This window comes from Macaca fascicularis, chromosome X (assembly GCF_037993035.2).
Source record: "Macaca fascicularis isolate 582-1 chromosome X, T2T-MFA8v1.1".
NCBI classification, from domain to species: domain Eukaryota; kingdom Metazoa; phylum Chordata; class Mammalia; order Primates; family Cercopithecidae; genus Macaca; species Macaca fascicularis.
This window is the reverse complement of record NC_088395.1, coordinates 142,602,597-143,072,085: the sequence shown is the minus strand read 5'-3', so window position 1 is coordinate 143,072,085 and position 469,489 is coordinate 142,602,597. Positions and strand designations below refer to the sequence as shown.

Genomic DNA, 469,489 nt, shown 5'->3' with positions numbered 1-469,489 from the left:
TATTTTACGACCTCTGTAAGAATCCTGTCTTACCTTTTGCTCCTTGTGGTGTACTATAATGCAAAGTGCTTGCATGTGGAACAAGAGAGTATTGTAGGTATGATAGGATACAGATACTAGAAAAGCTTGTTATTTTTCCCTTTTGTGTCTCAAGAGTTTCGGAGAACAAGAGGTCACTTGTTTACGCTGAGTCGTGTGCGCCTTGCCAAGTGCCTTTCTGTCCAAGTTCCCTCGCTCTGAGAGGTCTGCGTCTCCTGGTGATTGGCAGGCGGCGATTCAAGACAGAACAAAGGCATCGTGCTGGCGGTGAGCCAAGGCGAGTAGAAATGTAGCAAGTTAACTCTTGGACTAGAGACGTTGAAAAAGTTGTAGGAGAAATGAAAGGAAATGTGCGAATGATGAAAAATAAGGGAGTTGTGAGAGTGAAAAGGTTGAACTTAATCAAAAGAATTAGAGAAGCTCATGTAAAGATTTGCAGGGCAGAATAGCATCATTGCCAGGGCACAGCCTTTGTGAAGAGGAATGGGAAAAGGGAGCTAGGAAGCGTGAGAGTGGTCACGGTTGGAAGTAACCAGAGCTTGGATAAAAAGTGTGTGTTTCACCGCTGCATTAGTATGGCTCTCTGGTCTGCCTTTGGTTGAAAACATGTGCATAATGAAAAAACAGGACAGTCTCCCAGGCCTAGTCCTGGAGCATGGATACCAGCTCCTCCAGGCACCAAAGAACCAAACCCTAGGAGGGCCCGTCGCTCCACGGGAAGGTGTGACCTTTACATCCCTGCCTCCCGGGTCACCTCCAGGACGTAGACCCCGCCTGTAAGGGACCCTGGTCAGACTCTTAACAGTGCCACTGAGGTCTTCCATTAAGGCTCCCTGCAGGGACGGCCTATGTATGCCTATGTCAACCTCAAGAAGTAAAGCATCACCAAAGTCTACAAGACGCAGCTATGCCACCAGTGTGTAGTTGTCGCCAGCTCCAGCCACCTGCTGGGCACCAAGCTGGTCCTGGAGATAAGCCAAGACACCATCCACGTAAACAGCACACCCACCACAGGCTACTCAACTGATGTGGGCAACATGACTACCTTCCAGAAGCCTATTAACCCATTCCAGCATATTCTGTGTATTTTAGAGGCTCTAGGAGTTGGTCAGCCGGCCCATCCAAACCATGTTTATCTTCTGCCTCCTTAAAACCCTGAAAGATGTATGAGGCCCCAGAGCAGCCAAAGCATCCACCAGGCAGGCCTGGTTTTCCCCAACAACAAAGCCTGTGAGACGGCAAGGACGGGTACCAGCCTCCCTGCCTGCCACCTCTGGCCAGCCCTGTATACTTTCTCATGTTGTATGCAAATAGCAACAGCTGTATTTCTTTCTTTCCAACATGTGTGCCTTTTGTTTCTTTTTCTTGCCTTGCTGGTAGGATTTCCAATATGATGTTAAGTAGAAGTGGTGAGGGTGGAGTTCTTTGGGGAAAACCATTTCAGTCTTTCACCATTAAGTGAGATTAACATATTTTTATAGATGCCCTTTATTGGGTGAAGGAAGTTGCCTTCTGAGTTTGCTGAAAGTGTTCATCATATTGAATGTTATCAAATTTTTTGCACCAATTGCTATGATCTTCTTTTATTCTTAAGACTATTAATGTGATGGATTACGCTGATTTTTCTGTTTATTTGTTTGAGACAGAGTTTTGCTCTGTGGCCCAGGCTGGAGTGCAGTGGCGTGATCTCGGCTCACTGCAACCTCTGCCTCCTGGGTTCAAGCGATTCTCCTTCCTCAGCCTCCTTAGTAGCTGGGATTGCAGGTGTGCACCACGACGCCCAGCTAATTTTTTGTATGTTTAGTAGAGATGGGGTTTCACCATATTGGTCAGGCAGTCTTGAACCCCTGACCTCAAGTGATCCACCTGCCTCAGCCTCCCAAAGTGCTGGGATTACAGGCGTGAGCCACTGTACTCGGCCTACCTTGATTTTCAAGTACCAAATCAGCCTTGTGTCTCTAGAATAAACCCTACTTGGTTGGTTGTTGTGTTAAAAATAAAAATGAAAAAGTGGCCGGGCGTGGTGGCTCACACCTGTAATCCCAGCACTTTGGGAGGCCGAGGTGGGTGGATCACCTGAGGTCAGGAGTTCGAGACCAGCCTGACCAACATGTAGAAAACCCATCTCTACTAAAAATACAAAATTAGCCGGGTGTGGTGGTACAGACACTTAGGGTTCTGGAGCAAGGCCGTGCCATCTAGAAGCACAAAGCTATATACCATTTGAAAGGAGTTCCTGGTTTGCTCCTGGACCCTGGAAGAGATTGACCACTTGCTCTTCAGTTGTTTTTTTGTTGTTGTTGTTGTTGTTGTTTTTTTTTTAACTGGAGTCTCGCTCTGTCGCCCAGGCTGGAGTGCAATGGCGCGATTTCGGCTCACTGCAACCTCCACCTCCTGGGTTCCAGCGATTCTCCTACCTCAGCCTCCTGAGTAGCTGAGATTACAGGCATGGGCCACCACACCCGGGTAATTTTTAGTAGAGACAGGGTTTCACCATGTTGACCAGGCTGGTCTCAAACTGCTGATCTCAGGTGATCCGCCTGCCTCAGCCTCCCAGAGTGCTGGGATTACAGGCGTGAGCCACCGCGCCCGACCAAATAAAATTTTTTTTTTTTTTTTTTTGAGACGGAGTCTTACTCTGTCACCCAGGCTAGAGTGCAATGACCGGATCTCAGCTCACTGCAAGCTCCGCCTCCCGGGTTTACGCCATTCTCCTGCCTCAGCCTCCCGAGTAGCTGGGACTACAGGCGCCCGCCACCTCGCCTGGCTAGTTTTTTGTATTTTTTAGTAGAGACAGGGTTTCACCATATTAGCCAGGATGGTCTCGATCTCCTGACCTCGTGATCCGCCCGTCTCGGCCTCCCAAAGTGCTGGGATTACAGGCTTGAGCCACCGCGCCCGGCCCCAAATAAAAATTTTTAAAAAGAGAGTAAGTGTAGATGACAAAGATCATAATGCCCTCTCCCTCTTGTTATGTAGCAGTAGAAATTGCAAAGTTCTTTCCTAGTCGTTTTATGTAATCCTCCCAGTGCTCATGTCAGGTAGGCAAGTTAGTTATTAATCTCTTTGTTTTATGTGAGGTAACTGAAGAGAAGTTAATTTGCTTGTCCAACATCACATAGCTAATAGATGACCAAGCTGAGGCTAGAAAGCAGGTCTTCTGGCTGGGTGCAGTGGCTCACGCCTGTAATCTCAGAACTTTGGAAGGCCGAGGAGGGCAGATCACGAGGTCAGGAGTTCGAGACCAGCCTGGCCAACATGGTGAAACCCCGTCTCTACTAAAAATACAAAAATTAGTTGGGCATAGTGGCACACACCTGTAGTTCCAGCTACTCAGGAGGCTGAGGCAGGAGAATTGCTTGAACCCAGGAGGCAGAGGTTGCAGTGAGCCAAGATCACATGATTGCACTTCAGCTCTGGGCAACAGAGCAAGACTCCAACTCCGGGAAAAAAGAAAGAGAGAGAGAGAGAGAGAAAGGTCTTCTTATATCTAATATAGTTCTTGAATATAATTGTGTTTGGAGTTGGTTCTTTCTCGTGGGTTCGTGGTCTTGCTGACCTTCACGGTGAGTGTTACAGCTTTTTATTTATTTATTTATTTATTTATTTATTTATTTATTTATTTTGGAGATGGAGTCTTGCTCTGTCGCCCAGGCTGGAGTGCAGTGGCACGATCTCAGCTCACTGGAAGCTCCGCCTCCCAGGTTCACGCCTTCAGCTTCACAAGCAGCTGCAATTATAGGTGCCCACCACCATGCCAGGCTAATTTTTTTGTATATTTAGTAGAGATGGGGTTTTCACCATGTTAGCCAGGTAGAGATGGGGTTTCACTGTGGTCTCGATCTCCTGACCTCGTGATCCGCCTGCCTCAGCCTCCCAAAGTGCTGGGATTAAAGGCGTGAGCCACCACACCCGGCCGTGGTACAGCTCTTAAAAGTGGCACGGACCCAAAGGGTGAGCAGCAGCAAGATCTACTGTGAAGAGCAAAACCCAAGCAGGTTGCCACCGCCAGCTAGAATGGCCAGCTTTTATTCCCTCATTTGTCCCTGCCCATGTCCTGCTGATTGGTCCGTTTTACAGAGTGCTGATTGGTCTGTTTTACAGACCACTGATTGGTCCATTTTACCAACCTCTAGGTAGCTACAGAGTGCTGATCAGTGCATTTTTACAGAGCACTGATTGGTGCATTTTACAAACCTCTAGCTGGCTACAGAGTACTCATTGGTGCGTTTTTGCAGAGCACTGATTGGTGCATTTCATAAACCTCTAGCTAGCCACAGAGTGCTGACTGGTGCATTTTACAATCCCCTTGTAAGACAGAAAAGTTCTCCAAGTCCCTACTCCACTCAGGAAGTCCAGCTGGCTTCACCTCTCAGTAATGATATTAAAAGGAAGTATAAAGTATTTGGTAGTTTTTAAAACTCCTTTTATGATGTAATATAGCTGTTAATTTTCCAGCTATGTTCCTTAAGAATGTTTCAGAAACAAACAAAAGATTGAGTGAAGGCTGGGTGCAGTGGCTCATGCCTGTAATCCCAGCACTTTGGGAGGCTGAGGCAGGCAGATCACTTGAGATCACGAGTTCGAGACCAGCCCGATCAACATGGTGAAACCTCGTCTGTACTAAAAATGCAAAAATTAGCCAGGCATAGGGGCACATGCTTGTAATCCCAGCTACTAGGGAGGCTGAGGCAGGAGAATCGCTTGAACTCAGGAGGTAGAGGTTGCAGTGAGCCAAGATCATGCTACTGCACTCCAGCCTGGGCGACAGAGGTGGACTCTGTCTCAAAAAAAAAAAAAAAAAAAAAAAAAAAAAAACACTATTACAGGGTGGGGTGCAGTGGCTCACGCCTGTAATCGCAGCACTGTGGGAGGCTGCGAATCATTCGAGGTTGTGAGTTTAAGAGCAGCCTGACCAACATGGTGAAACTCCGTCTCTGTGAAAAATTAGCCAGGCGCAGTGGTGGGGGCCTGTAGTCCTAGTTAGTTGGGAGGCTGAGGCAGGAGAATCACTTGAACCCAGGAGGTGGAGATTGCAGTAAGCCAATATCACGCCACTGCACTCCAGCCTGGGTGATAGAGACTCTGTCTCAAAAACAAGCAACAACAAAAAAGACAGATTATTACCACTATTAGGTCTTTAATAATTTTTTCAAGTTTCTAATCATATGCAGTTAGAGGTATCCCAGCTGCAGTTTCCATCCTCTTTCCAGTCCACTTCAATATGTACATACCCAAATTAAGTAGTGAACAAAGGAATACTGTGATCCAGTGGAATCATGCTCTATTTAAGCCATGTTTCTAGATCAGTTTATTGGAACCTCCAAAAGGGAACTAATGTGCTATGGTAGGCCAACTATGCCAGCTCCAGAGGCCACATCTTACCTTCCATGCTGTGTGCTGACAGGACCAGACTAGCCTACCCCTTAGGTTTCCTGCCTTGACTCACTTTTTTCCTCCCAATTTCCCCCAATCTAAATATGCTTCTCCCAAATTGATAGTGCAAATCTGATCATGTCTCACTGCTCTTTAAAATCCTTCACTGGACAGACAACTCAATGCAATGTGGGATCCTGAATTGGATCCTAAACAGAAAAAAGACATTAGTGGGAAACTGGTGACACCTGAATAAAGTCTGTAGTTTAGTTTAATAGTATTGTGCCAATATTTATTTCTTTGTCGCCCAGGCTGGAGTGCAGTGCCGTGGTCTCAGCTCACTACAACCTCCAACTCCCAGTTTCAAGCGATTCTCCTGCCTCAGCTTCCAAAGTAGCTGGTACTACAGGCGTGCGCCACCACACCTGGCTAATTTTTGTATTTTTAGTAGACATGGGGTTCCACTATGTGTTGGCCAGGCTGGTCTCAAAATCCTGACCTCAGGTGATACGCCTGCTTCCGCCTCCCAAAGTGCTGGGATTATTGGCGTAAGCCACCGTGCCCGGCCTATTTATTTCTTTTTTATGTGATAATTACCTTTTAAAAAAATTGTTGGACGGGCGTGGTGTCCCAGCTACTAGGGAGGCTGAGGCAGGAGAATCGCTTGAACGCGGGAGGCAGAGGTTTCAGTGAGCCAAGATCGTGCCACTCCACTCCAACCTGGCGACAGAGTGAGACTCCCTCTAAAAAAAAAAAATTGTTGTGGGTGCATAGTATGTGTATATATTTGTGGGGGTACATGAGATGTTTTGATACAGGCGTGCAATGTGACATAATGACATCATGGAGAATGAGGAGGCATCTATCCCCTCAATCATTTATGTTTTGTATTGTGACCAATCCAATTACATTCTTTTTTTTGTTTGTTTGTTTTTTTCTTTTTTTTTTTGAGATAGAGTTTTGCTCTTGTTGCCCAGGCTGGAATGCAGTGGCGTGGTCTGGGCTCACTGAAACCTCTCCTTCCTGGGTTCAAGCAATTCTCCTGCCTCAGCCTCCTGAGTAGCTGGGATTACAGACATGCACCACCACACCTGGCTAATTTTTGTATTTTTAGTAGAGACAGGATTTCACCATGTTGCCCAGGCTGGTCTTGAGCACCTGACCTCAGACGATCTGCCTGCCTTGGCCTCCCAAACTACTGGGATTACAGGCATGAGTCACGGTGCCTGGCCCAATTACACTCTTTTAGTTATTTTAAAATGTACAACTGGCCGGGCACAGTGGTTCATGCCTATAATCCCAACACTTTGGGAGGCTGAGGCGGGTGGATCACCTGACATCAGGAGTTCGAGACCAGCCTGGTCAACATGGCCAAACCCTGTCTCTACTAAAAATACAAAAAGTAGCTGGGCATGGTGGTGGGCGCCTATAATCCCAGCTACTCGGGAGGCTGAGGCAGGAGAATCGCTTGAACTTGGGAGGCAGAGGTTGCAGTGAGCCAAGATCATGCCATTGCACTCCAGCCTGGATGACAAGAGTGAAACTCTCTCTCAAAAAAAAAAGTACAATTAAGTTATTATTGATTATAGTCACCCTGTTCCAATATTGATTTCTTAGTTTGATCATTGTACCATGGTTATTAGATGAGGCTCAGTGGGGTATAAAAGATATCTGGCAGGGTGTGGTGGGTCATCTGGCAGGGTGTGGTGGGTCAGGCCTGTAACCTCAGCACTTTGGGAGGCTGAGGCGAGTGGATCACCTGAGGTGAGGAGTTCGAGACCAGCCTGGCCAACATGGTGAAACCCCATCTCTACAAAAATACAAATATCAGCTGGGCATGATGGCAGGTGCCTGTAATCCCAGCTACTCGAGAGGCTGAGGTGGGAGAATTGCTTGAACCTGGGAGGCAGAGGTTACAGTGAGCCAAGATCATGCCACTGCACTCCAGCCTGGGCTACAGAGCGAGACTCTATTTCAAAAAAAAAAAAAAAAAAAAAACAAGACAAGATGGCCGGTTGATAGGTGCAGCAAAACACCATGGCACATGTATACCTATGGAACAAACCTGCACACACTGCATAGGTATCCCGGAACTTAAAGAAAATAAATAAAGGAAGAAAGAAATAAACAACAACAAAAAATTAAGAGCTGAAATATACAAGCAAGATTTCAGCCATACAGAAGTTTAATACTAGAAAGGTGTATGTGTGCATGGGGTGGGGGTCAGATCATGCAGTGCTTCCTAAGCAAAGGTAGAGTTTGGACTTGATCCTTAGGCCAATGGAGAGCCAATAGATGATTTTTTAAAACTTTTTATTTTGAGATAATTTCAGATTAACAGAAACAATGCAAAAACAGTACAGAGAGGTCATAAGAGAATGTGAATCAAAGGAAGAAAAAACTTGTACAGAGATTTTTTTTTTTTTTTTTTTTGAGACCGAGTCTCGCTCTGTCACCCAGGCTGGAGCACAGTGGCGCGATCTCCACTCACTGCAAGCTCCGCCTCCCGGGTTCACGCCATTCTCCTGCCTCAGCCTCCCGTGTAGCTGGGACTACAGGTGCCCGCCACCTCGCCCAGCTATTTTTTGTATTTTTAGTAGAAACGGGGTTTCACCGTGTTAGCTGGGATGGTCTTGATCTCCTGATCTTGTGATCCGCCCGTCTCGGCCTCCCCAAGTGCTGGGATTACAGACCTGAGCCACCGCGCCCGGCCTTTTTTTTTTTTTTTTTGGAGATGGAGTCTTGCTCTGTCAGCTGGAGTGCAGTGGCATGATCTCAGCCCACTGCAAGCCCCGCCTCCCGGGTTCAAGTGATTCTCCTGCCTCAGCCTCCTGAGTAGCTGGGACTATAGGCTCCACTACCACGCCTGGCTAATTTTTGTATTTTTAGTAGAGACAGGGTTTCACCATATTGGCTGGGCTGGTCTCGAACTCCTGACCTTGTGATCTGCCCACCTCGACCTCCCAAAGTGCTGGGATTACAGGCATGAGCCACTGCGCCCGGTCCCATCATCTAGGTTTTAAGCCCTGCATGCATTAGGTATCTGTCCTAATCCTCTCCCTCCCTTTACCTCCCACTCCCCGAACAGGCCCTGATGTGTGGTGTTCCCCTCCCTGTGTCCAAGTGTTCTCATTGTTCAACTCCCACTTATGAGTGAGAACCTCAGGTGTTTGGTTTTCTGTTCTTGCGATAGTTTGCTGAGGATGATGGATTCCAGCTTCATCCATGTTCCTGCAAAGGACATGATCTCATTCCTTTTTATGGCTGCATAGTATTCCATGGTGTATATGTACCACATTTCTTTTTTTTTTTTTTTTTTTTTTTTGAGACAGAGTCTTGCTCTGTCACCAGACTGCAGTACAGTGGTGGGATCTTGGCTCACTGCAACCTCCACCTCCCAGGTTCAAGCGATTCCCTTGTCTCAATCTCCCAAGTAGCTGGGACTACAGGCCTGTGCCACCATGCCCGGCTAATTTTTATATCTTTAGTAGAGATGGGGTTTCACCATGTTGGCCAGGATGGTCTCGATCTCTTGACCTCATGATCCGCCCACCTTGGCCTCCCAAAGTGCTGGGATTACAGGCATGAGCCACCATGCCTGGCCCACATTTCTTTATCTAGTCTATCATTGATGGGCATTTGGGTTGGTTCCATGTCTTTGCTATTGTAAATAGTTCAGCTCTTAAATTGAAAGTTACTTTTCCCAGTAAATCTTCCCTGACAGCACCCCTGCCTCCACACATACACCACACACACACACACACACACACACACACACACACACACACACACAGAGTTGAATTAAGTGCCCCTGGTATGCACTCCCAAGTACCCTACATGTACCTCTGATTTATCATTTATCACAGTGTATTATAGTTCTGTCGGCCTCCCTTATTAGTCAATTGTTAATTCTAAATCTTCTTCTATCCACACCTACCCCTCCCCCCGTTTTTTGAGACAGAGTCTTGCTCTGTCACCCAGACTGGAGTGCAGTGGCCCGATCTCGGCTCACTGCAAGCTCGGCCTCCCGAGTTCACGCCATTCTCCTGCTTCAGCCTCCCGAGTGGCTGGGACTACAGGCTCCCGCCACCACGCCTGGCTAATTTTTTGTATTTTTAGTAGAGAGGGGTTTCACTGTGTTAGCCAGGATGGTCTCCATCTCCTGACCTCGTGATCCGCTGGCCTCTTTTTTTTTTTTTTTTTTTTGAGACTCCGTCTTATTGTGTTGCCCAGGCTGGAGTGCAGTGGCACAATCTTGGCTCACTGCAACCTCTGCCTCCCAGGTTCATGTGATTTTCCCACCTCAGCCTCCTGAGTAGCCGGGATTACAGGCGCCCGCCACAACGCCCAGCTTAATTTTTTGTATTTTTAGTAGAGATGGGGTTTCACCATGTTGGCCAGGCTGGTTTCGAACTCCTGGACTCAAGTGATCTGTCCACTTTGGCCTCCCAAAGTGCTGGGATTATAGGTGTGAGGCACTGTGCTGGGTCCACACTTACCACTTTCATATAGAGAAGCAGCCATCAAAATAGCTTGATGTGACAGGCTTAACACTTTGAGGGTTAAGTTTTCCTTTGGAGTAATTATCCTTTTTTTGTATTTATTTATTTATTTATTTTTGAGACAGGGTCTTGTTCTGTCACCCAGGCTGGAATGCAGTGGCGAGATCACAACTCACTGCAACCTCCACCTCCGGGACTCAGGGGATCCTGCCACCTCAGCCTCTGGAGTAGCTGGGACTACGTTATGGGCATGCACCACTATGCCCGGCTAATTTTTAATTTTTTTTTTTTTTTTTTTTGAGACGGAGTTTCGCTCTTGTTGTCCAGGCTGGAGTGCAATGGCACAATCTCGGCTCACTGCAACCTCTACCTCCCAATTCAAGTGACTCTCCTGCCTCAGCCTCCCAAGTAGCTAGGATTACAGGCATCTGCTACCACGCCTGGCTAATTTTGTATTTTTAGTAAAGGCAGAGTTTCTCCATATTGATCAGGCTGGTCTCAAACTCCTGGGCTCAAGTGATCTGTCCACTTGGGCCTCCCGAAGTGCTGGGATTCCAGGCATGAACTACTGTGCCCAGACGAGTAATTATTCTTGTTATTTACATACTCTATGATATTGTGAGAGTGGAAAGTTTTAGGTTTTTCCTTTGAACTCTTGGATTTTGGACTGAGAATCTGATTCCTGCACCAGTATCAACTTTTTATCAAAAGGGTATATGCCTTTTTTTTTTTTTCAAGACCAGTGTGGTGTGATCTCAGCTCACTGCAACCTCCACCTCCCAGGCTCAAGCAATCCTCCTACCTCAGCCTGCAGAGTAGCTGGAACCATAGGCACGCACCACCATACCCAGCTAATTTTTTGTATTTTTGGTAGAGACAGGGTTTCACTATGTTGCCCAGGCTGGTCTTGAACTTCTGGGTTCAAGCAATCAGCCCTCGGCCTCCCAAAGTATTGGGATTACAGGTGTGAGCCACTGTGCCCGGCCACAAAAGGGTATATGCCTTTATTACAGTTTTCTATATACTAAAAAATTTAGCAAGGATGCTCATTAAATACTAATTATGAAACCCTAGCCGGGCACAGAGGCTCACGCCTGTAATCCTAGCACTTTAGGAGGCTGAGGCGGGCAGATCACGAGGTCAGGAGGTCAAGACCATCCTGGCTAACACGGTGAGACCCCGTCTCTACTAAAAATACAAAAAATTAGCTGGGGGTGGTGGCAGGCACCTGTAGTCCCAGCTACTCGGGAGGCTGAGGCAGGATAATGGTGTGAACCCAGAAGGCGGAGGTTGCAGTGAGCCGAGATCGCGCCACTGCACTCCAGCCTGGGTGACAGAGCGAGACTCCGTCTCTCAAAAAACAAAAAGAAAGAAAGAAAAAAAAGAAACCCTAATTATGTACAGCAATTTCTCTAGGTAACTCAACAGTCTTTTGTCCTTTCTTGCTTTTCAAGCCTAACCTTAGCAATAAGATTTTATCTTCTCCTTTTTTTTTTTTTTTTTTTTTTTTTTTTTTGAGACAGAGTCTTGCTCTGTGCCCCAGGCTGGAGTGCAGTGGCGCGATCTCAGCTCACTGCAAGCTCCGCCCCCCCAGGTTCACGCCATTCTCCTGCCTCAGCCTCCCGAGTAGCTGGGACTACAGGCGCCGGCCACCTCGCCCGGCTAATTTTCTTGTATTTTTAGTAGAGACGGGGGTTTCACCGTGTTAGCCAGGATGGTCTCGATCTCCTGACCTCGTGATCCGCCCGTCTCGGCCTCCCAAAGTGCTAGGATTACAGGCTTGAGCCACCGCGCCCGGCCTTATCTTCTCCTTAAACCTACTTACATTTATCCCAGTGTCTAAACATTTATTTATTTATTTATTTTTTCAGTGAGCATGTGTGTTTAACATGTGTTGCAGGGGATACAGTGAGTTCTTCTCTATTCAGGTAGGTTCGGAAGGTGGCTCAGAGTTCATCCACTCCAATCTCCCACAAATACAGAAGTGCCCTGATAAAATCTCCGAGTTGGTTATTCAGTCAAGATTTGCATACCTCCTGAAATGGGGTTCTTACTACCCCTCAGAGTAGCCCATTCTGCTGCTGGGCACCTCCAATGGTTCGCATTTTCCTTCCGGCAGCCTCTCACTTGGGCTTGTTGGGGGGCACAGATGCTGTCACTCCAGCCCAACCCACAGGACAAGAGAGGCAGCTGGGGTGGAACAGGGGCAGAAAAAACAATAAGTTAAATCCGAGAATGAACAGAGACATAGCAGGATGGGGAGGGACACTCCCGGGGTGCCAGCAGTCTCTAGCTTGATCCAGGAGGCACTGAGGAGGAAGTTCCTGGTGACAAGATTCCAGGCAGGAGGTGACTCAGAAGGGTGGATTGTCAATGCCCTTCTGTTCCCCACTATGTTCTTCAGGGCTGAAGCTATAGGGAGGGGGTGGCTCTATGTGGGTTAGGCCCAGGGTGGACTTCAGAATAACCTCAAGGAGCCGGAGAAGAACTCGTTCTCCTGGCAGCAGCTGTCGCCACAGCATTTGAATCCTTTGGAGCAAGTGAAGGAGATACCACATTTGGCTGTAGCCTTTTGGGGGTCAGCAAGCAGGCTGAGCAGCAAGGTGGGTACAAGGCTGGGGACCCAAGCGTGGGACATCCTGGCATGAGGGCCACTCATGTCTAAAATGACTAAACTATGTCATTTTACTTTCATCTCTGGCTTCCTGCTGTCCTATCCTTGCCACTGTTAAAAGATAGTTTTCAAAGAAAGATAAATCATGACTGTCATGCAAATAATGAATGCATGTTGTTTTTTTTTTTTTTTTTTTTTTTTTTTGAGACAGAGTCTTGCTCTGTTACCCAAGCTGGAATGCAGTGGCGTGATCTCGGTTCACTGCAACCTCCACCTCCCGGGTTCAAGTGATTCTCCTGTCTTCGCCTCCCGAGTAGCTGGGACTATAGGCTCGTACCACCATACCCAGCTAATTTTTGTATTTTTAGTAAAGACTGGTTTTCACCATATTGGTCAGGCTGGTCTCGAACTCCTGACCTCAGGTGATTCACCTGCCTCGGCCTCCCAAGTGCTGGGATTACAGGCGAGAGCCACCGCACCCAGCCTAATTTTAAAATATTTTTGTAGAGACGAAGTCTCCCTATTTTGCCGATGCTGGCATAAGATTATTGAAAGGATTTGATGAAAGAATTTGTCTAAGATGCCTCCACTCATTTCTGATAAAGACAATTAACAAACTTGGAATAGAAGAAAACTTCCTCAACCTGATGAAGGACATTGTAATAGGGTTCTCCAGAGAAACAGAAGCAATAAAATATGAAAAGATTTCTGACTGGGCACAGTGGCTCACGCCTGTAATCCCAGCACTTTGGGAGGCCGAGGCAGGTGGATCACCTGAGGTCAGGAGACCAGCCTGGCCAACATGGCGAAACCTCATCTCTACTAAAAACATACAAAAATTAGCTGGGTGCAGTGGTAGGCACCTGTAATCCCAGCCACTCGGGAAGCTGAGGCGGGAGAATCGCTTGAACCTGGGAGGCAGAGGTTACAGTGAGCCAGGATCACGCCACTGCACTCCAGCCTGGGCGACAGAGACTTTGTCTCGAAAACAAAACAAAGCAAAACAAAACAAACAAAAGAAAATGCGGTACTGACATAAGAATAGACATATAGATCAATGAAACAGAATTAAGAGTCCAGAAATAAATGCTTGTATTTAAAGTCAGTTGTTTTCTGACAAGAGTGCTAAGGCAATTCACTGGGGAAAGGATAGTTAACAAATGGCGCTGCAGAAAGATGCAACATGCAAAAAGATGAGCTTGACCCTCTTCACATTATAAACAAAGTTTACTCAAAATATATCATGGACTTAGCCGTGTGCAGTGGCTCACGCCTGTAATCCCAGCACTTTGGGAGGCCAAGGCAGGCAGATTGCGTGAGGTCAGGAGTTCGAGATCAGCCTGGTGAAAATGGTGAAACCCTGTCTCTACTAAAAATACCACAATTAACCAAGTGTGGTGGTAGGCGCCTGTAATCCCAGCTACTCTGGAGGCTGAGGCAGGAGAATCACTTGAACCCAGGAGGTGGAGGTTGCAGTGAGCCGAGATCACGCCACTGCACTATGGCCTGGGCAACGGAGTGAGACTCTGTCTCAAAAAACAAAAGAAACAAACAAACAAACAAAAAACTGGATTAAAACAACGAAACTTTTAAAATAAAACATAAGGGAAAATCTTTGAGACCTTGGCTTAGGCAAACATCTCATGGATACAACTCTATAGGCATGTTCCATAAAAGAAAAAATATGGTAAATTTGACCTTACAAAAATTCAAAATGTTTGCACTCCAAAAGACATCATTGGCCGGGCGCGGTGGCTCAAGCCTGTAATCCCAGCACTTTGGGAGGCCGAGACGGGCGGATCACGAGGTCAGGAGATCAAGACCATCCTGGCTAACATGGTGAAACCCCGTCTCTACTAAAAAATACAAAAAAAACTAGCCGGGCGAGGTGGCGGGCGCCTGTAGTCCCAGCTACTCGGGAGGCTGAGGCAGGAGAATGGCGTAAACCCGGGAGGCGGAGCTTGCAGTGAGCTGAGATCCGGCCACTGCACTCCAGCCTGGGTGACAGAGCGAAACTCCGCCTCAAAAAAAAAAAAAAAAAAAAAAAAAAGACATCATTAAGAAAATTAGGCCAGGCGCGGTGGCTCAAGCCTGTAATCCCAGCACTTTGGGAGGCCAAGATGGGCGGATCACGAGGTCAGGAGATTGAGACCATCCTGGCTAACAGGGTGAAACCCTGCCTCTACTAAAAAATACAAAAAACTAGCCGGGCGAGGTGGCGGGCGCCTGTAGTCCCAGCTACTCGGGAGGCTGAGGCAGGAGAATGGCGTAAACCCAGAGGGCGGAGCTTGCAGTGAGCTGAGATCCGGCCACTGCACTCCAACCACGGTGGCTCACGCCTGTAATCCCTACGCTTTGGCAGGCTGAGGCGGGTGCATCACCTGAGGTCTGGAGTTTGAGACCAGCCTGGCCGACATGATGAAACCCCGTCTCTACTAAAAATACAAAAAATTAGCCGGGCATGGTGGCAGGCGCTTGTAATCCCAGCTACTCGGGAGGCTGAGGCAGGAGAATCACTTGAGCCCAGGAGGAGGAGGTTGCAGTGAGCCAAGATCGAGCCACTGCACTCCAGCCTGGGCAACAAGAGAGAAACTCTGTCTCAAAAAACAAACAAACAAACAAAATAGGGCCAGGTGCGGTGGCTCATGCCTGTAATCCCAGCACTTTGGGAGGCCGAGGCGGGCAGATCACGAGGTCGGGAGATCGAGACCATCCTGGCTAACATGGTGAAACCCCATCTCTACGAAAAATACAAAAAATTTGCTGGGCATGGGGGCGGGTGCCTGTAGTCCCAGCTACTCGTGAGGCTGAGGTGGGAGAACGGCGTGGACCTGGAAGGCGGAGAGTGCAGGGAGCAGAGATCGCGCCACTGCCCTCCAGCCTGGGCGACAGAGCCAGAGCAAGACTCCATCTCAAAAAAAATAATAATAATACAAAAATTAGCCAGGCGTGGTGGCATGCTCCTGGAGTCCCAGCTACTCGGGAGGCTGAGACAGGAGAATTTTTTGAACCCAGGAGGCAGAGGTTGCAGTGAGTCGAGATCGAGCCACTGTACTCCAGCCTGGGTAACACAGTGAGACTCCATCTCAAATAATAATAATAATAATAATAATTTTAAAAAGGAAAATAAGAAAATAGAAAAACCTCACAGACTTGGAGGAAATATTTGCAAAACACGTATCAGATAAAGGACTTGTAACCTGAATGTATGAAGAACTCTTACAACTCAATAATAAAACAATTCAATGAAAACTGGCCAAAATACGTGGACATTTCATCAAAGAGGACATATAAATAAAAAGCACATGAAAAGGTGGTCAGCATCATTTATCAGTACAGAAATGCAAATTGAGATACTATTCCATAACCACAAGAATGGCTATAAAAATTAAGACAAGCAATAACAAATGTTGACTAGGATGTAGAGAAATTGCAACATTCTTACATTGCTTGGGGGCATGTATAATGGTGCAGCTGTTTTGTAAAACATTTTGGCAGCTCCTCAAAATGACAAACATAAACCTACCATACAAGCAAGCAATTTCACTTCTGGTTACAAACCTAAGATAAATGATGACAGGTGTCCACAACAATATTTTTATGCAAATATTCATAGCATTTGCATTATTTATAATAAAGCATTATTCATAATAGCCAAAAGCTGTAAACAGAAACTTAAATGTCAATAGATTGGTGAATGGATAGTCAATATATGGCGTATTGTTGGGGTGATCAGACCCAACACCAGGTCGTGGGAGCAATGAAGTCCAGCAGAGTCAAATGAGAAAAAGACTATTTGAGAGAGAAAAGTGGGACCAGGGAGCCCTTGCAAGGGTGAAGGCTGCAAAGGCCCCAGCGCTGGGAGCCCGTGCTATTTATTGGTGCTCAAACAAAGAAACAGGTGGTGAGGATGTGGGGGTTGAAAGGAAACAGTGTATCAAGTGAATGAGAAACATATGGCTGCTTGAGATAATGGGAGTGCTAGAAGCAAGGAGCCAGCAAGTCGTTAACAGACATGCAAGCCCTGCCTCAGTTTCTCTCCCAACACTCAGCTTTTCTCCCAACAGTGTATCCATAAAATGGAATATTATTTGGCAGTAAAAAGGAATGAGCTACTGACACATGCTACAGTATGGAGAATTCTCAACAACATACTAAGTGCAAAACGTCAGACACACGGCTGGGCGCGGTGGCTCACACCTGTAATCCCAGCACTTTGGGAGGCCAAGGCAGGTGGATCACCTGAGATCAGGAGTTCGAAACCAGCCTGGCAAACGTGGCAAAGCCCTGTCTCTACTAAAAATACAAAAATTAGATGGGCGTGCTGGCATTTGCCTGCAGTTCCAGCTACTTGGGAGACTGAGGCAGGAGAATCGCTTGAACCCGGGAGACAAAGGTTGTAGTGAGCCTTGATCACGCCACTGCACTCCAGCCTGGGAGACAGAGCAAGACTCTGTCTCAAAAATTTAAAAAAAATTAAAAAAATTTTAAAAGCCAGACACACAAGAGACCACATATTGTATAATTTAATTTATTAAAAATGTCCAGCCAGGTGTGGTGGCTCATGCCTGTAATCCCAGCAATTTGGGAGGCCAAGGTGGGTGGATCACCTGAGGTCAGGAGTTTGAGACCAGCCTGGCCAACCTGGTGAAACCTCGTGTCTACTAAAAATACAAAAAAATTAGCCGGGCATGGTGGTAGGCGCCTATAATCCCAGCTACTCAAGAGGCTGAGGCAGGAATATCGCTTGAACACCGGAGGCAGAGGTTGCAGTGAGCCGAGATCGTGCCATTGCACTCCAGCCTGGGCAACAAGAGCAAAACTCTGCCTCAAAAAAATAATAATAAATAAATAAAAATAAAAATGTCTAAAAGCATGTGTGGTGGTGCACACCTACAGTTCCAGCTACTCAGCAGGCTGAGACGGGAAGATCCCTTGGGCCCAGGAGTTAGAGGCCAGCTTGGGCAAAATTGCAAGACCCTGTCTCAATAAAATAAAATAAAATGTCCAGTAAAGGTAAATTTATAGACAGAAAGTAGATTGGTAGTTGCCTGGCACTGGAGCTGGGTACAGGGTTAACTGAAAATGGGCATGAGGGAGCACTTATTAGGTTGGTGCAAAAATAATTGCAGTTGTTGCCATTTCTTTCTTTTTCGAGATGGAGTCTTGCTCTGTTGCAGAGGCTAGAGTGCAGTGGCGTGATCTCAGCTCACTGCAACCTCTGCCTCCAGGGTTGAAGCGATTCTTGTGCCTCAGCCTCCCAAGTAGCTGATATTATAGGCATGTGTCACCACAGCCAGCTAATTTTTGTAATTTTAGTAGAGACAGGGTTTCACCATGTTGGTCAGGCTGGTCTTGAACTCCTGACCTGAAGTGATCCACCCGCCTTGACCTCTCAAAGTGCCGGGATTAGAGGCATGAGCCACCAAGCCTGGCTGCTATTACTTTCAATGGCTAAACTGCAATTCATTTTTTTCTTTTTTTTTTTTTTTTTCCCAAGACGGAGTCTTGCTCTGTCATCCAGGCTGGAGTGCATTGGCCCGATCTCAGCTCACTGCAACCTCTGCCTCCCAGGTTCAAGTAATTATCCTGCCTCAGGCTCCAGAGTAGCTGGGATCACAGGCATGCGCCACCATGCCCAGCTGATTTTTGTATTTTTAGTAGAGACGAGATTTCACCATGTTGGCCGGGTTGGTCTCAAACTCCTGACCTCAGGTGATCCGCCCCTCCCAGCCTCCCAAAGTGCTGGGATTACAGACGTAAGGCACTGTGCCCGGCCTGCAATTACTTTTGTACCCCTAATAATTGGGGGCCACAAATGTCTTAAAACTGATTTTTCATGATGACTGCACCACTTAGTAAAGTTGCTGAAACTCATTGAATTATACACCTAAGATGGGTGAGTTTTATATGTAAAATATACTTTAATAAAGGCAATTTTAAAAACAAAGAATTGACTCAATGGTGGGGGCAGTAATCCAGATTTCAAAGAACATGTGAAATTATTAGGTTAGCGGACCAGTTGGGTTGGGGGAAGTGTTTTAGGCAAGGAAACAAGTGCATCAGCAGAAGTCAGACCACTATTGTCTTGTAGGCCCTATAAAAAAAAAAAAAAGGAAGACTTTATCCTAAACACATTGGAAAGTCACTGGAGAATTACAACAATGTGAGTGTACGTGCATGTTGTGGAGGAGGGGCAGTGACATTATCAGCTCCTCTCACTACTTCATGAAGATGTGATAACAGAAGGGCCAAACCAGATATGGAAGGACCAGCAGAAAGGCTATTTGTAGTTACCTCATGGTATGAGCTGAAATGTGTCACCCTGCCCCAAAATTTATATATTGAAGTCCTAACCCCCAGAACCTCAGAATGTGACTGTGTTTGGAGACAGATTTTTTTTTTTTTTTTTTTTCCTGAGACGGAGTCTTGCTCAGTCGCCCAGGCTGGAGTACAGTGGCGCAATCTCGGCTCACTGCAAGCTCCGCCTCCCAGGTTCACGCCATTCTCCTGCCTCAGCCTCCCAAGTAGTTGGGACCACAGGCGCCCACCACCACGCCCGGCTAATTTTTTTTTTTTTTTTTTTTTTTTGAGACGGAGTCTCGCTCTGTGGCCCAGACTGGAGTGCAGTGGTCGGATCTCAGCTCACTGCAAGCTCCGCCTCCCGGGTTTGCGCCATTCTCCTGCCTCAGTCTCCCGAGTAGCTGGGACTACAGGTGCCCACCACCTCGCCCGGCTAGTTTTTTGTATTTTTTAGTAGAGACGGGGTTTCACTGTGTTAGCCAGGATGGTCTCGATCTCTTTTTTTTTTTTTTTTTTTTTTTGAGACGGAGTCTCGCTGTGTCACCCAGGCTGGAGTGCAGTGGCCCGATCTCGGCTCACTGCAAGCTCCGCCTCCCGGGTTTACGCCATTCTCCTGCCTCAGCCTCCGAGTAGCTGGGACTACAGGCGCCCGCCACCACGCCTGGCTAGTTCTTTGTATTTTTAGTAGAGACGGGGTTTCACCATGTTAGCCAGGATGGTCTCGATCTCCTGACTTCGAGATCCACCCGCCTCGGCCTCCCAAAGTACTGGGATTACAGGCTTGAGCCACCGCGCCCGGCCTTCGATCTCTTGACCTCATGATCCGCCCGTCTCGGCCTCCCAAAGTGCTGGGATTACAGGCTTGAGCCACCACGCCCGGCCTTTTTTGTATTTTTAGTAAAGACGGGGTTTCACCATGCTAACCAGAATGGTCTTGATCTCCTGACCTCGTGATCCACCCGCCTCGGCCTCCCAAAGCACTGGGATTACAGGTATGAGCCACCGCGCCTGGCCAGAGACAGTCTTTAAAGAGGTAATTAGGTTAAAATGAGGTCATGAGAGTGGGTGGCCGCAATCTGGTAGGACTACTTCTTTTTCTTTTTCTTTTTCTTTTCTTTTTTTTTTTTTTCTTGAGACAAGGTCTCTGTTACCCAAGCTGGAGTGCAGTGACAGGATCATGGCTCTCCGCAGCCTCAACCTCCCTGGCTCAAGTGATCCTCCCACCTCAGCCTCTCAAGTATCTGGGACCACAGGCATGTGTCACCACGCCTGCCTAATTTTCTTAAATATATATATTTTTTAATTTGGTGATGTGAATGTCATTGGTGACATGAAGGAGAGCTATTTGTGAGAAGTGATCAGAATAAAAGTCAAATTGGAGCAGTTGAGAATTGAGAGATGATGAAATAGAGATAGTTGGTATAGACAACCCTTTCTTTCATTCTATTTGTTTTTAATAACATAAGTACAACAAATATATATATATATTCTTCTTTTTAAAAACTGAAACAGGCGGCCGGGCGCGGTGGCTCAAGCCTGTAATCCCAGCACTTTGGGAGGCCGAGGCGGGCGGATCACAAGGTCAGGAGATCGAGACCACAGTGAAACCCCGTCTCTACTAAAAACACAAAAAATTAGCCGGGCGCGGTGGCGGGCGCCTGTAGTCCTAGCTACTCAGGAGGCTGAGGCAGGAGAATGGCATGAACCCAGGAGGCGGAGCTTGCAGTGAGCCGAGATCGCGCCACTGCACTCCAGCCTGGGCAACAGCGTGAGACTCCGTCTCAAAAAAAAAAAAAAAAAAACTGAAACAGGCAAGGGGGTGCGATGGCCCATGCCTGTAATCCCAACATTTGAGGAGGCTAAGATGGGAAGATCACTTGAGGACAGGAGTTTGAGATCAACCTGAGCAACATAGCGAGACCCTGTCTCTACAAACAAAAACAAAAACAAAAACAAATAGCTGGGGATGGTAGCATGACAGAGCAAGACCCTGCCTCAAAAATAAATTAATTAATAAAATAAAATTAAAAATTAATATATTACAGAGAGGACTAAAATCACCTTTAACCACTGCCACCAATCTAGTCTTCTCCACCACCTTTCAGAGGTAATCGTTGTTATTTGTTTGGTGTGGGTCCTTGCTGTTTTTTTCTTTTTTTTTTTTTTTTTTTTTGAGGCGGAGTCTCGCTCTGTCGCCCAGGCTGGAGTGCAGTGGTGCGATCTCGGCTCACTGCAAGCTCCGCCTCCCGGGTTCCCGCCATTCTCCTGCCTCAGCCTCCCGAGTAGCTGGGACTACAGGCGCCGCCACCACGCCCGGCTAATTTTTTTGTATTTTTAGTGGAGACGGGGTTTCATTGTGTTAGCCAGGATGGTCTCGATCTCCTGACCTCGTGATCCGCCCGCCTCGGCCTCCCAAAGTGCTGGGATTACAGGCTTGAGCCACCGCGCCCAGCCTGTTTTTTTCTAAGTAGTAACATATTATCATCATGTGTAGTATAATTTTACATATACATATCATTTACGTATACACATTATGTATAGTATAACATGACGTATAGAATAAACTAGTGCATTATTTTAACAGAAACTTGATATTATATATTATGAGTATGTCATAATTTTCTTGGCCATTCCTCTACCGATGGTCATTTAAGTTGTTTTCATTTTTTTTCCCAGTTGCTAACAATTCTGCAAAAAAAAAAAAAAAAAAAATGGCTTCATACATGCTGCCCTGGGCCTGTATGATGGTTCTTCTCTAGGGTAGACAACAAAAAGGGTATGCTTATTTAAAATTCTAATGGACAGACCGGGCGCCGTGGCTCATTCCTGTAATCCTAGCCCTTTGGGAGGCCGAGGCAGGAGGATCACCTGAGGTCAGGAGTTCTAGACCAGCCTGACCAGCATGGTGAAACCCTGTCTCTACTAAAAATGCAAAATTAGCCAGGCGTGGTGGCACGCGCCTGTAATCCCAGTTACTCCGAAGGCTGAGGCAGGAGAATCACTTGAACCCAGGAGGTGGAGGTTGCAGTGAGCCGATATCGTGCCATTGCACTCCAGCAACCTGGGCAACAAGAGGGAAACTCCATTTCAAATCTCAAAAAAAAAAAAAAAAAAAAAAATTATAATAGACAGCTACGTGCAGTGGAACACGTCTTTAGTCCCAGCTACTCAGGAGGTTGAGGCAGATGGATTGTTTGAGCCCAGGAGTTTGAGGCAACTTGAGCAACTTACTGAGACCTTGTATCTAAAAAGTAAATAAAATAAAATAAAAATTTAATAGACACTACTTGAACTTTTTATGTTTTATTGATTGATTGATTGATTGAAACAGATTTTTGCTCTGTCACCCAGGCTGGAGTGCAGTGGTATGATCTCAGGTCTTTGCAATCTCTGCCTCCTGGGTTCAAGCAATTCTTGTGGGTCAGCCTCCCGAGTAGCTGGGACTACAGGTGCACGCCACCACACCCGGCCAATTTTTGTATGTTTTTTAGTAGAGATGGTGTTTCACCGTGTTGACTAGGCTGGTCTTGAACTCGTGACCTCAAGTGATCCGCCCACCTCGGCCTCCCAAAGTGCTGGGATCACAAGCGTGAGCCACCATGCCCGGCCCAGTATTGTTACTTATAGGCAAAATGTTTTATAGCAGATTTCTAGAACTTACTCGTCTTGCACAATTGAAATTTAATGCACATTGATTAGCAACACCACATTTCCTCCCCTCCCTAGTCCCTGGCAGCCAGCATTCTATTCTTTGCTTTTATGAGTTTGACTATTTTAGCTACTTCATACAAGTGGAATCATGCAGTATTTGTCCTTCTGTGACTGGCTATGTCACTTAGCATAATGTCAATTCACCCATGCTGTCATATACTGCAGGATTTCCTTTCTTTTTTATGCTGACAACTCTTTTAACATGTTTGGCTGTGGAGGAGAGGAAAACTATCATGAGGTAGCTAGAAGGAGATGAACCATTAAGAGAGGAGTTTTTGTATATGAGAAAGGTTTGAGCATGTTTATGTACACAAGAAAGTTCCAGTTGAGAAGGAGTGGTTGAATACACAGGAGGGAAGAAAAGAACAATTAATTATATAAAATTCTTTTTTTTTTTTTTTTTTTTTTTTGAGACAGAGTCTCGCTCTGTCGCCCAGGCTGGAGTGCAGTGGCGCAATCTCGGCTCACTGCAAGCTCCGCCTCCCGGGTTCACGCCATTCTCCTGCCTCAGCCTCCCGAGTAGCTGGGACTACAGGCGCCCGCCCCTGCGCCCGGCTAATTTTTTCTATTTTTAGTAGAGACGGGGTTTCACCATGGTCTCGATCTCCTGACCTTGTGATCCGCCCGCCTCGGCCTCCCAAAGTGCTGGGATTACAGGCGTGAGCCACCACGCCCGGCCAATTATATAAAATTCTTAAGAAGACACGGCCAGGCGTGGTGGCTCACGCCTGTAATCCCAGCACTTTGGGAGGCCGAGGCGGGCAGATCACTTAAGGTCAGGAGTTCAAGACCAGCCTGGCCAATGTGGTGAAATTCCATCTCTATAAAAAAACGGAAATTAGCTGGGCATGATGGTAGGTGGCTGTAATACCAGCTACTCAGGAGGCAGAGGCAGGAGAATTGCTTGAACCCGGGAGGCAGAGATTGCAGTGAGCCGAGATCAAACCATTGCACTCCAGCTAGGGCAACAGAGTGAGATTCCCTCTTAAAAAAAAAAGAAAACAAAAGAAAAAGAGAAAAAGGCCGGGTGTGGTGGCTCACGCCTGTAATCCCAGCATTTTGGGAGGCTGAGGCTGAGGCGGGCGGATCACAAGGTCAGGAGATCGAGACCATCCTGGCTAACACAGTGAAACCCCGTCTCTACTAAAAATACAAAAAATTAGCCAGGCGTGGTGGCGGGCGCCTGTAGTCCCAGCTACTTGGGAGGCTGAGGCAGGAGAATGGCATAAACCCAGCAGGTGGAGCTTGCAGTGAGCCGAAATCATGCCACTGCACTCCAACCTGGGCAACAGAGCGAGACTCGAGACTCCCTCTCAAAAAAAAAAAAAAAAGAAAAAGAAAAAGAAAAAAGAAAAAAAAAAAAGACAGGGAGGACATTATCCGAAGTACAAGTAGAAGGGTAGGCCATAAATGAGAGAAGGTATTATTTTTTTCTATTGCAGTGGTTCTCTAAGCTGAGTGCATCAGAATCTTCCTGGAGGGATTGTTAAAGCATAGAATGCTGCCCCTTCCTTCACCCTACCCCAGAGTTTGTGATTCTGTAGGTTAGGGATGAGGCTGCAAATCTGCGTTTCTAACTATTTCCCAGGCGGTGCTGATGCTGCTATTCTGAGGGAACTAACAACACTTTGGGAATCACTATTCTGTGTAGCAGGAGGAAAAGAAGATAGGATGGGTACAGAGATGGGTAGATATATATGTTTGGTAACCAGAAGACAAGGGAGTTCCTATCAGATGGCTTCTATTTTCTCTGTAAAATAGGAGTTTGGATCAAATATTGAAAGTGTGAGTGCAGGGGGAACTTGGTGCTGGAGTAGAAGGTTACAGAAGAATGGAATAGGTTTAACAAAAATGATTGCAGAAGGTAGGAGAGTGAATTGACCAAAGGTGTAAAGTAGAATTGTTAGGTGATATGTGGATCCGTCATTTGACATCTGTGATCATGAATTTTATAACAGACTCAATCTACTCCATTGAAAATCTATGACTTTTTCTAGTTGATGTGGACAATGAATTAGTAGCTTCCACCAAGACTGAGGTTTTGCCACCCTAGTATCTCAAGAAAATATCCAGTAGCTCATGCCAAAACCTGGAATCACCTTTGGTTCCACCCTCATTCCCCACAGTCAATCTGCTATCATTTATTATTAATATTTAAATAAGATGGGGTCTTGCGCTGTTGCCCAGGCTAGTGTTGAACTCTTGGGCTCAAACAGTTCTCCCACCTTGGCCTCCCAAAGTGATGGGTACAGGCATGAGCCACCACACCCAGCCATCCACTAAAATTATTGATAGCTAACAATTAATATAGTGCTTACCGTGCTCTAGGAATGGTTCTAAATACTTTGTGAATATTAATCCTCACACTTCCTATAAATATGACTATCCCCATTTTGTAAATTAGGAGACTGAGGCACAGAGAGGTCATGGATTTGCCCAAATTCACACAGCTAGGAAGTGGCAGAGCTGCGCTTCAAGCCAGGCAGTTATCACTGGAGTCCATGTTCTTAGCTAGGCTAGTGTGCATTGTTTCAACTTCCTAAATATATTTCTGATCTATCTACTCCTCTTCATCTCCATGACCACTAACCTAGTCTGAGTCACATCATCTGTCACTCAAAACACTGGCTTTAACTCCTAAGTGGTTTTCCAGCTTCCACACTTGGCCCCGGTAACTCATTCTCCACACAGCTGCCAGAGTGATCTTTCAAAAACATAAATCAGGCTGGGCGCGGTGGCTCACACCTGTAATCCCAGCACTTTGGGAGGTCGAAGTGGACGGATCACCTGAGGTCAGTAGTTCTAAACCAGCCTAGCCAACGTGGTGAAACCCTGTCTCTACTAAAAAAACAAAAATTAGCTGGGCATGGTGGCATGTGCCTGTAATCCCAGCTACTGGGGAGGCTAAGGCAGGAGAATCACTTGAGCTCGGGAGGCAGAGGTTGCAGTGAACTGAGATAGTGCCATTGCACTCCAGCCTGGGCAACAGAGTGAGACTTTGTCTCAAAACAAAAACAAAAAACCCACAAATCAGCTCAAATTATTTTCCTAGGTTAAAGCCTTTCAATGGTTTCTTGTTCTTAGACTAAACTCCCAAACTCCCAGCCATAATTTACAAGGCTCTGGATGATCTGACACTTTCCTAACCCTCCAGCTTAATCATTTATCACTGTTACTCCTTGATTACTATGCCATAGTGGCTTCATTTCAGTTCTTCAAATACATGAAATTATTTTCCTCAACAGAGCCTTTGCTGTTGCGGGAAGTCAGGGACCCCGAATGGAGGGACTGGCTGAAGCCATGGCAGAAAAACATAAATTGTGAAGATTTCATGGACATTTATTAGTTCCCCAAATTAATACTTTTATAATTTCTTATGCCTGTCTTTACTGCAATCTCTGAACATATATTGTGAAGATTTCATGGACACTTATCACTTCCCCAATCAATACCCTTGTGATTTCCTATGCCTGTCTTTAATCTCTTAATCCCATCATCTTCGTAAGCTGAGGAGGATGTATGTTGCCTCAGGCCCCTGTGATGATTGCGTTAACTGCAAAAATTGTTTGTAGACCATGTGTGTTTGAACAATATGAAATCTGGGCACCTTGAAAAAAGAACAGGATAACAGCAATGTTCAGGGAACAAGGGAGATAACCTTAAACTCTGACTGCCGGTGAGCCAGGTGGAACAGAGCCATATTTCTCTTCTTTCAAAAGCAAATAGAAGAAATATCGCTGAATTATTTTTCTCAGCAAGGAACATCCCTGAGAAAGAGAATGGCCCCTGAGGGTAGGCCTCTGAAATGGCTGCTTTGGGGGCAGCTGTCTTTTACGGTTGAAGATGAAGGGATGAAATAAGCCCTGGTCTCCTGTATCGCTCCCAGGCTTATCAGGACGAGGAAATTCCCACCTAATAAATTTTGGTCAGACGGGTTGTCTGCTCTCAAACCCTGTCTCCTGATAAGATGTTATCAATGACAATGCCTGCCCGAAACTTCATTAGCAATTTTAATTTCACCCCATCCTGTGGTCCTGTGATCTTGCCCTGCCTCCATTTGCTTTGTGATATTTTATTACCTTGTGAAGTATGTGATCTCTGTGACCCACACCCTATTTGTACACTCCCTCCCCTTTTTTGAAAATTGCTAATAAAAACTTGCTGATTTTACAGCTCAGGGAGCATCACGGAACCTGCTGACATAAGATGTCTCCCCCAGACACCCAGCTTTAAAATTTCTCTTTTGTACTCTTTCCCTTTATTTCTCAGACCAGTCAATGCTTAGGGAAACAGAAAAGAACCCACGTTGAATATTGGGGGTGGGGTTTCCCCCGATATCTGTTGCTATTGTCTACAGTGTTCTTTCTACAGTTCTTCTCATGGGTGGTTGTTTCTTATCCTTGAACTCTCAGCTTCCATGAAACTTCTTTAGAAAGCTCTTCTCTGACTATTCTAAGTAGATGTCCTCCCCTTGCACATACATACTTTTTATTCTGTATTACTGCAACTTGTTTTTCTATAGCAACTTTTACTTTTTGTTTGTTTTCTTGTTTATTTTCTTGCCACCCCTGACCCCCATCCTCACTAGACTGGAAGCTTCATGAGAGCAGGGGGCCAAGTCTGTTTTATTAATTCACCATTGTATACCAGCCCATACTATAGTGCTTAACACATATTTGGTACTCAATAAATATTCATTAAGGGAATGAGTGAATGAATTTAAGGCAGCCAAGTGATAATGTCAAGTGGGAAGTTGGATATGCAAGTTGGGGAGCTCAAGACTAAGATTTGGCATAGAAATATAAATCTGAGAGTCTTAGGGATATTTACTGTAATTAACACCCTGGGTATGAATGAAATTGCTTAAGGAGTAAGGACAGAATGAAAAGACAAGAGGGTCTAGTGATAAAGCTGGGGAAACTCTAACATTTAAAGATCCACTACAGAAGAATGAACCATCAAAGCAGTTTGAGAATGAATGAATGCTTTTCTTGTCAAATGAGTCAATCTTTTCTTTCATGCCATCTGGATTTCATGTAAGGAAATCCTTTTGGTTCTACCTTCAAAATATATTCAGAAGCCAATAACTTCTTACCACCTCCACTGCTACCACTGTGATCCAAGGCACTATTTATAAAAGTTTCCTAACTGGTCTCCCTGCTTTCACCCTTGCTCCCTACAGTGTATTCTCAACACAGCAGCCAATGTGATTGTGATCCTGTTGTGATGTAAGTAAGATACATCACTCTTCTGCTCTAAGCCCTCCAGCGACTTCCCATTTCACATGCAGTAAAAGCCAAAGTCTACCATGGCCTACATGAACCTACATGATTTGGCTCCTCGGCTACTTATCAGTCTCATCTCCTACTACTCTTGTATTCTCCCACTCTGTTTTAGCCATACTGACCTCCTTACTGTTCTTAGAACATGGTAGGTATATTTGTCTTCCCAGCATGCTCTTCTCCTGGATATCCACGTGTCTACTTCCTCCTTTGTGTTTGCTTCAATGTCACCTCTTTTAAGTGTGTGTGACTTTTTTTTTTTTTTTTTTTTTTTTACTTTTTTGAGATGGAGTCTCGCTGTGTCACCCAGGCTGGGGTGCTGTGGCACAATCTCGGCTCACTGCAGCCTCTGCCTCCTGGATTCAAGAGATTCTCCTGCCTCAGCCTCCCGAGTAGCTGGGACTACAGGCACGTGCCACCACACCTGGCAATGTTTTTTTTTTTTTTTGTATTTTACAATACAAAAAAAGAGACGGGGTTTCACCATGTTAGTCAGGATGGCCCCAATCTCCTGACCTCGTGATCAGCTCACCTTGGTCTCCCAAAATGCTGGGATTAGAGGTGTGAGCCACCGCGCCCAGCCTTGTGTGTGGGTTTTTTGAGACAAAGTCTCCCACTGTCGCCCAGGCTGGAGTGCAGTGGTGCGATCTCAGCTCACTGAAGCCTCTGCCTCCTGGGTTCAAGTGATTCTCCTACCTCAGTTTCCCGAGTAGCTAGGATTACAGGCGTCAACCACCATGCCCAGCTAATTTTTGTATTTTTAGTAGAGATGGGGTTTTGCCATTTTAGCCAGGCTGGTCTGAAACTCCTGGCCTCAAGTGATCCGCCCACCTTGGCCTCCCAAAGTGCTGGGATTACAAGCGTGAGCCACTGCACCCAGCCCAATGTCACTTAGTGAGGCCAACCATTTCAAATTTGCACTCTTCCACTCGTACTTCTTACTGCCCTGCACCCTGACCCCACCTCCCCAACGCCGCTATGCTCTATTTCTTTCATAGCACTTTCCACATTTAAACATACTTCTAATTTATTTATTTATTTGGCTTGTTGTTTATATTATATATCCTCTCTCAGTCCATTCAGGCTGCTATAACGAATTGCCATAGACTGGGTCAATAAAAAGTTACTTATTGGCTGGGCGTGGTGGCTGACACCTGTAATCCCAGCACTTTGGGAGGCCGAGGTGGGCGGATCAGCTGAGGTCTGGAGCTGGAGACCAGCCTGACCAACATGGAGAAACCCCGTCTCTACTAAAAATACAAAATCAGCCGGGCGTGCTGGCACATGCCTGTAATCCCAGCTACTTGGGAGGCTGAGGCAGGAGAATTGCTTGAACCCGGGAGGCGGAGGTTGCAGTGAGCCGAGATGGCGCCACTGCACTCCAGCCTGGGCAACAAGAACAAAGCTCTGTCTCAATAAAAAAAAAAAAAGAAAAAAAAAGTTAATTCTCACATTTCTGGAGGCTAGAAGCCCAAGATCGGAGTGCCTGCATGGCTGGGTTCTGGTGAGGACCCTCTTCTGGGTTGCTTTAGGAAAAGAGCCTGTTGCATGGCAAGAGTGATGCCATCTTGAAGTGAAACCACCATGCGACTATTTTTTTTTTTTTTTTTTTAACGACTTGATGTTTGACTCCTGCATACCAAAGTGTTGTTCTGCAGCAAGGTCTTAGAACAATGCCTGAAGCATAAATAACTCCTCATAAAGACGCTTATCTAATTTCCCCAGCGGTCATGAGTTTTGGCAAGACAGTCTGAGACGTAACCAGTTGCACCTGTTTTACCCTAAAAGCTTGCTTAATAAGGATATTTTCTGGAGGGCGGGTGCATGGATCCACCATCTGGTGGCTGCCATAAGCATTGCTTTTGTTTGTAAATCCCTATTAAATGTTTTCTTTCTTTGTTGCTTTTTTTTTTGGAGATGGATTCTCACTTTGTCACCCAGGCTGGATTGCAGTGGCGTGATCCTGGCTCACCGCAACCTCCACCTCCCAGGTTCAAGCGATTCTCTCACCTCAGCCTCCTGAGTAGCTGGGATTACAGGTGCACACCACCATGCCCAGCTAATTTTTTACTTTTAGTATAGACAGGGTTTCACCATGTTAGCCAGGCCGGTCTCGAACTCCCAACCTCAGGTGATCTGCCCGCCTCAGCTTCCCAAAGTGCTGGGATTACAGGTGTCAGCCACCACGCCCGTCCTAAATATTTTCTTTCTGACAAACTGGATTTGCCATTTCTTTTCTTTTTTTTTTTTGAGACGGAGTCTCGCTCTGTCACCCATGCTGGAGTGCAGTGGCGCGAGCTCAGCCTCAGCCTCCCAAGTAGCTGGGACTACAGGCACCCACCACCACACCTGGCTACTTTTTTTTTTGTATTTTTAGTAGAGATGGGGTTTCACCATGTTAGCCAGGATGGTCTCGAACTCCTGACATCGTGATCTGCCCACCTTGGCCTCCCAAAGTGCTGGGAATACAGGCGTGAGCCACCGCGCCCGGCCTGGATTTGCCCTTTCTTTGGCCTCTCACCCCGCTCAGGTTTTGGGGGTAGGTTTGTATATACCTGTTCGCCAAGGAACAGTTGCTGACTGCTGACTTCTCCCTGTGTACTCACAAGGAGAAAGGGGTGAGGGTCACTCTGGGGTCTTTTACATAAAGGCACTAATCCCATTCATGATGGCTCCACCTGTCCTCCTGACCTAATCACTTCCCAAAGGCCCCACATCCTAATACCATCACCGTGGAGGTTAGGAGTTCAATATGTGAATTTTAGCTGGGTGTAGTGATCAGTGCCTGTAGCCCCAGCTATTCCAGAGGCTGAGGCAGGAAGATCTCTTGAGCCCAGAAGTTGGAGGCCGCAGTGAGCTAGGATCACACCACCGCACTCCAGCCTGAGCGACAGAGTGAGACCCAGTCTCTTAGAAAACAAAAACAAAAACAAACAAAAAACGATGAAGAGTCTGGGCGTGGTGGCTCATGCCTGTAATCCCAGCACGTTGGGAGGCTGAGGCGGGTGGATCACCTGAGGACAGGAGTTCGAGAGAACAGCCTGGCCAATATGGTAAAACCCCATCGCTACTAAAAACACAAAAAATCGCTGGGTGTGGTGGTTCATGCCTGTAATTCCAACTACTCGGGAGGCTGAGGCAGGGGAGTCGCTTGAAGCCGGGAGGCAGAGGTTGCAGTGAGCCAAGATCACACCATTGCACTTCAGCCTGGACGACAAACCGAGACTCTGTCTCAAAAAAAAAACAAAAAAGGCCGGGCGCGGTGGCTCAAGCCTGTAATCCCAGCACTTTGGGAGGCCGAGACGGGCGGATCACAAGGTCAGGAGATCGAGACCATCCTGGCTAACACGGCGAAACCCCGTCTCTACTAAAAACACAAAAAATTAGCCGGGCGAGGTGGCGGCGCCTGTGGTCCCAGCTACTCCGGAGGCTGAGGCAGGAGAATGGCGGGAACCCGGGAGGCGGAGCTTGCAGTGAGCTGAGATCTGGCCACTGCACTCCAGCCTGGGCGACAGAGCGAGACTCCGTCTCAAAAAACAAAACAACAACAACAAAAAAAACAAAAACAAAAAAAACAAAAACAATATATTAATCTGGGGAGCATACAAATATTTAAACCATAGCACCCCTTCAATAAAATGTTTGCACCAGGCAAGCAGGGACTGTTGTCTTTTTGTTCACTGATGTATTCCCAGCACCTAAAACAGTGCTGGCACATAGTAGGCATTGAAAAAATATGTGCTTGGCCGGGCGCGGTGGCTCAAGCCTGTAATCCCAGCACTTTGGGAGGCCGAGACGGGCGGATCACGAGGTCAGGAGATCGAGACCATCCTGGCTAACACAATGAAACCCCGTCTCCACTAAAAATACAAAAAAATTAGCCGGGCGTGGTGGCGGCGCCTGTAGTCCCAGCTACTCGGGAGGCTGAGGCAGGAGAATGGCGGGAACCCGGGAGGCGGAGCTTGCAGTGAGCCGAGATCGCGCCACTGCACTCCAGCCTGGGCGACAGAGCGAGACTCCACCTCAAAAAAAAAAAAAAAAAAAAGTGCTAAAAGAATGAATAAATGTATAAATCGTCTTCATGACAAGATTATAAAAGCATCTACCCATTTTTTTCTAGTCTTCAATGGTTTTAGTGTTTACATTTAAATCTTTGAGCTGAAATTTATTTTGGAGTAAAAAGTGTGGCATGGATCCAGATTTTTTTTCCCTTCAAATGGCTAATTGTCTTGACACAATTTATTAAAAAATTCATCACACCCCCTCCCCACCAAATGTTTCTTTTTTCTTTTTTATTTTTTAAATTTTTTTTCTTTTTTAATTTTTTATTTATTTTATTTTTAATTTTTAAATTTTTTTATTTTTGAGACGGTGTTTTGCTCTTGTTGCCCAGGCTGGACTGCAGTGGCACAATCTTGGCTCACCACAACCTCTGCCTCCTGGGTTCAAGCGATTCTCCTGCCTCAGCCTCCCGAGTAGCTGGAATTTCATCATGCGCCACCGTGACCGGCTAATTTTGTAATTTTAGTAGAGATGGGGTTTCTCCACGTTGGTCAGGCTGGTCTTGAACTCCTGACCTCAGGCGATCTGCCCGCCTCGGCCTCCTGAAGTGCTGGGATTACAGGCGTGAGCCACCACACCTGTTTTTTTTTTTTTTTTTCTAGACAGAGTCTTGCCCTGTCACCCAGGCTGGAGTGCAGTGGCACGATCTCGGCTGACTGCAACCTCTGCCTCCTGGGTTCAGGTGATTCTCATGCCTCAGCCTCCCAAGTAGTTGAGACTACAGGGGCATGCCACCACCCCCAGCTAATTTGTGTATTTTTAGTGGGGATTTCACCATATTGGCCAGGCTGGTCTCAAACTCCTGACCTCAAGCAATCCACCTGCCTTGCCCTCCCAAAGTGCTGGGATTACGGGCATGAGGCACCATGCCTGGCCCAAATGTTTCTTAAGGCATACTTTGGTTCCTTTTAATTGGATATGAAGTTTGGTTAAAATGCATCGTCTCCATTGTGGAGAAAGATACAGTAGAATTTTATCTTTATTTAGTCAGTTCCAATATAGATACCAGAGCCATATGTTGGTTAAAAAGTTTTCATTTCTTGCTCTTTGTAGCTAAGCTAAGTAGGCTATCTTCTGGATGGCGGCTACTTAAAGTGGTTTGGAAAGTTTCCCAATTTTTAATCACATCTACTTCTTCCTTCCCTTCTTCCTTCCTGCTTTGCTCTAGATAACAGACTTTTTTTTCTTTTCTTTTTTTTTTTTTTTAAACATGTGGCAGGGTTATCTTTCTGTAGTTTGGAGAACGAGCATAACTGGAAACAGAGTGACATTACAAATGCCCTTCCTGTAAAAATGCAAGCCTGACAGGAGAACTTCAGTTTACTCATCCCAGAGTGATTCCCAGTTTGATGACTGAAAGTTTATTTCTTTTTCTTTCTTTCTTTTCTTTTCTTTTTTTTTTTTTTTGAGATGGAGTCTCGCTCTGTCGCCCAGGCTGTGTTGCAGTGGCGATCTCGGCTCACTGCAAGCTCTGCCTCCTGGGTTCCTGCCATTCTCCTGCCTCAGCCTCCTGAGTAGCTGGGACTACAGGCACCCGCCACCATGCCCAGCTAATTTTTTGTATTTTTAGTAGAGACAGGGTTTCACCGTGTTAGCCAGGATGGTCTTGATCTCCTGACCTTGTGATCCGCCTGCCTCAGCCTCCCAAAGTGCTGGGATTACAGGGGTGAGCCACTGTGCCTGGCCTGAAGAGTTATTTCTTAAATTTAGTTGGTTGCAACTTTTAAAAGTATGGGTTTGCATATTGTTATTCCTTTTTTAATATAAAATATGAGCCCCTTGTATTTAAACCGGGATTTAAGACAAGGCCACCAGTTATTTATTAAATACTTCCGGTCAGGTGCAGGGGCTCACGGCTATAATCCCAGCACTTTGGGAGGCCGAGGTGGGTGAATCACCTGAGGTCAGGAGTTTGAGATCAGCTTGGCCAACAGGGTGAAACCCCATCTCTACTAAAAATACAAAAAATTAGCCAGGGCCGGGCGCGGTGGCTGAAGCCTGTAATCCCAGCACTTTGGGAGGCCGAGACGGGCGGATCACGAGGTCAGGAGATCGAGACCATCCTGGCTAACACAGTGAAACCCCGTCTCTACTAAAAAATACAAAAAACTAGCCGGGCGAGGTGGCGGGCTCCTGTAGTCCCAGCTACTCGGGAGGCTGAGGCAGGAGAATGGCGTAAACCCAGGAGGCGGAGCTTGCAGTGAGCTGAGATCCGGCCACTGCACTCCAGCCTGGGTGACAGAGCGAGACTCCGTCTCAAAAAAAAAAAAAAAAAAAAAAATTAGCCAGACGTGATGCACACCTGTAATCCCAACTACTCAGGAGGCCGAGGCAGGAGAATCGCTTGAACCCAGGAGGTGGGGGTTGCAGTGAGCTGAGATTGCACCACTGCACTCCAGCCTGGGCAACAGGGTGAGACTCCATCTCAAAAATCAAATCAAATAAAATCATAATCAAAACTTCCTATGCACCCATCTCATGCTGAGTGCCATGAAGAATAAGAAGAGATTGCAAGTCAATTCAGCCATTTATTTAGCACTGATTATATTCCAAGGTTACCCAGTAGTGAAGTAATATCGTTTGACTCAGTGTATCTGTCGATCACTGAGATGGCATCTGAAGACAAAACAATAAGGCAAAGGAAAGATTATAGCAAAGAAAAAAAATGCAACTACATTTAATGACAATATAAAAGAGTAAATAGAAAGAGGCAAAGAGAAAAATCTAGAAGATCCATGAGGAGGAGGGATGGGATTCGGAAATTACTTTTGGGCAGTGTGAGACCTGCTTATCCAACTGCCTGTTGGCCAGAGTCCCTCACACTCAGCACGCCCACGTCCCCCTCTCCTGCATTACATCAGCAATACCCTTCTGATTTGTCTCCTTGCTTCCTGTCTCTCCCTCCCCCAATACAGTCTCCAGACTGCAACCACAGTAATCTCATTAAGATGAAATCTGATTACCATACTCCACCTCTTAAAAAGGCTCCCCTCTCGGCCGGGCTCAGTGGCTCACATCTGTAGTCCCAGCACTTCGGGAGGCCGAGGCGGGTGGATTACCTGAGGTCAGGAGTTCAAGACCAGCCTGGCCAACATGGTGAAACCCCATCTCTACTAAAAGTACAAAAATCAGCTGGGCATGGTGATGGACACCTGTAATCCCAGCTACTTGGGAGGCCGAGACAGGAGAATCACTTGAACCTGGGGTGCGGAGGTTGCGGTGAGCCGAGATGGCACCACTTCACTCCAGCCTGGTCAAAAGAGCGAAATACTGTCTCAAATAAAAAAAAAAAAAAAAAAAAAAAAAAGAAGGCTCCCCTCTCTAATGCCCTTCGGATCTAGTCAGTAGCACTCTGCTTCCCCCTCAAGCTTCTTCTTTTTCCTCTCTGTCCCTACTGGACGACATGGCCAACTGATCCCCTCCTACAATTCCTTTAACTTAGCCATCCCTACCCCACCCACTCGCTTTTGGTCCTTGGAAGTGGTGTTTGCACCCAACACCACCAGCATGCTACTTCTCCTCCCCCACATTCCTGGGTGTGAACTGCAGAGGCCAAAGTGAGCTGGTCTACCGGGATGCACATTTCCTTTTTGAGACCCAAGAGGACAGGGTTATCTATTGTCGAGCCTGCCCCATTCTGCCCAAGACTAGAGGAGACCTGATTTACACTCAGAGCCTACAGGAGAGTCCTGTAGTCTCTGTTTGGATTTGAGACAGAGAAAGAGAGTGCCTGCTTCCACAGGGTGAGGGATTTATCCTGGCTCCCTCTGGGGGTACAGGTTCTGCTTGCTGAGCCTGGTGTTTAAGTCATTTTTGCCAATTCTCAAATGGCTCCAGACTCGATAATTTACATAACTCATTCAAAAGGCAAATGAACATGCCTTTTGATTTACTTTTTATTATTTGGCTGGGGGAAAAAAAAAACAAGAACAAATATTCTCGTCCTACTGGGCATTACTCCCCCTATTAATGTTAATAATTCAGAGCTGGTTTCGAAGCTTCTTGGGGGCTTTTACCCATGACCTGAGTATTATTTACTACAACCTGCCTGGCATATATCAAAATTCACCATGGGCAGGTAATTGTAACTATGAAGAAGAAAAGGGCTGGCACGGTGGCTCATGCCTGTAATCCCAGCACTTTGGGAGTCCGTGGCGGGCAGATCATCTGAGGTCAGGAGTTTGAGACCAGCCTGGCCAATATGGTGAAACCCTGTCTCTACTAAAAATACAAAATTAGCTGGGCATGGTGGCGCATGCTTGTAATCCCAGCTACTCAGGAGGCAGAGACAGGAGACTCACTTGAACCGGGTAGGCGGAGTTTGCAGTGAGCCAAGATGGCGCCAGTGCACTCTTGCCTGGGCAACGAGAGCGAAACTCCTTCTCAAAAAAAAAAAAGAAGGCCGGGCGCGGTGGCTCAAGCCTGTAATCCCAGCACTTTGGGAGGCCGAGACGGGCGGATCACGAGGTCGGGAGATCGAGACCATCCTGGCTAACACGGTGAAACCCCGTCTGTACTAAAAAAATACAAAAAAAAAACTAGCCGGGCGAGGTGGTGGGCGCCTGTAGTCCCAGCTACTCGGGAGGCTGAGGCAGGAGAATGGCGTGAACCCGGGAGGCGGAGCTTGCAGTGAGCTGAGATCCGGCCACTGCACTCCAGCCTGGGCGACAGAGCGAGACTCCGTCTCAAAAAAAAAAAAAAAAAAAGAAGAAGAAAAGTGAAAATTGTCCATAAATTCTACCACTCCAAGATAAACTGGTAACATTTTGGCATATTTCCTCCCAGTTGTTTTGTCTCCACATATTTTTTTTAATAGCTCTTATTATGTGATCTTGGGCCTTCTTTTCCCATTGTACTTTCTTGTTTGGTGGTTTCATACATTCTGATGGCTTTTATTACATCTCTGAGATGATAATTTAGCACAGATCTATGCTCTGAGCTTCAGATTTTTCTGCCCCTATATCCCAAACTTGCTCCTCTGAAACCATTTTCGTAAATGACTGTTACCATCTGTCCCACTAATACCAGATACTTGGAGTCATCCATAATGATTTTCTGTTTCCGCAATTCTTCCCCACCCCTTTCCCATCTGTCTTAGTCCATTCCTGCTACTATAACAAAATACCATAAACTGGCTGGCTTATAAACAACAGAAATTTATTTCTCACATTTTTGTAGGCTGGTAAGTCCAAGATCAAGATGCCGGCATATTCAGTGTCTGGTGAGGGCCCACCCCCACCAGTTTTCTGGTTCATGTAAGTGGTACCTTCTCACTGTGTTCTCACATTGGTGGGCAGGGGCCTCTTTTATAAAAGTGTTAATCCCATTCATGAGGACCCCGCCCTTGTGACCTAATCTTCTCCCCAAATCCCCATCTCCTAATGCCATCACCTTGGGTATTAGGATTTCAACATATGAATTTGGGGGATGACACAAACATTTAGACCATAACACCATTAATTGTTAGACATAGTCATCTAACAATTGTTCTTTCCTCCCCGTGTCCACTGCCACCACCCTAATTCAAGCCACCATCCTCTCTTTCTGGTCTGCTCCCACAGCCCTATTAGTGTCTTTTTCCCCACACTTAACCCCTACAGTCATTTAATGGGCTCAAAGGTCCTGCCAATCTTGGCTCCCTCATTTCATGCCCCTCGAATTCTTGTCACCTGGCCCTCTTTCTGTCCCTTGATATATGCCAAGCTCTTCTTCTCTACTTTGTGCTTAGTATTCTCTTCTTTTCCTGAAGGCTTTTCCCTCAGCTGTTCCCATAGCTAGTTTCTTCTCTTCCTTCAGTTCTGATCTCCAAAGTCACCTCTTCACATAGACCTTCCCTGATGTTTTAATCAAATTTGTTCTCCCTAATATTGTCCATCAAAGCAACTAGTTTATTTCCTCCCTGGCGTTAATCACAACATGACATTCTTTTGTTAATTGTATTCAATTTCTTTCTTTAACACAAAAATTAAGTTAAAAAATTTTGTAGTTTCCCCCTAACAAGTAGGATGGGCAGATGAAATATAGAATGCTCAGTCAAATTTGAATTTCCGATAAACAGTGAATTTTTAAAATATGAGATTTGGGACATAATATACTAAAAAAAGTATTTGTTATCTGAAATTTAAACTTAACTGGGCGTCACATTTTTGTTTTCTTTTTAGACGGAGTCTTGCTCTGTTGCCAGGCTGGAGTGCAGTGGCATAATCTCGGCTCACTGCAACCGCCACCTCCCGGGTTCAAGCAATTCTCCTGCCTCAGCCTCCCGAGTAGCTGGGGCTACAGGCACACGCCACCACGCCCGGCTAATTTTTTAATTTTTATTTTAGTAGAGACGGGGTTTCACCATGTTGCACAGGCTGGTCTCAAACCCCTGAGCTCAGTCAATCTGCCCACTTCGACCTCCCAAAGTGCTGGGATTACAGGCGTGAGCCACCGCGCCCGGCCGCGTTCCATATTTTTATTTATTTATTTTTAACAGCTTCGTACAATAAATTAGCGTCCCGCATTTTCTTTTTCCTTTGAGACGGAGTCTCGCTCTGTCGCCTGCCCAGGCTGGAGTGCGGTGGCGCAGTCTTGGCTCACTGTAACCTCCGCCTCCCAGTTTCAAGCGATTCTCCTGCCTCAGCCTCCTGAGTAGCTGCGACTACAGGCGCGTGCCACCACGCCTGGGTAATTTCTTGTATTTTTATTTTTATTTTATTTTATTTTTTTTGAGACGGAGTCTCGCTCTCTTGCCCGGGCTGGAGTGCAGTGGCCGGATCTCAGCTCACTGCAAGCTCCGCCTCCCGGGTTCACGCCATTCTCCTGCCTCAGCCTCCCGAGTAGCTGGGAACAGGCACCCGCCACCTCGCCCGGCTAGTTTTTTGTAGTTTTTTTAAGTAGAGACGGGGTTTCATCGTGTTAGCCACGATGGTCTCGATCTCCTGACCTCGTGATCCGCCCGTCTCGGCCTCCCAAAGTGCTGGGATTACAGGCTTGAGCCATCGCGCCCGGCCAATTTCTTTATTTTTAAAAAGAGACGGGGTTTCACCGTGTTAGCCAGGATGGTCTCCATCTCCTGACCTCGTGATCCACCGGCCTCGGCCTCACAAAGTGCTGGGATTACAGGCGTGAGCCACCGCGCCCGGCCTCGTATTTTCATTTCTTAAATCCGGCACCCTTACCCACAGGCCTGACTCTTGTCTTTTCCTGGGGTTTTATCTTCCTGGCCTAGCCCAGAGCCCACTATTTACAAGGTGCTCAGTAATTGTTCTATGTGAATTAACTATCTGCATGCTGTTTTGTATGTTTTTTACTCATCTGAAATTTACATGTATTTATTAGAAATGCCCACACCCACTAAAAACACTTGTTAAAGACAATTTTTGAAAATATATTATATTGCCAAAACTTCTTTGTTTTCCGTTCCTGCAAAATTGGTATAGTAGGAGTATCTTCCCTTATCACATTTTGACAATTAGAAGAGTTAATGGAAAAGTAAAAGTAAAGTTTTGCATCGTGCCCGGCCCACTAGGCGCTCAATAATTTCAGTTCTTTATTAAATGAAGCCTGTGCACCATTTTAGAGCAAAGCAAAAAAAGCGCGTTTGTAAAGAACGGGTGGGGGTAGGGAAAACGGTTAGAAAGGTCCGCCGACCCAACACGGAGGGCCCGGGAAAAAGGGAGGAGAGAAGAGTGAGTGACAGAGGAGGCAGCCAATGGGGAGACTGGGAACTACTTCCCCCCTCCCTTTGCGTTTCAAATTCTAAGCTCCGTTTCCATCCGGGTCCTTCAGCCTCGTTCCCGGGCAGTATAAAGTTTGCTGTCTCCTTTGTTCGCCCTCGTTGCGCAGTAGTGCTAGCGGCTTCGCGGTTTGGTCCTCCGACCGAGCAGCCGCCACTGGTGCTCAGCTGCTCGGAGGCCCGTGTCGGCGAGCTCGTTGGAGCTTGAACCCATTGTCACCCCTCCGGTACGTGTCTCCTTTCCTCAGTCCGTTTTTCGTGACACTCTCGCCGTGTTAGGACTGGGGATTATATCTCCCTGGAGATGGGGGTGGCGGGCGCCATTTTAAGAACCCAAAGGTTCCGACCTATTTAAATAAAGCAGAAGGGGTCGAGGGAAAACAAATGAGGGGGCCCGTTTGGTCGTATGCCTCTCGAGAAAGTTTGGCTGCCGCCTGCGGGAGTTGGTAGCGGAGGTCGGGGCTTTGTAGGCTGGAGCGGGGCGAGGAGCGACCGCACCACCGCGATACCTGCATTGGTATGGCGCTGGCGCTAATGATGGGCATGTGGACTTCCATGCGGGCTGCGGGCTACGTATTCATTGGCGGCCCCGGAGAAGAAGCCCTCTGAATGTTCCCAGCCAATGTTGGTGGTAAAAGTTAGTCCCCTGACCAGTGTCAGTGGTTCTGGGTTGAATCCAAGTGTCGCCATTTTGTCTTTTACACGCGGTTTTTAATGACGAGTTTTAATTAGGTTCCGCTGCAGTCACGGAGTGTCGAGTGTTAGTGAGTGCGTCCGCGTTCCGTTACTTAATAGGAAACGAGGTTGACAATTTGTTTTTATCTTTTTGGCTGGATAGTAGAATTTTAGGTAGGGCGGGGGCCGGTGGAGAAGAGGCGGCATAACTTGGCTCAAACTTCACATTTCTCCTTGGATTTAGTAGGGAATTCTAAGGAAAAGAGGACGTTAGAAGAGGGCTTGGTGTTAAGGTCCTGTGCCTGGCCTGTGACCTTGGGAGTCTTTTAAAACCCCATCGTTAGGAAGGGCGTGATGAGTAATTGAATTTTTCAAAGGCAACAGAACTAGAACTAGAAGTTGGTTTTTCAGATGTTAAGCAGCTGTTGCTTAAGAACAGCTATGGGTGATCAAGGGTAGTGGTAAGAGTTAAACTGGCCCTTTTAACCAGTTTTATGTAAATTGCAGTGTTACTAATCTACTTAATTCAAATTGCTTCCTACTGTGACTGAGGCTTAGCTTGTTATCCTTTTCTTTAGTTATTAAGAAACAATGGTTTTAGTGGAAAATATGAAAAATGTGCCAAAGTAAAAGTGTCCAATAAACTTGAGGAACTTTTTGCAGTGAGGTAATACTATTCCTTTTCAACAGACTCACCGGCAAAAAAAAAAAAAATGGTTGAAGCAGATCGCCCAGGAAAGCTCTTCATTGGTGGGCTTAATACGGAAACAAATGAGAAAGCTCTTGAAGCAGTATTTGGCAAATATGGACGAATAGTGGAAGGTGAGTTGTCTGGCAGTACAGGCTGGGCTATGATAATTAAAATATAAGCTGTGATGAATTTGATTGCATTGATCGTCTGACATGATAATGTATTTTGTCCTCTAAGAAGTTCTGAGCTTTCTGTTTTTACACATTTACTTTGGTTATTTCATTTGAACTAGGGTAACACTTTATTTTTCTGAAAACTACTTTTTAGTACTCTTGATGAAAGACCGGGAAACCAACAAATCAAGAGGATTTGCTTTTGTCACCTTTGAAAGCCCAGCAGACGCTAAGGATGCAGCCAGAGACATGAATGGAAAGGTGAGATTGTCTACCCAATGGATGATAACCTGTTAACAGTGCATAACATAACATAGTTGCCCAAGTCTGGTCTAGGGCAGCTTTTGAGTTTTCGTCGTTTTTCAGTATATACCTGTCTGGGACTCATCCTGTTTGTGATCCCGTTCCAAAGAGTATTCTGTAATTGCAGAACCAAATCTGGTAGTGAGTTATATCTTACGCAGTTAACATTCTCTCGGTTCAGAATAATTATGACATTACGTGATACCTTTTTTTTTTTTTTGGTAGTCTCCCTCTATCACCTAGGCTGGAGTGCAATGGTGTGATCTGCCCACTGCAACCTCTGCCTCCCGACTTCTAAATGATTATTCTGCCTCAGCCTCCCGAGTAGCTGGGATTACAGGCACGCGTGACCACACCCGGATAATTTTGTATTTTTGGTAGAGACGGGGTTTCACCATTTTGGCCAGGCTGGTCACAAACTCCTGATTTCAGGTGATCCACCCGCCTCAGCCTCCCAAAGTACTGGGATTACAGGTGTGAGCCACTGCACCTAGCCAACATGATACATTTTGTCTTGAGATCCATAAACCATATTTTGATAACTTGGCTTTTAGTTTTGATAACAAACTGATACCTACTTGGCCTTGTTTTAAATTTTACCATACAGTAATGCAGTGGATTCACGTTATGTTTCAATCCAGATCATCAGTATCATTTTCAAGTATTAAGAATTTTAAGTGGAAAAGCCCCATTTAACTGGCTATATTTGCAGTGTTTTTTCTTAGACTAGTGAGCAACACTTATCCATAACTGTATTTTGAAGGACCTGTTAGTGTCTTAGTGCATAGTAGATGTGCAAATTGTTTAAATCTTGATTTAACCATATCTTTTTTTTTTAGTCATTAGATGGAAAAGCCATCAAAGTGGAACAAGCCACCAAACCATCATTTGAAAGTGGTAGACGTGGACCGCCTCCACCTCCAAGAAGTAGAGGCCCTCCAAGAGGTCTTAGAGGTGGAAGAGGAGGAAGTGGAGGAACCAGGGGACCTCCCTCACGGGGAGGACACATGGGTAATAACTTGCGTAGACCTCGGGTTTGGTGTGTAAGTTAGGGACTGCAAGCTCCCACCAAATGGATGCTTTGGTTAAGTCCTTGAGGAAAGGTGCCAACTTTTGAAATTGACAACACTTGTTCATCTATCAAAGTGATTGCCAGTTGAAAGCATAGGAAGCATGTGAGATTATAGTGTTAAACCGTGGACAGTGTTACTTCTTGTCCAAGTAGTTTACTCTGTAGGAAAGGCATTTAAAAATTGATAAGCCAAGGTGTTGGACATGAAAATGAAATCATTTTTCTTTTATTTATTTATTTATTTTTTTTGAGATGGAGTCTTGCTCTTTCACCTAGGCTGGAGTGCAGTGGCGGGATCTCAGCTTACTGCAAGCTCCACCTCCCGGGTTTACGCCATTCTCCTGCCTCAGCCTCCTGAGTAGCTGGGACCACAGGCGCCCGCCACCTTGCCCGGCCAGTTTTTTGTATTTTTTAGTAGAAACGGGGTTCCACCGTGTTAGTCTCGATCTCCTGACCTCGTGATCCACCCGCCTCAGCCTCAGCCTCCCAAAGTGCTGGGATTACAGGCTTGAGCCACTGCGCCCAGCCCATTTTTATTTTTTAAAGTTAGCTGGGCATGGTGGTGGGCGCTTATAATCCCAGCTACTCAGGAGGCTGAGGCAGAAGAATCACTTGAACTCGGGAGGCGGAGGTTGCAGTGAGCCGAGATCGTGTCACTGTACTCTCCAGCCTGGGGGAACAGAGTGAGACTCCTCAAAAAAAAAAAAAGTTTAAGACTACCTTCAGTTCTTACTTCCCCAGTCTATATAACTGCACTGCATGTTCCATCAAGTACAAGTGAAACTAGACTAGCCAAATTAATAATGGTCATTTTTGTTCGTTCGTTTGTTTTTGGGAGACAGAGTTTAGCTCTTGTTGCGCAGGCTGGAGTGCAGTGGCACGATCTTGGCTCACAGCAGCCTCTGCCTCCCAGGTTTAAGTGATTGTCCTGCCTCCGCCTCCCGAGTAGCTGGGATTACAGGCATGCACCACCACACCTGGATTTTTGTATTTTTAGTAGAGACAGGATTTCACCATGTTACGCTGGTCTTGAACTCCTGGTCTCAGGTGATCTGCCTGCCTCGGCTGCTCAAAGTGCTGGGATTACAGGCCTGAGCCATTGTGCCCGGCCTAATGGTCATATTCTTCATGAAGCAAAGGAAATTTTGTAGTGGCCGAGTTTGGTGGTTCACGCCTGCAATCCCAGCACTTTGGGAGGCCGAGGCAGGAGGATCACAAGGTCAAGTTCGAGACCAGCCTGGCCAGCATGGTGAAATCCTGTATCTGCTAAAAAAAAAAAAATACAAATTACTTGGGCATGGTGGCGCACACCTGTAATCCCAGCTACTCGGGAGGCTAAGGCAGGAGAATTGCTTGAACCCAGGAGGCGGAGGTTACAGTGAGCTGAGATCCCGCCACTGCACTCCAGCCTGGGCGAGAGAGCGAGACTCCGTATCAAAAAAAAACTCTCATATCTTTCTTGATTCTTGTGAGTAGTAATATTTTTCTTTTCTATTCTTGATGTAGATGACGGTGGATATTCCATGAATTTTAACATGAGTTCTTCCAGGGGACCACTCCCAGTAAAAAGAGGACCACCACCAAGAAGTGGGGGTCCTCCTCCCAAGAGATCTGCACCTTCAGGACCAGTTCGCAGTAGCAGTGGAATGGGAGGGAGAGGTAAATGTTCCATGTATGACAATCTGTGCTACTACTGTAACAAAGAATTGAGAGGTAAATGATGCTTAAAAGTTTAATTGGCTGGGCGTGGTGTCTCATGCCTGTAATCCTAGCATTTTGGGAGGCCAAGGCAAGAGATTAGGACTATCCTGGCCAACGTGGTGAAACCCTGTCTCTACTAAAAAAATACAAAAATTAGCTGGGCATAGGGTGGGTGCCTGTAATCCCCGCTACTTGGGAGGCTGAGGCGGGAGAATTGCTGGAACCTGGGAGGCGGAGGTTGCAGGGAACCGAGATGATGCCACTGCACTCCAGCCTGGCAACAGAGAGACTCCGTCTCAAAACACACACACGCACGCGCACGCACACACCCCCCTAGCTTTATTCGTGGAGTCTGGGCGCGGTGGCTCACACCTGTAATGTTGGCACTTTGGTAGGCTGAGGTGGGCGGATCACGAGGCCCGGAGTTTGACGCTAGTCTGGCCAACATGGTGAAACTCTGTTTCTACTAAAAATACAAAAATTAGCCGGGCACGGTGGCGGGTGCCTGTAATCCCAGGTACTCTGGAGACTGAGGCGGGAGAATCACTCGAACCCAGAAGGCGGAGGTTGCAGTGAGCCGAGATCACAGGACTGCACTCCAGCCTGGGTGACAGAGCGAGACTCCATCTCAAAAAAAAAAAAAAAAAAACTTTTGGTCATGTGTTGTAGGTGATTTAGATAAATGGAATTAGCACTGAAAAAAATTTAAAATGTGAATCGGAAATTCTAGAAAAAATGAGATCTAGCCTCCGTAATGTCATCTTTGAAGTCAGTCTCGTTTTCATAGCCTGAATGTAAGTTCACGTTTTAACTTCTTTCTCTGACTGTGTTTAAAAAAAGTGATGTAATTTTCCTTAAGCTCCTGTATCACGTGGAAGAGATAGTTACGGAGGTCCACCTCGAAGGGAGCCACTGCCCTCTCGTAGAGATGTTTATTTGTCCCCAAGAGATGATGGGTATTCTACTAAAGACAGGTAATAGAAAATTGCAGCTTTTTAAATTAATAATTAAGGTTGAAGGAAAGCTTATCAAAAGCATGAACCAAAACTTTTGTGTTTGTAGCTATTCAAGCAGAGATTACCCAAGTTCTCGTGATACTAGAGATTATGCACCACCACCACGAGATTATACTTACCGTGATTATGGTCATTCCAGTTCACGTGATGACTATCCATCAAGAGGCTATAGGTAAGTGACTGCTTCTGTGGCTTGCATGTAAGAAAAGTTGCTATAAAAGTTGATGCTCTGGGACTTAAAGGTTTCTCTTTAATTTAGCGATAGAGATGGATATGGTCGTGATCGTGACTATTCAGATCATCCAAGTGGAGGTTCCTACAGAGATTCATATGAGAGTTATGGTAAGATACTGGTTAAGGGTCTTGAGTATCACCAGCTTGAGTTTTTAGGTTCGTGAGCCAGTTTTTTAGGCTGCGTGGTGCTTGCTTTTTAAAGGGATGTTTGCTTGCTTTTAAAGGGGTAACTTTATCAGCTGGGCTTTTCCTAGTTTTGTGAGGGGCTTTTTTTTTGTTTTTCTAAGTTTCTTTTGAGGCTGTTTGCTTGCTTTGGAGGGGATTTTGCTTGCTTAAATTGGCAGCCTTATGTGTTTTCCCCCAACAGTGAAAATACAATTTAAAAATTTTATTAACAAGATCAAATATTTACCATTGCAATATGAAGGCAAGTTCTACAGTTCAAAATTGCAACTTATCACTGGAAAGTGGCTGAGTGTCTACTATAAAATAACAAGCTCTCTGGAATATCCTCTTGAAATACACACCGTCTTCAGTCTTTTCAAACAAACATTAAAATGAATCCATTTCCATATCTCAGCAGATGAGCAAATCCCTGTTATGGCCAGCAATGGCAGAGTTTAAAACCTCCCACCCAGTTGAGAAAGTAAACTTTTAATACAAGAATTCTGTAAATTCAGATTTAAAATGTTGTATATATACAATTTATAGTGTTGCCATATTACCTGACCATTGACCCTGCAGGTAACTCACGTAGTGCTCCACCTACACGAGGGCCCCCGCCATCTTATGGTGGAAGCAGTCGCTATGATGATTACAGCAGCTCACGTGACGGATATGGTGGAAGTCGAGACAGTTACTCAAGCAGCCGAAGTGATCTCTACTCAAGTGGTCGTGATCGGGTTGGCAGACAAGACAGAGGGCTTCCCCCTTCTATGGAAAGGGGGTACCCTCCTCCACGTGATTCCTACAGCAGTTCAAGCCGCGGAGCACCAAGAGGTGGTGGCCGTGGAGGAAGCCGATCTGATAGAGGGGGAGGCAGAAGCAGATACTAGAAACAAACAAAACTTTGGACCAAAATCCCAGTTCAAAGAAACAAAAAGTGGAAACTATTCTGTCATAACTACCCAAGGACTACTAAAAGGAAAAATTGTGTTACATTTTTTAAATGCCCTGTTAAGTTTTCCTCCATAATTTTTATGTTCTTGTGAGGCAAAAAGTAAAACATGTTTAATTTTATTTGACTTTATGACATTGCTTTTCAACAAGCAAATGTTCTTGTGAGGCAAAAAGTAAAACATGTTTAATTTTATTTGACTTTATGACATTGCTTTTCAACAAGCAAATGTTAAATGTGTTAAGACTTGTACTAGTGTTGCAACTTTCCAAGTAAAAGTATCCCTAAAGGCCACTTCCTATCTTGATTTTTCCCAGTAAATGAGGCAAGCAATTCTAAGATCTTCCACAGAACATCTAGCCATCTAAAATGGAGAGATGAATCATTCTACCTATACAAACAAGCTAGCTACTAGAGGGTGGTTGGGGTATGCTACTTATAAGATTTCAGAGTGTCTTCCAACTGAAATCTCAATGTTCTCAGTATGAAAAACCTGAAATCACATGCCTGTGTAAGGAAAGTGCTATTCACCCAGTAAACCCAAAAAAGCAAATGGATAATGCTGGCCATTTTGCCTTTCTCACATTTCCTTGGGAATCTGCAAGAACCTCCCCTTTCCCCTCCCCCAGTAAGACCATTTAAGTGTGTGTTAAACAACTACAGAATACTAAATAAAAAGTTTGGCCAAAACCAACCATGAAGCTGCAAAGGTGCTTGCTCTTACTGTTTCAAATTTTTGCAACTCTGTAGTGTCTCACTTTTAAAGGAACAGCTTGATTGCAAAGGAGAAAATAGATAAGCAATGAAGTTATCTCCAACTTCCTAAAGGCTTATGACTTCTAAAAAGTGAATCTATCAGCATTCCACATCAGATTTAAAGCATCAAATGCCTGTGAAACAGCAAAGATGGTAAGCAAAGCAAACTAGTTTTTCCGTCTAAGTCGAAATTGAACACTTACCTTCCTCATAGTACAGTGAAACATACTGTACCTCAAGGCAATGGAAATGCCTTCTAGATTAAAAAACTTTTGGAGAAAAGAAATATTCAATAGCATATTAGAAGTCTTCCAAATTCAACACTTGGATTCTTTTTTTTTTTTTTTAAGCATGTATGACACTTAAAGGCTTTATTAATAAAGCTGTTGTTTACCAATGGCGATCTGGGGCTTGGGAGGGGGTATTTTTTTCAAAGTCCATTTTTGATGAAGACCTTTAAACATGCTTCATATGTTTTAACATTTTTTTCAAATTAGTCTTTTAGTCAATGTAGGAAATGGCTTAAGTTTGGGGTCCCCCTTTTTACCCCTGTAAGCCATTGCAAACTTGACATTTAGTTGGATGCCTGACTTGTTTTTAGTTCTATGAAACTACACTGTATGGAGAAAATCTATTGCAAGTGGTCTTTAAAAAGCAAAACCTGAGGCAGCATGACCCAGGTCCAGCCATGAAGTTGAAAAAGATGCTCTTGAATATAGTAAACTTGAAGACCTCCAACTAAAAATCCTTATACTGCACTTATTCCTTCAAATAAGTTTTGTTCGTTCAACTTATGGATTTAACGTGGCAGTGCACCATTGGAACAGAATGACAATCCATAAGCCATGCAACTTAACCATTTAAGCCATTCCAGTCCATCCCGAGCCAGTGAATCTTCCACCACTTAAGAGAAGTAGTAGAACATGAAATATATTAAGCTGCAAGTCTGAACTTGCCTTTTCTCTCTGGAAAAGAGGGCAGTAATAGGCAAGTTTTAAAGAATTTCCTTAAGAGAGATAACTAGTTTTCATTTATTTAACTTTTGCAGGTTGATGATTATGCTCATTATGGTCGTGGAGTGCTGATTGATTCACAGTAGATAAAGCTGGCAGTAAGAGAAATCAAATGCTAAGGTAAGTGTTGAAAGCAGTGGCCTTTGAAGGTTTAAATGCTGTGTAACTACCACTTAGTTTAGCTGTGACATTGGCAAGTTACTGTGGTCCTCATTTCATCTGTAAAAATAGTGCTTGGAATTGATGAAATTAAGTGAATGTGTAATATCTGCACATTTCATGGTGAATATAGAGTGAGGTTACATTTTAATGAGTGTGGCTCATTCATGCGATTATTCTTAGCTACTTTTGAACTCATAAAGCTTGCTAATAGCTCTTCATATGCAAGCATTCTCAACAGGAAGTACACACGTAAGAAGTTTGCTTGGCTGGGCGCCGTGGCTCATGCCTTTAATCCCAGGACTTTGGGAGGCCAAGGCGGGCAGACCACGAGGTCAGGAGTTAGAAACCAGTCTGGCAAACATGGTGAAACCTCATCTCTACTAAAAAAAAAAAAAAAAAAAAAAAAAAAAAAAAAAAAACGGAGAGTGGTGGCATTCGCCTGTAATTCCAGCCACTCAGGAGGCTGAGGCAGGAGAATTGCTTGAACCCAGGAGGCAGAGGTTGCAGTGAGCCGAGGTCACGCCATTGCACTCCAGCCTGGGTGACAGAGCAAGACCCTGTCTCAAGAAGAGGAGAAAAAAAGTTTGCTCAGTGCATTTTGTAAAAGGATATACTCTCATTGTTACTAGTTAGTGCCTGCTCATTTGCACAGCCACAATACAAATTGACTAAATGTGGAGTTAATGATGCAACTGTGGCTGCAAGTTCCCTGTTTGATTAACATAATTTTGACATAATGATGACATAGTATGTAATTTTAATGTTACCAATTTTTTTTTTTTTTTTTGAGACGGAGTCTTGCTCTGTTGCCCAGGCTGGAGTGCAGTGGCGCGATCTCAGCTCACTGCAAGCTCTGCCTCCTGGGTTCACGTCATTCTCCTGCCTCAGCCTCCCCAGCAGCTGGGACTACAGGTGCACGCTGCCACGCCCGGCTAATTTTTTTGTATTTTTAGTAGAGACGCGGTTTTACCGTGTTAGGCAGGATGGTCTCGATCTCCTGACCTTGTGATCTGCCTGCCTCGCCTCCCAAAGTGCTGGGATTACAGGCGTGAGCTACCAAGCTCAGCCGCCTGTGGTTGATTTTTAAAGCTTGCGTGTTCTTTTTTTTTTCCTTTCTGAGGCAGTTTTGCACTTGTTGCCCAGGCTAGAGTGCAGTGGCGTGATCTCAGCTCACTGCAATCTGCTTCCTAGGTTCAAGCGATTTTCCTGCCTCGGCTTTCCAGGTAGCTGGGATTACAGGTGCCTGCCACTGTGCCCGGCTATTTTTTTGTATTTTTAGTAGAGATGGGGTTTCACTGTTGGCCAGGCTGGTCTTGAACCCCTAACCTCAGGTGATCTGCCTGCCTCGGTCTCCCAGTGTGCTGAGATTATAGGCGTGAGTCACTGCATCCGGCTTTCTTTTCTTTTTTCTTTTTTTTTTTTTTGAGATGGCTTCTCCCTGTGGCGTGATCTCAACTCAGCGCCGCCCAGGTTCAAGCGATTCTCCTGCCTCTCAGATTCCCAAGTAGCTGGGACTACGGGTGTGCACCACCGTTCCCGGCTAATCTTTGTACTTTTTGTAGAGACAGGGTTTCACTATGTTGGCCAGGCTGGTCTCGAACTCCTGACCTTGAGTGATCTGCCTGTCTCGGCTTCCCAGTGTTGGGATTACAGGCGTCAGCCACTGCGCCTGCCCAGAGCTTGCTTTTTAAAGCAATTTTATTTTTAGCTAAAACAACAAAAAATACATTTAAATGATAGTTTGGGGGGAAGTACTTCACAGTAAAACAAATACTATGTAACAGGATCCCATGTGTTTTTCATTTTACAGAGTTGTTGAAGCAGAAGGCGGCTGATTGTCAATAAGTCACTACAGTTGCATAAGCAGTGCTGTCAGAATTGGTTTGGTGCAGGCAATAGATTTTGCCTTCAGGGGTTCCTGTGGATCTGAGGAAGGCATCAGTGTTGATTAACACTCATAACTAGGGAGCGAGTGGTAGTTACTTAAAGCAAGTAATTGGCCAAATGGAAAAGGGGAAGTAATTAAGGAAATTGGTAAGTGGAGGTAGTCAGGAAGTTCTTGTGGTTCTTTACATAGATTTTACAGCTTTGGCTTTCATTTTGTTTAGCTAAAGTCACGGGGACAACTTCAATTTAGAACTTAAGTTGAATTATAAAAATGATGGATATAGGTGGTAGCTCTATTTAGTGAAGTGTCTGTCAGAAAGTGAAACATTTTTTGGTGGTGACTTATCCACAAACAGTTTAGTTGTAGAATAAAACTTATGATTGACATCTGGAAAGTAACCATGCTAAGATGGTAAGCACACTGGAAACATGTAGGCCACTTGGCTTTGTTTTGCTGTATTGTTTTATAAGCCTACTTTACCTCCCAGTCTTGGAAACAAGTTTTAGTTTATTGGTTTGCAGACTAGAGCCAATAGTATAATGCTCTCAAAGGAAACAGACTTGAGTTGTTAGATTAGAGGAACTAACCCAACTTCTATGATTTTTTTTTTTTTTTTTTTTTTTTTTGTCGTGTAGTTATGGCACTGTCTTGTTTGGAACATTTGCAACTGGGGATAGTACCACGTTTTTAACTCTCATTTGACAACCTACTACTAATCACAGACCCCAAGGTTAATGACCAAATTTATGTGGTTTTTGCACTTCATAGTTGTCTCAGCCCAAACCTTCTATACTCTTATGATTACTTGAGTTACAGCTTCTGTGAGGACCTTTTGGCTCTTGAGATATCCTAAATATTTAAGGTATTTAGATATCTTTTAAGATAGTATAGGATATAGAGATTGTACCAAATAGGAATATTAAGTTCAAAGCAAGGAGTATGTTAAAATGACCAGATACCTGTTTGATAAATAGTTTACTGACCTAGCAGACGTGTGGAAAAAGAATCGGATCTTGATTCTTCTGGGTTTATACTGGTTGTAAAACGATACAGAAAATGTTTTCCTTGTTTAACTGGTAGTTGAACATAGAACTTGGGTATTATAGATCACTTTTCACTTTTTGGAATGTTTTGTATTGAAACTTAATAAAACTTTAACATGGCATCTTTTTTGTGGCAAGGGGCTTTTTTTTACTTTTAAGAAATTAGGGGTTTATGTTTTTAAGTGTTTTTCCCATATCTGCCTCCCCCAAACACTAGCTCTGTTGCATTGATGACACTTAATCAGTTTTGCATGGGAATGTCCAGAGTCATTGAGGCTGTTCATGTGACTAGGCCTCCCTTTTTTTTTTTGAGAGTAAGCTTCGGGCGGAATGTAGATAACTTCAATCCTCATTGTAAAAGTTAAGTGGAAGCACAATCACACACCTAAGAAGCAGAGGCTAAATAAACCAGGAATCAACTGTAGTGTTTTTATTTAATTCCTGCTTAACTCTTCGGGATAAACAGGTCAGCAGCTACTCAGTTGTGGCTGTGGATTCTAAATGCTTTGGGTTAAGCGAAGCATATGATAATATGTTTATGAATTTGTAGTTTTCAGTTTCTTTACCTAGTGTCCTGTATATATTTGATTAGTTGATGTTCATTTGCATCTAAAACTGGACATTGCATTTGGGTTATGTAGTCAGTTGAACAGAACTCATCACGTGGAGAAAGATGCAGCTAAGCTTTAAGATGGGAGAGCAAGCCCTAAGTATTGTCATTCTGTAAATAGCCTCAGCTCTACACCTATTGTTTTTTGGGGGTTTATTAATGAGATGGAGTCTCGCTCTGTCCCCCGGGCTGGAGTGCAGTGGCGCCATCTCAGATCACTGCAACCTCTGTGTCCTGGGTTCAAGCGATTGTCCTACCTCAGCCTCCCAGGTAGCTGGGATTACAGGCATGTGCCACCATACCCAGCTTATTTTGTATTTTAATATAGACAGGGTTTTCATCATGTTGGCCAGCCTGGTTTTGAACCTCCTGACCTCAAGTGATCTGCCCACCTCGGCCTCCCAAAGTGCTGGGATTACAGGTGTGAGCCACCGTGCCTAGCCAACTCTATACCTATTGTTCCAGGAAAACATTACCCATCCCATCAGTACTTTATGTTGTACATGTCAATATAATTCCTGAAAAATAACTTGAACTTTTCTATCAATGAGTTCAACTTGAATCAATTTTTAAAATAGCATTTAAATCTGAAATTGTATTAAGTGTACCGTTTTATGAACTGTGAGAAATGTGTACCCTATCAAGATAATTACCATCATCTCCAAATACTAGAGTTTTAGCCATGTATACATCAGTAGTTCCATATTGCCAAGTATGAGTGTAGTATGCTTTCCCATTCATGGAAACCTGTTTTTGGCTTTCATTCATAAAGTTGCTATAAATGTTCTTATACTAGTTTTTGTAATTACTGAGATGACAACGGGTGCAGAATTGCTGAATCAGGATAGATGTACATTTTTGAGAGATCACTAGGCATTTTTTCCAAAGTAATATTTTGGAAACACTTAGCCAATGATGTGTGAGTTATTAATCCATGCCTCCTCAGTATCTGGTGTTAAAGTTTAGTCCTTATGGTGAATTTGTGGCTCATCCACTGAGGAATGAGTAGCACTTAAAAAAAAAAAAAGTATATGGTGAAATGCACTGATCTCATGTACAGTTTGATCAGTTTTGAGAAATGCTTAGCACATCAAGACACAGAACATTGCTCCAGAAAGTTGTGTGTGCCCGTTCTCAGTAGACCACCTCCCAACACCAGCAACAAACACTGACCTGGTTTCTATCATAAGATGTTTTTTGCATATTTTGATTATGTAAATTCTGTTTATGTAATTTATGTCTAGCTGCTTACAGAATGTTTTTGAGATTCATCCACATAGTTGCATGTATATTTTATTGTGGAGTAGAATTGCAGTGTATGACGTAACTATTGATGGACATCTGGGCTAGTTCCAATTTTTGGCTGTTACAAATTCTGCTTTGAGTATTGTACGAGTCTTGGACGTAACAGTTTCGTTTGGATAAATATCTTGAGTGGAATTCATGAAGTGACAGGGTAGATAATACAGTAATCTTCAACATTGTTGAAGATTTATTGAAGGGTTCTTGGAAAATTTAATAAACCAATTTTACCATAGGCTAATTAACACAAGAATTAAGTTCCTACAGCATATTTGTAGTTAGAAACGTCAGACCTTTTTTTGAGACATCATACTCTGTTGCCCAGGCTGGCGTGTAGTACCATTATGACTTACTGCAGCCTTGACCTCCCGGACTCAAGCAATCCTCCCACCTCAACCTCCCAAGTAGCTGGGACTACAGGCGTGTGCTACCATGCCTGGCTTGGTTTTTTTGTTTTGTAGAGACGGGGAGTCTCCCTTTGTTGCCCAGGCTGGTCTTGAACTTTGCAATCCTTCCTCCGCCTCCCAAAGTGCTGAGATTACAGGTGTGTGAGCCACTGCACCTGGCACCAAATAAAAGCCAAAACACATCTAATACTAAACATTGAAATAAACGTGAGCTGTGCATGCATTTAAGAAAAGTAGAAAAGTTGAAAAGCTATATAATAATTTGCCCAGTTCAATTTAAGAAAAATTGAAAAGCTATATAGTTATTCACCCAGTTTCAGTTCAGAGTCTCAAGAAACTAGAACCTATCTAGCCAGCTGAAGGTCAACATGGTAACTGATCATGGCCAGGAGACCGTCCCATTGCAGGGCATGCTCACACCCACATTCAGTCAGATTGGAACCATTCAGACTTGCAAGTATACCTTTGGGATATGGGAGGAAACCTAGTACCCAGAGAGAAAGCCCATGCATACACAGAAAGGATGTATTAAACTCCACATAGTGGTCCCAGCCAGGAGTTGATTTTTTTTTTTTTCCTCAACAAAATGATGTTGACCAACCAAAATGACTTTTTTTTTTTTTTTTTTTTGAGACGGAGTCTTGCTCTGTAGCCCAGGCTGGAGTGCAGTGGCCGGATCTCAGCTCACTGCAAGCTCCGCCCCCCAGGTTTTCGCCATTCTCCTGCCTCAGCCTCCCGAGTAACTGGGACTACAGGCGCCCGCCACCTCGCCCGGCTAGTTTTTTGTATTTTTTTTTTTTTTTTTTTTTTTTTTAGTAGAGATGGGGTTTCACCATGTTAGCCAGGATGGTCTCGATATCCTGACCTCGTGATCCGCCCGTCTCGGCCTCCCAAAGTGCTGGGATTACAGGCTTGAGCCACCGCGCCCGGCCCAAAATGACATTTTTTAAGGACCCTGGTGTATGTTTAATTTTTAAGAAACTACCAATGTTTTCCCAAAGTGGTTGTACCATTTTATGCCCTCAGTAGCATTTTTTTTTTTTTTTTTTTTCATTTGAGAGGGAGTCTCTCACCCAGGCTGGAGTGCAGTGGCACGATCTCGGCTCACTGCAACCTCTGCCTCCTGGGTTCAAATGATTCTCCTGCTTCAGTCTCCCAAGTAGTAGGGATTACAGGCACCTGCCACCACACCCAGCTAATTTTTGTATTTTTAGTAGAGACGAGGTTTCGCCATGTTGGCCAGTTTGGTCTCTGATATCAGGTGATCCACCCTCCTTGGCCTCCCAAAGGGCTAGGATTACAGGCATGAGCCACCGTGCATGGCCTCATTCGCAATTTGTGAGAATTCTGGTTGCTCCATAACATCCTTAACAACATGTGCTGCTGTTGATCAGCTTCATTTTAACCATTCTGGTGGGTGGAGTAGTATTGTGATTTTAATTCACATTTCCCTGATGACTAATGATGCTGAGCACTTTTTAAAAAAAGCTTTATTTGGGGATAATTTTAAATTTTCAGAAGTTGTAAAGTATAGAGTTTTCGTATATGCACTACCTAATTTCCCGTAATTTTAATATCTTACGTAACTATGGTGTTTATCAACTAAGAGACTAATGTTGGTATGTTACCATTAAACTCCAGACTAGATTGGGTGTGATGTCTCGTGTCTGTCATCCCAGCATTTTGGGAGGCCAAGGTAGGCAATCACCTGAGCCCAGGTGACCAGCCTGGAGAACATAGTGAGACCCGACTCTACAAAAGAATACAAAAATTAGCTGGGTGTGGTATCAGGAACCTGAGATGGGAGGATGGCCTGAGCACAGGAAGTTGAGACTGCAGTGAGCCGAGATGATGCCACTGCACTCCAGCTTGGGTGACAGTGAGACCATGTCTTAAAGAAAAAACAGACTTTAGATTTCACATATTTTCTGCTGTCTTCTCTCCATTCCAGGATCTACTCCAATGTCTCACATTGTACTTCATACTGGGACATTTTTTTTGTTTGTTTTTGAAACAGTCTTGCTCTGTCACCCAGACTGGAGTGCAGTGGTGCAATCTCGGCTCACTATAACCTCCACCTCCTGGGTTCAAGCAATTCTCCTGCAGCCTCCCGAGTAGCTGGGATTACAGGCATCCACCACTATGCCGGGCTAATTTAATTTAATTTAATTTATTTATATAGAGACAGAGTCTCACTCTGTTGGCCCAGGCTGGAGTGCAGTGGCATGATCTCGGCTCACTGCAAGCTCTGCCTCCCAGGTTCACACCATTCTCCTGCCTCAGCCTCCCGAGTACCTGGGACTACAGGTGCCTGCCAGCATGCCTGGCTAATTTTTTGTATTTTTAATAGACACGGGGTTTCACCGTGTTAGCTAGGATGGTCTAGATCTCCTGACCTCGTGATCTACCTGCCTCGGCCTCCCAAAGTGCTGGAATTACAGGCGTGAGCCACCATCTCTGGCCCATATGTCAGGGTAATTTTTGTATTTTTTCTTTTTTTTTTTTTTTTGAGATGGAGTCTTGCTCTGTTGCCCAGGCTGGAGTGCAGTGGCGTGCTCTCAGCTCACTGCAACCTCTGCGTCCTGGGTTCAAGTGATTTTCCTATCTCAGCCTACTAAGTAGCTGGGATTACAGGCGTGTACCACCACGCTCAGCTAATTTTTGTATTTTTAGTAGAGATGGGGTTTCACCATGTTGGCCAGACTGGTCTCGAACTTCTGACCTCATGATCCACCCGCCTCAGCCTCCCAAAGTGCTGGGATTACAGGCATAAGCCGCCGTGCCCGGCAATTTTTGTATTTTTAGTAGAGATGGGGTTTTGCCATGTTGGCCAGGCGGGTGGGCAGTTTCTCACGTGCTTAGTTAGCCATGTGGCATAACTATTATCACAAAGTGTCTAAGACTTTTGTCCGTCTTAAAAATTGGGTTGCCTGCTTTTAAACGTTACAGAATTTCTCCATGTGTTCTGGATACAAATTGTCAGATGTGTTTTGAATTTCCCCTCCCAGTCTATCTTGCCTATTTTTTATTTTTTTCAATGAGCAAATGAAATCTAGTTTAACAAAAATGGTTCTTGGTTTCTGTGACCTAACAAAATTGCCTACTCCCTGGTCATAAATATTTTTTCCTGTCTTCTAGAAGTTTTGTAAGTGTTGTAAGTAGACCAGGTCTCACAACCTCATGACAAGGTTTCACCATGTTGCTTAGGCTGGTCTTCAACTCCTGGGCTCAGGGGATCCACCTGCCTAGGCCTCCCAACATGCTGAGATTACATACATGAGACACCATGCCTGTACAAGTTTTGTGGTTTTAACTTTTGTGTTATGTCTGTAATCCATTTTGAATTTTTTTGGGTATGAGGTAGGTGTTGAAATTGATTTTTTCAAATACAGATAGGCATTTGAGTATCTTTTTTTGAAAAGACTAGCCTCCAGTACTTCAGTATCTTAATAGGAAACATACATACCTGTGTCCATTACTGTACTTAAAAAAATTGATCGGTAATGTCTATGTCTATTTTTATCTGGATTACTGTAGGATTTTTTTTTTTTTTGAGACATAGTTTTGGTCTTGTCACCCAGGCTGGAATGCAATGACATGATCTCAGCTCACTGCAACCTCCGTCTCCCCGATTCAAGTGATTCTCCTGCCTCAGCTTCCCGAGTAGCTGGGATTACAGGCGCCCACCATCATGCCTGACTAATTTTTGTATTTTTAGTAGAGATGGGGTTTTGCCGTGTTGGCCAGGCTAGTCTCGAACTGCTCACCTCAGGTGATCCACCAGCCTTGGCTTCCTAAAGTACTGGGATTACAGGCGTGAGCCTCTGCGCCCGGCCTGATTACTGTAGTTCTATAGTAAGCTCTCTAAGGATATTAATCTCTTAAAGTCCTGAAGTTTTCTTCTTGCAGAGTGTATTTCTTTTTCTTTGAAGTTACTATTGCTGTTTTTTTCTACTTCAAACTTCTTATTAGGGACTTTCCTCAAATAATTGGAAAGTTTTGGCTCTGTGTTCATGATTATAAGAAGAGAGGAGATTAACATGTTTATAAGCTCTGAGGGCTTTTTTACTGAGCTTCACTGTGGATGCTGTTTGTTGGTGAACCCCTGTGCTATGGTTTGAATGTTCCCTCCGAAACCCATGGTGAAACTTTTTTTTGAGATAGAGTTTCACTTTTGTGGCCCAGGCTGGAGTGCAATGGCGTGATCTCGCCTCACCGCAACCTCTGCCTCCCAGGTTCAAGCGATTCTCCTGCTGCAGCCTCCCAAGTAGCTGGGATTACAGGTGGGCGCCACCATGCCCAGCTAATTTTTGTATTTTTAGTGGAGATGGGGTTTCACCATGTTGGCCAGGCTGATCTCGAACTCCTGACCTCAGGTGATCTGCCTGCCTCGGCCACCCAAAGTGCTGGGATTACAGGCATGAGCCACCGTGCCTGGCCCATGTTGAAACTTAATTCCCAGTGATTCATGGATTAATGGGTTAATGGATTATCATGGGAGTGGGACTGGTGGCTTTATGAGAAGAGGAAGATACCTGAACTAGTACACTCAGCTTCTTCACCATGTGATACCCTGCACTGCTTTGGATTCTGCAGAGTCCCCACCAGCAAGGAGGCTCTCACCAGATGTGGCCCCTTGACCTTGGACTTCTCAGCAAGCAAAACTAAAAGGAATCAATTCTTTATAAATTACCCAGTCACAGGTACTCAGAAAACAGAATGAGATACCCTGATGTCAATTTCTTCAGGGATTTTTTTATTGGAAAGAATTCCTCGGCCGGGCGCGGTGGCTCAAGCCTGTAATCCCAGCACTTTGGGAGGCCGAGACGGGCGGATCACGAGGTCAGGAGATCGAGACCATCCTGGCTGACACAGTGAAACCCCGTCTCTACTAAAAAATACAAAAAAAAAACTAGCCGGGCGAGGTGGCGGGCGCCTGTAGTCCCAGCTACTCGGGAGGCTGAGGCAGGAGAATGGCGTGAACCCGGGAGGTGGAGCTTGCAGTGAGCCAAGATCACGCCACTGCACTCCAGCCTGGGCGGCAGAGCGAGACTCTGTCTCAAAAAAAAAAAAAAAAAAAAAAGAATTCCTCAAGGAACATATGGCCAAATTCTTGCCTTGAAAGTATAGGTTGTATTGACCAGCTGAAGGTGTAGTTTTCAGGGTGGCCTGTGTGCCTGCACATGTAATATGGTCCCCTGTTCAACTGGGCTCCAGTGCTGCCTAAATGGAACCCACCTCCCACTGGCTTGGCACAGATGTTCTTTGTCTTGCTGTGGTGATGAGGTGGGAGATGATCTTTCTGGTGCAATGTTGCAGGAGAAAGGGCACAATGACACATTTCACCCCTAGCTTCTCCTCTGTCCATGGAGCCCCCTCCTCCGTTTTAGGCTACCCTTAACCTGACTTCGTTCCTACCCCAAACTCGCCCTCCCCTGTCTCTAGGTGTTTCTCTGTTCTATCTAGACTGAGTTCACATCCCAGTTTCAGCATTACCAGCTGTGTGACCTTGGGCAAGTTGCTTAACCTCGCTAGTTTTCTCATCTATAAAATGGGAATAATAATTATATCATTGGCTGCTAAGATAAATGAGTTAATAGTTTCTGGCATATGGTAAATGCTGCATAAGTGTTAGATTTTATTATTTTAATCAATTTTCTTCTTGTGTGTCATCTTTAGGGCTAGAATGAGGGGAAGGAACCAGCACTTTGTTAGATCAGTATCTTGTCAAGGACAGGATAAAGCTGAGTTTCTTCCTTTGTGTCCTGAGTTCGTCATACTCCTCAAATATTTTGGTGTATTCTGATTAGTACACACAGAGCCGTCCTCATTTTGTTTTTACTTTTCTTTCCCATTCCGACTCCCATACATTCACCTACCACTGGCAATCACTTTAATGCATTTAATGTATGTCCTTTTGTTGTATGTGTTTTTATGTTTTTGTTTTTGTTTGAGACTGAGTCTTGCTCTTGTTGCCCAGGCTGTAGTGCAGTGGCACGATCTCGGTTCACCACAACCTCCACCTCCAAGGTTCAAGCAATTTTCCTGCCTCAGCCTCCCAAGTAGACAGGATTATGGGTGCCCGCCACCATGCCTGGCTAATTTTTGTATTTTTAGCACAGACGGGGTTTCACTATGTTGGCCAGGCTGGGCTTGTACTCCTTACCACAAGCGATCCGCCCGCCTCAGCCTCCCAAAGTGCTGAGATTATAGGTGTGAGCCATTGCATCCTGCCAGGAAACTTTTAATACTGTTTCTTTTTCCTGGTTATTTAGAGGCAAAGTTATCAGCTGAAAGTGAGGAGTGAAAAGTAGAGATTTGAGGAGAGAGAATAAATGAGACAGTCATTTGAAAAGTTAGAAAGCGAACAAACTAGAGAAGTATTTGGTAATTTTGAGTCCCATTTGAGATTTGCATCATGAATTTATAGAGACACCAGTTGAACATGCTTATATATTTGTCTCTAGCAGTACTTGCAGCTCGAATGCAGATGTTGATCCCACAAAGCAAGTATACAGTGAGGGAGAAGTAAATGCTCGAAGATAACTTGATGTACCATGAGAAGGTAGAAAGGATACGGGACAGTAAAATCAACAATAACTATGCATTACACTATGCTGTCCACATACTACCCCAGTTCCTTACTCTCCTTTGTGGCCAAATGTCTTGAAAGTCACTCATGCCTGCTGCCTGCAATTCCTGTTCCCACATTCTGTTTAATTTCATTTCAGTCAAGTTTTCACTCTCATCATTCCACTGAAACTGCTCTTGTCAAGGTCACCAGTGACCTGCACATTGTTAGATTCAATCCAAATTTTCCTCTTCCATATTTTGTTCCATTAGTCACTTTTTCCCTGATAGAATATCTTTTTTTGAATTTTAGGATAATACGCTTTTTATTTTTCTTTTTCCCTTTTGAGACGGAGTCTTAACTCTATTTCCCAGGCTGGTAGTGCAGTGGCGTGATCTCGGCTCACTGCAACCTCTGCCAGCCGGGTTCAAGTGATTCTCCTGCCTCACTGTCCTGAGTAGCTGGGACTACAGGCACCCGCCACTACCCCCAGCTAATTTTTTGTAATTTTGGTAGAGATGCGGTTTTGTCATGTTGGCCAGGCTGGTCTCGACCTCTCGACCTCAGGTGATCCAGTAACCTTGGCCTCCCAGAGTGCGGGGATTATAGGCGAGAGACACCGTGCCCAGCCCAATTCCTTTTTCTTTTACCCCACTGATCACTCCTAGTCTCTTGCTGATCATCTTCCCTAACCACTCTTTTTTTTTTGTTTGTTTTCCTTTGAGACAGGGTCTCACTCTGTCGCTCAGGCAGGAGTATAGTGGTGTGATCTCTGCTCATGGCAATCTTCGCCTCCTGGGCTCAAGTGATTCTCCTGCCTCAGCCTCCTGAGTAGCTGGTATTAACAGGCACTCACCACCACACTTGGCTGATTTTTCTTTTTTTTTGAGACTGAGTCTGGCTCTGTCGCCCAGGCTGGAGTGCGGTGGCCGGATCTCAGCTCACTGCAAGCTCCGCCTCCCGGGTTCACGCCATTCTCCTGCCTCAGCCTCCCGAGTAGCTGGGACCACAGGCGCCCGCCACTTCGCCCGGCTAGTTTTTTGTATTTTTTAGTAGAGACGGGGTTTCACCGTGTTAGCCAGGATGGTCTCAATCTCCTGACCTCGTGATCCGCCCGTCTCAGCCTCCCAAAGTGCTGGGATTACAGGCTTGAGCCACCGCGCCCGGCCTTGGCTGATTTTTCTAGTGTTAGTAGAGACAAGGTTTCCCCATGTTGGACAGGCTGGTTTCGAACTCCTGACTTGAAATGATCTGCTTGTCTCAGCCTCCCAAAGAGCTGGGATTACAGGCGTGAGCCACCGCGACCTGCCGAGGTACCGATTTTTAAATACCCATTGTTTCTTTTTGTCTTCCCGTGATAGAATATAATCTCCCTAAGATGAGGGATCTTTGCCTGTTTTGTTTATTCCTGCATCCCCAAAGCCTGAAGTGATGCCTAGAACATGGTAGGAGTTCAACAAGTATGTGTTAAATGAATATGCTTCACTTCTCATAGTTGTTCTTCCAAAAATATCTCTGGACACACTTTAACTGTTTTGCGTACATCTTCAAGTGTACTGCCTTACGGCCACCCCGAAGAAAGACAATCTAAAGTTCTGTGAATAGTTGCATTCAACTCCAAGTGTAGAATGTCTGTAATCTTACCTCCAAATTTTCTAATACATAAACTGAAAATGTTAAAATGTATCCCTAAACATTCTATATAAAATATTGGGAGAAGAGAAAACAAGAGTATGATACAGTAAAAGGAGAAATTCAGGTAGAGACTATAACTCTTGCTTAGGTAATTGGTCACAAGGCAATAACTGTTAATTACAATATCCTTCCTAAAATACCCATTTTGTATATATATTTTTTACCTTAGTTAATCCTGGCATTTTACTTGGTTTACTAAACCTTCAATCCAGAGGGTTCTAAGCCTGTGTGATGTAATACTCTTCCTTTAGCTTTTTTATGGTTTTTTTTTGAGACGGAGTCTCCCTCTGTCCCCCAGGGTGCAGTGCAGTGGTAGGATCTCGGCTCACTGCAAAGTCCGCCTCCAAGGTTCAAGGGATTCTCCTGCCTCAGCCTCCTGAGTAGCTGGGATTGATTATAGGCATCCACGACCACGCCCAGCTAATTTTTATATTTTTAGTACAGACAGGGTTTCATCATGTTGGCCAGGCTGGTCTTGTACTCCTGACCTCAAGTGATCTGCCCGCCTCAGCCTCCCAAAGTGTTGAGATTAAAAGTATTGAGATTACAGGCGTGAGCCACTGTACCTTGCCAGGAAACTTTTGGAAACTTTTAATATTGTTTCTTTTTCCTAGTTATTCAGAGGCAAAGTTATCACCTGAAAGTAAGGAGGAGTAAGTGGAGGTTTGAGGAGAGATAATAAATGAGACAGTCATTTGAAAAGTTGGAAAACGAACAAACTAGAGAAATATTTGGTAGTTTTGTGTCCCATTTGAGATCTCTATCATGAATTTATAGAGAAACTGGTTAAGCATGTTTATATATTTTTCTCTACCAACACTTACAGCTTGAGTGCAGGTGCTGGTTCCACAAAGCAAGTATACAGTGAGGGAGAAGTAACTCCTCGAAGATAAATTGATGTACCATGAGAAGGTAGAATGGATATGGTATAGTAAAATCAACAATAACTATGCACTACACTATGCTGTCCACATACTATCCCAGTTCCTTATTCTCCTTTGTGGCCAAATGTCTTGAAAGAGTTACTTATACCTGCTGCCTGCAGTTCCTCTTCCCACATTCTCTTTAATTCATTTCAGTCAAGCTGTCACTCTCATTGCACTAAAACTGCTCTTGTCAAGGTCACCAGTGACCTGCACATTGTTAGATTCAATCCACATTTTCCTCTTACTTCCATATTTGACTCTGTTAGTCTCTCCTTCCCTGATAGTATCCTAATTTTAGGATACTACACTTTCCTTTTCCTTTGCCCTATTTATCACTACTATTTTCAGTCATTTGCTGATTCTCTTCACTAACCTTTTTTTTTTTTTTTTTTTTTGAGACAGGGTCTCACTGTGTCCTGGAGTGCCACTGCAATCTCAGCTTACTGTAACCTCCGCCTCCCTGGTTCAAGTGATTTTCCTGCCTCAGCTTCCTGAGATTCTGGGATTACAGGTGTCCACCACTACACCCAGCTAATTTTTTGTATTTTTAGTAGAGATGGGGTTTCACCATGTTGGCCAGGCTGGTCTTTTAACTCCTGACCTCAGGTGATCCAACTGCCTTGGGCTCCCAAAGTGTTGTGATTACAGGTGTGATTCATGGCTCCAGGCCCAGACTTTGTTCTATGTACTTTTCATGAACATATTTGTTCCTCATTGCCGGGCGCGGTGGCTCATGCCTGTGATCCCAGCACTTTGGGAGGCCAAGGCTGGCGGATCACTGGAGGTCAGGTGTTCAAGACCAACCTGGCCAACATGGCAAAACCCCGTCTCTGCTAAAAGTGTAAAAATTAGCCGAGCATGGTGGTGGGTGCCTCTCATACTAGCTACTCAGGGAGTCTGAGGCACGAGAATCGCTTGAACCCTGGAGGTGGAGGTTGCAGTGTGCTGAGATCGCGCCACTGCACTCTAGCCTGGGCGACAAGAGCATGACTCTGTCTCAAAAAAAAAAAAAAAAAATTTTTGCCCTCACAAGAACCTATAAGGTAAATACTATTATTTAGTATCCTCTCATTGAAGGCATGAGGAAATTCAGTTACATAAATTAAGTAAATTACCCAAGTTACATACCTATATACTGATAGACTTGGATTTCAAGTAGTGTTGTTCCAGAAATCATGTTTTTAACTAGTATGCTACATGACCTGTCATGTATATTAATACATGTAATACTTTATGAATCATTACTTAAGGTGACGTTTAGTCATCCACACAGAAATGTCACATGTAAAATTAGGTGTAAGTAATGAGGTTGCTGGAGTGGTATGGGTTGGAGGTAAATTTGGGAGTCATAAGCATGTGGATGGCACTATAAGGTATGAATATCAAAGTGGGTGAGATCACTCAGGAGGAATGTAAATCGAGAAGTCCAAGGACTGAATCCTGGCATGCTCCAACATTTTAGAGGCCCACGAGGTGAGAATGTAACATGAAATCTGAAAAGGAGTGGGCTCAGAGGTAGGAGGAAAATCAGGATAGTGTGTTTTCTAGAAAGCCAAGAGAAAGTTGCAAGAATGACTGTTGAATGCCACTCAGAGGTAAAGAAAAAGGAGTGAGCATTCGACACAACATGCTACATGGGTTGGGCGTACTAACATGCAGTCAACAAAAGCCATTTCAGGGGGATGGAGGGTGCACAACCGTATTTGAAGTGGGTTGAGGTGAGGATGGCACAGAAACAAAGACAAGAACTAGATTGAGCTATTTTGAGAAGTTTTGCTGTGGTGAAGGACAGAAAAGTAGGAGGATGTGGGGTCAGGGGAGGTATTTTAAAAATGGGAGATACTAGAATATCTTTATTTTTTATTGAGACGGAGTTTTACTCTTGTCGCCCAGGCTGGAGTGCAATGGTGTGATCTCGGCTCACGGCAACCTCCCAGGTTCAAGTGATTCTCCTGCCTCAGCCTCCCAAGTAGCTAAGATTACAGGCACACGCCACCATGCCCGGATAATTTTGTATTTTTAGTAGAGCCAGTGTTTCTCCATGTTGATGAGGCTGGTCTCAAACTGACCTCAGGTGATCTGCCCAACTCGGCCTCCCAGAGTGCTGGGATTACAGGTGTGAGCCACTGTGCCTGGCACTAGAATATAGGTTTGTGGGACTGTTCCAGTAAAGGGGCAGAAATTAAGACATGAGAATGAGGGGATGACAGTATTAATGAAGTCTTCAGATAAGGGAAGATGGAAGCCAAAAAAGTTATAGGGTGACGTGAAGAGCAGAAGTATTGGCCGGGCATGATGGCTTAAGCCTGTAATCCCAGCACTTTGGGAGGCCAAGACGGGCAGATCACGAGGTCAGGAGATCGAGACCATCCTGGCTAACATGGTGAAACCCCGTCTCTACTAAAAAAAAATAAAACTAGCCGGTCGAGGTGGCGGGCGCCTGTAGTCCCAGCTATGCAGGAGGCTGAGGCAGGAGAATGGCGTAAACCCGGGAGGCGGAGCTTGCAGTGAGCTGAGATCCGGCCACTGCACTCCAGCCTTGGCGACAAAGCGAGACTCTGTCTCAACAACAACAACAAAAGAGCAGAAGTATTTCATCTACCACATTACGAGGGAAGGAAGGCAAAGAATGAGAGTGGACAAGCAAGAGATTAGTAGATTAGGTTGTGGGAAAATAAGGAAATTTACTTATTTATTTATTTATGAGATGGATCACCTTCTGTTCCCCAGGCTAGAGCGAAGTGGCATGATCTCGGCTCACTGCAATCTCTGTCTCTTGGGTTCAAGGGATTCTACTGCCTCAGCCTCCTGAGTAGATGGGATTACAGGTGCCTGCCACCATGCCTGACAAATTTTTGTATTTTTAGTAGAGACAGGGTTTCACCATGTTGGCCAGGCTGGTCTTGAACTCCTGACCTCACGTGATCTGCCCGCCTCAGCCTCCCAAAGTGCTGAGATTATAGGCGTGAGCCACTGTACCCTGCCAGGAAACTTTTAGTATTGTTTCTTCTAGTTATTTAGAGGCAAAGTTATCAGCTGAAAGTGAGGAGGAGTGAGAAGTGGAGGTTTGAGGAGAGATAATAAATGAGACAGTCATCTGAAAAATTGGAAAGTGAACAAACTAGAGAAGTATTTGGTAGTCTTAAGTCCCATTTGAGATTTGTATCATGAATTTATAGAGAAACTAGTTAAACGTGTTTATATATTTTTCTCTACCAACACTTACAGCTTGAGTGCAGGTGGTGGTTCCACAAAGCAAGTATACAATGGGGGAGAAGTTAATGCTCGAAGATAATTGATGTACCATGAGAAGGTAGAATGGATGTGGGACAGTAAAATCAACAATAACTATGCACTACACTATGCTGTCCACATACTATCCCAGTTCCTTATTCTCCTTTGTGGCCAAATGTCTTGAAAGAGTTACGTATGCCTGCTGCCACAATTCCCCTTACCACATTCTCTTTAATTCATTTCAGTCAAGCTTTCACTCACAATGCAAAAAGACTTCGCATTTCAGTCAAAGCAGTTTCAGTGAAACTGCTTTTGTCAAGGTCACCAGTGACCTGCACATTGTTAGATTCAATCTGAATTTTCCTCTTCCATATTTGACTCCTTCCCTGATAGTATCCTAATTTTAGGATACTACACTTTCTTTTTCTTCTACCCTATTGATCACTACTTCCAGTCTCTTGCTGATCCTCTTCCCTAACTTTTATTTTTTTTTGTTTTGGAGACAGGGTCTCACTGTGTCATCCAGGCTGGAGTGCAGTGGTATGATCTCTGCTCACTGCAACCTCCGCCTCCCAGGCTTGAGGGATTCTCTTCCCTCTGCCTCCTGAGTAGCTGGGATTATAGGTGCCCACCACCATGGCCGGCCAATTTTTGTGTTTTTAGTAGAGACGGGGTTTCATCATGTTATCCAGGCTGGTTTTGAACACCTGGCCTCAAATGATCTGTCCGACTCGGCTTCCCAAAGTGTTGTGATTACAGGTGTGAGCCACTGTGCCAGGCCGACGTACCAATTTTTAAAAACCCATTGTTTCTTTTTGTCTTCTCTTTTTTTTTTTTTTTTTGAGACGGAGTCTCGCTGTGTCGCCCAGGCTGGAGTGCAGTGGCGCGATCTCGGCTCACTGCAAGCTCCGCCTCCCGGGTTCACGCCATTCTCCTGCCTCAGCCTCCCGAGTAGCTGGGACTACAGGCGCCCGCCACCACGCCCAGCTAGTTTTTTGTATTTTTAGTAGAGACGGGGTTTCACCGTGTTAGCCAGGATGGTCTCGATCTCCTGACCTCGTGATCCACCCGCCTCGGCCTCCCAAAGTGCTGGGATTACAGGCTTGAGCCACCGCGCCCGGCCTTTTGTCTTCTCTTGATAGAATTACAATCTCCATAGGATCAGGGATCTTTGCCTGTTTTATTCCTGCATCCCCAAAGCCTGAGATGATGCCTAGAACATAGTAGTAGTTCAGCAAGTATATGTTAATTTAATGAATATGCTTCACTTCTCATTTGTTCTTCCAAAAATACCACTGCCTAACATACTTTAACTATTTGGCATACATCTTCAAGTGTACTGCTTTATGGCTGCCCCAAAGACAACCCTAAGTTTTGTGAATAGTTGCATTCAACTCCAAGTGCAGAATGTCTGCAGTCTTATTTTTCCAATATATAAACTGAAAATGTTAAACTGTATCCCTAAACATTCTATATAAAATATTGGGAGAAGAGAAAACAACAGTATGATGCAGTAAAAGGAGAAATTCAGGTAGAGACTATAACTCTTGCTTAGGTAACTAGTCACAAGGCAATAATTGGTAATTATAATATTATTCCTAAAATACCCATTTTGTATATATGTATATATTTTTTACCTCAGTTAATGGTTGGTATTTTACTTGGTTTACTAATCCTTCAGTCCTGAGGGGTCTAAGCCTGTATGATGTTGTAATAATCTTCCTTCAGCTTTTTTTTTTTTTTTTTTTTTTTTTTTTTTTTTTTTTTTTGAGACAGAGTCTTCCTCTGTAGCCCAGGCTGGAGTGCAGTGGTGCGATCTCAGCTCACTGCAAGCTCCGCCTCCAAGGTTCATGCCATTCTCCTGCCTCAGCCTCCTAAGTAGCTGGGTCTACGGGCGTCCACCACCACACCCAGCTAATTTTTTTAGTAGAGTCAGGGTTTCACCGTGTTAGCCAGGATGGTCTCGATCTCCTGACCTCGTGATCCGCCCGCCTTAGCCTCCCAAAGTACTGAGATTACAGGCGTGAACCACTGCACCTGGCCTCCTTTAGCTTTTAAAAAACATTTTGGCTGGGTGTGATGGCTCACAACTGTAATCTCAGCACTTTGGGAGGATAGCTTGAGGCCTAGGCAACATAGACCCTGTTTCCATGAAAAATAAAATTAGCTGGGCATGATGGCACTTGCCTATAGTCCTAGCTACTCAGGAGACTGAGGCCAGAGGATTGCTTGAGCCCATTAAGCCTGCAGTAAACTATGATCACACCACTGTACTCCAGCCTGGGGTGACAGAGCGAGACCCTGTCTCATAAAACAAACAAAACCGTTTTTATTCTACCACAAAAATGGGCATGAAAAAGATTTTAAAAATTGAAGTGTAACACACAGAGAAGTAAACAAAGTAACTTCCACTTCTGGAAATGATGGAGTAATTGATACAGCACCTGCTGTCTCCCCATAAACAACTGTAAAACTAACCAACATATAATGAGGCAACTGTTTTGAGACATTGCACAATAAGTACTCTAGAAATACAATCCCTGAGAAAACCACATGAGGAGAGCCCCATGGAGCCCCATGTTCATTCAATTCTCTGACTAGGGGCAATTTTCTGATTGTAGCACAGGAAGGTGAAGTTCAAACACAGCACACTGTTCTCACTCACTGGACAAGGGAAGCAAAGATCACAGTTTGGGTTTTGAAGTGGAAAAACATAGTGTCCCCCAGATGTTGGTGTGAGGGTTCCCTGCGGGTCTCTTAAAATTTTTTTTTGATTTTTGAGACGGAGTCTCACTCTGTTGTCCAGGTTGGAGTGCAGTGGTGCCATCTTGGCTCACTGTAACCTCCATCTCCCAGATTCAAGTGATTCTCCTGCCTCAGCCTTTCGAATAGCCGGGACTACAGGCATCCACCACCATGTCCGGCTAATTTTTGTATTTTTAAGTAGAGATGAGGTTTTGCCATGTTGGCTGGCTGGTCTTGAACTCCTGACCTCAGGTGATCTGCCCACCTCGGCCTCCCAAAGTATTGAGATTATAGGCGTGAGCCACCACCCTATGGGTCTTTTAAGAAAATTTAAATTTGTGAGAGAAAAACATCTGAACATCAGGTACAGTCTGATTCGCAAAGATTCAACAGTATATCACTGCCCAGGTGTGGTAGCTCACACCTATAATCCCAGCACTTTGGGAGGCCGAGGCAGAAGGATCACTTGAGGCCAAGAGTTTGAGACCAGCCTTTGAAACATAGCGAGACCCCATCTCTACAAAAAACTTAAAAATTAGCTGGGTGTGGTGGTACCTGCCTGTAGTTCCAACTATTTGAGAGGCTGAGGTGGGAGGATCGCTTGAGCCTGGGAGTTCGAGGCTGCAGTGAGTGTGGTTGTGGTTCTGCACTCCAGCCTGGGTGACGGAGGCCCTGTCTCAAAAACAAAAAAAATCTGAAAAAATAAAACCCACCACCACAACAGACCCCCAAAACAAACAAAACCTATGTCATAACTCATTCCTGGACTATTCTTACGCAGTTTGCAGGAGAAATTCCAGGTGGAGCATCAGCTGAACATTTATCTAAATTCATAAAGTCATCTAACCTATTACACAATACATCATGACTACAGTCTACAAAATAGGCAATTTAGGCCCCATTTATTCATTTATTTATTTCGAGACGGAATTTCGCTCTTGTTGCCCAGGCTAGAGTGCAATGGCTCAATCTCAGCTCACTGCAACCTCCGCCTTAGCCTCCTGAGTAGCTGGGATTACAGGCGTCTGCCACCATGCCCTGCTAATTTTTTTTGTATTTTTAGTAGAGACGGGGTTTCACCATGTTGGCCAGACTGGTCTCGAACTTCTGACCTCAGGTGATCCATCTGTGTCGGCCTCCCGATATGCTGGAATTACAGACGTGAGCCACTGCGCCTGGCCAGGCCCCTTTTTAAAAATGAAAAAATATTTCTATTACAGGCTTATTTTGAGCATGTTCAGTTAGATGACAGCTTTATTTTTATTTGCAACTGATAGCAACAGAATACCTTCTCAAGTATCTATAGGCAAAATATGTTAGTTGTGTGATATTTGCACCCTGAAGTATACTTTGAGATGTGTGAGTTCACATGAGAGAATGAAACCACTGTGACAAGATCCTGGCTGATGATCAAGACTAGGATACTTTCCATATTTGTTTAAAACATTTACATCAGGGAAAAAAGGAAGAACATACAGAGAAGCAACACCATTGTTTTTTCTTTTTTCTTTTTTTTTTTTTTTTTTCCCAGATGGAGTTTCGCTTGTTGCCCAGGCTGGAGTGCAATGGTGAGATCTTGGCTCACTGCAACCTCCACCTCCCGGGTTTAAGCGATTCTCCTGCCTCAGCCTCCCGAGTAGTTGGAATTACAGGTGTACACCACCACGCTCGGCTAATATTTTGTATTTTTAGTAGAGACGGGGTTTCACCATACTAGTCAGGCTGATCTCAAACTCCTGACCTCAGGTGATCGATCCACCTACCTCAGCCTCCCAAAGTGCTGGGATTATAGGCATGAGCCACTGTGCCTGGCCAGACACCATTCTTTTTCAGTGAAACAGCCTAATTCCTGAGAATGAGCCTTCCAGTTTGAATGCAATGTGTGTGGTCCCAGTGTTTAATTCTTTTGAATCCAAGTACATGCCTACGGCTAGGAGGAACACACAAGGATGAAGCAAGTTTGGAGGAAAGTGTTAACTGAACTACAGAGATGGTCACTGATAAAACAAGTTCTTAGAATTTCTCAGACACACCCAGAGGTGAAGGGCAGCCGGAACTATCAACACAATGGAAAAATGAGCTCACCCAGCTGCACACACAGAGCTTCTAGAAGGGTTAACAGCTCTTGCCATAGGTTCCTGGTTGTAGTTGACAATATCTGCCTTCACCACACTCTGTGACTGTTCTGTTTCTGCTTTGTTTAATTTGATTCCAAGGATTTCAGCAGCAACTTTTTGAAAACACAGGAAGACAGAGTCTGTTGCCTTGGCTGAAACCAAGTGGCTATTAAAACCGTTTTCCTGGCAAAACCGTAAGTGTTTTTCAGGTTTTACTGTTCGATTATGCTCCAAATCAATTTTATTGCCCACTAAGGCAACCAGTGGCTGAGTTTCTGACTCTTCACTCACTTTCTTCATTAATCTTCTAAAAATTCTCAAAGCTTGGATAACTTGTAATATCATATACCAAGAGGATTTCCTGTGCTCCATAGATGCATCTGTCCAACATTTTGCTTCCTATTGTCTGGCCTCCTGTATCCCAGACTAGAGAGTAGCATTCAAGTTTCCTGGCAATGTTATCGTTTTCAAAATAAATCAAGTCCTATAGTTTGTACTGGTTCCTGAAAGTTTTCTGAGCAAAATCTGCAGCTAAGGAGGTCTTCCGGGAGGTGCTGTTCCCCAGCACGATGATTTTCAGTGCTGTTCCTGGCTCTCTTCCTTAGAGTCCTACATGATGTCCCAGGAACCATGCCCACCCCCCTCCCCCAGGTGGAGGGAGGAGGGGAAGGAGAATGTCTCCAGGGGTGAGGGAGGAAGAAGGGAGGTAGTGGGGACAGTACCTCACTTGTCTGCTCGATGTCAGCAGCTACTGGAGAATCTCTTGCCAGGTGCCATCTTGCCAATCTCTTCTCCCTCTGCCCCCTGTGGGTCTTTTGTTGAGGGCTGGGCTGTACATGCGTAGTATGAGATCCTTTGAGGCCTAGAAAAGAGCAGCTGCTATGGGGTTGAAAGAAGAATGGAGAAGGCCAGGTGCAGTGGCTCATGCCTGTAATCCCAGCACTTGGGGAGGCCAAGGTGGGCGGATCAGTTGAAGTCAGAAGTTTGAGACCAGCCTAGCCAACATGGCAAAACCCCATCTCTACTGAAAATACAGAAATTAGCCGGGTATGGTGGCTCATGCCTATAGTCCCAGCTACTTGAGAGGCTGAGGCAGGAGAATGGTTTGAACCCAGGAGGCAGAGGTTGCAGTGAGCCAACATTGCGCCATTGCACTCCAGCCTGGGTGACAGAGCAAGAGTCTGTCTCAAAAAAAAAAAGAAAAAAAAATGGAGATACTAGAGGTTGCACAGTACTGAGAAATATGAGGTTCTGACCTCGCCAGAGTGGAGAGAACTTTTTAACATCATAGGCATTCACTTGAAAAACCACACCTTAGGGGAAAGAACCACCTCCTAGAGTAGGGACTACTCTAGGTGGGGCGTGGTGACTCACGCCTGTAATCCCAGCACTTTGGGAGGCCAAGGTGGGCGGATCACGAGGTCAGGAGTTTGAGACCAGCCTGGCCAACATGGTGAAAACCCGTCTCTATCAAAAATACAAAAAAATTAGCTGGGCATAGTGACATGCGCCTGTCATTCCAGCTACTTGGGAGGCTGAGGCAAGAGAATCACTGAACCCGGGTGGCAGAGGTTGCAGTGAGCTGAGATTAGGGCACTGTACTCCAGCCTGGGAGAAGAGCAAGACTCCATCTCGAAAAAATAAAAGGCCGGATGTGGTGGCTCTCGCCTGTAATCCCAGCACTTTGGGAGGCTGAGGCAGGCGGATCATGAGGTCAGGAGATCGACACCATCCTGGCTAACACGGTGAAACCCCATCTCTACTAAAAATACAAATAAAATTAGCCAAGCATGGTGGCGGGCGCCTGTAGTCCCAGCTACTCGGGAGGCTGAGGCAGGAGAATGGCGTGAACCCGGGAGGCGGAGCTTGCAGTGAGCTGAGATCGTGCCACTCTACTCCAGCCTGGGTGACAGAGTGAGACTGTCTCAAAAAAAAAAAAAAAAAAAAAAAGACTAAGACTGCCGTAATAAAGCCTAAATTATGCCTCACTAGGATCAAGGATCAAGAAAATTAACTGCCTCTCAGAACAAAACTCAATACTTTTCAAAAGATGCAGCATAATCCAGATTCCTTACAACATATCACTCATAGTGTGCAATCTACAGTGAAACATTTACTAAACATGCCATGAAACAGGAAAACATGACCCATAAACAGAAAAAATGCCATAGGTTCCCGTTTTTTATTCCCTTCCTATCTTCCCTTTCCTTCTCTGCTTCTGTTCCTTTTCCATCTTTTTTTTTTTCTATGCACCTCTTCCCTTTCTTTCCTTTCTCTACCTATTTCCTTTCATTCGCCCCCCACCTCCAATTTTCCATCTGTTCTCATCTTTTTTTTTCTTTTTTTTTTTTTTGAGATGGAGTCTCGCTCTGTCACCCAAGCTGGAGTTCAGTGGCGTGATCTCAGCTCACTGCAACCTCTGCCTCCCAGGTTCAAGCGATTCTCCTGCCTCAGCCTACTCTGAGTAGCTGGGACTACAGGCGCCTACCACCACGCCCACCTAATTTTTATATTTTGGTAGAGACGGGGTTTTACCATATTGGCCAGGCTGGTCTCTAACTCCTGACCTTGTGATCTGCCTGCCTGGGCCTCCCAAAGTGCTGGGATTACGGGTGTGAGTCATCATGCCCAGCCCTCTTCTCATCTTTCTTTCCCTTTCCATGTTTTCTTTTATTCTGTTACCATCTATCTTTCCCATATAACCATCGTGTCCCACATTCTTCCTTTCCCTTCTCATTTCCCAATCCCTTTCTTTCTTTCCTTTCCCTCACTTCTTTTTTTTTTTTTTTTTTTGAGACCGAGTCTCAGTCTCTCGTTGTCCAGGCTGGAGTACAGTAGCGTGATCTCAGTTCCCTGCAACCTTTGCCTCCCGGTTCAAGTGATTCTCCTGCCTCAGCCTCCAGAGTAGTTGGGATTACAGGTGCCCGCCACCACGCCTTGCTGATTTTTGTAGTTTTAGTAGAGACAAGAGTTTCACCATCTTGGTCAGGCTGGCCTTGAACTCCTGGCTTCGTGATCCACCCGCCGCAGCCTCCCAAAGTGCTTGGATTATAGGCGTGAACCACCGCCTCTGGCCCCTTTCCCTCACTTCTAATCATTTTTTCTCTTCATACCTTCCCTTCCCTGTATGGAAAAGTTGGCAGTGGGTCACCACGGGGCATCAAAGAAGTAAGGGGAGAGCTACACAAAGGCATATTGATAGCATGTTCACCAGAGTTCAAAGTTTTAGGGTCTTGGTGGGTAGAGGGATCATGAAGTGGCAAGAAGATGAGATTGCTGGTGTGGTGGGGTGGGGATTACTTGCACTGAGCAAATAAGTAAATGTATTGAACGGGCTCAGTAGCAGAATGAATATGACAGAGGAAGGAATCAGTAAACATGAACATAAAATAATACAAATTATCTAATCTGAGGCCAGGTGCAGTGGCTCATACCTGTAATGCCAGCACTTTTGGAGGCTGAGGCAGGAGGATCACCTGAGCTCAGGAGTTTGAGATCAGTATGGACAACATGGTGAGACCCCATCTCTACCAAAAACTTAAAATTTAGCCGGGCATGGTGGTGCATGTCTGTAGTCCAAGCTACTTAGGGGGCTGAGGTAGAAGGATCGCTTGGGCTCAGGAGATGGAGGCTGCAGTGAGCTATGATTGTGCTGTTGCCCTCCAGCCTGGGGGACAGAGTGAGACCTTGTCTAAAAAAAAAATTAATCTGAGCAACAGATAGAAAGTAAACGTAAATATATGGCCGGGTGCAGTGGTTCATGCATGTAATCCCAGCACTTTGGGAAGCTGAGATGGGCAGATCGCTTGAGCTCAGAAAATCAAGACAAGCCTGGGCAATGTGGCAAAACCCCTTCCCTACAAAAATATAAAAATTAACCAGGCATGGTGGTGTGCACCTGTAGTCTCAGCTACTTGGGAGGATGAGGGTGAGAGGATCGCTTGAGCTTGGGAGGTGGAGGTTGCAGCGAGATTGTGCCACTGAACTCTAGCCTGGGTGACAGAGCGAGACAGTCTCAAAAAAAAAAAAAAAAAAAAAGAATAGAGCCCCAGAGACCTGTGGTACAATAACAAAAGAAGTAAATAACACATATTGTAAGAGTTACAGAATAAGAAGTGAGAGAAAATGTGGGGTTGAAAATATATTGGATGAAATAAGGCTAAAATTTTCCTAAATTTTGTGAAAGGTGTAAACTTACAGATTCAAGAAGTTGTGAATGAATGCCAGAGGATAAACTCAAAGAAATACATGCTAAGATACTTTTTTTTTTAAGAGGAGTCTCACTCTGTCACCCAGGCTGGAGTGCAGTGGCATGATCTCGGTTCACTGCAACCTCAGCCTCCCCAGTAGCTGGGATTACAGGCACCTACCACCATACCCAGCTAATTTTTGTATTTTTAGTAGAGACGAGGTTTCACCATGTTGGCCAGGCTAGTCTCGAACTCCTGACCTCACGTGATCCCCCTGCCTCGGCCTCCCAAAGTGCTGGAATTATAGGCATGAGCCACCGCACCTGACCCGCTAAGACACATCTTAATTAAACTTTTGAAAACTAAAAGGAAAAGTCTTGAAGGTGGCTACAGAGAAATGATGTGTTGTATATAGGGGAACACCAATTTGAATGGCAGCAAATTTTTCACCTGAAACAATGGAGGTCAGAAGGCAGTGGCACAATATTTTATAAGTTATCTCAAGAAAATAACTATCAATTACAAATTCTCTCTCTGGTGACAATATCCTTGAGGAATGAAGGAGAAATAAAGACATTTTTAGACAAAGGAAAACAGAATTTGATGCTAGCGGACCTACCCTCAAAGAATGGCTGATGGAAGTTCTCCAAACAGAAAGGAAATTACAACAGAAGATGTGGAACTTCAAAAAGAAAAAAGAACAATGGAGTAGGTAAAAGTAGGAATAAGAATAATAGACTATCTTCAACAGTTCTAGAAATATTTGGTGGTTGAACCAAAGTCATATCATCTGATATGGTGCTCAGTGTATGTAGAAGAAATGTACATTGTCACCACATATGCTTTGCATATAATTATATTTTTAAATGGATGTAATATGTAAATATGTTTTAAGAGTGGGGAGGGTGAAGAGACTTAAATGGAAGCAAAGTTTCTGCACTTCATTCAAAACATAAATTGTATACATTGTTGATATCACTAGACTGTGAATAGTTATGTATTTATATTGTGATAGAGTGACCACTAAGCCAATACAAAGTGGTATGTTCAAAAATACTATAACTAATTCAAGATACAATTCTACAGAATGTTTAAGAAACTCACATGAGGCCAGGTGTGGTGGCTCACGCCTGTAATCCCAGCACTTTGGTAGGCTGAGGCGGGTGAATTACCTGAGGTCAGGAGTTTAAGACCAGCCTGGCCAGTATGGTGAAACCCCATCTCTACTAAAACTACAAAAATTAGCCAGGCGTGGTAGCTCATGTCTGTAATCCCAGCTACTCGGGAGTCTGAGGCAGGAGAATCAGTTGAACCTGGGAGGCGGAGTTTGCAGTGAGCCGAGATGGCGCCGTTGCACTCCTATCTGGGCAACACAGCAAGACTGTCTCAAAAAAAAAAAAAGTAAAGAAAAACAGAAGAATGAGAAACTGAGAAACAGAAGGGACAGAAAAAAAATAAATGGCAAACATAAGCCCTAACACATCAATAATTATTATGAAAGTTAATGATCTGAATATACTAATTATAACACAAATTGGAAGAGTAGATACAGAATGTAATCCAACTATGTGCTATTTACAGTAAACTGATTTCAAAACATGGTTCACATAGGTAAGTTGAAAGTAAAAGGATGGAAAAAGATGTCATACAAGTATATAATGAAATAATCAGGAATGTATTAATATCAGATACAGTAGACTTCAAAGCAAAGAAAATTACTAGGGATAAAGAGGGGCGTTATTTAATGATGAAAGGATCAATCTAAAGAAGACGATGATCCTTAATTTTGTATGCACCAAACAACAAAGCTTAACCTTCATAAATAAAAACTGATAGAATTAAGAAGAAATTTAAACATCCATAATCACCAAACAACAAAGCTTAACCTTTATAAATAAAAACTGATAGAATTAAGAAGAAATTTAAACATCCATAATTGTAGACAGGGATTTCAATATCCACACTCAGTATTGACAGACTACTGTAAATATAATCAGCAAAGATATAGAAGAACTGAAGAATGTCATCAACTAAGAGGATCCAGTTGACGTTTATAGAACACTCTACCAACAACAGAATACACATTACTTTCAAGTGCCCATAAAATATTCGCCAAGATAGAATCATATCCTGGGTCATAAAACTCAATTAAAAAAAAATTCAACTCAGAACGTATTTTCTGTTGCTGCTGTAACAAATTACCACATACTTAGTGGTTTAGATAATTACAAATATATTATCTTACATTTCTGTAAGTCAGGTGTCTGACATGGGTCTCAGGTTAAAATCAAGGCACCAGAAGAGCTGCATTCTTTTCTTTCTTGTTTTTTTTTTTTTTTTTTTTTTTGAGATGGGAGTTTCACTCTTCTTGCCCAGACTGGAGTGCAATGGTGCGATCTCGGCTCACCGCAACCTCTGCCTCCCAGGTTCAAGCGATTCTCCTGCTTCAGCCTCCGGAGTAGCTGAGATTACAGGCATGTACCACCATGCCCGGCTAATTTTCTATTTTTAGTAGAGATGGGGTTTCACCATGTTAGTCAGGCTGGTCTCGAACTCCTGACCTCAGGTGATCCACCTGCCTCGGCCTCCCAAAGTGCTGGGATTACAGGTGTGAGGTACCGTGCCTGGCCGGCTGCATTCCTTTCTATAGGCTCTAAGGGAGAATCCATTTCCTTGCTCAATTGTTGACATACTTCAATTCCTTGTGGTTATAAGAATGAGGTCCATGTTTACTTGCAGACTGTAAACTGAAGCTGTTCCCAGCTTTTAGAGGCTAACAGATTCCTTGGCTTGTGTCCCGCTTCCTTCATCTTCAAAGTCAGCAATGGCAGATTAAATCCTTGTCATGCTGCATCTCTCTTTTTTGCTTCCCTCTTCCACTTTTTTTTTTTTTAGACCCAATTTCGCTCTTGTTGCTCAGGCTGGGGTGCAGTGGTGTGATCTTGGCTCATTGCAGCCTCCGCCTCCTGGGTTCAAGTGATTCTCCTGTCTCAGCCTCCCGAGTAGCTCTGATTACAGGCATGCGCCACCACACCCTGCTAATTTTGTATTTTTAGTAGAGATGGGGTTTCACCATGTTGGTCAGGCTGGTCTCGAACTCCTGACCTCAGGTAATCCACCCATCTCGGCTTCCCAAAGTGCTGAGATTACAGGCGTGAGCCACTTCGCTTGGCCCCTCTTCCACTTTTATGATTAGATTGGGCCCATGTGGATAAACCAGGGTAATCTCCTATTTTTAGTAAACTGATTAGCATCTTTAATTTCATCTGCAGTCTTAATTCCTCTTTGCCATGTATCATAACATACAGGTTCCAATGATTAAGATGTAGACATCTTTGGGTGGCCATTATTCTGCCTACCACACAGAATATGTCCTCTGACTGTAGTAGAACCAAACTAGAAATCAGTAATAGAAATACATGCCACCACGCCTGGCCGATTTTAGTTTTGTAGAGATGGGGTCTCACTTTGCTGTTCAGGCCGGTCTGGAGCTGCTGGGCTCATGTGATCCTGCCTTGGCATCCCAAAGTGGTGGGATTATAGGCATGAACCACTGTACCTGGTCTAATTTACTTTTTATAGTGTACAATTCAATGTTTTGGGTTTTTTTTTTTTTTTCTTTTTAAAGCATATTTACAGAGTTGTGCAACCATCACCACTATCTAACTTAAGAATATTTTAGCCAGGCATGGTAGGTAGCACGTGCCTGTAGTCCATGCTACTTGGGAGGCTGAGGCAGGAGAATTGCTTGAGCCCAGGAGGTTAAGGCTGCAGTGAGCTATGATCACACCACTGTATGTCAGCCTGTGTGACAGAGTGAGACCTTGTTTCCAAAAAAAAGAAAAAAATTTCCATCACCCTAAAAGGAAACCCCTTATTTACTCTTAGTCACTTTCTATTCCTTTCTGCCCCTGGGCCCAGAAATAACTACTTTCTATTTCTATGAATTTTCCTATTCTGTGCTTGCATATAAATTGAATCATACAATATTTAGTTTTTCATGACTGACTTCTTTTACTTAGAATGTTTTCAAAGTTCATGCACATTGAGGTATACATCAGCACTTCATCTCTTGGTCAAATAATATTACATTGTATGAATGTATCATATTTGGTTTGTCCATTCATCAGTTGATAGATATTTGGGAGTTATACTTTTTGTCTATGATGAATAATGCTACTATGAACATTCCTGAGCAGGTTTTGGTATGAACCCCTATGTTTTCAGTTCTTTGGGGTATATACCTCCGAGTAGAATTGCTGGGTCCTAAGGTAACTCATTGTTTGCCATTTTGAGGAAATACAAAACTATTTTCCAAAGTGGCTATACCATTTTACAATTCCATGAAAGAAAAATTTGTAATACTAAATGATGCTTATATTAGAAAAAAGGAAAGATCTCAAATTAATAATCTAAATTAATAATCTAAGTTCCTGATTCAAGCAACTAGAAAAAGAAAAGCAAATGAAACCAAAGGGCTGGGCACAATGGCTTATGCTTGTAATCCCAGCACTTGGGGAGGCTGAGGTGGGAGGATTGCTTGAGCCCAGGAGTTCAAGACCAGCCCAGACAACATAGTGGGACCCTATCTCTACTAAAAAAAAAAAAAATTAAATATTAAAAAATAAAAATAAACCAAAGAAAGCAGAAGAAAAGAAACAATGTAAGAACAGAAATCACTGAGGCCAAGCGTGGTGGCTCATGCCTGTAATCCCAGCACTTAGGGAGGCTGAGGCGGGAGGATCACTTGAGGTCAGGAGTTTGAGACTAGCCTGGCCTACATGGTGAAACACCGTCTCTACTAAAAATACAAAAATTAGCTGGGTGTGGTAGCACACACCTGTAATCCTAGCTACTCGGGAGGCTGAGGCAGGAGAATAGCTCAAACCCAGGAGCTGGAGGTTGCAGTGAGCCGAGATTGCGCCACTGCATTCCAGCCTGGGCCTCAGAGTGAGACTGCATCTCAAAAAAAAAAAAAAAAAAAACAAAAAAAACAAAAAACAAGAAAAAAAGAAAAATCACTGGAATTGAAAACAGGAAAACAATAGAGAAATCAATAAAACAAAAATCCGTTCTTCTAAAATGTGGTACATATACACAATGAAATTCATCCATAAAAAAAGAAGAAAATCTTGTCATTTGTAACAGCATGGATGGAGCTGGAAGATATTATGTTAAGCAAAATAAGCCAGGCACAGAAAGACAAATATTGCATGTTATTACTCATATTTGAGAGCTTAAAAAAAAAAAAAAATTGAACTCATGAAGATAGAGAGTAGAATGGTGGTTACCAGAGGCTGGGAAGGGTAGTGGGAAGAGAGGATAAAAAGTGATGGTTAATGGGTATAGAAATACGGTTAGATACAAGGAATAAGATCTCATGTTCAGTAGCATGATAGGGCAACTATAGTTATCTCTAATTTATTGTACATTTTGAAATAACTAAAAGAGAGGAATTGGAATGTTCAAAGGCTTGAGGTAATGGATACCTCAATTATCCTAATATGATTATCACACATTGTACACATATCAAAATATCACATGTATCTGATAAATAAGTACAACTATTATGTATCAATAGCAATTAAAATACATTAAAATATATGTTGCAAAAAAACCTGGTTATTCTTTTTTTTTTTTTTTGAGAGAGTCTTGCTCTGTCACCAGGCTGGAGTGCAGTGGTGTGATCTTGGCTCACTACAACTTCTGCCTCCTTAAACCTAGTTATTCTTAAAAAATAAAAATAAAATTTATAAACCTGTAGCAAGATTGACAAAGGTAAAAGGAGAGACGACGTAAGTACCCCTATCAGATTCAAACAGTGAATATCACTACAGAGCCTACGGTTGTTAAAATGAAAAAATATTAGGACCAACTTGACACTTACAAATTTGACAACTTAGAGGAAACTGGTCAGTTTTTCCAAAACTGTGCAGATACCCAAACTAAATCAAGATAAAACAAATCGGGCCAGGCGCAGTGGCTCATGCGTGTAATTCCAACACTTTGGGAGGATAAGGGGAGGATCACTTGAGCACAGTAGTTTGAAAACAACAACGGCCGGGCGCGGTGGCTCGTGCCTGTAATCCCAGCACTTTGGGAGGCTGAGGCAGGCGGATCACCTGAGGTCGGGAGTTCAAGACCAGCCATGACCAACATGGAGAAACCCCGTCTCTATCTAAAATACAAAATTAGCTGGGCATGGTGGCACATGCCTGTTAATTCCAGCTACTCAGGAGGCTGAGGCAGGCGGATCACCTGAGGTCGGGAGTTCAAGACCAGCCATGACCAACATGGAGAAACCCCGTCTCTATCTAAAATACAAAATTAGCCGGGCATGGTGGCACATGCCTGTTAATTCCAGCTACTCAGGAGGCTGAGGCAGGAGAATCGCTTGAACCCAGGAGGTGGAGGTTGCAGTGAGCCGAGATGGCGCCATTGCACTCCAGCCCGGCCAACAAGAGCGGAACTCCATCTCAAAACAACAACAACAACAAAAACCCCAAATCATCAGAATAGTCCTTTAACCATTAAAGAAAATGAATTCATAACTACAAGTCTTCTAAAAAAGAAATCTCCGTGCTTATATCACTTTGTTCACTGAAGAATCTTCCCAAACATTTAAAGAATTAACATCAATATTACACAATCTCCCCCCAGAAATAGAAGAGGATGGAACACTTCCTAGCTCATTTTATGAGGCCAGTATTACTGTGATCCCAAAACTGAAGAGAGCACAAAAGCAAAAACTATAAAAACTATAAACTGATGTGTCTCATAAACATAGAAACAAAAATCCTTAATAAAATATTAGCAAATCAGGCTGGGTGCAGTGGCTCATGCCTGTAACCCCAGCACTTTGGGAGGCTGAGGCAGCCAAATTGCTTCAGGCTAGGAAGTCAAGACCAGCCTGGTGAAACTCTGTCTCTACTAAAAATACAAAAGTTAGCTGAGAGTGGTGGTGCACGCCTGTAATCCCAGCTACTTGGTAGGCTGAGGCAGGAGAATTGCTTAAACCTGGGAGATGGGAGGTTACAGTGAGCCATGATTGTGCCACTATACTCCAGCCTCGGTGACAAAGCCAGATTGTCTCACATATATATATATATGTGTGTGTATGTGTGTGTGTATTTCAAATCAAATGCAGTAACACACAAAGCAAATTATACACCACAACTGTGATGATTGATTTTGGGTGCCGACTGGTTAAGGAATTCTGGAAAACTGGTAGATAATTCATTATTATTAATGTTTCATTAAGCACTGAGCCCATCCCTCTTTTGCTTAAAGGGAAGCTCAGGTAGTTTGGCATTAGATTAGAATGATTTGGCTGCTCCAGGTGTGTCTGTGACGGTGTTTCCAGAGGAGATTGGCATTTGAGTTGGTGAACTGAATGGACAAGAGTTGCCCTCATGTTGCTGAGCACTGTTCAATCAGTTGGGAGCCTGGGTGTAACACAAAGTTGAGGGAAGGGAAAAATTCTTGCTCTTCTGGAGCCGGGACACCCTTCTTCTCCTGCCCTTAGATGTAAGAAATCCAGTTGTTTCTCTGGCCTTTGGGACTCACACCAGCAGCCCCCTGGGCTCTGGGGCCTTGAGCCTCAGGCTGAGCATTACACTACCAGCTTCCTTGGGTTGGAGGTCTTTGAACTGGAACTGAGCCATGCCACTGGCTTTCCTGGTTCTCAGACTTACAGATGGCCTGTTGTAGGACTTCTCAGATTCCATAATTGAGTGAGCCAATTCCCCTAATAAATCCCTTCTTATATATCTCTTTCTATGTGTATTCCATTGGTTCTTTCTGGGGAACCTTGACTAAAACAGATTAAGAGATTTAAACCAGTAATGCAAGACCGGTGCAATATTCAAAGATCAATTAATGTAGTCCACCGTATCAATAGACTAAGGAAGAAAATAGGCTGGATGCAATGGCTCACACCTGTAATCCCAGCACTTTGGGAGGCCGAGGTGGGCAGATCATTTGAGGTCAGGAGTTTGAGACCAGCCTAGCCAACATGGTGAAACACTGTCTCTACCAAAAACACAAAAATTAGCCGGGCATGGTGGCACACATCTATAGTCCCAGCTTCTTGGGAGGCTGACGTGGGGGAATCGCTTGAGCCTAGGAGGTGGTGGTTGCAGTGAGCCAAGATTGCGCCACTGCACTCCAACCTGGGCGACAGAGTGAGACCCTGTTCCCCAAGCCCTCCTCCAACCCCCCCAAAAAAGAAAATGATAATATATCGATTGATGCAGATAGCATATACAAGATTATTCAAAATTTTTCATGAAAAGGAACAGTCTCTAAAATACTTAAATTTGAGAAAGAATAAAGTAGGAGAAATTACTTGATGTTAAAGCCTAATACGCAAATCCTATAATCTGGACAATGTGGTATTTGTTGAGGGGTAGTCATATAGATTAATAGGACAGAATAGAGAACCCAAAAATAGACTCATACAAATATGCCTAAGAGATTTTTGTTGTTTTTTGTTTTTGAGGCAGAGTTTCGCTCTTGTTGCCTAGGCTGGAGCTCAATGGCACTATCTTGGCTCACTGCAACCTTTGCCTCCTGGGTTCAAGTGATTCTCCTGCCTCAGCCTCCTGAGTAGCTGGGACTACAGGCATGCACCACCACACCTAGCTAAGTTTTGTGTTTTAGTAGAGATGGGGTTTTACTATGTGGGCCAGGCTGGTCTTGAACTCCTGACCTCAAGGGATCCGCCTGCTTCAGCCTCTCAAAGTGCTGGGATTACAGGCGTGAGCCACCATGCCTAGCTGCCTAAAAGATTTTTGACAATGGCATAAAAGTAACTCAAGGAAGAATAGAGCTTTTAATAAACAGTGCTGGAACAATTGGATATCTAGGTTAAAAATAAAAAAGCTAATCTTAACCTAAACCTCATGACTTATACAAAATTAATTCCAAATGGACCTCATATTTAAATATTAAGTGTAAAATTATAAAACTTTTAGAAAAAAAAGTATGACAAAACCTGTTGGACCTAAAGACAGGTGAAGAGTTTTTGGATTTGACACCATAGTGCAATCCACAAAGGAAACAAAATGGATAAATTGAACTTCATCAAAATAAAAAACTTTTGATCTACAAAAGACCCCATTAATAGAATAAAAAGACTAGGCAAAGACTGAGAAAATATTTGCAAACCACATATCTGACAAAAGCCCTGAATCTATAATATATAAAGAGCTCTCAAAATTCCACAGTTAAAAAAACAAGCATTTCAATTAGAAATTGAGCTAAAGAGTGCTGGGTGTGGTGGCTCACACCTGTAATCCCAGTACTTTGGGAGGCCAAGGTGGGTGGATCACCTGAGGTCAGGAGTTCGAGACCAGTCTGGCCAACATGGTGAAACCCTGTCTCTACTAAAAATACAAAAATTAGCAGGATGTGGTGGCAGGTGCCTGTAATCTCAGCTACTCGGGAGGGTGAGGCAGGAGAATCGCTTGAACCTGGGAGGTGGAGGTTGCAGTGAGCTGAGATCTTGCCACTGCATTCCAGCCTGGGTGACAGAGCGAGACTTAGTCTCAAAAAAAAAGGAAAAAGAAATTGAGCTAGGCCGGGCGCGGTGGCTCAAGCCTGTAATCCCAGCACTTTGGGAGGCCGAGACGGGCGGATCATGAGGTCGGGAGATCGAGACCATCCTGGCTAACACGGTGAAACCCCGTCTCTACTAAAAAAATACAAAAAACTAGCCGGGCGAGGTGGCGGGCGCCTGTAGTCCCAGCTACTCGGGAGGCTGAGGCAGGAGAATGGCGTGAACCCGGGAGGCGGAGCTTGCAGTGAGCTGAGATCCGGCCACTGCACTCCAGCCTGGGCGACAGAGCGAGACTCTGTCTCAAAAAAAAAAAAAAAAAAAAAAAAAAAAAGAAATTGAGCTAAAGATACGAACAGACATTCACTGAAAAGGACAATGGATGGTAAGTAAGCACATCATAAGATAACATCATTAGACATTACAGAAATGAAAATTAAAACTGTAGTGAGATCACTATATCACTATCAGGTTGGCTAAAACTAAAAAAAAAGAAAAATAGTGATAACCTGTATTACTCCATTCTCACACTGCTATAAAGATACTATCTGAGACTAGATAATTTATAAAGGAAAGAGGTTTAATTGACTCAGTTCTGCATGGCTCAGGAGGCCTCAGGAAACTTACCAAATCAGGGTGTAAGGGTAAGCAGGCACGTTTTACATGGTGGCAGGTGAGAGAGTATGTGAGGAGGAACTGTCAAACACTTATAAAACCATCAGATCTCATGAGAACTTGCTCACTATTGTGACAACAGCATGGGGGAAATGCCCCCATGATCCAATCACCTCCTACCAGGTCCCTCCCTCAACATATGGGGATTATGGGGGTTACCATTCAAGATGAGATTTGGGCGGGACACAGAGCCAAACCATGTCAACACCATATGCTGGTAAGGATTTACCAAGCTGGATCACTCATACATTGCTGGTAACAGTGTAAAAATGGTATAGCCACTCTGGAGAATATTTTTGTAGTTTCTTAAAAAATTACACCTCACTTACTATGTGATGCAGCAAGTGCACTCTTGGCCACCACTTATTCTAGAGAAATGAAAACTTAGGTTCATAAACCTGTATGTGAATGTTGAAAGCAGCTTGCTTCCCTTTCCTTCCCTCCTTCCCTCCTTCCCTCCTTCCCTCCTTCCCTCCTTCCCTCCTTCCCTCCTTCCCTCCATCCCTCCATCCCTCCATCCTTCCATCCTTCCATCCTTCCATTCTTCCATCCTTCCTTCCTTTTTTTTTGTGAGACAGAGCATAGCTCTGTCACCCAGGAGGCTGGAGTGCAGTGGCACGATCTCGACTTACTGCAACCTCTGCTGCTACCACCCCTGGCTAATTTTTGTATTTTTTTTTTATAGACAGGGTTTTGTCATATTGGCCAGGCTGGTCTCACTCCTGACCTCAAAGCGATCTGCCCACCTTGGCTTTCAAAAGTGCTGGAAGTACAGGTGTAAGCCTCTGTGCCTGGCTGAAAGCAGCTTGCTTTATACTAGCCCAAACTGCAAATGACCCTAACACATTTCAGTGGGTGAATGGTTAAACAAAATGTGCTATATCCATATCATGAAATACTACACAGCAAAAAAAAAAAAAAAAAAAAAATGTACTGTCAATACATGCACATACCTAGATAAATCAAAAGAGAATTATGCTGAGTGAAAAAGTCAACCTCAGAAAGTTGCATAATGTATGATTTCATTTAAATAACATTATTAAAATAACAAGATTATAGAGATGGGGAACAGATCAATAGTTGCCAAGGAGTGGGGCATGGAGGGGCTGAATGTGGCTATAGAGACTGAATGAAGGAGCATTATCATGATGGAACAATTCTACATTTTGATTGTGATGATTCCATGAATCTACAAATGTAAGAAACGTGTAGATTAACACCTGGCCTCTCATCAGAAACAAGGGATGCCAGCAGGCAGTAAGATGATATATTCCAAGTGCTTAAAGAAAAGTCTGTCAAGCAAGAATCCATATGCAGCAAAAGTATTCTTCAAAACTGAAGGCAAAATAAATTCTCAAATGAATGATAAAATGTATTGCTAGCATAACTGCCTTACAAGAAATTAGAAGAATAAACCCAAAAGAAATGCCAAAATAAGTTCTTTAGGGAGAAAATAACACTAGATATTAAATCGAATCCACACAAATGAAAAGCACAAGTAAAAGTAATTATGTAGGCAATTATAAACAGTGTAAGGTGTATATATCTACACACACATACACACACACACACACACGGAGTTTTCTAAAAGTTCATGGAAATGCATATTATGAAAAAACTATACATGGATTCCAAAAATTTTAGCATCCAAATAAACCTGTACTAACTTGTTATAACATACCTTAATGCCCTAGTTTGAGGCATAAAAAGAATAAGACATCAGTTTGGAAATAGCCTCTATCAGAGCAACATGAATTCTGCTAAATTTGAAGTTAGAACAAACATTAAATTTATGGTGAAGCTTGGGTGGAAGAATGGTGAAATCGTTGATGCATTATGAAAAGTTTGTGGGGACAAAGATCCAAATAAATCAGCAGTTTACAAATGGATAACTCATTTCCTTTTTATTTTTTGGGACAGGGTCTTGCTCTGTCACCCAGGCTGGAGTACAGTGGCATGTTCGTGGCTCACTGCAGCCTCAACCCCCCAGGCTCAAGTGATCCTCCTACTTCAGCCTCCCTATTAGCTGGGACTACAGGTGTACACCACCATGCCCAGCTAATTTTTATGTTTTTTGTAGAGATAGGGTTTCACCATAATGCCCAGGCTGGTCTTGAACTTCTGCAAGTGATCTGCCCGCCTCGGCCTCCGAAAGTGTTGGGATTGCAGGCGTCAGCCACTGTGCCCAGCATGGATAACTCATTTTAAGAAGGGATGAGACAATGTTGAAGATGAAGCCCACAGTGGCAGACCATCCACATCATTTTGTGAGGAGAAAAGTTGCTCCTTCAATTGGTACTCTTTCAATTAAGGCATGAGTTCATCTTGCTCATGCCCTAATTGAAGGAGTACCTAATAATCACCAATGATCAATGACAGAAACAATAGCCAACATCATAGACCCTTCAGTTGGTTCAGCTCACCCAATTCTGACTGAAAAACTAAAGTTGAGAAAATTTTCTACTTGATGGATGCCAAAACCATTGTAGCCAGATCAGCTTCAGACAAGAACAGAGCTTTCAAAGGAAATCTTAAATAAGTGGGATCAAGATTTTGAAGCACTTCTTTGAAGACTTGTGACAGGATATGAAATGTTGCCTTACCAGTACAATCCTGAAGGCAAAGCACAAAGCAATGGCTACCAACAGTTGGAGTGGTTCAGTCAAAGCAAAAACACAGTAGTCAAGAACAAAGGTCATGGCAACAGTGTTTACAGATGCTCAAGGCATTTTGCTTGTTGACTTTCTGGAAGGCCAAAAAACAATAAAATTTGCTTATTATGAGAATGTCTTGAGAATGTTAGCCAAAGTTTTAGCAGAAAAGCACCTAGGAAAGCTTCACCAGAGAGTCCTCCTTTACGATAACAATTTTCCTGCTCATCATTGTCATCAAATAAGGGCAATTTTGTGAGGATTTTGATGAAAAATAATTAGGCATCTGCCTTGTAGTCCTGATTTGGTTCCTTCTGACTTCTTTTTGTTTCCTAATCTTAAGAATCTGTAGAGGGCACCCATTTTTCTTCTGCTAGTAATATAAAACAGACAGCATATGGTTAAATTCTCAGGACCCTCAGTTCTTTAGGGATGGACTAAATGACTGGTATCATCCGTTACCGAAGTGTCTTGAACTTGATGGAGTTTATGTTGAGAAATAAAGTTTATATTTACTTTTTTTTTTTGAGATGGAGTTTTGCTCTTACTGCCCAGGCTGGAGTGCAATGGCACGGTCTTGGCTCACTGCAACCTCCGCCTCCCGGGTTCAGCGATTCTCCTGTCTCAGCCTCCCAAGTAACTGGGATTACAGGTGTCCGCCGCCACATCCAGCGCTAATTTTTATATTTTTAGTAGAAATGGGGTTTCACCATGTTGGCCAGATTGGTCTCGAACTCCTGACCTCAGGTGATGCATCTGCCTCAGCCTCCCACAGTGCTGGGATTACAGGCATGAGCCTCCACGCCTGACCTTACATTTTTGTTTTTAATTCCATTTTTCCCACAAACGTTTTGAAGTCCCTTATATGTGTATGTGTACAATTAATCTTTTATTCTCTTAATAGATTTAAAATAATTCCATAAAACTGCAATTATAAAATCATATTCTTAGACTTTTAACATATAAAGATGTAATATATACGATTTTTAAAATTTTTAAATTTTTAACTTTTTTTTTTTTTTTTTTTGAGACGGAGTCTCGCTGTGTCGCCCAGGCTGGAGTGCAGTGGCGCGATCTCGGCTCACTGCAAGCTCCGCCTCCCGGGTTCACGCCATTCTCCCGCCTCAGCCTCCGAGTAGCTGGGACTACAGGCGCCCGCCACCACGCCCGGCTAGTTTTTTGTATTTTTAGTAGAGATGGGGTTTCACCATGTTAGCCAGGATGGTCTCGATCTCCTGACCTCGTGATCCACCCGCCTCGGCCTCCCAAAGTGCTGGGATTACAGGCTTGAGCCACCGCGCCCGGCCAAATTTTTAACTTTTTGAGACAGAGTCTCACTCTGTCGCCCAGGCTGGAGTGCAGTGGCATGATCTCAGCTGACTGCAACTTCTGCCTCCCGAGTTCAAGCAGTCCTCCTGCCTCAGCCTCCTGAGTAGCTGAGTAGCTGGGATTTACAGGTGTGCACCATCACGCCTGGCTGATTTTTGTATTTTTAGTAGAGGTGGGTTTCACCATGTTGGTCAGGCTGGTCTCAAACTCCTGACCTCAAGTGATCCACCTGCCTCGGCTTCCCAAAATACTGGGATGACATGCGTGAGCCACTGTGCCCAGCCAAAATGTGATATATATGATGATAATAGCATAAAGAAGGAGACAGGGATGAAACTACATTACAGTAAGTAAATGACACCAAAAAGAATTTGAAACTACAGAAAAAATTGAAGAGTACCACAAATGGTGAATACATAAGTTAGTACAAAAGAATTGAGCGATCACTAAAAAGAAAAAAACCCTCAAAATAGAGAAATCATTCAACAAAGGAATTAAAAAGGTACAGTAGAAAATATATGTTTAATACAAAAGAAGAAAATAAAAGAGGAACAAATGAACATAAAAGATGAGACATACAGAAAAAATTATCAAAATGGCCAACATAAATCCAGTCATACCAATAATATTAAATGTGAATGGATTAAACAACTGAATCAAAGGAAGATATTGTCGGAGTGGGAAAAATGTCCCAAGATCCAACTATATGCTGTCTACGTGAGATGTACTTTAATTTCAAAGGCACAAGTAGGTTGAAATTAAGAGGATGAAAAACGATGGCCAGGCATGTTGGCTCATACTTGTAATCCCAGCACTTTGGGAGGCTGAGAAAGGCAAATCACTTGAGGTCAGGAGTTCGAGCCCAGCCTGACCAACATGGTGAAGTCCTGTCTAAAAATACAAAAATTAGTCAGGTGTGGTGGCAGGCGCCTGTAATACCAGCTACTCGGGAGGCTGAAGCAGGAGAATTGCTTGAACGCAGGAGGCAGAACTTATGGTGAGCCAAGATCACGCTGTTGCACTCCAGCCTGGGAGACAGAGTGAGACTGTCTCAAAAACAAACAAACAAACAAACAAACAAGAAAAAAGATGTACCATGCAAACAGTAAACGTAAGACTACTGGTGTGGTTATATTAATATCAGATAAACTAGACTCTAATACACAAGGAAATGTAACTAGAGAGAAATTAGAACATTATATAATGACTAAAGGTCAATTCATTAGAGATATGAATTGTAATGATAATTATAAACATGTACACATACTCACCACAGGGCCTCAAAATACAAGAAGAATAACAGAATTGAAGACAGAAATGAACAGTTCAAGACTTCATTATTGCTCTCAGTAATGGATAGAACAAATATTCTGAAGACTTGAGCAATGCTATAAACTGATGTTTTGTTTTGTTTTGTTTTCAGAGTCTCGCTTTTTTGCCCAGGCTGGAGTATAGAGGCACAATCTCAGCTCACTGCAACCTCCACTTCCTGAGCTCAAGCGATTCCCATATTTTAGCCACCCGAGTAGCTGAGACTACAGGTGCGTGCCACCGTGCCTGGCTAATTTTTGTATTTTTAGCAGAGATGGGGTTTAACCATGTTGGCCAGGCTGGTCTTGAACTCCTGACTGCAAATGATCCACCCTCCTCGGCCTCCCAAAGTGCTGGGATTACAGGCATGAGCCACCACGCCTGACCAGTATTATATTAAATGTCCAGAAAAGACAAATGTGTATAGATAGAAAATAGATTAGTTGTTCCTTAGGCTTAAGGGAGTGGAGATTAACTGCAAATGAACATTAGGGATCTCCCCTGGTTGATGGAAACTTTGTGGTGGATTGTAGTGATGGTTGTACAACCCTGGAAATTTACTAAAAATTGTTGATTTGAGCAATTACACCAGTGAATTTTAAGGTATGTAAATTGTGCCTCAAGAAAGGTGTTTTTAATACATTGAACATGAAAATATGATCAATATCATTAGTTATGGAAATGCAAATTAAAACTACAATGAGATATCATTGCGTATGTACTAGAATTACAGAAATAAAGAAAAAAGCACACAGTAAAGAATTGTGACAAAGATACAGAGAAATGGTAATCCTCGTAAATTCCTGATGGGCACGTACATGGTATACTCACTTTGGAAAACAGTTTGGCAATTTCTTAAAAAGTTAAACATAAATTTACCATATGACCCAGCAATTCCTCTTCAAGGTATATACACAAAGGGGATGAAAGCACTTGTACACACAAAGGCTAGTGCAAGAATTTTCAGAGTAGAATTATTCATGATAGCCAAAAAGTAGAAACAACCCAAATGTCCATCAACTAAGGGCTGGATAAACAAAATGTGGTATATTCAAACAATGGAATATTATTCAGCCATAACAAGCAAGGAAGTACTGATACATGCTGCAACCTAGATGGACCTAAGTGAAAGAAGCCAGTCACAGAATTGTACAAACGGTATGATTCCCTAGAGACAAGAAAGTAGTTGCTTGGTCCTCATGATGGGGAAAAGGAGTAACAATAAATGGGATCTTATTGGGGTTATAAAAACATTCTAAAGTGGATTTATGATGATAGTTAACACAGCATGGTAAATTTACTAAAAATCAGTGAATTGTACACTTGAAATGGGTGAATTATATGATACATAAAATATGTATAAAGACAGTTAAAAAAAAAAAAACCGTTAAATGTTAGGAGGTTGTACTGATTACTGTTGTTCTGCCCAGATCCTCTCAGATTCCTTTAACAATTTCTTGAACTCCTTCCCTGGCTTTTGTGTTTATTTACTTCCTTTTTTTTTTAGACAAAGTCTTGCTTTGTCACCCAGGCTGGAGTGCCGTGAGACAATCTCGGCTCACTGCAACCTCTGCCTTCCGGGTTCAAGTGATTCTCCTGCCTCAGCCTCCGGAGTAGCTGGGATTACAGGCATATGCCACCACTCCCAGCTAATTATTGTATTTTTAGTAGAGACAGGGTTTCACTCTGTGTTGGCCAGGCTGTTCTCAAACTCCTGACCTCAGGTGATCTAGCTGCCTCAGCCTCTCAAAGTGCTGGGATTACAGGCATGAGCCCCGATGCCCGGCTGTGTATATTTACTTCTAAAGGCCTGCACCTTTGCCTCTCTGGCTCTCTTGGAAGCCTGTTTTCAGGAGCTGCTTTGCTTGTACATGCAGAGAACTGACAATGCCTGAGAATTTACATTCATCTTTTTGCAACCCCACCCTTTTCCGCTTGCAAGTTCTGGATAGTCTTTACCAAATGAAGGTTATTGGGTGAAAGTTTAATTCCTCTGTCTTGAGTAGGGACAAACCCTGTGACATAATTTATGCTCTGCATTCTCCTGTGGGATCATGTGGAAGCAACCCTCCATGGGATGTTGCCTGAAATTACACATTTGCTTAGCTACTTCCGCTTTCCTGTCCCGCTTCCTCAATTTCCTTATTGAGGTCTCCTGGGAGCACTGCCTTAAATTAACTGCATGTACTTGAATCCTCATCTCAGAGCCTGCTTCTGGGGAGCCAACCCAAGACAAGGGGGATTACTTATTCCTAATTTACCCAGTTTTCAGGTGAAGGGACACATATTCAGGTCACACTCCAGGCTTTTCTATGCCCTTTGCTGCTCCTCATGGGAGGAGGAGTGACATGCTGAATTGTGATTTGGGACTAAGAATTTGGCATCTGTGACTTATCCCCTTTCTTTGGGGCATTCCTGACTGCAAGGAGCATGTGCTCTGGTCAGTAAGCTTAAGGAAAATGGCTCTGCCTTTGCATGAAAGGCCCAGAAGCAGAGCCTGAGGCAGGCATGTAGGTGTATGTGATTTATTGAGGGAGGGCTCTTTAGGAACAACCTGTAAAAGAATGACAGTAGGAAGATACGGGGGAGGAATGCATGTGGTCATGGCCTGTAACATGTGTCAGGAGTTGTTTCATGTAGCAATGAGGAACTTGAGGAGTTCTTCCATTAGGAGGCAAGGAAGTTAGGCCTATCAGTCAGTCATTGGTCATTATTGTTGGTAGTGGTGTGGGGTGGGGGTGGGAGGTGTTTGAATTTCCCTGTTGTCTTCAGAAGAGGTGGCTCCTCTTAGCAAAGGGTAATTATTTGGAGATGTTTAAAGGTGTAAACTCTTAGCCACAGCACTCAATGTAGCTGGGGAATGGATGCACCAGTTAATGAAGGTGATCAGTGTAAGGCACCAACAGTGTCTACAGTTCATTCCTTGGACCTATCAGATCCACCTGCTACTTCCTATTAAGTTCACTGTATTTGGGCATGGTTTTTCCAGGATTCTAGTTGGTGGGAGATTTAAACAAACCACAGCCTTAAAGAGGAGATTTAAACAAACCACAGCCTTGACTGCTCTGATTGGTTCTGAGACTTTAACTGATATTCTCCTTTTCTTCTTTCATCACCCATTCTAGATTCCCCTAACTTGTTTGGTTCTTCTGCTGGTCTAGGTGGCTTTCCTGATGGGGTGACCTATACCTTTATCGCTGTGTGTCTGAGCTCGTTTTCATGCCCTTATCAGGTCTGTGGTTGCTTCACTTGCTCATTCATGGCTAAAACTGGGCATTACAGTAGCAAGAGATGCCCCATTTGGTCACATGAATGCCAAACATACTCTTCCCTGCTCATATTATATAGCAGCAACTTTACATCCTCACGATAATCTAGGGCCAATCCCCACTGTCAATATGGCAACTGTTTTTCATACCTACTGATCTATTGGCAGAAGGAGCCCAAGTGACCAGCTAATAGGTGTAGCTTTGGGTGTAGTCGGACTCCTACTATGTCCTTTTGTGGAAGTGATCCCCGTCTGGGAACTGGGTCTTCTAGATGCATAGATCCTAAAGTTGTGGAGACAGGAAGCATAAATTCCTCAAGTAGTTCATTAGGAGTGATGATGAGAGGGTCATTCTTACTTCCATGTCTTGGTTCTTACACCCATGTATTTACCCTGTTGGGGCCAGAACACTATATGATGATCTCTGAGTTAGAGCTAGAGTCAGTAAGCTTTTTCTATAAAGGGCCAGACAGTAAATATTTTAGACTTTGCAGTCCATATGGTCTCTGTTGCTGCTACTCAACTCTGATGTTGTAACATGAAAGCAGCCAAAGACAGTATGTAAACAAATGAGCATGGCTATGTTCCAATAAAATCATATTTATCAAAACAGGCAGTGGGCTGGATTTGGCATGTTGTCCATAATTTGCTGATCCCTGGTTTAGAGTACAGATGCTCCTCAACTTTGTTAGTCAAAAATGCATTAAATACACCTAACCTAGTGAACATTATCGCTTAGCCTAGCCTATCTTAAACATGCTCAGAACACTTATATTAGCTTACAGTTGTGCAAACTCATCTGGCAACGTTGTACACTGTAGAGGATTGGTTGTTTACCCTTGTGATTGCCCGGCTGAGTGGGAGCTCAGCTTGCTGCCCCTGACCAACATCACAAGAGAGTATCATATTACATATCACTTCCCCAGGAAAAGATCAAGATTCAATATTCAAAGTGTAGAAGTGTAGTTTCTACTGAATGTGTATCACTTTTGCACTATTATAAAGTCAAAAAATTCTAAGTGGAGCCATCATAAGTCAGGGACTGTCTGCAAATACTGCATCTTGAAGGATAGTGCCCTATCCTCACAGGGATAGTTTCAAAGCTGGTGCTTTGTCTGTGCCTTTAAAGTGCCTTTTAAAAAAAAAATTATTTATTTATGTATTTATTTATTTTTTTGAGACAGAGTTTTGCTCTTGTAGCCCAGGCTGGAGTGCAATGGCACAATCTCGGCTCACTGCAACCTCTGCCTCCTGGGTTCAAGCGATTCTCCTGCCTCAACCTCCTGAGTAGCTGGGATTACAGACACCCACCACCATGCCCGGCTAATTTTTATATTTTTAATGGAGACAGGGTTTCAGCATGTTGACCAGGCTGGTCTCGAACTCCTGACCTCACATGATCCACCTGCCTCGGCCTCCCAAAGTGCGAGGATTGATGACAGGCGTGAGCTACCGCAACCGGCCCTAAAATGCCATTCTATCACTCTATTACACCAGCAGCCTCTGAATGGTGCACAATGTTGTAGGGCCAATGAATTTCATTGTCATGTGTTCACTGCTGCATCACAGTTGTCATAAAGTGAATCTCTTGGTCTGAGGTGACATTAGGAGAGATTCTATGTTGGTAGATCAGATACATCATGATCTCAGGTAGTGGTGCTGACTGAGTCCTTGCAGGCAGTGAAGGAAAAATTCGTATGTGGCATATGTGGCAATCTCTGTCATAATGAACCACTGACCTTTTTAGAGGGAAGGGGTTGAATGTAATCATTTTGACACCACATGTCTTGATATCCTCAAGGGATGGTGCCATACTGGGGACTTGGTGTGGTTTTTGTTGCTAGAAGATTAGACATTCAGCCACAGCCATCTCTACATTAGTCTTGGTGAGAGGAAGCCAATGTTGTTGGGCATGCGTAACCTCCGTCTTTGCCACTGTGGCTACTCTATTGTGTAAGCACTGGGATGGCAGAGGACAGACTGGCTGACATCTGCTGGCCAGATCATCCTGTCCTCTTGGTCATTTAGTGCTGCTTCTGCAGCGAATGCATTCTGATTAATGTTAAAATAAAGAGACAAAACCCTTCACACTTTGTACCCATTCCCATAGTCCCACTCATATGCCTTTTCCCCAGACCTCCTTGATCCCAATCTTTCCATCTTTCCCTTCCAATCCCCTGACCAACTAGCCAAACCATTCACTGTTTCCCATGGATCAGTATAATAAGTTTGGGCCACTTCTTCCACACAAAGTGGGTGACCAAGTGTACCACCCAAAGCTCTGCTCACTGTCTTTCAGAGACACCTTTGAGTGGGGTTGTAGGGCAGTAGCTACATATTTTCAGCTGGTACACAAATACTGAGCCGATCTATCCATGAGCTAAATTTGAGATTTTTCCTTTTATGCCAGCTGATCATAAGGAATACTTCCCCTTCTGTGTGCCCATTGATGTTAGTTAAGGAAGAAGCACCAGTGCATCAGTTGTGGGTGACATTGGTGTCTGGACCACCTGTTTCTATAGCTTGCTTGGGTCTTTTGGCCTGCTAGCACCCAATCCTGCTGGATGTACCACTTTATCTTACAATAAATTGCTGCTGGGGCCTGCCCAACCTTATGACGGGGTGGGTCTGACAGACCCAAGCTCATGATGAGCAATACTGGGAACACGGATACTTGATATCCAAAGGGCAAGGACTCAAAAAAAAAAAAAAAAAAAAATCTGGGCCAGGTGTGGTGGCTCACACCTGCAACCACAGCACTTTGGGAGGCTGAGGTGGGTGGATCATCTGACGTCAAGAGTTTGAGAACAGCCTGGCCAACATGGCAAAACTCTGTCTCTACTAAAAATACAAAAATTAGCCGGATGTGGTGGCCCATGCCTGTAATCCCAGCTACTGGGGAGGCTGAAGCAGGAGAATCACTGGAACCCGGGAAGCAGAGGTTGCAGTGAGCCGAGATCGTACCATTGCACTTCAGCCTGGGTGACAGAGTGAGACTCCAGTTCTAAAAAAAAAAAAAAAAATCTGAAGAGCAAGTGCTCAGTCTCTACCAGGGCCCAGGAGCATACCAGGAGCTCCTTTCAAATGGTATATAGCTTTCTGCTTCTAGATGGCGTGGCCTTGCTCCAGAACCCTAAGGGTCTGCACTGCACGGTTCCTATTTGGGCTTCTTAGGGAGTCCACATTTTTCTTCTACCACAGATACATCTCATGTCAAGGAATCTTTTGGAGCATATTACCCAAGTGGTGCAATTGCATTTACTGCAGCTTGGACTTGCTACAGAGGCATTTCTTGTCCTGGGATCCACTCACAACTAGTAGCCTTCTATGTCATCCAATAAATGGGTTATTATGGTATTTCTAAGTGTAGACTATATTGCTTCCAGACCCAGAGTCCCACCTTTGGACTCTTTCTTAAAGGTGGGAGGTTAAAGGTGCAATAATTTGTCTATCACTTTGGAGTGGATGTCCCAGCATTCCCCAGACCCTAGACCACTGGATCCCTAAAAACTTCACTCATGTAGCTCATCCCCGAATCTTTTTGAAGGGTTTTTTTACTTTCTAGAATGTACATCTTATTATGACACCCAGGGTACTTCTGCTGCTTGCTCATCAGTTCCAGTTAACATGATACCATCAATAGAGTGGACCAATATGATGTTCTATAAAGTATTTAGTTGGTTCAGGTCCCGTTAAGTTATAAGAGAGAGCAGAGAAATAACTTAGCCTTGGGGTAAGACTGGGAATATATACTGCTGTCTGTTCCATGTGAATAGAACCAGTTTCTGATTTTCCTTCCTGACACGTATGAAAGAAATGTATTAGTCCAAATCAGTAGCCATATACCGTCTACCAGAGGTGTGTTAATTTGCTTTAGTAAAGATACTACATCAAGTTCAGTAGATACAACTGGGACTATCATGTTTACTGGGCAGGTGGTAGACTGATTAATTTTTTTTTTTTTTTTGGAGACAGAGTCTTGTTCTGTTGCCCAGGCTGGAGTGCAGTGGTGTGACCTTGGCTTGCTGCAACCTCCACCTCTCAAGTTCAAGTGATTCTCCTGCCTCAGCCTCCTGAGTAGCTGGAACTACAGGCGTGTACCACCAAGCCCGGCTAATTTTTGTATTTTTAGTAGAGGCAGGATTTCACCATGTTGGCCAGACTGGTCTCGAACTCCTGGCCTCAAGTGATCGGCCCACCTTGGGCTCCCAAAATGCTTGGATTACAGGTGTGAGCCACCATGCCCAGCCCCCAGACTGATTAATTAAAGAAAGATATGACGAGGACCATGCCTCCTGCATTATTTAATATTTTGAGGGTGACACTAATCTTTGCTATTTCTCCTTTCCCCCAGATGCAATATTGGTTTTTATTTACTGTTTTGGCCATTGAAAGGTTTTTCTTCGGGGATGGTGGTGACTTTCAGGGGCTTTCATAGGCCTTTTCCTATTATAATAGCTCTCACTCCATAGAGCAAAGAACTGAGGTAAGGATTCTGCAAACTGCTAATGTATTCAATCCGATGATTCATTTGGGAGTCATGGAGATGACTATTGAACTCATTGTGAGACAAACCTGGGCCAATATCCCAATTATTTCCTGACCCCCATAAGCTTCTCTCTAACAAGTGGGCCACAGTAACACTTTGGCCCCTGGGTATCAGTGTCTACTTATTTCCTGGGTCCAGCAGACTTGAAAGAGTCTCTGTATTCCCCTTTCCCCAGCTATCTGAGTAAATGGTCATAGACACTTTTGGAGAAGGCTTGGAGAATACTACTAAATATACTTACCATGTTGTTGTAGGGCCCTTTCTCATGGGAACCTGACCTTTTCTTCATTTTATGGGCTTGGGGTCTGAGAACTGGCTTAGGTCTGGAAGTTAGAAAAGAAGCTGTGACTTTCCATTGAGGCAACTGACTTCAGACTTCTGCTTATCTATATATTTATATATAGTAATACCCTTGCTGGCTGTTTATCTGAATTGCCCCTAGGAACACAATGTTCTATGGGCCATCTCATTAAATCCTTGTGAGTCAGGAGGCATCCCTTGGTGTCATTTCAACCTTGCTGCCTATACTTAGAACCAATTCACTTTTGACGGTTAAGTGTCGTCACCTAGTCTCCCCTATTTCAGAATCCTATCACCTCTATTAGCACTAGGGAGCCCAGTTCTGTATGAGCATCTCCTATCATCAGCTTGGTTTTACAGAGGACAGCTACTGCTATGGAGCTTTTCTTTTTTTCTTCTTCTTCTTTTTGTAGAGATGGGATCTCCCTATGTTTCCCAGGCTGGTCTTGAACTCCTGGGCTCAAAGAATCCACTCACCTTGGCCTCTCAAAGTGCTGGGATTACAAGCATGAGTTACCATGCCCAACCGACTATGAAGCTTTTATTTATTTATTTATTTATTTATTTATTTATGACGGCGTCTCACTGTTGCCCAGGCTGGAGTGCAGTGGTGCAATCTCGGCTCCCTGCAACCTCTGCCTCCCAGGTTCAAGTGATTCTCCTGCCTCAGCCTCCCAAGTAGCTGGGACTATAGGCGTGTGCCACCATGCCTGGCTAATTTTTGTATTTGTTGTAGAGACGGGGTTTCACCATGTTGGCCAGGCTGGTCTCGAACCCCTGACTTCAAATGATCTTCCCCACTTGGCCTTCCAAAGTGCTGGGATTACAGGTGTGAGCCACTGCGCCTGGCTGAAGCTTTTCAATAATGCTTGTGTCCCCTCACTATCACCTTCCTTATTGTTTTGGTAAGTGAACTATACTCTGGGCCCCTCCAATGAACATAGTCAACTGGTCGGTCTTCTTGTCTCATGTAATAAATCCATCCTAACATGTTCACTTCTCTAAGCCTTTTGATCTATTCCTCTATAGTCTACCACTAAGTTCTAGTATTGCTACTTCATTTAGTGTGGACCACTGCTTTTTTCTGCCTTCCTAAAACCATTTCAAAACTGGCCTCTGGGGCCCTTGCCAGTGTGCTGAATCCTGTGTCACAGGAGAGTACCTCCATATTAACACACTTTTCTCTATTCAGTTTTGTAATCCGTCCTGTAGATCCAGCATCCTCAGATATACTCTTCCAGTTTTTGCTGGTAAATGTCAGCTAAGTTCTGTAGCTCCTTTTGTGTATGTAATGACTCTCTTTTTGTGTATAATTCCTCTCCTCCCTCAGCAGGTCAAGCACTTCTCCAGTTATCCCATGTTGAAATTTGACCATAGTTATTGTTCTAATTGCTGGGAAGGGAGGGGGTCAGATCCTGAGAAGGGCAGGCATTGTCCCAGACAGTGCCTCATTTGAGTTCCTTTCATGATCTTCAATCCAGAGGTGGGGGGACTGCTGTCCTCTAAAATGAGGATTGCAGCACTTCTGCATGTCCAGAAGTTTCTGGAGGATCTTGGAGTTCAAGGTTCCCAAATGCATCTACTCAGTAATCTCTCTTCCGAGTCTTAGGGTCCCATTCTTTACTGGGACCCTGATTTTGGTGTAGGAGACTCACCGAAACTGAGAATTCAACCTTCTCTGAATTTTGGCTGCTCTTATGATTTGCTTCTGATCCTTGTGATATGGTTTGTATTTGTGTCCCCAACCAAATCTCATGTGTAATTGTTATCCCCAAGGTTGGAGATGGGGCCTTATGGCAGGGGACTAGTTTATGGAGTTGAATTTCTCATAAATGGTTTAGTACCATCCCCTTGGTACTGTTCTCACAATTGTGAGTGAGTTCTCTCAAGATCTGGTTGTTTAAAAGTATGGGGCATCTCACATGTACACACAAACATATACTATACATAGCAACATGTGCAGTCCAAGAGAGAAATATAAACAACAGTAGAGATGCAATGTTAAGTCATAACTGCATAAAATTAACTGTAGTATATACTGTACTACTGTAACAATTTTGTAGCCACCTCCTGTTGCTATTGTTGTGAGCCCAAGTGTTGTGGGCATCTGCTTAGAACTACGTGGGACACTAATCATCTCTGCATGAGTAGTTTGTCTCTCCAGTAAATTGCGTATCACAATAAAAAGTGATCCTTGCAATTTTCATGTGTTTTTCATTGTGTTCAGTGCAATACCATAAACCTTGAATATCACCATGGGACCTATGGTGGGACAAACCTTGAATAATGCCACAGGATGAAGAGCCACTAGTGATGTACTCCTAAGAAGCAGATAAAAATCATGACATTACAAGAAAAAAGGTGAATTGCTTGATATGTAACATAGATTGAGATTTGCAGCTGTGGTTGCCCACCATTTCTTTTTCTTTTTCTTTTTTGAGGTAGAGTCTCGCTCTGTCACCCAGGCTGGAGTGCAGTGGCATAATCTCGGCTCACTGCAAGCTTCGCCTCCCGAGTTCATGCCATTTTCCTGCCTCAGTCTCCTGAGTAGCTGGGACTACAGGTGCCCACCACCATGCCCGGCTAATTTTTTGTGTTTTTAGTAGAGACAGGTTTCACTGTGTTAGCCAGGATGGTCTCGATCTCCTGACCTCATGATCTGCCCGCCTCAGCCTCCCAAAGTGCTGGGATTACAGATGTGAGCCACCGTGCCCGACCTTTGGTTGCCCACCATTTCAAGATAAATGAATCCAGTGTAAGGACTAATTATAAAAAAGAAAAGGAAATTGATGAAGTTGTTGCTGCAGCTGTGCCAATAGGTATGAAAACCTTGAACTTTTTGCAAAATACCTTTTTATGTTGTATTGAAAATGCAGCTTTTGGCCAGGCGCAGTGGCTCATACCTGTAATCCCAGCACTTTGGGAGGCTGAGGCAGGTGGATCACTTGAGGTCAGGAGTTTGATACCACCCTGGCCAACATGGCGAAACCCTGTCTTTACTAAAAATAAAAAAATTTGCTAGGTGTGATGGTGCACGCCTGTAATCACAGTTAGTCAGGAGGCTGAAGTTGAACTCGGGAGGTGGAGGTTGCAGTGAGCCGAGATCTCGTCACTACACTCCAGCCTGGGTGACAGAGTGAGACTCCATCTCAAAAAAAAAAAAAAAAAAAAATGTCAAGATAGGCCAGGCATGGTGGCTCATGCCTGTAATCCCAGCATTTTGGGAGGCTGAGGCAGGCGGATCACTTGAGGTCAGGAGTTTGAGACCAGCCTGGCCAACATAGTGAAACCCCATCTCTACTACAAATACAAAAATTAGCTGGGCCTGGTGGTGTATGCCTGTAATCCCAGCTACTCAGGAGGCTGAGACAGGAGAATTGCTTGGACCCAGGAGGTGGAGGTTGCAGTGAGCTGACATTACGTCACTGCACTCCAGCTTGGGCGACAGAGCAAGACTCCATCTCAAAAAAAAAAAAAAAAAGTCAAGATAACCAGAGAAGCAGCTTCTGCTGATCAAAAGGCAGCAGACAAGTTTCTAGATGTCATTAAGACAATCATTGAGGAGAAAAGATATCTGCCTGAACAGGTTTTTAGTACAGATTAAAGTGCCCTATTCTGGAAAAGAATGCCAGAAAGGACATTTGTTAGTAAGGAAGAGAAGCAAGCACCAAGATTTTAAGCAGGAAAGGACAGGCTAACTCTACTGTTTTGTGCAAATGCAGTTGGTTTTATGATAAGAACTGCTCTTATCTATAAAACAGCTAAACCCCTGAGCCTTGAAGAGAAAACATAAACACCAGCTGCCAGTCTTCCGGTTGTATAACTAGAAGGCTTGGACAACAAGAACCCTGTTTCTGGATTGGTTCCATAGATGCTTTGTCCCTGAAGTCAGGAAGTACCTTGCCAGTAAGGGACTGCCTTTTAAAGTTCTTTTGATATTGAATGATGCCCCTGGCCATCCAGATCCCTATGAGTTCAACACCAAAGGCCTTGAATTGGTCTCATTGTTCTCAAACACAATGTCTCTAATCCAGCTTCTAGATCAGGTAGCCATAAGGACCGTTAAGGCACATTACACATGGTACACTATGGAAAAGATTGTCAATGCTATGGAAGAGAACTCTGATAGAACATCATGAAAATCTGGAAGGATTACATCGTTGAAGAAGCCATCGTTGTTATGGAAAAAGCCGTCAAGCCCAAAACAATAAATTCCTGCTGGAGAAAACTGTCCAGCGTGACTTCACAGGATTTACAACAGAGCCAATCAAGGAAATAATGAAGCAGATTGTGGAGGTGGAAAAAAAAAGGTGGTGGTGGGTGGTGGGAAGGGTTTCAAGATGTGGATCTTGGAGAAATTAAAGAGCTAATCAGCACCACACCAGAGGAATGAACAGAAGACAACCTGATAGAGATGAGTGTTTCTGAACCTGTGCCAGACAATGAAGAAGATGTAGAAGAAGCCGTAGGAGAAAACAAGTTGACATTAGGCAATTTAGCAGAAGGGTTCTGATTATTCAAGATTGCTTTTGACTTCTTTTATGACATGTACCCTTCTATGATGCATGCACTGAAACTAAAGCAAACTGTGGAAGAATTGGTACCATATAGGCACATTTTTAGAGAAATTAAATAGCAAAAAAGTCAGACAGAAATTATCGTGTATTCAATTTCCATAAAGTTACACTAAGTGTGCCTGTGTCTCCTGACTACACTTCAACCTCTTCCACCTCAGCCACCCCGAGAAAGTAAGACCAACCTTTCCTCTTCAGCCTACTCAGCCTGAAGACGAGGACAAAGACTTTTATTTAATTAATTAATTAATTTATTTATTTATTTATTTATGAGATGGAGTCTCGCTCCCATTGCACAGGCTGGAGTGCAGTGGCGTGATCTCGGCTCACTGCAACCTCCACCTCCTGGGTTCAAGTGATTCTCTTTCCTCAGCCTCCTGGGTAGCTGGAATTACAGGCACGCACCACCACGCCCAGTTAATTTTTATATTTTTAGTAGAGATGGTGTTTCGCCATGTTGGCCAAGCTGGTCTCGAACTCCTGACCTCAGGTGATCACCTGCTTCGGCCTCCCAAAGTGCTAGGATTACAGGCATGAGCCACTGCGCCTGGCCAAAGACTTTTATGATCCACTTAATAGCAAATACATTTTTTATCATGATTTTCTTCATAACATTTTCTTTTCTCCAGCTTTTGTTATAAGAATACAGTATATAATACATTTAACATACAAAATATTTGTTAATCAGCTGAGTTATCAGTAAGGCTTCTGGTCAACAGTAGGTTATTAGTGATTATGTTTTTGAAGAGTCTAAAGTTATATGGAGATTTTCAACTGCACAGGGAGTGCCTCTAGCCCCCACATTGTTCAAGGGTCAACTATATTTTCTTCATATATACGTGTGTGTGTGTGTATGTGTGTGTGTGTGTGTGTATATATATATATATATATATATTTCATTGAAATTTCAATGAAGACTTTTGAAGACTACATAGACCTTTTAGCAGCTTCACGACCTAGAAATGTCTTTCTCAAAGACCTGGGAGCCATTTCTTTAAAGTGTAAACATCAAGTGAGGTAGCACCCCATCTCCCAGTTTTTGTGGGAGTGTAGAAATCTAACTTTGGTGGGCACCTTGCTCCAAATTGCAAAGCTATGTCCTGTTATAAAGATATGATTATTTTTTCCTCTAGATAAAGCCAATTAACTAGCACAGAATGTCACCTCAATTACTAGGTAAAGTTTGGGTGAAATATGTGTGACAACAATGCTGCCAAATCTTCTTACTTGAGGACTAGTCATTATTTATTTACTTGAAAACATGTAAACAATGGATTGTATCTGCTTGGCTGTATTAGCGGGTGAGATTCCTTTCTGTTTTTGCAGTCTCTTAGTGAGTTACTTGGAATGTGCATCATGCTCTGGTTTAATGCTGACTCAATAATAAAACGTTCTTTCTCTACTACCATTGTGGAGAGGAATTCTGGGTTAGGAGAAGATTTTGTGTTTAATTATATTTCCCCAACAATTTTGTTGATGAGAACATGGAAATATATGGTAGCTCCTGACATGAGCAGACAACTGACAGTCTGTAACCATAAAACAATCAGGTAGGAGACCTGGAATTATAAAAAGTCTTCTTTCTAGTGCTCTCTTTTTTGGGATTACTACCTAGACAATCCAACCTGTCCAAATTCAATATGTTACTATTAAATAAACATGGGTAATGTAGACTCTAAAATTCAATCAGGGTCATCATATGGTTGAAAAATATGGGAAGACAGGAATATTGCCTTCAAGTCTCTCTCTTAAATAGTTAATATCTCTCTGTCACATTTGTGATGGTTATGCACATGAGAATCCAGTTATGTAGTGGTGGGAGGATGTTTCTTTTGATTTGGATAGATTAACACATCCTTGGAGGGGCTTCATCCTGAACGAATGAGTTCCTGGTATTTATGGGATAAATATTGTTCTAAGAGTAGTGTTAAAAATGATTTAGGGCTGGTCAAAGTACAGTGCTGTTTACAACTAATTGATCACAACTGATTATAGATTTCTTGGTGTCTTCTCCACTCCCACTGTTTTACTTGACTAGCCTTAAAAAAGATTCAGATAGGCTGGGCATGGTGCCTCTCGCCTGTAATCCCAGCACTTTGTGAGGCCCAGGCAGGCAGATCACCTGAGGGCAGGAGTTTGAGGAGCAGCCTGACCAACATGGAGAAACCTTGTCTCTACTAAAAATACAAAATTAACCAGGCATGGTAGTGCATGCCTGTAGCTTGTGATGAGCCGAGATAGCGCCATTGCACTCCAGCCTGGGCAACAAGAGCGAAACTCTGTCCAAACAAAACAAAACAAAACAAAACAAAAGATTCAGATAGCCAGATGAAAAGAAAAAAGAGGGGAAATGCAAAAATTAAAGGCACTTTCTTTTTCATGGAGACCTCCTCCTCCTTTCTCTGCTGTGCCTGCTCCCTCTGCTTCCCCTGCATGTCCTTATCCTTCTTTGCTTCTAACTGACTGTAGTGGCTCCCAGGCAAGGGGGAGGTGATGATCTTTTAGAGAATAGATTTCCCTGTAAAGGGAGATGAAGGTACAACTTTCTACAACTACCTGCTCTATTTGAGGATACAAGTTTGCCTGGTGGCCTAGCCCTGAGTCTACTTTATGTTTTAGACCAGATTCCACCTCCAGGAGGTCTTATCATCTACATACCACACAACACACAACTAGAAAGGCAGAAATAATAAAGAGACATTATCATGGGATGATTGAGAACTTGGATAAAAGACTGTGCTGTGGTTTGAATGTGTCCTCCAAATTTCATGTGTTGGAAACTTAATCCCCAAATTCGTATTTGATAGTATTTGGAGGTGGGGCCTTTGGGAGGCAGTTAGGATTAGATAATTTCATTAGAGTAGGGCCCCCATGATGGGACTGGTGGCTTTATAAGAAGAGGAAGAGATACCTTAGCTGACATGCTGTTACTCTTTTGCCATGTGATACCTTCCAGCACGTTATGTCACAGCAAGAAGGCCCTCACTAGATGCTGGCTCCTTGATGTTGTACTTCCCAGCCTCCAAAATCATAAGGTAAATAAACCTCTGTTCTTTATAGATTACTCAGTCTGTGGTATTCAATTATAGCAACAAAAAATTGGCTAAGACAGACTGTGTTCCCATATGAGGCAACAGAATGGAGAGTAGCTGCACTTGTCACTTGGAAAAAGACAGGCAACCAAGGTATTAAACTTATGAATGTCAAAACTGGAACTGAAGTGTTGTGTAGTTTACATTTTTATTGTCTCAATGTGAGGAAAACCAGACCTTCCTATTTGGATAGCCAGCAAAGCTGATGCCATTGAGTAGCTAGCTACCCAGGACTCTTGGGTGGTTCAGATCCTTTTCTTACTCATTTAAAGGCTTCTCTTCCCTGTGCCCCAGAAATATGCAGTACTATGCAGCATGTTTTCAGTTTACAGCCCCATGTGTGGAGATGTGTACTGGCTACTGCATGGAATTTTGCAACGAGCAGACTTTGATCCTTTGATGGAGCAAGGATGTTGGTGCCCAGAAGATTACCACATCAGGGGTATGGTGGCCAAGAGAAGTTGACTATCCACCATCCCCCACAAATATGGATAATCTGAGGATAGAGGTTCCTTGAAACCTTTCTTGTAAAGAGGAACTGGAAGATATTGCAGGTGTTCACTCATACGACAGGTGAGTACCTCATTAATTTCCATCAGTGACTTGTTCAGGCATTCTAAAAATTTATTGGCATGGAGGATCCAAGGTCATATAAAAATTGCCCTCTGGCTCTAACCACCTTTATTTTAGCTCTCTCACTGACTATCCAAACCCAAATTAAGGAAAAGGTAGTAGGATGGCAAAGGCAAACTATTATTCAAATCTTAGCAGCAGCTACTCAGTTTTGGGATAATCTAAGAACAAAAAAAGAAAAAAAGTGATTAAAGTTTGCTTTGTTCTCTGCTTAGTTAGAACTCTTTACTGAAGGGAATAACCCCGCAATGACCAATCCAGAAAGGGAAGAAAGAAAGATGGGAGGCTATATGTTGTTATTGCAAGAAGCCAGGGTGTTGGAAGAGGGATTGCAGAAGGACACTCTGGATGATGCAGAAACTGCAAAGATAAGAGAATTAGGAGAGCCTAGAACAAAACTTTCAGCGAGGAAATACTTGGCAGATGGTTCAAAATTGACAAATTGAGGGAATCCCAAAGGTGAGAACTAGTGGACTGTAATGTGTCAATAACTTTTCCCATCTGGTGACAGGTTAATACAGGTTATGAATGTTTTGGGTCAGCCTTCTACTTGTCCCCTTTCCTCTGTCACTCCCATAAAGATAGGTCCTTTGACTAAGGAACATGTGTTCTTCATTTCTCCTGGATCTCCTATAAACCTACTGGTGAGAGACATGCTGTGCAACTTAATAGCTACTGGATTCTGTACTGTGGATGAAGTGTCTGTGGAGCCTTTTGGGAGAAGGCACCTGATTTGGATACTATATACTTCTGAAAGAAAAGAGGTATGGCAAAGAGTGGCAGTCTCATACTGTGCTGGAAAAGTCCCCACAAGCTGAAACAAGTCACTTAAATGTGAAGTAAAAAACTATAAATCTTCTAGAATAAAACACAGGAGAAAATCTTCATGACCTTGAGTTAGGCAAAGATTCTTAGATACAACACCAAAAGCATGACCCATAAAAGAAAAAATAAATAAACTGAACTTCATAAAAAATGAAAAAAAAATTGCATTTCAAAATATTCCATTGAGGAAATGAGAAGACAAGCCACAGACTGGGAGAAGATATTTGCAAATCATATATCTGATAAAGGACTTGTATCCAGAATGCATTAAGAACTCTGATAACTCAATCATAATAATGATAATAATAATCAGACAACTGAATTTAAAAGTAAACAAAAGACTTGAAGGAGCATTTAATCAAAGGGAATGACAATATTGGATTAATTTGAGATATAAAAAATAGCTTAACAAAAAGATGAGCCATGGCTATGTGTCAACAATATCCTTTGTTGAGACCTCAATTAAACATAATAAAACCAGTTATAAAATAATTAGAAAAACATGTAATCCCCATGCTTTGGAAGGCCAAGTTAGGAGGATCAGTTGAGGTTAGGAGTTTGAGACCAGTCTGGGCAACATAGTGAGACCTCGTCTCTACAAAAAATAAAAATAAAAAAAAATTAGCCGGGCGTGATGGCAGGTGCCTGTAGTCCTAGCTACTTGGGAGGCTGAGATGGGAGGATTACCTGAACTTTGGAGTTTGAGGTTACAGTGAGCCATGATCACACCACTGCACTCAAGCCTGGGTAACAGAGTGAGACCCTGTCTCAAACAAACAAACAAACAAAAACAAAGGATAATTTAAAAGGGGTACTTACCCTGTAGTAATCCCACATTTCCAGTAAAGAAGAAAGGTAAATTTGATAAAGGTGGGTAAGCTCTGTATAGATTTGTACTGATTTTAGAGAAGTAAATTAATTTGTTGTCCCATTAACACCTGTAGTTACTAATCCTTCATCTATTCTGATGTCAGTATCGTCTGAAAAAAATATTTTTGTTTTTCTATGCTCTGCCCTCCCTTCCTCTCTCTCTCTCCCTCCCTCCCTCTCTCCTTCCCTCCCTCATTTCCTTCCTCCCTTCCTCCCTTCTTTCCTTCCTTCCCTCCTTCCCTTCTTCCCTTTTTTCCTTCCTTCTTTTGTTCCTTCCCCCTCTTTCTTTTCTTGTAAGTGGACAAGTCTAAATTCTTATTTGCTCATAAAGGAGTCTGATGCTTATGGCAGACAATTCCTCAAGGGTTTTGAGACTCCCCCTACTGTTTTATCTAGTCATTTACAGAAACACTTAGAGAAATTTGTTTCACCAGAAGGATCTATAATTTTTCAAAATATAGATGATTTTGCTGGTAGCTTCAGAAACTAAGGAGCAATGCAAAACGAACACTTTGACTTTGTTACAATTCTTTGCTTCACAAGGGCATAAGGCCTCACTAGATAAATTGCAACATTGCTTTTCTGAGTAAACTATTTAAGGCATCTGTGTTCAGCTGTGGGCCTTAGAGTGGTACAATCTAAGAGTCATCTCATTTTGCAGATCTAACGGCCAAATGTAGTGCTGTGGTTGGAATGTTTATGTCTCATTCTCTCCCCAATTCGTATGTTGAACCCTAATCTCCAATGTGATGGTATTAGAAATAGGGCCTTAGGAGGTGATTAGGGTGTTGCCCTAATGAATGGGTTGAATGCCATTATAAAAAAAGGCCTCAGAGACCTTCCTGGCTCCTTCCATCATGTGAGGATGCAACCAGAAGGCACCATCTATGAGGAAGTGAATCCTTACCAGACACTGAATTTACCAGCATCTTGATCTTGTACTTTCTAGCCTCCCAAAATGTGATTAATAAATGCCTATTGTTTGTAAGCTACCCAGTTTATGGTATTTTGTTATAACAGCCCAAATGGACTGAGACACAGTTTTGGTACTAATACGGTATTAAAGAGAGTAGATTCCAGGTTTTGCAGAGTGGGCAAAACCTCTGATGGAGCAACTACATGATAATCCTTCAGATCTTCTGGTTTGGTTCCTAGAATCTGAAGAGGCTTTTGAACAGCAGAAATTGGTGATAGCCTCTCTGTTAGCTTTGAAATGTCCAAAGTTTGAAAAATCTGACCTGATTTATGTAATATTCCTGTTCAAAATGATATAATAATGTTTATGAATTGGTAATGTAGTATGGCTAAAAGTGACCCACTTAAAAAGCTTCCTAGCTGCAGCGACTTATCACATGGCTTCGGAAGCTTATGCTTTATCTGCAATTAATTCTGCATAAGCAGATGAGTTAATACCAGTTAGTAGAACTGCAATTCTTAGTTCTGGAGTAAAAATAAACATAAAAATATAAACATAATAAATATATGTTTGGTGTCTGTCATGCAACAGATAACATTTTTTAAATAGAGGATTTTTGACTTCAATAACAACTAAAAAAATCACATGGAAAATTGATAGCTGATTTGTTAGGGACTTCACACCTGCTTTCTCAGGTACCAGTAATTCATTTTGCTGATAGAGCTGTAAAAGCTGCTTTTATTTATTTTTGATTTTTATGTTTTAGATAAAGTCTCTCTGTGTCACCCAGGCTGGAGTGCAATGGCACGATCTTGGCTCACTGCAACTTCCGCCTCCAGGGTTCAAGCGATTCTCCTGCCTCAGCCTTCCAAGTAGCTGGGACTACAGGCATGTGCCATCACACCCAGCTAATTTTTATATTTTTAGTAGAGACAGGGCTTCGCCATGTTGGCCAGGCTGGTCTTGAACTCCTGACCTCAGGTGATCTGCCTGCCTCGGCCTCCCAAAGTGCTGAGATTATAGGCGTGAGCCACTGCGCCCTGCCAAAAGCTGCTTCTAAAACATGGCTGGCTCCAAACTTAGAAGCTCTATTTTTAATACGACAAGAAGTTTTTGTTCATTTTTTAAAATGTGCTTCACAAAAAGAAATGAGCAAATGAATTGAAAAAGGAGCTAAAAGAAATTTGATTGGACTGTGGGAATTACCTAACAGTAATTCCTATACTTCAGTCCCAATTTGCTTGGTTAGTGGTGGTGTGTCATCGACACAATGATGTGAACAAAAGAGGAATTTTAAAGGCATTAGACCCCTACTAGGCCTACCAAAAAGATACAATTGTTCACAACATATTAAAGAGATTTGCTATGTAATGTATGCTATTGATATGCTATTCTTTACGGGCACTCCATATATAAGCACAGGAAGTTCTCTGTAACCAACTTTACCAGGAACGTGGTGGCAGTTAGATTTCACAGAACTAATGCTTATAAAAGGCAAGAGATATTGTCTAGTTGTGGTATGTATGACATTTGGATGGCCTGAAATCTTTCTGTCTTCAAAAGCTGATCTTCAGTTAAGCAAGATGAATAAACTCTAAAGATCTACTGTACAACATTGTGCCTATAGCTAGTAATACTATATTGTACTCTCAAAAATTTGTTAAGAGGGTAGATCTCTTGTTAAATGTTCTTACCACAATCAAATAAAATTTAAAAAGCTGATGTTTGGAACAGGAAACCAAACACCGCATGTTCTCACTCATAAGTGGGAGTTGAACAATGAGAACACATGGACATGGGGAGGGGAGCATCACACAGTGGGGTCTGTTAGGGGATGGGGAGCAAGGGGAGGGAGAGCATTAGGACAAATACCTAATGTATGCAGGGCTTAAAACCTAGATGACGGGTTGATAGGTGCAGCAAACCACCATGGCACATGTATACCTATATAACAAACCTGCACGTTCTGCACATGTATCCCAGAACTTAAAATAAAAATAAAAAACTGATGTTCAGGCAGTGGTAAAGTTTCTCTTAAAACTCACAATTCCCACTTCTGGGATACCAGAGCACATTGACTAGGACAGAGGAAGTCATTTTACTTCTACTGTTGCCCAGGAATTATGCCAAATGTGTGCAGATTGCTATAAACCTCAGTCCTTTGGACAAGTAGAGTGAATGAATCAAACTCTAAAATTAAACTACTTGGCCAAGATTTAGTAATCTAACACGTAAAATGGCTTAGAGCTTTGCCACTAGCCTTATCAAAAATTAGAGTGACCCCTGCAAGTAAGCATAGTATCTCTCCCTTTGAACTTATGGTTGGCAGGCCTATGAACTTGGGTCTGAGACCATGTTCTGTTCCCAATTTAACTGAATCCTCTCATAATAATGTTCAATAGTTAAAAGGCCTTCTCTTTTCCCTAGAAACCCTGAGACTTAAAGTTATAAGGACTTGCCTGAGTCAGTCTGCCACCCTTATAGAACAGTAGACTTCATCCACATAAAGGTATTTCAAAGGAAAGACAGGTTGTCACACCATTGGGAGAGACCCTTTCAGGTGCTGCTGATCACTCATACTGCTATCAAAGTAAAGGAGAACCATAGCTGGATTCATGCTTTCTATGTGAAGCCAGCACCGCAGGAGGACTAGACAGTTGTTCCCACAAAGAACTTTGCTAGAGTAATGGATATTGGTACTGAACTCAACTGAAAAGAGGTATTCTTTATTTTTAAAAAAATTTTTTCATACACGGTATCACTCTGTCCCCCAGGCTGGAGTGCTGGAGTGCAATGGTGTGATCTTGGTCACTGCAACCTCCGCCTCCCAGATTCTAATGATTCTCTTGCCTCAAAAAGATGTATTCTAAAAAATTGATTGCTATTCTCATAGTACTACTCAGGCAGAGGTTATTTGAATCACCACAATAAAGAATCACATTTATTGGAAAGCAAACATTATTATTACACCAAAATTTCTGCACTCCCAGTAATGGTTCCTCCAACTACATATTTCCAATGAGCTCTAAACTGTACTCCCACTGTGGATATGCTCTGGATTATTGGCCGAGTACAAGTGAGATCATCCTCATTAGTAATTTTTGATAATAACAAAGTTAAAGTAATTAGTATGCATCCAGGTACTCAAGTTCTAACTTTAACACAAAAATGTTTTATTAACTGGCTTGATTGAAAGAATGACATAAAAAAGAAAAATATCTAATTAACAGATGAACAGAAATCTGGCACCTACAGATTACTAGCAACCACAAAAGACAGATATAGTGTCACTACTAACATTGGGAGGCAGATTTTCTCCAGTATGGGTGGATAAACAAAGGTGGATGCCTGTTATTTATAGAGATTTAGCTGACTGTTATATAACTATTTAGACCAGTGGAAAAAATGGCCCATAGGATGGATTTTTCCTTAAGGCTTAAAACACTAAAGTTGGCTGGACATGGTGGCTTACACCTGTAATGCCAGCCCTTTAGGAGGCCAAGGCAGGTGGATCGCTTGAGCCCAGGAGTTTAAGACCAACCTGGGCAACACAGCGAGGCCTCATGCCCTACAAAAATATAAAAATTAGCTGGGTGTTGTGGTGTGTGCCTATAGTCCCAGCTACTTGGGAGGTTGAGGTGGGGGAATTGCTTGAACCCAGGAGTTTGAGGTTTCAGTGAGCTATGATCATGCCACTGCACTCCAGCCTGGGCGACAGAGTGAGACCTTGTCTCAAAAAACAAAACAAACAAACAAAAACAAAAAAAGAAAACACGAACAAAAAACCAAAAACCAAACACAAAGCAAATTAAAGTTGTGCACATTAAACACTAGAAGTTCAATCCGTACTCTAAAATCAGTGTCTTGTAAGACTTTTAACTAGATGATGGCCATGGATTTCTTTCTACTTCTCATCTTAAAACAAAGTTATTTAGGAAGATGGAGCAATCACTGAATGGCCTAAATTACCATGTAAATGTGATGTTACTCATGTAATTGATGGAAACTCAGGAGAAATTTATTGGGGCATCAAAGAAAAACTCTTAATTAAAAACTGAAATTAGCATGGTTCTGAGTTAAGCTACTCTATAGGCTTGGATTGGGCAAGACTTCATGAGGAACTACAAAATATTGCTCCATAGTTAATTATTTGAAAGTGCAAGCAATAAAGAAATCACAATTTGTAAAATTAATGTATGAATGAAACTTTTTTTGTTGCTAATTAAGACTTCGGGCTTCTGCCATCTTTTCAGCCTCAGCTGGATAGGCACAGAGACACTTCTGAAAGGAACACAATGGTGGCTGCCCAAGGACAGCCCCAAGTCCAGTTCAAATTGGTATTGGTTGGCGATGGTGGTACTGGAAAAACTGCATTCATGAAATGTCATTTGACCAGTGAATTCGAGAAGTGTGTAGCCACCTTAGGTGTTGAGGTTTATCACCTTGTGTTCCACACCAACAGAGGATCTATTAAGTTCACTGTATGAGATACAGCTGGCCAGGAGAAATTTGGTATACTGAGAAATGGCTATTGTATTCAAGCCCAGTGTGCCATTATAACATTTGAGGTAACATCCTGAATTATTTACAAGAATGTGCCTAACTGGCATAGAGATCTGGTATGAATATGTGAAAACATCCTCATGTTGTATGGCAACAAAATGGATATTAAAGATGGGAAACTGAAGGAAACATCTATTGTCTTCTACTGAATAAAGAATCTTCAGTATTATGACATTTCTGTCATAAATGCCAAAAAGTATAACTTTAAAAAGCCCTTCCTCTGTCTTGCTAGACAGCTCATTGGAGACCCTAACTTGGAATTTGTTGCCATGCCTGCTTGTGCCTCACCAGAGGTTGTCATGGACCCAACTTTGGCAGTGTAGTATGAACATACTCTAAATCAGAGGTTGCTTGGACAACTGCTCCCCTAGATGAGGATGATGACCTGTGAGAATGAAGCTGGAGCCCAGTGTCAAAAGTCTACTATTATAGGCAGCTGTTTTGTGATGTCAAGTGGTACACTGTGTGTGCCACTTTATTATCTAGCTAAGGGCAACATGTGCTCCATCTGTGGGATGCTGAAGGAGATGAATGGGCTTTGGAGTGAATGTGACAGTTTAAAAAATACCTTCATTGTTTGGACCTGCATATTTAGCTGTTTGGGAATGCAATTGATTTCTTCTTGAGTTTCAAATGTAAGACTGCTACTGTCACATCACAATATTCAGTTGTGCCTAACTGGCATAGAGATTTGGTATGAGTATGTGAAACATCCTTATGTTGTTCAGTGGGGAAATTTTGTTTGTTACTGTCATTGCCATTCCTTTTTGTTTAGAATCAGAATAAAAGTGTATTTCAAATATCTTTTAAAAATCTAATTTAACTATTCAGCATTAGTATAATATATTCAAAGGTTTTTTCCCCAAGGCAGATAAAAATTTCTAAAAATTTCACTTTCTACAAATTTAGTAATTCTAATGTTCTATCATGCTTCTAATAATTGCTTTGCTTTGTATTTTACTACAGATTTGCTGATTTTAGATGGCTACAACTGCCCAGAGAAAGGGGAAAAAACCACAATAAAGATAACTAAAAAAAATTTCACGTTACTATTTTATAGTAATACAGGCAGGAGATTGTAAGGACAGATACAAATTAACAATAAGAGGCTTAGTTACCCCAGTTGAAAATAAGGCATTAGATTTCTCTCCCCTCCTTTTTTCCAGAACATTTATTTGAGAAAACTTATAATTGTAAGCACTTTCTCCTCTCTTTTAAATGTGCATAAATCCTTTTGCAGACTAAATAGGTCTTTTGACATCTTTGTGACCCACAAATATCTTTCTCAAGAATGGACCTAAGAGTCATCTCTTTGAAATGTAAACATCAAGGGAGAAAGCATCCTCATTTCCCAGTTCCGGTGGGAGGGTAGCAGCCTAACTTTGGTCGCCATCTTACTCCAAGTGTCAGAATCACTTCCTATCATAAAGATATGAGAATTTTATTTTTCCCCTGGATAAAGCCAATTAGCTAACACAATGGTAATGGTAACCTGGTGTCTTAGTCTGTTTGTGCTATTATAATGAAATACCACAGACTAGGTAATTTATAAACAACAGAGATTTATTTCTCATGGTTCCAGAATCTGGAAGGTCCAAGATAAAGGAATGGACAGATTTGGTGTCCGGTTGTTACTGGAAATGAGTCCTGATCCAGACCCCAAGAGAGGGTTCTTGGATCTTGTGCAAGAAAGAATTCGAGGCAAGTCCATAGAGCAAAGTGAAAGCAAGTTTATGAAGAAAGTAAAGGAATAAAAGAATGGCTACTCCATAGGCAGGGCAGCCCCGAGGGCACTGCCCATTTTTATGGTTATTTCTTGATTATATGCTAAACAAGGGGTAAATTATTCGTGCCTCCCCTTTTTAGACCTTAGAGGGTAACTTCCTGATGTTGCTTTGGCATTTGTAAACTGTCATGGTGTTGGTGGGTGTGTAGCAGTGAGGATGACCGGAGGTCAGTTTCATTGCCATCTTGGTTGTGGTGGGTTTTAGCCAGCTGCTTTACTGCAAACTGTTTTATCGGGAAGGTCTTTATGACCTGTATCTTGTGCCAACCTCTTATCTCATCCTGTGGCTAAGAATGCCTTAACCTCTTGGGAATGCAGCCCAGTAGGTCTCAGCCTTATTTTACCCGGCTCCTATTCAAGATGGAGTTGCTCTGGTTCAAACGCCTCTGATGTGGGTGAGGGCTTGATCTCTGCTTCCTTGTTGCTGCATCCTCTGTCTTAGTTAGCCCAGAAAGACCCATGTTGGACTTCTACAGAACTTTAAGATAATACCTGTGTGTGTGTTTTTAAGTCACTAAGATTGTAGCAATTTGTTACTGCATCAATAGAAAACTAATAGAACAAGGTATTTCCCAACAACTGAGTGCAATTCTATGGAGAAGATTGCAGTTATAAGCTGTTAGCAGCAGCACTCCCAGGAACTGGAGGGTGGGTGCACTCGTCGTTAAAGGGTTGGCAGTGTCCACTTTAGTAAATCTGCCTAATTCTGGGATGCAATTTAAGGAAGGCTACTGTTTATGATTTTGGTTGCTTTTTGTTGGTTTGTTTTGGTTCTTTTTAGAGAGCTATTCCTTACCTCAAGGTAAAAAACATATTCTCTTACATGTTCTTTAAATACATTTTTAGTTGGGTTTTACACATACAAAGATTTAATCCATCCCTTCCAAAATTTGTGTACGTGTGTGGTAGGAGGTGGAAATTTACCTTTTTCCAGATGATAGCGAATTGTCTCAATTTCATTTATTGAGGAGTCAGTCTTCTTTCCCTATTGATTTGAAATATTATGTCTATCATAAACCAAATCCACAAATGCACGGGTTAGTTTCTGGGCACTAGTGATTTGCTCACCTAATCCCAAATCAGCACTACACTTATTTAATTATTATAACTTTACAGTATGACTTCGTATCTTATGAGTAAAATTTGTTTTCTTTATCTTAAAAAATTGTCTTGGCTTTATGAGGGGGTGATGATGGTATTGGTGATGTTGACTTCATCTCTTATTTAAATATATATATGTAAATATATATGTAAACAGCTTTATTGAGATGTAATTTACACACCATACAATTAACCCACTTAAAGTGTACAATTCAGATTTTTAGTATACTCACAGACATGTGCCAGCATCGCTGCAATCAACTTTAGAAACCCTGTACCAAATAACATCCTATGAAGAAACCCTGAAAGAAATTCCTCATTCTCCCCTCCCCCTGAGCCCCTGGCAACCTCTAATCTACTTCCTATCTCTATGGATTTGCCTGTTCCAGATAATAAATAAAAATGGAGTCATACAGTGTGTGATCTTTTGTGTCTGTCTTTTTAATATAATGCTTTAAAGGTTCATTCATGATGTAGCCTGTATTGGTACTTCATTCATTTTTATGAGTAAGTAATATTCCATTATAATGATAGTGACTGGAAGCAGCCAAATGCCTAGGCAGATAGAGGTGGGTCCCTGGTGAAACCCCACCTTCAAACCCAAAACAGCCTGAAACCCAGGGCCCAGAGTGAGAACTTCTATTCCTGTTTGCCTGCTCTCTCCTGATTGGTTCTTTCTGAATAATGCCTTTTAACCAATTGAATGTTGCCTTTTCCAATACTACCTAGGGCCCACCCTGCGCACGTCCTCTACCTAAAAAGACCCCAGACACGGTCAGTAGAGAGAAAGAGATGGCCTGACTTCAGGGAAGAGACCTCCTGACTTCAGGGAAGATGACCTGCCCTTCCCATTCCCTTTCCAGCTCTCTTCTCTGCTGAGAGCCATTTTAATTGCTCAGTAAAATTCTCTACCTTCACCATCCTTCAGTTGTCGGCGTGACCTCAGACGTGCACCACCACACCCGGCTATTTTTTTGTATTTTTAATAGAGACATGGTTTCACTATGTTGCTTAGGTTGGTCTCGAACTCCTGATCTCAAGTGATCCGCCCTCCTCAGCCTCCCAAAGTGCTGGGATTACAGGTGTCAGCCACTGTGCCCAGCTGACATTTGATATTTGACAAAAGTACCAGAACAATTCAATGAGAAAAGATAGCCTTTTCAACAAATGGCAATGGAACAATTGAAGATCCATTTACAAAAAAAGAACCTCAAACTAAACTTCACATCTTATGCAAAAATTGATTAAAAATGTATCTCTGACCTAAATGTAAAACATAAAAAGCATAGGAGAGAATTCTTTTTTTTTTTTGAAATGGAGTCTCGCTCTGTCACCCAGGCTGGAGTGCAGTGGCACGATCTCGGCTCACTGCAAGCTCCGCCTCCCGGGTTCACGCCATTCTGAATTCTTAGGATTTAGGACAAGGCAGAGTTTTTAGACTAGACACCAAACATACGGTCAATAAAAGGAAAAACTGACAAATTGGACCTCATAAAAATTAAAAACTTCCTCAGCAAAAGCCTGTGTGGAGAGGATGAAAAGACAAGCTAAAGACTGGCAGACTGGGAGAAAATATTTGCAAACCCCATATCTGACAAAGGACTAGTATCAAAATTTCATGAAGAACTCTCAAAACTCAACAGTAAGAAAACAATCCAACTAGAAAATGAGCAAAATATATAAACAGACATTTTTTATCCAGATGGCAAATAAGCACATGAAAAGATGTTCAATATCATTAGCCATCAGGTAAATGGAAGTTAGAATTATAATGAGATATCACACATGTATCAAAATGGCTAAAGTAAAAAATAGAACACCAAATGCTGGCCAGAATTTGGAAAAACTGATCACTTGTATGTTGTTGATGGGAATGTAAAATTATACAATCACATTGGAAGTAAATTTGATGGTTTCTTACAAACCTAAACATGCAGCTATCACACAGCCTACCAATTTCACATTTGGGCATTTATCTCAGAGAAATAGAAACTTATGCGTACACAAAAACCCATACACAAATGTTTGTACTTACTTATTCATAATAACCAAAAGCTGAAAGCAACCCGTATATCCTTTCATGGGTGAATAGTTCAATTAACTGGTACATCCATGATGGAATACTACTAACCAATAAAAATGAATGAACTATTGACACATGCCTTTTCAACAATCATGTGGCCTTCTCAATATCCAGCTAATGAACTTCCTTTGTAATTAACCATCCAGAGTCATCTCCTCTTGCTTGCAGCTAAGAAAACTGATTGATACAAAGAGAAATAAATGTAAGAGGAAACTACAAGAAACAAGAAGTAGAAGTCAGTGAATGCCTTGTTAAGGTTTATAGTTGCCTAAATAACCAAAGCCAAAAAATGATACCATAGATAAAACTAACAGTCAGGTGATAGGCTGAGAGAAGATCTTTTCAATGTATAAAATTGGCAAAAACTTAATATTCAAAATTTAAAAGGAATTCTTCAAAAACTACCTGAAAAGACTGGCAACACCATAGAAAAATGGGCACAAGGCCAGGTGCAGTGGCTCATTCCTGTAATCCCAGCATTTTGGGAGTCTGAGATGGGTGGATCACTTGAGGTCAGGAGTTTGAGACCAGCCTGGCCAACATGGCAAAAACTCGTCTCTACTAAAAATACAAAAATTAGCTGGGTGTGGTGGTGGATGCTTATAATCCCAGCTACTCAGGAGGCTGAGGCCAGGAGAATCACGTGAACCTAGGAGGCAGAGGTTGCAGTGAGCTGAGATCACGCCACTGCACTCCAGCCTGTGTCACAGTGCAATACTTTGTCCCAATAAAAAGAAAGAAAAATGGGCAAAGCACTTGAATAAGCAAATCACGTAAGGGGAAACCAAAATGACTAAACGTGTATGAAGAGATGCTCTACCTCACAAGTAATCAGAGAAATGCAAATGAAAACAACAATGAGATATAAGTCTGGACCCATCACATTGTCAAAAGTAAGTTTAATGATCAAGTGGTTGTGAAAATATGAGAGGATGAGAGCAAATCCTTGGATTCTGCTAGTGTGAGGTTAAACCTGTGCAGCCATTCTGATGAGCAATCTGGCAGTGCCTAGTGAAATTAAGAATGTGTGCAACCCAGAGCAATTCGACAAGGGAAAGGAAAGTCAGTTTAATGGAGGGTACTTGAAAAACTGCATATTTATATGGAAGTTAAACTAGATCTTTGACCTCCCTACTCAATACAATACACAAAATAAATTTGAGAGAGATTACACACTTAAAGGAAAAACTAAAGCTATAATGCTCTGGAAGAAAACTGGAGAATTTTCTTTCTTTTCTTTTCTTTTCTTTTCTTTCTTTTCTTTCTTTCTTCTTTCTTTTTTTTTTGAGACAGAGTCTCACTCTGTTGCCCAGGCTGGAGTGCAGTGGCAAGATCTCGGCTCACTGCAACCTCCACCTACTGGGTTTAAGCAATTCTCCTGCCTCAGCCTCCCGCATAGCTGGGATTACAGGTATGTGCCACCACACCTGGCTAATTTTTATATTTTGGATAGAGACGAGGTTTCACCATGTTGGCCAGGCTTTTCTCAAACTCCTGACCTCAAGTGATCCACCCACCTCAGCCTCCCAAAGTGTTGGGATTACAGGCGTGAGCCATCGCACAAGGCCAAAAACGGAAGAATTTCTGTATGACCTTGGGATAGTCAATGACTACTTAGAGGACACACGATACACTAATTGCAAAGAAAAATAATGGATAAATTGGACTTCATCAAAATGGAAAAATGAATGCTCATGAAAAGATACCTTAAATAAGCAAGCCAAACACTGGGAGAAATATATGTTTTTTAATTTTAGTTTTTAATTTTTGTGGGTACATAGTTGGTATATATATTTGTGAGTTACCTGAGATATTTTGATACAGGCATGCAACACGTGTTAATCACATCAGGGTAAACAGGGTATTCATCACCTCAAATATTTATCATTTGTGTTTCAAATAATCCAATTATACTTTTAAAGTTATTATTATTTTGAGACAGGATCTCACTCTGTCGCCCAGGCTGTAGTGCAGTGGTGTGATCATGGTTCACGGCAGCCTTGACCTCCTGGGTCCAAGCGATCCTCCCACCTCAGCCTCTCAAGTAGCTGAGGCTACAGGCGTGTGCTATTACACCCAGCTAAATTTTATTTTTGTAGAGACAGGGTCTCCCTATGCCCAGACTGGTCTTGAACTCCTGGGCTAAAGCACTCCTCCCACCTTGGCCTCCCAATGTGCTGAGATTACAGGCATAAGCCACTGCACCAAGCCTCTTTTAGTTATTTTAAAGTGAACTATTAAATTATTTTTTACTATAGTCATTCTGTTGTGCTAGCAAATACTAGGTCTTATTCATTCTTTCAAACTATTTTTCTGTATTCATTAACCATCTCCCCTTCCCCCTCCAACTCCTGTTCTAGCCTTTGGTAACTATCCTACTCTCTATCTCCATGAGTTCAATTATCTTAATATTTAGCTCACTGGGAGAAATATCTACACTACAATGCACCTGACAAAAGTTTTGTATTCAAAATGGATGAAGAACTCCTAACTCAATAATAACAACAGAAACCAACTTTTAAAAAAGGGCAAAGCATTTAAACACATTTCTGAAAGAAGATATGTGAATGGCCAATAAACACATGAAAAGGTGCTCGACGTTGTTAGCCAACAGAGAGATTACAATTACAACTACTATGAAATATCACTACACACAAGAATAGCTAAAAGCCAAAAGAATGATAACACCAAATGTTGGCAAAGATGTAAAACAACTGAAATTTTCATATATGCCAATAGGAGTATAAAATGATACAATCACTTAGGAAAACTGTTTGACAGTTTCTTAAAAAGTTAGACATGTATATATTTTACAGCACAACAATCCTACTTCTAGGTATGTATTTCATAGAAATGAAAGCTTAAGTTTACAAAAAGTCTTGTATAAGGACAATCATAGCAGCTTTATTCATAAGAGCCCCAAGCTAGAAACAGAGCAGATGTCCCTCACCAGAAGAATATATAAACTATGGTATATTCATACAGTCAAATACTACTCACCGATAAAAATGAATAACTACTGATGTATGCAACATGGATGAATTTCAAAACTATCAGGTTGAATGAAAGAGGTCAGGTAAAAAGAAGTACATACTATAAATTCCCATTTATCTGATGTTATGGAATAGGAAAGACTAACCTATAGTGATAGAAATCAGATCAGTGGTTACTTCAGTCAGGAGGACATGGGATTAATTGGGACAGGGCATGAAGGAACTCTCTGGGGTGATGGAAAAGTGCATATCTTGATTTGAGTTACCTGAGTGAGTGCATTTGTAAAAACTGGTTGAACTGTACTTTCAGATCTGTGAATTCTGCTAAATGTAAATTATATTTCATTTTTTTCAAATACAAATATAAAACCTGCTGTTAGAATACACCTCAACCTCACAGTAGTGGTTACCTGGGTAAAGGAAGAAAGTAGAAGGAGCTAAAGTGAATGCCTTATCTGTACTCATAACTTGAAATGAAGAAAGAGAGAGAGTGTGTGTGTGAAAGGGAGAAAGAATGCATGTCCCATGAACTTGCTCTAGTATTCCTCCTAATTTTTTTTTTTTTTTTTTTTTTGAGACACGGTCTTGGTATGTCGTCGAGGCTGGAGTGCAGTGGCGTGATCTCGGCTCATTGCAACCTCCTCCTCCCAGGTTCAAGAGAATCACTTGCCTCAGCCTCCTGAGTAGCTGGGATTACAGGTGTACACCATCATGCCTGGCTAATTTTTTTGTAATTTTAGTAGAGATGGGTTTCACCATATTGGCCAGGATGGTCTCGATCTCCTGACCTCGTGATCCACCCACCTCGGCCTTCCAAAGTGCTGGGATTATAGGCGTGAGCCACCGCACCTGGCTTTTATTTTTTTAATTAAAGGATAACTTGCATACTGTAAATCTTAATGAATTTTTACATATAAATAGACTTGTGTACTCATCACCCAGAATACTGCCATCAACACAGACAGTGCCTCATGCCCCTCCACAGTCTATACCATCTACCAGAAAGAATCACTATTCTGATTTGTATCATTGTAGATTAGTTTTACCAGTTTTTGAACTATATCTGCGTGGAATTATACAGTATTTACTCTTTTATGTCTGTCCTCTTTTGTTCAAAATTATATCCATGAGATTAATCCATGTTGTTGGTCATATCAGCAGTTCATAACTATTAACATTTTGATGTATGTCTTTTCAGAAATTTTTCTATACACACTCAGACACTAAAATAGTGTCTATGTTATGACCTTTTTCTCTTTTTCATGTCATACAGGAATGTATCATCTTACAATTGTTTTGTTTGGGTTAAAAATTCAATACATTCTTACTGTATAAAATGAAATGCTACTGAAATACATAATTTAAAAAGAAAAAGTCTCCCACAATTTCCTAATACACCCACAATAGCACTAACATAGAGGAGGTCATGGACATTTTGGCATTTATCATTCATTCAACAAGCTTTTATTGAATGCCTTTTATGTGCTAGGCATTTTTTGACACTGAGGGTATAGCAGTAAACAAAACAAAGCCCTAGCTATCATGAAACTTACTTTATAGTGGGAGCTACTAACAAATAAACAATTAAATATGTAATGTAATATCAGGTTAGTGATAAATGCTATAATGATGTTAAAAAAAGAGAGAAGGAGTGATGGTGGATTTTCAATAGTATGGTCAAAAAGAAGGCTTTTGGAAGAAATAATATTTTATGAACAGAAAGAAAATCAAGTGCAGGACAGGTGTGGTGGCTCACACCTGTAATCCCAGCACTTTGGGAGGCCGAGGCGGGCAGATTACCTGAGGTTGGGAGTTCGAGACCAGTCTGGCCAACATGGTGAAACCCCGTCTCTACTAAAAATACAAAAAAATTAGCCAGGTGTGGTGAGAACCTGTAATCCCAGCTACTCGGGAGGCTGAGGCAGAATTGCTTGAGCCTGAGAGGCAGAGGTTACAGTGACCTGAAATTGTGCCACTACACTCCAGCCTAGGCGACAGAGCAAGATTATGTCTCAAAAAAAAAAAAAAAAAAAAAAAAAAAAAAAAAAAAAAAGGAAAGAAAGTGCAAAGGCCCTGAGGTTGGGACCTGCATGCATGCAAGGAGGCCAGTGGGTCTGGAACAGACCAACCAAAGAGAACTGTAGTAGAAAATAGGGTTTGACATTCTGGACATAGGAAAGGGCAAAGATTTCACGATGAAGATATCAAAAGCAATTGCAACAAAAGCAAAAACTGACAAATGGGATCTAATTAAACTAAAGAGCTTCTGCACAGCAAAAGAAACTATCAACAGAGTAAACAGACAACCTACAGAATGGGAGAACATTTTTGCAAACTGTGCATCTGACAAAGGTCTAATATCCAGCATCTATAAAGAACTAAAACAAATTTACAAGGAAAAAACAACCTCATTTAAAAGTGGGCAAAGTACATGAACAGACACTTTTCAAAAGAAGACATACATGCGGCCAAGAAACACATGAAAAAAACCTCAACATCACTTATGATTAGGGAAAGGCAAATGAACACCACAATGAGATATCATCTCACACCACTCAGAATGGCTATTATTAAAAAGCCAAAAATAACAGATGCTGACGAGGTTGCAGAGAAAAGGAAGTGCTTATACACTGTTGGTGGGAGTGTAAATTAGTTCAGCCATTATGGAAAGCAGTGTGATAATTCCTCAAAGAGCTAAAAACAGAACTACCATTCAACCCAGCAAACCCATTACTGGTAGGTACCCGAAGGAATAGAAATCATTCTGTCATACAGACACATGCACGTGTATGTTCACTGTAGCACTATTCACAATAGCAAAGACATGGAATCAATCTAAACATCCATGAATGACAGATTGGATAAAGAAAATGTGGTACATAGACACCATGGAATACTATGCAGCCATGAAAAGGAACAAGATCAAGTCCTTTGCAGGAGCATGGATGGAGCTGGATGTCATCATCTTATGAAACTAATGCAGAAACAGAAAACCAATACTGCATGTTTACATTTATAAGTGGGCGCTAAATGGTGAGAACACGTGGAGACATGGAGAGGAACAACAGATACTGGGGCCTAGTTGAGAATGGAGAGCAGGAGGAGGGAGAGGATCAGAAAAAAATAACTAATAGGCACTAAGCTTAATATCAGGGTGATGAAATAATCTGTACAACAAACCCCCATGACACGAGCTTAACTATATAACAAACCTGCACATGTACCCTTGAACTTAAAATAAAGGTTGAAAAAAAAAAAAAGAAAAGAAAACTTGAAAGTAGGCAAGGGTCAGATATTGTAGGGCCTAGTAGTCTATCTAAGTCCTTTGAATTTTATTCTAAATATGATGGATCTATTCTAAATATGATGGAAAGTTCCATATTCTAAATATGATGGAGAGTTGAGAGCAGGTGAAGGAGATTACCTCATCTGTGTTTTGAAAGAATTATTCTGGCTCCTGTGTAGAGAATAGACTGCATAAAGGAAAGAATAGAACTGGGTACCCCAGGTGAGGAGTTATTGGCAGTGATCCCGGTGAGAGACAATGTGGCTTAGGCCAGGGTAGCAGCAGGGGAGGAAGTGAGAGGAGCATTGGTTCTGGACTTGTGTAGAACTGACAGGACTTGTTAGTTGCCCTGATACAAAGTGTAAGGAAGAGGATACAAAGTAAGAGGAAGTGAAGCACAACTCCAAGGTTTTTAGACTTGATGATTTCAGTATTCACATGGATCAATCAAACCTCCTTGCCTCCCAGTTCCTTTAGGAAGAACTGGCTTGATGCATGCATTGGGCGAAAAGGTTAGGTGCCCAATTTGGGTCCTATTGAGTTTGAGATTAGATCATCCAAATGGAGATAGTGAGTAGGCAATGGAAATATGAGTCTAGAGTTCAAAGTAGAGGTCAGGGCTGGGGATTTACTGCCATGAAGCTGGATGAAATCACCCAGGGAGTAAATGGAGATAGAAAACTGAAGCTGCCCAGGGCCTGAGTCCTAGAGCACTCCCATATTTAATAACCTGAAAGAAGAGGAGAAACTGGCAAAAGAGACAAACAGAAACCAAGGAGGCCAAAGGAAAACTGTGTGGAGTCATGGAAGCCAAATGAAAAATCTGTTTCAAACAGAACCACTGCTATGCCATATTATTCCTGTGTGAAAATAAAACAATACAAACCAAAAGCCCTATCTCTTCCTCAAGTAGAAGAAAATAATTAATATTCTATTTATTTCCAGTAAGAGTGGTTACAAAACCCACATACTCATTTTGTATAAATTGTACAAATCAAATATTGAACACAAAAGTATAGACAATCCCAAAATTTAATCACAATTAGCAACTCAAAGCCACCAGGATATAATAATTTATTATAAAATAATTTCACATCTTGCTTTTATCAAAACAAAATTCTTTATGGCGGTTTCAATGCTTGCTTGCTTGCTTGTCACTATACATGACAGTCTTTCTTTTAACACTGTACATATTAAGTAGTTCTTAATAAATTTTAATTTTGGGAAGCTACATTCTTTAATGGTGGTCATTGTTGACAAAATTAATATATCCTGAGAGCTCATGAGCTATTTGGAAATGTACTGATAAATTATTGCTGCAAATATGTTGCAGCACTTCAACAAGAGTCTTAATCGTTTTTTTTATTTTTTATTTTTTAAGACAGAGTCTTGCTGTGTCACCCAGGCTGGAGTGCAGTGGCACGAACAGGGCTCACCACAGCCTCAACCTCCTGGGCTCAAGCAATCCTCCCACCTCAGTCCCCCAAGCAGCTGAGACCACAGGTATGTGCCATCACATCTGGCTGATTTTTAATTTTTCGGTTTGTAGAGGCAGGGTCTCCCTATGTTGCCCAGGCTTGTGTCAAACTCCTGGGTTTAAGTGAGCCTCCTGCCTCGGCCTCCTAAAGTGCTGGGATTACAGGCACAAGTCACGTCTGGCCTAGAGTCTTACTAGATTTTAGTAATCAACTTTTTAGTTCCAGATTTTAGTTCCTAACACATTAAAAATCATCAGTATCACTCTCCATATATATTTTCATCAGTCATTTCAATTGTAAAATTTTTGTAGATGTATTTGTTAATTTTATTATTGGTTTATGTTTATATTATTATTTTATAATAATTAAGTTTTATATGTTTTTTAGAACACTGTAAAGGTAATTATACTTGGCTGAATAATGGTCCCCCAAAGACATCAGTTCCTAATTCCTGGAACCTGTAAATGTAACTTTATTTGGGAAGCAGATTTTTGCAGATGTAGTTAAGTTGAGGATTTTTTTTTCCCCCCCGAGAGAGGGTCTTGCTCTGTTGCTCAGGCTGGAGTGCAGTGGCACAATCTCAGCTCACTGCAACCTCCACGTCCTGGGCTCAGGTGATTCTCCCACCTCAACCTCCCGAGTAGCTGGGACCACAGGTGCCTGCCACCTTGCCTGGCTAATTTTTTGTATTTTTGGTAGAGACAGGGTTTCACCATGTTGCCCAGACTGGTTTTGAACTCCAGGGCTCAAGCAGTCTGCCTGCCTTCACCTCCCAAAGTGCTGGGATTACAAGCATGAGGCACCATGCCCAGCCCAAGTTGAGGATCTTGGGCTTAGGAGGTTATCCTGGATTGTCCAAGTGGGACATAATGCCATCACAAGTATCTTTATAAGGAAGAGGCAGCGGGGAGACTACAGACACACAGAGGAGGTACTGTGAAGACAGACACAGATTGTGGCTACAAGCCAAGGAATGCCAGCAGCCACCAGAAGCTGGAAGAAGCAAGGAATGGATTCTTTCCTGAAATCTCTGAAGGAAGCATGGCCCTACTGACAGCTTGATTTCAGACTTCTGGCTTCCAGGAGACTGTGAGTGAATACATTTCTGTTGTTTTAAGCCACTGAATTTGTGGTAACTTGTTATAGCAGTCATAGGAAATGAATACAGCCATTATAATCTTTATTTTAAATTTTTCCTTTAAATATGACATTTTATTTACTTATCTATTTCAATTTGAAAGCACGTACTGTTTGTTAACTGACCAGATTAAAAAAATAATCACAGTAGACACCTTAGTTCATTCTTCTAAGAAGCCTGCTGATCTGGTCCTCCCTGTTGCCAGCATCTCCACCTTCTACAAAATGGGAGGTCTTTTTCTTCATTCCACCTCGTGGAGAGGATAATTTGAAGGGCCACATGAAGTTATTTGTTTCTTTGAAGCATTTTTCCAACAGTATAGATCTCATTAACAAGATCATCGCTGCAGATGATACTGTATTTACCAAGAGATCGAGCAAAGTGTTATCTGTCAAGGCAACTCATTTCATTTCTTTTTTTTGAAACCCCAAGCATCAGTTTATAAAAGGAGCTTTTGTCTTTTTTGTTTTTTAATTTTGTGCCACATTTTATTTTTATTTATTTATTTATTTTTATTATACTCTAAGTTCTAGGGTACATGTGTACAACGTGCAGGTTTGTTACATATGTATACACGTGCCATGTTGGTGTGCTGCACCCATTAACTTGTCATTTACATTAGGTATATCTCCTAATGTATATCTGCTATCCCTTCCCCCTCCCCCTCCCCACAATAGGCCCCAGTGTGTGATGTTCCCCTTCCTGTGTCCAAGTGATCTCATTGTTCAATTCCCACCTATGAGTGAGAACATGTGGTGTTTGGTTTTCTGTTCTTGCGATAGTTTGCTGAGAATGATGGTTTCCAGCTGCATCCATGTCCCTACAAAGGACACGAACTCATCCTTTTTTATGGCTGCATAGTATTCCATGGTGTATATGTGCCACATTTTCGTAATCCAGTCTCTCACTGATGGACATTTGGGTTGATTCCAAGTCTTTGCTATCCTGAATAGTGCTGCAATAAACATACGTGTGCATGTGTCTTTATAGCAGCATGACTTATACCTCTGGGTATATACCCAGTAATGGGATGGCGGGGTCAAATGGTATTTCTAGTTCTAGATCCTTGAGGAATGGCCATACTGTTTTCCACAATGGTTGAACTAGTTTACAATCCCACCAACAGTGTAAAAGTGTTCCTATTTCTCCACATCCTCTCCAGCACCTGTTGTTTCCTGACTTTTTAATGATTGCCATTCTAACTGGTGTGAGATGGTATCTCATTGTGGTTTTGATTTGCATTTCTCTGATGGCGAGTGATGATGAGCATTTTTTCATGTGTCTGTTGGCTGTATGAATGTCTTCTTTTGAGAAGTGTCTGTTCATATCCTTTGCCCACTTTTTGGTGGGGTTGTTTGTTTTTTTCTTGTAAATTTGTTTGAGTTCTTTGTAGGTTCTGGATATTAGCCCTTTGTCAGATGAGTAGATTGCAAAAATTTTCTCCCATTCTGTAGGTTGCCTGTTCACTCTGATGGTAGTTTCTTTTGCTGTGCAGGTGCTCTTTAGTTTAACTAGATCCCATTTATCAGTTTTGGCTTTTGTTGCCATTGCTTTTGGTGTTTTAGACATGAAGTCCTTGCCCATGCCTATGTCCTGAATGGTATACCCTAGGTTTTCTTCTAGGGTTTTTATGGTTTTAGCTCTAACATTTAAGTCTCTAATCCATCTTGAATTAATTTACGTATAAAGAGTAAGGAAAGGATCCAGTTTCAGCTTTCTACTTATGGCTAGCCAAATTTTCCCAGCACCATTTATTAAACAGGGAATCCTTTCCCCATTTCTTGTTTTTGTCAGGTTTGTCAAAGATCATATGGCTGTAGATGTGTGGTATTATTTCTGAGGGCTCTGTTCTGTTCCATTGGTCTATATCTCTGTTTTGGTACCAGTACCATGCTGTTTTGGTTACTGTAGCCTTGTAGTATAGTTTGAAGTCAGGTAGTGTGATGCCTCCAGGTTTGTTCTTTTGCCCTAGGATTGTCTTGGCAATGCGGGCTCTTTTTTGGTTCCATATGAACTTTAAAGCAGTTTTTTTCCAATTCTGTGAAGAAAGTCATTGGTAGCTTAATGGGGATGGCATTGAATCTATAAATTACCTTGGGCAGTATGGCCATTTTCATGATATTGATTCTTCCTATTCATGAGCATGGTATGTTCTTCCATTTGTTTGTGTCCTCTTTTATTTCACTGAGCAGTGGTTTGTAGTTCTGCTTGAAGAGGTCCTTCATATCCCTGGTAAGTTGGATTCCTAGGTATTTTATTCTTTTTGAAGCAATTGAATTGAACTCAACTCTGCACTAAGCGGACCTAATAGACATCTACAGAACTCTTCACTCCAAATCAACAGAATATGCATTCTTCTCAGCACCACATAGCACTTATTCCAAAATTGACTACATAGTTGGAAGTAAAGCACTCCTCAACATATGTAAAAGAACAGAAATTATAACAAACTGTCTCTCAGACCACAGTGCAATCAAACTAGAACTCAGGACTAAGAAACTCAATCAAAACCGCTTAACTACATGGAAACTGAACAACCTGCTCCTGAATGACTACTGGGTACATAACGAAATGAAGGCAGAAATAAAGATGTTCTTTGAAACCAATGAGAACAAAGATACAATATACCAGAATCTCTGGGACACATTTAAAGCAGTGTGTAGAGGGAAATTTATAGCACTAAATGCACACAAGAGAAAGCAGGAAAGATCTAAAATTGACACCCTAACATCACAATTAAAAGAACTAGAGAAGCAAGAGCAAACACATTCAAAAGCTAGTAGAAGGCAAGAAATAACTAAGATCAGAGCAGAACTGAAGGAGACAGAGACACAAAAATCCCTTCAAAAAATAAATGAATCCAGGAGCTAGTTTTTTTAAAAGATCAACAAAATTGATAGACCTCTAGCAAGACTAATAAAGAAGAAAAGAGAGAAGAATCAGATAGACGCAATACAAAAATGATAAAGGGGATATCACCACCGACCCCACAGAAATACAAACTACCATCAGAGAATACTATAAACACCTCTATGCAAATAAACTCGAAAACCTAGAAGAAATGGATAAATTCCTGGACACATACACTCTCCCAAGACTAAACCAGAAAGAAGTTGAATCCCTGAATAGACCAATAGCAGGCTCTGAAATTGAGGCAATAATTAATAGCCTACCAACCAAAAAAAGTCCAGGACCAGACAGATTCACAGCCGAATTCTATCAGAGGTACAAGGAGGAGCTGGTACTATTCCTTCTGAAACTATTCCAATTGATAGAAAAAGAGGGAATCCTCCCTAACTCATTTTACGAGGCCAACATCATCCTGTTACCAAAGCCTGGCAGAGACGCAACAAAAAAAGATAATTTTAGACCAATATCCCGGATGAACATCGATGCAAAAATCCTCAATAAAATACTGGCAAACCAAATCCAGTAGCACATCAAAAAGCTTATCCACCATGATCAAGTGGGCTTCATCCCTGGGATGCAAGGCTGGTTCAACATACGCAAATCAATAAACGTAATCCAGCATGTAAACAGAACCAAAGACAAAAACCACATGATTATCTCAATAGATGCAGAAAAGGCCTTTGACAAAATTCAACAGCCCTTCATGCTAAAAACTCTTAATAAATTCGGTATTAATGGAACGTATCTCAAAATAGTAAGGGCTATTTATGACAAACCCACAGACAATATCATACTGAATGGGCAAAAACTGGAAGCATTCCCTTTGAAAACTGACATAAGACAGGGATGCCCTCTCTCACTACTATTCAACATAGTGTTGGAAGTTCTGGCTAGGACAATCAGGCAAGAGAAAGAAATAAAGGGTATTCAATTAGGAAGAGAAGAAGTCAAATTGTCCCTGTTTGCAGATGACATGATTGTATATTTAGAAAACCCCATCGTCTCAGCCCCAAATCTCCTTAAGCTGATGAGCAACTTAAGGCAACTCATTTCTCATTGATTTTTCCATAACCACGCTTGTAGATTAGGTCATTTACTGACTTCAGCTTTGGGTACCCCCATGCAATATATGGTTTTACAATCATCAACTTGTTAATTGAATCCTTGTTGAGCTTCTCAAAGGTTCCATTGAAGAAAGTGAAGAAGCTGCAACACCTTTCGGACCTTTGGGCTCAGAGCATTGCTACCTCTGATCCTGATGATAAATGCCAATTTGGGTTTGTGGGTACATAGAAAGTTGCCAGCTTTTCTTGCCATCCTAGCTATTTTGATTTCAGCTCTGTACATTTATCTATATTCCTTGTGACAGTGCTTCATTTTTTTCATACAAAAACTTCCTCCTTGCCTTTCAAAGCATCTTTTGAGCAAACTTCTTTCTCAGGCTCTGCGAAATTCCTCCACTTTTTCTTAAGGGTTTCTGGAACAGCAGGAAACTTCTCTTCGATACCCTATGGTTTCAGCCAGAAAAGAGCTAAATATGATATTTTATACAATGCTTCTTTTTCTTTTGAGACGGAGCCTTGCTCTGTGGCCCAGGTCAGAGTGCAGTGGCATGTGATCTTGGCTCACTGCAACCTCTGCCTCCCGGGTTCAAGTGATTCTCCTGCCTCAGCCTCCCAAGTAGCTGGGATTACGGGCATGGGCCACCATGCCCAGATAAGTTTTGTATTTTTAGTAGAGACGGCATTTCACCATGTTGACCAGGCTGGTCTTGAACTCCTGACCTCAGGTGATCTGCCTGCCTTGGTCTCCCAAAGTGCTGGGATTACAGGCGTGAGACACCGCAATCGCCCAAAATGCCCATTGACCCCGACGTGATAGGAACGATTTTTTTTCTTTTTCCAACTTCTATTTTAATAATAGGTTCAGCGATTGCATGTGTAGGTTTGTTACATAGGTAAATTGCATGTCACAGGTGTTTGGTATACAGATTATTACCCCAGGTAATGAATATAGTACCCAACAGAATACCATTCTCAACATAGGCCCTGGCAAAAATTTCATGGTGAAAACTTCAAAAGTAATTGCAACAAAAACAAAAATTCACAAGTGAGATCTAATTAAACTAATGAACCTCTGCACAGCAAAAGAAACTATCAACAGGGTAAACAGACAACCTACAGAATGAGAGAACATATTTGCAAACTATGCACATGTCAAAAGTCTAATATCCAGAATTTATAAGGAATTTATATAATATTTTAAAATTTGAATTTGAAATTGATCATAGATTGGCTCTATGGGGTTATATAGATCATATATGGGCTCAGATATACAGTTGAAATGAATTGTCTTTTGCCTTTTTCTAGTGTTTCTATATTGGAGAAGTTGGTGTCAATTTTAAGAGACCCTACAATTTGTTTAGCATTATTAATAAATTTTTCTTAAATAGTACATTCGGTTTTTGTCAAATAATTTCTAACTTCTTTCAATGCTTTAAAGAGAACCTGTACTTGGATGATAAATAGCCTTTTCAATTGTGATGACATGCCATGCCAAACACTGAGCTCCTGATACTCACCAAACTCGCTGTTCCTCAAAGAACTGAGAAAATAGGATGTTGAATTGATCGTGTACAGTCATATTGAAATCACCAATCTGAAATCCCTGAGTTCTTAAACTTAGAGTCTTTGAATTGTAAAAATATTAAAATATCTGTGATTGTGAATAGCATTGCTTTTAAGGCTCTTGTGCAATGGACAACCTGAACCTCTTTTCTGCACAGAAAAGCGCATTACATACAGTATGAGAGAACATGGATATTTAATGACATTTATTATGCATATTAGAATGGCATCTGTGAGGGGAATAGTGTTTGTGAATGAAGGGAAAAAATGGGAGGAGAGTTTTTATATGTATGATAAACTGAGTGGTATGATCAATTTAACCTTCTGCATCTGAAGTTGAGGAAACATCTAATGAATATTCAGTAAAAAGAGCTGCGTTTCTAGTCCTTTTTTTTTTTTTTTTTTGAGACAGGGTCTCACTCTGTCACCTGGACTTGTTTTGACTCACTGCAACCTCCACCTCCCGGGTTAAAGAGATTCTCCTGCCTCAGCCTCCCTAGTAGCTGGGATTACAGGCGTGAGCTGCCGTGACTGACCATTGTATTTTTTAAAATAAGGACAATTAAGCATCTATTTTTACAAAGGGGATCAGACCATATGTGCTATTTTGCAATTTGCTTTTTAAACTTAGTATATTTTGGATATCTTTCCATGTCAGTACATGATTTATGTCATTCTTTCTAGAAGCTGCTTAAGTATTTGATTTGATAGGTGCATTATAATTTAAATCAATGCTCCATTGATATTTGATTTTTTAAAAAAGAGTATTTTGTGTATTTATTATTTTATGGCAGAATGCCCAACATAGAGCAATATTGCAAATATTCAACTGTGCAAAAATAGTATGTGGTGGTTTAGTACAAGTGGGACTGCTTTTAAAAAAATACTGAAACAAAACTTGAGGGTACCATAAGAAACATTTAAACTAAGTGGTTTCTAGATCTGCTTAGCTTGAGATCTGTCCTCTGTAGACCGATAATGATGGTTGCTGCCCCCGACCATGATCAATATATACAGAATAATCAGTTCCAATGATCAAATGTGATCACAGCGGGTGTCCTTCTCTGTATCTTTCTACAGACATGTCTACAGACATGATCTGGCCTGGGTAAAAAGACAATGGAACTTTCTCAGTGGTTGAAAATAATAAGCATGGTACATATTCTCATGATTCTCTTGGTTCTCATTTCTATTTAGATTGCACTTAGATGGCTTCTTCAGTTTGTCATAAAGAATGAGCATTTCACCAATGCCCCTGAGAACATTGGACTATGCATCTTTGTTAAAGGCTTTTCCACATTCATCTTTAAAATCTTCAACTCACAATATATGAAGGTTCCATTATGTATGATGTCAATTCTTTGTGACCAGACTGCATCATCACCTACCCCATCGTGGTATGGAGTAGGGAAGAGAACACACTGGCCATCCAATTTGGTGATTTTACACAATAGTCTTCTATGCCTTTGAATTTTTTCCCCTTGGCAGATTTCCCAATATTCGTTGCCCAATGGGTTCTGGCAAAACCTAAGGAGTAGGAAAAGCTGAAAATGACTCCTGATGTACCACCAGAGGCCAGATTGTCAGCAAAATGCCTCCAGAACCCAAGTTGCCCCTCCAGAAGAAAAGTATTCACTTCTCCTTGGGAAAGCAGACTATATAATCCTCTATGCCTTTGTACTGTTTGTCAGAGGCAATATTTTTACACACACATTGTACCTCTGGCATTGTGAGACCACTGGGCGTCTTTCATTTCAAGAATATTATATAAATGAAATCATACAGCATATAACTTTTTGAGACTGGCTTTTTTTACTCAGCATAATTCCCTTGTGATCCATCTGAGTTGTTGCATATATCAATAGTTTATTCCTTTTTAGTCCTGAGTAGTATGCCATGATATGCATGTACCACAGTTTGTTTAACCATTTAACTATTGAAAAGCTATTGTACATTATGTAAAGTGTACAATTCAATGGCTTTACGTATATTCATAGAATTGTCCAACCATCACCAAATCAATTTTAGAACATTCTTGTTATTGCTCCCCTTCCCCCTTAAAACCCTCATACCTATGAGTGATAACTTATCATTTCCTCTCAACACTCACCCCAGTCCTAGGCAACTGCTGTTCTACTTTTATGTCGTTAGGGGTTTGCCTATTCTGAATATTTCATATAAGTGGAATCATACAATATATTATCTTTTGTGTCTGACTTCCTTCATGTAGCATAATGTTTTCGAGGTTCATTCAAGATGTAGCATGTATCCGTACATCATTAATTTTTTATGACCAATATTCCATTATAACATTTTATTTATCAATTTATCAGGTGATATGGACATTTGAGTTGTTTTCAATTTTTACTGTTATGAATAATGCTGCTGTGAGTACTTGTATATAAGTTTTTGTGTGGATATATGTTTTCATTTCTCTTGGAGTGGAATAACTGGGCCATATGGTAACTATGTTTAACATTTTGAGGAACTGCAAACTGTTTTCCACAGCAGCCCCATCACTTTACACTCTCACTAGCATTGTATGAGGATTTCAGTTTCTCCACATTCTTGCCAACGCTAGTTATTGTCTGTCTTTTTTATTATTGCCATCCAAATGGGTATGAAATGGAATCCCATTGTGGTTTTTATTTGCATTTCTCTGATTGCTAAAGATGTTGAGCATCTTTTCACGTGCCTATTGGCCGTTTGTACATCTTCTTTGTAGCAATGTCTACTCAGGCCGAGGCAGGCGGATCACAAGGTCAGGAGATCAAGACTATCCTGGCTAACATGGTGAAATCCCATCTCTACTAAAAATAAAAAAAATTAAAAAAAAAAAAAGTAGCCAGGCATGGTGGTGGGCACCTGTAGTCCTAGCTACTCGGGAGGCTGAGGCAGGAGAATGGCATGAACCCAGGAGGTGGAGTTTGCAGTGAGCTGAGATAGTGTCACTGCACTCCAGCCTGGGCGACAGAGTGAGACTCCGTCTCAAAAAAAAAAACCAAAAAAACAAAAAACAAAACAAAACCACCACTACCACCAACAAAAAAACCCAAGAAATGTCTACTCAATTTTTATCCATTATACTTATTTGTCTTTTTATTATTATTTAGTTATGAGTTCTTTATATATTCTAGATACAAGTCCCTTATCAGATATATGATTTGCAGATATTTTCCTTCCATTCTGTGGGTTGTCTTTTCACTTTCTTGATGGTGTCCTTTTGATATGGTTTGGCTGTGTCCCCACCCAAATCTCGTCTTGAATTGTAGTTCCCATAATCCCCACATATCATGGGAGGGACCTGGTGGGAGGTAACTGAATCATGGGGGCAGTTACTCCCATGCTGCTGTTCTCGTGATACTGAGTGAGTTCTCACGAGATCTGATGATTTTATAAGGGGCTTTTCACCCTTTTGTTTGGCACTTCTTGCTGCCACCGTATGAAGAAGGACATGTTCACTTCCCCTTCTGCCATGATTGTCGGTTTCCTGAGGCCTCCCCAACCATGCTGAACTGTGAGGCAATTAAACCTTTCCTTCATAAGTTACCCAGTGTTGAATATGTCTTTATTAGCAGCATGAGAATGGACAAATACACCTTTGAAGCACAAAAATTTTAATTTTAGTGAAGACCAATTTATCAATTTTTTTCCTTCTGTTGCTTGTTGTGTTGGTGTTATATCTAAGAAACCATTGCCTAAGCGACATTCACATAAATAGTCATTCTGAACTATGAGGTGACAAGCTAAGTATGGCAAGGAGGCAGGAGAGTAGAATCCTGGGTCTCTGATGATTACGAAACTGCATTTTAGGCTTGGAAAGCCAAATTCTACATTTATTTTACACAAGAGTGAGATAAAGTATTTCATTTTTAAAAATTAAGACCCTCTGTTCCTTAAAAGACACCATAAAATGAAAAACAAAGATATAAGAAGATATTTGCAAACACATATAAATGACATAAATTTCATATCTTTAATGTACAGCAAACTTTCACAAACCAGTAACAAAAAGACAAACAACCCAATAGAAAAATGGGCAGTAGGAAGGAGTATCTCACAGAAGAGGAAACATATATGGCCAATAAGCATATTAAATGCTCAACCTCATTAGTAATCATAGAAATGTAAATGTCATACCCATGAAATAACAAGATTTTAAGTCTGAAATATCAAGTGTTACCTATGACATGGAGCAATGGGAAATCATACCCTGCTTGTGGGAATGTAAATTTGTATACTCATTTTAGAAAAAAAAATGATTTGGAGATACCTATGAGGTCAAGGAATTGTAATGGGAGTAACAAGCAAGCTGGAAACATGGTAGGTTTTTTAGAAAATGTAATGTTGGGCCAGGCGCAGTGGCTCATGCCTGTGGTCCCAGCAGTTTGGGAGGCTGAGTCAGGTGGATCATGAGGTCAGGAGTTCGAGACCAGCTTGACCAACATGTTGAAACCCCGTCTCTACTAAAAATGCAAAAAAAATTGGCCAGGCCTGGTGGTGTGCACCTGTGGTCCCAGCTGCTCAGGAGGCTGGGGCAGGAGAATCGCTTGAACCTGGGAGGTGGAGGTTGCAGTGAGCCAAGATGGCGCCACTGCACTCCAGCCTGGGTGACAGAGCGAGACTCTGTCTTGAAAAAAAAAAAAAAGTAATGTTGGAATTCATGACTTAGGAGACAGAGAAATTTGTGTGATAAAAAAGTACAAGGTGTAACCTTCCAAGAGGTTAGCTAAAGTGGAGAGGAAGTATACATTTAAGATAATAAGATGTATCAGTTGGGGTCCAATCAGAACATAGACACTACATAGTAATTTTTTTTTTTTTTTCTTGAGATGGAGTCTGGCTCTTGTCGCCCAGGTTGGAGTGCAATGGCATGATCTTGGCTCACTGCAAACTCTGCCTCCCGGGTTCAAGCTATTCTCCTGCCTCAGCCTCCAGAGTAGCTGGGATTACAGATGCCCCACATGCCTGGCTAATTTTTGTATTTTTATTAGAGACTGGGTTTCACCATGTTGGCCAAGCTGGTCTTGAAGTCCTGACCTCAGGTGATCCACCCACCTTGGCCTCCCAAAGTACTGGGATTACAGGTGTGAACCACCGTGCCCAGCCTATTACATAGTAATTTTAACAAGAAAAGTTTAACATAAAGAATTAACAATAACAGGGGATTGCAGTATTGAAGGATTGGCTCGTAATAAGTGAAGGAAACTCTGAAAAATATGGGATAGCAGATATAAATAGCAGACAATATAAAAATAATGTGTAATGGCTGATACCTCTAGAGCTGTGATAACCCTCCTCTCCACCCAAGGCTGAGATCCAGGCCTTATTGGAGAAGTTGCTCTGGTGCTGAGTCGGTGGAACTTATTGGACGTACATTCTCTGGAACTTGCTGAAATATATCCCTCTACGGTGCTGGTTCACATGGAAGGTGTCTCATCAGAGATGCTTTGCTGCCTAAACACTCAAGGGTAGTGCCTGGGGAGGCTGCTACCTGCTGTTTGTTGGGAAAACCAGTGCTGCAGTAGGTAGGCAATAGGAAAGCTGGGAGCTCGGCAGGAGCTTGTGGAGTGAGCACACAGAAAACAGGAAGTAAAACCCCTTCTTCCTGCAATGTCTCTCCACCACTGCCTACTGATAAAACTTCATATCATGCCAGCTGGCAAAGTCAAAAATATTTCAAGGCCCCAGGTCCATTTTCTCAGAATAGGCATAAAGGGGAAATGAGAGGTAATAAATTGATTACAGGTTGAGAAGGTCAAGGAACTGAGGGGTCATGATGTTGGATTGTTGTTCTTGTGGATATTGAAATGACCCAAGTGTTGGCAGAAATTAGAATGGGGTAGAAGGTTAGAGACCGATAAACTCATTTCTCTAAGTGTGACCTTGGTCTATCTGTATCAGAATCAAGTGGGATACTTTGAAAACACAGATTCCTTTATCCCACTGCAGATCTTCTGAACTAGAGTATCTGGGAAGAGAGCTCACAAATATTATTTTTAAATAAGTGCCTTAGTAGATTTGAAATGAAAGAGAATCGGTTAGTAACATTTTAAACACATGAAACTAAATAGTAAAACAGGTACCAGTGTACCCAGCATTCAGTCTTAATAAATGTTCACATTTGCCTTATTTCCTGAAGATCTTTTGATTTTTCATGAAATGTTACCTATTTTAGCTTACGTTCTACGCCTCACAGGAGATGATCATATGAACATTGTTTTCTGTCAATCACTGCTTTAGGCAATAGAGAGCCTTTGAGGGTTTTTGAACAGGGGTATTAACACTAGAGGTGTTTTTGGAAAATCAACCCAAATGTGCCTTGTTAGAGAGTTCATTAGGATGAGAAGATGGAAGTGGGAAAGCCCTTGAAGAGGCAGGTTCAGTGGCCCAGACGGTGTGGTACCGAGGTTCTGAGGTAGGGTGAGAGATCTTTGCTTTTTTTTTCTCATGCTCTTGTGTGAAGCCTGCTCTTTGTGTTGCTGTGACCCCAGTCTTTGGATTCCCCCTCTCCCCACATTCCCTCAGTTCTTCAGCTCCTTCCTATCTTCATTTGAGTCCCTAACCAGCCTGGGTTTCATGGGTACCCATTTCACCTATATGCTTGCCACTGCCCTGGAATTCCTAGATTTGTTGACATTTTAGCACACCAACTGTAACTTCCAATCTTTATACAAATAGAACTGGTTCTTTTGCCTTGAGGCAGTGGCCTTGCCATTCTGATATACTTTATGACTCATAGTAATATTTGCTGTAGTGAGTGTCCAAAACGAGGCCGAGTTTTATCCAGATGACCTTGGTGAACTCAAGCCTGTTTTGGAGGAGGCTGGGTTCACAAAATTTACTCAGGCTTTGTTCTTCATCAGAAGATGTAAGTGATACCTCAATAATACTGCCAGATTTTGTTTGTCTGTAGAGTAAAATTTTGATGAGCAATTGTGAAAACTGTTCAAATGACATATAAAAATGTGTTTAAGTTCGTCAGATTTGGGAATTTTATTTATCAACAAATGGATTATGTTTTTATTTCCATTACATAGATTTGGCCATGGGTCAACATCAATGAGAACTTTTGATTAACTATACTTATTTTGCTTAAGTCACAAGTACATCAAACAAACCTTGTTATAGAACTATGGACAGACACAATAATATGAATGAGTCTGAAAATGATGATGTTGAGTTAAAGAAGCCAGGAAAAAGATAGTACCATACTGTGTACTTCCATTTATATAAGATTCTTGAAAATGCAAACTAATCTATAGACACTGAAAATAGATTGGTGGTTGCCTGGGATTTGGAGGCAAAGGGGAAAGAAAGAATTGAAAGGGCACAAGGAAGATTTTGGGGGTGATGGAAAGGTTTATCTGGATTGCATTTGTGTGATTGTATCAAAGATGTATGTATATGTCAAAATTCATTAAATCATATATATGCAGTTCCTTATGTGTCAGTTACAGCTTAATAAAATGGTAAAAATCATTAACGAGAAAAAATATTTGTTTTAAGTCATTTAAACTAACCAACAAACAAAAAATCCTTGCTATAATCAGCTACTGTCTATATCAGGGACGCCATCTGAATACATTCATTCATTTATTCATTCATTCATTCAACATTTTTTTTTTTTTTGAGACGGAGTCTCGCTCTGTCGCCCAGGCTGGAGTGCACTGGCCGGATCTCAGCTCACTACAAGCTCCGCCTCCCGGGTTTACGCCATTCTCCTGCCTCAGCCTCCCGAGTAGCTGGGACTACAGGCGCCCGCCACCTCGCCCGGCTAACTTTTTGTATTTTTTTTAGTAGAGACGGGGTTTCACCGTGTCAGCCAGGATGGTCTCGATCTCCTGACCTCGTGATCCGCCTGTCTCGGCCTCCCAAAGTGCTGGGATTACAGGCTTGAGCCACCGCGCCCGGCCTCAACATTTTTTAACATCTACCATGTATACCTGGCAGTCTGCTGGTAACACAGTGTTAAATAAAACAAACAAGACCCCGAGTTTAGGAAGCTTACATTCTGGTGGAGGAGTCAGATCATCATATCAACAAGTGATAATAGTGAAGTGTGACAAGTGTCCTGACAGAGCAAGAAAGGGCAGCTTTGAAAATGTTTAGTAGGGTTATCTAAGCTGATTCTTTGGTAGTAGATGCCTGAAGCTGTGTTGAAAAGAATTCTGAGGCTTAGCAGGAAAGAGCTATAAATGATCTGATGTCTCCCATGCTTGAGGAGAGGTGATGATGGTAAGTGCCACACATTTGCCAACATAGAGTTATACTATTAAAGTTGGCCTTATCATACATTTCCCAATAGTATGCCTATTTCAAGTGGTTCTGAAAATGTTTGAGAATGATGAAGATCTCTTGTTATAGACTTTTTTTTTTTTTTTTTTTTTTTTTTTTTTCAGAGCAGTATTTTGAGTGCAAAGTGTTTTTTTGTTGGGGAAATATGAATCTTCCACATTGTAGTGTAGATAGAGGACAAGTGCTCTTTTGTTCTCAAACATTCTATTTTTTCAAATGTATTTTACCCACTTATGTGACTGAGTCTGAGCCTTTGCTTAGGGTACTGCAGCTGGATTATGTAGTGGAACCAGGTCCAGAAAAAGAATTGCTAAAGAATGCAAGTAAACAGGATGTCAGATGTTATCCTTAGCCTATTTCCCTAAACATAGCTTTTTGGCTGCAAAGTAAAATGCCATTCTTCTAGCTTCTGCTTATACACAGTGATGGCTGGCAGCAGGCACAATCTTCGTTTGCTTGGCACGTTGTCACCATGCAACTCAACGTGTTTTGCAAGGAATCATCGTGACACACCATCTCTGGGAGATAGTATGAGGACATCCGGTTATTTCTTGGAAGAATTTTCTGCCTACCTTCTTTGAGCCCTGTTGTGCCAGCGTATCTCCCCATGAGGCTCAGATCTGTCTGACCTAAGAGCCAGTTGGCATCGTCCTCCTAACAGAAGCCAGATTTTCACTGGGGCTAGACTATTTATTGACAGTGTTTTCCCAGACTGGCCCATGAGTGTCTCATTTCCAAGGTCCCCTGAAGTGCTGGCTCACCTCTGTTTCCCAAAGCACTTGCTTGCTTGTCTCTCCTCCCTCCCCAGCATCCTTCTCACTTTCTTCCCTTATAACTTCTCGCACTCTGTGTGCGTGTGTGTGTGTATGCGTGTGTGCATGTGTTTTTCTTCTTCTTTTTTTATCCTAATGAGTTTGTTTTACAGGTTTTGAAAAGGAAAAACCAGTGTTATCCAGGATTGTTAGGTTAATTCTTATCTGTTTCCACGTCTTGGACCGTGATCTCTGTGGTTTTAAAATCCTGTATTTTGAGTGGGTTCCGCTGTTGTTTGAGAAAAGTTGCTTTAAACCTTTGCTCTACAAGCACCCGAAGAGAACTCATAAAAAGGAAGACAACAGCAGATGCAATCGCGGATGTGGCTTAGTCCTTGCAGCTGCCCCAGAGTGCTGTTTGGAGTGTACTGTCCTCAGTAATGAATCCAGAAGAACAAATCGTGACATGGCTTATATCTTTGGGAGTTTTAGATTCCCCTAAAAAGACCATCTGTGATCCGGAGGAGTTTTTAAAGTCCTCGCTGAAAAATGGGGTAGTTCTGTGCAAACTGATCAACAGACTCATGCCCGGCTCTGTGGAAAAGGTAAGGGAAATTTGTAGTCTCTTTGGGATTGCTTATCACCAGAGAGTAGCAATCATATAACTCTTGAGATTTTTCTATTTCCCAGGCCGTGGGAGTCTCCTACTTTAATATTTTTCTAAGAGTTAGACATTTTTTCTTACTGTTTTTGTAGTTTGAAAATGTAAGAAAATGAAATGTTGTTCTTTAGTAATTGGCCCCCAAATTGTAGTATAGGGAAAACCTGTGACACTACTGGCAATAGGGGACAAGGAGAACACTCATATCACAAGCTTGCTCTATCGTGGAGATGCATGTTACATCTCCTTGTGTACCGAGGACATGTTTTGAACTTGGGGTACTTATGAGTCTGTGGAAAAATAGAATGATTTATAACAGATCTTGGTGGTGTTTTTTGGCAGTTTGACTAAAATCAGTGTAGATTTCGTTTTACAAAAATCCATTGAAGGAGAGACTATATAGCAACTAAGAGTAATAATTCAAAATGTCACATAAAGTTTGTAAAAGCAATAGAAACCAGATATATGTTTCGAATGCAATGTGCGTTCAAAGTGAAACTAACTTTACTCTCTTTAAAACAATTCAAGATTTTTAATAGCTGGAAACCCATGATCACAAGAATAGATAATTTCTTAAGTAGGCACTTTAAGTAGCTTAAAGGTACAATTTTACATTTACTTTCTTAAGGTCATCATGGACTGTGAGTATATCACTTTTGCCTGCATGGACCAGTTTGTATTTTTATTGAGCAAATAAATTTACTTATAGTTTCTTAAACTTGAGAAAGAGTGATTACATAGTGATAAAATGTAAAGAAATGGGATCAAATGTAGAGAACAGCCAAGGGGAAATATAATTTTATTAAATTATCAGGGGGAAGCGAGGAAAGAGAGAGGTACCAGGGATTGCTTCCTTTCTTGAAAGCAAGAACTAAGCTAAAAAAACTGTCTTGGTCTCCCTAATTTGCCATCAGCACACTGGAATAGAAGGCATGAGAGAAAGCTTGTAAGTAGACATGACTTGCCACTAAAGGTTTGGTGACATTTGAAACAAAGATCGACCGTTTAGATTTTTGCATCACTTCCTTCAGTGGTTATTTCTCTTCCTGGATTGACAGCAGTGTTGCCCCATACCTTAAGAAGCCTGCTTTCTCTAGTTATCAGCAAATGATGAATATACTTTGCTTGGCATGGGATGACAATCTCCAAGTGACATTTCACTGTGTTCCTCTAGTTTTGTCTAGATCCCCAAACTGAAGCTGACTGCATCAACAACATCAATGACTTTCTGAAAGGATGTGCAACCCTCCAAGTGGAAGTAAGCCTACCCCGGGTGCCTTCCCTGTTGTTATTGTTTTTTTTGCTCTGCTAATCAAGATTGGTAGTAAAAGTACTTGGTTTATTTTCACTGTCATTGGCCACTGAGTTAAACAGAGGTAGCAGACTGGTGGTCCCCAGTAATGGATTGCTAGTCTGTCTTTTCCAGAAACCAGTTCCAAGCAAAACAAAACAAAATCAAAACTCAAACAATGATGTCTTTTATATACAGCATCCAAGCCCTGTAAACAGGCTTCCAGTGACAGAGCTTGTGTGGGTGTGTTCCCCTACTAAGGGGGAACCAAAAGCAGGCCACTGACTGTTGGAGAGGGTCACTGTAATCCTCCCAAGTTGAGAAAAGAGGAAAGGCCATTGTTACTCCTTCCCATTAACACTTTAGAACAGAGGCCTTGAAAAGCTGAGAGAACTTGGCTCTGAGGTAGAAATTGTGTAGTAAATTTTGTTGCATTATTTTATATTATATGGATCCCTACAGTGTGTATAGGAAGTGTTGCTGAAAGGGAGTTGATACTTCCACATGTGCATCAAGTTGCTTAACTTCACTGTGCTTCATTATTTTTATCTGTAAAATGGATATGCTAATAGCCAACTCATGGGATTGCTTTAAGAATCAAATAAGGCTGGGCATGGTGGCTCATGCCTTTAATCCTAGGCCAAGGCAGAAGGATTGCTATAGCCCAGGAGTTCGAGACCAGCCTGGACAGTATGGTGAAATGGTGACTCTACAAAAAATACAAAAATTAGCCAGGCATGGTGGCGTGTGCCTGTAGTCCCAGCTACTCGGGAGGCTGAGGTGGGATGATCGCTTGAACCCGAGAGGCGGAGGTTGCAGTGAGCTGTGATCTCACCACTGCACTCTAGTCTGAGTGACAGAAAGAGACCCTGTCTCAAAAAAAAAAAAAAAAAAAGAATCAAATAAGATACTGTGTAATAATTTAGGGCCAAGAGCTCCAACCTCATAAGATCTATGAGATAATTTATGTACAGTCCTTAACATAGGGCCTTGGGACAGAAGTAGTACTCTATATTAATAGATTAGCTTTAGTCATATTATCTGTGGACAAATAGTTGTGGTTTAAGCATTGACTCTAGTGCTAAACTTCTTGGGTTCAAATCTCAGTTCTCTCTTACTAGCAGCTTTGTGACCTTGGGCATGTTACTTAACTATGACTCTAGGCCTCAGTCTCCCGACCTACAAAATGGGAATAATAGTGGCACCTAACTCTTAGGATTAGTGTGACCTTTTGTAAAAATATTATTTCAATAGTTTGGGGGGAACAGGTAGGTGGTGTTTGGTTACATGGATAAGTTACTTAGTGGTGATTTCTGAGATTTTGGTGCATCCATCACTTGAGCAGTGTACACTGTACCCAATGTAGAGTCTTTTATCCCTCACCCCACTCCCACCCTTCCCCCTGAGTCCCCAGAGTCCATCATATCATTCTTAGGCTTTTGCATCCTCATAGCTTAGCTCCCCTTATAAGTGATAACATATGTTGTTTGGTTTTCCATTCCTGAGTTACTTCCCTTAGAATAATGGTCTCCACCTCCATCCAGCTTGTTACGAATGCCATTATTTTGTTCCTTCTTATGGCTGAGTAGTATTCCATGGTGTGTGTGTGTGTGTGTGTGTGTGTGTGTGTGTGTGTGTATGTGTGTGTATGTATATATATATTACCTTTCCTTTATCCACTTGTTGGCTGATGGGCATTTAGGCTGGGTCCATAACTTTGCAATTACAAATTGTGCTGCTATAAATATGTGTGTGCAAGTGTCTTTTTCATATAATGACTTCTTTTCCTCTGGGTAGATGCTCAGTAGTAGGATTGCTGGATCAAATGGTAGTTCTACTTTTACTTCTTTAAGGAATCTTCATACTTAAGGTTTTCCATAGTGGTTGTACTAGTTTACATTTCCACCTGCAGTGTAGAATTGTTTCCTTTTCACCACATTCATGCCAACATCTAATATTTTTTAGTTTTTTAATTGTGGCCATTTCTGCAGGAGTGAGGTGATATCTCCTTGTGGTTTTGATTTGCATTTCTGATGCTTAGTGATGTTGAGCATTTTTTCATATGTTTCTTGGCCATTTGTATATGTTCTTTGAGAACTGTCTATTCATGTCTTAGCCCACTTTTTGATGGGATTATTATTATTATTATTATATTTTGAGACTGAGTCTCACTCTGTTGCCCAAGCTGGAGTGCAGTGGTGTGATCTTGGCTCACTGCAACCTCCACCTCCCCAGTTCCAGCGATTCTCCTGCCTCAGCCTCCTGAGTAGCTGGGATCACAAGCGCCCGCCACCACATCTGGCTAATTTTTGTGTTGTTAGTAGAGACAGGGTTTCACCATGTTGGCCAGGCTGGTCTCAAACTCCTGACCTCAGGTGATCCACCCATCTCGGTCTCCCAAAGTGCTGGGATTACAGGCATGAGCCACCATACCCAGCCTATTTGTTTATTTTTATTATTTATTTATTTATTTAGTTTTGCTGATTTGTTTGAGTTCCTTGTCGATTTTGGATATTAGACCTTTGTCAGATGCATAGTTTGTGAATATTTTCTCCCACATTGTGAGTTTTCTGTTTGCTTTGCTGATTATTTCTTTTGCTGTGCAGAAACTTTTTAGTTTAATTAGGTCCCATCTATTTATCTTTGTTTTCGTTGCCTTTGTTTTTGAGTTCTTGGTCATGAACTCTTTGCCTAAGCCAATATCTAGAAGAGTTTTTCCAATGTTACCTTCTAGAATTTTTTTTTTTTTTTTTTTTTTTTTGAGACGGAGTCTCACTCTGTCGCCCAGGCTGGAGTGCAGTGGCCGGATCTCAGCTCACTGCAAGCTCCGCTTCCCGGGTTCACGCTATTCTCCTGCCTCAGCCTCCCGAGTAGCTGGGACTACAGGCGCCTGCCGCCTCGCCTGGCTAGTTTTTTGTATTTTTTAGTAGAGACGGGGTTTCACCGTGTTAGCCAGGATGGTCTCGATCTCCTGACCTCGTGATCCGCCCGTCTCGGCCTCCCAAAGTGCTGGGATTACAGGCTTGAGCCACCGCGCCCGGCCACCTTCTAGAATTTTTATGGTTTCAGGTCTTAGATTTAAGTCCTTTATCCATCTTGAGTTGATTTTTGTAGAGAGGTGAGAGATAAGAGATGAGGTGAGAGATGAGGATCCAGGTTCGTTCTCCTACATGTGGCTTGCCAATTATCCCAGCACCATTTGTTGATTAGGGTGTCGTCTCCCCGCTTTATGTTTTTGTTTGCTTTGTCAAAGACCAGTTGGCTGTAAGTATTGGGCTTTATTTCTGGGTTCTCTATTCTGTCTCATTGGTTTATGTGCCTATTTTTATACCACTACCATGCTGTTTTGGTAACTATAGGCTTGTAGTATAGTTTGAAGTCGGGTCATGTGATGCTTCTAGATTTGTTCTTTTTGCTTAATCTTGCTTTGGCTATGTGTGTTCTTTTTGGGTTTCATATGAATTTTAGTATTGTTTTTTCTAGTTCTGTCAATAATGATTATGGTATTTTGATGGGAATTGCATTGAATTTGTAGATTGTTTTTAGCAGTATGGTCTTTTTCACAATATTGATTCTACCCATCCATGAGCATGGGATGTGTTTCCATTTGTTTGTGTCATCTATGATTTCTTTCAGCAGTGTTTTGTAGTTTTCCTTGTAGAGATTTTTTTACCTCCTGGGTTAGGTATATGCCTAAGTATATTCTTTTTTTTGCAGCTGTTGTAAAAGTGGTTGAGTTCTTGATTTGATTCTCAGCTTGGTTGCTGTTGGTGTATAGTAGTGTTACTGACATATGGATTTTGTATCCTGAAACTTTACTGAATTCATTTTTCAGATCCAGGAGCTTTTTGGATGTGTCTTTAAGGTTTTCTAGGTATACGATCATATCATCAGCAAGCAGTGAGAGTTTGACTTCCTCTTTACCGATTTGGATGCCCCTTATTTCTTTCTTTTGTCTGATTGCTCTGGCTAGGACTTCCAGGACTATGTTGAACAGAAATGGTGAAAGGGGGCATCCTTATCTAGTTCCAGTTCTCAGGAAGAATGCTCTCATATTTTCCCTGTTCAATATAATGTTGGCTGTGGGTTTGTCATAGATGGCTTTTATTACCTTAAGGTATGTCCCTTCTATGCTGATTTTGTGGAGGGTTTTAATCATAAAGGGATGCTGGATTTTGTCAAATGCTTTTTCTGCATCTATTGAGATGATCATGTGATTTTTGTTTTTAATTCTGTTTATGTGGTGTATCACATTTATTTACTTGCATGTGTTAAACCAAGCCTGCATCCCTGGTATGAAACCCATTTGATCATTGTGTGTTATCTTTTTGATATGCTATTGGATTCAGTTAGCTAGTATTTTGTTGAGAATTTTTACATCTGTGTTCATCAGGTGTACCGGTCTGTAGTTTTCTTTTTTGTTATGTCCTCTTCTGGTTTTGGTCTGAGGGTAATACTGGCTTCATAGAATGACTTAGGGAGGATTCTCTCTTTCTCTGTCTTTTGGAATAGTTTTAGTAGGATTGGTACCAATTTTTCTTTGAATGTCCAATGGAATCATGTGACGTTTCAATGAATTCAAATATATGAAAAGGCCCCAGAAGAGTGCGTGGAATGTGGTAAGTATTCTCAGCGTGGTAGATATTATTATTAGCAATACTGGTAGCTTTGCCCCAGATAAACTTTGCTTCCTTCACCATTTTTCCTAAAGTTAGCCCTAGGGCCAGGTTATATCTGACTCAGAATATTTTATTCCACTTTCCCCTATTGCCCAATTTGCACCCTCTCTCTCAATCTCTGTTTCTTTCTCTCTCGCTGTTTATGTGTGGGTCTGAGTCTGTGACTTTTGAGGTTGGTGTGATGGGCAACCACTTTATATCCCTTATAGAATAATGTCTACTATGGAATTTTCTCTTTTTCTATTATGGTCCAGACTCTTCAGGAAATTTAAAATTTTTCTTTAATAAATGCTGAGATATTTTCCTTTTTTTTTTTTTTTTTTTTTTTTGGGAGACAGAGTTTTGCTCTGTCACCCAGTCTGGAGTGCAGTGGTTTCATCTCCGCTCACTGCAACCTCTGCCTCCTGGGCTCAAGCGATTCTCGTGCCTCAGCCTCTCAAGTAGCTGGGATTACAGGCATATACCCGGCTAATTTTTGTATTTTTAGTAGAGACAGAGTTTCACCATGTTAGCCAGGCTGATCTCAAGCTCCTGACCTCAAGTGATCTGCCTGCCTCGGCCTCCCAAAATGCTGGGATTACAGGCATGAGCCACCGCACCTGGCCAATACCATGGTATTTTTTTTTTTTTTTCAAATAAAAACATGGTGAAGTTGCCAATGATTTCTGCATTCTAAAGCTGCCAGAAGGTTTGCCGGGCTTCTTTGCAGTTCTAAGAATACTGGATGATACAGAAATACCTTCCAGGTTAGGCATTGTTCAGGATTTTTCTGATAACTAACGCTTACTCCTTTAAGCACCAATGCTTAAAATATTCTTCCACTTTGAATAGAAATATTTTTTAAAGTTATGTTTATTACTTTTATTTTTTTATGGGACACTTCACAAATTTTTGTGTTATTCTTGTGCAGGGGCCATACAAATATTCTCTATCTCATTCCAATTTTAGTATATGGGCTGCTGAAGTGAGCACAAGATAGAAATATTTCTAAAATGTATGTCTTAATTTTCTCTCTTCTTAAATAAGAGACACTGGAAACATTTTTATCTCTTTTTGATAATTCTTGCTGACCTGAACATTATATGAATATTGTAATGAGGCAATATCTGGCATCGTGGTTAAGCACATGCCTTCTCTAGTTTGACAGACCTAGATTAGAATCTTGGCTTGGTCAATTACTGGCTGCATAACTCTGGGAAAGTTACTTGACCTCTCTATGCTCCTTTTTCCTTATCTGTATAATGGAGACATTAATAATATCTGCTGTATATGATTGTTTTAAGGATCAAATGAGATAATACATCCAAGGCACTTAATATAGCACTGCACATAAGGCATGCACAATAGCTGTTTTCTGTGGTGTTATTACTAGGTAATGTTCTTTGCATTGCTGTGTGCAAAATTATTCTTGTAAGGGATATATAGGAGCCATATCAAGGCACTCCTAGAACCCAGAAAGAAGTCTAATAATCAGTACATAAGGAATGAGACCAAAAGCTGAGCTGGGGAGCATAAAGCAGCCAAGAAGACTCATCATCTTGTCTCAAGCTTCCAGGTAGCTGGAAGACAGACCTAAACATAAATATTTGCAAATGTCACTGGATAGAGTCTCTCTCAGGCCCAAAGTGCCTGGCACAGTGCCTGGCATAGGACATACCTAATGGATTTTTGTTGACTCTATAAAACTGTAGATGTACAAAAAGCAAGAAGAGCAGGACTTGATTGTTGCTTAGAACACACTATTATTTATCTAAAGAAAGAATACTGGCTTGAAATTGTCAGCTTGAAAATGCAGAAAAATGGAGCCGCACATGCAGCACCATACCGACAAATTGAGTATTGGGCTCTGAGGCATGGTGACCACATTAAAAAAGCTGTTGCCTTCTGGTCCTCTGGGTGGCCAGTTGGCTTCTCCAAGTGACCTCCATCTGTGTGTTCTCATATGGCTACAATGTCGTAGGGTCTTTAGAGGATCACACATTTAGTAACTGATCAGGAAAGTCTGCTGAGACATCTGGGAACAAAGCGCTCTCTGAAGCACCCCACCATCTTCTTGATAGTGTCCTTTGTAACACAATTTTTTTGTTGTTGTTGTCTGTTTGTTTGAGAAGGAGTCTCGCTCTGTCGCCCAGGCTGGAGTGCAGTGGCACAATCTCGGCTCACGGCAACTTTGGCCTCTTAGGTTCAAGTGATTCTCATGCCTCAGCCTCCCAAGTAGCTGGAATTACAGGCGCCTGTGACTATGCCTGACTAATTTTTGTATTTTTAAGTAGAGATGGGGTGTTGCCATGTTGGCCAAGCTCTCCTGGCCTCAAATGATCCACCTGCCTCAGCCTCCCAAAAGGCTGGGATTACAGGCGTTAGCCACTATGCCTGCCCCATAAAAGTGTATTAATTAGACATTTTTGTTTTTTATTTTCAATTTTTGTGGGTACATAGCAGGTGTATATATGTGTGGGGTACATGAAGTGTTGTGATACAGGCATGCAATGTGTAATAATTCCATCATGGAGGATGGGGTATCCATACTCTCAAGCATTTGTCCTTTGTGTTACAAACAATTCAATTACACTCTCTAAGTTATTTTAATATGTACAATTATTATTGACTATAGTCACCCTGTTGTGCTATCAAATAGTAGGCCTTATTCATTCATTCTTTTTTTTTTTTTTTTCATTTTTTTGTACCCATTAACCATCCCTACCTCCTTCCCCACTACACTTCTCAGTCTCTGGCAACCTGTCTTCTACTCTCTATGTCCATTAGTTCAATTGTTTTGATTTTTAGATCCCACAAATAAGTGAGGACATGTGATGTTTGTCTTTCTGTACCTGGCTTATTTCACTTAACATAATGACCTTCAGTTCCATCTATGTTGTTGCAAATGACTGATTCTCATTCTTCTTTGTGGCTGAATAGTACTCCATTGTGTATACATACCACATTTTCTTTATCCATTCATTTGTTGGTGGACACTTAGGTTGCTTCCAAATTTAATTTGCGAACAGTGCTGTAACAAACACAGGATCGCCGTTATCTCTTCCATATACTGATTTCCTTTCTTTTGAGTAACATACCCAGCAGTGGGATTGCTGGATCATATGGTAGTTCAATTTTCAGTTTTTTGAGGCCCCTCCAAACTGTCCATAATGGTTGTACTAATTTACGTTCCCACCAGCAGTGTATGAGGGTTCCCTTTTCTCCACATCCTCTCCAGCATTTGTTATTGCCTGTCCAAAAACTTTTAATTTTGATGAAGTCAAATTCATCTCTTTTGTTACTTGGGCTTTTGTTGTCATATCTAAGAAACTCTTTTGTAATTAAATGTCTTGAATTTTTTTCCTGTTTTCTTCTAAGAATAATATAGTTTTACATTAAGGTCTTTGATCTATTTTGAGTTAATTTTTGTATATGGTAGGAGATAGGGGTCCAAATTCATTCTTTTGCATATGCACATCCAGTTGTTTCAGTACCATTTGTTGAAAATACAACATTAACCAATTCCTCCATTGAATTGATTAATGTAGCTATGTAGTAAGTTTTAAAAGCAGAAGGTATGAGTCCTTCAACTTTGTTCTTCATTTTCAAAATCACTTTGGCCATTCTGGATCCCTTGCATGTCCATGTGAATTTTAGGATCAGCTTGTCAATTTCTGCAAAAAAGACCAGCTGAGATTTTGATAGTGATTGTGTTCAATCTATAGATTGCTTTGGGGAGTGTTGCCATCTTAATAATATTAAATGTTTGGATCCATGAACATGGGATGTATTTCCACTTATTTGTCTTTAATTTAATTCAGCAATATTTTGTACTTTTCAGTGCACATGTCTTATACCTTCTTGGTTCAATTTATACCAAAGGATTTTATTATTTTTGGTGTTATCAAAAAATAGGATTGTTTTCTTGATTTGGTATTTAAATTGTTCACTGCAAATGTATAGAAATATAATTTTTTTTTGAGACAAGATCTTACTCTGTTGCCCAGGCTGGAGTGCAGTGGTGTGATTATAGCTCACTGCAGTCTCAAACTCCTGGGCTCAGGTGATTGTCCTACTTCAGCCACCTGAGTAGCTGTGACCACAGGTGTGGAGCACCATGCTTGGCTAATTTTTGTATTTTTTATAGATACAGGATTTCACCATGTAGCCCAGGCTGGTCTTGAGCTCCTGCACTCAAGTGATCTACCTGTCTCAGCCTCCCAAAGTGCTGGGATTACAGGCATGAGCCACGGTGCCTGCCCAATTGATTTTTTCATGTTCATCTTGTATTCTTCACTTTGATAGAACTTATTCATTAGTTTGAATAGTTTTTTAGTGGATTCCCATATGGTTTTCTTATACAAGAGTATGCCATTGGTGAATAGGGATAGTTTTACTTCATCCTTTCCAATCTGGATGCCTTTTATTACATTTTCTTCCCTAATTTTTCTGGCTGGAACCTCCGGTACAATGTTTAATAGAAGTGATGAGAGCAGACAGTCTTTCACCATTGATATGATGTTAGATGTGGGTTTTTGGTAAATGCCCTTTATCAGATTGAGGAGGTTTCTTTATATTCTGAGTTTGTTATAAATGTTTTGTTTTGTTTTGTTTTTATCATGAAAAGGGTTTGATTTTGTCAAATGCTTTTTCTACGTCTGTTAAAATGACCGCTGGTTTTTGTTTATTATATTTGTATGCTGTATTACATCAATTTATTTTCATATATTAAATCAATCTTGCATTCCTGGGATAAAAACCAGTAGATTATGTTATATATGCACATAGAAATTCGTGCACATCTGTGATTATTCTTGAAGGATCTTTCTTCATAGAAATTGGATTACTGTGTGAAATTATGATAGATAATGTCAAATTGCCCTACAAAAATGTTATACCAAGTTACACTCTCACCAACAGTGTACACAGTGTCTTCTTCCTGTCCCTGGCAACACTGGATATTATTTGTCTTTAATGTTTGCTAAACTGATGGATGAAAATGGCACTTCATTTATTGCTGTAATTTGTATTTCATGATTACTAATGAGTTTGGACATCCTCTTATCCCTTTATAGTCTATTTGCATTTCCTTTTTGTGAACCAAATATATCTTTCTTATTTTCTTACAGAATGGAGAAGGCAGGGAAAAATGCTCAGATCCCAAGTGAAAAGTTTCCAGAATATATGGAAGAATCCTCCTGTCTAGGTAGAGGGTTACTGATGTCTCTCAACAACAAAAGTTCTAGCAATGGCAGTTTTATTTTTGTGTTGCCCCTGAAGTTGGTGAGAGTTGGGGGCACCTACAATTCTTCTGATCAGTCAAGAATGGCCTGGGTAGTACCTCTTTGATTGCATTGTCCTGGCTACAACTACATGATCGACTGGTCTCTGAAAGCTCTAAACCTATGGTTTTCCTCTTAGCCAATCCTTTCCACTGCCATATCCCCAGAAGGTAATCTGCCTTTGTCCTCTGCCACCATTACTACCAGCCCATTGCCAGGGATACCCTACCATCTCCAATTCTGCTCCTGAGCCAAGTTTATTATTTATTTATTTATTTTTGAGATGGAGTCTCGCTCTGTCACCCAGCTGGAGTGCAGTGGCGTGATCTAGGCTCACTGCAGTCTCCACCTCCTGGCTTCAAGGGATTCTTGTGCCTCAGCCTCTCAAGTAGCTGGGATTACAGGTGCCCGCCATCATGCCCGGCTAATTTTTGCATTTTTAGTAGAGACAGGGTTTTGCCACGTTGGCCAGGCTGGTCTCGAATTCCTGACCTCAAGTGATCCATCTGCCTCTGCCTCCCAAAGTCCTGGGATTACAGGCATGAGCCACCGCACCCAGCCCCAGGTTTATTTTTTAAAAAGATATTTCATTCTGGAGGGATTTCATTGAATGTATATGAGGTTCAATTAGTACTTATTTCACTTTCTTTCTTCCTCCTTCCCTCTCTTCCTCCTTCCCTCACTTCCTCCTCTCTTACTCCCTCTCTTACTCTCTCTCGCTCTCTTTCTCTTTCTCCCCCTCTCTCTTTCTTTCCAGTACCAGCTGGTAGCAGTATGTTTTTTTCTCTGCCCCCACCCCCTCATTCCCTCCTGTCTCCCTGAGTCACTCCATCTGCCTTGTCACCGGAACAGCATGGGTGCCCTCCCCAAAGTGAGGTTTGTGGGATGGACGATTTGCCATTTCCCAGGGTCTGCTCTGCAGGGAAGGAGTTCTGAAAGTAAGGCAGCTCTACTAATGATTATGAGTCAAGGCTAAATATCTAGCAGCGCAGTGCCTCCTGGGAGGAGTTAGGCACAAGGCCCAGCAACTAACCAGTAGTTGTAATGGGTATCAGCAGATCTTCTTTCAAGCCCTGACCCTGCCACTTGTGTGAAGTCTGGATCTCCTTTTCCAGGCCTCAGTTGAGTCATCTGTAAAATGAGGAGACTAGAGTAGAGGTTGGGTAATGTCTGGTGGTTGTAATGTCTGTTTTTAACTGGCCCATTTCCATCAGTTTCTGCTAGGCAAAGCTTTGCATATTTAGCTGCTCAGTTGGAACTAGTAGGAAGACCAAAGAGGATTTTGGCAAGTTCTTTTCTTCTGTTGTGCAAATCTGACATGCTTAATGGAATTTCCAAGAGTTACATTAAACGTCACCCATGAGTCTGGCCATCCTAATGTTTTACAGAGTGCATTGTATTTCTGTAAAAATTAGACTTTGAGTACGATTTTAAATATTTCCCATCTATCATGAACGTTTTCGTTCTCTCTCATAAGAGACTATTTGATTTGGGGCCTGTTATCGGAAAGGCCGGGAAGGGCATCGAGGATAGTTGGAGGCAGGGTGGTATGTGAAGGGCCTCTGGAGAGCCAGCGCTTCTCGGGTGTCTCGGCGGCTCACCCTAGAGTTTGGGGGTTCTGAGTTGCATCTGGGGGTGAAGGAGGAAGCAGGCCACCAGAAAGGGCTAGTCCATGAGTCCGGGAATCCCGCCTGAAGCTCTGGCAGTGACCCGCAGCATGCCAGGCACCACCGGCAGCCCTCCCGGTAGAGGCTGAAGCAGACGGCAGCAGCATGCGCAGTGTGGCCGCCGCCAGTACACCGCGGCTTTTGCTGCTGCCACAGCTACCAGGGCTGCTGCTGCTGCTGCTGCTGCTGCTGCTGCTCTGCCTGCGCCGCTGTCACTTCCAGTTCCTACTTCTGCGATCCAGGTCCGGGTCACTGCTTACCCGCTGCTGGCCCAGTGCCTCCAGGCCGCTTTCCCTCCTCTGCTCGGCTCTGGCTCGGGCTGCGGGCAGGAGGGGACCGGCATGGGCAGCTGAGCGTGGTCTGGAGAAGCCTCGCGGGCTGGCTCCCCCGGCAGTCGCTACCCTCCAGTCGCCGCCCTGCGCACCCTCGCCCGGCTCGCAGCCAGCGCACCCAGCGGGGCGCGCCCCCGGCGCCCCCAGTTCGGCCCCGCGATCCTCCGCCCGCCAAGCGGTACGGCTATGGCAACAAGAACTTGAGGACAAGACTCTGACTTCCCTTTAGATTAAAAAATAATCTCTGGGCTGGAGAGGTTGCGGGAGCGGCACAGAGTTTGGAGACGGGCGCCCCCTCCTCGCCCGCGTCCAGGCGCAAAGTTGCAGCAGCCCCTCCCCGCTGGGGCGAGCCTAGCCCAGCTCTCCAGTTTCGCCCTGGTGGCGGCCGCGCTCAGGGCAGGGTCCCAGCTCCGGCTGGGTTGATCGGTTCCCGCAGCCTTGGCACAGGCTTGCCCGCCCGCTCGCCGGCCCCGTGACTCGGGAGGGCGAGCGGCTTCCAGGAGGCGGCGGCGGCACGGCTGGAGTGAGGGAGCAGCCGGAGGACAGGCGGGCAGCGGCCGAGCCAGGTGACCTGCCTGGGGGCAAAAGGGTCAGGGGAAGGGGAGCGCGCGAGGGCCCGGGGGTGGGTGCCGAAGGACCCCCTTTGGAGAGGAACCGCCCTTCTTCCCCACTGCCGTGGCTCGCAGCCCCAGCTGCGGGGTCCGTTCTCTGCCAGGGCCTCACAGTTCGCTAAGATCCAGGGTGCCGGGAAGGGGGAGATGGGGGCCGAGGGCGCAGAGCGAGGACGCGCCAAACTTAGGGGCGAGTTGTCCAGCTCTGGCCGCAAGGTTTGCATCCCACTGGATTCTTTCCTTCCCCCAGAACCAGAGCAGGAGTTAACAGTACCATTTTTAATACTAATTTGATGCCCTCCCAACCCCGAGCATCCATACATTTGGGGATATTTTCTGCGTTGAGTACAGAGATCTGTCGCAGAAATGGTTTGTGGATGGAAAAGACCTGTATTCTACAAGCTGTTCCAAAGTGCCTGTAGTTAATTTCAAGTTTTCATTTTCTAGTCATTTAGGAACCCAACAGGTATATGAGCTATTTCGTTTCTTAGCTCTACGGCGGAGAGCCCTCAAGTTTATCTCTGCCTCTTCAAAGGTCTTATATATTCATTTTTGATTTGTTATTGTTTTTGGATATAGGGAGAACTCACATGATATTTTTCCCTTTTCTTAATGTGTAGTGGGAGTAAAAATACAGTAAATGAATATATTTTCCTCTGCAATTATGTGTATTTTGGTCGATAAAAGCTTCGCATAAACAAAAAGAACCTTACAAAATAGGATAAATTTCAGTTGATGTTCTGTAAAGTATTAATAATTTTAAAGGCAAGATTCAAAGGTTCAAACTGTTTTTTTTTTTAAACTTATATTTGCCTGGAAAACTCATAGTGTCCTTGGACTTCCTATCTTAATTTTGACATTGACCACGGTAAGAGGATCTCTGATGACATCATTTGCTCCAGGCACAGTCTGGAATTCTGTGACTGAGAGCACCTCTCTCCAAAACATAAGGCCTGGTCCTGCCCTTGTGCTTCAGCTGAGGCATTTCCAAGGATTTCTCTTCGCAAAGTATTATGCTACGTGCCAGGCAATGCTGCAGTCCCTTCTTACATAATAAGCCAGCTTCAGGCCGGTGTACACTTTGGGTGTGCTTAGAGCAATTAAAACAGGGGAGTGTTCTGTCTTAGTCTGGGTGCTGGGGCAGATGATTGGAGTTTTGGACAAAGTAAATTTCCAGCTACTATTGTCATATTGCATTTCTTTGGTGCTTAATTTTTTGAATGCCTTCTACTTATCTGAAACTCCCCATGCCCTTGGAAAGGATGTAGGAGAGATGGCATTACTTTCACTTGACAGAGAAACAGAAAAGTTTAGTTAATCGAAGTCATACAGCTTATCACTGGTAGGATCAAAACTCTAACCTGCATCTCCAGCTTTCAGCCTAGGTTTTTTCTTTGTTCATTTGTTTTTACTAAAACGTGGCATTTTATACAAAAGTGTTTTATTTGGCACATTTTATGGATGGTATGTCTTCCAAGCTACTAATTTTTCCTATTCTTTTTTGCCTACTCACATCTCAGCCTTGTCTTTGCTTGTGCAGGGCTGGTGCTGTTCTTAGGGGTAAGGACAAGAGCAGAGTTTTCCAAAGGATGGTCTGTGGTTTGTATTTACCTACAGTCTGCCTCCTCTCCACTCACATTCAGGGATAGCAGGTGCTGAATAGAGTGAGTAGCCAGGGCCCCGAAATTTCTGATATTCATTTGACATCATTAGTCCAAGTATAATATTACTTCAATCTTTACAAAGAAACTCATTCAGGAGAGGAAATTGAAGAGTATGAGTTTTGTTCCTTTATAGCAATCTGTTTATCACTGTGCTTAGGACCGTAGATGCAAAGGAGGAAAAGGAGTTGAGTATCTACCATTTCTCAGGCACCTCCTATGTTCCAGGCACTATGCTAGGTGCTTTAAGTCTATTATCATATTTAACCCTTGCAACACTCCTGGGAGGTAGGTGGCATTGTACTCATTATACCCTGGTGGAAACTAAGGTTTGGAGATGATCCAGACTGATGCCTCATCCTGCCAGTACCAAGAAGAACCGGAATGTAATCACTGATGTACTTGACTCCAGAACTCATTCCCTTTGTCTTGTGCTAGGCTGTTGCCCCCAAAGCTAGTAATAAATATAGGAACAGCTAGCTCCTTTGTGTTCAGACATGGCTGTACATTGGAGTCACTTGGGATGCTTTTTAAAAATACAAATGTTGGAGTCTCGTAACCCAGAGATTTTGAGTTAATTGGTCTGCAATGAGGCCCAGCCACTGGTATTCCTTTTTAAAAAAATGCTTAAATCAACTTTATATTTACATTCAGGAAATTGCACAAATCCTAAGTATATAGTTTGGTGAATCTTCACAAACTGACACACTTGTACAGTCTGCACCCTTACTAAGAAACAGAACAGTATCGGTGCCCAGAAGCTATCCTCGTGCCCCTTCCCAGTCACTATGCCTCACCAAGGGGCACTACTATCATGACTGTCCACCACTATCATAGTAGATTCTCTGCCTTCCTGCCTGTTTTGATACTCTATATGAGCGGACTCATACAGTATGTACTCATTTGCATGAGGTTCCTTTCACTCAGCATAATATTTGTACAAGTCACCCATGTTGTTGCAGGTAGTAGTGGTTCACTTTTTTTCTTGCTGTATAATATTTCACTGTGTGGCTATACCATGTTTTGTTTTTCTATTCACTTGTTGATGGACATCTACATTGTTTCCAGTTTTTGTTTGCTGTGAACAATGCTGCTATGAAGATCCTTGTGAGTGTCTCCTGGAGCATATGTACACCCATTTCTGTTGGGTTTTATGTATTACAGTGGCACTGGTAGGTCATAGGGTCTGTATGTGTTCAGCTTTAGTAGGTACTGTCCAGCTGTTTCCCAAGTTGGACAAGCCTCGTGATTTTTTGTTTTGAAAGCTCTGCAAGTGATTCTAATGTGCATCCAGAGTTGAGAACCGTTTCCCTGGTTTATCCACAGTTCAGCAACCTAGTGACCTCAAGTGTCTGCCGCTAAACTGAGAACCATACAGAGGGAGATCCCAACTTTCTTCTCAGCCTGGAATCTTCTGGGCAGTCTTCTCAGCAAAACTGGGCAGCTTACACCCATTTTCCCATAATCCCTTGTGCCAAGCTACCTTTATACTGCTCGTCCACCCTTGCTTTGGTTTATCTGTGAACACATCTGCTAATCTCAGAACTTTTCAAAGGTAGGAACTGAAGCCTGATCATCTTTATTTTATTTCTTTCTTTATTTTGAGACAGAGTCTCACTCTGTTGCCCAAGCTGGAATGCAGTGGTGCGGTCTCTGCTCACTGCAACCTCCGCCTCCTAGGTACAAGCGATTCTCCTGCCTCAGCTTCCTGAGTAGCTGGGATTACAGGCGCGTACCACCACACCCGGCTAATTTTTGTATTTTTAGTAGAGATGGGGTTTCACCATATTGGCCAGGCTGGTCTTGAACTCCTGACCTCAAGTGATCCACCCGACTTGGCCTCCCAAAGTGCTAGGATTACAGGCGTAAGCCACCGTGCCCAGCCCTGATCATCTTTATAACCCTAGCACCCAGTACAGGACATGGCACAGAGCAAGTGCTTAGGAAGGGTTTGTTAGATGAAAGATTGATAGAATGACTGAGTACTCAGAGAAGATCTGGGCTGCAAAAGAGACGTCCCATCTTTGCACTAAGAATTATGTACTTTATTCATAGGACACTGCTTCAGGCCCTTGCTCAAAGCCTAATTGCTTTTACTTATCTCAGCATGTTAGCATTATGGGTAATCTGGTTGCTCACCCTGAAACTGATTAGAAATAGCAGATTAAATGAGATGAGGTAAGGTATGTGAAAGCACACTGTAAACTGGAAAATAGCATCTAAATAGAAAGCTGTGATAAAGGGAAATGAGGGGCTGCTCTAGATTAGGTACACTGGCAATGGCAGAAAGTCTGTGTATCCATGTATAACATGGAAGAACTGAAATCAACAGCATGTCAGCAAAGGAGACAGAAAATCTATAAAAAGCAGACCCCCAAACACATAACTCTCTGGGGACTTTTGATGTGGTGTCAGGCATGCTATGTGGTCTAGTCGCTAGAATATGTTCCTTTTCCTGCCTTGGTCTGGGTTTGAGTCCTGGTCAGGGCAGCCTTTTTTTCTTCAGAAGTAGTATACCAGTGCAGGGACTAAAGAGCTTGAGCTTTGGACTTGGACTGACCTGGTTGGCCACTTATTAGGTATATGCTAACCTCCTAGGAGGTAGTAGTAATACCACTTATTAAGTATATGCTTCTGGCTGGGCGCGGTGGCTCACGCCTGTAATCCTCACACTTTGGGAGGCCGAGGTGGGTGTGTCACTTGAGGTCAGGAGGTCAAGACCAGCCTGACCAACATGGTGAAACCCCATCACTACTAAAAATACAAAAATTAGCCAGGCATGGTGGCATGAGCCTGTAATTGCAGCTACTTGGGAGGCTGAGGCAGGAGAATCGCTTGAACCTGGGAGGCAGAGGTTGCAGTGAGTCAAGACTGTGCCACTGCACTGCAGCCTGGATGACAGAGAGAGACTCTGGTTAAAAAAAAAAAAAAAAGTATATGCCTCTTCCTAGGGTTAAATGAAAGAAAGCAAGTAAAGCACTTAGCACTGTCCTTGGCACTGAGTGAACTCTCAATACAAGCTAGTTCCTAATTGGAATTTTAATATATCCCAGTAGATCAGTGTTCTGGGATATATTAGATAAAAAACATTGCATTATTAAAAAAAAAAGTTCACTTAGTTCAGTTATGTTAAGCTAACTCTGTTTAAGAAGTGAGTCACTGATTTTTAGAAAGATTTCCTTTTGAAGATTTAACATTTAAAAAAATTGAAAGGGTAGGCTGACATGATGGCACACACCTGTAATCCCAGCACTTTGGGAGGCTGAGGCGGGAGGATCACCTGAGGTCAGGAGTTCAAGACCAGCCTGGCCAACATGGTGAAACCCCATCTCCACAAAAATACCAAAATTAGCTGAGCATGATGGCAAGTGCCTGTAATCCCATCTACTCAGGAGGCTGAGGTGGGAGAATCGCTTGAACCCAGGAGGCAGAGGTTGCAGTGAGCTGAGATTGTACCATTGCACTCCAGCCTGGGCGAAAAGAGCGAAACTCTATCTCAAAAAAAAAAAAAAAAAAAAAATTGGAAGGGTAAACTGTGGGCTTTCCAAGAGTTCTGAGGTTTTACTAGTTACATTTGGGATTTAGACAGGGCTAAAAGTTGAAATAGGAAAAACAAAATCCAGCCATCTTGTCTCTCAGTTCTATGCTCTATTCGGCAGAGACGACTTGTTTTTGGGAAAACGTTTTTAAAAATAAAGTCAAAGGTAAAATCCTCAAATATTTTCTAATACTTAACACATCTCTAGAAGGCAAAACAAAGTTGAATATTTCCGGGCTTCTTAGATGAATAGTGATGTCAGACTTGGCCTCTGTTCTCCATGCTTAACAGCAGAAATTAATCCTTCAACGTTATTAGCATCTTTCACTCACTATTAAAGTGCTTTTGTCTCTGAGTTTAAAAGTCTCTGTGTTTTCATCATAGAAATAATTCAAATTTAGATTACAGCATGTTGAAATGTGTTTAAAATAATTTGGATATTATATTTAATTGGTTTTTATATTTTATTTGGAAGGCTACATAAAGACAGTTTAAATTTCTGTGATATTGCAGCCCAGTGATACCCATGGAACAGAGATTGGAATTTTAAACTACAGTTTCAGACAATATACATGCATTCTGAAGAGTTTTAGGAACTGCTTGTAAGAGTTCTTGTTCTTTCCCTAGCTTATTGACTTGCTGTTGCTCTCAGTGCTTAGCATGGTCAATTTTTAACTGCTGAAAACAATTTGTGTATGGTTTCCTTTATAACAGCTCAGGACTAGAAATATATTTGGGGATTCAGTTGTAAAGAGGAACTGGAGAAGACAAAGCAACTGAATTCTTCAGAGACTATGAATTATTCAGTTGTTAACCACAGTAACTTCTTGAGCTACCATTTTGTGTTCTAATAATAGAAACAGTTTGGATGGATTCCTCTGGGTATTGAAAAATCAGATCTTTTCATTCTTTTCTAGTCTATGCATAAACTAGAAGAATGTGAGAAAAGACTATTTTCAGTTGCTCATGTTTACCTGGATGAACTAGTTTAATTTTTGTCTTTTAAAACAGACATATTTATTTTAAAATTAAAATAGCTTGAAATTTAAAAATCCACCCCAAAGCAAGATGATCGTTTAAGTTAAGTTAAACAATGCAGTGAATGGTCTTTTATTTTTGGTGATGATTGCCAAAAACCTCCCCCTCTTGCCTTCAGGAAATAAGCAATAAACCTGATGAATTGGGCGTAGTTGAGGGGGAAAATAAAAATCAATGGCTTCTATTTAAAAAACACAGTATGTAATATCTAAAAAAGAAAGGCATTGTTTCTGAATTGGAGTGAATGTACCAAATATATACCAAAAGGAATGCATTTTGTTAGAAAATTTGATTAATTATTAGACTCTTCCTGACTGGAGATGTAAATTATCTTGTTTTAAATCTAACTCACTCTAATTTGGTTTTAATGTTGACTGTAATCCAGGCTGTTTCTGGGGACAACAAAACACAATACACCTCTTTATTCAAACCACATAATCTTGGCCAGCTATCCCCTACTCCAGTCCCATTCTAACTTGGTCTTAGAGTTATCATTGAGGTGGCCCTCAAGGATCAGTCTGAGAGGTGATGGGATGTTGCCAGCACAGCACAAGGTATGCAGAGAGATTGGTGATGACATCTGGGGTTAGTACCAAGAGGAAATGCAGGGTCGGGTCTTTGAATTGCAAATGAGGAAGTGTGAAGGCACTTGCCAGTTTCTTAGGGCCCTCACTTTACCAGCTTTTTAGAGGAGGTAGTGTATGTCCACTTAGTCCAGAAGCTACTCTGTATCTGCATTTCAGCATGGGCAATGGCACTTCCTCTGCTGTCAGCTGGAAGAAAGACCTATGACACTAGACATCTGTCCGATTAGCTCCAGGCTTTGTCATACCCTGGCAAACTGGGCCTTATCACACAAAGAGATGTATGGGCTTAGAGTGGATCATCCAAAACAGCATGTAGTCACATATCATTTCTGTTGGACTTCTGGCAGAAGATTTACCTTCCTAATTAAGTTCTACTTAGGCAAATCTGGTAAAATCCAAGGTTGATACTTTCTTGGGGACTTGAATATTATTCCAGAGATCAGACATGTCAATTGAGTGAGTGAATAGGGCAACAGGGAAAAGAAGGAATTAAATTAAGGTGAGATAAAATGCAGCAGTTTGCAAAGTGGCAAGTGAAACTATTATTAAGGACTTGTCTCAACCTTGACAATAACAAAGATGTTTCCCTACTTCTTGGAAGCATGGACGTTATTTTAAGGGGCTTTTTTTTTTTTTTTTTTTGAGAGAGAGTCTTGCTCTGTTGCCCAGGCTGGAGTGCAGTGGTGCGATTTTGGCTCACTGTAACCTCCGCCTCTTGAGTTCAAGTGAGTCTCCTGGCTCAGTCTCCTGAGTAGCTGGGATTACAGGCACGTGCCACTATGCCTGGCTAATTTTTTGTATTTTTAGTAGAGCTGGGGCTTCACTATGTTGCTCAGGCTGGTCTCGAACTCTTGATCTCAAGTGATCCGCCCCCCTTGGCCTCCCAAAGTGCTGGGATTACAGGTGTGAGCCACCGCGCTGGCCTTAAGAGGCATCTTTAAGGTGTCAAACTCTTAACATCGTTTATGAAAAGCCCTGCCTGTGAAGCAGGCCTGAACACTAATTTGTATGTTCTTCATGTGGAGGTCTCCAGCAAAAAAGAGGTATGTACTAATAATTTCTGAGAAATGTATGCAAATCAGGAGACTGCAGTCTTTCACTAACAAAAGAAGTTTAACGACTTCTTTGTGAGAATATACATTGTGATAGTGGAAATAAGCATTTACACTGTTTGTATAACCACTTTGCATTCTCTGAAGAAGGACTGGTATTTGGGAGTGTGTTGTGTATTGGGGCAAATCTTGATTTGAGATTAAAAAATCACCTTCAAGTAGAGACAACAGAATAGAAAATGGTTTTAGGGCTAATATACCTGTGGGTGACTTCATTTGCCAGATTTTATATAGTGTTCTTTTTATTTCTCATCTTAAAACAAATTTATGTATTACTGCCTGGCATAGACACCAGGTGTTCAATAAATATTTGCTGAATGGATAATGAATGAGTATTTGAATGGCAATGAACTTTTAAAATTTCATTGTAGACAGCTTGTGTATTTAAGAGTCTACATGTAGATGGTCAGGAGTTGACTTTTATTCATAAAAATGACTCTTTAATGGGTAAAAATGAGGACAGAAAGAAAGCTGGGTTTCCCCTAAGATAGCATTACTTTATGCCAAGCTAGAGTACTTGTTTCAAGTTTTTTAAAAATTAAAAAAAAAAGAAAATTAAAGGTGTGAGATACTAGCTCCTGTGATGTCATATGGAAGCCTTTTTCTACCTTTCCAGTCTCTAGGCTACTTCTTATTTCTTCTATTACTGAAACTCTCTTGCTTTCACTGGGCTTTCAAGGTGTGAGCTCTGCTTGTGAGGATTCTCTAACTGTGGTTTTCTCCAAAGTGATCCCAGGCAGTAACTTCACTTCTTTTTGGTGAGGTAAATGCTTTGTCAGCATTCTTTAATCATATTCTTCAAAAAAAAAATTTATTTTTGGCCAGGTGCAGTGGCTCACGCCTGTAATCCCAGCACTTTGGGAGGCTGAGGCGGGCAGATCACGAGGTCAGGAGATCGAGACCATCCTGGCTAACATGCTGAAACCCCGTCTCTACTAAAAATACAAAAAAATTAGCTGGGCGTGGTGGCGGGCGCCTGTAGTCCCAGCTACTCAGGAGGCTGAGGCAGGAGAATGGTGTGAACCCGGGAGGCGGAGCTTGCAGTGAGCTGAGATGGCACCGCTGCACTCCAGCCTGGGTGACAGAGCGAGACTCCATCTCAAAAAAAAAAAAAAAAAAAAAAAAAAAAGAATGTATTTTTACCAGGTGGTGGAAAATATATGAGCCTTGATTTATCAAATTCTACTAGAAAAAAATTTGCCTTTTCCTCCTCTCTTTCCTTCTGGGAAAGGCATGCCCAAAGGGCAGATGCTTCTGGTGGAAGAAATACCTGTTTGAATTTTAGATTGGGAGAGAAAACTGACACTTAGCAAGAACTTGTTCAATGTCTGTAAAGTGAGCACCATGCCTGGCACTGTGGGCTCCTACCTATTGGACAGAGGCAGCATGTATGTGTGAAAGAGTGGAATTTAACAACATTTAGCAGTGTATGGTTAGGTGTTCAAGTTAGTGGTTCTAGAATCTAGAGTCTAAATTCAAGAGGAATTCAGAAATAGGGAAGCCTGTTGTGTACTGACACATAGTGTTTGGGGAAAACAGCATGGAAGGGAGTAATTTGGGATGGGCCCTGAAGGATAGCTAGCATTCAGATGATTGAGGGAACTTTCTGAAGGAGAAGTATAAATGTCAGAGAGAGGCACAGTGAAGAAAGAAGATTCTGGAGCATATAAAGAGATGATGGTGAGAAACGGTGGGCCTGCTAAGGTCTGTCTTAGAGATACTTGAGAAGAAATTATTTTATATTTATTTATTATTACTATTTTTTGAGATGGCATCTTGCTCTGTCACCCAGGCTGGAGTGCGACAGGCTAGAGTGTGACAGGCTAGATTGTCAAGGCTAGTGGCGCGATCTCGGCTCACTGCAACCTCTGCCTCCCAGTTTCAAGCGATTGTCCTGCCTCAGCCTCTCCACTAGCTAGGATTACAGGCATGTGCCACCACACCCGGTTAATTTTTGTATTTTTAGTAGAGACGGCCATGTTGGCCAGACTGGCCTTAAACTCCTGACCTCTAGTGGTTAGCCCACTTCAGCCTCCCAAAGTGCTGGGACTACAGACATGAACCACTGCGCCTGGCCTTGAGAAGAAATTTGAATGCTAGTCTGAAGAGGGTGGACTTGATCTTGGGTTATATTAGGCTTTTTATTGGATGCCTTTGCTGTATTTTGAGAGACATGAATGCTAACTAAAAGCACCATTTCTGATGTCTCTGAGATCTGAGCTCCTGAATGCCCACCTAACAGTGTTTGGATTGTTTCCTAAGTGCAAATCCTGTTTGGAATAAGTTGGAGTAGGATTCATTAATTAATTGATGTCTGTTAGGCATTGATGAGTGTCTCTGAAAATGACATACTTTTGAAAAAGTGAATCACGCAGATATATAAACGGGAAGAGCCAAAAGTCTTTGCCAAATGAATGACTGAAGGTAATCTCTAAGTAAAGAGAGAAAATAATAATAACTTTGGCACAGCATCCTTTCCTCCAAGTTTAGCTGGTGTTAGGAGGATTTGGGGCATGTGAATTGTAGTCTTTCCAATTACACGTTACCCCTTCTTGCTGCTGGTAAGTTGCTTTGCCATGTCCCGTTGTGCTCTGGCTGTGAGTTGGAGCTAGTTTTAGAGCATGGGCATGAACAGGGGAGGGTGGCTTGTAGTGTTTGTCATTTATTCAGTTTTACAACAAAAATGGTTAAAAATATAACCAATTCCAGAAAAAGCAGTAAAATCCCACAATTCTTTGCAGCTTCTCTTCTCTGTAATGATGAGGTCGTGGTGCTTTGTGATGACGTTTAGAGGAACCTCTATTACCTGGGACAGGCAAGCAATTGCGGATGTTGCCCACACTCAGCACACAACTTAAAAAATTAGCAACCATAGAGTTTGAAGCACCTTTGGTCACCTCACGGTCACACAGCTTCATGTTGCTGATGAGTACAGGTACATCTAATTTTAGATGTTACATGTTTCCTGGAAAATTGCGTGGAGATTTTTTTTTTCTTCTCTAAGTGATATCTGTTTCTGAGTTTATTATACTTTCTGCAATGCTTTTTCTTCAAGTATGACTAATTATCTATTGATGAGAACATCTAAACTCTCATTAATTAATCAAATATCTGTTGAGTGCCTACTATGTGACAGGCACTCTTCTAGACACTGAGGATCCAGAAGTGAAAAAAAAATTGAAATCATAGGGCTTGTGTTTAGGCATAATTTACCTTTAAGTCTCTCTGACAGAGCATCCTGTCAATCAACCAATGAATGGTTATTTATCAAGTATTTTGTATATGTTGAATACTGGGGCCAGGGCTGTGGGGGAATGTGGACTTCAAAGAGCCTACCTTTTAATAGGAAATTCAGGAATAATCTCAACACCTGCATAATGAATAAAGAATACTGGGCTGATAGACCACTGAGAGCTTAAATTTACAATATCTCTACAGACTGTAAAGCTGTAGCTGTTTGGAAAAAAAGAAACATGAAGGTAGGTCAGTGAGGACATTATGGATAGCAACAGGTGATACTACTGGAAGGGCTACTGCTGAAAATGACTAGCAGTGGCTCTTTTGTTTCATGGCCCTTGTTTCTCCCTAGTCTTTGTGTGGGGCTATTTACCACCAGTCTCTGCTGTAAATTCTGGTAGGCTCTGGGGCTCCCACCCTAAATCTTAGTAGCTGCTAGGAAAGCAGGGACCAAGGGAGCCCTCTCTCCATAGGTGAGGCTCCTCTCTAACTGCCTGGATTGTTAAACAGGCAGAGAGGAGCTGCTGACTACTGAAATTTCTGAGGATATTCTCATAGACTTCATATATTTACCTTGATTCTCTCATCACTAAGAGTTCTAAAATAAATAGTACCCTGAATGTCTCGGGCATTTGTTCATCTTTTATATGAAAGGACAAGGAAAAAGCATAAAGGATGTTGGACATCGATTTGGGAACACATGTCTGGCCACTCTTCAATATAAAAACAAATTATTTTCCAAAAGTTCATTTTTAAGTGATTATTAGGGACACAGAAAACATTTTCCCATAGAAACAAGGCTCTACACGGTGATTATGTTTTCTGGCTGGCCCGCAACAGCCTGTTGAATACTTAATGTGGCTGAACTATAGAACTCACAGAGGCTAAGTGGCAGGTGTGATGCTGTTTCTGGGAAAATGTGTTCCGCATTCCAATTTGGAACACTAGGGAGTCAGTCCCTGTTTCTGAAGAGGTGGGAGTGGGGGCATTGGGGAAGACACCCTCAGGTCTGGCACACAGATGCTCCAGCAGCTGAGGGTTCACCCATCCACTCCACCCCGCAAAACTGGCAACCAGTGTGCTTTTGCAAAGGCTCTGGTGACAGGAGCACAGGAGGAGGGGCAGGAGCCGGCCAAGCCACAATGGCTGGCTGACTGTGAGGCAGCTGAGTCTAGGCCTCCTGCTTCCTGTCCTTGGCTTGGCAAGCGCTATTGACGAGAGATACTTCATTTTTCCCTTTCCTTCGTGCCTACTCTCTTTTTGATGAGATTATTCAAAACCATTTGTTCCTTCTTCTTTTTTCTTTTCTTTCTTTTGATTTTTCTTTTTCTTCTTTTTCTTTCTTTTTCTTTTTTTTTTTGTTTTGGGGTGGGGTTTTGCTCTGTTGCGCAGGCTGGAATGCAGTGGTACAATCTCAGCTCACTGCAACCTCCGCCTCCCAGGTTCAAGCCATTCTTCTACGTCAGCCTCCCGAGTAGCTGGGATTACAGGTGCCTGCCACCATGCTTGGCTAATTTTTGTATTTTTAGAAGAGACGGGTTTCACTATGCTGGCCAGGCTGGTCTTGAACTCCTGGACTCAAGTGATCCACCTACCTCGGCCTCCCAAGGTGCTGGGATTACAGGTGTGAGCCAGTGTGCCCAGCCATCAGTTGTTCTCTTTTGCTCTCCCTTTATTTAATCCTGTGACTGGCCCCACTAAGATGCCTATATTGTTCCTCATTAATTCCCCTCTTACCTGAACAGTTATTACTCAACTAAAGATAAATCTCTGTTATAGAGAAAGGGGTTCTCCCCTATAGGAGTGCTAACAAGGAAGAATGAGAGTCCTATGGTGATGCTGAGGTAGCCATCAGGAATGAGATTGGTGACTTTTAACGAAGAGTGAGGGAGCAAGCTCAGATCTTGGCTTCTGTCATAGGAGCTCCATGGAGCTGAACTTCCTGGCTCTGGATTCCATGAGGTTCGAATAATCTAGGAGTCCGTATTAGTTATGTAAAGTGACTTTATAGGAATCCACAGAACCAAAAAGAAAACATAGAGAGTTAAAGCTGTCCATGATCACAGTCCAAATGCCATGATGCAGTGGCAGCAAGATAAAGCCAGAATTTATAAATAGGCCATTTAAAAATGACATTTTGAAAATCAGCTTGTAAACAGGTTATAATCATGTTAGGCTGCAATACCCCAGACTCTCTTTGCTCTGATTCTGTAGTACTCAACACAGTTCTGATTATAATTTAGCTCACCAGAGAGATTTCTCTATTGGGAGAGAGTGCTCTGGCCACAAAATGGGAGTATTTAGTCTCCTTAGTGCTTCATTTATTTTTAGTAAAAATTAAGAAATTGGCCTTTTGGTTTATTCATTGGCCTTTTGTGAGCTTGGCTTGTGTGAGTCCATTCTCAAGAGACTTGAGAACTGAAGACCAGATTCTGGGCTTTGGGGACCCAGCCAAGATGCTGCCTTTAAGAGCTCCTATTTAGACGATGGACCACAAGACCTCTCGCTGAGCTCCTTTGCTCAAAGACACTTTCCAGATGGGAAATGGAGCCTCATAAAGGTAGTGTTGCTTTCCTAAGGTCCTCACGACTGCTCAATAGTGACAAAGCTGAGATTGGAGTCACAGTCTTCTGACTCTCACATCAGTGCTCTTTCCACAACACTGTATGTTGTTTCAGCTACAGGCACAGATTAGATCTTGGAGAGAAAGGGAGGAAATAAAAGTTGAGAGCCGGGTTTGCTCCCTTAAGTTTGGTCCATATCAAATAGGAACAGCTACTATTTAAAACCAGGCAGAGTAGAAATGCCACCCACTATATTCTAGTAAGTGGAATACCAGTGGGTAATGAATCCAATTTCTGAGCTAAGAGCATTATTTGTTGCTGACTTTGTGACTGCTTTTAGTAGGAGCTATGTGCACACATCCCAGATCACGTTCACAGAGCCAGGAGCGGTACCACCCAGTGAAATATGACTAAGCAGCTCAGATTTGCTTGCTCTGTTGCACTATGTAATGACATTTCCACCAAAGTTGAGGGGTTAACAGAGGCAGTGTGCTCAGCTGTGAGAATTAGAGAATATGATTCAAGATGAGCTAAGTTAATTTAAGATTTTGTTCAATAAGAGCAATAAGAACAAGGAAGAGCTGGAATGTTCCTAAATATTTGGAATCTTTTTTAAACAACAGGCTTGAAGTATAAGCTATATGTCCTTGTGGTCCCAATGAATTACTTGCTTTTCAGTTGATTAGACTTTTAACTCTTGAGTAATGGAACCTATTATAATCACCCCCAACCTTAAATTACCTTTAAATAGAAGTTGATTGGGTGTTACTGAAACCACATGATGTTAAGGATGACCAGTTCTGAACCAGGATAGGGTATGCCTTCTTTTCTTAACCAAGATGTGGCTAGACGGCTGTGACTGGTTAACTCAGGTGGTTAGAGCATGATGTCAAGAAAATCAGGAGGCTAGGTGTCATTGCACATGGCCCAGATGTTTTAGCTTGGTTCTGTAATCACGAGCTGGACCCCTACCAGACCAGGACCTCACAAATATGGGCCATGGCTCATGAGGCAGACCTAGTTCAACAAATAGGAGGAGCTTAGTGCAGTTTTTCCCCTCTTTTGGCAAATGTGGCCAAGTGCCTCCTGGGTGAAGGCTGACCCTTGAAATGAGAAGGACAGCACAGGAATTAGCAAGGCCCCTGCGGAGACAGTCTTGTAATATGGAAGATTTTCTCTTTGCTGTGATTAGTTGAATTAATCATTTTAGAGGCTATAACAAACTCGATGCAGATGACACAGATGCTACTTGTATTGACAGAAGCAAAGGATTTCTTTTTGTATACAGACTCATGGATTGCTTTTTCATTTTTTCTCTATGTCTCATGGAAACATAAGGCGTGCATGGAGGACTACAATGCCCCTCAGAGCACTTTCTTGTGTATCTTTATTGGCTCCATCATTTTCTTGCCCTGTGACTTAACTACTCTGAGTCTTAGTTTACTCATCCATGGAATGGGGAAAATAATTGTACTGACATCATGGGCTTGCTGGGAGAATCAAATGCACATAAAAAAATATATTTGTATCTTAGTCTGTTCAGACCACCAGAACAAAATGCCATAAACCAGGTAGCTTATAAACAACAGAAGGATATTTCTTATAGTTCTGGAGGCCAGAAATCCAAGATCAAGGCATATTTGGTATCCTGGCGAGGGCCTGCTTCCCTATTCGTAGATAGTACCTTCTCTCTATTTCCTTACATGGTGGAAGGGACAAGGTAGCTCTCTGGGGACCTCTTGGATAAAGTCAACAGTCCCATTCATGAGAGCTATGCCTTCGTGATCTGATTACCTCTAAATGCCCCCACTTCCAAATACCATTATACTGGTGATTAGGTTTCAACATATGAATTTGGGAAGGGCACAAACATTCAGACCATAGCAGTATGTATGTGATGTCCAAGCGTGGTGCCAGGAATATAGCAGGAGCTCAGTAAATCAGTGAACAGTAGCTATACGATAAGTGAGGGAATGGAACAGGGAGCTGGGAAAGTTTCTTCTCATATGCTTTCTGGCTTTTCTAAGTTTAGGGAAAGTGTCATAAAATAGCATACATGTTGAAACTAAGAACTACTCCAAAAGGTTCTATTTGTAATGCTATAGAAATATTAACTTCTTGCAGTTTACATTGGCAGATCCCCAATAATTCGCAATTAACACCTGGTGTTTAGTGGTTTGCAAATAGGTTTTGCTGTCATTGTGGATATCTAGAATAAAAAGCTGTGAGGAAACATTTAAAAATTAAATGTCTGGGCTGGGTGCAGTGGCTCACGCCTGTAATCCCAGCACTTTAGGAGGCCGAGGTGGGCGGATCACTTGAGGTCAGGGGTTCGAGACCAGCCTGGTCAACATGGTGAAACACCGTTTCTAATAAAAATACAAACAAAAACAAACAAAAATTAGCTGGGCATGGTGGCAGATCCCTGTAATCCCAGCTACTCGGGAGGCTGAGGCAGGAGAATTGCTTGAACCTGGGAGGCAGAGGTTGCAGTGAGTCGAGATCGCGCCACCGCACTCCAGCCTGGGGGATAGAGCGAGACTCTGCCGCACACACACACACACAAATAAAAAAAAAAATAAAAATAAATAAATGTTTGATTTCATCTGCTGATGTAGGAATGCAACTTCGGTTGGCTATATGTAAATACTTAAAATATCTTTAATAAAGTTTAATCCCTGTCTGTCCTATTGGTTAGAGTAAATGTTTTTATTGTTGTTAGATTTGAACCTTGCATCATCTGATTGCAGGAATGATACCTTGACACCACCTAGCAGTAGTCTAAGAAGTAGTACTTTTTTCTTGTCTGAGTCACAGTAGTGGTAAGATGAATGGAGGGAGGGAATCCTGCTGTTCATCTGGCCTTCACGGATCCAACTGGAACTAACTGGCTTTTTGTGCACCAAAATAGGTATAAAGAAAGTTCAGCTAATATGGGACTCAGTCACAAGCCAGAGACACTGAACAGACTAGTGAGGCTTGCACAGGGTACTAGAAGATGAGTATCATCATGACTTTGCCATGATTTGACTTTGACTTTAAAATTTCATTGAAAATGACTTACGAAAATTACATACAGCATAAATGTGCAAATTTACATTAGCTTTTTAACAGATTCCAGTGCTTTGCAGGCAGAAAGGGGAATTGGTTCTCTATTTTGAATGTATAAATGAGTGGGTACTGTAATCTACCTTTCCCTGTTCTTCTCACACCCTCTCTACACTGGGGAATTCTCCTTTGCTTTCTCCTTATTTGGGGACCAGAGCCCTTAGTCTTTCTCCACATCATCATCTCTAAACTTGGTCTCACACTTCTCATTTCCACTAAGACATAAATGACTGATAGTGGCTGAAAATGTGATCCCTCCAGATAATATTTCCATTTTCATAGGGGAGCTCTCTGAAGTGCATGGAAGAAAGATCTAGGGTGGAATTTTCAATATCGTTCAATTTGGGACTCAGAAGGGTATAGTGTGGTGGAGGGTGTTTGTGGTTGTATCTGATTCTCCAGTTACTCTGAAATAATAATGCTTAGGCGTTGCTTTCTCTAGCAGTTCCCAGAGGCTTCTTCCAACTCCTTCCTGTGTAGTTTCTAGTGCCTCAGAATAGGCTTGCAGCAAGAAGAACAGTATCCATGGATAAACTTGAGTATATTGGGGTTTTCTCAAAAGAGAACCGGGTACAGTTCAGGAAGCTTCCCTCAGGCAGATGCAGTGACTCTTGTTGATGCACATTTCATTTTCTGATCAGTTTATTTATTTTCAAAATCAGTCAAGTACCAGTACAAATGAATAATACCAGTGTTGCCATGTATAGCATTTAATAACCCTGGATAAGGAACAACTAAAACCAGAGGGAGAGGTTTTTTTTATCACAACTTTTGCTCTCATGCCTTATTCTGCTAATATTTAACTTTTGCTTGTTATTTTAGATCTACTCATCTCTACCACACCCACCCAAAACATGTATCCACATGGACACACACATGCACACTCCCATTAGGACCGGTGGGCTAAAAACAAGTGAATTTTTTCCTTTGCTACTATTTTGGCATACATGTCATTAACATTTTCCCAGTTGATCAGTTCTAAGGGAGATTCAATAAGTCTGAAATCCCCTGAGATACTAGACACTCTCTCTAGTCTGTTGCCTCTTGTTCACCCAGGCTTTGACAAACTAAAACAGAACTCTTGTCAATGTATTTCTGGAAAACTTTGAATTTTATGTTGTAGCATTCAGAAATATATTTGGATTGTGTTGTTGTTTAACTCTTTAGTAATATTAGTATTACTCTTTTATCAGAAATATATTAATGTCTCATTTTTAGATGCAACTGGGCTTTTTGGTCATTTTAAGTTTGAATGCAAAACATTCATTGATTAAATGAATAAAGCGGTGAATCCTAGAATAGGCAGACTGGTGTAGGTTTGCATTTGCATGTATCTTTATTGACCCCCCAAAACGTGAAAAAATTGATATTACATATTTTCATTCTAAAAACAGATTATAGGTTTTCAAGAACATGTACAAAAAAGATAGAAATTTGTCTTGATCTGGTTCCCAGAAAATATGCAGATTAAAAATGGAACAAATGCCTCTACCTAATGGGAAGACAGACCCTTCAAAATCCTATGCCCATTACCAATCATGTCCCATATGAAAAGGTACATTTTATTTCCGTCACCACATTTGGGGAAAAAATGATGCAATCTGTTTTCTTTAGGAGACTCCTAGACATCCGGGAACAAAATGTTTTTAGAAGGGGCATTTCCATCCAGAAAGTGGGCATCTGGTTACCTACAGATATACATATTTACATTGTTGGCTGGTACATTAATAGATTGTACCTGTGCATGAGAACACTTCTAATTTCAAATATACGTATTTGGGATTCAATATATTTTAACACACTGACTACATTTCAAAGGTAACAGTTAAATTGCATTGTAAACAACAACATCTGATTGATATCTTCACTGGGGACAATAGCGTATCAGATTGACAGTTGACTGGTAAAGTGAAATGTATTTACTTAATGTGTTTTTTGCCAAGAGTTGAGTAGTATCACACAGGCTAGAGGTCATATTTGGAAAAGTCATCTAAAGCCAGGAAGAGCCCATAGGCCCAGGCAGGCAAATACTCGAATTCATGATGAGCTGAGAGGGGCAAGGTCAAGCAGCAGAAACTGGGAACTGAAGCTGGGAGCGAAGGGCAGACCTGGGCAGAAAGTTTGGGCAACATGGAATTGGGATCCTAGGCAGTTGGGATGCAGCGGGTGGCAGTGGGGAGGAAGGAGAGCAGAGAAAAAGGCACTTCTGACAATGACTCAACTAGGCACAGCTAATAAACTGTACAGATGCAAGCATGTCAAAAAGGCTCCACCTCCTTATTTGTGGACTGTCCAGGACATTCTGTAGGTGATGGACATTAATTGTAACCCATGCATATGAGCTTCCTGTAACTGGGCTGAAACTATTGATACATTCAGGTCAGAAGAGTGGGTCTGAGTATGCGCTGTTCATTTCCTGGTGGGCGCTGCCTTCTCAGCTTGGCTCTCATTTCCCATTACTGCTTTGCTCTGACTCACTGATGGCCTGCCACATGTCATTAGGCAGCTCAGCTGCTGCTCTCATTTCTCCCAAAGGTATACGGAGGTTTGTGTCTTGGCTTTTGCACTTTTTTTTTTTTTTTTTTTTTTTTCCGGAGAGCTGGAGGAAGTGGCCTTTTGATAGTTTTGTTTGTTGAGTTGAATACTTGTAGTGTCTTACGGTTTCAATTTTCCTTTCTCATAGGTATTTGATCCTGATGACCTTTATTCAGGGGTCAATTTCTCCAAGGTTCTGAGTACTCTCTTAGCTGTCAACAAAGCAACAGAAGGTAAGCTGGGCTTGTGATTTATGTGTTCTGGGTGACGTTTTTGAATCCATGTGTTTGTGATTACCCTAGGAGCCAACTCTGGCCAGGATTGTTCTCTTGATGCAAATTTTCCCCCTGCTCCCCCAAATACACCCCAACAAATGTCAAATGCTTGAATTTTTCATAGCTTAGGATTTAAAACATACCTATGATAGATGTTATTCTAATGCCCTTAATATAATGATAAGAGCCAAGAAGTTATTCCATTCAAAGCTCTGAATAGCCAACTGAGTATAAAAAAATAGAAAAGAAAAAGGAAAGACCAGTTCCCTTTTTCATAGAGTTTACAAAATACAGCCGTCACTTCCCTTTCCCCACTAGAGACATATTTTTCTCATTGTTTTCTGTATGCCTTTGTCCATGTAAAGGAACCCTTCAGTAGCCTTGCACCAAAAATGAAATCTTGGGTTCATAGGGAGTGAAAATAATATATTTTATTTAAATGTTTAACACCTACCACACTAGAGGTATTAAATATAAACGCTAGTAAATGTGAAGAAAATGATGATACATGTAGAATGTTACTTCACTGCTTCCCTGGTATAATATTTAACCAACAGCTGGATAGTAATAATCATACTTAAAATGCTTTGAGCTCTTGCCCTGGATCTAGGCTGTCAGAAGAGCCACAGGTGATCTCATTCAATCCTTGAAACAACACTGGGGGCAGGTATTATTATTATTAGGTCCATATTACAGATAAGGAAAGTCAGGCCAACAGTTGCCCAACTAGAAAGTTAGTGACTGAGTTGGGATTCAGACCCACATCTAACTGACTACCGAGCCCTTATGCCCAAGCACGAGGCTTGCTGCTTAAACTGTTGGAGAGTCAAGAGGCTGTGTAGCCAGCATCACCAGGTGCTACAAAAAATGTCAAAGCTATGGTCCCTGCCTTTGAGAAAATTACTGTCTATTTAAGGAGACTCAACTTACCCATGTGAAACAATTAGAGGACAAGAACAGACAATATAATCAAGTGCCAAATAGGTTAGAGCATCTAGGAAGCTATCGAGTAATTATAGTTTTAGTCCAAAGAGCTGTATATAATAGCAATACATGTAAAAATACTTCTCCAAAGTTGTTCTTTTGCTATTTGGAAAAAAAAAATGCTTTTGAGCTATTGCATGGCGTATAGCTGAAAGTACAGCTAATTCAAGTAACTATATTTAACACACATGACAACTATCCAGTTCTAGTCAGGGAGGATCGTGTAATTCTAACATTATGCCACACAAATTATACGTTCTTTTGCCAAACTCTCCTAGCAAGTTTTACAGTCTCTTCCCTTGCCACAGATATTTATAAAATACAAGGAGGTGAAAGTTAAAACCCACAGCATCAAGGAAATTACTTGGATACTGAGCTTGTCGCCTAGGGAATGTTTGGGCTTTAGACTTTTGCAGTTTATATCTTTTAAAAATAAATGGAGAGGAAAAGAACCCTTATTTAAATTTGTCAAGAAGCCAGCTTCTCTCTTTTGTATACTCTCAACAAACTGAAAACATCCAGCTCAGCTCTGGCCTGGTCGAATTTCACAAGGTTTCAAGGAAGAGAAGACTCTTGAATCTGATTGTTAAAAAAAATTATTCTAGTATCAAGATTGCATCTTTCCCAAGCACACCTTCTCTTTCACTCTCATTCTCCACCCTGCCCCACACACATCAGGGAGATTTTACATTATATATGCCACACATATTGTTACGTGTGAGTAAGAAATGAGCCACTGAGTTATGGGCCAAAAAACAAAGAGAGAAATTTGAAATATTTCAAAGTAATAAGAGCCACAAACAGCTGTTTGGTGCCCAATATAGTTCTGCCTTGGATAACAGGGCATAGTGTTGCAACTGGTTCAGGAGGGAAGAGTTGTAGGGAAATGGTTAAGAGAAAATGTGGTTCTGTCGCTGTTTTTCATTCTACTGGAGCACAATGGCCAGTAAGGTTACGAACAGGAAGTTGGCCACCAAAAAGGGAAGGGGGATTGAAATACACTTGCCGTGTTCATGATGATAACAGTTAGAATTACAGCCAGGATGCCTCTGATAGTATCCCGAGAAAGATAATGTTATGTGGTAGATGTTTTTCTGACCTGAGTGGTTCCTTTAACATGCCTTTTCCTCTTTTCACAGATCAGCTATCAGAAAGACCATGTGGACGTTCCTCTTCTCTTAGTACTGCTAATAATTCTCAGACAAACCCACAGGGAGCAGTTTCTAGCACAGTTTCAGGGCTGCAAAGGCAGTCAAAGACAGTGGTAAGTATAGTCCCCAATTCTCCGTCTGTTTTAAAATCCATAAAATTAGATTGATATCCTAGTCGCATCTCCATATGTGGTGAGACAGCCATCCGGTTTGTTTTGGGCATCACTGAGAAAACTAATTATAAACTGAGCACCAATTCAGGCTGGCCCAAAGGAACAAATCAAAGGCATGTGGTGGGGGCAAAAATCCAGATTGACGCTCCAGCTCTGTCCCTTACAAGAATTAGGCAAGTCACTTAACTGAGAATGCTATGCAAACGGAAGTCATTATGGCTACTTTCTGATGGCAATTTGCTATTATTTTCCCTATCCTTTGTTTTATTAGAACTAAATAGTGCCTGACACATAGTAGGCAATCAATAAATATTGATCAGTATCCTCATTATTATTGTCATTTTAATTTTTCTCTTTCCATTCCTAATGAGGAAGGCCTGATTTTAAATTTCAGTCTATGATGAGCTTCTATATTGGGATCTCCCAGTTGCCTTTTCACTTGGTCTTATTGGGAGCTTTTATTTTGGAGGAAATGCCTCATCTTCTACTCTTTGGGTGAAACCTTTATTTCCTGTCAAAAGCTACCCACTTCTAGTGAGACATTATGACCAATTACTTCCAAAGCATTTGAGTATGTGGTTCTTAACCTTTTTAGATCACAGATCCTTTGAGAGGCTGATGAGCACTATGGCTCTACACCCTGGTACCCTCTTAAATTGTGTACAAAAGCCCATGTGTATGAACTCGTTTAGACAAAGATCTGTTGTGCTTATCAGATTCTCTAAGGGGTCTGTGACCCTCAGAAAGGAAGTCCAGTTTATACATGACAGATTAGAAATTCCTGACTTCATATATCCATGTAATAAAACTGCAGTTGTACCCCCTAAATCTATACAAATAAAAAAATGGAAAAAAGAATTCCTGACTTAGGCAACTATGGGGTATTTGATCTTTGCATATAAATAAGTCTTAGCCAAATTAAGATATCCTTAGTAATTAGGAGATGGGAGGCAGATTTTTATGGAGGGTAGGTTAGTACATCTTAGTTATATAATTATGTGGACTGTTTGTGTGTTGAGTAGAGGCAGGGTGGAATAGCTTATCCACGGTGGAATAGCTTATCACTCTACTTTGTTATCTGGCTTAGTTAAATAGATAATCTTTAGATAATGGGGAGGGGTCTGGAGCGAAAAATGAAAGCTATGACCCACTTCAAAATACACATTCTCACAAATGCCAAAGCTTATATACTGTTTTGAGGGATTTATTAATCCCTCTGAGACCCATTCATGGACTCCTAAGTTAAAAACTCAGGACTGAGATGGATTTGGGGTTTTGTCTTTGCTTCCTCCACTTTATTTGCCTAAATCCATATCATTTCTACCCCTGCCTTATTTAGATGAGTGCTTAATCTGGTGTGGCTTTTGTTTCTCTAGGAGATGACGGAAAATGGAAGTCATCAGTTAATAGTAAAAGCAAGATTCAACTTTAAGCAGACTAATGAGGATGAACTGTCAGTTTGTAAGGGGGACATCATTTACGTCACTCGAGTTGAAGAAGGAGGCTGGTGGGAAGGCACATTAAATGGGAGAACAGGCTGGTTTCCCAGTAATTATGTCCGTGAAATTAAATCCAGTGGTAAGTGAAGTTTTTCAAAGCCTTTTTGATTGTGACTCTTGTACTTTCTTGGTATTCTTACTGAAAATTGTGTAGTTTTAATTGGTTAACAGAAACTGTTTATACTTGTATGTGTATGCCAAAAATAAGAGTAGAACAGAACTGGGAAAAATCTGTGATTAGATATTTTGAAACAAATTGTATTTAGATTACATTAAGGCAGCAGAAAAATAAAAAAAGCAAAGGAATTCAAAGCTCAGACAACTGGTCCACCCTAACTGTATCCCTTTATGTCTACTAATTCTAGCCCATGTTATATAGTACATAGTCCTTCTTACTACTCTAAAACTTACCATGGCAGAATCCAATAATAAGAGAGGCCATGTGCTAACTTCCTTTTTTTAGCCCTAAGCCCTGTAAGCAGACCTAAGACTAAATGCCTCAGACATGAGAGATGATAATGATAGGGCTGCAGGAAGCTGGCCACTTTGATTCTGAACAAGATTGCCCTTAACTCACTGCATACTGCTAACTGTTTACCTTTGTTTGGTAACAGTAGCCAGAGAATGACATCGAATTGCTCTTCAGTAGTGTTTTCTTCTCTCTCTTTCTCTCTCTCTTTTTTTTTTTTTTAGACCGGGTCTTGCTCTGTTACCCAGGCACAGTGCAGTGACTATCACAGCTCACTGCAGCCTGAACCTCCTGGGCTCAAGTGATCTTCTTGCCTCAGCCTCCCAAGTATTTGGGACTACAGGTGCACGCCACCACACCCAGTTAATGTTTAAACATTTTGTGGACAGGATCTCCCTATGTTGCCCAGGCTGGTCTTGAGCTCCTGGGCTCAAGTGATCTTCCTGTGTCTGCCTCCCAGGGTGCTGGGATTACAGGCATGAGCCACTGCGCCTGGCCACTCTTTAGTAGTTTTCCTTAGAGTTCTTTTGATAATTCACTTGCCCTATATTGTTTAAGAAGATAGGCTCCACTGATATTGCAAAAAACCCAGCAAACCCTTATATATAAAAATATGTCACAATACACATAAAACAGCATTTAGTTATTCACATGACTACATCTCTTTACCTTTCAAAAATATTTACACAAGGGCTCTTTTGAGTGGTTAGCTCCTCATCGCATCATTTCTTTTGTAGATATCTTATTGCTTTTTCAATGCCTCAAAATTGATACTATTAATTAATTAATAAAATTATAGGCTCACTGTAAGTAAAACGAAACGTTGTGGAAATATACAGTTGACTCTTGAACAACATGGGAATTAAGGGCACTGAGCCCCCATGCAGTTGAAAATCCATGTATAACTTTTGACTCCTCCAAAACTTAACTTCTAATAGCCTACTGTTGATTGGAAGCCTTACTGATTGTATGTTATATGTATTATATACTGTGTTCTTATAATAAAGTAAGCTAGGGAACAGAAAATGTTATTAAGAAAATCATAAAGAAGAGAAAATACATTTACTATTAGTTAGGTGGAAGTAGATCATCATAAAGATCTTCATCTTCATTGTCTTCATGTATAAATGGGATGGGCCTGCAAAGTTCGAACCCATGTTGTTCAAGGGTCAGCTGTATAATGTAGATAATGAAAGTTCCTCTTCTCTTTGCACCCTCCCCCAGATAACCAGAGTTAGGAGCTTTTTCCTAAAGTGTTTAAGATAAAATTAATTTGCACACTTTTCTGTGTTCTGTGTTGTGTTAAAAGGGGTATCTCCTTTAATGGAACATGTTTACTAGCAGACTTATAATTATATACCTATATGGAGACTTCTCAGCATTTTTAATTACTGGGAATCAAGAAGGTTCTGTTGAGCCCTGGAGTATTTCCACAGGCTTTGCCTGGAATTTCCTTGGTTTTGATGATATTCACAGACGATATTCACAGATATTTTTACCTCTCACTACATCTTTCAATTGATTTAATTTTGTTGACAGGATCCCTGAAAGATTTTCCAGATTCACTCTAACATTGTTCCCTGATACAGTGTCTTTATCTGCAAAACTGAAAGGAGCAGTAATTTTGTCCAGGAATCCCAAGCACTGCTGAGGGGACCTGGGAAGTGAACAGCACACCCTCAATTTGACGACTCTCCTTATAATGTCCCTCACTGTGATTCCTTGTAGCAGTCCGGCCACTCCCTTATAGACTGCCCCAGGTTATTTGTCCTGGTCTTAGGGCTCTTCTTTTTAAAATTTCTTCTATATTCTCTCTGGTTTAGGACTCAGCTTAGGATTCATGTGGCAAGCTCCAGCTCTGATTTGAGCACTTAGGTAACCCTTAGAAACATCTAACCCAACTGTCAAGGACAGGTCTGAGTTGCTTGGGCCAGGAAATGAGTGCTAGTCAGGGAAGGCCTGGAACTAGTAGTGTACGGAACAACCTCTCTCATTTAGCTTATGACAGCAGCTTCCTAATTGGCATCTCTGCCCCTGTTTTTGTCACTCCTGTAATCCAGTCTAAACTCAGCACCCAGAGTGATTCTTTCAAAATGTATCTTGGGGCCGGGTGCAGTGGCTCATGCCTGTAATCCCAGCACTTTGGGAGGCTGAGGCGGGCAGATCACTTGAGGTTAGGAATTCACGATCAGCCTGAGCAACATGGAGAAATCCCATCTCTACTAAAAATGCAAAAATCAGCTGGGCATGGTGGCGCATGTCTATAGTCCTAGCTACTTGGGAGGCTGAGACAGGAGAATAGTTTGAACCCAGGTGGTGGAGGTTGCAATGAGCTGAGATTGTGCCACTGCACTCCAGCCTGGGTGACAGAGCGAGACTCTGTCTCAAAATAATAATAATAATAATAATAATAATAATAATAATACTAATGTAACTTTTGTCATGGCTCCCCATCTCAAAAAAAGAAAAGGCCAAGGTCATCACAATAGCTTCCAAGGCCCTCCAGGATCTGGCCTTCCATTGCCCTTCTGGCCTCCTCTCTCATCTCTCTTCCCCTCACTCATTCCACTTTAGCCACACTGGTCTCTTGGCTGCCTGTGCCAGACAGGCTCCTGCCTCACTTGGTGTCCCCCTGTCTGAAACACTCTCCAGCTGTCAGCGCGGCTGGCTCCCTCACCTCCTTCAGGTCCACTCACTTGTCCACTTCACAGGAGGGCCTTTCCTGGTCACCCAGGAGAAAATTTAACCCTATCCCCACTCCCTCTATCCTCCTTCCCTGCTTAAATTTTTTTGCTTATTATTTTTCCCCATCTAACATAATACACATTTACTTATTTATTTCATTTACTGTTTATATTTCACCATTAGAAATGTAAATACCACAAGGGCAGAGACCGTTCGTTTTGTTTATACTCAGTAAATATTTGTAAAATGAATGAATATTATGGGATAGGTAATTCAATTCTGTTCAGCCTGTTCACTGAGTACCTCCTAGGCACTCAGGGGGTCTATAACAATCTATACCTCATAGACGCCATCCCCTAGCACCTTACAGTCTAGTAATCAACACAGGTTTGTGCACAACTAACTGTTACAGGCCAGGACAGAGTAAGTAACACAGACAAAGGACTGAGTAAGATGCTGTAGGAACAGTGAAGAAACAATTTGATTAACAATAACATAAGGAGTGGGGAAGCACTTGAATTGGGTCTTGAAGGACAGAAGAAGCTTCTGAATGGGAGAAGAAGATTAGAGGGAATTTTTAAGTTCAAGCATGGAAGTAAGAGTGGATGGTGGGGTAATTTGGGTTGAGAATCAGATGCATGACGATAAGGAATGGGACCTTGAGCTGGAACTACATTAAGAGGTGGTGTCAATGTCAAGTTTTAGGCAAGGGATAACATGGTTGAGGAAGATCTTTCTGGAGGTAATGTGGGGGATGGATTTCAGGGAAGTGGTGGGAATAACCAGCAAGGGTGTAGAGAAACTAGCAGAGGCTACTGCTAAGGTCCAGGCAATCCAGATAGTGGTATGGACTGCTGTGGGGATAGTGGGGAGGAAGAGAAGTGGATGGATGCAGTATATACTGTTGAAATGAAATTTTAAAAACTTGCTGATGATTAATTTTGAGGATAAGGGAACAGATGAGAACAATACCAAGTCTAGAGGTCCAGCTTGATGGTGAGCTCCTTAATGGCATGCAGTGTCATGCACCTAGCCAGCCCACAAAGGTTGATTTCTCTTAATGAGGGCGTCAATCTCTGTCTTGGACACTGGTGTGGTGGAGAAGCCTAAGTCATGGCTTTTGCCTTCAGGGTGTTCATACTCCATTGTAGAAAGACATCATTAGAATACAATATGATAAGTTTAGTGATAGAGCTAAATACAGGATGCTATGGAGAGGTGGGAGGAGAAGAGAGGAATATAACTCATCTTGACAGGGAAGTCAAGGGGACTTATTCATCTTTGTATACCGTCTTGTCTCCATATGCCTAACATGGTGCTTTAGACATAGGAAATGTTTGATGTGTGCTGAACTCTGTTAATAGAGAAGATAGGAGGAGGCAGAGGTTGAGTGTGCATGTTTCTCTGTGTGTCTGTGTTGGGGGGGTGATTGGTACTGAAAATGATGAAGTGTTTTGTACTTGAGCAGAGGTGCACCGAGTCATAGGTCTGAAGATTTCTAGCAAGTAGTTGGCAGTATGGTTATGGAGCACAGGAGAGAGATAAGAGCTGGTGATGAGGCAACTGACAGTATAAGTCAGTGGACAATGAAGTGTGAAATATATAGCAGAGCATCGGTGTTCAGAGACAGAGAATGCGTTGTGCCTAAAGAGGTTAGGGGAGGCTTCATGGAGGAGATAGGGCTTAAGCTGAACACTGAAAGACAGATAGGCTGTGAATAGGCCCAGAAGAGAGGCAAGGACAATCTAAATCATAGTGATTGTTCAGGGAAAACAAAACACACGATGGTTCTGTGGTAGGACTGAGCAGAGTGAGCTTGAGGGACAATGGAAGAGACTAGCTTCAGGTAATAAAAATGTCTTGCTGGGAAAGTAGGTGCTCAATGAATCTTTGTTGACTTGAATTCTTTCCTACCCCACTCTTGCCACCACCACAAAATAGTAGGTAAGCCAAAACCTATCTAGGATGCTGCCAAGGAATATTTTAAATTAAATGCTATGTTGTGTTACGTTTGGTCTAGAAAATACTTTTCCATTTTTAATTAATTAATTAATCTTTCTCTCTGTCTTTTTTTTTTTTTTTTTTTTTTTTTAAACACGGTATCTCACTGTGTTGCCCAGGCTGGTCTCAAAACTCCTGGGCTCTAGCGATCCTCCTGCCCTGGCCATCCAAAGTTCTGGGATTACAGAGGTGAGCCACCATGCCTGGCCTTCATTTCTTTCAACGAACTCCATACTGATGTATATATTTTTTTCTTTTTTGAGATGGAGTTTCACTCTTGTTGCCCAGGCTGGAGTGCAATGGCGCGATCTCAGCTCCCCACAACCTCTGCCTCCCGGGTTCAAGCGAGTATCCTACCTCAGCCTCCTAAGTAGCTGGGATTGCAGGCATGCGCCACCATGCCTGGCTAATTTTGTAATTTTAGTAAGGAATGTTGATCAGGCTGGTCTCAAACTCTCGACCTCAGGTGATCTGCCCGCCTCGGCCTCCCACAGTGCTGGGATTACAGGCGTGAGCCACCGCGCCCAGCCAACGTAGAGTTTCAAACCCCATTGCCATACAACCTTTTAGGCCATTTATAAAATTCAATCAGGCATGGAACTAAAAATCTTTAGTGATCTCAGTCTGCTTACTATTGGGTCAAACATATAACACTGTGGCCACTCGAAGAGTCAGTAATTCTGACACATTCATACATGCAGCCTGGAGGGTGGAGGGACATTTAGCCTGATACTACACATTCTTTTGTAATGTCTTAAAAGCAGAACAAAACAAGCCCAAAGCCATACAACCCTCACCCTGCAGATTGCTGTGCCATGGGAGTGCTGTGCATAGTTTTCCTCCCTTCAGTCTGTCATTGACAAGAGCACTTTGTGCTCTGGTAAATTTGCCCTTGGAGAGTGGCGTTTTAAGTTTTGGATTCCACTGTAACTCTCATCTAGAGATAATTATGGCCAAAGCTCTGGGGATAGCTTTTTCCCGCTCTTTGAGAAGAGGCTGATTTCAGAGGTTGTATAGCATAAAGAATCACCCACCTAATACTATAGAAAGTTAAGAAATAGAAGACTTGAGTATGAAACACACACACAGACACACACACACACACACACACACACCTCTTTTTAACATGAGCTTGTGGCTGAAAGTAGAGTAAGTTTTTGTGACCATGATGATAAAAGCCTCTCTCCAAGGATGATTGAACCTGGACATTGATGACATCATGAAGCCATTGTCATCAATTCTGCTTGCCTACCTCTGGATTTCCTATTACATGAAAAAAAAACCCCTATTTTGACCAAAAATATGTTTTTTTAAGGATCTTATTTCATGAAAAATACATGTATTAATAACTTAGTCATTATATAAGTTACAGAACATTTTTTTTTTTTTTTGAGACGGAGTCTCGCTCTGTTGCCCAGGCTGGAGTGCAGTGGCTGGATCCCAGCTCACTGCAAGCTCCGCCTCCCGGGTTTACACCATTCTCCTGCCTCAGCCTCCCGAGTAGCTGGGACTATAGGCGCCGCCACCTCGCCCGGCTAGTTTTTCGTATTTTTTTCTTTAGTAGAGACGGGGTTTCATCGTGTTAGCCAGGATGGTCTCCATCTCCTGACCTTGTGATCCGCCCGTCTCGGCCTCCCAAAGTGCTGGGGATTACAGGCTTGAGCCACTGCGCCTGGCCTACAGAACATATATTAAGGGGCTTTGCTCTTGTATTTCATTTGAGCCAGATACATTATAAATGAGAAAATTAGCCACTTATATACAATTTTCCATTCTCTCTTAAAAATCAGTGGTAACTTGTAAGTTAACTTGTTATTAATACATCAGAGTAATTTCTGCTAGTACAGTGGCAACATAATGGTGATTATATCCTTTTTAAATTTTTGTCTCTGTTCTGTTACCTAGAAAGGTTGAGGGTTTTGTTGGTACTTTGCATTAAAAATTTCCTGGCAAAATTTTTAAGCCAAGAAATTATTGAGGCAAGTGCGATTGAGCAGATATTTTTTCTATTTTCTCCCACTGATTCAATTAAGAGGTCATCAAATCCTTCTTCTAAAACTTCTTATTAGCAGTAAATATAGATATCAATTGAGGGGATTAGGTACATGGTTAATTAAATTTGTATTAAGGCAGATTAAGAAATCAGTCTTCCTGCTCATTATAAACCAAAGCTAGGATTGAGCTTTATATTTAGACTTCCTGTTTTAATCCCCTGGGTGTATCACATAGATGTTTCCTGTCCAGAGAGACTATTTGTCACTCGATTTCTTTTTGTCCTATCACCACCAACAGGCAATAGTAATCTGCACACCAGCAAAGGAAGAGAAAGAATAAAAAATTAATTGGAAAGGGATCTTTACATCAGAATCAGGAGGATTTCTTATGCCTGTATTTGTGTGACACTCTTGTTTGAGTTATATCATACAAACAATCCACTGGAATTCTTCACTATATTGACTGATTCCCCGCCCCCACACTGATTGGATTACCCAATCTCCTCATTGCCTTAGAACACCACCTAAAATGTTTACATTTTCATGTTCGTTCTAGTTAGGTCACTTTCTAATCCGCCACCAGGGACTGAACTTGTCTCCTCAGAACCTCCACATATTCATTCCTTCTTTGCATGTTGCTGAGTGTGGGTTTCAGAGAGTCTTTCACGTGGCGGGAGTAAGAAGTGGTAGGGGTGGGGGTGGGGAGCAAAGAAGGAACAAGAGGCCAGAAACTGTCACTGAGGTCATAGTGCTGGTGTTTTTCTCTTTGCATTCCCTCTTGTAGTGTTTCATGGAGCCAGTCATTTGCAAGGTCTACGTTTTTTTAGACTTTCCAAGTTTATCCTTCCAAATCTGTCTCCCTTCTGTTCTTTGTGTTAATTCCCCAGCTTAGACCAAGACTGCAGAGAGAGCTAGAACTTCAGTGCTATGCTGAATTAATATTGGTGAGAACATGCATCCTTGCCTTGTTCCTGATCTTAGGGGGAAAGCATTTAGCATTCGGTCTTTCCCCGTTTTATAAGATGCTAACTGTAGGTTTTTTGTAGACACACTTTATTAAGTTGAAGAAGTTCTTTATTCTTATTTTTTCCATGAGTTACTTTTTCTCAAATAGGTGTTTAATTTTGTCAAGTGCTTTTTCTGCATCGATTAATATTATCATGTGACTTTTTTCTTTTAAGAATGTTAAGATCATGGGTTACATTAATGTATTTTAAAATATTTAACCAACCTAGGATGAATCCTATAGTATACAATTCTTTTAAAATATTGCTGAATTCTACTTGCTAATATTTTGTAAATTTTTTTGCATCCATATTCATGAGGGATATTGTCTGCAGTTTTCTTTTTTGCACTGCGTTTGTATGGTTTTGGTGTCAGTGCAATAGTGATTTCATAAAATGACTTGGGAAGTGATCTCTTTTATTTTCTATGTGACATTATATGGAATTAGTATTGATTCTTCCTTAAACAGTTAATAGAATTCTCCAGTGACACCTTATGGGCCTGGAGATTTCCTTTTTCAGAGTTTTAAATTTACAAGTTCAATTTCCTTAATAGTTATAAGGCCATTCAAATGATCTATTTCATATTGGGTGAGTTGCGGTAGTTTTTGTTTTCTGAGGAATTGGTTCATTTCACACCTAAGTGTCAAATTTATGTATGTAGAGTTGTTTGTAGTATTCCGTTATTATCCTTTTTATATCTCCAGGGTCTGGACTGATGTTCCCTGTTTCATTTCTGATAGTGCTCACATTTTCCCAGGAAAGCCTTATGAACCACCAGTGGATCCAGGTGGATCTTGAACTAGCATAAAGCTTCCAGGAACTGGCTATGCTCCACTTGTCCTCACCGGGGAGTGACAGAATTGTCCCTCATTGCTACTTTTCTGCCTTATTTTCACTCTGCCTAACCTGGTCCCACTGGATAACTCACTGTCACAAGAACAGTTCTGCCTTGAGCATTGCCATTTATACATCTGTGTTTCTGAAATCTTCCCCGAAAAGAAAACTCTGTACTGCCTTCCCTGCCTGTTTGAATTCCATCTGCCCTTCAGGGCCAGATCGAGTACCTCCTTCCCAGCAAGGTCTTCTCTAACCATCCCAGATCAAACTCATAGCCTCTCTGAACTCCAGCAGGAACCCCGGTCCATGCCATTGACCAAGCCCTTCAGTAGCTTTATCTCTGGGTATCATATTGGTTAGGAACACAGGCTCTTGTCAAGACATACCTGGGCTTCAGTCTTGGCTCTGCTATTTCCTAGCTGCATGACGTGAGACAACTGACTTCACTTCCTTGAATCTTAGTGGCCTCTTCTGTAAAATGAGAAGATAGTCTGCCTGTCAGAGTTGTTGTAAAGATCAAATAATGTGTCTTAAATGCTATTAAGTATGAAATAAATATTAGGGACATTCCGATACAATAATAATTAAAAATCAAGGTTAAATGGGAAAATATTTATAAAATAATATTGTAATAGAAGAATTATAAAACTGCAGGTAAGGTTAGAAAGATCCAAGAGTGTGTGCATGTGTGTGTTCACAAACATACAAAAAAGAAAGGGAAGACACATTTCAAAAACAGTCTAAATGATGATGGTTAGCTCTAGGTAATGGGCTAATTGCTGGGTTTTGTTTTCTGTTCTATATTTTAAATTTTTGAGGGTGGGATTGCAATAGATTTATAATTTGAAAATATTATTTAAAAAAGAAAAATGAAGATCTGATGATATGTTATTATTTGGTTATTTATACTGCACCATACTTTAGAAAGGGTTTAAAACAGCATACAGTATAGCAAGTTAAAATTAAAATATAAAACAAAGTGAAGCAGAGGAGAAAATGCAGGTAGGAAAGATGCTATGTTGTGACACTGCTAAAAATTTGTTATGAATGTCTCATATTTTTATTGTGTGTTTTTTTTTTTAAAGAATGTCCTAGGATTTCCTTTAGTCATGAGTTTAATAAGTAAGATTAATTTAGGTAAAAGAAGGGCAGCATTTTACAACGCAATGGAATAATATTAAAATTATACTTAAAAGAGAATAATGTCCTGCTAGTTTTCATTGAGTTAAACCTTCTGATTATTTTGTTGTTGGCATAGTAGACACACCCAAGAAAAGCATGCTTGCCATTATTTATATTTTATTATACTTGTATAGTAAATTGCACATTATAAGTACAGATGCTTCTTGACTTACGATGGGGTTACATACTGATAAACCCATTGTAAGTTGAAAGTATCATAAATTAAGAATACATTTAATACACCTAACCTACTGAACATCATAGCTTAGCCTAGCCTACCTTAAATGTGCTCAGAAAACTTACAGTAGCCTGCAGTTGGGCAAAATTATCTAACACAAAACCTATTTTATAATAAAGTATTTATTAGGTCATGTACACAGTAGTTTGCCAAGGCAGGAAAATGTCAAAACAAATTATGATTTCTACTGAATGTGTATCACTGTTGCACCATTGTTAAGTTGCAAAATCATAAGTTGAACCGTCATAAGTTGGCGACTATCTGTATGCATTTGGCTAGTATTGGTTTTGCGTATCTGTTTTGAATAAGTTGAATGGAGAGGGCAGACAAACCCCAACCGGGAGTAAAGTTCTTGCCCTGGCCCTGCTATTTCTTAGTTAGGTCTTAACTCCTTGGCTTATTCCTCCTTTGGAAATTGAGGGGTCTAGACAAGAAGGTCTAACTTTGACCGTCTATAGTTTAGCACAGTTGTAGTTTCACTTGTTTAAGAATGTACATTTCCATTGATCCTTCCACTGGGAATCTTTATAGCATGTTGGTTGACCTATGTTATAAAATGTTCATAATAGCCTCCTGTGATATTAACATAATTTAAATGTCTTTTTCACAGAGAGACCTCTCTCCCCCAAGTCCATCAAAGGATTTGAAACTGCTCCACTTACCAAGAATTATTATACTGTGGTAAGTGTTCAGATGATGAATAAAAATTTTCTTGACTCTATATGGAACTTTTTCACTTGTCAAACCATTGATGTGTTGAGGTGACACAAAGGAAAGACTGAATAAAGTTGCATGCATGAGTCCAATGCCATTCGCATTACAGTGGAGCTCTTCTACTTATATGCTTCTTACAGATATCTAGAAGTCTTATATCTACCATGCTGAAAAATTCAAAGGTAGCATGGATTCAGAGCAAGCCCTATTAAACAGCATGAAATAGAAATTGGCTAATATGTAAGAATTATGGTGAAATTCAGCAGTTAAATATACCCTTAACAGATATTTAGAAGGTGAATTTCCAAGTTCCTGTAATGCAATAAATTTTAAGTGGTTGCATTTTGTGATTTTACTTCAGAATCAATGACTTCATTATTATATCCTCTGGAATATTATCATCCTTTAAAGAGAGCCCAAAAGGAAAACTGCCCTTTGGCACAGTGGGAGGAATGACATGGCTCTGGCTTAAACACAGATATGTCAAAATATGTTAGCTATAAATAGGGTATGTGCAATACTCAAAATAAATCCCTATTTGAAAAAGAAGTCGCATCATTCTCCTTCATCTACTCTCTGCTTTCTCTTCACGTCTCCTTTCCAGACTTGGTCCAGTCACTAATTAAAAGGTCAAGTCACGATTAACCTCTAAGTTTCCCTGTCTGGTAGCCTTGTCATTCCCCTGGCCCCGCCTCACTACCTCAGCTGAAATACAGTTTCACTTTTTTACCCAGTGTTCTATGTGCATTTGTCTTGCATACTCATCTCCCTTTGTGCATGGATAGAGTTTTTAAACATCTCTATACAGGTATGTGAATATCATTTTGTTTCAAAAAGTTGAATTTCACTTTTCAGTGAATTTGCTCCATAATGATGACATGAGCAATAGAGAATATGAAAAATCAAGAAGGAACTCACTAGCTAACATGGACAATAAATAATCACAGGGGACTATTTTGTTAATATCTTTTATCTTACGTTTCCAAGGCTAAAATATATTACCCAGCAGAGGTAGATTCCCTTCTCCCTTACTTCCTGATCACTTCTTTTAGCTTTTAGATAACTCCTAATTATTTAATTTTTAAAGAAAGGTTGTAGTGGAATGATGGATGAAAATATTACCATAGCTGCTTCTACCTGTGGGTCTGGAGCATATCATCACTCTGCTTTGGATCTCTCTCTGCCTCTGCTGATTCCACCAACTTAAAATGTGGTTGGGATTATCCAAGGCAGAGTAAACTCTGTGATTCTCATGGAATTTATATCAATCCTATATATATAATGGTCGAACTCTGGACATGCTGCAGTTTATATATCCCACCTCCTGTTGGAAGACATGTTGTTTCTAGTTCCTTGCTGTTATAGACAATTCTGCATTGAATAGCTTATATATATATCACTTGTCAAAGTATATGAAGATCTGTATGGTGAAAGTTAAGTGCTTAGGTCAAAGGATATATATGTTTAACAAATTTTTTTGGTAGATATTATCCCAAACCTCAGACCTAATAAAGAAAACAAATGTCTTGGGGGAACCATGATAGCCTGTGAAGAACCTGTAGAACTTTGATGTGAATATTGCTTAATTATTGACCAGCTGGATATATTGTAACTAGATATGGATGTGAAGAGATTTTGGTTGGTTGGGTTTTTTAAATCCACATTTCTTTGGCCTTGAATATTTAGGCAAATTTTTAGTGTCAATTAATTCAAAATATGTTTTGAGTGTTCTGATTGTCCTCCTAATCTGTGTTGAATAAAAAAAAATTATTCCATCCACAGGATTTGTAGACTTGTAAAATCAATTTCACTCACATGAAAAGTGCCCTCAACTGATGGTATATTAACTCTTCTTCCCTCCAAGAGTCATTAATTGTAGATATTTTCTGTTGCTAGATCTATAAGAATACTAATGACTGATTTTTACTTCATTAAAAAAAGAAATAACATTTTTCTCTTACATAACTAGTTATATAAACAGCTGTTTTTAAAATATCAGACGATACAGAAATAATACAAAAAAGAAAGTAAGTACCACATGTAATCCCACCACTTAGAAATAATCACTATTAACATGTTAGTGAATCTCATGCCAAATTTTCTTTGAGGTAGGTGTATGTGTATCCATATATATGCATATATATGTATATATAGCCTGTAATATATGTGTGTATATAATTTTTCAAATAAAACAGGAAATTACGTATTTTCTTTTTCATAAATATTTTTCTTTTTTATTTTCTTTCTTTCTTTCTTTTTTTTTTTTTTGACACGGAGTCTCACTCTGTTGCCGTGGATGGAGTGCAGTGGCACGATCTCGGCTCACTGCAACCTCTGCCTCCCGGGTTCGAGTGATTCTTCTGCCTCAGTCTCCTGAGTAGCTGGGACTACAGGCAAGTGCCACCACGCCCAGCTAATTTTTGTAGTTTTTAGTAGAAACGGGGTTTCACTATATTGGCCAGGCTGGTCTCGAACTCCTGACCTCATGATTCGCCCGCCTTGGCCTCCGAAAGTGCTGGGATTACAGGCGTGAACCACTGCGCCTGGCCCATACAGATTTTTCTATCCCCACACCCCAATAATACTTGTCTCTGACCAGGCCTATTCTTTTTTTTTTTTTTGAGATGGAGTCTCACTCTGTTGCCCAGGCTGGAGTGCAGTGGCATGATCTTGGCTCACTGCAACCTCTGCCTCCCAGGTTCAAGCGATTCTCCTGCCTCAGCTTCCCGAGTAGCTGGGATTACAGGCATGCGCCACAATTCCCGGCTAATTTTTGTATTTTTAGTAGAGACAGGGTTTCACCATGTTGGCCAGGCTGGTCTCGAACTCCTGACCTCAGGTGGTCCTCCCACCTTGGCTTCCCAAAGTGCTGGGATTGCAGGTGTGAGCCACTGCACCCAACTAGACCTGTTCTTATGCTCTTCCATTTAGTGAGTCTTTGCCAGCCCAAGGCTCCCTTTAGTTTGGTCCTGTGTATTAGGTTTCCCAGAGAAACAGAACCAATAGGGGGGGGGAGAGAGAGAGAGAGAGAGAGAGAGAGAGAGAGAGAGAGAGAGAGAATGAATAAGGAATTGGCACATGTGAGTATGGAGGCTGAGAAATTCCATACTCTACTGTCTCAAAGCTGGAGACCCAGGAAAGCTGGTGGTGTAATTCCGTACAAGTCCAAAGGCCTGGGAACCAGAGAGCTGATAGTGTTAATTTCACTCTGAGGTCAGGAGAAGATCAATTTTCTAGCTCAAATAGGCAGACAGAGAAAGCAAATTCTCCCTTCTTCTACCTTTTTGTTCTATTCAGGTCCTTAGCAGATTGGATGAAGCCCACTCACAATAGGGAGGCAATCTGCTTTACTCCATCTACCAATTTAAATGCTAATCTCATCTGGAAAACCCTTACAGACATACGCAGAAATAATGTTTAGCGAAATATCTGGGCACCCTGTCTATCCTGCCCAAGTTTACAGGATTACAACTTGGGTCGACACATACAATTAATCATCACATCCTGTGAACTTGGGCAGGATAGAGACCTCTGGGAATTTGTAAATCTGCAGACATATTCTCCCCCTTTTCAAGTTTCTAAGGGATTATCTGCTGATTTCAGCCCCATTTAGGCCTTGATGCAATTCTGGTGTCATGTCAATTTTGAAATGTTAAGTAGTTGTCCATTGTGACCAAGGTGGCTGTGGCACCCAGCTCAGACCCACACCTGCCACTAGGCATGTTTAATATGGGTAACTGAGACTTGGCCACTCCTGGCCTGTTGAATAGGAACTTAGCATCCTTGAGAGTCATGGCAGTCCAGATAAAGCTTTTACTGCCCCGACCTTGGTTCCTTAATTGTCCTCAATTATTGCTGCCATATGTTAAACTTCTCTCACTATTAATTATTTTTTCTGATAATCTTCTTCTGCCCATTGTCTTTCTTTGCTCATTGTAACTTAATGTTATATACCAGGAAGATTTAAAAAGTAAAAATCAGAGAAAGGAATTGATGCAGCTTGGTTGTGAGGCTTTATTTGTATGCAGCACTTAGGTCTTGGCACCCATGGTCTCATTGGGAGGGCAGGACAAACATGATAGTGTAAGCCACATGGTAGAGAATGATGTAAGGTTGTAAAGTGTTGTAAGATGGGTTTTTCAAAATGCAGTTGGGATCCTTTGTCTCGGAGGCACCTGGGGAACTTGTTAAAACTACAGACATATGGGTGTGGTGGCTCACGCTTGTAATCCCAGCACCTTGGGAGGCCAAGGCGGGTGGATCACTTGAGGTCAGGAGTTCGAGACCAGCCTGGCCAACATGGCGATACCCTGTCTCTACAAAAAAATACAAAAATTAGCTGGGCGTGGTGGCCCGGGCCTGTAATCCCAGCTACGTGGGAGACTGAGGCAGGAGAATTGCTTGAACCTGGGAGGCAGACGTTGCAATGAGCCGAGATTGCACCATTGCACTCCAGCCTGGGTGACAAAGTGAGACTCTGTCTTGAAAAAGAAAGAAGGAAGGAAAGAAAGACAGGAGAGAGAGAGAAAGAAGGAGAAAGAAAGAGAAAGAAAGAGAGAAAGAAAAAGAAAAAGAAAGAAAGAAAGAAAAAGAAGAGAAAAGAAAAGAAAAGAGAAAGAAGAAAGAAAGAAAGAAACTGCAGACATCTGGGCCACACACCTGACTTGCTACATCAAATTCTCTGGCTGTTGATTCCAGGAAATAGCATTTTTAACAACTCCTCCCACTCCTTCCTTAACCACTTCCCCTTAATGCACAGGTGGCTCTGATGCTCACTTCACCTAAAATATGAGAACCAATCAAGGAAAAGGTTGAATGGAGGATGTAGGATTCAAGGCAAATCTTGGAGGAAGGTCGGAAGTTAGACAAGCAGAGAAGAGCTGAAAGTTTATTCAGACAGGGGGAGCTATATGAGCAGATTCTCCCTGGCAAGAGTGTGCCTGTCTGTAATTAGTCCCTGCAGGTCACAGAGTGGACTGCACTCTCTTCTTCTCCCATCCAAATGTCCCTTGTAAGATGACATTCTTTATTCACTGCAACTATTGCAGCACACTTAATAAAGCTGTCCTTTGTGCTGTCACAAATAGGCCAGACTCACAGTAATCTTAATATTCAACTCTGGGGATGAGCATCTGTGTGCAGAGTGAAAGATGGTATTTCCCCACATCCAGGTAGGAAAATATAATCACTAAGGACCAATGTAATTTATTTTGTTCTTGCTTTCTTCTACTTTATGTAACATATGGTAGATGCCTTAAGGGCATGTTTTATAGAACTTGCCTGCGGTAGAAAAGGTGGGAGGAAGGCTGTGGCATGTTACATTACAAAAATCCTAGGAAGCTTCGGGTAACCTTTGCTGTAGCTTCCCGTTTTCTGCTCACCCTCATTTTCTCTCTCACTCATCTATCTACCCTCTCACTCCCACCCTGGATTTTTCTACCTTTCTAGTGCTCACTCACCTTTTCAATTCTACTAGCCTAAACTACCTTACACATATATCCATTGATTCTCTTTTCCATATCCGCTCTTACTTCTTTCTTACCCTCTTCCCATCTTACTCTTCCATTCGAGGGCTGGAGGTGGAGGAAGTGACAGGATCCTAGGGAGTTCGTGAATCTGTCTGTGGATAATGGGGACTAGTGCTGCTTGTTTTGTGAAAGCCAAGGACCTGGGCGTGCGGAATCAATCACTGCAGGCGGTTCTACTGGCATATAAATCAAATATGACATAAATATTATAATATATTGCTCTTTTTGTTCTCAAAGAACTTCACCAATGTTAGCTCATTTTCATAGGCATCGTAATTATCTCAGAATTCCTATAATGTAATAATTTTGCTTTGATTTAAGGTTTCCTGAGACCATTATAGACTCCTTTATCATTGGAGATATCTCTATTTTCAGCCATTGTTTATGCATTTTAGTTTCTTAAAATAATTTCTTTATACTTTTATGACTCCTTCCCTTTGGAAAACGTAGTTATACAAATGAACTCACTCTAAAGCCTCTCCAGGAAATGTAGGAAATGTGTTTTACTGGAAAATCAATAGCCCAGGATGGCGGTAGCAAAGGCCTCCACCTTTTTTTTTCCTATGGTTTCTCACTATCTATTTTATTCTGAATTCAGGCAAAGGTTGGTTGAGCAAAAGGATGCCCAGTTGTCCTTGGGAAGACAGAGTCAGGGAGGCAAAGGCAGTGTCTGGACAGAGTCTATTTTAGTGAGTTCGAATGGATTTCATCAGATCAAATTGTACTGCTCTGAAGTTGCTTGGCCTGCCAAACTCCTTGCCTTCTGACTCACCACTGAGGCCTTCTGTTTGGGAGCACATAGCCTTCTCTGTCTGCTTCCCTTCTTATCCTTTTACATTAGATGCCCTGTGGCCTGAAAAATAAAGAACCAGTCTCAGAAGTTCATCAGTTGATATTTTGAGATTGAAGAAAGCAATACAGTTCCGAGTGACTTTGGGAAGGAATCCCAAACATCCACCCTGATGAGCATTCCTGCTCATCCAGCCACAGCAAGAGAAGTTCTGTTTAGTATATTACTACTCACATGCATTTTTTTGGGGGGGGAGGGGGGCATAATTTGATAAAAAGACTTATTAACCACTTTTGTCATGTTAATTTTGTAAAGTCCATTCTGCCACTCTCAAAACTTGCAGTCATAGGAGTTTAATGTATATTTCCATTTAGCTCTCCAGATCTCACTCCAAGGCAGCAGGAAGTGTCTGTGTGCCTCCCTCCCATGGGAAGTAACTGTCCTATGCCAGTGGTTCCAGCAGAGATGGGTCTCCTAGAAAGTCTGTTGCCTCACCTAGCAAATAAACCCACTGGAGCAGGACACTTGGCATCTTTCTTGAAGAATCTTAGCAATTTCATGTACAAGAGCCCCATATGATAGCATTTTAAAGGGAATTGAAATATTAAGGCTCTTTCAATGGCGGAGAAGGAGAGTGAATTATATAAACAATGGAATTAAAGTAGTGTTTGTTTTAAAAATCACATTTTATGATGAAAATAATATCTATGATTTTACTAATTTAAAAAATTCCCTTCAAGCTATGACTGTTTGCTGTTGTTTTCCTTTATTTCAACAGATATTATAATTCAGGGACTATGACAGTTATATACGACAGTGCTTTAAGGGAGGGTGACAGCTGGGCATGGTTACTCATGCCTGTAATCCCAGAACTTTGGCAGGCAGAGGCAGGAGGACAGTTTGAGCCCAGGAATTCAAGACCAGCCTGGGCAACATAGTGAGACTCCGTCTCAACAAAAAATTAAAAATTAGCTGGGCATGGTGGCTTGTGCTTGTAGGCCGAGCTACTTGGGAGGCTGAGGCAGGAGGATCATTTGAGTCTGGGAGACCAACACTGCAGTGAGCCAAGATAGCGCCACAGAACAATCACTGGAACTCAGGAGGCAGAGGCTGCACTGAGCCGAGATTGTGCCACTGCACTCCAGCTTGGGCAACAGAGTGAGACTCTGTCTGAAAAGAAAAGGAAAGAAAAGAAAAGAGTGAACAAAAAGATTAGAAGACTTAATTCCCTCCCAAATATAAGAGGGCCCCATCCTTTTTGATTCCCAACACCAATACTATAGATAACCAAGTAAATATTTTATTTTTATTTTTATATTTTTTGAGACAGACCCTCCCTCTTTCACCCAGCTGAAGTGCAGTGGCGCGATTTGATTTGGGCTCACTGCAACCTCCACCTCCCAGGTTAAAGCAATCTTTCTGCCTCAGCCTTCTAAGTAGCTGGGATTACAGGCATGTGCCACCATGCCCAGCTAATTTTTATATTTTCAGTAGAGATGGGGGTTTCACCATGTTGGCCAGGCTGTTCTCAAACTTCTGGCCTCAAGTGATCTGCCTGCCTCAGCCTCCAAAAGTGCTGTAATTACAGGCGTGAGCCACTCTGCCTGGCCCAAATAAATATTTTAAATAAATGTGCATATGAGCCTTACCTCCTCCTTTTTACTTAATAAACTATAGTACTGTTGAATTCTAGTGCATTTATCTCTATTTCTATGAATTAAAAAAATGAATATCAGTGCTGAGTATAAGTGATTACTTGAGGAACTGCAGTGAACAACAACCCAGATGGACAAAGAGCTATCATGATGAACAAGCTTGAGTATTGAGGGCCATGACCCTGGATAAGGACTTGGAGTCAGAGAAAAAACAGAAGAGTTTTTATTGACAGGTGAGAAATTTGTGCTTTGTTTTTAAATAATAGCTTTATTGAGGTATAATTCACATAGCATAAAATTCACCATTTTAAAGTGTATAATTCACTGTTATTAGTGTATTCACAGAGTTGCACAATGATCGCCACTGTCTCATCTAATTTCATAACATTGTTATCACCCCAGCAAAAAACCTTCTATCAATTATCAGTCACTTCCCATTTCCCATTCCCTTCAGCCCTTGGCAACCACTAATCTACTTTCTGTCTGTATGGATTTTGCCTATTCTGGAAGTTTTACATACATGGAATTCTATAATATGTGATATTTTGTGTTTGATTTCTTTCACTTAGCATAGTATTTTCAAGGTTCATCCATGTTGTAGAATGTATCAGTACTTCTTTCATTTTATAGCTAAGTAATATTCTATTGTATGGTTAGACCAGCTTTTATTTATCCATTTGTCAGTTGATGGACTTTTTTTTTTTTTTTTTTTTGAGACGGAGTCTCTGTCGCCCAGGCTGGAGTGCAGTGGCGCTATCTCGGCTCACTGCAAGCTCTGCCTCCTGGGTTCACGCCATTCTCCTGCCTCAGCCTCCCGAGTAGCTGGGACTACAGGCACCCGCTGCCACCATGCCCGGCTAATTTTTTGTATTTTTAGTAGAGACAGGGTTTCACTGTGTTAGCCAGGATGGTCTTGATCTCCTGACCTCGTGATCCACCCGCCTCTGCCTACCAAAGTGCTGGGATTACAGGCTTGAGCCACTGTGCCCGGCACTTTTTGGTTATTTTTAAAAATGCTGCCGTGAACATTCATGTACAAATTATTGTGTGGACATATGTTTTCACTTCTTTAGGAGTAGAATTGCTGGGTCACGTGGTAACTTTGTGTCTGACTTTCTGAGGAACGGCCAAACTGTTTATCACAGTAGCAGTACCATTTTACATTCTTACCAACAATTGTAAGAGTTTCAGTTTCTCTATATCCTCACCAACACTTGTTATTATCTGTTTTTTTCTTTGTAATATAACCACCCTATTGAGTATCAAGTAGTATCTCATTGTGGTTTTGATTAGCATTTTCCTAATAGTTAATGACGTTGGGTATGTTTATTGGCCATTTGTATATCTTCTTTGGAGAAATTTCTATTCAAATTCTTTGCCAACTTTAATTGATTATTTTTATTGTTGAGTTGTAATAGTTCTATATATATTGTGGATACTAGACTCTTATCAGATATATGATTTGCAAATATTTCTTCCATTCTATGAGTTGTCTTTTCACTTTCTTGATAATGTCATTTCACACACAAAAATTTTTAATTTTGATGAATTTCAATTTACTTATTTTTGTTTTGTTATGCTTTTAGTGTCACCCAAGAATCCATTGCCAAATTGAAAGTCATGAAGATTTCTTCCTCTGTTTACTTTAAGACTTTTGTAGATTTAACTCTGAAATCCATTTTGAGTTAATTTTTGTATATAATATGAGGTACGGGTGTAAATTTTTTCTTTTGCATGTGAATATCTAGTTTTCTCAGCACCATTTGTTGGAAAAAAATGTTCTCTCCCCATTGAATGGTCTTTTTTATAATTGGCAGATAAAATTATATGTATTAATTGTGTACAACATGATGTTCTGTCATGTTTAGTCATTGTGGAATGACTAAAGCTAGCTAATTAACACACATATTACCTCACATAGTTATCATTTTTGTGGTAAGAACAATTAACATTCCCTCTCTAGGCATTTTTTAAGAGTACAATATATTGTTATTTACTATAGTCACAATGTTGTACGAGAGCTCTCTTGAACTTATTCCTTCTAACAGATATTTCATATCCTTTGATCAACATCATCCCAACCAGGTCCCCCAACTGCTGCAGCCCCTTGTAACCACCATTCTATTCTCTAGTTCTATGAGATCAACTTTTTAAGATTACATATATGATGAGATCATGTGGTATTTTTCTTACTGTGACTGACTTATTTCACTTAACATAATGTCTTCTAGGTTGATCCATGTTGTTGCAAATGGCAGGATTTTCGTCTTTTTAATGATTGAATAGTATTCCATTGTGTTTTGTTTTGTTTTGAGACAAAACAAATATTATTTGTATAATAGTATTCCATTGAGTTTTGTTTTGTTTGAGGGTCTTGCTCTGTCACTCAGACTGGAGTGCAGTGGTGTGATCCTGGCTCACTGCAACCTCTGCCCCTGGACTCAAGTGATCCTTCCACCTCAGCCTCCCAAGTAGCTGGGGCTACAGGTGTGCACCACCACACCTGGCTAATTTTTTAGTTTTTTATAGAGACAGGGCCTCACCATGTTGCTGAGGCTGGTCTCGAACTCTTGAGCTCAAGCAATCTGTTCTCCCCAGCCTCCCAAAGTGCTGGGGTTATAGGCATGAGCCACCATGCCCAGCCTCCATTGTGTTTTTATACCACATTTTCTCTGTCCATGCATCTGCTGATTTCATGTTTTGGCTATCATGAATAATGCTGGAATGAACATGGGAGTGAAGATATTAACATACTGATTTTATTTTTATTTTTGGAATTTGAATCTGTCAATATTCAAAAAATAACTTACTGAGATTGTGATTGGAATTATGTTGAATCTATAGATCAAGTTGGAAATAACTGACATCTTGATAATACTGAGTCTTTCTAGCCATTAATATAGGGTATCTCCCCATTTATTTAGTTCTTTGATTTCTTTTACCAGAGTTTTGTAGTTTTCTTTATATAGATCTTGTACGTATTTTCTTAGATTTATACCTAAGTATTTCATTTTTAGGGGTGCTAATCTAAATGATATTATGTTTTTTTGTTTCAGATTTTAATTGTTTATTGCTGATATAAAGGAAAATGATTGACATTTGTGTATTGACTTTGCATCTTGCCACCATGTTATAATCACTCATTAGCTCCAGAAATTTTTTTGATTTATTCAGATTTTCTACATATACAATCATGTTATCTGCAAATAAAGACAGTTTTATTGCTTTCTTCCCAATGTGTATACCTTTTATTTTTTTCTTGTCTTATTGCGTTAGCTAGGACATTCAATATGATGTTGAAAAGGAATGGTGTGAGGGGAACATTCTTGTTTTGTTCCTAATCTTAGTAGGAAAGCATCTGGCTTCTTACCATTAAGTATAATGTTAGATGTCGGGGATTTTTTTGTTTGTTGGTTGGTTTTTCATTTTCTTTTTTCTCTTATTTTTTTCATAGCTGTTCTTTATCAAGTTGAGAAACTATTCCTAGTTTTTTGAGAACTAAAAAAAAATCATGAATGGATGTTGTATATTGTCAAATGCCTTTTCTGCATCTGTTGATATGATCATGTGATTTTCCTTCTCTAGCCTGTTGATGTGATAGATTACATTAGTGATTTTTTGGAATGTTGAACTAGTCTTGCATACTTTGTTAAACTACACTTGGCTGTGTTGTAGCATTCCTTTTATCTATTGCTGGATTTTATTTGCTAATATTTTATTGATGATTTTTGTAACTATATGCATTAGAGATACTGGTTTGCAGTTTTCTTGTAATGTCTTTGGTTTGGGTATTGGGGTAATTCTGGCTTCATAAAATGAGTTAGGAAGTATGTATTCTCTGTGTTTCTATGTTCTGGAAGAGATTGTAAAGAATTGATATAATTTCTTCCTTAAATGTTTAGTAGAATTTACCAGTGAACCTATCTGGGCTTAATGCTTTCTGTTTTGGAAGGATGTTAATTACCAATTCATTTTCTTTACTAGATGTAGGCCTATTCAGATTATCTGTTTCTTCTCTTGTGAGTGTTGGCAGACTGTATCTTTAAAAAACTCCATTTAATCTAGGTTATCAAATTTGTAGGCAGAGTTATTCATAATATTCCTTTAACATTATTTTAATTTCCATGGGATCTCTAGTGATATCCTGACATTTCATTTCTGATATTAACAGTTTGTATCTTCTCTCTTTTTTTCAATGAAGTTCACCAATTTTATTGATCTTTTCAAAGAGCCAGCTTTTGGTTTTATTGATTTCCTCTACTGATTTTCTGTTTTCAATCTCATTGATTTCTGCCCTAATTTTTATTATTTCTTTTCTTCTGTGTGCTTTAGGTTTAGTTTGCTCTTCTTTTTGTTGTTTCCTAAGGTGAAAGTTTAGGTTGTTTATTTTAGATCTTTCTTCTTTTCTAATATATGCATTCAGTGCTATAAATTTCCCCACAAGCACTGCTTTCACTGCATTCCACAAATTTTAATAAGTTATACTTTCATTTCCATTTAGTACAAAATATTTTAAAATTTCTTTTGAAATATAGTTTTAGAAAAGAAATGTGTTATTTTGAGATGTGTTGTTTAATCTCCAAGTATTTTCCTGCTATTGATTTCTAGTTTGATTACATTGTCGTCTGAGATCATAGATTGCATGATTTCTATTCTTTTAAATTTGCTAAGGTGGGTTTTATGGATCATAATGTGGTCTATCTTGAGGAATGTTTCATGTAGGCTTGAGAAAAATATGTAATCTGCTGTTGTTGGATGAAGTAGTCGATAGATGCCAACTATATCCAGTTGCTTGATGGTACTATTGAGTTCTAGTATGTGCTTACTGATTTTCTGCTTGCTGGATCTCTCCATTTCTGATAGAGGGGTAGTGAAGTCTCAACTATAATAGATTTATCTATTTCTACTTGAAGTTTTAGCAGTTTTTGCCTCACATTTTTTTTTTTTTTTTACCGAGTATTAAATCACAGGAGGAATTTACTCCAAGAATGCCAATCAACATACTGGACAATGTCTTTAACTATAGTTTACAACAATAGTTTACAACTATAATGGCCTTTCATATAGCTGCTTCTAATGTCAGTACTCACTGAAAGGCATAATATGAAAATATAACTCAGCCAAAGAAAATGTTTCTTTTGTTCATTTCTTTTGCTCATTTCTTGGAATAGCAATTAGCAAGTACCAATGTGTATAAAATGCCTAAAAAATACATGATGCCATTGTCGCATATGTTTGAAAAACACAGTATCATATTGGCCCTGCTTAGAGTTTCAAAATATACTTATCATACTAAAAGTTCTAAAACGCTATGCATAAAGAAATTTGTATAAATTATTTAACAGTTTTTCATAATTGTTATTGTTATTCTTTGGGAAGTTAGATATATCAATATACTCTCAGATTTATCAATATACTTTATTCACCTGATCTTTGAATGAGAGTAGGTTAAGTAAGCAAATTTATTGTCATTTGCACTGACAAGGAACTAGAGTGTTCCTTTTTTTTAAATTATTGATTGAAGGGAGAACATTTCCACCACAACTTTGATGGAAGAGTTTTCATTTGATTATAAAAGTTGTGCCCCGTGTATTTTGATTCTGTTTTTAGGCACATGCATATTAAGGACTGTTATGTCTTGTTGGAGAACTGACTTCTTTATTATTATGTAATGGCTCTTTCTATTCCTGATAATTTTTCGTGCTCTAATGTTTGCTCTGTCTAAAATTAACATAGCCACTCCAGCTTTCTTTTGATTAGTATGAACATGATACCTCCTTTTTCATCCCTTTATTTTTAATTTATAAATGTCTTTATATTTAAATTGAATTTCTTATTAACAGCATATGGTTGGGTCTTATTTTTTGATTCACTCTGAAAATGTCTGTCTTTTCATTGGTACATTTAGACCACTGACATTTAAAGTGATTATTGATATAGGTGGATTAATGCCTATCATACTTGTTACTGTTTTCTATTTGTTGCCCTTTTCGTTGTTCGCTTTTTGTCTTCCACATTTTTTTGCTTTTTGTTTTAATTGAGCATTTTATATGAGTCCATTTCTGTTTTTTCACATATCAATTATATTTCTTTAAATAAACATTTTTAGTGGTTGCTCTATGCCTTTATAGCTAGTCCAAGTTCGCTTTCATATAATACTATACAAAGATATACACTATATTCACAGGTAGTGCAAGTACCTTATAATAACATAGTATTCCTAATGATTACCTCCCATCCCTTGTATGATTGCTGTCATTCATTTTACTTACACATAAATACACATTAGTATATACACACACATAATCAAATACATTGCTGCTATTATTATTTTGAATAAACTGTTATCTATTAGGTCAATTAAAAATAAGAAAAAAAGTTTTTATTTTATCTTTGCTTATCCCTTCTCTAATATTCTTTCCTTCTTTATGTAGATCCAAATTTCTGACCTATATTGTTTTTCTTCTCTGTGAAGAACTTCTTTTAACATTTCTTGCAAGGCAGGTCTAATGGTGACACTTCCCCTCAGTTTTTGTTTGTCTGAAAGTCTTGATTTGTCTTTCGCTTTGAAGGATAATTTCACAAGATACAGAACTCAAGGTTAGTGGGTTTTTCTCTCAACACTTTAAATATTTCACTCCACTCGCCTCTTGCTTGCATTGTTTCTGAGGAGAGGTCAGATGTAACTTTCATTTGAACTCACGTATAGATAAACTTTGTTTCCCGTGGCTTCTTTCAAGAATTTTTTCTTTATTTTTGATTTTCTGGAGTTTGAATATCATACGCTTAGAATTTTGTTTTGCATTTATCCTACTTGGTCTCTGAGCTTCCTGGATTTGTGATTTGGTGTCTAACTAATTTTGAGTAAATTTTCAACCATTATTGTTTCAATTATTTTCTCTTTCCTCTCCTGATATTTCCACATTACGCGAATGTTGCACCTTTTGTAGTTGTTCCACAGTTCTTTTGTATTCTCTTCTGTATTTTTCCCCCCAATCTTTTTTCTCTTTGCTTTTTGGTTGTAGCAGTTTCTATTGACATATTCTCAAGCTCAAAGATTCTTTCCTCAGCCATGCCCAGACCACTATGGAGCCTATCATGGGCAGGCATTCTTCATTTCTGTTACAGTGTTTTTAATCTCTAGCATTGCTTTTTGATTCTTTCTTAGAATGTCTGTCTCTCTGCTTATAATGTCCATGTATTCCTGCATGTTGTCTACTTTTTCTGTTAGAGTCCTTAGTATATTAATCACAGTTACTTAAAAACACTGGTCTGATAATTCTAACATTCCTGTGTTATCTGACTTGAGTTCTGGTGCTTGCTTTGTCTCTTCATACTGTATTTTTTGCCTTTTAATATGCCTTGTAAATTGTTGTTGGAAGCCTGACATGATGTACTGGGTAAAGGAACTGTGGCAAATAATCCTTTAGTAATGTAGTGGTAAGGTGTAGAAGGAGGGGAAGCATTCTAAATTTTCATGATTAGGTCTTGGTTTTTAATGAGCTTGTGTCCTTGGACCATGAACTTCACCAGTGCTTCCTAGTTCTCCCCCTTAGGTGGGACAGGATGACTAGAAAGGACTGGAGTTGGGTTATCTTCCTTACCCCATGTGGAAGGCTAGAGCTGGCTGGAGTTGCTTATTGACCTTCTCCCATAACAGTTAGTATTTGATAAAACTTCAATAGGTTATGCTTGGGCCGGGCGCAGTGGCTCATGCCTGTAATCCCAGCACTTTGGGAGGCCGAGGCAGGCGAATCACCTGAGGTCAGAGGTTCGAAACCAGCCTGACCAACATGGTGAAACCCTGTCTCTACTAAAAATACAAAATTAGCTGGGCGTGGTGGCGCATGCCTGTAATCCCAGCTACTAGGGAGGCTGAAGCAGGAGAATGGCTTGAACCCAGGAGGCGGAGGTTGCAGTGACCCGAGATCCCACCATTGCACTCCAGCCTGGGCAACAAAAGTGAAACTGCGTCTCAAAAAATAAAAACAGAAAGAAACAAAGCAAACAAACAAACAAAAAGTAGGTTATGCTCTGGTAAAATAGTTTCTCCTGAGGGCAGACCTCGTTAAGAAGAAGAGAGTGCTCTGGCATATTCAAAAAGGCAACTTTTTCCCTCCCTCTGCCTGAAGCATGAGGGTATTTTCCTCTAATCTTCACTGAGAGAACCTGGAGCTTAAACTCACAAAACTGTGGGTGTGCTGTCTTAATATTGCCCCCCTGGAGTTCCTAACTCTCAGACTTGTGCATCCGGAGCCCCCAGAAGTTTGTCAATTACAGTGTAGGTTTTTCTATCCTAGTGCTGGTTCCTGTGGAGGCTTCTGCTTGTGAACCTCTCTGCTCTGGTGATTTGTGATTCTCTTTATCTGCCTGTCTGTTTCCCCAATTTTTAGAGTAGCAGTTTTCCCTGTGACCTCACTTTTCTGACAGATTTAAGAGAAAACGATGGTTTATTTCAGTTTGTTTAGCTATTTACTTCCTGTTACGATGGAGTAATGACTTCTAAGCTCCTTACATGTCAGACTGAAAAACGAAAGTCTTTTTTTCTTTTTTAAAATAGGCATTTATAAATATATAGTTTCCTTTAAGCACTGTTTAACTGCACCCTGTGAGGTTTTGTATGTTGTGTTTTCATTTTCATTCATCTCAAAGTAGTTTCTAATTTCCATTCTCGCGCTTGGACTTTCTATGGAGGGGAATATTTCTATTCCATTACTGGGTTAATTTCTGAGAACATCAATACCTCCAGAACCCTGCATTTACACTTTTAGAGGGTAGTTTCTGAGGAATAGAGGAACTGAAAGTAGACATGAGTGGCTCGGTATAGGGGCTGCAATTTAACCCCGAGCTTTTGAAGCCATCCTGTGTTCTTCTAAGCCAGTGATTCTCAACTAGGGGCAATATTGCCTTTCAGGTGACATTTGGCAATGTCATGGCAATGATATGGGCATTCCGTCACAACAAAGAATTATCTGGTTTGAAATGTTAATAATGTTGCTACTGAGAAACCCTTTTTTAACCCTTTAAATTGGTAGGTCTGTTTCCCACTTACCCAGCACCTATCTGTACAGTGTGTCACTACATCTTCATAATGGTCCCCAAGGTAGATGCAATATCATAATCTGAGATGATGTAAGCAAAGTTTTAAACTGAAGCAACCTCTCAGTCAGCAGCAGAGTCAGAACTACCACCCTGCACTCCAGTTGTTTCCCAGAAAACCCACGGTTACCAGGATCTCCACTTGTTTTGACCATTCCACCTTTCAAAAGCAGATCATCATGCATTGTCTTGTGAGTATATGGCTGGCATATTGGTAGGCTAATACACTTCTCCTAGTTAAGGAGACTTCACTCCGTATTGTAACTCTCTGTTTAATGTCTCTGCAAATACAGTATAAACTCCCTGTGGGCAGCACAGCAGTTGGCAGAGTAGGCACTCAGTCGATTTTGTTGAATGAATTAGAATATATGAAAGAAAATTATACCAGAATGTTAACTGGGTTGTCTCTAAGAGCTTAAATGAAGGTTTTTAAAAGTATTATGCTTTAAGTTCTAGGGTACATGTGTACAACGTACAGGCTCGTTACATAGGTATACATGTGCCATGCTGGCCCACTGCACCGCACCCATCAACCCGTCATTTACATTAGGTATTAAATGAAGGTTTAACCTGCCACCAGAAGAGGCTTGGAAATGGGTTGTGACATGACCCTAGAACTGGTGGGGGAAGAGAAATTGTGAACCCCCATATTGGTTGTTTTGCCTATAGGATTTTAATTACATGATTAATAATAATGATAATTTTTATTTCTCTTGTTAAATTTCTCACACTTCAGCCTACTTTGTTCTTTGAATTGTTCATGGTAGCACCTTCTGCCTTTAATAAAAGACTAGTTTTAACTCTGCTTAAAAATTCACTGTATCCTCAGATTTTATTCCCTAAAGGTCTTATCACAAACATAACTTAAACAAAAATCTCTTGTGATGTTTGATATCACAGTGATCCTTAAATTATACTGACATTAAGTCTCTGTGTCTAAGGTAGCTGGCCTCAATTTTCTCCTCCATAAAAGAGGAGTAATGATTCTTTGTTAACTAACTGAGAACTTCCTGAGGATAAAATGATTTACAGCACACGAAAACATTTTAAACAGTACTGTGGGGTTTGATGTGGGCTCACACCTGTAATCCCAGCACTTTGGAAGGCTGAGGCAGGAGGATTCTTCGAGACCAGGAGTTTGAGACCACCCTGGGCAACATAGAGAGATCCTGTCTCGACAATAAATAAATAACCAAGCAGTACTGTGTAAATGGCAAGGCCCATTCAGTTATGGGTAACTGAAAAATTTTATTCATATGAATTGTGCAATATAACCAGTTGTCATGCAATAATTAAAGTAGTTTGCTAGATTGAAAGAAAGCGCATTCAGATTTTGTGTTCTTTGCTTGCAATGGTAGCCTGAGTAAATAGGACCTTTTCTCTTCCTAGTAACTTGGTTAAAAGATCAAAGCTACATTTTGCCTTAGACTATTTTGATGATTATAATATATTGACTTTTTTTTTTTCATAGGTGTTACAGAACATCCTGGACACTGAAAAAGAATATGCTAAAGAACTTCAGTCTCTTCTTGTTACTTACTTAAGACCCCTGCAGTCCAATAACAAGTAAGATGTTTATTTTAAACCCCTCACTAAGTAAAGCAACATAATGTCAGCATATGGATTCATTATTCGTATGTCAGTCACTGAATAATTGATTTTGCCCTTTAGAAGAATTTCCACAGATCACAGGTTGCCAAGAACATGGTCAAGGCAATAGAAATTATGCAAGATGTTGCTTTTGGAGAGCTTGGCTTTCTTGCTCTTCTGGCTGTGAAAGGAATGAGCAGATCTGTGTTTCTTACTGTCACAGTTTTTATCTTGTACATTAAAAAAAAAAAGTGATGTGCCTGGTTTTACCTTATAGGAAAAGAATTCCCTGGTTCTTTTATTCAGAAAGCACATCAACTGGAAATTCTCATGCTCACTCTGACCTTTGTTTGCCAGGGCAGAACTTCTTTCCCATGCTCTGAGAATGGAAAGAGTATGGCATTTTGTGAATGCTCATAAGAACTATTCAAGCCATTATTTCACCCAGGCAAATGTGAATGATAAAGAGATGCTAAAGTGTTTTTAAAGACAAAATGTTCAAACCTTACTCTGGTCTTAGAAATCTGAAGTGATTGTGTAAAGCCTGAATTGAAAGCTTCAGTTTTCATGAAAGAAAAGTAGTGACCATTTTTTTTAAATCCTCGTAGGCACAGCATATTTAACAAATAGTGGTAAACTGCATTTATTTGTTTTTATTTTAATTAATTAAATTTCACTAGAGATCATGATCAAATAGAAAATTTACCAGTCAGCCCATATAATGGAGAACAAAAACCTCTCTTTTTACCTTGGAAAGAGTTTACTATTGATAAACAGTTGCCTAAACTATCAGCTTCAAACTTAAATAAGTTAATGTATTTGAGAAATTTGGCCAGGTGTGATGGCTCAAAATCCCAGCACTTTGGGAGGCTGAGGCAGGCAGATCACTTGACGTCAGGAGTCCAAGACCAGCCTGGCCAACATGGTGAAACCTTGTTTCTACTAAAAATACAAAAGCAAATTAGCTGAGCCTGGTGGTGCAAGCCTGTAATCCCAGCTACTTGGGAGGCTGAGGCACGAAAATCGCTTGAACCTGGGAGGCGGAGGCTGCAGTGAACCAAAATCACATCTGCATTCCAGCTTGGGAGACAGAGCAAGACTCCATATGAAAACAAACAAACAACAACAACAACAACAACAAAAACCAAGCAGACAAAAGAAAAAGAAAAGAAAAAAATATCGTGAGAAAAATTCTCCCCTTTTCCAAATTATGCTTGTTTAGTTATAATGTCTTTTTTCTTGCTAAATTTCCCACTTGTTTATTCTCCTGGCACCATGGAAATCTACTTCAGTATGAAAAGATTTTCTATTCCTGTGTTGTAAGAGTTTAAACATGATCCATAACAAAGTGTTATTTGGGGCAGGCGCAGTGGCTGGCTGGGCACGTTGGCTCACGCCTGTAATCCCAGCACTTTGGGAGGCCAAGGCGGTGGATCACTTGAGGCCAGGAGTTCAAGACCAACCTGGGCAACATGGCGAAACCCCATCTCTACTAAAAATACAAAATTAGCTCGGCATGGTGGTGCGCACTTGTAGTCCCAGCTACTCAGGAGGCTGAGGCAGGAGAATCGCTTGAACTCGGTAGGCAGAGGTTGCAGTGCACCAAGTTCGTGCCACTGTACTCCAGCCTGGGGGACAGAGTGAGATTCCATCTCAAACAAAACAAAACAGAACAAAAAACAAAGTATTTTTTATTCTTATCATGTGAAATATGAAGTGTTCTGTGAATCATAGTTCTTAGAGCTGAAGTAAATCAGTAAATCATTGGGTCTAGTATCCTGGGAGAAATGACTATCTCTATTGGATAGAGAAGAAGCTGAAGTCCAGACAAGTTTACTCCCTTGCCCATCACACAGCCAGTACGTGGCCAGGCTGGAGCCACTGTGCCCCCTGCTGCCAAGTGAAACATGCTTTCTGTTTTCTGGAAGTGACAGGCAGAGGAGATGGAAACTGAAGTGGTAACTCTGGGAGGGGAGATGGTAAGATTTTAAATGAAGGAGGGACTGATTAGCAATCAAAAAACAATACAAGGATTTAATGAGTTCTTTTCCTTTGGCTAAATACTCAGTAGTGAGATTGCTGGATGGAATGGTAGATCTACTTTTAGGTTTGAGAAAACTCTGTAGTGTTTTCCAAAGAGGCTGTACTAATTTACATTCCCACCAGCAGTGTGTAAGTGTTCCCTTTTCGCCACATCTACGCCAACATCTATTTTTTAAAATTTTATTTATTTATTTTTATTTTTTTGAGACGGAGTCTCGCTCTGTTGCCCAGGCTGAAGTGCAGTGGCGCGATCTCGGCTCACTGCAAGCTCTGCCTCCCAGGTTCACGCCATTCTCCTGTCTCAGCCTCCCGCCACCACGCCCGGCTAATTTTTTGTATTTTTTTAGTAGAGACGGGGTTTCACTGTGTTAGCCAGGATGGTCTTGATCTCCTGACCTCGTGATCTGCCTGCCTCGGCCTCCCAAAGTGCTGGGATTACAGGCGTGAGCCACTGTACCCGGCTGCCATCGTCTATTATTGTTGACTTTTTAATAATGGCCATTCTGGCTGGGCGGAGGTGGTATCTCATGGTTTTAATTTGTATTTCCCTGATGATTAGTGATAGTGAGCATTTCTTCATATGTTGTTTGGCCATTTGTAAGTCTTCTTTTGAGAAGTGTGTGTTCATGTCATTTGCCTACTTTTTGATGGGATTATTTGTTTTTTTTCTTACTGGTTTGTTTGAGTTCTTTGGAAAAGAGTCAGGGCTGAGGAGGTGAGAGACCTGAGTCAGACCTGTACTGTTCCTAAATGAATTCAGAATGCAGTGATAGTAAGTTTCCATTACTTCTGACTGTCTTGTTGGCCCCAAAGTGATTTGAGCAAACCAGACTGACTATTATCTGATCGCGAAGGGGCCAGATAAGCCCCCAGTCAGGTTCAGATAAGGCCCCAACTTAAGTTCTCACTGCTCTGAGAGAGTAACAACGAGGGAAGTTGGTTGGCTAAAGGTTTCACTTTAGAATAGGGGTTTTCCAGCTTGTGATTCAGGATGGCATTACAGCAGAGGAACTAGCAGTTTTTTATTCTCTCAGAGTTACTGGTAATGTTTGTTTTGGTCTTCTTCCCTTTCTTTCTTAGTCAGCAAAAAAATATTCTCTTGGGAATACTCCCCTGGTATTTTCTATATATAATATACATATATAATATATTATATATTTAATATATGTAATATATAATATATAATAAAAAAATAAAATATATAATATATTATACATATATATATTTTGAGACGGAGTCTCACTCTGTCCCCCAGGCTTGAGTGCAGTGGCGAGATCTCAGCTCACTGCAACCTCTGCTTCCCAGGTTCAAGCGATTCTCCTGCCTCGGCCTCCTGAGTAGCTGGGACTACAGGCATAGGCCATCACGCATGGCTAATTTTCTATTTTTAGTAGTGATGGGATTTCACCATATTGGCCAGGCTGGTCTTGATCTCCTGACCTCAAGTGATCTGCCCGCCTTGGTCTCCCAAAGTGCTGGGATTTCAGGCGTAAGCCACCACACCCGGCCTAGTATTACCATACACTCCAGGAGAAGAACATGTGGCAGACAAGGGCGTTTGTGTGTGTGTGTGTGTGTGTGTGTGTGTGTGTGTGTGTGACAGAGTCTTACTCTGTCACCCAGCCTAGAGTGCAGTGGCACGATCTCAGCTCACTGCAACCTCCGCCTCCTAGGTTCAAGCGATTCTCCTGCCTCAGCCTCCCGAGTAGCTGGAATTACAGGCGCCTGCCACCACACTCGACTAATTTTTCGTATTTTTAGTACAGATGGGGTTTCACCATGTCAGTCTGGCTGGTTTCAAACTCCTGGCTTCAAGTGATCCACCTGCCTCGGCCTCCCAAAGTTCTGGGATTACAGGTGTGAGCCACCACGCCCAGCCCAAACTTGGCTTTTTAAGCAAATCTTCAGAAACGTTTTCTCCCAAAAAGTGGTTAAGAGCATGGACTCTGCAGCTAGAATGTTTTGGTTCAATTTCTGTCTTTGGCATTTCCTGGCATTGTAGCTTTGGATGATTTGCTTAACCTCTCTATGCCTGGGTTTCCCCACCTGTAAAATGGTAATAGCCCTGGCATAATACCTACCTTATAGAGTTATTATAAGGTTAAAATGAGATTTTAATTGTAAAATGCTTGTGTAAGTGTTCAGTGCTCTATGAGTGTTGGCTCTTGTTATTATTATCACTTACTGTTTGGTAGGGGAGGAATGGATAAGAACATTCTTCATACAGAGGCCCTGGATAAAGTGGTTCAGTTTGCCTTTATTTGACTTCACTCCACTCTAAAAACTTTATTTGACTTCACTCCACTCTAAAAACAAACAAATCGATACTATTTTTTCCCTCCTACTTCATCTCATAAAGATTTCCTTTAATTGATATATGAGCATTTTAGTTTAGGAGAAAGTTGATTTTGCTATTTTTTCTTGTGTATTATATGAGCATATATAATGTCTTTCAATTACTTTTCCAGTTCATCCAGTGGAAGGTACTCAAGGGTTTTTTTACACTTATTCATAGCTATGATGTATTTTTATCTATTTATATACTTCAGTATTAAACACTTGTTTTAATTTACTCCTTGCTTTATAAAAGACCTAAATGTCCCTTACGACCACTCCTTTTCTTTAGGATCATTATTCTTATTATATAAAAGAAAATCAAGGGGAGAAGCTTAAGAAGTTGCCCAAGACAATAGAATTGTTGTAAATTGAAAGGCAAAAGTTAAAATACAGGGATTACTTCCCTTGTATTTACCATATGTTTGCAAACTATTCGCCAACTAGACTAGAAGAGATAACTACAAGTACTGTATTTTTTTTTTCAGTCTGAGTACTGTGGAGGTTACGTCTTTACTGGGAAACTTCGAGGAAGTATGCACATTTCAACAGACACTCTGCCAAGCCTTGGAAGAATGTTCAAAGTAAGTGTGGCATATTTCTGATAGGATAGCCAGCAACATTGCTGTTTGTGTTTTGTTTTCCTTTTACCTGTTGCCTTAGGTAAGGGCACTTCATAGTTAGGTATTTGTTACAGCTTTGAACAAAGTAGCAATACATAGGCAATGTACTAGGTGGCAGTGTTCACAGTGTCAAACCACTAGTTGTGTATTAGAATTCTGTATCTCATAAATTACTTTTGACTTTATTTAAAAATACCTGAGTTTGCTGTTTCTGGTCAGTATAAGAGACAAAGAAGGTCTTTTTAATTTTTTAAATGCTTCTTAAAGTTCTGGGATACATGTGCTAAATGTGCAGGTTTGTTACATAGGTATACATGTGCTGTGGTGGTTTGCTGCACCTATCAACACGTCATCCAGGATTTAAGCCCCGCATGCATTAGGTATTTGTCCTAATGCTCTCTCTCCCCTTTCCCGCCACTCCCCGACAGGCCCCAGTGTGTGATGATCCCCTCGCTGGAGACACATAAGGTCTTAATTGACCATGAATGACACCTCTGGCACTGATTACATATTTTCTTTTGTACATTGCAAATTACTTGGAAAAGTCATTCAAATGATTCATTCAGTTTAACAGATTTGGTCTCTTTGAATTGCTCCTGATACTGTGTCTATTATATTAAGAGTTGAAACACACAGAAAGTGAGGGAAGGAAAAATATATCTTTATGTGAACCAACACATTTTTGATGGTTAGCTAGATTGTCCAGATGTTTAACTTCATACTACAGAGTGAACTATAATGATCATCAGGCAACATGTTTCTGTAGAAAGACTAATTTTTCAAGTAGCTTATCTTGAAGAAGTTGGCAGCTTTCATCTCTACAGGGAAACTGAGATGATTACCTATTATTTAAGCTTAATGGGACAGAGGTGGTTGTCCAGGGAGAAAGATGGAGAGGGCCCACACTAAAGGGACTTGAGGGACCAAGAGGGATCTAGATTATTGATATGAAAAGATGTTCACTAAGCGAGAAGGGCAGATTGCAAACTAGATTCATAATCCTTATGTTTTCCATTTTATAGAGAAACATTAGAAAAAAGCCCAAGAAATATGTCAACATTTTTAGAGTCAGTATCTCCAAATGGTGGGAGTCTGAGAAATTCATTTTTCTTATTATGCTTTTCTGATTTTTCTACAAATGAAGACAGGTGGCTTATACTTTAAAACATTAATTTAAAAACTTTTGAGGCCACCCTGCCTAGCAAACACCAGGCCTCCAAGATTACATAATATTCTTTTGTGGTATGTCATTTTTGGATTTGATTAGTTTTGTCTGTACTCAAACTTTAGATAAATTAACCAAGAGTATTTTTAGTGTACCCAGCTAAATTTGAAAATAATCATCTTAAAAACAAACAAGCAACCGTACCTACTAATTCCAAGTGAGTATCTGACTCTATGTATTAGAACTACGTTTGGTGGCTAGAGTTTAAAGCAGTGGGCAAGAATATGAGTTTCATGGGTAAAATGGTTATAATATAGTTTCTCTTTTAACCTTGGCAAAATATTCAGAAGGCTTTCATGCTGCCAGATATAATTGGAATAATCTTCCTTTGCCTCCTGTTTCCTATTTTGCATTCTGTGTTTTGTCCATTTTATTTACAGGTTTCCAGAAAACCAGCAAAAAGTAGGAGGTTGTCTACTGAGTCTCATGCCTCATTTTAAATCTATGTATCTGGCTTACTGTGCAAACCATCCTTCAGCTGTAAATGTACTCACTCAGCACAGGTAAATAGTTAACATTTCCCCAACTAGGTGATTTTACAATGAGATCATTTCTTAGGACCACGTCATTTGGAAATCCAAGGTCTTCAGTTGGACTCTTGATTATCCCTGTTCATGATGCCAGGAATTGATTCATTGTTACATGGATTGATTGTCCATTAATCCAGCAAGTAAATTCTTGAGCACCTACTATGTGCAAGGCCCTGTACCGGTTGATGGGGATACAGGAATGAACAAGGAGGAGGAGGTCTCTCCCCTCATCGAGCACAGAATCTTGAGGGAAATGCAGATATTAAATTAAACGTTATAAACATGTCGTATTATGAAACAGTAAATTAAAAGGGTTCTGTGAGACAGCAGTAACATGATATCAACTTAGTGGGATGTGGAGAAAGGGTCAGAGAGGGCTTTCCTGAAGCAAAATTCTATTTAGAGCCTATCGTTTAGCTTTCCCTTGCCCCAGTGAATGTTTTATCTGAGTTGCTGACACATAGCTAAACTGCATAGGTTCATCTCTTTTTGCCTTCCCTTGTCTGTGTAGAGAAAGTTTTAGGCAATGATTAGCTACAAAGCAGGTGTGAGCTGTGTGACAGATACTTTAAGCAAAGGGCTCTGATAATAATTATACATGACTATAAGTTGCTTCCGATTCATGATGAACAATAGAATAGTGTCTCCTTTAAGAATATGAGTCCTTGCAAGGGACCTAGATAAGTGCCACACCTGTCTTGCTCATCTTTAGCTTCTGACTACCCAACCCTGACACATTCACTGACACATTCATCTGGGCCAGAAAACTGTAGTGTAGGCTTGATGACAGAATTTTACCTTTGAAGTCATGTGCTGGAAATCCAGGTGGGACAAAAGCAAGTCCAACATAGAGACTCTTCACTTAACTTGGAGACTAAGATGCAGAATGGACATGGATTCTGGAAGCTGTTCAAGACTGAAAAGAATATTCTCTTAATCTGACCTAGATTTGAGCTCCCAGAGCTAGGCTAGAACATTAGTTGACACCAACCTCCAGAAATGACAGAAATTTTTTTTTTGTCACTCTTCTCAACAATCTTTATTTTTATTTTATTTTATTTTATTTTTATTATTATACTTTAAGTTCTAGGGTACATGTGCACAACATGCAGGTTTGTTACATATGTATACATGTGTCATGTTGTGTGCTGCACCCATTAATTCGTCATTCACATTAGATATATCTCCTAATGCTATCCCTCCCCTCTTCCCACTTCCTGTGTCCAAGTATTCTCATTGTTCAATTCCCACCTATGAATGAGAACATGCGGTGTTTGGTTTTCTGTTCTTGCGATCGTTTGCTGAGAATGATGGTTTCCAGCTGCATCCATGTCCCTACAAAGGACAAGAACTCATCCTTTTTTATGGCTGCATAGTATTCCATGGTGCATATGTGCCACATTTTCTTAATCCAGTCTGTCACTGATGGACATTTAGGTTGATTCCAAGTCTTTGCTATTGTGAATAGTGCCGCAATAAACATACGTGTGCATGTGTCTTTATAGCAGCATGACTTATAATCCTTCGGGTATATCCCCGGTAATGGGATGGCTGGGTCAAATGGTATTTCTAGTTCTAGATCCTTGAGGAATTACCACACTGGCTTCCACAATGGTTGAACTAGTTTACAGTCCCACCAACAGTGTAAAAGTGTTCCTGTTTCTCCACATCCTCTCCAGCACCTGTTGTTTCCTGACTTTTTAATGATCGCCTTTCTAACTGGTGTGAGATGGTATCTCATTGTGGTTTTGATTTGCATTTCTCCGACGGTGAGTGATGGTGAGCATTTTTTCATGTCTGTTGGCTGCATAAATGTCTTCTTTTGAGAAGTGTCTGTTCATATCCTTCATCCACTTTTTGATGGGGTCGTTTGATTTTTTCTTGTAAATTTGTTTCAGTTCTTTGTAGATTCTAGATATCAGCCTTTGTCAGATGGGTAGATTGCAAAAATTTTCTCCCATTCTGTAGGTTGCCTGTTCACTCTGATGGTAGTTTCTTTTGCTGTGCAGAAGCTCTTTAGTTTAATTAGATCCCATTTGTGAATTTTTGCTTTTGTTGCCGTTGCTTTTGGTGTTTTAGACATGAAGTCCTTGCCCATGCCTATGTCCTGAATGGTATTCCCTAGGTTTTCTTCTAGGGTTTTGATGGTTTTAGGTCTAACATTTAAGTCTCTAATCCATCTTGAATTAATTTTCATATAAGGAGCAAAGAAAGGATCCAGTTTCAGCTTTCTACTTATGGCTAGCCAATTTTCCCAGCACCATTTATTAAATAGGGGATCCTTTCCCCATTTCTTGTTTTTGTCAGGTTTGTCAAAGATCATATGGTTGTAGATGTGCGGTATTATTTCTGAGGGCTCTGTTCTGTTCCATTGGTCTATATCTCTGTTTTGGTACCAGTACCATGCTGTTTTGGTTACTGTAGCCTTGTAGTATAGTTTGAAGTCAGCGTGATGCCCCCAGCTTTGTTCTTTTGGCTTACGATTGTCTTGGCAATGTGGGCTCTTTTTTGGTTCCATATGAACTTTAAAGTAGTTTTTTCCAATTCTGTGGAGAAAGTCATTGGTAGCGTGATGGGGATGGCATTGAGAAATTTTGGTTCTTGTCCTGGTTTATTAAGGTGCGATATTTATTGGCTTTACAAAGATGTTATGTAAGGACATTTTAAAGGTTGAATTGCAGTAAGTCCTGTTTGAAGGTCAGTTTTATTCCTCTGATCAAATTTTGAACTCTTACGGAATAGCAAATATGGAAATTGTAGTTTAAAGAAAGAGAAGTCATGAACTTGGAATTTTTAGGCAAGTGGCTCAACTGCTTATAGCTGACATTAGCTAATAATAGCACTGACCATGTGCCAGGCACATGATGTAAAAGCCTATGAGGGAGTTGTTATTATTGCCATCTCTGCTTTACAGATAAGACATTGGAAGGCTTAGGTTAAGTAATGTGCCCAAGAACTCAGAAATCTTAAGTGGTTGAACCAGAATCTGGGTCTGTCAGACTTCTAAAAAATGCTTTTATTAAGATATATATTTTATCCACAGAAAGAATAATATAAATGCAAATTTAAAGGATCACAATAAAATGAGCACCTGTGTATCTACCACCCAGCTTATGCAATAGAAAGTTTCCTTTCCTTTTCCTTTTCCTTTCCCTTTTCCTTTCCCTTTCCCTTTCCCTTCCCTTTTCCCTTTTCCCTTTTCCCTTTTCCCTTCCCTTCCCTTTCCTTTTTTTTGACAGAGTCTTGCTCTGTCACCAAGGCTGGAGCGCAACTGCAACCTCCACCTCCCAAGTTCAAGTGATTCTCCTGCCTCAGCCTCTAGAGTACCTGGGATTACAGGCATGCACCACCACATCCAGCTAATTTTTGTAGAGATGAGGTTTCACCATGTTGGCCAGGCTGATCTCGAACTCCTGACCTCAAATGATCCACCTGCCTTGGCTTCACTTGACAGAGCAAGACTCCGTCTCAGACAAAAAACAAAACAAAACGACAACAACAACAAGAAAAGAAAGTCACTGCACCAATTTATTTTCTCACCATCTGTGTATGAGGGTTTCATTTTCTACACACCCTCACCAAACATTTGTTATTGGCAGTCTTTTTGATTATAGACATATTAGTGGATATGAAGTAGTTTCTCATGGTGAGATTGATATGCATTTTCCTCAGGAATAATGATATTGAGCATCTGATATGGTTTGGCTCTGTGTCCCCGCCCAAATCTCATCTTGAATTGTCAACCCTACATGTCGAGGGAGGGACCAGGTGGGAGGTGATTGGATCATGGGGGTGGTTTCCCCCGTGCTGTTCTTATGATAGTGAGTGAGTTCTCACGAGATCTGATGGTTTTATAAGGGGCTCTTCCCCCATCGCTCTTGCTCTCTTTCCTGCCACCTTGTGAAGGAAGTACTTGCCTTTCCTTCGCCTTCCACCATGATTGTAAGTTTCCTGAGGCCTCCCCAGCCATGTGGAACTGTGAGTTGATTAAACCTCTTTTGTTTATAAATTACCCAGTCTCAGATAGTATCTTTATAGCAGTGTGAAAATGGACTAATACAGCATCTTTCATGTACCTACTGGAAGTTCGTATGCCTTCATTCAAAGAAATGTCTATTCAGATCCTTAGCGTGTTTTTAAATCAAGTTATTTGTCTCTTTATTGATATATAATTTACATAACATAAAATTCACGATGTTAAACTATGCAATTCAGTGGTTTTTAATATATTCACAAGATTATGTAGCCATCACCACTGCCTAGCTCCAGAAAAACCCATCCCCAGTAGCAGTCACTCCTTATTATTAATGGCTAATGATGTTGCACATCTTTTCATCTTGCTTATTGGCTATTTTAATGTCTTCTTTGGGAATATGTCTATTTAAATCTTTTGCTCATTAAAAAAAATTCAGTTAGCTGTCTTTTCATTGTTGAGTTGCAACAGTTTTTTATATATTCTGGATATTATATTCTTATCAGATACATGTCTACCTTGGAGATACTGTGCATTTGGATCCAAACCACTACAGTGAAGTGAATATTGCAATGAAGTGAGTCACATTAAATTTTTGGTTTCCAGCTGAATATAAAAGTTGTGTTTACACTCTACTGTAGTCTATTAAGTGTGCAATAACATTATGTCTAAAAAACCAAGGTACATTCCTTAATTAAAGAATACTTTATTGGCTGGGCGTGGTGGCTCACGCCTGTAATCCCAGCACTTTGGGAGGCCGAGGTGGGCAGATCACTTGAGGTCAGGGGTTTGAGACCAGCCTGGTCAACATGGTGAAACCCCGTCTCTACTAAAAATACAAAAATTAGCCAGGCGTGGTGGTGCATGCCTGTAATCTCAGCTGTTCAGGAGGCTGAGACAGGAGAATCGCTTGAACCTGGGAGGTGGAGGTTGCAGTGAGCTGAGATCGTGCCACTTCACTCCAGCCTGGGTGACAGAGCAAGACTCCGTTTCAAAAACAAAACAAAACAAAACTTTATTGATAACAAATGCTAATGGTCATCTGAGCCTTCAACAAGTTATAATCTTTTTGTTAGTGGACAGTTTTCTCTTAACGTTGATGCTTGCTAAATTATCAGAGTGGTGGTTGCTAAAGGTTGGAGTGGTTGGGGAAAATTCTTAAAATAATACACCAATGAAGTTTGCCACATCGATGGATTCTTCCTCTCATGAAAGATTTCTCTGTAGCACGTGATTCTGTTTGATAGCATTTTTACCCACGGTAGAACTTCTTTCAAAATTGCAGTCTTTTCAAACCCTGTCACTGCTTTATCAACAAAGTTTATGGACTACTAAATTCTTAGTTGTCACTTCAATAGTGTTCAGAGCATCTTCATGACAAATAGATTCCATCTCAAGAGACCACTTTCTTTGCTCATCCATAAGAAGCACCACCTCATCTATTCAAGTTTGATCATGAGATTGCAGCAATTTAGTCACGTCTTTAGGCTCCACTTCTAATTCTAGTTCTCTTGCTGTTTCCACCATGTCTGCAGTTACTTCCTCCACTGAAGTCTTGAACCCCTCAAAGTTGTCCATGAGGGTTGGAATCAACTTCTTCCAAACTCCTGTTAATGTTGAAATTTCGACCTCCTCTGCGAATGTTCTCAATGGCATCTAGAATGGTGATTCTTTTCCAGAAGGTTTTCAATGTACTTTTCCCAGATCCACCAGAGGACTCACTATGGCAGTTATATATAGCCTTCTGAAATGTACTTCTTAAATAACAAGACTTGAAAGTCAGAATTACTCCTTGATCCATGTACTGCAGAATGAATATATTAGCAGGCATGAAAACAACATTAATCTCCTTGTACATCTCCATCAGAGCTCTAGGTTGACCATGTGCATTGTCAATGAGCAGTAATATTTTGAAAGGAATCTTTTTTTTTTTTTTTTAATCTGAGCAGCAGATCTCAGCAGTGGGCTTAAAATAGTAAACCATGCTGTAAACAGATACGCTGTTATGTAGGTTTTGTTGTTTCATTTATAGAACACAGGCAGAATAGATTTAGCATGATTCATTTTTAAGGGCCCTAGGATTTTCAGAATGGTAAATGAGCACTGGCTTCAACTTAATGTCACCAGCTGCTTTAGCTCCTAACAAGAGAGTTAGCCTGTCTTTTGAAGCTTTGAAGCCAGGCATTGACTTCTCCTCTCTAGCTATGAAAGTCCTAGATGGCATCTTCTTTTAATAGAAGGCTGTTTCCTCTACATTAAAAACCTCTTCTTTAGTGTAGCCACATTCATCAGTGATCTTAGATCTCCTGGGTAACTTGCTGCAGCTTCTCCATCAGCACCTGCTGTTTCACCTTGCACTTTTATGCTAAGGAGATGGCTCCTTTCTTTAAACTTCATGAACCAACTTCTGCTAGCTTCAAACTTTTCTTCTGCACCTTTCTCACCTCTTCCAGCCTTCATAGAATTGATGAGAGTTCAGGTCTTGCTCTGTATTAGGCCTTGGCTTAAGGGAATGCTGTGGCTGATTTGATCTTCTATCCAGACCATGCAAACTTTCTCCATACAACAATATGGCTGCTTCGCTGTCTTATCATTTGTGTGTTCATAGGAGTATCACTTTTAATTTCCTTCAATAACTTTTCCTTTGTATTCATAACTTGGCTGACTGGTGCAAGAAGCCCAGATTTCAGCATATCTCAGCTTTTGACATGCCTGCCTCACTAAGCTGAATCATTTCTAGCTTTTGATTTCAAGCGAGAGACGTGTGACTCTTCCTTTCACTTGAACACTTAGAGGCCACTGTAGAATTACTAACTGGCCTGATTTCAATTTTGTTGTATCTCAGGGGTGGAGTAGTCAGAACACACACAACATTTACTGATTAAATTCACTGTCTTATATGTGCATGGTTCATAGTGCCCCCAAACAGTTACAATAGTGACATCAAAGATCACTGATCACAGGTCTCCATAACAGATATAATAATAATGAAAACGTTTGGAGTATTGTGGCTGGGCGCGGTGGCTCATGCCTGTAATCCCAGCACTTTGGGAGGCCAAGGTGGGCGGATCACCTGAGGTCGGGAGTTTTAGACCAGCCTGATCAACATGGAGAAACCCTGTCTCTACTAAAAATACAAAATTAGCTGGGCATGGTGGTGCACGCCTGTAATCTCAGCTACTTTGGAGGCTGAGGTAGGAGAATCACTTGAACCTGGGAGGCGGAGGTTGCTGTGAGCTGAGATCGTGCCATTGCACTCCAGCCTGGGCAACAAGAGCAAAACTCTGTCTCGGGAAAAAAAATTAAAAAAAAAATTTAAAAAAAGTTTGGAGTATTGTAAGAATTACCAAAATGTGACACATAGACACAAAGTGAGTACACACTTTTGGAAAAATGGTACCGATAGACTTGCTCAACACACAATTGCCACAAAACTTCAATTTGTAAAAAATGCAATTATCTGTGAAGTTCAATAAAGTACAGTGCAATAAAATGAGGTGTGCCTATATATGATTTGAAAAAATGTTCTTTCATTTTTTGGGTTGTCTTTTCAGTTTCTTGATGGTGTCCTCTGAAGAACAAAAATTCTGATTTTACATTTTAATTTTGATGATGTCCAATATGTTGTTTTGTTGTTGTTGCTTGCACTTTTGGTGTTATATCTAAGGAATTATTGCCTAATCCAGGTCATGTAGATTCATGCCTATTTATTTTCTTAGAGTTTTATAATCTTAGCTTTTATATTTAGGTCTTTAATTAATTTTGAGTCAATTTGCACATATGGTTCCATTTTATTCTTTTGCATGTGGATATCTAGTTGTCCCAGCACCATTTGTTGATTTCTATTCTTACAAATTGAAGTTGTGTTTTATGGCCCATAACGTGGTCTATCTTGGTGAATGCTCCATGTGAGCGTGAGAAGAAAGTGTGGCTGTTGATTAATGAAATATTCTACAAATGTTAATTAGAACCACTTGATTGATGGTTCTATTCAGTTCAACTGTCTACTTACTAATTTTCTGCTGCTGGATCTGTCGATTCCTGATAGAGGGATGTTAAAGTCTAACCACAATAGTAGATTTATCTCTTTTTTCAGTTCTATCAATTTTTGTTTCATGTATTTTGATACTCTGTTGTTAGGTGCATTTACATTAAGGATTATTATGTTTTGTTGGAGAATTTGCCCTTTTATCATTGTATATTTTTCCCTCTTTATCCCTGATAATTTTCCCTGATCTGAAGTCTGCTTTGTCTGAAATTAATATAGCTAGTCCAGCTTTCTTTCAATTATTGTTAATAGGATATATCCTTCTTCATCTCTTTACTTTTAATTGTCATAGATTAAAATATATGTTGTAGACAAAATATAGTTGAGTCTTGCTTCTTAATCCTCTCTGACAGTCTCATTCTTTTAATTGGCATATTTAGAAAATTCACATGTTAAGTGATTATTTATATATTTGGATTAGTATCTACCATGTTCGTAACTGTTTTCTATTCATTGCAATTGTTCTTTGTTTCTTTTTTACCTCCCTTTTTCTGCCTTTTCTATTTTTAGTAAACATTTTATATTATTTTATTTCCACTTTTCTCTTAGTAAATTATACTCTCTTTAAAAAATTTTACCAGTATCCCTAGAGTTTATGTCATGTATTTACAGCTAAATCTAACAACACTTTCACATAACACTACACCATTTCATAGGTAACTTATAACAGAATATTCTCAATTCTTCCCTCTTATCCCTTATAATATTATTGTAATTCATTTCACTTTTCCATAAAGTAAAAATCACCCAATACACTGTTGCTGTTATTACTTTGAACAGTTATCTATAAAATCAATTAAGAATAAGAAAAATGAGGCCAGGCGCAGTGGCTCATGTCTGTAATTCCAGCACTGTGGGAGGCCGAGGCGGGGATCATGAGGTCGGGAGATCAAGACCATCCTGGCTAACACGGCGAAACCACGTCTCTACTAAAAATACAAAAAAATTAGCCGGGTGTGGTGGCGGGCACCTGTAGTCCCAGCTACTCGGGAGGCTGAGGCAGGAGAATGGCGTGAACCTGGGAGGCAGAGCTTGCAGTGAGCTGAGATCGCGCCACTGCATTCCAGCCTGGGCGACAGAGCGAGACTCCATCTCAAAAAAAAAAAAAAAAAAAAAAGAAAAATGAAATATTTTGTTATACCTGCATTTATTATTTTTGATACTTTTTTCCATGTATATCCAAGTTTTGTTTGTTTGTTGTTTTTTAACCTATATCACTTTCCTTCTCTCTGAAGAACTTCTTTTAACATTTTTGCAAGGCAAGTCTTCTGGCCACAATTTCCCACATTTTTTGTTTGTTTGAGAAAGTATTCGGAATTCTAGGTTGTCATTTTTTTTCCTTCAACACTTTAAATATTTCATTCCATTCTGTTGTTTGCATGGTTTATAATGAGAAGTCTGATAGAATTCTTATCCTTGGTCCTCTATAGGTAAGGTGTATTTTCCTCTCTGGCTTCTTACAAGATTTTCTCGTTGCTTTTGCCTTTCTGCAGCTTGAATATGAAATGGCTAGGTATAGATATGTTTTGCTATGTATTCTGCTTGGTGTTCTCTGAGATACCTGGATCTGCAGTTTGGGGCCTGTCAATAATTTTGCACAATTCTTGGCCTAATAGGCTCAACATTTTAAATATTTATTCTCCTTTCTCTTTCTTTTCTGTGTATATTCCCATTATGCACATATTACACCTTTTGTACTTGTTCCACAGTTTTTGTGTATTCTCTTCAATTTAAAAATTTTTTCTTTACATTTAAGTTTAGGAAATTTCTGTTGACATATCTTAAAGCTCACTGTTTCTTTCCTCAGCTATGTTTAGCCTATTTATTAGACTATCAAAGGCATTCTTCATTTCTGTCACAGTGTTTTTTATTTCAGGCATTTTCTTTTGATCATTTCTTAGTGCTTCTATCACTCTGCTTACATTACCCATCTTTTATTACATGTTGTCTGTCTTTATCCATTAGAACCTTTAACATATTAAGTATAGTTATTTTGAATTCCCTAATAATTCCAAGATCTGTGTCATATCTGAGTCTGATTCTAAAGCTTGCTTAAAGCTTGCTTTGTCTCCTCAGACTGTTTTTTTCTTGCCTTTCAGCATGCCTTGTAATTTTTTTGTTGGAAGGTAGACTTGATAAATTAAGTAATAGGAACTGAGGTAACTAGGTGTTTACTGTGAGGTTTTCTGTTAATCTGGCTAGAATCTTGCCTGTGTTTAATGTTTGCTGTAGCTGTACGTATGAGGGGCTTTAGATTTTTCTTGTTTCCTTTTCTTCTCCCTTATTAGCTTTGGCCTCCCTCCCTCCCTCCCTCCCTCCCTCCCTCCCTTCCTTCCTTCCTTCGTCTCACTGTCTCCCAGGCTGGAGTGCAGTGGTGTGATCTCAGCTCCCTGCAACCTCTGCCTCCCAGGTTCAGGCAATGTTCATGCCTCAGTCTCCTGAATAGCTGGGATTACAGGCATGTGCCACCATGCCTGGTTAAATTTTTTGTATTTTTAGTTTAGACAGGGTTTCATCAAGTTGGCCAGGCTGGTCTCAAACTCCTGACCTCAAGTGATCCACCTGCCTCAGCTTCCCAAAGTGCTGGGATTGCAGGCCTGAGCCACCGCGCCCGGCCTATCTTTGGGTTTCTTAAGAACTCCTTCTTAAATAGAGTCTGTGTCTTGCAGATCCCTCCCTGTTATTATATATTGGGGCCCTGTCAATGTGGTGATAAGGTGTTGGGAAGGGGATACATTCTATAATGTTATGAACAAGTCTCAATTTTTTAGTAGACCTGAGTCCCTGGAAATTGACCTCCAGAAGCAGTTCTTAGCCTTTTTTAGTCCTCTCACATAGAGCAGGAAGATGAGAGAAGGCTGAAACTGGCCTATTGTACCTTCCCCAGGTCATATAAGACTTGGCAACATAGTTTCCCTTTGTTTTGGACAGGCCTTTGTTTTGGGAAAGGTTCTGGGATTATTTCAAAATGGATGCTCCACCCCGCCCCCACTCCTACCCCAAAACGTGAGAGGATTTTTCTCTGATCTTCACTATGAGAACATTTTTGGGTTTTTGGATCCCAAACCCACAAAAGTGTTGCCCCACCTCCTCAAGATGGTTCTCCAGGAGTTTTTAAATCTCAAGTTGGGGTCCACATTCAGACTTCAGGAATTCATTAAAATCACTATGCAGGTGTTCCTGCCAGTTACTGGGTCCAGTGGCTTCTGCTTTAGAGAAGCTAATCTCAGCTGTAATTCTCTGTATTCACTGTCTCTCCAGATTTTGAGGTGGTGATTTTTTCTGTGATCTCAGTTCTCAGTAAATCTAAGAAAAGTCATTGATTTTCAGTTTGTTCAGTATTTTTAAAATTATGACTATAATGTGATGACTTCTAAGCTCTTTAGATGTCAGAGCTGAAATCAGAAGTGCTTTAATGATTTTTTCACTATATTTTAATTTTCTATTATTTTAAACGTTTTTGTTATAAATATTCTCTACAATATTTCACTATATTTTGGGGTTTCTTTCAGTGGTTACTCTAAAACTTTCCATATATATCTTATGAGAATGGACTTCATTTTTTATGCTAACTTAATTCTGGTTATATACAAAAACGTGATTCCTGTATAACTGTTTCCTCTTCCCTTTTTGTTATTATAAATATTAACTCCATATACACAATAATACATGTTATAATTGTTATTTAATTTTATGTCCATTAATACAACTGAGAGAAGAAAGGAAAGGAAAAATATATTTATAGTGTTTGTTATATTAACTTCCTTATTTACCATTTCTGTTTCCCTTCACTTTTTCCTGTGAATTTGTGTTACTATCTGGTGGTATATTCTTATTCCAATAGACCTTTGCTCCCACCCATCTCCTTCATGCTGTGTTTTTCAAATATATTAAATTTATGTGTGTATAGGTCCAACAATGAAATTATAAAATTTTGCTTTGTCCAATTGCTTTTATATCAGTTAAGAGAAGAAGAAGCACGTATTTATACTGTCTTTCATAATTGCATATTTACCTTTATTGGTGCTCTTTGTTTTACTATGCAAATTTAAATTTAAATCTGGGTTTACTTGCTTTCAGCCTGAATGTCTTCATTGAGTGCTTATTGTAAGATGGATTTTTTAGAAAGGATTCTCTCAGTTCTTGTCTGGGAATGTTTTCACTCCACCTTCCATTTTGTTTTGTTTTTTTTTTTTTTTGAGACGGAGTCTCGCTCTGTCGCCCAGGCTGGAGTGCAGTGGCGCGATCTCGGCTCACTGCAAGCTCCGCCTCCCGGGTTCACGCCATTCTCCTGCCTCAGCCTCCCGAGTAGCTGGGACTACAGGCGCCCACAACCGCGCCCGGCTAATTTTTTGTATTTTTAGTAGAGACGGGGTTTCACCGTGGTCTCGATCTCCTGACCTTGTGATCCGCCCGCCTCGGCCTCCCAAAGTGCTGGGATTACAGGCGTGAGCCACCGCGCCCGGCCTCCACCTTCCATTTTGAAAGAGAGTTTGGATGAATACAGAATTCTTGGTTGGCAGTTCTGTTGAGTATGTCATCCCACTGCCTTCTGGCCTCCAAGATTCTGATGAGAAATCAGCTGTTAATATTATCTAGGTTCTCTAGTTCATGACTAGTTGTTTTTATCTTCCTGCTTACAGTTTTCTCCTTGACTTTCAGGATTTTTATTATAATTTGGGCATGGACCTCTTTGCATTTATCCTACTTGAAATTCATTGAGCTTCTTGTATGTGTGGGTTGATGTTTTCCTCAAATTTAGGATTTTTTAGTCATTATTTCTTTGCATATTTTTTCTGCTCCATTCTCTCTCTCCTCTCTTTTTCAGTACTTCCATTATGCATATGTTATTTTGCTTAAAGATTTTCCAAATTTCTCTGAGGCTCTATTCATTTTTCTTTATTCTTTTTTCTCTTTTTTTATATTGCATAATCTCAATTGATGTATTTTAAGTTTACAGATTCTTTCTTCTGCCAGTTCAGATCAGCTGTTGAGCCCCTCTAATGAAATTTTAAATTTCAGTTATTTTACTTTTAAACTCTAGAATGTTCATTTGGTTCTTCTTCTTTCTTTTTGTTTACAATTTCGATATCTTTATTGATGTTCTCTATGTGGTGAGACATTGTCATCATAGCTTCCTTTACTTCTTTAAGCATGGTTTCCTTTTGTTCTTTGCACATATTTATAATGGCTACTTTGAAGACTTTATTAAGTCTGACGTTTTGTCTCTCTTACTGACAATTTCTATTGTTTCTTATTTGTGTGAGTTACACATTCTTGTTTCTTTGTGTGCCATATTTTTTTTGTTGTTGTTGAGAACAAGGCATTTTAGGTAATTTTAGATTTCACAACTGTGATACTGATTTCATTCCCCACTCTCTGGGACATGTTTCTGTTGTTTTTGTGTGTTTATTTAGTAACTTGATTGGACTATTTTAGTGAAGTCTATTTGGCTCACAGTGTACAATCTCTGGCATCACTCTTCAGAGGGCACAGCCTTGGTCAGCCATGCAGTCACTCTGGAATGACAGTGGTCTTAGCAGAGCTCTCTTGGACTGTCTCACTCCCTGATCTCTCTTTTAAGCCCCATTGGTATCACACCCAGGTGTTAGGCTCTCCTAATTTCCAGCTGATTGGCTCTAATGTTTTAGACAATTTCATGGGGGCATAAATTGCTTCACCATCTGATCTAATTAAGTTCAAGTGGAGACAGTTTTTGAGACCAGACTTTGAGGTTTGTTCTGATCCTTCTTAGCACTTCCTAGCTGTCTCTTTTCCTGGCTCTCTCTCTGGTGACCTAGCTGGCCTATGGGTTAGCTTTTTGCACTTAAGTGACAGGAACTACCTGCCTCCTTTTATTTGCTTACTACCAAAATCTCCTTTGTTTTGGCATGAGCCCTTACGCTTGAATATCCCCACATGCCCTTTTCCAAATAAAACAAATTTCTTCATGGAGAGCTTCAGAATTCTTCTGTTCCCATGGACTGTGTCTCCCTCTGGAAAAAATCTCACTACTCTGGGAGCTGGGAAGCATGGGTACCCTCTGGTTACCTCTTCCAGCTTGCCTTTTCCAGCATGGAACTCTCTACCCTACACGTGGGCTGGGGTGAGGGTGATTGGGCCTACCCTCCAGCCTGTGTAGTGGCTGCGTGAAGTGAGCTTTTGACCTCTCAGGCACGCTCACCAGGAATTTAGTCTCTTTTACACAGAGTTGAAGGGGAGAGATGTGCTGATGGCCTGTCCCTCCTGGCGAGATATCATATTTTTTGACTGGTAGCTGAGAGGCCAGGGAGGCCTCTCTTCTTGGTCACAGTTGCCCAGAATGGAACTTCTGTCAAACTGAGTTGGGAGGAGGGAGAAGAGGGAGGGCTGGTCATAGCTCAAATGCTGTAAATTCTCCCTGTTCTTACTGAGTTTTAGTAGATTTTCCTGAATTTTTTTTCATTTATCTTATATCATTAGGACAACTTCTAGATATTTTATTTATTTTTATTATTATTGGTTTTTTAGAGACAAGGTCTTGCTCTGTCACCCAGGCTGGAGTGCAGTGATACAATCATAGCTCAACACAGCCTTGAACTCTTGGGCTCAAGCAATCCTCCCACCTCAGCCTCCTAAGCAGCTGTGACTACAGGCACACACCACCACACCCAGCTAATTAAAAAAAATTGTAGAGACAGGGCTTTCACTATGTTGCTCAGAGTTTGCTGGTCTCAAACTCCTGGGCTTAAGTGAGCCTCCTGCCTCAGCCTCCCAAAGTGCTGGGATTACAGGTGTGAGCCACTGCGCCTGGCCTAAATGGTTTTCACCTGTTATGCTTTTTTTTTTTTTTTTTTTTTTTTTTTACTGAGTAGTACGTCCAATGAGTCTCATGCCACCATCTCAAAAGTGGAACTCCTTACTGTTTCCTTTTACATCCTGTGCCCCTGCCTGATCTGAGCCTAAACTTTTTACCACTTTTATAATGTCTCACTTCACAATTCTACCACTTAGAGGCTGTTTTACCCAAGGTGATTCACTTCACTTCTAAGCCTTAATTTCCTCACTTGTAAAATGAGGGTCAAACCACCTACCTTGTAGGATTGATGTGAGGATTAAATGAAATAATGTATACTAAGCACCCAGTAGTACAGTGTCACCATGCCCCATGTGTCCTTTAAACATTTTCTACCTACCAGCTACTAGTTTCTTTTTAGAAAAAAAAGTAGAAAATATTTCAAGCATACAAAGAACAGAGATAAGGCCGGGCGCGGTGGCTCAAGCCTGTAATCCCAGCACTTTGGGAGGCCGAGACGGGCGGATCGCGAGGTCAGGAGATCGAGACCATCCTGGCTAACACAGTGAAACCCCGTCTCTACTAAAAAATACAAAAAAATAGCCAGGCGAGGTGGCGGGCGCCTGTAGTCCCAGCTACTCGGGAGGCTGAGGCAGGAGAATGGCGCAAACCCAGAAGGCAGAGCTTGCAGTGAGCTGAGATCCGGCCACTGCACTCCAGCCTGGGCGACAGAGCGAGACTCCGTCTCAAAAAAAAAAAAAAAAAAAACAAAGAACAGAGATAATATAAAGTACACCGATGTACCCACTATTCCGCTAACAAACAAATTATAGATACAGTTCAAGTGCTGTGTGTCCTCTTCAATATTTCCTGCTCTTCTCTCCCTCACCAGAGTGGACCACAGTCCTAAATTTGTTTTTGTCATTTCCAGGAATGTTTTCATAATTTTCTACATATCTACAATAAAGAAAAAATGATTCAGAGACATTTTTTCGTTTGATGAATACATAAATGTCCTGTATGTATAAGGGCAAATTCTTTAACACCAATAAAATGAGCACATGTTCTCCTTTTGATATGAAAACAGTATTCTGGATGAATACTGGAAAGAAATGGTTTACCTCAAGTGGCAGACTTTCTGTGGTGTTTAGAGAAGTTTCCATTGTAACTCTGTGTGTTAAAATGTTACTGACTACATTTACCTATGTTAGGAATTTAATTTTAGAATTAAAATTAAGTAAAGGTTCCCTCAAACATTATGGTTTAAAGTTTGTTACACAGTTGATTTAAAAGATTCTCAACTTTTTGGTGAAGTATAATGCCCTGTTTAATTTTAGTTAATGGTGTTTTTGAGAATTTTACAGTATCCCTTGAAATGATGGAAGACTCAATGGAGTCCTCATAGAACTAAATTTTTATCTTACTTGTTTATTTACAGGTAAAAGGGATGAAAATTAAAATACTTGAGGTTTTTCTCATATGTGCTTTTAATATAATCTCAGCTATTTTACATGCATCTAGGTGGCAATTTATGCTGACCTATTAAAGGCAAAGCACAGTGAAATGAAATTCATAGAAAATTCACATTAAACATTTTTTAGATGAAGATTTCAGCTAAAATAGGGACATTGGTGGATTTCTGTTCTTTCCTTGCTGAAGCTGTAATGTTCAGGTGAATTTCTTTCTTTCGGCCTTTAGGTGGCAGTACCATACCAGGAATGCTCATAACAATTGGCCCTGAGAAGGGATCCAGCCTTAAAATTGTATGATTGCATGCAGGTGTCTTGTTAAAAATGCAGTCGTGTATGGCCTGAATTTGGATATGTAATCAGACCCCAACCTTGATGTGTCCCCATATTTGCATATCTTTGAATGGCCGCTCTAGTATTTTGTTGTGCCCTGGGTAAGGTCTTTCGGGATTTCCCCTCCCTCTCCCCTGCTAGCTTGCTACGGTAGCTCCTGTTTCTTCCTGGGAATAACCTCTCTTTTACAAAAATACCCTCTTCTCTCCTGTGCTTGCTTCAGTGTGGCATTTATCCTTTTCACGAGGGAGAGGGTTAAATGAGAGATCAGAGAGAAGAGGAGTTGGTGCTAAGACAGATCCGGACCTCACTTCCGTCTCTGCTGTGGTGTGCTTTTGCTCTCCTTAGTTCTCTTCACTCTTTGTTTACCATGGTTGCCAGCAATGAAGACTTTGAGAACCCCCCCCGCCAAAAAAAAGTTGTGTACTCGCTCTGGGGACAAGGAGCACAGAAAAAATTCTGAGCCTGGGTTCTGTTCTTTTCTGTCTTTGAAGGACCAGAGAAGGGAGAAAGTAAGACTGATAACAAACCAAAGGTGGTAGGGACAAGGCCAGGCGCGGTGGCTCACACCTGTAATCCCAGCACTTTGGGTGGCCAAGGCAGGTGGATCACTGGAGGTCAGGAGTTCGAGACCAGGCTGGCCAATATAGCGAAACCCCATCTCTACTAAAAGTACAAAAATTAGCCGGATGTGGTGGTGTGCGTCTGTAGTCCCAGCTACCCAGGAGGCTGAGAGGCAAGAGAATCGCTTGAACCCTGAAGGCGGAGGTTGCAGTGAGTCAATATCGCACTACTGCACTTCAGCCTGGGCAATAGAACAAGACCATTCCAAAAAAAAAAAAAAAAAAAAAAAAAAAAAAAAGGAGTGGGGACAAAAAAAGAAGCAAAAGACGCACACCACCTAATCTCTGGGGCTGGATAAATGAAAAAGAGAAGAAAGGGAACCACTAAATCCAGTGTGAGTGGCACTCTTGAAATTTTCCACTGGCCAGAGGCTGTGGCAGCCAGCTCCTCTTGCCTCACCTCCCCTTTTGGGCCACAGTGATTTCCCCTGAAAGGACTGTTGGGGGAGTAATTGAGGTGGAAAGGAGGAATCTCTGATCTGCTAGGTAGAGTTATGATCATTCAAATTAGAAACCTATACAAAGATGCCACAGAAACACTTCTATATGAGATGGCTAAGCTCTGTAGCGTTATTGTAGTATGCATAATTTTCTTCAGTTTTCCAGTCCAACCCAGAATATCCCAGAGCCCCATCCACCATGCATTCTATGAAATAAATGTGTGTTGTTTTAAACAGCATTTTTACACTGAGAACTGCTTCTATTGTATCACGCCACATACACAGAACATGTTAAGCTTGAAAAGCAAGTCTTAATCGATTCACTGCTGTTTCAAATGGGCTGTATAAAATTAAAAACTGCATTTAAAAGATTGTTCTTTGGTATAATAATATATATTTATGTATTATATTTGTGTATAATGATACTAATTTGTGTATTATGTTTATTTGGCTAAATAAAATGTGTCTTTTAGGATCTATTTATCACAGACAAAAGGCATTTTAGGACAATTTTGTTCTTTTGTTGCCTTAGTAAAATTATCTTTTCTGAAGAACCAGTGTTTTAATCCAAGATAGTGATCTCATGTTGTATTGAAATAAATTTAAACTCTTTTATAATATTTAGCAAGCCTAGAAGTTAGAATGCTGCATGGAAATAATAAAGTACACATTAGCATTTGCTTTTAATTGCTGTAACTCTTGCATCAATTAGAGTAAAACGTTGAGGATGCGGGCAGTCATTTAGTCACTGAAAGAAAAAATAAAACTTGTTTACTAAATTGAAAATAAATTAGAAAAATGATTTTCTCCAAATTACTTTTCTACTCAAATGCACTCCAAACCCGAGTTATTTCCCTAATTATATTTTATATGCAATGAATTTTTAAACCTCTTTATGCACTTTATGCTCTTGGTTGGCAATTAAACATCAATTGAATTTCCATTAAGTTGGAAACCACAGGTACTGGTAGTTTTTAAAGATGTGATTTTAGCAAGGTATTTGTCTTGGGATAATAATAATAATAATGCATCCATTGACTAAAGTTTACAAAATACTGTCCTGCAGAGAGCCAGTATGGTATCCTGAAAAGACCTGAGACTTTGGCTTCAGACCTGAGTATGAATCCCACTGTAGCCACTTACTATCACTCTTCCTCTCAGCTTTCTCATCTGTAAAATGGGGAGAACACCTATGTTGAAATGTTGTTGTCATTAAACAAGAGTGAATGCATGTATAATTCTTAGCATGAAATAGTAGCGTTAAAACCCCCAATATTTAAGCTTTGCAATTTTATTAGGAAGTAGGTTTTATCTCTCTTATAAACATGAGTCAGTTGAGGCTCAGGCAACTCATTCAGGGTTGCCAACTCTGTTTTATGACTCCAAGTCTAGGACATTTCCCTCCTTTTGGCTACTTCTGGAACAAGACTACAAAAACTGATAAAAGGATTAGCAGCAGGGTGGGTGCAGTGGTTCATGCCTGTAGTCCCGGCACTTTGGGAGGCCGAGGTGGGAGGATTGTTTGAGCCCAGGAGTTCGAGTCCAGCCTGGGCAACATGGCAAAACCCCGTCTCTGTAATTTTTTGTAAGTTTAATAAAAAGGATAGCAGCAATTGCTAGATATGACCTCTCATGTGTGATCTAGACTCCATTAAGGCAGCCATTCCCAGCCCTTATTTTCTCTGACATACGTGCCACACTGGGCTGCTGTTGCGTTAGCTGAAACTCCATCTTTTCTCTCCTGCTCAGAAAAACCCACGAAGGGAGAGTGTGGGTGGGTGTCTATAATTAATAGGGATAACCTGCAGTCCGCTCTGTTTCCAGCCTCCCAGTACTTTATTACTTACAGCAAGTTTTTGGAACACACTTCACACCTTATAGCAGCACACCACAGTTGGGAACCATGGCATAAAATGTGTTCTAGGGAGAATAAGTAGGTCGCTTTGCAGTAGGGGTTTCCTGCTGGGGAGTAGTGAGAAAGATGGTGGAGCCAGTAGGAGTCTAAAAAGTCAAGACTTGATCTTGTAGGCACTCAGAGCTTGGGTAGGAAAGCAGTGAGGCTAAAATGGTAGTCTGCAGGACCTGGGAAAAGCCTGGAAGCCAGGAAAACAGTTGGTCTATTGAAGTGAGCCAGATGGGATGAGCTGAAGTCCTGAACTAAGGCAGTGGCAGCAGGAATGGGAACGAATCAACAGATCCAAGAAGATTTGTGACTGACTGGATATTCATGGCCAACCAAAGAGGTAAAAGGGCCATGTAATAAAGCAGAAGTTTCAACATAAACTGACACTTAGGCAGTAGCTTTCCTTCTCTAAGTATATTTTGCTTAAATGTGTATTAAAATGATCTTGCAGCCCCAGGACTCAATATCCCTGTTGGTGGAAAGTAAACAATCTGGAACGGTGCTAAACAGCAGAGAAAGCACCGGCTTAGAATTAGACATTTACAACACACAGTTCATAAAATATTAATACATTTTTTTCATCAAGTTACTGCCTTATGTAAGTGTTTGGTTAACCTGCTGCACTGGTTTTAGATATTGGGCTAAGTGACTTTGTGGTTAGTCATACAGACATGCTGGTGTCTAAATGTAGGAAGTGATTCTAGAACATTACAAGTGGGTGATACAACCTTGTGGATTGTTATCTTTAGGCACCTGACCAGTCCGTAACTAGGACATTTGAAGTGATTAAGAAAATCTATTTTTTAAATTATACTTTAAGTTCTGGGTCATCTGATACACTGTATATCTCATGACCATGAATGTAGGCTCCTTAAGGGTGGGGATTTTTTTGTTTGTTTGTTTACTGCTGTAGCCCCATCAGAGAACAGAGCCTGTCACTTAGTAGATGCTCAATCAGCAATTGTTGAATGTATGACACCAGGAATCACGACTGTCTGGCTCACCAAAGGATGCTGATTTTACAGAAGGAGCTTAATAAAGCGTGATTTAGTTGAGCCAAAACAAATTGAACAGCGTTTGGACTAGTGAAACGCATTTTTATTTGGCTTTATGTTGTGTGAAATACAGTAAAATAATTTTAGGTTGATAATTCTTTACATGAGATATTCAGCAGTAACAAAACTATATTTGTTCTTTTGCTAGTGATGAGTTGGAACAATTCATGGAAAATCAAGGTGCATCGAGCCCAGGTATCCTCATTTTAACAACAAGCCTCAGCAAACCATTCATGCGACTGGAGAAATATGTTACTCTCTTGCAAGAGTTGGAACGGCATATGGAGGTAAGGGAAGGTGAACTTTTTCAAGCTCCTGTGCCAAGTATGATCCTGTGCTCTGGAGGACGTAGCCAATTTGCCTCCAAAATGGCCTTGCAGAGGAATCAAGGTCTTGGATTCAAAGTTTACTTTATCTGTTCTTCCCTCCTCTCAGGCTTCTAGTTTTCCTCTTTATGCAGCAAAATAAGATCCTTATTCTTTGCTACTAGGTATTAATGATCATTTGCCCTTTTCGCTCTTCTCTTCCAAGCCTTGGTCCTGTGGCTTCCCTTAAGTCTATGCTTACTTGCTAACTGGGGTTTTCTTTTGCCCTCTCAGTAGTTTGGTCAAAATCCAACTAAGAAATCTTCTCTGGTTCTGGTATATTAACCAACTTTATCGTGGGAGATAAAGAAAAACAACATCAGAATGTACAAAGAACAAGTTCACTATAGACAGGAATATTTATCTGTAGAATTCTGCCATCATTCAATTTCCTGACTCTGGATGACAATGGAAGATTCTGGTATTCCTTAAAGACCAATGAATGGGTACAACATTAGTGGTATCTCTGTACACATCATGCATGTACATCAGAGTCCCTCCACATTTTTATTTATAAACCTACAGTTTACTTGCAACTCTTGTAGCATAGCTGTAATCTTTTCTAAATATTAAGATTTTGCAATGAGGCCTGATAATTGAATATTTTTTCACCAAGAACCAAAGGCCTCGTGTTATGAAAAACCAATCAGCAGAGCTAGCTCCTTGAGGCTTTCTTTTGTGATTGTTCATGGGGGATTTAAGTGTGGCTGGGAGAGGAGGGCCTGCTGGAGGAGGCTGCATTTACCCTAGTTGCTCTTCCTGTGTCTGGGGAAAGGTTTTGAGGTTTCAAGGGGTTTGATTATCTTTAAAGAAAAAGGGTGCACCCGCACTTTGCCGGGCTTGTCAGCATTTGTCAGGATTGAAAGCATGTTCTCTGAGCGAAACCACATTCTCAGGGTATTTGACCTGCCTGAAAGCTGGAGGCAGTGGGGAGCTTGTGAGCAAAGCCTGTCAGTGTGAAATTTCAGTTAGGGCTCAGGAAGGTGTTGACCTCTGGATGCCTTTCCATAAGCTAAACCAGTTTGCTGAACCGTTTGAGGTTTGCCCCTCCTTGCTTATCACAAAAATCCAGAAACGAGTGGCCTCAGTTTCTATTACTTTTCAGTGTCGAAATACAAATATGCACTTAGTTTGGGGAGAAACAAATCCCAGACGCTCCTGCTGCCTGGATCCTATATCTCAGCCTTTCTTATAGTGGAGCCTGTTCTCCTCCTGCCTCCATTTGCTGTGGGTCACATGTCTTTGGCTGCCTCTCATTTCCCATCATCAGAAAATACAAGCCCTTAGTACTAGTTCACCACTGTAAACTTTGTGCAGATTTCAGAGCATTTGGCATGGCTGGTAACAGTAGAATAAAACCTGAAATTCTTGGCTGTCAGTTGATTTGGATAAGGATAAATTTTACTGTAAAGGAATACAACCTTACTTTTTATGAGCAATGTAATTCTTGGCTTATATCAGGCCCTTAATCTGTTCAGCTCTGTATTTTATCACCTGAGACTAGTGGGGCAGGAAATTTAGTCGTCCCTTACTCCAGCTGAGTTCCAAAAGTCATACCCCATATGCCCCAATGTTAGGTGCACATCTACCCATAAGAATCTCTATCTTCCCTTCATAAACAGTTATGGAATTGTGGATTCCTCTAAGCCATTTTTGAATCTGTCCACTTTTCGGAATTGCAAGTACCACAGGATTGCAGGCCATGTGTAAGAGCTTGCTTAAGAAGGAAAATATGGTATGAAACTTGGAATCTTTTCCCATCTGCCATGTTCACATTGCTGAAAGAAAATGGAGGCATTTTAGGAAATGGGATTAGATTGATTTTTCTCTTGGATTTTTGTTGTTGTTGTTTGTTTGTTTCGAGACAGGGTCTCACTCTATCACCCAGGCTGGAGTATAGTGGCACAATCACAGCTCATCACAGCCTTGACCTCTGGGCTCAGCTAATCCTCCCAGCTCAGCCTCCCAAGTAGCTGGGACTATAGGCATGCACTACCATGCCCGACTGAGAGATTGATTTTTCTCTAACCACGACTCTTGTTTCCACCATTCCCTACCTTCTGTCATCTACCAACAATATGACCTAATGATGTCCCCCGAATAATTATTTATTATATTTATTATTAAATAGTCATTATCCAAAGTATAATAGCAAAAAGGGAAATGGGAACTCTTGCCTTTTGCTACATAGTTACTAAATATATTATGCATTACCAACTCTCTTAATTTCTAAATCACCTAATAATTAGAGTTGCTGAGATTCCAGATGCTTCCATGCTGCTCTATTTTTTAATCTTTAAATTAGTATACAGTAAAATTAATATTTTTCTTCTGGTGCACAGTTCTATGAGTTTTCACACAGGTAAAGATTCATGTTACCATGACCACAATTAAAATACAGAACAGTTCCATCATCCCCCAAAATTCTCTTGCTATCTTTGTGGCCATACCCTCCTTCTACCCCTAACCCTTGACAACTGCTGATCCTCTCTCCTCTAACATTGTTTTCAAATGTATTCCTTTGATAGGATACTCATCCAGATCACCAGGATATTCTGAAAGCAATCGTAGCATTCAAAACTCTCATGGTAGGTGATACTTTAAAATCACAATTCTCCATTTTGTATACTTTATTCCTGAAAGAGCAATTTGTATGTAACATTTCTTTCCCTATACAAAGGTCTTTAGAATGGAAATAATAAGCTTTCATGACAGTATAGCAGTGATTGTTTCATTTAATTTTATCCTCCAAAAATCATGCTTACCTAAGAAAGGTTGCCAGGCTGAGGGTATAAAGCAATCACATTTACAGTCTCAGCCACATTAAGCCACATTAAGCATTGGTGTGTAGGTGGGGGGTTTCCTTTTGTCTCTTTGTCTTTACCCCCATTGCTCACCTAATGACGAGTCTGTGTAACTCGTCATTCACTGATTTGCATCAATACTGGATTCAACTAGTTATGCCAAAGGGTATGAGTTTTTTCTTTGCATATGAAGAAGAAATCCTTCGTCAAATTTAAAAGGGGGGAAAAAACCCAAAGTACTAAAATGCAATTGCTTTATATAGGTTGCTATCAAAAGTACCTGTGATCTTGTATCTTCAGTATGATGGTTAATGTATCTTCTTGAACCCACTGATATAAAACCACTTGGTGCCATTTTAGGGGGAAAGAAAACTTCATTTTGGGCAATTGATTAAACTTAGCTTCATTTTACACAATTCTGTAGCATTATAAGTGATTTGGACTAATGTTTAATTATTAATCCTTGTTGAAAGATCAGTAATTGACGTGTCTGTAGTTGAACAACAAGTTGAAGACCAGAGTATTAGGTTAAAATTGCCATTGTTATATGCCAAAAACAGTCCAATATTGGCAGTTTTACATGGTGCAAGCTAATAGAACAACCCAGTGAAACCCACAGCATTTATTATAATTATGGTTCTATTTTTTCTTGTATAAATAGGAATGTAAAATGAGTCTTTTTGAAAACCTATATTTCTTTCTGATTATGTTATATAACTTGCCTTGATGGTTTAGTATATTTATTCCTACTATAGGTGCTCTTAAAATATGTGTACAGTGAATTTATTTCTTTGAGTTTCCATGTAGCTGAAAGGGACAGCAGAGATTTTGTAGAAAATATACCCCCCAGAATATTATCTTGCATTCATTTGGAAACAGTAACAGAACTAGCCATGTGCTTATTTTTTGTATTCAATTTGGAATGCATGCTGTTAAATTACTCTAAGATAAACTCAGTGTCTTAAGCTATATATATATATATAGTATTCATACCCCACATAGTGTTGGCAAACTGTAAATTGTTTCTTGGTTTGAATTTTCAGTATGTCATCATGAAATTCAGTTGTATCTCTTTTTTCCAATCCTTTTAGAAATAATAACTAATTTAGTATTTTTTTCATAGCAATCTTGGTCCTTAAAGAAAGTACAGTAGTGCCTAGGTTTCATTATCAGTTTGATTCACTGTGGCATAAAGAATTTAATTTTCTCTTTCACTATAACTCCAGGAGAAATTTTTTGTTTTTTATTATTTTCAGGATGTTACCTTGTTGGAAATTGAGCATATGTTCGAAATACAATTATTTTGTCACTAAAGCCCTATTTATGCAAAGATAGACAACGTAAGAGGAGCTCAAGCAGGGGCACCAACCAGTAGATCTGAATCTACTAGGTCCTCACCTGGCTCTGGTCAGTGTGATTTGGCTGCTTGCTTTCCCATGTTCTTTACAGGGAGAGAGAAATAAGCTCTTTCTAGCATTTTGTTTTGACGCTTTGGCAAAATGAAAAATAGGCCTCCCTCACAAAACTTTTGGGGGCTCAAGCCTAGAGATTTAGGGTAGTGGATCTTTCTGTCTATCAAAAACAGACCTGGTCATGGGATTCATGATGAGGAAATAGGGACTCAATGGGAACCAAAGAGTCAGAAGCCACATCTTACTTTGGTCTTATTTTAGTCTATTTCATAAGAATTCCTATTCCATTATGTTCTGCTTTGGTTCTGTAGGGGCAATGTCAAGATCTGAGGAAGAGAAAACAGCTGGAGTTACAGATACTGTCCGAACCTATTCAGGCATGGGAAGGAGAAGATATTAAAAACTTGGGAAGTGTGATTTTTATGTCACAAGTAATGGTGCAGTATGGAGCATGTGAGGTAAGGTGTTTCAAATCTCAACATCATTTCTTCCATCTTTCATATTTTTCTTCCTTTTTTTTTTTTTTTTTGACAGAGTCTTGTTCCATCACCCAGGCTGGAGTGCAGTGGTGCCATCTTGACTCACTGCAACCTCTGCCTCCTGCAACCTCTGCCTCCTGGGTTCAAGCGATCCTCCTGCCTGAGCCTCTTAAGTAGTTTTTCTTCCTTGTTCTTCCATCAAAGTGAAATGGTACAACATTGAAATCAGAAGCTGAGCACCTATTCTTTGCTCAACATTCTGCTAGGTGCTGTGGGAGATAGGAGAAAAGAACAAGAATGATCCCTGTTTTCAAAGAACTCATTAAAAACAGACTAAAACACAAGTTGCAACTAGCAAACAAACCAAATAGTCAACGTTCGATTTTGCAATCTCAACAATAGAGTCCATAAAAGTTCACAGGAGGGAGAGATCAAGAAGACCTTATGGAGACAGGAATTGAGGAGGGGGCACAAAAACAAAAGGGGAGGATTTCACAAGGCAGAGGTCATTGTTACTTAGGAGAGAATAGAAATGTGGCTTTGGTTTGCTGCAGCACAGTAAGGAAACCAGCCTGTAGGGAGCAAAAGAAGCAACTTGGCCATAGTAAAAGACTGATAGAGTCAGGTTGAATTAGATTATGCAGAAGCTTGACATCAGGCAAGAGTAGTTCAGATGGATGCAGCAGGCCGTGGGAAATAATGAAAGAGTCCAGAGTCATAGAACAACACTCTGAAAGGGATGTTTCACACTAATCTGACACCCATATATGTCAAATGAACTGGAGGGAATGGACGAGAAGCAGAAAGGCCAGCTGGGATGGAAAGTGAGAAGGAGTCCCCTAAGACAGTGGTGACAGAGGGAATGGAGAGAAGGGGCAAATTGGAGGCATCTTTAGAAGGGAAAGTCAACAGGAAGTGGTGCCCCTGGGCTAGAGGAGATGAAGAATATAATTTTAGACCTGTAGATATCCGGGTGGAGATGTACCATAGGCAACTGTTAACGTAGTATGGAAATGTGAGTGAGAGGTCAGAGTTAGAGGCAGAGACTTAGATGTCCCTAACAGATGTGCCTTCCTAGGAAGCAAATATCCAGAGAGAAGCCCGGGGGGTTGGTGGGGGGGCGGGAGCTGAAGATGGATTATTTCTTTTAAGAAGGGGCCAGGGAAAGGGAGAAAGGTTGATTATGGCACCTGGTTTGATTTATCAGGTGTTAGAATTGTCTTCCTTCTTCCAAAACATCTTCCTACACTCTCTGACACGTCTTTGGCAGAGATTCATTACTTTGGGTTAATAAGCAATCTCATTTAAAATGCAGATACCCCAGGGAAGGTTAATGCAGTGAGTCTAACTATTAGTCATTCACACCTTTGGGATAAACCTCTTGGGTGAAGGCAGGAGGAATCAGTGCCAGAAAAAATAAAAAGACAAAGAGGAAGGTAGAGAAGAACTGGGGGAGCATGGTGTCATGGAAATTCCACGAGGAGCATTTGAAAATGGCCAGTGTGCTGACTGCTGCTGAAGGTTCAGAGGGCAAGGAATGTGAGGACCAAGAGGAAGCCATTGGATTTTGCTAGAAGGCAGTTATTGATGACTTTGCAAGAGCAAGGAGGGTGCAGTTAGGGATGGATCAATGCAGAGAAAATGAAGGCAGCAAGTAATTTGGCAATAAAATGTCAAGAAATGGGATATTATGCATAAAGAGCCACATGGGGGCAAGCCAAGGTCTGTTAGGATAGGAGGTGTACATATGTTAAAGAAAAAGAGGAAAAGCTAGTAAAACAGAAGAGGATGCTGGGAGAAGAAGAGGAGATGTCTGTAGAGGAAAACTAAGTGAGACAAAGATGTGAGAGAATGTGGAGCACTTGTTAGAATAGTTAGCCTGGAAGGGTTGCTCTTCTCAAATGGAAGGAAGGAGATGGAGACAGGCATAAGGATAATTTCAGCTAAGATGACTGGGCATGGAAGCTAAATGTAATTTTTGCGTATACTAATTGCATATCTGTTGAAGGGGCTCACAGCAGCCCTCATGTGTCGAGGTTTCCTCAGTGCCATTAAAAAAGTGTATGGGAGGCCAAGGTGGGTGGATCACCTGAAGTCGGGAGTTTGAGACCACCCTGACCAACATGGAAAAACCCCATCTCTACTAAAATACAAAATTAGCCAGGAGTGATGGCACATACCTGTAATCCCAGCTACTTGGAAGGCTGAGGCAGGAGAATTGCTTGAACCCGGGAGGTGGAGGTTGCGGTGAGCCGAGATTGTGCCATTGCACTCCAACCTGGGCAAAAAGAGCGAAACTCCATCTCGAAAAAAAAAAAAAAAAAAGTGTATCTACTTTTACATTTTACATAAATCCAATAATTATCTTGTTCTTAATGACTAAAGTTAATTTTATGAATATGACTTTAACACGTTAGAGCATACTAAATTTCTTATCACCTGAAAACCCCTTCATTTTGCCATTTTTTCAAAGTAAAACATATTTTCATTTTGTGAACCTGGAGACTTATTTTGTGCCCAGGTCTAGCACATCTCACTGGCTGCATAAACTGTGGTGACTCCTCAGGCTTTCATACATGGAAAGCAAGCATGGTTATTTGTATTTAATTGTTATGTATAGGAAGAAGAGTGATAAACTGTGGGTTTATATCCATGTCAAAGTAAAATTCAACTAGTTTTATGTTTTCAAGTTGGGTATCTTTTAAAAAAATTATTGTTAACGTTTCAGTTGTTTATATAAGGTCTATGTTATAAGGCAGTGATTCCAGAAATTTTCAACAGATAAAATGTCCAATTCTGTTCTTCATGTGTTATTGTTCATTCTCTCTCAGGAAAAAGAGGAGCGGTACCTTATGTTATTTTCAAATGTCCTGATAATGTTATCTGCAAGTCCTCGGATGAGTGGCTTTATCTATCAGGTTAGTAGATTTCACATAAAACACATAGCAGACCCGCTAATGAAAACAGGTTTCCATCCAGATGCAGTATCTCCACTATGGCATTAAAAGCTCAAGCCAGGAGAACCAGAATGTTCTGACCCTTCATTGTAATTAAAGAGCTTGTAAGAGCAGATGTTCCTTAGATCAAAGACCTTTGTATTAGTATAATGAGTTTATCTTGAATATATCCACCGCTTTAGTTATGCACTAGGTTTTGCATGCATAAATGGAAACTAGATAAATTAGCAGCAGTATTGTACAGGCCCATGTCATTATTGCTGAGAAAACATAAAGCTGGGACCTGCTCCTATGTTTGTCTTATTATAGTCACAGCACATGATTCAGGCTTCTAAAGAAGCATGTTATTCCTTAGGAAATTAAACGTCCCTCAGTCAACTCCCAAGATATAGAGCATTATAAGTTACTATTGCCTGTTACATCTTGGCCTGACAATTAATAGTTTTTATAACATCTGAGCCTTCACTTTTTTTTACTGATTCTTATGAAAATATATTAGAAAAGGAAACTGCTTTGTAAATCCTGATCTTATAGTTTAGGGTGTGTTAGCCAAACACAATCCACATTTTCCCCTTGCTTTCTTAGTCTGATTAAAATTTAGAACAGGGAATCATATTATCTGCTCTTGACATAGTGGAAAAATACGTCTAGCCATAATTTTGCAGTGCTGAGAGGGTCAGCAAATCTAAGTGAAATAAACAGAGACCTGTATGACTGCAGAATTAATGAGAATGTTCTTTTTCTAATAGGGAAAAATACCAATAGCAGGAACGGTGGTGACTAGATTAGATGAAATTGAAGGGAATGACTGCACATTTGAAATCACTGGTAGGTAATTTTCTCTTTTTCATGTAACTACTTCCAATTCTTTTTGGAATGAAGGGGAATTTAATAAATAAATGCCATTATTTTCAGTTACATAGGCCACGAGCAAATTTTACGCAGGCATGGCAAAGTATATTCCATTTCCTGGGATAATTAGGGTACAGCAATAGCACAGAGAAGTCTCCTCTCATTCAAAAGCCATGGCTTTGCCATTAGTTTCAATCTTCTGTTGCATAAGAGCTACTTGTGAGAGCTAAGGAATAACAAAATGGACTGATGTAAATGCAATTTTCTTCCCTTCTGTCATTTGTTCCCTGGTGGCAGAGGAGCCAAAGATATGGACTTTTATCAGCAATTTTATCATCAGCCCATGAGTTAGTAAGACTTGGTTGTATTTCTAAAAAGTTCTGAAAAGACATCAAACTTTCTTCACAAATTGAGCATAATGCCAGGCTTCAGTAATTCTCCCTGACATTTTAGCTTATGATCCCTTTTGCCAGGCCTGTGTCATTTATATGTAGTGGCTTCACTGTTGGTGCTGATATGGCACAGTGGCTAAGACTGGGATCATGGCCTTACCCTCTTCTTTCCCAAGAAGGAGCCTAAGGTTTAGTATTTGCCAAAAGGTTGTAAATAGTCTTAATTGGATCTTGTTCCAACATTGATACTGGGGGAACCAGTACAATATTCCCACTTTAGACTTAACTAGATGGACTATGTACTTACGTTTTTGGATTGCAAGTTTGTATATAGTGAAGTTTTACACTACTTTTAAGCTTCTGTAAGCAGTAAAAATCAAGGACAGTTTTCTAAATCAGACATGAATATTTATATACTTTATCATCACAGGTTATCTGTTTCTGCTGTAGAAATTTCAACAGGGTTATCCCATAGGTATGAAAACCCCTGAAAATACACACCCAAGTCCTAGTTGCATGAAGTGTATTTATGAATGGGAGAAGCTCAAGTTTTTCCTTGCCTTCTGTTTTCAAATTGATCATAATTGGGGGATGTAGGTAATGTGGTGGAGAGAATTGTGGTCCATTGCAACAACAACCAGGACTTCCAGGAATGGTTAGAGCAGCTGAACAGACTGATCAGAGGACCTGCTTCTTGCAGTTCATTATCCAAAACCTCATCGTCATCATGCAGTGCTCATTCCGTAAGTAGTCCATGTGTTCTGTCCAGAGATTATTGAGTCTTTCATCAACTCCTGCCTGCTGGAGACTTATTTAGAAGAAGCAACAAGCACACCCTCAGCCTTTTGGGCAGCCTATATTTGTAGATTTTGAAGTACAGTTAAACCTCACTCATTCTGATTTCTCATTATGAGGCCCATCCAAATTAATGAAAAGGTTTACTTAGAGGTGTGCAGTTCTGTTTGACAGTATTCAGGTACCCCAACTAACTGCTAGCAAAGTATTTCTAACCAGAAGTCCTGCTAAAATATTTTAATGATAAGCAAGGCTTATTTCAATCAGCAATGGTTACTCTCCTACTAACAATGGGCTAAGTAGAAACAAATAGTTTACCTCCCTAAGTACTTAAACATCTCCATGTCATCTCACTCATGCTCTCACATTTGCTCAGTAACCTTCTTCAAAGGTAAACTTTCAGCATTGTCTCTTTCTGAGTTATCACAAATTTACACTTTGGAATTTGAATTGATGAGATTTTACTGTACTTGCTGAGTGAGATGGAAGATATACTGTGTTGTTTGTTAACATACAAACCTATGATGCCAAAATTCCAGTTTTGAGCACTGTGTGTTGTGGTCGGAAGAATATGGGCTTTGGCTTCAGATCTGGGTTCAAATCTTGGCTTTGCCAATTACTAGTTAGTTACTTCACTTGACTGAGTCTATGTTTTAGGCTGTTCTCATGAAATAATCTATTTAAGCACCTACCAGAGTGCCAAACATATCACTGAACTCAAATGTTGACTGCTACTCCATTTTCTTTCCTTACAGAGGAAAGAAAATTAAATTAATTAAATTCCAGATGAGAAAGAGAGGACAGGATCATGGAATGTTGAGTCAATTTTGTGCTGTTTCTTAGAGACCCCGTAATCTTGACTGGAAAGAGCCAGTTCTCAAACTGGAGACTTTTGTTCTTCCGTCTATCCCTTTCTATGGCTGTCTTTGCTGATCCAATGAAGCTATTGTTGTTCTCTCACTGTGTGGCACAAGGTCGGGTTCAGATGGCAGATTGCCAACATCTCATCAGACATTTTCCCAGTCTTTTAGCTCTACTGGACAGCCCCGAGGACCCTTGGAGCCTCCTCAAATTATAAAACCGTGGAGTTTAAGTTGTCTACGACCTGCACCTCCACTTAGACCATCAGCAGCACTAGGTTATAAAGAGGTAATTTTGCTACCTATGGTATAAAATGCTTCTGACAAGTTAATTTCATAGCTTGTTACAAATAGTTCTGTGGGAATGTGCTAGAATTTAAGATAGGTGGTATATGTGAGTCAGTCTTGAATTGCTAGACTCAGTGATTTGTTTGGTTTCTTAATTTTCCGTTTCCCATTATCCATCTGCAAATATGTACTGAATATCTATAGGATCTATGTGCACTGCCTGAGTGTTCCCAGTCTCCTCCTGAAGTGCCTCTGGTTTACCTTAATGATTATTATGATAATTCTTTAGATTCATTAATAATGTACACAAATCTCAAGAGCTACTTCATTGTAGTTGAGTTGCCAATGAAGCAGACCTAATTCAGCATTTGGGATCATTTTGATCAATTTGAACCAAATTAGTAAAGTGTTATGGGACCAAGCTATGAGTCCAAACTATAAAAGTGATATTTGCTTCAATTGGAATGAGAAAAGAATTTGATGAAAGGAGTGTCTTTTAAAAAGAGGCTTCTCAGAGACAACCTTAAAGGCCATTTGATATTTGGGTAGTGTGGGGATTTAAAGGTTTTGTGTATTTTTTTTTTCTCTAGAAGTTGCAGTCAGGAAGTGTCACTCACTAGCTTCTGTAACTGTGTGGAGTATTACTTTTCCATCCAAACAGTGGCTTTATCCCTAACCTGTCTCAAAACATTTCAGATTTCAGAAAAGATACTCATTTATTAGTAACTGTTCTTTAAATCAGTCTCATTGGGTGAAGATTAAGTTTGTGACAGTTATGAGATGAGTCTTAGAATTATGGGGCAAAGGCAGCATATATTTCTAGATCAAATGTGTGTTTTGATGAGTGATGCAGACTCAGCTCAATTTTGAGTGTTTTGATTTAAACCACCATGCTTTTGTTTCGATTAATTGTTGCTACCAACTCTAAGTGCAGTAAAAATAAGACAATATTTGGACACTGGAGGATGTTTTGATCCTTTCAACTTGACATGATAGGACAAACAACCCTTGAACTGAATCTTTGTTATGTAACTGTATTTAGAATTTGGTCAGGAAGCAGTCCCACAGATTTACTTTGGAAATTTACCTGCAATTCTTGCAGTCATCCAATTTTCTTCTTTGATTATGTAAACCAGGAGTGCCACTTCATAGTTACCTCGGTCTCCTTTTTAATGACGGATATTTTGTAATTATCAGTTACTAAGTTCAAATTAAGGTGAGCTTTGAAGAGTAAAGTTGACTTAATCCTTCACATAACTAATCTATTAAAACTAAGGCATGATCACTTCGTTTCTGCTGGGGGAAAAGAGTTATTAATATATTCCTACTAGATAGTATGTATTTCAGTTGTTTTCAGCATTTGTTATTCTGCACAGAACTGTATTCCTCAGGCTTTTGCATGATAATATTGCATCTGAAACTAATGTGGGAAATGTGATTATATTCCCTCTGTGTAATTTATGATAACACTAACATTTCAAATGTTGTTTTAGAATTATTGATAAGTGGATTTGGTCATTATAACCATCGACCTCTCACGCTCATCTTCTCTTTCTTTACATATTCATTTTAGAGGATGTCTTATATCTTAAAGGTAAGGGTAGAACAATATCTTTGGCTTACAGTGACATCATAATGCTGTGCTGTAACCTTTGATGAATGAAGCTTTCCCTTATGCTTGTTTTGTCCCTTGTTGTAATTGGTGGCTAAAATATGAAGATGCAATTCTGACATGTAAGTACTTTGTTGAAAAAGCAGGCTTGTGTGAAATACATATAAAAATGTCATAATGCCCTAAAATGCCCCATTTTCCTGCGTTTTTTTTAAAGTGCTGCTTTTTCCTGTTATTTTTGTCATGTGAGAGTTTTTCATATCTGTCTTTTTTCAAGTATAAGTACTGTGGCTGAGTGAAATGAATTAAATGATTTGTTTCCTGTATTTTTAAGCTACTATTAATAATTAATATCCATGCTCCATGTATACACATTTCTTGGAAAGCTGGGATAAGGTGATCATGAGAGATTTTTCCTAAGTCTAAGTTGCTAATCTGTTTACAGATTATTGGATTAAGGATTAAGGATATTGTCAATGAGTATTTTTTTGACCTGCTGGTTACTCATATGGCAAAAACAAATTCAATACATTTATTTTGTCTACTAGTTAAATACATGGCTTTATATATGAAAAATTAAGTTTGGCTGTGGGTGTGTTACTTCTAACCCAAAATTATTTATTAGGAAATCCTTCATTTGATTCTTCTCTCTGCAGAAAAATGACTTAGTCTCTCTGCCTTAGTTTTCCTGTCTCACAAATGGAAATTATATTCTTCTTTTTGGGACTGTTTCTAAGGCAGAATTATTTAAATAGCTCTGAAGCTCTTTGAAAAGTGATCAATACTACATTAGTGGTTACAGTGGCTTAGTTCCCCTAAAACTGTATCAGTGGGGAATGTAAGCCAAATTAGGAATACTGTTACGTTTTTAGGGTGACATCCCTTACTTTCTCTGCAGATGGTTCCCTAAAGCCATTTGGCCTCCAGGAGAATCTGCCACGTCTTCAGTAGGCACACTCCACTCTTAGTCCCACCTGTGTGCAAATTGAGAGGATAATGTCATTGCCTCTGTTTTATTTAACCTTTTAGAGTTTATTGGAACCATTTTAATTGTGCATAGTGTTAAACATTGATGTACTCCTAACTGAGACTGTCAAAATAAGGGAGAGGAATCCTATTTAGTTTCACTCGTGTTTTTACTTTTGTTTTTGAGGGAGAATTTTAATTCATTAAGAAACCTCTGTCCTTACAGGAGTCTAGTAAAAGCCCTAAAACGATGAAGAAATTTCTTCATAAAAGGAAGACTGAGAGAAAACCATCAGAGGAGGAATATGTGATTAGGAAAAGTATGTGTTTTGTACTTTCTGAAAGTTGTTTATGGATAAATTAACATGAGAATCTTCTTTTATGTGAGGATTTATTTGAAAGCAGATGATTGGAGCAATTTTTTCTTGACATTGTCTTTTACATATAAAGAAGAATGCATGGAAAGCTTTGGTCACTTCTTAAACATTTGAATAAGCTTCTTACAGCTGCACTTCATGTCATCTCAGGCAGATGTCATCTGTATCATTTTTGTGTTGAGCATTTTGCCTCACCTGGTTTAGAACCTCTAAAGGGACCCATTTCTTATGGATATATTTTTTTCCCTCTTAGTTTCTGATACTTGAGATATTTTTCTCCAGGGAGATAGACTAAATAGACCCGAAGGCTGAAGTCCTTCCGGAAGTCACATACTCAGTGATGCTCACAGTTACTCAGGGAATCAGCCTGCCCACATCTAGAAACATGGCTTCATTTGGAGACAGACTGCAAAGTCGGTCAGCCAGTCGATATGGACATATTTGGCTATAAGGCTGTCAACAAGGTACTTAGGGACACAAGGTACTTTAGGACACATGTGAAGGAGTAAGCGGTGTCTCACAAAGAGGTGGCAGAATTGTGTGTATCAGCTGGGAATATAGTTTGGATAAATATTTGCTCCACCCCAGCTTTGGCATGCCTCACCCTCCACCCCACACCTGGTTATGCACATTGGCATGTTCACAGGGTGCTGCCATCCAGCCATGGCAAGAATGAGTTTGGAGTAGAAGAGGAGGGGGGAGGGAGAATGAGTGACTACACTGACTGGTTAGAAAATTGGGTGGGGTTAATGAGGGAAAGCTTCCTAAAGGTGAACCTTGAACTTTAAAGGAGAGGAAGGCTGGGGTATATCGATGGGAACTAAGCTAGCAACAAGCTCAGTGCTGTGATTTTGGCCTCACTGAGACCACTGACAGAACACCACCCCGCTACCCTGGTTCCCAGTGTAGAGCTCTGGGCTTCAGGAGTAGGCCCTCCACTAAGCTGAGCTCACTGAGGCTGACTCCAAAGCTCCATGAGGATGCTGTCACTCTTCTCCATAAACAGCGTTGGACAGCTCTTTCTCTTGCCTTTCACAAACTCTACTGGTCAGAGAAGCCAGTCCCAGGCAGTAGAGTGCACTGCATCATTTTGAGGGTCCAAAGGCATGTATCTATGAAAAGTCATGATGAATTAAATTTCACAGGTACAGCTGCTCTGGAAGAGGATGCTCAGATCCTTAAAGTGATCGAAGCCTACTGCACCAGTGCAAACTTTCAACAAGGCCATGGCTCAAGTAGGTTCCCCCAAACTACTTTCTCTAGTGAGTGACGTTTCTTCTTTACTGCTTAGTGTCTTTTAGAAAAAGAGAAAAGCAACCCAGATGGGTTGCAGGGTGTGGAAAGCAGGTGACTTAGTGCAGAGGAGTGGTGCAGGACTGCATCTTTCAGATAAGGTGGTTTTAGCTACCAAGCGGTTTGTTTACCCACTGTTGTTTTTCACCCAGAAAGAGAGATGCAAGAGTAAAAGAGTTGGAGGTGATAGAAGTGAAAAAATTTTTTAAAAGTTGTTCTCCTTTGAAGTACACAGATACCTTCACCAGCACTAGTTAGGAATTAAAGGGCCCAGAGAGTTCCTGTGTCTGTGAACTGATGCTAATCTCTTCTTATAGGCAGATTTGGAAAGGAAGTCAAAATACTATCTTTGATCAGCTGCATATTTAAACGAACAATCTTCACCAAACTCAAGTTTCAAAGTTGCTCTGAAAATCTGGAAATGTAGCTGCTTAGCAGAGGTTGTCCAAAATGTATACAATTTATCAGGGAGCTATTGGGTTAGGGTATTTCCCCAAACAACTTTCAGGTTACAAACGAAAGCGAGATAATATTTTCTGATTCATCTTTATGCTTTTTAAAAGCCAGGTCACTTCGATTATGTCTTTTGTCTCCCATTATTATAGACATTCAGAACACCTTTTGTGAGGTTTTTGCACCTACATAAGAAATGAATACTCCACAGCACTCCATTTTGGACAGCCAGTGACCAATCATTTGAATGTGGGAGGGGATTTCTTAGGTGCCTTGACATATTCTTTCAGAGTAATGCATCTCTAAGGCTGACATAAAGGAAGCATTCTACTGGGCATGATAGCTCACGCCTGTAATTCAGCACTTTGGGAGGCCAAGGCAGGCAGATCCCTTGAGGCCAGAAGTTCAAGACCAGCCTGGGCAACATGGCAAAACCCTGTGTTTACTAAAAACACAAAAGTTAGCTGGGTGTGATGGTGCACACCTGTAGTCCCAGCTACTTGGGAAGCTGAGGCAGGAGAATCGCTTGAACCCGGGAGGTGGAGGTTGCAGTGAACCAAGATTGGACCACTGCACTCCAATGACAGAGTGAGACTCCATCAAAAAAAAATAAAAGAGAGAGAGAGAGAGGAAGAAAGAAAGAGAAAGAAAGAAAAAGAAAGAAAAAAAGAAAGAGAGAGAGAAAGAATGAAAGAATGAAAGAAAGAAAGAAAAAAAGAAAGAAAGAAAGAAGAGAAAGAGAGAAAGGAAGGAAGGAAGGAAGGAAGGGAGGGAATTCAATGTGAAAGTTGACACATTTGGCCATGAAGAGAGGACTGTCACACTCTGCTTCACAGAGAAAACCTGGCTGTGGCTTTGGGCATGCACAGCTCTGATAACATGTTTCAAGGAACCAGGAGAGGAAAGTGAGGGCAGTTTTTGTTTTGAGAACTAGAGAAGAGAGGGGGACAAAGAGATACCAGAAGCATCCCTTCTACAAAATCTGACCTCATCTCCTCTTGCACCACCTATTTTTACATTTGACGGAGTGGTTGGGTCTGCAGCTGGGAGGTGCAGCCAGATATTCTGGCTTAAAAAGACACATCTTCACCCTTGCTCCCTACCCAACCTTTTACACGTGGAAGATGTCTGGCACTGTGCTTGTCACACAGCAGATCATTTAGCATTGTGGTGACCTCCTATCTTCTATCCCTCTCTAACTGGAAGTCCTGTTTCTCTAGAACTGACTACCGTCGGCTCTTACTGCATTCAGCCAGTCATTCAGTTGGCTTTCCACTTATATTCGTCCCTTGGTATCTGCAGGGGATTGGCTCCAGGACCCCCAGAGATAACAAAATCTGACATTGCTCAAGTGCCTGATGTGAAATCGTGGAGTATTTGCATATCACCTCCATACATCTTCCCATATACTTTAAATCATCTCTAGATTGCTTATCATACCTAATAAATGTAAATGCTATGTAAATGGTTGTTATACTGCATTGGGTTTTAAATTTGTATTGCTTTTTATTTTTTCTGAATATTTTCAATGCACGGTTGGTTGAATCTGCAGATGTGAAACCTGCGGATATGGGGGGCCACCTGTATTAAGCACCTACAAAGTGCTAGGGACTGGAGAAGGCAGAGACACATCTCACCTCAAGAAAGGGGAGGTGGTCAAGTGAAGGCAGTGAGTGTACACACCTCTGAAGGAACTTGGCCTAGAAGTGACTCAGGGAGACCAAAGATTAAGCACTTGAGCTCTGAGAGGAAGGATCCAGAGTGAGGGAGGTGCAGGAGAGCTGTTTGGTTGGGCCCCCATGCCTGTTGTGTCACCTCTTCTGTCCCAGAGCCTGGAGACATTCTGAATAGTGGACATCTGCATCTTTGCTGATGATGTGATAATCTCCAAACCTCACTCCACCCTTGATTAAAATGGTCTTAGGAGACATATCTACTTTACCCTATAAGACTGTAAAGAGAACAAATGGGAGTGATGATGTTTCTGAGGCCCTTAAAGCACATTGTGTTTCAGTGCAGTGCTACTGTCAACCTGACTTTTGCTACAGTGACAAAACACTGTAGCATAGGATGTAGTGTGTCCTTCCCTGGAGATTTGCAGGGAAGAGTGATCACTGGTCAGCTCTTTGCTCTGGAGGAGGCAAAACAGGAAAGAATGGAGGTCTTGGTTGTGGACAGGTATTACAGGGGCTCTTTTGCTTTATTTTTCTGAATGCAAAATGCTTCCCACCTTGGGAAGATTGAATCAGTATATTTGGCCATTTAGAATTCTCATGTCAGGAAAATTTAGTCAGCAAATGATGGGTGACTGTCCTCTGGGTGTAATGTGGCAACATGCTATGAACAAAGACCCTTCTGTAACAATAGTGGAAAGGAACTAACACCCACTATTTCTACTCTTCACTAGTAACTCTCCCTCCTCCTCCCTCTTGCAACCCTTGTTTGTAGGTACTCGAAAAGATTCCATTCCACAAGTCCTACTCCCTGAGGAAGAGAAACTCATCATTGAAGAAACCAGAAGCAACGGCCAGACCATCATGGAAGAAAAGTGAGTAGAGCAGGCAAAACCTTGCCTAGTTTATCTTGGAGCTGGCAAGAAGGTCTGGTAGGACGGTAGGGCACATGGAGAGCCTGTGATGAGGGACAACCCCTCCTTATCTGGGAATGTGGCCTGCTTTGCTGAGCATGCATTTGGGAGACTTTAGAGGGCTGCCCACTAACAAAACGAAAGAGGAAGGAAAGGCAGAGGTGACAGAGCCCTCCAAAGCAGCTCCAGCTGGCAGCTACCCTTGTAGCCAGCTCCCCAGCCATTAAGCTGCTTCTGAGCACATGGGAACATCAGTGCCCTGGATGGGTTTAGGAAGTGATTGGGAATTCCAGCCACAGAACCGATTTCCCTGCCCAGACAGATGCCACTCACATGTTTTGAGTCAGAAGCTGTGCTTTCACATATTTGACATCATTTAAAATCCTACAGCAATCCGGTTAGATAAACATTACTCTCACCACTTTCACAGATAAAGAAATTGAGGTACAGGAAGTTCAGGGAAATTATGTCTCCGACTTACCTTTACACAGTAGTGTGGGTGACCTAATGGGGGAAAATCAGGTTAAGTACCTTCTGGCTCATAAAATTAACACAAAGTAGCCAAATAATTCATTTGTCTAAACTTGAGTCATTTCTGAAGTCAGGCCTAAATTTGCATGGGACAGCATATTTCAAGGTGCTTGGCACTGTCAATGCATTTTACATCTGCTGTGTGAAGTGATACAGCAAAATGGTTAAGTACTTGGGCTCAAGCGAAAAACAGTGTGGTTCAGCTCCCAATTCTGCTACTCATTAGCTGTGTGACCTGGGGCAAGTTGCTTCACCTCTCTGTGCCTCAGTTTCCTCATCTGTAAAATAAGGATGATGGTAATGCTTTCAGCGTTGTTGTGAGGTTAAATGAAGTAAGTATAAAGGCTAGCACTCAATAAATAATGATAGTTAATTCTTATTATAACTATATTCATTTTTACAACTTTGTGAGGTTTTCAGAAAATGTGCTATTATCCCCATTTTGCATGTAAAGAAACTAAGACGAAGGGAGGATGAGAAGGAAACTGGTTCCCGGAGAACAGAGGACTAGTAAGTGGCAGGATCAGAACCAAAACTTAGATCTCCAAAATCTTTGTCCAGGGAGAGACCCAGAGAGGAAAAGGCTATTATGCAACCCAGCCAGGGTGCTTCATCCTTTTTTGGGTAATATTTGACTGGGATATTCCAGAAAGAATGCCTCTGACTTTGTGTCATGTGCAGTGGAGAACTGAAAAGGGCAATGTCACAGCACAGATATTGTAGAATAGGCAGTCTTCTGATACCTCTCATTATGTGATAGGTGATGTTCATTCTTGCCCCAAAGCTAGATAAATCAAAACCTTATGATGGGAATTGAAAACATCGAACTCCTAAAAACAGAGAGCAGAATGGTGGTTTCTAGGGACTGAGGGGAAAGGGGAAATGGGGAGATGTTGGTCAAAGGGTACCAAATCTCAAGTATGCAGGATGAATAAGTTCTGGAGAACTAATGTACAGTATGTTGACTACAGTTGGCCCTCTGCTTGCATGGGCTCTGCATCTGTGGATTCAACCAACCCTAGATCAAAAAAAAAAAAAAAAATTCAGATAAAATGGATGGTTGCATCTGTATTGAACATGTACAGATTTTTTTCATACCTAATAAAGGTTTTCTTTTTCCATCTTTGTTGAGGAATAATTGACAATGGTGTTCAATGTGATGTCTTGATATATGTATGCACTGTGTTATACCATATTGTTTTTTCCTAAGTCATATGGTATAACAACTATTTACATGGCATTTACATTGTATTAGGTATGATAAGTAATCTAGATATGATTTAAAGTATGTGGGAGGATGTGCGTTGGTTATATGCAAATGCTATGCCATTTTATATTAAGGACTTGAGCATCTGTGGATTTTGGTATCCATGGGGGTCCTAGAACCAATACCCCATGGATACCGAGGGAGGGAAGACTGTATAGTTTACAATGCAGTATACTTGAAATTTGCTAAGAGTGTAGATTTTGAGTGTTTCTGCCACACACATACGAAAGGTAACTATGTAAGGAGATGGATATGTTAATTAGCTTGATTGTAGTAACCACTTCACAATGTATACATATATCAAGACATCACATTGTACACCTTTGTCAATTATCCCTCAACAAAGCTAGAAAAAGAAAAACTTAGTGATGGGCCCTAGTCTCTTGTGTTTTGTTCACCCAAGCTGGGAAGTGAGTAGAAAAGGAGGAGGGAAGTATAGAAAAAGTGTAATGACATTGCATTTGGCTAAGCATGTGTGGTGGTGGTTGTTCTTCCACCAAAATGAAGAAGATGGAAGCCATTTAGAGCAGTACCATTCCCAATCAGCTAGAAAGTTCACTGTTTTTCAGGATCTGTATTTTTATAAAGTGGCTTTTATTGTTTAGTATTTTAACAGTACCTCAGTGCAAGCCATTTGTCTCTGAATTTTATCTTTATGTTCTAGGAGCCTTGTTGATACTGTTTACGCCTTGAAGGACGAGGTCAAAGAACTGAAGCAGGTAATAAAATATAAAAGTCATTTTCTTGGGTAACAGAACCATTCTCTTTTCCTTGCCTCACACTGCCCATGCTTTCAGGGAAGGCCTAGGAGGAAGGTAGCAAGGGGGCATTTTTATTTTCCTTGTGTCATCAAGGTAGGTTTTGTTTGTTGATTTTATCATGTAGCCTTGAATTTAAATTTCTGAGGCTTGCCTGTATTTCCATGTAGTAGTTCACAATAGAGTCCCAAAGTTAGTTACAACGTTCCTGTTCTCTGACATCCATAAACAGACTTTAAGAAAAGACTAGTCATTCATCAGTGTGTAAGTGTAAAGAGAACCATTAATCATGGTTTGTGGGCTTTTCTGCCGATGTGGTCCAGCATCACTGCCGATATGGCTCAGTGATGCACACTGTCACACTGTGCCTTGTATGTGAGGACTGACTGTATCTGGTGACAGAGTGAAGGATGGATGGGAGGGGAGAGAGATCAGGGACTAGAAGACCACTTAGGAGGTTCTTACAAAACTCAGGGTGAGATCTGTCAGAGTCTTGAACTGAGGCAGGGCAATGAGGCTGGGGAGGAGGAAAATGAATGTAAAGGATGGCATATTGCAGAGTTTGAACCTATGGACAACGATAATGTGATTTTGAGATTAATATTACCCCCCTTCATGGGGATCAATAACCGTAGGAGGAGGAGAAGTGTGAGGTGTTGAGAGAGATACTGAGTTCACTTTAGGACCTGATTAGTTTAAGGTGACATATCTAGGTGGAAATACCAAGCTGCTGCCAGGTAATCTCAGGTACATGAGAGGATCACTTAAGCCCGGGAGTTTGAGGCTGCAGTGAGCCATGATTATGTCACTGCACTCCAGCCTGGCGATAGAGTGAGACCCCATCTCTCAAAATAACAATAATAATAAAAAGAAATACCAGGCTGGCAGTTGAGATTGTGGACCCGATTCTCAGGAGATGAGGTCAGTACCGGAGATATTTGGGAGTCCCCTTAATAGACACTTGGATTGAAAGAGAAGTGACACTAAGTGAAAAGCGAGTTAAATTAGAAGAGGATCAGGGCAGGGAAGAAGAATCCAAAAGGTTTCCCAGAGACAGGCAGGAGGATCGACAGGCTGGTTTGTCATAGATGCTGAGGGAGGGAAGGTTGAGGAAGGAAAGAGAGTCAGTGATGAAAGCTGCCCCGAGGATGAGCAGGAGGAGCCCTTGGAAGGGCCCCCCTCTGTTTCGTAATCAAGAAATCTTTCCCCATCGTAGGAAAATAAAAGAATGAAGCAATGCCTGGAAGAAGAATTGAAGTCAAGAAGGGACCTAGAAAAGCTGGTGCGGAGGCTTTTGAAGCAAACAGATGAGTGTATTCGAGCCGAGTCCAGTAGCAAGACCTCAATTCTTCCATAACCATCACTGTGCCACCGGGTGGAGTGTGCCTTCAGGGCATCTTGAAATGTCCCGCTGAATGATTTGACTCAGTTTGCTCACTTCTTTGGCTTTTGTTTTGTGTTTGAGTCTCATTCTCTCTCTCTCTCTCTCTCTCCCTCCCTTCCGCCCTCCCTCTCTCTTCTCTCTCTCTCCCTCTCTCCCCTCTGTGTGCGTGTGTGTGCGCACGTGTGCGCGCCTGGGCATTTGCTGTTGTTTGGTTATTGGTTGGCTGTTCATTTCTTTTTCAACAGGGGAAAAAGCAGGAGGTGGTGGTAGAAATGGCCCCAGAGTCTTTTCCATTCAGTGAGAAAGAGAAAGGGAACACAGGCCAGTTACTTCAAAGGTCTTCAGATTGCCTTCAGTTCACAGTGCCTCTGCAACAGCCATTGCCCTCAGGTCACATTCTTTGGGCTGGCTGCCCTTGCAAAGCAGCTGGCCAAGGCTTATTAAATGTGAACCCAACTTTTCCCCCAGTGCTTTCCTGTACCTGCAAGCCTCTTAGTACTTAATTTACTGAAGGCAGATATTCCAGACTATGGCTAGAGTAGGATGAAGGACAAACACATCTGCCCAGTGATCCAGCTGCCCTTCCTTAGACCATCACATGCCTCCCCTCAATCACAGATTTTAAAATTACTGCCCTATGTCGTCTCTAAGACCAGGAAAACTGTAGTACCCTTATTCCTTTTATGTCATGTAAACTGTAACTCACGGGGGCAGAAGCTCTGGTCACCCACACCAACATCAAATCCATCAGCAAATTCTACTGGACAATCCCCCCTTTCAGTAGCAGAGTTGACCGCCTTTTCCCATTGCATGATAGGTTTCTTTCCCTCATCTTCTGCCTAGTGTGTAAGTTTGCTATTTCCCCAGTGCTTTTAGCCAGCCGTACCAAGTGGTGTGTAAACTAGTATGTATGTGCTTTGCTTACTTTTAAAAAAATGTAGTTAGACTGTGAGCAGTTACTTTATGTATGTTGCATATTCAAACTGTGACCTTTTATCCTTCAAAACAATCTGTATTAAGGAGATATTGTGCCCTAGTAGACAGCTTTCATTCACTTTGTTACTCTCTCATATATGCTGTGAGAAGTTGTAATATTCATTGGCCTCTTTGGGTGGGACTCTAAGCAGTGTTTACAGAAATATGCTTCTGGTCCAATTTGTACATCCAGAACAAAAGGGCCCCTCTAATAGCTGTGTGCTGGATTATTTGGACTGATTAACTCAAGTTGCTCATTGAATCGCACCATCCACTTTATCCCAGAAACTAGAACTGTGAGAAACCGGGTTTAGAAGACAGTCACAGAACAGCACACATCCAAATTCAGCACCGTTGAAAGTTGGCCTAAGGCTCAGTGCCACTCACCCCTCTCTTCCCCAAAGACAAGAGAAATTTGGCCAGATGGGGAAGGTCACTGGAAAGTGAGGCCAAAGGGCTGATCAAAATTGCCTTTATAATAAATTTGATGGATGCCTATAAGTGAGGGTTTTGCAAATGTTTAAAAACCAAACTTGAAGCCAGGCATGGTGGCCTACACCTGTGGTCCCAGCTACTCAGGAGGCTGAGGTGGGAGGATCATTTGAGCCCAGGAGGTCAAGGCTGCAGTGAGCTGTGATGACACCACTGCATTCCAACCTGGGTAACAGAGAGACACCCCTGTCTCTGAAAAAGCAAAACTTGAAGTTTGAAACCCCCAGCTTGCGAGGAGCCCTTTTTATTTTTGGTACTGAGACTCTCAAGGTCCCATAGCTATGTGGTACAGGGCTATTGTCTGCTTGCTGCACAGCAGAAATTATACCATCCACAGGAAATGGACTATTCTTGCAGTCCAACATCAGCCAACCACACACAGCCGTGTTTGGAAGCTGAAGAGTAAAGAAATTTCTAGGAATGACTGTTGTTCTGTTTTTTAGCACAGCCATTTAGATATAACATCCTTCACTTAAAAATTAAAAACATCATCACTACTACCACCACCAATAACAACATCAACACAGATCTTCACATCTGCCCATTCTGTGGTTAGTCAATGGCTTGCAATAAATGTGCAAACTGCATCTGTAGGAAACATTTTTGTGATTATGAAATACTTTAGTTGATTGCTGAAAATATTGAAAGGTCTTCATTTTGTAGCGATGTGTACATATGCATGTTTTGGGGACTTGGCCCTTCTGATGAGGGGCCCTCGGTACTCTGAGTAACAAAGCTTGTGCAGAGTGGTAACCATGCTTACACACTAAACAATAATATAAAGGAAATGAAGCCATGTTAACCTGAGAGCAGTGTCGCCATAGTTGTGTTGTTTACAATACTCTATAAATGGGTTCCTGTTGCCCTGTAATTAAACTGCTGCCCGTAGAGGCCTTTCGGTTCCTTTTCTGTCCTGTCCCTTCTTAACACAAGCTCAAATTTTCTAACTTGTTTTTATTTTGAAAACTTTTAAAATGAACATTTTCAATACATAAAAATAAACAGTGCTTTATAAAAATAAGTCTTTTGCTTCTTTTTTTGCTAGCCGGTGTGCAGAAAGATTTCTTGTGCTGTGTCAGCTTCCTCTCTCATTTCCCTCATTAGCTAGTCTGCTCTCACCAAGCCCTCTAGCCAGTCTCAGCCTTTTTCACTCAGGGCAGATGACATTTGCTCCCAACTTTACAGAGATAATACATGGCCTGAGATAGAACCTTCCTTAACTTCTCTACCTCTCTTCTTCTGGCCCAAACCTATAAACCTATAAACTATATCCCTGCTCACCATCTGCTTTTCAATATTAGAGAAAAATATATTTTCCTGCTCAAGTTTATCCCTTGATATTTATTCCTGTCCTGATTCCTCTTTGAATTTGGCAGAATTTTGTCAGTCAGTGATAATCCTATATTTTGACCGCAGTTGGAATGCTGGTGTCAGCACTCAGGATGAAAATATTCGTTCCACTTAAAGATTGATGAGGTGGAAATTATCTGCTGCTCCACATGCATTCCTACCCCTTTTCTGTTTCTTTCCAAAAACATAAAGACTGAAAAATCCATTTCCCAGACTCCCTTCCAGCTAGGGTTCTGGATAAAATGTGGGTTCAGATACATGTTCACTTCTGCCAACAAAATTTGGAAGGCTTAAGTTGGGCAGAGGCTATCTTCTTGGGGTTTGGTGGCCAGCAGGCGATTCCAAAGATGTGTTTGTGGCTTTTGTACCCCACATTCCAGTGTGTCTATTTACAGCTTTGTGAGTGAGAGACTGTAGTGGTGGCAGCAGCCTCCTAACATGTGGATCACAACTGCAATGATATGACCTTGAAGCCATATGACCTTGAAGTCCAGTGGCAGCCTCCTGACTTCCCCCTACTTCCACTTCTGTAGCCCAGTGGTTTTGTAGACAACTAATTATCTTCCTGCATGAGATACCTTCAGTGGTTTATGATTCCTGCTCTGAGCCAATAGATAGAACATGGCACCTCATGTGTGCTAGGTACTGTACTAAGTGGTGTATACCATTAAGCTCATGTAAGCCTCACAACAACCTTATTAAGTATTTACTATTGTTATCTCCACTTACAAATGAACAGAGGCACAGAGATGTTGAGTAACATGATAGTACATGGTGGAACTGGGATTTGAAACCCTAGTCTGTCTTCCTGTCGGACTCATGCTGTCTCTAGCACATATCCTCCTGTGCACTTGGTTCATGCTAAGGTTCCTACCTCAGCCATCCACCTTTGTGAAGTCACCATTAAGTTTATAATTGACAATCCATGGGCTTTTTGATCCTCATCTTGATGTCTCTGCAGTATTTGACCCTTGCCTTCTTGATAAATCTCTCCTTCTTTGGTTTTCATGAGCCCATACTTTCTTGGCATTCATTCAGTCATCCCTCAGTCTCCTTTGCTGGACCTGCCTCATTTGGCTGTCCCCTGAACATTGCTGATCCTCTTTTCTTCGTCTCTTCCAATCTGTAGACTATTCCTGGACAACCTTGACTACCCCCATAACTTCATTTATCAATGTCCACAGTTTTCCATTCTGACATTTCTCCTAATCTCCAGACCCATGGATGCAGCTACCTTATAGATAACTCAGTGGAACTGCAGGAGTGGGGCAGGGAAAAATAACTACATATTTAGCTAGTTTTCCTGAAAGTTGCTGAATTGCTTGAAGAATGACTCAGAGGAGTGCGAAAGTGTGGTATGGAAGGGGGAAGTTTGTGTGCTGATGCCCCTTAGACTGGGAATCAATGGTCATCATCTTTTAAAGAAACATTCCTAAATATAGAACTTCGGCTGGGCACGGTGGCTCACGCCTGTAATTCCAGTACTTTGGGAGGCTGGGGTGGGTGGATTACGAGGTCAGGAGATCGAGGCCATTCTGGCCAACATGGTGAAACCCCATCTCTACTAAAATCCAAAAAAAAAAAAAAAAAAAAAAAAAAAAAAAAAATTAGCTGCGCGTGATGGCACGCACCTGTAGCCCCAGCTACTCAGGAGGCTGAGGCAGGGGAATCGCTTGAACCCAGGAGGCAGAGGTTGCAGTGAGCAGAGATCGTGCCATTGCACTCCAGCCTGGAGACAGAGTAAGAATCCGTCTAAGTATATATATATACACACACACACACGCACACACAAACACATATATATATACACACACACACACATACATCTTCTCAAACCTATCGAAAAATTTGGCAACTCCAAGCCCCCTGCGCTTAACATTTTTTGACAATAAAACTATACCACAAAAAAAGGGTCTTTGCTATCCACAGGTCTACTGTAATGTTTGCTTTTTCTTTCTTTCTGTCTTTTTTTGGTTTCACTTTGCTTCACATTGGGTGTGGTCTTTGATCTAGTACATGAGCAAGGGCTCTCATGTATACCTGGGTTGCCAGGCATTCTCCTTGGTCTCAGAGGTTTCAACCATTTAAGATGGTACCCTGTCCACTTGCACCACCGAATGCAGACAGGTGTGCTGGGGACCATGTAGAGACCCACCTTAGTGCTTCTTACATGGTGATCTTCTCTAGAGAACAGATTCTGCTGAGGACTTTCTGTGGACAATCTCACTGAATCTTTATAATTTTTTTTTTTTTTGAAATGAAGTCTTGCTCTGTCGCCCAGGCTGGAGTGCACTGGCGCCATCTCGGCTCACTGCAACCTCACTCTCCCGGGTACAAGTGATTCTCCTGCCTTAGCCTCCCACGTAGCTGAGATTACAGGCAAGTGCCACCATGCTGGGCTAATTTTTGTATTTTTAGTAGAGATAGGGTTTTGCTATTTTGGCCAGGCTAGTCTCGAACTCCCGACCGCAAGTGATCCACTTGCCTTGGCCTCCCAAAGTGCTGGGATTACAGGCGTGAGCCACCATGCCTGGACCAGCATGTCTTCTTTTTATTCCCACTTTACAGATGAAGACACTGAGGACTAGAGGAGGTGAAATGACTTGCCTGTACTTATAAAGCTGGTTAATAGTGGAGCCTAGATTAAGACTGTATCTGTCTGACTCCAGATTTAATTACTACACTACAATGAGCATTTCTGGTTTTGTTTTGTTTTGTTTTAATGGGGATATGGTTCACAGAGAAAAAGAACATAAAAATCATACTTAGTTCTATGTTTCTGTGTCTCAAAGTACTTCAGACTACTTTAAAAGTCTAAAGCAGTGCAGTTCCCAACACAGTGGCATTAGACCCTGTGAAAATAGTTGAATGTAGCACAGAATGTATTCCCTGCTGAAGCCCAAAAGTTTACATGTCATTTCCGTTTAAGTGGGGGCGCCCTGTTCTGACAGCTTGCTAGAGCACACTGTTTGCATTTTGTGGTCATTTGCTAATCATCAAGTAACAGAGGCAGTAATATTTTAGCCTTTGTTTATTTTCTCTTTACCTAGAAATAAAAATTATTGGGTATTTCAAACATTCCCACCCTCCCCCTTAGATAGAAGGCAGAAGTCACATGATTCTAAAAACGGAACTAAGTTAGATAATTTATGACCAGACTATTACAGGTAGATCAGAAATGTACTCGAGTCTTTTTCATTTATAGGAAAATGCTGAAATTGTTCAATTGAAGTTTGGGACAAACATATTATTTTGCAAATTATCATGAAATATATAATAAAAACATTATTTATTTTTAGCTACAGCATAATTCTCAGTTATTTTTTGCTCCATGAGTGCATTTTTATCATCTAGATATTTTTGACACAATAAGGATCCTTTCAGTGTTGCAAATTTTTACCTCAGCCAACACACGGTATTATTTCCTGGGCTATTGGGTTATAAGCAGCTGTATTTATTCATTCATTTACTCCTTCATGCACCAAATAAAGGGCCAATTCAATGCTGGGTCCTGTGGTAGACGCTGAATGTATCATGGTGAACGGGACAAGGTCTTGGTCCTCAAGAAGCTCACAGTGTAGTAGGGAAAACTTCAACCATGATAAGTGCTGTGAAGCACTTGCTAAGTGCAGGGTGCAGTGGGGGAGAGAAATGGGTCTTGCAAGAAGAGAAAACAGCATTCCAGGGCCCTAAGGTAGGAAAGCATTTGTAACCTTGCTTAGAGGAACTGAGGGCTAGAACTTAATAGACCGAGAGAGGTGGCAGCAGGAGATGAAATGGATTATTTTGGTCTTTATTACAAGATTCATAAGAAGCAGGGGACTGGCTGTGCTTGGAGAATGGATGGAAGGGAGCAAGAGTGGAGGCAGGGAATCTAGGAGGCTGTCGTACTATTCCAGAAGAGAGATGGTGATAGTTGGGACTAGGATAGCAGTAGTAGAGATAGAAAGAAGTAGATTAACTCAAGGACTACTTAAGAGATAGGGTTGATGAGTATAGGCTGGAGGGATTGAACATGGGGGTGATGAGAGTGAAGTCAAGCCAGTTTCTGACTTGAAAAACAGGGTAGATGAAGACACCATTCATTGGAATGTGAAACATTGAACACAGATCCCATTGTGCGGGGGGAAAAATTAAGAGTTCCGTTGGAATGTATTAGGTTTGAGGACTAGGTCCACCCTTTGGAGATGCAGGCAAATTCTAGGAGACAGTTGAGAACAAAAGGCTTGGCATTAGTGGCTCGAAGGTGCTGCTAAGTTCAAACCATGAACCCAGGGAGATAACCAACAGTGAGCATGTAGGACTTACCCAGTAAAGATGAACACTCCACTCTGAGTTTCTTACATGAAAAATTCCTCTATTAGAGGTGACAAGAAATGGCTCCATTGACTTCAGTGGAAGACTGGGGGACAAATACTTCCCCTCAGATTTTCCCAGCTCCATTTCCTCTTGCCTAAGTGGAACCACCTAGACAGCTATTAATAAGCTATGCCACTACTTCTCATTTAAGGAACCCCTCCAGCCTCACTTGGCTGTGATTAATTAAAAAAATGTTCTATCAATCTCCTGCAACTTTTTCAGAAGAAGCTGGAAATAAAGACCTAGATTGCTTTTCACTGAATAGGCTAGCACATCATCCATCAAAGGCTGTCACAGACTTCCAGAAACCGTGCTGCCACCAAGATATTTTATAATATAAGTAGCTTGAGAACAAAGTTTATGAAAACATCACAAAGGTTGGGGAAATTCCCTCCAAGTGCTTCCTCTTTTCCCAACCTGACTGGGAGCTTTAGATACTCAAACAACAACGATAATGTTAAGAGGTCTTTATTATCCAAAAAATAAATAACAAGATAATTACAAGTTCACTCTGGAAACAATGGAGACTGCAGGTAGATACAATAGATTTCCTTTAAATACAGTCATTTCGTGATGAGGAGTGGGCAGGCTCAGGGCTGCACTCCCTACTCCTCACCCCCATCTATAGTGGTAGAGATAGGGACAGGGTGGAAAGAAGAGAACTGACTAGCAACGGCCTGACTCTGTGTGTGTATGCGTGTGTGTGTGTGTGTGTGTGTGTGTGTGTGTGTGTGTGTGTGTGTGTTAGAGAGAAAGAAGGATTGAGAAGAGAGACTGGGGGAGAGAAGAGACTAACAGAGGGAGACAGAGAGATTGAGAAAGAGAGATTGGAAGAAAGAGGTTGAGAGAGAGAGAGAGAGAGAGAGAGAGAGACTGAAAGAGAGAGATGGACAGAGAGAGATGGAAAGAGAATGAATAAGAATGAATAACTGTCCGAGTGGGTGGCAGGGTGGGGTTTTTCGGTTCTCCGCTTTGTTAGACGTTCTAAATCTTGGCCTCCTCCAACAAGGCCACAGGAACCCAGAGTCAACCATAACTGAATGTGAGCTGAGGCTACCCATTTCCCTTCTGCATCTTCACTGATAAATCAAATGCATTATCCATGGAAAGACACTGCATGCAAAGAAACAAAACTGAACTTGCCAAATTATCTGCTGTTTACTCAGAATTCAACTTGTGCATAATGGCCTTGTCTTTTCATAGGACTCTCTGGATGTCTGCATCAGTGGGGTTGCTGCTTCAGATATATAAGCTCTTATGGGGCAGGGCCCGTTTTGGTTTCATGTGACCTGTAATTCACTTATTACAGTTCTACATGCCTTGGAGTGTATAATAAATAGCTCTCCATAAGGAGGATCCTAGGGTTATAAATAGGCAGTTAACAGGGGGTGGGCTTAACTGCTGTGCTGTATTATGAAGACTGCCAGCGTCAGCTCCACCACAGCCTGCAAGGTGACACTGTTCAGAGTTTGAGTAAGCCAAAGGACGTGAAGCCAGTGCCATGGCTCACTTGGCTTGGATCAGTCACATTGACAAACACCGAAGCACCTGGTTGCAATTCAAATACTCCTCCCAAGTGAATGGATTGTTGCCCGCAAGGTTTGGCGGAACTGTGGGTATTTGCAGCTCTGAGTAAGATTCTCTCGAATCTACCGGGGGACTTTAGGCAGAGGCTGGCTATAAATGGAGCTTGACTCGAAGCTTCCCGATTGGAACAGAAGGTGACTTGGGCATAGATATAATAGAGTCCTTGTCTTTTAACGGTCAGCTGTTTCCCATTTTCCAGGGTTACCAAGTTGTTGCTCATGGTGTAGTATCCTTTTTCAGCCCACTGTAGTACTGTTACAAAGAGAGGGAAAGTTTGTGGTGAGGTGAAGCAGAGCATGGTTCACATTCTGACAAAAAATATAGTTTAATGTTAGATACTGGCTTTGTATAGGAATGGATTCTCAAGGCCCCTTCCATGGGCTTCAGAGTCAGACAGAGCTATATTCCAATCCAGGCTCTATTTAAGCTTGGGCAAGTCTCTAAATCTCCCTGAGTTTCAGTTCCTCATTTGCAACACTGGGCTCATATTGGAGCATATTTCAGAGACTTGTGAAGATTAAATAAAGTAAGAGATCACAGTGAGTTTCTTTCTCTTGTTAGAGTTCTTATAGCCAATTTGCCTTGAACTTAAGAAGGCACACATGATTTCGAAATTTGACATAATAAATTATACATACCAAGTTACTCAGACCAAATTTTTACTAATATTACCATGAATACCTTACTTGCCTTGAATTTTACAAAGTCAAAGAGTTGTCAGTCTACCTAGCTCAGCCTCAGCACAGAGAAAAGACCCCATTTCTTCCTACCTGATCATGCTGTTGCAAACCTGATCTGCCTCCCCCAGCAAGAACTAAAATTAGGCAAGGAAGTATGAAAATAAACTGTGTGCTCATTTCACGGTATGTTTTGATCTCCCATTGTAGTGGGTGCCACCAACTTGAAAGTACCAGTATTCTTGTGGCTAAGCCAGAGTACCCACCAACAGTGTGCCATTTTCTCGGCTGAGATGTTGAGTGGGTTCAAAGTAGTGTGTGCACCCGGCTTCAAATCTCAGCTCCCACAGAAAGCTAGACTGACTGATGGGGGTGAGGGGTGAGGAAAAGTGAAAGTACTGATGTGTTTGCTTCCTTGAGCTTTAAAAAAAATAATTCATATTCGATAGCCTTAGGTCTATCAGGGCACAAAATCCCACCTGCTAAGACTCACCCTTTACTAATAGGGAGACATCCTGAAATGCCTGACAGATCTGGGCCCTCCAGACCACTCCAGAAACAATGCTTCATTAGAATGTTTGCCCTTTTGAACCATTTTATTGAGGAAAAAAGGGCAGGTTCTCAATATTTTAGTTCAGTAAGTTTACTTTGGTACGTCCTTACCTAATTTTAGTACTTGCCATGGGATGTAGGGCAAGATTTTAGCAGCATGGCTAGGTAGGAAGAAGAGGTCTGGGACTGGGGTGAGGGTGGAATGTTACTGTCTTCCCACCTGATCCTCTGGAAATCTATTGTGATGCAGACTGTAAGATATTGTAGGACTGATGTCCATTATGAGCCTTTTGGGAGAATCTGAGCTCTATGACATATATCCAAGAGCAAGGGTTTAGATACAGGTGAAAAAAGACCAGTGGGAAGCTATTCTTCTAGGAGATTGCTCTGTTGTTGTCATCTGATCCAGAAGAGAGAAGGGGTACTTGACAAAATTATTAAATATTGTGTAACTAACTGGTATTAATGAGGGGCTTTATGTCACTCTTTTGACATCTAAGCCATGGTGAAGTAAACTAAGTAGTGTCACCTTACAGCACTTGACAGCATCACTTTCAGCCATATTAGCTGATTTGATGCTCAAAGTCACCCTGTAAAGTAGGTGAAGTAGAAAACTGCCACATAGGTAAAGGGTCTTGCTCAAGGTCACCCAGCAAGCGGTGGTCATGGTCCTTGAATCCCAGCATTCCAAAACTCCCTATTCAGTGCTCTTACTTTGGTACCATGATCCATGATAATGATAACTGTCCATGTGTTACACTTACTGAGAAGCCCAAGCCACTTCAGAGATGAAGTGGTGTCTTTTCTGTCTCTCTGTCTCTCTTTCTCTCTCTGTCACACACATACACACACGCACACACACACATGCACTGTTTAGAACTCCATTCTGGAGTACTCTGTTGAATTTTTGAAAGACTCCTCTGATGCTCTTGCCTTTATGTTGATGGGGGACTTTATGTTAGTGTGCATGTTTCCATCCATTTATCAGATATGACATATTCTCCGGCACCAGTTATTGCAAGGTGAACATTTGGGAAAAAATATCTAAAGGCTAGAATGGAGGCAGAACGTATGTGGAAATAAAATCGTTCAGAGTTGAAAAGATCACAATATGTCGTCTGTTGTTACTTCATTGGAAAATCTAACGTCTTGGGACCTATTGATCTTTACAGAATGATTTTACCTTTAATTTCCCTGAGGTTGGCCTCAGTGAGGCTGAGCTTAATCATACAGGGATTGACAGATGGCAGGAAATACCCCACGAGGCCCATTTCCACACAGTGAAGAGGGGTTAGGAGGAGGGATGCTCCCAGTCAGGAGGTCACTACCTGCCATTTCTTCTATGTTGTCAGAATAATGGTCCCTCCACCCAGTAATTCATCATTTAGAATCAGCCACTGAACAAGAACATAATGAGAACATCGAGATTGCATTCCACCTCCTTTTGTCCCTCTAAGTCCCATCTGTGCATTTGAACTCACTTTGAAGACAAAGAAAGGAACAGGAGAAGTGTAGGGGTAGGTTTGTAAATTGGGTCCCAGGAGAAAAGAGGAGTTTAACCATTAGGTAACATGACTTCGGCATCCCAGCCTTTCCCCGTGGGTGGCTACCACTCAGATGCTGTGTGACTTACCAGATGTTGTTTTACTACTGGCCTCACTTATGACATGTGCCGCAATTTGAGGATTCTGATCACCTGAAATGAAACCAAAAACAAACTGTCGGGCTAAAATAATGCAAAAACTGCCCACAAAACTATTCGGTCCAGTTGTGTAATAGAGACTGTGCAAAAATAGATTATGTAAAAGGAAAGATAAAATGATCTGAAATCTCTCCCACTGAAGGAAAAGTTGGTTTCTAATATCTGAGTAATTGAATTGGCTGTTTCCATTGATCTCATTCTCCTAATAGTTGATCAATACTCGATTCCATTTTGCATAGATTGACACAGGCTAAAAACGCTGGTCTTCATCAAACATACCGTGAATGTTGCTTTTAGGAACAATTCCATACACTGGGGATTTTAGTGGGCTCCAAAGTCTGTACGCTTAGTAAGATTCTTATGGTTTCTGATTTGGTCAGGCAACTGGCCAAGCTATTGAATCTATCTTTAATTATTTCTTGCGTTAAAGCCCTGCTCCCTAATGAGATGTCCCAATCTTCTAAGGGCAGAGGCTGTGTGGAAGTTTCTTTTTGTCCAGTATGAGCTTGATATTGGGCACTTTGTAAGTGCCCTATAAATGTTGAATTAAATTGCATGACTTAAATGGCAAGTTTGGTTAATGTTATAATTTTCCTGAAGACTTCTAGACAGCATCTGCATAAACTGTTTCCTCAGATTTCTCTGTAATTAACAGACAGCATGGTACTATTACTCAACATATCTTGCAGTCATTCTGAAGATAAAACCTTCATGGAAGTCAGATGGCCATTTAGTATCCAGAACAACAGTTAAGGCAAGTTCTGAGTACTCTCTTTGCCTCAGAAAATAGTATCTCTATCTCTGTGTGTATGTATGTTTTTGTGTGTATTAAGTTTGCAGAAGCCATAACATCATGTTCACCCACTTTGTGATATAATATTCCCTCTAACAACACCCGCTCTTTCCCATAATCTGCTGCTGAAGTTACTTCAGGCATTATTGTATTGGTTGGCGGTACCAAATTCTAAAAGAACAGGAAAAAGTTAGTGTGTCCAAGAAAAGGAGGTGTGTGGCAGAGGGAAGGGCCTGGAAAGGGTCATAGGCGAAAGAGTGGAAGACATCAGGGATCTTTAGTCTGGAGAAGAAAAAGCTCAATCAAGGCTTAGTGGCCATGATTGCTGTCTTCCATATCTGGATGGCTGCTGGGTAGAAGAGCAATTATACTTTGTTTACTATGGCCTCAAAGAGCAGAACTGGGACCAGTGAGTGGAGATTATAGGAACAAAGTTTGACTTGAAGAGGAAAGACTTCTCTCGAGTAGTATAGTAATCTTAGTATTATTAGAGCCATTCAAAGATGGATCAGGCTGCCTTATGAGGTGGAAGGTGCCTCATTCCTAGACATGTTTGATCAGAGGCTGGATGGTCAGTGCTATTGTGAAGGAGATTTTTGTTGTGGGGATGGTGCTGGATTTGAGAACCGTCAAGGTCTCTTCCAACCCTGAGATGTTCAGGATGCTCTGACTTTAAGAACAGGGCAAATAATAGAACACTGTGACATTGTCACTCCTTGATCCCAGGGGCTCCACCGGCCACTGTGCCCCATGAAAAACTGTTATCAGTGAGTGATGAATGCCACTGTTACCAAATGATGACTTTCCTGTCTTCTCATTCCACTGTAGGTGGTACCAGGCTATATGGTTGCTTCTATTAAGGTACTGAACATAATGGGATTTCTTCAGATTTGGTATCATTGGCATTAAAGGAACACATCCTTTTTTCATAAATATATATGTACAAAGTCTTTCCAAATCACAGGGACCAGAGAAGGTGTCAATTTGACAATTGTGTTCCTGTTTTATTTCCAGGGCTAAAAGTTCCCTGATGCAACAACACTGGGTTGTTCAATATAATCAGCCTAAAGCTTCCTTTTAGTTTTTAGGCATTCATAGAAATTAGTAAATAGCAAACCTACCTTTTTGCATTTCAAAGCTGTTTTCTTTCTTCTTCTCCTCTTTGTTTAGCATTATATCCTAAAATAAGAATCATTGCAAGAGGTCATTTTGACAGGGGTTCTGCTGTGGGGTTTTAAAGTTATCATTTGTGTTGCATCTGTCATTACTCTGTTGTCTGTTTCTGGTGAGGATTATAATATACACTCAGATCCTGTCATTAATTCCATCATGCCAATTGGGAGTCCATGGATCTGACAGACGAGCCGACAACCCAGAAAGCCAGGGAAGAATCTGGAAGTAAAATCCAGGCCTTATTATCTCCATTCCAGTGTTCTCTCCAGACCAGAGGTTGTGATCCTGACCCTTCCTATGACCCCAACCTCCTTGGCTTTGACAGATATTGACAAATAGTGTTGAATGGGGAGATGATTCTACCCTGGGAACTGGCGTATGGAATGTTATTAAACATAAAGCATGGTGTGTATCTATTAGAATAAGTTTGGTCTGAAATCCTGTAGGAAAAGATAATAGTAAGTTTGACCTTGGGAGAGAAATGCCAGACTACGAAAAGATCCTCAGACATTTTTAATTTTTCTATCCCTTTCAATGGGCTGAAGAGATTCTCTTGTTGATAGTTGAACTGTATTTATTTAGAATAATCAGCATTTAGGAAACACAGGTCATCTCCCAATGGTGCTGATGTTCAAAGGCAAATGCAACACTTCTTAAAAGGTTTCTTTTCACTTATAAACTGAAGGAAGCCTAGAGGTATTTAAAGAAGCTAACAAGAACTTCCATCAACACAGGTTGGAAGATAATAAAGGCTATTGCTGCCACTTTAAAGAGACTGAGCAAAAGGCCTGGAGGGCTTAACTGGTCAGTATGAGGTCACCCAAAGAAGCTGAGGTTTAAACCAAGGATGGAAACTGTGAGATGACATTCATAGGCTGGGCTTAGCTTATTCCATCTGTCTATCCTCTGAACACAAGGGAAGAAGACAGTAGTATTTTCACATCTTATGAAATCACAGTCCTGTGCTCCTTCCCACTCCTGGAATCTGTTGTCTACAGGATCTTTCCTTTTCTTTCCTCCCCTAGAAGGAATTTGTGTTGTCACTGTTGAGTGCTGGCTGTAGGCTCAGCTCAGTTGCCAGATTTAAGGGTGTAGTTCACAGAGCCTCCAGGGGAACCGGAGCCTCAGAACGCTCACATGGGCCCCAGAGCTTCAACTTTCCATTTGAGCTGAAGCGCAGCGCTATGAAGATGTGGTGACAGGAAAATGTTTGTGAGATCACAAGTAAACAAATGACTATTTAGTGTCTTTTCAAAAAGTAGAGTGTGGTGATCAAGGTTGAGATACTTTTAGGCTAAGTTGTTGCATTGGTGTTGAAGCCTGGCCAAGATGAAAACATGAAGTCAGCAAAGCTTGTGTTTCATGAACCCAGCCTAGCCTTTCTGTGAACTTCCCCCAGCCACACTCCCTAGAGCCTTTTTTTCTTACTTCACTCCCCACCTCAACTGAAATACTTTTTAAAGTGGACTTTCAGAAAATCCAGAATGAGTTATTTCTCTCTTAGTGGGAGTTCCACGTGGCAGGTATGGACAGGTTGCCCTTTAACTTGATATATGCTTTGACTCTCTCAAAGGCATCACAGGCATTGGTGGGCAAATAATCCTGGAACTGAATATTCTAGCAGAGGTGGGGTGGGTTGTAAGTTTTAATATGAAATTATACTACTCAAAATAGTACCTCTGCTTACCCTCACTTGAGCCCGGAATACCGTCTTTTCCCCAAAATAACAGATTGGTGCTACCTGCCTCCAGAGATAATGAGTTCCTTGTCATTAGAGATGTTCAAACAGAGATTGGATGACCACTTAGTCAGGAGGTGGAGAGAAGCCTGAAGTTGTGGATTGAGAATTGGATCTGATGACTTCTAAGACCTCATCAAGCCCTAGGATGATTCAAAGACCCCAAATTCAAACTTTAGGTTGCTTAGGTGCGGCCAGATTGTGGCCCGGAAAGAAAGCCTGCTAACATTAGCTGAGAAAATATGAATCCAACCTGGAGTTATTCTATAACTGGCCTATTGAGTTTTTTCAAAATCTAAAATATTGTTTTAGAGTGAGCAATTTGGGGGAAAGTGTATTGGAAAGGGAATCCATCATTTGGGGAGGATTGAGTAGCTGGAGGACTTTGTATCTACTCATTGTGCATAATCTTAGGTATAGGTGGTGTTGACTAGGGTTCCACACCTGCTGCAGTAGAGACAAGGGGCCTCCTTAGTTGTGTGTAAGGAGGAGATTCCTGGGGCCCTGGCTGACATGCCTGAGAAGATCTGCCTTTTAAGAATATGAAACATTGGAGCTGTCACTTTTTTCATACAAGCATAAGCAGGGAGGCCAAACTGACTGTTTTCCTTACTCCTATCCTTGGTAGCTGATTTTGGGAGCTTTACATACATATCCAACCCGAAATATTGACGTGAGGAATTGACAATTCACCCGTAAAAGTCTCTGTAAGAAACGAGGGGGACTGACAAGCCACTCTCACTGCCATTGGAGGGAACTGAAGGCTTATCACATAATTATAGAATGTCAGAGCTAGTAGTGCCCTTACAGATAATCTGTCTTCTCATGTTATAGATGACAAAACTGAGGCCCAGAAAGGTGAAGTTATTTACTCAAAGTCACACAGCCAAGCACATTCAGTCTGTTATTTGGATTATTAACCATTGTTTTGAAAGTGCCTTTATTCACATTTAATCTCATAACACCTTCCAATACTCTGTAATACTGGCCCAAATCCTCGAAGAACCGAAGAAACTCAAATCGTTTTCCTAGCTGGCCAGTCTTGCAAAGAAAGGGTTTAGGAGTTTCATCTACAGCCTAGATTAGTGTAAAGAACCTGAAGGCGAGCAGTGGATTTGAGCTGCATTCTGATCTCCGTAGGTGACTCAGGAATAAGCTGTTAGAGTCTTCACTAATGAATTAAAATGACACCTCGGTAACAGTACAGGAGGGCAGGAATAAGATCAGAAATAAGATCTTAAACATTTCACACCTGCATTAAATTACACATAATCTATATGTGAGAACTAACTCCTGTTGGTTTACCCAGATACCCACCCATCTGGCCCAGAACTGTCGTCAATGTGAAGTGCTGCCTCCTAGAAATGACCCCTAAGTGAGCCGAGGCCCAAGGGTATTTGACTCAGTGTTCTGAGAGGGACATAGGCAGAAAGAACTCTTGATGTTCTGCCTCAGGAGAAAGAGCCTCTAGACCCCATGTCTGTGACGATGGAATTAATGTAAAGGTTGTAAAAATTCTTGTTTTAGGTATCTGTTATAAGCCACAGTCACTGCAGTGACTTCATGCTGGCTACCAGCCTGGTGGGCTAAAAGGCTTTGAACCCTCTGTGCCTCTGGTCATGACCAGTCATAGAGTGGGTGGGCTTCATGAGCAAGTGATATTATATAGAACCTGGTTTGAGCGGCACTGAGAATGTCTATTATTTACTCCCCGCACCTCTCTCCCCAGTAAAAGGGAAAGATCTTACTGTCAGGACATCTAAAATTCCATCATCAGAGAAGCACCACAGACTGTTACCAGTCTTCAGGAGTCCCTTCACTTGTGGCCTGCTGCCACGGCAGCTGTCGATGGCTATTGCTTCCCTAGGAAATGGGGATCAGACCATGGGTCCCCAGTGAGAGAGCATCAAGGTTTAGATGGGGAGACACAGAAATGCAAAAACCAAGCTTGGTGGACTTTATCATTTTGCCTAGTGGTAGCTGCATATGTAAGCTCACAAATATGTTTGACTGTGCCTCTAAGGGTGTGTTTTCCCCAGAGAGTGTCTTTTTTTTTTTTTTTTTTAACACACACACACACCCATGTATGAGTGTATATATGCATGTTTGTGTGTGCGTGTGTCTGTGTCTGTAACCAATCTTTAAACATTGGCATTGTCAGTTTCCCAATTTAGAAAATGTAGTAGAACATTTCAATGACACTTTTACCAGCAACTAAGCTCCTTACCTTCACGAAGCCTTCAAACTGGCTTTTAATCTCCTCACAGTTCAGTAAGGATAAGGATCTTTCTCCTGTGTTGCATCTCTGTATCGTTTTCATGAATACAAAATCTTCATGAAGATTCCTTTCATCTTCTATCTATTTTGAAATAACAAGGATATGATAAATGTCATTCAGAAGGAGAATACAGCTAATGATATCTGTCTCTACATTCATTTCCATGGCATCAACAAGAGGAGGACTTTCAGGCATAAATGGGGAATAATAAGTTATTATATTGGCTGATTGCTATTTTGTATTTGCAGTTTAAAAATCTATAAAAGCCAGCAATTAAGATGTCATGTTATCAGAAACTCCAGGTAGAAATCAGAGCTATTCTACTAAATGTTCATTACAAAATGCGTATTTTTTCAACATACTATAGCAGCAATATTCTGTAATTGTCACATTTCTCATTGCTTCAGTAATGATTGGTCATTATAAACATCAGCCTAGAAAATAGTTTTCTGCAGAGCTAATTTGCCCACTTCATTTTAGTGTTTGTGATGCAGTGCTTTATAAAAAGAAGTTAATTTGCAATGTGTCAGTTAATGAGTTCTAATTACATCTCTCTCCCTTTTAACTTTAGTATTTGTAGAAAACATTTGCATTTTTAAAGAAATCATCTTTTATCCTCAAAGTAACAAGATATTTTATTTTCCAATGTCTTAGAATAATTAAGTGTATAGAATTCACTTGCACTATCAACTAATTTTGCACCATTTTCTTGCTTTAAGAGTAGATTTTTTTAGATTCAAAACAAGATTCAGTTAGCTGGCAGCTTTTGCTGTCATTAAGAGCACATATAAATAATATGGTAAATATCAGTCCACCGAGGTCACTATTGAAGCTAGGTCTATGTCCAGACATTTGACTGACAGAGCACATCAGGCCAAACACAAATAACCAACCAGACCAGAAGCCCCCTCTTTTTTCAGCAGTGAAACCTAAAATTTGGATAACCCAGTGGATGACTTCAGCCCTCACTATCTCACTTTATCCTGATGGAAAAATCTCGTGACATTAATTCTAGGTCCAGATCCTAACAGAGGACACTCAAGTATCCCTGATAAAGTGCAATCATCCAGATGCTTTCTAGCCACAGTTCCTGCATCCAGAATTTTAGGAACAGCCAGAAAACTAATCAACTTTCTGCTTTACATCTATGATTGGTGTTTTGTCAACACCAGCCAATTATACTCCTCAGTGGAAGTGAAAAAATTCATGAAAACAAAATAAATCCTGATGGTTTTCTTTTCCTAAGAATGCAAAACAGCCTACTAAGTTACTCTGCTCTTTTGTTCCTGCAAGTCTAACCATTTAAAAATGTAAAACATCTCAGAGGGAAACTGAGCATCTTGCAACTACAATCAGTGTTTGCGAAGAATTACACAGAGAATGCTACTTTTACTAAAAGACTGCAAATTCTGGGACTTATCCATGTCTGTTAATCCGAAGCACTATGAAATTTTAGATCAAATTGACACTCTTCTTGCCTAGCTGGAAATTTAAAAGAAAAAAGTTGTCTCCATAAAATAATAGCTTACTTTTCAAGCAGAACTTTAGCAAATAATTATAGCTAGTGCGTACATAGTGCTTACTATGTATCAGACCCCCTTCTAAGCTCTTTACAAGGCTAAACTCACTTGATCTATGAAATGGACACCAATGCCATCCCCATTTCTCAGATATGGAAACTGAGGCACTTGCCCCAGGATAACAGAGATGGCATGGGCAGAGCCAAGATTTGAGCCCAGGCAGTCTGACTCCAGATCCCAAGATCCTAACCAGAGACAAGAATATGAGGCTTCATCGCTAGGCAACAAACATTATGCCACAAGACCATTCTTCTATTTGGTTTCTACCATCATCCATCATTTGGGTAGAACCAACCTATGAATTAGTAAGGACCCCAGATTTAGTTAATAAAGGCTTGTGGTTCATCTTACCTTGTCCAACCTTCTATGAAGATACACAGCAAAAAGTGCTGACCCAATCATCTGGGTGATAAGAAAAATAGTAAGTAAATACATAAAAATTTTCATTCTGACGGGCAGTCCAGTGGCCGCAGATCGGGGAGAAGGTTGGTTGTATGTTTCGATCATGCTGTGTTAAAGTTGAAATGGTATCTTCTGGCAGAGAAGGTGGCAGAGGCAGCATGAGAAGACTGTCAAAGTGGCCACCTTACTCAGGATTAGTTAAGAGCGCACAATCGTTGCAGCCCACACTTCCTGGAAAATGTGCTTCGTAGTCTTCTCTCCCAGCAAAAATGTTACGTAAAGGTTTTTTTTTTTTTTTTTTTTTTTAAATTATACCCATATCATTCACTTCCAGCCTTTCCTTTTTGTTAGTAAAGAAGAAACAAGTTTCTTCTTCCATATATTCATTCTTGCCTTGAAATGTCATAGACTTCTTAACAGACAATGGCAGTATTTTCCTATCACTGTCTAACTTTTTGGGTTCACCAGTTTCAAGGAAAGTGACAAATTCATCCACCAGCAATAGACTTATTTCAATTTCAATCTTACTAATATCAAGCGGGAACCTGGTATATGGGGAAAGAAACACATGTCAACAAAAGTTTGGATTGATTTTATGACTGGTGTCCCATCAACTAATTGCTTCTCAAAACTTTACTTCTTTAATCGCTAAACTCAATGAAAGCCTGGCAGGTTTTCAGGTCAAGTCTACATGGCATAAGGCAAAAAAAGGATGCTGATGGTTATTAAATAAAATGTAGCTGGAAAGATAATGCAAGAAAAATAAATTTCTTAAAGGCAAAGACAAGTAGGATCTTGAGGGAAATCAGGCCAAGACTCTGGAATTGAAGTTAAAGTAAAAATCGTGGCTTGATGTAGCTAAGTTGCCTGTGTACACCGTTCCAATCTATTAGATAACTTTTGATGCTGATGTAATGGTTCAGAATCGGGAAAATAGGCTGCAGTTAAGAGATCTGAATTCTAGTCTTTGCTCTACCAATAAATTGCTATGAGCCTTGGGCAAATCTCTTCATCTCTTTAGACCTCAGTTTCCTCATACCCAAAGGAGGCACTTGCACCTGTCTTGCTTATCCCATAGGTTGCTGTGAAGATCTAATAAAGAAGTGCATGGAAGAAATTTGAAACACGTTAAGCAATAAACAATTCTCATCCTGAATTTTTTGGAATTTATTTAGCCTAAGACATGAGTTTTACAAATAATTGCCAACTCCTTACATGTTGGTAAAAACCAAATGAACAATAACGATATTAAAAACACCTTAAGTTTTGACAATGAATTGAATCACTGAAGTGTGTAGGATTACACATTTCTGAAGGACTTTTGCATCATCTTATCAGATTTCCTTCAAACTAAAAGCAGCTGTGGAAATCCCTACCTCACATCCAAACCTGGTCTAGAAACCATGATAAAATTACTTTGATGATTCCTATAAAATTGTTTTGAGAGACAAATAGGAAATGTAAAAACTGCTCCGATAGGCATGCTATCTATATAGTTAGCACCTGCTTTCTTCCCCTCCCACGCCCCAGCATCCTGTCCTGGGCCCAGATCTATGTAGCTTTTCACTACATCTGCCAAGTAGGTGGCTTCAATGCACGTGATGAACTTTGATCAGTCAAGTCAGAGACTTCGGTTCTTAGACAAGTAACCTTAGTTCCACTGAAGGAAAATTATCATGAGAGCCAAAATGGGCTCAAGGACTTCTGCACTGACAGTTTTATACAACTTGAGAGTGCCAGAGCTGCAGGGGCCCTGCAATCAGCTCAGCCAAGACCCGAGGGAGGGGATGCTGAAGGAACCACAAAGATGCAGACAATGTCAGGATTTGTTCACGTGACCAACTTGAAAAAACAGTTGTTGTCCAACCTCCTTGCCTCAATTTCTTGATCCCCAGTCTCCTACAGTCTGACTTCTGCCCACAATATTCCCCTGAAATTGATCCCACAATTATTAGCTCAATAATAGTTTTGGCTGAATACTTCTTAGGGTTTATTTTTAGTGACCTTTCTATTACTCTGTTGACCTATTATCCTGTTGTCATCTTCCTGAATGCTCTCCCCGCTTGAATTCTATATCACCCCATTCTTAAGGGCTTCTGCCTCTCAAAATCCTTCTTCATGTTATCCTCTTTTCTCTTCATACCCCTTAAAACTTTGGTGTTCCTTCTCACTATTTCCTTTCTTTTTCCCTTCTCCTCTCCTCCCCTCTCTTCTTCTTCTCCATGGTTTCATTGGGTGATTCGTGGGTTTCATGAACTTTCATGGGTTTCAATCTCACCTTCATTGTGATAAATCTCAAATCTATAACTGAAGTCCTGAACTTCAGAGTTGTAAGCACAGTTGCCTCTGAAAATCTCTACTTGGGTATCCCAAAGCCATCTCACATTTGGTATGCTCCAAACTTAATTTATCTCCCCACTCTAATTCCAATCCAGACCTGTTCTCCCTTAAGGTTCTCCATATCTCTGTGAATGGTCCCACTACTCACCTAATTGCCCAAGTCAGAGATCTGGGATCCACTCATGATTCTTCACTCTCTTGCCCCAGATTGCCCCACTTCTAGTGGCTTCTTCCTCCGAAACCTTTGGTTGCCACCACTTCTCTCCATGGCCCCTGCCGTCATCTCCAGGCCCATATATCCTCTCTTTTGTAGATTACTGAATTGTACCATCCTAACTTACCTTGTTTCTCTTTCTGTCCCACCCCATCCATCTTTCACACTGACAGCAACTGACTCCAGAATGCCCTGCTCGTACCTCAATTCTTGAAGCCTTCTCTTTCTCCCATCCTTCTGCCTGGTCCTCTACCAAAATGCCACAATTGGCTACCTTTCCAGCTTCCCAATTTAGGCTGTTATTTTGATTTCTGATTCTGTATCAGAAGTCCTTTGTCTCAGAACCTCTCATGCCTGTTTCTCCCCAACAGGGAGCGGGCTCCATTTTAACATCTTCAGCTGCCTAACACATCCAGAAATGATTATCAAATTTAGTTTCCAAGAAATGTATACATGTATAGGAGTGCATGAAAGTGTCTATAGCCAAAATCAAATATTGGCCATCTTTTTCTAAGTTTATAGAAAGAATTAAGTTAGTGGATTGCAGTCTCATTTTCAGTTATTTTTACACAGAATTTTCTCAAATATCGGTCACCCTTTTCTACTACTATTTTTCTGCTAGCTAGTGATTGATCTGTAGCAAATATCAAGGGAAAAATAAGAAAAACAATGGATCGTACTTCAACAGTTTGTTTTTGATGTGAATATGCTTGTGGTTGTGATTTTATATTGATAACCCAGAACACAGTCATAGTTTCTGCTTGGAAAATTATTTCCAGTACATATGAAAGAGTTAAATATATCAGTATTTTGTTTGTTGTACAAAGGGCCTCCTAAGGGTTCTTTTCCCTGAATATATCTGAAAAGCTCTAGACTGGAGGAAAGGGTCTCGATACTTAACAAGGCAGATGAACTGACCCCTGCCCACATTTCTCTCCTCATCATCTATGACTCATTCAGGTTCAATCCTAAGCATCAAGCATTTTAAGCTAGTTTTATTTCCTGAAATGTTCTGTGCTTATTAATGCTATTCCTGTGCCCAGGCTAATTCCCTCCTGTCTTATCTATTAATGTTTTTTGTTTGTTTGTTTGAGACAAAGTCTCACTCTGTCGCCCAGACTGGAGTGCAATGGAGCTATCTCGGCTCACTGCAACTCCGTCTCCCAGGTTCAAACGATTCTCCTGCCTCAGCCTCCCAAGTAGCTGGGACTACAGGCGTGTGCAACCGCGCCTGGATAATTTTTAAAAATTGTTTTTAGTAGAGACGGGGTTTCACCATATTGGCTAGGCTGGTCTCAAACTCCTGACCTCATGATCCGCCAGCCTTGGTGTCCCAAAGTGCTGGGATTACAGGTGTGAACCACAGCGCTCGATCATCTATTAATGTTTCAATGAAATATTCCGCTCCAGCTGACAAGGTGCTCTCTGTACTTAGTATTTTTTGTTGTTGTTGTTGTTGAGACGGAGTCTTGCTTTGTCACCCAGGCTGGAGTGCAGTGTCATAATCTTGGCTCTCTGCAACTTCCACCTCCCGGGTTCAAGTGATTCTCCAGCCTCAACCTCTCGAGCAGCTGGGATTACAGGCGTGCACCACTCTGCCTGGCTAATATTTGCAAATTTAGTAGAGACAGGGTTTCACCAAGTTGGTCAGGCTGGTCTTGAACTCCTGACCTCAGGTGATCCACATGCCTTGGCCTCCCAAAGTGCTGGGATTACACAGGCATGAGCCACTGCGCCCCAACTCTTCTGTGCTTAATCTATCATAGCATTTGCCACATCATATCATAATGGACTTGTCTGATTTTTCTACCATTAACTATTAGAGGAAAAAGGTAATTAAAAAAAAAAACAAACCCAGAACCTTTGGTTCCTGACACATTGTAAAGAGTTGTGACACATTGTAAGGCGTCAGTAAATATTTGCCAAATTACTAAATATTATTTTATAGAGATAGAAGGGGAAGCTGTAAACCATTCTAACCTGGGAGAATAGTGTTTGGCTAGCTTTTCGAGCAGTATGTGTCAGAATATATTTACATTTTCTTCAATTCCCTTAATTCTATCTCTTTCCTCTGGGCCAGTTCCTTTTGTTTACTTTTCCTTTTCATTATGTTGCTAGTTTTTCTCAAATGCTTGGCGATTTATTTATTTATGAATGAAAACCTGTGTTGGTTATTATGGGTAGATGGCATGAGTTTCCTCTGCAATTGTGTTGATCTATCTGTTTCCCCCACAAACCTCTCTCCGGAATGGGAGGGCTGACTGTGGGTTCTGTTTAAGTGGGTAGGAAATGTCAACAGTCAGGCTTCCCTTTAGGTTATGTGGGTGGAGAGGCAGGAAGACCAGGGACCCCCACAACTGATGAAGTAAGGAGGGCTTTTCTATGGGGGCGGAGCCTTGTAGAAGGTTTCACTCTTGACTAATACTGGTTTTCCTTTTGGTTTTGTCCTATCTGTTGTGGAGGTCTCAGCATCCTTCCTAGAGCCCTCTCTAGGCAACTTTAGCCTGAGGGCCAACGCCAAATGCCGCTCCTAACAAATGGTCCACTGGGGGAAAGGAGAGAGAGGGAGAGGGCCACCTGTCCCAGCTGTTTCCACTGCGGCTCTTCAATGACTGCCTCATAGCCCACCTCTGCTCCTCACATTCATTGACTCTGTGATTAATGCTTCTTTGGGAGAGCATACTCTTACAACTTATTGAATTGCAGTGTTTACTGCTCTGATCTCTCTGTTAGTCCAAATTCATGGCCTTTCTTGCTTGTCAAAATTTATGTCATGTTGATGTCACTTTTTGTATTTCCTATGGTTGTTGTGGTTTCTTCCTTTTTATATTTATTTTTGACTAAATAATACATTCACATGGTCTAAAATGTAAATGAAAGAGTATGAAAGCGTATGTAATGCAGTCTTTTTCCCCATCTCTTCCTTTCAGTCTTCCATTGTTAACCAGTGTTGTCAGTTTCTTATGTATCTTCCTGGGATGGTTTTATGCACCTTCAAGCAAATACATAGATATTCCCTTTCAGCCTTTTAACACACAGCAGTATGTAACACATTGTTCTACATCTTAACAATATATCTTGGAGATTGTTCTAGGTCAGCAAAACACTTCTTTATTCTCTATTTTTTTTGTACAACTTCATAGTATCCCATTACATGAATGATGATGTACTACACATTTTTTAACTAGTCCCTTATTGATGAACATTTAGGTTGTTTCCAATCATATGATATTTTTAAATGCTGTAACAAATAACCTTGTACTTACTCATTTTTAAAAGCTTTTTTTTTTTCAGACATTTTCATGGGCTCTGGAAAGGCTAAAATTTACATATATTTTAACACTGACCAATCAACTTTTATCCTAAACACATTACACTTCAAGAAAGATGATGTATGGGCTATTGTTTATTTTCCATTAGTGAGATTGATGCACAGTAAATTTGTGTTATACGCCCTCTTCAAAGCCAGACATCACATTTTAAAGTGTCCAATGCAAAGTCCTATCTAACATTAAGGATTTTAGCTGCACCATGTGTGTTTCTTCATGTGGATCTGTGGCAGAAAGCTGAAGATGATGTGATCTCTGGTACCTCCACTTGGAATACTGCATTTGTTGGCTAGATTGGAAAGAAGCAACTTCAAGAGACGCTTCTTTGAATCAGTTCATTTGTTCACATCAACATTCACTGAGTGCCTACTGTAAGCCAGATGCTGAGCTGGACCCTGGGGATACAAAGAAAAAGATGACAGTCCCTGCTTTGACAGGAGCTTCCAGTTCAGAGAAGCTGAACAATACATGAGCAGACAGACAACCATAAATGGTGTGAAAAGCACCACTGTCGAAGTGAACACAGAATGCTGTGGGAACAAGAAGGAGGAGTACCTATACACCCAGGGGTGGGGCAGGGTAGGGTGGGATAGGATGTATATCTGCGAAGCCTCTCTAGAAGCAAAGACACCTGTCATAACTTTGCATCCTGTCTTGCAGCACTCCACTGACAAATCTCAACATTCAGTGTCTATCTGCTGTCCTCGGCCTTTCTAGTCTGGAATCTTCCATCCTTTTCCATTCTGCAGAAGTCTTCTAGTTGGTTACGTTTATTCTGGCACTCCAATGGCTCAGGAAGAGTAACATAGGAGGGGTGTGGGGATAATCATCTCCAGCATAGATGAGTGCGGTTGGGAATGGGGATGGTGGGTGTGTTGATCTGGTTTCTGGTATTAGTTTTGATAGTGTGACCAGAATCCTCAGTCTCTCTTTCTAACAGATGCCTACCTCCATCCCAGGTTCCCAAGGTGAGCTCTCTTGCTACATGTCCACTCCAGAGTTGTATCCTAGAGGCAGGATTCTGTCCCCTCACCACTGACACACACTCCCCACCCCAAACACAGCAGGAGAATCATGCTTTGAAGGGAATTCTAGAAGAAATTTCTAGTCATAAGTGGGCTCTTGCGTGCTGTTGTAACCCTTGTATGACTCTAACACCTATTGCTGTGAGTTTAGCCAAACAAACAAACAACAACAAAAAACAACAAATCCATAAGTTCCCCACCCCGTCTCTCTATATAATTCCAAAAGGTTCTCCCATTGATGTTTCCTATGGCAAGACTGTCTGAGGGGCCTTGTGGCTAACATTGAGTAGTCAATATCCTTTCAGTAAGTATGTTCCCAGCATTTGGCAAGCACTAGGCTCTCTGATAGGTCTGGGAATCCAAAATGAAAAAGACAGAGCTGCTAGTTAAGGGGATACAAAAGCCAGAGTGGACTACAATGCACTGGGTAAGCACCCACAGTAGAGAATTGCAGGGGTTTTGGGAGCATGCAGAAGGAGTGAAGGTGAAGAGGTGACAGACTCAGGGAAGACTTCTTGGAAGAGGAATCCCTGAGGGAATTTTCTGGGTCAGGAAAGAATACATTCCAGGTACAGGAAAGAGCATGTGGAAGAACCCACAGGCCGTAACTCATGGGCTCATTCTTCTCTTAGAGTTGCAGGCTTAGGATCAAAGCCTTCCTCTTGTCTCTGTACAGCACCTCAGGTTTTCCAGTCAACCCTTAATGTGGAACATGAAATATCAGGTTTTTAAAGAACAAAAAAATTCCCTTTCTTCCACGGTGAAGAGTCTCAGGGATGGTGTGCTCTGCAGGTGGGTACACAGTTGGCACTTGTTTTCCTTCAAATATCAGCCTGACATGATTGAACATTTAAGACTTGTCTGTGTGGTTCTAGTCCATTTTTTAAACCTCCCTTGCTTTAGTCTCAGCCTGCCTTTTTTTTTTTTTTTTTTTTTTTTTGAGACAGAGTCTTGCTGTGTCGCCCAGGCTAGAGTGCAATGGCGCATTCTCGGCTCACTGCAATGTCCGTCTCCTGGGTTCAAGTGATTCTCCTGTCTCAGCCTCCTGAGTAGCTGGGATTATAGGTATGCACCACCACGCCTGGCTCATTTTTATACTTTTAGTAGAGACAGGGTTTCACCATGCTGGCCAGACTGGTCTGGAACTTCTGGCCTCAAATGATCTGCCCACCTTGGTCTCCCAAACTGTTGGGATTACAGGCGTGAGTCACCATGCCTGGCCTCAGCCTACTTTCTGAATCTCCCCTAGAGCACCAGAACTTTAGTAGGCTAGCCCCTGGCTCCACTGCCCAGAAACCCCTATCCACAGCCTTTCCCTGCCTACCCTGCAACTTACCTCTACCATGATCCTTCTTCTTGACTTAACTCGTTCAGGGCTCTCTCCTCTCTTTTCAACTTCTAACTGCTGCCCTCTTTAGTTCGGACCCCAGGCTTGAGCAGTCTCTGTCTCTCTGATTCTTCCTGAGGTCTGCTGCTGACAATCCCTTGGGGGCTGTTTGTGAAATGCGCCCTCTGCTTCTAACTCATCTCCTAGGTATCCTCACAGGAGACTGCCTTCTTAGTGGGGGCCTGACTCAGAAGACCTCTAGTTCTTCCACAGTGTATTCTGGGGCCAGGTCCGCTGTTTCTCACCGAGGCTTGGAGAAAGGCAATGACTTACCATGGTCATGCAGCATGTTAGCGGCAGAGGTGAGACTACCCCAGGCCTCCTGACTTCCAGCCCAGTAGTCTTTTCCAGGAATCAAGCTGCCTCTCGGAAGACTCAAGTCTTCTAGCCAGCATCAGCTCCCACCCACTGACTGCACTGTGCACCCATCTCTGTTAGCACTTCCTTCCTGAGCCACTCTATTAAAACTGAAGCTGGCCCGTCCAGGCTTCTGACTCAGCAGCCCCGCAAAGAACATCCAGCCATGTCTGCATCTGATTAAGGAAACGCTAGGGGCAGGAAATTTTTTTTTTTTCCTGATTGAGTTGAGGAGTGCAAAAAGAGGTGGAGAGATTCAGTAAAATAGTTAAGATTTGAGAAGAAGGTAATCTCTCAGCACAAGATGTACCACAGGGACCACAGGGGTGGAAGAGAAGTGGAAGGCCTTTATCAAAAGATTTAGAATTACCAGTTAAATACATTTGGTACAGAAGGATATTTACTGGCTTAGAAGGACCCCTGTGATACACTGATAGCGCAAATATCATGGCGGAAATAGGATGTTCCCAGTTTTTTGTTTTGTTTTGTTTTGTTTTTGATGGAGTTTCACTCTTGTTGCCCAGGCTGGAGTGCAGTGGCGCGATCTCGGCTCACTGCAACCTCCACCTCCCAGATTCAAGTGATTCTTCGGCCTCAGCCTCCCGAGTAGCTGGGATTATAGGCACCTGCCACCATGCCTGGCTAATTTTTGTACTTTTAGTAGATACGGGGTTTCGCCATGTTGGCCAGGTTGGTCTTGAACTCCTGACCTCAGGCGGTCCACCTGCCTCGGCCTCTCAAAGTGCTGGGATTACAGGCGTGAGCCACTGCAACTGGCCCAGTTCCAGTTTTGTAAAAATAAGTTGAGAGTGTCCCCAAAGTGCTTATGAGTAGCAGCTAAAAGTTCCCCTCCATGCTCTGCACCCATGTTAATTTTTGCCCACAGGTAGATAATTGGAAAACAATTACCACAACCTTTAATAGCTATTGTGGCAAGGGTGTTCCCTTGTGAATAAGTGGAGTTGGGAATCTTTCTTCATCACAATGCCCCACGGTGAGCTGCACCATCTTGGTAAGCGTGGACCTGCGACAGTTTCCACTAGATCTCTTCCACATAGAACTCAATAGCCCCTCTCTTTGACATCAAGATGTTTTCTGACTGTGAGGAGGACATCCTGGTACTCCTTGCCACAAGGTGACTGATGCTTGGAGCCCTGTCTCTCCCCTGACATCGGGGAACCAACCACATCTGAAGCAGTTTCAAATAAGCAGTGGGGTTGTTATCTGTTCTGGGTTGAACAGTGTTCCCCTTCCCAAATTCATGTCCATGTGGAACCTGTGAATGTGACTTTTTTGCAGGGAAAATACTTTGCAAATGTAATAGGGAAATTAATATAAGGTCATACTGAATTAGGGTGGACCCTAATTCAATAACTAGTGATCTTATAAGAAGAGGGAAATTTGAACACAGACAAACACAGAGGGAAAACAGTCATGCAAAGACAGAGGCAGGGATTGGAGAGATGTGTCTACAAGCCACAGAACATCAAGGATTGCTGGCAACCATCAGAAGCTAGGAAGAAACAAGGAAAGACCCTCCCCTAGATCCTTTAGAGAGAGCATGGCCCTGTCAACACCTTCAAGTTCAGACTTCTGGCCTCCAAGACTGTAAAAGAATACATTTCTGTAGTTTTAAGCTCCCCAGTTTGTAGTAATTTGTTATGGCAGCCCTTGGAAACTAATACAACACTTCTGTAGAAGAAACCGGTTCCATCTCCTGAAATGCTGCTCCAGTCATGACCTGAGCAGAAAGGTGCTCATCAGCACAGGACACACAGCCAAGTGGAGGAACTGCATGGCTCTTTGATTATGCTCTACACTCATCTACATGTGCATACAGAAACAAGTCTGCAAGGTACCACAAGACTTGTGTCTGGGTGATAGGTTCTGGGGTATCTTTACCTTTTTGCTTTAACTTGTCTATATTTTTGAAGTTTCCCACAATGAATATGTGCTACTTGTATAAAAAACATGTATTTATAGCTATATCTACCCATCATCTATCTATCTATCTATCTATCTATCTATCTACCTATCTATCTATCTATTTACCTATCTATCTGTCTGTCTGTCTGTCTATCTATCTATCTTTAAGTGTGATAAAAGCAAACTCTTCTGGAGAAGTATCTTCTGCCACTAGGAACATTTTTGTTCAGGCCAGGCTGTTGTGCTCTGCAGAAGGCAAGCAGGGCTGCTGAAGGGGTCCTGCTCTCTTTCCAATCTCTGTCCTTCCACAACCTGGCCCCCAGCCCCAGGTAAGAGTTAGCTAGTTCCTAGAGCTGGACTCTCACATCATCTACAAGGAGGCTTCTACGTAGGGTGGTTCAAGGTGGGACTGGAAAAGGCTCTTTGTCTAAAAATAGTGACACTCGGCAAAAAGATCCAGGGACAAGGGAAGGGCAGGCCGAATGATTTGGGACTGGGACAAGGAACAGGACACAGCAAAAAATATTCAGGGACAAGGTAGTGGAAAGGTGCATGGACAGTTTAGGAGTAGAACAAGAGGAGTACAGAAAGTGTCCAAAAACAAGTCAGGAAGGAAAATCTTGGTGAAACAAATGGGAAAAAGGAAGGTGGGAGTAGTGTAGGCAAAAAAGTCTTGTCCTCCCCACCCAACCACTGCCCCGCCCCAGACCAACCCTCCTTCACACACTTTCTCCTCAGGATAACCTCCCACTTCCCCCACACAGGTGGCATCTTCCCACCTGGAGGCTGTGTCCAGGTCTTCTAAAGGACAAGCTTTGTACAGAGGGGCAGGCTCCCTCCCCAAATGTCCTTTTTAAGTGCAAATCCTCCTGGGAAAGCTGTCAGGGAGTAAATTTCCAGGAAGCCCTAAAGCTGCCCCTTCCCCTGCCTGGGAGGGTGGGGATGGGGCTACTCTCAGTGCTGGCAAGGACTGAGTTGGGAGAAGCTGGGGAATTTGAGAAGCGGAGGGAGTTCAGGGGGCCTCCGAGGGCTGGGGTTAGGGGGCAGAGCTCTGGGGACTTTGAGGATTTCACAGTCCTTCTCTCCCCTGGCCCTCTTCCACACACCCCAGGATGGGAAGAGGAAGCTTAAGGAGGATTAAGGGCCAACTAATTATAGGCAAGGAAGTTACCTTAAAAAACCAAACTCACAGCACTATCTCAAGGGCCATGTCTGGCTAATTTACTAGACAAGGGGAGCGGTGTGGTTTTGATAGCAGGAGAGCACACATTTCTGAGTCCAGGTAGACCCACAGGTATTTGGGGAAAGGAAGTCTCCTGGAGACTTTGAGCTATACCGGTGGGGAGTCACGAGGGTGTTTTTCTTCTCTTCCAACATTGCATACCGCTGTCCCCAGCCTTCGATGGGTTCGCAGCACTAGTAATCACTAGGTACAAAATGCCAATCCGGGATTTTACTCATGTGGCTGAACTCGAAAATTAACGCATTTCGTCATTTTTCAATGCTCCTATTTCCATCCTTCTTAACGAAAACTTATCTCAAAATCCTCTTCCACCTGGGAGCACAATGCTTATTTGCAGCTTAGGACACATAAGGATTTTCTGTCACTGGGATGAGATTTGGGAATATCCTTCACAGAGTGAGTGAACTGTAAAAAATACTGCATTTTCAGAGTTAGCTCCTCTGAAACCGGAAATGTCAACAGAGCTGACTTAGTGCTAATACTTTCTCTTACTCCTGTAAGAAAGAGGAAAGACTGTGCTAGAGTTAGCAGTGATGTGCGAAAACCACAGTAGAGGTTTTGTGAAGAAGAGCATTTGTGGCTTTTGCACAAGTTATTCCTAAACCAAGGCTGGGGACGGCATATGACACTTTTCAAAGTAGCTTCTTGATTGGTATTTCACTGAAATAAAGATCTTTCAGCAAGACCGGAAAGCCAAAAATCTACGTTTCATGACCTCTACAGGAAAGTAATAGTTGCATTGTGGAACATTCTAGAATGGCAGGCTCAAACCATGGCCCGGAAGAACTGTAGGCTTTTGGGGGTGGGAGGGGGGTGAGGCAGGGAAAATCTAATTCCCAATAAAGGTTTCTGATCGGTTTCCACTCACTCTCCCCACCCCCTCACCTAGTTCTGTGGCTCTTCTCCAGCCACCTTCTCTAGCACAGAGGCTCCTATTAAATAGCTGGGAAAGAGAAGGTAGAAGAAACAAAGAAGAACAATTAATGCTAATCTCAGGAAGTCCATAACACTTTTAACTCAAATGTTGCTTGCATATGCAAATAATTTGCATCAGGTACCCAATTATACTGTGAGTGTTCCAAAGTATGTCATGCACCTAGATGTGGCCCTGGAAAAAGTCACTGTTGTTTTGTAATTAACCCAGACTTGTATAAGAAGAAAAGAGGGATTTACCAGGTAAACATATGTTTATCACTATTAATAAAAGTGAATGAGAAGAGGAAAGAAACAGCCTAATGGAGTAAAATGAATATCTTTGCCTCTTTGGGCTGATTTAAGTCCCTATGGAATAAACTAGTATTTTTAATGTCCAGAGAAAACTGTGTTTTTTTGTTTTTTTTTTTTGTAAGACAGAGTCTCACTCTGTCGCCCAGGCTGGAGTGCAGTGGCATGATCTCGGCTCACTGCAACCTCCACCTCCTGGATTCAAGCAATTATCTTGCCTCAGCCTCCTGAGTAGCTGGGATTACAGGCCACACCACCACACCTGGCCAATTTTTGTATTTTTAGTAGAGACAGGGTTTTGCCATGTTGGCCAGGCTGGTCTCGAACTCCTGACCTCAGGTGATCCACCCAGCTCAGCCTCCCAAAGTGCTGGGATTACAGGCGTGAGCCACGGTGCCTGGCCCAAACAAGGAGTGTTTTTAAATAGCCAATTCTCCTAAATAACATCAGGCTGAGGCAGTTTCATTCATGAATTCTTTCAAACTTTCAAGGAACAAGTAATTTTGATACTTTTTCGAATGTTCTAGAACAGAGAAAAACAAAAAAAAATTCTCATTAAAAAAAATCAAATCCAGCATATCAAAATCTGACAAAGAGCATAAAAATTAAGCTGCCTGCAGTCTTACACATAAATATTTATTGAAAATAAGCCAAGTAAAATATTAGTAAATGGAGTCTAGCAGTATGTGAACAGAGTCATACCTTCACCAAGGGGGACCCATTCAAGTAATAAGAGGATAGTTTAATGTTAGAAAATTCATTAATCTAATTCACTTAACAGAACAAAGAAAAAACATTATTGTGATAAATGGTGAAATAGCAAACAATTCAACAATAATTCTTGGTGATGTTTTCAGAAAAGGAAGAATGGCAACGTTCTTCATTCCTAAGATGAATTAATATTTCTATCTTACTATCCTTATAACTTCAGGCATGTCACTTACTCTTTGTGCCTCCGTTTCCTCATATTTAAATAGGGATGCTTCTCAGTATTGTAAGGATTCAATAATACATTTGTAAAGTGGTATCACACTACACCCAATTCCCCCCATCCTCTCACCACCTTATTTTCTCACCTATGTAATGCCTATTAAACTGTGTGGAACACACTAAGGGAGGTGATATACTATCATTTTTCTGTTTTCCTGTGTTTTCTTCACTTGCATCAGTGAATGTGGAGTGTTTTACTGCTGCACTGGCTTATGTTTATTAATGCACGGTGTCAAAGTCAAATAAAAATATAGAGTCAAATATCTAAAACAAAACATTTTATTTGGAAAGCAAAATTGCAATTTTGGGCATACATGCAGACTGGGTTGGCCTTCGGTGTGTCCAAAGAACAAAGAGAAGGTTGGGGGTTTTAGTAGAAAGAGAGGCCAGGCATGGTGGTGTGCACCTGTTGTCCCAGGCACTCGGGAGGCTGAGGTGGAAGGATCACTTGAGCCCAGGAAGTTGAGCCTGCAGTGAGCTATGATCGCACCACTGCATTCCAGCCTGGGTGTCAGGGGAAGACTCTGTCTCAAAAAGTTAAAGAGAGAGAGAGAGAGAGAGAGAGAGAGAGAGAGAGAGAGAGAGATATGTTACATATTATTTTGAAAGAAAACTCATTGGAACTAGCGAAAGTTTTGGGAGTGGGCAAGCTCTGATCAGTGAGTGATGGCAGTGGATAAAACTGGTCTTAGGGTTATGGCAGGTCATTTTGGTAGCTGGCTTGTGGCATAATCTCTGGGCAGGTGCTTACTCCATGGTCTCTCAACTCTAGCTGGGTATGACAAGATAACTCCAATTCTCCAATTCATAGAATCAATTTTCACAATAGTTTTATAAACAAAGTAACATTCTTCCTGACCACTTAGGCATTTGGACTACCTCCATGCTACTCCTAGACTCCCTTAAAGTAAGATTGTATTAAATGGCTTCGTTGATTGTAATAACCCAATGGTTCTCAGCCCTGTTTGCACATTAGAATCACCTGAACAAGTTCCTCAGGTGATTCTATTGGGTATCTAGAATTGCAAACTGATAAAGTAGTCATTTCATTCCAAGTTACAATACTTTTACTAGCTGTACACAGATTGATGTATATGACATTTGATTTTGAAATCAGCTCTGATTCCTTGCTAAAAATTAATTGCATGACTTCATAATACTCTAAAAGGCCATTCATCAGAATGAATGCATTGTCAAAAAGAAAGAAAACTTAGAGGACAGAACAGGGTGCAAGTAACCCAGCTTTGGGGACAATCTCAAAATTAGGTAAAAGAAAAAAAGAGAAGCAAGGAGGGATTTAAAAACAAAACAAAACAAAACAAGAGAACCAGGATTGGGAGGTACCACAGAAACCAAAGTGGGAAACAGATGCAAGAAGGACTAAGCTCAACTTTCTTTTCCCCTCAAACATCTCCCATTCTAAAAGGAAGGCTTTTTCTGGGCTAGTGGGTGTGGCATGACCCTCAGAACCAAAACCACACTGCCTGGCTTCAAATCCCCACACTACCATTCCCCAAGAATACAACATTGGACAAGTCACTAAACTCGCTGTGCCTTTATCTCATCACCTAGGAAATGGGAGAATGGTAGTCTCTTCCTAGGGCTATTGTGAGACCTAAGCAAGGTACCAAGAACAGCACCTGAGAAACAGTATATATTACGTTGAGTGTTAGCTATTTTTATTTAAATCGTGCCATGCATTCCCCTTCTGCAGCATTAGTCCCAGTTGTCATCTTACAATTTCTTTTGTGATTAAGTTGACCCACCCTGCATATCCTCCCTTTTGAATTAACTAAGAGTCAACTAATGTGGGACCTTAATTACATCATCAAAATCCCCTTATCTTTGCCTTAAAATGTAACCTAATAACAGGAGGAATATTCCATCATATTCACAGATTCTCCCCATAGAGAGGGAAGGGAATTATACAAGGCATGTACACCAGGGATAGGAATCTTAGGGGCCATCTTAGAATTACCTACCACAGGAACTGCAGTTGACCCTTGAACAACTGGGGGTTAGGGAAGTTGGCATCCCATGCAGTCGGAAATTCTTGTATAACTTTCGACTCCCCAAAACGTAACTAACAGCCTACTGTGGGCTGGAAGCCTTACCAGTAACATACACAGTTAATGTATATTTTGCATGTTACATGTATTATATACTGTATTCTTAAACTAGAGAAGAAGTGTTATTAAGAAAATCATAAAGAAGAGAAAATAATTTTACTATTCATTAAGTGGAATTGGATTATAATAAAGGTCTTCATTCTCATCATTGCCTTCATATATAAGTGGACCTGTGTAGTTCAAACCTGTTGTTCAAGTGTCTACTGTATTTGAGTAATCTCCCTCTCCCCCACTAGATCATAAACTCTACAGGGGACTGGGCCATGTCTGTTTTGTAGAATGAACAAACCAATGAATGAATCAAAAATGAAAGAGAACCAGAGAAAAATAGCTGTGTATATATCTGTTTTGATTTACCAAAAGCCTACCAGTATGTTCAAGAAACAGAAGAAGCCCCTACAACCTCACAAAAAGCTGTGGAAAGCTATAAAGCTGATGCCCAGGTGAGCAGCGAGACTGAACCCCTGTTTGGTGCTCATCACATTCCCTGGAGGCAATGGGGGAACTGCCTGGGACCTCCGCTGGCTTGGGCAGTTCTCACACCACAGGGTCTCCATACGCCCAGCTCTAGCTCCTTGACAGCACCTGGAGCATAACACTTGGTTCTCTGAACACAGGGGCACCCTCTGATCTCAACTGTTTATGAAGAGATCAAGGGCATCCTGAGTGAGGAAAGGAAGGGGAGAAATGGTATTTAAGGCCAAACCTAAGAATTTCAGAGAAAGAATTCAATATCTTACCTCAAAGGCACCCAGGGTATTTTTTTCTTTTCCTTTTCCTTTTTACTTGGGGTGTATGAAGTGCCACAATTGCTATATGGTCTGAACTGTATATCACCCTATTGTTCTGTCATGCACTGGCCCCATTCCTTTCCTAGCGACTGAGCCCCTGTTCTGGGCCAGGACCCAGGATGGGTCCACTCAGTATTTTTTTGTAACACCATTTTTGAGATACAATTCTCATACCCTATGATTCACCCATTATAAAATGTATAGTTCAATGGTTTTTAGTATATGAGTTGCACAACCATCAGCACTATCTAATTCCAGAACATTTTTTAAACACCCCTTAAAGGACACCCAGTCCCCTTTAGCAGTCATGGCCCATTCCTCCACCTTCCACCCCTCACTCAGTTTTGATTGAGGCAGGATCCCTGCCCTCAAGGCTCTCTCAGCCTAGTACAACATCACTGGGCTCTGGGGGACAAGAAGGCCAAGATTGCAGTACTGGCTGTGCTCCTGACTAGCTAGGTGACTGGCCTTCTTTTTCTAGGGCTCAGTTTTCTTAGATATAAAATGATGGAGCTGGACAATTAAAAGGGAGTTTGCTGCTTGCATATCTTATCCACAAACTACTGCTGTGAGCAAGGTAATAGTCCAACAGCTTAGCATTCTTCCTGCCTTCATAATGCCTTCACTTTGGTTCACCTCACCTCCAATGCTTTCTCTTCCTTTAGAGCCACCTCAGATGTACTTCTTCCAGCAAGTTTCATATGGCATCCTCTTTTATCTAAACTCCTATGGCAACTAACCGTCTACCACACAACTTGGTCCTTCCTTATCTAGAGAAAGTCTGTGCTTCTTGTGGATGGCGAGGGTATGGTATCCCACAATGTCATTATCTTTCTTCACCCATGTTTTTGCAATTCTTTCCTCTTTGACACCTAGCAAGATATTGTAGTACTTCAGAGTGTGGCTTGGGTTGGGAAAGAAACAGGATGGGGCTAAAACCATGTGGGTACTTCTTATATGCCCAGTTCGTGCTAAGAATCCAATATGCCACACTGGAGGCTCCCAGTAGCAACTTGTGCGGTAGAACCAAGGCTGGGAAGGGTCAAATTACTTGACCAAGCTAGTAAGCAACATAAAAAAGATGAAAATCCATCTGTGTAAATCCTGGGTTTGTGCTTTTAACCTCTATGCTATGATGTCTCTCACTACAGTAGGAGATGCTGGAGGGATGTAGTCAGATAAAGTCCAAAATCTTCCTGTAACTAATGGACATTGGACTCATGACAGACAGCAGTGACCTATGCAGCTCCATCACAGCCAGCACCATGCTGGGCACACAGTAGGTCCTCAGCTCCTGCTCGCTCAGGCTCTGGGTGAACTGTGAAGACACTGAGATAAGACAGCAGACTTGTGGGAGGATGTAGCTGCCCCCTGAATCTCAGTAGAAAAAAAGTTTACCTCAAACAGGCCTAATTTCTGTTAAGAATTCATTTTCAGGTAGCCAAGGATTTCTTTAAAATTGCCTTTAAACCCACCTTATTATTTTCACGGAGAAGCTCTACATTTTAGAACGCTTCACCCACCAATGCTCGATGGAGCTCTGGTTTTCTGATGAGAAAAGTGATAAGTGTTCATTGTGGGAAACTTTAAAATGCAGAAAAATATAAAGAAGGAAACAAAAGCACCCACAACCTAAAGATAACCACTGATAACATTTTGGAGTATTTCCTTCTAGACTTGCTGGCTTGCATGCATTCTCTCTCAATAAAGACATAAATACACATATATTTGGCATCACTGGAATCATATGTAGTATATAACTTTGTACCCGCTTTATCCCTGTGCATTTTTTCATTGGTTTCCAAATTTGTCCCTGTTAGGAACTGATTTTGTAAACAAGTTGACTTGAGCACTGACTCTCAGGCACTTTCCATAACGATCGAGTACTGAAACCTAATCAAGTGGCAAGAGCTCCAAAGCCTGGAGGGTGGCAGAGTAATTCGCAGAAGTTGTTGTTCTGATAGCCTAGGAATTCTCTTCCATTCACCTGGCACTTAATTATGTAGCACCAGGCAATGGTACTTAACTGTTTTTTGTCTCCTCAATTAGTTTATGAGCTGCAGAACAAGTGCAAGGTATGAATCTTTGGTGCCCTATACACTCTGCATTTTTTCAATAAACAATGGCTAAATGGGCTTAAACATATTTTTGAGATACTTTTGGTCAGTATAGTAAGCGGCCCCTACAAAAATAGTTTGGTAAATCTGGTGATTCGTTTGATGATCTGTGAGACCAGGGAAAGCTCTAAGTGGAAAATCTTAGCCACAAAGGTCATCTTCCTTCCCAGGAAGAGGAGACGCCATCTTGTACCCAATACACATGTCCTCTGTCTTCCCTACTTGAGGAACACCCACATTGAACTGAAATTGGGCTCTCCCAACTGTTCCTTATCCTCCTCCTGAGACTCAGCTTTCTAAAACCACCCTGGCAGGCACTCATAAAAATGGGTTGCACCAAGGCTTCAACTTAGAGGAACAGAAGGGAATGAGGCTGATGGCTCTTGGGCTGGGGTGACTCAGTTTCTCTGGGCCTTGTTACTGAGAGCCAAGAGCCCAGCTGAGTGCCTTTCCTGGGCAACCCTTTGAGGATGAATTATTGCTCACCCCATTGAGATTCTCTGTTTCTGGAAGATTGGGGTAGGTGAGGGGAAAAATCAACTCATGCTTTCAGCCTAGGGACTTGATTGTATAATACCTGCACAGAAACCCCTCTTTTAAATAAAATTCTAAAAAAGCATAAAAGTAATTTAACAATATTACCAAAAAAGGAGAAAAGGAATACAATTACCAATTACTCAAAAACCTACCTTTCTAACATAACTATTGTTGTCATATTTCCCTCTTAGTCTTATCTTTATATATTTTTTCCATGGTTATAATAATAGAATATATGTAATTTTTGCATCCTGCTTTTTTTCACTTAGCCTTTCCTAATAAGCATTTTTCTATGTTGCTTCATATTTTAATAACCACTGTTTTAAAAGGCAAGATGATAAAATATTTCCTTTTAATGACATCACATCACTGTGAAATTGTGTTTTTTCTCCTATTTCTCTGCAATAGATACAAGGTTAAGAGGTTCAAGACATGACTTCTGTCCTCAAAGAGCTTTTACTTTTTCTGGCGGGGATAGTCATTTCCTCAAAGACCCTTAAGTTGGAGCTGCATGAGCCGCATCAAGTTCACGAGAAATGGAGTATGTATGAGTACAACTGGATGAGTCATTTTTAGTGACCCAAGTCTCCCACCCTCAAACTTAGATCCTATATTGGCACCTATCACCTACATGACCTACTCCTAGCTAAAGAGGTGTTTCAGTGGCCTTGATGTGGGGGTTGTGTGTGTGTAAGCCTCTCCCACATCCTTTTAATCTGGTTGTTTGGTTTGCTGGAGAGTGTGCCCCGGTGGGTTTACACCCCACCCCCGTGGTAACCAATTAAGAAGATTCTAGCGTCTTGGAGGACATCAAGTTAAACCCCGACATGAGAAGCAGAATCTTTCTGACACCAACTGGCTCAGCTGATGGAAGTGTCACTGAGACGCTATAGTCCTGATAAGAATGACGGCATTTTGTCACATTGCTGAAAACCTCTAACCCTAAGTTTTACTTAGAGGCCAGTTAATGCTTAGGACTTTTTGAAATCTATAATTTGTGGTTGTTGATTTGCACAGGCATTGCCAACCCAAACCATTTGCATCATGGGCCTCTTTTATTAGGATGGACCCTCTTTAGTATCCTAGATTACATGAAAGAAGCATGTTCTTGATACAAGGAAATCTTCATCACTGGCTGCCAAGCCTCAGGAAATAACAAAGCCACCAGCACCATTGTGTTCTCAAGTGAAAAGAGCCATTTGAACATTTGGTGGCTTTGGGTATATTAAGAGCTATTCCGACTTCTAAACAGGGTACTACTCCTTTAGCCAACATTCTGCTAAAAAAAAAAAAATGACCTTTCTGTGCTTTTCTAACTGACTCTACCGTATGTTTTTAAACTGAGCCCAAGAGTTATTGACTTTGGTCAATAGTTTCCTAGATCAATTGAAATAAGCAGCTTTTCCTGAGGAACCAAACTCAGGCATCCCAAGTACTGGAATGTGGGCAATGCCAGATGATTTGAAAATCAAAGTTTAAACTTTGAATTATAGAAAGACTGTGAAAAACAGATGTCACAAGAAGGCCCAGGAAAACATCCTTCAATGCCATTCCCTACAGTTCATCAGAGGGAATCTTGAATACTCACATTTTTTTCCTCATCTTTAAGAACAACTTCTGGTCATTTCCTTGCTAGAAGGTGGCAGATGGTACTCCACCCTTACAAAAAGTCTCTCCCATTTGAATTGCCTACTTAGCTTCCTCAATAAAATATTTCAATAGTTTGTCCACAGCCATTAGTCTTCCTCTAATTGCTCTGACTCAAATGAAGATTGACTTTGTGGTTGGAAATTTCGTGACATTACCAAGAAAGCTCAGTCAGTACCAGGACTCTTCTCAAACTTCTATTTGCAAACCCAAGGAAAGACCTTTAGCAGGAAAGGACAAAATACTGATATGCAAAACAATTATGTGATGTTTGGTAGAACTCAAATGATTAGCGAACCTACCCTTCTGGTTTTTTTTTGTTTTTTTTTTTTGTTTTTTGTTTTGTCAAAGGAATGAGTTCAAGGAAATAGTGAGGGTACCTACTGATCCTTTGTGCTCATGAGGGACAAACAGGTTCTGGAAAATTAAAAGCCAGGCAATATCAAAAGTTTATGTCAAGCTAGTAGTTTCAAAACTATTTCTCACCAAAGCTTTATTTTTGCTTTTCTCCTTGCTCTGGGATCATTCTTTGCTGGAAGTGGAAATATGGCTTTCACAGCTAGAAAGCACTTGAGGACATCATCAGCTGTATTAAGGATCAAACTAGAAGCTAAGAGCAGCATGGGGTCCAGGCATGATCCTGTTTCTAAATAGATGATGGGGATGGGGCAGAGTGGGTAATATATCATAGACTCATGAAATGTGAAGGCGAAAGAGATCTTAGAGCAATGAAACTTATTAAAAATGCAGATTCTAAGACTCTAACACCAGAGATTCTGATCCAGTGGATCAGGGCTGGGAACAAGTACATCAAGTGATTGTGTTGGCAGTGGTCCATGCTGGGCTACTTTGAGAAACCCTACCTTAGCAGGATGGTTATAGAGCCAATTTATTTTACAAAGAAGGAAACAGAGGCCCTGAGACATTGGTCATTTGCTCAAGGGCCTTGAGAACAAAATTAAGATGCCAGGTTACTCAGCCCAGGGCCTTTTCTTCTCTGTGATGGTCCTAGTGAGAGTCCTTTTTCCTTCTGGGCTCTCCACGTGAGTGTGTACCAATGGCCAAGGATTCCAGGTGGCCTGTTGTTTCCAGCTACAGCCAGTATTACTGCTCATAGAAGCTTTAGACTGGATGGGCTGTGCTAGCAGGGGAGGGACACCCACAAAATGGATCTGGCCCCCTCAACTTCATTGTTCCCTGTAAACTGACTGAACTGCAACACAGGCTTCCTTGGGGCCAGAGTGCCAGGCTGTAAGGACAAAGTGCCATTTCTGTTGGCTAAGCCAGCCAGCTATTTCACATCCAGTTACACATCTGGATCCCTGGGCCCTGGAATATATCTATTCTGTTGAGGACTTTCCCCAGGAGACCCGACCCCTTGACATATACACAGTATTAAAAACTTGAACATTTGGTCACCTTACCTAGCCAAAAAGAAAAATATTAATTGACCACACATATATAGTGTATTAGTTTGCTAGGGCTGCTGTAACAAAGTACCATAAACTGGGTGTGGCTTAAACAACAGAAATTTATTGTTTCACAATTATGGAGACTGGCAGTACAAAATCACGGTGTCAGCAGGATTGGTTCCTTTTGGAGATGCAGAGGGAGGGTCTGTTTCATATCTCTCTCCTGGTGGTTTGCTGACAATCTTTGGTGTTCCTTGGTATGTATATGCATCCATCACGATCTCTGCTTTCATCTTCACATAGCATTCTCTCTCTCTCTGCCTCTCTCTCTCTCTCTCTCTCTCTCTCTCTGTGTGTGTGTATGTCTGTGTATGTGTGTTTGGTCTGTCTCCTGATTCCCCCTTTTTATAAGGACAGCAGTTATATTGGATTAAGAGCTCACCCTACTCCAGTGGGGCCTCATCCTTACTAATTACATTTGCAATAACCATATTTCCAAATGAGGTCATATTTTGAAGTACTAGGGTTAGGACTTCAATCACCAGCTGTACTAAGGATCAAACCAGAAGGCAAGAGCAGCACAAGGCCCAGACATGATCCTGTTTATAAATAGATGATGGAGATGGGGCCAAGTGGATACTATGTCATAGACTCATGAAATGTGAAGGTGAAAGATCTTACAGCAGTGGAACTCATTAAAATGCAAATCCCAAGACTCCAACACCAGAGATTCTGATCCGTGAATTTCAAGGGACACAATTCAATGCATAACATGGCATCTTTGTTTAGTCCAACAATAAATAGGAGTGAGCAACTGGTAGTGGAGGTGAGATGGGTGAGGAGTGGAGAGAAGAGCAGAAGAGTAGAAACAAACCTGAGTATAGGGCTGCTTAGTGAAGAGAGAGGTGTTTGTTAAGCAAGAGAACTCAGATGTCAGGGAGGAAATTCCATCAATTCAATGCTAAAATTATGCACCATATACTTTTTATTTGCACTAAATTCAACATTTCATAAGGACAGATGAATGTTTTGTGAAAACTCTCCACATGCATGAAGTAATATTTTGTTGACAAAATGTGCTCTTCTGAATCAAGAAAAAAGTTAATCATGACCTTGGAGCTTTCTAATATAGTGTTCTCCAAATCTCCCAACTTTAAGAGAAAAATAGAAAACATTAGCTTAGAGATTAAAAAAAAAATATATAGACGCATTTTACTACTGAGAACGTAAATAGAGATGTTATAGACCTCCTATTCAGATGCTCCAAAGGTGTGGTTTGCTACGGCTGACTTTGAAAAATAGAAGATATAGCTCAAGGGTAGCCTGGCAAGAGGAGGGAGGACATGTTATCAGGAGGGGGATGGAAAAAGCCAACTTGGTGATGACAAAAGTGTCTTGAATCAGTCCTACAGTTCACTAACAAAGATTAGGAAGCTATTTTTATTAGGAGAGAGAGGGGCCACCCAACAGACACTGCCAAGATCACCCACTGTTGTGGTTAAGGCTAGCCTCGGGCTTAGGGTACTACAGGAGAACTAGCAAGTGAGGGCTGAGTCACCTACTCAGAGTTTCTAGAAGACAGAGGTGGGCAATTCTGGGGTTTGGTGGTCACAGAGTGTGGCTTCTGGTGGGCCACAGTCTAACTACTCCAGATCTCAACAACAGTGAAAAGAGGAAAGAGAAATGCTTGGTGCATGGATGTTATAACTTGAAGGTTTAACCTTCAACTTAATGCTTCTGTTTTTTCTATTTAGTGGCCTATCCATGGGCCAGTTTTTAATCACAGGTTCCTTTATTACCTGAAGCAGCATAATCACTTATGTTGCGTTTACTATGTGCCAGGTGCTATGTACTTTACAAATAATAACTCACTTAATCCCCACAACAGATGAGGAAATGGAGGTACACAAAGATGAAGTAACTTGCCTAAGGTTATTGTGCTAGCAAGTTGGCAGAGCCAAGATTAGAACCTTAGCAGCCTGACTTCAGAGTCTATGCTCACCATCACTGCAACTGCATACTGCCTACGCTGCATATGAAGGAAGATCAGTGGAGGCAAGCAAGTCCACTATCCAGAACCATCAGGGGAAACACTCTTCTAGAGAAGCTCATTTTTCAAATACAATCAAGGGCTGCATAATGACATTTTGGTCAACATGGAACTGCATATACAAAGGTGGTTCCATATGATTACAATACCGTATTTGTTTACTGTACCTTTTCTATATTTAGATATGTTTAGATACACAGATACCTAGCACTGTGTTACAATTGCCTATACCATTCAGTACAATAACATGCTGTACAGGTTTGTAGCCTAGGAGCAATAGGCCATACCATATAGCCTAGGTGTGTAGTAGGTGATACCATCTAGGTTTGTGTAAGTGCACTCTATTATGTTCATACAATGATGAAATTGCCTATCAATACACTTCTCAGAATGTAATCCTGTCATTAAGCAATGCATGATGCTAGTTGATGGCCAGTCTTTTACAGGTGGAAACTTCCAAAGTATAGCTGTTGTTGGAAAGAAACTTTCTAAAATGTTATGTCCCAACAGAAGACTCTAAACATGTGGTCATGTTTTCTTGAAGATTAAATGTTTCATTATGAACATTATTCATGCATTCACTCCACATTTATTAAGTGCTTGTGCTGTTATTGTAGATGCCAATGGTGACTGCACTGAACTCTAGCTGAATGAAATTTTTGGTCACTATAGGACAACAGAGCCCCAGTGTTCTACCTGAATGTTGCAGCATACCAGTTGACATGTCTTCAGCTGGATTGGCTCTATAATTAGATAGACCCTAGGTGGTTCATGTTCAAGTGACTCTACCACTTACCAGCTTTGTGACTTTAGGTAAGTCAATGAGCTTTAGTTTCCTCATCTGTCAAAGGAAGATAATTATGTCTTGTCTCAAGAGTTGTGAAGACCCAAATGTGATAATGCAGGGGAAGCACAGTGCCTGGCCCCTAGTGAACCCTGTGATCACAAACCAAGCAGAAGATTCCTCTCATTCTACATAGGAAACCCACCCTTCTTAAGCACTGGGTATCACCTCAGGGGCTTTGGTCTTCCCAACTCTGTTTTTTTGCGGCTGCAAGCTCAAGTGCAGCTTCTAAGCTATTGCAGAAGCCTTTCCTCATCCTGAGCCAAGCAAACCTAGGCCTGTCTGAATGGGAGAAATAACATGGGCTAATGGTTGACACTGCTCAAGCATTATGCCTTGTACAAAGTAGACACTCAATGAGTGGCAACTCGAATGAAGTAAAGAGTAAGCGAAGTGGTTGATTCACCTTGCTTGCCTCACCCTCACCCCGCCTTGGCTGTGCCTCACTTTCTCCGCCTGTATGTGAGCCTAATAATACTTGCCACCTACACACCTTATTGCTGTTGTGAGGGTTATTGTGGGCAAAGGCCATAGAGTGCGGGGGATCATTAAAAGGTGTACATCTAACAAAGTGGAAACCTTTGAACTTTCAGAGCTGTGGGGTTGTCATGCGGAGACCTGTTATCTTCATCTTTCAAACTCCTCTTCAGCATTTCAATTGTGTTAGAAGTGAAAAGTGTTCCCTTCCGGCATTGAGCCAGTGCGTACATATCCAGGAGGGTGTCTTGGCCTCTAGGCAGCCTGTACTCCAGCTTACCTCTCACCAAAAGTCCACTGAAGTGAAATAAGCCAGGCACAGAAAGACAAACATCACATGTTCTCACTTATCTGTGAAATCTAAAAATTAAAGCAATTGAACTCACGGAGGTAGAGAGTAGAAGGATGATCACCAGAGGCTGGGAAGGGTGGTGGGTAGAGGAGGAGGTTGGGAGGGTTAGTGGGTACAAAAAATAGTTAAAGAATGAGCAAGACCTAGTATTTGATAGCACAACGGGGTGGCTATAATCAATAACTTAATCGTACATTTAAAAATAATTAGAAGAGTGTAATTGGATTATATGTAACACAAAGGATTGATGTTTGAGGGGATGGATACCCCATTCTCCATGATGTGCTTATTATACATTGCATGTCTGTATCAAAATACCTAAAGTATCCCATAAATATATATACCTATATATTTATTTATACATAAATATATGTACCCACACAAATTAAATTTTTTAAAATACATACATAAATAAAGTTCATTACATGACAGTGACTAACTGACCCACACTTCCTATCACTGCCACAGCCCCATGCTAGTTAATGTTAAGGGAGAACAAAGGGTAGTCTGTTTGCCCCATAAAAAATGTATGGGGTCTGAATTGTCAAAGGCTATTGGGAAGGGTGAATGATTTATTTTCAGGAGACCTTGCTTAAAAATCATTTCAGTTCATTATTATTTCATTCGCATCACAAATATTCATCAAGCACCTATTGTGTTCCAGGCACTGTTCTGTATCCTGAAAGATACACGAGTAAACAAACGAACGAAATCCCTGTCTTCATACACATTATTGAGAGAGTAGACAAACAATAATGAAATAGATAAATTAACAAGATGCTTTCAGGTAGTAATAAAGATTATGAAGAAAATGAAATGGGGTAATTGGTTAGATGACCAGGATGGGGGAGATCGTTTCATTGGAATAATTAAGAAAGGTTTCACTTAAACTAACTGATTTCATCCTGAGGCTTGGAGACGAGAGGTCACAGGGCTTGGGTGTCCATTTTAGAGATTTCTCACCCTATCTGAGATTCTCTTCAAATTTTAAGTACTACCTAAAGGGGTTGCACCCACACTACTCATGCCTTATTGCGAATTTGGTGTCAAATCCTTTTCACTCCATCCAGAGGGATGAATCAAAACGTGGGCTGAGGAACCAAGTGGGGTAGAGGATGAGGTGGGGTAGAGAAGGAACCCTTTGCAGCCACTGTGTCATCGTTTCCGCCTTCATATCAAGGTGCTTTACCCCTCAGGAACAATCTTTAGATGACGAGTGACTAGAAATTGGTTTGAGAGGTTTCCAAAGCCGTAGATCTTGTGATCACTGTTGCCATACCTGCATTCTTCCCTTCCTATCAACAAACACTGGAAAAGCTCTGATTCAGGGCAATGGGCTTGCCATGTGGGCCTCTTGTTCTGAGTCAGAGTGGAAGAGCTTGGAGGCCTTCGGTTGGTAGGGCTTAGTAATGAGGAAGGAAACGGTTACTAGGAAATGAAGAGTGACATTCATCAAAGTGATCAGTAACCAAAGAACGGTGACTTGGTTCTTTGTTACATGGTGGAATAGAAAAGAGTAGGTGTGTGACAGAACCAGACTCAGATGACCCCGCAATCCACAAAGGGCCAGTGCCAGCTTCCTATGAAGCTGCCTAGGAAGTAGGTGGGGACGGCCCCAATTGGACCTCCATATTGTTTATTTTTGCTTTTCCCGAAACAAGCAATCTCAATCTTTAATTTCCATGTGGAAACACTCCCCACTTTCCCCTGCCCCTCAAATGTGGGTGTGTAGAAGAACAAGAACATAAAAACAATGTCAACAATAGATTTTGCAGGCAGTAATCAATGACCTGAATTGGGAAATTTTACTCACTGCGGCTCTTTTCTTACCTGCCTTTGAATTGTTTTGTCATTAATGGCTACTTGCTAACTTGGCAGCCAAAGTCAATTGAACGTTCTAGAAACATCTAGAATTCAGCAACAATATACATAATATACATCACTAAATATGTGCTTGGCTGTGTTTGAATCACTTTCTATATAGATTAAAACACATTTAATCTTGCAGTAGCTCTGTAAGGTAGCAATCCGATTATCATATCCATGTTACAGATTAGGAAACTGAGGTCCAAGGAGGTTAATTAACTTGTCCAGCTACAGAATGGTATGGCAGGATCTAAATCTGATTCTCCCACTGTCTGTGACGGGTGTTATCCACATATCAGTGTTTCTGGCTCTTCTTGTGTATTTGCTTCAACTCTGCCTCTGCCACTCATTTCATGTGTTATTTATCTCCTCCGCAACTACTTCCAGAAAATATTGGAGGCAGTGACTTAGCCTCTAAGGATTCAACCTACCTAGAGGAATGTCTACCAGCTGGCTTATAGTTATTTGTTACCCACACAGACTTCCCCCAAGTGTTTTTTTGTACTCGCTCCCTCCTTAGAGAATCAGGACTGTGAACTTCTGAAGCCCAAATGAGCACCATAGTATTATCTGAAAACCATGAGTTGAGTGGGCACCATGCCCAGAGATGGCCCTGGCAGAAAGTCTACTTTTTAGAGATTATTGATTTTATTTTCAGAAACTCTGAGCCAAAGCAAAATCTTGCTGAATACTGGGATGAGAGCCCAGAGTTTGGTTATTACATATAGTGAGAAATCCTGCCTATGTCTCTTAGGGAAAACAGTTATGTAGTTCAATGGGATGGCTTAGCTATGCTACGTTAGCTGATTGAAGCGGTGTGCTTATAATGATAGGGTCACGAGTTTTCTGTTAGGTGCAAGGGTATGATGGTTGGGTGCAATTTGGGTTTTGCCCCTAGGGATACAGGCTAAGGGGAAGAATCTGAAGCTTCAAACCAAAGATGTGTCCACATTCCTGGAGGAACAGGTCAAAGGGAAAACAGGAACTGAAGAGGCACAACTTAACTGGCATTTGTAGTATGATGGGATGAAAGAGTCCCAGGGAGCTGGGTGCCAAACTTGTACTTGTTTACTGTAATCCACAAGTCAGTTTCGACATGTCCTTATAGAATAAAACTCAGTAAGAGTGCAACCTCGAATTCCACATTCCCTTCTTCTCAGAGACCTATCACTTAGGTGACCTGACTCAGTTTTCTCTCTCTTCTTGACCATACTTTCCAAACCCCTTTTTAAAATTCTGACTCCATAAAGGGGGTTTTTGCCCAGGGGAAGATTAAAATCTTGTCTTCTTCTCCACAGAGAGAAAAACAAGAGGATATAAGTTTACATTTAAGAAAAGGGGAATTTGCCTGATGACCACTCCCAACATCCTCTTCATTCCTTGATTAGGGATCACTTCAGTACTTGAGTCATTAATTTCCAGTTTATTACTTGACATGTGGCCATCTGTTGCTTCAAGATGGTAGTGCCAGGCCGGGCATGGTGGTTCACACCTGTAATCTCAGCACTTTGCAAGGCCGAGGCAGGCTTGAGCCCAGTAGCTGGAGACCAGCCTGGGCAACACTGGGAGACCCAGTCTCTAATAAAAATTAAAAAATTAGCCAGGGTGTGGCGTCGTTTGACTATGGTCCCAGCTATTCGGGAGGATCACTCAAGCCCAGAAGGCACAGGTTGTAGTGAGCCAAGATTGCACCACTGCACTCCAGCCTGGGAGACAGAGCCAGACCCTGTCTCAAAAAAATAAAAAATAAAAAATAAAAATAAATAAGATGGCAGTGCCTGTTTTTTGTTTGCTTGTGTGTTTGCTTTTCTTAACAAAGTCCTTTGGGGCTTCTCACAAATCTAAGTCAGGTTTCAAACATTCAAAAATTTGGACGATGTGAAGCAAAAACCTAGAGGAGCTGTTTTTGGGTTTGAGAGAGCAAATGTTACCCATTCCCATGTGGGACAAGTTTGTGCCCGGTTTGTGGTAGCAGTGGTTCTCCAGGTGTGTGCTGGCCTTTTTAGCAATCACTTTATACTTGGTTGTGCACTGTCAAGCACTGAGAAGAGTATAAAAAGTCTGAGATGACTAATGAGCTCCACTATTTAAAAGACACCAGTCTTCAACACATCAGAACCGCCCCTTTTACTGAACACTGAGGGGAAGGACCCTCATCTGAGCACACCAGGAAGTCAAATGAAGGGTAAAAATGGTTTCTGTTTATAAAGCACTTGCTGTGTTCAAGGAATTTCACCAGGATTGTCTGTTTTTATCTGCACAGTAGCTCTGTGAAATAGAAAATGTTAGGATCATGTTTATTTTACAGGAAACTGAGGATCAGTGGGATTTAAAAGCTCACCCAAGCTTAATCAGCTTGTAAATGGCATAGCTGGGACTTGAACACAGACTAGTGAGAGGCCACCACCTGTGTTATTTGCCACCACACTATACTGTATCTCAGAGTTTCACAATGCTTGAAGGTGGGCCTGGAATTGGACCATAGGTACCATTTAACCACTATTTGGATTTCCTCAATTATAAGATACCATCGGGTATCTTAAGAGGCATAATTGATTTCAAAACAGCTTTTGGAGTCAGGTGCGGTGGCTCACACCTGTGATCCCAGCACTTTGGGAGGCCAAGATGGGTGGATCACTTCAGGCCAGGAGTTCGAGACTAGCCTGGTCAACATGGCAAAACCCTGTCTCTACTAAAAATACAAAAATCAGCCAGGTGTCATGGTTAGAGTCATTGACTCTGCCTACTTCTGCCACCTAATAGGTGTGTGTGTGGGTATGTGGGGGTGTGATACCTCGGAGAACTTAACTTGTCTGTGCCTCAATTTCCCCAACTGTCAAAAAGAGTATAATAACTATATTTAACTTACAGGGTTGTAAATGAACTAATATAGATACAGCACTTAGACTAGTGCCTGGCATATATTAAGTTGCACCTAAGCGTTAACTATTATCATCATCATCATCATCACCGCCACTGTTATCATAATTATACAGTCTGATTTCAGTAATGATAAGATGTGAAAAAAAATGTGTTTATTTATTTATTTGTAACAGAGTCTCGTTCTGTTGCCCAGGCTGGAATGCAGTGGTATGATCTCGGCTCACTGCAACCTCTGCCTCTTGAGTTCAAGCAATTCTTATGCATCAGCCTCCTGAGTAGTTGGGACTACAGGTACATGCCACCCCACGCAGCTTTTTTTTTTTTTTTTTTTTTCGTATTTTTAGTAGAGACAGGGTTTCACCATGTTGGCCAGGCTGGTCTCGAACTCCTGACCTCAAGTGATCCACCTGTCTCGGCCTCCCAAAGTGCTGGGATTACAGGCATGATCACGCCTCCACACCCGGCTGAAACATGCTTTTTAAAAGTGAGAAAATAAAGATAGTGATCTGATTCAATGACTGCTGGTCTAGATTGTGCATATTATCTTATAACGTTATCATCTATGTGACCTAAGCACTTGTCACTTCTGCCACCCCAATGGTCACTTTTTCCCTAAAATCTTGGGGAAAGAGGTTTTGTCCTCTCACACTTACTCTTCAGTCAGATGGTCACTGCGCAGCCACTTCTCTGAGTTTAGATCCCTCCAGGCCACTCACAGTGATTTTTCCTTGCAGGCCACTGCTCACCTCTGAGCTGCGCTTGTCACCACATGGATCTCCTAAACGGTGGCCTTTCCTGATGTGCTGCCACTCCTCTGCCTAGACCTCAGCCCAACATCAAATGTGGTGCAGGCCCTTCTCCCCTTCCTGCTCACTCTAGTAATCCCCACAAGCCCACCACAGAGTTCTGTAGGAGCACTGGACTGTACCGAAGGGTTGGGAGTAAGGGTAACTAAGAGAATTACAATGAGGGAGGGAAGGATACAAAACTGTACACTCAAAATGGCTTTTGTCTTTGTGTTGTGCAACAGAAAAACATGAAAGAATTTATCCCTACACAAAGGTCCTGTGTGAGCATTCCGAGTTCCTAGACTTGCTCTCCCCTGTTGAAGGCTATGGGGCCCCCCTTCTTAATAAGGCCTCCATTTTCAAGGTGGGAATTACTACCTTCCTTTAGGGCAGAGATGTCCCATCTTCCACACTGGAAGAAAAAAATTGTGTTGGGCCATACATAAAATACGCTAACACTAACCATAGCTGATAAACTAAAAAAAAAAAAAAAAAAAAAAAAAGCAAAACAGAATCTCATAATGTTTATGAATTTGCGTTGGGCCACATTCAAAGCTGTCCTGGGCCACATGCGGCCTGTAGGCCATGGATTGGACAAGCTTGCTTGAGGGAAATCACACTGCCTCATAGCAACCTTTGAGCACTCACTATATGCCAGGCACTGCTCTAAGTACCTGATCAGTATTAACTACCGTATCTCATTGATTCTGAAATAAATGCATCTATTTCACATTTTAACTTTTTTTTTTTGGGACAGAGTCTCACTCTGTCACCCAGGCTGGAGTGCAGTGGCACGATCTTGGCTCACAGCAACCTCCACCTTCCAAGTTCAAGCGATTCTCGTGGCTCAGCCTCCCAGGTAGCTGGGATTACAGGCATGCACCACCACATCCACCACACCACACCACAAAATAATTTTTGTATTATTAGTAGAGACAGAGTTTCATCATGTTGGTCAGGCTGGTCTCGAACTCCTAACCTCAAGTGATCCACCCGCCTCATCCTCCCAAAATGCTGGTATTACGGGCGTGAGCCACCGCACCTGGTCCACATTTTAACATTTCTGAAACCAGGATGTGTCTCAAAATCAGTAGCATATAGAGTTTAAGGGGCAACTTGTTATTTTCTTAGTGGTACATAAAATAATTGTTTATCTTATAATTGATGATGCCTTAGAATCAATGAGATGTAGCAATTTAATTGTCACAATGACTCCATCATGTAAGGACTATTTTTATCAACACTTTACAGATGATGGAATTGAGGCTCAGGGAGCTTACACAGCTAATAACCTCAAGGTTGCTCAAGGTCACACAGTTAGTAAATGGTAGATTTGAACCTAGGCAGCCTGACTCAAGAGCTCATACCCTTAGGAAATGATCTGCTTCTCCTGGATTAATACCTCTCAAGGGTTATCAAGGATGGTCCAGTCTGATTCATACTGGAAAGGAGAGAAATTTTTTCCAAAGCTTCACAAAACCTGCCCAGCTGGCCCTGCAGAGCTCTGCTTCCCCTTTCAGAATGTGCCCAAAGGGGCAAGGTAGAAGGACATTCCAGAGGCATAAAAAGTAGGCCTATCCCAGAGTCACCAACCCCAAAAACTAGCAGAAGAACTGGAAAACATTTTCTTTATTTTGGAGGCCAGGTCAAATTCCAGGGACAGGCTCTCTCCTGCAATCTCTGAGAATGGAGGCTGAATGAGGATTTTTCTGTCCTAGCAACCCTGGCATAGAGAGATGAGGGGACAGGCAGTGGCTATCATTCCAGTTACATATCTTTGTCATATAATGCATTGTGTCTTGTCTATTAAATGTGTGTTTTTCATCTGTTCTTTCCCCATGAGCCTGTGACGGAAAGAAGGAACTTTAACACCAGAAGCAGAGATTTATGTCTCTCAGACTGTGTCTGTATCACAAACAAAAAACCAGAATACTTCTAAGTAGGGATGGCCCATCCCAGCCCCACTTTCTAAAAATTGGAGAGAAACAGCTATTTCAACAGCTTATGAAATAGTTCATGAGTTTGGGAGCAGTCTAGTTTAAGAGTTGCAAACGCTGCAAAATATGCATTTTGTGTTCTTCCTTTTGTTACACAGAAATTTGTAAAACAAGAAAAAGCAAACTGAAGAATAAACGTAGTACTATACCTGACATAAGGATAATGGAACTTCATTCTTAATATTAAATGGGTGTTACAGGATATCTTTTGAGAAGGAACAGTTCACTGTTCTCATGTGTAAATGTTTTGTGTTCTATGTCATATTTCATATAAAAATGTAAATATATATTATTCTATCTTGTTATATTTTGCAGTTTTTAGTATTAAAGTGATATAGTTTCTTATTTTTAGATGCAACAAGAAGTTGCCCAATAGAAATAGGCAACATTTATTATTAATTTTTATTGTAGATGTTTAAGGTACTCAACATCATGTTTTGATACACTTACCTTGATTTAATTTCTCTATTTAAAAATTCTTGGCCAGACGCGGTGACTCATGCCTGTAATCCCAGCACTTTGGGAGGTCAAGGCAGGCAGATTCCTTGAGGTCAGGAGTTTGACACCAGCCTGGCCAACATAGTGAAACCCTGTCTCTACCAAAAATACAAAAAAATACTATGCAGCCATAAAAAAGGATGAGTTTGTGTCCTTTGTAGGGACATGGATGCAGCTGGAAACCATCATTCTCAGCAAACTATCGCAAGAACAGAAAACCAAACACCGCATGTTCTCACTCATAGGTGGGAACTGAACAATGAGATCACTTGGACTCGGGAAGGGGAACATCATAAACCGGGGCCTATCACGGGGAGGGGGGAGGGGGGAGGGATTGCATTGGGAGTTATACCTGATGTAAATGACGAGTTGATGGGTGCTGACGAGTTGATGGGTGCAGCACGCCAACATGGCACAAGTATACATATGTAACCAACCTGCACGTTATGCACATGTACCCTAGAACTTAAAGTATAATAAAAAAAAAAAGAAAAAAAAAAGAAAAGTACAAGAATAAGAAAAAAGAAAAAGAGTAAATGTTATATGATTTCATTTATATAAAACTCTGGGAATTTCAGACTAATTGATAGCGACAGAAAGCAGATCAGTGTTTGCCCTGGAGATAGCACGGGGAAGGTGGCTGATTAGAACGTGGCATGATAAAACTTCAGAGGCAGTGGATATATTTGGTATCTTGGTTGTACTGATGGTCTCATGAGTGTACACTTATGTCAAAACGTCTAATTAAACAACTTACGCTGTCTGTTGTAAAAAAAAAAAAATTAGCTGGGCATGGTGGCGCACGCCTGTAATCCCAGCTACTTTGGAGGCTGAGGCAGGAGAATTGCTTGAACCCAGGAGGCAGAGGTTGCAGTAGCGGAGATTGCGCCACTGCACTCCAACCTGAGTGACAGAGTGAGACCCTGCCACACACACATACAAACACACACACACACACACACACACACACAATTGTGTAATAAAGACTAAATCAGCATATGAATCACATCTTGCTCATATTTGTAAGCAACAACTAATTGGGAAAACTATGTTTTGCTTTCTGCTATCTGCATGTGCTATCCATGGGCACCTGTTGGTGTGTTTGCAATAGATTATAATTTTAAAGTATTTAATGGCTAAATAAATTTGAAAACTCCTAACAGACATGCTGAACTTTTAAATTGAGAACCGAGTAATATAAGTCAGGCTTGCCGGGCACTGGGGCTCATGCCTGTAATCCTAGGACTTTGGGAGGCTGAGGCAGGCAGATTACCTGTGGTCAGGAGTTCAAGACCAGCCTGGCCAACGTGGTGAAACCCCATCACTACTAAAAATACAAAAATTAGCCAAGCATGGTGGTGGGCGCTTGTAATCCCAGCTACTTGGGAGGCCGAGGCAGGAGAATTGCTTGAATCTGGTAGGCAGAGGTTGCAGTGAGTCGAGATCGCGTCACTGCACTCCAGCCTGGGCGACAGAGCGAGTCTCCTTCTCATAAACAAACAAACAAACAAACAAATAAATAAATAAATAAGGCTTTCTGGGAGTCACTCCTGAAAAAGTTTGCCCTCTAGTTTTTTTTTTGTTTGTTTATTTTGTTTTTTTTCTAGCATGACACACCCCCTCTGTACAGGTCTTTTCCCTGTTTTTCTTTTATGCTATTAGCTGTAGAAACACGATACTGCTCTGCTTACCTTTATAAATACTATGAGATAATAGCTATCCTGAATGAGGTTCTACAGATTCTGCTGTTGCAGTAGTATCACTCCGCCTTATCCACGGGGGATACGTTCTGACTCCTGGTGGATTCCTGAATCCGCAGATAGTACCATATACACTCTGTTTTTTTCTATGTATACATACCTATGATAAAGTTTAATTTATAAATTAGGCATAGTAAGAGACTAACAACAATAACTAACGAGAGAATAGAACAATTATAACAATATACTGTAATAAAAGTTATATGAATGTGATCTTCATTTCTCTCTCTCTCTTTTTTTTTTTTTTCTTTTTTCTTTTTTGAGACGGTGTCTTGCTCTGTCACCCAGTCTGGAGTGCAGTGGCATGATCTTGGCTCACTACAACCTCCGACTCCCAGATTCAAGCTATTCTCCTGCCTCAGCCTCCCGAGTAGCTGGGATTACAGGCACCCGCCACCACGTCTGGCTAATTTTTGTATTTTTAGTAGAGACGGGGTTTCGCCATGTTGGCCAGGCTAGTCTCAAACTCCTGACCTCAGGTGATCCACCCGCCTCAGCCTCCCAAAGTGCTGGGATGACAGGCGTGAGCCACGGTGTCTGGCTGTCTCAGAATATCTTATTGTACTGTACCTTGGGTAACGGAAACCGCGGAAAGCAAAACTGCAGATAAGGGATGACCACTGTACAGGGAAAATCACTCGGTCAGTAAAACAAGTTGAGCCATGCTCTGCCTTCCAAAATAAAGAGTTATGCCCTTCCTGCCACCCCCTGCCTAACATTGGCTGCTTTGACCTAAATATGATGCTTCCCACAGGCAAAAGCAATTGCTCTGTTGTGCTCCACCAACTCCTTGGCAAAATCTGATGCCATCATCCATGTGTATATCCCCTTACACTTTCATTCTTCCTACTAGTGTGGGAGAATCCTGAGCTCTGGCATGGAATTTCACTACGATGCTTGACTATCTTTTGCTGGGATTTGTACCTCTATTTCATGAGTTATCTTATGCCCAGGCAAAGCTTATTGGAAGCTAGAGAGTGTCCAATATTTTTCTTTTACTTAAACAATTTCTCAGTAGTCCTAGAAAAGTCTTTTTGCAGTTCTGCCTCTGAAATTTTGAGAGATGTGAATTTTTATATACTCACAGATCTGTGCAATCATCCCCACAGCCAACTTTAGAACATTTCCATGACCTCAAAAAGAAACTGTGTACCCTCTGGCTATCTCATTCTATTGCCAAGCCTCCCAGCCTTTAACAACTGCTAATCTTCTTCCTGTCTCTTCTCTATTCTGGACTTTCATATAAATGAAATCATATGTCTGGGGGCAGTGGCTCATGCCTCTAATCTCAGCACTTTGGGAGCCTGAGGTGGGTGGATCACTTGAGGTCAGAAGTTCGAGACCAACCTGGCCAACATAGTGAAACCCTGTCCCTACTTATATATATATATATATATATATACACACACACACACACACACTACACACACACACACACACACACAAAAATACAAATTTAGCCAGCCAGGTGTGGTGTCACACGCCTGTAGTCCCAGCTACTTGGGAGGCTGAGGCATAAGACTCGCTTGAACCTAAAAGGTGGAGGTTGCAGTGAGCTGAGATTGTGCCACTGCACTCCAGCCTGGGTAACAGAGTGAGATTTTGTCTCAATAAATAATTAAATAAATAAATCAACAAATAAATAAATAAATAAAAGGAATAATATAGTATGTGATATTTTGCATCTTGCTGCTTTCGCATAGCATAATATTTTCAAGGTTCATCCGTGCTGTAGCATGTATCAGTACTTCATTCCTTTTTATGGCTGAAAAATATTCCGTTGTATGAGTAGACTGCATATTGTTTCAACAAAGAAACTTAAATGGAAACAATGGGGACCAGTGAACAGGGGCTAGGACAGGCATCAGCAGGCCTGATGGGCCTTAGGATCTGAAAATTCTGGGAGTTTCTGAGACTAGATGGAACACATGAATATCATGCAGGATTTTCAAATACTGGTAGGTAGACAGAGCCCACGGGTCTAGGTTTTCACCAGACCAGTTTCCAGGCCTACTGTACTAGAGATGCTTATAATTTCCCTGCCCACCCATAGGGGATCTGTTCATCACTCCTGGGATCCTAAATGTCTATAGAAACTGACCCCGTTCCCAGTCTTGTCTGATTGCAGCAGGATTGGTGATCATCTGATCTGATGATGGCCCCCTTTTAGGCAGGTTCATGTTCTATGTAGAACTTCTGTGGTCTGAAGCTTGGGAAATCGGATTTCTCTCTTGGGGGTACGGTATTGGAAAGCCAAGAGTCTGGGAGTCTGAAAGACTAATATACTGAAACTGAAAGGCTATAATACAGACAAGGAGCTCGGTCAAACGTGAGGGGCCATTTATGGGCAAAAGTTCTGAGGAGATCAGTCAGTAGAAAGAGGAGAATGAAGCAGGTATACAGTGAGGAGCAGAGACACCAATAGAAATATCATGGGCCTCTGGAGAGAGAATCAGACATTGTAGCTGCCTTGCTACCTGTTCCAGGTCCCACTATGGTGGCCATCTTGGGAGTGTCATGAGATCTTGGTCTCCTTACCATGACCTGTGTCCCGCCTTCCTCCCTCACCAACACCCACAGCTTGTTGTTGAACCAGCTCGAATGTGTCTCTGTTCCTTGAGTCCAAAGGAGCCCTGACTGAAGCCTATGCAGAATGGGTATGGAGTCAGGAGTTTGGAGTGCAGAGGGAGGCAAGTCGCAACAGTGGAATGATGGACATTGGCCAAGCAGCACTGGGGCCATCTGGCAACACGGGAGTGGGTGAAGGAAGAGTGCCTGGTAACAGGGTAAAATAAAGAGGGGCAAAGGCTTCTTACAAGCTTCCTGGCCAGAGCTAGATGTGTGTGTGTGTGTGCGCATCAGCATGTGTGTGCACACGTGTGCATGTCTCAGTGTGGCAGGTTTTGGCAGGGAAGGGGATCTCACGGCAAAATCTTAACCCAAGGTGGGCTTTGCAGCAGATCAGGCAGAGTGGCACAAAGGATAGTCAGACTTGGCTGGCAGCAAGAGCACTGCCTCGCCCTTCTGCCTTCTGCCTCGTCCACATATCATGGTATCGTTCATCTAACCATTGGCTTATGTTGGCAAGGACAAAACCATCCTGCTTAGAAGTTCCCTGGTGAGGACAGCTGTTATAAAACGGAGAAGAACCTTGAGGAAGTGGGAGAGGGAAAAGTGTCTAATGAACACATTTTTCTAGATTTTTCTTCTTCAAATATGCATCTATAGAGATGTACACAGACTACAGTCATGAACCTATGAAGGCTTCAAAACAATAATCCCAAACTCCTCAGCTAGTACCTGGGAAATTCTTAGCAACCTGTAGAAGTCATTCTAGAGCCCACTGACATTGGCAAATTTGAATGCCTGGTTGACTGTCTTGACTGTCCAGAAGTCAGCTGCAGGCATTTCCTTGGGGTTCTCAAAGGCAGGGCAATGCCGTAGAATCCAATGAATCAAAACATACAGGAAGGTACAAAGAAGATTTTACAAATGTGAAGTTAAGTCCACAGCCACTGACGTCCAGGGGCTACACCGTGCTGTATGTTAATTGCAGCTCTTTGCCCCATATTCACACCACTCTTCCTGGCATTGTGCCAGTGCCAGGCCGGCATGTACTTGGGCTCTGGTGCACACTAGCCTGGCAAAGGGAAGCAGAAGTTGAGGCAATCCTGCCACCTGCTGCCTGATATGTTCTGCTAAGCAGCTTTTTGGCTCTTTCAAGCTCTTTTACTTTTAATAATCCCTATTTTGGTATTTTTCTAATTACAAAAATGAGATATGTTTGCTATAAACTTTTAGATAGTAGAAAAGTCTATGAAGTAAAAAGTGAAAGTTGTCCTTCCATAATCCCACTCCCCAGAGGTACCCATTATGACCAGTTCAGTGTGACAGATCTTCTTCTATGTGTTTATATAACTATATATGATACAGTCAATCACTCATTCAAATTATTTCTTCAAGGCCGTCTATGCACCAGGTCAGACACTGGGGCTACAACTGTCAACAAAATATGATTTCTTCCCTGTTGGAGCTTACATTTCAGTGTAGAGAGACAGGCCCATAAACAAATTAATAATGAATCCGTAATATGCCAGATGATGATGGGGAGAAAATAAGACAGAGTAAGAGAGCTGAGGGGTGGCCAGCAGGGTGGAAAAGGGGTGGGTATTTTACAGAGAGTAGAGAAGGAAGACTCAGAGAACGTGACCTTTGGGCAGGCCCCTTAAGGAAGTGAGGAGTAACTAATGTGTCTATCTGGTGCAAAAACAGAGGCCTGAAGGAGAAATATACTTGAGAAACATCAAAAGTATTGTGTGGCTGGAGTAGAGTGATCAGAGGGGAAGAGCAATAGGACACAAGGTCACAGAGATAACAGTGGGTCGGGGGAAACCCTAGGCCTGCAGGGGCTGGGAGAGGAAGCAGCATTACCTGAGCCCAGTGAGAGTTGGAATTATGGAGGAAGAACCCTGGGACAGCAGCCACTGGAGTGTTTTGAGTTGGGGAGAGGAGGAACGTGATCTAACTTAAAGTTTAAAAGGGTCACTCTGACTACTGTGTTGAGAATAGACTGTAAGAATGTAGAATATGAGCAGGGAAGTGAGGAGAGGTGGAAAGCAGATATCCAAGACCTGGTCTACTCCAATGTTTAAAGATCAGAAAAGTGAGGAGTAACTAGCTAAGGAGGCTGGGGAAGAGACCAAGGTGAGGGATGTTGGTTTAAAAGCTAAGGGAAGAAAGTATAGCAAAGAAGAGGGAGTGACCCACTGTGTCAAATGCTGCTGATGGGTCAAGTAAGTTAAGGTCTCAAAATTGGCCATTGGATTTAGAAATGTAGAGGTCACTGGGGGAACATGGTGGCCATTGGTGATCTTGATACAAATATGGAGTCAGAGAAGAGCAAAATCCTGATGTAGTGGATCCAAGAGAGAATGGTGGCAGAAAACAGGAAATGCTACAAACACCAGGAAGAGAAAGAGAATAGAATGAGGCGGGAAAGTGCAATAAGAACTCCAGCCATAGAGCAATTCTTCCCAAAATATGGTCCTCATAAGGGTAGGAAATGGGGTGGGGTGGAGAGCTGCTGTTTCATAGGAGACAAAAAAGATACGATAACTAAATGCAATGCAGGATTCTTGATTAGATATCACACTGAACTGCTGGTTGTGGTGGCTCACGCCTGTAATTCCAGAACTTTGGGAGGCCGAGGCGAGCAGATCACTTGAGGTCAGGAGTTCAAGAACAGCCTGGCCAACATGGTGAAAACCAGTCTCTACCAAAAATACAAAAAATTAGCCTAATATGGTGGCTTGCGCCTGTAATCCCAGCTACTCAGGAAGCTGAGGCAGGAGAATCTCTTGAACCCAGGAGGTGGAGGTTGCAGTGAGCCGAGATCGTGCCACTGCACTCCAGCCTGGGTGACAGAGTGAGACTCTTTCAAAAAAAAAAAACAAAAACAAAAAAAAAAAAAACAAAAACAGTAAACAATTTATTGAAGGTATTGTGAGACAATTTGAGAAATATGAATTTTGGCTGTTTTTAACATTACTGCTTTGATGTTAAATATCTTGGGTATGATAGTGACATTGTGCTTATGGTTCTTAGAAGATACATGCTGAAGTATTTAGGGCTGAAGTGCTGCTAAAATATGAGGACAAAACTCTGATTTTTTTATCTTGCCCAAATTCCTATCTAAGGGGCCTGGGGAGTCATGGCCTACAAATCATAAATTCTCATCAGATGGATTTATTTAACCCTATATATTGTGACTTTCCAATCTGACTCTGGCATAACATTGCAAGACAAGGAAGAAAATAAAAATATTTTACCCCAAAACAGGTTTCTTTGCCGTATTTTGAAATGGCCCTACAAAGCCGTTCTTTGTGGGGGAAAATTTATATCTGTAAAGAATCTCTATTAACATAGCTAGATATTTTTCTTTCAGATCCTCCCAATCCAAAAGAGATTAAGATCTGAACAGGAAACATTTGTCATCTATTGTCTCTAAGGGCAGCCACTATAAGACTTGAAAAGAACTTTGGTCTCCACAATCTTTACCTAAACCTGAACATTCCCTTTCTATGAATCCCAGGTCTTTAGACAAACTCAACCAATTAATTGTCAGCCAGAAAATATTTAGATTCGCTTATAGCCTAGAACATCCCCCTCCTCCCCATGCCCTGCTTTGAGCTGTCCCACCTTTCTGGACCAAACCAATATATTTCTTAAATATATTTGATTGATGTCTCATGCCTCTCTAAAATGTATAAAACTAAGCTGTTTCCCAACCACCTCAGGACCTCTTGAAGGCTGTGTCACGGACCACAGTCACTCATATTTGACTCAGAATAAATCTCTTCAAATATTTTACAGAGTTTGATTCTTTCTGTCAACAAATGACAAATGTCTGCAACTTTTCAGTGTTCCAGAATTTACACACACGCACACCACATGTATCCAGAGAGATAGAGGAAACGTGTCAAAATGTTAAAAATTTTAAGTGAAATATAAATTTAAAATACATGTATAATTCTTGGAGTACCTGCATCAGAATTGCCTGGGATACTTCTTAAAAATACGTATTTCTGGCTCACTTCAGCTCTCTTTCTCTTTTTTCCACTTGCATATTATTACAAATACAGATTTTTTTTCTTTTTTTTTATTATTATACTTTAAGTTCTAGGGTACATGTGCACAACATGCAGGTTTATTACATATGTATACATGTGCCATGTCAGTGTGCTGCACCCATTAACTCGTCATTTACATTAGGTATATCTCCTAATGCTATCCCTCTCCACTCCCTCCCCACAATAGGACCCGGTGTGTGATGATCCCCTTCCTGTGTCCAAGTGATCTCATTGTTCAATTCCCAACTATGAGTGAGAACATGCGGTGTTTGGTTTTCTGTTCTTGCGATAGTTTTCTGAGAATGATGGTTTCTAGCTACATCCATGTCCCTACAAAGGACATGAATTCATCCTTTTTTATGGCTGCATAGTATTCCATGGTGCATATGTGCCACATTTTCTTAATCCAGTCTGTCACTGATGGACATTTGGGTTGATTCCAAGTCTTTGCTATTATGAATAGTGCTGCAATAAACATACGTGAGCATGTGTCTTTATAGCAGCATGACTTATAATCCTTCGGGTATATCCCCGGTAATGGGATGGCTGGATCAAATGGTATTTCTAGTTCTAGATCCTTGAGGAATCGCCACACTGTTGTCCACAATGGTTGAACTAGTTTACAGTCCCACCAATGGTGTAAAAGTGTTCCTATTTCTCCAAATCCTCTCCAGCACCTGTTGTTTCCTGATTTTGTAATGATTGCCATTCTAACTGGTGTGAGATGGTATCTCATTGTGGTTTTGATTTGCATTTCTCTGATGGCGAGTGATGATGAGCATTTTTTCATGTGTCTGTTGGCTGTATGAATGTCTTCTTTTGAGAAGTGTCTGTTCATATCCCTTGCCCACTTTTTGATGGGGTCAATTGTTTTTTTCTTGTAAATTTGATTGAGTTCTTTATAGGTTCTGGATATTGGCCCTTTGTCAGATGAGTAGATTGCAAAAATTTTCTCCCATTCTGTAGGTTGCCTGTTCACTCTGATGGTAGTTTCTTTTGCTGTGCAGAAGCTCTTTAGTTTAATGAGATCCCATTTGTGAATTTTGGCTTTGGTTGCCGTTGCTTTTGGTGTTTTAGACATGAAGTTCTTGCCCATGCCTATGTCCTGAATGGTATTACCTAGGTTTTCTTCTAGGGTTTTTATGGTTTTAGGTCTAACATTTAAGTCTCTAATCCATCTTGAATTAATTTTCGTATAAGGAGTAAGGAAAGGATCCAGTTTCAACTTTCTACTTATGGCTAGCCAATTTTCCCAGCACCATTTATTAAATAGGGGATCCTTTCCCCATTTCTTGTTTTTGTCAGGTTTGTCAAAGATCATATGGCTGTAGATGTGCGGTATTATTTCTGAGGGCTGTGTTCTGTTCCATTGGTCTACATCTCTGTTTTGGTACCAGTACCATGCTGTTTTGGTTACTGTAGCCTTGTAGTATAGTTTGAAGTCAGGTAGCCTGATGCCTCCAGCTTTGTTCTTTTGGCTTAGGATTGTCTTGGCAATACGGGGTCTTTTTTGGTTCCATATGAACTTTAAAGCAGTTTTTTTCCAATTCTGTGAAGAAAGTCATTGGTAGCTTAATGGGGATGGCATTGAATCTATAAATTACCTTGGGCAGTATAGTCTTTTTCACAATATTGATTCTTCCTATCCATGAGCATGGAATGTTCTTTCATTTGTTTGTGTCCTCTTTTATTTCACTGAGCAGTGGTTTGTAGTTCTCCTTGAAGAGGTCCTTTACATCCCTTATAAGTTGGATTCCTAGGTATTTTATTCTCTTTGAAGCTATTGTGAATGGGAGTTCATTCATGATTTGGCTCTCTGCTTGTCTGTTACTGGTGTAGAAGAATGCTTGTGATTTTTGCACACTGATTTTGTACCCTGAGACTTTGCTGAAGTTGCTTATCAGCTTAAGGAGATTTTTGGCTGAGACAATGGGGTTTTCTAAATATACAATCATGTCATCTGCAAACAGGGACACTTTGACTTCTTCTTTTCCTAACTGAATACCTTGATTTCTTTCTCTTGCCTGATTGCCCTAGGCAGAACTTCCAACACTATGTTGAGTAGGAGTGGTGAGAGATGGCATCCCTGTCTTGTGCCAGTTTTCAAAGGGAGTGCTTCCAGTTTTTGCCCATTCAGTATGATATTGGCTGTGGGTTTGTCATAACAAAACTGATAGACCACTAGCAAGACTAATAAAGAAGAAAAGAGAGAAGAATCAAATAGATGCAATAAAAAATGATAAAGGGGATATCACCACTGACCCCACGGAAATACAAACTACCATCAGAGAATACCATAAACACCTCTATGCAAATAAACTAGAAAACCTAGAAGAAATGGATAAATTCCTGGACACTTACACTCTCCCAAGACTAAACCAGGAAGAAATTGAATCTGTGAATAGACCAATAGCAGGCTCTGAAATTGAGGCAATAATTAATAGCCTACCAACCAAAAAAAGTCCAGGACCAGACAGATTCACAGCCGAATTCTACCAGAGGTACAAGGAGGAGCTGATACCATTCCTTCTGAAACTATTCCAATCAATAGAAAAAGAGAGAATCCTCCCTAACTCATTTTATGAGGCCAGCATCATCCTGATGCCAAAGCCTGGCAGAGACACAACAAAAAAAGAGAATTTTAGACCAATATCCCTGATGAACATCGATGCAAAAATCCTCAATTAAATACTGGCAAACCGAATCCAGCAGCACATGAAAAAGCTTATCCACCATGATCAAGTGGGCTTCATCCCTGGGATGCAAGGCTGATTCAACATATGCAAATCAATAAACGTAATCCAGCATATAAACAGAACCAAAGACAAAAACCACATGATTATCTCAATAGATGCAGAAAAGGCCTTTGACAAAATTCAACAGCCCTTCATGCTAAAAACTCTCAATAAATTCGGTATTGATGGAACGTATCTCAAAATAATAAGAGCTATTTATGAGAAACCCACAACCAATATCATACTGAATGGGCAAAAACTGGAAGCATTCCCTTTGAAAACTGGCACAAGACAGGGATGCCCTCTCTCACCACTCCTATTCAACATAGTGTTGGAAGTTCTGGCTACGGCAATTAGGCAAGAGAAAGAAATCAAGGGTATTCAGTTAGGAAAAGAAGAAGTCAAAGTGTCCCTGTTTGCAGATGACATGATTGTATATTTAGAAAACCCCATTGTCTCAGCCAAAAATCTCCTTAAGCTGATAAGCAACTTCAGCAAAGTCTCAGGGTACAAAATCAATGTGCAAAAATCACAAGCATTCTTATACACAAATACAGATTTTATCATTAACTCTTTAAAATGTCTTTTAAATTTACAGAAGTAACATAGTCATTGCAAAAAAAAAAAAAAAAAAAAAACTCTGAACAAACAACAAACAAACAGAACACCTCCTTCTCAAGCACACCTCCTAAAACAGTACAGGACCAAATGAACACACCTCTGTCCGCTTAAGCCACCCAGAGGTCACACCCACTGTCAGTACCTTCTTCTCCTTCTCCTCCTTCTCCTTCTCCTTCTTCTTCTTTTTTTATTATTTTGTAGAGATAGGCTTGTGCCATGTTGCTCAGACTGGTCTCGAACTCCTAAGCTCAAGGGATCTGCCCCCCTGGACCTCCCAAAGTGTTGGGATTACTGGCGTAAGCCACCACACCTGGCCTATCAATAGCTTCTTGTGTTTGTTCATATATATGTATCTTTGGTTTTCTTTCCTTCTTTTTTACGCAAATGGGATTGTAATATACATATTGTTCTGTGTCCCATTTTTTCACTTAATATCATATTTCAAAAATCTTTCCATGTGGATATATACAGGTCTACTTCCTGCTTTTCATGAGATGTATAGGCATCTATTGAAGGATGCACTGTAACTTACTTGTCCATTTCTCTATCAATAGACATTTGCATTGTTTTGCAAGCTCACATTTTGTAACAAAAAGTTGTTCATGAAGCTACATTGTCCCCATACAACACACGACAGAAAAGAATATTGCCAAAGATGAGAAGGGTAGTAAAAACATACATTTCTGTTTTATGTCTAATCAAAAGGAATGGAACAAGCCACACTCTTCCCTTAACTGCCATCATTATGTTCATTATAATGCCTGCACTTCAGGGGACACTGCAGCTCAATCTGAGTGAGGCCTGGGGCTCGTTTTTGAGTTTTGCCAGTTGCTTGACAGGGCAGGCTGGGTAGGATGCACAGAACGGTGACAGGCTATACAGATTTGTGTCACAGAAACAAAAATCTTTTCATTCAATGAAATAAACAGTTACAAATCATCAACAACAAACACATCTTCTGAAGGCCTTCTTGTGTTTGGCTAATTTCTTCATGACTCCTGCCCCAATAACTTGTCTGTTAAGAAGCATGATATAGATTTGAAATATTTGTCTGTGCATTTTTTTTTTTTTGCCCGGGAATTAATAGTAAGTTCTTCTCTTGTTTGTCCCCAGGGGAAGTAAAGTGATTTATCTGATTATTAAACTTGAAAATAATCAACTGGACATGCTTAGTTCTAAAACAAAAAATTACTGGTATGCAACCAAATTTTGCCTCTACACCAGAACCCAAGCAAACCTAAGGATTTCGAGGGTTGCCCTCATGTCATTTAGTGCTCTCTCTGGGATTCATAAGGGGAGAGGCTTTTCTATTGTCATGAAGCAAGCTAAACAAATAATCCTGAACAGAAAGGTGGTGCTCCAGACCACTGAAGGAGTTCAAATTTCCATCATGATGATTTTGATTTCTCATTACCCCTCCTTCACCTAGGAAAAAGGCCTTTGATGTATTTCTTACCAGAAACACCAGTCTCTTTTTGGAGATTTCCATTTCAAAGATGAAATCAATGGCTTTGCTCTGTTCTAATGTAATCCATTATATGGACACTTATTTGCTCTTCTTCAGATTTCTGCTTTTAAATGTATCACTGATTGAGTGTATGATTCCTGGGGTGAGAGACAGTGCAGTTGAAAGTAACAGCCACTAACTCAGGAGGCAGCATAGTATAGAGCCAAAAGCTCTGGCCCTAGCATCAAACAGACCCAAGCTCAAAACACAGTCATATCAAATGGGTATGTCACTTAACCTCTCTCTGCCTAATTTTCTCTGCATGTCAATTGGAGATAATGTATTATTGGCTTTAAAGAATTGTGAGCATTATTGTAATAAAAATAGGCTGAACTTTCTGAATTTCTCATTTCTGTAGGTAAAAACCAATCAAATATCAGCAATTTTGTATGGTTCAACCTATACATGTAAAGCACAGTGCACTTAGTAAACATTAGTAATGATTATTTGGGAGATGTAGGTTCTGTATCCAGCCCCATGGACCAGCTGTGTGACTTTACACAAGTCCTCTAGGTCCCAGAGATTTTGTGAATCCATTAAGGATGTTGAACTACTCTGGAATCACTTTAAAGTTTTTTAATGCCTTTACTCTCTGTGTTTTCACTGAATGATGTCAGTTTTCCCCAATACACAGTGTGTATAAGCTCTTTGAGGGCAGAGATCTTTGTCTAGAGCCTTGTTGTCTCCTTAGTGCCTAGAACAGTCAGTGCCTGGCACATAAGAGGGGCACATTTAGTGAGTGAGCAGATGACTAAATGGATAAATGAAGGCAAAATCAAGGCCAAATAGGAGGCAATTAGTTCTGATCATTTGAGTGCCTTTTTGCCTTTCCTCCCCCAAGGCTGTTGAGACCAAGTTGAGGTGAGAGATTCTAGATTGGTGGTCAACAGTGAGTACTGATTGTCTTCCAAAGATAATTACTTTTTCTCTACTTCATTTTTTTTGAGGAGATAAATGGAGTTGCTACTTGTACAAAAGAGTCAGGTGCTCATTTTCTCCCCTGATTCAGTAAGTATTTTAAAAGAAAAGATGAAAAAGTTGAAATGATGACTGGAGAGGTAAAGATGGCCTGCCATAAGCCTTTGGAAAAATCTGTGGAAAAAACCCACAGCACTTTCTATACAGATAGGAAAATAAATCTATGTATAGAAAAATAATAGTGTTATCAAGAATCCAAGGTACATTTTAAAAACAGTTTAAATGCCATTTTAATAAAGTGCTGCAATTTTAGAAAGGTTATGAAACATCTTGACAAGCATTTGGTTTCTACATTTCCTTAAGGTAGGAGGCTGATGTTATAATATTCAATCCAAAATAAGTAATGAAAATTCTTGCCCTAGCACAGATCCCCAAGCCATTATGTGAGGTGTTTCAAGTCAATAAACTGTTACAAGATTAAATCTGACAGCTGCTTTAAAAAATATGACTACTGTTGATTTTTTTTTAGCACAATACAAAATGCGGTAGAAAAATTTCTGATTGTGATAGATTTGAGGTTAAATATAATTATTTTAGAAATGAAATAGAAAAACAAATTCTGAATCTGTTATCTTACTGCAGCGGACTATCATTTCCCCTGTATCTTATTTCTTTCTATGAATAGCATGGGACAAAATAACTTCATCAATCCAGAGTGATTGAGATCAAATGTTACAATGGTGAGGTGGACAGAAGAGGGAGACCAGAGAGGGACAAGGACCTATCTATGTCCTCCCACGCCTAGAACCACCATGTATAAACATTAGTTTAAAAGGAATGTCAAGGACAGTTTTGATGGAGAAAAGAATTTACAGAAAGACAGGTGTAGTTTGAGAGATGGGGAAGGAGCGGTATTTGGGAGTTTGAGCTAACAGTGCATGTGTTGATTATGTATATTTATGTGTCTCAGGCTTTTGTTTTGCTTTGTTTTTTTAACTGCAGCTAGAGTCTTCTCCTCAGTCTCACTAAGAAGTGGCCCAGAGCAACGTGTTTACTTGTTGATAGGGAAATGGATAGCTGGGCCAAACACTGTTCAGTGCCTGCTCATTGGCCTTCCTGTCTTTATGTCTTACTTGATAGCAGAACCCTGCTTGTGTCAGGCTTTCTAGCCAAGAGCTCTTGATCTCAAGGAATGTGTCCCTAGTCATTGTCATCACTGGTCCAAGCCAAGCATGGTCATCCCATTCCTCTTGCCATATTTATAGGTGTCTGCGTGGCCTAGCTTGGGTCAGTGAAACAAGGTGAAGTTCACTGGGGGACTTCTGGGAAAGATTTCTCTCTCTGATCAAAGAGAGAGGCATATATAGAGAAAGTATTTTCCCTACATTCACTTCCTGTTTTTGGAAGTTGTCAGGTGATGGTGTGATGCTTGGAGCTGCTAAGTACATTTTAGACTAAGAGAGACATCACTTGCCCATGGAAGACAGCATAGTGGAAAGACAGAAATGGGGGCTTGAGCTGTGGTCCCTTCCCTGTAACTACATCCTTCTAAACTTTTTATTATGTGAGAAAATTAGATGTATTTATTGTGTAAACTGGTGTTAGCGAGTTACTCTATTACTTGCAGTCAAATGCAACTGAACAGATACAAGACATGAATAAGGTAAATGACATATTCAGGAGTACTCAGATTGTTGTGTCAGCACAAGGGATAGATCTGGAATGAACATGGAGCTTGGAGTTAAATAGGCCTATGTTTGATAACGAACTTGCTGTGTGCTCTCAGACACGTTACTTCACCTCTCTTGGCCTCAGTTTTCTCTTCTGCTAAATGGGGATAATACCACCCATCTCATGGGATTGTTGCATGGGCTAAATGAAATCAAGTAATATGGCTGATGGTCAATGAATGTTAGCTTTCTTCTGTTTCCTCCATGACTCTGCTTCCAGTGCAATCTTTTTATTCCATTTCAAAAAAAGTGTTCATTTTCAGAAAATTAACTTGAGAATTCTTAATGCAGTGCTTTAATACAGTAAAAATTTTTAGTTTTTTTTCCTACAAAATGCATTTGAAAAGTGCACTCTTGACCTTGTCTTTTCTTTTCTTTAGAATCATATTAGCAGTTGGATGTAAATATGAAATATTAGTAGTACATAATCTCAGAGTACCTAAAGGATTTATTTTATTTCAGTGTAAGGAATTTTATATATTTACAAAGCACCTTTTCTCTGAAAGCCCCACAAACAGTAGATTAGTTAGTACATTAGTATCTGGATGAGTAACTGCTGAAGATCTAAACTCTATTCTGAAAATTAATATAGATTTCCTGCAATTTGATGCACTATCTTGAAAATCTTTAAGTGCTTCTTAAAAGTAATCCTTAGGTCTCTGTTATGAATGCTATTTTCAAATGACAAAAGCAGATGGAAATAGAGAATGGCTCAGTTTTTCTTATCTATGAATACTGGAAAGCAAAATGATCTCAATAACAGTAATTTATAAAGTGACCATGGCATTTTATAGCACAGATGTTAACAGCTTCACACGTGACCACATACTGTTTTGTGCCAGGTGGTGCACTAGTTCTTTCCAGTCATCATCTCATTAAGTTGTGCCAACAGCTCTCTGTGGTAGATTCCGTCATCCCCACTTGAGAGATGAAAAGACTGAGACTTGAGAAGTTTAACAATCTGTCCAAGGTCACCCAACGATTTAAAGTGGCACAGCTGGGATTCAACTCAAATTCTGTCGGATTTTGGAGCCCTTGCCCCGAATTCCTACACCATACTGTTGACTACTAAGGTTGCTAAACCTTCCTGAGTTACCATACTCTCTTGAATAACTGGACCTGAACATATATCACATTCATTACAATACTAGTGAGCATTTATTGGGCACCTATCTATGCTAGGTAAATGATAACATTTAATTATCAGAACAACCCTGAAAGGTAGATAAAGATATATATTTTTGTTATTATTATTATTATTATTCCAACTTAACAAATGAGGAGAGTGAGAGGCAGTGGTGGGCTGTGACTTCTCCAGGTTTGCACAATTTTAGTAATGCACATTCAAACCCAGGACAGCCTGACTCCAGAGTCCATGTTTCTTTCCACTCTACCATGTAACTTCCTATTGTAACAAAAGTAAGCCACCATGGGGAAGCTGCTGCATGTTTAAGATGGGAAATGTATCTGCATTCATATACTTCAAGTATCTCAGGGCCTTACATTTCTTTCTTTTTATTATTATTATTATACTTTAAGTTCTAGGGTACATGTGCATAACGTGCAGGTTTGTGACATATGTATACTTGTGCCATGTTGGTGTGCTGCACCCATCAACTCGTCAGCACCCATCAACTCGTCATTTACATCGGGTATAACTCCCAATACAATCCCTCCCCACTCCCCCCTCCCCATAATAGGCCCCGGTGTGTGATGTTCCCCTTCCTGAGTCTAAGTGATCTCATTGTTCAGTTCCCACCTATTAGTGAGAACATGCGGTGTTTGGTTTTCTGTTCTTGCGATAGTTTGCTGAGAATGATGGTTTCCAGCTGCATCCTTTCTCAAAAGAAGACATGCATACAGCCAACAGACACATGAAAAAATGCTCGTCATCACTGACCATCAGAGAAATGCAAATCAAAACCACAGTGAGATACCATCTCACACCAGTTAGAATGGCAATCATAAAAAAGTCAGGAAACAACAGGTGCTGGAGAGGATGTGGAGAAATAGGAACACTTTTACACTGTTGGTGGGACTGTAAACTAGTTCAACCATTATGGAAAACAGTATGGCGATTCCTCAAGGATCTAGAACTAGAAGTACCATATGATCCAGCCATCCCATTACTGGGTATATACCCAAAGGATTATAAATCATGCTGCTATAAAGACACATGCACATGTATGTTCACTGCGGCACTATTCACAATAGCAAAGACTTGGAATCAACCCAAATGTCCATCAGTGACAGACTGGATTAAGAAAATGTAGCACATATACACCATGGAATACTATGTAGCCATAAAAAAGGATGAGTTTGGGTCCTTACATTTCTTTTGTTCCTGAAACAACTAGAATAGTGCTAGGCACCTACTTGGTACTCAATGAGTGATTGGTTGATTAATCAATGGACTGATTGATAATAAGCAATAATATCTCCTTTGAACACATTTCCTTCTGAAGAAATATTAAAGGCCAGACAATGACATGAGTTGACATGAGTTACATCATAACTTACTCTCTCTCTCTCTCTCTCTCTATATATATATGTTTATATATATAATTATTGTGAAGGTAGGGAAAATGCTTTCTCTATATATGCCTCTCTGATCAGAGAGGGAAATCTTTCCCAGAAGTTCCCCAGTGAACTTCCCCTTGTTTCATTGACCCAAGGTAGGTCATGCAGACACCTCTAAATAAATATATATATTCACAAAGACTGTGTGTGTGTGTGTGTGTGTGTGTGTGTGTATTCACAATGATTGCAGGATAATTTCACAGCAATGACAATTTCATCAGTTTCTGGAAGTCTTGAGGATACAATTGTCAAAATGAAAGTTGATCACATCATTTTTAAAAGGTCAAATGTAGCAGTAGTTCTACAAGATGAAAACAAAAAGGCTGGAGGCCTGATTTTTCATTAGACCTTCATGTCAGAGTCAAGCATTGGATATGAATCAAAATAGTTTGCAGAACTAAAATTTTAAGTGTCACAGCCATAGTAACCCTCCAGCAGATATATAACTTAAAATTCTTGTCATTTTGCATATTCATGAACTTGAAGAAATAGAATGAGTTGGGGTGGAGAGTGATGTGTATTTCAGGAAGAAAATAAAGTTTGATGTTTTAAAAAATTGCATTGCAATTTCATTTACAGAATTTCAGATTGGAGGCCTGTGGGAAACTAGTGAGTCAGAATAAATTGGGAGAACTAGAATTGAGTTCTGGCTCTATTACTAACCTATTAGTAATAAGTAATAATTATTAGTAATATTACTAATAATATTTGTTCTCAGTAACAAATTTTTGTATTCGTACAAACATTACTAGTAAAAAGTTAATAATAGAGCCAGAATTCGATTCTAGTTCAGAGAGGGGAAGGGATGATGTGCAACTTTGGGAGCACATCATCCCTTCCCATCTCTGGAGCTCCATTTCCCCATCTGTACAATGGAGGTTTGACCAGATGATCTGTGAAGCCCCTTTCATGTACGAGTACTTAGGAATGTCAACCCATTCTCTTTCCTTTTCTTCCTAGGTCATTGCCATAGGAGGGAGAGTGGACATTCTTGAGAAAAGTCATTTTGACAGAAAAACTGTCTTTAGTTGAAAGTACTTGGAGACTGCAAGGCTCTTCATTTGTTTCTGGAGCTAATAGCATGTTCTGTGTGTATATTTGTCAGGATTGTTGTGATTTCCAGTGACTGAAAGCCAGGTGGAATTTTGCTTAGGCAAAAAAAAAAAAAAAAAAGGCTTATTGGTGATCATGTAACCGAGCCATGGGAAGGCAGGAACAACTAGAACAAAAGACTTGAGTAACTAACAGGATTTCTCTCTCTCTCTCTGTGTCTGTTTCTCTTTCATTCTGTCTCTCTCCTTTCCCACCCTTCCTCCCTCTTTTTTTCTGTCTCCCACCTCTGCCTCTCTGAGTGTCAGTTTCATTCTCGCAGACTTCTCCCACACCACTGATGCATGGTAGCTGGCCAGTTCTGTACACATATACCCATGCCCCAGAGTTGCTACCAGAGAGGACTTTCTATTTACTCTTTCTATGCCCATGTATTCAAAGTCCCTGGAAGGATTTTAATTGATCCAGTTTGGATCAGGTGCCCATGTCTCTACCAGTCACTGTGTGCAGGCAACAGAGTTCCAGAAGAACATAGCAGGCATCCTTCAAAAGCATGGTTGGAGTGGAGAAAAAGCATTTCCCAGAAGGGGAGTGCTGCTCTAGGTAGACAGAACACAAGACTAGATAACCACTGCAGTGAGGTTTCATTGCAGGGCTTTATGGAAGACTGCTGAACACAATCCACAATGACACCAAAAGGCTCCATGGTATTTTTGTAATCAGGAGGGTTCTAGAAAAGCAGATATTTTAATGTTGAATCCAAAGGTTGAATACATTTTTACCAGTTTCTTTTCTACAATGCAGCTATGCCCTGTGGTTTGGCAAGAGACATCCATTTTCTATAATGTCGTTCAAGGAGTAAGCAACAGAAACTTCATTCCTTTTTTCTTATTCATAGCAATACTTGATACTTACATACTCTGGCATTTTCATCAAAGGATCTTAGAACATACAATTAGCAAGTATTAGTCAGTTTTCAGATGGGAAGTCAGAGATGCTGAGAAGGCAAAGCCAGGCACCTTGAGTCTGCCTGGGATGGTGAACTTCTGGAAAGTACCTTTTCTAACCCTGGCCTAGTCAGCGGGAGTTTGAGGGTGACATACCCTCCAGTTCAGAAGCCAGATTCCAGTCACAAGAAAAAAAACTGGAAGGTCAGGCTGTCGCAGAAACAGAAACACTCAGATGTGGAAGAGGTCTTGGGGGCCAGATGCAACTCGACCTTCCATCCAGTGCATATGCTCTTTCTAGATTATCCCCCATCATGAGTAGTCATGTGGTGTCCAGAAGCTGCACACTATTCAGTTTACTGTGAAAAAGACTATTCTTTAAGTTAGAATCTGTCTTCCCCAGGGCAGCCACTCTTTTTTTTTTTTTTTGTCATTCACTCTTAAAGGCTTGTTTTGTGACTGACACCCTTCTAGCCTAGGGATGCAGAGGTGAATAAGAGTTGGTCTCCATCTTCCAGGATCTCAGTGTCCAGTGGAAGAAACAGACCCATCTGTCTATGGCAGTTGCTTTAGTGGATGTGTGAACATTGTTCCCAGAAGTGAAAATGCTTATCACCCTCCCGAGAAGTCAGAAAAATTCTCCTTGAGGGGCTAACTCTGGAGCTGATTTTTGAAAGATGATTGAGAATCTGCCACATGATCGAAAATGAATCCTAGACTAGGCAGAGGTGATACCAGAATATGCAAAGTCTCAGAGGTGAACAAGAGAATGGCCCATGAAGGGAACCACAGGTGATTCAGTGTGACTGGAGACAGGTGTGTGAAGTTTAAAAGGCCAGACTAATGGTGCTGGGAAAATTGACTAGCCATAAGAAGAAAGCTGAAACTGGATCCTTTCCTTTCTCCTTATACAAAAATTAATTCAAGATGGATTAGAGACTTAAATGTTAGACCTAAAGCCATAAAAAACCCTAGAAGAAAACCTAGGTAATACCATTCAGGACATAGGCATGGGCAAGAACTTCATGTCTAAAACACCAAAAGCAATGGCAACAAAAGCCAAAATTCACAAATGGGATCTCATTAAACTAAAGAGCTTCTGCACAGCAAAAGAAACTACCATCAGAGTGAACAGGCAACCTACAGAATGGGAGAAAATTTTTGCAATCTACTCATCTGACAAAGGGCTAATATCCAGAACCTATAAAGAACTCAATCAAATTTACAAGAAAAAAACAATTGACCCCATCAAAAAGTGGGCAAGGGATATGAACAGACACTTCTCAAAAGAAGACATTCATACAGCCAACAGACACATGAAAAAATGCTCATCATCACTCGCCATCAGAGAAATGCAAATCAAAACCACAATGAGATACCATCTCACACCAGTTAGAATGGCAATCATTACAAAATCAGGAAACAACAGGTGCTGGAGAGGATTTGGAGAAATAGAAACACTTTTACACCACTGGTGGGACTGTAAACTAGTTCAACCATTGTGGAAAACAGTGTGGCAATTCCTCAAGGATTTAGAACTAGAAATACCATTTGACCCAGCCATCTCATTACCGGGGATATACCCGAAGGATTATAAGTCATGCTGCTATAAAGACACATGCGCACGTATGTTTATTGCAGCACTATTCACAATAGCAAAGACTTGGAATCAACCCAAATGTCCATCAGTGACAGACTGGATTAAGAGAATGTGGCACATATGCACCATGGAATACTATGCAGCCATAAAAAAGGATGAGTTCGTGTCCTTTGTAGGGACATGGATGCAGCTGGAAACCATCATTCTCAGCAAACGATCGCAAGAACGGAAAACCAAATACTGCATGTTCTCACTCATAGTTGGGAATTGAACAATGAGATCACTTGGACACAGGAAGGGGATCATCACACACCGGGTCCTATTGTGGGGAGGGAGTGGAGAGGGATAGCATTAGGAGATATACCTAATGTAAATGACGAGTTAATGGGTGCAGCACACCACCATGGCACATGTATACGTATGTAACAAACCTGCACGTTGTGCACATGTACCCTAGAACTTAAAGTATAATAATCATAATAATAAAAAAGGCCAGACTACAGAGTAAACCAGGGCTATATAATAAAAGACCCCTATATCACAGCAAAGATGTGGTGCTTACATTATAAGCTAGTGGGTCTTGGCACTTCTAGGGTCATTCGTCACTGAGAATCTGATGAAAGGCTAGAGGGGCTCTCTCTCTCTCCAGAGAAATACACGCACACACACACACACACACACACACACACACACACACACGTACATCCTTCACAACATTGCTTACCATTTCACAGAAGCTCTAAAGTCCATTCGTATATTAATTCATTAAGGAGTCACTAGGGGAATTAGGGGCCCGGAGGCAGTCTCTGTGTTAGATGCTGGAGACAGAGCAGTGTTGTGTGTTGAATTGGGTCCCCCAAAAATATATGTTGATGTCCTAGATCACAGTATTTCAAAATGTGACCTTATTTGGAAATAGGACCCTTAAAGATATAATCAAGTTAAAGTTAGGTCATTAGGGTGAGCCCTCACCCAATATGACAGATGTTCTTATAAAAAGAAAAAACTTAGATGCAGAGATACATACACACCAAACACCATGTAAAGATAAAGACAGAGATGAAGGTGATGCATATACAAGCTGAGAAATGCTGAGGATCACCAACAAACCACCAGGAGCTACGAGAGAGGCATGGAACAGATTCTTCCTCAGAGTCTCAAGAAGGAACCAACCCTGCTGACACCTTGATCTCAGACTTCTTTTTTTTTTTTTTTTTTTTTTTTTTGAGACGGAGTCTTGCTCTGTCGCCCAGGCTGGAGTGCAGTGGCCAGATCTCAGCTCACTGCAAGCCGCCTCCCGGGTTTGCGCCATTCTCCTGCCTCAGCCTCCTGAGTAACTGGGACTACAGGCGCCCGCCACTTCGCCCGGCTAGTTTTTTGTATTTTTAGTAGAGACGGGGTTTCACCGTGTTAGCCAGGATGGTCTCGATCTCCTGACCTCGTGATCCGCCCGTCTCGGCCTCCCAAAGTGTTGGGATTACAGGCTTGAGCCACCGCGCCCGGCCGATCTCAGACTTCTAGACTCCAGAACTGTGACACAATACATTTCTGTTGTTTAGGCCACTCAGGATGTGGTATTGTGTTATGACAGCCCTAGCAAACTAATATAAGCAGTGAACAAAGAAAATCTGCATTCTTTTCTTATGAAGCTTATACTCCAGTGAGGAAGAGAGATCATGACTGGGCATGGTGGCTCACGCCTGCAGTCCTAGTACTTTAGGAGGCTGAGGTGGGTGGATTACTTAAGCCCAGGAGTTTGACACCAGCCTGGGCAACATGGCAAAACCCTATCTAGAGTTTAAGCTTGGGCCCTCTCATTTGCTTATAGTCTCTAAATTATTTCATCCAATCCTATGACTTTACATATTATCTATGTATGCTGATGGCTCTAAATATTTTATCTTCAATCCAGACCTCTTTTTTGAGTTCCATGTTCATATATGCAACCTCCTGCTTAATCACTTCCTTTAGATGTCTAATAGGCATCTGAAATTTAATATAACCAAAGCAAAACATTTGACTCCCTACCTCCTACCATATCCCTGCAAAACTGTTCCCCCCACAGGCTTCCCCATCTCAGAAAATGGAATCACAGTCCAACAGTTGCTCAAGCAAAAACCTAGGACATTCTTGATTGCTCACTTTTTCTTCATCCCTTCCATATATACCCTGAAAAATTCCAATGGGCTGTACCTAAAAAGTATATCAAAATTTAACCACCTCTCACTACCTCCACCATTCTCCTCCTAGTTTAAGCCTGGTCCAAAGAGACTAGTCATTCCTTGCTTGGACCACTGAAATAGTGTCCTCACTATTCTAATTCTTCTTTTGGCCCCATTCCAATCCATTCTCTATATCACAGCCAGAGTGATCTTTCTAAAATGTAAATCAGATCGTGTCTTTCAATTTTTTTTTTCAAAATCCTCCAATGTCTTGCTGTCTATCTAAGTGGAATACCTTAGAATAAAATCTAAAATCCTGATTATGGCCTATAAAGCTCTATAGGACTGGTTCCTGCCATTCTCTCATCTCATTTTCTGCTAGTTGCCCCCTTACTCATGCTGCTACAGCCACACTGATTTCCTTGTTGTTCCTCAAGCACACCTAACATGTTCCTATTAGAGCCTTTGCATTTCTATTTCCTTTGCCTTTAAGGCTATTCCCCCAAATATTTATATAGCTAGATTCTTATGGTATCATCTCAGCTCAAATGCTACCTTATTTTGAAATGGCCTTCCCTGACTATCCTATCTAAAATTGCACCCACCATTTTGTTTATGATGGAAAGCAAAGTAATTTTTTAAAAATGAGAATGATATGGAAAAGTTATATAGTATTACTCCCTTTAGTCTATCAGAAAGACTAACCTTTAAAATTCTTAGTTTAAGTCAATCAGAAAGATTATCCTCTGAAATTCTTGGTTGGAATGAAATGTATCTGTTTAAAATAAATATTTCAGAGGAGCTAGTATCATAGCATGAAGTGGATAGAGAAAACACTGCTTCAGAGTAAACTCTGTAAGAAAATGTTAGTAAAAAAAAGTTGTATGCATACTCTTTAGGAAGGTATAATTTGCAACACAGACCAATTTTAAGTAGAAGAGATAAAAACATCAGCATCAAACATTGTGAAGACATCCTCTTTAGTCAACATAATTTACCAAAATGCTAGCAGCTGTAGCAGCAGAAGAGTGGTTTTGAGCTTCATCTCTATGGTCTTGGAAAATTCTGGTCTAATAGAAACCCTTGGGACTTCATAGCAGCTTGAAACACTACAATCAGTTTTTTTCCAGGGGTTTTTGTAATCTTGAGAGATGACCTAAACTCAGAGCAGATGCCCATAGGATGATGGCTTCCAAAGGCTCAGCAAACTAAACTTTTGTTGGAACTGAAGCCCACATATGTAGGCCAGAACTTGCATACTAAACCTAAGAAGAGAAACTAACTGCTAAAATAGAATATTTAAATAAAATCAAGTCTTCTAACATAAAAAAGCAAAATGTACAGTATATAATCTGACCGTTAGACATCGTACACATGTATTAAAATATCACTCTGCGTCTCATAAATTTGTACAATTATTATATGTCAACTAAAAACAAAAGGAGATAAAAGTATTGTATAAAGTGAAACAGAACAAAGCATTACCTGTCATACCAAATACCAGAAAAAAACACAACCAAGTGACACCAATACTGAGATGAACCATGCATTGGAATTATCTGACAAGGATTTTAAAGCAGATGTCATAAAAACGCTTCAATGATCTATTACAAATTCTGTTGAATTTACAAGTTCTTTTGAAACAAGTAAAAATATTAATATTATGAGAGGTGCATGAGAGACAGAGTGGGACTGAAAAAGTATTTGAAGTAATAATGGATGAAAATTCCCCAAAGTTGTCAAAAGACATAAACCTAAAGATTCAAGCAGCTGAGAAAATCTCTGTTAGGATAAACCCAAGGAAATTCACACCAATATAAATCCACACCACATAAATTTGCAAGGATGGAGTAGGAGGTAGAGAGTCAGATACAGCATAATTAAACATCTGAAAGCCGAAGAAAAAAAAATCTTGAAAGCAGCCAGAGAGAACCATGCCTTACCTATCGGAGACCAGTTTGAATCACAGAGGGTTTCTCAAATGACATCACGGAGGCCAGAAGGAAGGGGCACGTTTTTTAAGTAATGAAAGAAAAGACATGTCAATTACAATTTCTGTATCCAGTGAAACCATTCTTTGAGAATGAAGGGAGAAATCAAGATATTTTCAAGTGAAGGAAAACTGAGAGAATTTGACCTACCCTGAAATAATGGCTAAAGGAAGTTCTCTAAAGAACAAGAAAATGTTAGCAAAAGGAGATACGAACCTTCAGAAAGGAAGGAAGAATAATGGAATTGGTAAAAAATAGAAGTAAATGTAATGAACTATTCTTTACTTCATGAGTTTCTTTAATCATATTTTATAGTTGAAGGAGTGTTGTTATGCTATCTGACGTGGAGCTCAATGATTTTGGAGAAAATACTTGAGACAGTTGTATTTGAAAAGTGGGGAGGTTATACAAAGAACTCAAACAAATTTACAAGAAAAAAACAAACAATCCCATCAAAAAGTGGGCAAAGGATATGAACAGACATTTCTCAAAAGAAGACATTCATACAGACAACAGACACATGAAAAAATGCTCATCATCACTCGCCATCAGAGAAATGCAAATCAAAACCACAATGAGATACCATCTCACACCAGTTAGAATGGCGATCATTAAAAAGTCAGGAAACAACAAGTGCTGGAGAAGATGTGGAGAAATAGGAACACTTTTACACCGTTGGTGGGATTGTAAACTAGTTCAACCATTATGGAAAACAGTATGGCGATTCCTCAAGGATCTAGAACTAGATGTACCATATGACCCAGCCATCCCATTACTGGGTATATACCCAAAGGGTTATAAATCATGCTGCTATAAAGACACATGCACACGTATGTTTATTGCAGCACTATTCACAATAGCAAAGACTTGGAATCAACCCAAATGTCCATCAGTGACAGACTGGATTAAGAAAATGTGGCACATATACACCATGGAATACTATGCAGCCATAAAAAAGGATGAGTTTGTGTCCTTTGTAGGGACATGGATGCAGCTGGAAACCATCATTCTTAGCAAACTATCGCAAGAACAGAAAACCAAACACTGCATGTTCTCACTCATAGGTGGGAACTGAGCAATGAGATCACTTGGACTTGGGAAGGGGAACATCACACACCGGGGCCTATCATGGGGAGAGGGGAGGGGGGAGGGATTGCATTGGGAGTTATACCTGATGTAAATGGGTTGATGGGTGCTGACGAGTTGATGGGTGCAGCACACCAACATGGCACAAGTATACATATGTAACAAACCTGCACGTTATGCACATGTACCCTAGAACTTAAAGTATAATAATAATAATAAAAAAGAAAGAAAGAAAGAAAGAAAGAAAGAAAAGTGGGGAGGTTAAAGGGACCTAAATAGAATTAATGTTTCCATACTTCACTCAATTGGTAAAATGTCAATACCATTAGGCTGTGATAATTTATGTATGTGTGTAGTAAGACCTAGAGCAGCCATTAAAACTATATGAAGTGATATAATCAAAAGCTTTATAAATAAATACAATAGAACTCTAAAAGTTGTTCAGGTAGCCTACAGGAAGGCAAGAAAAAATATCAGAGGAGGAAGAAACAGAATGAACATAAAATAAATATTAAAATGACACACTTAAGCTCTAGAAATTCAATAATTACTTTCAATGTAAAGGGTCTAAATTCACCAATTAAAAGAGATTGGCAGAATAGATTTTAAATATGTGACTCAATTATATGCTGTTCATAAGCAATGCACTTCAAATATAACAGGATAGTTTGAAAGTAAAGGGATAGAAAAAGATGCTCTACAAGCATTAATCAAAAGAAAGAAGTGGCAATATTAATATCAGATAAAGTAGACTTCCGAGCAAAGAAAATTATCAGAGACAAAGAGAGATATTACATAACGATAAAGGGTCAAACCACTGAGAAGACCACCAAAGAATAGAGCTGCAAAATACATGAGCAAAACCTATAGAGCCGAATGGCGAAATAGACAAATCTACAATAATACTTGGAGACTTCAACAATCCATTCTTAACAATTGATAAAATTGCTAGACAAAAAATCATCAAGGATATAGCTTAACACAATTAACCAGTAGGATCTAATTGACATATATAGAACATTCCACCCAAACACAGCAGAAGACACATTGTTTTTCCAAGTTCCTATGAAACATTCACCAAGATAACTATATATTGGATTACAAGAAACTTTAGCAAATTAAAATAATGGAAATTATATACAATGTGTTATTTGGCCAACGTGGAATCAAACTAGAAATCAATAACAGAAAAATAAAAGGGAAATATCTAAACACTTGGAAACTAAACAGCATGCCTAATAATACATGAGCCAAAAAGGCAGTCTCAAAGGAAATTTAAAAATAAATAGGACTGAATAAAATGAAAATACAACATGTCAAAATATATGGAAATCAGCTAAAACAGTGCCAAGAAGGAAACTTATAACACTGAATGCTTACATTGGAAAAGGGCAAAAGTCTCAAATCAATAATTTAGGCTGACATCTTAAGAGCCTAGAAAAAGAAGAGCAAGTAAATGCCATTGTTTTCAGTGGCATAGAAAACAGACAACCATTAGAAAAACTGATGAAACAAAAAGCTGGTTCAGGCCGGGGGTTGTGGTTCATGCCTGTAATCTCAGTACTTTGGGAAGCTGAGGCGGGCAGATCAACTGAGGTTGGGAGTTTGCGACCAGCCTGACTAACATGGAGAAATCCCGTCTCTACTAAAAATACAAAATTAGCTGGGTGTGGTGGTGCATGCCTGTAATCCCAGTTACTCGGGAGGCTGAGGCAGGAGAATTGCTTGAACCTAGGAGGTGGAGGTTGTGGTGAGCTGAGATGGTGCCACTGCACTCTAGCCTGGGCAACAAGAGCAAAACTCAAAAACAAAAAAAATCTCAAAAAAAAAAAAAAAAAAAGGCTGGTTCTTTGAAATAACTTGATAAAGTTGATAAACCTCTAGTAAATTTGACAAAGGTAAAAAGGGAGAAGATAAAAATCACCAATATCAGACCAGGCACAGTGGCATACATATGTAGTCCCAGGTACTCAGGAGGCTGAGGCAGGAGGATTGCTTCAGCCCAGGAGTTTGAGCCTGTAGTACACCATGATTGTGCCTGTGACTAGCCACTTGCACCATAGCCTGGGCAATATAGTGAGATCCTGTCCCTAAAAAAGTACAGAAAAACAAAAATCACCAATATGAGGAATAAGACAAAGATGTCACAGCAGCCTCTGCAGCCATGAAAAGGATGATAAGAAATACTACAAACAACTTCATGGTCATAAATTTGCATGCAGAAATTTGTCTTTATTTGTAATAGCCAAAAACTGGAAAAATACCCAAACGTCCTTCAATAGGAATAAACTTCAATAAAGAAATTGTGCTATATCCATACCATGAAATACTACTCAATAATACAAATAATACAATATGCAACAACTTGGATGAATCTCGAGGGAATTGTGCTGAGGGAAAAAAAAGCCAATCTCAGAAGTTTATGTAGTCTATGAGTTCATTTATATAATATTCTCAGAATGGCAAAACTATTATGATAGAGAACAGATTAATGGGATAAGGGAGAGGGGTCGAATGTGGCCCTAAAAGGACAATAAGAGAGTTTTGTGGCAATGGTACAGTTGAGCATCTTTTCTTTAATTTTATTAATTAATTAATTCAATTTTTTTTAGAGACAGGGTCTCGCTGTGTCTCACAGGCTGGAGTGCAACGGTGCTATCATAGCTCACTGCAGCCTCAAACTCCCGGGCTCAAGCCATCCTCCTGCCTCAGTTTTCCAAGGTTCTGTGATTACAGGCGCAAGCCACCCCGCCTGTAATTATAATCGTCCTGCTTCAGCCTTCCAAGGTGCTGGGATTACAGGTGTGAGCTTGGCTCTTTGTTTGTTTGTTTTGTTTTGCTTTTTTTTTTTTTAATTTTTGAGACGGAGTTTTGCTCTTGTCACCCCGGCTAGAGTGCAATGGTGCGATCTCAGCTCACCACAACCTCCGCCTCCTAGGTTCAAGCAATTCTCCTGCCTCAGCCTCCCGAGTAACTGGGATTACAGGCGTGCACCACCATGCCTGGATAATTTTTTTTTTGTATGTTTAGTAGACATGGGGTTTCACCATGTTGGCCATGCTGGTCTCAAACTCCTGACCTCAGGTGATCCGCCTGCCTCGGCCTCCTAAAGTGCTGGGATTACAGGCGTGAGCCACCGCGCCTGGCCTTTTCTTTTCTTTCTTTCTTTCTTTTTCTTTTTTTTTTTCCTTTTTTCTTTTCCTTTTTTTTTTTTTTTTGAGATGGAGTCTTGCTCTGTCACCCAGGCTGGAGTGTGGTGGCGCAATCTCGGCTCACTGCAAGTTCCACCTCCCAGGTGCAAGCAATTCTCCTGCTTCGGCCTCCCGAGTAGCTGGGATTATAGGCGTGCACAACCACATCTGGCTAATTTTCATATTTTTTAGTACAGACGGAATTTCGCCATGTTGGCCAGGCTGGTCTTGAACTCCTGACCTCAGGTGACCCACCCGCCTTGGCCTCCCAAAGTGCTGGGATTCCAGGTGTGAGCAACCACACCAGGCCTCATTTTTGTATTTTTTTTTTAGAGACGAGGTCTCACTATGTTGCCCAGGCTGCAGTTGAGTATCTTGATTGTGGTCATGATTACACAAATCTTCACATGTGATAAAATTGCATAGAGCTGCACACACATGCTTGCATGTATAATTGGCAGAATTCAAACAAGCCTTATTTTCTCATCTGTAAAGAGATGTCACATCACACCCACCCCAGAGGGTTGGTGAGATGAGTCATTGAGATAAACAATGCTTAGCACAATATCTACTGACATATAGCAAAGGCTTAAGACAAGAGGTAGTAGTAGCAACAGTTATTATTATTATTATTGCTATTTTACCACCTACCTCTAGTGGTAGCCAGTGCCTAGAACCCATGGTTTCAGATTTCACTCCTTATTATAAATCCAAGTGAGGATGGCCTTTCTATCTGCACCTTCTCAAAAGCTTTTGAGAAAATATTCAGGTTTCAAGTAAATCTTTACTTATTTGGGGTCTGCACTGTGGTTTTGACTGAGTTACTCTCTGATATTTTGGTTCAGTCAAGGTAGAGTTCAAACTGAAATTTAAAGGAGAAGGGCTCTTTTATGCAACTCCAACTGGAGAAGGTTTGCAAAGTGGAAACTGCAGAGTTTTGCACAACTCTTTAGTCAGTTTACTTTCTTAGGCCAGACAAGTCTGTCTACAATGGTGGAGTCATAAGCCTAAAGGAGAGAAATGGGTGTGAGAAAAGAAGAGGCACCTGCCTATATCTAGTAGCTATCCTGTGTGAGAAGCAAAAGGTAGTTGTAAGAAAGCTATAAATGCGATTCTGTCCAGCAGTTCAGTGTCTGCTGGATGTACCAAGTCATCGCCTTCAGGCAGTTTCTATTAGTCAGAGTCATGTTTGCCTGATTCTGTAGGTGGGTGGAGGGTCAAGGCAAATGCCTCCTCTCCAGCTTCTCAGATGAGAAGTAACTGTGAAACACAGTAGACCTGTCAAAAGCACAGGGAATGCGATATGTAAAGTCAGAAACACAAGTCAACAGTGGTATTAATTCTGCAGCAGTATAAAAATAAAGAATTGTTTACAAAGATGAAGAATTAAAACTTAATAACGTCGTATTTAAATAATCAGCATTCCCACAACATTTTAGTCATCATATCCCTGACTAAGTTGTACATTTAATGGTGAAAATTCCTTTCTGGGGTGCATTCTGGATATAGTGCTGTAAATGCACACATTTTAAATGTTGTGCTAAACAGCAATTTTGTCAGGAATAGCCAAGAAACAAACTCCTGGGTGAGTGGAAGGTCTGGGAACATCTGTTCAGGGAAAATAATTGAGCATATTGGTTGAAGGAGCTTGCGAGTATAAAATAGATTTGGAGGCTTATTTGTCTACATTGTTTATGAGTTTTAATTTCTCAAATTTCATGCTGATTTTGTAACATATTGCCTGATAAGGGAATTAGAAAGAAAAGCAAGGGTACCGGATAATGCTTCTTTCATCCCAGCTAAAGGTATGCTCCTGAGTTTTCTCAAATATCACTTCTCCAGTAAAGCCTCCTCTGGCCTTTCATCCAGCCATATTAGGTTAGAGCTCCATGGAATCTCACAACCCTTCACTCTTTTCCCTCAGAGTGCACATCGCGCTTACAATAAATAACAAACAGGTCAGGCATAGTGGCTCATGCCTGTAATCCCAGCATTTTGGGAGACTGAGGTGGGCAGATCACTTGAAGTCAGGAGTTCGAGACCAGCCTGGCCAACATGGTGAAACCCCGTCTGTACTAAAAAACAAAACAAAACAAAAACAAAAATTAGTGTGGTGTCATGGCACATGCCTGTAATTCCAGCTACTCAGGAGGCTGAGGCAAGAGGATCACTTGAACCCCAGAGGCGGAGGTTGCAGTGACCCAAGGTTGCACTACTGCACTCCAGACTGGGTAACGGAGCAAGACCCTGTCTCAGAAACAACAACAACAACAACACCCAAATTGTGTAATTGTTAGTTTAGTGCTTTTTTTCCCTTCTAGATGGTACATTCTGTGAGGACAGGGACTGTGTCCATCTTAGTCACTGCTTACCAGGGACTCCTAGCTCAGAACCTGGCACATAGTGAGTGTCAGTTAATATTTCTGAATTAATTTCATTTTCTACACATCCTTTATCTGAACTAGCTGAATGGGTTTCTATTTCTTGCAAACAAGAAAGTTAAGAAGAATTTGCTGGATGCAGTGGCTCATGCCTGTCATCCCAGTGCTTTGAGAGCCTGAGGTGGGAGGATTTCTTGAGCTTAAGAGTTCAAGACGAGCTTGGGCAACATGGCAAGAATCTCGTCTCTACAAAAAATGACAAAATTAGCCAGGCATGGTGGTGTGTGCCCATGGTCTCAGCTACTCAAGAGGCTGAGGTGGGAGGATTGCTTAAGCCCTGGAGGTCAAGGCTGCAGTGTGCTGTGATCCGCCACTGCACTCCAACCTAGGTGACAGAGCAAGACCATGTCCCAATAAGCAAATAAATTTATTTATTTATTTATTTGCATTTATTTAATTTTTATTTTTTATTATTATACTTCAAGTTCTATGGTACATGTGCACAACGTGCAGGTTTGTTACATATGTATACATGTGCCATGTTGGTGTGCTGCACCCATTAACCCGTCATTTACATTAGGTATATCTCCTAATGCTATCCCACCCCCCTACTCCCTCCCCACAATAGGCCCCAGTGTGTGATGTTCCCCTTCCTGTGTCCAAGTGATCTCATTGTTCAATTCCCACCTATGAGTGAGAACATGAGGTGTTTGATTTTCTGTTCTTGCGGTCGTTTGCTGAGAATGATGGTTTCCAGCTGCATCCATGTCCCTACAAAGGACACGAACTCATCCTTTTTTAAGGCTGCATAGTATTCCATGGTGTATATGTGCCACATTTTCTTAATCCAGTCTGTCACTGATGGACGTTTGGGTTGATTCCAAGTCTTTGCTATTGTGAATAGTGCTGCAATAAACATACGTGTGCATGTGTCTTTATAGCAGCATGATTTATAATCCTTCGGGTATATGCCCAGTAATGGGATGGCTGGGTCAAATGGTATTTCTAGTTCTAGATCCTTGAGGAATTGCCACACTGTTTTCCACAATGGTTGAACTAGTTTACAGTCCCACCAACGGTGTAAAAGTGTTCCTATTTCTCCAAATCCTCTCCAGCACCTGTTGTTTCCTGATTTTGTAATGATTGCCATTCTAACTGGTGTGAGATGGTATCTCATTGTGGTTTTGATTTGCATTTCTCTGATGGTGAGTGATGATGAGCATTTTTTCATGTGTCTGTTGGCTGTATGAATGTCTTCTTTTGAGAAGTGTCTGTTCATATCCTTTGCCCACTTTTTGATGGGGTTGTTTGTTTTTTTCTTGTAAATTTGATTGAGTTCTTTATAGGTTCTGGATATTAGCCCTTCGTCAGATGAGTAGATTGCAAAAATTTTCCCCCATTCTGTAGGTTGCCTGTTCACTCTGATGGTAGTTTCTTTTGCTGTGCAGAAGCTCTTTAGTTTAATTAGATCCCATTTGTGAATTTTGGCTTTTGTTGCCATTGCTTTTGGTGTTTTAGACATGAAGTCCTTGCCCATGCCTATGTCCTGAATGGTATTACCTAGGTTTTCTTCTAGGGTTTTTATGGTTTTAGGTCTAACATTTAAGTCTCTAATCCATCTTGAATTAATTTTTGTATAAGGAGAAAGGAAAGGATCCAGTTTCAGCTTTCTACTTATGGCTAGCCAATTTTCCCAGCACCATTTATTAAATAGGGGATCCTTTCCCCATTTCTTGTTTTTGTCAGGTTTGTCAAAGATCATATGGTTGCAGATGTGTGGTATTATTTCTGAGGGCTGTGTTCTGTTCCATTGGTCTACATCTCTGTTTTGGTACCAGTACCATGCTGTTTTGGTTACTGTAGCCTTGTAGTATAGTTTGAAGTCAGGTAGCCTGATGCCTCCAGCTTTGTTCTTTTGGCTTAGGATTGTCTTGGCAATACGGGGTCTTTTTTGGTTCCATATGAACTTTAAAGCAGTTTTTCTCCAATTCTGTGAAGAAAGTCATTGGTAGCTTAATGGGGATGGCATTGAATCTATAAATTACCTTGGGCAGTATAGTCTTTTTCACAATATTGATTCTTCCTATCCATGAGCATGGAATGTTCTTCCATTTGTTTGTGTCCTCTTTTATTTCACTGAGCAGTGGTTTGTAGTTCTCCTTGAAGAGGTCCTTTACATCCCTTGTAAGTTGGATTCCTAGGTATTTTATTCTCTTTGAAGCTATTGTGAATGGGAGTTCATTCATGATTTGGCTCTCTGCTTGTCTGTTACTGGTGTAGAAGAATGCTTGTGATTTTTGCACACTGATTTTGTATCCTGAGACTTTGCTGAATTTGCTTATCAGCTTAAGGAGATTTTTGGCTGAGACAATGGGGTTTTCTAAATATACAATCGTGTCATCTGCAAACAGGGACACTTTGACTTCTTCTTTTCCTAACTGAATACCCTTGATTTCTTTCTCTTGCCTGATTGCCCTAGGCAGAACTTCCAACACTATGTTGAATAGGAGTGGTGAGAGATGGCATCCCTGTCTTGTGCCAATTTTCAAAGAGAGTGCTTCCAGTTTTTGCCCATTCAGTATGATATTGGCTGTGGGTTTGTCATAACAAAACTGATAGACCACTAGCAAGACTAATAAAGAAGAAAAGAGAGAAGAATCAAATAGACGCAATAAAAAATGATAAAGGGGATATCACCACCAACCCCATGGAAATACAAACTACCGTCAGAGAATACTATAAACACTTCTACGCAAATAAACTAGAAAACCTAGAAGAAATGGATAAATTCCTGGACACTTACACTCTCCCAAGACTAAACCAGGAAGAAATTGAATCTGTGAATAGACCAATAGCAGGCTCTGAAATTGAGGCAATAATTAATAGCCTACCAACCAAAAAAAGTCCAGGACCAGACGGATTCACAGACGAATTCTACCAGAGGTACAAGGAGGAGCTGGTACCATTCCTTCTGAAGCTATTCCAATCAATAGAAAAAGAGAGAATCCTCCCTAACTCATTTTATGAAGCCAACATCATGCTGATGCCAAAGCCCGGCAGAGACACAACAAAAAAAGAGAATTTTAGACCAATATCCCTGATGAACATACATGAAAAAATCCTCTATAAAATACTGGCAAACCGAATCCAGCAGCACATGAAAAAGCTTATCCACCATGATCAAGTGGGCTTCATCTCTGGGATGCAAGGCTGGTTCAACGTATGCAAATCAATAAAAGTAATCCAGCATATAAACAGAACCAAAGACAAAAACCACATGATTATCTCAATAGATGCAGAAATGGCCTTTGACAAAATTCAACAACCCTTCATGCTAAAACTCTCAATAAATTCAGTATTGATGGAACGTATCTCAAAATAAATTTATTTTTTTAACAAAAAGAAGGATGTAAAGGATTAAAGAAAACTCAAAGTCTCTGGGAAAGCTTAGCACAGGTTTCTTTTCAAGAGTTTATTTGCCAAGGCATTCATCGTGTTTGTAACACTAAGGGCCTACATTTCAGACTCTGAGTGCTTGCACAACTAGATCTGCTCCCTCTTCTCAGCCTCAGGGTAAAATGTTGCACTACTCCTTCTTTCCTCACCTCCATTCTAGTTTCATTTTTAGGTTGCCAATCTGACCTTTAGGTTTTTTTTTCTTTCTTTCTTTTTAAATGAGGCACTAAATGCAACGAGAAAGTAGGTATTTTCCCCAGATGTTATTTTACCAAAGTGAGACAACATCATTTCTTAGATTTTCTGTAGTTAGGGACCTGAGAGCAGTTCAAAGTCCCCATTCCTCATACACATACTAGAATGTAATTTATCCTTATCTCACGGCCAATTTTTCTTGGAAAAGTTAATTTGTGGTGTTGAAAAGGGAATATTGTTTATGCTCTGTCCATGAAACTGAAGGGCTTAGCAAACACCAGACTTCTGAATATAGGATTTAATAATTATCTCCCCCAAATGAGGTCTTTGTTCCCATTTAGTTCAGAGTTTAACAAATGCACTCAATTCCCTTCTCACCCAACACTTATAGTGTTCAGGCAGAACTTCAAAGCCCTCAGCCAGGGCTATTATAAAGCAAAGCCCTGTGATAGGTGGGAGGCTGCACTAGAAACTAAGATCCCCACTCACAAGGCAACATTTCAAGGACTGCACAATCTCAAGAGTGAAGCATTTCCTGAGAACACTTTTTTTAAACATTGATTACTCTTCTATGCTGATTACATTGGCAATATATTTTAATATATAAGAAGACATTACTTTTCTACCTCCATTCCAGGAATGGTGGCTACTCCTAGTTCTCTTTTTATCTCAGTGGTAAGATGCCACATCGCCTCCTCCAGGAAGCCTTACTCTACCCCCACCAGACCTGTGCCCTCCTCTGTGCTCTTACAGCAGCCTCAGCAGGCCCCACAGAACATTTGACCCTTCACTCCCTTTTTCCTGTTTCCCTCTAGCTGAGAGCCCCTGAGAGCAAAACCCACATCCTTTTCATTCAATCAGTTCTGCCCTATCTTGCCTCTGGGCCTTCACTCCTAATTATCCTTCAGAGCTTTGCTTCAAGCACCTGCCTCCTGTGTGAAGCCTTTCACAACACTTTCCCATGTTCCCCTACCATGGGCTATAATCCCACAGCCATGGGGCCCACTGGATTTACTATAATCTATTTGCTAGAGTGTCTCCAGTAGTGTGCTAATAAATGTTTAATAACTGATTTTATGAAAGGAAAAAAGAAAACATTCCAAGTTTATAGTGATTGCCAATTTCCACTGTGTAAATATTCCCACCATGACCAATTTCAAGCTACCGACATGAGGTCACGCATTGATTTGGGTGGAAATGCCCAGTAGTACGACATTATACAGCATTTCCATCAGACTGCTACAATAGCTATAGATCACCTCAAGAGCCTATATAATAAGCAATGGTAGTAAAATAATTAGGAAGTGATACATTTTGAGTGTTTCTTACCTTTGTTTGAAATATATTTTAATTGCAGGCTTATAGAATTTTATTTTTAATAAGTGTGTGTTTAACGACTGACTGGCAAACATTTCTAAACATCTATCATCTCTCATGAGTCAGTAGCAATGGGCTCCAGCGCATCACTATTTGTCTTTTTGACTAGACTGTGAACTTGAGAACTGGGACTGGGACTGTGCTGCTCATGGCACCTCCAACACCTAACACAGAGGAGGCACTGAGTAATGTTCATTGGAGGCAGCCAGGCATATCCATCCTTTGTCCTCACTTTAAAAGGAGTTAAGAGAAAGTTCAGTGTGCTGTTTAACCACAAAGGCCACATGGCAAATGCTCTAGAGGAAGCCATACCAACCTCAGCTAAGAACAAGGTCAGATCACTGTCATATATAGTACTTTATTGCCAACTTCCTACATGTTAAGCTAATGTGCCACTCCCTATTGAGAAACAAACAAGGCTCTGCTAAGTGTTTTATCCTTTCCTTGAGGGGTTAGCACCAGCTTTCTTCCTAAAGAAGCAAGCCAAGATTGCACAGGTCTGATCTTAATGCCAAATTCACACCAAATCCCATATGGCAAAAGAGAATTCTTGCCTTTCTAAGCCTTAGACAGTGAACCAATTATTTCAAGATCCATTGGCGTTCACTGAATTCCAGCCCAACAGGAAAATTTAGACATTTCTCTGCGGTTTCTTATAATGGTTTTCACTACCCTAGAGCACCAGGCCAGCCACCAGCAGGATAGAATGACAGGAATAGTCAGTGTGTTAGAGGTCAAATCCCTAAGCCTACCTCTTAACTACTTGTGGAACTCTCTAGAAATGAACTTTTCATAATCATAGCAGTGGTTAACATGCGATGAGTGCTATCTACCTGTGTGCCAAGCACTGTGTTAGACCATCCTCATAGACTAATTAATGAGGCCTCACATAAAGTCCTCAAGCAGCAGCACCCTCATTTAAATTGTCAGTTTGCTGGGCCTGTTGCCAATCCAGTAAGACCACACTGTAGCTGGGATAAGCACTTCATTAAGCACCAAAATAATGCCATGGCTCTCTAAGGAATCATAGTTGTGGGGGAAAGTCTCCCTTCAGTGACTACTTTTCCTTTTTGCCAATATGATGCCATACAAGCTGGCAGGAGATGTGAGTTCCTCAATGAGCATGTCAAAGTCACCTTGAATCGCTCCATTGAGAAGCATGGCAAAAAGCGATTCCATGGGCTCAGCTTTGCCCTTGTCTGACACCCGTTCAGGGAGTTAAAATTCGTTGGCTTTTCAGGGCAGTGGGTGACGTTACCCATGGTCCTCTACAGATCTTCAATAAGTTGACATTTCAAATCATTTGAATAAATCAAAGTGACAGAGGCACCTTAAGTTGCTGAGTTGGGGAGATGATTATAGAGAGCGAAAGACACATTTTCATTTTATTGCTGATGAGCAAAATAAGTAAAAATTGAAAAGGAAGTGGGATGCTTTGTGGGAGGAACCTTCTCAGGAAGAGGACTGCAAGTGGTATCTCTGTCTTGCCAGAGATAAACTGGTGCAGAAACGTTTCCAAACTATTCATCATGTGCACCCTAAAAACCCGATATGTAGAATACACACTATCCCTGAAAACAAGGGAGTCCTGATTTGTAAATCTTAACCCTGGAATACAAGCTTTCAGTGTCACTTGGATAAGTGAATCCAGTTTCCCTTAAGTGAAACTTGAGCCTGGGTCCCTCATAGTTATTGACCCTTACCTTCTCCTACAAAAGACCACTGGTGAAAACACAAGCTTAGTTGCTCTTGTATTTGTGCACAGAAATAGCCTAACTCTGCTTTCAAGCTGCTTTGTTCAAAAAGTGCTAAGGATTTGTTGAGCGAATAAAAAAAGCAAGCAAGCAAGCAAACAAACAAAACTTTATTTATTTTCTCTTATTTCTCTAGAAAACCGGTAAACAAACAAACAAAACTTTAAATCAGACTGCAATTTAGGTCAAAAGTTAGAAAATATATTTGCAGTGCCTAGTTCAGGAAGGAAGATCTTTTTCATGCTAATCTACTGCTAATTATAAAATAGGTGATAGCAAGCATTGTGAAGAGCTTAAAAGGAGGGGGTGGGGGCGGTGCTACTTCATAATTTAGTCACCCTTGATTGGAAAGTGGGCGTTTTAAGATTTGGCACCAAACCCCAGCGAGTCACTCTGTAGCATGAGTTTCTCTCACTTTGGACTTTCAGTTTGGACACAGAAAAAACAGGGCAAAACTTAAAGCCAGAAGGGATGATTTTTAAAGAGCAAGCTGCAAATAAGGATAGGTTTTTAAAGGGCAAGCTGCAAATAGAGGTGGAATAATGAGAATAAGTTCTGTAAGGCCTGAGGGGAAGGAAACACATGGAGGTGGTCAGCTCCGTGCCCCCCAAAAAAATGCTCTTGAAAAAGCCTTTACGATCCTTTGTATAAGAGGAAGGTGGGGGGAGCACTAAACCATTCTAAGACCAAGTTATAACATTGACAATGCTGACTCCCTACAACCAAGTCAGAGGAAGTATGTTTGGAGTCTAGGAAGCACAGTCATGTGTTGCATAAGGATGAGGGTACATTCTGAAAAATGTGTCGTTAGGTGATTTTGCTGTGTGAACATCACAGAGTGCACTTACACAAACATAGATGGGATAGCCTACTACACACCCAGGCTATATGGTGTGGCCTATTGCTCCTAGGCTACGAACCTGAACAGCATGTTGCTATACTGAATACTGTAAGCAATGGGAACATAATGGTAAGTATTTATGTATCGAACATATCTAAATATAGAAAAGGCACAGTAAAAATACAGTATAAAAGATTTTTAAAAAGTATATACCTGTATAAGGCGCTTACCATGAATGGAGCTTGTAAGACTAGAAGTTGCTCTGGTTGAGTCAGTGAGTGGGTGGTGAGTAAATGTGAAGGTCTAGGACATCACTCCATGCTACTGTAGACTTTACAACACTGTACACTTAGGCTATACTACATTTATAAAAAATATTTTTTCTTGGCCGGACATGGTGGCTCACGCCTGTAATCCCAACACTTTGGGAGGCTGAGGTGGATGGGTCACTTGAGTTCAGGAGTTTCAGACCAGCCTGGGCAATACACCATCACTACAAAAAAATTAAAAATTAGCTGGAGGCACACACCTGTAGTCCCAGCTACTTGAGAGGCTGAGGTGGGAGGACCACTTGAGCCCAGGAGTTCAAGGCTGCAGTGAGCCATGATTGTATCATTGCACTCCAGCTTGGGTGACAGAGCAAGACTCTGTCTCAAAAAATACATATTTTTTCTTTCTTCAATAACTAATTAACCTTATCTTACTATAACTTTTTCACTTTATAAATTTTTAATTTTTTTACCTGTTTCACTCTTTTGTAATAACACTTAAACACACATTGTACAGGTGTACAAAAATATTTTCATCACGTATATCCTTATTCTCTAAGCTTATCTACTTTTACAATTTTAATTTTTATTATTTTTACTTATTTTTAGTTTTTTTAATGGAACACATCACAATTTGTGTGTCATTCTTGCACAGGAGCCATGTTACGACTCTGTATCATTCCAATTTTAGTATGTGGGCTGCCAAAGCAAGCACAGTTTTGAAACTTTTTTGTTAAATTCTAAGACCAAACACACACATTAGCCTAGGCCTACACAGGGTCAGGATCATCAGTATCATGGTCTTCCATCTCCACATCTTGTCCCCCTCTGGAAGGTCTTCAGGGGCAGTAACATTCACGAAGCTGTCATCTCCTATGCTAACAATGTTTTCTTCTGGAATACCTCCTGAAGGACCTGCCTGAGTTTGTTTTACACCTAACTGTTTTTTTTAATAAGTAGAAGGAGTCCGCTTGAAAATAATGATAAAAGGTATGGTATAGTAAATACCTAAACCAGTAACATAGTTGTTTATTGTCATTATCAAGTATATGTTCTATACATAATCGTATTGCTAGTCTTTTATATGACTGGCAGAGCAATAGTTTGTTAATACTAGTATCACAAACACGAGTAATGCATTGCATTGCATTACAGTGTTAGGGCTGCAACATTACTATGACCACAATGCCACTAGGCAATAGGAAATTTTTAATTCCATTGTAATTTTATAGGACCACAATTGTACACGTGGTCCTGCAATTGAGCAAAACATCGTTATGGGGCACATGATTGTAGCTTTTGGGCAAGTGGGTCTCAATCCTGCCTGCATATTAGAATCACCTGGAGAGCTTACAAAACTCTTGCTGTCCGGGCTGCCCTTTGAACTAATTAAATCAGAATATTTGGGTGTGAGACCCAGGAATTGGTATTTTTCTTTATTTATTTTTAAAATTAGGTAATTCGATGGACTGATTTACTTACTTATAGCTGTCAGTATTTTTGAAACTCCCTGGGTGATTTCAATGTGCAGTCAAGGTTGAGAACCATGAATTAAACAGTAACAAAGCAGAGTTTTATAAAGGACTGTAATGTGTGTTTAGTTTTATGTTTCCTCAAATGGTGATTTCTTTTATAGCTGGCATGCAATATGGGCAATTAGTATTAGTGTTCATCTTAGTCCATTTGGACTGCTATAACAGAATTCTATAGACTGGGTGGCTTATAAACAACAGAAATTTATTTCTTTCAGTTTTGAAGCCTAGGAAGTTCAAGATCAATTTGCCAGCAGATTCAGTGTCTAGTGAGGGCCCACTTTCTAGTTCATACAGGGTGGTGTTCTCTCTGTGTTCTCACATGACAGAAGAGTCAAATGAGCTCTCTGGGGCCTCCTTTATAAGAGCACTAATTCCATTTATAAGGCCTTCACCTTCATGACCTATTCACCTCCCAAATGCCTCACATCCTAAATACCATCACATTGGGGATTATGTTTTAACATGTAAATTTGGAGAGACACAAACATTTAGTCTATAGCAGTGTTGGGAAGTCGTTTTAGTACTGAGATATATGTAAGGAGAATACCTAATCAAGGGGCCAAGTCTGGGGCCGGACATTGGGCAGGCAGTTGGCTGGCAAAGCTGATGCCTTTCTCAGAGAAGGGGTTCCTGAGAGCTTGTAGGCTTGACACTTGGTGTAATTGGAAAATCCGTTGCTACCAGGTGATCAAAGTGGAGCTAAAGTGTGAGAGTCAGGTAGGCAGGCAGGTAGGTAGAGGGTTGTCAGAAAAGGTAGAGTGTACCTGGGATTCAAGGTTAAGATAGGGTGGAGAGGTGTACAACATGAAAGCCCCAGAGATCAGATGCAGCACTGGAATGGGCTCAGGGAAGGAAGGTGCTTCGATTTGCCTATACTAGAGTCCTTTATTCAAGTGCAGGCAGTGGTCTCTCTTCCCTTGGGCAGGAGTTTTCGAATTTTACAGGAAGGGTCTGCTAAGCTATCTACTTCATGTTAGGTCCTAATTTATTTCATCTTCAGTGTTTTCTAGTCAAGAGGCAACTTCTCTGGTTGAGGTCAAATTTCTGTGGCACCTGAGATTCCCCTGGCTAGGGAAGCTGTGTGCTGGTATGGTGGGGTTGGGTACACCAGGCCATTTCTTCATGATTGAGGTCCTTTTCTACTGTGGCCCAGATGCCTTCAGGGTCTGATTGTTAAGATGGTACACAACAAAATGTTGTGTTGCAACTCTTTCAAGGACATTAATTAATTCATTCACTTACCCAAAAGCTCTTACTTAGAGGGCATGATAAATTTCAGGTGCTTAACTGTGGGTGAGGAAAGGGGTAGGTCCCAGTCTTCTGGGGAAGACAAACAATTCCAATAGTGCTGAAGGAGTACACAGGACAAAAAGGATGTGAAAAAGGAAGAGTTTCTAGAGGTATTGATTCCTAAGGAATGAGTAGGAGGGAGCTCCCGAGGCAAAGAGAGCTGAGAAGGACATTCCAGGCAGAGAAGACAGGGAAGAAAAATATGTTTCTGCTGGAGGCCATGTGCACATCAGTACAGATGGGGTATTATGTGTGATGCAGGGAGGGGTACAAGATGCAGATAAATAAGTAGGCAGGAGTCAGATGATGAAGGACCCGTGGGCTATGCTAGGGAGCTTGAACTTCATCTTATGGGCAATAGGCCGTCACTAAAGCAATGTTTCGGTTTTTGGCTACATATTGGAATCTCTTTGGGAGCTTTAACAATACTGATGCCCGGATGCCAAATCTGGATATTCTGATTTAATCAGCCTGGGGTGCAGCCCAGGCATCAGGATATTTGAAATCTGTCCAGGTGATTCTACTGTGCAGGCAGGGTTGAGAGTCACTGCATTAAAGGGTTTCAAACAAGGAATTGACATTCTTTGGGGCCTGTTTTTAGAAAGCTCATGCTGGTACAGGTGGACGAGTAGCCAGAGGCAAGAACCAGCTTGAAGGCTATTACAATAGTCCAGGTGAAAGATGATGTAGAACTGACCAAGAGCAACAGTTGCAGTACTGAGAGAGGTTTAGGTTGTTAAATTGGCAAGACTTGGGTGATTGACTATCTGTGCGAACTGAGAGAGAGGGAGGAATCAAGAACGACTCCTACAGAAATTTGAAGCATCATACATTGCCGGTAGGGTTGTAAAATGATGTGCTCACCTTGAAAAATAGTTTGGTGGTTCCTCAAAAGCTTAAACATACAGTTACCAAATGATCCAGCAATTCTAATCTTGGGTATATACTCAGCAACTCTAAAACTAAGTAAAACATATGTCCACGCAAAAACCTGTATGCGGATGTTCATAGCAGCATTATTCATAGTAGCCCAAAAGTGGAAACAACCCAAATGTCAGTTGCCTGATAAAGAAAGAAAATGTGATAAATCTATGCAAAGGAATATTTTTCAGCCATATAAAGGAATGAAGGACTGATGCATGCTACAACATAGATGAACCATGAAAACATTATGCTAAGTGAAAGAAGTCATCACAAAATAGCATATATTGTACAATAGCATTCATATGAAATATACAGAATAGGCAAATCCAAGGAGACAGAACACAGATTCGTTGTTTCCAGAGACTGGGAGAGGGGAGGATGGGGAGTGACTGTTAATGGACAAGTGGAACTTTTTCAGGTGTAATGAAATGTCCTAAAACTAGATTGTGGGGACTGGTTGAGAAACTTTGTGAATTTACTAAAAAGCACTGAACTGTACACTTTAAAAAAGCAAATACTATGGTATGTGATATCTCAATAAAAAAGAATGACTTCCAAGTGCCTACCTTGACTGGCTAGGTTAATGCTGATGTCAGAAAATAATGTAGAGAACACAAGTGAAGAAACACATTTGGCAGGGACTGGTACCTGTGGGGCCTCTAGGTGCTGATATCTAGCAGACAGGTAGATGATGAGGTTGGAGCTTGGACAGATGTCTTGGCAGGAGACAGAAATTTTGGAGTTATCAACTTGGAAATAGATGGTCATTGATGTTGTGGGAAATGATGCAGTTACTTAGAAAAAAAGTGTAGTGTGTGAGGACTAGAGGCCAAGCAAAGATCCCTGGGGAACACTAGCATTTAAGGAGTGGTAGAAGAGCTCATGGAGGAGTCAAAAGAGGAGCTGTCAGAGCGATTTGAGGAAAAGCAGCCAAGTGGGAGAAGGGGATTGTCATGGCATCCCAGAGTATTGAGATAGAAGGAAGATCCAATTTAAATGTCATTATATAATTAAGTCTCTGCTCGTATTTCTAGTACTAACCCATACTGGCCCTGTTTTAAAGATATGGATAAGATGACTTGTTCAATTATAAATCCTCTACAATAGATGCTTTTACAAATCCTGGTCCTTCTGACAGTTTTATTCTGCCCCCAACCCTACAAAGGCAGAGGTCACCTATCCAGGGAAGAATTAGTTCTTCCACTTTCTGTAGCCCCATTACTTGCGCGGGTACTCTTGGAGACAAGGAGAAGAGGGGCTGTCCCTAGAGGACTGAAAAAATGAGCTGTCAGAGTGGACTCTGTATAGAGAGCTGGACAGGTTTTTCCTGTTAATCAAGCAAGAGTGCTGCTTTAGCAGCACTTAGCACCTTCCTTGAATCTACATCTCTTCTTCCCACGTCCCCCAAGTTGTTCTGCCTCACATGTTGACAGTAATATTAAGAGCTGACTGCTGGGTGCAGTGGCTAATGCCTGTAATCCCAGCACTTTGGGAGGCTGAGGTGGGAGGGTGGTTTGAGCCCAGTAGTTCAAGGCCAGCCTGGGCAGCATAGTGAGACCCCTATCTTTATAAGAATAATAATAATAAAGGAGCTGACATTTATTGTTTATTATATGACCAACATAAGCATTTACTTATTTGGTCCTCAAAATAATCTCACAAGTTAAGTACTGTTATTCTTCTCATTTAAGAGATGGAGAAAATGAGGCACAGAGAAGCTAAGTAATTTGCCTGATGCGAGAGAGTGGTAGAGTCAGGGTGGACCCAGGCAGCCTGACTCTAGGAGCACTTAGTCTTAACCATCACCCTACCAACCTCTCAGTAAGCAGCACCAAGCAGTGTGGTGCAGCAGTAAAGAGAGTGAATTTGAAGTCCATCGAGTCCAAGCCTCTATAACCTAGCAGCTAGCTGTGTTACATTTGGCAACTCATGCAACCTCTCTGAGTCTCAGCTTTCTAATCTATATAATAGGGCTATTACTCTCTGCCCTGTAAACCTCACGGATTTGTTGTGATGATGAAATGAGATGAGACATGTACTGAGTGGAAAGCTGCAACTATAAAGCTCTGTGCTTTTTTTCACAGAACCTCACTAGGCAGTTGACACAGAGTAGGAACTCAGTACTGCTGATTGAGGGAATGCAAGGATCTTTTCTCACACTCTCGACACTTGCTGCATTTTATTGTAATTCTCTGAGAATGTATCTTCCCCACTAAACTGAGCTTGCCAAGGATGAGGACCAATACTTGTCATCTCTGTCTCCGTAGCACCTAACTCAGAACCTGGAACCGATAGGGCACTCAATAAATGGTACTACTTAGTGATAGTGGCAATAGTAGGAGAAACCCCAGCCGCAGCACTTTGAACGAATCACTTGCTCGGCGACTACAGCAACAGCCTGTGGCCAGCAGAGAGCAGCAGAGCCCCCAGAGCATAGACGTGTGCATAGATAATGTAAGCCCCTGTGCCTGTGGCCTGTCTCCTTTCTTCTCTAACCTGGCACAGTAATTGGCTTGTCTCTAACAGGATGGAAATTGCGCTTGGTTTGACTAGAATGTGCTTCCCCTGACACCTAAGCAGTTTGCAAATTTTGTCCTGAAACTAGGGCAATAGGACCAGTTTTAGTCACCAAAGTCATTCCCAATGTTACACAGAGTCCATGAGGTCTGAAACTCTCTGCGGAAGGACAGTGTAAAGGGCGCTTAGTATTTCCTTCATACAGAGCTAAATGCATTTGACAAAAGATCTTATAGAATTTTGAAAGAATTCCTGGCTTTAGAAGACTGATAACTGATGACTTCTGCTTTTTTAAAAAAAAAAAAGAAAAAAAAAATAATGTTTACAAAGTTCTTTCAGAGAGAACTTTTTAGCTACATAATATTTTGATGTCTTACAGGTAAAAAGAGAGCCAAATGAAAGCTCTGAGTCAGGAGTCATTAAAGTGGTTGAGTGGATGGTAATCATTTTAGCTAGTAATAGGGAGAAAGGACCAGCATACTGGAAAAGTGGTCTGTTTGCTTCTGCTAACTGATGGACCAACCTTATTATTTTTTCCATTTGACATCAGAATGGGCCTGGAACTAATGGCCTTTCAACAGAAAGCAAAAGCTTTTCTATTTATTTACTTTGTACTTTGGTTTTTACATGTTTCCGTTTTAATATCTTTTAATTACAGCAGTTAGTGTACTGGTTAAGAGGATGAGCTTTTGGAGTCAGACAAAACCAGGCTTGCATCCCTGCTCTTCGACTTACCCAGCTGCATGGGCTGGGCCACTTACTAAACCACTCCAAAAATTAATTTCTTTATCTGTCAAATAGCACACTAATTCTTGCCTCCAAGGGTTATTTTGCTGACATAATGAGATGATGCATCATAAGGCACTTAGCCCAGAGCCCACTACACGTTGAGTGCTCAGTAAATGGTAGCTTTTATTATTCAAACACTATTTTAAAATTCCAAATACGCATCCACACAAAATTATGAATTCACCTTGAGGATACACAATGGTAAGGATAAGATGCCAAAATGAGCTGTGATAAAGAAATGAAGCTCAGAGGGATGGAGAAATTGTCCAGTTAGTCACAAGTGCTGGAGATATACCTTAAGCCTTCGTCTATCTGAAGCCAAAGGCTCTATACCTTATCACCAGAAAACCAAGCCTCCCTCTGTCAACTTTGTTCAGGAGGAGCAATCTACCCTTGCCTCCAGCCTTAGGTCCCCCCTCAGAGCCCCAGTATCAGGGAATGCCCTGCACCCCCTTGAAGGTCCATCCCTGAGCCCACTACTCTAACTGAGGCTGGCTCCCAGGAAGCTGAGCTGTTTACCCAAGGTCACACAGTTGGATGAGCAAGGGCACCTGGAGAAAGAGTGGTAAATTGATTATTCCTTAGCCTCAAGCTAGTGCTTCTGGAACATAGAGTAGAATTAGTATTTCACGCAACCAGTCATTCACAAACATAGCATTGGGGATGCAGTGATGCTCACGGCAGACCTAGCTCACAGTCTAGCAAGGAAGACAGACAAAGAAACAGTCACCTGGGATAAACACAGTGTGACCCGTGCTGTGACTTGGTGTCAAGGAGATAGGTGAAGCCCAGGGAGCCATGGGAGATCAGAGGAGGTTAGCTATTCTAGTCTTGAGAAGGTCCAAAAAGAATCTGTAAAGTTTATTTGTTTTAGTTTTTGGCCAAGAGTAATATCAACTGGTCAGTGACACAATGTTATTTTCATTCATTTATTTTTGGGGAAAAAATTTACTGAACTAGGTTGCTGTGCTAGGCATGATAAAATACAGAGATGGCTCAGACATGGGCATTGTCCTTCTGAAAGCTAGTACTTTCCTTTAGGAAGTGGGTGACAATGATGCTCTTCAGTTTATTCAGAATTACCAACTCCATCAGCTTCAGGTAACAGATAATAATAACCAAGGCTGAATAATCCACTGGATGGATTTCTGCCTGGTTAAAATATCTGTTGATTATTTGTTATTATTTGTGTCACAAAGTGTGTTGGCTTATAAGCAGGAAAGCACACCTGAATTTCTGAAACGTTCTGCATGATTATATGTTATGGGATTAGCTAACGGAATCTTGAAGACAGGTCGTCCTTTGGCTTTTGAGGATGAAATGAAACTTAATGTCAGTGATATGAACAGGCATGTTAATAGTGAAGTCTGCTCCACCTGCCAGGGGGCAGAGCACTTAGGTAGGACGTGCTAAATTGCATTAATGGAGAGTTGAGACATTCCCAGCTGTGCTTCTGGGAAACTAATGAGGTTCAAATGATGTGCTTATTGCACACTTCAGAATATCCCACCAGGGCACCTCTTGAATGTAATTTTCTATGCTCTTTCACTGGTTTGGGAAGGCATTGCTGCTTCTGTGCCCTCTGTTTATTTTATCATGTTCATCTTTCGCTATTTCTGTCCAGGTGCTTCCTGAAAGTTCCATCCTGGAGCTTCCAACCCTGCATTTCCTCCTGAATCTTTGAATCTATAATAGGAGCCTGGACTTAATGAACTTGAAAGATCAGAAAACAGTCTTTGTGGGTCATTTGGGAAAAATCGACATCAATTAGCTCAAACCATAACTGTGATTCTGAATTTCCACTCTGGGTGGAGTTGACCACCCTGCTTGGTAAGTTATCTAGAAACTGTACTCGGAGGAGCTGCTCCAAGTCCTCGGGGAATTTAGCTCTTTGTTAATGAATTTAATGGGTCATTGGGATTTGCTTCTCTACCTAGGGAGAACTCTGCAAAATTTGTTCATATTTGAAGGTTTTAATCAACCCGTTGTCCAGAATGACTGCACTAAACCACAGCTTTCGGCTCTGGGCCAAGGGAGCTATCCCAATTTGAACTTCTCCCAACTGGTCTTGAATTCTCTCTGTCATTCTCTGGACAAGTTGAAGAATGTCCTTTCCAATAGGAGAACTTCAGTAATTCAGTCCCCACTGACTGAGGTCGCCTGTTTTGGCTCTCTGCAGCTACAGGAGAGTGGAAAGAATGTTGACTTTGGATTCAGTCCAACAAGGGCTAAAGTCGAGACTCCACTACTTTCTAGCTGCGTGACCTTACATAGGTGACTTCACCCCTCTGACCCTCCAGTCTCTCATCAGTAAAATAAAAATAATAAAATCCCTCCCTGATAAGGTTATTGTGAATGCTAATGAGATCATGAACGTAAAGTGATATAATGTGACCAACTGTCCTGGTTTGCCTGGGAATGAGGAATTTCCTGGGACATGGGACTTTTAATGCTAAAAACAGGGTAGTCCCATGCAAACCAGGACGGGTGGTCAACCTAGATGAGTATAAGTACGTTGTTACCCTACTTTGTCGTTATTACCAGAATAGCCACCATTTCCAGGTCAGGAGACCTCCACATGTACATCTGATCCACGTAATTAACGGATATAGGCAACCTGTTCCACTTACATGAAAATCAGGGATTCAAAGCTCTGAATTATAAAGTGCTGTAGGTGTTTAAACCATTACTATTACTCTCATTATCTATGGCCTCACATTCCAATAATGTCAGGTTCAATGGTGAAATATACATAGCCATTAAAGGCAATTCCACATTTATTGAGTGACTGCTCTGTGAAAGATACTATGCTAAGCCTAGTATGAAGCACTTCTGACCTAAAATTGGAGATGTTTCTATGATAATTTTAATGATTCTAGAAGTTACTGAGATTAAGCCAGACAGAGTAGACATATCACCATCAAAACTAGATCTGAGACACAAAATCCCAGTCAAAGGGTTGGGAAATTTAAAAGACATGTATAAACTATCTTCCTGAATGTGCCTTTTCTGTCATTAGCAAGCTGGAAGCAACCTAACAGAAAATGAGAGTGTAATGCTATTTTTTCCAGGTGTTACTCCAATGTGTTATACTTTCCAATATCACAAAGAACATATTCAGAATATTTCAAATTAAATACTCTGCCATTGCCTTCACAACGTGAGCAAATCATTACCAGAAAACTAGGTTTTTGTACCATCTAGTGGTACGGCAAAATATAGCTGACATGTAAATATTTTTTAAGTTAATAATTCTTTAAGAGAATCCTTGAGGGCTCAGGTCATTGTGGATTGTTTCACATATAGATTATAGGTGCAAAGAAATAGTCAGCTCCCTTACTCTTCGCTATAACCATGAGCTCTGTGTCTTGATTCCTCACCTTGACATAGATTTAGGTCTGAAATTTGAAGATTCTAGATCTTCATTTATTACAAGGGTAAGGGCAAGCAATAAACTTAGACTGTTAAAGTGAAGAAAATAACATGCTTATCACCTCTCTTTCTCGTTTTTCTTTTTCTTGGACATTGTTTAAAAGTTCCCAGAAATCTCTAATAGATTTTGTTTTTAATTTTAAATTGAGGTAACAAACACATAACATAAAATTTACCATTTTGGCTCGTCCGAAGGTAGTGGGTTATCTCAATTGATTGTTCACAGTTACAGATCGAACTTGTTCTACTTCCTCCCACCCCTTCTCACTACTGCACTTGACTAGTCTTTAAAAAAAAAATCATGCCTGTAATTCCATCGCTATGGGAAACCAAGGTGGAGGTTCACTTGAGTCCAGGAATTTGAGACCAGTCTGGGCAACATAGTGAGACCCCATCTTTACAGAAAAATAAAAAATTAGCCAGATGTGGTAACACATGCCTGTAGTCTCAGCAACTCAGGAGGCTGAGGCAGGAAGATGGCTTGAGCCCAGGAGTTCAAGGCTGTAGTAAGCCATGATCACATCACTGCACTCTAGCCTGGGTGACAGAAAAGACCCTGTTTCTAAAAAAAAAAAAAAAAAAAAAATTAAAAAAAATACATTTTACAATCTTAACTATTTTTAAGTGTCAAGTTGAGTAGTGTTAAGGATATTCACATTATTATGCAACAGATCTCCAGAACGTTTTCATCTTGCAAAATCGAAACTCTATATTTACTAAACAGCAGCTCCTCATTTTCCTTTCCCTACTCTGATGATTATATCAAGGGATCACTCACAGGCATTCCTATACGGGTCAGTATTTTTACCCAAAGCAGTAATTACCACAAAAATAAACAGCTTTTTCCTTTTCCCTGCCCACCACCTCAGGGACAAAAAATGATTTTGAAATAGTAATGCTCTTATCTTTTGTTAACTAAATCTCAGAGTTGAGTTTATTTTTGTAACCATCATTTTGAGATCCTCAAATGCAGGATTCTGTAATCTGTGAAATTTAAAAACTGATTTTTTTTTTTAAGATTGCAGGATTATATCAAGGGGATTCAAGACCCATCAGGGGAAAGTTGCAGAGATATCCCAGCAAGCTAATGGGGAGAACACTTTTCTCAGAAGAGGAAAAGCTGGGCCAGGCGCAGTGGCTCACGTCTGTAATCCCAACATTTTAGGAGGCAGAGGTAGGAGGATTGCTTGAGTCCAGGAGTTCTAGACGAGCCTGTGCAATATAGTGAGACCTTGTCTCTACAGAATTTTTTTTTTTTAAATAGCTGGGCATAGTAGCGTGCACCTATTGGAACCAGCTACTCGGAGGCTGAGGCAGGAGGATCACTTGAGCCCAGGAGGTTGAGGCTGCAGTGAGCCGTGATTGCACCACTGCACTCCAACCTGGGGTGACAGAACAAGAACCTGTCTTAAAAAAACAAACAAACAAACAAACAAAAAAAAAACAAAAACGGGGTAGGGAGTGTAGGAAAGAGCTGGCTTGGAATTCTGGCTCTGCCAAGTTTCAAGCTGTGTGACCTTGGGGGAAATTACTGAGCCTCTCACAACTTCGGTTTCCTCATCAGCAAGATGGGAGCAATAACTTCTATATGCTATTAAGAGAAAATGAAGTAAGTTTTATACTTTAACTAGTATATAGTAGGTGCTAAATAAATGTTGGTTCCATCTTCTCTCCCCAGTTTAGCAGTATATACACATCTCCTTGAGGCCTGGCCCTCAGTTTCCTCATCAGCCAATTGCACAGGGTAACTGTGAGGTTTAAATTGTGACAATGTATGTGAAAATAACTTAATAATGGACACTCAATAAATTTTTTAAATTCAAGTTTATTTCTACAAAAGTTATAACTAATCAAGAAAGAAAATAATCACTGAATACAGGTAATTAGTATTTGATTAGTATTTCCCAAAGAAAGTTATTGACATTTTCCTGATAGGCAATGACTTTTCCTGGATCATTTAAATAATTTATCTGTAGGAAGGAAGCAGCTTGGCCTAGGTAATCTCTTGAGGGTGTAGCTGCCCCCAGGAGCGTATGATTCTCTTCCAGTCTTACAAAAGGAACAGGACAGGACAAATGAAGTGGTCTGGGTTATCAGAGAAACTTGGAGAGAGCAGAGCATATTTTACTGCCTCACAATTATTACAACTACTTAGAGATGGCCACTGCTCATTTTTCTAAAAATTTTCTGAATAAGATACATATTTAAATGATTTTCTCTTCTGGGAGCAGTGGCTCCCACCTGTTAATCCTAACACTTTGGGAGGCTGAGGCGGGTAGATTGCCTGAGCTCAGGAGTTTGAGACCAGCCTGAGCAACATGACGAAAGAAACCCCGTCTCTACTAAAACTACACAAAATTAGCTGGGCGTGGTGGTGGGCGCCTGTAATCCCAACTACTGCAGAGGCTGAGATGAGAATCTCTTGAACCCAGGAGACGGAGGTTGCAGTAAGCTGAGATCGTGCCACTTCACTCCAGCCTGGGTGACAGAGCAAGACTCTGTCTCAAAAAAAAATCTATATCTATATCTATATCTATATCTATATCTATATCTATCTATCTCTATATATATTTTTTATTTTTTCATAAAAGTGACACAGGCTTGTAAAAAAATTTAAACAGCACAGAAGGATATAATGTGAAAGTAAAATTTTCCTGACCAATACCACCACACAAACACACACACACATACACACACACAGTCTCCCCAATCACATTCCCCGAAGGAAACCACTGTGAACAGACTTTTTGGAATTAGCTATGAGTTTCCTATACACACATACTGTATACACATATGGTGTGTATGTATACACACATAAACATATGTACATGCATGCATATGCATACATACACCCTGTGTTTCATAAAGTATCACACAGACTATATGTGATAGAATGTGAATGGTCTCCCTTGGAATTGTGCAGCATTGCACAAAACAACAACTCCACACACACACAAACACACACACATTAACATCTCCCTTTAAAAAAACACAAATGCAGTAATACTATATAGACTTTCGTAACTTGCTTTTCTCAATTAATGATATATCTTAGATGTTTTTCCATATCAGTGTATACAAATCTACCTGATTTTTTTACCTGCTCCATAGTGTTCAGTTGTATAGATGTATCATAATTTATTTAGACAATTTGTTTTTGATAAAAATTGGGGTCATTTACAGTGTTTTTTGCTACTACTAACAATGCTGTAATAAATAATTATACCTATTCAAATTACATATGTATATTTTACAATGAGCTTAAAGTGCATGTGTGTGTGCAGTATATGTGTATATAACTTTTTATACTTAATCTGCATTTTAATGAATAAATATAGATCTATAGCATCATTTTTAATGGCTGTATATTATATCGAAGGGATGAAACGTAGTTTGTTTAATGAATGCCCTGCCGTTAGACATTCACGTTGTTCTTGATTTTTCACTATTATAAACACTGCAGTGTTCAGCATCTGTGTATTTAAATCTTTGTGCATTTGTCAAATTTATTTTCTTTAGATACATCCGTAGAGGTGAAGTTGTCAGCTCAAAGGGCATGTGTACTTTTAAGAGTAGTCACTTCATTTAAAGGAAAAGGTTGTCAATACATTTATGCAGATTGGCTGAACAAAGGTCTTCAGATATGATAGCCTTGGGGAGAAACATTTATATCACATAGATTGCTGGTTTCCAAACCTGATATGGTAGACAGAATAGCCCAAATGATTTCTATATCCTAATCCCCCCAAAACCTGTGAATATGTTTATGTTACATAGCAAGAGGAACCAAGAGTGCAAATGGAATTAAGGTTGCTGACTTTAAAACAGAAGGATCACCTGGGACCCAATGTAATTACAAGGATTTTTAAAAAATGGACAAGGAAGGCAAAATAAGTGAGTCCTAGGAAGGTGTGATTATGGAAGAATGATCAAAGAGATGCACATTTCTGGCTTTGAAGATGGAGGCCGGAGGCCATGAGACAAGGAATGTGGGCAGCCTCTAGAAGCTGGAAAAGGTAATGAAACAAATCCTCCCTAGAGGCTCCAGAAGAAATGCAGCCTTGAGGTCACCTTGATTTTAGCTCAGTGAGATTCATGTAGAAGGATTTCTGATCTCCAGAATTGTAAGATAATAAATATGTGTTGCTTTAAGCCACCAAGGTTGTGGTAATTTGTTACAGCAGGTTAGAAAACTGACATACCTGGTTGCACGTGTGACTAGTGGCAGGAGTAGGGGGTGGTCACAGAGATGCTGATTCAGTAGTCTAGGGAAGAACCAGGGGGCATGTATTTTCAACAAGCTCCCCAGGTGATACTGATGTGTCTAGTGGGGATTTGGGGAACCACTGATATAGACCACATAGGTCTGCAAAAGTAACCATCTCTTGATATGGAGACAGTCACTTGCTGGCCTGGAAGATGATCTTGGTAGGTGATTAAAGATGTGTCTGGGGCTGGCCCAGGGCTCCAATCTGGCACCAGTCTTAACTCTACCTCCTAAGTGACAGTGTCATTCAACCCATCAATCTGACCTTAATCTATCTTGCCAGCTTAATTTTCAACTGTTCATCAACCCAAATACTCCGCTTAAACCAGACTAATCTAATCACCATCTATTCAATAAGTCTCGGGAATTCTCCCTTTATATTTTCACTTAAAATGCTGCTATATCCTTGTATCAGTGGGTCCTCCAGAAAGCAGGAGCTGAGGAGTTAAAGGTGTGAGGGATTTATGGGGCCTGGTAAGTAACACCTGCCAAAGAGAAAAGGAAGAAGAATTGAGCAGGGAGAGACTCAGACCAAGATGCAGATCTGACAAAAGTTCAGCCAACTTAGTAGGGGCTCTGGAACAAATATTGCCCCTTAGAGGAGTCCTACATTGGGGCAGAAATGGCCAGGCCCTAGTACCCGTATAATGCTCAACCATTGGCTGGGAACACCCACAAAGAGCATAGCTGAAACAGATCCTAAGGTGCTAATAGGTGGAAGTACTCAACTAACCACAATTCTTGCAACTGAATGGCAAATTCTTTCTTGAAGGGAGTTCCTGGCAGCACCCTCCATGGCTGCCACAGTTCTCTCTTCTGCTCTTCAGTTATCCAGACCCCGTCTTCTTCTTTGAGACACAATATGGCAACTGTTGATAGGTTTTGTCATAGCTACAACATTTATTTCAAAATACAGGCTCACATAGTTGAAAATGACCTTTAGGGATCAACTTATTTTACACATACAGAAACAGACTTGGAGAAGCAGGGAAGAGGGGCTGTGACTGATTCAAGATGACACAGCTAGCTAGTGGAAGAGCCAGAGCCAGAACCCAGCTGTCCTAACTCTCAGTCCAGGTTCGCAGTAGCATTAGGAAAAGGCTTCTCATCTTTAAAGATTAGTGGAAGGTCACAGCTTTCAACTAAAAGGTAAATATAACTGTTGTAAATATAATAAATAGGCTCATTGACTTCTAAGCATACAGAATCATTAAAATGATGAATAATGTAACTAAATGTACCTGAGTAGATCTTTAAGACTTAATTTATAAATACATAAAGACATACACTGTTTGTGTATGTCTTTACTGTTTGTGGGAATGTAAATTAGGTCAGCCACTGTGGAGAGCAGTTTGGAGATTTCTCAAAGAACCAAGGGTTGAACTACCATTCGACCCAGCAATCCCAGTACTGGATACACACCCAAAGGAAAACAAATCGTTTTACCAAAAAGACACATGCACCCATATGTTCATTCAAACACTATTAACAATACCAAAGACATGAAATCAATCCAGGTACTTATCAGCAGTGGATTAGATAAAGAAAATGTGGTACATATAAACCATGGAATACTACACAGTCATAAAAAGTAATGAAATCATGTCTTATGCAGCAACATGAATGCAGCTGGAAACCATTATCCCAAGCAAATTAACTCAGGAACAGAAAACCAAATATGGCATGTTCTCACTTATAACTGGAAACTAAATATTGGCTACACACAGACACAAAGGTAGGAACAAAGAAGGGAAAGGAGGAAGAGGGACAAGGGTTGAAAAACTACCTATCAGGGGCTATGTTCACTACTTGAGCAAAATCATGCAATATACCCATGTAACAAACCTGGACATGTACCCACTGAATCTAAATAAAAACAGAAAAAAAAATAGTGATAGAGGGAGGAGGAAGATGGCTGAATAGAAGGCTCCACCAATCGTTCCCACCCCCTGCAAGGACACCAATTTAACAGCTATCTATATGCACACACATGCAAATCTTCATAAGAACCGAAAATGAAGCGAGCACTCACCGTACCTGGTTTCAACTTTATATCACTGAAAAAGGCACTGGAAGACGGTAAGGAAGACAGTCTTGAATCGCTGATGCTACCCCTTCCCCATCCCCATGGAGCAGCTGTGTGGTGTGGAGAGAGAATCTGTGCACTTGAGAGAGGAAGAGCATGGGGATTGTGAGACATTGGATTGAGCTCTGTGCTGCCCTGTCATAGCAGAAAGCAAAACCAGACTGAAGTCAACTGACAACTGCCCATGGAGGGTGTATTTAACCAGCCCTAGTTGGAGGACAATCACCTATCCCAGCAACTGGAACTTGAGTTCTGGCAAGCCTCGCCACCATAGGCTCAAGGGCTCTGGAACCCTAAATAAATTTGAAAGGCAGCCTAGGCCAAAAGGACTGCAACTCCTAGGCAAGTCCTAGTGCTGAACTGGGCTCAAATCCAGTGGATGTGAAGGACACATGATCTACTGAAACACCACCTGGGGTGGCTAAGGTAGTGCTGGCATTACTCCTCTCCTAACCCCAGGCTGCATAGCCCATGGTTCCATAAGAGACACGTTCCTTCCACTTGAGAGAAGAGGGAAGAGTAAAGAGGGCTTTGTCTTGCATTTTGGATACCAACTCAGCCACAGCAGGCTAGAGCACCACTCAGCGTTGTGAGGCTCTCTTTTCAGGCCCTAGCTCCCAGACAGCATTTCTAGATACACCCTGGGCCAGAAGAGAACCCACTGCCTTGAAGGGAAGGACCCAGTCCTGGCAGGACCAATCACCTGCTGACTAAAATGTCCTTGGGCCCTGAATAATCAGCAGCAATACCCAGGTAGGATGCTATGGCCTTGGGTGACACTCTGAAACTAGCTGGCCTCAGATGAGACTCAGCACATTCCAAGCTGTGGTGGCTATGTTGTAAGACTCCTTCTGCTTCAGAAAAGCAGAGGGAAAAGCATAGGAGACTTTGTCCTGAACCTTAGGTAACAGCTCAGCCACAAGGGCATAGAGCGCCAAGTGAGATCTTGGGGTCCCTAATTCTATGCCTTAACTCTTGGGCGGCATTACAGGACCTGCCCTGGGCCAGAGGAGAGCCCATTGTCCTGAAGAATGAGTCCCAGGCCAGGAGGCATTTACCACAAGATGACTGAAGAGCCTTTGGGCCTTAAGAGGACATCGGTGGTAACCTGGCAGTATTCCCCATGGGCCTGTGCTGGTGGCAGCCATGGGGTGTGGGTCCTTTGCATGTAGAAAGGGGAGGGAAGAGTGGGAAGGACTACATCTCATAGTGCAAGTACCAGCTTAGCCACAGTACAATAGAACACCAGGGAGACTTTTAAGGTTTGTGATTCAAGTTCCTGGTTCCCAGATGGCACCTCTGGACCTGCCAAGGGCCTAGGGAAACTTACTACCTTGAAGGGAAGGATACAAGCCTGGCTAGCTTCTCTACCTGCTGACTGTAGAGCCCCAGGGCTTTGAGTGAACATAGGCAGTAGCCAGGTAGTAGTTACAGCAGGCCTTGGGCAAGACCCAGTGCAGCACTGGCTACAGGTCTGAACTAGTGCCGTCCCAATGGCGGTGGCCACAGAGGTTCTTGTGTCATTCCACCTCCAGCCTCAGCCAGCTCAGAACCAGAGAGACTCCATTTGTTTGAGAGAAAGTAAGGAAAGAGAACAAGAGTCTCTGCCTGGTAATCCAGACAATTCTTCTGGATTTTATCCAAGATCATCAGGGTGATACCTCTATGAGTCTGCAAGAACCACAGTGTTACTGGTCTTGAGTTGTCCCCAATGCAGATATGGCCCAGATCACAACACCAAGATCATACATAACACAATACCAATTGTGGTATAATACCTGGAAAGCCTTCCCAAGACGGATGGATATAAACAAGTCCATACTGTTAAGACTACAATAAGTGCCTAACTCTTCAATGCCCAGACACAGATGAATATCTACAAGTACCAAGACCATCCACGAAAACATGACCTCACCAAATGAACTAAATAAGGTGCCAGGGATCAATCCTACAGAAACAGAGATATGTGACCTTTCAGACAGATAATTCAAAATAGCTGTTTTGAGAAAGCTCAAAGAAATTAAAGATAACACAGAGAAGGAATTCAGAATTCTATCAGACAAGTTAACAAAGAGATTAAAATAATTAAAAAGAATCAAGCAGAAATTTTGGAGTGGAAAAATGTAATTGGCATACTGAAGAATGCATCAGAATCTTTTAATAGCAGAACTGATCAATCAGAAGAAAGAATTAATGCACTTGAAGACAGGCTTTTTGAAAATACACAATCAGATAGAAAAAAGAATAAAAAACAATAAAGCATACTTACAAGTTCTAGGAAATTGCCCCAAAAGGGCGAATCTAAGAGTTATTGGCCTTAAAGAGGAGGTAGAAAGGGAGATGGGGTAGAAAGTTTATTTAAAGGAATAATAACAGAGAACTTCCCAAACCTCAAGAAAGGTAACAATATTCAAATACAAGAAGATTGTAGAACACCAAGCAGATTTAACACAAAGAAGACTACCTCAAGGCATATAGTAATCAAACTCCCAAAGGTAAAGGATAAAGAGAGGATCCTAAAAGCAGCAAGAGAAAAGAAGAAAATAATATACAATGGAGCTCCAAAATATGTCTGGCAGTAGACTTTTCAGTGGAAACTTCACAGGCCTGGAGAGAGTAGTATGGCATATTTAAAGTGCTGAAGGAAAAAACCTTTACCCTAGAATCGGATATTCAGTGAAAATATCCTTCAAACACGAAGGAGAAATACTTTCCCAGGCAAACAAAACCTGAGGAATTTCATCAACACCAGACCTGTCCTACAAGAAATGCTAAAGGGAGTACTTCAACCAGAAAGTAAAAGACATTAATGAGCAATAAGAAATCTGAAGGTACAAAAGTCACTGGTAATAGTACACAGAAAAACACAGAGTATGGTAACACTGTAATTGTGGTGTGCAAACTACTCTTAGCTTGAGTAGAAAGACTAAAAAATGAACCAAACAAAAATAATAACTAAAACAATATTTCAAAACATAGACCATACAATAAGATATAAATAGAAACAACAAAATGTTTAAAGGTCAGGGGAACAGGGGGGACGAAGTTAAGGTGTAGAGTTTTTATTAGTTTTCGTTTTGCCTGTTTGTGTGTTTACGCAAACAATGTTGTTATTAGCTTAAAATAAAGGGTTATAAGATACCATTTGCAAGCCTCATGGTAACCTCAAATCAAAAAACATACAAGAGATACACAAAAAATCAAAGCAAGAAACTAAATCATAGCACCAGAGAAAATCACCTTTCATGGAAAGGAAGACAAGAAGGAAGGAAAGAAGGGAGAGAAAGCCACAAAACAGCCAGAAAACAAATAACAAAATGGCAAATGAGGAACTTAAGAAGGAAATTTTAAAATTCTTGAAACAAATGATGATGGAAACACAAAATAACAAAACCAATGAGATCCAGTAGAAGTACTACTAAGAGGAAAGCTTATAGCTGTAAGTGCCTACATCAAAAAAGAAGAAAAACTTCAAATAACCTAAAGGTGCATCTTAAAGAACTAGAAAAGCAAGAGCAAACCAAACCCAAATTAGTAGAAGAAAATAAATAATTAAGATCAGAGCAGAAATAAAGGAATTTGAAATGGAGAAAATAATACAAAAGACCAAAGAAACAAAAAGTCAACTTTTTGAGAAGATAAACAAAATTGATAAACCCTTAGCCAGACTAAGAAAACAAGAAGTAAGACCTAAATAAATAAAATCAGACATGAACAAGGAGACATTACAAATGATACTGCAGAAATTCAAAGGATCATTAGTGGCTACTATAAGCAACTATCTATTACTAAACAGGAAAATCTAGAAGAAATGTATAAATTCCTAGACACATACAATCTACTAAGATTGAACCAGGAAAAAATCCAAAACCTTAGCAGGCCAATAGCAAGTACTGAGACTGAAGCCATAATAAAAAGTCTCCCAGCAAAGAAAAGCCTGGAACCTGATGGTTTCACTGCTAAATTTGACCAAACATTTAAAAAAGAGCTAATACCAATTATACGCAAACTATTCCAATAGAGGAGGACGGAATACTTACAAACTTATTCTGTGAGATCAGTGTTACCCTGATACCAAAACCAAACAAAGACACAACAAAAAAGAAAACTACAGGCCAATATCACTGATGAATACTGATGCAAAAATTCTAAACAAAATACTATCAAACCAAATTCAACAACACGTTAGAAAATCTTTCATCATGAGCAAGTGGGATTTATCCCAGGGATGCAAGAATGGTTCAATGCATACAAATCGATTAATGTAATATCTCACATCAACAGAATGAAGGACAAAAACCATACAATCATTTCAAATGCTGAGAAAGCATTTGATGAAATTTAGCATCCCTTCATGGTAAAACCCTAAAATGTTGGGTATAGAAGGAACATAACTTGACACAATAACGTCATATATGACAGATCCATAGATAGTATAATACCAAATGGGGAAAAACTGAAAGCCTTTCCTTTAGGAAGGAACATGACAAGAGTGTCCACTTTCACCAGTGTTCTTCAACATGGTACTGTAAGTCCTAGCTAGAGCAATCAAATAAGAGAAAGAAGTAAAGAACATCCAAATTGGAAAGAAAGAAGTCAAACTATCTTTGTTTGCAGATGGTATGATCTTATATTTGGAAAAACCTAAAGACTCCACCAAAAAACTATTAAAACTGATAAGCATATTCAGTAAAGTTGTAGGATATAATATCAACATACAAAAATCAGTAGCATTTCTATATGCCAACAGCAAACAATATGAAAAAGAAATCAAGAAAGTAATCCCATTTACAATAGGTACAAATAAAATAAAATACCTAGGAATTAACCAAAGAATTGAAAGATCTCTCCAATGAAAGCTATAAAACACTGATGCAAGAAGTTAAAGAAGACACACAAAAAATGGAAAGATATTCCATGTTTATGGATTGGAAGAATCAATATTGTTAAAATGTCCATACTACCCAAAGCAATCTACAGGTTCAATGCAATCCCTATAAAAATACTAAGGACATTCTTCTCAGAAATAGAAAAGACAATCCTAAAATTTATATGGAACCACAAAAGATCCAGAATAGCCAAAGCTATCCTAAGCAAAAAGAACAAAACTGGAAAAATCACATTACCTGACTTTAAATTATACTACAGTTATAGTAACAAAAAAATGGCATGATACTGAGATAAAAACAGACACATAGACCAACGGTACAGAATAGAGAACCCAGAGATCATCTCTACATCTACAGTGAACTTAATTTTTACAAAGGTGCTAAGAACTTACACTGGGGAAAGGACAGTCTCTTCAATACATGGTGCTGGGAAAACTGGATATCCATATGCAAAAGAATGAAACTAGACCCCCCAACCCATATACAAAAATCAAATCAAAATAAAGACTTAAATCTAAGACCTCAAACTATGGAACTACTAAAGAAAACATTGGGGAAACTCTCTGAGACGTTTCTTAAGTAATACCCCATAAGCACAGCCAACCAAAGCAAAAATGGACAAATATGATCATATTAAATTTAAAAGCATCTGCATAACAAAGGAAACAATCAACAAAGTGAAGTGGCAACACACAGAATGGGAGAAAATGTTTCCAAACCACCATCTGATAAGGGATTAATAACCAGAATATACAAGGAGTTCAAACGACTGTATAGGAAAAAATCTAATAAGCTGATTAAAAATGGGCAAAAGACCTGAATAGACATTTATCAAAAGAAGAAATACAAATGGCAAACAGGTATATGAAAAGGTGCTCAACATTGATCATCAGAGAAATGCAAATCAAAACTACAATGAGATATCTCACTCCAGTTAAAATGGTTTTTATCAAAAAGTCAGGTAACAAATGCTGGTGAGGATGTGGAGAAAAGGGAACCCTCATACACTGTTGGCAGGAATGTAAATCAGTACAATTGCTATGGATAACAGTTTGGTGGTTCCTCAATAAACTAAAAATGGAGCTACCATAAAATCCAGCATTCCCACTTCTGGGTATATACCCCACAGAAAAGGAATCAGTCTATTGATGAGATATCTGCACTCCCATGTTTATTGTAGCACTAGTCACAATAGTCAATATTTGGAAGCAACCTAAGTGTCCATCAACAGATGAACGGATAAAGAAAATGTATATATATATACACAATAGAGTACTATTCGGCCATAAAAAGAATGAGATCCTGTCATTTACAGCAATATGGGTGGAACTGGAGATTATTATGTTAAGTGAAATGAGCCAGGCACAGAAAGACATACGTCATATGTTCTCACTTATTTGTGGAATTTAAAAATCAAAACAATTGAACTCATGGAGTCAGAGAATAGAAGGATGGTTACCAGAGCCTGGGAAGGATAGTGGAGAGTTGGTGGTGGGTGGGAGGGAATGGGGATGGTTAATGAGTACACAAAATAGTTAGAAAGAATGAGAAAAACCCAGTATTTGCTAGCACAACAAGGTGACTATAGTCAAAAATAATTTAACATAACTAAAAGAGTGTAATAGGATTGTTTGTAACACAAAGGATAAATGCTTGAGGTAATGGATACCCCATTTACCCTAATGTTATTATTATGCATTGCATGCCTGTATCAAAATACCTCATGTAACCCATAAATATATACATCCACTATGTGCCCACAACAAATAAAAATAAAAATAGTGATAAAACTGTAATCCTTATGAGAATGCTGTAGCCTAGTTCATTTCTATAATCACTAATCCATAAAAATTCATAGTAACATGCTATTTTAAAATCTTACACATTAAAAGAATTGAAAGAAACCATTGTATAAACAAATGGGTTACAAAATTATTTTCAATTAATTACGTTAAGCTAGGGAAATAATTAGGGAAAGGTCAATGTTTATTGTTTACATAGGAGAAAAATAACTTATATTCTAGTTAGCATTTATTTGTGGAGGAGTGATTTTATTTTCAGTGTTGTACGTGATGATTGACTTATAGAATGGAAATGTTCTTAAACACAAGTCTCAATTGGATCTGCAAACAACAGTCTTAGCTGAGATTTTTAAAAGATAATCTTTGCTAACAGAAAAAGGGAATTGCCTCCTTTTTGCTTTTTCAGAGACAGGCATCATTTGAGTATGTGAGTGTCCAGTCCATTTGAAGCAGTTTCAATTCTTCCAGATTGTAAAGTCAGGAATGCGTGCATGTTGGGGGTGTGATAGGAGGAGGCTATGGAGGTCAGAGGCAGCTGCTAAGTCAAAGCCAATCAGGCCACTTGTAAATTTCTCAAAACATAGAGAAAGATGTGAATGAGGTTTATGGGCTCTAGCCCTATGGGGCCCTGACTTTCCACAGTTTCAAGACCTTGATTGACCTGGTGGAAAAAAAAAATCCCACCTCCCCTACTCTCTGCCCAAGTTAGCATCTCACAAGATTATCAACTAGCATGTAGATGAAGCCACAAAGAAAACACATAGAGGTCAATTACCCCACCTTTGTGTGTAAAGGGTGGTATATACCTTGTATGCAAACGGAGGGAGTATTTTTTTAATTGCAAGAGTAAAATGCCAAAGTGAGACAAAGAAATAATTTTCCTGTTAGCTCTTTGTAAGTAAGGTGGGAAAGGAAAAACAAGATAGATATGAAAAGCCAGAAATCTGAGTCTGTGATTAGTATCAGTTGATGTGAGCAGGAATTTACCTGCTTATATCAGAGAAGCGACCATTTGTCTCTTAGGAACAGGGAGTCTTTTCTTTCCTCTTTATTAAAGTAGAAAAATTGTTACTGCTTTCAGTTTTATTCAAGAGAGAGCTTCCAGAGGTTTGCAGGGAAATGTTATCAGATAACCCAACCTACATAATATGCCAACTCTATTGGAATCATTTTTTCTTTTCCCTAAACTGTATGTTAAGAGTTCACTTCTGATGGTATTATCTTCTAACACAGATGAATCTTTCTAGAGTCAGCCAAGATAAACACACACTTCTATAATTATGTGCTACAAGTACTCTAGAATCAGCCTCCACCCTGAATTTTTCCAGCCATCACCTAAAGAAGAACATGGATTTTGAAAGTAAATAACTTTGAAAGAAAATGTACTCCTTAAGCCTTTTTTCCTCTTACTGAATCTAGGAAACATATGTAATACACTGGAAGATTTGTTCTCTTTATTTATATAGCAGATGGGAGGGGAAAATATCTAAGAGCCATCCTGATATTAACTTAATATCCTGATATTAAATATTGCAGTGGTGAGAAAAGAGCACTGAGTTCAGAGGCCTGGATTTCAGTGTTGGCTCTGCTACTGGCCATGTGATCTTAGGCAGGTCATTTAGCTTCTCTAAGCCTCAGTGTCCACGTATATTAAATGAAGATAATAATACCAATATTAGGGTTGCTGGAAAATTTGAATGAAATGACGGATGTGAAAGAAATTAGAACCCAGAATAGCACCATCCAAAAAAGTACAGTTTTATTATTATTCATCAGCTGAGCTGTTACACAGGAGCAAGCAGGGTGTGGCTGGGGAACATTGATAGCGGGGGCTTCTGGGATTTTCACAGGGCAAGTACTGAGCTCATACTAAACACGAAGCTGTTTAACAGATTGGGGAGGCAAGTGGGTTTGAGCAGCTTTCATTTTTATCTGGAACAATCTGCAGGGATGTCCTGCTGCCGTGTCTTAGACCAAGTGTTGTCTTTCTCCTCCAACTTGACTAAAGATGCTGCAGGTATCGATGTGGGTGGCCCCAGTGGTTTGGTGGTGTAAGCGAGTATTTCCCAGGTGTCTCTAACTCTGAAAGAGCTAAAGGAGAAGTTACATGGTTAATGAAAGCCAGTTAGGCCCCTATGGAAGGCTGTGAGTCTCCTCCAGGGTGCAGATGAACACCTGTGGGATGTCAGATACCAGAGTCCTCAACCTCAGAGGAAGGGAAGGCAGAAACTCATGGAACTGCATCCAAAAAATGCTCTGGATGCAGAATAAGTTCTGTTCCAGCCACAGGCCCAACTTGTGATGAGCAGTTTACTCAATTCCCAATAAGTAAGTTCTCAGATTTCTCAACAATTGCATTTGGGGGTCACTTTGTTAGGACTGAGAAACCAAAGTTTTCAAGTGAAAGTATGTAATTCATCAGGACCAGACTGAGACTTTTCAGCTTCTTTTCAGACTGAAAATGTAGGAAACCCACAGCCTCAACCTATTCTCATTGGGTCTTTCCCACCCTATTTTCATTTTGCTTTTGGTAGAGGCAAGAGTGAAGTTGGTCACAGTCTGGCTCTGGCTCAGGCTGGAAAGCTTCAGGCTGTTCCTGTGATCTCCATTCAGTTGGAAAAGTGGGACGACCCCATAGGATATTTTGTGATCAGTCTTGATTAGAAGGACCCTGCTGGGGGAGCATGAGAGGAGTCTGATTTCTAAGTAATAGGGTCATGGGTGCAGTGAGGAGTGAGAAGAACAAGCAGGTGGGCCTCTATGCTCCCATTTCAGAACAGCGCCCTTAATCATTTATATATGCTGAGAATTCACTTAAGTTTGAAAAGCCTTGCCATAGGGCATAGGTGCCAAGGAAGAGATGTGCACAATTTTAGGAAGGGCATATACTTGCTCCTGATTCAACACCTAGAAAGAGAAAAGAAAACCAAGAAAAAGACAGTGATGTCTCTAGACCCTGTAGATTCATAGTAGAAAATCATAAGCACGTTGGAAAAAAGAATTCTCTTCAAACTGAAGTTCAATAAAAGAACAGATATTTTCTTATCTCTGGAGACTGGCTTCCTGAAAAACAGAATAAGCATGAGCTGACTCTGGGGTCTTGTGAACCCAGGTTTGAGTCCCGGCTTACCACTGCCTATCTGTGTGACCTTGGGCAAGTTACCTAGCCTATCTGTCCTCCACTTTACTCATGTCAAATGGGGATATTAATAAAAGCTACCTCCTAAGATTCTAGTGAGGATTAAGTGAGTTAAATACATATAAAGGGGTTAGAACAGTGACCGGCACACAAATGCTCAATAAATGTTTACTATTATTTTGTTAAAAAGGCAATGTGTCTATATGTGGTAGAGTCAAATTATTGCATGGTCAAACTGCACCTTAGCTTGGTGGGTAAGACTAAGGAAATTGAAGTCACTGAAAACTGACTCTGGCACTCACTTTGACTTTGGACGAGTCACTTAACCTCTTAAGCCTTAACTTTCCCATCTGTGAATGAAGATAAAAGCAGAACCTGTGTTGCCAGTAGCTATTGGTTCTTATTTTGCTTCGCTGCCATGATTTTTGTCACTCTCTTCATTTCTAATAACCTTGTGCTTCACTCTACCTCAACCACCCATTCCCATGGTCACACCCTAGACTTTCTTATCATTCACACAGGGGACCCTTGTGATCTCAATTTCAAACATCCACTCTCTAGCCACCTCCCATGTCACTGGCTTAAGTAGTCTTATCACCGTGTTTTCACATAACCTCCAGTCCATCAACCTCCATTTCCATTGACATCCTGTCAATGTCCATCTGCCTCCATTTCCTTCTCTGTGCAGCTTAGACACCACGTTCTGTTGTTATAATCACTAACTTGCAAACACCCTCGACTCCTTTTCCTTATTCTCTATCCTTCATGCTCTCTTGCCACAACCTCACCCCTAGATGAGCGTCCCCATTTGCCTTCTCTGTACATTACACTAACCTAACATCACTGATGAAAATTGCACAACCCAGCTGAGAGTTCACACTTCAAATTCATGAGCTTGGACTTCAGATCACCACCCAGAAATCCTACTTATGTTTGTTTACTATCAGGCTTGCTTTCCCAATGCCCAAGAACACTTTTTCAAACTTTCTCACTCTCTTTAAATATCCCACACTCTTGCTGTCTTGCTCCACAGTTGATTGAGAAAATAGAAATCATTAGATTAGTACTTTTTAGTGTCCTCACAAGCAAGCCTGAAAATCAGTTTTTGTCTGTGTCCTTATTAGCTTTCTTTTGTATACTTTCAATGACAGAACAGTCCCTGTTCTTATGAAAGGTCAATGCTTCTACATGTCCCTTCTGTCTTCTCAATGATTTCACCCCTCAAGTTATCTTCATCCTCCTATATTGGATCATTCCCATTATCATGCAAAGAGGCTCTAATATTTGCCTTTTTAAAAAAAGACCTTCTCAAACCCCATTAGCCTCTTTAGCTAATACCTTTTCTCTCTTTATCATTTCAATGTTAAATTTCTCTAAGAAGCTCCTTGAATTTACTATTTCCACTTTCTCATCTCCGGTTCACTCTTCAACCCACTTCAATCTGGCTTCTGTCTACATCACATAATGAAAACTGCTCTTAACAAGGCTACAAAAATCTCTGATGCCACATCCAATGGGAATTTCTCCTTATTTGACCTTCTTTTATTTGATCTTTCCACAGCCTTTAACACAGTTGATCACTCCTTCTGTTTTGAAACATTCTCCTCTTTTAGCTTCTGTTATATACCACACTGCCCTGGTTCTTCTCTTATCACATTGGCTACATCTTTTTAGTCTCCTACAATGGTTCCTCATGTCCCCAGTCTCTAAATATTGGCACCCTCCAGGCCTCTTTCTGTGGCTCTCCTCTCTTGTATGTCTACATCCTCTGCCTAGGTGATCACATCCAATGGCCTTAAATACCACTTATGCACAGGACTAATATACATCCCAAATGTTTACCCAGACTTTCTTCACTTACATATACAACTGTTTAAAAGGTATATCCACTTGGATGTCTTACAGGCACCTCAGACTTGACATGGTCAAAACAGTTGTGTTCTCCTATCCATTTGCTCAAACAGGAATCCTAGGAGATAACCTGGATTCTTCCCCCTTTCTTTGCCATTCCTATTTAATCCATTACCAAGTCCTAAGAGCTAACCTTCCCAAATAGATCTCAAATACCCCTATCTCTGCTGTTGCCACCTAATCCAGGCTATCATCCTCTCATGCTTCTTGCCTCTTTGTTTTCATTCTTCCCTTTCTCCAATGTGTCCTCTACAGAACAGCTTTTGTGATCTTATCAGATGCAAATTAGATCACACGTAAAATCCTTCCATGGCTCACAAAGTCACTTAGAATATGAAATCTCAATTCCCAATGTTACCCATAAGGCCCCTGCACCACCTGGCCCCTGCCTACCTCTCCAGCTTTGTCTCATACCACACTCTCTCTTTTCTCACTCCACTCCTGTCACCCTGGTCTTTTCTTTTTTCCATTCTTCACACACATCTCGGGCTTTTGCAGGGACAGTTTCCTCCACCTCCCTCTATCTCCACCCTAATTCTTCCCAGAGCTGGCTCTCTCACTTCATTCAGGTCCCTGATCATACGTCACTTCCTCAGAAAGGCCTCCCTTGAACACTTTATCTAAAGTTGGCCCCCATTTCCCCCTATTTCAACACTTCATGTGTTTTCCTCACTCCACTTATCATAACTTGCAAATATTTTGTATTTTCCCTTTGGGGGTGGGCATGTCTTCCCCACGAAACTATTAACTCTATGAGGGCAGGGACCAAGACAATTTTATTCACTGTTATATCTCCAATGTATATTATAGTCCTGTGTCTGGCAATCAGCAATATCAACTGTTGTTATGATTTGTAGCCATTGAAGCAATACATAACCAGCATCTATTTCTACTGACCAAAAGATAAAATCAAATTCACTAAAACTTTTGACCAACATTTGTGAGACTCGCCTCCAGAATGTCTTTCTCCAAGGTCTCTCTGACTACCCTTCAGGCTCTGATGACTCTTCTGCTCCATATGCACTTGCTTCATAGATGCATGACAGCCCACATGAGGGGACTAGGGCCATGTTGGAGGGGCAGGAGGAGACTCTGCCTCCCTTCCTTGACAAATATTTTTCTGGAGCCTCACATAGGAAATCTTTCAGAACAACCTAAATCTCCACTGAAAGGTTCATGTAGTTCACTTCGAAATGAGGTTAATATAAATTATATAAAGAATAAGACATGAGGCTAGGTGAGGTGGCTCATGCCTGTAATCCCAGCACTTTGGGAGGCCAAGTTGGGCAGATCACCTGAGTTCAGGAGTTCAAGACCAGCCTGACCAACATGGTGAAACCCCGTTTCTACTAAAAATACAAAAAATTAGCCAGGCATGGTGGCAGGAGCCTGTAATCCCAGATACTTGGGAGACTGAGGCAGGAGAATTGCTTGAACCTGGGAGGCAGAGGTTGCAGTGAGCCGAAATTGAACCATTGCACTCCAGCCTGGGCCATAAAAGCAAAACTCTGTCTCAAAAAAAAAAAAAAAAAAAAGAATAAAACATGAAGAGCCAACTGAGTCTCATGCCAAATCTACTCCCCCAGGAAGTGAGGGAGCAGGATCTGGGCAATGAACAAGCTCCCCAGGTTGTTCGTACCATCAGGCAAGATTGGAAGACTGGTGTCATGCTTAAGAGCATGGGCTTTGCTGGGTTCCATTGTCCTTTTACTTGGAGCCCTAGGAAGTCCCTTCTCTTCCTCTCAGCTCCATGCTACCTCCCTCTGCCCGGGGCCACAGTGGTAGAAGGACGGACTTGGGCCTGTTGGCATAGCCACCTTTCCTCAACTACTCTCTGCAAGAGAAGATCGTCCCCTACCCCCTTTCCCTAAGGCATATTTTTCTTTGCTCTTTTGCTTGCTTTCTGAGCCTTCTGCATCCCCCTTCCTTTATTTTAGGATAGTACCCTTGCCCCAGATAGACAGTGAACTCATTTGTGGTAAAATAATCTCACCAGTGACTAATTTTCACTGTTGTACACTTCATTTAACTTGGAATTGTTTTTGATAATTTTATGACACTGTGAGAGCAAAGAGATAATACTGCATCTGCCACTTGCTGCTGTGACTTAAGGTAAGTCCTTTCACCTTTTTGAGATCCAGTTTCCTCATCTATAAAATGGGGATATTCATTCATTCAATCACTATTTGCTGAATATCAGTTGAGTAAAGCACCTAGGACATATTCATATACACCTCACAAGGTCATGGTGGGGACTAAGCAAGATGGAGTATGTGGTATGTGGCTCATGGTCAACACCCAGTACATGTTGTTGTTGCTGTTAGTTTTAGTCTATGAACAATTTTAAGCATCAAGTTATCAGTAATTCTGAGACTCACAATAAATAAATGTAGAAACTATTAACAAGTACTCAAGAAACACCACAATCCTTGCCTTTCATAAGTTAGGAGGCCAGCAGAGCTCATTTCCTTGGGCAGGGACTTACGTGATGTCTGCCTTGGCCATGCTAAGGCTTTTGAACCAGCTCTAAATGAATCTCCTCACGGAGGCATGGCCAATGAATCACCAGGGTTGGTTTTTGTTTTGTTTGTTTGTCTCTTACACAAGGGCATCAAACAGAATAATTTTTACTACATTGGAATAATTTTTACTGCATTACTACATTTTCTTACTGTTTCCTTGTTAAATGCTCTTTTATTGTTTCCAGCATTCACTCATTCATTTATTCAACAAATTTGTATACGTCTGTGCCAGGTGCTAGGGATACAGTGGTATACCTCTCAAAGTCTCTGTCCTTATGGGGTTGACATTCTAGTGGGGTCTATAGATTGCCCTCACCCCTACTTCACACCAGACTGTCAAATGCCTGAGATCAGGGGTTGTGGTAGTGGCTTTTCCTTTGGATCCTCTCTATTTTTATATTTTATGGAGATGGGGGTCTTGCTATGTTGCCCAGGCTGGTCTCTAACTCCTGGGCTCAAGTGGTCCTCCCGTCTTGGCCTCACAAAGTGCTGGGATTACATATGTGAGGCACCACATCCAGCTTGAGTCCTCTCTTAAACACAGCACACAGAGCACAGCTTGGGGCACACAGGATGCCCTCCAAAAAAGACTTCTTGATGGTTTAATGTATGCCAATGCTTAGAATAATGTGCCAGCCATTATTCTAAGCATTGGTATACATTATTTCATTTACTCCTCACACCTCACCCTATGAGGTGGGCACTATTTTATGCTTATTTGACAAATGAAGCAACTGAGGCATGAAGCGGTTAAGACACGTGACCAGGTTCCTGAAGCAAGTAAATAATAAAGCTGACATTTGAACCCTGAACCCAGGTCATGAAGATCCTCATGTCATTCCACCCAGATTGTCCTCTTTTGTAAGTTCCTACTGACACCACTTTCAAATTGAGTGTGGAGCTCAGAGTCCTGCCCTCACGCCTCAGTTGACATTTTCCCTGACTGCAGAGTCCTGGGATGGCCCTGTGTACTAGGCTGACAACTGAACATCTGGGACACAGCAAGCAAATCCTCATCCTCATGAATTTCTTAATTTTTCTGAGTCACCTTGGCTACTTCAGTTAAGTCCAGCTCAGGTTAAAAAAAAAAAAAAGAAGAAAGAAAGAAAGAAAAGAAAAAAGAAACTAAGGGCAGTTACTTCTATAGCAAAATAAAATTTTACAAGATAAGAAGCGCATACACTCTTTTTTGAGGCTAAAATGAAACAAATTCTATCTATGAAAACACTGAGTGATAGAAATAAGGCTCCCGTCCATTACCGAAGACTCTGGGTTTTACACTATCAGTGTCTCCAGTAGTAGACAGAAGCCTTATTCCTCAAGTTCGTTCTCAGGATACAGACACACACCATCAAAGGCTGGACCAGATACCTACTTTCATTTGGAAGGCTGGTACTGGCAGATCCACGAGACATATACAGTTTCTTATCTAGAAAAGAAGAAAAAAACATTATTGGAACTGAAATTTCTAGGACTAGGTTAGAAAGTGCCCAGTAGCATCCCAGGGGCCTCACATTGCCTGGTCCTAAGTTTATGAATATCTGGCATATTCTCTCTTATCAGATGCTACAAAAACAGAGAAGCTTCTGTTTTTAAGGTCCACCATCTTCCAAGGCAGTGTTCCTGATTAAGGGTCACTGACTTCCTCAACAGATCCTGGACTGCCAGTCACCAATTAATACAACTGATGTCAACATGAGTAGAGCATGAAGACTTTGGTGATAACCATTTGTTGGTGAATGTGTCTTGAGATTTCAGGAATAGGACAATTGCCTGCATTATAGTTTCACCATGATGTGCCTGGCTTACAGTAGATGCTCACTAAATATTTGCTGAATCGGATTTGAACTGTAAAGAGTTGCTATGTTTGGAAGGTGATGATTTCAGCCATCTGTGTTCTAACCAACTGTTGAAACAGGGCTCTGCTGTGTGTATGCACAGCATATACACAAGCACAGTTGGCCTAATTTTCCCTGTGAATCCAATAGGAAAGGACTTTTGAAAAAGAGTAGAGGGGTAGGAAATTTCACAGGTTTCCCAAGCATGACACTTCTATGATTTACTCCTTAAGTACATTCCTAATCAAATTCTGGAAATGACAGAGTGGTATTTTAATGGGAAATTTGTTTGCCACATTAGAATAGAACACAGTGCCTGACTTAGGTAGGCTATGCTGAACAGGCCCTTTGTTTACTATATGCTTAGTTCAGTGTAAAGACAGCTTCTAGTAATTTCTTTCAGGCATGGAACACTAGAACCACACTATGTATGGACAAGGAAGCTGCAAAAGAAAATTCGTCCAAAGTACAGAATGACAGAGGTTGCAGACTTGGTTCCATGAAACTATAAAATATATATATTTATAAGTGTTTCATATGAAAGGCAAATCTTGCAACAGAGTAGGTTGATTTTTTGGTGGAAGTATAATTAATGCCAATTCTTCCCCGTTCTTTTACAAAGAAGGGAGCCTTGTTTTCTGATGGATATTTTGCATCTGGTAGGCGCTAATTAAATATTTGCTGGGTGAATGAGTGAATGAAAAAGTGAGTGAGCCTTAAGGGTGTTTTTAGTTCAGGGGAGGGGTGGTGGTCAGGGAGTAGGAACTCAAGGGATACCAAGCAGGAGGATCCCAGAGTGCAGGAGCAAGCCGAGGACAGCCAGCCACTGTTAGGTCTCCAAGCAGCAATGAGGCTGCCTCTACAGTCGCTTTGAATTTTAATGTGTGCAGCAGATGGTTGGTATAGCTTGCCCTTGTTGTTTGCCTGGAGCCTGACATCACTGCAAGTTGCCAACCTGTTTGGAGGCTACAAGGTACGTCACAGAGTTCTGTTTTGCAAATGGCTTATTTAATTGCTCCCAATGAGGTAAACATAGGACCCTACGGTATTAGACAGCAGCCCATCATTTTTCTAAGGTAAGGCCAAGTTGACGGGCTAGGGTGAGTACTTCGGGCCAAGTCCATCTGGCTAGCTATCTATGTAACCCTTTAGCTATTAAACTGTGAATGTCAATGAAGCCTAGTGAAGATATATGGAACATTTAAGCAGAACATTCCATCCCTCAGCAGCCCTATGTCCAGAGTGGCAGCAATTAGTCTTGGCACCTGATCTCATGCCAACTCACTCTCAACCACAACCAATCAGGGGCACCCCTCCAAGTATCTGTAGGCATTTCCTTACAGTGAACTGGGCCGGGAGGCATGTTGAAGAGCAACCCTGTGCTTCCAGCTGCCTGGCCAGGGTTGCCATTCTCCCTGGCGGCAGGTTCCTGAGGACGGGCTAGGCATCTGTCTTGCTGGAGGAGACTTAGGAGAGGCTCACGTTTCCCATCAGGCTGGGGCTCTGGAACCAGGTGCCGAGCAGGGAAAGCATGAGAGTAGCCAGGCTCTAAGGAGCTGGTGCCGGCCAGGGAGGAGAAATGCCACAGCTCCCCAGGCCGAACAGAGGCCCTCCTAGCCAGGGATGGTGAGAACTGATTCACAGCCATGGGACTAGGCACATGCAAGTTGCAGTTGGCGGCACGGTTTGTGACAGGTACTTCTGGCTGTGGCTTTGTCCACGGAGAAGAGTAACGCCACTGATTTGGAGACATGCTGTCATCTGAGAAGGAAAGATTTAGAAGACATGTTAGGTGTTTATTGTTTTCAAAATGGATGTAGATTTTTTAAAATAAATACTCTATTTATTTTTAACTTGAAGGAAATAAGAAAAGCTAAAATAAAATCATCCTAATGATAATATCCAGAAACAGCCATTGTCCTCTGTAGGTGTACTGTTTCTAGGACTGGTTTCTATTCATGTATGCATTGTTTTCTCAACATATATTGTTATTCAAGCCATTTTTGTTTCATTAAAATATCATGAAAAGCCTCCTATAGAAATGAATAGGCCAGGCATTGTGGCTCATGCCTGTAATCCCAGCTCTTTGGGAGGCTGAGGTGGGCGGATCACTTGAAGCCAGGAGTTCAAGACCAGCCTGGCCAATATGGTGAAACTACAACTCTACTAAAAATACAAAACTTAGCTGGGTGTGGTAGTGCACACCTGTAGTCCCAGCTACTTGGGAGACTAAGGCAGGAGAGTTGCTTGTGCCCAGGAGGCAGATGCTGCAGTGAGCCGAGATTGCACCACTGTACTCCAGTCTGGGCAACAGAGTGAGACTCAGTAAGAAAGAAAAAAAGAAAAAGAGAGAAAGAAAGAGAGAGAGAGAGAGAGAAAGAAAGAAAGAAAGAAAGAAAGAAAGAAAGAAAGAAAGAAAGAAAGAAAGAAAGAAAGAAAGAAAAGAAGGGAAAGAAGGGAAAGAAAGGAAAGAAAGGAAGAGACAGAGAGAAAGAAAGAAAAGAAAGAAAGAGAAAGAAGGGAGGGAGGGAAAGAAGGAAGGAAGGAAGGAAGGAAGGAAGGAAGGAAGGAAGGAAGGAAGAAGGGCCAAACCCCAGCTTTTTAAAGTGCTGTACAGTAAGTAGTCCATGGTAAAGCAGTAATATAACTAACAAATGTCATATTTGTGCACTGCTTGGTTATTTCCATTGTTTTCTATTATGTTAACAGCATTACAATGAGCATCTTTGTATAGATACCTTTGCTCCCGGATCCAATTCGCTCCTTAAGGATACTTTTCTAGAAGTAAACGTGCTTGATTTGTGTTTGGTTGCTGCTATCATCTAGCTTTATTTTATAGCTGGTGTTTTAAATACACTAAATAGGGGGACTCCACAGAACTGTGCTGGTCACTCACACAACTCTAGGAGTTAAAACCACATTTTCCAGAGTAATATGAGGCACAGGGATGTTAAGAGACTGAGCCAAGGTAGCAAAAACAGATTAGCCAAGTAGGGAAGTGAGCTGGAGCGATAAGTAATGGAGAGGGAAGTAGTTGCTTGGACCCCATTTTGCAAAAGCAGAATTCTGAGGGTCAAGAGGTGACTTAGTTTCTTCTTGCAAAGTTCATGTGGATTGGTTAAGAGGGATGGAGTGTCCTTTGGTTCCATACACACTATTCTTATTGTGCCTATGATAGCCGCCGAATCTGAGATCTCAAATGTCCAGGATAGCTCAGGACAAAGACAAATGTTTTCCCCATTCTCAACACCTACTCAGGCAAGAAGGGAGGAGGGAAAGAGCTCTTCCAGACAGTTCTTAAACCCTGGAGCCTATCATCTATCCAAGATAATGGAGAGAGGGTGGGTATGGAGACAAAGGAAGATTGGCCAGCTGGAGAGGCTGTCTGGGACACTGGTCCTATTTCCCATACAAACCTCTCCTAGCTCTCTTGAATGTTTAGTTTGACTGGATTGTGTACAAGATAAAAAATTCTGAGAGGCCTGCACAGTGTTACTGGAGTGCCATCACTCAGTGTAACACAAAGGATAGGAACAGAAGTCCAAGTCCTCACGGCACAGACATTCTCCCCAGCATCTCACACCATTCACAGTGAGTGATGGGGGATGGTTGGCCCTTCTTATGAAATCAAAGGCAAGACAATATATTAAGATTTGTTTTGGTGAGGGTGAATGCTACTTCTGAAAATTGGTATCTCCAGGCCAGAAGCAATTCAGTGCACAAAGAGAGTGATTAAGCTAATTTGGTGTAATCACAGTCTGTGTTTCATATTGAATGAGGGTACTTCATGTCCTAAGCACAAATTAGAAACAAAGCGTAGCCCCTGACAACTAGGTAGTTTCCATCTGAACAGGCCTTACAGATCTCATACATATGACTTAGGGGCTGAATGCTTGAAATGTGGAAAGCAGAGCCCCAGAATGTTTTGACTATTTCCCTTAACTGCTTCCTTTCTAGAATTCTCTGAAATGTTAAGGGAAGTGGGTTGGTGTGCCACAGTCCAAAGTCCTATATGGTCACTGGGTGCCCCAGAGCACAGTTTGGATGGGAGCTTGTGGGCATGCACCGGGTGTCTTAACCCCAAGTTCACAGTGACCCATCAGAGGGCCTTGGGTGGCCTGGGGAAACCCATCATTCCAGATTAGGCTTGGAAGTCAGTGGCCCACGGAGTGGAGACCCTGGATTTGAGTGGGCCTCTCTTTCTCGGGCCTCTTGGGCCAACTGCTCCAGCAGCCACTCCCACCTACCCTGTGGATGGGTAAAGTCCTCTTAAACTACAAACGTGCACTGACTCAAGGCTGCTGCTGCTACTAGAAGTGACCCTGGTGACTTTTTTTAATCCATGTGCTCCCTATTAGTTACCTCTAGAAGTGAGAGAGGGAGCCCCAGGGCAGAATTTGCTGCCTTCGCAAACCCCTGACCACACGAATGAGTGGAGAGCAGCTGAGCAACACCCTGACGCAGGGATACATGGGGCAGGCTAGGATTTTTCTTTCAGCAGGAATACAAATGGCTTCCACTCCACTTACTTCAACCCTGGGCATCTAGACCCTACCTCTTAGTCCCATTCATCCCTCTAGAATTACTGATGCTGTTGATCCTGAGACAAGACCTATCCAGAGAGAGCTGGTCTCCATTTCCTACACTGCCCTTTTTGGGTGAAACTGGCAGGCCATTCCCCCTGCCTTCCAAGCATACCCAGAGGCACCACACATTTCCACCCATATACACTTTTGGGATCTCCAGAACACTCTAGAAAACATCTTCAGGCATTTATGAATTTGCCTCCATTCCAGAGTACCTTCCCTCCACTTTGTCCTTGCATGGAGGCCCTGGCTTCCTATTCCAGATTAGTTTTTCAACATACAAACTTAAATGTCGCCCTTTCAGAAAGGCCTTCCCTCAACCTCCAATCTAAAGTTCGTGACCCTGTTACTTTCTGTGACTGCACCCTATTTCCTTCATGGCAGTAATATAGTAATTTATTTATTTCTTAATTCTTACATTCATTCATTCACTATTGGTCTTCTTTATCATTTAGTAAGCTTGGCGAGAGCTGAGATCATTTCTCTTTTGTTCACCATTATGTCCCCAAGAACTTGCACAGTGCCTAGCACATAGTGGCCCTGAAAAAGTATTATTCTAATGAGTGTACACGCATGTTTACACACAAACACACATATATATGCACAATTGCAAACATGTACACACTCATAAACACAAACATGCACACACACACACACCCCCCCCCACACACCCCCTTCCCCACTGAACCTTTCTAAATCGAAGAGAGCAGGATGAAAGTGGTTAAAAGCACAGACTTTGAAGTCGGAGAGGCTTGGAATCCAATCCCAGATCTGCCACTTCCTAGCTGTGTGACACTGAGCAAGTCCCTTCCCACCTCTGAGACCGCTATGAGATTGAATGAGACAATCCACGTAAAAGGTTTAGCACAGTACCTGGTACACATTTGGCACTCAATAAGTGGTAGCTGTTGCTGCTGTTATTATTAATCATTTCAGTTTAGAAACCCACTCTGGGTTTCTTTACTGGTTTGCAACACTCAGCATAATCAACATGAAAAAAAGCAAGACGGTCATTATTGTATGAGGCCTGAGAATCCTCCCTGCCAACAGTCACCTAGTGCTGGAGGAGGGAGGGGCAGAAAGGACTGAGCCAAGTGGCCCATAACAGCAGCAGAGGCAGCAGCAGCACTTCAGGGCCGGTTTGGAGGCTGGAGCAGATACTGGTTATAAAAGAGGGATTTCAGAAGTCTTTGCTCAGTCTGTGGCCATTCCCAGGGAATAACACATCAGAGATGGGCAGGAACAATTTGTAAATATAGAATAGTTTTTGTTTATTGAGTACGCACTGTGGGCCAGGCACTTTACTTAGCACTCTGCATACATGATCTCACGTGATCACCACAGCAACCCAGATGAGAAAATCGAGACCCAGAATGGTTAAAGTGACTTGTCTAAGGCCACACAGCTAGCAAATGGTAGAGGTGTCTGATTCCAAACCTCATGCTCCTACCAACTATGCCTCCCCAATATTGCAAAGAATGCAATGAGCTGGGTACTTTCACATATTCCTTGGGTTGGAGGTCTGGCAGATTGGCATAACACTTCTAGGAGGAAATTTGTCGGTATATATCAAAACTCTAAAATTTTTGTATACTCTTTGACCCAAGCATTCCACTTGTAGCAATTTATTTTAAGGATATAGTCAATGATGCATGTAAAAATGAACCTACAAGGATGTTCAAAGTGATTTGTATAATATAGCGAAAAATTAGCAACAACCTAAATATTCAAAAATTTTAATAAATTTGGTACATCTATAAAACGATACTCTTGAACCATTAAAATGATGTTGTAGTAGAACATTTAATGGCATGGAGAAGTGGATATGACATTGTTGAATTTTTTTAAAAAGCAAGTTACAACCCATTAGGTGCAAAATGATGTCATGTTGTAAAAATTAGTACACGTACATGGATGCACATGTGGTTTTTGTTTCCTGAATGCTTATCTATGTTTTCTAAATTTCCAAAAATGAGTATATTTTGTATATTTTATGTTTGTAAATAGTAAAAATTATGTTTTAAGCAAAAACTTAAACCACTTGACCCATGAAGCGCCCAAAACACAAGTCACAGCTGTGAATGACTAATCCATGATTGCCTGATTTCCTTCTGTCTATCCTTTCTTCTTTCCTTCCTTCTCTTCTCCCTCTTTCTGCATCTTTTAATGCAAATTCTGCGGGTTTTTTTTTTGACAGGGTCTCACTGTCTCCCAGGCTGGAGTGTACTGACAAGATCATAGCTCACTGCAGCCTCAGTTTCCCCAGGCTCAAGCGATCCTCCTGCCTTGGCCTCAGCCTCCTGAGTAGCTGGAAATACAGGTGTGAGCCACCACACCTATACAATTTTTAAATTTTTTTGTAGAGACGGGGTCTCTCTGTGTTGCCCAGGCTGGTTTTGAATGCCTGGCCCTCCCAAAGTGCTGGGATTACAGGGGTGAGCCACCACGCGTGGGCTACAAATCTCATCTTATGATGAAGTTGAAACCAAGAGTCCTCTGAACACATGCACATTTTGCACTATGAAAGTCCAACCTTTGACCTGCATGATCTGTATACATTGACTTTCCCTCTCTGCTCTCTTTGCTGGTGGCACTTGCACTTCATTCATTCACCCCCAGGTACAAAAAGCATATTGTTTGCATTAACTGAGGTCAAAATAACACCGGAGGTGGAAGGACAGCTTCAAGGAGATTGTCCTGTTCCAGGGCACCAGGGGGGCCTCTCAGTTCTTCCCCCTCTTTCAGAGCTGCCTCACTGGGGTGCCTAGTCTTTGGATGAATATCCAGGTTCCTTTTCCCAACTGAAAATAGAGATCAAATACAGAATATGAGCTAGTATTTGAAATATTGAGTGGCTAAGATCTGAAATCAATTCCATCTGCCGGCAAATACTATAGACTCCCCATATTAGCTGTGAGATCTTGGGCAAGTCACTTGACTGTCTGAGCCTCAGTTTCCTCATCAGGAAAATGGACATAGAGTTAACCAGTAGAGTTGGTGTGAAGATTCAATGAGATAATCCACGTGACAGACCCTAGCAACAGACAGTGTTCAAAAAGTGTTAGCCATTATACACATTATTAGCGATAGTCCTTATAGGTATTAAATCCTCTTGCTGGGGCATTGTCAGAGTGTACAAAGGCAAGAAAATGGGGTAGTCAAGAGACTGACTCTGGAGATCGATGGACTTGGGTTTCAATCTTTATTACTCACTGGCTGTGTGACCCATCTCTAGGCACTTACCTTCTCTGGGCTGCAGTTTCCTGCTCTGTAAAATAAGGATAATAATATCCATTGCAAAACGGATTTGTGAAGCACAACCAACATGCAGAAAAATGCACAAATGGAAGTGTGCAGCTGGGGGAATTTTCATAAACTGGGTAATGAGCACCCAGCTAGAGTAACAGAACCTGACTACCACCCCAGAAGCACACTGTACCCCCTTTCAGTCACAACACCCCCAAAAGGTAACCATATCCTGTGTTCTAACACCATAGGTTCAATTTGCTTGTCTTTGCACTTTATAAATCACAGTAGATTTTGTGGACTGAAGTAAAATGCACTAATTTTAGTGTGGTGTCTGGTATTTGCTGGGAGCTCCATATATGTTTGTGCAGATAGATTCCTTTTCCTTACGAGAATGGAAGACAGGAAACTGTCAATATTCACAAGGGCCATAAACAACTAGCATGACTATTTCTCACATAGATATTTACACTTTTTTTTTTTTTAAGCCAGCATTTCTTCCCTACCCTCACTGATTATAGCAGATGGGAGGGGAGAGAGAAGGAGGCTGGATCCTTTGAGACTGGCTATAAAAGACCTCTGAGTGCCCACGTATATACCCTCTCACCTTCTCTCAGCAGCCCTGGAGCAATGTTGCCAGGCCTGAGGCTGGCCTCAGGACTGGGGCTGGGGACAGGACAGGAAGAACACAGGGTAGCATACGTACCAGGACCATGCCCCCTACAAACTATAGTTACTGAAGCTTCTCTAGTTACTGATTCTAAAATTCCCAATGTCCTTTTAATAGGGAGATAATTCAAAGATACCTTCAATTTGTGTTTTCTTTTCTGAAGTACAGCCAGTATAAATTATACATAAGTAAACAAAAACATAACATTGATTGGCGAAGAGAAGCTAGGAAATTCGACGGCATTTCCTAGCCACACGGGTCTCTGTGTTTGGGCTTTGCACATTTGGCTCAAGAGACAGCCCTTAGAATGTGGGCGAGTTGGCCATGGGAGCCCATGAATGGGAGCCTGTTCTCCTTGGAATGGCCTAGCTGGGCTGGACGGCCTGGTGCTGGCCTGTAGGGGTTGAGAGGATACTAACAGTCAGTAATGAAAGGCCACTTGAAAGATTTCCCACCATTTTCAAAGCCATATGTATGTCATATAACACCTCCAGTGAGAACCTCTGTGGGACTGGAAGCCTTTCATGGGGCCCTCCCCTGAGGTAGCAGAGCTTATGAGAAACTTGACTCCTAGTGGTGATAAGAGAGGCTTTGAGGGAGGCAGTTTTTCCTTCATTTGCTCAATCAGTGGACAAATATTTGCCTAGCCCACACCACACTCTGTGAGGGAGACAACATCTCCACAGTCAAGGGATTTGTGGGGTTCTTATAGGGAAAATGTAACAACCAAGAAGGAAGATGGAGAAGCAAGCCACCTCTCTATCTGGCCTGTGAAGGCTGGCTAGGGCAAGAAACAGGGCCATGCCCAACTTCCCTTAGCGGGCAGGGGCTTCACAGAAGGATACAAGGTGAAGTCAGAAGGCACAGGAAACTCTACGGCAGCCATGCAACAGAACCCCCTGAAAACCTGGAGGCTTATGGGAGAGGCCTGCTGCTCTGTGAACCTGGTGTTTTGAACACAGGTCCTCATATCTATCTTAGTTGTTCAAAAACTCAACTCAAGCCTTGGACTACATTACACTTACTATGTGCCACTTGACATGCATTATCTCCTTGAATCCTTGCAAGCACTGTCCTATAATTCAATAATATTCCATTTTAGAGATGAGGAAACTGAGGCACAGAGAGGTAAAGTGATATGTCTGGAGATCACACTGTTAGTAAGTGATGGAGCTGGCTTGGGCCCACGCTGAGTGGTTCTAAAGCTGTATACCACACCATACCCCCTCTCTACGGTGACTCCCATCTGTAGGATCAACACCTTGTGATCAAAATCATAATTTCATTCATTCAAGCCGTATGTATTGAGTGCCTCCATGTGTCAGGCATTGTACTAGGTACTTACAAAGCAGCAGTTAACAGATTGACTCCCTACTGCCACGGAGCTCAGAGGGTAAGGGGAGAGAGGAGTCGAGAAAAGAAATACAACATATAATGTGTATTTATATATATTTCTTCTTAGCATTTGTCAAGTGACAAATGCTAAGAAGAAAAATGAAGCAGGGTAAGAAGACAGACATGAGACGGTGGGGGCTTTCATTTTTTAAATAGATTGCTCAGACAAGGATTGTTTGAAGTGGTGACATCCAGGTGGAGACTTGAATGGAGAAAGGTGAAGCCATGCAGGTATCTGGGGAAAGAGCATTCCAGGGATAGGAGAGACCATGTGCAAAGGGCAGGCCTGAGGCAGGATTGTCTCTGGCATAGTTTATGAATACCAAGGAGCCTCGACTGGAGCGGGTGAGGCAGAAAGTGGTAAGATATGAGATCAGAAAGACAACGGGGGCCCAGATGAAGCAGGGCCCCATTATAGACTTTGGATATGATTCCAAGTGACATGGGAAGCTGTCAGAGGGTTTTAAACAGAAGAGTGCTAGGGTGTGACTTTCATTTTAATGCTACCATTCTGACTGCCCTCCTAAGAATAGACTGAAGGAGAGGAAAGGAAGAAGCAGTGAGACCAATTAGGAGGGGACTGCAGCAATTCAGTGGGGGGCGATGATAGCTTCTAGGACCCAGGTGATAGCGGAGGTGAGGGGACGCGGTCAGATCTTGGATATTTTGAAGATAGAACTTACACAATTTCCAAAAGGATTGGATGTGGGGTGTGAGACAGAGAGGTGTTAAGCATGACTTCAAGGAATTGGAAGGATGGAGCTCCCATTTATTGAGATGGGAAAGACTGTGGGCAGAGCAGGTTGAGGGGGAAATTAAGAGTTTATTCAGTTTGGAAGCTATTTTGTTTGAGTTTCCTATTAGACATGTTAAGTGAAGATCAAGTAGGCAGTTAGAGAGGCAGGTCTGAAATCCATTCTGGGTTGCAGATATGCATTTGGAATTGATCAACATATAGATGGCATTTAGGACCAAGAGAATAAGTATAGATAGAGAAAGGAGTTGTCTGGGACCTGAGTACTGGGGCCCTGAAATGTTTAGAAGTTGGAGAGAGAAGGACATATAGCAAAGGAGACTGAGAAGAAATAGTAACCAGGGAGGCAGGAAGAAAACCAAGAAAGCATAATGTTATGGGCTGACTGTAAGCGAAGTAGGTATTTTCACGAGGAGAGAGCAATCTTCTGCAGCAAATGTTGTGATAGGTCAAATCAGATGAGGACAGATAGGGACCACTGGATTTGGAAAGTGGAGGTCACGGGGTAACCTTGATAAGAGCGATTTCAAGGAGTGATGAGGTTGAAAGCATGAGGGGAATGGAGTCTAGAGAGCATGGGAGGAAAGGACAGAGTACACATAAATACCACTTTTGAGTTTTGCTGCAAAATGAAGCAAAGAAATGGTGCAATAGGCCAAGAGCTGGTTTTATCCCAGCTTGGGTTTTACCAGGCAAGTAGAATAGAGGAAGTGAGACCATGGCTTGGTGGTGCTTACAAGGGAATGATTATAATGAATCCAAGCCAATGTGTTCAGAAATAAATCAGAGTCAAATAGCCAGTCAGTATACTTGCCTGTGTATTAACTGCCTGGGATTTTGATACTTTCAAGGAGCCAGTTAGATCTTCTGATTCCCACACACCACATTTCTCAGCTCTTACCACATGTCAATCCCCCGTGTGAGTCAAGACCACGGTCATTCTTGCTCCTGTTGTGATTATTCAGCACACTCTTAGACATCACCTCCTCACTCCCCACCCACCCCCTCCTGCCCATTTTAACAGCAAGGTCCACATCATTTCCTTTAGTATCTGCTGCTACCTCCTGCCCTTCCACATGTTTATTTAACGCACAAGATTCTGTGAGAAAACCGCATTGATTGACTGCAAAAGTAATTTCTAAGAGAGAAGTAAATTCTGCAAAGATGAATACATCAGGTACACATCAACTCCCTCTCCAGTCCCAAAAAGCAAAGCCAGAATGATGGCATCTGGAAACAGGGGAGCTCTTTGCCTACAGGCAGAGGCCCCACTTGTCCACTTTACACAAAGGCCCTCACTTGGAGGTACGTATGTCTTCCAATGGGAGCAAGTCATTCAACATGTGCAGTCAGCAACACCAATAAAGAGATCTTGAAATCCACCAGACCCTGATCTATTTGCTCACTTTTCAAAAAGGTAAAGGGATCCATTTTGAGTCGCATCCAGCTGGCAAAGGTGACTTCTCCATTAGGCACAGGAGGTACAGTGCCTAGGGCCCATTAATAGTTTTAGGGGCCCACAAAAATGTTTTAAAATTGGAAGAAAAAATGAATATGACAATGATACTGAATATATTTAAAACACGAACCCAGCTTGGATTATATTCATCTTTATACCAATGCAGTCATAAAATGTAACTTTTAATGTTTTTGAGGAGGAAGGAGGTCCATGAAGACAAAAGTGTCCAGGGCCCATGAAAGTCATACTACAGCCCCTGCTAGTGTGATGTTTAAGGCTTCCTTCAAACCTGGGTATTTTGTTGTGCACATTTTGACTTAGTTCTCTTCAAGTAACTGCTTTGAGATGTACGACTGTTTATTTCTTAACAATTACCAAATAGACACACCTGGCCCTGTGAAAGGTGGGAAAGGGATGTGGCAAGATTATTCATCTGCTTCCCTCTGGCCCCTGCCCTTGCTCACCAAACCATCCACTATTAGTTGAGAAGAGGCTGGGAGCACCTACATGGGACATGTGTTTTCTTTTCATGGATGCATTGGTGTTAGTGCCGCATCAGGCCATAGTAATAATAATAGTGATAATAATACTAGCTGGGTGCGGTGGTTCACACCTGTAATACCAGCACTTTGGAAGGCTGAAGTGGGAGGATTGCTCGAGGTCAGGAATCTGAGACCTGCCTGGGCAACATAGCGAGATCCTGTCTCTACAAAAAAAAATTTAAAAAATTAGCTGGGTGTGGTGGCGCATACCTGTAATTCTAGCTATTTGCAAGGCTAAGGCGGGAAAATTTCATGAGCCCAGGCATTCATGGCTGCAGTGAGTTGTGATCGCGCCACCACATTCCAGCCTGGGCAACAGAGTGAGAACCTGTCTCTAAAAAACAGAACAAGAAGAAAAACACTGATAATGATAACAGTAAATAGCTTGGAGCTTCATTGTGTGCTGAGCAGTAAACCCAGCATTTAACATGACTGAGGAAATAATAAAATAAGTGAACTAATTTGATTAAACAGCACCCATTTTTACATTAAACTTCATTTTTTTTTTTCCAGTAGCTTTAATTTTTTTTTTTCTTTTGAGACAGGGTCTTGCTTTGTCACTCAGGCTGGAGTACAGTTGTGCAATCCTGGCCCACTGCAGCCTCAACCTCCCAGGCTCAAGTGATTCTCCTGCATCACCCTTCTTAGTAGCTGGAGATACAGGTATGAACCACCACACCTGAATAATTTCTTTAAATTTTTTTGTAGAGACAGGGTCTCACTATGTTGGCCAGGTTGGTCTCAAACTCCTGACCTCAAGTGATCCTCCTGCCTTGGCCTCCCAAAGTGCTGGAATTACAGGTGTGAACCATCACGCCCAGCTAGCTTTGATTTCAAAACTTTTCAAAACCACCTGTCTACAACTGGGAACACTCCATTTATAGAAATAAATTATATAAAATGCAAATATTATCAACATTTAAAAACTATCGCAACATACTTCTGTTCTAATGGCTTATTCAGCAAGATTCTAATCTATGTTTTAGTATTTTATGGAAATTTCAAGGTTCTTTGTACCTAGATAAAGTGCTCACAAATTTGCATATTTGTATGTTCATTTACTCATTCAACAAATCCTTGTTGGTTGTCCCGTATATCACAGTCACTGTTTCTAGATGCTGGAAACACGATATTGAGCAAAATCAGCAATGGTCCCTGCCCTCACAGAACTTTCATTTAATGGAGGAGTATGCAATAGTCAAATAATTATACAGGTGTGAAAACTGCAACTGTGACAAGTGCTTAAAGAATGGCAGGAGAATCTGTAATAGGATATTTGAATGCTTAGGGGTGTGGGTGGTCAGGGACAGCTGCCCTAAAGAAGTGATCTTAGGATGAATGTGGGTTAATTAGGAGAAGGGAAGGAAGAGTTTTGCAGAAAAGGAACAGTTTGTGCAAAGGCCAGAAAGAAATCAGAGCGAACATGAAGGACAGAAGGAAGCTGGTTTCTGGAGGACAGTGCTGGGGAGGTGAGGTTGGAGCAGTAGATGGCAGCCCCATTTTGACGTTAAACTTCTAGGAAGGGGTGTGGCTTCTCACTAGTCAGAGCAACTTGCCTTTAGCAAACATATATGTGTTCAAGTGTGTCAAGTACATCAAAGAACTGGTGTGTCCGTGGCAGCCTTGATAGGGAATCCCAACTTCCTCCCTCCCGACATGCTCACCGTTCTTCAGCATCACACCTTCACTCTGACTCGAGGGGGTCAGTTCCTGGGGGCTCTTGATATTGCTCAGAGCTCTGGAGAAGTGCTCATCCACAACACTGCTGATGTCCCCTTGGAAGTAGGTGAAAAGGACACACCGGGAATTCCATTCTGTCTTTATAGGCTTCTGCTTGCCTTTGGGCATCCGGATGTCAGTCTTCTTCATTTCTTCCATTGTGAGTGAGTGACAGAGGTGATAGCTGTGGACCAAAGGCAAAATGTCACTGGCACTATTTTACCAAGTGGCTTGGCTGTGGTTTGGGTGAGCAGTATCCTCGGGGGCAAGCGATTTGCTCCCACCAAGTACACATGCTCACTGGGGCCTCAGGGAGCCACATAGCTTCTAAAGGTCAATGACAATGCTGTTGGGAAGCCTTGTCTAATCAGTCTTCAAGGGACAACACAACAAATCTCCATGAAGTGCTGAGAAGGAGCCTTCTCTTACAAATGAGAATGATCAGACAACCTGACTAAAGAGAGCATCAGGAAATGGGGAGGTGGGAGGACACTGAGGCCAAATAGCAGAGTAACTTGCCTCCTGGGGAAGCGCCTTTCTCCTAAACGAATGAGCCAAGGTTGGCCCAGAACTGCCTGTAGGCATGGGCTCCCATGGAAAGCTTGACCAGGCAATCCAGTGGGTGCTTGACAATTTCAATAGTAGGCATTGCTTTCTATCTTGACCACTTGCACACAAAGTAAACACATCAAATTCTCCTACTCCCCTGATGCCTTAATCTATGTAAGCCTGTGTCCTGCGCCTACCCGCATTCCATCTTAGAAACTAGCAATTACAAACAACACCATCTATAAGGCCTCCAACAGATATATTCTGAACAAAATGCAGAAGTACAAAAAAACATTTTTACACCAATGTTGTCACCATTGGTGGAAACCTCCTGAAAGGTTGTAAGGTTGTCAGCTCTGTTCCCCAGCACATCTTTTGTATCTAGAACAGGGCCTGGAATAGAGTAGATGCTCAATAGCTGTGTATTGAACTACCCTAAACTTAGGTTCCATCATTGGTATCATCATATCCTACCCTGAGAGTTCCTTGTGGGCAGAGGCTGTCTATTTGCATCCAGGTCAGGTCCTGGCATGCAGTGGGCCTTCAAGACATGCTGTGGCCTTCCTTTACTAGGGAAGTAGCCTGTCAGGATGCTTCTTTACCTCTGACCAACGAATCTGACTTGCCATGTGCTCTGGCTAAAGATGGATTTGATCTATTCATTCTTGTAAATTTAATGAAAATGACTAGAGTTTAATAGACTGTCTCTTTCTCTCTCTAGTTTATGAGACCTTGAGAACAAAATTTCATATTCATTTCTTTATTCCTAGCACCTAGCATAATGTAGGTGTTAAGTAACCAGTGTTTCCCCTGGTTGACAGTCATGCTAAGCATAACCAGGTACTAGCTCAAAAACGAATCCATTGCACCCTTACTTTCCAAAAACATGCGAACAAACGCTTTGAAAAACTGGTAGATTCTTATAAAGTTAAACATATTCTTATCGTGTGACCCAGCAATCTCACTTCTAGGTACACATAGCCAAGAGAAACAAAAACTATGTCCACACAAAGACATGTACATGAATGTTCACAGCAGCTTTCTTCATAGTAACCAAAAATGGAAAATACCCACATGTTTATCACCAGGAGAATATATAAACTAGCTGTGACATATTTATACAATGGAATGTTACTCAGCAAAGAACAAACAAACTACCAATCTACACAACAGCATGTATGAATCTCAAAAACATGTTGAGTGAAAGAATCCAGACACTAAAGGTCACATATTGTACAATTTCACATACATGAAACAAGCACAAATAATCTGCAGTGATGAAATTCAGAACTGTGGTTGCCTGTGGGGTAGAGATTGAGCGATTGACTAGGAAAGGGCATGAGGGAGCCCTCAGGGGTGTTGGAAAGGTTCTGCATCTTGATGAGGGAGATGGTTACTACATGAATGGATAAATTTGTTAAAACTCATCAAATTTTACACGTAAGACATATGCATTTCACTGTAGGTAAATTATTCCTTTATTTAAAAAAAAGTACATGATCTATTCTGATACTTGAAGGGATAGAAATAAAAACCAAGGTGTTATGAATTATAAAGCAATGAGAAGCATGGAGGCAGTACTTTTTTAAAGCTACAGTTTACAGAACACCTACTCTGTGCCAGAAACTACACATCTATCTTCTCCAATCTCCATAATCCTCAAATTAGGTATTGTTATCCCCATTTTACAGATGAGCAATCTGGGGCTTAAAGAAGGTGAAATAGACTGCCTAGGCTACACAACTAGGGAGTGGCAGAGCTGGGATTTCAACCCAGGTCTTTCTGGCGTTAATGTCTGTCCTACCTTCACCATCCCTTATTGACTATCCATTGGATTTAATAATACCTTCTCCTCTATGGGCCTCAGTCTTTCCATCTATCTCCTAATCCCTAGGGGGCCTCATGCCAGAACCCTAAACCAGTCATCTGGTTTCCTTCAGATAACGCAGGCAGCAACTCCCAACTCCGTCTGCTCCCTCGGGGCTTCTCCTTGAAGCCTCTGCCTGCTGCTGGAGGGGCCAGTGAGGACCTTTGGAGGATTCACCCTCTCATTCTCAGAATTTCCAGTGGCCACTGCTCAAGGTTCAGGCTTGACACAGCTTGCAATCTCTCTTTGCTAACTCCCCTTGAAGCCACATGGGAAGGAGCTGGTAGGACCCTAAGGACATTAGGGCCCTGAAGCACGTGCTTAATCTCCTTGGGTAGAATCCACAGATGACCCGGGCCAACTGGCTACAGTCAGGAAATATTAGAGATGGAGAAAGTCAGAGGTGGTGTTTCAGCCCCTTCACCTTGGAGAGCTTAGTCCGTGGGAAATTGGGCATCCTGAATAATAAATTCAGTATTCACTGAATAAGTACTACCTATGTCCTTCTTTTCCTCCCCAACCACACCTCACACAATCAAAAGGAAAGCCATAGGCTACTTCTCTGGATCAACTCACAAGCAATTCCCTGGGCTGCGCTTGGACCACAGTGGAGAGAAACTGTATTTGAGGAATATTAAAATTCTGAGAACTGTCATTGGCATAGTCCTATGAAGAACTGCATCTCACTCTACCTCTGGAGAAACATGAGAAGCTTCATCCTCAAATGAGCCCTCCATAAGAGGTCTCTTCATTCATGAATTAATTGCTGGGGTGTGTCTTGCTTAGGAGAAAGAGATGCTGCACAGTTGGATTGAAGGGGATGTCAGTGAGGCTAAAGAAAGGGTGGCTGTCTCCCAGAGAAGATGTTCCCATATCAATGCCTGGCTTATAGCAAAAGCCTCTCGTAGTAGACAAAACCCCAAGGTCAAGTTTTACCAGTACTAAACAACAGGCAGTTTGCAACTTTCCCATCTCACAAGATACAAAGACAGAAAGTGCTCCCTCAAATATTGCCCACACTTCTGAAAAAAAAAAGAACGAACGAACGAAAGAAAGAAAGAAAGAAAGAAAGAAAGAAAGAAAGAAAAAAAAAAAAAGATCTGTGAGCACAGAATCCCAAACCAGCATTTTGGCCAGAACTCTACCATAATCTGCCTGCATGGACGGACTTACCGCACTTCTCCAAAATGGTACCTAGCACTCTGGGGTGGGGTGGGAAGTCAGAGGGGTTGGTTCGTCAAATCAATAACTTGGAACAAAATCCCCAAGGGGACCAGATTATATCTCATTGAGCAAAGTATTTGATGACTACCCCATTTCTTCCCAGTTAAGTTTCTTTCCTCCTCCCCAGAAAAAATCCCCAGATTCTCTTACCTCTTAATTCTGGACCATCACCTGATTCTATGGCTGGGAAAAGATGGCCAGAGCTGCCTGGCTCACTTCAGAGCAGCTTAGTGCTTGCGGAAGCAGGAGCTGAGAATTTGTACCCCCACCTCCTTGTTACTTTCCGCCCCTCTAGCTGGGACTGTACAAGGCGTTTCCTGCTAGCTATCTATTAAGAATGTAGAAAATGTACTCCAACAAGTCAACCTGGTTGGGCACCTGCAGGAATGAGGAAAATGGTAGCTCTTTTTTTTTTTCTTTCTTTTTGCACTAAAAAAAGCATTTTGTGGGATTGTCTCTTAAACTGGGAGGCCAGTTGTTTGTCCAAAACCATACACAGAGTCAACAACAAATCAAACATCAGTTTTGGGGTTTAGATCAAACCGATGTCACATCAGTCTCAGGAACTGAGAGTCAGTTTGGTTTATCTCTAGTTTTTCCCTCTCTCTCCATGGGAAGAAAAGGAGAGCTCAGACCCCTAGGAGTCTGGACTTGTCACAGGCTTCCATTGGCCAAAGAGGGAGAAAGGACTTCTCTCAATCCGCAATACGCAAAGAAATTCAGGGTAGGAGGTTTGGAGGAGGGGATCCCAATCCTCATTTTAAAACCCCCTCAATATTACCTCAGTAAGTGGCACCATTATTCAGGCTCCAAATCCCAGAGCCATTCTTCGCTCCTCTCTTTGTCTATTTCATCAATATTAATTCAACAAATATTTATTGAATGCCAACTGTGTGCCAGGCACTATTCTGGGGGTTGTGTTTTATAGTGAACAAAACACACCAAATACCTGTCCTCATGGAATAAATACATACACATGTTATATGTTAGTGTATATATACACATACGTACATTATGTGTACAATGCCAGATGGTGATAAGTACTATAAAGAGATATTAAGCAGGGTAGAAGAACAGGGAGTGATAGGCTAGGTGCTAATTTATAGAGGGTGGCCAGAAAAAGGATTTTCTGATAAGGTGACACTTCAGCAGAACCCTGAGGGGGAAAAAAACCACATGGATACCTGCTTTCCTGATACCTGAGGGAACATCAAATTCAAAAGGTGAGATCGTGCTTAATCTGTTCACAGAAAGGCAGGCCAGTGTGACTAGAGGAGAGGGAGTGAGGGGAAAAGAAGATGAGGACCAGGTCACATGGGACCTCATTGGCCACGCTACAGCTTTTGGCTTTTCCTGTAAGTGAGAAGGAAACCCACTGGAGGGGTTGGAGGAACACATCCACAAATCCTGAGAGTTCTACCTTCCAGATGCTTTCCAATCTCTCCTTTCTCACTACCTCTCCAACATTCACTGTAGTCCAAGCCCTCATCATTTTCCCCCGGACCATCACCACCACAGCCTCCTAACTGGACTCCTGACTTCCACCTTTACCTTTTTCTAAACCATTCATCCCAAGACAGTCATAGTGACCATTTTAGAACACGGAATGCAGTCACTCCTTGTTTAAAAGATTATAATGAAAAAAGTTGACCTCATGGGGGTAGAGAATAGATACGAAACACTGGGAAGCGTGTGTGGGTGGGAGCGGGGGGAAGAACAGAAGCTCTAAACTACAGTTAAATAGAAGGTATTCTTCTGTATTCAAACAAACCTTCTACTGTTTGATAGCAGAATAGAGTGTCTATAGTTAGCAACAATGTATTATGTATTTCAAAATAGCTAGAAGAGAAGACTTGAAATGTTCCCAACACCTAAATACTCAAGGTGGAGGCTGGGTGCAGTGGTTCCCACCTATAATTCCAGCACTTTGGGAGGCTGAGGTGGGAGGATCGCATGAGCCCAGGAGTTTGAGACAAGCCTGGGCAATACAGCAAAACCTCGTCTCTACAAATAACAAAAAAATTTAGCTGGGTGTGGTGGCACATGCCTGTGGTCCCAGCTATTGGGGAGGATTGCTTGAGTTCAGGTGGTCAAGGCTGCAGTGAGCCTAGATCATGCCACTGCACTCCAGCCTGAGTGACAGAGCAAGATCCTGTCTCAAACACACACACGCACACACACACACACACACCCCAAAGCAAACAAACAAAAATACTCAAGGTGACTGACATCCCAAATATCCTGACTTGATCATTACATAGTCTATACATGTAGCAAAATATCACATATACACCATAAATACATACGAATATTATGTATCAGTTAGAAAAAGCTTCTAGTGGCTTCTCTTCCCACAGCATGACCTACGAGGCCCTCCCTGACCCGGTCCCTGCCTCCATCTCTGTTCTTATCTCTTACCACTCTGCCCTTCACTCCACTCCCCTTCGCTGACTTCCTGGCTCCTCCTTGAACAGGCTAAACACCCTCTAGTCTTTACCCTCACTATTTGCTCTTCCCAGAATGCCCGCCCCCCAGGCATCCCTGTGATGAGTTCTCTCACTCCATTCAAATCTCTGCTCAGTCATGTCTTCCTTCTTTAATTATCCTTTCTTTTAAAACTTTTACTTTAGCTACATGTGCAGGTTTGTTATATAGGTAAGCTGTGTGTCATGGGGGTTTGGTGTACAGATTTTTTTTTTTTTTTTTTTTTTTTTTTGAGACGGAGTCTCGCTCTGTCACCCAGGCTGGAGTGCAGTGGCCGGATCTCAGCTCACTGCAAGCTCCGCCTCCCGGGTTTACGCCATTCTCCGGCCTCAGCCTCCCGAGTAGCTGGGACTACAGGCGCCCGCCACCTCGCCCGGCTAGTTTTTTGTATTTCTTAATAGAGACGGGGTTTCACCGTGTTAGCCAGGATGGTCTCGATCTCCTGACCTCGTGATCCGCCCGTCTCGGCCTCCCAAAGTGCTGGGATTACAGGCTTGAGCCACCGCGCCCGGCGGTGTACAGATTATTTCACCACTCAGGTAATCAGCAGAGTACCTGATAGGTAGTTTTTCTATCATCTCCCTCCTTCCACCCTCAAGTAGGTCCCGGTGTCTGCTGTCCCCTTTTTTGTTTGTTTGTTTTTTGTTTTTTGAGACAGTCTTGCTCTGTCTCGGCTCAATGCAACATCCGCCTCCTGGGTTCAAGTGATTCCTCTGCCTCAGCCTCCCGAGTAGCTGGGACTACAGGCACACGCCACCACACCCAGCTAATTTTTGTATTTTTAGTAGAGACAATGTTCCACCATATTGGCTAGGTTGGTCTCGAACTCCTGACCTCGTGATCTGCCCACCTCAGCATCCCAAAGTGCTAGGATTACAGGCGTGAGCCACCACGCCCGGCCTGTTGTCCCTTTCTTTGTGTCCATGTGTACTCAGTGTTTAGCTCCCCTTCTCTATCGTATCCAAAGTAGCAGCCTTTCAAAGTCTCTGGCCTGTTGCTCCATTTTGTGTTTCTTCACAGCACTTTTCACCTCTTGGTATCATATTGCACATTTGTTTTCAGTTTGTCACCCCTTCCAAAATAATGCCTGGTAAGTAGTGAGGACTCAGTAAATATTTGTTGAATGGACACATGAGAAGTGGCAGGGGGAGAAAAATTATTCCAGTATTCACACAAGTAAATGTACAACTGCAATGGTGAGGACTCAATGCCTGGTAAAAGAAGAGCCTGTGATAAGGATCCCTGACTTCATCAGGGAAGACAGGGTACCCTCTCTGTGGAAGTAATGCTTGAACTCAGATCTGATAAGACGAGGAGTTAGCCAAGCAAAGAGGGGAGAGAGGAGTGTAATAGGAGGGGCGTGGCAAACCTGAGTGACAGGAGCAGAGGAAGCTATGTGATTGGAGTGTAGGCTATGAGAGGGAACCAGTGGGAGAAGAGCTGGGAAGGCAGGCAGGAGCCAGAGCAAGCAGGGCTTTGCAGGCCATGTTGAAGAATTTTGTCTTATTACTAATAACAATCAAGCTATTAAAGGGGTTTAAGGATATATATACTGAGGAGTGTGGGGAAGCGGTGGGAGTGGGAATGATGACATAATCAGATGTGCATTTTGAAAAACACCAGTCTGGCTGCAGTGGAGAGAAAGGATTGAAGGAGTCAGTGAATGTGAGTAGGCTGACAACATTTACTGGCCACATGGAAGTGATGAGCCAGCAAACATTAAAGATAAAGAATGGGCCAGGAGGTAGGAAGAAAACCAGAAGCATGCTAGAATCCTAAAGCCCAAAGAAGAATGTATTTGAAGATAGAGGAACTGATCACCTGTACCAAGTGCTGCTGAAAAGTAGAACAGTCTACTAAAAATGTCTGTTGGATTTAGCAGCATGGAGGTCATAAGTGACGTTAGTGAGAAGTCTTTGCTGGAGTGTTGAGGCCAAAGGCAGATTCAAGTGGGATGAGAGAAGTGGAGAGGAAGAGCTGATACCGACAATATGGAGAGTACTTTGCAGGAGTTTGGAGGTGGAAGAGTGGAGAGACAGAAGAGAATCTGGGGATGGGATTAGGAGGTGCTAAATGAGGTTTTTGTTTCTTTTTCTTAAAGGTATAGGTATTGACATCATTAAAGGCCAATGGAAAGGATCCAGTTGAGAGCAAGAGGTTGAATATACCACAGAAATAAGGTGTTATTAATAATATAAAATTCTGGAGAAAGCAGGTGGAGAGGATGGGATCAAAGTTCAGGTGGAAGGATTGGCTTTACCCTCCTTCCATAGTAGGAGGCCTCCTTCCATAGTAGGAGGCACTGTTCTAAGAGGAGAAAAGACATAGGATGCACACAGATATAATGGAGTTTCTAATCTTGGTACATGTGCTAACCATTATTTATTTACTTATTTATGTATTTACTTATTTATAAGTAAATATAAAAATATTTACTTATTTTTAGTGGTAGGGGAATTGCACTACGAGGCGAGAGATCTTGACTCTAGTCTGGGATCTTTTCCTAAATAGATTTTCATGAACTTGGGGAAGTTATTTCTCATTCCTTTGCCCTTTTTTTTAAGTGAAGGTGCTCTGTTAGATGATCTCTAAGGTTTCTTAGAGCTACTCTAAGTAAATCAAGAGAGGGGCAAGTCCAAAATATTAGAAAACTAACTTAAAATGTTCATTTCATTATTTTTTCAGATACAAGTGCTTGCTTCCAGTTCAAGGAGATAAATGAAGCCACTGTATTTAGTCTCATCTTCGTTCCAAAATCTCACTAAAATGCCAAAATAAATATAAAAATAAGAAGAAAACAATCTAGAGCAGTGCCAGAAAGCCAGAAAAGGTATCACCAGCAGACCAGAAAAACACAGTGGGCTAGGTGCTACACTAAGCAATTGACATGTATTAAAGCATTTTAATCGTTCTATTATTATCCCCTTTTTAAAAATTGAGTAAACAGAGCCACAGAGAAGTAACATAGCTTGTCCAAGCCAGGCGGTCTGGCCTCTAGGGTCTGCATTATGTTATATGACCTCACTGAAACAGTAGGAAATGTTTAAAAATTATAATGTGGAACCCATGCCCTGCTAACATAGAAATAGGAGAAGCGCATTGGAGAAATGATCATATATCTTCCAAATGAAGCACCAGAAAAAGCTCAGAGTTAGCAGGGGCTAGAAGCTAGAGTGAGTCATGGAGCAGAAAGCAGAGAAGTGAGTCGAAGTTCTGCCAAGCTCCTGGGCCATGTTCCAACTCTGTGCACAGTGTCTTGCTGTAGTATTCACCCCTGACTATAGCCAGTGAGAATAGCTTTCTAAATAAAGCTCTTCTTTTGCATAGAGAGGGAGCCGAGCATGGACTTTGTGGTTGGAGAGTGAAGTGGGACTGCCCAGGTAATTTAGAGGCCATCATAAGGACATGGAGACAAAAGCCATCTAGGTCTAGCAGTTAAGTCCTCTAAAGCAGTATACATCCAATAAGATGCTTTCCCAACCTCTAAGCTACTAGCTACCCAAACTGCAACCCAAATGTGTCTATCCACATTTCATAAATAGGAGCCCTCCTGTTGGCTCACCTCCAACCATTCACCTGCACAATTCTGTCACATTCAGAGAGGAGGTCTGTCAGGTGAATGGTAACCTCCATAACTGCTGAGGACCCCAAACCAGTTACCAAAATATAGCAATCTAGACCTCTGTATCAATGGCCAGTCACCAGACATTTAAGAAAAACCTACAGCATGATACAGAAACACTAAGATGACAAGGCAAAACAGTGGACTTCTGAGGGAAAAGTGAATGTGGAACACAGAAGCAAATATGTTTGAAAAATTCTAATTAGCATCTTGAGGGATGTCAAAAATAATATTGCATTCATAGGACAAAATTGGTGTGCTATGAAAAAGAAGTAATCAGAGAATAAGACAGAATTCTTACAAATTGAAAACATAATTGCTGAAATAAAATAAGTCAGTAAAATAGATAAATAGCAATGGAAATAATTTGAAAACTGTCTTAGCAGTTTGGAAGACCAAGTCGTGGAAGATCAGTGGAACAGACTATAGAGTACAAATATATATGGGAATTTCATATTTTTAGAGGTTTCAAATTACCAAGGAACAGATAGATTAATCAACTGATGATATCGAGACAGCTGGCTATTCATTGGGGAAAAACATCAGTTTTAAGGCCTATCTTAAAACTCGATTATCCCCTTTCTCTCCTGCCTCAATTTTTCCATCTCTACTGGATCATTCCCATCTTCATTCAAATATGCCCATGTATCTCCCACTTCTTACACCCCTCCCACACCTCTATTTTTATTTCTCTGATCCCCTTTACAGTAAAACTTCTTGAACTTGTCCATGGTTGGTCACTATCTCTACTTGTCACTTCCGTTCATGCCTAATCCCACTCCATTAAACTTCCATTTTCCAGTGTATCTACTTTTGTCAAAGTCACCAATCATCTCACTGTTACTAAATCCATTCCTACTTCTTTGTCTTCCTACTCAGTCTCTTAGAGGCATTCAACAGAGTTGATCACTTTCCTTTCTTCTTCAAACATTCTCTTATTCACATTATGGCACCACCTTGTACTGTTTTTCTCTGACCTCACTAGTTCTTTCTTCTCAGTCTCCTTTGCTCAAACCCTAAATCTCAGATTAACTCAGGGATTGTTTGGTTCTGGGATCTCTCCTCTGATTCTGTAATCTCTCTTTTGACAATCCCAGCCCAAAGTTTTAAGTGTCTTCTATGTAACTATGGCTCACAAATTTACATCTCCAGCCCAGACGTCTCCTCTAATAGGCATCTCAAATTTTTTTTACTTTGAGACGGAGTTTCGCTCTTTTTGCCCAGGCTGGAGTGCAATGGCATGATCATGGCTCACCACAGCCTCTGCCTCCCAGGTTCAAGCGATTCTCCTGCCTCAGCCTCCCGAGTAGCTGGCATTACAGGCATGCACCACCACACCCAGCTAATTTTGTATTTTTAGTAGAGACGGGGTTTCTCCATGTTGGTCAGGCTGGTCTCGAACTCCCGACCTCAGGTGATCCACCCGCCTCAGCCTCCCAAAGTGCTGGGATTACAGGCGTGAGCCACTGCTCCTGGCCCAGGCATCTCAAACTTAATATGTCTAAAACTGAGCTCTTAATTCTCCGCACCCAAATTTGTTTCTCATACTTCACATGAAAGGAAATACCATAAGGTTAAAGATGTAAACATTAAAAATTAAACTATTAAACTGCTAAAATAATATATAGAAATGTATACATGGGAAATACATTACAATAAATATAATATCGAAGTGGGGAACGTCTTTCCAACTCTGACATGAAGCTCAGGTGTCATAAAGAGAAAGATTTACCAATTGACACAAGGTGAGCTTCTGTGTACCTAAAACCAAAATAAAGTGACAAAACAAAGGGCAGACTGAGAGAATCTACTTGCAGTACCTATCCATATGGTTTCTATCCATAATATAAAAAACTTCTATGAACCATTAAAAAAGGGAAATAAGCCAATAGAAAACTGAGCAAAAGATATGAACAACCAAATCAAAAAACTGAGCAAAAGATATGAACAACCAAATCAAAAAACTGAGCAAAAGATACGAACAACCAAATCAAAAAGGAAGAAATACAGAGTCAACAAACATTTAAAACAATACTTAACTACTTATCAGGAAAGTACAAATTAAAATAAGATACCATTTTCAACTATTAGATTGGCAAAAGCTTGGAAGGTCAGTAATACCTAGTATTAACAAAAATATGGGAATATAACATTCTCATACACTTGTGAGTGTAAATTAGTTCAACATTTCTGGAAGGCAATTTGGCAAAATCTATCAAAATTTAAAATAAATTTTGTTGACATAAATTTTACATAAATACATAAATTTTGATTTATGATGTGGCAAACCCACTTTATGAAACCTATTTTAAAGAAATACCATTTCTTTAAATATATTAAAAGATATTTTAAGAGAAACTTGCATTTAATAAAAAAAATTCTGATTTGTAATAACTACAAGTCAACTAGGATGTTTCAGCATGAACAGTGTTCATCTGTGTAAACCTCCAAAGACACTAATAATGCTACTGGTCTTTGCTTAATTTAAAAACTAAACTTAACTAAACCAAACCAAACAAAAGAATATCAGTCTATAGCAAGGGACAGTAAAACTGTGTCTTCATAGGATGGGTAGACCCTTAAGCTATTAAATAAGCAAGGGTTTTCTGGAGTAAGAGGAAGGGAACAGTGGCTATTTTTCTGAAATGTTTATTAATCATCTATTATATTTTATGGTAGGAAATGAAACACATGTGTCCCTCCCTTTTTTTTTTTTTTTTTTTTTTTTAGGCGGAGTCTTGCCTTGTTGCCCAGTGCAGTGGCGAGACCTCGGCTCACTGCAAGTTCCGCCTCCCTGGTTCATGCCATTCTCCTGCCTGAGCCTCCCGAGTAGCTGGGACTACTGGCACCCGCCACCACACCTGGCTAATTTTTTTTGTATTTTTAGTAGAGACAAGGTTTCACCGTGTTAGCCAGGATGGTCTCGATCTCCTGTCCTCGTGATCCGCCCGCCTCGGCCTCCCAAAGTGCTGGGATTACAGGCGTGAGGCACCGCTCCCGGCTGTCCTCCCTTCTTTCCTCCTTTATAAATCAACTGAGATTCACAGAATCTAAATTTGCGGTACAGAATTAGCCGAGCATATTTCAAATCTTTTTACATCATAGTTAATTGGTAAAACTAACATCTCCATTAAGACTGCATTACTTAAAATCAGTATTTCATAATCTTAACTCCTCACAATAATGGGCAAATACCAAGCTGCACACTCAAGAGAGATTAAGGCAAATCTTTGGTTAAGAACACCTGAGCATTGATGATTAAAGAATAGACAATTTGAGTTATGTAAGATAAGTAAGTTCTGGAGATCTATTATACAGCGTAGTGCCCGTAGCTAATGATACTGTATTGTATACTTAAAATTTGCTAAAAGGGTAGATCTTTTTTTAAGTTGTAGTTTTGAGTTTTATTTAAAGAGGGTATTTACAACCCCGAGTTGGTAATGGCTAGGAGAAGATGGAGTCCTCTGAAGTTTTGTTTCATTTTCATTTTCTAATTTAGAACATCAAATCTATTAGTTCCTTGTTCAGGGAGGACACCTCCCTTTAGTTTTTGGTATTGAGAAGTTGGTGTGACTCTTCGTGATGTCTTGAAAGGCATAGGCTATCTCTGTTAAAATAAAATTTTTTAAAAGGTGTACAACTTGGTGTTTTGTTGTTGTTGCTTTTTGTTTTTGCTTTTAGTTTTTTTGCTTTTTTTTTTTAAGACGAAGTCTCGCTCTTGTCCCCCAGTCTGGAGTGCAATAGCGCGACCTCGGCTCACTGCAACCTCCGCCTCTCAGGTTCAAGCAATTCTCCTGCCTCAGCCTCCTGAGTAGCTGGGATTACAGGTGCGTACCACCACGCCCAGCTAATTTTTTGTATTTGAAGTAGAGATGGGGTTTCACCATGTTGGCCAGGCTGGTCTTGAACTCCTGACCTCAGGTGATCTGGCTGCTCCAGCCTCCCAAAGTGCTGGGATTACAGGCATGAGCCACCACACCGGGCCAACAACTTGCTGTTTTGATATAGGTAGACATGATAACCACAATCAAACTAATTAACATATCTGTTAACATCTACACAGTTACCTGTGTGTGTGTGCTGAGAAAATTTAGCTCATGTTCTATCCACTAAAAGAGTAGATGTTAAGTGTTCCTACAACAACAAATAATAATAAAGGGGACAAGAGGAAACCTTGTGAGGTCATGGTTGGTAGCACAGCAGATGTGTTCATTAGTTTTGCTAACAATCAACATTGATCACCACATGATCAACTTAGCTTAAGCTGCCACCAAAGTGAACAAATAAGAGCCTCCTCTCCTCCCGTGCTTGGCTTGTCCAACATATATGCATCTTTGCAGCTCACTTGCCTGTCTTATGAAGCTTTTCCTCACTTTCCCCATCAAGAAGGGATCAGTCCCTTCTTTGTGCCAATGGCTCTTAAAGTGTGGTCTCTGGCCCTGCAGCAGCAGCAGAACCTGGGAGCTTGTGAGAAATACAGAATCTCAGGCCCTACCTCAAACCTACTAAGTCAAAACTTCTGTGGGTGAGCCCAGTGTTTTAATATCCCCTTGGATTTTGCATGCTAAAGTTTAGGAAGCACTGACCTGAGGGTACTTCACTTTACCAGAGCCTCTGAATCTCTGGGTACAAATGAGGTCACCTCTACATCAGCATGCAAATTCCACTAGATCCCTTAATCACCTACATTTGTAAGACTTCCAAATCCTTTCAAGGTCTATTTTCTTCCTGAAAAGTATTTTTAGAAGTACCTAGGGTGTGTTCACACATGCTCCTGAATTGATGAGGGCTTCTCCTCACCTCTGCTGTGCCTAGTCTCCACTGCTGTTCAACAGGTGACTTAAGCAGACAGTTCTGCACGAATCCCCTTAAAAGTTAGTCCAGTTCTGCAACGGAACAGAAGTACAGAATGTGTGATGGCTTGATGGAGTGAGATGCAGAAACTGCTGGACACAATACAAGGTTAAACATGACGTTAGCCACCCTATTAGTTGCATTGATCAATTGAATTGCCCAACCAAAAGCAACTTGGTTGCATCTCTCCAGTGGAAACAGTCTACTCCAGGGCTCCAACCCTGTAATCGTCCTCTCCTCTCTTGCACAGCCCTTTCTCTATTCTGCAGTATCCCATCATTATGCAACCGGATTCAATAATAAATACCCATTTAAAAAAAAAAACCCTTCCCATAACCTTACATTCTCTTCCAGAATCTGCCCTATTCTCTATTCTCTTTCACAACAAAACTCCTCAAAATAGGTGCCCATGGTTGCTGCCTCTACATCCTTGCCTCCCATTCTCTTCTCCACTCCCTCCATTTGGGCTGAATCCCCAGCACTCTGCTGAAATGACTTTTTTTTTTCTTTTTTTGAGACAGAATCACTCCGATACCTAGGATGGAGTGCAGTGGTGCAAGCTTGACTCACTACAACCTTTGCCTCCCAGGTTCAAGTGATTCTCTTGCCTCAGCCTCCCGAGTAGCTGGGATTACAGGCACATGCCACCACACTTGGCTAGTTTTTCGTATTTTTAGTAGAGACTGGGTTTCACCATGTTGGCCAGGCTGGTCTTGAACTCCTGACCTCAAGTGATCTGCTCGCCTTGCCCTCCCAAAGTGCTGGGATTACAAGCATGAGCCACCATGCTCAATCTGAAATGACTTTTAACAAAGATCACCAACAACCTCCCACTTGACAAAGGCAATGGCCAGCTTTCTGTCCTCAGTCTCACCTTCTAGCAGCATTTGGCACAGCTGACCCTTCCTTTTTTTTTTTTTTTTTTAACCATTCCTTCTTGAAATATTTTCTTCTCTAGCCTTCCAGAAACTCACCCTCTCCTCATTTTCTCCTGCATCACTGAGCACTCCTTCTCAATCTCTTTTTCTGGCCCTTTCTCCTATGTCTTACCTCCAAATGCTCAAGTGTGTGAGGGGTGGTGTAGTCCTCTCCTCTTCTCTCTATATATTCTCTCCTGAGGACAGCTCCTCAGTCCCTTGCTTTAAATATGAGCAACATGCTACCGTCACCAAGTTTATATCTCCAGCTCTGACTTCATCCTTGAGCTTTAGACTTGTGTGTCTGCTTGCCTATTTGGCATCTCCCTTAGATGTCATATAGACATCCCAAACTTCACATAGCCAAGACAGAAGCCTTCAGCTGCTCCACTTCTCAAACCTATTCTTTCCCCAGTCTTCCCTACCACAGTTACTAAAACCACCCGTCAGTCACTCAGTTGCCTGGGACAAAATCCTGGAAAGTCATTCTTGATCTCTTACCCTTAATCCTTTCCCTTAATCTCTCTCCCTTACTTTCTACTTTAACTCCATTAGCACATACTATCACCACTACCTCCAAAATATATCCAGAATGAATACAGTCATTTCTCACCATCTCCACTCTTAGCCTAGCCTAACCATCTATTAACCATCACCTCTCAACTGGACTACTGCAGCAACCCCTTGCGGCCACTTTTCCCACCAGCCCTTCACTGTTTGTCCTCCTCTCAGCGGTCAGAATGATCTTTCTGAAGCACAGATCAGATCATACTACTCCTCTGCTTACCAGGTCCAAAGGCTTTCTTTTTACTTAATAAGCGTTAGGGAAATAATATTGGTATAACACAGGAAGTGTTGGTTTACACATCATTTTTCTAGCACGTTAACATTTTGAGATGATCTGTGGCAAACTTTCACACCATTAAAAAGAAGGTCTTAGTAATATATGGAGACCTTGAGCAAAAAGGAAATTTACGGAGACCTTTCTTTAGTACTAGTGTGGCTAATTAAATGGTTTAAGTATTGGCTATAGTTTTTTCTATGTTAAGCTATCTGACAAGGCTGCAAGTACAGATGAAGATGCTGCAAAGCCATAAATGCTAAATGATGTTAACATTTAAAACCCCTTGTTAAACCATGAACAATGAAAGAGGCGATGTCCCAGATCACTTTCTTAACTTTGATGAAAATGGTCTCTATTAGAAGTGAATGTCCTCTAGGACTCACATCTTGGAGAAGGAAGCTGACCCAGAGATTAAGTCTATGATGGGTTAACTGGCTGGGATGTGGGGTGCAAATGTCATCAGAGAGAAAACTTCATTTTTACAATTATTGCAATTGCTATTGTTCTTCTTAATGCTCTATTACAAATTTCCATGGGTTTTGAGGGTTTGCCCTAACCCTACATTTCCCATAAGCCCTATTATTTTTAGCACACACTTTTGCATACTATAAAGTCTTTCAGAGGTATCATTATAATAGAAACATCTGTACTTATTGTAATATCCAAACTTCTTAACATCCTCATCCCCTCATGTTATATCTATTTCTAAAATATGTCCTGAATCCAATCCCTTCTCTCTACTTTCATTGCTACCATCCTCATTGAAGCCACCATCTTTGCTTGCCTGGACTTCTGAAATAGTCTCCTTTCTAATCTCCTTCTTCTAGCTCATTCTCCACACAGCAGTTAAAAAGATCCCTTTAAAACATAAATCAGATTGCATCACTGCTTTGTTTAAAAATAGACCCTCTGTTGGCTTTCCATTACACTCCAAATAAAAACCATCCTCTTTCTGTGGCTTTCAAGTCCCTCTTCTTCCCAGTCTGGCCTGCATTACCTCTTAAACCTCATCTTCCACCACTCTATCCATCACTCACTCTGCTCCAGCCACACTGGCCTGTTTTGGATCTTGGACACACCAAGCTTCTTCCTGCCTCGGAGTCTTTTCATTTGTTTTCTCTGCCTAGGATCATTTTCCCCCAGCTCTTCACCAGGCAAGTTCTTTCTCATCATTTGGGTATTGGCTTAAATGTCACCTCCTCAGCAACCTTCACTCTATCTCCCCAGCTTAAGAATTTTCTCCCCCCAAGTTGTCTCTAGTGCATCATTGTGATTGAATTTGTTCCCAGCATTTACCATCTGAATTTATCTTTTAAAAATATATGCATATTGTCTATCTTTTCTCAGTTCCCCCTTATTGATTCTGGTATGCCCAGACCTAGAACAATGCCTGGCTCACAGCCTGTATCCATTGTATCAATGAACAGTCTAACTAGCACTTCTGAAAATTTCATAAACAAACTCCCAAGAACTCAGGTATAAACAGGCTACAGTTCTAAGATTTGCAGGCCTGTTCTTGTACTCCACGGATATTCATGCGCACTCCCAGTCATTCATTGGAAGTGGCTTGTTGACTTCACCATTGTTCTTGTCATCATTCTTGGTGATTTCAATACCAAGTAGAATGGAGAATGAAGCTCAGTACCTTGGTGTTGTGAACACCAAGTTTGTCACAGAAATATTGGTAAATAAATAAGTGAAATATAGTCTTATTGCCAATTGACCCAACTCCCTACTCTCCTGCAGTAATAAAACATTTGCATTTGAATTGAGCTCCTATTTCTTCATTTTAATCAAACATGTAGATACTTTTCTAATGATTAGAGATAATAAATGTCAGGCTGTAAGGGATCTAAACAAGTTTGTAGATAGCATGATTTTGGTAAAATTTCTTGTTGTCTACAGAGCAGATAGAGAGAATAAGATGGCAGGGAAGAAGAGTGTAGGGAAATCAGAGAATCAAATCATTTTAGAAATCAAACCAAGGGGTTTTCCAAAAGAAATTTCACATAATTCATTGAAGAAAGACATTTTTACATCTAGTAAGAGAAATGAGGAACTCCATAAGCTCCCCACTGAGAAGCCCTAGTGATTAGCTATCCAAAAGCTTAATACATCTTGCCAAGACATTTTGCTATTATTCAAATCCAGTTCCCTATGAAGAAAAAATCTTTAATAATAGAATTTTTTGTCCTCAGTGACTAACTCTACTTGTGAGCCTCGTGTTTTCAAAATTTTATCTCATTGGTTTTATGTTAGAAATAGCTGTGAATGTTCCCTTTTCCTTAACCTACTCAAAGTTCTTCACATTCTTCTAAAAACATGGAGCCCCTAAAATAATACAACACTTTCATGATGATTATTCTCAACCTTTTAAAAAAAAATGGTTGTCGATTATGTGCCAGTCACTATTCCAGGCACTGGAGTTACAGCAGAGACTGGGACAAAGGCCTGCTATTTGAACTGGCATGCCGCTAGGGTGGTGGAAGGAGGAGCAAGAGGAAGACAAGTGAACAAACAAGATAATCTGAGAGTGTAATAATTGCTCTGAGAAGGTTCATCAGTAATAGCATCAAGGGAGATTTGGGTGGGGAGGAGTGATGGGTTACCACAGTGAGGATTTCTAAGTAAGTAATAATTCAGCAGTCTGAAAGATGAGAAAGACCCACCTTGGCTGGGAAAAGAGCATCCCAGGTGGAGGTATGTGCAAAGGTCCTGAGGTAGGCATGAGAGACTGAAGTAATGCCTGTGTGACTGAAGAGTGGTGGACTAGGCAAAGTTTTGAGATGAGTCTGGAGAGGCAGGCAGGGCCAAAATCATTCAGGGCCCTGTTGCAAGGCCATAGGAGGGAGTTTGGATTTCAAGTACTGTTAAAGCATTGTGATAGAAAAACATCAGGGCATTTGGGGCAGTGATTTCTTTAAATCTCGGTGGCTGTTGTATAAATTATTTGGAAGAGGACAAGAATATAAAGGGGGAGTCCATCTTGGAGGCTTTTTTAAGCAAGCAGGTGAGAGATGATGGTGGTTCGTACTAATGTGGTGGGAGTAGAGATGGGAAGTATTCAGATTTGGGATATATTTGGAGTTTGAGCCAACAGGAAATGAATGTGGGATGGGGAGGTGAAAGAGAAAAAATCAAAGACGATTCCTAGATTTCTGGTTTGAAGAGTTGGGCTGCTGAGGTGGAAAGACTAGTGGAAGAATAGAATCAACTACCTTGATATTGAAATCAACAATAATGACAAGGTGGTAGTGATGAACCTCGTCAAATGAATGAGTGTGTAAGTCTATCCATGGGATAAATTAATTCATTTAACAAATATTTATGGAGCCTCTACTATGTGCCAGGTACTGTTCTAGGCTCTAGAAGCACTATTGCTGGATTGATGGCTTTTGTTTTTTGGGTTTTTTTTTTTTGGGGGGGCTGTCTTGTCTCAATCTAGACATTACAACTGCCAGTTGAGGAGGGCCCATGTCTAATGCTGTCTTTCTTCTTCACTGCCTCATTTCATCTAGCGTATTATTGGGTACATACTAGCCAAATACATAACTTGCTAATTGAACCACATTAAATAGATTCTATAGTAAGTGTAAATCAGTAGCCTAAATCAGTAGCCTAACACTACTAGTATTTCAATATGATAATCAATATATTCCCAGTGAAATGTGACATTAAAAGCATCCAAGTGCTGTACACATTTTTATTAACCTATTCTCTAATTTCTTAAGAATCACCTAAAAAACAAAGTTTATGCTGTTTACTTAAAAGGTATTGTAAAAATACGAAAAAAGAAAGAAGGGGTCAAGATAATCACATTTTCAAACTGTAAAGTCACATAGTTGAGTCTAGAAATGTTTACATGAAGATGTTGCAGGTTTATCATTATTTAAGCCTAATTTCTATTATAAACCTGGAAAAGGGCAAATCAAAAGGTCTTTTGTTCTTAGAGCTTGACTCTTCTAATACTATCACTACTATTTAACATTAAGAAGTGGTGCAAAAAGTAGAACACTGGAAGCAAAAAAAGCCACCTTTGTGCTCCACTGCTGGCCTAGCTTTCTTTATTTAGCCTGGGATGACCAGCGCATCTTAATAGCACAGACTTGAAGTTTCATAGATAACTCAAATATGTTTCTAAGCCAACCTGTTTGTGATATTTGAGTGTAATACATCTGGCATACCATAAGAGCAGTATCTTCTTGGTTTCAAATGGAAAGTAAAATAGACCTGTGGGGCTCTGAATAGCTAAAAGTCAACTTTATACCATGAAGTCTTTTTCTCAAGCAATCGTCCCCTGTAATAACTGGCATCCACGAATTTAGGCTATCTGCAGTATCAATTTGTGATTTTAGAAGGGAATAATTTTAACATGTTTTTCTTCCATCAGGGAAGTACTAGAAAGATATACACAAAGCCCATCATGTAAATGAGGTGTGGTAAGAGGCAAAAATCATTTGAGCAAACTCATTTTAAATGAAGTTACCATCCAAAGAAAGGCATACAGCTTGTATCTGAAAGAGATTCAATAAGGAAAAATCTATAAGAAAATTGACAAATATTCACAAAGGGCAAATTTATAAGCCTTCTACTGTTCTCCAGGCCATGGCTTTGTTCAAACTAATTAAGAGCACTTCTCTGCATTACATAGAAATACTTGGTTTACTTTTCAAAAAATCACTCACATGATTGAGAAAGGCATAATCAGAATATTAGCTAATCCCTACCTTCTTGCCAAGCCTCAGAAATGACCAAATAATTTACATCAAGAAAGCAGATTATACTCTGAAAAGGAAGTAGTGGCTTCCAAATGAACTGGATTTGGCTCCTCAGGGCTTCACAAAGAGCCCAGAGCTATTACTACTTGAGAAGGAAGTACTTGAGTTACTCCAATTTTGCCCTTATTACATTTCTTTTATAGAAAGCAGTAATAATTTCAGTATTTCATTAATATTGCAAAGACCAGAAATAGTTTTTTCTAACATGAAGTTTCATGTTTGTTCTTTTGTACAAGGTACTTGTGGACTCAGACAGCAGGGCATTCAAGCCATTCAAAGTTACGCCTGAAGCCACTTCTGGTTTATGCATTTAGGACAGAATGTACCAATAGTTTGTGTAAATTATAGCTGTAAGGAGCATTAAACTTAGTAGTTGTCAGGTGATTGTGGAGCATTGCTGGGCTTAAAATCCACCCCGCTCCCATTTTTCTTTTGATAATAGGATGTATTCTTGCCTCACATTAAATTCAGTTTTCAGGACTAATACAATCTGATTACTTAGTAAACAGGTAGCTATGTGTGCTTTATGACTCTAATTTCTGTTGTTTATATCACCTTATAAATTATTTACCATTTTACATCTGTTTGTGATTTTCACTTCGAGTGTGTTTATATGAAAAGAACCTGTGTATGTGGTATCAACCAAATTGAAGTCAAAATATTCAGGACAGTATCGCATAACTGAAATCCGTGAACACACACACACACTTGAGTTCACACAGAAGACGGTTAACCTGCCAGGGGTGGCAATGACTTTAGACAAAACCCACCAAATAGTGAAAGTTTGCTCTATTTTTAATGTATTTCCCATCCCAAAATTGTGGCAGGGAGTCTTTACTAAGCAATGGTTAGTATCTAAAACAACAGACTAGATGGATAGTATATTCTTTTGAGAGATTCTGGATTTCCAAAATTATAAATTTTAACGTAAAGAATGAAATAAATTCTCCTAATGGTCTCAGAGCTAATTTATGTTGTAGGGTAATCCGTTCTAACCACTGTATATGGAAGGTAAAGCATTCTTTTCCTTTCATTTAGAAAACCAATTTTCCAATAAATTCAAGTTTAAATGCTTCTGGCTTATCTTTAAAGGAAATACTATTTTGGTTTGCAATTTTTCTATACTTAACTTTCTTCACCCCATTTACTGACTTATCCCTGGTGAAAATCCTGAAGATTTTACGAAATCCCAGACATCAACTAAAAAATTCTCAAAATAAAAACAGACTTGAAGTATAGGAACTCTTCTCTATCTAGAGGGTTACACTTACAGATACTGTAATGAAAGAGCACCAATGCAGTTTATTTTAATGCTTCTAATTTCTGAGAACAGCTTCTTAATGCTACATCAAAAGTAAATTCATCAATACTGAATTTGGAAAGCATAATCAAGAAAGACCCACAATTTTATTGGGACTACACAACTTTGCACAGTGCTAGGCACTAAGATTCTAAAAAAATGAACAACTGAAGCATGCATGAAGTTCTTCAACTTCAGGGCATCCATGAACCTCCCCATTTTTTTCTGGGAAGAGGTCCTCTAACTTGAATTAACTTCTAAAGGGGCCCAAGGAGGCTAACAGTACAAGGCAGAATTCTAATCTGGTTCTCTAGATTTTTAATAATAATGGGAGCTGTAGACCACAGGAAATTCACTTTTGCACATCTGAGAGTCAATTTTAATGGAAAGAGGGTAGAAAACAAACAAGAGTTAATTTGCAAGGGCTGGGCAGAAAAAGCAAATCCAGAGGGTTGTTTTCTGAGTTTAGGAACATGTTCTGGTTTATAGAGAGGAAATGGAGACATATGTGCTACTACCAGCGGGAAGCAAGGAGACTACAAAGGGATTCTTCAAGTCCTCAGAAAAGCCAACCGTCAGTATAAATAAAGCGGTATCAAGAATTTACAAGGCAATTTACCTCAAGTCCAATTTTCAGTTTCTGCGTATTATCAACTTTTTATTGATGAATATCACAAACTTCAATCAATGCTTTTAAAAATATTATTCTGCATGCATTTAACAAATCTGACAAAAGAACAAGTATCCAGTTTACTTGCATTGTAACTATGACATTTTAACTAAACAATCAATTAACATATATTTAAAACCATTAGGTACAGGTAACAATGAAAAACTTCAATGCTTTAATCTGATGGCATCCTACCACTATGCACATGTTCATGTAACACTACTAGTAATTACCCTGAAGCACAGGCAAATGTAGATGGAGGACTCTCCCTAAAAAGCAAGTTTAAGGGATTAAATATCATCATCATCATCGCTACTGAGAATAAAGCTGCTGCCAGTGGATAGGGGCCCTTCTTCGACACTCCCAAAACCACCCAAAGTCCCCCTCTCATCAGAATCATCAAACAACTTCTCATTGGAATCTTCCTCCTCATCAAACAACTTCTCATTGGAATCATCATCTTCGAACAGCTTTTCGTCAGCATCTTCAACTTCCTTTCCGTCTGCATCTTCATCTTCCTTTTCATCTGACTCTTCAAACAGCTTTTCATCTGCATCACCTTCTTCCTCCTTTTTACCAGCAGCTTCAAGCCCCTTTTCATCTGCATATTCTTCATCCTCTTTCTCATCGGACTCATCATCAAATACTTTTTCATATGTATCCTCCTCTTCTTCCTTTTCATCTGAATCTTCGTCAAACTCTCTCTCAGAGCCTTCCTCATCTAACACTTTTTCAGAGCCGTCATCTTCAAATTCAGAGTTTTCGGAGTCATTTTCCTCTAACTCGTTGTCAAGAACATTTTCATGAAGCTCTTTTTCAGAGCCTTCCTCGTCCAAATCTTTCTCGAGACCATTTTCTTCAAATTCTCTTTCGGAGCCATCTTCAGACTGTTTTTCAGAGCAGTCTTCGTCAGACTCTTTCTCTGAGTCATCTTCTTCGGACTCTTTTGTGGGGCCAGCCTCCTCTTCAGATTCCTTGTTGGGGTCATCTTCAGATTCCTTTGCGAGGCCATTCTCTTCACAATCATTTTTGAGTGCCTTCTTTTTAGACTCTTTTTTAGGACTACCCTCTTCAGATCCTCTTACGGGATTGCCTTCTTCAGACTCTTTTTGGGGGCAGCCACCTTCGAACCCTCTTTTGGGGCAGCCCTCTTCAGATTCTTTTGCAGGGACGCCTTCTTCGGCTTCTTTTTCGGGGCTACTTTCTTTAGCATTGTTTTCAAAAGCACCTTCTTCAAATTCTCCCCCATCTTCTGTCTTTTCAAACTTCTTCTCATCTATAGGTTCTTCAAACGCCATTCCAGTTGCAGTTTCTTGAGCATTCATTTTAGATGTGCTGGGGTGCTCTGAAAAATGCCTTGCTCTAGAAGGCCCTGCCCTTTCGGAAGCAGAGACAGAATCTGAACGCCTAAGGCCTCTGTTGGCCTCCGGAGCATTGAGGAAAGCCTCCCATCCTCTCAGCCTTTCCTCCCTTTCTCTTGAGGTTTCCTCCACCTGTGGATAAATGGAGACTGCCATTAAAATAAGTTTTAGGCAAAAGGTTACTTTTCTGAACATATCTAATATTGATGAAACAACCTTAATTTTATAAAGCATCTCTTCTTAGGAAAGCAATTCCCTGTCTTCAGTTTTCAAAACTTTACATCTTGATTTACTAGAGTTGACCTTAAATAAGATCACTTGAATAAAGGCCAAATATCACAGTACTGCAGAAATGTCTCATCTCTTAAAAAGTTAATATTTGAGCTCTGTCCATACTTCACAGCATACAAAGGAAGAGTAACATTTGGTTGAATGTGTTCTTTTCTTATCACTATTCTGAACAAGCCTCAAACTTTCAGACTTATAAACTGAAAAACTCAAATAGTTCTTTATCTTCTGAATGCAAAATATTATTTAAAAGAAGCACTGTAAATAATAAAGAGGAAGAGTAAAAAATTAAAACATATAAATAAAAAGAAAAGAAGCATTGTTACATTAAATAGGTTAAACCAAACCCAAAATTTAGATCTGAAGGATCAGTATTTGTTGGTAATGAAACAATGTGTGTGTCCCTGACAAGCTGCAGAATTTACCTGATAATCTGTAGTCCCATCCCATGCCTGGGCAGTGATTTGACGGCCACCAAACCATCTTCCATCCAGAGTTTGAATACAATAATCAGCTTCCTCTGGATCCCGAAAGGACACAGAGGCCACACCATCTGGGTGCCTCTAGAAAGACAAGAAAGAAAAAAAAGGAATGAACGGTAAGATTAAAAATAAAACACATACATTTCACAAAGTAGGTAAGTAGTAGTGTTCTCTCTGATACTCTGAAGTAAAAGACTTTATGTATGAAGTCTTTCTTCCCTTTTATCCCAGCCAGTCACATGCAGTCAGCTGCTTCTTTACCTTAATCTTACCTAGCAAGAACCAAGCACAATGTCCTTGGAAATGTTTCTGCTGACATCCCTGTCTAATGAGAAGCAGGACAGTATAATTGTTAAGAGTGTAAACTCTGAAGTCATATTGCCCGGGGATTAAATCCTGGCTCTGTCAGTTACCAGATGAACAACCTTGGGCCAGGTGCTCAATTTCTAAAGTGTTAGCTTCCCCATCTGTAAAATGGGTATAATAGTGCTAACCTGCCTCAAAGGGTTTTGAGAATTAAGTAAGATAACATGTAAAGTAGCTTGTAATACACAAGCAATAAATGGTGACTCTTAATTACTGGGTGTCAATTTTGGAAGTAAAAAGAGGGTGAGAAGAGGAAATACACAGGAGAATATTTTCCCTGATTGTTCCAAATATGGAGGATGAGAACAATTCACAAAGAGGAGAATATGTGACTAATAGGGAACCAGAGATCTCAAACATTTTTCTTGTACCCTCTTTCACCTGATTATGTACTTTAGGGTAATGATGACGGAAAATAAGCAAGGCATACCAAATCCATCAAATCCTTGGCTTGTAATCCATGTTCATCTCATTATTGCTAATAGATGATTATCACAAGATAGTGGACTACTCTATAAAAACATTAATCTAAAATCCAGGGGTATACTAACATCTGGGAAGAACTTATAAGGTGGAGGAATGACTGCTTCAGGATCCGTATGTCCAAGCCATGAACTTACATCAAAGAGAAGGAGCTTCCTAATTTGTCCAAACTTCGAACACTCTACTCGAAGGTCTTCTCTGATCTCATTCAGCACCAACGGATCATCCTGAAAAATACGCATGATGAAAATGGGTGTGCTCCCTTCTTTAACTATAAATCCTGAGAATCCAACTTCTTGTTCTGATAAATCAACAGACACAAAAAGGTTTCGCTTAAGGTGAGCTGTGTTTTTCAGTCTATAAAATTTTTTTAAAACTCATAATCAAATAAAATTAGACTACTAAATCCACTGCTACTCCTATAGGTTTGCCCTGCTTTAAACAAAGGAAATGGACAAGTATGGCAGGCAGCAGAAGGGGCCTACAGTGGCAGAGCAGGAGAAGAAGGCGGAAGTCCTGTGGTGCATATTCAGTCAGACCGCTAATTCCTATGTTCTGCATGGGCATCAACATCACGCTGATGAGAACCCTTTGCTTTGTGTTTTCGATACATTCCTATTTACAGAAATGTTGTAATGGAAAGAGAGAGTAATACATCCCTTTTATTGACTAAGTGTCCTAAGATTGATTTTTGTGCTTCCAAGATGCTATTTGAACTCACAGAGTAAACATTATAAGGATTACTGTTTGTCTTGTCTCCTACCACACTGTAATAGAACCATACAAATAAGGAGCTGTTATTAAGCATGCAATAAAATACATTCTTAGCTGTTGCTTTCTTGTAACTATGACTCTATTAAGAACATTCAAGTACTGCTGTTTCTGGTAGCCTAGAGTTCAAGTGGAAATCTCCCTACAACAACAAAATGATTTAAGATTCCCTCTGGGAATTAACAACTCTCTCTCAAAGCACCAATGCATAAAAGGGGCTCAGGAAAAGCTACATTATCAGCTTGAATTTCAACTACATACAAATATAAATGAAAATATCCTATCTATAAATTTCTATTGAAGGTGACTTATACTTTCTAGGAAACATTTAAGTGCATCTATCTTTCTTACACGCTTTCATTTTTCTCATCAGCTAGAGGAACTATAGAGAATTGTGGCTTTCCTCCCATAAGGTTCTTCAAAAAGCAAAAATAAGCTGGCAGGGAGTTACTGAAATCTGATTTAAAATAAAAAATATAAAATCGTACTCATTTGCATAAATCTGAGGCTTCTAAAACTACAGTTGGCAGAACTCTGGATTTCCCCACTTATAAATCCCAGTTTTGGAGAAGCAGCCAATCTGCTGTATACAAAATTATCAGACCTGAGAAGAATAGGAGTAGAGACTAAAAGTTATGGCTTTTGGGGTGTGTGTGTGTGTGGGGGGGGGGGTTAACTCCTATTAGAGTGAGTGCTTTCAGAAGGCAGGAACTTTGTTTTATTGAGTTTCAGATACCTCACAGAAAATAGCACAGACTTTTGTACAAAGCCAATATTCAAGAAAATCTTTTTAAGAATTTGACAAACTGTTTCTAATACCTCTCTTTTATTCACCAAGGAAAATCAGGATTATATTTTAAAAAAACTGTTTCAACATGTGTAACAACTTTTAAATTGAAGTGTGATTCCATGGTGGGGGTAGGCATCACCTTTATTTCTATACCAATGCCTCACTGCTTTGCTTTCTTTTTTTTTTTTTTTTTTATTTTGAAGACAGAGTCTTACTCTGTCGCCCAGGCTGGAGGGGCAGTGGCGCGATCTTGGCTCACTGCAGCCTCTGCCTCCCGGATTCAAGTGATCCTCGTGCCTCAGCCTCCTGAGTAGCTGGGATTACAGGTGTGTGCTACCACGCCCGGCTAATGCATCTGAGTTTTGACTCTTCATGTCTTGGTATTCAAATTTGCCAGGCAATGCATTTTAAAATACGGATTTGAATTAAATACTGAAGACCCTCTGAAGTTACATTAAAAATGTTAGCTAGCCTTCACTATTTACCCTGATATCAGACAGTATTCTTAGGTATGTTGCTTCTAACTGTTTGGAATCAAAATATACCCCTCCACCCAAAATCTGACTCCTTTCAGATACTTCAGGATAACCTGACAATTCAGTTTTTGTTTTCCAGTAAAAAGCTCAACGCTGCTGTGTGTTCTTTAGGCTCATATGGAGTCTTCAGTCAAATCAAACACCTCCCCCCCAAAAAAAACATGCAATAAAAGCAGGTTTTCCTGTTGGACACTTCTGTCAAAAGTTATACAATGTCTATACCAGTGTTGTCCAATAGAAGGTTCTGTGATGATGAAAATGTTGTATATCTGCATTATCCAACATGGTAGCTACTAGCTACATGTGCCTAGTACAAGTGATGAACTGAATTTTATTTCATTTTAATTAATTTACATTTAACCACACAAGGCTACCATATCTGACAGCACAGGTCTACACTGAGGTTCAGGTGCTCAGAGACAGTGAACAAAAGCAAGATTGTCACTCTTCTTGCTGACACGCTTTCGGCAAGCTAGTTGGACCATGTGAGACCATGAAGGTGGGCAAACAAGGATAGCATCACCAAGCATTTCTTTGTGAACTAATTCCACCACTGCCAAAACAATGTCCTACCATCCTTTGTGGCATAAGCATCTAAAAAGAAAATTTGCTTTCATTTGCAAAGATGCTGAAGAGAAAATGTTTTATCCACCGGATGAATGAAAAGACTCTGGCTTGTAAATAACAAGGGTTTCATTTAATAATTCTTTCAATTCTTCATCACATAAATATTAAGGGCCAACTGTGTGCCAGGCACAATTCTATGTACTGAGAATACAGCAGCAAACAAGGTAGACAAAATACTGGGTGTCATGGAGCTCACATTCTAGTAGACGAGTCAAAATTACTTCAGATAATAATAAATGCTATGAAGGCAACAAAATAGGGTAGCATAAAGGCTCTGTAACTCCAAAGTAATGTTTATACTAAACCAAGAAGATTAAAAAAAAAATCAGGAATTTGCAAGCATGAAACTTCTATCTTTAAGAATATTCACTGGAGGGAATATATAGGGGTCAAGGTAGAGTAAATGTGGTCTTGGGGAAAGAATATTTGTTAAGCTAGGAAAAGCTAAGTCTGCCCAGGGTGATCCTTAGACTCAAATAAGGTATTTCAATGAGCAAGGCAGGAGGCAGAAACAAGAATAGATAAAATTACACAACAGATTTCTACTTGCAGAGGTTCCAGATACTTTGAATTAGGTTTGCATTTACATTCACACTCGAGTGGCAGGAGTATGAAATGTGTGAATCAAAGACCTCAAGTCACAGAAATAAATATGCCACCTAATAAATCACTTATTTTTTTCATTATTATTATACTTTATGTTCTAGCGTACATGTGCACAACGTGCAGGTTTGTTACATATGTATACATGTGCCACGTTGCTGTGCTGCACCCATCAACTCGTCGTTTACATTAGGTATATCTCCTAATGTTATCCCTCCCCCTTCCCCCGACCCCACAACAGGCCCCGGTGTGTGATGTTCCCCTTCCTGTGTCCAAGTGTTCTCATTGTTCAATTCCCACCGATGAGTGAGAACATGCGGTGTTTGATTTTCTGTTCAACAAATCACTTATTTAGCAGGGGGATAAAATGTAATAAATAATAGAAATCTCGGAGTTGTATTTAGCAGACTAACTATTGTGATCAATCTATGCATTTATTTTATATGCTGCTTTAATGACTATGATCTGGTTTTGTTTTGTTTTGTTTTTGGTTCTTTTTTTTTGAGATGGAGTCTCGCTCTGTTGCCCAGGCTGGAGTGCAGTGGCGCAATTTTACCGTAACCTCCGCCTACCAGGTTCAAGTGGTTCTCCTGAATCAGCCTTCTGAGTAGCTGGGATTATAGGCATGCGCCACCATGCCCAGCTAATGGTTTTGTAATTCTATGCGTTTATTTTAAAGTTATTGCTGGCAAAAACAGTATTTCAAAATGCAACTGGTGTGCATGTGTTTTTAAACCATATTTCATTATCACTGCAACTGTAAACTGTTATATTTCAAAATTCTTCCAGATTTCTGGTCAGAAGAGACATCAATCAATCAATCTCATAAATAAACCACACGTATCTTTCCAATGGCCTCAAAAGATGCCCAAACTCCATAGGTACACAGTAATCACAACACTATTCATTGAGATAGAGCTGAACTGTCCGTTGTGGAGCCCTCGCTAAGGGAGCTACAATTATATTATCATTTTGACTGCTTAAATGCACAAAAGGGTCAGGAATGGGCACTGATGACAACTAGATCATTTGTAAACCTGGAAGTTTACATTATGAACATTTTTCTCTGTATAATTTGCTATCTGTATAATCTGCTTTCTGTATAACTTGCTATCACTAATTTCAGAACCAGGGAGAGAATAAAGAGTTGTTTCTCCACTAACAATAAAATCAGTCTACACCAGTAGACAGAGATAAGAATAGAGGCAGAAAGTAACACAAGGTACTTTGAGGACAATATTCCTTAGAACTCCTTGTTCTTTGCTCCTCCTTTATTCACTTTTTTGACGGGAGGAAGGACAGTTCCATTCACTTTATTCTTTTTAAATCATTTTAAAAAGTTGATATATAACAGATGTACTTATTCACTTTTACTTGCTGTTCTTGGACTTTTCCACGGACATTAAGCATTGTAACTTTTAGTACCAAGCTGAAGTTTGCATTTACAATTGTGAAGCTGGTACTCCCCACCAAAATCAGCCCATACTTGTTGGCCTGCACTCAAAATCCACAAGCAGTTCCCATAAATCTTTTAATGATGATATGTTTCAATGGTTTCTCATACCAAGTAGCTGCTGTTTGGGGCGCAGTATGGTTATTAAACAGTCTTATCTGAGATATACTTTAAAACAATACTGGGCTAAACAAAGGGAAGGGAAATCAAAAGACTTAAGTAGCTTCTTGGCTCCATCTTCCTTTACTACTCACTGCACAAACACGTAGGAGGTGACATAACAAAGATGGGGCAAGCAAGCTCCAGGCTCCCTTGAGAGAAAGAAAGCCTATCAGCATTTATATCAGTAAGCACACCACTTCCTACCTCAAAATCCATAGGATGAAACATATTCTTGATGATGACAACTCGCTCATGGCGCATCCGGGATGGTCCGGCTCGCCTCTCAGGTCTCCAATCCAACTGCCTGAGGCAATGAAGCAGTAACAACAAACTGTAAATTTTGCTTCAGACTTGGAGAGAGAAAAAAATGAGTTGTTCATACAGTACTTTATTGAATATTTAATAATTACTGGATTTTACAACAACAAACTGTATTTCAGTCACAGTTCCAGTCCGAAAACTTTCTGAAATAAAAATAATGGGCAGGGGGCCATGTGCGGTGGCTCACACCTATAATCCCAGCACTTTGGGAGGCTGAGGCGGGTAGATCACTTGAGGTCAGGAGTTCAAGACCAGCCTGGCCAACATGGTGAAACCGCGTCTCTACTAAAAATACAAAAATTAGCCAGGCGTGGTGGTGCACGTCTGTAATCCCAGCTACTGGGAAGACTGAGGCATGAGTATAGCTTGAACCCCAGAGGTGTAGGTTGCAGTGAGCCAACATTGCACCACTGCACTCCAGCCTGTGTGACAGAGCAAGACTCTTGCCTCAAATAAATAAAATAAAATAAAATAAAATAGAATAAAATAAAATAAAAGGCAGAGGCAAAATGGCCCCAGTATCTGAAATCCCCAGATTTAATGTTTTTCAGGGCAACTGTTGTCTGATTATACAAACATTCCAATGAGACCCTTGAAAAATCTCTAATTCCTAGTATTTATGAGTTCAGAAGGATACACTTTGAGGCTAAAAAATACTTTTAAATTGTATTGGTTTTTAGGTACTTTATCATTATAAAAAACAAACTGCACTTTTTATGTAAAACTACTCACTCTGTTAGAATCATAAATTTTACTGATACTGTTTAAAAAATATGTGGTTAGCAATTTTACCTACTCTTGTAAAAACGATGAGACATCACAACTAAATGCTTTTATGATATTTCATTAGTTTAAGCATGGTGTTAGAAGTGTCACTAGAATTTACTCTGATAAAAGTATTTATCATTTTGACTAATTTTTTAAAACTAGTATATTGCAAAGTACATTAAACAAACAGAATAATAATAGAAACTTGATGACATTAAGTATATACTACATACAACTACAGTAAATACAATTATAAAATCCTGTCATTTCTAATTCCTATAACAAACCTGTACATAAAAATTTAGCCCCGGTACAAGTGATTTAAATCCACACAGAAGGTAAACTAATGGTTCTGGTACATAAGCCTAACTATCTTATTTAATTTGATGTTCAACGTTTTCCAAACAGATGGCTTCTCTTAGCTCATTGAAGCCCTTATTATATTACAAATAAACACCCTGGAAAATTAAAATTCCCACTACTGCTAAATTATCCTATTGTATAGATTGCTAGAAGTACCAGATGATCCAATGAAATTATTTTAAAATAATGTGTAGGCACATTTGACAGAATAAAACTAGATGGCTATTACCAAACATATACTCTAGAATATATAGAACTTTTCAAAAGGGAAAAAAATTACAAACTTTTGTTGCATAGACAGCTTCTTCTTATAGTCTTTGCACTTCTTCTTCTTCTTTGAGGCATCATATTCTCCCTTCAGTTGAAACTTTGCCACCTCAACATGTAATTTGTAGCCTCTAATTTCATCTTCATCCAAAAGTTTTAATGCAAGTTCCACAGATTCTCTCTTTATAAAGGTAAGATAAAATATAGTCAGTTATACAATGAAATAAAAGTTCAGGAGTTTTTTAGATGAATGATGATTATACACAAAATAATTTAAATTCTTATATTTATACAGTATTAATATATGAGATCTTTTTCTTTGAGATAAAGAACTCTAGAATCCGAACCAGGACACCTGCATTTGAGACACAGCTGTCCCTAACCGGCTGTGTGAACTTGGGTAAATTATTCAAGCTTCCTGAGCCCCAGTATCGTCATATGTAAAATGGAAATAGTTAATACCTTCATCACAAGGTTCTTGACAAAATTAAATGAAATAATGCATAGAAAGGATAAGGACTAGCATATGGTAGGTGTTCAGTAAATTATGTTATTATTGGGTAATTCTGTCTCTTGAGGCCGCAATTTCTTATCTGCAGAATGAAGGGGGCAAATCTGCATGATTTCTAAGGTGTATTTCTTTTAAAATCCTATAATACTCTTACTTAAAAGACTAGATGACTCAAGGAACTGGGAACACCATAGCCAGACTTTAATTTTTTGGTTCATCCATTAAATTGTAAGTCTGCAATACACTGAGAAGCAGAAGACAATTATTTGATGACTTGTACTTTATATTAAATACATGTATGGATTCCGGGTCTTACAGAAAGGACAGTTATCAGCCCTATACAAACAGAGTCAAAGATCAGAGGACCTGTAGAAAACAAAAATGGATAACTGAACTCAGCTGCTCACATAAATATAGGTCCTGGAATAATTCACTATATTTTCCTGGAACTCAATTGACTGTTTTGACAATCTTGTACTTCTATGGGTCTCAAAACTCTATTTTTTTTCCTTTAAAAAATTTTAAACATCTAACAGAACTCCCTAAGAATCTGTTATCAGATTTTTGAATAATCCTTAAAGAACTTATAAAACTCTCAAATCTCCTTACATTTGAACATTACAAAACTACCATCCTAAAATGGTCATGCTCATGTCCCATTACCATCACGTTTAAGATTCAGGTCAAAAACCTATTTCCCAAAAAGCTGTCACCTTAATCCTACCCTCTTCTGATCCCACTGGAATACTGCATGCTCACAACACATCTGTGGTGTTTGTACTTTTGCTTTACCATTTTGATTTTACTCTGTAATTATTTTCAGGTTTGACTTATGTACATGTCATCATTTGTTCTGTACCCTGTGATAATGTATAACACATGCTCCTAAGGTGGCAGGTGTTCCAGGAATGATGGCTGCTTTTGGCACTGAGGTTTCTTTGTGTAATTTATGGTACTATGACTACATGCAGTTCTGCAAATTTCTCTTAATACCACTCTCTCTTTTCTCACATTCAAAAAAATATTTTAAAGGAGTAAGACTAAGCTATCGTCTCCTTCATGGTCTAATAAAAGGGTCAGAAAAGTCCTTTTGTTAAAGGGCCAGTTCGTAAATATTTTAGGCTTTGTAGGCCACAAGGTCTGTGCTGCAATCACTCAACCCTATCAATGAAACACAAAGGCAACCATAGACAAATGCATAAATGAATTGGTGTGGCTGTGTTCCATAAAGCTGTATTTACCAAAACAGAGCCGGAGTTTGCTGAACCCTGGTGTAATTCATTCCAATGGACAACTAAAATGTCACTGGCTTTTTTTTCTGCTTGAATTTTTAAAATGTAGTCTGAATTGACTGTACACATCAATAAAGAAATCTTTCCAGTGAGAATTTTTCAAGACAAAAGAAGCACTCCAGTCACATACTTATATAACACTTTAACCTGATAATAAATTTTCTTAAAACAAGTAAATAATCTTACCAATGTGATACACACAGGTACTAACTGAAATTTCAGTTTTCTTCATATCCTGTTTTGAGTAGTCCTTGGTGTTGGTTATCATCTATAGAAATTATAGCCCTGGTTCCTGAGTTAAAAATGAAGATACAAGAAACTTATTTGATCATACAACTTACCTTCAAATAACAGCAAAGACCGTCTCCTTTAAGATTTCCTTGATTATCTTTGTAAAGTTTGACCTTAAATTCCTCTGTCTGAGGATCTCTCATAATAATGCCAAACTTGGACATAAGTTGTATAAATTCATCCACTGTAATATCTGGAGGCAAACCTGTCATTTAAGAAAAATTAAAAAACATTTATAATTGATAATGAAAGTGAATTACTTAGCATTCTATCAATTAGAAATCTATAACTTAGGTGAATGCAGTGTTGATTTTCTAAATATATGTAAGAGTTTTACGTTTACAGAACTGAAGACATTTCACATTTCTGTGTGTTCAAATATACATTAAAATTATGCTTTGTTAAGGGCCTCACTGAATGGGAAGGGACACACTGCTATAAGTTACATTAATGACGCCCAAAGGTTGGTATGCAAAGTTACACACTAAATTTCTTGGTTCTGTAATAAACACACATATTCCTTACTAATATAAACGGCTGAACAAAAAATGACACAATGATAAAAAATGGACTCTGGAGAAACTGAAAGCTCAAAATCACTTCATGAAAAATCTCAAAATTGAGTATTTCCTACCTTAAACTTGTTTAAAAAGTTATACATACCAGACACGTATACATTTGTATTTCTGTCTTCTTCAACATGAAACCATCCTAGAAATCAAAATTAATTAAATAAATAAAACACTTGCAAGAAAAGATAAGAGTCATATTATGGAATCTTGACAAAGCAGCAGTTTCTTGAAACTTCCAGGACCTTTCTCTTACTCTTAAAAGACCAAGATAAACTAACTCAAATCACTACCCAGCTTTCAAAGGATTTAAATCTTTTGACAAATAATTAGTTTTAGAGCCCTATCTGGGAAAAATGATGGCCAGTTTATCTTGATTCTTTATAACTCTGACACCACCTTTAAGAAAAAACTCACCTTATTCCTTCAAAGCTATTATAATTCTCGGAAAAGCAACTGTACATATGCACACCCATATTTTTAATTTTTACACTTAAAATTTGTAAGCCAGAACCACTTACCTGACTCAGCCTTTCTTTTTTCTCCCTTCTTTCTGGGATCAGTGGGTTCTGAGGCTTTTTCTTGTGGAGGTTCCTCTGCAGTTCTAGCATGGACATCTTCAACATTTGCGGTAGAACTAGATGCGCCATCATTAGAGAAGCCATAATTGGCCTGATATGTAGCAATGAAATCTTCAGTGATCTAAACAAGCAATTCAGCAGACCCAGACAGAGAAATTCAAAATTATTTCCACCCATAAGAAGTTTAAATTGTTTTTACAGCATGGTTACACAACTTAAAACAGAAGTGTTTCTGTGGATAATAGTTGTAGTTATTAGAGTATAAATGCAATAGTCATCTTATATAGAAAATTGTGCATGCGGTGATAAAAAATAAGACACGAGTACTTAGACGATCAATGCAAATGTCTGAGATATGATTTAAAGCATTTTAAGTGATGCTGGCACCTTTTCTAGTTGTTTCATTTATAAATTACTACCTCTCTACAGTCTACTTAACTAAGGCTACAAATACATACAACAAAGGAAGTACCAGATAATAAAACAATAAAAACCAACAGTCAATGAATAATCTAACCACAGAATCCACTTTTCTCTTACTGTACACATGCACAAATATACGTGTACAATAAGTACTTAAATATCTGTATGCAGAGAGCACGTAGAACAGAACTCTGACTTGGTATATAAAGAATGGAGTTAACAACTGTAAAACTAAATGCTCATTTTAACTTTATCACAAATTAAGACGTTATCTTTTAGTAACAGAACAAATTAAAGACAAATCCAACTCATATCTATCTTCCTCCCCTTTGGGGGAAAAGCGTTATTGCAAAACTAAAGAAATATAGTTATACCATCATACCAATCAACATTAGGCACGCATGGAATGGGGAAAATGTAAAACCCAAAGTTTGAAGAGGTATGGGCTTCAATAACATAAAAAGATAAAGTCACACATTAATCCATTATCACACCTTTGTTAAAAGTATTCAGAATGCTGAAGAAACCAAATCTGCACTCAAAACTAGTACTACCAATACAGAAGTGAAATCGTAAATTTTAACAATCTGGAGGCATTGGAATATGTATACAAATACAGAATGGGAAAGAAAAGTTGCAAAAGAATTTTTAAAACAGCCGTCCAGTCGCGCAATGGAGACAGGTTTTGTATTATTGGCTTGCAAGTCAATTTGCGTGCTACTAGTGTGCCCTTTCCTGCTCATGAGAGCCAGATTAAAAGGGCACTTTTACCACAAAGTTTACAGAACCAAGTTTAACATTACTTATTTTACTTCGAAGCTGAAATAAAAATACTTAGCAATTTCCAAGTACTCCAAACAAATATACACAGATATTTTCCATCTGTATTCTGTGCGTCTCCAGTCTTATTCCTGTGGTTATATGGTTCAAACATATATGCTTAGGGACAAAATTTGCTAGGAAAGTAAAGCAAGGTGCAAAGAAAGTTCAATTAGTAAAGATATGTAAACAGCTACTTTAAAAAAATCAAGAAACTGCATTTTGCACATAGTACATAAGCTAAACATCTGAGTTCCTAGGACAAGTGGGGTCGGCTACCAGAAATGGACAGCTACTAAATTTGCTCTTGGTGTTTTTCCTCTTCGCAATAAAAAGCAGTCATCAATGTAATTACCAACTGTGACCTTCACAGACAAGATTAATAAAGCATAGAAAAAACTTAAAAATTACATTTAAGACACCACCCTAAAGATTTACGTTCCTTCACACATCGGTGCCCCGACAAACACAACAAAAAGAAGCGCCGCTATCCAAGGGGGCTAGGACCAAGGACCAAGGATCTCAGCAAAGCAAACGTAAGAGGAGTGCTCCGCGAGGCTGGCCAGGCGACCCGCTCTGCAGTGGCGCCCGTGGCACTCTCCTACCTTGGGGAACCAAGCCTTCTTGTCCAGGTCCCACTCGTAGGGGGTGTCCGTCGGCTGCTGCCCGAGAGAATCGGTTTCTCCGCCGGCATCGGTCTGGGTGTCACCATCCTTGCCGTCTCCGTACAATTCTTGCATTCGCAACTGCTCATCAAACTCATCGTTCCCATCCAAGTTGCTGCCGCTCATGTTTCCTACTCAGCTCAGGAGAAGGGTTCAGAAGAACTAAGAGGCCGAAATGACGCTGGAGCTGAGCAGAAAAAGGGAGGTCAATCGCGCTCTGCTCGCGCCCCGCCGCCCCCCGGCCCGCCTCCCCGCGGCGCCCCAGCAGTCCCCGGGAAATCGGGGCCGCTCGGCTGCCGCACCGCCCCCTGCTCTGCCCGCCCACCGCGCGCGCGCGCTGATGCTGGGAGCTCGGCCGCGCCGCCGCCCACCTGGCTTGCTCCGCTGGGCCTCGGCACCGCCGCTAGGTCCAGGGCGCTGCGGGAGCGCGCAGGCGCGCCGCCGCCGCCGCCGCCGCCGCCGCCGACCGGGTCTAAGGCGACTGCGGCTCCCTCGGCAACGTCAGGATATTACTTGTAAACTAAGCCCTGCTCAGGCCAACGCAGCCGCCATTGTCGGCGCGTCGCGACGTCGCGGGTCGCGCCGACACGCCCACTGTGGCGTCAAAAGGCGCCGACGCCGGCACGCGGCGCGAGACCCGGGGAGGCGGGGCGCCGGAGAGGGGGGAGCGCTACTGCCGGGCGTCGACGCCCACCGGGTTCGGCCTTGGGGCGGGGCGAGGGCCACTGGGATCCCCTGACGCCTCAAGGGCCTTGAGGTCCGCGGGGTTCCCGGCGAATCGGCCGGCCCGGGAGGGAGACGGAAGGAAGGCGTGGGAATATTCCCTCGCGGAGGTGGCCGGGCGGGTGTCGCGAGGACGCCATCTTGGGGGAGTGGGTGGGGCGGGCAGGACAAATATCTCTGGCTTCGAGAAAACGACGCGCCTCCTTCGCCCAAAGGCCCCTCCCCCGCGCAGGAACCGTGTCTTTTACTTGTTTCTTTCCGACTCCCTGGGATGGACACCGGATATTGTTCTTCTTGGTGACCTAAGCTCCTGGCACCGGCTCTGGTGTCTAATGCGGAATGAGCGAATGAATGAACGAATGAGGGGTAAAAGGGCCAACTTTTTTTTTTCTGGTGTCAGCCTTCTCCTTTATCGGTCTCATACCTTCCTCTGGCTGGAGTTTGACTCCATGGGAAGGATGGGAGGGGCTGCAGTTGCCTGCCTCTTGTACTGCAGGATTCAGTGGCGCTCGAGCTGCGAACTTGAAACTTAGACATAAATGTAAACATCCCAGTGTAAACACCAGCTTTACTGGCCGGCAAACTCCGCTTCTTTGTCATTGTTTTAGAAAGACACAGCATACTTTTGTTCTAAACAGAACTTTGTTTTCAGGAATTACACTCATTGCTGAAAATGAAAAGGTCCATATTTTTAAGTTGGGCAGGTATTTATCCAGCCCCTACTAAGTGCAGGGTTCTGCACGAGGCTCTGGCGACCCAGGAGTCGACAAGACAGGCACAGCTCAGGGGAGACAGAATTAGGATGGTTGGCAAATGACAGATATGAGATGCTGGAGGACAGCAGTTCTCAAACTTTTTGGTCCCAGGTCCTCTTTACACGAAAACATTGAAGACCCCAAAAAACGTTTGTGGATTATACTTACCAATATTTCTGCACAAAAATTAAAGCGGCCGTTAAAAAATATTAATTCATTTAAAATAATAAGGAACTCATTAGTGTAACCATAAATATCACAACCCAGGCTTGAGGGTGGGGAAAACCTTCCCAGAAGAAATTATTTCACTATTCCAGTGACCTTCACTTCTAAACATAGCAGTTGAGTACTACTTCTAGAAAATCCTGGCTCCCCACGTACCAGCTGTGTGAATCTATGGTTTCAACGATAACAATAGTTTTTAATAGTTTGGGTTAGTTTTTCTAAATTATATTTCTTTTTCATGAAGTTCGCATCCTGGTAGGAACTCGGAGAACTGAATTTGTGTGCATTTTTATGATACAGGTAATGTGAGTTTTATTAGACTTAAACTTTGCTAAATATTTTTTCCTGGATCCAAAAATAGCATACAGCTGTTTTCAGCAGTGTGTTATTGAGCTCACGTTTCATTCCCGAGTTCACAGCATAGGTGACAATATGTGACACCATCCTACTGCACATGTCATTGAGTGCCGCTCTACTACAACCGTCTTTTGAGCAGGTGACTGAAAGGGTTTCTTATGCTTATGCCCCATGTCACACAGCCATCCTGGCCCAAAGGCTGCCCAGGGCCTGTGTGGTGACCTGGCAGAGTAGCTCTGCGTTCTAGGCTGGATTTGACTAAATGAGCCAGTAAGAGCCTCTCCCAGGGAGTTTGAGTGTGGAACATACAGAGATGTAGTCAGAGTAGCAAAGAAAAAAGGAGATACTCCCAGGGAAGGTAAAAGGCAGAACAGAGGCCTGCCATGGAGAAGTTCCCCACGGAGGAGCAGCTGAAGCAGCGAAGAAGAGTCACTGAGTCACCATATTAGTTAGGCAGTAGAGTTGAGAAGTAAACACATTGTACTTGTAATGGCATTCTGTTTGGTCGTGAGATCTGACAGTTCTAATTGCACCATGCTGTGGTCTCTTATGAGGTCTGGTTCCTATTTTTTCTCATTTCCCTGTGTATTCATAGAATAACTCCCTAGTGACTGAGGTAATCTGAAAGCATCTCTGTCTCTAACCTGTCTTTTTCAAGTTTTTTTTTTTTTCTTGCAAGTTATAGAAACACTTGAGGTAACAAAAAAAGGGGGGTGGGTGGGTTATAAAGATAGGCGTGGCTACTGAAACTCCAGGACTGCCATGTAGATGGGCCACATAAAGGGATGCTGGACCTAGGAAGAATCTACACAGCTGACTTCTCTTTGAATATGTGCTTCATTCTTCTCTCTGACCTTTATATGGGGTGATCTGTGTTATATTTCTGCCCTAATAGGCCACACCCTTCTTGGTGGATAAATATACATTAACCTATAAAAGCAGAGACTGCACTCCAGATAGGACTCACGTATCTGGCCTAGGAACTCTTACTGAAAAATTACTGAACTATACCAAATCAGATTTTAAAAAAAAATGGTCCCTTCAAGCCCACTCTGTCCAGGAATTTTCCTATCCCCACATCCTGTAATCTCAAGACTTAGTGGAAATAAAAAGACTTCTGTCTTTCTGACAAAAAGATTGATGAATTCCTGACCTAAGTTGACTCAAACTGCAGAAATTCTGCAAACCCAAATTTGCTGTTTTCAGCAGAAATGCCAGTGGTAAGTGTTTTGTAGTGCTTTCACCTCAATGACGAAGACTTACCTGCTGGACATTTTGGTTATGCCTAACTTTTTGACTGTGTTTTCATGCTTTGTGGAGTATTACTCTATTATGGTCCATACTTTAAGTCTTGGGTCAGGGAAGACCCCGAGCAAAATTGAGATGTATACAGACTTTATTTTGCATATGTCCCACCTCTCCCTGCCATTTAGAGTTCTCTCCAAAGAAATGAAATCTTCCATAGAAACATTTCTGGAACCACAATAGGCAGTGTGAAAAAAGCTGTGACTATTAGGGACTACTTGTAAGGTTAGCTGTGACAAGGATAATCTGTTGAAAAACAGACCGCCCTCTCAAAAATCAAAGCAAAGCTGTGAATTTTAAGCCAACTACAGCTACAGATGGAAGGAGGCTGATGCCCTACACAGCCATTTAGGGAGTTATATCCCTGACTCACCTAAGGATTGCTGAGAATGAAAAAAAAAAGTTATTTGAGTTCTAGTTTTATGAACTTCCAAAAAGCTCTCTTCACTTTTGTATTCTGGTACTTTTATCAAGTTATATCTGAAAAGTTATTAGAGTTTAGGAGAGTAAAGATGTAATTTTTACTCAGAGTGAGGAAAATAATAAGATTGTTTTAGGGCTCTGTGACTTGAAAGTAACATTTTGGGTTTAAAATGGGTTCCATTATATTCTGTCAGAAATATTGTTTTTAGAATATAAAGTTACAAAGGGTCATTTAAAACTTTATTACATATTTATTTGTTTTTCCACACTTATTACAGTGTCCACTTTAAAACAATACTAATACAGTATCACACCCCCCCCCACTTTAAGTAAACCAATTTTACAGAAAGTTGAAGTCTGATGTTAATACGTATTACCTTTTGGAGCCACATCATTAGCAAAAGTTCACGACTCCACAAGCCATTTAAAGAAAGCTCAACATTACCAAAAGCACACTCAAACATTAAGTTTTTTTTTAATACAAATTTACCTATAGTGCCAAACATATGTTTAAACTTGCTCCAAATTTTTTTCTGAAACCACAGATTTAAATCTGACATGTCTATTGACAACAGTTTAAAAAAAAAAAAAAAAAAAACCAATAATTGTTAACAAGCGAATGATGTTAGCAGGTAGGAGCACAGGATAGAAAATCAGAGCTTTCCATCTGATTTCCATGGGCAGAGATTAATTAGACCATACACTTACAGGACTTAGGCACCCATCAGGTTTAATAAAGTCAACCAGGAAAATGATCTGATCACAATTGCACACCGAGGGGTTAGGGATTTCATGTGGTACTTCTGCATGGTTTTAGAAAGAGGGCACTGCTTACCAGAAAGAAATGAATTTCTGTAAAGGAAGAATTTCAGACACCGTGGCAGGTTTGCAGATTTTTCAACAGGGGTCCTCAAATGACACCATAAACATGGCCACTTATTCTGCCTATGAATAAGGCAAGTTCTTAATAGTATTTGTGAATGATAACAGCCCAGTTATTAATCAATGGCAGTTGTAAGTGTTGAAACTACATTAAGTCAGTAAGTGTTGACCCAGTAAGGGAAGCAGTGTGCCCCAGATCCTTACACAGTGCTTTGTACTCGCTGACTCCGAAACATTTTCATTTCAACTGCACAGATTCAGCTACAATGGAATAGAGATGAATGGAAAAGGGCAGCCATTCTGTGAAGGTTTATTTTTAAGAAAATAGCATAAGAGATGCTTTATCTCTTTTGTGATCCCCTTTTCACATACAAAGTATCTCTAGATTTACACCACACAGTAAATACAAACACAATTTTATGCAAATCACAGTATATGAGGAATTAGAAGCATCACAGATGTGATTACACAACAAATGAGATTTTTAAGTTTCATCTTGTTTATTACATCTTCCTTCCCATTCGACTTCGCTTACTATTCACTGGCATATATAAACTTGTCTTTCTGCACTTAGTGGGGCTTCATTTTATTTAGAAAGCCTGATGACATTACTATTTGTACTTTGAAGAAAGTAATCATTTGTCTTTTACTTACTTATAGGGATCCTTCACTCCTAAGATTTCAACACACTTTTGAAACAACAAAAATCTGGACATCATACACCTACACACAGCTTAGAGTTGGATACACATGCTGGGAGGAGAAACAGCATTTTTCACTGGAAAGCTAGACTCTATCCTCTGCCTGCTTCACACTACACCCAGGGAACGAGGTCACACTAATTTCAGACATCTGCATGTTCCCAGTGCCCGGGACCCTTCCCATCACAGCCAGGGTGGTAAGAGAGGTGTCAGCAACAGGAGGCTCAGGCTGCTCTGCCTTGCAACAGAACAACTGAGCTTTAAAATGCTTCTGGAAGGTTTTGCTCAGCCAGTAGAGAGCAAAGGGGTTTACGCAAGAATTGCTGAAAGCCAGAACCCGAGAGAAAATGGTGAAAATGAAATGCATGGCAGAGGGGTCTACATAGGTTTGAGAAGTGAATGAATGGTAGAGGTACAGGAGGTGATTTGGCAACCAGCAGAGGGCAAACAGAGCCACCAACACCAATACCGTTCTGGCAATTCTCTTCCGGGATTCAATCTATAGGGGGAAGAAACATAGCAATAATAATAATAATAATAATAATAATAATAATTTAGCAGTAAGAGATTTAAAAAAGTTTTTCTATAAATTTACATAGAAATTTACAGTTAATTACAGCTGATTTCCCTTTGAACATGCATTTGTATGCTAACTGCCTGGGATGTGCAGGAAGTCAGCCTGTGACTATGTAACACAGCAAGTCAATTGGCATGGTAACCTCTGATCCTGGACTCATTAACTCTAATTCAGATACACCTTCCCCCCTAATTTCGAGATACTCTAGGATGTCTGCAGTTAACTCAAAGAATGCCGTGGAATTCTCCAACATTTAATGTAATTGAAAACAGAGAGATGCTATACAAAACTGCTTTCACTGCATCAGCAGAAGCTGGCTAGGTCAGAATATTCTTTTGAGGTCTACGAAAGTTGCCAAGCTTGTATCTAAAATTGTTTTTACTCTATAGGAATTCTAACCATATAGTCAAAGAAATAAACCCAAAATATGCTGTCCTTTGTATGCAAATATAATCCTACTTACATCTATTAATAAGAGAAATGAACCAAGTTAGGTGAATATATAGCCCGTGGTCACAAATAGAGCAAAGGTAACTGGTTCACATGGGCATTAAATATGCAACTTCAGTCTCATGAGCACTATTGTTAAACTAACTGAATGGATTAGCTCTAAAAAAGGCGCAGTTTTCTGTGTACTGATCAAGGGGTAAATGGAATCATCTCTCCCCCTTCCCCAGAAGTTAGAAAAATATTTTTAATTAAATGGAACTATGTTTTGGCAACATTCCTTTTATTCTGTCCATATTTATGAGAGGGGGGCACACCTGGCTCTTGCAGTGCTCTTAATCAAGCTTCTGTGAGTCACCGTGTTCTTGTGCTACTTGCATTCCACTCTTTCCCCTCACTCCTCCCCACCTCAGTTTGCTCATCTGTGTGTAAGTGGTTTGCATTGAATAGTGTTATGGATTCTTGCCAGTTCTATATGCTATGTGTTTTTATTCTGTTACACTTTCTAAAACAAAAGATGCTTTTCTTCATAGTATCATCTTATGCAGTGTTCCCCACTATTCCATAGGGTAAAAAATTTTGACTACTCTCAAACTTCAATTGTCACCTCTCTAATAGTAGTAGTCCTCCCATTTATTGAAATACTTACTCGGCACCTAAGCATTTCATCTATATCATCTAGTAATCATCTTCATTTTACAGATAAGGAAACCAAGGCTCAGAAAGGTTAGGTAACTTGCTCAAGATTACTCAGCTATTATGTAATAGAGCTGGGATTCAAACTGGAGCCTATGCTCACAACAAAAATACTACACTGCAATTGCATTTATACACAGGAAGATACAGAGTTACTCACTGTGCAAAAGTAGGAACTTCACTTCTAAATTCAAACTAGATTTGCATGAGTACTGATTAATACATACCTGCTTACGGGCATGGCCTTGTTCCTCAGTAGGTATGTTCAGGGTGCTTTTATAAAGGGTCCTAGCAATCAAAGAATAATAGACAGAGATAATAGAGAGTGGAATAATGTAGAACACTAAGAAGCACAGCAGAGAATGTATTTCTTGCAAGAGCTTCTTAGAGACAGGATAAGAGGTACACGATTCAAATGTCACATTTTTGTTGGGATCTCGAAAAGAATATACATTTGAAAATATAGCCTCAGGTAGAGCAAATATCATAGACACGATCCAGACGCAGCCAGCTTTTATACAAGTCTTCAGGATGGCATTGGAGGGCTGTCGCTCAAGTGGCTTCACAACTGCCTTGTATCTAGAAACACATAATCAGAGGCAAGGTCCAAATAAATCAAAGTTACCAAATTTTAGGGTGAGAAGTGACCTTAGTGGTCATCCAGTTCTACCCTCCATGCATATGTATATAACAAAGTCAACATTAACCAACTAGAATTGGCTATGGTTTTAAATGCACATAATACATCCCAATATTTTTATTTATGCTGATCACCTTTTCCATTATTCACTCCTATGAGATATTCCAGATTTGCAATTTTATAATTTTATGTATAGACTCTCTATTTAGGACAAATAAACATTTATCAGCATGATTTCATGTGTGATTCACCACCTGGGTATTACCTTAAGTGTTCTAAAAGACTTCCTTTTGTATAAGTGACTGATGTTAAACTGAATTAATTTTCCTTTCTTCATGACTGAACAGTTACCAACCTTCCTAGAAAAGAATTCCAAGGGTTTATGTGGTAAAGAGGAGAGGATTAATTTCTTCCCCGTTTATAAGTGTTAATTCGTTGCCCAAGCTGATCAGTGGACAGATTTAGGGTGAGGCAAAGTTGCAATCAGAAGTCCTGTGCTGATACAGAGAGATGCCTCCTCATTCAAACAAATCCACCTTAAAATCTACAGTCATTAAGCCAGTCTGCCCTCAAATAGAATATAAGACCAGTCAAAGCAAAAATCTTAAAAAGACACAGGGAAAGGTTTTCCTCCTCTCGGATTGTAGAATCTGAAGAAGCTATTCCTTCGGGTACTGCCAAACATCGATTACCTACAGGCTTCTTTTAGGCTTTTTAAAGCATCACTTTTAACATTTGGAGCCTCAAATTTTTTCATGTTTTTATAGTTATTCTACAATAGGAACACAGAAAAAACAGAGTACTTGGACTGAAAATATCCTAACACAGAATCTGAACACCCTGACTGCAAGAGGATCTCACACGCTCGCTCCACAGAGCTCTAAGAGTCAACCAAGATTAATTTATTTCTCTGGAAATGATAATGTCACTGAATGCCTATAGAGAAAACAAATAGAATTACGTGATGACATTACACTAAGTTACCAGGGAGCTGAAAACCTCACCGTTTTCTGCCATTAGCTAATTTGATGAATTTCAAATAAATTAGATGCTTGTGTCTTTTTACCACTCTTCCGATATATAGTAATGCATATGTGGTCAATTTCACACCTATGCTGGTTTTCATGTTGACTATATTGCACCACTAGGCTGCACTAATGTATAAAGCATGAATTTTTTTTCTTTTACACCTGGAACAATTTGCTTTACTTAATAAACTGGAGAAAAATAAAAACCCCGTTCAGTATACTTTCGAGCAAACAATAAGAATAAATTATCCATAAAGCATGCAATTTCAACTTCTCCTCCACGCTAACACAGAAATTTTAACATTCTTACACTAACTTTTATTTTAAATGCCACCAGATTTTTCAATCTCACATCCACGTTACAGAGTGTGAGAAAAGCAGAATAGTAGCCAGTAAATGCTAAGTACAAGCTTTCCTTTCTTTTTGCCCAATTTCACATCCTGGCAAATATAACAGAGAAAAGAAACTCACCTGTCAGCGCTGAGAATTGTTAACGTGAACACTGACACACCAACAGAAGTGAGCCGGATGAAAGAGAGCACCTTACAACCAATTCTTCCGAACAGCCATCCTTCTGCAAGGTAGTGGGTTGCATCCACTGGCACACAAGTTAGCAGAAGTAAAAGATCTCCAAAAGCCAGGCTGGTGATGAAAATATTTGGAACTGTTTGCATGGATTTGGTCTTGAAAAAGACTTTGATGAGAATAGCATTTCCAAGGATGCCCACTGAAATGATCACAGCATAAGTAATATAGATGGCACACAATGCTTCTATTCCTGGAGAGTTGTCCCCGCTCCGTCCTTTATTTGTGTTATCGTTAGAAACCACAGAGCTTGCTTCTGTGTCATTTGTGATTGAAATTAAAGTCTGATTAGGTGAGTGAGGCTGCCTTTGAGCCATTTCTTCTGAAGACTGTGTCTTTAATATTTCTTCTTCTCAGTTCAAATACAGTGATTGTCACGTCCAATGCCTACGTCTAGTAACGAGATGGTATTAGGAGAACAGAACAGAACAGAATGGAAAGAAAATCCAAGACATCCGGATACTCCTTTGCTTCAGTTCTGTGTGTCTCCCAGCATGCTTGGCTAAATGCTTACCCATCTGGCACTGAAGAGTAGGAGGTGGAGTTTTATTGGCGTGTCCTGTCATAAGGAGAGGGAGGGGGCTGGGGAAATGCTCTGCAGTTGCTTATTCTTCCCTGTTGGGGAATCTTGGGACCAACTAGACCTTATTAAATCATCTTATTGATTATTAGAATCACCGTGTTTTCATGTCTACCCAGGATGGTCTATATAGGTTTTGTCAATTTTTTTTTAGAAAAAAACCATTTATCCCCCTGCAATCACATGGTAGTCTAGTGCATTTTCATTTACATGATAAACAAGTGTAGGTGTCCCCTGAAGCACAACCTTGAACCCACTCCTCAAAATTTAATATCAGAGAGATGGTGAAGCAACAAATCATTTACACTTTGACAGGGTTGATGTCACCTCCAAAGAGTGATAATTCAGGTCACTTGGGCTTAATACCTAGCTCTGTCACATGGTAACCCCCAACTTTGCAATTATTCAGACTGTGCTGTACAATATCAAAACAACCTTTTTAATTTTTTTTTTTTTTTTTTTTTTTGAGGTGGATCTCGCTCTGTCACTCAGGCTGGAGTGCAGTGGCTCGATCTCGGCTCACTGCAACCTCCGCCTCCTGGGTTCAAACAATTCTCCCGCCTCAGCCTCCTGAGTAGGTGGGATTACAGGCACCTGCCACCATGCCCAGCTAATTTTTATATTTTTAGTAGAGACAGGGTTTCACCATTTTGGCCAGGCTGGTCTTGAACTCCTGACCTCAGGCAATCCACCCGCCTCGGCCTCCCAAAGTGCTGGGATTACAGGCATGAGCCACCACGCCCGGCCAAAACAACCTTTAAGAGATGAAAAATCCAGGCACAGCACCAGTTGCTTTGTCTCTAAATGTCCTAATAAAACCACTTTTACTGTTTGATGGTCTGTTTTAATGCCATGTTTTTTGTTTTTTTTTTAAAGAGCTGTTTAGGATTTTTCTCTCTAGAAATGGTTAAAGGGAACCTAACCTGCCTTATTCCAAAGCAAAACAATACAGAACATCACTGCTCAAGCTCCTGACACAAAAGAACTTTTAAGAATGAAAATCATTATTTGCAGATGAAGAAATGCCATCGGTGACTTCGGGGATAATGGGCATGTAGATGATGTTTACATCAATTGAAAGAAGCACATATTTAAGGCAATCACCTCAGTACCAGCCAGATAAGCTACTTTTTACAGAAAACATAACCATGTGCTTTATATGTATGTGTTCGGGGAGGGGGGGCACTGTCTGGGAGCAGGAGGCTAGCAGTTGGAGTGTAGTTAGTAATTGAAGCTGCTAAGAAATATTCTCTGAAATTATCAAATGCAATGCATAATGTCTCAGCTAGAAACCGTGTAGTGAGGTGTTCATAAATATAACCATATTAGAAAGTAGTCTGGGGAGCAAAATGAAAAAGAGCAAAGTATTTGGCTAGCTAGTGAACAGGGGGAACAACAAAGGTTGTTCTTTATACTTAGTAGGGGCAACCAGTTCTTCAGAGAAAGTGAAGTGGATGAATTGAATCAATTACCTGCTTAATTTCATGAAGGGTGGAAGACAGATGTGGTTTAAGTCCCCCAAACCACACCTATCCCCCACCCTTTATAAGTTATCGCCACAGCTTGAATCACTCAGCTAAATAACTGCCTTTGATGGGAATGGGGGTGCGCGGAGTGTTTGCATAAACCCAAGTTCCTAAGCTTTCAGATATATACACTTTAGTAATTTCATACACTGGGCAGGTTCTTTAAGATTGTCTCTACAGAAAAGGGCTCCTTAAAGGGTTCACATCTTGTTCTCAGCAAACTAGTGATAAAATCTCCCTCGGAATCCTGTGTATCATTTACCAAGGAGCAAACCATGTCTCACTATTCACACCACAGTCGATCTCCATGCAGCACTGTTTTGTAAGTTCTGTAATGCTTGCATGTGATTTCTGAGATTATCTGAATTCCCAGATCTCACTCATGCTTTCAGCAGGCTGCAGCCACTGGAATACTTTTTCTTCTCCCTCTTCCTTCTGATCAGGAGCGGTCAGGAGAGAGTAGTTGTGTTGGAGTAATACTGGAGCAGTGGGGGTCTTAGATCTCTAGAATTCCAGGATCCCAGAATATCAGAGATGGAAGTGACCCTAGACATGACAAAATCAAATGCTCTCATTTTACAGAGGCAGAAATGAGGTCCAGAGTAGGGAAAGTATCCCACCCAAAGTCTCACAAGTTCTCAACAGAACTGATGAAACACAGATTCTCTTTGACTTCTGAAAGGTTAAAAATCAGTGACAAGAGATGAAAAACACTCAGTTCCTGACAATGAGCCATATTTGCTCATTTGGCATTGTAGGCTTAGGTTTTCTACGTGTTCTATTAACCAAAGAACAAGAGATTTCCAGGCTAACCAGTGATTCATGATAGATAATTTAAATGCATTTGCTTTTATATCTCTTTTACAACCTTATAATTCACTCGCAAAAGATAACCATGTCTTGTTAATCATTTTTAGCTAGGCACTTGGCCTATACAAAATGATGAAATCCTTTTTTGTTTTTAGTACTTAAGTAGTCGATATTATCATCCAAGATTTTCAAAACAACTACCTGGTTCTAGATTAAGGAATTATAATACAATCCTAACGCAGCTTTTTAACTCAAAAAAGTATAAGAAGTTGGACGAGTAAGTTACCAATTTTCTGAAGTTGTGTTTTCTGGTTCACAGCCCAGTTTAGTTGGTATTGTGAAAATGTTTTTTTAAATCTCTAAGGAGCTGGGCATCTAAGGGTGCTGAAGCACCTCTACCTCTCAGGTGGTGGGGAGAGGGGTTAGAAAGCAGCTGCTGGAGAGAAGCTGCCAATTTGGTTCTAAGATTCTCGGCCACCAGTAAACAGGACAGCGGTTCTCAAATTCTGGCTTCCCCCAGAATCATCAGGAAGGCTTATCAAAACACAGATTGCTGGGTCTCGCCTCCAGAGCTGCTGATTTGCTAGGTCTGGAGTGGGACCTGAGTATGTGCATTTTGAACAAGGTCCCAGGTGATGAGGATGCTGCTGGTTGGGACCACACTCTGAAAACCACTTAGGATAGAAATAATTCAGTTCTTCCAAGAGGATCATGGGTTTTTTTTTTTCCTGATACTGAGGTGCAACAGATATTTCTGTGGGTCTTCATTAAAGAAAAAGGTGTTCTCTGCTGTGATAGATATGTCAAAAACCTTCCTGGAGCTGGCTGTCCTCCCTATATATCTCAATCCCTGGTAAGTCAGATTCACTGAACTCTTGGGCACCTATGCCCAAATCATCCAGGGTGCTTGGGTGATCTCTCTAATGGGAGAAATATGAAGTGCATAAACTTTTTGCCTCTTACTCAATTTCAAAATCTGTTTGTATATTTAAGAACTGAAAATTGAGGCCGGGCGTGGTGGCTCAAGCCTGTAATCCCAGCACTTTGGGAGGCCGAGACGGGCGGATCACGAGGTGAGGAGATCGAGACCATCCTGGCTAACACGGTGAAACCCCGTCTCTACTAAAAAAATACAAAAAATTAGCCGGGCGAGGTGGCGGGTGCCTGTAGCCCCAGCTACTCGGGAGGCTGAGGCAGGAGAATGGCATGAACCCAGGAGGCGGAGCTTGCAGTGAGCTGAGATCTGGCCACTGCACTGTACTCCAGCCTGGGCGACGGAGCGAGACTCCGTCTCAAAAACAAAAACAAAAACAAAAACAAACAAAAAAAAAGAACTGAAAATTGAATGACCAGAACTGTCAATCTTTAAGTCTGTAATGACCACAGTTTCTTCTTTTATACTTTTGCACTAGGAAGTCGGATGGATTTCTTTGTTATAGATTAATTGGGTTAGATCAATTATAGGATAATATAATTCGATATGTAGGTGTGTTTGGAGCTATGTAATAATTATTTCTGTTGTCACAGAGTTCTCTTTCATTACTTCTGGTCCTAAAACCTGATTGGTACAGTTTCGTATTCCAAGGGCAGCTTACTATTCAGAATGGCCTCTGCAGAGACCAGGTAAAATAAATACAACTGCGCCATGGAATAGTTGTACTATTCTACTCTACATGGTAGAGTAGAAAGCCAAGAGGTAGAAGCGAAGAGTAGAAATTCCAATCGAATCTTTGAAATGGAATTTTTTGTTAAAGGCAAATTCTTGTCATGATTAAACTTAATGGCTCCATAAAAGTGGACAACCATGTAGGCTGTTGGCAGACTTAGGTGCCTTTATAGATGCCCTTATCACTGTACTTGTCCATCCACACATGCCTAATGGTGTATGCTACAATCAAGGTGAAATTCTACTGTTATAATAGATTGAGACAATTTTGTAATTACATAAAATGTTTAGGCTTCCTGCATATATTGAAGTACAAACTATTAAGTAGATGAATTTTTCTCTTAATGCATTTCTATCTTTCTTCTCAGTTATCTTCCTTTTCCTGGAATTCTCTGCCGTATCCTCAACCATGTGTACCATTCCCATGTGGCTTACTTTCGGCTTCCTACTTCTTAATCCTGTTCAGGTGCCTCAAATCAATGAAAATTATACATTTACTGTATAGCCCCAAAATTTCACTTCTAGGCTTCTACCCAAAATAAATGAAAACATATATCTACACAAAGACTAGTAAGCAAATGAACACTGAAGCATTTTTTGTAAAAACAAATGAGAACCCAAATGTCTATCTGTTATGTTAGCAAGTGGGTTAACAAAATGTGGCTTACCCAGGCAATGGAATACTACACAGCAATAAAAAAGGACAATTGATACTTATTACAACATGGATGAATCTTAAATGTATGCAATGAAAGACACCAGATATACTATATGATTCCTTAATATGAAATTTCTGGAAAAGACAAAACCATAAATTATGGACAACACACAAATAGTTGCCTGGGTCTGAAGGTTGGGGCAGGGATGACTGCTAAGCAGTACAGGGAATATTTAGGAAAGATGGAAGTATTCCAAAACTATGTGGTGTGATGATGATGGATGCATGATTGTATACATTTATTAAAACTCAACCTGTACACTTAGAATGGGTGAATTTATGGTATATAAATTATGCCTCAATGAAGCTGAAAAATGGGGCGAATAAAAGTAAGCCCAGGGCCAGATGCCATTGAGGGATAGGGATGAGTGGGACATTTTCTAGCAAGTCTCACCTGTGCACAGGATGGAGCTGGCTCTGCCTAGTGCTGCTGCTGATCCAGTGGGCATCAGGCCACCCTGCAGTCTCCACAGCCTCTGTGAGGACTAGGGCTCTTGCTCTTGGGAGATACTGAGATGAGTAAGACTTAACACCTGTCCTGAAAGAGCTTGGTGAAAGAGATAAAGCAAAGACGCAAATAGCCAGAAAATTGGAATCTCTCTGGCTGCGACACATCCTTTCTCACACATAATGTTTAGCTTCCTGCAACGCCCTCACCTCATGCACTTCTAGGAGCCCCTAACAATGAGGGTCCTCCCAGTATGTTCTCACTGGCACTGTTGCTGTTCCACTGGGTGCTCCATGCTCTGCCCTGCAGTCTCTATGTTACTTTGCCAAGACTTGTAGTCTTTTGCACTTTTCCACCAAGCACAGCAGTCCCTCTCCAGTGATCATGACTGATTTGCTGAGCATTGCCGATATGACAAGGTATGATCAGCCTGCAAATAAAAAATACGTTCTCATTAATCTGCCATGGTGGCACATGCCTATACTCTCAGCTACTCTGGAGGCTGAGGCAGGAGGCTCGCCTGAGCCCAGGAGTTCAAGGCTGTAGTGAATGATGATCACACCACTGCACTCCAGCCTGGGTAACAACAGCAAGACCCCGTGCCTAAAAATAATTAAAAAAAAAAAGAAAAGAGAAGGCCAGGTGCAGTGGCTCACACCTGTAATCCCAGCACTTTGGGAAGCTGAGGCAAGCAGACCACTTGAGGACAGGAGTTTGAGACCAGCCTGGCCAACATGACGAAACCCCATCTCTAATAAAATTACAAAAATTTAGCCTGGCATGGTGGCAAGTGCCTGTAGTCCCAGCTACTCAGGAGGCTGAGGTACGAAAATCAGTTGAACCCGGGAGGCGGAGGTTGCAGTGAGCTGAGATCGAGCCATTGCACTCCAGCCTGGGCGACAGAGTGAGACTCTGTCTCAAAACAAACAATCAACAACAACAACAATAACAACAAAAGGAAAAAAAGAAAAAAATAATAAGGTCCCATCCTTTAATAGCCAAATTATAATGGCATCAAGACCCTCCCCCAGTCTTTCTAGAAAAAAATCTAGAACTATTGTTTCCCCCTTTAAACAGAGCCAAGAATCTGTAGGTTGCTTTTGCATATCCACATAGCCACAAATCAGTCCTCTACTTTATTTGATACAGTCTGCTGGGCCTCTTGAAATGTACTTCACAACTACTGACATCAAGGAGGTCTCACTTGCTGCTCTCAGTTGACTGATTCTGTTATCCCCATTTATCTATGAGGAAGCTGAAGCATAGGGCAAATCAAATTCTCAAGCTGAACCCAGGGAGCTGGCTCTGTAGTTCATACTCATAACCACTACCCCATCAGACAGAGGTGGCCTCAACCCAGCCACCGGTTTCAACTGGTTTCAGCATAGAATGCTGACTTGATCCATCCTCATCAAGATGTTTTCCAAAGGTGTCATCTGTACTCTATCAGGCTTGGATGTCCTAAAGAAAACCTGCCTGGGTTCCTGAGGATTTTGACTGTCCCATGGCTTAGATGCAGCTCTTGCAGCATCCACTGAGTGTCCTGAACCAGAACCCTCTCCAGTGATCTGGACTCCAATTCTCCCTCCATGGAGGCGTCCTCTCAGAGCACAACAGTTGCTCCTTCTCTGCAGTTTGGCCTCACTGGGACCATTAGAGAGGCCATTAGACAGACATCACTTATACCTTTGACCTCAGTGGACCGGATTAGGGATCTCATTCCCTTTGCTGTCATGAGACTCCTTCATGGATGCAAATAAGTCCCTGGCTAGGACACTGGCCTGCGTTCGAGGATTCTGGGCTGGAGGCAGATTCGTGCCTGAATCAGCTCTGTTGCACTTGGCTATTGCCTTCCCTCAGGAGACTTTATCTCTTTGGAGGCCCTCCACCCTACCACTATTCCTCCAAGTTACCAGACCTGCCTGCGATGTTGGAACCCTAGCAAGGGCCACAGTCTAGGCACAAACTAGAATCCATGCCACAAGTGAGATAGAAGTAAATTCTATCATAGTTCAGAGAAAAGAGGCCAGTTGGAGGAGCTTTGGGGATCAGGAAAGGACTCATGGGACAGTCCATTTTTTCAGAGGAACTGTGAAGGGTTGAAGCAGGTAGAGATGAAGGACAGGGAAGAAGTCACAAATAAGTATCAAAGACACAGAGGTGGGAGTGTGTGGGAGCGTGTTCAGGGAATGAACAGTGCTGTGTGGCTGAAGGGTGGGTGTGGATAGGAAAGCAAGGTGAAGTAAGCCTGGCCAGGCAGGTTGACATTAACTTGTGAAAAGCACTTGAATGCCGTGGGCTGAGTCTGCAGTTCATTCAGCAGGCAATAAGAAGTTATTTCTAATTTTTGAGCAGAAGAGTGATTGGTTTGGACCCACCCCTCTCCACAATCTCGGAAGAGGTCCCAGGGCATTCTCATATATTTTGGTTGACAATTTAGGAATGTAGCAGCCACACTACACTTGTGGTTGGGCTGTGCACTTGAGTGAACTAAAGTGGGTGTCTGGATTCGCTTGGCTCCTTTAAAAACATACGAGGCACACCTTGTCCCTCAAGAAGTGCACTGAACCATACCTAAGGGGTGTGCCATGGCAGAGTGGTTGTGTCCCTGGAATCACGTCTGAACATTATTTTGACCTGCTCGTCCTTCATCCCATCTTTGACCACACTGCCTCTAAGTCTTACTTAGTTTTAAGGCCTGACCTTGTTTTCCTTTCCCAGTTCCCATCTTCTGGGTCCGCCCAGTACAAGCAGTGCTTATTGGAGCATAGCGAGGGACTGGGAATGAGGGGCTTCAAAAGGTGGTTTATTGGGGCCAAGTCAACAAAAGAAATCTGTTTGCTGGAGCTGTCTCTGGGAGAGATAAGCCACATGGTTGTGGAGGGACGTGTTCTAGCTCAAATAAAAATAATAGCTAGGTTCAAATATGAAGAGCAAAATACACATTTTCCTTTGTCATCTAATTAGACCACACTAGCCTTATAGGTGGAAGAGGTGCCATCTCAATGGCTTGATCTGAGATGGAATGACAGACACCATGTACTGAGCATCTACTGTATGCTGGGTGCTATAGGTATTCTTTATGTATGTTATCTCATTTAATCCTGAGACAGCTCTGAGAGGGAGATGATATTCTTTTGCATTTTAGAGGTAAAGAAAGAAAGCCTCAGAAGGTAAATAAATTTGATTAAGGTCATGTATGGTAAACGCACCTAAAAGCAATAGCAAGCATACGCAAAGAACCACCCTGTATAGCAGATGCACCTGAGTGTGTGTTCCCAGCTAGAGAGTGGCCAGCCTGGGATGCCTTCCTTGTCTATGAGGAACATCTGAGCCCCCTGCCTGTCCTGTGGAACACAGACCATACAGGGGGTTGGGGGCCCAAGTTTTGGGTTGCGTAAAGGTTGCCAGATGGAGGTTGTTAGGGAAAGGATGCTAAGTGAAAATGCTATATAAACTGCATGCTTTATGCAAGTAGTTGCAGTTCTCCTGCCTAGCCCACCACCACTGGACTATTTCCCCATCCGTAAGCCCCAGTAAAACCCTATGTCTTTTTCGCTAGCTCTGGATCTCTTCTTCAGCCTCTGGAGCCTGGTGCCATCCCCACTGGAGTTGATAGGGGTTTGGCACAACAGGTCACACACATCTGTAAGTGGAAGAGCCAGAGTTCAAATCCAGAGCTTTCTAGTACCAAGTTGCATTCTCTTTTTATTCATCTACAAGGGCAGACAAAAAAGGAAGAACCACAAGGATGGGTTGGAAGCAGGGCAAAATGAGATACATGGAATGAAGGCTGTTAATAGTTGAGTCAGTGCTGGAGCACCTTTTGTTTTTCAGTGAAGGTATCTGGTGCACGGTATAGGGGCTGGTGTGGCTGTTTAAAAGATCTACTTTCTAGAACCCTGGTCTTTCTTTTTAAGCTTATTTTTAATTTATACATAAGAGATGTACATATTTCGGGGGTACATGTGAAAATTTGTTGCATTCATATAATGTGTAAGGATCACATTGGTGTCATTGGAATATCTATCACCTTCAATTTTTTTTTTTTTGAAACGGAGTCTTGCTCTGTCACACAGCCTGGAGTACAGTGGCGCAATCTTGGCTTACTGCAGCCTCCGCCTCCTGGGCTCAAGCGATTCTCCTGCCTCAGCCTCCTGAGTAGCTGGGACTACAGGCACCCGCCACCATGCCCAGCTAATTTTTGTATATATATTTTTTTTTAGTAGAGACAAGGTTTTACCATGTTGGCCAGGCTGGTCTCGAGCTCCTGACCTCAAGTGATCCGCCCACCTCAGCCTCCCAAAGTGTTGGAATTACAGGCATGAGCCAACGCACCCGGCCCCTATTTGTCTTTTCTTTATGCTAAGAACATTTGAATTATTCTCTTTTAGCTTTTTTCAAACGTACACTAGATTATTGTTAACTATGGTCACCCTAGACTAGATCTTATTTCTTCTCTCTAACTGTATATTTGTACAGATGAATCAACCTCTATTCCTCCTCCCCTCCCTCTACTTTTCTGATTAGTAACCTGGATGATCTTCAACTGAGATTCTTATGACACTGACTTGGGACCTCTCAGTTCTTGGTGAGCAGTTTTGAATAGCTGGATCTGGCCTGGTTTCTATGAATCAGTCTCATATTTGTGTGTGGGTTGGGGAGTGATGAAGGGAGTAGCTGACAATAAAGCTAAGAAGCTAGAGCTTCTTACCTGGCTCTAGGAAGACATGGAAGTACATAAATCAGAGAAGATGGGATATATGGAATGGGAGGATGAGGATTGGTTATTCCTTGCTGTTTCAGGGGATTCTTCCAGATTCTCACAGCAATACTCCGACTTACGATTCACACACCTCCAACCCCACCAAGAAACAAGAGAACTCCCCATCTAAGGAGGGAGATGAAGTGTATCTTGTAAATTATCAAGAGAAGGACATGGGCTCAAGTTTAGGAAAGCTAGACAAAAGGTAGGGCTGAAGTCATCTAGATTAAGCACAGAGGCAGAGCCACAGAAGTAAGAAAGGTAGCTTGAAGCTGAGGTCAGAATGCTGGCCTAAAGCTCCTTAAATACCCCTCTGCCTCAAAGCCAAGGTTGGTCATATGGACTAAGGGGTGGGACTGAATGCATAGATGGGAGACATATATTCCCAAGAGTGAGGACAGGAAGATGCCGTAGTCCAAGATACAACAGGATCTGCACTACCCCTCTCCCAGACCATGTAAACCCCTTATAGTCTGGTACAAGAGAAAAGTGACTTTCCTGAGCAGTGTTTATCCCCAAAGCAGCCCTATTTTGGAAGACAGACTTCCAGTCTCTAGGGACGATGTCCATGGTGTCTTTATTACTGAGTGTTATTTGGGTATCTAAAACACATTTCTAGTAGAAGTACAGAGGATCTGAATAATAAAACACCGCACACCATGAGACAAACTAAATATCAGTTCTAGGAAAATAAACACGTAGATGAGCTGAGTTAATAGATGCGAATAACAAAAATAGTTTGAAGCTCGGGAGATGCACACAAATTCTGTAATAATAAGAGTGGACCATAGACTACTGACAAGCAAAACAAACTGCTGTGGCATGGTGAATATGTTATTGTGCTTCAATTCACTTTTTCTTTCTTTCTTTTATTGCTTCTAAGATGCCTGTTTTCCCACACTCTCCACTTTCCTTTTAGCAGAGTGAGGAGGTGATGAGCTCCCTGCATCCCCTAGTACGTGTAAAAAGCCAAGGGGCCAGCCCCTTTCCATCCCCAGTGGAGAGCACCTTGCCTTGGCACCAGCAGGGGGAGTTTAGGAAGAGGTAGGACTAAGCTGGGAGTTCCTTGCACAACAGGCCTTTATCACTCCAAAGCCAACCTCACCCAAGAGATAGCTTCCTACTGCAGCAAAACGCAAAAGTTTTCAATCTTCCTTCCTGTTTGCATTCATGTATGTCTGACACATCCTCAGAGCAGTTGGCCAGGCCTGCCGCTTGAAGTGGCATGAGACTAGGGGGCAGTTCCGTGTTCCAGGCTATTTACTGGGCTGGCTGCATGGACTTAGGTGCCAGTCTGACTCTCATGGACCTTAGCTAACTCGGGGCCCAGCTCAGACGTGAGGTTGGGGGACGAGCTTCCCCCGATTAACCTGAGGCTGGTGAACAGAGGTGGGATGAGAAAAAGGCTTCCAAACTAAGACTCCTCTATCATCATCCCTTTCCAATTTTCCTTGTCTTTTAGAGTAGGGAAACAAGTTTTCCTACAAGCGCAATGAAATGAACTGTTTTAGAGATTTATCTCACACGCCCCACATGCTTGACTGCACATCAGTTTATGCAAAGTTACATAATCTCAAAGATGATCTCTTGGCAGATCTTGAAAAGGTTATATGATTGCAACAACCGTGAGTACCAAAGAGGGATATGTTAGTGAAGCTGGAACAACAATTTGCCAATGTAGCCACTCTAGAGTCCTCTAGAGTCTAGATTGCACTTCTCGCAGTCCTCGGCACTTGAAGCTCTCTGCTTCGCTCCATTTCTTCAGCTCACATTTTCTTGAAAGCATCTGTAGTTAGGGCTTTTACAGGGCAAGGGTATTGCATTTAAGGTAACATTTTACACTTTCTGCTGTATCTACTATGGATGAAGGAACACTATTTCTCTTGGTTTCTAAAGCAAATAAGCCAGGACTAATCCTTGAGTCTTTGGCAGTGACTCAGTGGCCTACAATGAGGGTGACTTGAGAAGGATATGTGATCATGACTTTGAGAAGCATAAAAACAGAAGCCAGAAAATAAGGATTCAAACTCTTCCTAAATGGATTCATTCTCTGCACATAAGGATCAATACTCCTTACACTCTCTCCTTTATTTTCTTCCCTCTGTTCTGTAAAGTCTAGACTGTGGGTTCTCCACACCTCACCTCTCTCTTGGGTAGATTGAGATAGGGCAGCTCCATTTAGAGCCTGATCTATTTCCAATAGAAGCAGATGTGCACTGACTATTAGGGGGGCAGAACAAGGATCATCCTGCCATTACCTGATGCGCAGAAAGGCATCTCAAAAGGAGAATTAGGGGGAGTTGTGGTCCAGAGAAAGCAGGAAGAGGTGGAGGAAATGTTGCTGCCTTGTGAGGTCTAGAACCTAGTTTATGGGCCTCTGCTTCTTTGCACCTGTGCCTCTGAAGACCTCTCCTCTCTGAGAGATGGAAATTGAATAGTTATCTTAGGGCTTCCTATGATGCTGGGAACTGAAAATGCCATCAGCTTTTCCATTTTCCCAGAGCCTGATTTCTTTCCAGTAGGAGCAATTGTGCACTGATTATAAGGGAGATGGATCAAGAGACATCCTTCCCTTGCTAGGTGGCTTGGAAGAAGCCCAGAGGGAGAATAAGTTGGATGACCCACATGGAGAGATTTGGTATTAGTCAAGAGAACAGTGGGAACCACAGAGACAGAGTCACTGCCCTGTCCACACAAGCTGCCCCTTCATAGGGGTTGTCCATGTAGGAGGAGGCTTAATGTGAAGACCGGATAGGGGGCTCTGACATTAGTTCTCCACAGTATGATAGAAACATTGGAGAACATGTGTTAGCCCCGAACACAGGGTGTAGGAGATCCCTTTTGTGGGATACAGCAGCTGTGTTCTTCCCTTTACAGAGGCAGCCGCCTGGAATTACTTACAGCTTTTCTATCATCCTCAAGCTTTAACTATGTGGAAGCATAAGTGTGGGTGGTGATTTGTGGTAGAAAATTGTGCATCAATAGTGATCCATGCTTTGTGTGGTGGGCTAGTAGGCAGCTCGGAGGTTGGTTTGCCAAAAAGGCTGCCCCTGTTTAGGGACCTCTGAAAGCATTCTGTGGTAGAAATAATAGTGGGGAAGCTGTTGCCCTGTCCCTTCTAGCACGTCTTTTCCAGCCCTTTTCTATTGTGCTAATAGACCCACTCACTCTATACCTACCTTCCTTTCTCCCTTTACTGCTATTTCTGTGTCTTTTACACAGAATCAGAGGCTGGGTGTACCTAAGTTTTTTTGGTTTTTTTGTTTTTTGTTTTTTGTTTTTTTTCTTCTTCATTTTTCTGCTTTATCTTTGTCCCCGGGAAAAGCGTGTGTTGCTTCATAAGGGAAATTGATTAGTTAATGATGACTTATTTTAGGGCTTTCAAAAGGACCCAAAGAAATAAGCACCTCTGGGATAATTGAGTATTATTTACCTTAGGACTGAATTGGCAATGATGGAATTGAAGTAGGGACAGGCAGAGAGAAAGAGTTTGACTGATTTATAATGGGCCCTGCAAATTATGCATAGACTACAACTCATTCTGATGCTAGCCATGTTTAAGGGTAGCTGTGCCATCTCTCATTCATCTTACTTCCCTTCGCTCTCATCCCTGTCCCATTTTATAAGGACATCTCTAAAACCGAAACCAGTAAAAATGAATGAGCCCATGCTCACAAGGAATATTTCCTTTGGTTGCTGGGGTCAGCCTTTGGCCTATCTTCCTCCTTGCCTCTTTCTTCTTAATAGTTGCCACTATTTGCTACTCCTACTCATTGGCCTGGATGCCAAGGTCAAAATCTCCCTTCCCTCACTTCACCCTGCACACCCCCTTCCTCCATGCTAAGGCATTGGGAAGCAGGATACCACAGGGGCAGGCTTGGGGACTGGCCTTTAGGGCCCTCCCACCCCAGGTTTGCTTCATGGTCCCATTTTCTGCGCGAGGATAGCTCTTGAGGACTAGAATTCACTCTCTTTTTCCAAGGAGACAGTCCCTTACCCCTATTGGCTATACCTGGTAGAAGAGTTGGTACCTCACACGCCATAGGTGGGCCTCTCCTACTTCCTGTTCATAAGGGCTCCGCTCTTCTCTTCCTCTGGCAGCTCTTTCTGAGCATTTCTAGGTTTTTCCAGCTGTAGGGCCAGCGTTACGGGCATGTGACCCGGGTAGTTACACAGGGCCCACTGCATAGAAGGGCCCTATGTTTGGTTTCACGTTCTGCTGTCATTACCTTGAAATTCTTAATAATTTTTGAACAAGGGGTCCCACGTTTTCATTTTTCCTGGGCCCTGCAAATTACGTAGCTGGTCCTTTGTGGCTGCCGTAGCCTGAGATCAGGAAGGAAATTACACACAGTGCACTTCCTCCCTGCCAAACCAGGCCCCATGTGGGGTGCCAGATCCGTTCTTCAGAACCTTGGTTGAACAGCTCACCAGCCTTGCCCAACAGCTGGCTGACCAGCCATGGCCCCTTCTCCAGTGCCCCTTCTTCTCTCCTCACAGGCTTTGTGTCCTGGGGCTCTTTTAGTGTAGACCTTGACCTTATCTCTTAGCAGACTTCAGTGGATGCCTTAGGTCAAGGGTGACTTTTCCCTGCTGGATAGTGTGGATGTGCATTATCTCTAACCATGGGGTCCCTGGGCTCCACTGAAAGACTGTCCCTTTCAAGGGCCAGCAGGTATCAGGGAAGAAATACACACGTGATAATTTGTGATGAACAGGGGTGCTTGGCTTACATTTCTTGAATTTTGTAGGGCCTGCTTTGCAGTGTGTGTTCCTGACCATGTCTTTGTGCAGCAAAGCAGGGATGACTTAAACTGACCCTTCCCTGGGATCCTCCTGGCACTCAGGGGAAGCCTGGTGAGCAGGACGTGGCCCAGCCCTAAAGTTCTTAGAAGAGACTAAGGTTAAGGTGACTGCAGCCCTCTGTGTCTGCTTGGGACAGGAGAGTGGAAGTCGTGGTGTGAGTCCAGTTCTTTCCTTCCTTCCTTCCTTCCTTCCTTCCTTCCTTCCTTCCTTCCTTCCTTCCTTCCTTCCTTCCCTTCCTTCCTTCCTTCCTTCCTTCCTTCCTTCCTTCCTTCCTTCCTTCCTTCCTCCCTCCCTCCCTCCCTCCCTTCCTTCCTCCCTCCCTTCCTCCTGCCCTTCCTCCTTTTGTCCTCCCTCCCTTCCTCCCTTAATTCCTCCCCTTCTTCCTCTCTCCCTTCTTGCCACTCTCCTTCCTTCTCTGCCTTCCTTCCCTTATTTTTATGTCTGTGAAGCTGTCTCGGCTCTTAGATCACCAGGTAGTAGCTCTCAGGATTGGGTACCCTGACACTTTGCCAGGGGACCAGTGGAACACCTCCAGGAAAGTGGCTCACTTTGCCTGGCAGTAGTGGCATGTGCAATCTGCCTTAGCTCCTTTTGGCTATGGCCAGTGGTCTGGTCACATCATCCCAGAGCCAGACATCCTGAAAGTGAGTGGGGCCTCTGTGCTTTAAAGGGGGCCTTCTCTGTATGGCTTCTTCCAGAAAGTTCTCCATTCCCAGTTTTGGTGCCAAAGAAGGGGTGGATAGTCTTGGCGGACTGACTTCTTGGGTGTGCTTGAGCTGCCCTGGGCTGTGGTGGTTGAGGGGCATCACAGGGGAAACAGTGGGACCAGGCAGGGCCGGAGACAAGCAGGAGCTGGTGATACTTGGAAGCATTGGATGTAAAGACCTCTGCTCTTCTTTACTTCAGACCTGGAGCAAAGGCCAGCCCAGCAGGCAGAGTGTGACCACAACAGGCAATTGGTGAGTGGGTGGTGGCATCAATATCTGTGCCAAAAGAAATGCCCTCTGATGGGGAATGAGAAGTAAGGGTGAAGGGAGAGTTGTGGAGGGTATTAGTGGGGCAATGAAGAATCTGGTGAGATACAAGAGAAATTCAGGCAGGCTGACAGAAAACTGTTAACAGGTATCAGGGACTAGTAAGAGGAGCCAGCAAGAGCAAGAATGATGTGGTATGATCATGACAGGATGACATGGAGGTCAGGCTGGTTGCAATTCATTTCTTGCTCTTGGCTTACTAGCTGGGTGTGTTAGGCTGTACTTGCATTGCTGTAAAGAAATACCTGAGACTGCATAATTTATAAAGAGAAGAGGCTTAATTGGCTCACGGTTCTGCAGGCTGTACAGGAAGCACGGTGCCAACATCTGCTTAGCTTCTGGGGAGGCCTCAGGAAGCTACAATCATGGTGAAAGGTGGAGGAGCAGAGACATCATATGGCAAAAGGAGGAGCAACAGAGAGAGTGGGGAGGGAGAGGAGGTGTCACGAACTTTTAAACGACCGGATCTAGTGTGAACTGGGAGAGCTCGCTTATCACCTAGGGGATGACCCAAGCCATTCATGAGGGATCCACTCCCATAATCCAGACACCTCCCACCAGGCCCCACCTCCAACATTGGGGATTACATTTCAACATGAGATTTGGGCAGGGACAAATATCCAAACCATATCTCTGGGTAAGCACAAAGACCCCAAAGGTTTGGAACAGCTTTCTTGACTGCTAGCGAGCACTCACCCTTAGTTGCAGTGCACTCTGCTAATTGGTAGGGTCCTACCTAGTCTGCATTGCAGAAGGAGCCAGGCCACTCTGACCGGGTGAAGTAGCATTGTCCCACCTAAGCCTTGGCTCCCCGCCAATTGTTGCTGGTGGGGCTCCCCTTGGCTATTGTGACTGTAGTATGCTGAGGTCCATATCCACTTAAGTGGGGTAGCCACAGAAAATCCTGAAAAGCCCTAAAGGCTTTTGCTATTGTGGCTGCCTCTGCCTCTGTCACAAGGACCCAAATTTGCCCAGGTATAGAGACCCATCGTTGGTGCCCTGTGACAAAATTTTTGATGCAATCCAGCCCTGAATGCCTAAATCCTTCGCTGCCAAAGACGCCTCAGGTCACCACTGCATCCTATTTGCAATGCACAACAGGCTGCCAAGGAGCCTGGGTATTAGTGCTGTGCTCCAGCATTCCAGCATGCTAAGGTGCTGGCTCTATCTAACATGAAATCACACACCCTGGCTGCCATGGCAAAACTGAAAGCCGAGGAAGGCAGCACTGCTTCAGAGGATATAAACTGGGACTCCTCAGAGGAGGAAGCCCACCACCATGAACAACAAGAAGTAAAAGTTCCAGCAGCTTACCCCGTAATCAGTCACAAAATAGCCACTAGAGGGTAAGAAACAGGAATGCAAAATAAAACCTAACATCTGACCCTATTGGAAATTCAAAATCTCATTAAAGTTTACATGCAAATGAAGAACGAAAAAGGGACTAATTGGCTATTATACCTCTTCAACAATGGCTGTGAGCTAAACTTGTCCCCTTCCGAGATCCGCCAAGTGATAACTATCTCACGTGACCTGTTAGTTAGCAACATATTGCAGGCTCCTACTGAACTCTTAAAAAGGGCCTGTCCAAAATACAATATTCCCTGAAAAGACACCCTCTCTCCTACTTTGGAGTTTTGTGGCCCAACTAAGAGCCCACCCCAGCACAGTAGTACACAGTGTCAGGGCCCTTACTAACTAGACCTCACTAGGAGAAGGCAGACAACTGCTCAACAGAATTGGTATGGTCCAATAGGTCCACCATTTTGGTGAACACCTAGAAGGCAGAAATGCCTTTACCAGCCCTATAAAGACCTCCCTAGATGCACATGCCTGACAGCTATTTATTAGGAGAAGGACTCCAAATTTCAGGGCATCCCCACTACCCCTAACTGGACAAGCAGACCCTGTAAAAGAGGCCCTGGAGGGATTACTGGCCAACCATCAGGTCAGTCTCAATACCACAGTCTACCAGACCCTAACACGAAATAAGCCCTTTAAACAAAAGAGTGCCGATAAGGGCCCTGGGGCCAAATTCAACCCCACCTCCCCAGACAAGACAGCCCCACCTCCCCAGACTCAACAACCCCACCTCCTCAGACAAGACAACCCCACCTCCCCAGACTCATCACTGGTACCAGAAACTTCAAGATTTTAGGTATCCTCAACCACTAAATCTAAGGAAAAACTGTCTTGGAACTACAGGACACCTTAGAACTGGCCATACAAATAGCCAAGCACCACCAATTAAAATAGTTAACAATATAACTCAATTTTACACGAGAAAATTCCCTGAACTCTCAGGGACCTTTTCTCCTGGGTATCCCCTGCAGCCTTGGATGATTGGCTGTACACCTTGTTCCAGGGTCCCTCTTGCTGGCAGGTGGACTTTTCATACTGAGCTGGGTTTGGACAACCAGCACCACCTGCATGTAAGTATTTTTAAAAGAGTCCTAGCATAATTAATCAAATGTCAGGGGATGAATTGTGGAAAAATGAAGCCGAACTCTTAGCACCTCTTAGCAAAATGAGCCAAGTCACTCTTAGCAAAATGACATTTGACAAAACTATTTACATCTGCCAGGTCAAAAAACCATCAGAAGCACCAGCTGTACTCACTACGCCCATTAAGTCCCTTATGAAGCAACCTGCCCTGCTTCTTTTGATCTCTAATTATCCACAGCACGATAATAGCCTGAAATTAGCCTCTGACATTATTTGAAAATCCTGCAGGCAGGCTCCTGTTCTTTACACATATCCCCAGGAACTGGTTCTCTCTGTCTTTCTCTTCCCACAACCCCCTCCCCACCCAGGAAGGTAGACAAAGCAAGGCAAAAGGAAAATCCCTGGGGGAAAGGGCCCACGGGCAAGACGGCTCTCTGGTGTTTAGGCACAGGAAGAAAGAGAGAATGGGCCTCCCTGGTGGCTCATTCCTGTAATTCCCAGCACTTTCGGAGGCTGAGTTGGGTGGATCACCTGAGGTCAGGAGTTTGAGACCAGCCTGACCAACATGGAGAAATCCCATCTCTACTAAAAATACAAAATTAGCCGGGCATGGTGGGGCATGCCTGTAATCCCAGCTACTCGGGAGGCTGAGGTAGGAACTTGGGAGGTGAAGGTCGCGAAAGAAAGAAAGAGAGAGAGAGAGAGACATAACAAAACACCATAGTTTGGGGGCTTAAACAACAGATATTTATTTTCTCACAGTTCTAGAGGCTGGAAGTCTCAGATCAAGGCCCAGCAGGGACAGTTCCTGGTGAGGACTCGCCTCCTGGCTTATGAGAGAGAGAGAGAGTGAGAGAGAGAGAGCGAGAGCGAGAGAGAGAGAGAGAGAGAGAGAGAGAG

The 469,489-nt window shown here is 41.4% G+C and overlaps 6 protein-coding genes, 1 long non-coding RNA gene, 3 other non-coding genes and 2 pseudogenes across 28 annotated transcripts; 4 read left to right on the top strand and 8 right to left on the bottom strand.

Moving 5' to 3' along the window:
• The first annotated feature begins 39,707 nt into the window (after positions 1 to 39,707).
• RBMX (RNA binding motif protein X-linked) lies at positions 39,708 to 136,605 on the top strand. 7 transcript variants are annotated; one of them, XR_012429912.1, is made up of 15 exons: positions 39,708 to 39,836; positions 40,975 to 41,106; positions 41,303 to 41,409; positions 42,291 to 42,462; positions 44,030 to 44,182; positions 45,084 to 45,198; positions 45,287 to 45,412; positions 45,500 to 45,582; positions 48,396 to 48,480; positions 71,160 to 71,254; positions 106,420 to 106,498; positions 106,881 to 107,128; positions 126,993 to 127,114; positions 127,984 to 128,178; positions 134,962 to 136,605. XR_012429912.1 is itself a non-coding variant. In XM_074029316.1 (9 exons), the coding sequence occupies exons 2-9, from the start codon at positions 40,998 to 41,000 to the stop codon at positions 46,527 to 46,529; spliced, it is 1,176 nt and encodes a 391-aa protein (XP_073885417.1). In that variant the 5' UTR covers positions 39,708 to 39,836; positions 40,975 to 40,997; the 3' UTR covers positions 46,530 to 47,285. The 7 variants fall into 7 exon arrangements, 1 of the variants encoding a protein (XP_073885417.1); XR_012429911.1 differs by lacking the exons at positions 126,993 to 127,114; positions 127,984 to 128,178; positions 134,962 to 136,605 and having other exon boundaries at positions 106,881 to 108,175; XR_012429915.1 differs by lacking the exons at positions 106,420 to 106,498; positions 106,881 to 107,128; positions 126,993 to 127,114; positions 127,984 to 128,178; positions 134,962 to 136,605 and adding an exon at positions 101,117 to 101,250.
• Positions 41,154 to 41,225, top strand: LOC123571485 (small nucleolar RNA SNORD61). The gene has a single exon (XR_006695641.2). It is a non-coding gene; the product is annotated as a small nucleolar RNA SNORD61 (small nucleolar RNA).
• On the bottom strand, positions 71,025 to 71,675 carry LOC102140386 (ras-related protein Rab-28 pseudogene; annotated as a pseudogene).
• Positions 113,969 to 114,897, top strand: LOC141409397 (GTP-binding nuclear protein Ran-like; annotated as a pseudogene).
• Positions 136,606 to 142,781: 6,176 nt separating the features above from the next.
• On the top strand, positions 142,782 to 262,858 carry ARHGEF6 (Rac/Cdc42 guanine nucleotide exchange factor 6). 13 transcript variants are annotated; one of them, XM_005594706.5, is made up of 22 exons: positions 142,782 to 143,419; positions 144,650 to 144,733; positions 176,845 to 176,929; positions 179,095 to 179,219; positions 180,656 to 180,857; positions 191,802 to 191,872; positions 210,449 to 210,543; positions 215,433 to 215,528; positions 217,173 to 217,295; positions 238,090 to 238,228; positions 240,835 to 240,894; positions 242,834 to 242,980; positions 245,833 to 245,919; positions 246,708 to 246,786; positions 247,800 to 247,945; positions 249,021 to 249,146; positions 250,719 to 250,739; positions 251,950 to 252,043; positions 253,246 to 253,335; positions 256,295 to 256,394; positions 258,896 to 258,950; positions 260,206 to 262,858. In XM_005594706.5, exons 1-22 carry the CDS (start codon positions 143,255 to 143,257, stop codon positions 260,344 to 260,346), a joined length of 2,331 nt encoding a protein of 776 aa, XP_005594763.3. In that variant the 5' UTR covers positions 142,782 to 143,254; the 3' UTR covers positions 260,347 to 262,858. The 13 variants fall into 13 exon arrangements, with proteins under 13 accessions (XP_005594763.3, XP_015299537.2, XP_045240036.2 ...); XM_015444051.4 differs by having other exon boundaries at positions 249,009 to 249,146; XM_045384101.3 differs by lacking the exon at positions 249,021 to 249,146.
• Positions 150,311 to 150,417, bottom strand: LOC123571454 (U6 spliceosomal RNA). The gene has a single exon (XR_006695617.2). It is a non-coding gene; the product is annotated as a U6 spliceosomal RNA (small nuclear RNA).
• A 5,143-nt stretch (positions 262,859 to 268,001) lies between the features above and the next one.
• CD40LG (CD40 ligand) lies at positions 268,002 to 280,203 on the bottom strand. The gene is made up of 5 exons (XM_005594705.4): positions 279,981 to 280,203; positions 277,999 to 278,130; positions 273,982 to 274,039; positions 271,999 to 272,061; positions 268,002 to 269,388 (listed from the first exon to the last, which is right to left on the bottom strand). The coding sequence occupies exons 1-5, from the start codon at positions 280,134 to 280,136 to the stop codon at positions 269,012 to 269,014; spliced, it is 786 nt and encodes a 261-aa protein (XP_005594762.2). The 5' UTR covers positions 280,137 to 280,203; the 3' UTR covers positions 268,002 to 269,011.
• A 5,777-nt stretch (positions 280,204 to 285,980) lies between these two features.
• Positions 285,981 to 288,762, bottom strand: LOC102138385 (uncharacterized). The gene is made up of 2 exons (XR_001487999.4): positions 288,600 to 288,762; positions 285,981 to 286,309 (listed from the first exon to the last, which is right to left on the bottom strand). It is a non-coding gene; the product is annotated as an uncharacterized lncRNA (long non-coding RNA).
• Positions 288,763 to 355,845: 67,083 nt separating this feature from the next.
• On the bottom strand, positions 355,846 to 355,949 carry LOC123571467 (U6 spliceosomal RNA). Its single transcript, XR_006695626.1, has one exon. It is a non-coding gene; the product is annotated as a U6 spliceosomal RNA (small nuclear RNA).
• Positions 355,950 to 380,501: 24,552 nt separating this feature from the next.
• On the bottom strand, positions 380,502 to 406,418 carry VGLL1 (vestigial like family member 1). Its single transcript, XM_015444337.4, has 5 exons — positions 406,337 to 406,418; positions 402,492 to 402,730; positions 389,517 to 389,936; positions 387,713 to 387,766; positions 380,502 to 380,856 (listed from the first exon to the last, which is right to left on the bottom strand). The coding sequence occupies exons 2-5, from the start codon at positions 402,703 to 402,705 to the stop codon at positions 380,768 to 380,770; spliced, it is 777 nt and encodes a 258-aa protein (XP_015299823.1). The 5' UTR covers positions 402,706 to 402,730; positions 406,337 to 406,418; the 3' UTR covers positions 380,502 to 380,767.
• Positions 406,419 to 425,615: 19,197 nt separating this feature from the next.
• HTATSF1 (HIV-1 Tat specific factor 1) lies at positions 425,616 to 441,021 on the bottom strand. The gene is made up of 10 exons (XM_015444216.3): positions 440,819 to 441,021; positions 440,388 to 440,634; positions 438,481 to 438,661; positions 438,054 to 438,101; positions 437,441 to 437,595; positions 435,314 to 435,477; positions 433,782 to 433,881; positions 428,773 to 428,862; positions 427,730 to 427,867; positions 425,616 to 427,148 (listed from the first exon to the last, which is right to left on the bottom strand). Exons 2-10 carry the CDS (start codon positions 440,571 to 440,573, stop codon positions 425,946 to 425,948), a joined length of 2,265 nt encoding a protein of 754 aa, XP_015299702.2. The 5' UTR covers positions 440,574 to 440,634; positions 440,819 to 441,021; the 3' UTR covers positions 425,616 to 425,945.
• A 4,882-nt stretch (positions 441,022 to 445,903) lies between these two features.
• Positions 445,904 to 450,108, bottom strand: BRS3 (bombesin receptor subtype 3). The gene is made up of 3 exons (XM_005594701.4): positions 449,678 to 450,108; positions 447,766 to 448,117; positions 445,904 to 446,317 (listed from the first exon to the last, which is right to left on the bottom strand). The coding sequence occupies exons 1-3, from the start codon at positions 450,106 to 450,108 to the stop codon at positions 445,904 to 445,906; spliced, it is 1,197 nt and encodes a 398-aa protein (XP_005594758.2).
• Positions 450,109 to 469,489: the final 19,381 nt, after the last annotated feature.

Excerpts from the sequence above, each read along its gene's own strand:
- CD40LG (XM_005594705.4), bottom strand. The coding sequence starts at position 280,136 with ATGATCGAAACATACAACCAACCTTCTCCCCGATCTGCGGCCACTGGA. Across the intron at positions 278,131-279,980 it reads TTCATAGAAGGTTGGACAAG|ATAGAAGATGAAAGGAATCT; the intron begins GTAAGATGAACC and ends ATTTCAAAATAG. Across the intron at positions 269,389-271,998 it reads CAGTAGTAAAACAACATCTG|TACTACAGTGGGCTGAAAAA; the intron begins GTAAGTCACACA and ends TCTTTGTAACAG.
- BRS3 (XM_005594701.4), bottom strand. The coding sequence starts at position 450,108 with ATGGCTCAAAGGCAGCCTCACTCACCTAATCAGACTTTAATTTCAATC. Across the intron at positions 448,118-449,677 it reads ACAATTCTCAGCGCTGACAG|ATACAAGGCAGTTGTGAAGC; the intron begins GTGAGTTTCTTT and ends ATGTGTTTCTAG. Across the intron at positions 446,318-447,765 it reads AAGGCCATGCCCGTAAGCAG|ATTGAATCCCGGAAGAGAAT; the intron begins GTATGTATTAAT and ends TTCCCCCTATAG.
- ARHGEF6 (XM_015444051.4), top strand. The coding sequence starts at position 143,255 with ATGAATCCAGAAGAACAAATCGTGACATGGCTTATATCTTTGGGAGTT. Across the intron at positions 180,858-191,801 it reads CCGTGAAATTAAATCCAGTG|AGAGACCTCTCTCCCCCAAG; the intron begins GTAAGTGAAGTT and ends TCTTTTTCACAG. Across the intron at positions 247,946-249,008 it reads CATCATGCAGTGCTCATTCC|ACATTTTCCCAGTCTTTTAG; the intron begins GTAAGTAGTCCA and ends ACATCTCATCAG.
- HTATSF1 (XM_015444216.3), bottom strand. The coding sequence starts at position 440,573 with ATGAGCGGCAGCAACTTGGATGGGAACGATGAGTTTGATGAGCAGTTG. Across the intron at positions 438,662-440,387 it reads AGAAGGCTTGGTTCCCCAAG|ATCACTGAAGATTTCATTGC; the intron begins GTAGGAGAGTGC and ends TTGCTTGTTTAG. Across the intron at positions 428,863-433,781 it reads TTCATCCTATGGATTTTGAG|GATGATCCGTTGGTGCTGAA; the intron begins GTAGGAAGTGGT and ends CGTATTTTTCAG.
- VGLL1 (XM_015444337.4), bottom strand. The coding sequence starts at position 402,705 with ATGGAAGAAATGAAGAAGACTGACATCCGGATGCCCAAAGGCAAGCAG. Across the intron at positions 389,937-402,491 it reads AGGTGTGATGCTGAAGAACG|ATGACAGCATGTCTCCAAAT; the intron begins GTGAGCATGTCG and ends TTTCCTTCTCAG. Across the intron at positions 380,857-387,712 it reads TACCAGCCTTCCAAATGAAA|CTCTTTCAGAGTTAGAGACA; the intron begins GTAGGTATCTGG and ends CTTCTCCTTTAG.
- RBMX (XM_074029316.1), top strand. The coding sequence starts at position 40,998 with ATGGTTGAAGCAGATCGCCCAGGAAAGCTCTTCATTGGTGGGCTTAAT. Across the intron at positions 42,463-44,029 it reads CTCACGGGGAGGACACATGG|ATGACGGTGGATATTCCATG; the intron begins GTAATAACTTGC and ends TTCTTGATGTAG. Across the intron at positions 45,413-45,499 it reads TATCCATCAAGAGGCTATAG|CGATAGAGATGGATATGGTC; the intron begins GTAAGTGACTGC and ends TCTTTAATTTAG.